We start from the raw sequence: 492,374 nt of genomic DNA, 5'->3' as shown, positions 1-492,374 counted from the left end.
TTATTTTTGTGTATGTGCTAGGTCTGGAGGAGGAGATTGGGCTTGTTTTGTTAAGCAAATGACCCACGGCACTTCAGTAGAGAAGATAGATTTTAGATAGCAAAATCGTGCATCTCAGCTGGCATCAGTGGTCTATTGAAACAGTTGGAAGTTACCGCTTTTAAAAGATGCCTCGGTCCTGCCTTCAGTCCAGCTAAATGACTTGGGCAGTCATCCCCGGGACTTTAATGTGCATGGATGCATACCGTGAGGAAGAAAAGAGCCTGGACTTATCTACAGAGACTTGGAACATGGAGCAAGCGTTCCAAATTAAGAATTAAAACATTCCATGATTTACGTCAAAACTATAAAAATAAGCATTTTGCACAGCTCATGCCCTTACTGAAGTCAGCATCCCTCATCCAAAACACGCAAAAATTACTTTTAATTACTCCAGCTCATGATAAATGAAACTCTCCTTGGTGTTCCACGGCTAAAATATCTGCCCTGTCTTGATTTTTTCCTGTAACCATTCCCAGATGCAAGAGGTGTTATATAAATATTCAGAACAATGCCACGATACCCATGGCAGAGGACACAGAGAAGGGAGAAGGGACAAAGCAAAAGGCCTTATTTGTAGCTTTTGCTATATTAATATTGTACAACGAGCCTCCCACAAAGCCTCGACTAATCCCGTGGCCCCAGTGGGCTAAACATTGCCTTAAAAATATGTGGACAAAAAAGGCAAGCGAGAGAAAAAGGTTCAGTTTCTGTGGGACTGGCAGCCTGTCTCTCCATCCTTGGCAAACTGCATGAGGAGTTCGGTGCAGGTGATGGAAACAGAGCGGAGAGTTAAAAATGTCCTCAAGTTGCCGTGATTCCTAACATGCCTCTGGGCTGAGCAGAGGTGCTGCACTTCAACAAAAGCATTTTCTCTTCCCATAGTCCAGACTGATGTGCAAGGGTAACTGCACTAGTTTAACGATGCCAGTAGTACCGTCCTCTACAAGCAAGATTATATCACCCTCCTGATGGACAGAAAAGTGCATTGCAGTTCTCTGTGGGGCTTGGATGAAGTCCTCTCCTCCCGGGTACTCTAAAACCCAGCCCCTAGGACAAAACACTTCCCTCCACATAGCAAAATTAAACTTCCCTTGAGGGTCCCTGCAGGGGTTAAGCCCTGAGCTGTCCCACGAGGAATACGGAGGCTGAGCGTGCTCCTTAGAAAAACTGTAGCTTCATGCAGGGCTCCAAAGAAAGCAAATTTGGGAAGCAAGGAATTAGGGTTCACTAGCAGGTACACATGGGGTTTGAAGAATTAAACTTTGAGAATGCAACTGCCACTTTTTGGCACCCTAAAACACTGAAAGCACTTTGATGTGGTGACGATGCCATCAGCTGAGGTTGGCATCAGCACTTGAAAGTGTGTTGTTAGAGGTGAAATGATAATGTCATTGCAAATGTGCTGCTTAAACACAGCAGAAGCTATCGGCACAACTTCCCCAGCTGTACAATGTGGGCTTGAAAGTCAAAAGTGGGCACAGAGCTTCATTCTTTACCAAACCTGCTCTAACAGCAAAAATCACAATCTTCCACCTAAGCAATGTACACCCACTCCTTCAACATGCCGCAAAGTTCATCTGACCATCATGTAACAGCAACAGCACAAGACAACACAAACAAGCAACAGATCCCTGCCAAAGCACATTCCCCCACGGGATGAAGTTGCTGGCAGTTCTGCAGACCTGGTGCACCCTTGTAGAGATGGCAGTAGAAGCGTTAAGACCAGTGCGAATGGGCACACAGGTATGTGAAAACAGCAGGAAGAGCAACCAGCAGGATGAGGGCAATGGGAAGGCATGTATGTTAGTAGGCCATGAAGAGCCAACACACATCTACAGGCAGCTTCTCAGGCCACCTGGTGCATGAGACAGTGGAGAGTGAGTCAATCCTGATGACTCACAGGTGGGACAGGGTGGAAAGATTGCCTCTCATTGGCTCCAGATGGGTATAAAAAGGCAGCTCCAAAGCTAGTGTATAGTTGCCATTTGAAGGGGAGGTTGGGTTCTTTTGTAGTGCTTATTATTTAGCCACCATGGAAGCTTCTGGCTATGTAACCTGGATACCAGCATCACACTGCCTGTGGGGTTATGTGGACATGTGGTTTTGGCTGCTTGTAAGTAAATGAGAGTACAAATGAATCAAACCATATTTTGTTTCAAATTGAAATCACCTTCTTATGGCATGCAGGTTTCCTACAGCAGGTTGCAATGTTGCTTCTTACAGTTGAGTCTGCACAACCTGAACTCCTACGGAAGTCTGTGATAGTGTCATTGGTTTGTAAGTGGAAGAAAGAGATTAAGTATGACAGTCTGTGCAGTAGTTAAAGCTCCTCTAAGCTGCCAGTGAGGATGCCTCCTGCCAGCAGCACTTGGGCATTGCTCCTTAGGTTGAAAGCTTTCTCTTTTGCTGTAAGGGCCCCTTCACAAGAAGTGTCAGGTGCAGAGCAAAGCCCTCGAAGGCATTCCCTTGACAGAAGGAAGATACGGATTGAGCCTCCCTTGACTGCCTGAGTGCAGCACCAATTTGCAGTGTATTGCCTAAGAGAAAAGGCACTTTAGCTGGGAGAATAATTTGCAATAATGAGGGATGAAATCTGAACTTTTCAGGATACCTCTTGTCAAACAAAAATGTACCAAAGTCACAGGGAAATTCTGGAGTTCTTGACAGGCATTTCTTCTGGGTAGGGCTCCATAACACACACTTGCCTTGCATGCCGTTTGTTTTGCCTTACAAACTACCACTAAGTAAACACCACCAGAAGCTGGAAGGGAGTGTGACTGGAGATCCTCCATCAGCACTTCTGCTTTCCTTCCCCAAGGTGGAAGGAGTGGTAAATAAGAGAAAACTCTGTATATGTCTTTGGAGAATGCCAACAAGGCAATATAAATGAGCAGGATTGTTTGTGTTGGGTTATCAGATAGTGTTGCTACAAAGCACTACGTGCAGGTTAAACGAGAAAGAAAAGAAACTTAATACTGAATTTTTGGTGTTAGAGTGGCTGGTTTAGGAAGATGAATCTCTATCACTCAAAGAGTTCTTCTGGTGACCAGCCCCTCCAGGTGATGCTGCAGGCTCCCAAAGGAGCAGAGCAGTGGGAGCACATGGTTTGGGTCCCAGCAGGGCTGCCTCGCTGCAGCCACGTGCTGGGCTGAGCATGTGGCTCTTTGCTATGGCAGAGGTGGCTCCAGACTGTCCCGCGTTCCTTTGAGGGCTGCTGTGTTTTCATATGAGATAAGTCGTGGTTTATACAGGATGTGATACTGTTGTTAAATCAAGAAATGCGCCTGCATTCACAAATCTCCTCACTGAAGTCCTGACACGGACGTGCACAGCATGCATCAGCACACAAGGATTTGGTGCCGATGGCACTCGGGGTAGGAAATCACTGTGGAATCTCCCACAATCTGAGCTACTTCACGTTGATGCAGAGTTGAAACTTCAGCTCTGAGCATGGCTAGTGATTCCTGGGATGAGCTTCATTGGCTTTTTTTTCTAAGAAAAAAAGGGCTGTTCATCGCTTCCTCTCAGCTGGGGCTGAGGTCTTCGTGCTCATATGAAAAATGAATTCATCTCCTGGGGGAGAGGGCTGCTATGAAATAAATATCAGATGAATTAACCAGACAGAAGAGGAGAAATGGTGGTTTTCAGGTGAACAATAACCAGCTGTGGCCAAAGAAAAAGCCAGAGAAAGAACCCATCGTATATCTTCTCATTGCTATCTTGTCCTCTTCCTCAGTGAAAGCTGGCATATTGTGGGACAGATGATTTCACTGACTTTTTTTACAGTGCTTTACACTTCCTAGGAGTTGTTTCTACATGACTGTAATAGAGCTGTCAAAATAACAGCTTGTGGTAGAGGATGTGATCACACCTCTCAGCTCCACATTGCCCCCACCTCTTGCAGCATCTGCTTCTAATGAAAGGCTTGAGGATGGGGCCAAATCAAGGTGACACTGCCTGCAAGTACAGGACATGTCTCAGTACTCATTTGGCTGACTTTCCAAGCAGAGCCACGGCCTCAGGTCCCTCACGCTTTTCTTTGCCAAAGGTTTACAAGCCTGGTCACCAACTATGGTCTCCTTTGCTCCATGACCTGTAGAAGGTCTTTTGCACCCAACAGTCTTGCATTTCTGCATCCTGCCCTTCCTGCCCAGCATTTTTGCTCTCACCATGCTGTGCAGGCAACACATGGGGCACAGTCCTAGCAGCAGCTGCCTGATGGTGCAGCAGGGTTTTAACAAGTAAAGACTTCCACCGCAATTTGACAGGGCAATGAGGGTGGAGATGCGATGAGGTCTGGTCCTCACCCACTGTAAAATGGCTGTTGAGTAGGCCACCTCCAGGAGGTATTGCCTTAGGTCCATCTGGCAAGGACTTGGTGTTGAGGAAGTGATGGCTCTCCCATGCCTTACCCCACCCTGGGGGAAGAGTGGTTATTAGAAAGTGTCCAGCCCTAGTCAGTCTGGAAGTAATTGTGTAAAGTTGAGTGGGTGGCAACATCACAACAAAATATTAATGAAGGGACCAGAGTCACCATCCATCAATGTCCATTAGCGCTTGCTTGGAGGCATCGGCCTTTTTCTCTCTCCTTCTGTCAGACATCTTAACCTACAGGTTTCTGCTTGCAAGGTCAGCATTTCCTATGCATGAGAGCAGTATCTCTTGCACACTGAAGCTGTAGGCTGCGTAGGTCCAATGTACCAGCTCAATCAGATGTTTAAGTATCTCTGCAGGAATGATTGCTGTCATTTAATTTGCTGATTAGTGTTGTCATATCTATTTGTAGAATACAGTATAATTTATGGTGAGATCCCTGGAGGATCTTCAGCAAATGCTACAGGTAATTGAATCTGCTGATTTCTAAAGGTCAGGTGAAAACCAAGCATTATTCTAACAGATTACGTGATGACAACACCAGGTAGCTTTACATTTCAAATGTAAAAATTTGTATTTACTGATTATTGCTATATACCACCACTGTGGAAGATGAGCAAATAATAAAATCAAGAAGCCTAACTTCTGTTTAGCAAAAACCTGAGGCAAGTTTTCAGCCCTGTCAGTAAAAGCAATGTTGTTTTTGAAGAGAAGAAAGGTAAAAGGGACTTGCACTACTGTTTTTCAAGCCAAAGGGGGAGGAGAAGAATTTGAGAGAGGCAATTTGCAAAGCAACAGGAAATTGTTTGGGTTATTTTATTGAAGAAGTGGCTCACTGATGAACTCTGAGGTTGAGTGCTGCTATTTCCGGTCCTGGCTGCATATGATACCCCGAGCTGGCACGGCTGCTTCCCGTCTCTCTTCCAGCAAACAAGCGGATTTCCCTTATCAGCAAAACTAATTTTGTCTGGGTGGCAAGTTACAAAAATGAGGTCTTCATTGGGTTTGTACAGTCTTTGGAGTTCATTTCTGTGGAAACGGGAGAAACAGAAGGAAGGTGGTCTGGCAAGGGGCAGGGATGATCCACTTCTGAGGGCACCAGGCTACAGGAGCTCAGTGAAGAGATGGTTTGCCCAAAGAACAAAGTCAGTAGGGGCTATCAGTAACACAAAGCTCAAACTATGATGCTGGCTAGTCTGCACCAAAAAGTTGTCTCTCTGATAGTAAGTTCAGACTTCTTCACAATAAACCAAACCTTTATTTTTTTTTTTTTTAGAAAAAGTAAAAGTATTCTACAAACTAGATTTTTTCATTGTCAAACTTTTCTGGCCTCTTTAGAAACCATTCCAGCCTTCTGGAGTAACACTAGTTCCCATCTGCTTCCCTCAAAGTAAATTCTCATTACAAAGTCAAGGGAGATTTTAAAAAACAAACAAAAAACCCCAAACAAACAAAAAGCTTGTCATGAACCAAATAGCCAAGACAAGGAGTGAGTTGAAGCAGTGACTAAATTTTGGAGAACATATCTACCTCTGTAACGCTGCTGCTAGCCCCAGCATCCTGTATGGTGTCTCACAGGCATTTATAGGGCATGCACCACTGACTTCTCCTGGAGCAACTCCTGGCTATTGGTGCTTTGCACCAGGGAAAATTGTGCTGAGGTCATAAATTTTGTGACCAAAGTGCCTATTAAAAAGGGTAAATGCATGTTTGCACGTAAAAGCCCTTCCCTAGAATGGATCAAGGAAGTCATTCTGCGCTTTTTTTCAACGCAGAAATACGTGCATGCTGCAAACTTTCTTTTTTAGCTGCTCTGTAAATCATCAACCTAGAGTACTGCAAGCTACATAATGACTGCATGAGCTGCCAGGACAATAAACCAAAGCTTTAAGTCCACAAAAGACTTAAAACACCTACCTTACTTTACATAGTCTGGTGACAGCAATATGGATGTGCCTAAGGCTGAGTGTGTGCTCCAGTGCCCTAATGGATCAGGGCCTAAATACACATGGACACTTCAAACAGAGGCATCTGTCAGCAAAAACTTCCTCTCCTCAGGAGGAGGCTTTGCTCACAGCTCCTGCACAGGAGCTGGGGCACATAAATCCCCCAGACTTTGTTGCTCTGCCAGCAAGCAGGAAGAGAGCAGTAAAAACCTGCCAGGTCAGTTAGAAACCAGCTGAGTGACAATGCTGCAAAAGAGCCACCTGAAAATAAACAGGCAAACAATAAAAGACAGGAACAGACTCCCAGGGCGAAGTCTGAAGGAAGCCCAGCTCTCTGGCTGTGTGCACGCCTGTGCACTGCAACGGCTCTGGGGCTGTGGATGCTCCATCCTGCTTTCCTGTGTCTCTCCGTGCAAAACCCAGGGCATCAGTAGAGCAGGGTATCCCATCGCCTGTTGTGTCTCACAGGACCTCTGCCATGAGCAGGAGGGGGACACCAGAGCACAGACCCTGTGGTACCAACAGTGTGAACCTGTTTTCTCTGTCCCCAGCATCACTCCCTTAAGGGTGATGGTGAGTACCACCAGGCACAAGGATATGCAACGGCCCTTGTGTATCAAACGGGGATCTGCTAGCTTATTTTAGTGCTCTCGGGGGAGAAAGCAAGGGCACGCAAACACCGATAAATATCCGCTCCTGGTTCTGGGTCTCTTACATAAGGCAACGATTATAGAAACTGCGGTGTATGAGGGGGTGGGACGGGATGCAAAGATCAGAGTTTTTCAAGGAAAGTAGGTCTGGGTTTTTAGGGGGGAAATGGAAATTACCAGCCTTCCCTGAAGTTCGACAAATTCGAAGAAGAGGATGCTCTATTGTACCAATGTCTTGGCCACAGCAGCAGACGCAAGAGTCCTGCGCTGGGAAAGTGATACTTGATGAAGAATTTTATAGAGATCTTCTCTTCAGAGATGAGCTGATGTATGGTACCGTCACCTGAGCACAGTACCAGGAAGAAATGATTTAATAGCACAAATGGTTTCTGAAGGGAGCTAGACAAGTATTGTCCCAAAGTAACCAACTATTCATGTTCCTTCCCAAGTGCAAATGATGCTTGAATTATCATAGATATGTAGAAAGCAATTTCGCAGCCATCCTGGCACTAATGTTCGATAGTGAAGATTTTTCGCTATATATTTTCTTTTCCTTCCTTTTAAGCCCACTGAAGAATGCAGGATTAATACTTGGTACACTTTTTAATCCTAATTGGAAAAATGCTGCTTATAAACTAGGTTTAGGCATGTTTAAATTGCGTATCAGAGATACACTGGGTTTGAACTGCATTAAGACAGGCATTTTATGCATAATTGTTTAGAGAAAAATAGGGGAGGGTTTCATAACATAATGCACTCTCAGTGCAAAGCACTAAATGGTACACAGAGCTATTTGCCATCTCCTCCTCTTATAAATATAGACCGTAACTTGCCAGCTCCCTACACTGCAATTTATTTTCTTATAGCCACATTGTGAAAGTTGTAGGAATAGAAGTGAACTGTTGTTCTAATCCGTAACGCAGATACCGAACCCCCCTGTCTTCAGCTTAATTGTAGTGGTAACGTGCATTTATAGATTCAGTGATGAATGTCTGGAGGTTGCTCTTCACTGAGTGCTATTTATGATCTGATCGGAGTCATGCACGAAAAAGTAGACATGTTAGAGCAGTGTAATTCTCAGTTACAGCTCCTGAGTTGTATTTCTTTCCCTGTTGGGTTTCTGATCACTATATCAAACAGCATCGCAACTTCTTTCATAAACTAGGTTTTTGATGCACAGTTGGTGGAAAGTATCCTTTGGAAAAATCATTGTGTTCATGTAAGACACTGGGTTGAAGAAGGGCTGTAATACAGAGGACTGTATACAGGAAAATAATCAGATAGCCAGTGTGCCAGAAGATAGGTATATTGTCTGGATGCCACCAGTGCTTTGGTATCACTCATTCCTATTACATATCTATATTTGGAGTGTACTCTACAGGTAAACTGACACAAGGACACAATTCCTGCCCTGAGAATCCTCTTTGGTGCTTTTGGTACATCCTTTCCTTTGGGCCAAGCCTGCTCTCCTTGCAATTAGCAGGAGCTTACGTCAGAGTTCTTATGTGTAAGCCTTGCTTAGCTGAACAGTCTCCCTGACCTCAGCGGGGCTCCTTATGTGCCTAATTTAGGGATGGAATTTGTCAGCAGGTCAGCACCCACTGAGATGCTGATAACTAAGACCTACTCAGTCTAGACATTATTTTAGATGCACCCCGAGGACCACTCCTGATGTGTATTGCCAGTGGCAGCCCCTGACTCAGACCAGATCCAGAAGATCCGTTGCATTGTCCCAGCTGCATGATGTGACCCAAACCATGGGTATTTAATGGGTCTAAGGGGCATTTGCACTTCTGGTGGCACCATGTAATGAATGAAAGATGAACATGTATCTATGGCACAACATTTTCATGAGGCAGGATTGATAAATGGGAAGCAAAAGCTTATTTGGGGAACAGGTAAAGCTTTACTGATGTAGGTTTTGCAGGCTATGGGTTGTGAGGACCCTCATTTTCTTCTTTCTCTCCTGCAAGGCTGCAAAGGAAAGAGCTGAGGCAGCAAATCCTGCTCTTGTTTTGACTTCCTTCATGTGCCTGCTAACAGGTTGTTATGTGAAAATCCTGGCAGAGGGGGGAAATGGTGCATCTGCAGGAGTTCGTATAAGTTTCTATGTGTTTAGCAATTGCTTGTGTCCTTGTTTGCTCCTTCTCGCAAGGTGGGTGAATGGAGACCATTGTACACAAGGACGTGTAGTAGCGCCCAGGTACTCCCTGGATATAAAAGAACATTTGTGCAGTGGCAGCTGAACCATGGAGATGGTAGAAGTAGGTGCCCTGTCTACATTTTAAAAGGAAAAGGAGTATGTTTTATTGAATAAATCAAGGCTTTGTTAGCTAGGCCACCTTATTCCTGCAGGGAGTCCATAGGAAGAATTTATATTAAATGTTCTCTGATAATGATACTTTTTTAATAGAATACAAAATATTATGCCACCTAAATCTTGGTAGCCCATTCCTTCAGCTCAGAAATGCTAATACAAGGTGTGTCTTGTACTCCACGGCAGCTCCTATTTCTTTTCTTTTTCCACTATATATTAATGCGGAGTTAGAAGCTTTATCTACACAACTACATAGTCCTCCTCACAAGCCTCTCCAGATAAGCAATTTAGCAATTTTTTGTTCGCCAGTGCTACACAGTATAATTAGGAGAATGAACAGAGATGCTAGAAAGATTTATGACTTGATTTTTCAGAGATGGGGAGGGCAACTAACACACAATATTGATTTCATGAGAAACCAGGGATACTCAGATCAGAGTAGCATCTTTCTCAATATCCACCTCAGAAATATCACCCTAAATGGAGTGGTTTTTTGAGAAACTAAAGGATAAATAGACAAAATTTTCAAAATGGACTACTTTTTTCTTTTCCAAAACAGTAAGATATGCTTAGAAAATCTAGAATGTCAGTAGGATTTGGCATTTGTGAAAAGTCCTATCCAATATTTTAATCAGAAATTGAGAAAATGTGCCTTAACCTCACTACCCCAGAAGCATGGTTGAAACTGTTGCAAAAAGCTTGGTTAGATTTCACAAATATTTTTTTAAAAGTCACCTAGAAGTGCAACATTTATAGACACTCAGAAAACAAACCAGGACATAACATTTCAGTTTCAAATCAATTTTGTAGCTGGTTTGAACTATCTCTCTTTCAAAAGTACAATTAAATACAGTTCTGGCTTTTTAACTATTCCAAATAGAAATGCAACCACTTAGTGACATCTTTTTTTTGGCTGGGTTTGTGATACTTCTTGAGATTAGCCTTTGGTTTCAAAGGGGTGGCAAGCTGCTCCGCTCCCATCCCTGGGATGCTAAGCCTGAAGTCTAATTATGCTGTTTTCATATTTCCCAGTTGTTCACTGCTTTACTGCTGATAAATTTAGCAAAAAACCTCCAGCTGTGCTGAGACTGTGCAAGTAGTTGAGGCTTGGGGTTAGAGCTTGAAGAGCATGTAGCCTCTTATTTTCTATTCTGTCTGGCTCTGAATGGCAGTTATTCAAATTATATGCATACACTTTCAACTGTAGGTTGTTTTTATGGGGGCTTTCATTTCAGCAGATGAACTTTGAACAAATAACTTTAAGCTGGTAACTTTAATCAATGGAATTTTTTCTTTTGTAAAACCAGCTCCTTTGATGTCACTTCAAATTCAGCACTGGTTAAATTCTGTTGGCTCCCTAGGAAAGATCTGCTATTGCTTCCATCAGAAAGACAAAGACAAATATAGTGCAATGCGATCTTGTTTACCAAACGTGTGGGATATGTGGATGAATGACTTGTAGTCAAGCTTTAAATGCAACTTAGTCCCCATTGTTCTTTGGATTATTTGAAAGAAAGATCTGCACAAACAATGGGGTTCTTAAAACTCCAGTTTGAAACCAGCTGCAATGAAAGTCAACTACTGTTATATAACTCTGGACCTCTGCCTTCAAAAATTAAACCCCAGTTCCCATTTATTTTTAAAATTATTATTTATTTTTAAATAGCAATAGCACCCTTCCCTTGTCAGAAGAGGATTTCTTCCTAACAAAGTCTTTCTTTTGGTGCAGCTCAGAAAACTTGCCTGTCACTGTCAGATGCTACCAGGGCTATGACTGGACGTAGCGTCTCTCAGCTTCTGAATCCAAGTGAACTGCTTGCTCTCTCCCTGGTGCACATGCCCTATGTACCCCTTGCCCAGCCTCGCATCGTATGTCTTGGGGCACTAGCACCACGGGGTATGCCAACGCACCTCTGCCTCCAAGTCTAGGCACAACTGTAATGATTTCTGTGGTTTATACCTACTTTTCAAAGAGATAAAGAACCACTATCAGCTCCTGGATGGACAATGCAGCACAGCAGAGTGCTAAGGACAGCCCTGTTCATCTCGTTTTGATGCCACTTCAGGTCTGTGTGGGCAAATAGGTGTTAAACTGAATTTTAATCTGATGGCAATTAATATCTTATTATGTAGCTCTGCCTGAGGGCTAGGCAAGTTTGTGCACCACATGGTTAGTGTGCTCAGGTGAAATCTGAGCTCGTGGGTGAGGATTTAAGAGAAAGCAGCCAATTCATGCTTTCTGCTGATTGCCAGCAATACATATGTATATCTACGTAGACTGAAGCTCTTTTTCTCCCCTATCTGCAAGTATATGTACTACTATTCTTGCTGGGATGAGTAATAGCTGGAGGCTATTTCTGTTTGGAGGGACAAGTGGGGAGGAGGACAGAAAGAGAAATATCAACCCCCAAAACGAGCTTCATAAAAATGTGCATATAGCAAATGTACCAGATGTTTGTACCACAAACTGGTGATCTTTCTGCCAACTCTTGTTTGCCATCCCAAGGTTATCAGTTTGAAAGGAAGATAGAAGGGACACAAATCTTTGGTTTTGTTGCTTTTATCGAGTTTATTTTCTTCTGCTTGCCTAAACTGGTGCCATTAGAGCCAGTAGCACCACGCCGAGTTGCATGAGCAGGGCCCTGGGGCTCTCTGTCCTTTATCTGAAGAAAGGCCTATTAGCATGAGATGCGCTGAGTTTATTAGATACTGATACTTCACCGAGCTCTCCCACTCCTGTCCCTTCTCCAGAGCTCCCCAGCTCTATTAGTAACCCAGACACCAACTCCTGTCTCTCCCCTTGTTCTACAATTTCTCACACTCCTGCTATTGTGTCTGCTACCTCTCTGGTTCATAAAGCCTCTCACTTCATCTTCAGATCACCTTTGCAGAATAACTCCTAGCATGGTGCTGGTAAGAATCATTTACCTATTTAATATGACTACGACCAGTGCAAGTGTGGGACAACTGATGTTTATGGGGAAAGGAATAAGGAAAATAATTCCAAGGGTTCCCATCAAAGCCTCTTTAAAAGCAATTGCTAAAGATGTTGCACAAGTGACTTTCTGCACACATTTGTGGTTTTTTTAAATTTTGTGTTAAGGTTTTCAGCACCATTTTAATTAAAGCCTTTATTAGTAAGGGCTTCATTAGAAAGGACTGGCAATATTTTTTTATTATTTTCTCCTTCAGGATTTTTTCAAGTGATGCTATATAAATGCTTTGCTCTAAAGGGGTCATTCTGGGAGAGAGCAAAAAAGAAGTAACAGTATTAAATCAGTCATGCAAAGGTGTGATGTGAGGCATAGCTTGTCTTAATGAATTTTGTTCACTAACTGAGTCTAATTTCTGGTCACGGCAATTTTGGTGTATTGATTTCTAGCCCCACGCTCGCCTGGTAAACAAGATCTCATCACAGTTCCTGGCTTGTGTCAGTAAGTCCCTTCCTCTCAGGCAAATCAAATATTTTAATCTTCATCTCTTGACAGCTTTCACACACAATTGCATGCAACTCACAACATGAAGAAGCTCAGAGCCGCAGACCTGGGGGTGGGAAAGGGAGAAGCCTAAAGGGGCTCTTGTCCCCATTAACGTTCACTAGCTGATGGCTCCTTGGCCCAGGCCGTGCCAGATGTTTGCAGCTGCATGGCTTCTCCCTTTCCACCGAGGCTGCGTCAGCCTCGACTTGTGCCTGCATTGCAGTCGCACAAGTGACTGGGCTGCGCTACAGAGAGGCAGCAGTAAGGTTGGCTGCTGGGAGGTGCTCAGCCGCAGCAGCAGGGAGCTCAGCACAGGCTAATGAGTGTTTTGGTACCCAAGCTACTATAAGGCTGGCTCTTGTTCCTCCAGCTTACCCTGCGCTCACATACAGATTGTCGTGCTGATGTAGTTTTAGCCTTTGCTTCTTCGTAACACCCTCTCTGATAGAAACATTACACATAATTTTCAGATACAGCAATCAAGCCACCAAGAAACTAAATTCAAAATTTTAAATTTGGGTCTGTAGCAAAATTCTGAATACAAACTGACTGCCATTGCTCAGCTGCTTCTGGATTTAGATTGTCATCTTTAGGTATTTGCTTTGCAGGTTACTCACATAGTAACACAAGCTATTAAAAAACCCTCCATGCAACCTCTAAAATAAGAATAAACTCGTATTTCCCCCAGTTCAGCTCATTAGACCACTGTTCTTTACCATTCTTGTGGCCAGATATCCCAATGACTATACTAAGCATATTGAAGAAGTGCAGATGTCTCAGCTATAAGTAACACTTACAAAGGGAGTGCTGCATATATTTAAAGTCTGTAAGAACCCAGCAGATGTTGTGCCAAGATTAGGCTAGAACATTTTTGTGCCTATCTGACATCTCCTCCTTGGAGGATTTGTTCTTGAGAGTTGTGTAACACCTTTCCGTTTGCATTGACCTCTGAGATAATGTGCATCAGGAATGTAATATTATCAAGAGAACCAGGTGGTAGCTTGGGAGTTGGTACAAGGGCATATGAATAATGGCATTATTTCCAATCAGAAAATTGCTAAATTTAAGTCTATTACTGAATCCAGCAGAACATTGTGCAGCTTGGCACCTTACGTAGGGTGTGCACCTACATAAAATTGTGTTGATAACAATATAAGGCTTGAAGAGAAAGCTAAAAAAAAAATCTCCATGAGCACGTAGAAGGGAATACTACATGCTTAGCAATATTTTTTTGCTGATCTCTTTTTTTAAAAACACTTTGAAATATCTAAATATCCTTCCCTGAACAAAGTGAAATGGTAGGCCACAACCTGAAAAAAGGGAAAAATTCTTAAAAGGTTGGAGCCGGTCTTGCCTTTAGTTGAGACATTTCATACAGGACAAAGTGAACTGCTTACACCCACCAGCTACATACACCCGTAACAAAACAAAGTGGTAGATATCCTGCATAATTTAAAAAATCCCCAGTGAAGCTGTTGGTGTGAATACCAGATTGCAGTGTAGTTGTGTGCAGCTGAACATGCAAGTGCTTAAGATAATCCTCATTTACACATGTGTTTAACTGCCACAAAAAGTATTGTCAACGAAGCAAAGAGCTTTGCTGAGTGGGGATGGGCTCCTGCTTTCAGCATCCCTGTGAGTAAACATGGCATCACTGGATCTGTTGCAAGCAGGCTTGTTATTACCAGTAAGGTTGCTTTCTGTGCTGAAGAACACAGAAGTAATAACCTACAAAATTAAGATGGTGCAAATGTAATTCTAACATTTCCCAGGAGTGTCTGGCTTTGTGACTTTAGCAGTGGTACAAGGTAGGACTTTTTTTTTTTTTTCTTTTATGGTAATATATTTGATTCAGCATTTACAATTAGGAAGTTCTAAAAGTAACGATGCTAATTCACCACCAGGAAAAATAAATAAATACGGGGCTTTCCTATCCAAACAGCAGGAAGATGAGCCAAAAATAATAATGTCAGTGGTGATTCCTGTCTTGTGTTTATATGGTCAAAAACCAGGAAGCTGTCTGGCATTGATAAAACCACTCTTGAAAAGTTGTCACCGAAGGTCTAAATTATTCATTTTAATGCATCATCACTAAATGCATACTAAACAGGAACCAGGCTCTTAAAAGACAAGCTAACAAAATACTGGGTTTGCATGTTTTCTTTGTTGATTTTTTTTTTCAGTGGAGAGAAGAGTAATGATGTGCTGGTTTTTATGGTGCATTAACTAATTATAGACATTAAAGATGAAAAACACCTATTATTTTATTTAAATCTTCCCCTAGCTATTGTCATAGATGACAAATCCAGGTTTTTTTAAACACAGTTTTGCAAACTGCTCGTTCTTTGTATGAGCATGCTTTACAGCCAAAAATACCACAAAATAATAAGCAATGTAATTCCCTTACCTGTCCAGGCCATGTGTCCTTCCAACTTCAAAGGTCACTGCTAGGAGTTGAAAGATCCTCTGTGAGTGATGCTTTTACTTACTGTAAGTGTAGTTTTCTCTCACTCTTGTCCGCGAGTCCACCTCCATAAGGCTTCTCTCATAGTGTCTGCAAAACACAATGCATATAGTGTGAGCACATGCTGCGTTGGAAAGGTGGAATCACCTGGATTTTATTAAGAGGAGTCAAAGTAGACTCACAGTGATAGAGCAGTGCATGCGTGAATGTTTTCACTTCCATACTTTATACATTGTGCCATTATTGGGGGGGGAGTTATTCTTTTTCACCATCATGACTGGGGTTTTAGCTCCAAAGGGAAATCATGCAAAAAGTAGGCTAGCAGAAGTCAGTCATTGTATGAAGGGTATGGAATTAGCTACTCCACATACTTAATTACATCATCAAGAAAAGGGTTTTCTATGCATTAAAACAAAAAGAGGTTTTGACCTCAGTCTTGGGTTGGTGATTGGGCATGAGCATAAGTCTCTAAATAACTGAGATCATCAATATGTGTCTGGTTATATGTTGTCAGGACATGTACACCCTATTGCAACACCTGCATGTATTTGCAGCTTCCCTGAGGTCACGGCAAGGTTGCTGTGAGCACCAAGGTAACCCAAGACAGGGAAGTAATCTCTCAGATTACAGGACCGTGGAGAACAGAGGATTTAAAACCCTGCTGGGAGTAGAATGACACAGAGTCTTCCCCAGTTTCCGCTCTTCCTTTTCCAGTCACAGAGGATGAGTTTCTTTGTAAGGGTCAACAATATCCTAAGACCATTTCAGACAAAAGACCTAAGCTGACAGCTCCCTTAGCCTGGGGACCCATTTTTGCCTTTCTGCAAGGTTAGTATGATCTCTTGGATCCATCATTTCGGGTAAGAAAGGGCTAAGATTCACCTGGTAACTGAAGCACCTGACTGCTAGCAGCCTTCAGGACTACGAAGTAGGGAGCATGTACAGAAAGCTTAAATAAATGCAAACAGGCTGGTCTGCTTTGACAAGGAAAAGGAATCTCTGAAATATACTACTCCTGCACCTGAGGTTCCTGAAAATACTTCGTGAAACTATTTACTTGGGCAAGCATGTGGTTGCTTAAGTGAAGATGACACATCAAAGCCTAATTTTGTCAGTTCTTGACTTTTAATACCTAGGAACCCACAATGAATTAATACTGCAATAGAGGAATATGACTTCTGCAATTTCTCCTGTGTTTCATTATGTTAGCATAGCATTAAAAGGAATTACTTTCTGGTTTTGGTTTTGATTTTACGTGTATTCCCCTGTTCCCATGTAAATGTGAGGCAGAATTGCACCATTTAATGGTTAAGAAAAGAAAGGCAACATCAGGAGAGCTGGTTTCTCACCTATGTCTTATTGCCTGGAGTTCTAAATTAATTATCCCTCTTAAGGGAAAATAGATGCTGAATGGGGAATAAAGCACAGCTGTTGAAGCAGGGTATAAATAGGAAAAGGTTTTAGAGAAAAAAAAAAAAGATGCACTTTGAGCTAGAAAGATGTGTAAGGCATCTTGGAAGGCATCTAAATCTTGGATTTAGACTATGAGGATGAATTCAGCACTAATATAATGGATATATTGAGGCTGGGGGTGGGGTGGGTGTCATTTCTGTGTCCTTGCATTGATAATAAAGCCTGGGGGAAGAGCCAAAGGCACTCCCTCACAGGGAGGGTTCCTGAGTGGGGAGAGCAGCGAGCCAGGATGTTGGGGAATGTCATGGGACACCCCTGCTCTGCAGCCTGTGGGATTTCTGAGAGCAGTCATGAGAATTGCATCCTGTGCTCAAGTTATCTCAAGGTGCAATAAATACTAATCTGCCTAGTCTTGTAACAGCAGAGCCTGCCTACAGTGCTCAGCCTACGTACACAGCAATATCATATGTATAGCAGGTGTGCATTTGCATGCATACTTGATTTCTGATTTCTTACAATGACATCCTTAAAGACAAGAATAAGAGCATACAGGATTTGCAGCAGCTTTTCATGAGGCCGTTGCTCTACCATACCCAGTATCCAACAGTGTTTCAGAGGGTGTGTTTGTAGGTAGGAGATAACCTGTCTTTTGGGACATCTTTACCTGCCTTGCATCCGTATGAGGGTTAAGTCCCATTATATCCCATCTGTGTGTTTAGACAGACCCTTACTTTGATAATATTCTTGGACAACTCTTCTGGCACTGTGTTGCTCTTGTTTAAACTTAGTCAGCACCAGCCACTTAAAAGTCTGTATTGGTTTAACTGAACTGAATTAAAACAGCCCTGTGTAGACAAACACTGAGAATTTAGAGCAGTTCAAGCTGTGTTGGTGTCTCTTTAGGCATGATGGAGTAGCACCTGGGATATTATCGTCCTTTTTTTCATTCTGTGAAAATAATTTTTGCTTCTCTGTCTCACTAGTCATAGCATCTGAATCACTGCATGAAAAGAGAATCAAAATGTAGGCCAAGTGATTAGACGGAGATGAGCAATGCTGGATTCTTTAATTTATGGTTCCCCAGATACGATAAAAGGAGAGTGGAGGTCTCACAAACAGTGAAAATGATGTATTTTTTTTATCATGTAGAGTTGGAAAAAAATTCCTTTAAGGCTTAAACTAGTCTATGAAAGCTGCACCACTAAGTTTCATACTAACTTCTGAAGCAAATGGTCAAAGTTTTCAACAGTGGAAAAGTTCACATTTTTTACATATAAGTATCTCCCTTCTTCTCTGCCTCTCCAGTGTTTGCTAATCTATTACCCACCTTAAAGAAAGCTTCCTGCCACTCCTTGGAATCTAAGCAGAAAATCAATGAACTACAGTATTAATGAGGCCTGATTACAGGTTTTTCCCTGCCTGTTGTTGTTTTCACCTCCCTTTTCTGCCAATATTTAACTAGGGATTCCACATGCACAAAAAATCTTATCTATTCCTTCCTTTCTTCAAACACTGATGATTGGAGTTCCTGCTTTTATGACTTTCCTGATAAATATCATTTTAGATTAGAGTGTTTGGAATGGGCCAGCTTAACTAGGAGCTGCTAGGACAGAACTTCATATTAGCATTGTCGGTGCTCATTGATGGTGATGATTCCGGATTATTTGTGCTACAGTTAAATTTTAGATTCTGGGGTTCCTTCTTCCTTATCAACATACAAAATGTCTTCCGTGATATTCCTTTGCAGGATATGTGAAGGAGAAGGATAAGGTTTCTCACTGTTCACAGCAGGAGGAGTATCTTAGGGCATTGAAGCTGGCACAACTGAAAGTTGTCTTCTGGGGTCAGATATCCAAGTCATTCCTTTACTCCACAATGTGGTAGTATCACTTTGCTTTTCAATGCCAGGTGAGGAGCCTGGGTTTAAACCCCTTCACTTCCTGGGAGGGAGCTGATCTCTTTAGGGAGCTTCTTAGCCACAATAAATTACACTGGAGTGTGCAGAACCTGTTCCTCACTTTGCTGGGACAGTGAACAAGAGCATTCATAGGAGCCAGTGCTTGGGAGGAAGATGCCCAGGGCTGCAGTCGGCGCTTGGGCTAACAGCTTCATACCTCGATACAATCCTGTAGCTGTTCCATCTACTTCAGGCTTTCACTGATCAGCTGCAACTGAATTGCGTTCCTGGCTCTGGAGGTGTAAATCTTGCTGCTTGGACTCAGGTCTGACATCTATACAGTAAATTGTCTCCCAGGTATAATATAATATTGGGATGATTTGGGTTATTTATCCCAATATACAAGTTCCAGCCTGACTAGTATGACTTATCTGTACCTTATGTCTCTGGCAGTCTTTTTTCTGCTGAAGGCACAGTACAGTGCCAGCAGATCTATCCAGGTTGATCATGAAAGGCTTTTGGTACTTGAGCAGACTCTGGAGAAAGAAGTGAGAGTAGTTCTGTTCTAGGTAAGGCCCTCCTCTTCCAAACTTTGTGCACTGAGCCAGATCTTTGACTGGAAAATTGCTGAAGCCTGGACTAACAGGAGAAGATGTTAGCACAGATTTGGACTCCCTGGAAGAGTTGAATGAAGCATGAAGAAGAGCAGGGATGGGAAGGGAGGCAGAGGAATGTGTACCAGTACACAAGGATTTGGTGTTTTTCTTTGTCTAGGTAGGCCAGTGAAAGGAGGATTGCTGTGTGGGCTACTCCCCAAGCCGGTCTGGCTAAACATCTCTCCTGATACTGCTCCTGAATTGTGAGCTGAAAACCCATGGTGTGTCCAAGCCCTTAATGCTGGAAAAGGATGGTTACAGGATTGAAAAAACCCAATGTGAGCAGTATTGTTCTGGTTTTGTTTGGGACAGGGAAGTTGTTCAAGGCTGTAGCACCATCGGTGCACAAGAAGTGAAGCCGAGGGCAGAGAAACAGGGAAAGTGCCTGAGCCCAGGGATGCTGGAGGAGGCTGAAGTCTGACCGCAGCACAGGACACTGAGCTCGGGAGGGCTCACCCTGGGCAGGAATAACAACACATCCACCCACTTCCGAAGAACAAATAAACACCATTGCGCTCATCCACGAATATGTGCATTTTTTTTTTCCCATGGTAAAGGCCCTTTGTGTAACTCTTTAATTTAAACCAGTGAAATTGGAGCAACATAAAATTAATTTCTCTGGGTCCTGTTCTGTAAGCATCAATTATAATGTCTAATCTACATGAAGTGCTGCTAAGTTTAGTAACTGGCTCTTTATTATGCAGCACCCAAAAGCATTCAAATATATTCACATTAAGATGTAAGATCATACAAATGTTAATTGTAGAATCATCCAAATGTTAACAGTTGGTTTTTTGCCTCCTAAGGCTATAAACAGCTATTTTGATTAGGTTGCTGTGTTCCACCAAAATACGTTTTTCAAAGAGAAATTCCTTATTTGGAGCTTTGCTTGACAGTGGGCACAAAACAATGTCGTATCAGAAGGCAGACAAAGCATAGGGGACCAGACTTTATTTACAGCAATGACATTGGAAATCAAGATTTGATACTTGCTGAAGGAATTTCAGTGGTGGTAGAGGAAGGAGGGACACACTGCTGTGAACATGTAAATCATTTATGCTCTCAATTAAAAATTTACTCAATGTCTATAGTTTTTGCCTGAGATACGGCTGGGGAAAAAAAAACCCTGAAAACTGCCGCCATCTCCTCCAAGGTCCTATATCTTGTCATTTAAAGGAATATTCAATTTTGTTCTATATTTGACATTTTATTTGCCTCTTAATTGTTTTTGCAATACATTTGTGCATTCTTTTAACTTCATTTTCATTTTGCTCCTGCAGTCCAATGTTTGTTCTTTTCCTTGTAGCAGATTATTGTGCAGCTTTTGCTTGTGTTATTTTTCTCTTATCTTTTACTATGCCTTCTCTTTCTTTCTTGTCATTACTCTTTCTTCTGTGTCCCTCCACTCCTCTGCTTGTGCTGCTTTCCTTTCCATGAAAGTCATTGTCTTTGCTTTGATAGCTCACTTGTTAGCCTCTCTCTTCCTCCACTTAAATTGGTGTTCTATTCTCCTGACTCTATTTTCTCATTTAGGTGCCTCAAACAAACCACTCAAACCAACAAAAATAAGACAACCCCCCCCCCCCAAAAAAAAACCCCACACCCCAAAAAAACCCCAAACTAAAAACCAAAAAAACCCAACCAAAAAAAAACCAAAACCAAAAAACCCAAACCAATCACTGGCCACAAAAAGATGGCACAGGGCCAGAATTAGGACAAGAAATCATCCTAGTTACGGAGAGCACTCTAGAGAAAGGCTAAGCCTGGTATTCAAACTTTCTCAGGGATGGAAAAAAAAAATAGAAAGATGGTTTAATTGGTAATTAGGAGCTGTACCCTGACTCTAGCTGGTTTTTGCCCCCTCTAAGTGTGTGGCGCTGGGTTTGTAGGTTATCTAGCTGCTACAAGGAAGAGGTATTTTAATTCTTTTTTTCTCTACCCTCCCTCATTTTCTGGGAAACCTCCTGGTTTGGGCAGGAAGGTGGTGAATGTCCATCTGTCCCCCTGAGTATTGAGTGCAAGGACCTTTGGTGGACAGAGCCTTCTCCTGCTCCCTCGAGCAACAGTCATACAGTGCTGGGGACAGCTATACCGAATATGGTGCAGATCTTCAATTCACTCTGCTTTTTTATGGTTTGTTTGGGTTCTTAGAATTAATGGTGGGGAGGATCATATTTGAAGCATCATATATGAAAAATAATATCAGCTTGTCCTGGTTAAGGTAACGTTAAGACATCCCATAAGGTACATCCATGTTCTGCTTTACTTCTAAAAATGCTACTGCTGGTTCTTGAGTATCGATATGATATGGATATTCTTGTGATTTTATTTAACAATGGCAGCGCTGAGAAGCAATCCCCACCTTACAGAGAGTTATTCTGGTCTCTGACTTTGGGCTTTGTCCACCATTCCCAATGCTGGCAGGACTGACATAGATGTTTTCCCTGCACAATGTGAACAGAAGTGTGTGGAGGGTGCAGGGCTATCTGAAAAAAATGGGGAGGTTTTTTGAGATCAAAGCATACTCTACAAATCTAATTTTTTTCACTCTGATTTCTTTTTCTTTAAAGAGAATTATGCAACACCCACAGACTTGTATCAAGAAAGGAATACTGTGGTACATAAACTCATGTCAGCAAGGATAAATAATTTTTTAAAAAAGGTGTGAACATGGGGAATAACCTAATCACTTATTTAAAGCAGGTTTGATTTTGTATGAAGGCAGAGTCGGCACATATTGTAATACATAATGTACAGTGCACCTAAGCTGGGTTTATGTCACATTCCAAAGGATGTTTTTAGAAGGCACTTTGTATCACCATCTTTTCTCTTTTTTTGATGATTTGACCAATAATTTTTTAATAGTTCATGGCTGGTGAAGCTGCTTCTATATCTCCCTTTGTACCCTAAGTTCAAGACCCTACCCCTCGCTTACAACTTGGGAGGTAGAAGAAAAATGACATTACAAGAAACCACTGTGCAAAAAGCATTAGGAAGAAGTAATGGGTCATAATGGTATGGATGGTACCTTGGTATAACCATAAACCTCATTCATCATTTGGGAATCATTTACCTTTTGTAGTGGTGAATTATCCCTGCATGAGTTGTGCCTTCATCTATTAGTTAAAACTCATGTTGCAGCCTAAAAACTTTAAAATTAAATAAATAACTAAATTACACTTACAGTACTGGAATAGCTGAATCACAAACAAACAAATGAGCAAAAAAAGACTCCAATGCTTTCCAGATGGCTGGTTCCCACTGATGTACATTTTTTTCTCTGGAGCTTCAAAACATGTTTAAATTATGAAATTTGGTGTGATTACAAGAACTTGGCAAGCACTCATTAAGGTTTTAGTCTGAAGAGTGATACTACAGTTAGAGAACTGAAGATGAGCAATCATTGAGTTGCATGGCTGTCCTCATGTGTGCACAGTGTTGTGTTACCGTGGGTTGTAGGGCACGGGACTCTGATTCCCAGGGTCTTTCTCCTGCTGCTTCCTTGGGCCAAATCCATCCTTGGCAGAGTTGGTGAAACTGGTGAAATTGCATCAGTAATTTATTTTACTTCCTTTGCTCAAAACTGCTTGCTTGACATCCCCTGTGCTCTGTCTCCAGCTTCTGCTGAGACCAGGTGACTTGGTACGTGTCTCCTCTGCTCCTGGCAGCGCTTAGAGACGTGAGGCAGCCAGTCAGTATGTGGCATTGCTGCTGCACATCCCTTTGTGCTGCTGAGGCAGAATTAGTGCTTCACAGACAGAGCCCCTTCCTTTGCTGGGCCAGCAGGACGGGGGGGAAAGGCTCGTGGTGGGCGATCTGGAGTGGTAGACAGCAGTACTAGCAGACAGTGGGAAGGAAAGTGAGGGGGAGTGGAGGATGACAAAAAAGGAAACACACAAAGAGTATTTTTTACTATCTGTTTTGAATATATTTTGAGACTGGCAATGCTGAGTTTTCAGTTCAAGCGGTGTCTTGCACCCTTGATTCAACCCGGGGTCAAGCTGGCAAGCAGGAGAAGGTCTTGTACTCCAAGTGCAGGGGAAGCACACCCCACTGGGGCAATGGTGAGGATGAAGATTGGAGATGTGCCTCTGACAGCAGATTCATAGTTGAAAGAAGTGGAAACCTTCCTTTACATTGCAGGTCCTTCTGGCTGCAATCACAAGAGCCTCTCTCCAGTTTCTTCAAGCCCATCCACTGTCAGCTCTTTAGGGCCAGGGGATAAAATCCTGTTACACAGCCCAAGGGGAAAGCCAGAGCCTTCCTATTGCTTGACTGACTGAGGCCGCTAGTAAGGACACCACATATTTTTTCTGCTGCAGCTTGCTGTCCAGGTGATATTTGAAGGAAGTCCTTTCTTCACCGGTCTGATGATAGACACTGCTCCCTGCTCTGCGCAAGGGCAAGTTGGTTACTGATACCTCAAGATACAGGGTTAAGGGCAGTATTAACATAGAGAAGAGAGGGAGATTAAAAACCCAAGAGCCCACTGGTGGCCTTGTAGTAAAAAAGTTATTCCTGGACTTAGCAAGAACATTACACCATTGTGTGGTGCTGCAGAAAGCCAACCTCTGCTCAACACCAGAGACAACAGACAAAATACTCCAAATTATTCAGCTGTAGCTTAATTATTCAAGAGGAGGATGTGGCAACTATTCACGTCAAAAGGAGGGAGGAGGCCGGTAACTGCAGTTCTATTGGGCAAGCTCAGTGCACGCAGGATAACCACTGGCTGTCCATACTGCACTACTGTCAAAGAGGTCCCTCGAAAGAGACCTCCTGTAACCCCCACCCCACTGGTCACCAGGGAACGACACTGCCGTTGGTGTTGCATTGATATCGCATTCTTGCTGTCCATGCCTGTCTGAGTAAGTAACATACCCTGCAGTGAGCACGTACATAAGCATTCAAGTGACCAACCTGCTCTGTACCTACTAAAGTGTGGTTTGCTGTCTGCCTCTCAGATTTATTGCCAAAAGACAGTTCCTTTGGGGCACAACCAGCTGCTATCTTATGCATTTGTGGACTCCTGCCATGTGTCACTGCCAGTATATGAATTAAAAGCAAATGCTGAAAATAAGGTGAAGAGATAAATAACAGCACAGCAGGAGGAGATGCGCTTAAGCCTGCACAGTGGATGTGCTCTGACTCCTTTCTAATAACTTGCTGTCTGTCAAGTCACTATCATGTGTAATAACCTGCAGATGGCTCAGCAGTGGGTGGCACTAATATACTCGGGCCCCTCTGGCATACAGGTGCCCCGCACTGTCCTTCCCACCCTCCCTTTTCGCCAGCAGACAGCCTTGCACCTTGTCGCTGACTGTCAGGTGAAGCAAGCAACGCGCAGTCGCTGTCATAAAAAACACATTTGGCTGGCTCCCAGAGGGCTGGTACACCTTCCCCGGGTGGGGAGGAAAGACAGGCGAGTCTGCTCAATGTCGCTGACTTTTTCCAATGGTACCAGATGAGAAATGTGTCAAACAGCAGATGAATTGAAATATTAAGAATATTCAGACAGTTTGCTGATGTGATTTTTGTTTATTCACTATTCTATCCAGAATCGCAGTCTGATTACACACGGTGACACTTTCAAAGGACATCTCTGATGCTGAAGCAGTATGGAAAGCCTTCGGGTACTCTGCATGCACTAGGACTTGTATTGTACAAATGCATGTACAGACTCAGATGACATCTAAAAGCTTACTGCACTTTAGTAAGACCGATGACATCATGCAACAATTTCTCAGGGAAGTTTTGAGAAAGGGAAAACAATCTGAGCCCTGGAAAAGGAAGAGCAGGAAGGTATGTCTATAAGAGGGGTATACAGGGTAATGTTATTCGTTAAGTTACTTTTCCTAGAAGATTTGAAGGAAAACATAGAGAAGCAGATTCAGAAAATGCTTACAGAGGACTGGAAGGGACCTTCCATTGCAAGCACTGTGTCATATAATCCATGCTAAAAACATAAAAACCACAAACTGAAGTCTCTCGACTTCACTGTTTACAGTGAAGGGTTACGGCAAAAACTTGCCTCTTACTTAATGTTAGAGAGCATCTTTGGATTTCCCACTTAAATTTATTAACGGTGAATTTACCTCCATTATTATAAACCAAACACAACTATTGAGACAGTAGGAAAATGGGTGTTGAATAACATCTGTTGGAAGTGAAAACAAAGGACAGTCAACTGCTAAATTAAAAATCACACAGGAAGATGCACGGGTTGGACTGCTTTATCTTCTTTTACGGTTGAAGATTTCCTTTAGACTGAAAAATCCTAAACTGAAAAATCCTTGCGTTGTGCATCAATAATTAAAGCAGAGTACTTCCGAGTGAGCACACATTTGTTACAGTTGATTAATAAGTCTTCCTTTACGAATTCCAATAAGCAATTTTTATGTAATCTGCTTGTCTTTATATAATTTACAATACTGAATATTGTTGTTTCAGCAGCAGTTGTGTTGATACTCTTACAGTTTACTTGCAGGCAATACCCAACCCCTTCAGCTCGCCTGAACATTAGACAAAAGTCAACTTGATTTGCACCACTGCAGAGACATACTCAGTAAGCTGAGAGGGGGGAGTACAAGCAGGTTCGAGAGCTCAGCAGGCAATCTTAGTGTTATTAGTGATGCGTAAATACACTGAGGGAGAGACTGGAGGTGAAATGCACTCTCTGACACGTTTTTGGGGTCAGTGAGGCTTTGCTCTTCTTAAGACAGTAATGAGAAATAATCTCTCAAAAGCGAGAAAGGAGCCCCAGGGCTACTGCCTCTAGCACATAGTAAAGTCAGGCAGAAATAATTCCTGCCCCTGTTCAGGTCACAGTAGATGGGGACAGGGATGCTGATATAGGACAGAGATCCTTGTCTCACACACATAAAAGCTGACTGGCTCCTTGTCTGAAGGCTTAATAGTACTGTGATAGTTTTGATACTGATGCCATTTTTTTGGAAGGTGGAGATATTGGTACCTTAAAAGATTCAAAAAGTATTGTTCAGTGCTAAATTCAATTTCTTGTCATTAAACCGGGCAAAGAAACTCAAATCTTTTCTTCTAAAGTCCAAACGGAAAAACACAATCTTATTAGCAGCATTATCCTGAAAGCTCTGTTTTCTTCCCTGCTGCATTATCTAGCTTCTGGAGGAACTCTTCTTCAGCCCCATGCTTCTGTCCTGCTGCATTCAGAAGACCTGGAGCACAAGCCTGAAGATAAACGTATCCCAGTATAATGAGGAGACTATTTAGTATCCCAAATAGATCCACTATCGCACTTTTGAGTAGTAATATTCATTCCTATTAATAAAACAAAAACAACTCAAAAATAATAATTGCAATGTCTGTCATTAATATTACATTGTAGGCAGAGGAAAAACATTCCCTTTGTTCCCACTCATTCCTATTACGTGCATCTTTGGGTGTCTGTTGCTTCCTGAAAAGCCTAGGAAGAAGCTAACAGCCTTTCTGAGAAATTATCATAGATAATTTTATTTTATAATTAATCAAGGATCTGATAATGGAAGAAATTTAGCTTGTCAAGAAAGCTAAAATAAGGTAAGCTCAGCTTTTTTAAATCAAAGCATTTGATGGGATACTGGTCTGCAACACAAAAATATCACAGCTGATACAAATGACTGGAACCACTAACGGTCTGGAACAGGATGGTATTTACAGGTGTGGATAATGAATGACCTTGTGAAAAAAACCCTGCAAAAAAAGAAAGCTTCAAGAAGAAAATCTCTTTCATTTTGCTCTGTCTTGCCTAACCAAAATATTTGTGTAGCCAAGTGTTTTTGCAAGGGAGAGCTGGTAGAGACATCTACAGTTAAAACTGCCAAGACTTTCGGTATTTTGCCAAAATTTTAACTACCAGACTAAAATATTCCAAGCTTGCTGGCTGCCTCAAGCTGTAACAAAATGGTCCAGCAAGGTTCATGAAAATGGTTATGAAAAACCCCCACTATATGTAATCAAAATTATTTGCCCCAGACATTTTTTGGAAATAGATGAGAAATCGATGTACGTCTGCTTCAGTCTACAGTCTGCCTCTTGACTGACCATTGGATCGCCTTTCACGTTAAAGATGCGCACGTTTGGCTGCAATGTAAGACTTGGAAAATCACTCATGTAAGTGCATGCTTTGCTATTGACTTTACTGAGACTAGTATTTTACCCATCAATATCAACTGTAGTACCATTAGTGGCAGATGATAACACATCGAGTAGAGCTTTTTGGCAGAAGAAGCAGCAAAGTCCTCCCTGGGGAGTGTGCAGATCAAAAGCCATGTAGCTACATGCACTGTGGCTACTGCGTACAGCATCGAGCCCACGTTAATAAGCCATGTTGTGAGGAATATTAGCTTAAGCGCCATCCTGATGCAGTTTCCAGGAAGCTCTGAGCACAGGTAGAGCACCGTTCTTGTGCAATGTGCAGGACAACAGCAGATAAGCATTGTAAAAGATTAAAAGTGTCCTCTTAAGCTTGCACGTGTTAAGGACTGCGACCAAGGAAAAACACCTTTCATCGCTAGCTCTGAAATGACTTGTGTCGCCACACTATAGTATCTATGTACCAGACCAAAATAAGAGCTGCAAAGAGGGCATTTATTCAAGTATCTTATAACAGTGTTTAATTATGCACATGAAGCTTTCCTTAGTATTCCACGTCAACATATTTAACTAGGAACATCCAGGCTTAGAACCAAAGAAATTAATAGTTCGACCAAGAGGTGGTATAAATCAGTAAGAAGCACTACACGTGCTAGATCAACGCGGGCTGTATCAGAGATTGACTGTGAGGTAATGGCATAGACCCACAGTTTCAACATTCTCACTGAGTTTTGCATGTTCAAACTTTAAATACCTACTGTGTTTCTACACCTGCTGCATACTTGCAATTACTACACGTGCTGATGTCCAAGGAAAATTTTGCCTTCGACAACCTGGAAATAAAACACTGAGAACAAACTCCTTTGTGTGGATATTCTGAGACATAGTGGGGTTGTGATTGTAAAATGTCCTGCACCCTTGTATCAGATACGAAAAAAAAGCAAAAGATCATGTTACTTTACCAAACTTTCAATATCTTTGGAAAAATAATTTTTAATCTGAATATGCTGCAGATTGAGCAGGTTCCTCTGAAGACAGCTGTAGGTTTGTGTTGCTATGATCAGATGGTGTGGCAGGGGCAACCATTTTAAGTGCACCAGGTTTCAGCTGAGCACTTCAGAGGTTAGGATTTTTCTGTTGTGTTTCCTGGGGCATTTTGTTTTCAACCCACATGAATTGTTGGCATTGTTCTTCTTTTCCTAAGTCTTTCTAAGTCACAAGGGTGAAATCTTTAGCATCTGCATACATTTATACGTACTATTTATAAAGCTATAACTAGCAAGTGTTGTCCTGTATTGACAAGGTACTGTAAATGAGGGAAATACTAATAATTTAAAAGGAAGAAAATGAAACAGTACACCTGTATCTTGTCCACAGCAAGGCAGCAAGTCAACCTAAGAACTAGCTGTGAAACTGGAGTTCTCAGATTCACTCCTAACTCATCCCTAACTGGTCAAGTCACACTGACTGAAGTCAGGAGAAAATTAGTGGAGAAACAAAGTTGAAAGCACCATCATCGGTTGAGCTGTGCTTAGAAGTCCAAGTGTGTAAACAGAGTTGTACCACAATGAAACTCACAATGCAGGAATTGATCCTGATATGCCGCCCTGACCCTGCCACTTAAGGCTGCGTGGGGAGTTTCAGACCCTCCGTATGGCTTTACTTTCTACGACTTTAAACATTTTCTAATGTGAAGTCCACTTCCACTTGCTGTTAAAACTGACATTGTCAGTATCTCTAATTTTTTGCTGAGCCATGGTCCTGACAAGTGTTCCTTTGATGATTGCCCTTCTTTCAATGAACAAGTTATGTCAGAGTGCTGACATCAGAAAGGGAAAGACTGTGAAAGAACAAAGAACGGCTTTTTCTAAAGAAACTATACTTCCACAAATTCTGAGATGCCACCACCTGTCTGCATTTCATGCAGTTACCCAAACATTTCAAGTCCCTACATTTTGCTAAAACTGTGTTAAGAACTAGAATAATTAAGATAACAGGCCTGAACAAAATCCTCTCACGCAGGCAGGCAGCCATGACCTATTGCCATGCAGAAGCCATTTTTGGGGGGAAAGGAGATAAGAAATCATGGTAAAAGTCAGACAGCATTATGGACCAGAACAGTGTCTGTGCTTACAGCCAGTGGAAGCTCTAGAGGTCTGAACACAAACCACACCGGGATTCCTAGGGAGACTCCAATACTGTTTGCTAGTAAGCCATTATGCCTCACTGGAATTAAAATATTTTTCATTACTACTTTTATAATAATTTACTTAATTTACATGCAGCCCAATGGCCAAAAAAAAAAAAAAAAAGCAATGAAAAAGACATGGAGCACTTCATTTGTATACCCACAAATGTATCCATTTCATTCATTTAGAAACAAACACTTCTGGAACCACAAACAAAAACCTCTTCACTAGTCCCATGTCCATCTCACATTCAAGCTGATGCCCTCCATCTTTAATGGCTATAATTGCTGCTCCTATATCATGTGTGTTAACTCAATCCCTTTAGCCCTGCCAGCAACACTGGCCTTCATCCAACTCATGTGCTTCTCATGCAGGTTCCTTTGTTATTTCCTTCCGGCACCTACTTTTGCATGATACACCCACCCCGAGCCTGAGCTGCAGCCTTGCTCCCCTTCGTGTATTTCTAAAGACCTACCTCTACCACCGTGCCCATGAGGAATTTCTAATTGAGTAGACATAAGCAAATATGAACATCTGCTTAAAATAACACTTGCCTCAATTACAGAAACCCCTCGGTCTGTAGGTCTGCTGTGCTGACAGGCTGGCCCTGGAATCATGCGTCATCGTTGCTGTTGTTCTCAGTCAGCCCTTTGCTTACTTCTCCATGGCAGCTCCAGGAGCACGGTGTCAGCTCTTGAACGCAGAATAATTTTTATCACATCCTGGTACAGCACCTGGCACCAGAAGGGGGTCTTGTTCCAAGCTGGATTTTTACAGTTTATGGTATAGGATAATACAGCGTGAACTCCAGCCACTGCATTACCCGACCGTGTAGTTCATGACAATGCAACACCCTTATTATGACTCTCTAGCAAAACTATTTTAGATTTTCCTCCACTGTTTCCTCAGTTCACCCTAGATAACTTCTTCAGCTGTAGCTTGCTGCCTCTCCTTACTTCTGAGTGCTGCCACCAGCTCTTGGCGCCTGTGTCCTTTCAGGGTGGCTGGGCTGCAGGCCCCAGGTGGCCAAACTCCACAGTTCACAAACAAAGTCCAAGGTGGTGGGCTGTAGGAGGAAAAGGATGGGGAACCTGCTTCAGCTGTAAAACTCAGCCCTTTGCTTTTGTGGGTGTTTTATGGGTTTTTTTTTTTTCTTGACACAGAGGAAAATGCTTCTTGTAAAATCATGAGGAGAGAGGGAAAATTTAGACCAGGCACATAATGACAGCAGAGGGGCACAGGGTGCTACATGGGCAATCCATGACAGCGGTTCGCAGCCAGTCACGAGCTGTGAAAGGACTGGATGGAGGATGTTCGGAGAGGAAACCCTGTGCTCCAGACTGCTGGGTGCTTAGCTCAGCTTGCTTGTCCTGTGTTGAGTCTCCTCTACTGCTCACTTCAAATAAACCTCAAGGAGCCCAACTGTAATTTTGAGACAAAAACTGTGAGAGTTTGGGAACCCTCCGGCAGCCTCTGAAACACCGCTTTTTCTCTTCGGTTGTGCGTTTCTGCATTGAAGACAGACAGAAGGCCTGACAGGAGCTGGGAGCACACGGGGGATTTCCTTCTCACCCATTCAGCTGCCCTTTAAATACATGTAGTAAACACAGGCACGCCGGTGCAGCCCCCTGCGTGGTATGTGTGTGTATATACGCGTGTGTGGTGCAGAGGAGTAAGGCACGGCCGCACGCGAGGGCCGCGCACCCGGCCGCGCCCGGGGCCGCGCAGGCGGAGCTCCGCGCCCGCGGCCCCGCCGCCCACTTGCCATGCGCTGCCCGCGGCCCTGCGCGGCGTGGGGAGGCGGGTGTCCGTGTCCGGTTAGAGGGGGGAGCACGACGCGGCCCGCCCAGCCTAGGAGGCGGCTGTGGCGGTGGGGTTTCCCCCTTCCCTGCCGCGTTTCTCCGCGCTGCGGGGATTGAGGCGGACGCGGCGGCGGGGCCGCCGGGGCGGGGGAGGGAGGGGAAGAGAAGGGGGGGGGTGGGGGTGGGAAAGGAGGAGCCGCCGCCGCTGTGAGGCGGACGGGTTGCACACACACATACAGGCATAGTGTGCGGAGGAGGAAGGAGGAGGTCGTCGCCTCGGCGCAGCCCCGGCACCCTGCGCAGCGCGGCGGGGCCGGCGGCGGCGCCCGCCCTGCCTCCCGCCCCGGCGGCGGCTGAGGTAAGGCGGCAGTGAGGGGCTGCGCGCGCGGGGCGGCGGTGGCGGCGCGCGCCGCGACCGTTGGGGGCGACCGTTGGGAGCGACCGTTGGGGACCGCTGGGGCTGGCGGCGGCATCGCGTCCTTCACGGGTAGCGGCTCTACCCGTCCCTCAGCTCCGGGCCGTAACCTTGGGCTCCCCGCTCCGCCTGGGGCAGCCGCCGGGCGGCTCTGCCGGCTCCGGCCTCGGCGCACCGGCCCGCTACCTCAGAGGAGATGGACGTAACGCACACATGCATGTCTGTATGTACGTGTGTGAATTTTTTTTTTTAATATATATATATTTGTGTGTGAGACTGTAGAGTGAATTATTCTTCTCATCTTCGCTGCCAGCTGTGCAGCTTGCTGTAGTTTCTGAGTGTATCCGGATTTTGTCAGTGCTGGGCGGTGTGACAAATGTTTCTGTGTAGTTAAGTATAACTTTCTTGTGGTGTGGGGGTTTCCCCCCCCCCCCCCCCCGCCTTTTTCTTGGAGACAGAAAAGCTCACCTTTGAAGATTGTTTTGTTTGTTTTCTTTCAGATGTATTGAAAGGTCTTTCGGGATACAAGTGCTTGTGTTGTCTGTGTGTATGTACTTTACGCGGATGTTTTTAAATCACTTAGTGGTAATTTTCAAAGCAAGGTGCAAAAACCATGTTTCCATTTTGCCAGCAAGGCTATGCACCGTATTTGATGCATGACTTTGAATTGTGTGCAGTCAGACACCTGTTACTTAATCCTGTTTATCTTTTCCAGTTACAGTTAGCCAGCATTGGTCTTCTTTTTTTAATATCTGAAAATGAATTACACATATTCTTTTATGCTGGCATCTAGTAGAAACCCAGGAATCCAATGCATTTGTGAGGTATATAATGTGTGTTTGCTAGGTAATATTTTCTCAAAGGGAGATGATTTTGGAAAGTTAAAGAATAATCTTTATTTCTGGGGGAGTTTATATAATGTTAAAGTGTCCATGGGGATGCATCTATAAAAAAGGCAGGCAGCATGGGCTACACAAAATCAGTGTCTTGCACGTATAAGTCTTCAGTAACGCATGCATCATGTTCTCTTAATACATACATAATGTTTGTGTTTTCCAAACTTCACTTGATGCTGCACCATGAAATTTTCAGTTTAATAATTGGAGTTAATGAGGATCCTAGAGAAAATGTCGCATTTCTGATTCTGCAAGAGGATGGAGCAGATTCTTTCGTAACACATTTGTGTTGGTGATTGTATTCTGTAGTTTACTTGAGCAGTTTTAGCAAGCTAATGATATTACTTAAGGTTATTTAACTTCTAAAAGTGTAATGTTGACAGTATTTGCAGGCTCTCTCTGGATCAAGGGTACCTAGTGGTGCTATGTACCACAAAATAATTATTGTTATATGAAGCTGAGCAATTTTGCATTATACAGAGACAGTTTTAAATACGAGTTGGGAACAGATTTATTCTTCTCTGCAACTGATAACTTCATAAAGTAATTAAAAATAAATTACAGATTTCAGGGATGAGAATTTTCTTCCGCAACTGTTAATACCACTCTGCCTTCAAATGTCAGTTTTGATTCATCTCTTGATGATATCATTAAAACCCAGGTATTAATATGAAAGTCAAACCTCTGGTGAAAATATAACTGCATGTAGCTGTCAAAATTTTAAGATCTGATTGATTGCTGGATGTGGATATGTACTTGGTAGAGTAACAATGCCTTTTATTTTATAGACATGCGCCCACGCACAGGAGCTTTGTTCTAAAACAGTATTTTCTGTCATGTATTTATGCATAACCTACACTCTCTGCTTTTTCTTAGCATGCAGGGAAGAAAGAACCTTGAGGGGGAAGAGAGAAAGACCAAAAAGGGGGAGGAGAAAGAATTCATATGAATTTCCCTTACTGACAGAGGAAATACCTCTTTGTTATATATCACCCAGAATCACTAGTGGTGTTCTGCTTTCACCTTTTCTAAAATAATGGCGAGTTGTTTGGGCTTGATATACGCTGCTGACTTTTGTTCCAGACTTGGGCCATTTGTTCCAGTAATATCTGGCTGTGATGATGAACTTGGGGCTATACTGTGAGTCTGTCAAGTGTTTGTTACAGCTTTGTAGGAACTGATGGCTTTATTTTCACCAGGTTTGCATATACTGTGTGGGAAAATTTGTAGGGGTGTAATTTCCATGCTTACTGAGGTGACTTATTTTGTATTTCTTCTTCATTTTGTAACTTGTCATTTTTTGTGGTCTACTTGCATTGTTCAGTGGTTTACTTTCCTTTGTGGTTTTAACAGCTCAATTGGTATTCCTTCCTGTTCATGAGTTGCCAAAGACAGAAGTCTGAAACTTGTGTTTTAATATTTTCCTTAAAATTGAATTAATCCCTTTTCCAGGGACAGAGGAATACTTACCAGAACTTAAAAAATGAGATCAAAATCTTAATATAGGCAGTTTACCTAAGAGTGGCTAGTTATGAAAATTGATACCTCATCGATTTTGGAGAAGGCTGGTTTCCTCTGTAGTTTCAATCATCTCTCTCGTTAGATTTGGGGAATTGTTGTAAATTAGTTTAGAAGTGAAATTTTCCAAATCATAAAATCTCTGGTTGGTTGTTAGTGGAAATCATTATTAAAGGTTGCATAAGCATTATTTGCAGGATGGCTAATCAGTAGCCTGGGCTTAGTTCCATTCTATAATAAATAGATACATTGTGCTACTTCAAAAATTGCAACATTTATGGTGTGAGTTCATTTACTAATTTTGCAAGATATGTAATACATCCAGTTTGGGGAAGACTCTTTGATGTCTGTAGAAGTCGCACATAATGGAGATGTTTATGACCTAGGCTGTTAACTCTTCAAAAGTTTTTTTGATTATACTGTTTAGGACATCTTATTCTTATGAAAGATGAATGTGTAACACCACATCAAAATTACTGAAGTGCATGGATCAAAGGCTCAAATAAATTTTATTGAGTTGGACTTTCTGAGAGCAGGCTTTGTGGTCCTCTTGCTGCTGCAGGAAAAGTGTGAGTTGACTTGACTCTATCATGTGATTTTTTTGGACTTTGTATTCCCAAAGATCTGTCCTGTAGAGGATTCGAATATATGGAATGGCAATAGTATAAATACTGAAAATACTGAGCTTTGACATTAACCAGATTGCTTTGCTTATGTTCTTGCCAAGCTATGAAAATCTGTCTTTTTGGTCCTCACCCATCTTCTTATGGTAGCAGTTTCTGGAAGTTTTGTAAATATGGATAAAAAGGCTTGTGAAACTGTAGAAGACAACAGATTCCCAGCCATTCTGGAATTAATTAAATAATTGCATCTAGTAGTAACTTTGATATTCCAGGAATATGTGCTAATGTATCTGAGTGCCTGGAATAGGACTGCAACATGGAGAAGAGTGTCAGAACAACCCTTTCACAGCTGTCCTCAACGGCACTAATGCTGTGATGCTGTAGTTTTCAGGGCAAGATGCTCCCGAGCGGCTGATGTGAGGCACAGAAATAGATGGTGCAGCACAGTTGGATGATGAGTTGTTGATCTTTTCCCTGTGAAGGTTCTTGCTGCTGGGATCTTGGAGGGAAATCAATACTTATATCCCCTCCTTTTGAAGGCCTGCATTATCTTATATAAGGTAGTGAAGTGCTGTGGTTTCTTTTGTTGGTTTGGCTATACAAGTCATTCTAGCTATCATCCACTGAATGAAGAACTCATTAAAGCTGTACCTGTTCAACAGCAAGAGAATCTTGATTTTTATTTTTTTTTTGAGAAGAATGAAGCAAAACTCTCTCTTCCTTTCCACTGAAGAGCTCAGCCCTTAGGCGGACTGTTACAAAGTCATACTATTTGCCTTGTCAAAAGTCCCGTTTGCCTTGTTACTAGACTTGAATAAATGGTATTTGTGAATGATTGTAATGTTTCATTTTGCCTTTGGAGTTCTAGAAAGCACCAGTCAGTCTTTCTGTGGGAGGGAACCTGTTCCTGGGGAGCAGTGCAGGTGTCACTGAATGTGCCTTAATGTAACGTATCTGCTCATGAAAAGGGAGAAATAGAAGGTCTCCAGATTTTAAGGCTGCTTGCCTTTTTCATGGTTTAGATTTCTGTGGCAGATGGGGCTATTACTTTGATCTCTCTATGGCTTCCCATTCTTTCCCATTGCAAGTTACTGGTGTTTTGCTCAGAATTGATCCTGTCCCACCAATGGCTAAAATAGCTGGTCATGGGACAGACAGCATAGATCACAAAGACCATAGATATGGTGTGGAGCAGTCTCACTTGTCCTCCCCTGCTTAATGACCAACTCGTTTAATGAGTAGGTGAATCCGTAATCTGACTTTCTGCAATTGCTGCATGCTGTCCGATAGAAAATCCATTCCATGACCAGTAAGTGCTGCTAGTTACTGATGTTGTGTGTCTCTTTCTTTTTATAATAGCAAGTGATCAAAATTTGAGTTAAATGGGTGATTGGCAGCTGACATACATCAAAAGTTGGAGCCTTGCTTTCCATTTTATATAGACGCTGTTATCGCACCACCATGAGGTCCTACGCTTGGACAGTTAAGGGTCACTTGCTTGGTCTTTCCTGAAAATAAGAGCTTATTTCTTTAACCAGTAACAATAACTAGGAACTTTAGGCAAATAAGGTGAGATAGTCTGGAATGTGGACTATTGTAAGGTCTGTTTGTGGAGTTCTTGAAATTAGTATCGCTGAAGTAACAACATACCTCTGCCCTCTCATTTCTGAAAAAGCTGGCTCTATTCAGTTGACTTTGGGGCTCTCAAATTGTAACTTTCTTTGTGAGCTAACCTTGCAATTGGCAATTTTAGAAGGCCATGAGGAGATGTATAACGTTGTAGATACTATGTTCAAGAGTGATTGTTCAGATTGAATACTCTACTTTTTCAGACGTTGTACTGATAGATCATTTACTTGAAAAATTTTAATGTAGGCTTGGTGTTTGTATTGTGTTGTTTTTGTGTAATACCATCTGAAAATATGAAGAGATAAAATATTTACAGATGTGATCCACCTATCAAATAGTTATATAAAAGCATTTTATATCTGCAGTTGGTCTAGTAATATGCCATCTCAGAGAGAATATATAATCAACTTCAGAAATGTTTGTGTGCAGTTTGGTAAGGAGGAAATGGGTATGAAAAAGTTATTAAAGAGCAGGCTGTTTATTCTTGAAGTTAGAGATAGATTTCCTTTTCTAACAATTTCTGTGTTGAACTTGAGTGCACACATGCTTCTGCAGACTGGAAGCAATCAGTCAGGAGTTTAGTGACTAATAAAGGGGGCAAAAAGAGTAAGGACTTGAAAGGTTAATAAGAAGCATCTCTTGGATTCCAGTGATCCAGGGTTTCCATAATCCTGTGAACAGTATGATGTTGTGGAAAATAATAAGAAAGGTCTTGCAAGATGTAAGCTGTGGTTTTGAACAAGATAGGTTGGATGAAAGAGCTTCTCATAACAAAGTGGTAATTTTTCCTCCTTGAATTTTTAGGCCATTCCAAAACTGTACAGGGTTTTCTACTCCCTTTTTTCTCCTTCTTGAACATATTTCTTTCCCATGCCTGAAATTGCCATGTTTTTCACATTTGCTTTTTGGTTTTCCTTCCTGAGCTTGTGGAGGTGTTCATGATTGATTGTTGCTCTGTGTACTATACTTGTTGCACATACGAATCTTCTCCTCTCGCCTCTTAGCAGAGGCTGTATTCTGGATCCAGGATGCTCACTCCTATCTCTGCCATTAGGCATCTATACTGCTGCTGCAGCTGCTGAAAGGAAACATAGGCTCTTATTACAGTTATCAATTCCTTTCCTACTTGTTTTGAAATAAACAATTTGGGATAAAAGTTCTTAAAAGATCCCAAGAAACAACAATTTAAAATATTGATACTTTCATGCAATTTGCTTTTTTTGTTATGTAGACATGATAAGGACACGTTACTCTTAATTCTTACAGGGTTTCTCTCAGAAAACAGTGCGTGGAAACAGAGGATGAATGCCATATTGGGAAGTACGAAATAGGGCCATGGAGTGGTTACTCTGGCTAGGCTAACGTGATCTATTGAACCAAACAGTATTTGTGTAATCTTTTCTATGAAGAACCCTGATCAGGGAAGGAAAAGCACTTTTGAAGAAGGAGGGGGAGAGATGGCGTGAGAGGCTGATGAATTTGTGGTAGGTTTGTTTGCAGAGATGACAATGAAGCATAACTGTTAAAGGAGAGGTTGGGTGGCACGGTGTGGTGACAAAATGGACTGTGTATTGCTCCTAAACCTTGACTGCAAGGCAGACAGGGGCTGTTGGATGAGTTGATTTGGCTTGAATTTTTTTTTTTCTTCAGATATAGTTCTTGAGGATTGGTGCAGATTAATTGGGTTCACTGATGGATTTGCAGAGCTGTACTGCATGCCTGACATCAGCAAAGAATAGACTAATTACTGCTTTCTGGTCGTTCAGTCCGTGTTAGTTGTGTGCCACTTCTCTAGCAAAATATGCTTAGGAATATTTATCATACATTAAATGACAAGGGAAGATGAAATGTGATTGCAGGTATATCAGAGCAGATTGCAAATTAGGTGCTGCAGTCTGGCACAAGAGCTGTTAGTTGCAGGTAACGGGAATACTTTGGCATCACTGCTCAGCTTGTAATTTTCACATTGGAAATCTCCTGTATCTGTGTATGCTGCAGGTGCAGGGGAGCTCTTGGAAATTCCCCTCAGCGTGTCTGCCATCCCTCACATGATGTGCTTATCTGCTTTGATTGGTGAATTCCCATGCTGAAGCAGAAGGTGGGGGTTTCTGGGGGCAGGGAGAAGAGGAGGGGGAACATGTGACCTGGGAGACTAACTGAGGGCTCAAATAGGACAGTCTGAGTGGGGAGGAGATTCAGCTGCTGCTCGTTGTCTTGGGGAGTGATGATGCCATATTGTCTCAGGCACAACAGCTGGGGCTGTGAGACTCTGGCAGGCTCTTCTGCTTTCTCTAAAGCTCTGAGAAGTAGCCCCTGCTGTGTATCTACATCTACCCTAGGGAAGGACTGTTGGTCCTGTAATCTCTCTGCTGCAACTGAACTGATACAGTGCTTTGCTTTTTTTTTTTTTTCCCAAATCCTTCAAATCTGGCAATATCTAGCAGACTCTGGCTGTTCTTTTTGCTGATACTGTGGTTTTCAGCTATGAAATACACAGTGGCTTTTCGTTGACCCATGACTATAGCAGGTGGCTATAGGGAAGAGAAATAATTTCTCAGAAGACCTTGGCCCAGGTCAGAATAAAATGGACGTACTTTTTTGGTTGCACAGGTTGCCACTTCCCTGCATTCAGATATCATTGGTATTATTTTGATAACCTCAAGTAGAGGCCTATTTGTATGCATCCTAAAGCATTATGTGTGTTTGGCCCTGTGTGCTTTTTAAATTTTTTTTCTTCTTCACAGAATGAGAAAGTACTGGAATTGGCATATATGCTTAGCCTGGCCAGTGGGTATTGATAAAATGTTCTCCTTTGAGATATCCTAATGGTTGACTAGGAAATCCATAGGTTGACTAGGAAAAGTCACATAAAAATAGTTTGTAACTGTGTGTCATGTCGTGTGTGTGTCTTTAGATAAGAAAATATCTTACAGTTAAATTAGTCTTTGCATCAGGTAATGGAAGTATTTGCATTGCTTTTATAGAAATGATTGCCATCTCTTCCTGCATTGAGTTAATGAAGACTGACACCTTGGAAGAAGCTTGTGATACTTAAGTCTCTCTGGGGCAAGTCCGGTTAAAAAGTTTATGTAGTGCTGGTGACCTTGGTAACCTGTATCCACTTTTGTGAGTGGATACATGGATTGTGCTCTAGAAAAGAGTACCCCAAATATTTGTTTTTGCAAACTTAGCTGTTAATTACCTTTACATTGAAAAAGACAGCTGATGATACCTTAATTTTCTGCAGGGAGCTGGTAGTAAAGGTGCTTAGATCGATAGGAAAAAGAAACATCAGTACCAGTCTTCTGCATTTTGCTTTTATCTCTATAGAGAGCTGTGTGATCGTTACTAGGGAGAAATGTTGAGTGTTGTTCCTCTTGCATGTTTCTGTTGGGTTGGTTTGGAAGGTATAAATCTTCATTTCTGCTAGGCTGGTTGAGTTCATTTAGAAGAATTCTTATTAATGAAGTCTGTACTGCAAAATTGTGGTCCCTGTGTGGATAGAGGAATCACAGCTCACTTAGACCTTTATCTGGTAGTCCAGATCGCATATAAAAACTTAATCACCATTTCTCTGCTGCATTTTCATTTTCAGTGCTGATCCTTCCACTGAATTACAGCTTCAGAAACAAGAAAATGTGTTGGTTTTTTGGCTACAGTGACAGTCTACCAGTTGACTTATTCAGGGTTGGTTTGTTGTTTGTGTGTTTGGGGCGGGGGGAGTTTAAAGGTAGATAAATGGTGCTTTCTAAGTTTTGTGCAGATGCTTGTGTGTTAGTTCATCACAGGCAAGCGGTTAGAAACTAAAAGCATTGTGTAATGTAAGTGCATTTCCAGATGTAGGGAAATCAAAAGTATATGTTTGCAGTAATTCTTTGCTATACAAACACATTTATTTTGTAAATACTTTGTGTATTTTAAAACACATGAGGTGAAAGGAATACTTACACAAGTAGCTGTGAGTCAACATGAGGTAGACTACTTCTAAAATCGTGAGCTTTATTGCTGGGGATAGGTTGGGGTTTTTTTATAACGATCTTTGTGACACTTCAATTTTCAAAACTAAATCAATTGAATCAATCTGTCAAGAAATACGTGCTCTGATTTATATATTTTTGATTTAGTTACGCTCAGTTAAGTAAACAGTGCCCTGTAATCTTCACTGATCTCATCCTGCTTTCATTTCTAATTTATCTTTGAAAAGAGACTGCTCACTTTAATTTATTATAACCACCTCCCCTCCCCACAGTAGAACAACTGAAGATGAATATTGTGAAAACAGAGATATAATCGCAGCTCTCAGATATTTGATAAGTTAAAAACCATCTATTGAATTCATCTGAAATTTTGCAGAAAGATATACAGGTAGTTTTTCAGGTAATTTTGAATCATCTAATGATTGATACAGTGAGTAGTTTTCCATGATTCAGGTGCTGAGCAACGTGGCGATTACTTTAAGGCTTTTGAAAACTGGAAAACAGATTTTGAAATTTACAGGTAGAAATGGGAGAAGGAATTACATTGCTGTGTTAACTGTGACATTATAAGGTTTTAAGAAGTTGGTTCCATCTCACTATAATTTAGTGTCAGAACATTCTTTATTTTCATGTAACTTTCATTCTCTCCTTTTCTTTTAAATGGAGTTGTTTTCTTTACAGAACACAATCTTAGTACAACAAAATATGAGAGATTTTCCAGTGGTGTAAAATTACATTAGACTTTTTGTGGGCTTAGTTTTTGAATTATGTAATTTTTTCTATTCCCTTAATAAAAGCTGATGATATCTAAAAGAATAACCCCTATCTTTAGCAGCATTTAAATACTTATGAAGACCTTGATGAGTAATTTGAAGTTTTAACCAAAACTTGGATCGCAGAAGTGTTGCTTTGCCTGGTTCATCTGAAAGATCTGTGGAAGTATTTCTTCAAAGGATTAGGGGTAGTAATTATCGAAGTAAGGTGTCAGTTTTGTTAAGAGCTATAAAACTATATACCTAAAAGCTGTAAAATTGTGGACCTGTGGTATTTTTTAGGTGAGGTACATCTCTTCCTTAATTTAAATGTAATTTAAATGATAAATGCTTATTATTTCAGTTAATTTTAAATCATGTAAAGGAATTCTTATTAAAAGATGACTGAAAGTGGATGAATCTTTTTTCCTTCCACTTCTTCATGCTATCATCACATCTTGGGTTTTAGAAACTAAAGAATATTGTCTTAAAGGCTTTGGCAGGGCATATATTGCTTAGCTAAGTAGTCTTCAGTTCAGCTGGTAATTAGCACATCTCTTAGTGACCGAAACATAATTTAAACAAAAGCTGGCTCTTCAAGTTCAGGAATGTCTGTTGACAAAGTGTGAATATTGCAAGCATGTAACCTCAGTCAATTTGAGCCTTGTATTCAACTCAAAATAGCTTTGTGCCTCATCTAAGATGCCTTTTAGAAGGTTGTTGCAAATTATCTGTTCTCTCCTACTGTAATACTGTTGTGACTGGGTTTATGCCTCTGCAGTTTTATCAAGGAAGATTCATAGGCAAAAATGGTTTGTATTCACTTACTGGTCTATTCTTTTCATTGTTAAAAGGGAAAATAATAGAAAATACTACTGTGTGAGGAGTACATCACTGGAGGTGTGGTTTGTTTTGCTCTCAGTGCAGCTCATTCTGAGCAAAGCCCATGAGGTAAGGATTGGTGAGGTGGTGTTCTTTGAAGAACTGATGAGAAGCAGGGTATATAAACTTTACTGTTTATTTCCCTCTTACCTCTTTCTTCTTTGGGTTTGATATGGTAAGTAGTTTTGTAGATCATGCCTAACTCTATGCTGCTAGTATTGCTTTTCCATTTGGGCCATGTTTTGGCCTTGCAAAGGTTAGAGCAAGTCACTTAATTTTTCCCTTCCTTGTGTCTTCCCATCTTTAGAAGGGGGGGGGGGGGGGGAGGAAGAGGCTATTCTGTCTGATAGATAATTGAATAGTTTCTGGTTTATTGTTTGAGGGTTTTTAATCTTGAAATTTGACCTGACAAAAGAAAGGTAATGAGAATCTAAGTAGTGTCAGGAGTTACATGGTGGGAGGTATGCCATCTACGAGAAATAAAACTGACACGAGTACAGCATGCTGTGACTGCACAAACGCAGCCCTTCAGAGCTTGATTTACTCAATCTGTAGGTTTTCCAGGTTAAATACTTCATCTGGCTTCAGGACTGTATTCAACAGTATCCTATTGCCTGTACATCCAATAGGCCTCCAGTTGTTCCTTCCACAGTGAAGTGCATATCTGTAAAGTTGTCTCAAGATGTAGATGCTTTTGACTATAGCGCTAGGCTGACATGTACTTGCTAAATATGCTCTTTTTCAGAAAAAAACAGCTCCCTAGTTTGTGAGATCAGGTGTCAAATACTGTGCTTTTTCAGTATGGAGAGAAATTGCTGCAGTTGTAGATGCCTTTATTGAGGCTGATTATAATTTCTTCAAAATTAACTTTTGGCTCAGTTTCAGCAAAGCAAGGAGTGGCTGTTAGGACACATTTGATCCTGTAGTGTGGCAGTGTTACTGGGTTGGAATACATAAGCTTTTGTGACACAGGAATGATAGTGGACCCAGCCTGAAAGCTCTTCCTTTGCTGTTTGATACTGGTTTGGTAATTCCACCATTTAGCCCCCTTCCCCCCTCCCTGTATCTTTTGGGCATAAGCATATCTCACTGTATTGGACTTATAAAATTAGATTTCTTTGTTCTAAACCAGGACTTGGATTAAATACAGTAAGACATACACACCTCCCACCACCCCATGTTCTGATTATGGTATTTTTTCAACACCTATCTTAAATGTCACGATAATGCCTGACATGAAGGCTCCTTGTCTTGTGAACAATGAGACACACAACTGCCTTCAGCAGTGCACATCAGAACAATGTGCATACTTCCAGCTTATGTATGAACTAAAGTACAGCACGACGTAAATGTCAGTTCAGGAATGTTAGATAGGTTTGATATGATCCCTTAAGGATTCTTTTGTCATGTCCTAAATTGCAAGATTTCTGGGGCAGGAACTATCCTTGCATTATTTATTTTTTGGCATTTATTACAATGCAGCTTTTTTTTTTAACCTGATTGGTGCCCATTCACGGATACCTCAGATGAGCTAATATGCTGCAACACAGTGTTTTTTAAATAGAATATATATATACACTATTTTATGCCAGTTAAAAAGAAATAGCATCCATGTTTTTCAGTTCAACATGCTGAAGTGTCTAAAGGTATAAAGCAGCTTACAGAATGATTATGACAATTTTATATCTTTTTATATTCCAATTGTTGAGACTTTTTTAGTGTGGTAAGAGGGCTTTACAGAAGCCTGCAGCGTATGTGTTAGCAACAGGGATTCTGGTAAATTACTTCTTGACCTTGACTTGCAAATCAAAATGTAGCAAATCAGGGGCATGGACATAGTATACCAGGACGAACTCCCCTGAGTGTAGCTTAATGTATGAAGCAAGACATCGCTCATACTGCTTAGATTGACATGTCATGCTGTATTAGAGGCCATTGTCTTTAATACCTTTGTTAAAGAACAGATCCAGTTTTGATTTATAGCCCAGCAGTAGCAAAGTTCCATTCTTTTCAAAGTATAGTCTCATACAGGGTATTTATCAAGCAGTCTTTTTTTCATATAATCTTTGATACCAGTCTTCCAGTAAAAATGTAAATGTGCTTATGTGCTTCTTAGTGTTATTTCTAGGTATGAGGATTCCCTCTGTAAACCTTTAAGTCAGAGCATAACTCAAAAGTGTTTTTTTTTTTTTTTGGCAACTATGTGGAGATAGTCTGAATCAGCAAAGCTTGCTTAAAGGGACACTCAAGTCAAAACCATATATATGTATAATTTTTTTTAATGAACTGCAGACATCAGGCCTACCACTGAACATCCCTGTTGGTTTTAAAACTAATTTATATGCATTGTGGTGTTTCTGTTTCCTCCTTCCTTTAGTTCTGTGAAAGGCGACAAAGAACAAACCCTGAAGAAACTCGACTACATGGTTGGATGAGAAAAGAAATAGAAGACACTAGGCAGAAATTGCAATCTGATATACAAAGCATAGATCAAGAAAGATGTTTCAGCTATGCTAAAAATTATTTGACACTTTGCAGTCTTACAACACGCAGTGATCTAATAGTGGTTCTGGAATCTTTTTTTAGGCATTGTACATACTTGTTAAAAATGCTCCTTCCCTCAAAGAATTTGTAACACCAGTATAGGAGGAGCCTAGAACCGAACACAATTTTTAGTATATAGGGACCAGAATGTAAGTGTGAAACAATTCTAATTTTTTGTGGTAAAGATCAGCCTAAAAATTCAAGCTGCATGTTTTAATAGTTTTTGGACAAGTGGGACTTCAAAGTTATTGGCTTCCCTTTTAAGTGTAAGTTTTTACATTGGACAGCCTAACACAGACTGGTACTGGCTACCATCAGAAGAGATTTGTTTCAATAAAGCCTGCACCATCGGGCCCAGGATGTTTGCACAACGAGGCTCTGTAAACTTCTGTTGCAGATGTGTAATGCTTTGATCTGTTTACTGGACATATAAAAAATTAAACTGATGTCTCCCATTTTTTCTTTGGGAGAAACTAGTGGACAGGAAATCTGGCTAGCCATATCAGATTTTGCCCCAAGAAATTGCATCAGAGAGGCATTGTACTTGCAGCTTAAAGTTTACACTCAGTGTCAAAATGTTATGGCAGAATAATGCAAACCGATAATGCAAATGGTTTTCTTGGGTGGATTTCAACTCCTGTGCTAGTATCTGGTAGTATATATTTACTTTCTTGCATGGAAATACCATGCTATTTCCATCACAATAATGCCACTTTTGGCTAGCTGGTTGCAGCCAGATTCAGAGATAGTGATCAAAATTGTTTTGAAATGTATCCCTGTTTATTACAGTGTAAATTTTTCTTTTATACTTCATATTATTCAGTGACTAAACGTGTTTACTTTGAACAGGGTATGTGTTCTAGGTGGGTAGAAGCAAAATAAAAGTGTGTTTAAGCCAGTTATAATTTAATTGCAGCTCTGTACATTTTGTTGAGACAAGAAAAGCTGCTGGCACTTGGGCCTTGCATTGCATTATGAAGTGACTACCAGCCAGATTCTCCTATGGAATTAAAACAAATTGGAAAGCAGACTGAGAAAGAGGAAGAGATTTGTATGAATTGAATGTCTATTGCCTGTGGTTTGCTGTCCTCAGTTGCTTTTGTTGATAATGTCTGGTTACGTAAACTTCTTCCCACCACTTTCTTCTTGAACTTGCAGCAAGGCAGTTTTGTTGTGGTGTAACATCTGCTAGCATAAAAATGGTTGTAAATATACTGCTGCATCTTCGCTGTGCGGCCCAGTAGGAAGGAAAGAAGGGATGGAAGGGAGTGTTCTCTAGAAGCACAGATGGCTTTAGTAATTAATAATGTTTTGTAAAATAGTTTTTTAAAAAAAAGAGTATAACTTAATACGGCTGCCAAAAAAGGGACTGTATAAAAAAGCTGAGTGCATCTGTGCATCTATTTGGTACATTTGGAAGAGTTTGCTCTCATTATACTTTCTTGGAGGAGCATACTTGATATGATCAGCTATGTGATCTCCTGTGTGTTATGGGACAAAGAGGAGTGGATAAAATGGCATGCCTGTTCTGTGTTATTTTGCACTATGCAGTGTATCTTGAATTATAACTGATATGTAATTATCTCATAAATATTCAAGGTGAAAAATGCTGCTTAATCCCTTTCTCTTGCTCTTATGGATGATTAGGATAATAAAAGTGTAGATCAGGACATGCTATGTTGGAGTTGCTGGTCTGTGTTTCAAAACATGAATGTCAAGAAGCAAGCTCCCAGTTTCTGGAACAAGGGGCACATCCCATAAAGAATGACTGAGCTGCAATAGGATTTCTGTGATTATGCCAATCTTTCCCTGGAGAACTTAAATGATTACATTTTATCTTAGTGATTTAAAGTGCTGGCAGCTGGTGGCTTGCTGACCTGAAAGGAGTATCTATCTTCTCACCTGCTGCACGTTCCTCAGTGCCTGCGTTGGCTGCCCTGGCTGTGTGTTGGAGTCTAGGATAGCCCCTTCATTTGTTTTCTTTGGATTATGGTGAGACACCCCTAAGCTTTACTCTTAGTCAGAGTGCAGGTTTTTATGAAAAGAATTAATTTCATTAGCCCGAGCAGAGTAAAAGTAGTTACCTGTAATTGACCTGGATTCTTTGTAATGCTGTAAACGAAGTCTTGGATTGTTAATGCTTTCATTGGCAGTGAGTAATATCATAGATTGAAAACCTCATAAACTGCAGCATAATTTTGGTTCCAGAGAATTACTGTAGGTGACTGTAAAAATAGAGTATCTTTTCTTCCCCCCCGGAAAAAAAAAAAGATGACTGTACTAAAACATGGGTAAAACTACCTGCAGGAACTTTAGGGTAGTATATAGTTGTAATATCCAAGATACCCTGAAATTCTGTGATTTGGATTGCATTTCTTAGACCTATTATATTTGCATACTAATGAGAGTTTGTGGTAACTTTTTTGTTGCACAAATGCTGCTGTTTATGGATTGGCTTAAATTATGTGGTTTTATCATATAAATATAATTCGTTCACTGTAGGTAGAAGTCTGAGAAATTACTTACAAATAATTTTGCAGCATGTACTTAACCATTATTCATCAACGTGCTTTTTATAAAGTAGAATTTCTGGGCTCCGAATTATTTGGTGTCTCTGTGGAAATAGTTTGTCTGTTTCAGGAATCCAGTGTGCTGAATCTTGAACACCAATAAGTACTTTTACTTTTCAATTCAGGTATATGCACTCAGATCCTGAGTCGAGAACTTGCTTGACTCATGACTGCATGGCTGGAGTCAAATGTAGGACTAGTACTTAAGTGTGTGTTGTGTTGGCACTAGCAGCAGGTTGTATACTTTGTTTGCTTAATAAGTTTGACTTAAGTCAGTGAAGCCGAATGCAACAGTCCTTAATAAAAACATATGTGGTTTATGAATTTGATTTCTATCATGGTATTCCTTTGGCAGAAATGGATGAAACATCATTTGCTTTGTTGATTTTTATTTTTTTTTACTGTTTCTTCAGTGAAGTTATTGACCAATAACTGTGTTTAACTGTCTATTTAGTTGCTCCTTTTGTCTGTATCCATAAATCACACTGTCCAATTTTTATTTGTCATATGCCCCCGTAGTCAGTGCCATCCAGGTGAGTATCAGTGAAGAAGAGGTGCAGAGTTATCTGGTAACTGAAGAGGCTGCTGATCTTGTGAATTCATATGTGAAATGTTCCAGAAAGATATGCCAGAGGCTCAAATTATGTAATGCTTTGAACAGGAAGCCACCCAATTTTGTGTAGAGTGTGTCACCAGCAACAGACTGATGTCCCTGGCAAGGCTCCACTCCAGGAAGGAGCTGAGGTTTCTCAAAGGCTTCAAATGAGAATGAACGATTTGAGCAGCGTGGCCCTTGCGAGAACAGCTTGCCCCATTGAAGGCAGGAGCTGGCAGCGCACAGCCTTGCTACGTGCTGTTATGAGGCAGGGTGCTGACATAACGTTGTGTTGGTAAGTGTGGTTTCCTGCCCACAAGTGCGTATCAGCTGGCACAATCTTATCAAAGACCTAGCAGTAGAGTGAGAGTGATTTTTTTTTTTTTTTAGGTTTTTTGGTTTTGTGTTTTTGTGGGTATTTTGGGTTTGTCGTTTGTTGTTGTGGGTTTGTTTTTTTTTTTTTCCCCTCCAGATCCTGAAAAAATTTACAAAGTAAGAAAGGAGCTTTTTAGAAACTACATGTCCAGATTGCTGTATAGGGAATTTAGGTCTGAAGAATGTTAAAAAGTGTGTGTAAAAACTAATAAACAGATAAACTATGGTTGATGTTCCCTTTTGGCACAAAATGAATGAAGGTTTGGTGGGTAATGACTGTTTCAGGATATATTGATGGACTAAAATTGTCATATTTAAATTAAGATTCTAATGGTCTTTTCTAAATTAGGTACTTGTACCTCTCTTCTAAGGATCAGGCAAAAGATCCTGATTGGAATTCTAAAGTTTCAGTCTCCCAGTGGGTAATTCAAGGAGGTGCCAAATGTCCATAGATGGTAAACAGTTACAGACTTCTAGAAGTGTGCTCCTGTCAGGCCATTCTCCCTGAATCATTTCAGAGAAAAGGAAACTTGTTAGATCCCTGTTGATGAAAACTTATTTTCTCATTTAAATTTTTTAAAAAATTTAAATCTGGTGACAAGCCCAGAGTCTTGATGAAGGCTGTCCATTCTTTTGAAGGATTATCATGATTTAGCTGGGGGTTATGAAAACTTAAGTCCTTTTCTAATAGGTTACTCAGGGGTTAAGTCACATGAAGAGGGAGGGAGGAGGGAGCAACTCATATGGTATATTTAAGGTGATAGGAAGGTTCAGGTGACTAGTCAAGAAACAAGTCTTGCCTTACTGAGTAGTAGTTAAGAAATCTGTGTTGTGTCCAATGATGAACATTCTAGACTTCAGAATTTGATGCCTCAACAGCTGGTTAGGTGTTCAGTTGCAATTGAGATCCTGTGGTATCTATCTGGTTAGGTGTTCATGAAGTGAGAAACATAAAGTTAGTGATCCTATGCAAAAAAGTACGTTTTGAGGTACTTAAGACCAACTTATTCACCTCTTTTTTTAAAAAATTTGTGGCTTTTTTCTTTCTCTTTGAAACAGGAGAGAAATGAAAATTGTAGGGTTTTTCAATTTTAGCCTTTACAACCAGCTCTGGCACAAAGGATAAACCTGAGGCTGCAGCTGCTGTCTGTTACCCCATCAGTAGTTAGGTTACTGTGAATTACGGATTGCTCAGTGTTTCTACCTCTGTAACTGAGACTTGACTCTGGCTTTGAGTGTTTCCCTCAAAGAATTTACAGTCTTACTAAAAGGGCCATTGGAGATTTTTGAACACAAACAAGCTTCTGAAGAAATACTTAACTGCTGAAAAGAAGAAGATTTTTGATAATTGCATAACTAAAAAGAAAGTAATTTTAATTAGAGAATTGTACTCATCCGTTTACACGGAACATGAGTAATTTCAGAGCCCAATGGCAGTTTTACCCAGAAAGCTGTAAATGATTAAAACCAGTAGAGAAACAGTTTCTGTTATGTGCATTAGGTATGGTATGATGCTACTGATTTCAGTGGAGCTGTGCTGGATTTTACGCTGATGTAACTGTGTTGAAATCTGATCACAATCTGCAAGAGAACAAAAATATCTGAGGTGTATCTCTCATTGCAGACTAATAGGGTAGCTTGTGTGCTCGAAAATATTTTTGTAATGTCTTTGTTTTTCCAACAGAAACTTGTTCTGAATAGTGAGTTTATTTTAGCATTAAGTTGGCTTTAGTTGACCCCAGAAGTAAGTATAAAGACGCTTTTGTGTGCAACTGTGAGGTGGTGGAGACCCAGTGATATCTTGTCATGTAATTATGAGCTAGCTACTGAGGCCAGCCTGAAAGTGCACAAGCAAAATGAGAGAGCTGGAGGCATTAAAAAAAAAATAAATCAAAGACACTGTGTAGTCTTTTACTAGAGGACTACACAGTATTTAATGAGAACAAAGTACCTAGCCATCATCCTCTCAGAGTTGCTATTTATGCTTTGGAAAAACTGCTGGTTTAGTGGAAGCTTTTGGCAACTTTGGAGGACTTCAACAGACCAGGAAACTATTTTCTTTGCTCTCATTGCTGTAATTGTGATTGCCGTGGTTCTCGGTCACTCTAGTATACTACTTGGGACATTTTATGCACCGTGAGTTTTCAAGGCAAACACCAGACCTACAACATGTCTCTCTTGCCTGAAACACTTGTTTTATGGAATCTCTCCGTTTCTAATCTTGCTGAGGTTTTTTTCTTTTTCTTTTTTTTTTCTTTCTCCTGTACCTTATAAAATTTAAAAGGTATCAGGTCAGATTTAATCCTGCGTGTGTGCCTAGTGGATGCTCTCAACTTAAGGCTTCAATTTATTTTAAAGGAAAAAAGATGAAGCTTAATGAGAGAAAAATACAGCTTTTGTCCTAATGTGCAAGAACTCTTGATAGAGATTAATTTGAAAAAGCTACAGTTAATTTCATATTATTTTCTATGCTGAACACACTTGTTGCTTTTTTTTAAACATCTTCACTTTAATACATCTATTTCTAATCTAAATTTGGATTTGACTTAATTTTTTGAGCACTTTTATCCTTTTCATTCTGGTTACTGTAAATCCGCTGCATTGCTTGTTGAGTGGCTAGGACTCATGTCCATTTTAAGCTCTCATATAAATTACTTAGATCTAGAAATCAATTGGTTTTGTGGATTTTAAAAAAAAAAAAAAAGAGGGGGGGAAGGTAACAACAGCAAAGCAGTTGGGATTATTGATACACATGTGACAGCTACAGGACCTGTACCAGTGTTTCCTCAGAGGAGGCCTGGGAAAAGGTCGGTTTTTCCGTGAAGCACTCAATTTTATGATGCAGAGACTATATTGCAGAAGATGGAAATACTAGAATGTCACTAGGACTCTACTGTGAACTTATCGCTGCCCTGATGTCTGGAGCTGAGGGAACGGTATGCATGCCTTTACCCACTTGTGCTGCCCAGAAGCACGGAAGTGTCAAATGCCCATGTGCTGCCAATCTCTTCCTCACACAAATAGAAGGGGAAAAGACAGAAGTGCATGTCAATGAATTAGTTGATGCTTTCATCCTTCTAAAGTGTTGGCAAAAGCAATGGGGGAAGTATGTTTTAGCACTAATAAAAAGTAAACTATGCCATTGTTACCCAAAGCTGGGATAAGAAAGAGACCTGATTATATACCTCAGAATAAAATGCAGTTTTTTTGCTCTGCTCCTGACGCACTGCTCGGTTCTTGGTCTCCATCGTGTAGGGTTACTTTCTAGTTGTAAATGCTTGGAACAATGGATACCATGTGTTAGTTTCACCTGCAGCTATGATGCTTTTGTTTAGCTAACAAAGAAGGGAATTTCAAAGTAAAATTAACTTCAAACAAAAACTCGGAGTGTACAATATTTATACTTGCTATAGTGTTCTTATTCTGATCCATAAGGAGAAATTATTTCTGGGGGAAAAAGAAGGTCTTGAAGTAGTTCACTGTGTTTTTATTATGTAATTAAATATTAGTATGCACACTTAAGGCTTTTCTTTTTTTTTTCTTTTTATAGGGAAAGGAAGACATTCTCTACAATGGAAACTTCTACAGAGTAATTTCTGATTTTCAAAAGGTATGTGTCTTAACATTCTAAAATTTTTATGAAATTATTTGCTTCAGGTTTAAAATATGATTTAATGTTTCAGTGCTGTGCTGTCCATATTAATATAATGAGAAATGTATTCTGAAACAAACAATGGTTGGGGCTCACAGGAAGAGAGAAGTTATTAGAAATCTAGGTCATAACTCTGCAAATTCAGAGTATGCTGCACTCTCCTGAAAGTCAGATACCCTGACACTAAGAAGTGTGTATGTGAGGTTGATCAGTGACACAGACAGATGGGGCTATTCTAGGTCCTCAGTGGCCTCATCTTTTTAGTAGCCTAACATTCTGGGAAGTTTGGGTGAGTGATAAACTGATCTTTTGTCGTGTCATCCCCCCCCAGCCTGACTAAACTACAGCGGTAATGTGGAGTCATTCTTAAATGTTGCAAAGGCAATTAAAGCGTTCTAGTTTCTATATGATTCCAGCAGATTCTTCTCACCCTAAAAATGTGGAAAACCATTACTGTAATTTTTTTTTAATACTCAGGGTTGGGTCACTTGCACATCTATTTACGTTCACTTCTACACCCTCCTAGTCTGAGTGTACTTTTATACATCCCACTGGCATCAAGGATTCTTACCGTATTGGCTTCGGCAGTCTGAAAGCTACTTTTCCTCCAGAAGCACCAAACTGGCAAAAAATTCCACTTGCTTTAGCATTCAGGCCTTGAGCAGGCTGAAAAGGGTTATTGAGGAAAATGCTAGTTTTCTCACTAATCCTGAGTGAAAGCTCAATCTTGCCCTGTTGGTCAAGCCGTTCAGTTTAGCTTAAGTGAGTTCTTTGCCCATCCTTACTGCACAGGAGCAGAGCACTGCATGTACAGGTAGAGTGCAGAACTTCATGCACTATTCTTTCTACTGAAATTTTTGTAAGCAACTATGTCGAGATGGGATATTTACTTTTTGTTGTTGTTGTTAATACAAAAATGTATCTAAATTCACATCAGAATTCTTTGATCTAATCTGAGATGACTTCTCAGATGAGGATTCCAATTGCAGATAGATCTGTTCTAGAGGGATGGTTCACATGAAAATTTCAGTGCAGAAAAAGGTATTGACACCAAAGGGTATGGTTGCAGTGGTCTTCCAGAATTTTAGAATTAGAAGTAAAGGTACAATGGCTGCAGGCAGTGCTTTACGTATGCGTAACATTGGCATTAGTCATTAAAATGCACTTCTGTTTTCCTTGGTTTTCACTTCTGGATCGTTGGTTTATCCCTATGCTGTATACCACAAGGATTTGGGAATTTGTTGCACTGTGACCTGGTGTTCTATCACAATTGCTTTGTTTATTTGTAACTGATAAAAATAATTCTTCTGTGGGCACAAGTATATTTTTCTAAAATAATTAAAAAAAGAAAAAGTTAAGCCCACATTGACCTGAAATAGCTTTTTGGAAAGTAGAACCTACTGTAAATATTTTCTTAGAGCAAAAGTCTGAAAATACAGATAGCGCTAATTTCTTATCCAGGTATAAGCAGTAGAACTCTTGCTAGAGATTTAGAATGAAATCTCACCAGTAACAGAACTGCTGGGGTAATTGGCTCATTTGTTAAACTGATTCATCCACTACTTCATCAATTTTATCTTGAGTAGCTATTGCATTTGAACATCTTCCATGCTTTCAAAGTAAAGCTCTAAATAATAGAGCGAAAAGCCACAACGTATGGAGTTAGGTGAAGAAAGTTAGGGATGTTGCTTTTCATTTTCCACTTAGACCCATTTTTAACCATTTAAACATAGCATGGATCCTTATACGCCGTAGGTTTTACACATCATCTTGAAAGTCAAAGACTTCAAAAACTTTTGGAACAAAGGAAAAGCAAATTCCAGAACTTCTGAATTTACATTAAGTAAATATAAAGAGAATTTGGCTCAGCAACAAAACAAAAATAGCCCTAGGCAGTCACAACTTAGTCTGGGTAGGGTCTGTGAGCAGCATATTGTAGTTAATACTAGTTACCTTGAGGATGCCTGGGAGAGGTGTTTTGGGTAGCACGCATGCTAAAATATGTTAAAGATTGAGACCATCATGCATTATTCTCTGTTTCATTACAGTGTGATTCTAGACAGTATTTCTTCAGGAGATGAGGTCAGCCAGTGTGTCTTAGAGATTTATTCTGTTTACGTAGTTGTGGGAGGACAGAGGTGTGCAAATGGGAGATGTTGCTTTTATCGTAACACGTTACCTATAATCATGCTCCCTTTAATGCCATCAGGAGCTACGGGAACTTTGACCCCTTTCCTACTCTGAAAGAGATTGACCTGAAGAGAGAACTAACTAAGAAATTTTTTTAAATAAACTATGGCTTCTAACACTGTTGGAAGGAAGGAGTGCTGAATCCCTGTCGAAGTTTATAATGCGAAGTTGGCACAATGTTCACTGGGCATTCCTGACTGGAATAATAATTAAAACAATGTACTGATCATCACAGTTACCTCATTTTTAATGGAGGTGAAATAAATCCCTGTGTATTTTTACGGGTTAGAATTGCAGATTTTTTTTGTGGGTTAAAGGACAGAGTCAGATTATTTGGCATGTGTCTTTTTTATGAAATTACCTGTGCTCTTGTGTGGATGCTTGTGTGCCACTCTGTCTCTCAGATGGGGAGCTAAGAGCAGCATTCACTCTACCCTCATTATCAGCCCCAAGGGGATTCTTAGTTATCGTTGTATCTTGTACTCAGTAAGAGCCAATTATGTGCTGCCTGTGTTAATCCTATTTATGTGATTGTGTACGTTGTCATTACAGGGGAAAAAAAAAAAAAAAAGAAATTTACATGGGAAATATGAGGAAGGGCCTCAGTCTCTGATTTGGGTACAGCCCAGCCTTGTGGAAAAGAGAGTCTCCTAATAATTCTGTTTAGGATTTAGCAGCACACTGCAGCAGTTGCTAGTTGGCTCCTATAGGCAGGCAATAGTTGAATCAGCCTATGGTGAATAGGTTGTTTATCCTATAGGCAGGCAATAGTTGAAGCAGCCTATGCTGAAGGAACACTAATATTTTTTTCTCAAACTGCTGTCTGACTCCCCCCTGCTTTGAAAAAGTTGAAAATACCTTCCTGACTGAATGAAGGTGAAACAAGGGAGAGATATGCTCAACTGCATTGTCCTTCCAGGGCACTAGTGTTTGTCCACCCTGCTGTATATTCCAGATTGAAACCTGTTCGTCAAGGGGTCTGTGTGTTCTGATGGACTCTGGCAGGGTGGGGGCAAAGGGCAGAGCAGCTGAAACTCAAGGTCGATAGAGCGTAGGGGTGAAACGATGCAACTTTGTCTTGTGTCCAGGAAGATCATTAACAGATCACTTAATCATACCATTGCTGAAGTTTTCACTTCCCTTTGTGATTACAAAATAGAAGACTGGCTGCTGGCTTTTCTAAAACCTAGGTTCTTAAGAGTATTGAAGCTTAACAGAATATGTCTGCTATGATCTTTATAGCTGAAGCAACTACTGGTTTTGCTTTAACAGTTGAGGGCATACTTGGTAGATTTGCATGGCTAATACAAATCTATGGCCATAAAGCCACAGATCCCATCTTGTAGCTGTGAAAGTACTGCATGTACAAACACTGTTAATGTAGCACTGCACACACCAACATACTTGTAAGAAGTATTTACTGTAATTTCTAATGTTACACTGTTTACTTGCTTTACTTGAAAAGACCAAACCTTGATGAACTTCCCTCTATGTAATCTATCTGCTACAATCAGAAATATTTTGCACTTGTTTTCCTTATGCCAGTGTGGATCTGCACTAACTCCATTGACACACCTGCTGAGTATATTCACACAAGCACTGACTTAATTGAGGATAGGTTTTAGTTCTAAAGTATTTGCTTCCTGGCCATTATATGGAGCATGGCAACTGCTCCCAAAATGGAAGTGATACTTGATAGGGGAGAATAAAGAAAAGTTGCCCTCTTGTTAGAGACCAGTGCAATTTGCTCAGATTTCTATTCTCAAAATAAAGAGGTTTTCAGTCCTAGCTTTAAACTGTCCCCCCACTGGCTATCTTCTTACTGTCCCTGATAAGTACAGCAATTAAGATTTTTTTGTGTGTGTTTTTTCCACCTGAGCTGATTTTTTGCTCTGTAGCGTCTATTTTGGCCATGTATCCTTCTACTGTTCCCTTAATCAGGTATGTTGAATCCTACAACCTGTCTGATTCTTTATACATGTTATCTCTGGCTTCTGGAAACTGAGTTCTTTTAGGTCTGAAAAGTTATCTGCTGTTCATAAGCAACATGTGTAGCTTGCTTAGGTGGAGTATACACTGAGTTTCCCTTCGGATGGACAATGTTTTCTTTATAAAAGTTCTCTTATTCTTAGCACATTTCTAGGTCAGGAATGCTTAAAATATCTTCTGTCATTAAAACTTGGAGTCAACAGTATAAAACAAAAATAGAGAGGCAAAAGAAAAATAAATGAAGCTTACTGCATTCAGATGAAGCATTGTTTTCCAAACATTCCCTGCTGTTTGTGATCATGTAGTCTTCATACTTTCCTTTGAAAGACTGTTCTGTTCAATTACAGCAAAATCCAGTGATGGGTACACCTTTTTGGTTAGAAAGGTGAGCGTGGAAGGAGCAGAAAGTATATACTGGCAAAGGTCTCAAATTGAGAAAGGCTGGTGGTTTAGAGAGGAGGCAGAGCTCTGGGAGCTAAAAAGCAAGTGATAACAAAAGCATACAGATAACTTATGGCAGTAGTTACTGTCTCAGTTGTCAGGTTCCCTGTAGTTTCACGTACATTTCAACTGACACTTCTGATAAAGAAAGTAGTTCCCAGTCTCACTCCCAGCCTCTAATTTCTTGTCCCTGGATGCTTGTTCACACCAGAAGCCTATGTAACTAACTAGTGAATCAGGTAACTGATCTGGCTGAAAAGTGCACCTGCAAAATAAAATTCTAAAAGGTTATTTTTAACCCAGAGAAGAGAAGGCTCCAGGGAGACATTATTGCAGCCTTTCAATACTTAAAGGGGGCTTATAAGAAAGATGGGGACAGAATTTTTAGTAGGCTTATTGTGATAGGACAAGGGGTAATGGTTTTAAATTAAGAGAGTAGATTTAGACTAGACATAAGAAGAAATTCTTTACAATGAGGATGGTGAGGTACTGGAACAGGTTGCCCAGAGAAGTTGTGGATGCCCCCTCCCTGAAAGTGTTCAAGGCCAGGTTGGATGGGGCTTTGGGCAACCTGGTCTGGTGGAGGGTGTCTCTGCCTGTGGCAGAGGATTGGAACTAGATGGGCTTTAAGGTCCCTTCCCACCCAAACCATTCTATGATTCATTTGTGCTGGCAGGGCAGAGGTTAGTGGGGAAAGAATGAGTGACTGGTGGACTGCTGGAGAGGACTCTTGAAGTTTACCAGACTGCTGCCTCAAATTGTTCCATGGTAAGTCTGTCTTAAAGCATGCTTGTATCTTCAGACATACTAATGCAGGAAAAAAAGGAGGAAACAAATCTTGGCTCCTATATATTTTGGTTGTCTATGATATGAGTTGTCCTGGGCTGAGAAAGGTTGTTTTCTTTAAGTGACTGCCTTGTTAAACTTTCCCTTTAAGATTTATCTGTCACTTCCCAGGAAGGAAAGACTGTTTGCTATTTTTCTAAAAAGGTATGGGAATGTTATATAAGGAACTATGCTATGGTGTTATTTTATTCAAAAATTATATTTCATCAGTGCCCCAAGTTAGAACCTTGTTCTTTTAAAATGTGGAAAGACCTGGTCTTGTATGCAAAGGAGGGCAACGTAGGAAGAACTGGTCAGAAAACGTAAGACACAAAACAACAGCTCATGTTGTTAGGCTTCGATAAAACCTGAGAAAGTGGAGGTTTTGCAAACCATTTTGTTGTGTTCAGGCTGAGCTCACAAAGATATATTGGGTTCTTTGTGGTTTCCACTGTGCCCCCTTCTTTTTTTTCTCTGGGTTGCTTTCTTCCTTAGTAGTGAATTAAATTACCTCCAAGAGGAAACCAGAGCACAAGAGTCTGCTCTAACTAACCAGCGGGAGTATGTGTCTAGAAATGGAGAGAGTAGAGTAGAAAGGAGTGGAAGAAACTATTCCCTTTCTAGTTTCTCGACCTAAACTCAGATGGCATGACTCTGTGCGAAAGCTGAAGGGCAGTGGTGGCAGAGGGAGAGATGGTGAGTGACATTCCCATGTTCCCAAAAGACTCTTTTGCAGACAGGTCAGTGGGATTTTTGCCACTGACTTCAGCTGAGGCCAAGTGTATGAAAAAGAAATGGAGAGTGAAAGGATAAGCAGAACAATCTGGAAGGTATAGGGAGAGCTGCAAAATAAATGAAGCAAGATAGAAAAAGTGAGAAATGTAATAAAACTGTCAGATTTAGGAAATACATATGTGGTGGGGAAGAAAGCAAGAGGTCATGGGCACAGCTGAGTTTGGAGAAAATGTTTATTCATTTCTGACTGTTCTCCCATTGAAACTATCTGCCAAGCCCTAGTATTGATCCACCAAGATTATTTGCCCAGTAGACATTTTCTTTTAAACTGATGTGTCGTCTTACACCACGTGAATAGTGCATTCATCTTTAGCTCTTACTGTTTTCTGGTGAAGCCAAAAAGAAAATTACTAAATTACTGCCAGAAAATGCATTGTATTTGGAAAAGATTTTTCTTTCCTTTCCTTCCCTTCCAGTATTTTCAACTTCTCTAAACCCCAAAACTATGGAAAATTTCAGAGGGATGTTTTCTCTAATTACATTTGTGATCTGGTTTAGAGGAGCAATGCTTGGTTGAGTGTTTAAGTAAACAGATCCTAATCAAAGGCAAAACTCTGCATCATCCTGTGGCTTTCAGAGAACCTGCTTTTGTTCTAGTGTTCATATCTTATCTGTTGTAATTTTGTTGGTCTTAAAATGAGTATTGCATTAGAGAACAGGGAGTGTGCCTGTGTGAGATAGTTATGGAGTCTGCCCTACTGGCAGCTTTGTACCTAAACAAATCCTTTTTGATCACAGTACCTATGAAAACTGAGAATATGGCATGTGCTGTTCTGCATCAGAATGATTTCTTGCAGGCAGTGGAAATATCTGTGGCAAATCAAATTTGCATTCAAAACTTCATTTATAATTATTGTGGTTATTATGATTTCCTCTTTCTCTGTGTACATCCTCTTAATCTACTAAGTGTAAATTTTCCAAACTCGACAGGTTGCATAAGCCAGAAAAGTAGGAAATAACTCCCAAAAGAACTGCTGCCAGATCTTTTGAAGCACGTATGAGTTATTGGATCTGAAACACGATGTGTAAGAGTTGCTTTGCCAAGTTTTGAAAGTTACAGTATGTGGAGCGATGAGACTGCTGTCTAGTTATTCTCTGTGAAACAAAGGGGAAAGACAGAAATATGGAATGTTGTTTATTGCTTAACAACACACATTCCACTTTTTAGTTGTTTATGTTTTTAACTGTTGTTTCTTCTTTTCAAAATTAGTAAGACTTGTTAAACATTACAGTGAAAAGTAGTGAGTAAATCTACTTAGATTTTATAACTGCACTTTTTGCTGTTTGATCTGTACCAGACTGAAAATTTGGATTGTAAACAAGATCATTATGGGATCTTTTGCAGTCTGGGTTAGCAGTTGGGAGTGCATCTCCAGAGCTGCTATAGATATTACAAGTATTTCTTGTGCTGATATATAGGCTGCTTTTTCAAGATCTGCAATCCTTCTCTCAGGCATTTCTACATTTGGAAGACTTTGACCATTTATACTTGGTTTGCAGTGAATTCTTATAAATGGCTTGATGATCAGACTCTTCTCATACAAAGGAAGCAGTGCTTCGTTTACCTTATTAAATCAGGTCTAGATGGTCAGGTGTGTATATCCAGCTCCTGTTTGTGAGGAGGTGGGCTGCTCAGTCTGACAAAAATTGATTCAGTCATTTTCTTCTTGCTCAGCTGTATTTTAGCCTTGAGAAAGCAACCCCGTCTTTCCTTCTTTAGAGACCTTATGAGAGGAGAAAAGCCAGTTAACCTAGCTATTAAAATATTTGTGGCTTGTATTTGGTTTGAGTTCAGCTAGGCTGAGCAGCTGGCTCTATGAATTCAGTAGGTCCTTTCCAGCAAGGTGGTCAGGCATGCCTGCCTCACATTAGTACTTGGTTACTCTGTTCAAGTTATTTCTGATTCTTTCTCTTTGAAAACTAAACAAGCTTTTAAATTTCACCTAGTAAGGCGTGCTTTTGTACATGTTGAGCCTTACATGTAGTCCACTGAGCAATTTAACTCCCTCTCTGAAAGGCAGATTAAATATTCTTTAATTCCTGAGTTATAATGAAGGAAATTTTTGGTTCAGATCAATTGGAACTGCAGTTTGCTGAATTTGAAGCTGGTACCTGTTTTTCCTTTTTTTTCTTTTTTTTAAAAAAAAGGCAGTTCTGCCTGCCTTAACTCTGAAGGATTCATATCAAACATTGGCGTGGTATTTGGCTGCGGCTGTGTTGGAACTAAGCAAGGTGAAATCTTTAATTAGATATCGCATCTCTTGTTTGACCCAGTAATATAGCTGTATCTTGCGGGGGGGACGGGGGACCAGAAAAAACATTTGGGCATACAACCCTGTCTGTAAGTCATCTGGGTCTGCCTGCCTGAAAAATAGTTGTTTTTTTCCTGTGCAGGCCTTTATGACCTACTTTTGTGTAAATACATTTGTTTTTAATGATGTAGGTAAGCAACTAGCAAGATATTCTGAAAAACCTAAATGATAGACTTCTGTAAGTGTTTTTTCAGTTATTTCTTTTGGTTTAGCTGGACTTTTTCTACATGTTTTAATTGAGCAATTTGTTGCCTGGACTCTATAGAATATATTTTTTTGTTTGCAAATTGTATATATACACAATCGGTGAACTGGGGAGTTTACGATTCTAAAATGTTAAACTGTTGAGGCAGTTTCCAGGTGAATCTTTTTAAGAACATCAAAAGCTTTCCTCTCTTTGTCATTGATATGTCTACATGGAGTGTTTTCTATTGTCATGTAAAATTTGGAATCAGATTTATCATTTTTAATACTCTGCTTTTATGTGTGAATCTACAGGTGCTGTTAAAGTGTAGTAACACATTTTTACATTCACTTTAATGTCCATTTCATCTTAGATGCATAGAATCTTGTGAAGGTTTGCAAAGTAGCAAGAGCATAAAGACCCTAAGAACTTCAAAAATTATGATGTCCAAAGCAAAGATATTAGAGCAAATGTTTTTTAATTAAGAGGTAATATAGCTAAAGCAACACTTTACAGAATGGTTAATCAGTAAGAGCCAGAGCCTATTCTGTGATGTGGGAGCACATGGTTGTGTCCTGAGTATTCCTTAATGGAGTTTCTTGTACTCTCTGTTATGATTCTGCAGCCTACCATCTCTATCTGTTCATCCAGTGGGATCCAGGGAGAGCTTTAAAAAGCCAGGGCTACCTGTAAAGAGATTGAATTCACCATATCCCTTAAGACTGCATTTTCTGGAAGGCTTCCCTGTTTCTGTATGGTATGGTTTCACTGCTGTAAAAGATGCTTTGCAAAGAAGATGCCTGAGACTGGTGTCGCTAAAATACACTCCTACTCTGGCATGCGTAATGCACGCATGTAGAGCTGGGCACACTGGGTAATTGAGGGTGTGTTGGTGGGAAGGCAGGTGTCTTGTCCTCTGTGAAGTTAGCGTGTTCAGGAATTTTGGCCGGCTGTACCCTCTCTGTCCCTCCTTATCTTCGTGGTGCGTATGAGCTACTGAAATTTGGTAGCAGGTTATACAAGGTGACAGAACAGCAGGAAATGATGCTATTGAATCTGCTACCTGTTGTACTTGTGACCTCAGCAGAGTATATTGGAGTCAATATTATAAAAATGAAACACACGCTGTTTGACAGTTTATTGCTTATCCTTATATGTGATCTTTGTGCCTTCTTTTAAGACTTGTGTCCAAATCACGAGGGGTTTGTTTCTGTATCTGAGTATTTTTGCTGTCATTTGATGTGACTTGATATCAAAAATATGAACTTGAGTCAAGTGGTTAAAACAGCTTCCCACATGTAGTGGTTTACTGCCAGGGAAAGGTGAATGTTCAGTATAAATTCTGTATTTAAACACTAATCAAACATTTATTATTGTTGAATGAATGACCTGGTAAGGATGCAATTGAACTAAAATGTAGAGGTTATATTTCATGGAAGTGAAAAGCTTTATTAATATTTGAAGAATGACTTTAATTAGGCTGACTCTTGGTAGGTGTGTTCATTTTCTCAATGTACATCCGGTATAATGTTGTGCACCAACTTATAATTGGCAGTTTCCCATAGGAAATAATCATTATTGGTATTATAAAAGCACTTTGTATCTATCACATTTGGGAAATGAAAGTTTTGCAAAGGTCAGAATAAAGTGTGCCCCCAATTAGGCTAATAACTCATACCACAAATGATCCACTGGAAGGTTTAATAGCTTGGTAGTCCTCTTTAGATTTTCTTAGAATGGAAGAATTAATATTGCATTTTGACGCTTTACAGAAAGGTAGAAAAAGAAATCTTCCTTCTCTCCAGCTTTTGAAGTTTGTACCTAAATACTTTTAGTGACTTGAGGATCTTGAAATGTTGGGTGTGGTTTTTGTTTTGTTTTGGTGGTGGTTTTGTGTGTGGATTGTGGGGGTTTTTTGTGTGGCTTTTTTTAAACTATTTTAAAAGCATTTTTTCCATTGTGAAGTCAGTATCCTTTTTTTTTTAAGGAGCCCAGGGTTGCAAAAGACACCATGTTTTGACATTTGGAAATGTCTATATGTTTTATTTGGAATTTGACAGTATAGTCTAATAAACTTTGATCCTTTTGCTCAATGGAATGTGTTGAAGCTATTTAAAAAAAAAAACATTAAACCAAAAAAAGATTAAAAGTTATTGCAACCCCTCCAAAAGTAGAATTTTAAAGCAAACTAAATTTTAATTTTGTTTTTACCTTTCAAATCAAATTTTCCTGTTTCCTTTGAGGGATATTGCACATCTGCACTTCACCTCAAAGATTTGAGTAACTAAACTGCCCAGAAATTTTCCAAACATAAGAAAAAAATCTTCAGGATATAATTACTTAGAAATTATTAGATACTGGCTTTTCTCACTTATGTAACATGTCCACCAGACAGATTTCCTTTGAACCAGAAGGTCTGTGTTACTTGAAATGGCTCTTTCTTTTTGTAATTTTGAAGTTAAAACACTAGTAAAAGGCTAGATGCTATAACTTACTCCTGAGACTGATTATCTTAATATACCCACAGTTATGGTGCATCTACTGAGTTGTTAAAGAACCCATTAAGAGAGCAGTCTGAAAGGTAACATTTGCAAATGTCTCCAAATTGAATTATAAATGTCTGGTAAACAAAATGTCGGTTCTACTTAAAGGTCTGGCTGTATCAGGTATGCATGTTTTGTAACATACTTTGAAAAGATAGAAAAGGCAAAGAAATAAATAGCTCAGATTTACTCATCTCATTTTTTTAAGTGTAGAAACATTTTTAATTAAACATGGTTCAGTTTAAAATATTCTCCTTTTTTCAGTGAAGTGTTTTCTGTAAGCTTTACTGCAACAGAGATGCAGATGGTTTATTAGTCTTTTTAGATGAGCTGTAAATGAGGAATATTGACATGGATGGAAATTGAAATAGAGGGTTGTTAGAAATTTGCATACACTGATTTTTATGAGCTGCATTAGGAAAGCTGCTGGCTTCTGCTTTACTGAAGGTACTGTTTTGCTTCATGCAGCCATTAGGGTTATAGCAAGACTACCTTCATGAAGTGTCTGTTATAGGAACATTCTTCTATAACAAATTTTCAAAAAGCAGTGCTAGCACTAGTAAGGCCTTTCTCATGCAAACATTTCTTTTGTATTAACTGCATTCTGGTGCAACTGACCACAGTGTAAATAAAGAGCAGGATGGGAGCAAGCTGTTGGTAGGCTTAAACTTGAATCTTATGTCCTCTTGTAAACGTTTTTCTGTTTTGGTGTTTATTTTTTCATTGTCAGTTGTGATATGTGCTTAATATTAAGTGCAGAGACCCTGAGTCTCTGCTTGCTGTTTATACGTAAGTTCTCTCCATAGGCAAATCACTCTTCTTCAGCGTAAATACCTCGGTTCTCTGAGGGAACGTTATTAATTCGTCAAGCCAGTCCTGTTTTTACCTAGATCACTTCTATGCAAATACACATAATCCTGTGCGGAAGGGATAAAGGCAAATTTGTCAAATTTATCTGGTAAAATGCATACACTGTTTTCTGTAGCCTCCCTGCAAACTGTATTGTACAGTCCAAAACAAATTTTCCAAAAGAAATCTGAAGTTTTAAATATCAGGCACACAACGGAAGATGAAGTTAGGATCCAAAAGCAGGTTTTTTTTAGCATATGTAGTAAAAGAGATGGCAGTATTTACAATTGGCTAGATGCGGTATTCCTTACTTGAGTGTTGTTTCATTCAACCTTCAAAACGATGTGGATTTTATTTCATAGCTATGTGAACAAATTAAATCCTCTGAAATTTTTCTGACTGTCCTAATTATTTTTTTTATATGAAGCTTGCTAATGCAGGTCTCATTGCTGCTCACTCTGCCAGTGAGTCAGGTATGTCTCTTGATGGTACTTGTGCTTTTAGACCAATGGGGACAAAGTGATCCAGTTTTTCCTTCCTTCCAGGTGCAATTATGGGTCTCAATATAATAAAAATAAAATGATTTAATATCTACAGAGGTTCATATGGCATATTTTCCATTTATTTTAAGTTTGGAAGCTAAAATATCTTAATTGATAATCCCATAAGGTTTATTTTTTCATGAGCTCTCTTTTTCTCTCTGAGGTTCTGTATTTTCAGGGTATTGCTAGTTCTGTAAATTTAGCTGTCAGACTATTGTAATTTAAGGCCAAATCCTTCTCACAGTTGACAGAAAAAATCCAACGGTTTTGTTGGAGTAGAATCAGATTTAAGGGGCAGGGCCTGAATAGTGTGTAATTGTTCTAATCCCTGGACAGCTTTCTAGCCGGGATGCTTCACAGGCACTGTAACATTTTGTATTGGTTGAATCTCCCCTGATGTGAAATATAAAGAAGATTTGTTATTCATGAGTTTACTACACAGCCTACTAAAATCAGTGGGATCAGTTTTTCTAGTTGCATTAATGGGCTTTAAGAGAGAAACTATATAGATTTTTGTTGTGGTGCTTTTGTTGTTGTTTTGTGGGTTGTTTTTTTTGTTGTTGTGGGTGGTTTTTTCTCTTGTCTCTCATTTTGCTTCAATCATTTAATTTGGCAAAACTGTTGACGTTAGGGGGTCTTTTCACAAAGTCTTGCAGGTCCTGTGGCAGATTGCGTAGTCTGCACAGCTTTTGATAGCATCAGTGTTTTGGTTGTTGTTTTACAAGTAATACTTTATTTTGGTTCTTAAGTATCACGTATATATGTGTCCTTATAAGCATGTTTGTCTCTTGTAGCGATGGGCTTTTGCTATCATCTTGTAGCCCCCTGTAAATCTATCAGCTGGCAGGCCCAGTGGTGACAGCATTGATCTGCGATGCAGGAATAGGTCAGTTTTGTTCCGTGACTGATTTTTGGATTGCTCGTATCGCTTTCTCGCGCCGTTTTTCCACCGCTTAAGAACTCTTTGAAGAAATGTGCCCCTCTATCTGTCAGCAGAGCAGTTAGGACAGTGAAGTTAGGATCTCTGCTGGTACCATGATGTACTTTTGCATTCCTGGTATTTCTTGTTGCAGGAACTGTCCTGTTTGAAGTATTCTTACTCTCATCTTTCCCATTTGCATCCCAGATGCACTAAGATTAAAAGGAAGCTAGGAAAACAGCATCGTAAGAGCATTCTGGTGCAATGATCTGTCAATCACAGTGATGATTCTTATTGGCTGAACAATTAGTCAATTTTTTAGCCAGGGAAGAGCTGGTGTTCTCACTGTAATTGTTGTACTGAGCAATTTCAGAAAGTGGCAGAGTTTTATTTATCAATCAGTAAGCTAATATGAAAATAAAAAATATGGTAGAACACAGTTGTTGGCAGAAGAGTAATGGGTCAAGGGTTTGTGTGAATTTTAAGATGCCAAATTAGTATTGCAATTTCTTAGAAAATATGAAGAAATGTATCTCAGGATCTTATTCTGAATTTAGTATGATTGCAGCTAGTCTTGCCGTTGTTTTCTCCACGGGGCTTGTATGATAAGAAATATTTATAGTCAACTTTTGTTTAACAGGTCTCTGGATCTGCCCTGTAACAGGAAACACTAAATGTTGAGGAAGCTGTATGAGGCCCTTTCGTTGGGCAGAGGCTTGTGGAGACTGAGATTTTGTTCCTTTCCATGTATGTGCAGAAGGACAAAGAGAAGTTCCTTCCCTGTGGCTTCTCTAATGAATCCCAATACAAAAGCTAAGCGCGTTAGAAGTTGCCGTACGTCGTTGAACTAAGCAACTGATGTGGCCTCTTCTTTCCCTATTCTGCTGTTACTGAGAGCATACTCAAAGTGAAGAAGCAAATACCGTATTTGTTTGCTACTGTGGCAACAGATGAAAATCCTGATCTTAACGTGAGCGGGAACATTGCTCTTCCAGTTGGGATGCCGGAATTTTACCAGCTGTGCCTATCTTAAGCATATTGGCTGCAGAAATTAAAATGAATTAAAAGCTAATTCTAGGTTACAATTAGGCTAGTGTTACTGGAACTAGTTCCTGGCCTTGTCATGGATAATGGGCTTTTCATCATGAATGGGTTCTTCTCTCCTCTTTTTACTGACCACGTGCAATCCACTGCTGCTACACAAATGGTTGTTCAGCCCTTTTTCAGTACAGTGTTTTCCCATAGTGTATTTCAAGTGTCTGAATTTGCATTCTGTCTTCAGAATTATGAGAAATGTTAAAAACAGCTCCCAGGGGTTTGGTGAATTGAAACGTTGTTGCAGAATTGATGAATAACAGGGCGGCATGTAGGTAAACATTTCTTTGGAGTTGATGGAGTAGATGTGTTGGACCACAGTAGTCACTGTTCAGAGCTAAATTAAACGACAGCAAAGCACAGAAATCCTTCAAAAGTCCAAAGCATCACATGTGTTTTGATTCTGGTTTTGTTTCTGCATTCATAAAAAAATATGTACCAGACCCAGAAAAGAAACAATGAGACATGGTTGGTTTGCCAGTGCCAGCTGGAAACCCATGTATCTTATGACTCTTGATTTTTATTTTTGTGCTGATATTAAACGTAAAAATGGTTTTAATGTACAGTCTAAACAGTGGCATGTACCATTTTTGTACAAACAGTGGAGGGAAATATCACTGTTTTAATTTTTTTCCTGCTAATGATTAATTTCTCTTAACTCAAGCCAGAACTCATCAAACCTAAAATTGAGAGCTCTTTAATCTGAGTAGTTTCAAGTCCACTTTGTCTCACAGGTAAAACCATTTATATTTGATGATGGCAGGTAAGGCCTGAAAAAGAAACTCAAGCATTCTCATTGATAGGAGGAATAAATGCTGGTTTGCAAAGACACTTTTTATGTCTATCATCTGAAGAAAGCTGTTATATGAGGAAAACACACACACACATATATATATATATATAAAAATTTGGTCTGCAGGCTTTTGAAGGCAGTAATTAAGGAAAATTTGGGGGACCAGAAGACATAGTGCTGAATACTTAAAAGCAAAAACATGTGGAAATTGTAAATAAATATATTTGAGAAGAGTAACAGTGATGCCCTGTTGGATGAGAGGACCTTTTTTAGAAGCAGTAGTAAAGAGTGTTATGTTGGAGACCAGTGGCAATGGGTAACTTGTCAAGTGAAAAGGTTAGGGTGAGTCTCACTGAGACAGAGGTGCTGAGGGTAGAGGGCCGTGTGTGATATTGAATCTTCCACTTCACCACTGGGAGTGAAGACCAGGTGATTTAGCAGGGGGCAGGAATTGTCTTAAAAATGTGTGCCTGTCCTTTGGTCCCTAGGTGTGCCTGCGATACATCCTGTGCTTGTGACCAATGATCTCTTTTTCTCAAGTCCACAGTATCACAGGTGTGTGTGATAAGGGCCCTGGGGATTATTGTGATACCGTTTCCTTTACCCTTCCTTTTTCTTTGCTAACAGATGGTAACACTGGAGAGAGAATGTCGGCTGTTTCTTCTTTTCTCAGTTTCCTCTCTTCTATAGCAACAGTGAAGAATAGGATGGGCTCTTCTCATGGAGGCTACTCAGATACTGGGGGGCTGAAGGGTATTTAGTAATCAAAGAGGATAAAGCTGAAAAGTTATTCGAAATAATCTTTGGCTAATATGCAAGAAAAATGTTACTGCAAGCGTAGCTAACAGACAGGGCTGTAGTTGGTCGATTGTTAGCGTAAAGGGAGTTTAAGTGACTGATTGTTTCCATAGTATTTCAGTGGTTTCAAGGTGTGTAGTCTAAAAAAGCTTAATTTGGCATCATTTAAAGTACCTCCTCTTAATGCAGGAGAAGACAAAAGCCTCTTTGAGGCTGGCCATAAAGGTTGTCGTACAAATTTAGTTTAGAAAGAAAAGTGAATTTGTCTGACACTATAAAACCACCTTTGTGTCTTGTAAGCTATTTCCTATTTGGTATATCAAAAATTCTCGATCAGTGGAAGGTAAGGTCAACATAAACACAGCCTGCTCCCTAAATAATTTAATATTGATATGGTGTTTAATTCTGTACTATACGATAAACAGGGACATAGAGATTTGTTTACATAGAGATTTAGAAATAATTATATTGCCCTTCATTCTTCTAGGTTTTGTTAGAAAAGACATTGAAGACAAATGGAACAGTGACAAAGCTAATAATAGGGTTTTTATGGCATGTGAATTATTTATTTTTTTCCAAACTAGAACATTTTTACATCCTTGTGCTGTTAGGCTGACCCTTTTGTAAAAGTGGAAGAAAGGAGATACAAGGATTAGATTTAGATTTTATTTCAGCTCTGAGTCAGAGCTGCCTGTTGTTTTTTTGTGAGCTCCGTGTATAGTTTTTATTCTATTTTTGTGATTTTTTTTTTTTATAACTGAAGTAAACTGCTGCCTCTGCTTTCTTTTAGTCATGAAACATCTCTAGAGATGTTCTGTCCAGTTTGCAGATTTACTTTCTTCGTGGTTGTGTGTGAACCTGTGTGTGTGCTTACCTGCAATTGCGGTTCTTATGTCAGTTGTGAAAAGGAACTTGGGGTTCCTGTAAATTACAAGGCAAAATGCTGGAGCCTCAGGAGCTAGGAACGGGGCACACTTGTGCATGTCGCATTGCTGTGTATGTTTCTAGATGTTTCTTACACAAGTATTTGACTAAGTAATTTTTAAGACAAAGTACTTCTAAGTGCAGGATGGCAACTCTTATCTTCAAAGCCCCTACAGTGCTTCTGGCACAAAAAGAACATGTAGCTGTGTATGAATAATTGAATGTCAGCAATTAGAATAGTTTTTAAAATAGGAAGCTACTGTGACGGTATTTTCTGCTCATTGTCTCTGTTCTTTCTGTTCATCCTGTAAGCGGTATGCTTGGCTGACAACTTAAATATTTCTTGCTTCTCTTTGGTGTTACGTTTTGTCTCGCACAGTAGTAGCATGCCAAAAATGATAATTACCATAGGTAGGAATATAGTCTGCAGCAATGCTGTGTTACTCTCATCACCAAACCCTCTGGCATTGCAGAAGTGGGAATGGCAAAATATTTGTATTCCTTGAGTGCACTGGGAGAATGCTCCATAGGGTGATTGTTTGTCCCCACCACACACACCCTGTCTTTTCACTCTCAGCTTTTGTAGCAGGTTTTTCTGGTGCAACATTACGAGGGGGCTGAGATTTCTGCATAGGCTCTGGGTGGGAAATCCAGTCTCAGAGCTGAGACTACTCAGTAACTGGGCACCAGATAGGGTACAGTGCCTCTGTGCTGTGGGAAAGCGTGGAGGGACCATTCTCACAGGGTGGATTTTGGGCAGTTCTGAGCAGGGACAGGGATTAAGACAGTATTGCCTCAGGGTTATTTCTGCTGCTGTCCCTCCATGGGAGAGCGAGAAGACAATGGAAGACAATGAGCTGGACTGTTTCCCTGAATTTGGATGGATTTCACCTATAGTGAAAAGGCATAAGCATCAATACATCTGTGCTCAACCCTTGCAGCTTTTTGGAAATGCTTGCAATCGGCAGCTCAATCTCCACTGCAGTATGGTTCTGGATTTCCTTCCTTTCCTCCTCTACTGAAGGAGGGATTCACCTTTTCAAATTTAGAACAGTAACCTTCTTCTCCCTCCTGCCACTTCTCTCAATTATCAGGTGTGCACTATATCTAGGAATCTAATTTTAAATTAACTTGTCACCCTACATCCTATCTGTAGGGGTTTACAATTTTAAACCAATTGCCTTTGAGGTGACTTTATATACTGTTCCATTAACATATACATATCAATTCTAGGACACTTACAGACTACAGAATAAAATCCCCTCTTGAGCAAGGCAGCTTCAGGAAAAAGTAGTTTGCATTTGACTTGCTGTAGAATGCGAGCTGTGATACGTCAAAACCTAACATCGAGTGGGGCTGTTGAATGACTTAAAATAATTGTATTAATACAAAACATTTTAGGGCAGATGGGCTTTAAAATCTTGGTTATGTTCCATCATCCATGGATATTTTAGTACAATGTAGGAGAGACTTAAACTATTCTTGCCTGAATTTGGGAATATTTGCATGACTACCCAAGGTATTGACTTCCCCTAGAAAGCATTTTTACATTAACTTTATTAAAGAATTATGCAAATAAAATGATGGGAGCTTAGATTGTATTTGAGACCTGTTAAATCCCTACATTTTGCTGTTGTATATCACACTGTTATTAGTGGTATGCTACAGAATGAGACTCCTATGTGATGCTGCTGTGCTTCTACTGCCTCCACTACTGGAAGCGCAATAGTCAAAGTTAGGCCAGCAGTCAGCGTATGGTCCAGAGGCTGCACTCACTTGAGGCAAGAAACAGCTTTCTGTGGTTGGAGGGAGCAATGTTTAGTTTTACAGTGTAATGCATAGTTTGTGCTTCATTCTTTATCCTGAGGTAAACAGCATTAGTATCGTGATACAGAAAAGTAATTTTCTTTTGGAAAAGAGATCGTTCTTTCCCTTTCATGCTCCTACAGTTGTACTCCTGCCAGCAAAGATGAACTGATTTGGATTTCTACAGGTTGTGACATAACCAATAGTTTCTTTTACAGCAAGAGAGCGTCTCCCTTGCACTTCTGTGACAGAAGAACTGAGACATTAGTAACTTGAATACCAAAAATTGGTAGATCTCAGTCCCTTTCCCGTTAGCCTGCAGGCATCTAACTCTGCCCGGCTCCCTTTTGAAGAAAAGGCAAGTTAATGCTGAAGGGTCACTTGGAAACAGCAACCTGGAAGTCAGGAGCAGCAGCAAAGGCAAAGAGAAGATGCTTGTGAGGGAAGGCAGGGAAGAGATGAAAGAGTTTGGCAGAGCTATAATGTAGAGGCAAGGGAGGATGGCAGCTGTGTCATATACCTGCATTAGTGAGGGACTACATTTTTAAAGAGCTCGTAAGTCCAAGGGCAAGATTTTATAGTTCCATTAGGAAAACAAAACCAAACCTGGGACTGGCTATTCTGAAAGCAGTTTGGCAGATGCTAAACAAATCTTGCATTGACCATTTAAAAATTCAGTAGGCTGTTTGTCTGTGCTAGTTTGCATGTTGTATATGTTAGTACAACTTTTGATGCATAAGTAGAAAAATACGATTATTTTTCTTGAATTTAAAATGGCCAGTTTAGAGTGACAGCAAATGAACCAATTAATTGATAGACCCAAAATGCAAGCTGTATATTTGGGTAGCAAGAAGAATGGGCTTCACTTACCCCAAAGCAGCAACAAGGAGCTGTGTGTTTAGGATTGCAGATAGGCCACTAATTTGAACATAATTTTCAGGAATTTATTATGCAGGTCTTATTTTCAGACAGACATGCATGAATGCCATATTTTTGGTTCAAAGGGAGTCAAAGTACAGTGAAATGGTAGATTATTGTCTCTAAAGAGAGTGAAGTATTCTCTCTAAAGAGAGAATGCGCCTCTAACGGACGACTCACAGGCAGACAGACATCCAACCATGCAATGTACCCAGAGGGACACCTGCAGAATGAAGTCAGGGAGGCTGTTTAGCTCAGTGACAGTGGAATATTTTCCACAGCTATGCCTTAAAAGCTCCTGTGTAGACCTGGTTTTATTTTGTGGAGGGGTAAAAAGACAATCAAGTGGTAGTGAAAAGGACCGTAATGCTGGCTGTGGAAAGCTGAACCATTTTAGGACTCTTGATCTTCTTTCTCTCTTTTTTCCTTTTTCTTTTTTTAAATTTCAATATATAAATCCAAATATTTTTTCAATTAATTGCTAACTTTTCTTACAATGTGTATCACGCAGCTCTGTGTGGTTGCCTATAAAAGGGCAGATGGGTGGATCTGGTGAAACTTTGGACCACGGTTCAGGTCTCCTTCTTGCTGTTTCCTACATGACTAGAGTGTTCTGCAGTCACTAAGGCTTTGTCTAAAAATCCTTTCTTACGCTGTTTCTTTGCTTATGGCTTAAGGAAAGTAAAATCTCTAACCATACAAACGTGCTTCAGATTAATACCGTGTGCATAGTAAAGGCTAGTCAGTGAGATAAGAATTCTAAGTTCTTGATATTTACTTATTTTTAAGTAAGCACATCTATTGGACTGACATTCACCTCTGTGTTTTATGTATACAATCAAAAATGCCACCTCTTCCATAACACAAGTGTCCATAATACTATTTTTTAAAAAAAGAAAAGGCTCCAGAGTATATGCTGATGCATTTTTTTAATCCTTAATGTCACTCTATTTAAAAAACATTCTTTAACAATGAAGCACATGCTGTACATAGAAAAAAAAAATCTGCAAAATAAATTAAAAAATATTTTGGTTTGATTTCCTGCCCCACTCCCTGAAGTTAGACAAATAGTATGTTGTCCTGCTAGACTACAAGTGCTTAATTTCAGGAGGGAGAAGAAAAAATACAACAAATGTTATATCTATCTGTATCTGTCTATATCTTATCTGTAAATATGTGTCTATCCATTTGTGTATGTATACAATATGTATAACTACACATAATACTTATATCCAAAATGTTTATAAAATAGAAATATAAAAACTCTCTATACTATGTGTAAAGACATAAAATATATTTTATACATAGGGGGTTATATATAGTTATATGCAGGCTTATGTAGAGGTACCCTTCTAAAATACACGAAAACCCTATCTTCAAGGTGGGGGGGGGGGGCAAAAAAAACCCCCCCACCCCCAAAAAAAACCCAAAACAGAAAACAGTTGTTCAGTTTTGGAACAAAACTAGTCTGAGTAGAATGTCATGAAAATAATTCTAATGTTTATTTTTGGTAGTTTCAAGATCAAGTTCTCCATGGATGCTCAGGGGCTGAGGTGAGCTCTCATCTGTGGCTTCTTCTGAATCCAGCCTGAGGAGCTGGAAGATCTGCCTGTCCTAGCCTGAATGGGGCTGTTGGAAGCACTTTGTGAGTGTTGGAGGACACTGAGCATGCTTGCTTCCATGGAAAGTTGTTAGGCACGTGAAAACTGCTTGTGGAAAACTTGCTGACACGGATGTTTTTTCATAAAACACTTCCCCCCGCCCCCCCCGGAATTTTCACATGCCATTGGAAAAGTGGCCTGGTCAGCATTCTGCATGGTTTCCATTCGTAGTCTTGCTGGCTGGTTTGGCTAAAGGAGGTGTGACCTGGTGAGGGTTTCCCTCAGCTTCTAGAAAAATTGCAAAACCTAGAAAGCCAATAATGTTTCAGACCAAACCGTTGAAACACCTTGATTTCTTCTCAGTCACTTTCCCACTGGTAGATTTCACCTTTCCTATTTATGTTTATCAGAAGGTGACCACAAAATAAATACTGGGGTGTTCTCATCCTTTCCCCAGTTTATTTATTTTGTGCATTAGACAGTGCTCTGTAAATTATAGTTCCACTTTTTCTCTGGAATAGTCAGTCAGGCGTGTTCCCGTTTCACTTGTGCTGGAGATCCATTTAAAGGTTACTCAGTCCTAGGAGAGAGAATTATGCTTTAAAAAAAAATAGGAAAAGGAAATAGTAAAAATGAAAGAACTTGTTGGATGGAACTAGGGAAAGCACTGTAAAATGAAATTTCTTGGCGTTGTTTTGTTAACATACTTGTTTTCAGATTGGTAATGTTCTTGTTTGGTTTTGCTCATGTCACAGCTTCATTAAAAAGTAGTAATGAAAGCAACATTTATTTTATGCTGTGTCAAAATGTAAGAAAATTACTCGTTGAAATAGTTTGGTTGGAAGTGCAAGACTTTAGGGTTGGGTTTTTTTGGGGAGGCGGGGGGAAGAGGTTAATTAAACTGGCTATTAGAAACATGTCTTGCTGTCTTAGTGTGGTGCATATTTTTGTGTCCTATTTTAAGAGCTTGCTGCTTTCATTTCTACCTGTTCTGTCCCTTCCTATTCAATTAGGGTATGAAAACAGAGAAAGCAATTGAACAAAGTTTGTCTGCGGATACCTTTATGGTAGCAAGTTGAAAGCAAAAGGCCAGGATGGAAGTGTGTTGCCTGGGGGAGATAGAAAAAAGTTTATTTATAAAGCTGTCTTTCCCTAGGTGCCAGAAGATGGCTTGGGGAGGTGTCTGAAATGGCTCAGTGCAAGGAGCCAGCCATGCTGTATATTCTGCATGGCTAACGCATTACACCTCTTGGTCCCAACCTAGAATTTCAGACTTGCACCTGCGTTGCAGTTAGGTGATAGGGTCTGTCTCAGCTTAACACAAAGCCAGATATGCTTGTACGTGCCCGATGCACTTTGTTCATTTTTGGTTTGTAAGCATAGTTTAAAGCTATGCAAAAAAGAGAAAGTAGGTATGGAAAGGAGGGGCATGGGAAGATGTTTTGAGATATTAACAGCTACAAACCAGCTTACTCCTGGTGGTACCATACAGTGATCTATAAGAAATAGCTTGTTTTGATTTTTCACTGTTCAAGTAAAATATAGTTCAGGCTTTAAAGGATTTTTTTTTTCTGACCTGCAACATGTTTTGCTATAAAACTAAGATTAATCTTGTTTTATTATGCTTTTTCTTTCCATATTTGTAGTTTAAGTTTTGTAAAGTGGGAGGGCATGGAGGTTTGCCAGTGTTAATGAGGTACAGTTTTCTATTTTAGTTTGGGAACTTAGGCAATTCATGGAAAATTTGTGTTTTATAAGTATGAATAGTGGCTGTTCTGCATTATTTAGATACTGTCTCATACTGTGCAGCTCAAATAATAAAAATATCAGTAGATTTATGGAGGAAAAATGCTACTTGTAAACATGAAATTGTATGAAAAATGAAAATACAGGTCTCTGAATAGTGCTTAATATGTATTGGACAACCAGGTCAAGTTTAACATAATTATTTGTTTGTTTTAATTATAATTCGAGATTTGCGTAAGATTTCTTTGTACTAAGTCGCTTCTCTTAGAAGTGCCAGCTCTTTTCATCTTTCGAGTAAAACAAATTGCGTTTCTTTCTGATAGCATGCTGATAAAAGGCTATGGTTTTGATTTGGTAAATGTAGTAATGTACACACTAAACACCTCTGCTGTCAATTTAGGGTTTAAAAGAGAACAGATTTCAAGGCTTATGACAGGTATATGCAGCTGTATAGTTTCGCTTCTTCTAAACTCTGATTGTATTGCAGCACAAACGCTTTAGGACTATTTATTAGGGCATTGTTCAAGCTTGCCCGGCCATATTCCCATACTTTATTTATTTGTAGGCTATAGGAAAAGAGCACAAAAAGATCTTTCTGAGTACATCTGTTATTAGTGGAGTTACTTCAACTCCAGTTGATGAATGTTTAGTTTTCAGCTCTGCCAAGAGCAGGGTTGTTCTTCCTAGATAAATGTTCGCAGTAGGTTTGGTGGTTTTTTAATTTAATAAATAAATATATTAATTAATCTCACTAACAGCAAAACCTATTTTATTCCACTCAGAGGTTTTAGAATAGGCTTTTAAATGTGTTTTATTCAATAGATGATTTTACAGGGAGAGAATTTGATTTGTTGAATGTCATACAATGTTATTTGTGAGACTGTTTTCATTAATGGCAGTGTGAATAACTGCTTTCCTGAATTTATTTCTGTGTGTTTGCTTTTGCTGAATCAGAATCTTAATAAGCTCAATGTGTGGAAAACTGTTGTAAGTCTCACTTTTGTGGCTTCCATGGGCTTTGCTAAGGAGTCTGTGTTTATGGAAATAGAGGTAAGTCTTCCGCTAGTCAAGGAAGAGCATTAGGGGAGAAGGAGGAATAGATAGTAATTCTTGTCTGTCCTTTTAACTGTGAGCTAACAGAATAGCTTCTGAGAGGTACCTGTTAGGAGCTTTATCAAAGGACTACTGCAGAGTATGTCTTGTAGATTCCTTTTGTTTTTTCTTGCAGGTGTGATTCAGTTCATATCCCACTTTGTCCATTATTATAGGCTTGACCTTCCCTTTCCTCTTCCATAGGACAGGGTATTCATCTGTTGTCTTTGGAACGCCCTTGGTGATAAGAACATGTCTCTGGGATAAGGTTTCTTTGTCTGAGCTCCCTGGGACACAAGTATATGAAGTCTGTCCATCTTCCCCTTGCTTTACTCCACTGAGTGCATGTGTTTTGCCTTTGTTTTTTAGTATAAAATGCAGTATATGGTGGCTTGTGGTTTTTACCTCTCCTTCTTTACTTCCTGGAGTGAAGGGATGTTTTTGGGGTTTTTTGTTAGGTTTTTTTTGCTTTTTTTCTTTTAAACTTAGGTGATATTTTCAACTTGAATTCCACCTTACATTTTAAAAATAAGCCTAGTTTAAGATGGAAATGTAATGATGATCTGATAACATAGTTCATATCAGTAAGAAATATAAAAGACATGTATGTTTGCTGAAACTGTAAATGCATTTAGCTTTTTCTGTAATGGCAATAACCACTGAAGAACTGGCACAATCTTTGCTGAGAGGCTCATGCAAATTCTGACAACAGGCTTTTTTCCAGAGGCAGAGTGCATGTTTTCTGTGGTTCGGGTCATTCAGCTATTCCATTTCAGTGATTAGCTCATTTTGGTCACTGTTGAGGAAGTTGAGAACTGAAAGAAGTATCTTGTTTCACCTTTGTGTTCCTATGTACAAAAGTGAGGTATTGGGAGAGAGCTCCACGAATCTGAAGTTTTGGAGAACATAGTAAACAAGGCAATCTTGTTCTGTTCCTTCACTTATAACAGTAACTTTTTTCAGTGGAATCAGCTAAATCTAAAGCATAGACTAGAAACTCTGCTGCAAATTCAGAAAATCTGCTTAAATCAGTACTTTCTGCTACCTTCCCCAAAATAGAGAGGAAAAAAACAGATACTGTGTTTCTCATTCTATTCTGAACTCTAGGCTTTTTTTTTTAAAGAAAAGGTGCTCTTTTTGCATAGCTGACTACTAACACGCTTATAAAGGTCAGCCTTTCCCAGATTCTGCTTATGCACTCTTACATATGGGATGTATTTATGCGTCTGCTTATGAGGAGGAAGCTCTGTGCAAGGCCCAGGCAAATCTGCTTTCGGTTAATCAAACTGTCCTTGGTGTCAGGACAGCAGCTGTGCAATAGAACTGGCAGAAGGCATTTTTGAAATACTTTCCTCGAGACTCTCAGTACTGTAAAAAGGGAGGTTACTTCAGCTGTTTAGTTCATGTTTAATGGCAGGAATACTTGAGGAAATACTGTGTGACCAGCCAGGTAGTAGCCTGAGAACACTTTATTGTTCTCTTACTTATTTCTGATAGAACTGCAAGTCCATGGGTGCTCACACCAGGCTGCTGTCATATGAAAGTAGGTCACTTCTTACACCTAAACTGCTTACAGCATTTTTAGGGTCAAATCTCATAGCTTGATGTAATGCAAAATTGCAGCATTCTTGGTTTAAAATAACTTTTTTAAAAAGGTATTTGCGTAATAAGGAATAAGTTCTTCAATATCTGTACCTTTTTTCCCCTTAGAAACAAAAATGTTAGCTCACAACTTCAGATGCCAGTAACTTCAATAAAATTTCTAGTTTTCATAGAATCATAGACATGCATCTGTTCCTTCCCTTTTTCATACTTATCAGGGAAGATATTTATTCTAACTATGCTCTCACATGATTACTTTTTCCTGGTATTCACTGGATAACAACTACTGCCAATGCTCTGATTACTTGTAATCATAAAATGTTCCACATGAGTTAATTTTTGTAGTTAACTTACATCATGATTTTGAAGTAGTCGTAAGGCCTTACACTGTTTTGCTGTTTTTGTTTTCATTTGACTTCAGAAATTGTCTTTCCCTCTCTAGTACTTTTGGTTAAATTAAAGAATAGCACATCAAGCCAATGGTGAACACAATCGTAAGTGCTTAAAAAAAAAAAAATCCCTATTCCTGCACTCTCCTGAGCCTTCTGTACTTCTCTGCCCACATTTTCATACTGGGTATTTAGAAAAGAGCTGTGATTGATATTAAGCTTTTTGTAATGAGTAACATTCTCAAGTACTCATTGCTACACTGATTATATTTTGTGTATTGGCCTTCCGGTAAAATGCAGTATTTCTAATTATTTCATAATTTATTACATTGGGGAAATGAGGTGAATTTTTTTATAGAATAAGTTAATTAACATGCATAAAGGAAAAACTTCACAACATTTTTTTATGAAGAGGAAGTTCAGAAGTTATTTCATTGCATAAAGTAAACTTATAATGCAGTGGATATTTGCAGATGTTTTAAAAATTCCTTTCAGTTAAAGTAATGTAGTCTAAACTGAGATTTCCCCAACTTTAAAATCCAAAGCAACCCTAAAGCAACAGGAGCTGTGAGAGAGAAATGGAAAACGTTTGCAGGAGAAGGCGTAAAATTAGAGGTTAGGTGGGGCATGAATTAAGCCGAAAAAATTAAGTTGCAGCACAGAAGAAAGGACACATAAATGACAATTTTTACATGCACAGAGAAGTGTAGGTATAGTATTAGGAGTTATGTTGTCTAGCCCTACAGGTAGGATTTATCTTGCCTAGCTCTGGCTGCCTAAAGCTAGGCATCTATTTACGCTATTGTTTTGGCTCCTTCTAAAGTCACAGGAAAGAATAAGACACCTTTGGGGGAATGATTCATCTGTCTTGTTTTAGACAAATATCCTAGGATGGTATGACTTGTCCTCTGGAGGTATCTAACATTTTGCATTGATTAGAGCGAGCTAAACAGACAACTTAGCTTGGGCACGTAGCTCTTAGGCTCCTGAGGTAGGGGGGAGAGATTTCAGCTGTGTTTAAAGTCATGTTCCAGCCTCTCATTTTCTCTGTAAAGCTAACTCTGCAGTTAAGATGATTTGTAGTCCTTCATCTTTACAGTTACCACATGTGCTGTTGTCCAAGGTTTGCACAGAATCATTTTTTTCCTTGTGTTATTGTTTAGTTCAAGTAGTTGCTTTTGCAATTGTCAAGGGCACTAAAAAAAATTAGTCATTTTGAAGTGATGCAGAGTATAATGTTACTGAATTTTGTTCAACGTTATATTATCATGTAGATTAACACTTTGTGGTTTGTGTAATTAACAAATGGAAATAGTAGGCATTTGTTTTAATTTTAGAATAGCTGAAAAAGGCTGTATTTGTTTTTTCTCCAAACAAGCAGATAAAACCTTAACTGAAAACTAAAATGAAGGTACATAATAACATAGCTTTGTTCCCTAATGACAGTACCTGCAAAAATATCCATTTGGGCTTTATCCTCACACATCAAAATATCATCTGAAACTATTCACTTGCCTATGGCCTGCATAAATATTGTAACAACAAAGGGGGAAGACATTTCTCGGTCGTGTTCTTCATAATGGATTAAGAATTTGATCTCACTTTTTTGATGAGAAAGGTCACGATTACTCACTGTTGAACAGAAAGTCATTCTAAAGGTTAGAGAACAGCAACCAACTTTCAGCAATGACACAATAGTCTCTTTGGCCTTTATATAGTTTGTAATCGTGCGTTGCTTATTGACCTTTGCAGATTTAATTTTTGAGGCTTAAAAAAAAATTATAGCTTTTTATTATATAAAACCTTCATCAATGGAAGACAGCACAAATTTTATCTCTCTCACACACTTTGCTGCCACTGAAGGAAGCTTTCTTTTCACTCTATCCTGCTAGTCTCAGGCAGCTGTCAGTTTATTGTGGTGGGTCTGCTGAATCCTCTCAGCCTCAGGCAGCTGTAGGACCTGGGGGGAGCCTCAGTTCTGGTGCTAGACTGTGTTCAGACAACACAGCCTCTTCACTTCCATTCCATCTTCCTCATCCTCCTGTGGCCTGCCTTGCCTTATCTCTCCTATTTAGGGTGCCACAGTAGAACTAGGAACAGAAAAGGGAAGGCTGTCTTCTGTCAATTCATGCTTATTGTCTCTCCTCCTCCCACCTTGCAACACTGTGGAGAGCCTGGTCTGTCTCCTCTATAACACCATCATAGGTACGAGTGGAGCAGCTGTTGACGTCCCCTAAAGCCATCCTTTCTCCAGGGCAAACAAACCCTGGTCCTACAGTCTCTCTCCACAGGGCAAGTGCTGTAGTCCCTCACGGTCTCGTGGCCTTGCTGGACTTGCAGTTTATCAAAGTCTGTCTTGTATTAGGGATCCCAAAACTGGCTGCTATTCCAGATGTGGTCTAACAAGTGCTGAGTAGGAGATAATCACCTCCCTTAACCCTTAGCTGTGCCCAGGATGCTGTTGATGCGTTCTCCTGCCAGAGCATGTTGCTGGGTTGTGCTCTGCTTGCTGTCAGAACTACCAGATCTTTTCTGTGGAGCTGCTGAGTCCAACCATCTAGTTGTTTACCCACTTAGTTGTCTACCTGTCTGGACTGTAAGGAGTAGGCCAACCTATTCATTAACTAATAAATTTTCCTTTGTTTTCTTATACTTGCATTAAATGTGTGCGAGCATTCTTGTCTAGCAATGCAACCTCATTCTTGGTTATTCATCGCTACATTATAAGTGATTGAAGTAAACTCAAGTTACAGGTGATCTGCTGATATTCATACAGCCTCCTGATTACTATGAGAAAATGGTACATATGTATATGTCCTTTCCATGCCTATATCCACAGCCTACTGCAGAGACAGGATCTTCTCGCTCCTCTGCCAAGGACAGATCAAAAGTCTTACTTCTCAGCACGAAGCTTAGTCTCAGTGTGTGCTGATCATCATATTTATGTGCAAGTGCAAAGTGAAGTCAATAAGAATCTTTATTGATTTTGATTCTCACTGATTTCTTAAAAGCAATTAAAACTAACTAGTCTTTCTTTTGTATCTGAGATTTGAAGTGGAAAAGCACTTGTTCATATTGATAGGGTGCGGCATTTAACTATAAATGTACATGGAAAGGATGAACTGCTGATGGTCACAGCTAGCTTTCTAGCTTTTTGTGGTGAATGCTCATAACAGAAAACCTGAACTGAAAGTAGTATACTTTCTCCTGCAGTATAGTTCTGAGTAATAGAATCAGCTTTTTCTAATCTAACATTTTCATTTGGTTTTCTGAAACTTGAGAGACACTATCAGAACTGGAAGAATTTATTAAATAGAGAATTCTGTACTGACGTTTTTGGCCACAGTGCGTTTGGAGTGAATATTAATTTTCTAATCCATGCTATATAATACTTAGCCATTTAAATAAGCAGAGCAGTACCTGAATCATGCGAGGGATTCATTCTATAACAATTTTGGGCAGGATTCCTTCTGCTGGCCCCACATTTTGAGCTGTGGTGAAACAATATGTCAGATGTTCATGTTGCATAAAGAGTTGAACAAGGAAGCAAAGGTGCACTGCAGAGGTGTAGTGGAGCCCTGGATGTCTGGGTTGAATGATGATCATGTTCTGCTGCAGTCCTACCTCAAAGGGGAGTAGGGTCCCTTCTGGTAGGGATTGCCTTGATACCTTGAACATCCATACTGGCATAATCTAGAAGAGAATATCTAGATGAGATTGTCAGATGACGTAGTTACAGTAGCTCAGAATAAAGCCATTGTTCTGTGAAATCGGAGTAAGGAAGGACTGTATCATTTTCATGTGAAAATATAGTCCCAAAGGTTGATTAGAGGTACTGTGGGAGCAGCCCCACCTCTTTCCCATGGATTACCAGAAGCCTTTTTTTGGAGGGGACAGATGGCAGCCCCAAAAGAAAAGAGCTTGTTATACAACCACCTGTACCTTCTGTACAAAACTTTTCTGTTATGTTAGAGCTGTTAGCCCCTTTCTCCTAGAGGCTAAAACGTTTTGAGTCCTCTACTAGTGCTTAATACAAGAATATTCCTGTTAGATTTATTGTAGCATTTAGCTAAGGAGACTTTACCTGTGTGGGAAAGTCAAATAGGTTCCTTTGTCCCAGAGCCTGAGGCTTAATTTAAATAATTTGCACAGTTGTTTGTATGCAGTGGCACCACAGGTTTTACATACGTAACAGTCTGGCTTGATTAGCTAGGACTGACTACTAAGGCCATAAGTTACAAGTATCTATGTTATAGATGATACTAATACAGAAATAAGTGCCTTACAGCTGAGGAAGTTGAAGTCCTTTTGCGAGCAATAATTAATTAAACCTCAAAACAGTCCCATGAGATGGCATTATCTCCTATTTTACAGAGGATAGAACACAAAGGCTAAGTGTATTGTTCAAGGATAGCTAGCTAGGCATTGTCAGATCAGAGATTAAAACCCAGACCTTTTTATAGGGTCATGTTCTAATCCACTTTGTGTTTCTAGTGCTTTGAAATTTGCTGATGCTTACTCTGTAAGGCAACTTTTTCATCTCATTTGATCTTTGCTGTATGAGACAATCCTTGGGGAAAAACAGAGCATTCCACCAATCTGCTTGTATTGTAGGTCTCCAGAAGACAGTAGGTAATAAATTCTGTCCCTTTAGTGCAGGCCAGGCTAACTCAAGATGTAAGCACATACTTTTATTTTAAAACACAGTGTTTTGTACTATTACTTTGCCTGTAGAGACTAAGAACAAGATTATAGTGCCATGGTTTTTTCCTTAGCATAGCCAGTATGGAGGCAGGTAGGAGTGGATATTGTTGATATACATATAAAGTCAGCAGTAATGGGGGAAGAAGGGAAGAGAAGGAGTTTAGGGCAGTTCAAGAGCTGTTCATGTGTCATTTTAAGAAATTTTGCTACTTGAAACTGCTACTCATGGTTATATAAAGAGTTTCTCCTGTTTGAGGTTGAATGATGTCAAAGACTTTATCTCTGTTTTGGCATGTGGTATCACACAGCAGCTGAGGCTCTTCGGCTAGTGAGATTTTTCCAAGTGAAGAGGGAGCACGTGTTCCAGTAGGAATTTCAACATTGGCGTGTGTTTCCTCTGGGGGTGATGGGGATGTCATGTTGTGTCCGGAAGGCAATCTGGAATGCTGCCCTCATTGAGGTTCTTTGCAAGTCACGGTGAATGAAATCATCTGCTTTCTGTTGAAGGATCTTAGGGGAAGGAAGAAGATTTTTGAGTAACAAAGTACTGTGTAGTAAAGTCATTGACAAAATCCTTTGCTTTGGCACTTGTTTTACAAGCCTTTCTAAAAACTTTGTCTCTGAAGTAGTCTGTGATATGTTAAAGTATACTTCCAGTGTAAAACTCTTCTCAGTTTGCTGACAGCTTTTAGTTTAGCGTTTCTGCGAAATCTAAATAATACAACTCTTGAGAATTCCACTGGTTGTGATAAGCAAATGGGGTCATCTGTGTTTTGATTTCATTTGGAAATAAAATAAATTTGACAAATTTCCTTAACCATTTGACTTTGTTAGGAAATAACCTGAGGACTAGTAAAGCTCATATTTTCTGGTTTAGTGTAACTTGTTACGTTTTATGTTCCTTTTATGCACATCAGTTTTTGCAGAGTGCGTCAATGAGGTGGACTGGAAAACAGCTGTGGTGACAGACTTCACAAAAGCTTTCATGTGGCTGTATGCAGTGTTTGAGATGCCGAGCACACAAACATGAGACATGAGTCCCTACCCAGAAACATGTGGAAATACAGCTAATCACAACTTTTTTCTTTTCAGAAAAAAAGATTTGGTGATAATATCAGTATGATGATGACAGCCCATGAACTTGATCACTGGAGAGAATGGGGATCAGGAAAAATTTAATGTAATCAAATGCATGTTTTCCATAAAATCTGAGTTTTGAGTAGAAAACTTTAAACTATTAAATAATAATCTATTAATAATCTGGGTCAAAGTAAGACAAGATTAAGTGAGGAAAAAAACTATTCGAAGAGGAAGCTAATTTAGTTCAGACTTAGTGCTGGCTTTCATCAATTTATTACCATTTCAAGGTAGTATTGTCAATATTGCTATTTTGAGGAGTGAAGTGAAAAGGTGAGTGGCAGGCAGAGAAAGTAAGTGCATCAGAGTGTATCATAATGAAATGCTAATGGGATGACATGGACAGATAATGAGAGAACAGGGACTTTCCTGAAAGGTGTGTCAGCTTGCTGGTAGGAACAGGGGTGTAATCTAGATTCCCTGCTCTCCAATGTGAAATTAAGGCAGGGAGAGTTCGGCAGGGCATTTCCCACGTTGCTGGGAGTGCAAGGTAAATGGCCCACATTCACCCTTGCTTTAGTAACATTGATCCCTGCCTCCTTCTTTCTCCTTACTGAATACTACTTCTCTCATCAGGTAAATCTCTCCTTATGCTGAGACAGGGTGAAAAGCTGGGAACAATAGTTTTTCTGTCTGGGTCTTTTGCTCTGGAATCGTTCTGCTTGCTCAGTTGCACAGTTCCATGCTCCAGTGAATTATCTTCCTCTGTTTTTCAGTCACAGCTTGTTTTCCAGAGAAGGTAGAAGGAGGCATTTCCTGTTACAGACCAGGAGTTAATGGAGGTGGAGAATGAGAACCTCTACTGCTGGCTGCTTGGGGATCCTAATGGTCCTGACTGCTTGTTGCCTATCCTTGCCCGTTTTAGAAGCTAGATGTTGTATCCTTCCCCCTATCTCAAAGCTGAGTTCTCTCTCTTTATGTGCCATGATTTAGGGAGTCTTGACTGTACAGAATGAGTACCTCTGCTGGAAACAGTGGAGATCAAGGAAATGCTAACAAAAGCTGTATTTGTTGTGGAGCTTATGCATAACCTTAAAGTTGGAGTTCCTTGCTGTAACTTGGTGAGGAAGTACTGTTCATGCCAGCAGCAGCTTCAGCTTCACAGGTTGCCATGTACAGCATCTGGCTGCTGAAATTCATGTCTTCCCTGCTTTCTCTAACTTCAGTTCTCCCACTGTGCATCCATAACTTCATGTTCTTTATCTTCCCCATCCTACCATGAGATTCTTCTGCTCCAGCTTGAGGTATACCCTTCTCTTTGTGCTCTGTACCTCCTTCCCCTTCATTCTACACACCTTCCCATGTAGCCTAGGAGTTTATAGCCTTAATCTCAAGTTTTCCTACTCCATGGTTGCACATTCTCACAGCCCTGACTGGGGAGAGTATGATTCCTGTCTCAAGCTGGCACAGTTCCTGAAGCAGAGGTAAACCAACTGGCTTCACAGGATTGCAGTTGCCAACTTCCGTTTTTTCATGAGGCTGTAGCAACGGTGGCAGCAGCAGCTCTAGACTTTTGCTTATGTGCAGGATCTAGCAGGAGGCAAGATGTGCTTTCTCTGTGATTCTCTATAAAACTTTCTATATGGAAGAGTCAGGAACAGCCTCCATTGTGTGTTACCAACATACCACTTCAAGGAGGTTTACCTACCAGGCTTGACCAAAGCATAATTTGGTAATCATAAAAAATAACCTTTTTCCTAAACCTGTCTTAAATGAGCAGCAGAGCTATTGGATTTCAAAGTGATTTTAATTTTTTTTTTCTTTTTTCTTTTTTGAGTGGATGGGTTTGGTTTTTATGAAGGGGTAAAATTACTGAAATGTGTTTCAAATCATTGATGCAAGTACTATTATATTGGCCTGACACAAGGGATAGGCAATAGTTCATTCTCCAAAGCTGCTAATGAATACCCAAAGACACACTAGGAGTCCATGGAGTGTTACACATACAGTTCACGCTCTCTAAAAGTTAACTGCTTGCAGTGATTCCACACGCAAGAAAACTTACCTGTCTGAGACTCTGGCTTTTGCCTGATTGCCTGTTAAATACTCTTGTTAATTTTTAAAATAAATTAGCTATTTTTTTCTTTTGTGATACTATATGATAATTAAAACCAAGCATTGTCCTTCCTGCTAAGGTGACTGAGCATCAGAATCATAAGCTAATTGATGTCTGGCTTGGGCTTTAAAAGTCATGATATTACACTTGTCAAAAGCTCTTAAAACTTAACTCTTCCCTCATAAATAATTGGTGAGATTTTGAGAAGATAGCAGTTCCTGGTTGAATGAGTCTCATATTTTCAAAACTGTTCTGTGTCTAACAGCTCTCGGTACAGACAATCAAATTATTGAATGATGTTGCAGTCATTTTAACAATTGAGTCATGTAGTTGCTAGAATTTCACAATAGGTATTTAGTTCTCAAGCTTTTAACAGGCAATGTCTGGAAATTAAATCAGCCTTCCCTTTTTTGTTGTGTAGAATACTTTTTGAAAGCAGTATAAGCAAAACTTTCTGTTTTTTTAGCTTATTGTGTATCTTATGAAAGGTAAATAGAATTACCTGTTGCTGTTTTACTTTCTAAAGCCAACGGTTTCTTCATAATTTTGCACTTTATTGCTAAAAAATTTTTATTAAACAAAATGAGCAGTTAAATAGATTGAGTAATAAACATTTTTATATATTGAGCAATAAGCATTTCATTTTATTTCTCCCTGGTGAAGATGTATGCAGTAGATAATACGTAGAATGAACAATGCCTTATTTTGTATGCTCAAAACATGCATAGTTTGTAAAACTTCACAGATTTTTCTTTTTAGCATTATTACACTACAGCTTATAAATGTATGATGTCTTTTGTAGTGTGACCACTGCAATAGAAATTGTGATAATGTACATGTGACAGAAGGAGCAACCTGAGTACAGACAACCCACTGGATTGTCCACCTGATGTGACCCAGGAATAGGCCTAACCCTTTGACTGTTAAGATACATCTGCAAATCCCAATGTACAACTTGAATTAGTTCTGAAGGCCTGAGGGAAAACCCCAATTATTACTGAAGAGAAACCATGAAGGTTGAAATCCCTTGTAACAACAACAAACCCCAACCCCAAAACTCTTCACTTCATGGCCAGTTCTTCCAGTTTTCCCCCAGAGTCTTTCATGGTTAAAAAGCAGGAGGGGAGGTTCCTCTCAAGGTGATGCTGTCACAGCTGCTGCTGACACCTCGTTGTGCGAAAATGAGCGTTTGTGCTTCGTGTAGGCACAGTGGGGAAATTCTGCTGCTTGCCCTGGCACTCTCCAGAATTGTGATTTCAGCCTCTGCTAAAATCTGTGGCAAAATGCCAGTCTAGTTTAAGTAAAAACCGGGAATTCAAAAGCCATTGTTTTCCAGCCTGATACTCCTTCTTTTCATTTGGTTTAATGAAGTGTTTCTTAAGCTATGGAGAGCTGGACTGAAATATCAGCGATATCCATTACTAGTGCCTGTGTGTTATTCAGAGGGACTCATTCGTAGCAGCATGAGCTGTATTAATGATTTCTATGGATGTGTGTGTAAAGTTTGTGAAAGATTAGATGGGCCGTTAGTTAATGTGAGGTTTGCTGGTTTTTTCCATTAGTGAAGGGTAGTATATTTAGATCTCTTTATATGGAAATGAATCTGTGTTCTATTTACAGACATCCAATAAAGATTCATATTATGAAGAGAAAATTGGGTTCCGAGTAGCCAGAAAGATTTAATTAAAAAACACGATACAAAATTAACGCAGCCTGTCTTCAGCTTCCTTGCGATCTGAAGAGCTATAAACAGGGGGCTCTGGCTGGTTGTGCAAGTGGATTCGGGGAATTAGTGTGTTCTGTGTGTTTTCCAAGTATCGACTGACTTGTTTTGGATTATGTGTCCATATACTGTCATGAGAGCTATTCCCATGCCTGAGGGCTACAAGACTGGATTTTTAATTTTATTTTTTTTTCAACTTGCAGTGCTCTTTAGGGCCAAACACCCACTCATATATGCGTAACATTGTGGGGTTTTGGGTTTTGTTTCCAATTGGGCTTATCTCTAAGCATAGCAGTAAATTGAAACATCTCTACTTTCAAGGGAAGTATACTTTCTTGGAATGCATATCATTTTGGGGAGCTGGCAGTGGTCCTTCTCCTCAGTATCAGTGGGGTGGGGTGGTGGTGGTACAACTCCAGTTTTCTTGCTATTAGTATGTGAAAGTACTGGGGTGACCACATTTTTATTTGCTTTAGTTTAGGATCAGGTCTTCGCTTTCCTGGTCAGGGTTTTCATCAATGGGACCTGTGTGAGAAACATTTTAACTCAGTTTTATTATGTACTGAGGGGACTACTTCCACCCTTTCATTAGTAGAAGTCACTGCGCATCACACTTCTTGCTGGCCTGCATTCAAGTGTTTTTTCATTTGATGTTTTTTTTTTTCTTTGTTGTTTTTCTTCTGATAGTGCTGGCTGTGCCCACAGTTACAACTTCCAAATACTATTTGCAAGGCTGTTTTTTTTCTAAAAGCTTTTATTGCTTTGTTCACATTTAAAAACTGTGTGTCATTCTGTTTGACAACTCTTTAGTCTCTGCATGTCACCAAGTACTGTTTGAATGGTAAATGATGGTTCCAAGTGTAAGAGTTTCAAATTAATGAGTAGTGAGAAGCAGCAGAATAATATCTAATATGAATGAAAATGTGTCTTATATTGGCAGGGAGTGATCAAATAAATAGCCTAAACTGTGACCAAAAGTGAAAGGAAGGGGAATGATTTTAGTGGTCTGTTTGTTGTTCAAAAATGAAATTTATCTCAGCCTAATCAATGAGTAGTATCTTGGATACCCCAGTATCAAGTAGCAGTAGCTTTACCTTCTTGATAAACACAGATTACTCATGATTTGCTTTGTTTTAGGTAATGTTTAAAGTTGGTTGAATATATACTGACAGTGTGAAATTGATTTTCACTTCCACCCTCACCCCCTAAAGCTGAGCTGTCAGTCAGGTTCTGTGGTAAATGTCAACTTTTCAGGAGACCAGTATGCTTTCATCTCATGTTTGCTGTCACCAGAATCCGCTCTGCTGAAAATCTGTTGGTGAGCACAAAGGTTATGTGCTGTGCATGCTGATCACCCCTGAAAAGTGAGGATTTTTGAGGTATCTGAGTGGATCTGGTCCTAGTTATGGGTATACAGTGTGTATTCATCAAATATCCAGTTACACACATTGATACAAATCTGTGTAGGAAGTTGAATGTATTTCAGGTAGCAATTCAAAGAATCGGTCATCTTTGGCCTTGTCATTTCTAGTTTTTTATAGGATAGAGCTTTTCTTTTACAACTTTGTCATCTCATCACCTCACTTTTGTATTACAGCTATCATAAATACTTTCAAATTTAATTATTGTCTTGATTTTAAATAAATGAAAGCATGTTTTAATGTTTGAGTACAATTTGTTGAAGCAGGTGATTGGCAGCAAGAAATGGAAGCTTTGGACTTAAGTTAGAGGAAGTTGGCAGACAATATGCTCCATTGCAGAATCGAAAGCTGCCGTAGAGGTAAATATCCATAGAAAAATGTAAGTTGATTGTTTGCTACTCTTCCATTACATCAGTAAAGATTTAATCAGCTTCAGATGAGATTTTATCCATTGTAGTTTTATAGTAGTGGTTTAAGTAGTCAGGCAGGGCTGAAAATGAGATTTTAAACCTTTGATGCTGTAAGATATTCCAGCCTTCCAGGCACAACATTTAATTATACCAGCCAGAGTTTGCTTTAGCTTTAATGAACAGTTGTGTCTGTGTAGACCAGTTCAGATTAAAGAAGAGAAATTCACACAACTGCCCCAAACTGGAAGCCTGCCTTCTATGGAAAAACTCTTCAGTCTCTGTGGATTCCAACTCAATCTGTGACTGAAAATCAAAGAAGAATAAGATATTTATGTGAGGGACAGAACTATGTGATGTGGTGGTTATGAGATGTAACTAGGGATGAGAGTGTGGGAAAGAACAGCTCTGCTGCTGTCAGCTGAGTGCCATTTAGGACCAGAGCCTTGTGGTGACCTTTGGTAAAAGCATGTAAGCTGTCTGCACCTTGTCTTCCATGCAAAGAGAATATGCCGCCTTCACAGTAGTGTTTTGAGACCTAATTAAGATTTTCCCAGCAATTCCAGAACCTCAGATGAAAGGCATGTACAGAAAGCATTATAATTAACAGGAGCTTATCAGCTGAGCTTTACAGAATGGATTCTTATAAATATAAAACTGAATGCTTTTTTTAGAAGCTTTTCACTACACCCCATCCCTGAAAAGCACCATTTGTAGATACAGTCTTTTAAGATTAGTAAAAAGAAATGTTTATTTTCTTGTGTTGGGATATTCTTTTGTGTGCTTATCAACTCACATGCCTTATTGAGCGAGGGATCTGGAGGTTTGGGAGTGTGTGCATTGCTCTAGGCTATATCCACTTAAGGGAAAAAATTGATTAGACTGTGTCTGCAGATACTTTCCCATTTCTCCTATTCTCTTATAAACATATGAGTGTTTTAAAATTCTTTTCTGTTTTCCAAAGACAGAAAAATGCAGTTAAAAATTAATTGACTGTCTTTTCCTGTGCATTTCCCTTCTCTACATTTGGCATATTCAAGTATTGCTAGTACTGAAAGGAGAGATTGGGCTGCTGATGACTTTTGAGGCCATTTTTAATCCATTTATATGGCAAACATCGGAGTGACTGGACCTAAATTAGAGTCAGGAGAGGCTGCATGACCTGTGTTGGAAGGAAGTTGTGGATGGCTTGCATTGTACCAAGAGGCTATTGCCAGTACATAGTAGTTACAGTTACCAAAAAAAAAAAAAAAGAGCAAGTAACACAAGTAGTTGGTGCAGTGCCACTACCCCACAGTGCACACTGAGCACCGAATGTTTGTGTAAGAGATAAGCTCTTAGTTATACGTGCACTTGCTTTAATAACAGTACAAGGCCCAGCTTCTGCTCTAGACAGGCATAGAGTTTTATAGATTGGGGCTGATACATGATGACTTTGATTATTTATTTTCTGGAATTTAAGCCATAAAAATATTGCTTAGAAAATGAATCTGATCTGCAAGTATATTCAGGGAATGTATGATAGAATTGTGTTTAATGATCTGGGTGGTCTGCTGGGTGGGGTTGGTTTGTATTTGACTATAAAATCTGTCACCAGGCATTCTTTTACAGTAGTTTGCTGTCTGGTAGGAAATGTATGTCAAGCAGAATCAATATTATCATTCCTTTTGCCTTGTCTCTGCTTTTAATCATAACTGGAAAATAGTATATATGGTGGGGCACTGAAAGCATTTGTCACAATGCTTTTATTGTCTTGTTCAGCTGCAGTATAGCATTCATTTAGCGCTCTCATAGCATGCTATTTCCATTTGCAATACAACACAAGGAAATTCTTATTTCATTTCCTAGAAGAAGATTTTGGCAAAATCAGAAGGCAAGTAACTCATCTTTGGCATATTTTGACTGGGCTTTTTTTGTTTGATTGGTTTGTTTTGGGGGTTTTATTGGATCAGCAAAATGGGAAATAACTGCAAAGACAGCACCAGATAATTTGGTTTCTAGGTTAGGTGGTGTTATTGATAATCTAGTGTCTAGTGTTGTATGATGATGCAGACACAAGTATTTATTTGAATTATGCTGTGGTTTATTTATGCAGTATTTATCAGGGAGCACTTGAAATACAGGATGTCTGTCCTGAATTTAGCACTTTGCTTGCAGACTTTAGGCATTGCTTAGCCTGTCTTTAATGCAGAAACCGTGCCTTGTTAAAGCACTCTTGGGTTGCTTACAAATCAATAGAGAGATGTGGAAGGAAGAGGGCTAGTGTGATAGAATGGCATGTGCTAACAGATGATTTCACAGGTTTGCAGTAAGGGCCAGTTACTTGTGTGCCAGGATGGCAGATATGATGAGTACCGAATGCCCTCTGTTTCTGAGGGTCAGCTGCAGCCAAAGAAGTGATAGGCACTGGATCAACTGGTAGAGCGTCTTGGTAAGAGCAGATAAGGTGCTACAGCACGTGGATTGCAGTTGTGTGCATGGGCAGAAGTACCTGACTTTGGGGAGGCAGAGAGTAATTAATTTCCCCTCTTTTCCTTCTTTTCTTTTCTCTGTGCTCTGTACAAGTCATTCTGGCGTAATGATTTTGTTGTGCCCTGCAGTATAGTGTGAGACAGTTCAGTGCTTAGGAGAAGGAATTGGTTTCTCACAGGGAGGAGGATGGATAGAATAGCACTGCTGGAGTTAGTTCTTGCTGTGGTTATGCTATGTCTGTCCTGCAGCTAGCTGTGTGAGCACAGCGTCAGGACTTGAGTCTGAAGTGGCTCTTGTCTGCCTTGCTTGGGTGGGTGCCAGTAATGATGCAGCGGTGCTGAGAAACATGTCAGCATCACTGGAGAAGCGGCTACGTCTGGGTACCCACGCCGAGAGGCAGCCACCTGCAGCGTCGTGCTGATGGGTCTCCCTAACATTGGCAGGCAGGAGACTGGCTGAGCGTGTCTGCGCATGCGGCAATCCCATCTCCAGCAGCAGTGTTAGCTGCACCCAGTGCAAAAGGTTGACAGATTTAACACTGATGCGTTCTCAGGCTTGTCTTTGTGGCATTTGTTTTTTCACAGAGAAGCTGATGTATAAAGGGATGGTTAGACGGAGAATAGCATTGGGGTAAACAAACATCCTTTACTTATTTAAGAATAATTTTGTATAATTAATGGTTCTATACAATTGCTTTGTGGAATTAATACTTGTTTGGATCAGAAAAAAATGTTGAAATTTTAGTTTCTGGTAGGTTTTGATTTATATAATTCAACTCTCACCTGAATTTAAATTGTATTGATTATGATTTTGCTAGTTAATATTGTAACATTTTTTATTTATTTGTTTTACTGGCTAATATAATTGAACAAGTACAAGCCCAAGGGTGAAAGCAGTCGTCTTAGTAAGAACTGATTTATCTACTCTACAAAAGGATATGTACTTTGTATTTTAATGATGCAAAACTGATAGCGTTAAGATAAATCAATATTCCAGTGTAGGTTAGGCCTTATTTAGTGGAAAGAACTATAACGTTTGAGAAATAGAAACAGCAAAGGAAGACTTAACTTTTTTTGACTATTCTAACTTTTAAGAAGCCTTTTTTCCTAATACTTTTCTTGTCAGGCGATTTCTGCATCCTTCAGAATATCTGAGGTATCTTAAAAGTTACAAGTTGGTTTCAAGCACTTCTGGAACAGTATTAGTATGCTGTAATTGAAAGATAGCAGAAAATAAAAATCCCAGTAAAATCCAGAAGACTTTTACCTTGACAGGGGTTAATGTTAATGTTTTCTTTATATATTCACTGAGGGTTTGTAAGCACATCCTTTGTGAGCAGTTCCACTGAGTGAAGTTGCACACTTGGTCACTTTCCTTGTTACTTGTATTTTTTGTTGTTTATTTGTCTGATTTTGTTTTAACTGGAGAACATTTGTGGCAGAGTCAAATTGTCTTTCACTCACACAATAGCATGCAAGAAAAGCATAAGACGTTGAAAAATACTACTATAAAATCATAAAAATGGGCTAGCAGTTTGATAGATTGCAGCTGTAATGAGGGGACTGTTATTGTTTTATTTGAAATGCATCAGACTTTGTCAAAGATATCGTCCTAGATTAACAGCCTTTCTAATTAAGGGAGAAGTGTTGAATTGTCATCTTTTAGTGGCATAAAGTCAAAGAGCTTTTTATGGATGGGTGGAAGACTGTTGATGGCGTGGGGAAACGAGTGATACGAATGGATGGCACAGAGCTGCTGGTAGGGAACAGCAGCGGATTGCAAATTGATGAAAAGCAAAGGTTCAGCAACTTAGAGGCTGCCTGGATACATTACTGTTAAATTATGGTGAGCATAGTTGGGGCACGCATAAGACATTTTCCTCCTGAAAAATAAATTACATAAAATATGTACCAGTTGAGTTGGATTAATCAGTTGTGAACCATTTGTTTATTCAGTTTTGTTTTATAGAACTGCAAATAACATGGGTACACACACACAAATAAAAGGCAATACTAACCTAATACACAGTGATTCATGTAAAGCATCACTTTAATTCTAACTTGCAATTGGACGATATCTTGCATGTCAGATAACAGCTCATATTTTATTTTTCATTGGTTGTACACATAACTGATTCCAACTTTTTGGCAGAGGAATTGTTGGCTTGCTTTGCCACACGTACGTGCCTATTACAATATAGGAAAGTTAGCAATTTGAAATACCAAAGGATTTAAGAGGCTTTTTTCTGTAAATTCTTATTCTTCTGTATTGAAAAAAATGTGATAAAACTTTGCAGAGACTGTTTGGAATCCTGTAAAATGTAATGAAATATCATTTATCTATTTTAGCTTAACCTACAGAATTACATGAGTAATGTAGTCCTCTTAAAATAAGCAGAATGGTTCAAATACCTATAGAAAAATTATGAAACATTGCAAGAACCTTTACATAAATGTTAAGAATAGAAACGTTACGTACAAAGTATGAAACAGTATTTGCAACAGAATCCGGTAAAGCATCCCTCCTTCAAAATTCACTGTTTGGTCACAAAATTCAGAGAGAATTTTGGGTGAATGAGAACAGATATCCTCATTATGCTTAGTAGGGAGTTATCTATGTGAAGAACTTCCATTGTAAATCACCATTTTTGACTGTGGTGTAGTGAAGACTCTGCCACATAATCTGTAATTTCAGATAGGCTACATCTGTACAGCTGGTCATAGATCTGGGCATAAATCTGCAGCTGAACCTAAGCATGTTGGTGGTCTAAGCTACCTACATGAGGTCTGGTGCTGTCCTTGGAGCCTGCAGTGAGCCAGCTGACTTTCCAGGCAAGGAAACCTGGGATGCTCCGGTATTGCTGAGGTTCACACCTTGCTCTGTGTACAATGTGGGTGCAGTTTCTCTGCAGGCCGGTTGCAATTAATTGGGCATTTTTGTAGTATGGCTTTTAATCAGGGACGCTGCCAGCTGAAAAGCATAGTCTCCTTATTTCGATGCATAGTGCTTGTCATGCCTTGTTTCTTTCCAACAACAAACTTCTTGTATTGATAAAACCACTGATCTTGTTCTGCAGGTAATTGCCTTTTCTATTTTAAAAGACTTTAAATGCATCTTTCATCTGGCCAACTGTATAGCTAGAAGAGTCATGCTGACTACCTCTTTGCACGTGGGTCAATTTATTCATGATCAGATTCTTTCAGTCAAGAAGTTCTGTCTTTAAAGTGTCAAAAATTGCATTCTTTGTATATTTTCCTGTCACTCCTATTTCCAGTCTTCATCAAGTCAATCATTTTGATAACTTGAATCCAGTCAGGTACATTACTGGTGAAAATTTATACTTAGGAATGTTCCTGGGTTTGCATGGCAAAACAACTTGTTAGCTTTTTGTGCCTTTTAATTTCATTATTAATAAACTTCATTTGTAGAGACTGAGAAAACAAGAGCTTGAGTTTATAGCAGACAAATTTTGGAAATATGATGAACCAGGAAGTTGCTAGACAGTTTTCTGGTTCTTTTAACCGTCAGACTGTATTTCACAGCACAGTTTACATTACAGATAATGCTAAATAGCATACGGTAACATTATTTGGATAAAGTCCTAGCTCTTCTTCAGTCAGTGACAGAATTCACATAGATTTCAAAATCATACTCATTGTCTGATTCATAACCAAAATTCTTCAAAAAATGGTATCCTACACAAAAAAGTGTAGCCTGCAAAAGCCAGGGATGCAGTCGTTACTGTTGTAGAGTCTTGTGGAGTCTAGGGGAAAGGAGAGAGTGAACAAGTGTGGTAAACTATCTTACACAGGGCAGTTTTAGCATGGCTAGTAAAAGCCCACAGAACAGTTCTAAAAAGCTGCTTGTAGTTCTACAGCTCAGCTGTGGTTTTACAGCTCTCATAATACAACTTTTTTAAACCGTAACAAATATGAATTCATTGGTTTCTTTCTGTAGTTTTAATACATGGCAAATATAGAGATAGTTGGTTAACTTTAAAAGAAGTCTGATGCAGCTTCACTTGTGATTCTCCTAAACCACAAAGTAACTGTATTGTAAATTTTCATGCATTTTCTCTAAGCTCATTCCATACAGCTTTGTAATTAGGTCTGTAAGGGCCAAATGCAGTCCAGATGAAATCACTTGCATTCCACCTGCCTGCACTGAAGCAAACTTTGGACTCTATATAATACGTGGGAGTAAGTGATAAGATCACAATGAATAGTCTCTCTATTCAGTAATGATCATGGGGAATTCTAAGCATGCCTGAAGAAAAGCATCTTTCTTTTGGAAAGAATTCATTTGTAGCTTTTAGGAGATTTAGGTTGCAAGGAAATTGTATAGTGACTATTCAGACTATTGCCTGTATTTTATAAGTAAAACACAAAAATGTTACTGTTAAGCTACTTTAAGTTCAAGTGAAGAATTTCTTTCATCAAAATGATAGCAAATTATATACTTATATAGACATAGAAATATTAAAAAAAATCATATCAAGGAAAAATGGAAATTTTTGCATTTGTCCTCTAGGTTATTTGCCCTTTTTGTTTTGCTTTGGTTTTTCTCATTGTTTGTTTTTCTGGAGCTCTGCAACAAAGTCTTGAATCTTGTTCCATACGAGAGGTCCCTTGAATGTTCCTCTGTTTCTAGATCTGGCTTTTAATCTGTTTTCCCATAGAATGGACTGACTGAGGGTTTTGTTCTCTTTAGCAAATAATTATTTTTTAGCCCTACTATGTTTCCATGTCAAGCTTCATTGAAGTGAGTACAGTCATAGGCTTAAATACATGCAAGAGTAAAAGATCAAGGCCTTTCGGTATTGGAGTGCAACTTTATACGACTTGTAAGTAGTCTTTCCAGAATTCCTAAATGAAATTATTGTGTAAGGTTTTGTTGTGTTGTCTGTTCATTGTGTTCTCATGATTTCAATGCCAGGATGCTTCAGACTGATTTTTTTTTTTTTAAGGTGACAGAAGTACTTGACAGTCCACTCTTTTTTTTTTTTTTTCTTTCTTCTTTTTTGTAAATAATCTTACATGCCAACTTCAGTAGCGTTTTTATGATTTCTTCTGTATAAAACTTCATGGAAAAAAGTAGTAAACACCAATGATCCATCAAGGGTTTTTGTGGTATTTTACTGGTAACCATTACAAAATGAAAAAGGGTTAGCATAAAGTTTGAATAAGATTTAATTCATGCATTGAAATTGATTAGAGCGTTTAGATGATGAATGACAAATCATTTTAATAGTGAGCTTCGAATTAAAATCTTTGCCAAAACTGTCTTATTAAATGAAATGCAAATTTCAACTGTTTACATCATATACCTTCATCCAAGTGGTTGGACTCTATGTTTGACTCTCTGCAAGTTTGCATATTTCCTTTGTAAATTATACTTCTTTGTTTCTTCAGTATTATAATCTATTCATATCTCTAAATACATCAAACTGAAAATGTCGTCATAGTTTAGTTTTCATTGTTGATACTGGCAATATTTAACTTTATGTTCTTAAGAATGGAACTTTTTTACACCAGTTGTATATTAAATGTCTGTATATGGTTTTGTTCAGTTCTAAACAGAATCATTTGACCATAGTGAGATCATGTCTATTTGTGTATGTTCATGAACTTACTTGAGTAAGAAGCTTCCAGTGCTGAAACTATTACCATTCAAATGACGTGAAAATATTCAAAGCTCATTTATCATGTATAAGTTCCAAGAGGAGTGCTTTTTAAAATGGGAAACATAGCAGAAAGTTTAAGATCCACGAATACTGTGTTGTTACAGATGCATCTTGTACTAGCTGACCTAAAATGAAAATATAAATATATAGGCACATGATGCTGTCCTGTGCACAAGTGTGAATACTCCTGGGACTGATGAGCTGTCAGCCATTGGGCCAGTAGCAAACTTGAGTTGACTTCAAGTAGAAGGAACGTGTGAATAAATCACCACCATAGTGGTTTTCAGTCTCTGAGCCTTGCTCCTATGAATACATTGAGAAATGTAAATACTCAGACTCTCCAGAAGTCCAGAATAGACAACTTTGTTGGAATCTTCTGGAATTTCCGCAAGAAATCAACATTTTGTTGCATTAGGAAGGTCATCTTGTTTTCTAGTGGTGGTTATCGGATTGCTGTTTTCAAAAAGTCTACTGGTTGAGACTTAGCAACGTGGTCAGGTCTGCAGAGGGATTTTCGCTGTCCCCACCCAAGGTATTGGAATTGAAAACAAACTTTGTCGCAGTTGTTCATGTTTGGTGTGAGATTTTTCCAGAAGACCTCACATAATTCCTTGTGCTGTTTTGCCAGAGGTGACCTGTTACATGTTTGTTCATCCGTGGGGATGGCAGCGATTAACTATGGTTAACAGACATGGCATGGTCTTCAGCGGGGAGAGAGGTCCTGCCGCAGAGCACAGGGGATGACATTTGAGGTCTGTTTCTGAGTGACCCCCGTGTACTGATTGTCCAGGCTGTGTCAGTGCCCCGGTCTTGTCTCAGAAGGAATAACGATTGCGTGTAAATAAAGTACAATTCTCGTATGCTTCATCTTGCTGCTCCTGATCAAAATAATGGCTCCCCTGTTATTTCTGGTTCATAATATTTCTATATATTATGGTAAAGAATATGTAATTACTACAGATTCCATTTCAAGACTGGGTATACATTACACAGTTGAAATCAGTGGCCCTGCTTCTGTATGTAAGCTAAGTGTATGTCCAGGTGATATACTGGATTAAGCCATGTTGCACATGACATGCAGAATTGAAATCATTCAGGTTAAGAGAGAAAAATGAGAGAAAGGAAGAAATAAGGTGGTGATAGGCTTCATTATTAGATGGTAAAATAAAAACTTAGAGAAGAATATCATTACCTTAAGGGATGTAGCAGACAGTTTAAAATCTTAGAGAATGTTTCTGTACCTTTGTGAGCGTTTACTGAAGAAACTTAAATTACTTGAGACTTTCTGTATCACAGCTTACTGGCAGGAAACTCCACAGCACAATATACTAGGTAGCTGAGTGTATATGTCATTGTTGTGGCACACGTCATTGGCCTTGTGAAACCAAATCTCATACAGACTACTGATTACAAAAGGTACCTTGTTCACTTGTTAGTACACTAGCCACAAGGAAGTCAGCACGTGGCCTAAGTGTGAAACATTAGTTAGGTGCTACTTGGGAATAAAAATCAGGGTATGACCACATTGAGACAAGGCTTGAGAATTAGTTCGTGTTTCAGATCATTTGAGTTCAGAGCAGACCATTTGAGTCCCTGTTAACAAGTGGTGGCAGAGTTGCTGTCCTCTACTGAAGAAATCTCTGTAATTTGTGAAATGCATATGCTAACAAGAGCAAAGGTAGTGTTCTAGTAAGAGTTTCTATTCAGGCATTATAAATATTGTCCTAATTTGTGGGGTTTGTTTTGTTTTTAAAACAACTTTTGTCACTGAACTCTACAGCCAGTATTTAGAAATGAATAAAATAGCATTATGTAAATATGAAAGTGGACCTAAAACTGAAGGTTTAAAGACACACCACTGTTGAAATTTTTCTGGTAAAAAAAATAACTCAAATCTGGCCTGTGTAAATGATATGTGGGAAATTAACATAGTCATTTAATCACTTGGACACAAACAAAAAGCAAAGAGTGAATAGAAAATTGAAGGTAGTATTCCATGGGAAAAAATAAAAAGCTACTCTGCCACTACTTTATTTTTCACATAAGAAAGAACAACATTTCTTTCAGTGTTTCTTAAGAAAGTCTTCCTTTATTTCCTTAGCAAAATGAGCAATATCACTAAGTAGAATATATATAGAAGTCATGATAAATTCTATTTCCATCACCATGAGCCAAGAATGGACACTTACAACTCTCCAAAATACTTTATTATGCTCCAAGCAAGTTATAATGAGAGTCACTGTATTCTTTTTTTTTTCATTCAAATCAGCAGTGAAAGGATATGTAGGAGAAAATCTGTTTTTATTCTGAGTTATGAAGAAAAAGGAAATAAAATAGGCAGGAATACTAAAAGTAAAATATGCTGCTTATTTTATTGAGATTATATTACTTTGCTGTGACTTTCTTATGTTGTCACAACTTTTTTATACTGTCAAACTGCCACTGTTGAAAAAACTTCATAAATTATTTAGCATCCACACTGGGGCCACCTTTTTCTGTTTTCAGGTTTAATCCTTAAGAACATCATGTGAAAGTTTTGGGAATCATCACTTGGTATTTCTGCTTAATTTTTTTGCTTTGCAATCCCTCACAGAATTGTGCTACTCAGAGCACCCAGATCATCAGCAAGTATAAATCATTTTTTACAACTGTTTTATCCTCACTGGTTGCAGACTAGCTAGGGTTTAGCACTTAATTTCTATTCCATGTGTGTGTATTCTAGTTTTGAGCACAAAACTTGGGTCCATTTGTGAGGAATCCCCACCTACTTTGCCTCTTCACCACTTCTATTTGCCTGGCACTCTGGGAAGGATGTTCCTTGAACCCTGCGGTACGTGGGAAGGATGGAAAAGGTCTGAGGACTTCGCTACTGGCACCTTCTGAATGTGGAGAAGGGAGTGCACAATCCTGTTTTAATCCCCCAATCTTGGCTGGTCGCTTTGGCACAATGATTTCAGTGTGGCTGCTATGTAGTGACAGTTTTGTATCACTCCTGAGTCATTGGTGAAGGAATTGGTGATGCCTCTAGTGACAAACAGTAGGTTTCACAGAGCTGAATGAGGCAGTTACTGCTGTGATCAAAGTATTTTCTTAGCTTTTTCTCTGTTCCTGCCACAGCCTGTCTTACAGAAGGTTTTTGTTTACTGTCTGTGGCAACTGTGGGCTTCTGTTTGACCATTCTGCAAATCTTTGTAATTGGGGTATGGGTATATGTTGATATTTTTCTTAAAATGGCCTTGTGGTTTTGGAGATCCTCCTTATTTTACATTTTAAATGCTCTAAAGTGAACAGAGAAGGTAATAGATCGAGTACAGTGCTGCAGGAAAGAAGAGTGATGTGTAACTATCATTTCAAGACAGAATGAGTTCCCATGAGCAGCTAAGACTTAAGGCTACAGAGCAAACTTGTTGCTGGATACTTTGAGTAGGCATATAGATTTAAAACTTGAGCCTTTGCAAAGAGGGATGTGAGGGATTTTGATGCCAAAACCATATACAAGAACATCCCCAGAATCCAAGGATCTTCATGGCATACAGGGGTGTGGCCTTGGGCCCACAGGATTTACCGTTGTGCCAGTGTCTGCAGAAAGTAGCTGTAGAAGAAAGATGTGTCTCTAACTGCTGCACGCTTATGCAATTTAAATTCCTTCAGTGAAGCAATGATCTTCAAACTGGGTTTGCTCAGATAATACTGGAGCAACTGGTTGGGCAAGTGTCTTTGCTGGAACTCACAGTAACAACGATGTGCGTACAGGTGCTTACTGTGTTCAGGTGAGAAGGCTGCATACAGGCAGATACCCTGAGGCCACAGCTAAAATCAGTGTGACAGGAGACCATGCTAAAAGCAGAGCGTTTCCTCTATTTGGGAAGAGCCATCTCTCTGTACCCTTTAAAAGTCATTTCCTTTACCCCAGTTGTAGAACCTCTGCTATAGTTTACTGGCATCAGTGCAAGTATCCCCGTTGACAAATGTGAATCCAGGATTTCACGCTAGGGATATAATGGTGGACATACCACTGGTTGCAATACATATGTACACCAGAACTAACGGAAAGATACCTGAGTCCAAAGAGAAGCAGCAAGTGCAAATAGTTAAAAGAGTTTTTAGTTCTGTGTTTTCCATGTATTGCTCTAGATGTGGCACGTTATGCTGATTTTTAAAATCTCATCATTTTAAATACTCTTTCTTCCCCATGTTCATTTGGACATGATTTTTTTTCTGCTCCTGTTATGACCTTCTGTAGAAGTCAACGTTCCTTACAATTGTAAACCAGCTTGAAATCACAGCCTTTAAATCCTTTAAAACATTAATCCTTAGTTCCAGCATTTTGTAAAATGACAACTGCTGTTAGTGTGCTGCAATTAAAGCACGCATAAGGCAGTGCTGAAGAAAAAGACGTATGTGTCTGGCCCACATGAAATAGAAATGTGATGATGCAGGTCTATGTTGTATGCCCTGGATATAAAGCTTTTTTAGCAGTTTCCTGTCCCAACTCACTTTGCTTTTTCTCCTTTATTCAACTGTAGTTTACTATTCCCTCAGCTGTGCTCATGTATCTGTTTGTCAATTCAAACTTTAACCCTCCTCAGTGAACTGAGTATAAAAAGTAAGAAAAAAGAAAGAAGGAAAGAGGTAGGGCTTAGTTGTGGGTTTTTGTCCTAAAATAATTTTAGAGTCTCAAACAACTGCACAGATGCAACCACGTGAGTAGGATAGCAGCACACTGCCAATTTACTGAGCCATGCACAAAAGGTCTTGGGAACCTTGCAAAATGTCTTTGCTACTGGGAAATTGTAGTGGTCAGCTTAGATTGCACCTGATGAAGATGTCTCCCTAAAATAAGTACCAGTGTTCACTTGTATAATTCCTGTGTTCCATGTATGTGTTTTGGAGGGCCTTCAGAGGAAGCTCACATCTACCTAATGCAGGTGTTTGAACTTGGATGGACAAACCCCCTACTTTCCATACTTGCTTGCTACAGAGTTTTTAGGAATTTCTTAAAAAACATGGCTTCTACTAGGTACCAAAATTAGGCAGATTTGATCAATTTGATCTGTCCAGAAGTACTTTGTCATAAAAACTATCAGGACTACTTTTCTTCAAAAAAACAAAACAGCACTGTCTTCCCCTCTCCCTCCCTCCTGTATCACCATCCAGCAGTGGTGTTGCGAATGTTGGCCTTCTTACTAATCTTCCAAATGGTCTAGCAGCCCTTGTATTATGGCAGAAATTACTGCTCTGCCTGGAATTCTGCTGCAGTGCTTCCAGTCACAAATTTTTTGCTTCAGCAACAATAAAATATTTCAACTTTCGGCATACCATGGAGCTGACTAGCTACACTGGGGACCAGAAAGATTTTTTTTTTAATTATTATTATTGTTGGCTTTGGCAATTGTTAGATCTAAACATTCTTGCATTATTTTTTTTATTGTGTTCTCTTATAGCAATTGAATGTTTGAGTTTTTAGAAACAAATAGAAATTGTTTGCTATTCCCTCCCTTTTGGGTTACTTTTCCTGGTCGTATACAAGCGGTGCCATTCACATTTGAATAGGTTGTTAGCTGTGTTTCTAACCCCTTCGTTGTTCTCTCTTCATCGATGGAGCCTTCAGGAGCAAGGCTCATGGAGTATAGAGAGATGCAGAGGCTCTGCAGTGGGATGCACAACATCTCAGCAGCAGCTGTGCATTTGCTTATCATGGATTTTTTTTTTGTTGCTTCACCTTTAGGTTAGAGGTAGACAGGTAGAAGTGAAGCAAGGGTCTGTGTATATCTTGTCCCTGTTACAGCAATGGTGAAAAGGGATTTATTTGCTGTCTGTCAGTGTGATTGGTAGCTGGGGTGGCAAGCCATGCTCTGGTTGAAGTGAGGATGGATTCTGTCATGTTGGATTCCCTCTGCTATCAGCCTTTATGCTGGTAGCAGCAAGGAACAGTGTCTGGCAGTGGCAGTTTTATTTTCTGTGTTGAACGAGATTGTTAGAGCCATTTGTGCCTTTGCTGTGATGCTGATTTGAAAAAAGATAACATGTAAAAATGTTTTAAATAACAAAGGGCTTAACCAGCCCTACCATTTTGTAATTTACATCCAGCTATACATCACTATTAAGTAGCAAATAATTAGCATGTATGTAAGTAGTCTGAAGGGCCCAAGAACAGTTTTGTGTTTCCCACTGGATCTGGAAATTACTTAGCTGAGTACTGGCATGCATAGTATAATCAGCAGGTTTCAGTGTGGTGATTTAAAGCTCAGCTTCACAAAAATAAGAGATACGTATTGCTTGATGGGATTTGTGTGATTGTGGACCCATTTATGTAATTACAAACTGAAACTTACCCTGTACTTCAAGTCTGTTATTGTTGATAAAATTAATCATATACTTTAATTTATTGTCCTGTAGCTATGCACACAATTCCCATTTGACAGTCTATTTGATAGCTTGTTTAAGTAGGACCAGACTGCAGTTAGCACCATGTGATATTGTTTGGCCTCAGTGCCACCTCTTGTGAATTGTTAGTAAATATTGCCAATCAGGTGCTCATATATAAAATATTTGTTTCTTTTTTTTACTTTGAGAGAAGCAAGATCTGTAAAAGCAGATGATATCTTTTATCAGGCTAACCGATGAGACCAGCAAACCAGCTTTTGGACACGGCCTCTTTTCTTTCCAGGTCTCTGAAAAATAGCTCTGATAATGCCAATTGATCACTTGCATGTTCAGTCCTCCTAAAAACTTCATGGCGATGGTGGCTGCAGTTCTTCTTTCCTTGAAAAAGGCTGAAAGGCTGACTGGAGATTACTTGTAAAGTTGGGGCAGGGTGGGGGCTGGGAATTCCTCATGGAAATAGAGATTAAAGATTACATAAATTTTCCCTTTTGTTGCTGCTTCTCACAGGAGTGTTACTGGGATCTTCAGTGAACGAGGCTAGAAGCAATTCCATTTTTGTGCCTTAGTTTCATGTAAGCATGAACTTGCTTCTTTCAGAGAACATTCACAGAAGAATCAGATATCAAAATCTGTCCTAAGAACGATTGTTAGATCCCTGACAAATAAAGCTGCTTGACAGGCTCACTGTATGTTGCCTAATACAGGAATCTGTTTTATGCAGGACCAGGATTTAGATTTTTTCCCTGTTTACAGAAAAGTTTCAAGTAAAATTCATAGTTCCATCTGGAGTTACTAGAGTTGTCCAGCTTTGTTTTGAATCTGGATATAAAGTAGAGCCTGTGTTGAAGTCCATTTATAGACGTTCTTACGGTGATAGTGATAGCAGGTGTCTCTGCAGGTCTAGTTACATATCGTTGATTGATTAGCCCTTACCTCAAAGTAATACTTATTCCTTTCCAGAGATCAGCAGACTTCTCATAAATAATTCCTTTATTTTTAAGAGAGTTCAGAAAATCGTGCAAAATTCTCATCTGTGCTTCTGAAAAATTTCAAATGGTATTAGCATGTAGTGTAGACTGTGGAGTGTGAAGAATGTGAACGACCCCTCAATATGGTGGTTAAATCAGGTTGAGTTTGTGTTTGCGTAGTGCTTGGCTGATCTTGGCACTTGGTTGACAGCAAGCTGGCTGGGATTTAGCCTGCATTAGGCATGGGCGATGTTTGCTTATCTAAGGGCAGGAAAAAGAAGTGACAGGCCATTTTGGCTCCTTCTGCTAATGTGGTATGGCTGTCACACTCATATCAAACTCAGCTCTTATGGATTGTGTTTCATGATTTAACGTGAAGGTAGGGGTTTATGCCTTCATTTTCAGAATTGCTATTTTAACTAGTCCCCTTAAAGGTTTGTGTTTTCTCTTATCTCACAGCTCCATCTACTGTTGGTGCACTTGGTTATATTCAGTCCCCCTCTTCATCTGCAGTTTTCTCTTAAACTTACACACATAGCTAAAAGCTGTTTTTACCTTTCATGCACTCTTACTGTTCGATACCTCCTCTGTCCTCCTTGATCACCCCTAAATTTCTCTGCTACTTCTCTCTTGCCCCTGATTTACTTGATGTGAGCCGCCACCGTGATACTTCTCTGACTGACAATTTTAGGTGTTACTCAGATTTTTTTCTGGTCACAGACTGAAGACTGTTGCATGAGGGGATTGCATACCAGATGCGTAACATCTGTTGGAAAAAGCTTCTTATCTGTGCACACATCAGTTGTTTCCCCAAATTCTTAACTATATCACATTACTGTAACACACTTGCCTTGATAAATGCAGTCTTAATTCACTCATAACAATTTGAAATGATTCCACAGTTTTTAGCCTGTTCCTTTGATGGTGTTGTTGCCCTGTTTGTTTCTCCCTGTCCTGGCTTCTTGTACATCAAACATCAACTGCCCTTTTGTACTTTAAAGGCTCTTCACCATGATTCCCAGTGGCTGTCACCTCTGCTCTGCTTCTCTCAGTAATAAGAAGCATACTCTCACCCCTGATCAGTTGAGGACCCAAGCCATCGTTGTTAGTTTTTTTCCATTCTCAACTCAAGACCTTTATACTCTAATTTTTGCAGCCTCTTGCAGCAAAAGATGCCACCATAATGTCTTACAAGCTGCCTAGCTGCCTCGTTGTCCTCTTTCAGTTCCTCATATAAAGTCTCTTTTTTATTAACAAACCACTGTTTTGAGAATCTTGTGTAGAAAGCATTATCTTGTTATTTCCAAGGCCCGTCACACCCCTCTGGTTTAGCTATGTGTATCTCTGGGAACTTTTCCCATGAGCTGTTTGGGACACAGAATAACTTTGGTTCTGTTTTGGTACAATGCCAGACAAAATAGCATGTGGCCTATAATTGGAGCTCTGAGGTGGTGTGGAAATACAGATGATACTAACATGCCCTTGCTAAACATTTTAGTTGCAATAACTTGTTGGTGAAACCTGGCTGCGTGGCAGGCGGGATGCTTAGAAACCTTAGGAATGGAGGTGCAGGAGGATTGTTGTCCTTCATATTTTGTAATGCCTATGCACTAGTCCTGCGCTACTAGAGCTTGTCTGTTATTCATACTGAAGCGAAATCTTCCCAACCTTATGTTGCTCATCTAAGGAAGACGTGAAACACAAGCAATTAAAATCAGCTAGCAGTTATTCTGGGAAGATATAAATGTGGCAGCACTGTTCAGCTGCTCCTTTGTGATGATTATTAATCATTTGGGATGCTTTATGAATGTTAAAAACTGTCCTGGCATGGTGCAGTGGGGAATGGCATGCTTCATCCAGAGCTTCCAACACTACCAGCCACGACTTATCCTTTTCTATGCAAGGTAATATAGCAAAATATTTCCCATGAAAGATTGAACAGTGACGTAGCCAAATCCTGTTCTGAAATGTTCGTCTTGATACTGTACTTTTGTGGGCTGTGGGAGGGATGTGTTTGCCAATAGTGAGATCTAGCAGGTAACAGCACATTTTATACTGATCATCTTGTTTTATTGCTTCACAGAAGGGTTTCCCCACACATCGGTCTAATTAGACCACTGTTTATCCATCCAGTCCAGAACTGCTTTGTAAGTTGCTCATAAACTAGAAATTATAGTTGAGTAGAATCTGCAAATGTGGTGCTACATGGATTCTCTCCTTCTCTCAATGTATCAGTTTAAACTTTCAATCCACTATTGTATGACTCCGAATCAATTTTGTGTGTATACATATAGGTATGTGACTTGGCTTCACATATATTACCAAGTAATTAGTAAAATGAAACTGATGAAGAGTATCAGAGAGCAAAGAGGCTGTTACTTTGGTATGTAATTTCTAGGTCTTACGTGTTTCACAGAAGTATTGGCTTACAATATTTTAAAATCTTAGCCTGCCACCATCTTTCACTGGTTTCTGTGGAGATGTCAGACTGTGAACCTCACAGGAGCCAATATTGTTCTTAAAGACCAAAGGAAAACACACACACATGCTTTTTTTTTTTTTTTTTATTGTGGTGTAATTGCTACTGCAGTAGCATGTGTGTTAGAGATACGAACAACTCGCTGACGTTGGAGGGAAGGTCAGGGAGCTGGTAGTGTCACTGAAGTCTTTGTAACTTGATGCAATAGCTTAAGATAGCCAAGACCCAAAAGAAACAGCTTTATTAATTGAAGAGGCAGCTTGGAGAACAGTGGGGAGCAACTGTAGCATGTGAGGCACAGGTTGTTGCTACTGGAAAACCGGTGACTGGTAAATTCTGAAATAGCGATTAGTAGCATTATTTCCACAATGAGATCCTGCTCAGTTTGTGAGGGAATAGTCGGGGGTCATGACATGTAGATGGCCAGCTTGCGAAGAGGAACTTCATGAAGTAGCAGGTAGAAACACCCTTCAGTACAGCAGGGCTGCCTAAGGAGCTATTAGGATACCAGAAGCACTCCCAAATTGCAGCTTAACAAAACTGTTAACGTAGCTTTTGCACTTGCCTAGCTCTTAGGAGGTTCATACTAACTTCAATAATTGTCACGACAAAACCAAGCCAACAAAAAGATCAGCCAAATGTTCCATCTAGTTCTTGCTCTCACGGAAAGGGAGACATCTTCATGATTGAATTTTGAAATCTGTTGCCATGGATGAGCATCATGCAACGCTGGCAACAGATGAAACTGCTGAGGTGTAAAGCCTGCAGACTAGTAAGAAATATTGGATCAGTGGCCTATGTTTAGAAGTACTTGCTTTCATCCAGAAAATCCAAGATTTCAAACCCAAAGGAAAGTAGCCATTCCCCATGACAATTCCATATGGTGAACCTGGATGTCTTGCTCCTTAATACATATCTGTGTGTTATGGGAGTTTGTTGTTATGGTCTCTAATCTATTAAATCATCCTACAGAAATTAGGATGAGATTCAGTGGTAAACTGCGTAACAGTCACGGCAGAGTTGCCAGTCTGCTTAAATGCTCTCCTCTGCTAGACTAGGGTCACCAGGGTCTCTGGATCAACCAGGTGAATCTCATAGTGGGCAATGGAGAATGTTTCAATCTTTTTCTCTGCAATCAGTAGTGTGCAGAAAAGTCTACACATATCCAGCAGTGAGGGAAAAGGGAGCAATACCTGGTACAGGTATTGCCCGAAATTGCCTTTTTCACCTATTAAATAGGTTCAGCGCCATGTCAAACAACTCGGCATTCTCTCATCTTGTACTCCCAGCTCCATATTCTCCATGGATATACCAGAGTATTGCTCTGTTTTGGTTTTCCCCTTTGTCATTGCATGTGATTCAAGTGTCACCAATAATGCCTAAACTGAATCTGTTTGCTACTCTTAAAGCTTAAATCAGTGACTAGAACAGTTGAAAAATGTTAGTGTTTTCCTGGAAATAGTGCTAGGCAGAGCTTACTAATACCAACTTGAGAAATTGTGGGTGGTGGTTGTATTCCCAAGGGTTGAAATAGTTGACAATAGCGTGGCAACTGACAAACAGCAACAGACGTCTTTTCTGGCATTCATACGAGGCCAAAGCAAATACATGCTGTTCAGAAATCAAGTGGACAATGAAGTATTTTGCTATGGTTGAACAACAGTGTCTAGGCTGTCCTGGAGTTCAGAAAGCATTTGTATTGTTACTGAACTGCAGTGGTGGTTTGGTGCACATGGATGCATATGTGTGTGTTTGTATATCCTAAATGAAAACGTGACTCGGGTTATTTAAACTTCAAATACCAAAAGTGATCAGGTTACATTTGGACTTACTTTTAATTTAAAGTGCTCTTTAAGAAGTATACGTAAGTATTTATTTAAAACTAAAAGAAACTTCATCACTGGAGTCCAGCGCTGAACCTCTAATGAGATTCTGTGACCCATGAAGGCTCATCATCAACTGCGTTTGTATTCTGTAATTAAGCCTTAGGATGGCCTTGCTGGCTTGGAATATTTTGTGTATCTTTAAAGCCTGTTTGAATCTTTCTTGTGAGTGAAATGGGTTTTTTTGCAGCAATCCTGAGAGTAAAAGCCTGCACATGAGATCCTTGAAAGAACAGGTATTAGAGAACTTTATTTTAGTGAAGTACACAAGGTTGCACAGCGGATGACATCTCTTTAGCACGGCAGCTTGCTGGAAATACTGGGAATGAGAGCTCATATTCAATAAGCAATTTTTTAAAAATACAGAGTTTAAAACGCTTCAGCTGTTGTTGTTTCTGGTGCTTCTTGTATAATAAAATGGCATAGTGACTTTACAGCAATTAAACTCCTTGTTTTGATACACCCTTAGCGCTTCAGTGTGAGTTGCCTAGCAATGTCAGGCTGCCGATACAGAGAGTTTTTGCCTCGCAAGGATACATATGTCACCTTTCTGTCAGATGTTACCTCTTTTGGTCCTCAATCTCTTTCATAAATGCTTAGAAGTTCGGTTGTCTTTTGTGGATTTTTTTCTTTTCTTTTTTCCCCTGTGCTGCTTCTGTTTGTCACAGTTAATTGTTATAAGACCAGAATGAGACATTTTATTGTGGTGAGGATGAGTAACAAAAGCAACCAGGATGTGGTGTTTATTACAAAAACTTGAGTACCCCCTTTGTGAAATTTAACATCAGTTGCTACAAAAAAAAAAAATACTTGCCCTTTCCTTCTGTTTTTCAAGTATGTCATACCTTGATGTTCTCTGCTACAGGCAGTGTTTTGTTTTGTTTGCTGAGCTGGTGAAGTCTAAATGTTTCATAAAAGCCTCTTTGGGAGAAGGAACCAAGCAATTTCTCCTTCATGCTAGCAGCAGGGTTATTAAGGCTTCATAACTTCTTAGTCTCAGAGGTAGGAGCCAGAGAAAAGGAAGGTGGGCCAGATTTACAGAATTAGGGGGAAGAAAAACACAAGCAGCAATTTTATTGCTCTAGTTCTAATCTAATTTACTGAGTCATTTTTCTGGTTGAAAGGTTTTGTATTCTCATGTTGCACTGCGATTCCATAGTTCTGAGGCCATCATAAAAATGGAGGCATGGAGGAAAAGATAGAGAGATAGGCGTGGGCAGCAATCCCACTGCTGTCTCTCCTTGGATGTCTGTGCCTGGGTTCCAAGGGTGGAATTTTAGTCAGAGTAGATTAGGTTATATATCTGTTAGCTTGGTTTCGTGTTATTAAGAACTTGTTCTTATGAATTAAGTTGATTGTACAAACTCATGAAAGGAAAACTCATCAAGAAAACAGTTTACGCAAAAATACTGCTTAGAGCTCAAAGTTCTTGAGCACCAAACTGCAAATTTTGAGAAAAGTGTAGTTACATGCTTAGTCTGATCAGGTGTGCTCCCCTAAGTATCACCTCATGGCCAGCATTGGTGGTAGAATCTTTGATCGAGCCTTGTATGATCATTGTGTTATTGGATGGATGCTTCTTTAAGAGTTAAAATCCAGTGTTTTGTTGCTTCTCTTCCAGGCAAAAACCAAAACAGCCCAGGTGATGTTACATTGTTAGCAAGTGTAAGGCACAGCGTACACCAAACTACAAGGAACTCCCAGAGGGAGTGAAAGACGTTGCTGTCTATTATTCGCTTTCCTCTCTTCTCGGATTAGACAGGCTCTGTTTGTTGCCGTCCTTCTGACTCCATCCCTGTAATCAGTAGTGAGCATAAAGACAGAGGAGTGTGTTTAGTTCCTCCATAGCAAGAAAAAGGTGAGAGCTTGCTGTGCCCCCTAAAGATGTGTGCTTGTAAAACTGGTGTCATTCAATCTTTAGGTTTTGATGAATTCACTCCTTTCTCCCCAGCACTTCACAAATAAGGATGCCACCATGGAGCTGCCTTGTTATTTCTGCTTGTTGGTTGGAGAAGGGACAAAACTAAAGAGTGTGTGGCTTTGAACACGTGAGTTACTGACTAGAGGTCCCAGTCCAGCATCTGATTCATCAGATGTATACCTCCCATTCTCTTTTCCCTTTCCCTCACAAAAGAGTAGGGGAAAGGCCTGACAGTTACGAAGCGTGCAGAGGGCTTGTTGAGGAGTAACTGAGACTTGTCCAGAGACCAATGCTAGCAAAGACTATATCCTGCTATTGAAAGTCAAGGCCTGCGATCTCTCAGATTGGTTTCCTATAAAATACAGTAAAGCTCCCATTCAAGGGCATGTTTGCATACCCTTATGAACTGATGTGGAATTCTCTACACAGACACAGTGGGTCTCTAGTATTTCACTTAGCAGCTTACTCATTAACAAATGAACTTGTAAATTCAACATAGATGTTAAAGATATCAGTAAGTCATCTGCAAAGTTCAGTCAGTTCTGCATAGTGCACGTCAACGTGCTGCTGAGATAAAACAAGCAATCAAACAAAAAACCTCAGATTTGACAGTGTACCTTGGATGTTATTAGCAATCAGCAGTGTTACTCGAGTTAGTGAGCCTGTTAACAACCTGGTGTTAAGGTATTTCTGTTTTACCGTAGTGTCTACAAAGAACCCAGCCATATAGAGCACCCCAGGTTGTCTTTGGGTTTGAAAGTGGACAAGTACACTACAAAAGAAGTTTTCTGCCCAGAACAGAAATAAACTGTGATCAGGGAATGAGTTGTAAGAGTAAAGTTGGGAAGGTCAGATCTAAGGAAGTAAGGTAGTTGTTTGGGGTTTTTTTTTTTCATTTTTTTCTTTTTTTTTCTGGAAATGTCTAAGTACTTGCACCTGTAAGTGGAGGTAACTCCTTTTAGGACTGCTGAAAATTAAGTACAAATCCTTATGTACTCTCTTAATTTTTTTCCCTTGTTTTCTTTTGCCTGTCTGTTGTTGCCTGTTTTTTTTTGTTGCATGTCTCAGAAAAAATTATATGGCAATTTATGTTAATTATCCCTGGAAATTCACAATAATGACTGAATTACATTCAAGAAAGCAAGTTTTAGTGCAGCGTGACACTTTTGGTCTATGAGAAGTCTAATTATTTATATATATATGTATAACATATTATGCATTTGTATACATCCAGGCAGTATATTTCCCTTGTAGAAACAATTTGTGTACGTGGCTTTTTGCCAGGAAAACAGCTTTCCTGATATTTAGTATATCTCTGTGTCTCAGTATGTCAGTTTAACTTGGTACAAAACTCATTTGCAGATGACCTGTTTGCTAGGTAAAACATCTCTGAGTAACTGCCTTCACCTTGTGCTGGGGACGTTAGTCCAGACAGTGGCTGCATTGGTATGGAGAAGGAGAAAGAAAAACCCCAACACAATCCATCTGGTTGCACTCCACTTAAAATGAGCATTTCCCTGATGACCCCCCAAAATAAATTTTAATAAATACCTTTAGAAAAGTGTCTTTGCTTTCCCCTGCTCCCTTCTTGTAAGGGGATAGTACTGTGCAGATATGTAATGGATTTCTAGGAGTCTGGTCTCCTAACTTTAATTTTCTGACATTCAAAACAGACACATCTTTCAGTTTTGTTTTTTTTTTAAGTCTACATCTTACTCTAGAAGTACGTGATCTTTGAATCTCTGTATCTTAGCCTCAGCTAGAAAAATAGTTCACCTTATGTATGTTCTGATTGTTAGGAATGAAAGCTCTATTTCATAGCGGCCGCAGGAATTGGGACTCTTCAGCTGTGCTCACTGGTAAAAACGTACAGGCAAACAATATGAGATATAAGATCTCTTGCTGGACTACTTTTGAGTTGATCTGGGATGACAGAACCTATTTCAGGCCAACAGTCATTCTAAAGTTTCCATGGAGATTAATGATGTCAGAGGAGCAACATCTGAGTGCAGTTTGCTGGAAAACAAGGCTATAATGTTATAGTGGAGAAGTGAAGTCTTTGCATTTTTGTAGACTCATAGAATAGTGAAGCACATTTTCTCAGTGAATTGCAATTTGCTTTTGATTTGTGCTGAACGTGAGCTGAAGTAATGCTTTTGCAGAGTGGTGGTTTCCTGCAGTTTACCTTGGTGCTCTAAGTGATGATTTCAGTACCATCTCATATACCATCTGTTTTAGCTTTGATTGCTGTTCTCTTTACTTGCATATTTTGTGTATTCTCATATTACCTTATTAAAGTGTCTGGTACTTTCTGTTGGCACTGAATTGCCTTGTCTTAAGGGTGATGCCCAGGTTTCCCTGTGAGTGTATTTCCAATGTGTGAGCATCAAAATTAAAGTTACAGCTCTGCTGAGTTTTCTGAAACTTAGGAGCTGCCACGAAAGATAGTAGGCGTAAGAGAGGTGAGAAGTGGCAAAATGAGAAAACATAAAAGTTTAACAGAGGCATAATTTGAAGCTAAATTGGACCCTTAAGAATTGGCAAACTGTTACCTTTCTTGCAGTTTTACAAAGATTAAAATGCCACTCCACTGTGGAGCGATTTCTGAGCAAGTGTTTAGAATCATAGTGAAGGTGTAGCATTTTTGCAAGGGGTTTTTGCAGAGGGAGGGATTAGGAGATCTGAAGCTGCCTCAATCCCACTGCAGTTTTGTAGCACTTCAGCAATTCCTGAATGTGAAGCACGCTCTGCAAGCAGTGCTGGTTCCCTCTTATTACCTAGGGTTTTTTTCAGTTCCACAACTGTAGTTTTATGCACTGAGGGATTCTTGTAAAGTTAAGTTTACCAAAATAAAAGTTAAGAGGCAGTACTTAAGTTTGGCCAATTTTTCAGGTTTGAACAGAAAATGGGGAAAAAAAAAGTCTTTAAGATTTTATGCTGCAGTTGAATTCAGTTGGATTTCTAAGCCACTTGCTGCTTCTGTAACACTGCCTACACACATACACGCTGAACAACAGTCAGAACAACAGTAATGATGGTAAACGTGTCAAGTCTCTGCTTTTTTCTCAGAAGATTATTAAACAGAGAACAGTCTTTTCTGGAGCATCTACTATGCTTCAGTCACCATTCTTGGATCTTGTTTCTTAACAGTAATTGTAACAAGTATCTTTTCTGTAGAGGGAAGCACCAGACTATGTAAACTTGCTTTTATAACTTGCACAAATTATCAAAATTTACTCATATTTTAGAGAATTTATTTTTTAGAAAGCAAAGTGGCAAAGCACCTCTGAGCTCAGATCCTTTTATGTCTGAGTTCAGCAGAAAAGGAATTATTTTTTTCCCCCAGGCCAGTTTCTAAATTCCTGAAATGCAAAGTTTACACAGTTAGAGAATGGCTTACTCTCATACAGATCAACTGACAGTTGCTCCTGAAAATCAGGCCAAGTTAATACATTCCACATGTTCTCTGCCCCAGTTTTTCAAATTGATTATTTTGAAAAGCTAAGTAAGCCTATCTTTATTTTGCAGGAAATGTTTGGTGCCATTAGGCAGCCATGCTGTTGAAAAGAACAAAGCTGGAACAGCTTTTGATAATGTCCTCTGAGAAATGGCCAATTGCTGTACAAGTGATACGAGCAGGACTGTTTGTTCTCACTGGGTGCTGAGCACTTGAAAATTCACACACTTCACTCATGAGCCTAAAAAGGAGTGAAATTCTTTTGAAGCCTTAAATATTGAGTCGTTTCAAAAATTGGTCCTTGTATGTGTAATATGAACATATGCTATATGACTGTGTTACAGTAATGCAGTCATAAGTTCTGACCATTACTTGGAGGGCTGAAGCTTTTGTCTATTACTTGACTTAAAACAAGGGGGAAAAATCTGTTATGGGATTATGTCCTATGAAGCAATACAGTTGTTTTGCAGGTCTGGATTTAGCGGGTTAGCGATTTACATACTTGGATAGCTGGAGTTACCTCAGTGTGGTAAATGAAGCCTGGGTGAAACAGCTACAGGCTGCAGTCTTGTTATTTTCTGTGAGAGATTAAGGTTTAATGAAACATTCTGTAATCCATAAGTATTGAAGCACCTTTGTGTTTGTTAAATGGACAGAAGTGCAGAATAGAGGAAAGTTATGGAGAAAGAATATTGTTCCGTATGTTTTTAAGCCTATTCCTTCAGGAGAGTAACTTTTCACATCTACTGAGTCATGCAGATGGTTACATAATTGATTTTTATGTGCAAGTATCCACCCATCCATCTAAATTTCTCCCTTCAAACAATGCCTTTTGACTCGGTTCTGTTACTAGCATACCATGTTTGGCAATGTTTTGGTATGCTGAGTTTACTTGACCAAAGTTTACTTAACCAAATATGAAGTAATGGCCTGACATATACGGAGATAGGAATCGCTATGCAGAGCATAGCATCTTTTCTAATATTGCTGGGGTTTTTTTTTTAATATTTTGCTGTTAAAAAACCCCAACAAAACCAACCAACAACAAAACAAAAAATGAAACAAAACCCAACACCCCCCCCAACACCCCACCCCATGCACCACCACCCCCCCCACCCCTCCATAGATGTCTGTGTCCACCTCCTTATCTTCTCCTGACCTGTCACTTTTTCTCTTTTCTTTGCCCATTGCACTAGCAGCTTTGGCAATGACAAAGCCTTTAGTAGGTGCTGACCTCCACACCTCTATTGGTGGATTGCTTGCTAGTGGGAGGCACTGTGCCTCTTGGGAAGAACTGATCTCGGAGAGAAAAAGAAGAAAAGGGGGGGAAACCCTCTGCTTAGGCCACACTTAGCAAATCCTTCAATGCTGCTTGTTGTTGCTTTTAAAAACTGCTTTCCCTTTCTCCCAAGAAGGAAGAGGGAGTTTATTTTGCAGAGTAACCTCACAAAACTGATACTGGAAAGGTAGATGCATAAAGTACAAACTAAAAAGTAACGTTAGACCATCTGCCTTAAACTGTAGCCATGTCAGACCTTGGTTGGCAGAAATAAGGAGGGACTATAATTGTGTAGGAATGAGAGCTAGGACTTCTAGTTTTGGATGTCTGACATGGACAGCCTGCAGTATGAGGTTCACAATTTCAGTTTTTCACTCCAGAGGCATGAATGTTCAAGTCCAGCATTTATACATAGAAGTGGACGTTTGTAAGTGCACACTCTGCAAATAGCTGCATGGCTGACTACTTGTTTACCCTCAGCATGAACGTCTGCATGCAGAGTTTTGCAGGTGCAGCCAACACGCAAACATTTTTCCCACGCTCTTCAGCCATCCCATCGTTTTAGAACAGGGCTCTGAAAGTTGGTATCTGATACTCTGAGGTTTTTTTTAATCAACTTTGCTATGCCACCATAATACTGTTTATTTGCTGCAGGAGTTTTCATTTTTAAGATCAAGTAATTCACTTAGTCCAAGACTTTCATATTGCCTACATCACGAAAAATACTGACAAGTAAAAAGTTACCCGGTCTTTACGTACTCTTAAGAAAGAAGCATTTTAATTCAGTATTGTTTGATTTGTGTTTTGATGTAGTAGCATAAAAACCCCTGATGTGTCTGGATGCTCTTCAGTTTATAGAAATAGGTGTTTTGCTGCTTCATGGAGGAAAAAAAAACCCTGAAGTTAGTAAAAAAGTTACTTTTTAGAATTTGTTCCATATTAAGAGCCTTGAAGGTGCTCTAAACATGCAGAACAAATGGTCTCCCACTCTTACAGTTTGTACTCCATAAGGTGGTCAAAGCGGTATCGAGTCAGACATGTCCATTCTGCATAGAAAATCATCCAAGTTTGACAAAGTTTTAGACTTCAAAAGATTTTTTCTTGTATACTTGGAGTTCTATGCCTAAATTCTCCAAACATTTTGAATCAGTGAGCATGTTACAGCCTCTCCCTTTCTCCCTTTATCCTCTTAGTGCTAATATTGAGGTAGGAAAACATTAACTATTTCTGCTGTAGAACTGCAGTATAAGCAGGGTTGCCTGGGGTGGCACAGGACCTGCATTCAAATCGGATTTAAACTGAATCTGGGTAGGCATGGCCTGTGGAGGAGCCTCCCTACCTGATAAACAAGTTTTAAATGGCTCACAAACAGTCAAAGATGGGGGAAGGGGGCAGAAATTGGAATAAATGGTGAAGTCAGAATCTGAAGGACATGAGCAACTTGTATTTAGAGAAAGGAGACAAGGGATGAAGAAAGTATGATGCTAAAGGAGAAGAAGGAATGATATGGGTCTGAGAGTTTGGAAAGGAGGCAAAGTGGCTTGAATAACACCAGAGTAGCTCACCAGTTCAGCAAAGCAGGGAGTCTGGGAAGAGCTGGGGGATGTCTGAACAGAGGAGAGAACAAGCAGAAGAGGGAGATTTTTTGGGGGGTGTGTGGAAGGTGCAGAGAGGGCACCGGGGTTTTATACATACAGAGCTTGGAAATAAGAGAGCTGCCCTACCTAGTGATGTTTGATGATAATGAGGGAAAATTAGTTTCCATCATGCTGGAATTGTGACTTATAGAAGAGTCCCAGCAGTTAAGCCAGAACATTCTTCTGTGCCACTGTTACTGTTGCTCTAGAGAATTGCCTTCTTCATCCTAGGCACTGTGAGTTGTGGCTGCCAATCTTGTCAGAAAGATCAGCAGAAGATCAAGGGCAAAAAAAGCTCAAACGTAACCTGCATTTAGCTTCAACTTTGCTATTTCTGTTTCAGTCCTAAAAATACGGCTTCTGTGTCCAAAGCTTGTCTGTGTTCTCTTCAGCTATTTTCAGTTAAACTTGCTGGGTAATATCTGTAAACTTCATCTCACCTAAAGTGCTCTACTAGCTTTATCAGTGTACCTCAGGCAGATAATTTCAAACCTTAAAAACTGGTAGAATTATATAGCACTTTTTTTTTCCTTCTGCAATGTGTTTTATTTCTTTAAAATCCATGCGTAGACTTCTTTTTTGAAGTCTATGGGAAAACAGTGAAGAAAACAGCAGGGCCACATGAGGGAATTCCATATTTATTTTTGGCATTTAATTTCCATGAAGAGGAGGATCCTGTTGACGCAGAACATTTCTTTCTTTTTTTCCAACTTGCAAATGTTACGGAAGCATTAAAAGTTAGTTCCTTGTTGTCAAGATTCCAAAATAGATGTTTGCATAGTAGATTAGATGTAATATTTGTGTAACTTTGAAAAGAGCTTTCGGGATGGTGTTTCTTAAGCAGGATATGAAGTTGTCTCATCAGAAAGAGTATGACTTCTCAAAATGCCGGTTGCATATACAGAATTGATCAGCTTATAGATAGTGTACTACAGTGATTGCAGAGCCATGTGCAGAACATTAGTAGTATAAAAACAGAGGTATGTGCGGTTACAACTGTTCTCCTTCGCTATATAAAATATGATCCGTTGTAGCTAAGGTCTCATGCTTGGCTTACGATTTTACCACTGCAAACCTCAGAAGGAGATGGCCTAAAACTGGAGAATTAGAGCTTGGGAAGATAAAACATCGTATACAGGAAAGGTCATTGTGGTATTTCAAAATAAAACCCTTACCTGTAACATCTGAAAATCTGTAGAGATATAAATTACTACCTGTAGGAAATGATTCCGAAGTACCCATTCTCAAAGAAAATGACTGAAGAAATGCTTTGGCTTCAGCCTCCCATTTCTTTTAAAAGAAAATATCTAAGCAACAAATAAGCTGTGAGAGGTTCTTCAGATTGCAGGGTCACTTTCTTCTTTTCCAGTTGGTGGCTAAGTTAGCAAAGTTGAGCGAAGTGGTGGTGGTGGGGAAAGGGGAGGAGGGGTGTTAAAATGCACTATCCATTTGAATGCAAAACTTTTGGGGGGCAGATCTGTCGTGAGGTGGGTCAGCACAGTGCCTACCAAACCCCAACAGTGTCCAGGACTTTGTAGTTAAAACGCTGTCTGGGAGACTTGCACTGCATTGAGGAGTAAGGGAGATGCAAGGATCAGATTTTACCAGGCCTCTAATTTGTTGTGAGGCTTGGTCACCAGCAGTGCAAGCTAGAAGCTCTGCTGCTGAGGCACAGCTCTGCAGATGCCCTGGTGATGGCTTTCTTCCAGCTCTGCCTGCAGGAGATGCTGTTTGCTGTTGGAATGTAAATAGTCCCTGAAAATGAGGTTGTTATGAACAAGCAGTACTTGGTACCTGATAATTCTGAATTATTGGGCTAGGGGTTAGTGTTCCTTAATAGGTAAATGGAGAAGTCTATGTTATCTCCAAGAGCTTTCACAGCATCCATAGAGCCTGCGTGCTGCTCCATAGCACCTAAAGCAGTGCTCCTCCCGAGTTCAGCTTTGATTGCCGTGGTACTTTTCCTGGTCACAATCACAAAGATAGTGGGATAAACCCAAGAACAACACCTATTTTCCTACAGGGGAACTGGAATGAGGGTTGGATTCATTGCTTGCCTTGATCCAACTTTTGCAATCCACTTAAATGGGAGTCTGATTAGACTCTTTGAGGAAATTACATATTTAACTGTAAAACTGCAGATGTAGCTATTTTCAGAAATCTACCCGCCCATTCTTGTACAGCTAAAAATGGCTTGTCTTGCCTCAGACATGATAGCCGGTTGGGCCAGGCTGTCTTGCCCATTAAAGATTATACTGCTGGAATTCTTTTAAATACTGTTCTGCACAGAGTCCGTGCAAATTAGCTAATTACCAGCCTCTGCTCTCAGGCTTCCATGAGTGCTGAATAGTGGAACAGAATGATTTAATTTCTCTAACATATTCTCCTGGCACTTTTGCATGCAGAGTATGTTGCTCTAAAGTATCCCTTGATACTAGATCCTTGGCAGTGTTCCAAAAGGAGTTCAAGTTAAAAACCATTCAGCATAATTCAAGGGTTGATAAACCTAGATTTGTCACCTTCCCTGCATCATATAATTTTACTGTCTGTAATGCGGGCTTTCCTCTTCTCTCACAGAAATAGAGATGAGCTTACAGAAGTGTTTAAACTGTGAATCAGGGAGTATAGCTGGCACTAGTTATGCATGTGGTATTCTCTTGGGAGTGTAATTAAAGTGAGGTGAAGTGATCATATGAATCTTAATTTTTGCAAATTCATTATGCTTAAAAAAAAGACTGTATAGGGTTCTCGGTTACATTAGTAAATGAGTGTGATTATCTTCCATTGTGATTTTTCAGTTTTGCACTCTGCTTACTCTGACATACATGCTGCTGTCAGAGACAGTAGTAGTGTGCTTTAACTTCCCACTGAAATGCTTGCGAAAGAGTTTGTATGTAGGGTACAGGAACATTTTGACTGGCTGAGTGTAAATTATTTAAATCACAAAAAGTTTTGAGATGTGGCCAGATTTAGGCTAACAGGAAGAGGCATTTGGTCAAGAGGTTCTGTTTCTCCTCAGTAGCTGGGTCCGAATCCTAGAAACACTCTCAATATGTGTTAACTCATTAATTTTACTGCAACTATCAAATAAATCTAAATATAGGCATAAGTACTGGCAAGAATTAGCCAGCTAGTTCTATTAATTGAAGCATGCTGATGTCATTGCAGCTACCATTAAGGAATCTTCATTCTTTAGCTGTCTAGATACCGTTTCAAAAAATAATAAAAAAAATAGCATACCTTAAGCCTGGGGCAGGAAGGAATAGCGTCTACGTGTTATTTATAATAAGCCTTCGCAATCACGAGGAAGTTGTAGATCAACTAATATGTTGTTGGTTGCCTGTCATCTTATTGTAGTGTTTCAATGACCAGAGATATCACAATTTCAGATGGAGAAAATTGATTTCATTTTCATTGTTTAATAGTTAAACAACAATGGTAAACTAGAACAAAAGTATATATTGGAAGTTCAGAAGATCAGTGTATTGTATGTGTTTCTTTGCTTAGTAGAGGTTCCCTTTGTGTCTTTCAAAAATCAAGGGTTAAGGCCCCATTTCGATTGATTTCAACAGCAGCAATCTCATAAATACCAGCATAAGCAGAATAACCCCCCCAAAACACAGAGCAGTTGATATGTGAAACTAGCTGTAATATGTGTAGTTAACCCTTTGAAAGTATTTGTGGATCACAGTACTGACATCATAGCTAGACCTTGCTGATCAAATCCTTGTTTAGATGGACTACACATAGTGTCTTGGAAAGCTCGTGCGTTCTCATTCTTCCTTAATTCCTTGCATATCTTTAATCCAGGCTGAAGCTGGATTGAAAATTTTAGATGGTAAATCTCAGTGCAAGTACTGTAATTTATTGCAGTGACCTAAACATGATAATAAGGATTGTATGGAAAAGTGCTTTGGTCCCTACTTTTGTTTTCCGTTTTAAACGGCTGAAAGCAGTAGTCTGGCACTAAGCTAAAATTAAGTGTATTTTGCAGCCCCTAAAGAATTGTGTTCCTACTTTTCGGGCATCCTTATTTTTATAATAATTAATTTCAGATCAGTTAGACTAAATTTAAAAAAGAGAAGTATTTCAAAATTGTGTAAACTGGAAACTATGTAGCAAAACCATTTACCGGTTTTCTTTCAAACTTGTAATGGCTTGTTCTTTAAGCAAAACATTCCCAACCAAATTGCATAAAGTGGGATACTGGCCTTTCGAGGTCACTTCTGTCCAGTGGCCTGGCATGTGCTGATACCTGAGCTGTCACAGCATGTGTGTGTTGTCATTTCTGACAAAGCCTGCACATCTGAATTCCTGATTATAGGTCATACTGGAAATCAGTATTTTTAATTACCGCGTGTATTTCAGGGGAGAAAAAAAAATCATTTAAAGTACTGTGAACTTGTCAGAATTCTTAAATTAATATCTAGTGCTGGGTTTTCAAAGAGCCTGAAGGGAACGTAGCTTCTCTAGGTGTCCTCAAGAAGTTGAGGCAGGGCTTAATGCAAGTCCAGTACTAAAGCTAACAATTATGCCTGGTTTGGTTTTGGTTTGGATTGTGTATTTTTTATTATAGTCCTCCCCGTGACTTCTGAATGAATGGTAATTACTGGAGTTTGTGTGCTTCCTGATTGATTATGGTAACAAAATTCTAGGAAGGATTTGTTGGAGTACCCAGTGTTGGGCACAGTACCTCAGAGGAAGTGTGGTCCCTGGACAGAGTTGAGAGAGCTGGTGTGATTAGAGTATGAGGAAAGAGGAAAGACTGAGTGAACCAGGATTGTTTAGCCTAGAAACGATAAAGTCTTCATATTCAGATTGCCAGTTGGACTTCTGATTGCATCCAGTCATCCATTAGAAAAACTGATAGCAACGCATCTGTATCCAGTGCTACTTTTTGTCTTTGACATGAACAATACTTGCGTGTGCTCTGAGATTGCTAAGGGACAATACCTATTGAGTAGCAATAAACATTCACTAAGCAGCCACGTTCACTGGCTTTTTTCATCTCTTGCACATCTACAGCGTGACTCATGTGAAGGGTGGCACCAACCCGCAGTGCGTCTATTCAGAAATGGATGGAAACTGAAAAACTTCATTGCCTCAAGAGTTTTTTCTAATTTGTGATTCAAAAATGCATCTAATTAAAAAAAAAAAACTGGCATCGTTCTCCCCAAAAAAACAAACCACATACAAACAAAAAAACCCTCAACTGTTCTAAAAGTGAGGTAATCATTAGCCTTTAGATATTATCTTGTAGTTACTGTACCACCTTGTTTTGCCCTTTTTCGTTTTTTAAGGTTTTCCTTCCTTAAGCCTTGCCTCATAACTGTTCATTTCCTCCGTGGCCATTAGATGCAAAACTGTACTGATCCACTGGATATCAGCTTTACATTTATTTTACTGATGTCCATTGCTGCTACTTGTTGCCAATGTAGTGCATGGGAGATGTGATTACTCACTTTGCACCAAGATTGTTCTCAGTGTCATCCTACCTGAGACCTCTCTGAGACGTCCTGTTTGTTATATTGTGTGGCAGACCTTTGACATATCTTTGCAAGCTCGTACAGACCGTGTCCAGTTTTGGTACCTCCCTCTGTGCTGTGAGGTAGGTTGCAGGTTGTCAGACGTGTCCAGATATCTGTTGTACTTTGTGACAGTGCTAGTGGGATCCGCAGGTGTCTCCTGCAGATGCATGAACAAATCTCCCGTGTGAATGTTCTTCTCTTCCATCAGCTGCCTAGAGCTCTTACAGGCAGACTTGATGAATTGCATCAGACAGGTAAAAATACCTGTGCTTCCACGAGCAGTACGGAAGTGTATTTTCAGCATGCTGCTTTCTGATTGCCTGTCTGCTTGTCTCCCAGAGATGGTCTGGGCTATGTCTGGGGCTCCAAAGTACCATTCATTTTTTGGATGCTAAGCTCTGATAAGATGCCAGCACTCTACAACAAAAAGATAGGAAAAATTAAATGCAGTATCTTACCCTGAGTACTTAAAAGCATTATGAGGAATTGTCTGCTGTGTTTCTCTGCTGTCTGCAAGATGCTTTCAAGTTTTTCCAACTGATTTTTTTTATTATTATTGTCTTTAAGTTGTGACTTTAATTTTTCTATAAAGTAACAACCAGGCTATGAAGCAGATGAAACTGCCTGTCCTAAACACTGTGTGGAGTGAGTATGTTGTCAGCTGCCTCTCTCATTAGTCAGCCTTAACATTAGATCATTTTATCATCTGAATAACTTTTAGACAGGTTACAGTCTCTGAAAGCGATCATTGGAAAATTGATCATTGGTTAACTGTGGGTTTTAAATAGTCGAGAGGTTTCTGCAAAGAGAAAAGGAGAAACCCATGTGCCATGGTGTTCAGGGTAAGAAATACAGAAATCTATGAAAATTTAAACTAGGAAAAACCTTTCCAAGGTAAAGGATAGTGAAGCACTTGAATAGACTGCTTCAGAGCACTTGAATAGTGCCTTCAGAGCACTGAGGGTGTTTACGTGAAAGCAGTCATGTCTATCAGAGTGCAATGGGTTTGGCTTTTCCAGGGCCTGGATAATGCAGTAGATGACTCTCGTTCTGAGTCTTCTCCAGTACAAGGACTACTGGTGTTTTGTTGTTTTGGGTTTGGGTTTTTTTGGAAGATGTGCATTTCCATCTATTTAGTACTGCAGAATTTGGTGGCTTTCTATCTGAAAAGATGCACGCACCTTTTAAAAACAGCTTTCATGAAGCTGTTGTTATTTAATTTAACAAAAAATATTGAAGTTACACATTAACAGAGATCTGCAAAAGTGCCTGAAATCAGATATTTACTGACTTATTGTAATTAAAGTGTTGATCAGTTATTAAAATAAACAGCTGTGTACCTTTGCCCAAGACTTGCAGTCTTCTAAATCCTTTAGAAATAGTTAAATTTTGCACAAAAATTTTAATATGCTTAACTAACAAAATAATCAGGTATCTCAAAACAGTCTCTCTGCATTGAATAATGCAAGGGGTTTTTATATATATACATATAAAATCTTTATGTATGCACATATATATATGTAAAATCTTAAAACCTGCCCTTAAGACACAGGCCATTTTGAACGTGCTTAGCAGCACATCGGAAGATAAATCTTTCTGATTACTTTGGAGCTTTTAGTCACTAAATGTCAAATTTAGAAGAGCTTACTAATTTTGTAGAGAGAAATAAATTGAAGGAAAGCTACCCAAAAGCTAAGATCTTATCTAGTACTAGAAGATGTACTTGTTAATTTTTTCCAAGCATGTAGAAGACAGCAAGAGTTCATGCTGAAGAAAAAAAAATCAGATTAAAATGAAGCTTGTGGTTATTCTTCATAACTGTAGTTCACCACCAGTCACATCTTTTGCAGCTGACGCTCACTTTGATATGCTACTATACTTGATGACATCTTCATATTGATTTTAATCTGTCCTTATAAGTCTGCCCGATCTATTTGTATTGTTCCCCCTATGTTAAGGGATCACTGCAAAGAACAGTAGGAGACTTGCCACCTTTAATATTACTGAAGCCATATTTTCAAGCAATGACCATCCTAGTAAAGCACTCACGGTAAAAGTAGCTAATAAAGGTGATTTAATATAGAGGGAATTACACAGCTAAGCAAAAGTTTAAGTCTTACTATAAATTACAGATTCCCCTGCAGCATTTAGATTGTGAATGTTTGGAATGTATCTCAGGAAAATGGTTTTTGGATCCAAGCATATTCAAAGCATGAAATAAGAATGAACGCGAAACCTGCAAATTAACAAAAAATATTGCGGATCCAACATGATGACATTATGAATTTTACTTTGGCTCAGCTACTACGCACGGCAATTTTGCTAGCTATGGTTGAAAAGTAACACGATGAAGTAGAAGCAGGGTGCTTATTTCATCTTTAACTTGCATGTTAATGGAAATCTGTTAGATATTTCTGTGGGGATAACTCTCAAAATAGATTGGGGTAAATCCTGTGATGTCAAGAAACAAAAATGTAGGCTTTATACTTGGAAAGAGCTGCCAGGCTGTCCTAGAAGAATTTGATAGGTACTGTGGCAGCGTGTGACCTTCAGAAAGTTGACCTTATGAACAAGTCAAGAATCACAGGAAAATTATTAGTAAGCATTTGTGATGTTCAGAGGAGCGGACCAGGAGATGTGGGTAGAATTTTGTCCCCAGGAACAAAATGGTAATGTCCTCAGTACCTTCAGGGGAACCAGACTTTCAGGGACCTAGCTGTGTTTTGATGTGGTTTTGACTTCACGCATTACTTCGACCAGATTTGTAAGCGTATTTAAACATGTAATAGTGCAAGTAATGACTCACTGGAGTTCACAGAAGAGTGAGTTAGCTGAGTCTGAAGTGATTCTGACCATTTCATTAAACTATTATTATTATTATTATATTCCCATGCTCCTGTGGAAGTGTAGTTTGTGGTTTTCAAACCTGTAGAGCAAGGAGCTGTATACATCTAAATGAGTCAACTTCTCCTAGCTGGCTGTTTGGATATGTATAGGTGCTTAACGGAAAGCACAAATGTAGTAGTTGGTCAGTGTCAGATTAGATGTTCTGGTGAAAATTGACCCTCAGGTATATAAAATTAATACCATTACATCTGTTAGACAATAAATAAAATTATTCTCTTAGATCATCTCTGTTTTCTGCCATTCGTAGCCTTTTTCTTGTCTGTGAGAGGGGTCTGTTTTTCTGGGGACCTTTCCAACCATCTGATGAACAATGCTGTACATAGTCAAGTTTATTATAGTGCTAGAATTTGATTTTTAAATCCTGAAGAGACGTAAAGAGGAATTTTTCCCTTCTACCTCTTAATCTTCCTTTGGTTTTTTTTAAAGGAAGAGTTGAATGTATATATAATATGCTGAAAACTAAGGTAAAAATATCGAATGGTGCATGTTTCATTTAAGGTCATTGATTCCTCCTGCTCTACACATAAATTTTAACTTCAAGAAGCTGATTAAGTATATGTCAGTATATGCTAAAAAAAAAAAAAAAAGATTACCAGTCTGTGAAAATGGTAAAATTATACTATTTATTATAAGATTTGGGTGGAAAAAATGTCTTTGAATTCACTAGCATTCTCTGATATTTTCTCTTCAATTTATTTTGGGGGTTTTTTTGCTTTACCATTTAGTGCCATTTTCTGTCCATCAGAAATCTATTTCAGTGGTTATCAATAAACAACGTAAGACTTAAGCACAGATTTTGCACTATGTATTGCCATGAAACAGGAGACTGTTGTGTTATACAAGAGTAGGAAATGAAACAAGTTAGCTTTAATTTTTGTCCCTTCTTTCTGAGAGGTTTTATATATATATTTATAGTGCTATATTTGCTATAGGAAGAGTACACATCAGGTGTATGATTTATGACCAAGAAGAAAAAACAAGGGGAAATGAAGATGTTACATAAGATTACTCTGCTAATCTCTAAAAAAGCCTAATGTATTATTTCTCAGTGACTGTTTACTAAACAACATTCTCTAATCCCAAAACGTTTTTCTTTTGTAAGATACGAAGAAACAAGATTCTGTGATGTTAAAATGGGGTGAAAGTGTAACATATCCAAGACTGTACTCAATTAATCATCTTTAATCAAGCTTGTCCTGATGTCCACAATACACAGAAACCTTCCTTAAGTACTATCACTTTCAGTTCATTCCACCAATATTCCTCACTGTTCTGGCTTTCTGCTTATGACAGTTGGTTAATACTGATACTAACAAAATCTATTGCTGTTGCTTATTCTTTATTATTGGTTATGTAGAAGAAAATAGTCCCCATGGTTAGGTTTAGCAGAAAATGAATCTCAAGGCTCTATATGTTTTGAGCTAGCATTCTATTGTATTCCTCCTACACGAAACAGGTAATACAATTTAGTAAGACTTGCTAGTAAGGCATAATTTGCATTTCATTGAGCAGGTGAGACTGCCCTGGGAGGAAAATGGAAAGTTAGATCAGATCATCTGGTTTTTTATCAAGGTATACATTCACTGGATTTTCAGGCTCTGTGTCTTTTTACAACTATGTTTTCTTCTTGTACTTTCAGCATCAGAACCCTATTTTTTAAAAAAGTCATTGACTGTATTTACATTGAAACTGTGCAAAGACCTTTATAAATGGTATATAATTAAGACCTGAGCAAAATTTTCACAGCCAAACCAAATGATACTGGCTAATCTTTACCTGGAGATTTCCCAGATTAGTGATTCTGGATCTAGCATCCCTTTGTCCTTCTGACTAGGTCTATGTAATTTTTTTCTTTAAAAAAAAAAAAAAAAAAAAATTCTTATAACCTATAAGCTGTCTCCTGTCAGGTTCATTCTGCACCCATCTCAAATGTTTGGCAAGCAACTTTTTTCTTCCTCCTCCATAAGAAGATGCAAAAAAATACAATTCTAGCATTGCTTCAGATGGCTTGTATCACTTGAGACATGCAAGGTGCCTCGGAGTACATTATACTGATGAGAAATGTCTGTTACTGCTAGAGCTTCAAATTCTTACGGCAGCCAGAGCTGTGTGAAATCATGCAAACTAAATGCTCAAGAAGTATCCAAAAGAAGTAACTGAAATTTGTGTGTACGTGTTTGCATTCATTTATTTGTCTCTGATCTTACTGATATTTCAGGGACAATAAAGTCATCTTTCCAAGTTTTATTTGCAACCACCGTGTGCTGTCAATGCCTTTGGGAGAAGCAGAAATGTTGTGAAAATTGTGGTAACATTTCGTGTGTCATACAGAGTGATATTGGCTGATCCTCTACCAGCAGAATGGTCGAGACTTGCATCCTTTGCACCTCCCAGGTGTCCCACTGTCCCACTTCTGTCACATTGTTTATAACGGAGGCACTGGCCTCTTCCCTGAAGTTGACTGAGGAATTTTATTTTTTCTCTGTATGTTGACTGTTATCATTTATAATTGTTTGCTTATGTCTTTTACAGAATAAGAAAAAAATAGGCTTGATGTGCAAAAAAAAAAAATAGGTTTGATGATATTCTTGAGATGGTCACTTGAGTCTAGCAAGTGGGTTGCTTGCTTTGAAACATTGCTTGGGTCCTTCCTAAGAAGCGATATGTAAGCTGAATACAGGTCGGAGTCAGTGGGGAAGAATGCATGCTTTTTCACAGTTGAATTTGCTTCAGTTTCCTGAGTTTGTTTCAACTGAAACAATTTTATTGAAGTAAACTTTTAGTTTTAAAGGTTACAGTACAAACCTGGAGTTTGGATTTCACCCGTGCTTTGCTGAAGTAATCTTACCTTGTAGTGCACTTACCTGGAGAGGCTCATAGTTGGAAGACAGAAATGTATTAGAGACCTGCATTTTCACCATCTTGATATGTTACATGGGAACAGGTACCGTTTTTATACATTGTGAAAATGAGTATTACAGCAATACTGCTAGTACGGAGTAATTGATGGAGGATCAGTAACTGCAGGTTGTTATTCAGAATAAAGATAAGTGTTAATGAAAAGTCTTTGAGAATATTACTGCAGTCTAAAATCATCTCTGATTGCTTCGTAGACTGCTTTGTGATATTTTAAGGCTTTCAGCCAGCCTGTTTTGAGTGACTGCAAATGTACTGTGAAACAGCATTCACACTAGAGCATTGCAGCAGAAGGTATGTTTGCCCTACATACTGTAATGGGTAGAAATCCCCAAGATCCCTGGGCAAGCACTCAATGAGCTGGAAGCAGCCTAGCTGTAGTAACATGGAGCTCTGCATGGCTGAGCAGCAGACTAAATTAACCTGCACAGTGAGGTTGCTTCTAGCACCCCAGAAAGTATGGCAAAACACTGCCAGCTCAGGGCTGACTCGCACAGCTGTGTGTTACGCTGCGCAGCGTAAGTGTGCCCACTGAAGACTTGAATAAAACACTCATGTGCTATTGTAGTCTGAGCTGCTTTTTCTCTGTATCAGATATGTCTGGTCTTTGACCAGTGTTACCACAGAGGGACCACCAAGTTCCAGTTGGAAACGTCACTTAATTCATGCCAGAAGATTTTTGTGTGAACAAAATGGTGGATTGAGGCATCACATTCTCCAAGAATCCTCTGTACTCTTGATGCAGGAAAAAGCATGTCTCTTAATACCCATGTATGGGGGGGAAAAAGGCTTCATTTTTTATTATTTTTTTGTTTGCTTGTTTAACATTGACCGAAATTTTTCAAGAGTATTTTATAAACAACACTGAGTAACTGGTCTTATGGCATGTCATCTCTAAAGCAGGTCTGTGGGGCCATGTCTCAATTTCAGCTGTGGGTATGATTACAGAGTGGGTGGCTTTGCTCTGCATTGTAGTATTGCTGATGAGACTTTGTTTTCCTTGAGTTCAATTTGTGGCAGATGCCAGAGACCAGAGTCATAGAGGTTCAAGTAGCTTTTATTTATAGTTATGCCTTTTTGTTAGCTTTGGATCTTGTGGCAATTTTTATCCTGGTATATAAACCTGGTTTATATCCTGGTTTCATACTTCTACTCCGAAACAAAGCCACACCTTGTAAGAAAGGCAGGTTTGCATAGAAATGATGTTATCATGTGCCTATCAGGACCCAGTCTGAAAGCAAAAGGAAGTCTGATTTCTTGAATTCTAACAGAGTACTGTCCATTATAGAAGCTTGAAAAGAGCAGCCTTTGTTCCTTAGATCTGGTAGTTCTGCCACAGCGATGGGTTTGCCTGAGTAACTTATTCCTTATCTTGTGCATGAATTTGGATTTCTGATAGAAAGTGCAGTTTCTCTGCTTATCGCATCCAGCACCTGCATGATCTTATATTCAACCTGATTCTCACGTATTGTCATCTTGAACTTTAAAATTAGGTTCTCTCCTTTAACCATAGCTTCAAAAACAATCTAAGAATTACTTTTGTCTGTCTTTTGTTCTGCTTAATAGTTCTGCTGTTTCCTTTATGTTCACACAGGATTTATTTAAAAAAAAAAAAAAAGTAGGTCTTGAAGCTATGTTTCAACTTACCAGCTATGGTAGCTGTAGCTGTGGGTTTGCTTTTTGTTACAGTAAGCAAGCTCTTAAACCCCTTTGTAAACAGGTACGTTTCTCCTTAAAGCAGAGTTTGCAGTCTGTTGTAAAATTTACAGAAACAGCAAACTTGTTTGAGAATTAGTAGATCAGACCAACAGTCCTGACAAAATGGACTGCAGAGAATCAATGCTGAGAGAAAGCGTACTCAAAGTCATTAAGTTTTCAAAATCACAATAGTCTCTTCCCAGTAGTGTGTGAGACACCACCTTGGCTCGCCCAGTATTGCAGTTTGCTGCCACCAGAAAAGTTGCTACTTTGGCTTCTCTCAGCCACACACTGCCAGTCTTTCCTTTCTGCTGGTTCTAGTCATGACTCGACTCCTGTGTGAGCAGGATACGGTGCATGAAGCTAGCAGGAAATACCAAGTGAATAGCTTTCCACTGCTGTACAGAGAGGAACTGGCTAAGCTGGGATCACTCGGGCTACCAGGAATGGGATCATCCAAAAGGAAGCAGAAGGGAGGGGTTAGACTGCTCTTTTCAGTGAGAGGGTGTTGGATCGGCTCCTTTTATTATCCCTGATCACTCCAAAAGGCCTCATGTGTTGCTGGCACTCTGAATAAGCAGCAGTGTTGCATTTTCCTGGGTTTTCTGCAGTTAGGTTACTCTGGTTACCTCTGATAAGTGGTTGTCTCCAGCACACGCTGGTAGCAGTTAACTTGGGGACAGTGGTGTCCATCACTCTGCCTGTTTACAATGCCAATAGATATCTGGGCCCTTAATGTGGTTAATCAAGGATACTCTGAGGATAGCACAGTTAGTTAACACTTTCTTAAACACAAATATTAATGCATGTTAGTTTGCATACTGCACAATGAACAATAGTATTGATTAACCCTTAACTAGCCCATGCTATCACGATTTTGGAGAAAACAGTAGAAATACAACTTTGGAAGGGAAGGCTATAACTATAAAATCTGTTCTTTCTGCTTCTGTGCCAGCTACTTCTGTTTCAGGAGAAGCAGTAGCCTCTCTCTTCCCTGTGCTGCTCTTGTCTCCCATCCAAAAAAAACCCTTGCCAACAACCTGGTATCTCAGTAAGCACAGACTGAGTGCCTGCCTTCAGAAGACTTCTGCCAGCTGCTCAACATAAAAAAAACCTTGCAGACCACTCTCAGTGTTACTTGGGATGGCATGGGGCTTTCCAGAGAAACACCGGCTGGGCATATTCCCTTTTCCTTGCATGTGCCATTTGACTCAGATGCCCAAAGGAACCGTGCATATATGGAGCAAAGAAGGGATTTAATTCAGCAGTGCCATGATTATGCAAAGCGCACTCTCTGACATGGATGGGAACTATACAGAAAAAAAGATTGCGGGAGAGTGTGCTGACAAAAAGATTTATTGATCTAAAACCTATATTAATATTTATTTTAAAAGAACAAGCAAACAAACAAAACAACAAACCCCTAGCTTGCAACCTTCCTTCTCCAAGCTTTTAACTTGTATGTGTAGTTATTTCATGGAAGACTCATTTTAGACATTGGCATCTTGGTCGGTCTGTTCTCCATTGTATAGTGTAGCTGTGTAGTACCAGAGTGCTTCAAAACCAATAAAATCACCTTCCCCGGTGATGCTGAAAAACTCCATTCTTGCTTTTAACAGAGTGGAACATTGTGACTTGCTCAGGAAAAATAGTATCTTAAGGAGAATGGAAACCAGAAGTGCTCAGTGGTGGGCCAGTACCTTCCCTCTATAGATCTTTCTGCCCTCAGTTTTTTAATGTGGAAAAGCTGCCATTTCTTCCCTTGAAACAACCTTCTCATAGATATTCCCAAGCCCTTCATTGTTTTCCTGTAGAGCAGTCAGTTGTCTCTTCTTCAGCTCCTCTGACTGGCAGTGCACTTTATGGTCTGATCACAGAGAACAAGAGTTAGTTAGGGTCTTGAATGAGGATGAAGAGCATTTTAAACAAAAAATTATCCACAGGATGTTAAGATTGCTCTGGGAACAAATGGGGTACAGGAAGATGGGAAGTGGGACTTTGATACATGATTTGACAGTCCAGTTGTGACTGTGCCAAAGCAATGTTTCTGTCACATCACGTTGTCCGTTAATTCTTTTGGCAAGTTATATTTCCTACGAGAGTCAGCTACAATGAGTGGCGTCCAGGGATAGTGTTTCTTCTCAAGCTTTTTCCATGGTATGCAGCTTAGTTTCCAACATGCAAGTCGCACATGCTGACAAGAATCAGATGCACCTGTTCCTTGACCATGACCCACTCCACAGATGCAGATTTACAGAGCCTAAAAAGAAAGGGCTGAAGGGTATGTACCAGTTGAGCTGGGTAATTTCAGTGCCAGAGATATTTTTAGTATAAATTGTGTACTTGCAACTAAGTTTAGAGTGATTGTAATTGTCAGAAGTTTTGTTATACGAAAACAAGCAGCTGCTGAAGACTGAGGGCAACAAGGGACCACAAAGCATTGAATGCACTGATTCACATGTGTAACGCTTTTCCTAATGTGCCCATTGGGGTTTCTTGCCTAAACTCTACCTTTACTGCCTGCTTCAGCAAAGCATCTTGCTCTTTATCAATCTTAACAGCTTCTTGAGTTAGTTTGCTGCTTTTCTTGTTTACTGGACTGTGAGATGTGCTCTGTCATCTTTTCCTCAACAACATCTGCACTTTGTTTATAACCTCCAGATTTTTCCTTGCAAAGCAACACTATACAGTATTGTATGTATATAGTGTGTGTATATTCTTCACATTTCCCTGGGCTAGTATCTAAAGTCTCAGGAGACTTATAAAGATACCAAAAATGCATTTATTGTATGTATGTTGAAAGTGTGGTCTGCAGAACTACAGTGTGCACATTATCGTGCTTACCAAGAAAGGAGCAAAGGGGTTTGCTAGCCAAGGTCAAAGAACTCTCCTCTTTAAGTTTTCAGTCAAAAAACAGTCTAGACGTTTTTATCACATTAAACAGTCTGGAGCATTTAATAGGTATGTTACAGGAAGAAAAGTAGTCTGAACTAGCTGACCAGTTTTCTTATGGGAAAAGCCTGCTGAGCTCAAGTTTTTATTCTCTGCAATGGTAATTATTATGCTGGAAATGCTTAATGGTGATACGTGAAGCAAAGCTGGTTTTAGACATGCAAAAATGTTACCCTCACTTTCTGTGGGGTTTGCTGTGCTTTGCATGGGACACTGATCTTGATTTTGATGAGCACTGTACTTGAGTGTGTATGCCACTTGTAACTGAGTTATAGGAGGCCAGAGTGGATAGTGGCAGCATTAGTTAAGCACCACAGAACACTTCAGTGCGTGTAACCAGTGCAAATGGCAAAACATTCTTTTTGTCTCTGCTAGAGTCCTTTTATCAACTTTTCTGGTGTAACAAGTTGCATCTGTTGATTTCCACTGCATCTGATGGCTTCCAAACAGACTCCTCTGCTGTTGACCTCCACCCTCTCATCTAGAATCAGTTCTTTCACCTTCCCAGGCATTTTGCCCATGTGTCCCTTGGTTTGTCTGCAGCACAGAGGAATGCTGAACTTGTCTCCGGGAGCCCTGCCATCCCAACTCCCAAGCTGTCACAATAAATAACCCTACTCTGCTATTGCCTGGAATGTTGGCACTGTTCTTGCCACTTCTTTCTTCTTTACCCCACACGCAGACACCAGCATTTTGTTTTGTTGGTCTTTCTTAGTGTATATTCTACCCTGTTACTTCTTTTCCAGCCTTATTGCAGAAACCCAGCTTCATACTTGTAATAATCTCTAAAAATAGCCTCGTTTGTGTTCTCCCAAACCATTTCCATTTCAGCTATTCCAAACTACCCACTGTTCTTTTCTAGCATTGTGAAAATGCTGCCATCTTCCCTTTTCATTTTAGCTGTATTGGCCTACTCGGGCACTTCATCATTCTGTCGAAGCCCACATCGGTGTCAGACATCCCATCGTTCCTTTCTGCATTTTCTTCTGTTGTTAGTTCCTTTCTCCTCTTTTCAATTCTTGTGCTGTTCTCCACACTTCTGTTTCATTTCTTTCTTCCTGAATGGTTGTCCAGAATCAAGAATGTCTTGATATTCCAGCGAGATGTGCATACTCACACCTTTCCAGGGAGAGAAGAAAAAGCGCTGCTTATCTTCCTGCCTACGTGAGCATGTTCCATTATGTACCTGTCTCAGCATGAGGCCAAAGGTATCCTCTGCTCACGCTACCTGTGTCCCTTTCCACCTCAGCAGAAGTAGAGGTCCCAGCAGCCGGTGACAATAAAGAACAGTGATGAGGAGGCTGGGAGAGATACCATCTCCCCCTTTTGTTTCTTGCTGTTTGACACTGAATTGTATCTTAATGTTAGGAATTAAGAGAAAGTAAGTCCCCTGACTCTGGGGTCTCCACTTGGTCCAGAAAAAACCCAATAAATTGAACCTCTCAGCATGCTGTAAAGCTTGCTGTTTATTATGAGAGGTCAGATAAGTGTTCAAAATGGGCTGTGTGTGCCAGCATGCCATACCAGCGCTCCTGACTGGCAGACTGGCTCTCCTTTTTGTCTCCATACTGGACAATTAGGTTACATACCAACACTTTTATTTTTATCCCTTTTGGAATACTGTGTCAAATCATCTATTCGAAGCAATACAAAAATTGAGATGCCTTACTTCCAGAAATGTTCGTATATATTATGAATAGTTGAACAAGCCAAAATGCATCCATGGGAAGCTTTGGGGAGGGTGCAGCCTTGGAACACTCTCCCACCGCTCTGTTTAATAGTAGGCATGCCCCATTTTTTAAACAAGAGATACATTAATTTTTAGAAAGACATTTTAGGGACATTGTTCTCAAGTAATGTCAACAACTGAATACCTCAGTAATGAGTGTATTAGCACTCTGAACTGTTTTATCACATAAACTTCTCGGATGTCTCTCTCAGTCTCATTTTACCCTAAGAGACAAGAAATGTCAATTCGATAATGACTGATGTGACAGGAAACATAGCACAATGTCAAGAGAGTTGTTTTAATATTTGATTAGTGGAAATGTATATGCAGATTGCACTGTTTCTCTGAGGCAGAGATTAGTGGACGAGACTGTGATGCCGTATTTTATACATCCCTGTCTTCTGTTTATGGTTAATTATGAACTTAGCTAAAAGATTGGTGACATTTATTTTTTTTATCCTTGGTCCCGCACAAGGACCTGCACAATCTTTCTTATTTTGTCACCATTACTTTTGGAGCTTCTGGGCAATGGCGCAACAGCCATTTAAATAAGAAATCTGGCTGAAACAAATTTACAAAAAATGCTTACTCTGCCACCTACCTACGATAATGAAGTAATGATAATAAAGTTCAGAACCAGTTGCTTTTTCTCTTGAATCTTTAGGAAATTAAAGCTATAAATAGCTGATAACCTGCTATAGCTCAAACATGGCTTCCATATTTGGACAGCCATCCGGCTGGAAAGAAGGCTTCTAGATTTCCAAATTATAGACAGCATTTTATTTTTAGCCTTACCTAGTTGTGATACATTGTGTTTAGAACTGCGGCAATCTCATCTTGAGAAAAATGACCAGTTATTTATTAGTCAGTTAACACTGGATGTTATCGGTGATTAAAGGTGTATAACATTAATGACTTTTAGCTCTGGGACACCTTGCAGCCAGTGCTTTCAAACACTCTATATAGATAAATAATTAGCATCACTAAGTGTGTAATTAAGGCAAGTCTTGCTAGGCTAATTTTTTAGAGGGGGAAAAAAGAAAAAATGGGAAATGGCGAAGTGTCCTTCCAGGACTCCAGAGCAGTCTGGCGGAACATCAACTGAAACCCAGATCCCTTGACTCCCAGCTAGCCAAAGGGGCTTTGTTTTTCCTGAATAACTGGTAATGAATGTTATTTCTGCATACAGCAGGTAGAGTGGGAGTGAGGAAGATAGACAAGTTGAGCCTGCACAACAGTGTTTAGGCCAGGCAGTTCATGATTATTTTTTCCCCATCTGTTAAATGTCATCCGGATTCATAGATCTGCTTTCTTGCACAGTAATGTTGAAGTGCACACCGTGAGCACCATGTGTGTTTCTTTTCCTGATACTGACTGGGAGGAATCGGAGAAAGAGCCTTTAATAAAGACAATTAGTATGTTCTGTTACTTTCTGGTTTTTTTCTGAATTGAACCTGAAATGTTGGCAGAAAAATAAAATAAAACCAACCAACCATTAACACTAAAGCTCTGAGGGAGCTGCAGCCTGCTCCAGCCATGCATGAGCTAGGGCAGGTCACAGCTGCCCTGCTGCTGCCCTTCCTTGGGCTCAAACTGTGTCACAGAATTGGGAAAGGAAGAAAGGCTGTGCCTGCAAATCTCTGCTACCCAGGATCTGGATTTACTGCAGCCACTGGGGCTGGGTGGTCAGAAAGGTGAAGGATGATTTCCATCCCAACCAGCTGATAATGCTGTGCCTGTGTTCCCCTACCTCCTACTTGAGTCAGGGCATGAGCCACCATGTGAGGGAGCAGGGTAATAGGGGAAGTAGAGGGCGATGAAGACAAGAAGGAGGATATCGGGTGCAAGGAAGGAAGGAGCGTACTGATCAAATGCAGATACTAGGTCTGTGTTTCTTGCTTTTCATTCTATTTTATCTTCTCTTGTTTAACTAAGGTGATGCAAAGCCTGTTCTCTCTAGGGTGTAAGGTGGGTCCTGAGATGAAATCTGAGCAGGATTATGATAGATAAAATTTTCTGATTAGTAACATAGGCTAAATTGCACAATGACAATTGTGCCTAAAAAGCATAAAACCCCTGTATCTTCACAGTGACTGTAGTCTCTAGGCTTTATCCAGGCTAGAGAGAAATTTGTAATTAATTTAAATTTTCAACAAATATCTGCTTTTAACGCACTCCCAGCTGTCAAATAATTAATGCAGCTTTTTGCTATTAATACATTTTACACCACTGGAACAATTGCTAAAGAAGATCACATTAGCTTTGTCTGAAATTTTAAGCTGGCGATGTGGCTCACCCACGTTTTCTCAGAAGTCATCTAGATAAGTGGTCAGAATTGAACCCTGCAAGTAGAATGACACTTTCCTAATTTTAGATTTTAAAGTAATGTTTATATTCTTCACAGCTTATTAGTTTTTAAAATATCTGTGTATTTTGAGCAAGATCCTATTAAGTCACGTCAAAACTTTAATAAAGTTTGGTTTGAACTGAAGTACCTGACCATAGAAGGGATTATTTCAAACACACAAAGATTTGGAAGTTATTACAAAAATGTGATCTTGACCTTTCATTACATTTTATTAATACAAGGTCTGAGTCTGTGTCGTTGTTTGGAAACAGTCAACTGTGTCCTCAGGACATGGTCATGGAGCAGCTGATATTTGTAGTTTGTTTTATTTTTGTTTGAGGTACTAATGTGTTATTTCAAAAACTTTTCCTTGCACTTAAAAATGAAGACTGCCAATATTAATCTGATTTGGAAGTTTACGTTGCCTTTTCTATGATATTTGTAGTTAATAATTCGATCTTAGAATTTTGCAGTTGTTTTATGTCCTAGGATCCCTGAACCTCTTGCATTCCTAACAGGAATGATGCTCATTTAAGGTTATTTGGTGTTTATCTGTAGTCATACCTGAATTTTTCTTAGAATTTTAATTACAAACGTTTATTTATGTCTTCCTATCACATTAAAGTACAGGAATCGCTGCTTCTGCTAAAGATCTTTTGGAGTAATAAGCCTAGGAAGGAGGCTAAAGAGAGGCAGCTGAGGTTCTAAATGTAAAAATTGCTTATGATTTCAATTAAAATAAGTGACACACATACTTTGTACAGGTGTACCTAAAAGGGAGAAACACTACTCACTGACTTAAAAGATGTGTTATCTGTCAGCTCCGGATTAAATAACAACAGTAGAAATTAAGTACAGTATTAATTGCCCAAAGACCATATTGAAGACTTTTTTTAATAAATCTGACAAGTCTTTTTCTTTTAGGACTCATTGCTGTAGTTATACAAGGTGTCAGACTTTACAAAACTATAAAGAGAGAATTTGGGCTTAAGTAATTCAGAAAATACTGGAGATGTTTTGCAAGTGCTACATATTTGTGATTTATTTTTTATTGTTATTCCAAGAAGTAGCCTTTATTTTAACACTGTCCTCAATTGAAAGCCACAGAGTGAAGTAATTAAACTTATTAAAAGTCATTGCTGGTTAAATCAAGATATATTGTATGCATTCATCACATGCTATAGCAATTCAGAAATAGCTTGACAACTATTACACAAACCATTGCTTTCATCAAAGTCCAATTCGTTCTCTATTACTACCTGGGGAGGAGATGGCTTCCAGGAAATGGGATGCTTGGCATTCTACTGAAAATAAATCTTGAACGTCTCTAACACTTCTGCTTAACTAAAGATAAAACTGTAGCATCTTCCACGTTTTTAGACAACTGAATTTTATATATTGTTAGTGTTTATTATTGGAACGAGACAAAACAGGGAAAGTTCTAGGGAAGAGTTCTTCATCATATGCTCACGTTATGAGATGAAGTTCTCTTGACAGGTCAAAAGCAAAAAGTTACTCTTAGATGAATATGGAATAGTATGTGTAAATAAAAAATAATCTGTTATTTATTGTATCTCTTCATGAGTCAGATTGCTAAATTCTCTGTGGAATTGGCAGCATTCTGAGCATGACCCCTCCTGAAGTCATCCCTTGGGAAGATCTGTGTCTTTCCCCTTGCCTTTTGCATTTACTGTTACAAAATTGAAAATGTCAACGCCAAATTTTCCATCACCAGAAGGAAAGAACAACAATAAAAATAACCTTACTTATACAGTAAAGTTTATGGGTTTGTATGTATGTTATGTATTGTATGTTATTTTTTATCACTTAAGTTTTTACTAACTTCCAGTTATGATAACTCTGCACTTTGGCTTACTATTCAAATCATACTTTTCCTAGGAATGTGTACAGATGAGCTTTTGTTATTGCTGTAGGAGTTTTCTTGTGGACTATGAGTAAAACCGTACCTTTTTATTTTAACACTTTGCTGTTGAAATTGCCAAGTTGCTTTTGTTTTTCCAGGCATTTCAAGTGGCATCTATCTAAAGACTCATCTTGGTCAGCAAGGGAAGTTAATAGTGTTAGTTTATAGTGGTGGCACACGAGGACTGATCCCAATTCTGTCAGAAGCTATGCGATGAGTCCAGATGACTTTGGTGATCAATGGGGATCAATTCAAAAGGGAAAAATCTGCTCCAGTGACTCTGTGTTGCTGCTGAGCATAGAAATAATTTACCTTCTTGGGACTATAAGTATTTCTTCTGAGAGTGAGGTGCGTTAATTGTTTTTCAGTGGAGTGATATTCATGCCATCAAATTTAGAATAGAATGGAAGGAAAGGCCTTTAATTTAGTTTCAGGTAATGCAGCTCCATTGATGGAAGAGGCAACCATGATCAGTAGGATTAGTGTTTGTGCAGGTGAGAAAAATTAGATGGTTTTGTAGTTACTGGTATTGGTTTGTTTTCTATTTTGGGTGGAATTTGGTAGTTACATATAAGCATTTCTCATGTTGGATTTTTCTGCTGGTTCTGTGTTAGTGTTAGACTCATTAAGCTGTCTTTTAATGTTTTGTGTCCCTCCCCATCATGTCGTGTGTCCCCCCCCGCACAAAAAAAAAAAAAAAAAAAGATGGTTGGTAAGTACTTACAGCAGATCCTGAGAGTTTTAGAATGAATGGGAAGGCTGAGGAAAACCATAGGTATTAACAAACCAGGAAGGCCTTAGGACAAAAAACATCTAAGGAAGCTGGGAGCTGATGTTTGGGTCCTATGGCCTGTTCTAGGAATTGTACTTGTTAGAGATAATGGCTGTCATCAGAGGTGATGACTGAAACACAGTTCAGACCTTAAGTTAAGGCAAGACTGTCTCATTTTCAGCACTACGGCATAAGCAGTTGTTTTCTGCTGTCAGCAACAGATATACTCGTTTCTTAGCCTGAAGCAGAGCTCTGCAGCGGGCAGCCTTGCTGAACTTGCTTGAAATGTCAAAGAGGAGGATAGTTAAGAACAGGCCACTTCTTGTTTTGGTCTAACCTCTTAGCTGCCCCTGTGTGCCAATGCATTCCAGCAATTAAAATGAAATGGAAAATGAGACAAGATGGAAATTGAAACCATTACTAGACAATACATGTTCAGGCGCCTGAGCTCTGTTGTATGTCTCTTGTTGCTTCTGGACCGTGTTTTTGAGAGAACTGGTTTAAGTTGCTTGCATTAGCTGTGGGAATAATGCATTTAAAAATAACCTGAGTGCTGAAAAAGCACTCTTTTTAAAAAGGAAAAAACCCAACCACCAAGCAAAACAAAACTTGACTGTGGAAGAGCCTGGAGAGCTGTGAAATCCTGGAATCGCTTTACAGTATAGTGTGGATACTGCAGAAATTCAGCAGCGCGGGTCTCACCGTTACTTTTCACATAGGACTCACGTTGTAGTGGCTTTTGTTCTCTAAATTTTCTTAAAATTTACTCTGAATTTTAATTTCTAGTGTAGAAACCAGAGTTTTGTGTTTAAAAAACACCCTGTCTCTGCATTTTGCGCATGGTAATGCTGGTACGTGTACGACCAAATAAATTTGACGCTGAGAAGTAAATGCGTAAAGATCTGAGTTTTCCTCCTGTAAATCGCTAGAAACAATTGTAGTATTTGAATATGAAAGTACTTCAGAACCTCATAAAAAAAATGAAGAGAGCATTTTTATAAGAATTTCAGTGTTGCACTGCCTGTTTAGCCTTGGACAACTCGTTTCTCACTGTAGTCCACAACACTGCAGGTAGACTTTCTGGACTGGGATGAACTCCATAAAAAAAGCCCCCAAAAAGCTGTAGAGGTCTGCCGATGTAAATCTGGCTGTCTTTGTTATGAAGAATCACATTTACCAAAGAAGAGAGGTGGTGAAGGATATATATACTGGGCAAGGTTACTAAACTCAGCATAGTGTTCTGTGGGTGCTTATACTTGGCCCTCAAAACCCATGCAGACAGTAACAGGTGCAGGTTTAGGTGATGTGATTCGAAGAGGTAAGTGGTGAAGTGGCAAACACAGAGTGTGGAGCCTCCTCGCTTTTTCACTCAGCAAATAGCGATTCATTCCAGAGGCAAAAATAATAATTACTAAAAAAAAAATTTTACAAGTATTGTTTCAATATTCGGGGCTAAGCAAACTACGGAAATTGTGAGTTACTGTGTTTTAGACTGGGGGGGGATCAGCTCTGAGGAATACTGCCGTCCTTTCCAACAGTGTCTCAACATTGACAGGATGTTTATGGGATCCAAGGAGTATCCTATCCATCACGCTAGCCAGCCCTGTGGGTTAGTTTAGAATATCACCTCTTTCCCCAAACATTTGTCTGCTTTGTATTAACAGAATCCTTTCCTCCTCCTGTTCAGCCACACCTTGTCCTTCTTTTGGTCAAAGAATGAAAAAACCCAGGATTTATAGTCCCTCCACCCCCCACACCTCTGGTTTAGTTTAGTACAGCCAAGCTTACAAAAGAGGAAAACTTGTGTTAAATGATGTCATTCTGGATATGGTTAATTTTATATCCTCACTCTTTGGGTACTCCAGGTGAATCAAAAGGTACTTTTTTTTCATGTAATTCAAATCATGCCTTCAGGCATAAGTCAGTGTTGAAAGAAAGGGAGGTATCTCAAAAGGCATTTCACTACTGCACTTGAGAGACTTCACCTACTTCTCCCTTGAAGTCATTGATTAAGTCCTGAGGGGTGTTTTATATGAGTATTCTTTCTGCTTTTGTGAACGGTATGTATTCAGAGGCATTTTTATACTTTAAGAACCCTAAATCAGCAGGAGATTTTTATTTTAATTTTTAAAAGCTGTTTAAAAGTTTTAGAATTAAAATTTTACTGTCTTAAATTTAGTTACTAAATCTTCTATCTTTCCCAGCTGAATCTTCACACATTTCATTGTTACTGAATTTCTTTAAAGAGAGTTAATTCTCATCATAGTGAGAGTATGTGCATGCATATATTTGCAACCGTATGAATGTTAGAATATCATGTTTGGATTTGGTGGGTGGGGTCGGTTTTGGTTATTATTTGCTTTGTACTGCTTAAAAAATTGGTGAAGATTAATAGAGCTTCAAAGAGTGATAGGGCAATATTTTGTATTTTAATTTGTGATCTTAAAAGGTAACAGGGTTATGTTAGAATGGATTTTTGAGAGGAGTGTGAGAAATGTGAGAGACCAAAAAGAGCTTTTCTAAAGGCAGAGAGAATTTTCTTCACCTTCTGCACAGCTGCTACAGCATATGGCTTAAAAATCTTGTTTGTTACAATTCATCTGACCCCTTGCTACATGTACTCAAGCCATCTTTCCCTCACACTTCATCTGTCTCAGTTCATCTGTAAACTATATTGACCTGTGAGAGAGCAGAGCTAAAGAAGAGATTGGTAAGATGGTAAATAACAATGAGCTTGAGTCGCTGAGACACAACTTGATTGCTTGATAAATTATGAACAATCAAGCGTGTTTACTTGCAGCTAAACGTAAGGTTATGTAAATAAGAAGACAGACTGTTACTCTGGTTTGTATGACAGAGCGCTGTGCTGGGCTACTGTGTCCTGGTCCAGACCCCTGACTTTAGAAAGGCAGCTGGTAAAGTGGAGAGGGCTCAGGCTGACTCCAAGATATGAAAAATGTGCGTTGCAGCAGAAACTGAAGAGCTCGATCTATTTAATTTATCAGCGATGAAGTAATGAGACAACTTCATCATACTGTGTGAGTACCCAGACAAGGAGAAGATATCTGTAAAGGAGGAATTTTTACAGAGCCATATTTCTGCGACTGGATGATGAACTCAGCAAAGTTCAAATTGGTAATAAAGTGCATGTTTGTAGTGCTAAGGTAATTAGTCTTTCTGAAAGATAAGTGTCTGTTCAAGAACTCTTTACATTCAGGATTCATGGTGCCAGATGCTGGACGGAATGTTATGATGTGTCTTATACAGGAGGCAAAATCTGTGTCTGTATGGGGTTCGGTGTCAATGAGAAAGGGTAAAGGCCATGTATATAGGCTAGGGACTGTCAAAGAGTATGCTTCACGGTCTGAAAAGTGTCATCACATTTCTTATATGTTAGCACAGAATGCATCTGCTTTTCCCAGAAAGACTTCACATGCTGGCAGCATGTATTGCTTCATGAACTACCTGTCGTAGTAACTTTCTTCTTGGGAGTGTTCCGATAGTAAAATTCATTTAAACAGATAAGGGAATGATCAAAATGGAGTGTTTATCACTTCAGGTGTATATGTTTCAAGTTTTCTTTAAGGGGTGTTTTTCCAAGACCTTTGGGGATCTGTTGTATAGTATGGGTTTTTTTTCAACTTTGCCATTAACAAAGCCCGTGAAGTCAGAAAACAGCTTTCTGAAGCTGTGTTTCTCTAAATGTAGCTTTGCTGTAAGAACAAGCACTACGTTTTCAAGTTGTGATCATACTGAGCTACTGTGTGAAGTCTGTGAGCTGTATAGAAGACGCCGCCATCGTGCTACTGCAATGAGATGGCTGTCCTATTATGCAGCTTCCTCCATGGAATGAGGAAAAAGCAGCTCTATGCTGATCTAAACTGGAAGAGACCCTAAAATTATAGGGTTTAAAAAAAAAATTTAAAAAATCAATAATTTGGCACATTCCCTGAAAGGATCTCAAAACATCTCATGGTCCTCATGAGGAAAATACTACTCTTTTACAGAGTGGTAAGAGCCAAATGCATAGGGCTGGGAAACAGAAAAGGGGGCTTTTGAGAAGATACTAAATGTAGCTGAACACTTCTTGGCCCTAGTTCCTTCTCCTCTATTTTGTTGAAAGCATCTCTTCGTCGGAGAAAAAAATAGTACAGATGAGTAGTCTTAAATATTATTTAACATCTTTTTTTAAGTGGAGAGTACAGATGCGTTATTTTGAGTTTTCATCCCATTTTCAACAAAAGTGAGCACTTAATGGTGAGAGATATATATAACTGTCAACTTGTATTTTTGATAGTTACGGAAAATGAGTTAATTTGTCTTATTCTAAGGCTTTGGAAATGTGATAAGTATTTTTGATATTCCTGTATTGGTGATGGGCAGCATCAAAATGTATGTTGCAATTTTTTAGTAGTAAGGATATTTTTTTCAGTAGAAAACTATCAAAAGTAACTGTTCTTAAGGCCAGTGTTGGACAGTCTTTTAATAGTATCCTCTGAGTTCTTTTGTTCTTGTTCTTTTTCTTGTTAGAACATTTTTGATACAATGAAAGCAAGACAGAGGAGAACACTAGAAAATTCTTAATTTTTTTTTTTTTCTAAACACTTGCATCTATTGTGGGTTTAAAGTTCAGTCAAAGTAGACGTTTCTGTCTAAGGACATTGTGGAAGCATTGTTACTAATTGGTAATGTTTTAAGTCTTCTATTCAGAGTTTTGGCATACAAAAACACTAGAAAGGTGGTTTGCATAGCATGGATTACCCAGCCTGTCACGCTCTCCCCTGAATTTTGGGTATGCTTTTTATTCTTTGCACTTAGACAAACTTGGCTTGGAGCAGGTGCCTGCATTGTAAGGCCATACGAAGTGTGCTGGTTACGCTTAGCCCCGTATGGTGCTGCTAGAGACAGTCAATAGTAGATGACTCTTGTCGAGGAAGGCTAGGGCAAGCAGACAAGAACAGAGTAAGGCAGCGTTCGTCTGTGAGACAGGCAGTAACATGTGAGGTCGGATTATTGTGACCGTGCGCTGTATTCATCCTCAATATACCTTTTCACAGAATGATTTACTGACATCTGTGAGTCAGTCTTGTCTTGCTGCTGCCACGTGTATTCCCTCTTATCCAAGACTTTCTGGTCCAGTGTATAAATGCAATAAACAAGATACTATGTGTCCTAGGTGGCATTACTAAGCAGGAACGATGCAGATGCGCTTTACTTCAGGTAAAATAAACTTCACTATTTCAGAGTATGTAGTTGGGACATTTTGTGGTGGAAAGCAGCGTAACCTGGAAGGCACCAAGGTGGTGGAAAGGAGGCTGAATAATTCGATAGTCTTTATTGTAAGGTCCATATGGTATGGCTTCTGTATTAAATTCGAAATTAACTGTTTTGTTCACATTCCTAAACTGCAAAAATGTACAATACTACTAGCTAATTTTATTTAATGTCCTGTATCCCTAAACAGTTTTTTCCTGTGAATTTTGACCTACATATTATCCATATATTGAGTTAGGTATAAAATACCATTGAAAATACCCAGGACTTTATTTAATATAAATGGATTTTGAAATACAAAACACAGAGGGAAAATGTGTTTTGCCTATGTAGTACACAATTTAGAATGTTAAAGAAAATGAAATCTGTCTATGTAGGATCTGATGTTTTCCTGTAAAAAAGAAGCACTCCTATATTACAGATTGTGGTAGTCTGCGTCACCTAGGGCTGTGTTAATCCCAGCCTCGTTATACTCTAGAAGTGATGTAGCAGGTATTTAAGCTAAAGCAACGTTACAGTGCAAGTGTTTTTTTAAAATAATTAAGGTCAGACACACATTTTACAAGTATTTTTTATTTTAAAGTTATGAAACAAAAATATTCTTATGAGGAAAACTCTTGATTTGGAAATGCAGTGTGACTTTTTAATATTTCTGTGTGAAAGGAAAAGCTAAAAGTCACTTTTTTCCTGCTTAGACTTTGAAATACTCCTCCTAAAAGACCGTAATTGAACTCTGCTTTTTCATTCCATTTCAGGTTTTTCTTCTATAATCATGGCAAAACCTTATGAATTTAACTGGCAGAAGCCAGTTCCCTCTTTTATGCAAGATGGAGCTGTGTTTGATAGATACGAAGAGGTAAGAGGCCAGTTGCATTTCATTTGGTATTCTCTTTTAAATATGTAGATGTTACAGAATATTTCATATTTTGCTTTCATTGTACAGAAATAAACTTTCAAATAACTCCAAAAATGTGTGTGTGGAGGAAATACCAACACGCGTTATTGCTATACAGACTTTTGCTTTGAAAAGAAACAACTTTAAAATATATTTAATCCCTCTGATTTGAAATAAGCCCTGAGGAAGAGAAAGGGAGATTTGGATCAAAATGTCTGTAACCCGCATAAAGCTCTCATCTTTGCAGATTCATAAAGCACATTACTGAACAAAGTGAATCCTTCCAATTTTTTGTACATCAAATGGAGGGCGGTGGGGGGGAGTGGGGGGGAATGTGTCGTCTTTTTTTTTTTTAATAAATAAACTGAGGACCTGCATCTCACAAGGGAAAGTAAGAGAGCACGAAACATTTATATTCTGATTCAAATGCATCATTTGAGATCTGGAGTGGTTTTATCTACTTTAGAAAAACAACCTGTACTCTATCTGAAATATGATTACTATGATCCTGCTTTCAGCTGTGCTTTAATCCAAATTTATTAAAGGAATGCAAAACAGGACATTTTACACAGATAGCCGAAATAAAGTGCTGAGGCATTTACCTTATACTCAACATTGATATGCCTGTGAGAATAATTTTATCGGTGTCTACTTTTAATCTTGTTTGGACAGGAAATATCTAAAAGTTGAAGGTATCTCAGTAAGTGCCTTCAGGGATATTAGTATTTTCCTCTTATCTTGTGAAATGTAGGTAAAAGGTATTATTTATCATGAGGCCTGCCAAGATAGGGATAGTTGGTTTATCATGTATTTTCAGCTTTGGGCGAAGATAAACTAAAAAGATACTGGTGGACACTGAATTCCTTAGAAAGGAGGCTCATAAAAGCTTTATTTTTCTTCAGGAAATATTGCTTCAGTAACTCAGCCTCTGAGGATCCAAGTGAGGGGGTATGGTCTATGATTGGTCTCTTGCACCTTAGATGAGAAACAGAGAATGGGCAGATACAGAAAAGAGTTTAAGTGCTCAAATTTTGATGTGAGATCAAGAATGCTCGGTGAGGCACCTGGGTCCTTGATGTAGTGATAGGGAGAATGAGACGTCTCAAAAAGTAATACTGTTGCACTGTAGGTGAGCGTACGCAGGAGGGACCTGTGCGAGACTAGATGATGCTGCATAGACGTGGGCGAGACAGTAGCACCAGAAGTCTTGCTACTTGCAGCTGAATTTACTGTCTTCCAAAGCCCTGCAGAAAGGGGGTCCTGCTTGCCACCTGTGGAGCAAAATGCTTTTTGTCCATCCACATGATATTCTCTAGCTGCATAGCTTACTGCAAATTTTGCTATGGTACAGTTGAAAGCCTGTTTTGTTTTTTTTCTTGAAGGGACTCTTCTGGAAACATTAAAAGGCTTTCACTTAGGTAGCTAACTGTATATTTTAGCTGCAATTTTATAGGAATCATCAAGGGCTGTAAAAAACCAGTGGCTCAGAAGTTAAGATCTGTAGCCTGTAAACAGTGAGCATTTAATGGTGTGTCTGTTTGATATTATCAGATCTACGATATACATATGCTATTATTTGTGTTGTGGTAGTAACTAGATAGTCCACCCAAGAGAGAGACCATTGTTTTGGAAATACTATGCAAACATAGCACAATCTCATCCCTATACTGTAGGGCTTGCAATTTTCAAGAAAATTGTTTCAGATCTAGGCTTCTAATTTTCATGGAAATTCTGTGCTTAATTCCTCACTCTAACAGAAAGGTCATGTTGGGGAAAAGAGAAATGGTGAGTGAATTAATGTCATACAGCAGGTCAGTGCAGAACTGGGGCTCAGGAATCCTGGTACAGGGTCTGGGTGACTGAACAGTTCTAGTACAGCATGAGAGGTCTTTTATGTCCCCAAGTTTCGTTGAGTGGCTAGAAAAATCTGAGTCGTGGCCATGCGGAGCGATGTCTTGATCCATCTTTTGCTGATAGATGAGTCCCTTAACCAGAAGAATTCCAACATTATGGAAATATATTTTGAGTCAAGTGTTATCATGTTTGACTGCTGAAAAGTCTGAGTCTAGAACAGGGTTATCTCAGCAGAATATGGGTAATAAAAATCAGACATGATTAGGATTCTTACTGGTCATGTTGCATCTATGTGGTCTGATGGTAGGTGCTTTTTTTACCGTGCAAGAAGACAAATTGCAGAAAAACTAATGTGCTGAATAGAGTCAAGACTGGGGTGGAACATCAACATGAATGCAATTTAGACACCTTTGTGAAAACAACACCTTTGGTATATCAAGAGCTTTTTGATAGATGGGGACACAATAAATGACCAATATTGCCTGCCTTTTTTTTTTTTTTTTGCAAGTAATCTTACTGGGAAATGCAAGATGCCCTCATCTTGATTAGCAGCTATAGCTGCATTTTAATGTGAAACAGGACTCCAAGGGCTGCAAAACTAGTAAATCTGAGGTGTCTGGGAACAAGTAGGTTTCATGAGGGACAAGTGCTAGGGTGAAGCTATGGTCGAGAAAGGTGGGCAGAGCAGTGCATGTTGGAAACTCATGCGTAGCGGTGTTGGCTCAGACTGAGCTGCAGCAACTTTGTACTTTCTATCTCAGCTCCCCTGCCTGTAAAATTAACATAGTCGTTTGCTACTCACATGGAAAACTGCAGTGTGTCAGTCCTTAAAACGTAAATCTCATTTGAGGACCTCAGATGTTGTCCAGAAGTGGTAGACACCATTCAGTAATTAACATTTCCAGGGAAAAGGAGCAATTATCCCAAACACAGCGTATCCCCTTTGGCTGTGCCCATCTAGGAGGCTCAAGGACATTACCCAGTCGTGGATCCAGGAACTTGCTTGCCTTCATGCCCGGTGTCAAGTCAGGGTAAGACCTGACTGGAACATGACCATTGCTTAGCCCACCCGATGCCCTTGTTCTGTGGCAGAGGCCACAACAAGCACCTGTGGCTGCCCCCGATGTCCTGCATCCCGGGTCAGGCTGGGTGGCTGTCTCAGAGTAACCCAGTGAGAACTGGCCTGAAGAGACTTACTGACTTAAAAGCGTGCTCCATGGATTGAACGCATTGGAGTTTTAACCTGGTTCTGTTACCTAAATTCAAATTGTCCTGTATGCAAGAATCTGAAAACAGCTCTGTGTGTGTGCGTGTATATCCTTGCTGCCCTTGTTGTATGCACAGGAGAGGACATGGCATTTCAGAAAGGTACCTCAGCCTTTATCACAGAACAAAGCACTGATCTCTGAAACAGTACGCAGGGCTGTAGCCTGCACACATGCTTGATGGTTTTCAATTAAGGAAGTCAGGAAGTCCTGGATCCTTTTTTTCTTTGAAAAGTGATTGATTCTGCTCAGTGTTATCCTGCATTTTAGCTTAATTTATGATGCATTAATTGAGGCTGGAGGTGTGTGGAGGAAATTTCTTTTTTAATTCAGCTAATCTGATTTTTTGCCTTGTCTAGTCTCTTTGGTACGCCATTCTTTCTTGATTTATCTACAAATCAATATCCGTCAAACTCTGCTTGCCTGATACTCTGGCAACAAAATACTCGTGGCATGCATACTGTCATAGTCTAGCAGAAAAGTGCTTCCCAAATTCTGAATGTTAAAATGAAATGTGGTCATTTGATCCTGAAGGTAGTATTAGCAAATTACATATTTTTAACGTTTACATAGTTTGAAGCATTTAATTTTCCATAATTTTTTGACGTTCCATTTCATTAAGGTTTTTGATTAGGTAAGAATCACTGCTTTTATTAAACAAAAAAAATCTTCATAGTTGCAAAGAAGTAAGAAAATATTAATTAAGTGCATCACGATGTCTCAAATGGCAGCAAAAAGACAAATCATTAAAATGATCATTTTTTACAAGCCTGCCTCCCTCATTTCTGATTGCTTTGGGAATAGCAAATTCTCCAGGAAGGTATCTGGGAAGAAATGTAACAATCTTTTATATTTGAACAATAAATAAATTTATCACATTTGTCAAACTAACTAAAGTAATGGTCTGTATTTTCTTTTCTATAGGAATCTTTTGTCTTTGAAAGCAACTGTCTCTTCCAAGTGGATGAATTTGGCTTTTTTCTGAGCTGGAAAAGTGAAGGAAAGGTATATTACAATTATGTCAGGAATATGTATTAGGTATTATTGCACTTGGTTTATATTCTGGCTAGTTTCTGAAAATCTCAAATACTGTGTTAGTTTGTTTACAAAACTAACCTTAGTCCTATTCTTTTAGAATTGATAGAAGTGAAGTATTTAAGAGGGAATTAACGGATATAAAAGGGAGAGATACTGTTTAGTGTTAATTAACAGTGTTTGCAAATAAGATTCATTGTTTATTTTTGCTGCAATTCCTAATGGAGCCGTGTGTCAACAGACCTTTGAACTTGTACCTTTTTTTGCCATTTCAGGAAGGACAGGTATTAGAATGCTCCCTGATCAACAGTGTTCGTTTTGGAGCTGTACCAAAGGTATTCTATAGTTAGTTTATACTCTTCATTTAAACAAAGAATATTTAAACTGAAGGTGAACTGCAGGATGAAGTTCATTTTATTTAAAAAATATCAGCAGCACAGCTCTTATTTGGCAATCACAGTCTAAAATGTGAAGTTTTAAAGTCAAGTAATTTGGTGTGATTGCAGTGGGAAGGTTCTGTCATCTGGTCTTTCTGATGTAGTACAGTGCCTAGCTTTCAGGAGGTGGTGGAAGCTGAACAACAGACATTAAGAGCATGTATCAGGAGTTTTTAATTATTTTGTAACAGTGTATTGTGATACTTGTTTTAGGGATCTGGAAGAAGATGTTTCGTATTCCAAATTTTGTTCCTATCTGTTTAAAATTGGGTTCATCTTTTTGCTCCATTGACATAAAACATAGAAGGTTTTGTTTGCATCCCTCTTGTAGAGTTAGATGGTCAGAGAGGGCAGCTGGTCACTACCATTCTGAAGAATATCAACAGAAGTACTAGCTAGGAGTTCTGGAGAAACCCAAAACTTTGGAAATATTTTCAGTGGTAGTCTTTGGAAGGAAGACATAGAATTTTCTGAAGTGAACTCTGGGTTTCCCTCCTCCAGGCCTTTAGAAGATTTGTTATGAAGCAAGATATCTGTTAACACCTCTGCATTTCCACTTTCATGTGTTAAGTGTTTCTGTGTTAACTGTAGATAACTATCTCTTAGTAGTTCTCTTGGGAATCCATAGACTAAAATCTTTCCCCCGTAGAGAAGGGGCATGAGAAGTGGTGGTGCAGGCAACCCCATGCTTCATGTGCTGACAACCATACCAATATGCTTCAGACTTCACCTCTGTCTTTACATAGGTAATTTGCTCTTTATGCCCATTAAATCTATAGCCCTTGACCCTCAGCAGAGATACCAGCTTGTACGACATGTCGTTAAGAAACAGCCAAAAAAATCACACAGATCGTAACTCAAAGTAACTATGGACTTCAATAGATTGGAATAATTTACTTAGAGGTTAATACTGTTCCTCTATTTCCAGTCCTTGGAGTGATTAATTTTTCTTTTTCATGATGAAAATATATGTAATTTCAAATTTAACTTTCTAAAATATATTTATAATACTTCATTTACTTCTGAGTTTTTACAGTCGTGTTCCTAGTTGTTAGAATGTATTGGTTTTCAGGTTTACACACAATAATTCTAAGTGAAAGCACTCATTTAAGGTGATTGGCAAAGGTTTAAAAGTGTTAATGTAAATAGAGATTGAAATGTATCTTTACCATAGTGCATTGCATAGCAAAAGTATGGCAGATGTAACAAGTTATTTATTCTGTTTAACAGGATCCCAAAATACTAACTGCGCTTGAGGCTGTTGGAAAATCGGAAAATGAGTTGGAAGGACGGATAGTGTGTGTTTGCAGTGGCACAGATCTGGTGAACATCAGCTTCACTTTCATGGTAGCGGAAAACACAGAAATAGCCAAGGTATTTCACAATTAAACAGTGTGTGGGAGTTAAAAAAGAAAATTAAAAAAAAAGAGAGCTCCTCAGCAGTAGTTGATTGTTTTTCCTGAGTAAGTCAGCCTCCTTGGCTGACTGAAATACCTGTTTTAATGCCTGCTGCCACACTCTACAAAAGGACAGCAAACATCCATTTGGAGCATGTCTGTGTGCCACGGTGAAAGGCAATAGCGACCTGATCAGGCTCCGCGTGCACGGTGGTTTATCAAAAGTAGACGCTGAGTCCATTAACTGTGGGACACAGCATTCCCTCAGCTGTTTAGTGTCCCTGTGTGGCCTCGTACAGCAGACTGTGACCGTTACACAGTGGATCCGTCACACGCAGGGATGCTGAAGGCAAGGGCAATTACTTTTGTTTCCCTGGTGGGTGGAGCTCAGCCCTCCAAAATTTTGTTCAGCAGTAGCCTAATTGTATTGTTGTGGTTCATATTATTTGGAAAGACAAAAGCAGGAAAGAAAATTCTCTACAGTTACAGGGATTCCAGTGCACCCAGGTTCTTTTCTGTTTCCCGTTGACATGAAACAGTCTTAAGAGAACAATACTGCTTTTTTTACACGTCATCTTTCCTGAGAGCTTAAGATTGCAGTTCACAATGCAAATTCTGTGGCTCCACCAAGGCCTGGTACTCGATCTGTCTGCTGTAAACTGCTCTGAGAAACTTGATCCTGACTACTGGTTGTATGCTGCTACCTTAGATCCAGAGATTCAAGGGATTTTAAAAATACACATTTTTTGCTTCTCTTTTCTGATTGTTTGTACTTACAGTGTGTTATAATCTGTTTTGCCTGTGAGATAAATACTGAATAGTGATCAGTAACACGCACCTGGTAAATCCCTTCCTTTAAAACTGAGTACCTGTTTGCTGAATGCAGCATCACTAAATCCCTTGGCAAACCTGGTTGATTTTTCATTACTTTGGATCCTTACATCTTTAAACACTGGCAGTACTGAGTAAACTCCGTGATAGGAGAAATACTTGTATAACTTACATGGGTACACTAAATTGGTTTTACTGTGTGTATTTTCAGCAGGCTTTCAGGGAAATAACGTGTCACAGTTATGTTTTGAAAACATTTAAGAAGCAAAGAAAAGGAGGTGCTGGCAGGATTCACTTTTATACTTAACCCAACAGTGTCTCTGATTTATTCTGAAAACAGAAATTTGGAGATAAGTTTCGCAGCCACCTTAGATCTCAATAAACTGTATTAGACTGACTGGTTTGTGAGGAGTATGGTGGCTGGTTTCATAGACTGTCACAACAGGTGAGCTAATTATACTGTCTAAAAGATCTACTGCTTTATTAACAAAGATGCTTACAAAAAATGGTGTGTCACGCTGCAGTCAGCTTGTGGGTTGGCTCTGAGAGGCCCATAAATGTCTCCTGCCATTGGGAGTCCTTCCACCAAAATATCCAGAACTTGTCGACAATGGTGGGCCCCCTGATCTGTTGGAGGCAAGAGGGAGAGAGTAAAGTATATCAAGCCAAAAACAACGTAGAGCTTTCTAAGTTGTCTTCGCTGGGGATATGGGCGTATGGGAAGTAATTTGGCCTGTATTATATTGGCCTTTTGTATACGGTAAGTACATCAACTTGCTACTATGCTTCTGTGCTAAAATAAAATTTTCTAGGAGTTAATCTGCACAAAGAGCTGCTCCTGCTTGCTTCTTCCTGTTTTGTTCACGAGAAGACATGTTTCTTCTGGGACACAGCAAATCTCTCCCAGAAAAAATCAGTCTGTTTGCGTGGCATTAAGGAGCTATGCGGCTGCTAACTGCAGTTTAAAACAGGCCTTGATTTAACCCATGCTCAAAAGTAAGCCCCCTTGGGCAACGACAGAGGCAAGAGTTGGGAGAAAAACGGGCAATGACTGTAGCGTAAGCAGCCCAGATATGTGTAAGGGGTGCATCTATAGTGGTTTCTGCTGTTTCCCCCACCCCGTTGCTATGTTGTCCCTTCCTCAGATAAACCAAGGTCAGGGTTGGTTGGCATCTAATTGGGATATTCTAAAACAAGGGAATTTAGTGACAGATCGAAATACAAAAGTCCAGAACCTTTCTGCCCAGAACAAGGGCAAAAGAAGTATTCTGCTTCTGAGGATAATAATTTACAGTTGGAAAAGAAGTAATTGTTACTCGCTGAAAGCTGGGTTGTAACGGAACTGCGTAACCATGACAAAGAAAATGAATGCAAGTTCCTGGCTTGAGGTGGAATTAGCTGGGAAGCAGATTCTGCCAGGTCCCGTAGGACAGGGTGGCAGAGTGTGGGGGCAGTCCCTTAGGAGTGCCCCAGCTGTGGCAGATGGGCACGTGCCAAGCTGCTGCCTGCTGTGGGCAGTGGTGAACCCTCCCCTCCAGGCAGGGCTCATCACAGGCTGTCCCTTGTGATCTGTCATCGTCTCTGCTCCGGGGCAGCCCCATGTTCCTCTGCCTTGCGTAGCGACATACTCAGCAGGTCTGGCCAAGTCATCGCTGAGCTCCAAGTATAGCTGTTCCAACAGGAGTGTGTTTATTATCTCTCCACTTGTCTCCAAGCTCCAACTCTGGTATTTACATTCTATCTACTTAAATTTTATTGGTGTTTTCTGCTGAGAAATTGGTTTTCATTTCCACTCTTAAAACAAAACAACCACAAAATAGGGTGTACTCTGTCTCTGATTGCAAGCAGCTGTCATGGTCCACTCCTAAGCAACTCCACTGTGGTGGTAGAGAGTGACTGTAAAAGGTGGAATTTAAACTCTAATGTTTGGAATCCTGATTAAATCAGATTATCTAAATTACTGTGAGCTAAAATTAAAACCCACACACATATTAGAGGTGTGAGAGTATGTGTGTATTTTTCTTTTTTACTTCTGGACTTTCTGTGACCTAGTAATCTGATAATCTGCTTTCCTCAATCTAGTACATTTGAAAAGGCCGGTGAGTATTTGGGGGAGAATCTCCTTAGTGCAGAAGCGATGTAGTGCTGACGTGAGGCCGTAGCACATGGCAGGTAGGCTGCCTATGCAAAGTTGGCATAAGTCCAATAAAGCTGTTGTAGTTCAGCAACCCAAAATCTGAACTTCTTGTCGTCTTTGCTCATCCACTTCAATGCATTACGGAGTTTAACTTAAGATTAACCTAAGTCAAGTCAGATCTTTTTACTTTCTTTAATATTACTGTGTATCAGGGGTAAATTTGTGCTGACGGTTGTTCTTTCCCAGATCCAGCTGTGTTGTTGGGAAGGACCATCTCTCCAGCTGATGGTTTTTGCCCTTCTGCCCCAAAGTACTGTTCCCACTCTCCTGCTGGCAGAGGACTTTATGTGAGCGCTCCTAATTCACTTCAAGGAAGAGCCATAGCGTTAAGCTCATGTCACATATTCAGGGGCGAAGCTCACACCAGTGTTTAAGATATCCCGGCTCTGGGAAGCGCTGGTGCACGCCATTCCTCTGATGGTAGGTAGGGATGGGAGCTGCCACAGGGGACACAGGGTGGGAAGGAGAGTGGAGTACCCTTTTACACTGACATAGCTGGACTCGATAGAAAATAGATATTTTCTACAGGTGTGTTACTGACTGAAACAATGAATCACATGTTGTTGATGGCTAACCTGTGAAGCACCAGAATGAACAGCATGTGCTGAAATGCTTTATTACTCGTATGCTGACAAACAACAGAAAATTAAAATGCAAGCTTTATCATACAGCTAATAATATTATGGCATTGAAGATGACTGCAGTTGAAAGCATTTCATTTTGGCATTCTTAAACTTCTTGGCTTTTCAGTTGGAATAGTAATTTCCATTTTAAAATTTATTTCAGTTTGTTTAAAATGGTTAAATGGACCACTGTGTTTTTGGTAAGATGAAGCACTTCAGGCTGATCAGTTTTGTTGCTGTTTCTACTATATGGCTCGTTTTGACTTACAAAAAAGCTCTGTTTCAGTTGACCCTGATTTTTTTTTTTTTTCCCATGAAACAAGCTATTAAATATTGGCCCAAATCATATTGCTATGAGGGCAACTAGAAGGTAGCAGAAGATTCCCATGGGAATATCCCACAGTCACATTACAGAAAAGTTCTGTTTTCCCATAGCTTTGGTTTGTTTTGATGTTTCAAAACAAAACTTTCCAAGAAACCTGCAGAACATACTTGAACAGAACTCTAGAAGTCTACTGCTCTGTTCTCTGTGTCTCATTATGTTAGTATATGGCTTATGTCTCCTAGCCTATGCGATAAAGATTTGTAAACTATGACTGTCTCACATGTTCAGGTAGCCCTGTGCCAAGGGTGTAATACCATGTTCTCTAGAGAAATCTTCATATCCTAGCCAGCCTGCAGTTGAGTGTCTGTGATTTCAATGTGCTTGCTTTTCTGCTTTTTCATGTTCTTTCTTGGCTACGCCACTGCGAAATTATCAGTAAATTGAAAACTTCAGCCCTGGTTGATTTCACTGTGTAAAGCTCTGCTATGTTTGTCTTAGTTTGTATAAAAAAGCAGCCAAAGTGAGTTTTCCAGCTGCTTTGAGTAGACCCCTCCAATGCTGGAAAAGTCATTCTGGGGTGGAAAGCTTTGCTGAAGGGTGGTAGCTGTCTGGACACGTCAGGGAACTCCCAATACAGAGTGTCTGTGTGAGCCTCAGCTTTCCTGATGAAATACTTGAAAGTCAGAAGAGCCCTTTTATCTTTGTAACAGGATTTTCACAGCAATATCCCGCAAGTCTGTGCTGCAGTTGGTCAGGTAGGGGATAGGTTTTACAGTCACTAGTCTAGTCTCCTTGCTTTTGCTGTCTTATGCTAGAGATACGGTAATTTTCATAGAACAGAAATTACATCTGCGACATCTGCGTTGAGAGGAGAGGGACATCTACTGGTCACAGCATCGCTGAATGGCGGCAGAGTACCAGGGAATCCTGCCAGGCCCTGTCTGTCTTGGTAAGAATTGGGAAACGTGGTTCTATTCTCCGTGGATTTCCTGAACCTTCAAGCTATCACGCCCTTGACTCTGACAACCAAAATCAGAGGGCAGTGCCTCCTTGCCTCCCCAGCGTTCCCAATGCTTGAATTGAATTGAGTGCATCTGTGGAGAGACTGCACTGAAAAAGTGAAGGTAAAATCTCAAGAGGTCTGGATAATACTGACCTCATCTCTAAATAAGCCATGGATGACCTTGTCTAGAATTTCCTGAGCTGTAGGTTACAGTGATTTTTAGCCTTTTACAATTTTTGCCCTTTTTAACCCTTCTAAATGAAAGGTTGGTGTGTAAAAGATTGCTGAGAGGTCAAACTTATCTGTGTGCCCTGCCACTGCTGCCTGTGTTTCATCGATGAACCCCGGCTAACGCAGGGTCACTAAGTGCCTCAGAAGTGTTTGAGTGCTACAGCAAAAGCTGAGAGAGTGCTTCTTCAATCAATTTTTCTTGCACCTTCTCTTTTATAGTTGACAATGTTGGATCTTGTTAGAGAAAAACAACACAGTCTGCTTATTGCAGCCTGCAGTGTATGTAGGCTGACACAAGAGGCCAAAATCTAAGAGTCTGTGTTTAAGCTACACTTGTCTTTGTTTTTCTTTCTTTTCATGGGTGTTGTTTCTCTAGGATTTGCTAGCAGGGCCCAGATTCCTCTTTTATATGAATCTGGAATAATTCTTGGTGTATACAGAGCGCCATTCAGGAGTTAGAGCGACAGATTAAAGGTACTGAGCCATATTTTGAAAATATTTAGCACTAGCATCAGTAAGAATCAAACACATCCTGTATTTCTATCAAAAAACATTTTGTAACTCTGCTTTGTGTAAGAATCAAGTGTTTCCTATATACCTCATTTCAGGATTTCATGTTGTTATAGGATTTTCCTTCTTTGGAGAGGTGGTGATTTGGAAATGCTGAGCATGAAAGAAGAGAATTGAGGATCTTTATCCCTGTTTACTTACATAGGTTTACAGGTCTTTCAGCTTCATCTGTAAGGAGTGCTGTCATAGCATACAAGCAAGGCTGTTGCTATATTCTTCATAGCATTTTAGCTGAGAAAAATCTGAGCTGCTCTTTCATCCCTCCCACAAGGTCATCAGACAAGTGTACATTAAATCTGGGAATGGTTTATTGTCAGGAAAGCAATATATTGCCAGCTTGACATTTGTCAGACTGTTCAGGCTTTGGATATTTCGTGAATATCTGCACTGGCTTACAGTGCCTTAAAAGTGATTATAAAGATAGTTGTTATTTGGAGACTATTCTGGCTCAGAAGGACAAAGAGTTTGAATGTGTTGCAGTGAGCCTTTATAATCTATGGATGAAGAAATCTTTTCATTTTATGTCATTTTGCTTCTATATAGTATGTTCACAATTGAGAAGCATGTTTTTTTCCTTAGCTCTCTTATTCCTAGTTAATTTGGAGCCAGCTGGTAACCATGGGGAATATCTGATGAAATGCTCCAGAAACTGCTTTAGCCCCAAGCTGAAGTGCAGGCAGCCAGATGCTCCATTGTCGTGCAGCTGCGTGGTGTGGAACAGATAGGCACATGTGTCTCTCGAACTGCCGTGTCTTGCCCAGGGGACACCGTGCCAATGTGAAGATGACTCATAGATGGACAGAGACTCTTAGGTTACTCCCTTGCTTGATGCCAGCAGAGATGTGATGCTTTTGGGGCTTATCAGTGTCTGGCTGTAGTTCTGTGCTCTTTTGGTGTAAGAGAATGCGGTTCCTGATTTGGCATCCCTATCAGGAAAGCGCATTATCATTGAAAAAAGATTAGGGAGTCCTCTAAAGTGGGATCATCAGGACAACTCCTGCAAATAAATTACTTAAGTGGTTAGTCTATTGATTGCTCTGTATGCTTGGGGTTTTTTTCTAGCAGTGTTCCTTTTTGGTGGCTGTTCTTGATGTACAGAAGTAACTTTGGAACCGAGTGCTGGGTAACCTTACTTTTAAATGTTAGATTTTGTTATACCTGGTGGAGTTGCAATCGATTGCCTTCAAATCAGAATGGATCTCTGTGTGTTCATTTCCTATTGAAATGGTGACATTGCCAGTACTGCACCAATGCCTTTTTTTAGCAGAAAAAAAAAAAAAAAAGGGGGAGTTTTGAAAGACTGAAGCTTCTTCACAACGTGCATTTCACATAATTTAATTTTGCAAGGGTTTTTTATCTGCAGTGCATGTGTCATTTTACTGTACGGGTCAGTGTTGAAAGGTTGAGGAGCTTTTAAGCTCAGACTAATCCAGGTCATATAAGGATAAACTTTTGTATAGCTGTGACAGTGTTAATGCTACAGTAATGTTACATTTTAGTGTTTAAAAACAAACCTAAACAAACCACAAGAACCCCAACATAGATAGTTGGTGATAGTTGAATGATGATAGTTGAATTTTGACAGTTGTAGGAGACTGGAATATACATAAAACTTGTTCAGGCATTTATCCTGAAATTATCACAGACACTACTCCTGTATCATCTTAGGCGAGAGATAAGAAAAGATGAGCGTTTCCTAAGCCTGTCAATGGCTTCCAGTTATATCATTTCTAATAAATAATATTATCTCTCCACATGAACCTTGCTTGCTTTATATCCCTAGGCAGCACATCCATACTATGACTGCTAAGTCATCTTATTCATGCAGTTGGGAAGAGAGAAATGGGAGGGCAGACTGTTACCGGTGGGTTGTTTTCAAGCACAAAAATACACCTGAGAAAATCCCAAATGCTAGCTTTTCTCAGAAGTTAGACTTCTATTTTCAAATTATACTCAGATACACACTTATTCTATTTGTATGCATATTTTATGCAGTACTTCTTCAAAAGGAATTTTTGAAAAAAAAAAAGGATAATTTGAAAAGGCATATTTAAATATTAATAAATGCCTTAATGGCTACTTTTCCTAAAACAAAATAGATTTATAAGGTCCATTTTTAAGGGAGTCTGATTAACAAGTTCTTGTTTAAAAAGAAGTTTGTGATGTGCTCGTAATGTGTCATGAGTCCAAGGGTCTGCTTAAGTGTGTTTATCTGCTGACCTGACACCTTAGACCTTCTTTTAGCTATAGGGATTTACTGCTTGCAGTTTACAATATGCCATTTTCCAAAGATGTTAGTATTCCTCCTCTATAAATGATGACTTTTTTTTTCATCTGTTTTGCAGATGTACAGCACTCATTCATGAAAAGAAAAATATACTCATCTGCATCTATTTATAAGTGTCAAGTTCTGGATCCTGCCCAAGTCAGTTCAAGCTGCATGCACAGAATTTGGCCGAAAGCAAGAAGCTTCTTTATTCATAAGGTTCATGTTAAGCAATGGACCAAATCCCGTCTCAGTTCCACAGTGTAAATTATCTGTTGAGTAATCCTAGCATTACAATGGCATAATTGAGATCGAACTTGGCTTGTAGTGCTGTCGTTTTTTTCTCTTCCTATAGCTTTATCCTGCCAGGATTCTTGCTGAAATCAATGAGTGTTCATGTTAGGGCCTAATCCTTAAGCTTCTTCTATACAGTACTGCAAAGTCTAGGTAGAAGATATGGTAGAAAAATATATCCATAAAAAGGAATTACCTAAGTGCGTGCTGTAATGCTGCTGTTGGCTGAAAGTCATCCTGATGATTACTGGAATGTTTTGCTTTTTAAGGATGAAAGCCAGAAAGCAAGCAGGACGTGAATATGTAACAGGGTGTTAGATGAGGTCAGCGTCACAGAACAATTGTTGTGTCTCCCTGTGGTTTGCTCTAGCTTATTAATATTTTGTTTCATTCCTTTTCTAAAACTGGACCAGTTAAAATATCACATATTGTATAATGTTGCCTGGTAATAGCTAATATTGCCAGCCGCAACTGAAAGGGAGGCATATGTTTATACAGGCCATAAATAGAAAGCTTAATAAATCAATCATTGGACCGCTGGTCCATGCTGGCAATGAACTGTTTTAATAGCACTGCTGATGCTGTACCTCTAGTACCTGGAGGAATGGAAAGCACAATCACTTTGTTTCATGAAGGCTGAGACAGTAATGGGTAAAATGGGGCTGGACTTTGCCATGACGTTACAGGCTGTGAAGTGGGCAGGTTTTTTCCTCTGCTCAGGTTATTAACGTTATCCATAGCTGCAAGGACGAAGAGACTTCCCCCAAGACAAAGCTTCCTACTTTTTCCCTCCTCGGTTTTCCTAATTTGGTGTTTCTGTATTTTCATGTTTTTCAGCAATGGGTAGAAGGGCTTGGATCCATCATACATAACTTTAGGGCTAACAATGTCAGTCCAATGACATGTCTCAAGAAACAGTAAGTTATCTTTCTTCCCTCCCCTTTCTCCTTTATTTTTTTGTCCTTGTATTTTCCTCCTTGGACTTTTTTTAAAAAATAATGTTTTGTTTTTTCATAGTTTGCATTCACAACATTTGCAATCACAAAACAGCATAATAAAGAAAATTAGTTTAGGTTTTATCTTTCATTGTGGCCAGAAGAGGTCTCAAGTCTAGGTCTGGCACCTGCCCAGGAGAAATTATAAGAGAAATTGTAACTGTTCATTTGGTTTATTGGTATCGTATGTTTTAATTTGTGTGGTTTGTTCTTTCATTGATGCACGTGCAAACAATCCCACCAGTCTTTCTTGCCTTTACACTCATGTTAATTGATGTACTGATTCTTTTGGGCTGCTTTTTGCCTTTACAGTTACAGAACTGCTCTGCCTCAAAACACTAAAAAACTATATAAAAATAAAATTATTTTTATTACAGAACAATTATTTGTTTGTACTCATTTCATGGACATGGCAATAATCTTAGTCTAAATATAAGTGTCTAGATCCCAATTTTACTAAAGAGTATTTTGAAAATATTTCATTCTTAATTTCAGCTGGATGAAGTTGGCCTTTCTAACAAACACAAATGGGAAAATTCCAGTTCGGAGGTAAGCACAACTGGGAATTCAAGTTTTTATCAGGTGCTGGTTGTATAATGTTAATAAAATTCTGTGGCTTAATAATGAAATATAATATCAATTTTATTACTAATACATATGTAAAAATAATTACAGAACTAGACATACTTAGCTGAGTTCCATACCTCCTTGGTAAACTAGGCAGGGCTTATCAGCCTAGTAAGTATTTTCTTAGTCCACTGTAATGATGATATGAGTGCTTGTAACTGTTTTCAAAGTCATTTAGAGCTAAGAGCATCAGTTTTCTCAGTGTAAAACTCCTCAAACTCTGGGATGGGTTTTTCAGTTGTAAAATTTCATAAAATACTTATCAAAAGAACCATAAAAACTTGCAGGCCAGTTAAGTAGAGGACAAAAAGGTAAGTTTTAAAATGTAGTTCCTTGTAAAAGAGATAGATATAGCTCTGCCAAAAATACTTCTGCTTTTATAGGAACCCCCAGGATAATATTTGGTTTTCTCCACATGGTAAAGGAATCATTGGGTTAGTTGTTGTCAGTAACAGAAAAGCTAGAACAGCGTATTTCTTTCTGTACAGCTATTAACTATTACAAGTCACTGATTTTCAGTCCTCTCTGCCTAGGCAGTAGTTCTCCCCCCTCCTGCTCTAGAAATTAATTCTTGCTGATACATCGAGCTTCTTTCCTCTTCATGCAGGAAGAGGGGCATGCTGTTTTTTCTTTTTTGGGGCATGCTGTTTTTTCATAAACAGAAACCCACAGAAGGGAGCAAGAAAGAGGACTTTGTAAGATAAGCCTCACAGATTTTTTTCAAGGGAGAGAGAGGGTTTTGCATCTGTAGAATCTGCAGGAAGACAAAGGGCCTGCCGTACTGCCTTCCAGGTTCCTTTAGTTTCATGATTCAAGTGACACCTCGACAGTGTTAAGGCTGCTTCAGTGTATTAATCTTTCGACTTTCACATTGCCAAGCCCCTGCTTATTTCTCAGACTTGAACTAAACTGCTGTGAGGCACGTTCTGTGCAGAAGTCCCATGAGGAATATCAAGTGAAGGGCAAAGATGAGGGAACAATGCTACAGGGGCAAATTCATTTTCAAGACTTTAGAACTTTATGCCTGTGTCTGAATGTAGAGCTTTATTCCTTAGTATGAACTTATGGTGTGCTAGCTTGTCTGAAACTTTCTACCTTGAAATATTTTACCTCTCATTTAGCAAGGCATAAATTCTGTCCATTGTGCTACAGCACACTGATTTGCGTATGCAGACAAGCCCGCTTATTGCTGAAGAGAGTCCAGTCCACTGGTTCCAGTGTATTAAATCTTTAAATTCAAATTTGCGCTATTTCCAGGTTGTTACAAATCGGTCTCTAGCAGCTTAATTTATTTCAAAAGTAGTTTGCTTATAAATTTGTAAGGCATCTACTATTCTATGCTGTGCAGAGGGAAGCTGAATCTTCTTTACGTCTGGATGCTCCAAGGAATGCGCTATGCTGGTGTGGGTGAAATGTGGCAACTTTTGGGGGCTCATCCAGGAAAAACTGTATCGCCTGCTGAAATGGCTGGGAGAGATGGCACTGAGAGGCTGGAGGAAAGTTGTAGAGGAGGAATGTGAATGAAAGTTAAAAAAAAATAAAATCAGTCTGCTCTGTAGACCTACATTGGAAAAGGGGGTGAATCCGAGCCCTGATGGAGGATGGCAAGATCATGAGATTAGCCTGATCCAGCAGCAGGTACTTAGAATGAAGTGGGACAGGCACCCGGATGTCTCAGCACTGGGCAGCCTGGGATGTGGGGGGCTTCGTTGCTTCCCTCTGCCCACGAACACTTAGTGCAGAGGAGTCTGGAGAGATAAAAGAGAAAACAGAAGGAGGTAGATGCATAAGGAGAAGGGTATATGTATGAGGAAGGCAAGCCAGGAGGCGCTGGGAATTGTGGGCAGAATGGCCCTGCTATGCAAGATGCACCAAGTTTCACATTGTTTACCTCCCCCCAATAACTCTTGACCCTGGTTTAAACCACCCATGCTTCCCCTTCAACTGACCTCCAGATTGCTGTGGTCAGCCCCGTCCACATAACATTGTATTTAAATACCATGTTATGTAGTCAGCCCTGCTTCAGAAACCTCCGCCTCTTCCCGTGCTCAGGGACTCCGGCAGCAATTGCTGTAGCTCTGGAGATACGGATAGGAAGGTTATTCTCTCAGAATACCCAGCAGATCTGTTAAGCTGTAGGAACGTGTATCACAAGATCACCTTTATTTCATTTTTACACAGAAGTGCAGTGAAACACTGAGAAAAAAAAAAAAATCTCATCTGGGAAATCAGAGTTCCTTGCATTTCTTTTCAGGTTTAAGGCAGATTTTTACAGCTAGCACATAATGAGCCCTGAGAAGGTGAAACTCCTTAGGCTGTCGGCGGTAAATGGCATAAAAATTCCTGACTCCTTGTTAGTGCAGTTGGGGGTTTCAGAAGTCATGAAGATTCTTCTCAACTACTTTTAGATTTTAATGTACTCTGGGGTGTATATCTATTGCTATGAAACTGTTGTGTTTGGGAGAGAAGAAATTCTGGCGGTTAGTAGTCCGAAAACCTTAGGAGAGCACCAGATTTGTCTTTTGGGCTTTAACAAATTCTAGCAGTCTGAGTCTAGAACTATATCTACAGATCTTACAAGGACAGGGCATTTGGTAAAACATTTTGTATTTTCAGATTTTAACACTACTGTAAAAGATGACTAAAAAGGTCAGTGTTTGTTAAAAAAAGCAAACTGCTTGGTTTCTGCAGCTTTCTGTTGGCAGAAAATGGATTTTCTACATGTGCAAGTTGCACCTGTTCAGCTAGAGCCTGTTTGAGCAAAGCTCATTTCTAATCTATGCTTATCCCTTGTATAACTACATTTAAAAGGATTTAAGCTAATTTAGCTCCTAACTATGAAAATATATAAAAATGAAAAAGCTAAACTATGAAAAATGAGGTTTATATCTGTTTTACAGTGGTGTAATTAAGTTAATTTGAAATTCCACTTTTTTACTAAATATGTTTTGTATCGATTACTCCAGAGTGCCTGGAAGAAATAAATTTGTTTCAATACGTAAATGATGGTTGGAAATCATAGTTTTAGATAATGTCTTGTACAGAATAGGTACTTCCAGTTCTAGCCAAACTGATAAATTCAGCAGAGCCATAATATAAGATTGATTTGAACTGTTCGTGTGTTAGCTTGATTTTTGAAGTTATTGGAAAGTGGTGAATGTCTGAAGTAACCAAGTCATTCAATCCATCAACAGGCACAATAGATTCATATCCCTCAGTCCAAGATTTGGGAAGTATTTTAAATATTTATGAGGAAGTGCCTTGACACGTTACCATAAGAAGCCCCAAACCACTGTAGAACATGAGGAGTAAACCCCTGTACGTATCTGTTGACCAGTAACTTCCCTGCATCTGAAATAGCCCAGTTTTCTTCCAAGCTGTACGACAAGGTGAATGTAAATCTGCTAGGATGAGGTCTCGTCTGATAGCGGGAATAGTTTTCTTTACAATACTCTTAACAAAATGAAAGTATCATGCTGTATTTTTATAATCTTTTTTGATTCATGCAGTGTTTTCTAGACTGCTGCTCTCATTAAAAATCACTGCTGTTTGCTGTCATCTTTGGTGAAATCCAGAATAGTTTGGCATAAAAAATAAGCTCCCTGCAGCCATGGAATCTTGATTAATTACTTACGCCAATATTACACATTTTACATGACATTTATTATTGGGGCCCAGTTCATTAGAACAGACATAGAATTTTTTGCAGGGCTGGAGATAGGTTGTAAATTGTAGAGCTAACATTACTCTGTGTTTTAGAATTAGCAGAAAAATAGACGCCTGAGATTTTTTTTTTTAAGAAACAAGTGCCTGAAGTTAAACTCAGTCTATATTTTAGTGAAAACATCTTGGTACTTATCAGCTATGGAAAATCAAATAACTTATTTAGGTGCCTAAACAGGGACATAGAAATCTAACTGTTGTAAGAATCCAGTTAAAAAAAAAAATGGGCCAAGATTTGTTAAAATATTATTTTTATCATTTAGATCTTTCACCTCCTGATCTTAATTTTATTATTATGAAAATATTTACATAGGCAGTTTAGAGTGGTTTGGAGAGTAAAACAACTGTGAATTGCTATGGCAACAAATAACAGCAACAGTTTGTTTCGCATCCTTCAACATGTGAAATTATTTACTATGCATGAGATTAACGAAAAGTCTCAGCAAATGTTCATCTTGGTGATAAAGAGCAGCGTGTTCTTATCAGGCAACTATAGAGTCTTTCCCAATGTACAGACTTCAGTTTTTCTCTCCAGACTGAGATACCAAAATCAAGGGGATGTAGGACGCATCATTTTAGCTTAGATCCTAAACAGAAGGAGAGAGCTGTGAAGTTTGGATCTTACTTTTCCAGAGTTAGAGATTATTCAAACTCATCTCAAATGGAAACAGAAGTAGACCATACGCTTTCACATTAATCATACCAAATGGCTAAGCTTTAATTGGATTTATTTCATTTCAAGTAAAACCAGTTTGTCAGTCACATGCATGGGGAAATCACCCCTGTTTTGCGGCAGGAAGAGGATGTTAATCAGTTTGGTGGAAATCTATCAGTAGCAGCTGAGACCTACCTAAATAGTTATGCATAGTACGTCTAGAACAGGGCCATTCATAATGGCTGTAGGGCGAGCGAGCGCTCAAAGGGAGGAGCGAGCACTGCAGCTGGTGAGGGAGCAGGGAACGAGATTTGGCGTGCACTTGGGAGCCGCTTCCTAGCACCGGCTGCTTGAAAAGGAAAGAGGAAGGAAGCTGCCGTTGGGAATGGTTCACGCCTACCTTTCGGGTGACTTGGGACGCGTAGGTTAATGCTTGGAAAGAAAGGGAAGTCACCACACCCAGGAACGGCTGGAGATGCGAGTCTCCTCGCTTGGAGAATCCACTATTTTTTAAACACAGTTAGTTATCTATGCATAGAGTTTAAAAGAGCCGACGGAATAATGCTTTGCATGGCTCTGTATCCCACTGTATTATAAAAAAACTCCTCTTGTTCTTTTTGTGGTTCATTATTTTGATATATTTTCTAGTGGATAGCTTGCAGGCAGAGCTATCTGTGCTACTCTGTGAAGCTTAGAGCACTTTTTCAACTGCACTATTACTTGGAAGATGCTTACATTCATCAGTTGAAGCCAGAGGAAAATGTTGGCAGTAAAAGCAAGAGAGAGAGAACTGATTGTTTATAAAGTGACTAACATTTCTCCTTTTTTTTTCCCCCCCCACTCTTTTTTGTTTTAGCATTACCAGAACCTTTGCATCAGGTAAAACAGAAAAAGTGATCTTTCAGGCACTGAAGGAATTAGGTCTTCCCAGTGGAAAGGTATTTAGTGGTTTTGAATAACTTTTTTTGTCTACTAATAAATTGATGAATCATTCACATTTGTAGCTGTGATCTAAGTCATTTGCATCACATGAAACCATGCCTGTTGTTCATGAGTAACTTATTAATCACCGTAGGTTGTTTACTAAAACCAAAATGTCATTAAATCTGTGTGACATAGTGGTCCTTAAACCTCTGAGATGACGTTTCCCTTCTTTTCTGTAACAGACTACCTTTCATTCATTTACACGAAGTGTATGAGCACAGAATATGCACATAATACTTTTTTTTTTTGTTGTTGCGTGCTGTCCTCTCAGTTGCATTTCTTGGACTCCTCCAGCTATTTGCTCCCTTCCATTGGAGAACTGCTATCCAGCTCTGTCCTGCTCCCAGCGGGAGCCCCTGCCGGAGGGATGATGGCTGGTTACAGTTGCAGCTAGTTTTTTTGGCTTTACTCCCTGCCCAGTCTCCCTTCTATGATTTCGGAGACTCCAGCCCTTGGTTCCTGGCGTGACTGCAGCCAGAGGCTGGTGAGGGGCAGCCCTGCAAGCTCGGCAGCTCGCTGTCTCTGGCTGGGGAGAGGGGGTCTAGAAAGACATGAATCCCCAGCCATAGCAGTGCCTGGCACCCGAGGTGACATTTTTCCTCACTGCTGCAACGCTTATCTTGTTCGGAGGAGGACGTGATGCTGCATGTGTCAGCTCATGGACATCTTACATGCACCTGTATGAGAGCCGCTTTGCTTTTTGAAACCACTGCACCAAATGTGGGACTTTTCCTCAATATTCCTTGGCTTCAGTATAAATACCCTGAAGGTTGTACGGTATTTTGGACTTTTTGGGGTTTTTTAAGCTTCAGAGGAAAAATACTGTTTTCCAGTTCTGTGTTGATGTAGAATTGTTACAGTGAGGTCAGAATATAAGCACATCAGATCTATGATAAAGATGAATTAAAAACTGTTTTCAGAAAATACAAAAGAAACTAGGTAAATTATACTAGGTAAAGAGCTAAAACAGTTCTCAGTTGCTTTTTCTGATGTAAGAGATGCTCTTGGGGAAAGAGCATATAAGCTCTCTTTTGCTGGATAAATGTACCTTTGCATTTTGTTGCAGAATGATGAAATTGAGCCTGCAGCGTTTACTTACGAGAAATTTTATGAGCTCACCCAAAAGATATGTCCCCGAACTGACATAGAGGACCTCTTTAAGAAGATGTAAGTTCAAATTTAATATAATCTTGCTTTAAACTAATTTTGCTGTATTTTTACTCCGTATCTAATAGTGACAGAACGCTGTACGATTATCTAACCTTGAATCCTAGTAACATCAGCAGTATTTTAAGACAAACTCAAGTCTATGTTTTTTTGCCCTTCCTTCCTTCTCAGATTGTTAATGTAAAAGTTCACTCTGTATTTTAGAGCAACTTTTACATGAGTTAGAGGAGGCACCTGGAACTTTTTTTTTGCATTGGCTTCACTAACTACGGTAATTGTAACTTGCTACTTTAGGTGATTAACACAGTATGTGAACTAACTAAATTAAATAAGAAATTTGAAGTTTTAAAAGTTTCTTCACTGAATTTATTCTCATCTGGAGGACTTACATGTTGTTTTTTGAATTAATGTTTGTTAAGTTATAGGCGATATGGGAGATACATAGTGTGCCAAGCATAGACAGTTAGCATGTTTTCTGTGTTCATTTTGAGATTATAGAACTACTTCAGGTAGAAAAGTAGAAGGGTTTAAAAGTATCAACAATGTCAACATGTAAATCATACCTACTGTAGCATCGTATATGAAAACTTACATTCTCTAATAAATTTCTTTTCAGCAATGGAGACAAAACTGATTATTTAACGGTAGACCAATTAGTGAGCTTTCTAAATGAAGTAAGCTTTTTCATACATTAACTACCATACAAGTCTGTCTGCAGTGGCTTGCTTCTTCCAGTCTTTCCATTGCATGAATCATGCCATTATTTGCTATGCTTTTGATCTGCTGATCTTTCCATTATGGTAACATCCAGGTGCAAAAATCAGCTCCAACCTTGTATGTTGTCGTGCTTTCTACATGTTGGCTTTGCAGATTGCATCTGTTGATTACTTGCTGTTGTGTTATGTTGTGTGTTATGTATGTTTTATACATTTTATACTGTTACATTCAATGCAGTTTCAACTAAAATACACCCCGTATTTTATGAGAAGCAATTATTTTACCCGTAGGCCACAGCTAAATATATCCGCTAATCCTTCTGAATAATAGAAAAAATGAAGTAGGCTTTTATAAACAGTGGTTTGATTCTTCTCGACAGTATTATTTCAATCTATTACAAATCATAAGAGCTGAGAGGATATTTTAAGAGTTTGTATATGGTTTTTAAAATACTATGTGTGCAGAATGAGAGGAAATATTTTTATTGCTATATTTCCAGACTACGGTTGTTGGCAAGAATATTTAGTATTTCTTAAAAATATCATGAATGTTCAATAAACAGTGCAGGATTGTTGGGGTTTTTTTCTATTCCTAAAGCAAGTTATAGAAGACTGATTCCTTCAGAATTGCAACAATAAATGCACTGTGTAGTTTTGATAAGAATATACACATGGAAAATAGGCACATTCTACCTGGCTTTGTACCAGTAGATTCTTGTCATCTGGAACATGGATAACTGCTTTACCTCTCTGCATGATCTTTTAGGGACTGGGTGCATTACCAAAAATCTCTCCATCTAAAATTATTTTACTGGTTCTCAATCTATTTTATTTATTTATTTATCCAATACTGCTGTATGGAGATTCAGGACTAATAGTTACATACCTGGGCCCTTAATTCATATCCGCATAGTTCTCTCTATTAGCAAATTGGAGCACATGCTTAATCTTACTACTGTGAGATGTTCTTTTCTCACAGCTATTTACAAAGTTCAGTGTCTAAATGTTTGCAGGACTGGGGTCATAGCTAAGGCATGTCATTTTTTCTTCTGCATCGAAGAGAGAAAGGATAATGTGATTTAAATTATAAGTGATCCCCTTAAAGTACCTCAGTCCCCCAATTCACTTGTGGTGATGGATACACTTCACTGCTTGAAGCACACAGCCCTGTCCTCACCTTGAGCCATATTAGCTTCTGATTATTTTTTTTAGTGTTAATCCTCATTTTTCAGTAAATTACTATTTTGTCATTATTTTAAAATTATCTCTGTAATTGTTTTAGTTTAAAGTGTGCTTCCTTGAAGCCCAAACTTCTGAAGAAGAGCTGTCAGCAATTGTAAGAACTTCCTGGCTATCTCCAGTAACTGATGAAGAAATTAAAATTGAATTGTTGTGCTCTCAGTTTTGTGTTGTTTTAGAAGTTCTTTTTACAGAATTAGAAGCATTATTTTGTGGGCAGTATTGGAGAAAGATGCATCTTGTTGGCTACATTCTTATTGACACAACACATTCTGCAATTGGAAATCGTGTAGTTGGCTCTTTAGTTGGTGACCAGAGCTGCGAAGAATTAGTCAAGTGGTTGTATAGAGCAGGACATTCATTTCGATGACTGAAACTAATGCCTTTGGCTCTGTGCTGAAGGTCTTTAGGTCTCCAGATAGAGTTTAAAGTTTTGGTCGTGCTTTGAAAGGCACTAAATGATCAAGAATCTCCCTCCTGAAGTGATCGTTTCGGTCTCCTTGACAGCTGGCCAACACTGCAATTAGCAGTGGTGTTTAATGCTGGAACATATAAAAAGATTATTATCATTATATAGGAGAGGGGAATTACTTGGCAGAGCAATTCTTCATGAGTCTTTAACCTAAATTATTTTGAATTCAGTAATGTCCAAGGCATGCTGCACAAGCTCTAAGTGTTACAGGTTTTTAAGGAAGCATGAGGATACGTTACTGGGTATGAGTAGAGAGTGAGCTGCTTTCCTGGAGTTCTTCCAAACTGCTGTCTCTATTTGACTTTTAAATGCTGCTGGCTGATAGCTGATTTAATTGTGCATCAGTACTAAAGCTTCTGGGAAATTTTTTAGAAATTTAATTATTGTCAGGCACTGAGTATTTTGTCTAGGTCTTCTTTTTTTTTAAAGTCAAATTTTGAACAAAGAAAATGTGGTAGAAAAAGAACTGAGATCACTACTATTGAGATTTGCTGCTGCCATTAATTTGCAGCAATAAATTAATAAGCCCAAGTAACTGTCAAAATGGAAATTCAGTAGTCTGGCCAGGACTCATCCTTTCTCCTGGGAAGGAGGTATGAGGAGATCCTTTTCTGTTCCCCTCTTTCCCACTGCCCCCCCGCTCTTTCCCACTTCCTTGCTCTTCCTCACTCCTTCCCTTCCACTCACTTGCTCGCTCCTCTTCCCTCCTTCCCGTTCTCTCACTTGCTCTTTCTATCCCCCTCTGTTTTTCATCTCCACAAAAGGACACCCTTCTCACTGCTGCACAGGACAGATTCAAGAGGCAAAATTGATTCCAGCACATTATTAACTGTTGTCAAAGAGGAGACCGGAGGCCAAGTTGGGGAGGGTAAATGATCCTTCTCTCTTTGCGGAACCATGCAGACATTCTTTCTCCCCGTACTTTTAGATGGTACACCCTCATATGGTTAAGAACGTCTGGTATAAGGGTGTCTAATATGATAACTAGAACAATCAAGTGCAACTTTGTTGGACATACAGAACTAGGCCTGGGGCATGTTGTCTTTCTAGAGGCAACATCATGCTTTTAGTTTTGGTCAGCTTTTGTGTTACAACTTTCCCGTGCCACCAAGCTCAGTAGTGCAGAATGTTTCCTCAAGAGACACCAGTAAGTGTTCTTCCTTTTTTAAAGTAAAACTTCGTCAGTTGTCAATTTTGCTTTATTTTTTAATCTAAGGAAATATAAAAACATGCTTTTGTTCAAATGGAAAACCAATAATGAGCGATGATCATTGCTGCAAGAAGAATATTTTGCTCTTAGCTCCTTCCGATAACTCTGAGGCTCTTTCTCAAGAGGAGACTTTTTTGCTTTATCCCATTTATTTTTTTCTGTTTGCTTATGACTAACTGTAGAAGAAAGAGAGTGGGGAAGAGCACTTTTCTTGAGTTAAGAACCTTCCCTACCATTTCTCACAATTTTTTTGAAGTGGTGTATTGTCACTAATGGTATAAAGCTTGTCATTTGTCACAGTAGACTCTGCTGTTGCATGCCAATGTTGCGTTGCTGTTGTGTACTGCTTAGCAAGTTATGTCCTGCATCCATCTGCTCTCATACCGTATTTCATCTGAGTTTTACTTAGATATCCAGACAGCCGATCTGTAGTGAATGAAACTGCTATATTTTAGATGCTGCAGACTGTCAGTAGCATTACTTGAAAGATCCCTCCTTAATTGCATGATTAAGTTGGCATTGGTTGTAATTTCTTGGAATTAATTAAGCACATGCATCAATGTATTGATTATAAGAAAATAGATCAAGTGCCTATTTTTGATTGGATATTGCTTTTTTTTCATGAAAAAATGTCCAAAAGTTTACACATAAGGAATTACAGCAAATGCTGACAGTGCTGTGCCGAGCCATATCAACACCATCCTGTCCACTCCAAATTATTGATCACCAATATGCGGGTGGCCTGTTACATTTCTGAATTCTGCTTAAACTCAAGCTTGAAAACTATGCACCTACTGGGGTAAAAGAGTGTTTTCACAGTCATATTTATTTCTTTATGTTTTATTGCATCTGCTTACATGCCACTACTCCGTTCAATTCTGGTTTTAATTTTCTTTTAATGGAGAATCAGGCACACAGTGTGCAGCTCTAATCCAGCATGGAGAGAAATAAAAATTACATAGCACGCTATTAAGTGAAAACGTAAAAACTCTGAGTTTTAGTAGTGTATTAGAAATCACTGCTAAATTGTATCTAAATATTACATATATTATGAAATCCTAATATTGTAAATTACTGTGAATTGAAGAGATGATACTGTGAAGCTCTTAAGTTGTACATATTTCTTCTAAGAACCTATGCTGTTTTTTGAATAGTTAATAACACAGTGTTTCCATGATTCACAAATAATCATCAGTAATTGCATATTTCTAAATTTGATGTTCAAATTCTGTATTTATAGTATAGCTTTAGTTTAGTTTTAATTTTTACTTTAGCGGTAGATATTGCTGAAGACATGCATTTTTGCAGAGGTGATTACAGTGCCATCAGTCAAGTCTTTCAATTTACATGACCTACAAAAAAGATTAGGAAGAGAGAGAATTTACAAAGAAGAGAGATTTAGCTATTTGTTTACAACATTTCATTTGCACGTATACCACGTGCAGCCATTGTTTTCATGAACAAGCAAGAGTAAGACCAGTTATACGCTTGCACTGGATTGTTTGGGGTTTTTTTGAAATATTTTTATAATCAAACTGCCTAGGTTTCTTATGAAAGATACGGTTCATTTTCTGTCTAAAGCTAAAGTTACTATTGAATAGTCTGTAAGTTTTAGGGCTCTTTTTTTTTTTTTCTTTTAAATGTCCACTTCTTTCTTTCTCATCTGCAGTAATGAAATACTCTTGGATGATAGCCATGCACTATATTGTTTTGCTGAATTCCGTTGTTTTCTAACCTTAGCATCAACGAGACCCTCGGCTCAATGAAATTTTATTTCCCTTTTATGACACAAAAAGAGCAATGCAGATAATTGAGACATATGAGCCAGATGAAGACTTGAAGAGTAAAGGTAAATGTGGGAGGGAATTCAGTATTCACTGGTTTTAGGCATTTGGGGAATTTGTTCCGAAGCATCCAAACTTTTAAAAGGGAGCTTACAGTCCTTGTGGTCGGGGGGTGAGCACTTGTGTGGCCACCCAGTGAACTAGATCAGGAAACTGATCTGCTGAAAAATTTTCGCCCCTCAAAACTAGTGATTTTTTTCAGAAGGATTATTTCCCTGATCCAGGTCACAGTGTGGCTGCAAAGCCAGCCATCCTGATAGAAAATAGGAGAGGCTAGGACTGAGTAAACAGGGGTCAACATGGAGACTCCTTCTAGCAACAAGACAACATGCATGTGGCTATGGCCAAGGTCTCAGAGAGACTGCAAAGCTGTACAGATACTGTGTAAAAATAATTTTTTATTTTTTTTTTTAAATAACGTGCGCTATTGGATATGCATCCACCTTCTTATAATCTGTATAGTGCTTGAGGGCAGCAGCCTAGCTTAGAACAGGGTATTTTACATGGGTGCATTGAAAAATCTTCTCTCTGAGCAAGAAGATTGCAGGAGCGTCTCCAAGCCGTTCTTGGACTGCTCGTGTCCTGAGCTGCTATGGGTGTTGGAGGTGTAAGTGGTGGAACTTGGCTTCCAGGTCTTTTCCATTCTGCTGAAATAGCTGTGTTAGGATCAACTGCAGAAATCAAAAATGTTGCTATCCCTGTCTGTCCTCCTTGCCCTTTTGCTGGAAATTACTGTCATCCTAGCATGCAGAGGAGGAGACTGCAGCCTTGCAAAGCCCATAGACCGTCAGGCACCCTGACAGGAAGCCACTTTCACTAGACATTTAGGCTAACGTATCAAGCTAGCACTGGAGAAGCTGAGTAACTTTTACACATCTGCTAGTGCTGCCCCTGCTGATGGAGGGCGTACAAAGCAGACAACGGGAGGAGGCAATATCTTAAACTGCTTCAGTAAAGCCCGAGGCAGCTCTCGCTCGCTGCTGCAGCCTTGTTGGGTTCCATGTGTGCCTTTATGCTGCTTTATGACCACAGGCGTTGACACCGATGGTGCCTTCCACAGCAATACCTGCCCCTTTCACTTTCTCTGGGCCAGTGGTTGAGAAGAGTTTACAGTCGTCTTCCTCAGTCTATAAACTTAAGGAATCCTTCTGTAGCTGGATGTGTAGCTTTCACCATTCCTTATCCTACTTGAGTCCTTTTCACCAAATGGCTAGAGGAAGAGCTCAGACTGTGCATGCTACTCCAGAGGCTGCGTCGTGTGCCGAGTTAGTATTGCTCCTTTAGTTCTGTGAAAACGCAGACTCTCGAGGAATCACCTGGGAGAGAGGGAGATATTTCTGTTGTCTAGGAGTCATTTATAAATGTTACGAGGATTTTCCGCTCACAAGCAGTGTAGCCTATTTCTCTTCCTCTCTACATGCAGGAGAATTATCCAAGTATTAATTACTTGATTTGAGGCAACTCTGTCCTTTTTATTTTTTTTTAAAAGCATTCATCTGTGATTCCTCTTGATGCCAGTGTATTTTACATATTTTCCAAAATGAGGAAGGTGTACTAACGTAGCTGCCACCTGCTTAGGATGGAAGATGCAAAAACATGTTTTCTGAAGGTGGAAATTAATCTGGAACTGGAAAACAATGTTCAGTAATTCACAAAGAGAAGGATTTTGCAAGCACCAGTCCATAGCAAGGGAATTATATTGGCTTATTCTTTTACCCAATAATTGAATCCTGGCTCATTATTTAGCTTCTTTCTTTGATTTATATTTCAAACAGATTTTAAATAAATCTGGTAAACTTCCTGCAGGGATAGGGTTATGGAGAGTAACAGCTGAACAGCAGTAGTGTCCTCTTACAGTGTTCCTCCACTGATCGTATTCACTGATGCAGATTTTATCCCAATGCAATCAGTAGGATAGAGAGATGATTTCATATAACGTATTGAACCTTAGAATGTAAAGAAGGCAAGAATTTATCTCAACAATGGCTGTTCTCTGCAGTCTCTTTCCCCTTCTTCTTAGCTACAACTTTGCAGTTGAGCAAAATAATGCGGCTCAACACCTTTTTTTTTGCTAATCACGTAGTTTAAGAAAGAAGGCTGATGTACAACAAAGACAGTAGCAATAAGCAACTGACTCTTCCTCAGTTACATTTCAGTAACAGAAGGAGTAGGTAAAGCTGAACAAGTTAATGCTGTGCAGTTTAGTAACCCGAGTCTGCTCAGGAACACTACAAAAGCAGATTCTTCCACCTGGTCAATGTATTAAAAATACAAAGGCCAGTCTGTTGAGCACATAGAGCTCCTAAGTTGCTGAAGTCTCAACCATTGTTTGTCTAGGACGCCTGCTCACTTGTGACTTTTTCCCACTCGATGATGCAGTAGAAGCGTGTATCATCTGAGATATTTTGTGCTGCTGCTTTTAAGTTCTCAGTGATTAACAAAATAAAAAAAAAAAATATGAAGTTGAAATTTCCATTTCGCCTCCTTTTTCCCCCCCTTCCAAAACTCAGAATCAGCTGAGAGGATTCGAATAAGACATTCCAGAACAGTTCACCTCTGGCTGACACAAAGCACAGAAAATCTAAGCTTCAGCAGAGGATTTTTTCAGAAAGCTAGGAGCAGAATGAGAAGCAGGATTACCGGACTTCTCTGTATAAGAGAAAAGTTGCCTTAAAATAAAAATAGGACTGCTGCACCCTGTACCTTAACAGTAACTGAGTGCTCATACTTGACTTTAGGGAAAGCAATCTCCAAATTAGTGCCAGAAAACTATTCTCTGCAGTGACTCTTTGTAAGTAATCCCTTCTTCCCTACCCCAGATCATTTTTCAGTCTCTTGGCCACTTTAAAACTGATCTTGCAGTACTGATTATTCTTACTTTGTTTTCATTAAAATGTATCCCTCGATTTATAATTTTTATACTTTATGAAGCAGGTAACAGCAGAGAAATAAGAGAAATTCTGTCCTCTGAATTACTGTATGTCCCATGTTCATTGTAGAAAATGGTTTGCTTTTCCTTATAAAGGAATAAACCTGTATTTCAAAGAGTAAACCTGAAGGTATCTTACATTTTCCTAATACTTTGCAAATGAACACGTGCAAATGTTTTCAGGTACACCTCCACTTGTTTTTGTCAGTGGAGAACAGTCTCTGCACGTGCTGCAAGCTGACTAACACCGATGTAGCACAGGCAGGGCAGGACTAAATAGGAAAGAGGGGAGCAAAGTACCGTAGAAGACTGGTACGTGCAAGCTCACAATTTCTGGCTCACAAAGTCCCAGAGCCCAAAATTACTAGGAGTATTCTGAGGAGATGTCACTACTTATTTGCCACCTTCACATCCTCTTGATGGCTCAGGTCTGCTAATGGTGAGTGCTGAACGTAGGATATTGAGCTAGGTGGGCACCTGATTTTTTTCTTTTGTAACCTGGGACCTCAGCATCAGATTTTGCACCAGGGACACAGTTGCTGGTCAGCTTGGAGCACTGGAAGGGAAGAGCTTCTCTTTGTTTGCAGAAGCCTAGATAAACATAGCTTTTGTGCTAAGATTCCTGCTCTGTGAGACAGTTTGATTCCTGCCCACTATAAATTTCTAGTAGTAATTTTCCCTACTTTCTTCTTCCTTCTAGGTGTCATATCAAGTGATGGGTTTTGCAGATACTTGATGTCAGATGAAAATGCCCCAGTTTTCCTAGACCGTTTGGAATTATATCAAGAAATGGACCATCCTTTGGCTCATTATTTCATCAGTTCCTCTCACAATACATATTTAACAGGCAGGCAGTTTGGTGGGAAGTCTTCAGTGGAGATGTACAGACAAGTGCTATTGGCTGGATGCAGGTTGGAAGCAGGAGATAACAGCCTTTAATATTTGTGTATCTAATACTTTAAACCTAGATAACATACCTTTGTGGGGATATATTGTATAATTGAATGTATAAATTGATTAGTGTGGTAAATGAAAATATACATATTTAAGACCCTTTCTTACAAAAATGTTGGAAGGCAGTGGGAATGTAGAAATTAATGTCAAGAGAGAGTTTGTGAGAAAGGTAACAGAAGTTTGATTTCAAAATGACAACTAAAGAATTTCAGAGGGCTTTTTGCTTTGAAATTAAGATTTTTATATGTAAATGAGAATCATTTTATGATTTTCTGCTTAATTTCTTGACATACTAGAATGTGTCACAGTTAACTGAGTAAAATAATAAATTAGAAGTGTGTTACAGCGCTAAAACCGTTATTGCTCAGGTGTAAATATATTGACCCAGACATACTATATTTAAGGTAGTATACCCAAAGTTATAAAAGCAGTCTGAAATTACCCATGTGCAGCTTAAAATGAATTGTGTGATGCCCAAAACAGCTTTGTAACTTACTGCTCTGAACATCACTGCTCAGAACTTGTCCCAAGTAGCTCGCCTGTACTGAAACACTAAGGAAGGTGACATCATTTTTCTTGGGTCTTTAGGTGTGTTGAGCTGGACTGTTGGGATGGCAAAGGAGAAGACCAAGAACCAATAATAACGCATGGAAAAGCAATGTGTACAGATATTCTTTTCAAGGTAAATGCAGCAGAGCCCCTGGACAAGAATCCACGCAGGGCACCCTCCCCTCCTCAGCACCCAGACGCTGCTCCCTTGTGACAGACTAACAAATCGCATAGGCACAGTTCCTTGCCCCAGATCTTGGGGCTCATTTCTGACTTGCAGCATACACCCCTGTGTTATGTCTGCCTTTCCACAGAAACTGCAGGGAGCAGACTTCCTTCTTTTGCCCCATATTTTTACATCCTGTGGCTCTTGGCACTTCTCCATTGTCTGAGAAGTTCCTTAGCTACGGAAACAGCCTGAAGATGCAGGAGTTATTGTGGGAGTGGAAACCCTCCCTGGCAAGAGCAGATGGGAGCAGATCCAGGGGTAGCATTGGTGGGTTCTGGGTGAAGCTGCCATCACTGCTGCAGGTGCCGTGGGGCACCCATTGGGTGCTGGGTCTGGGCTGTTGGGGGGAACAGGGAAGAATGTGCATACACTTTGTTTTAGTTCTGGCTTCACTTGGCGTATTTGAGTCTCAGCTCTGTGTTTCTCAAGGTGGAAAACAAAAAGCCTCTTTCATTATGATTGTAATTTGATCTGTTTTAATTTGAATCCTATTATTGCATTTTAAAGGATGTAATTCAAGCCATTAAGGAAACAGCATTTGTTACGTCAGAGTATCCTGTCATTCTTTCATTTGAAAATCATTGCAGGTATATAGTGCCCTTTTTTTTTTTTTAATAATAGTGCAATATGTGAGAGAGATGATACAGCTCAAAAATGCTATAATTTGAGTTCACTTGAAAACTGTGTAGGGACATGCAGGTATACTAAATGTCACTTGGAAGAGACTATATATACTAGTCAATCTTTAGCTTAATAATGCCAATATTTTTAACTGTGGTAAATCTGTGAAATATATTTGGATGTTCCACTAGTTGTGTGGGATTCAGTTAATCTACTTTTTTGGTCTTACTAAATTCATCTATGTCAGTTCATAGACTTTTATTGACAGTTTAATTATAGTGAAGTAATACTTCTCAGCTGAGAGAAAGTAGGCAGTGTATCATTTGGGATGTCTACATAGTGTTAGTCTGTTTTGCCGAGTAATAGTGATTTCTTTTTTTATATTTAAAAATTAACCAACATCATCTTTTCCAGCAAATATCAACAGTACAAGATGTCAAAATACTGTGAAGATCTTTTTGGAGATCTCCTGTTGAAGCAGCCTCTAGAAACACATCCAGTATGTTATACTCTGTCAGTCTTCTAATTTTTTTTAATATTACCTATATTTAATAGAGATGATAAACTGGGATCATATCACCTATAGTGCTGTTCACTGCCAGTCCTGTGCTTTCAAAAATGACTGGTGGTTTTTGGTTGTCTACGCTTTTTGGTCCTTATCTGATTTGTTTAATCTCTTCTGTGCAGGGCTCTGGTGAGCAGCCTGGGGAAATCCATCCCCTCGATGTGTGACGTAATATCAGCGCCTACATAAAATACACCACATACATTGTATTTGCAGATCATACATAACTCTGAAATTGCCAGACGCTGTTGAAAACCAATTAATTATAAATTGCATGGTCTCAGCTGAGGAAACCTCTTCTTTTGACTGCACTTTGCATGCTTCATGCTCCAGATCAGGTCCTGCAGTCTAGGTATCCCGCACTACTGCATTAAGAATTAAATTAAGCACAAAGAGTTCCCTGCAGTCTCATTTGGACTATCAAGTGCACTGTAATCTGCATGCACTTCACTCTCCTGCATGGCAGGAGATAATAACAGACACTCCTTCACAAACACAATATTTGAGAATTTAATAGCTTGTTACCCACTGCTTGCAGCTACTCCTCCCGGCCTTCCTTACTCTCCTGAGCAACGTGCTCATTGTCTGCCAGCAGACACCCAAAACCTGCAGAAGGTCTTTAGTGCTGTGGGTGACCACGGAAGAGAGGACCGTGCCTTACCTTTCAGCTCCTGTCCGTGTGGTCCCGGCAAAGGGGCCTCCTGGAATTACCATCTCTAGAGCTGTGCCGTTCTTGACTTCCCTCACATGTTGCAGGGACAGCAACGCACAAGGCTTGGTGAATATCAGGTTGTTGCCCTGAAAAGTGCATACCAGAGAACGAAATCTGTAGTGTTCTCCTGTAATGTACGTAGCACCCTGCCGCATTCCTCGCAAATGGCACCCTCCAGCAGCTTTCAGGGAAGCCTAAAGTAGAGCTGGCCAAAGGCTGCCGTGCTGCTACCTCATGGGCAGATTCAGACCCCAGCTACTCACAAAGCAAACGTTGCGGAAACGGCAGGAGCTTGAAACATGTATTTTATGAGTGTTTGGTTTCTGGTACCTCGACTGACTGAGGACAGACTTGAGAGAGACGTGGCACTGGGGGAAGCAGATTTGGTTTTAAGTAAAAGCAAATATTTGTCCAAATGGGCATCCAGCTGTGCCGTGTGCTTGGGGATGCAGACTGGCATCCTGGAAGCCTGGGGATAAATGAGCTCTGCGGCACTGACATCTAGTGGAATTACAACCCAAGCGCTCTCAGAAACAATTGTGTTTTTTCTTCATCCAACATGCAGAAACTCCCATGCCAGCTAGCCTGGTGGTTGTGGATGATCATTACCCTCCTGCAAGGAGGTTTGCGCCCATTGTTGTGGGGCTGAGTTGGGTTGATTTGGTTTCTTTTGCTGGATTGTTACTTGTCACCTCTGCTGCTTCTATTTGGTTTCAAGTTGCGGTGCTTTGTTCCTGTGTTTCTTCATCTAGAATGCTGCTTCTGCGTAACTCTGAGTTGGATTTAAGGATAAGACTATCTGAGTACTTCTTCTAAGAATTTTTACTGGCCCTGGGAATGTTTTCTACTCATATATCACTTGCGGTTCACTGGAAACCACAGTCCATTATAGCAGCAACTCCCTGCGTGATATTCTTAGCCAGCCTGAAGTGGAGAGTGTGCTAATTACCATTCCCAAATCCCTGTTTCTTAGCCTCAATGATGTGATGGGGCTTAAATCAAAGGATTTTGCACTTTTTCTCTTTCCTCAGTAATATTTTTTCTCCTTCCCCAAACTGGAACAGACCTTTTAGTAGTACTTCCTTGCATATGTGAAACTTGCCATTTGCCTTTCACAAATACTGAAGATGGGACCCTGTAGCCCTGCTGGCAGAAACAGTCCTCGTTACCTCGCTAAGGGCTGGGTAGTGTTCCATTCACCAGTGCCTGCCCATTTCTACTCTGTAAGGACGACCCTTAAAGGTCTTTTCCAACCAAAACGATTCTATGTGTGGGTTGCCTCCCTTGCATTATTACAGCTTGAAGGGACCATAAAAGATGACTTATTTAGAGATCAAATGATAATTGGCTAAACTGTGACTTGGAGTGTGTGTGAACCACAGGGAGAGGGAAAGTAGCAAGTCCTCTGATGAAGACTTGCAAGGTCACAGCCGTGCCCACTGCTAAGCAGGAGAGGGGGAGATGTTTTGACCAGTGCAGCTGAGGATGACGTAGGCTGGAGACCAGCGTGCTGGCTTCAGCCAGCAACATTTATCTGAGCACAGCTTTCCTGTGGGATAGGGAGGAAGCAGAGGAGACAATATAACTGCAGTCACACTGCCTCTCAGGGTTGTGCCTGAGGTGGCACTGCTTGTTCACTGCCCCTTACCATTGCTGTCCTAAAGTCAAAATCCCAAATAGAGATACAAAGAGGCCAAACAGCTGTTATTAAGCCTTTTCTTTAAATTATTTTACAGCTTGACGCAGGTAAAGCCTTACCTTCCCCTAATGACCTCAAAAGAAAGATTCTCATCAAGAATAAAAGGCTGAAACCTGAGGTAGAAAAGAGTAAGTAAAGCTTGTCGAGTATTAAATTAAACAAAAGTCCACATTGGTATGAATAAGCTTTGTTACTAAAGTTTCCAAATTGCCTGTACTTTAGCGTTGGAAGAATATGAATTATACGTAAATGACACTTTGTGTTTCGTCTGAATGCCAGAGTCTGGGCCTTGATATCAGCATATAGCATAGGCATAGATAGACCTAGAAATGTAATCCTGGGACTTTTATCAGATTGCTGTTTGAGCTAAAATATAACGCAGATAGAATCTCTTGTAAATTCTGCCTGCACTAGTATGTTTGCAGTGCTCTGTTTTTCCAGGATAAGCATAAAATGAAATGGAATTTCAAATTGCTGCTCTTGGTATTATTGCCAGTTCTGATATTTATCTTCTTTCAGTAATAATAATGTTGCTCTATTAGTTTCCAGTATGGCTGTAGTGATAAACCCTGGTCCTTCTCCATTCAAAGATAAGTGTACCGACCTTCCACTGACTTGTCATACATGATTGTGTTCATACCGTCTAACTGAAGTGCACACGGGAACACAACTGAAAATCCAAGCCCTTTGCCTCCATTTGCATAGATCAGGCACCAAAGAGGGAGCTGTCTGTTCTTTGAAGAAGTAATATGCTTGCTCCAAAGATGTTTTAAGTCCATGGAAATATTTTTCTTAACTTCACTGAGCTTTGGATACAGCCCTTACTGACCGCTTTTTAGATCTAACAACAGTTTATGTCTAAAGATGTTCTTACTCTCTAAAATTTTATTGCTTACTGAAATCTTAATCTTAGAGAACCCATTAAATAAAAGTAGCTCTTGGGATTAGAGAATCAATTATAATTGTTTTCATTTATTTCTTTGCGCTACAAACTGCTCATGTCATGACTAATTTATTTTTATTTTTCTTATTAACAGAACAGCTTGACGCTCTGAAAAAGATGATGGAGGCTGGGGAAACTGCTGCTCCTGTAAATATCTTAGAGGATGATAATGAAGAAGAGATAGAAAGTGGTGAGGATTTCATAGAGGAGGGCTCTCAAACATTGCCTGTGGTAAATGAGTAGGCCAGCATGAGCAGCTAGTATGCACGTTACTCACATGCCCGCAATCTGTGGCAGCAGCCGTAAGTCTGTGCTCAGTGCAGGACCATTTATACAGACCTCCACCCTTAGCATCTCGTCTCAGATACACAGCTCCGTGACAGACTGTGGTAGGAACGTGAGCGCCGTGGTAATTTTTAACTTCCGCTTACTGTTTAGAAGTCATATAGGCACAGCAACCAAGTCAGATTTTCACTGTGTGTGTGAGAGAGTCTGGGAAGCTGTGATCTTTGCTTTGAAAACACATTTTGTCACTATTTTTAATATTTGTGTCAACATCAGATTGGATTATTGCATTATACTTTATAAGGATAAAATGAGGGATAGGATTTTTCTTGCCAAACTTCAGATATCTTCAGTGTAAACATTTAGATCTGAGCCAGTGATGTGGAATGTGTTTATGGCCAACAGAGAAAAATAGACATATTTAGTGTGTGATTCACCTTGTCTGTTTTAAATGTCCACCATCAGAAGAGGTAAATCATACACTGACTGCAAGTGTCCGTACCAAGGTACTGGCCTGTGACCCCTCTCATGCTGAACATTCTGGCTTTAGCCTACACCTTGGTCCTCTCCTTGATTTTTTAAACTTTTTTTCCCACTAGCACAAAGCCACTGCTGTTGCAGTCAGTAAAGGTCCTCATGACAGATATTCTTTGTGATCCAAATCTGGTATCTGTCCTTGCAATGCTAAAAAAGACTGAAGTACAACAATTTTTTTTGGAGAGGCCTCAGTATCTTTCTTCAGGTGATCAAGGAGCACAGATGAGATTCTGTTATTTCGCAGGCTGATTTCCATTGGAATGCTTATTTCTAATAGTGCTTTTATTGTGCTGTGTTTATAAATTATCCGCTAGACTACCAAGAGGCTCAAATAATTATTTTCTAAAATTGTTGTTTAAATCCATATGAATAATGTGATTAATGATTTTTTGTTTATAAGAGGACTTTTAAAATTCTTTGAGTACACTAGGTTCTAACAGAAAATCACCTTAAAAGCTAAGGATAAATGATTCCTTATAATAGGGAAGTAAGGAGACTCTAACAATGCGTGTGAGAAGTCTGGACGCCAGCAACTTCTTACATCTTTATTTAAAGATCTCTGTCTTCATTTCTTGTTATTTCCCCAAGCCTATTGGGTTTTTTTTTACACTTTTGCTAAGCAAATTGCTGATTCCTCCAAAACTACACTAAATAAAATTTCTCTTACTAACCACATCAAAGCTGTAAGAATCTCATGCCTTAGCTGTAATTTACTACTAATGCTTGGAAATCTAAACCCCTGGATTTTACTTCTGTTTTTAAAAAATGCCAAAGCCAAACCTGTGTATTCAGCTGTGAGTTGTTTCATGTCTCTCACAAAACCAGCAGTTGCTGTGGGTTTTTTGCGCTGATCCTTCTTTCTTTTCTGTGCAGCTGACCAGGAAGAAGAAGCTCATCCAGAGTACAAATTTGGAAGTGACCTTACTGTAGATGATTACAGTCAAAAAGAAGCTGTTGCCATCAGTGTCAAAAAGGTGGGATTGCTTCTTATATATATTTCTTTAGAAGCTTTCCACAGAATTGGGTGTAAAAGACACTGTGTTTTGTGGAAGCATCACAGCACATGTTGTCAGAAGAGTCAAACGTGAGATCTTCACCAGATTTCTAACCTTTAGGTTCATGAGAAGACAAAATTTTGTAGCCAAAACTACTCTCTGCTTTTTCAGGTAGAATACTTATTGAGGAAACAGAATCAGTATGTAGGGAAAGAATATAAAAGAAGTGGAGGATTTGATCAAAAATGCTAATTAAAGGCAGCGAGCAGTTTCCTGCTCCTGCCTCTGATATTTCATTTGGCATCTCAGTTGCAGAGCCCTAATACGAGGTGGAATATCAGCTTCCTCGCTCAACCGTGTTTTTTTGGAAGGTTGCATCCTTTGTCTTCATTGTAGGGATTCCCTGGGTCATTTTTTATTGTTAACTCTTAGGATAGATTCTCCCTTCCACCTGCAGTAATGAAGGAGAAATAGGACGATGGTTCCGCAGTGGGGTAGTATGGCAGTGGGGCTCTACCAGAGCGCCAGCTGGCAGACAGGGTAGGAGTCCCCTTTATTCCACTCATACCTGATTTAGTACAGTTTGTCGGTCTGTGCTCAGTAACTTGAGTATTACTTGACAGTAATTAGATACAGAAGATTGTAATTCAGAACTAAGGCTGCTCTGGCACTGAAGGCATTATTACTGCTTGCTACAGGAAAAAACCCCACACGTGAGTGCTAAGGTACCTTACCACATCACGCTCCTCTGTTGCGCAAGTATTTTAGCCACTTCTTTTCTCCTGCTTGGCTACCTTGGATCTTACTCCAGGTAGAAGTATAGGTGTGGAAAATCTTTACTTGCACATATTCCCCTTGGCAGTATGTTTCTAGCTACTAGATCACTGAGACATCAGACCTGCCTTCGTGGTATCTCTTCATGTTGACATCTTTACTTCTTCAGGACTTTTATGAAACGTCCCACTGAAGTGGTGTTTAACTTCTTTGCTCTAGGGCTGGTTTCACTTACTGAGTCAGCTGGTCCTTAACTACCTGAGTGCTTTGGGGTTTGGTTTGTTGTTGGGGTTTTTTTTTTCAGATTAGTCACTCATCCTCAGCACATGCCCTTGAGTAACTTCTCTGTTTCTTTGCTGATCAGTGACTTCATCCTTGTTCTTTAGGAATGTACAGTCAGTGCCAAGTCAACATTTATCTGTCCAAGTTTCTTAATAGTGGCAGCTTGTAATCAAAGACAGACAGCAGACTGTCCCACTGCAAATAACATCTTGAGATAGGCCTTTTCCAAACGTGGACATTTAAAGCACAGTTTACAGTAGTCTTAACACACAAGTTTTCAGAGCCTGGCCAGTTAGCATACCCAGAGCAGACGATTTTTTGTGTTGTCTGGGTGTGTCATTCTTTCATTCTTAGAAACTTCCTGTCCCCAGGATCTAGTGATAGCACTGGTTTGGGCTTAACTGTCTGGCATCCTCCGTCCTATTCCCATTGCTAGTGAGCTGTTGAATTTCATATCTTGTGTACCCAGATTTGAAAGAAACTGCAAATATTTGCAAATGTATGGGACAGATGAGCCACAAAGGAAGGTGGAAAAGGGTATACTTTTTGCTAAATGCATTAATTTTTTGAGGATTTTTTTTTTTCTTACTGTGAGTGTTTCCTATTGCTTTTTCTTTGGGTAATGTATATATATTTTTTTCCCTTAGGCTGTTGAAGATTCTGAGCAAGAAAACAATAAAAAGGTGACACATAGGATGTTATGTAGTTTGTTTTATTGCTTTATATATAACACATATTACTTACCATGCGTTCTTAGTGGTTTAACAATTTTATGCACAGTTTCACTGCACCTACAGAGTATTTTTGAAAGTGACTCTACCTCCTTTTCTCCTCTAGGGTTTCTTCTGCTGTACTTTTATACTGGGGTTAGGGCTGTCAGAAAATTTGGGGACAGACAGGAGTGCATGACTTTTGCCTCCTTAGAAGTGTCTGATCTCAGTCTCCAATGCGAGGCACTGGGAAACAGCAGTTCTTTGAATGGTGTTAAGATGTATCATCCCTGCTTCTTTTTTTTTCCCTCTTCCCTTACCCTGACTGCACTTTGTTTTCCTCTCTCTTTTTCCTCCTTTTGCTTTCCCTTGGGACTTCTGCATTTATCTTCTCTCAGGAATCCCTTCTGTAAGACTCTTCCCACCTCCTTCCACTCTTCGTCTTCCTTCTCTTCTCTTCTCTCATTAAAGCTGCTCCTGTTCCTAACCACACTTTGTTTCAGTCTGTGTTGTTTTCTAAGTGGGTTCTGCTTCTTTTCTTGAGGGGTGGGGAGGTATAAATAACCTAGAGAGATCAACTTTCCCCCTTTGTTTTCTCTAGCCCTTAAAAGGGTCGTGTGCTGTTGTAACCATTCCTTTGTTTCTCTAGGCTTTAAGAAACATTCCAGCCTTACCCCTTTCTAATTCATAGTTTTAAAGTTGTGAACGCTGCAAAGAGTAGAGCCTATTTATTCTAAAAAAATATGGGTCTGCAGGTAAAGAAGATAAAATCCATGACGTGTAGATTGTCTTAGAGCTAGTATGTCAGTAATGCAGTCATACAGCTATGGTCTGCAGGGTACTATTGCCTTGGCACTAAGGCACAGATAATCCCCTTTGCCTTCCTTTTCACTGAGATTCATTACTTAGACATTTATGGACCAAGATAGTAAAATACGATTAACAATTCTGAGCGTTCCACAAGAGGCACATTGAAGGAGCCTGGTTTTTAGAAGATGAGGGGTCAGTTCTCCCTGAATTATTGGTCTTCCCAAAATGAAGACACTGAAAAGGACTAGGTCCTTTGAAGAAATGTAGCCTTAATTTGATCTAAACTCTATTAACAAATATTGACCTAGTAACAAACAAATGCCTGTATTCTACTAATAAAGGGATGTACCATTTGGCATATTTAGGGAACAGATCTATGAACCCCCAGTATGTGGATTCCTGAAAAGCAGTTGTGTTGAGCCCTGGTGATCAGCATTAAAATTTCATGGACCACTGGAAGGTTCATTCAGTCTAAACCGCACATAAAACCATGTGCACCTGGACTCGTTCTGATAACTCAGCTATTTCATGCAGTCAGAAAACGATGTTCCTTGTGACTATAATCATCTTATGTCAAGGCATACATTGTTTCACTTCACATGGAATTCATTTTTTGAAATGTGTCCACACTATATGGGAGGTAGAGGTACATGCCCACAATACTGGCAAGTAGTTTCACGTTTCCTTTCCTCTCCCATGTCCTGAGTAAATGAGCTGCAGTAGTGTAGGTGCTGTGTACTGCATTTGTCTTCCATGCTTTAATGCTGAGGCTGTTAGACATGCTGAGACTTACTGCCTGAGAAAGGACTTTGCAGTGCTTCCGGTTACCCCGATAGAAAAATGGAGGAGAACTTTCTGACAAACACGGGTTGCATTCTGAAAATAAAAAGCTGTACTGTAAGAATTTGGAATATACTTAGTACTTCCTTGCAGAAGTTCACTGTCAGCCTACAGTAGGTTAGATTTTATTATTTTTTTTTGGTAACTGGTTCACTGATAGGAGAACAAGCAAAAATATTTGTCAGAAAAATGCCGTGAACAGTAAGCCTTGCGGAGTTTGCTTAGATTGACAGAGGTCTTTCTTTCTTTTCTTTCTCTCAGTGAAAAGAATGTGTTTCGAACTGGTTTAGGGAAGGGAGAAAGTTGGACAGGTAGATCCACCTGAGAAGTGCTTCTTGTTGTGGGTTTCTAGCAGATGAGATAGTTGTAGAAAACTTTTGCAGTTCTGTTATAAATATAATGTATCTTTATGTGAACGATAGATTCAGATTTTTATCATTTTAAGTATCCAGGAATATGAGCTTGGTACTTTGTCTGTTGTTGGTCTTGTGATGTCTGCCTGTCCAGTGAAGGCTGTAAACCCTATATTTTGGTCTACTTTTATTAGTGAAGTTTAGCAGTTGAACCTGTTGTGTTTTGATGTTGAGAAAGTTCTACTCGGTACCAAGTAGGCATTACCCCACCGCAGTTGCTATGAGAAAATTTGTATTAAATCACAATTAATTAGAAGTTTATTTGGCAAAGATAGATCATTATCTCCCACCATTCTTCAGTTTGTTGAAATATTTATCTTTTATCCCGAAGTTATCCCACTAACATTATGTAATATTTACGCACTGCTTAGGAGCTTTTCTGTCATCAGTCCTCTTGCATGCATCCTGTAACATTGAGAGTGTTTGGTGCCTATACCAGTAAGAAAATAAGTCTTAATTTGTGACATTAAATTTCCACTTTTATTAATTTGCACTTTCTTTAACTTTCTTCAGATTTGGGTGTAATTGTGTATCACATTTGAAAATTCCAACAATAGTGTTTGCACACACAAATAGTGATTATTCTTTTTAATGTCTGTTTTCAGGGTTTAGTAACTGTTGAAGATGAACAAGCATGGATGGCATCTTACAAATATGTAGGTGCCACAACCAATATACATCCATATTTATCAACAATGGTCAACTATGCTCAACCTGTAAAATTTCAAGGTTTCGATGTAGCAGAAGGTAACATAAAAGGTTGAATGGAATAAAAGTATTTGTCTGCTTATTCTAGGTAGTTTTTTTTTAATCTCTACATTTCCTGAGTTTAGAAGTGGTGTAAGACTTTTATAGTTTAATGACCATCATCGGTATATTTTTAGATCTGTTTCCTTGGATGTAAAGTTAGCATGTTATTCCGTTGGTCATCCACACGGAGTCACTAAATTACTGGGAGAATACGAAGCTGTTGAGGTTGATTCTATTCTATACGCCTTTCCATTTAAACTGCCTTTTTTAGTTCATCTTTCTGTAAAGTAAGGTTAGCGTGATCGTCACAGTGGTCAGCAGTTAGCTGATGCTTTCATATTGCACACTAGACCGTTTATCATGTTGTTTTGCCTTATCTAGCCATACAACACAGACTTTAAATGACAATTTTGTCAAAAAAAAAAAAAAAAAGTTTTGTTGATTTCCCAGGAAGTGAAAGAAAAAGGAAAGTCAGAAATATTATGAAATTTCTCTTTGGTATAATTTGATTCTATGAGTGACAGATGATGGAGAAACAGACCAGAATTTGCTATATGCTGCTATTGCGTATAGTGCATGATTTTGAATTTCGATTTGTCATTACAGAAGTATTTTAAAATGTCTTGTCTTTTCTTTCTAGAACGTAATATTCATCATAATATGTCCTCTTTCAATGAATCAGTCGGACTAGGGTATTTGAAGACCCATGCTATTGAGTTTGTGAAGTATCCTTTCACCTCCTCATACCACTTCTCTACTAATGCTACAGATAAACAATAAGCGTACCTTTCTAGATTTAGTGTTCCACGTCTGTAAAGGAATAGGGAAAGTAGGTCATAGGATGAGAAACAGTAAGATTAACGTAAGAAATATTGAAGATACCAGGAGATGACCATCCATTTCTATGATGTTTTTATCTCATTTTCCTTGATGAATTATACAGTTATAATAAACGACAAATGAGTCGGATATACCCAAAGGGAGGCCGAGTGGATTCCAGTAATTACATGCCTCAGATTTTCTGGAACGCTGGCTGCCAGATGGTCTCACTGAACTATCAGACCCCAGGTAGGCAGCAACGACCAGTGAACCTCAATCCTAAAGAATGGCTTGGGCAGGAACTCTCAAACAGATGCCATGGATTTGCTTCTGGCATTTTTTGAGGAAACAGACATATGGCTAAATAATACGGTGGGGTGGAATTATGGAAGCGTAAGAAAAGAAGCAATAAAAACACCGTACATAGAAGGAAAATTCAGTCCCCTTTCATGGAAAAATAATAGACTGTTGTAACTTTTCACATAAATGATAATGTTTTATTAATAAAAAGTATTAATTACAGGGAAATCACTGTTTTCACAAAACACAGCTTGGCACAGTTGGGTGCGTGTCTGCAAAGTAAAGATGGAGTGTACAAATTAAGATGGTAAAAAGTAATGACTGTGTGCCAAATGCATTTCTAGACCAGTTATTGTGAAGTGTTAAAAAGTCGTGTTCAGCATCAGAGAATGGGGTCTGAGATCCCAGCTGAGAGAATGATGGCAGGGAATGTAAATGCTTCTCCACAGCGGAAACTGGGAGGAGATGTATTGTTCCTGTTCAGTGAAGGTGTGAGTATAACAGGCTAGGGGTTTTTAGTTTATTTTGGTTCTTTTTAATTAATCGAGGAATGTCTTCAGTCATATATGTAACAGACCGGTTTTTCCAGTTGCTTTTTCTAGCTGCGATAGTGCTTTTGTGCTTCCTTTTTTTTTTTTTTTTTTTTTTTACACACTCATGCACACACCCCCCCCCCCCCCCAAAAGTTGTCTTTGGTACTGCAGACACTCCTAATGGTAATTCCCCGAGTTCTGTCCTGCAAAGCTTGGCACTGATTTCACTAGCTGAGGAAGCAAGAGAAGACTGTGCTGGAATACACCGCTTGTAAAGCACTCCACTGGACGCGATACGGAGGTTGGAGCAGATATGCAAGCTTCAGTCTTCTCCCAGCACTGCTTCTGCCCACTGCGTGTCGTTCTCAGCCCCTTTATATTGCAAAATGAGAGTGGTAATTGTATAATCAAAGTGAGCAACTCTCCTGTGTTAGTCCTCTATGATCCAACTGTGGTGTCAGGCTGAAGAATAATTGAGGAAATATAAGTTAAGGCTGTCCACTAAAGCAAATAATAAGGAGCATATGAGAATCTTATATTTTGTGTAATGGAGAACATACAGAAGAGTTTTTGTTCCTTTTTGAAGGTAGAGTCTGTTGGGCAAGAAAATACCTGTGTTGCCGCTAAACAAGAATATTGTGTTCTAGTGTAATTGGAAACCTGCAGGAAAACATTTTATTTTTTAGAAAGTTTGGGAGAGGTTTTGGTGGGAGGGGGCTTATTATGTGTTTACAATCTGTCTTTATATACAAGTGCCGTAATAAGGCATTTGAGTAAAGCTCAGATGCTTTAGATGTTGAAACTAGGCAATGCTGCTGTGATCTTTGTGGTTGCTTTTTTGTGGTATTTTATTCAGTTAAGCCCATAGAAAACCAGTGTGATATCTCACCTTCTTTAAGACATCAGAATACAGACAGCTTCATCGGAAGTAGTTGTCTATGGTCATTGTAGAGAAATACGTACTTCTAGGATGTCTCATCAAGTATGTTTTATGTGTCTGCCTTAGACTAAGATTAATTGCACTGTTTAAGTGCTTGTATCCCTCCGTTACTCAGAGTGATTCTAGCTCACTAGCAGAAATGGAGACACCTATAGTGTAGATACCAAATTGAGATGATGGAAATCCCATCCCAGGCACTTCACACGACCACAGTCTGATGCTTCTCTGCCTGCCAAGTGTGTTTGAATTCAGGGAGAGACTGTTTTCTAAGCACAGTGTAGACTTCAGCTGGGTTAATAAAGCTGTTAATACTGTGAAGAAATCTGAAGTTTTCCTATTGCTTCCTTTTATTTCTTAATGTGTCTGGTTTATCTGCATTAAATTTAATTTTTATTTAAACTGATTATTCTGGACAAACAATCTTATTTTCTTTTCTAAAAAGCATTGTTCATGATCTGCATTAATCAGAAGGAAAGTAATTTTTTTCTCTCGTGACAGATTTAGCAATGCAGTTGAATCAAGGAAAATTTGAATATAATGGATCATGCGGGTGAGTGATATGATTTAAACTGTTGTCACTGTCTATCAGAATCCTTTACTATGGTTTTAATAAAATTTTGTCACTATTAATTATGTGTTACAGAAGAAAAATGGGATGCTAGGTGAAGAGTAGAAATTAGCAGAATTCAGGGAGAATTATCCCCTGCGAGGAGGTATTCTGATGAATATGCTTTTTAATTATGCCCAATTTTTAAAGATGAGCTAGAAGGGGATTTGTGTGCAAATTATGAAGATGATCATGGATACCATACACAGTTATTTAAATACATCTTCATCTTCTGTTCACAATCTTTCTTTGAAGATACGCCTCAGAGTGGAGATTCATTGCACAGTTCACAGAATTGCCAAATTTACTTGGACAAGTTGAGCCTTAATACGTAGGGAACATTTTTTTAATCTGTGTACTTTACTTGTAGAGCAGATTTCACAGATCATCCTGAAGTGTTTCATCTCTCTAAGTTCTTACCCATGACTTTTGCATGAAAAAGGATGCTCAAGTGATGTTGACAGATTTTTCTCAAATGTTGAGTTTATACCTTAATAGGATAGGCTGATCGTTAACATCACAAGAAAGGAGAATTTTGATGAATTATAGGAAATGACAGTCCAGAATCACATTAAAATCTGCAAACTCATCCTGGGGAGAAAAAAATGCAAATCTTATTCAGAAAGAAAATCTGAGATGATGAAGCTTGGTAAAATTCCTCATCTGGAGAATAGGCAACATAGTGTTTTGCCACTCCGTGCCTTGATTTCAGTTCTGAACTCTTCAGAGAGAGGCTGTTGGGTTTGACAGAAGTGCAGTCTCTGGTCGTTTCAATCAGAATAGCAAAACCAGAAGAAAACCAAAGGTTTGGGTTTTTTTATGTCAGAGTATGATTCCTTCCTTATTTGACCCACAAGTCTAGTGAAAGAGCACATATTCACTATTGCCAAATGCTCTGAAGGACAGGCGTCATTATCGACTAAATTACTTGATCCTTATGTCAGTCTTCTGGTATTACAGTAATATAGTGGTATATTTGTATATGCATTATAAATGCAGTGCTGTTTCAGTCACAGAAAACATGCAGGGCAATGACAATAAAAAATACATTTCCTTCTGTCTGTACTCCTTTTTTTTCTCTGATTTACAGTTTTCATGCTGGTGAAATAAGATTGAGTCACTCTAGCTTCAGTGGTTTTTATTTCAGCAGGCCTGAAGCAGAGGCTAAGGATGTTTCTGATAGCTCCCTCTGCCCATAACCTACTTTAATAAAATATTATGAAATCACACACATTTATAATGTCAGAAAAATGAGGAATATTACTTTCCTAAACAGAAGCCACATTATGAAAAAATGGGAGAAATCATTGACATTCTCGCCATTGGAATTTTTCCAGCATTTTTTAATTATTTCTGAATTCCGTCTAGGCCTTTATTAACACTGCGTACCAGTGATTCACTGGAGAGACTAAGGGTGGATAAAAAAATGATCTTCTAGCAGCTGTTGTCTGTCAGGGCTGCAGAATTAGCAAGATGACTCCAGTTACACATTTCCTTCCACCAGTGGAAGAGAACCCCTGTCTTTTCTGTGATCAACTGCTATTTCATTTTGATGGCAGAATCCTTGGGTTTTGGTTCATCAGAGCACGTATCGGCTTCATTGATATGTTGATCCAGTGTGTAGTCCTCAGGGATGTATTGTAAGTGTTATTATGGTAGTACCTTTCCTGCTACTATAATTAACAATCTGTCAGCACTGACATTATCAGCTGTTTCCCCCAAGGTTTTATAACCGAGATGAAAAAATTAGCTTCAAGCTGAAATTTATTGCATGAATCTTGACTCTGTGGAGCTGCTTCATTTAAAAACATAAATTTGAATAAGCCCTCTGTATTTTTCCAAAGTGTTAAAGAATTAAAACAAATGAGACCATCTACTTTTTATTATGTGATAACTCACTGTATTTTTAAAATTATTATTAAATTATTTTGAAATGTTCTTGATTATATTACATTTGTTTTCATCTTGAAATTCAGGGTTGATTTCACCTCTCAGTAGCTGGCAATTCAAAATTAAGATTAATGTTTATCTGTACTCTGGACAACCGAGATATTTCCTTTTACGTCCTCACACTTGCAGCTAGAATGATAGTCTGTATTTTACAGTGCTGTAGGAGAGCTCATTGGTTAAAGCTCGAACATCCATTTTATTTGTATTTAATACAATTTTAATTTCCACACAAGAATAATTTTCTTCTTCTTTTTGTTGAAATAAGGTATCTACTTAAACCAGATTTCATGCGACGACCGGATCGAACGTTTGACCCTTTCTCTGAAACTCCTGTAGATGGTGTAATTGCTGCAACATGTTCTGTACAGGTAAAACAACAATAAACAAACTTCTGTCATCTTATCACATCCAAAATCACATTTAAATGTCAATGGAAACAGGATATCTACAGATGTGTTTGGATTATGTGGATTTTGTCAATTTGTTTGCATTGTGGGTTTTTTTTTTATTGCTGGCTAAGACATCTATGTTTACTTGATCTGAGTTGGTTAGAAACGGTTTGTAAAAATACGTTATCACTGAATTTTAACCCCCCTCATGCTCTTTTTGAATTACATCAAAATTACACTTTGATTCGCACAAATGAATAAATGAAGTTAATTTCTGCGGACAGTATGAAATTATGCAAACATCACTTGTCACCGTAGAGCAAGGAGGAACATGGGCACACAGGGACAGGATATTTTCAAAATAAGTAGAGAAAAACAGTGAATGTGATGAAGGCCATTACTTTGGAGTTATCCATGAATAACAAAGTCCATAAAACTTCTGTTGTAGTTCTAAAGCATGGGTAGGTATCACGTTTTGGAAGGAGGCTGACAATTGTAAAACCTGTTCTGTGACTTTTCTCTCTTTGCTCCAGTACCCTATTTGTAGCTTCACAAAAGACTGAAGCTTTCAGTTACCACGTTCTACGTGCAGAATGGAAGTTTCAAACTCTCCCACCAAGGGCTTGTTGTGCGTTCTAGACATATAACTAAGTTTCATTTGCACCTCCAGAAGAACAAAAACGTTTTATTGATGTTTTTCTTTAATGTTAATGATAGTACAGTCCCTCCAAGACAGAAGTGGGATCTGGTGGTGAGAACATAAGTTTGAGGTATCACTAGAGGTAGTTCTTAGATCACGTATTTTGTCACTTGCTCTTCTTGTGTGTCTAAAACTAGTATAAAATTCCCTATAAATTCTGATATAAAGGAGTGGACTGAAGCCGGTGATGGTACCCCTCAGCCCCATAACTTTTCAGATTTGTTATCCAGAGTGTTCCCTGGAAGAATGTTAGATCATGAAAAGAAAAGGACTTGAAATGAGTTTAAATCGTGTTTCAGTGTTTTTTTTTTCCTTCCTTGATCATAGTAATGAAAACATTAGCTGTATTTTTTAGTAGTAGATCATCTTGATGGAATAAAAATTTTCGCTGGAGTAATCGCCTGCTGTGGCTAGATTAATCTTGACTTGGAGTATGACTTAGAGCCAAATTGCAACAAATCTGCATATACATAACAATATAGAGGACTTGTGTGGGGTTTTTGTTTGTTTGCTTCGTGAGCATTTCCCAGACACATAATACAGAGTTAGACTGACATGTGATTAGTTTAAAACCTTTAAGTGAAAGCAGAGCAATAGCTTCCTTTCACCTCTTTGTAGTCAAGACATAGAATAGATTACTACTTCTGAACAGAAGGTTTAAAGTTGCAGAATAGCAGTGCCAATCTTGGTTGTTTCAATCAGTGTTTTTCAGTAATATTGTGAACGCATCTGTGAGACGTCAGCTAATTGGGCTGACTGACTTACAACTGTTAATGCCATAGCACAATGAGCACAGTCATTTCCAGTTAAGGATATATTTTAGGTCTTATCACAACAGCTTTTCTGAAGAAGCACAATTTTAGCACTAAATATACCATTTTCATATGATGAAATAAATATATCTGTTCTGTATAAAGCATTTTTCAGACTGCTGTCAATAAAAAAAGATCAATATTTCCATTATTCATAAAATGCTTTGTGCTTTGTATTGCTTTTCCTTACTGCTCTGTTATTATGTTGCAGGTAATATCTGGTCAGTTCTTATCAGACAAAAAAATCGGTACGTATGTAGAAGTGGATATGTATGGTTTACCCACGGACACGATACGTAAAGAATTTCGAACACGCATGGTGATGAACAATGGTCTGAACCCTGTTTACAATGAAGAATCATTTGTATTCCGAAAGGTAGGATATTTAGAAAGCACAGTTTGTGGTTGCCAGCCCTTTTGCACTTGAGCGTCCTTGCTCACTTGAGCCACCCCTCCCTGCTTCAGTCTGACTGCTCACATGAATAAGTACTGCTCCCATGAAAAAGGGTTTGTAGGGTTCCTGTTTACTACAGTAAACAATCTAAAGCTGAAAGAAGCTTTCAAGAGGTTGTTGGTTTTTGTTTTGGTTTTTTTGTTTTTTTTTAATTTTGCTTTGGTTTATTTTTCTAATGGATAACCTCTGTAGCTGTCACATGATTTTTTTTTTTTGTTTGTTTCTGTTTGGCTTTTCCCTCCCCTTTGCTTCCTCCTCCCACTTGGAGGTAGCCACCTCCTCCGTGACCATGCCTGTGTTCAAGGTATGCAGTCTGCTCAGAATGAGCCCCCGCTGGTGGAGACCATCATTCCTTGGAGATTTCTTCTTCCCTGCCCTGGCAGTGGCTGCTATCTTGCACTGTTCCTTCAGCCCAGAGGGCAGGTGAGATGCTGCATCCAAAGCTAAGGTCAATGTTATTACATGGAAAAGTCGGAAGGGTGCTGTGTTCCTCAGACGTGTTGCCAGCTCCCTCCTTAAGTAGTCCATGTGCATCATGTACCTTTTTCTTCATTTTTTTTTTTTAATAACAAAAGAAAAACAAACCTTTTTTTCTTGGTATGGGGGATTTAAAGAGAGAGATCAGTCATCCATGTTCATTTTTTATCTCTCAGTCTTTATATATATGATACACATATATATATATATTTATTTTTTTCTGTTGACTGGAGTTTCATCCAGACTACATGTGTTAGCAGTGCCGTCTTTGATAACGTCTGTTTTGCTTACACCTGTTTTGTTGTCATGCAAAATTGTTGCTCTTTTATTCCAAAGTGACAGACTTTGCCAAGTGGTGATAACACTTCACACTTGGGTATATTACACACATAATCTGCTTTTTTAAGAGTATAACCAGTTTTTAATAGAAATGTAGTTAATGCAAAAGAGTTTTTTCTGGACTCAAATATATTCTGGAATGAATGTGACTTCAAGGGCTTTTCTCTGTGTATGAGGAGGCACAGGGACAGATGCTTAGGTACAATGACAGGCAATCATGCTGCCCGTGGCTTGCTGGCCATATGGCCAGCATCTGCTGCTTTCTGATTTCTTAAACCAAAAGGCCCGTAACCTTCAGGATGCGCACGGCTTCAGTCTAAAAGGGGGGTACTTGTGTATCGTGGCATGGGTACAGTGGCTGATGCCAATATTCTTCGGACTTTCTGCTCTACTGCGCAATGAACAATTACATGGTCGCACATTCTTTCGAATAACTCGTACTGTAAGTCAGCCAAGAGATTGTTTTTCTTCCTCTCAGGCCCTTACGGTATCAGGCTTAACATTGCAATCAAGACATACATTGATGACCAAGCTAATGAGTGACATAAACACAGCAGGAACAACTCCTCTACCTGGAGGGAATGAAGGCGTGGGGTGTACAGTGCTAAAAGGTTGTGAGGGTGGAAGTGCCTACCGTCATACCTTAGAACAAATTAGCGGAGGGGGAACGATAAACTTAGTCCCCACTCCTGCTCCCTAGTAAATCTGTATCTGAGCCCATCATGTAATGAAAGATGTGCCGATCTGTGGCCTGCAGAGGAGAGATCTTACCTGCCCTTTTTGGGCTGCAATGTTCTCCTCAAGCTGATACTTAATCCTACACAGTTGCTCTCAGGTAACCTGCTTGATTGGTCTTCTGTCATGTTTCTTGTTTTTATTTTCAGTAAAATAAAGCTTCAGTCATTCTAACCCAAGTTCTGTGTTGTCACTCTGTTGTGTAAGGGGGAGGGAGGGTGAGTGCTGGTGGTAACCTTTCCTGGGAGTGCTACGTTATCATCAAGTTGTCGTCAGGTGGAGCAGCATGTCAGTGAATAGCTCCGGTGGGTTCAGAGACTGAAAGCGTACTTTATTTTGTGCCCTCTGAGACTGAAAATGAAAATGGCAGGGAGAAAGGCTAAGGGAGATAGTAGATGCAGTTTTACTTAGGTCTTTCCTTTTGTCCTGTAAGCGTTAATGAATAGAGCCAGGTAGAGAAGGAGTGGGAAGACCTTTTCAAGCTGGCAGAGAGGGTGTCCCTCCCGGTTAGCTGTCTGTACCTCGCTGCTCTGTACACAGAGGCAGCACCTTTGTTCCAGGAAAGGCAGGGAATTTTTTTTGTTACTGTTTCGGTGGTCCAGATGGGGGCTGACAGATGCAGATAGCTGGCAGCATCCCTGCCCACCATGCGTACCATGTACCCTTCATGTCGTGAGCACAGCGCACCCACTTTGCTGGCAGCACGCCATTTCGGCAGGTCTGTCACCCTGTCCTGACCTCCTCTGTCTGCTTCTCCCCTTTGCAGAACCCGTAGTTCAGCGTACATCCCCATCAGCTTGTGCTTGTACTCTTTCCGTTCTTCACTGCCTTTTTGGATACATCCCAAATCCCATCTTTCTGTCATGGTTCCTCCTGATTTGGCACTATCTACCCTTTGATTGCCAGTGTATCTGTCATTTCCCAGGTAGTATTTACCTGCCTTCTTACCGATGCCACTGGTCTTCAGTAATGAAAAAGAAATAACCAAAATATTTAGCCAGTCTAACTGTAAGCTGCAGGATTTGCATATTCTGAAATCTACCTATTATTTAGGGTGAAAAAAAAAAAAGCATTTCTAGGAAAGATTAGTCTTAAAGTGTGCAGTTTGCAGGGAACGACGTTACCTTACAGTGCTAATAGTCTGTTTCTGGCATACAAAGTGAATGGTTCAAACACGGGAGGCGGGGAGGGTGCTACTGTATTAGAGTCATTGAATATCTTCATTTTGTGACTTTCCAGGTTATTCTCCCTGATCTTGCTGTCCTGAGAATAGCAGTGTATGATGACAATAATAAGCTGATCGGTCAGAGGATCCTGCCTCTGGATGGTCTGCAAGCAGGTTACAGACACATTTCCCTTCGGAATGAGGGCAACAAACCACTCTCTCTCCCGACGGTTTTCTGCAACATTGTGCTTAAAACATACGTGCCTGATGGGTTTGGAGGTGAGATAAACCTGTGCTGTAGATTTTGAGGGGTGTTGTGAAAGTACTGAGGTACTGTGGTGTCAGTGTGGCAGCCAGAAGCAAACACGCAATGCTGGAGGATTGGAGAGATTTATTATTTTAACTGCTTGGAAACCCTGCGTATTCAAATCAGCTTTCAGACCAAGTGCCTGCCTCGGTGTTAATGACAAGTATCTGTTACATGACAAAATAATATTGGAAATAAGCTAATACTAGTTAATTTGATTTTTCTCTGTTGACATTTAGGAAGATTCTTCTTTTAAATTTTTTTTAATTACAATTTTTTTCTGACACAAATATTTGTAAGGTTAGCATGTACTTCAGCGATATTGTTTGGCCTATAAACAATTCGTGCAGCATCTAGACTGGTTTTTTCAAACAGAATCACTTTTGTATTCTTGAGAATATTGGCGTATTGTTAAAAATGGACAGTGAAATAATTTAGCATCCAAAACCTTTTTGCATTTTTCTCTCCCAATTTTACATGGTTTTAGTGTGGTTTAATTATTTTTGGGTTTTCAGGAAAGTATTTTTTAATGCGAGCCATGTCCATGACCAGGTTGGCAGGGCCATGGTCATTTATACTGAGCGGTGGCAAATTGCCACATGTGGATAGGAACAAACAGCTGAGAACAATCATTACACCACTTAAATCAGTGTAATGGGTAGGTTCACCCTGAGGGTGTTCCTCTGGGAAATGTTTTCTTCACTGCAGATTAAATTCGCTTATACATTAGGCAATATGTAAACGATTTAAAACTGTAAGAGAGAAATTGTGCTAAAAGTTAGTGCTCTGACTCTGCAGCAAAGTGAAGTTCACCTTAGAGTTGATTGGCAAAACATTATTGATAAAGGTAACATTTTGCTCTTTGCAAAAAGTATTTCAAACCAGCTCTCTATGCAAAGAATTACTGCTACTTTTCTGAGTGTCGTTTCTGGAGGAGGGGAAGGCTTACTTAACATAATAGATCATGTATCTTCAAGCCTGTTTGCTGGTATTTATCCAGGATTTAAAAAGGCCTGGACTTCAGTAACAATATTTCATGGCAAAAGTGAAGCATTTACAGAAGCATTTGTGGTGTTCCTATGTGAAATCCTGGTTGCTGCAAGTCAGCTGGAGTTTTGCCACAGGTCCTGAAGCACTACCATGCCTTTATGCAGCATGTTTCATCTACAATATTTAACTTCGGGGACTTTGTCTCAAGACAAATGTAAGCTTCTGCTTAAGCTTTTGATTCTCGAGGCAGTAATCGAAATATGAATCTAAGGGACGTGTTTAAGCATGTGCTTTAGTTCTTTCCTGAACTTAGGCTTTTGACAGTAAATGACTCAGTTAAAATATTTTCTAAACTAGGGACTGTCACTGTTTGGAAAAACAGACTCCATATTAACATGAATTGAGTCCAATTATTAGTTCTTCTCTCCTGACATAGTTTTGATGTGTCTCATGTATTTTTCTCATGGCTGTAGAACAGCAGCATGATGAACAACTGGGAAATAACTTTCTATACTCGGGTGGAATCATTAGTATTCTGTAGGCATGTGTTTTTTAATTACTTATCATTTGCAGTGAACCTTTCATTGTTTTATGAGCTATCATTAGGATCTCCATGGTTGTTTTAGCAAACCTGTAGGAAGGTATAGCTCAATTTGATAGCTGCCTACTTTTTTTTTTTTTACTTCTTTTTTTGTAACCTGTATGAGTAAGATTTAGAAACTTGCACCAAATAATTACTAGAATGGATAATGTATTGTAGGCTTTAAAAGATGCATAATTTTATTTTTCAAATAACTTAGTAATTTCTTGTGGTTTATTTGCATCAGCTACTCTGTTCCCAATAAAACACAATACTGACACAAATTTATGCAAATGAAGTAGCATTCTCCAAAGAGAAGCTTCTATAATAGAAGTCTGTATGTAAGTAAGCATGGCTACTTAGGTTAGTGGTTAGAGTCCACTGTAATGTACTCTTCCAGTGATTTTCCTAGGTTTAGATTTAATTGTGATTCTTCTACAAAATGCTATTCCCCCCACACACACACACCTTACCTCACTGAGGGTAAAGAAAAGCGTAAGCAGAGGACAAATGACAATGTGAGAAACAGTGATGAGTCACATCCCCCTTGTAGAAATGCTGAGCCTTTGGAGATGTGCTTCTATGGTTAGTAATACAATTTACAAAGGTCTCGCTCTGCCAAACATGTTAGTCATTTTTACCTTGAAGCTCATGATAATCAGGTTCCATTTTCAAATGACGCATCGTGTTAGCAGGGTAGTCCTGGATTTTCACTGAAGAGTCCATGCTAAGGACAAAAAGACGTGCTTACTAAGTTAGGGAAAAGGGAAACAGTCGGTGCTGAGCTGCAAGGCCACTGTTATGGCTGAAAATAAATTTTACATGGTTTTTGTCTATGTGAAGTAAATTTCAGAGGACATGTTGGAGACAACGTATTTGTGTAGATAAATAGAGCTGTCAAGGGTACTGCTATGTACTTAATAGAACCTTTTTTAGAATGGGAGTGCTGTCTGTGCTTTTCTTGCTTGAGAAATGCATCTGGTGACTTCAGAGGAATATTTCATAGAAGAACTTAGGTTGGAAGGGAGATGATATAGTCCAACCCCTACTTTGCACAAGAAGGGTAGCAAATTTCTTCCCAAAGCTTTTGATGGGTCAGATATTTTTACAGACCTGGTCAGTGGACCAGCTTCTCTGTCTTGCATCATTGTAAGCTAACTTGGAAAATGGCTGAAGAGATGACATGAAATACGGGCAAAATTCAAATGATGATGAAACCCACGAGTGTCAGAACTGTCAGTGCAGAAATAATGGCCTATTATATGCTAGTATATCTAGACAATCTAGAATATCAGGGTACAAAAACATTTGTCTTTTAGTCGGAAGCAGCCAAACCCAGGGCGTTGCAGCCTTCCGCAAAGCAGGAGCTTCCTTGCGGCTGAAGCGCCGTCCAGGGTCCTGCCAACGGTCCTGGCAAAACCCCGGAGTTCCTCAAAGGACAATGTTGTGTAGTGAATGATGAGTCAGTCGGGCTGCAGCGTTCAAACTTCCTTTTGTAAGTTACTGCTCTAACGAGGAAGGTTTATTAACTGAGACCAGCGAGTCTTTTCTCTGTAAGTCTGAAGTTAAAGTTTCAGAGGGATCATCAAAACAGATTAAAAGCTGCGGTCTCTGAATGTATTGTTATTGTAGGTGCTGGATCAGTTCAATTTGTAAAATCATTTCTTGCTGTGTGGAGCGTCTCCTTTGCTGTTTGTGAATTCTTTGACCGTTGAAATTAAGCATGGAAAGGGATTATTCAATATGCAGGTGCAGATTCATGTGTCTTTGTCTTCCGGTAAACTATACTTGCACATTTATCACTGCATATGGAAAACAGATTCAATGATCTGTATGGTATCTGGTGCAGGGTAGTGCTGTGATACCACTAATGGTACTGTATCATGTGCAAGATTCAAATATTGGTCATGAGGGTCCACAGAAAAGCCATTTCACAGCCTGTCATGTTCCAGACATGAAGCATCACAAAGGCAAGGGAGAACAGATTTCCCCGATTGCCTTAACCACCCATTTGAAACTACTGTTTAGCTAAAAAATATAACAGCATTTCCTACAATTTCCTGCAGTAGCAAGTCAGTCAGCACCCCCTCGAATAACCAAGAGACAAACTTGTTAGTGCTTTGTGGCTCAGGAGATCCCATTCTGGTCTCAAATTCTAGTATCATCAAGTGGGAGTAAGTTAGGGCAACATCAGTCTGATGGAGTCAGTGGTTTTTCCCTAAATAACACAGCTGGATTAATACCAGTCCCTTGCTGCATTATAAACTGATTCATGTTCTAGCGGGTTCAGGCGTTGTGGCGATGACTGCTTTCAGTCCTGCCAAGTTCACTATGGAAAGTTGGACTATTGTTGCAAGCCTTGGCTCATAACAAGAAGGGTAAAATAAAAGTCTTGTAAAAGATTAATTTCCAAATGCCTCTGAAGATCATAAAAAATTGTTGTGGGGTTTTGGTTTTTTTTCTTTGCAGATATTGTGGATGCTTTATCAGATCCAAAGAAATTTTTGTCTATCACAGAAAAAAGAGCAGACCAAATGAGAGCTATGGGTATCGAAACTGTAAGTAGAACTTAATGACAAACAGCCCATTTATGTTCATGCTGTGCTCTTTTCTAAAGTAAACTGGTCCTTCTCCAATCGATGCATGTTACCTATTATTTCGCATTTTCAAATGTAAGCCTCTTTGTCCTGCTCTGAAATACATTGGCTTATGTTAGTTTAGGTACTGAAATACTATTCACTGACTTTTCATGGATCATACTAACACATCCTTTAGAAGTAGAAATTTTAAGAAACGGGAAGGGAGCCGTAATTTAGTAGGTAGCCATTTAGAGTAGCCTACAAATACTTTACTGAATATAGTGTTGTATGAAAGTATGTTGCAATTTTCTTAATTATGTTTAAAGTAAGCAAGTTCAGAAATTTTCCATAGCCCAACTGTTATACTACAAGTAAACCAACAATTAACTTATTATGATGTGAATGTTTCTTTCAGAGTGATATAGCCGATGTACCAAATGACACTTCAAAGAACGATAGAAAAGGAAAAGCCAATAATGCCAAAGCCAACGTAACGCCTCAGAGTAGCTCTGAACTTCGACCGAGTACCACCGCAGGCTTTGGATCTGGGACCGATGCTAAAAAAGGTAGAAAAAAAAATCCTGTGCCACTCCCTCAGTTCTGAAGTGATTCAGAAAGTCACAGAGAAGTACTCGTTACGCAGTTTTCGTTTTGCAGTTCTATTCATTCTCTCCCTTTTAGAAGGTAACAACTTTTGCTGTTGAGAGTGGTCTTTGTCTAATTGCAAATAAATTTTGTATATTACTAAAATGGCTATATAGAGCCAATACAGCTTTATTTTACTAAGTGGCCTCTTCACATAGCTGTATACCTACTGCCAACAGCAGTAACCTGCATGACTCTGGGAGCAGTTTACTAAAGATCTACTGGAGGAACATCAATAGGAATGACTATTTTCTGGTATACTCCACAGAAACTCTTCTGCTTTTTTTTTTTTTCCTCCCTCCACAAATCCCTTGGCAGAGCTGCAGATTTAAGTAATTAAAGGTATTTAGAATTCAATGGATTCTGTAGAGATTTCCCAACAATTAGAAATGTTTTCAATGTGTGGTTTTACTCTGAATAGTGATTATGGAAATGGCATGTTTGTTGTAAAAGATACCCATATTAAATGCTCATTTATAAGTATGTAATTTTTCCTCACTGTTCACCGTTCACTCTACAAAGTCATCTTACAGAGTCAAATGGGATTATTTATTTCTCACATATCATAGGTAATGAAGATTAAGTGAGAAAACAAATTTGTGCGGCTGAATGAAACACAATAAATGTTTCTGTTAATGGGCCAGAAGAATTAGAATCTGATTCACTCTTTTTCATCCACCTCAGCCCAAAGGGATTGATAGGAGTGAAAAGGAGCACTGACTGCTCTTGTTCTTAAACTTGAGCAGACATGGCTGAATACACACACGTGAAGGGATCTCTTGAGAGACAAAATGCCGTGTCTCTGGAGTCACTTTTTGGCAATAAAACAGGTCATCTCTGGCACCTGAACTCTTTCAAAGTTCTCCCTTGGTGTAAAACCCAGATTATTTTATGCAGTGAGGTGTTTTCATATTTCATCTATCATCACCAAGATACACAAGTATTAGCTTTATCGTGCATTAATTAAGCATGAAATTTTCTGGGGTTGGCAACTAATTCCTGGTTGCCATGGAGTCAGACCTGGTGAACAAAGTACATGAGTCTGTGTTTATAAATAAAATCCTGAGGAAGTTTGTTTAGAACACAGCATGCCGACGCAGCCCTGGTCTTAAACTGAGATTTCAGTCCTTACGCATTCTTGTCTGCAACCATTTTTATCCATGTTCTTGCATGTTAAAGTAGAGCTGTTTATTTTGATGTCCCATGTAACAATCCATTTATATTACTTATCTCTATGATCTTTTAAGATCTGAATCATTCTACCGTTGTTACAATATACAACTCACCTTGCTATTAGAAAGTAGGTATCCAGCAAGATAAGGTGTCTGGGGAAGGCTTTCAGATATACAAGAATGTTGGGGGTTTTGTTCTCTGACTTTCAGGAAGAGTTAAGTGATTTGTGTTTTTGAAAACTTAAGCTTCTATCTGTACCTAAATTTGTTCCGGTCTCATTTACTAGACTAATGTTAATACCGTATAATTGAGCAGAATCTTACGCTTCTAGGAAAATAAAAAAATTGTGTTCCCTAAGGAGATTGCCTACCTTCCTCCCACTCCCCTCCCTTTTTTTTTTTTTCTTTTATAGCACCTGAGTATTTTCCACTTAAATTAATCTTAAAAGGCAAAAAGTTCTTTTCAAGGCAGGGGGAATCTCATAGCCCACAGACTAAGAGCAGTTACCTAAATACGTTTGCAGTGTGTTTATGTACAGGCGAACGTTTTCCTGTAAAAATTCAGAAAAAGACATATGCATTACAATTCTCATGGCATCGTACTGATGTTTTTATTAATGATTACATGCAGGATGTGCTTAGTAGTTTAAAAAGCATCACAATATGTCACAAAACATTTATTAAAGCATAAAGATGAAATGAGATTTGGTTTTGTTTGCAGTGCAGTTCAGGTGATCAAAATATATTTTCATTTATCTAAATAGTACTGTTAGTCTTTATGATAGATTTGCTTGTTGTATTGAATTTTCGTTAGAATTTTCACTTATGATTTTGTGTTTCTCCTCCATTTTCAACTCTCCTTTATTCTTGGAGTGTACTGTTGCTCCTTTTCTAATAGCCGGGTATTAACCAAAATGCACATTTTTACCTCCATTGACATACAGGCTGCAAGTAAATTTTCACTCCTACGATTTTTGTGTTTTAAACGGAGGAGAATTAGTATACCTAGCCTCCATTAACCCTTTATGTAGTCATGTAGAAGCTTACCCGAGAAGCCTCCCCCCGAAACGAGTGGTGCCAGAGCAATCTCCAGCTATGGACCAAAATTCTGAAGTTTATGTGGTTCAGTTTTAATGTACATAAACGGGTTGCTGTGTTTTCAGAAAAGGAACTTTTTCAATACTTAGATTGCTATGTTTTGACACTTCAGAATTGTAAGGGAGTAAAATACACTCATTGATTCATTTCTTTCTTCACAAGGCAATTGATTAAGCAGTGCTTTGGCACTTGATTGAGTAGTGATTTGAAAAGGAAATTAACTGTATCTTAGCTATATCTTGATGAATAATTTTCTCATTAACCTGTGACTATTTTTATGTGGTAAAAAACATTAATTAATTGCTAACTTAAATGTAGGTTTCTGCGGTAAAACTCAAATTTAAAAGCATGAGATATCCTAGTATGCATGATGTTTTAGATAAACTGTATCAATACCTTCCTTAGGTATAGACCTTATTCCTCAAGTGAAGATAGAAGATTTAAAGCAAATGAAGGTAAGTATAGGCACAAGCTTTTCAAGATGTGTTCCTAATTATTTGTTTTAATTAGCCAGGATTTTATCTGGTTAGAGTCAATATGACCAGAGAAAAATTGATCCAACTTCTCTTTTTGTAGGCTTATATAAAGCATTTAAAGAAACAGCAGAAAGAGCTGAATGCCTTAAAGAAGAAACATGCCAAGGTATGATCATTAAGACCTCTCTGAGCAACCCGCTCTAACTGAAAACAGTTGCGGCCCTCACTAACAGACAGCTCCTAATTGAATTGTAGGGAAAAACTAAGGAACAGTAGTTGGACCACCAAGAAAGGCATATGTGTTTTAAATGTACTGAAATATGCTCCAGTGAGCACATTTTCCCTTTAGCAACCCTTTGTATGTCTGCCTGAGTTTCGGTGCACATTTGTTTGACCCATCTAAGCATCCAAAGCTCACCTTTTTCAGGTAATGATTTTCTCTAGCTCCTCTCTTGCATAACATATTGACAGGCAGCTTGGAGGAAAAAAAAGGCAGTGGAGATGTGAGAGGGTGCTGCATCGAAGACAGGCACTGGCAAAACCGCAAAATTGCTGAAGAGAACTGGAATGTGTAACTGAAAAATAAAACGCCCTATTCCTCCTCACTTATATCTGTGTTAACCACTTTATAGTCATCTTTTTCCTTGGTCCGGTTGGCAGTGATGTCCCAAATACATACAACACTATCACAAATATATTTTACATTAGAAAAACACAGCCAATTTTCTCGGGCCCTTTATCATTAGAAAACCATTCCTCTTGTTACGGAAAGAGGCATAACAAGTGAAGGAAGTATCTTAAGTTCTGAACTTTGGCAATTCATACAAATCCATTCTGGGCTTTTGGGACGGTTATTCCCTTGCTCTCTTTGATTGCAGGTTTCGTTGCAGATCTGACGTAATGTAGTTTTCTGGGCATTTTTAATATCAGTCTTTGTGTTTATTTTCATGACTGTTGTTTGGGCGTGGGACTCTATGCCTGTACAACGAAGTATGACGAAACTACTTTCAATAATTGGCACTTTTGTGGAGCTCTTAGTATCAAAAGTAGTATAAGAAAATTAAATAGTTGCATTTCAGACTCCTTACTGACTCTGTGCAGAAGGGAAATGAAGGAATTCTCCATTTTAGTGCTGTTGTTCAAAGCCTGTGCTCAAGAGAAACTGTGTCATCCACACTTGTGGGCATGGGACACTTTCTAGACCTTCATAAGGTTGATCTTTTAGGGAGCTTTTTAGTTTCTTATTCATTGGACAACACCCAGCAGCTTGGTAGAGCAGCTTTTTGCAAATGACAATGGTACCATGGTTACATAAACCCCGGCCGTACTCAATGATCTATGGTCCCGATATCTGTGACCCGCAGTAGTGTACGGATATCTTAGCCAAGACTGCGCTTGCTAATGTTAAAAAATTGATCCATCTGTTCAGGCTTGCACTTGCTTCTTCTAATCTGAGGAAAAAAAATTACCAGCCGCAATCTGAAAGTGCTGTGCACTCAGAAGGGCTTTCAGCATGAGCTCAAGCACAGCTATTTTAGGTCTGAGCCAGCCTGTGTCCTGCTGGTCTTAAGTACCGAGTGCAAGTCTGTCCTAACAAGAAAGTGCCTGTCTAGAGCATGCCTTGCTGAAGGCTTCAGTGAGGGCAGCTTCTTGAATTTGGAGAGGAGAGGCCGAGTAGAGAAGTGTGGCCGTGTTAGCTCACAGATGATCTTAGGGAAGTGCTTGGTGTACTCATCGCTGGTTTGAATGCGTTTTATTAGCTGCGATGGAGCAGGAGAGCCGTGCAGTTAGTTATCCACGATCAGCTTGAGGAAGCCTCTGTATTAAGCAGACTGACCTTAAAAGTTCCAGAGATAGGTTGGCTCTCATTTAACCATAGACACTCCAGAGATCTGGAGAAGTAAACAGAAGGGAATTGTTCATGTTGTTTGAGGAAAGAAAAGTCTAATACTTTTCCATCTAAAGTTGGCCTCGGAAAGTGTGTTATGGAAAATGAATGCACGCAAGTGTGGAAGAGCGAGCAGGGTGAGAGGAAGGAGCTCTGACCTAAGCGATGTAGAAGCTAACCTGGTAGTCCTGGGCAGAGCTAGCTAAGGAAGACGACAGCAGTACTGACAGCATCGACTCAGTGTAGAGAAGTATTAGCGTATGTGGGCTGGGACAGGGAGGGACAAAAATGAGTAAGCGCCCTGTCTAGAAATGAGTGAGCTTTCTTAAGAGTCCTCACATTCACAGAGGGAATTTGGAAGAAACATCACTTCTAAAGAAACGACTGTCAGCATTATCTTCTTGCCTGAGAATATTGAGGTGCCAGAAGAATCGGTGGGATCTGAGAAGCTGGTACCAGAAAGGGCAGGCCCCTGGGATTCTGTCTGCGTGACAGATTTCATCACGGTCACGTTCCGTCACTTCAAAGTAGATTAGCAGCTGCTATGAGGAGTTTGAAAGTGTTACCCATGTATGGATTGTGTTCTTTTATATTGTCTGTAATACTGCCATTATTCAGGGGACAGTAAGGCAGTAGCGGCAAGATCTTCAAAAGTACAGAAAGCAACAAAGATATTCTATCCTTCATGGGTCTGTTTAAAATCCAGGCCAATCCAGGCAAAATGTACCTTTTTGATGCCAGGAGACAGGGCTGCCAACAAGCAAACCAGAATATTGTTGTAGTGGCACTTATTTTGCGAGCTATCCACCTCTGATGCTGTAGTTTTCCTTTTGTTTGACTTTGAAAAACAATGGCAAATTAATGTGATGATCACCATTTTTAAAAAAAAATGTTATGTTAGGAGTATCTTTCTCTTGAATCTTAGGTCTGGTAACATGTGCTTGTGGTCATTTTAAACTAATATGTCCAGCCACTTGTGCATATTGCAGTAATGTTTGTCTTTAAACAATGCATTCATAAAAACACCTGCACTGGGCAGTTTTTGAAATAAAGTATTTCCTGCCTACGTTCCCGTACGTAACTTTAATCTCCCAGTATGAATGTTACTGTGCAACTGCAGAGTGGCTGATGTGTCTGAATGTTGTCTGTTGGTTTATATTTTCTTCTTTTCTTTTTTTAATCGAGTTAGATCTCGAGTACTGTTTAGGGAAATGCTCTGGGGTGGCACGGCAGGTAGATGGGCTACAAAGACAAGGAGGTGTGCATGTATGAGTCTCAGTCACTGATTTCATTTCTTAGCAGCCTGCTTCTATGGGCCCCGACTGAAGTTTAGTGTTTTGCAGGGCTGTCACGTAGTTTTTGTGTTTCTTGGGTTAGAAGAGGAAGGATAGTGAGGGATTATCTTGATATATTCTCTAACAGTCAGCAGCACAACAGATGATTGTGGTATATAGTTCTAGCGGTTTCAGACAAAACAGTGATACTCACAAATGCCTCCTTCAGGAATTTAATATGGCCAGAGACAGTAACCAGAATGGCGTAATTACCACCCAAAAATATAAATCCCAGAATTCATCTCCTGCACATTTATATTGACATCAAATATATGTACTGTTTGAAATAAAGCCTAATAAAAAAAGGAACATTAAAAAAATCTCCGTTTCAAAATGCAAAAGCGACAGTACAAAAGACTATGGGACTCTAGATTAATAAAGTTCTGCAAAATGGATTGTTGATTTGGAAATTACAGTTTCTTCTTTTTTTTTTATTTCCTCATTTTTGTATTCTGTAATGAGGATCCTCTAGACTTCAGTTTTCAGTTGTACACAGGAATGTTTGTGTTGCTTTAGGGAGATACCAGGCAGGAATAAGAGTTTGTATGATAGGAGCTTACTTCCTCTTCAATAGACTGAACTGTGTTAGCACTTCATCTTTTATAGCAAGGATTGTATTGTTCTGTTCTTCTAGGGCAGAGTGGGTACTTTGAGAGATGCTCTCAGCCACTTCACCTGTGGCTGCCTGGTGCTTGTCAAGCTTACGGCGTTCTTTTCACTGCCCGTATTTTTTCCTACCTGGTTAGTCAGTGTAAATACTCCCTGGTGAAGCTGGCATGTTTTAATGTTGACAGAGTCTATTTGTTTCCCTTTAAATCCTCTGTAGAACAGAAAATTCAGTTCCCCACTCTAAATAGAAAATTTGGAAGCAGTGCGCGTTCCCCGGGGAAGTGCTTGGCAGATGTCGGAGCGCTTGGTTACAGCCCAGGGCTAGATTTTTAAAAGCATCACAACGTTTATATTCAAGTTTTGGTAAAAGTGAATGTAAAAGTCTTTAATTAGTATTTTTAGAGGAAAAAACAGTGATAAGGCAAACACAGGTGTATAGAAAATAATAACAAAGAGCAGTAGAATAGTGAGGGTAGAATAAAGGCAAAATGAGCTATAAAACAAAATAGAGATAAAGTCCTGGAAGAGGCCATATTAATTAATGCAAGGCTTTTTGTCACGATTAGATAAAATGTGGATGGAAATTAATAATGTAATTTAACAAACAACAATTTTTCCTATTGCAATGTAAATTTAATATTTAGTGCTCTCTGTGGTAGTTAAATATTTGCATCATTATGAGCAGCTGTTCTGATAAAGGAGAATATGAATTCAAGTTCAATAATGAAGTCTACATCTAAGCACTAAGTGAAGCATGTCATTTCTGGTGCAGTCCTGTAATGGAAAGGAACCGTCTGTATGGTAGACCCAAGTGTGTCAGATGAAGTAATGATTCATCTTTTCGGCATAGGAACAGTTTTTTCCTCCCCTTCCATAGACAACCTCCTCTGCCACTTCACCAATGTAAGCCACGTAACTGTAGCAGTGACAACAGGTTAGCATTGATGTCTCATACTCCCCAGGTAGCCCTGTACGCCCAGTGTATCAGCACGTGCTGTATTGTTTGGGGGGGGGAAAGCGGGACAATGGTTATTTGCAGTTACGTGTAGCTGGAAGTCGTGTTGCACAGCTTACTACCACTTGCAAAAGTGCAACAAAGTGGAAATTCTTAATGATAAGGTTGCTGCCGTCATTGGTGGTCACGGTGCAGATCTTCAGAATGTCTGTTGTTAATGATTTGGGGTTTAGCTCATGTTTGGACTTGGAGCTATTTGATTTGCAGGGGCCAAGGGGCCAGCACTGTATTCAGTATGAGATATGTAGAGGAGGGGGGGACTGGACTGGGTTTTATTCTCCTCTGCATTCAGAAACTTTGAATGATATGATCTGAGCTTGTAAATCTGTTTTTTTTTTACATTGCGCTTAAATGGACATTTATTCAAATAGATGAAGTCTTTACCCATCATTCTTTTGTTTTAAGCTATACCATATTTTTAAGGTCCACTACAGATTTTCATTTTTCAAACGAAGAAATGTTTTAGTGCTTATGGTAGAATATCTGGAACCTTTAACACCAGATGGCTAAACTAGATTAAATTCCGTTGTCAAAGTTATCTGTGCACTGATATTTTTACACTGTAAGAAAACTAAGCATTAAAAATCCAGCAACCTAATTGTAAGGTCCTACTGTTTTCCAGGAGCACAGCGCTATGCAGAAGTTGCACTGCACACAAATTGACAAAATAGTGGCACAGTATGATAAAGAAAAGGTATCATACGAGAAAATGTTAGAGAAGGCAGTCAAGAAGAAAGGGTAAGATATTATTTTAATTATTTTTTAGACTTAAAGTTTTTATGCTTTTGTGGTCTGGAATAAAACATTCATAAAAAGGTCATTCAGATGGATGAATTGCAGCTGGAACCAGCATCATACATCAGACTGAGCGTGAGCTGCTTGCGGGCTCTAGCAATGGGCCATAAGTGTTGTACTCACTTTGCCTTTCTCTAGTGATCTACTATCTGAGTTTTAAAAGTAAAAGCAAAGGAGTTGCCTCAGATTTTTATTTCTGTAGTCTGATCTAGTCCCACTTTATTCCCCAGGGAACGTCACTATTGTGTTCAGTGAGAGCGGACTGATGTCCTCAGTAGCTCTAACGACCAGAAAGTAGCAATGATTTGATTTCAGGGAAAAAGCTGGCTGCTAAATCCTGAACATTTTAGAATAGTAGAGTTTTGCCTTGCTGTCAAGTTGAAGTTTCTTTTTTAACAATAAAGCCTTCAGATCCTCAGCTGGGATAAATCAGTATTACTCCTTTGACTTGAGCTAAGCTGTTTTGGTTTGCAGTAGCTGATGGCCTGGGACATTATCTGTGTGAATCTCTCAGTTGTCCCCAAAAAGTTCCTGGTGACTTTAATAAAATGTCCCCCTCTCAGTCCCATTCAGAATTGTGTAGCAGGACTTGCTGTTGCCTTGCTGCCATCGTGTAATCTGGTGGCAATTTCTCCTCTCCACCTTTCACGCTATGACTGGCATTTCATTGAGACATAGCGGTTTATACTATAATACCGTGACCTAAAGCAGGAATTACTTTATTTAGTTCTGTATCAAGCTATGCCAATAATTAGCCAATGATTTCATATTGTTGTCATCTGGCAACAACAACTCGCAACCAGCTCGCTGAATATTGAACATAGATGCCTCTTTGGCATTGGATTCTTCCACGAATACTTTTTGGTTTATAATTTATTTGGAATGGCAGTGGGTTTTGAGTGTGCATGTTATAAGCTTGCAACGGAACAGAAGTCGAAATGTCAGAAGTAAACAAGGCGAGGAGAATTCTCCTCACTAAATTATTAAAAGCTCACAAACTCTTTAAAAAGCTCATGTTTTGGTTTTATGTCCAAGAACAGAGAACTGTAAGCACCCAAATACTTCTCATCGAAGTAGTTCCTTCCAGAAAATCACTACTTCTCCAAACAGAGAAGGAACAACTACAGGACTATTTAATTTAACGTGGTTTTGATTCAATTTCCATTGAATATAACACAGCAGAAGGTTATTGATATAGCTGGATTTATAGTTACAGTCAGGGTATTTACTACAGTGGTAGTGAACTAAGCCCTGGACATTGCACCAGAATTATTGTGGAGGGAGAAAGGCTTCCCCGTGCTCTGGTATTGAAGAATCTTGTATCAGAAGAGGAATGAATCAGTATTCCTGCGGCCTGAGAAGAAGCCGGTGCCTCTGCCTGTCTAGGCAAAGCAGCAAGCGAAGGTGTGTCAGGCAGTTAAAGGTGGTAACGGCTGTCTCTGTGCAGGAAATAACGGAAAGCGCTGGGTAACAGTGCTTTCCAGAGTAACCCCAAACGGCACAAATAATTTGATTCCCAGTTTGAGATCACTTCATTGTCTACTTACAGCGTCTTTTCTTAATTTTGTAACAGTTCTCTTATAGATGCTAAAGCCTTTGTGATAGTTTTAAATTATCATAAAAGGTTTAAAAAAAAAAAAAAGTTTGGAAATGACTACTCCAGAAGCAGATTCAATACTCAGCCAAACACTGTTCCTTGCTGTGACTCCGTGCTTTCCATGGACTCCCGAGCTCTCAGTCATCTGATGGCTCTTCAGTGTTACGAGAATAACTATTGGTATCTAATTAACAGTGAAATCCAATCCAGTATCAGCACAGACTTTCTGCGAAAACCCTGCTTTAATTCTGTAACAAAGTGTTTTAAGGGTTTCCTTGGGGATCGTTGTGTATGCAGCCCTGAAAGCCCACAGCCAGGTGCTTATGCACAGCCTTCACCCCAGCTGTGCAGTATGTTTAAGGACATGCTTAAACGTGAACATACTGATTGAGACTTAAAGACTTTATTGAACTGAAATGATCTGATGAATAAGGGGTCCTGGGATCAGTGAGTACAGGACGTGCTCCGTTTCCTTGGCTATCATTTTGGAACTTTTAGAAGCAACGAAAGTTGTAAAAGAACACGCAAAATGTGTTTTCAAGGCATTCATATTGAAATTGTCAGATACTTCCTGAAAAGAAAAAGGCTTTTTGATAGGTGTATAGAAGGCTTTCTCTTCTGATTTTGTTGTGCAGTTTTTCGTGGTCCATTTCTGCCACATGGTGTGACAAATGTCAACTGCATATTGTTCAGCAAAGTAGAATTTTTTAATCACATCCTAATTCACTGACAGATGGACAGGATTTTGCTCCCTATGCTATTTCTGTTGTACACTTCAAATGCTTACAAATCTCAGAGAGGCTTATAGGAATATGAATGCTCGTGTTCCCACTCTGAAATGGAGTTGAGGACACATAAAGATCCTTCTGATTTATCAAGACTGTCCAGAAATTCAAGTGTATGTGTGTGCATGAGCATGGACTTGTGACATTGGGTTGGGCTGTCCCTGGGTATTTGTTCCCAACCGTGACTCGATGGTTTAACCACAGACTGTGTCACTGCAGTTGGGGACAATTCTCATTACGTCCAGCCTGGCTGGAAGTTGCCTTGAGATATAATAAAGCTGCATTTCCAGAGAAGTGATCAACTGGTGGTTTTCATGTCTGGGATTTTGAAAAGTCCAGCGACTGAACCAATTAGACTAATTTGGGATAAAATATGTTTGATTCACCTAAGCAGCAGTCTCTTTCACAGTGTATGACAAATCATATATCGATTTATAGCCAGACTCTGATCCCAGCTACCCACATGCCTAATCAAAGACCCGTTCTTTCCAGCTGTTTGGTTTTGTTTTGTTTTTTTCCAGGCAGAGATAACAGTGGTCAGAACCTGTCCCTATGCCTTTATATCACTTCCAAAGTGTCAAATGAGTGTTAGAAATATTTACAGAGATTTCCTTGCTATGACTAGAAATTAAATGACTAGTCCTTCTGGTGGCCCTTGGGAACACAAGGCACATCACACTACTGCTTTCAGTGAGGGCTTTCGTGGTACTGTTTGATGATAAAATTTTCTGCTAATTTCCCTAAGTTTAGCAGTACTTTGATATTAAAATAGGATTTAAACTTGTTAAGAGTTTCATAAATCTCCTTTTCTAGAGCAAACATGGATTAATGTTGCTGCAGTCAAGCAGTAACCATTCTTATTAGGCCCAGTTTCAGATGATAAAATGAATGTGGCTCCATCCACTCAGTGGAGTTACGCCATTTTACATCAGAGGATGATCCGACACAGAACTATTACACTGATGTTAAAATAGACTCCTCTAAATATACTGTATTATTCAAAAAAAAACCCCAGAGACTTCCAAAGTGTGAGTTTGTATTCTGTTGTAAAAGTGCTTCACTGCAAAGAAGGGAGCTAGAAGATTGGTGAAGATGGAGCTTGTCAGCCTTCAAAAATTTATTGACTTGGGTGAGACAGTAATTGAAATTGCTGTTGTAGCTGCAATGGAATAGTTTTTCTGTACATCTGTCCCACGCAGCGTGTGGCCCAAGTAATTGGGCTTAGAGAAGGAAATTCTGTGGGTGAGAGAGAGGTCATCCATCTCCTAACCCACAGGCACGTCAGGGGAGCTTCAGCATGGGCCCTCTGCAGGCATTTTACCAGCCCATTCCTTAGAATCACGCGCTCTTCGGGCATTAAACAAGTTTTGCAACTTGCATTCAACCCCATTAACTTTCCCCAAGCACAAAGGCCATGCTGTATTCAGCTTACTGCAGGAGTGAGGGCTGGCTTCAAGATTTGTTGCTTTCCGAGTCATGTAAGGTGCCCGATGGCTTGGATTCGTCCACGTGGGTTGGTGTGGTCTGCAAGGGTAATGTGGCCCCCTTCTTTGCAACCCATCCACTTCTGTTTTCTCAGAGAGGGGAACTTCCACTTTCAATAGGTGTTCAAATTTAGTATGCCCAAATTGCTCTGTGAGGTAGTTATTCAAATGACTTCTTTTTTCTCTGCCTCAAACTAAAAATAAGTAGCAAAAATTTCTTTTAAACTAGAGGATAAAGTCATGGCAAGGCAACGCATATGCCTGTAAGTGTTTAGGCAGACACTGGTTTTTCTTGGCAAGGTATTTTAAGCCTGGAAAAGGAACCAAGTACCATAAATGGAGATGCTTGACACATCCTCAGCAACTCAGTAATTGCTGGGCCAGTCTAGAATTAATCGTGTGGTGTTTGAATTGAATGATCTACTAATCCAACAATATTTTGTAAGTTGTGAATAAATTGCCAGAAGAAATAATTTCATTCCAATACGCTACAGCACTTCAACTTTGATTAACATTTTAATTAGTAAGAGCTGACTGAATGGGAAGATGTTTAACTTGTGGCACACATTTGCAATTTTCCTTTTTTTAGAGGAAGCAATTGTCTTGAATTGAAGAAAGAAACGGAAATTAAAATTCAGACGCTAACATCAGATCACAAATCTAAGGTAAGCAAACAGCCAATTTTAACACATGCAACATCTGAAAGAGAGATTTTGAGACCCAAGCGGTAGTTATTTTTCTTGGAAGCATATGAATGATTTTCAGCAATAATAATATGTTGACAAGAATGGAATTAATCGAGTGTCTAAAAGTGTTTCTTAAAAAAAATTTTAAAAAGCAACGTCAATTTCCTGCCCTTTGAAAATTATTGAAGAAAGGGCCATATTCATGCCTCGTGAAGCTAAACTGGTCATTTGTGTCAGTTCTAGCTAAACAAAGAGACGAATATATTCTGTGTGAAATTTGGATGCTAAATACTGTCTCAAAATACATACATAAAGAAGTTTCTTTTTCATTTTCCCTCATTGTCAACATGAATAACACTTGCTAGTCTGTCTCTTAGGGAATGAGGTTTCCAAGTTGCTCTTGAACCAAGTGCCTTCTCATTTCTAATATTTTTTTTTCTCCATTGCTTTGTTGCGTTGTTTTCTCCAAGGTGCTGGAGAATAAAAGTGCTCTGAAACTCAACCTCAGTTCATTTGAAAACGCTGTTCTTAAGCTGCGATTCGTGGTTCACATTGAGTCGTTAAAGCTGCTTCCTCTATACTTCTATTCCACTATTATGCTCACCAACTTCATATTTCCTTTGAAAGTTTTATCTGCCACCTTGTTGATATGGTTTCCGGTTTCTGAAAGATACCCAAACTGGAGGGTGGCAGGTACGCTAGAAGACCCATCCATGTACAGAATGATCTGGAGGGAGAGGAGTCCCAGGGGCTGACTGCAGTACGGGACAGTTACTGTAAAAGCTGAAACCTGGGAAAAGAATCAGACAAGTATAGAAAATACAAACAAAAGCGGCCACATCGTTGAGACTAGAATAAGGTCATTTCCGTCTTTTCTTCTCCTAATTTTATTCTTTGGCATCATTATTTCATGTGGAGAAGATCCTGGCTTTCTAAACAAGGTTTCTTTCTTGTTGCTGTCTGCTCAGCCAAAGATGTAGGAAAATGCCCAGGAATCAAACCTAGTGTACTGTCTTATCTCCCTATCTCCTTGTCCTATGAAAAGTCCAGAACTGTTTCCTTAAATAAAAGTAAATTTGTTGATAACTTATTAGAAAGATCATTCATTCATTTCTTAGTGAAATAAACTCTCTGAGGAGCACTAGCTCCCTGTCATCCGGACGTAAGCTCCAAAACTCATTTGAAGGTAGATTGTGTAGAAAATTCTTTGCTGTGATCTCTGCTTCTCCCCACAGTCTGGAGTTGAGAGGTGTGATTTGTACACAAGGGACATGCAAGTCTTCATTAATCTTCCAAATCCAATAAATGTGACTCATGTTTTCCCTTTCCACAAATGTATGCAGTTTCTGAGCTCTGTTCCTTTTAAAATCCTACTTTCAAACCGGTTCCCTTCAATTTAATCCATACCTGGAAAAGAGATTGATTTTTGTCCACTCCCGTGTCAGGTTTTAGGATGTCATTTTCAAAGGAGACTTAAATGTAAGCTCCTTTGAAATGCCAAGCCTCTGTGCGTTGGATAATTCCTGAAGAACTCCTCTGCAAGTCATCTACTTCTGTGGTTTTCTCTAGGTCAGTGATTTTCAGTATCTTGCTCACTGTGGTTCCATCACAATCGTCCAGATTACGTACCGATTGTACTATTCTCACAGACTTCTTTTGTTTCGATTGCCATGCGTGGGCCCTTGAATTATTCCTGGAGATCATTCAAAGGTTTGCAAGCAGCAGGTTGGAAAACAGTGCTCAAGACCATAGGGAAATTAACTTTCCTCCTAGATGGAGGTAGGTGCAATTAAATTAGATTAAATTCTGGGATGCTGAATGCATTACACTGATATAGTGGGAGTTTGATTAATTAACAGTTGTTCAGCATTTCTCAGCATTTGGCCCACCAATTTTGATATCAGATTGTACCATAATTCAGCTTTAATTACAGCTCACGTCCTCCAGTGCAGCTCTGTGTCATAATGTGCCTGTGCACCTTTAGCACCAAAGAGACCTTTTCATCTACGAAAGTCTTCCTGTCATGAGGAAACATCCAGCCCAAGTTTGGCATAAAATATTTAAATTAGATCCGAATGTCCCAGTGTGTACTTCACACACAATTAACCTAGCAGATGCAAATTACTCCCCTGCATTAGAAAAGTAGGTCCCAATATCAAGCAGGCAGAGGATGAAAAGAAAAAAAGGAAAGATTACTTCAAAGATTATTCCTGCTTGAACTTAGTGACTAAACAAACATCTTGCATATATGCCTTGCAAAAGTAAGTTCCTTATCACGATTTTAATTAGTCTCTTAGGCCCAGCGTAGGAACAGATGAAAGGACAGGATTGCAAACACGGTCTGTAGAACAGGAAAGCAAGAAGCTAGCTAATGGTTATTTTTCTTATCCTTTTGGGTAAGTAACGCTGCCTTAATAGGGGAAAGTAGGACAAGAGCACAGCCCAGTGCAAATGAAATAGTTATTTTAACTATGATGCTAATAACTTGGAGAAAAGCAGGGATGTACGCTGAATTTACTACATCTGGACTTTGAACTGTATCACAGATCTGCAGCAAAATTGGATATCAGATGATTTAATGGTCGTGGGTTCTAAGGTCATCAGAATCTGAGTCAAACTGGGTATTTCAAGTCTTGTAACTGGTGTTTGGCAAATCCCTTACATCCTCCTCCTCAGGTTATATCTTGCTCTACCTGAAATGAGACTTCTAGCTTGCAGGATATTTCAGAAAAGAAATCTTCCATTTCTCTCCCACCCCTAGAGAAAACCTTGTTTTACGAGGAGCTGTACCTGCTGCTTCGACTGCGTGCTGATTTTGAAATCAGTAGCACATCATTAACACATCTGTCCATGAACTCAGGCAGGTTTTTTATGATTCTTACTTCCGATCTTCTCAGATTAAATACTTAAAGTACCGCCATGCTTAAGTCTCCTTGCAGATTTCTTCTTTGGGAGTTGGAATCGATGGTCCTTATGGGTCCCTTCCACCTCGAGATATTCTGTGATTCTCTGCTATCAGCGTATCTGAGATACAGGATTCCTGTCTTCCTGTTCCTCTGTAGTGTGTAACATTAACCATTTAAAAACAGTGAGCACGTTATTCATTTCAAAGGCGCCATTAAGTCTTTGTTTCTCTGCATTTGTTTGGGCTTTGTAAACGCTCTTTGCAGTTAAGTCATAAATTCTTGCTTTCATCGTGGCTTCCACTGTTTATACACTTGTTTCACTATTTTATTAAGTCACAACTCTTTTTTTTTATGCAAAGATTGTTTTGCATTTCCTCTGCAGCCTAAGGAGGCTTTAAATAAAAGCAAACTCTTTTCTTGTTTACTGGAATGCTTGCCTGTCCTTTTGGGGCAATGTAGAACACTCTTTCTGTGCCTAGGAATCAGATCTCATATGATATCATCTCCTCCACTTTCTAATACTTCAAATTAGCCTGAAATCCAGTCCTAAAACTGGCAGACTGTATGGAAGAGTGGCACAGCAGCAAGCGGTGGAGGAGAATGCTTGGTCAGCTCTGTCACAGTTCCCACTACAGTTTTACTGATGTTTGAAAGGTGGGAAAGCCCAGTCAAAGCATTCTCGGCAGGAAGGGAATTTTGAATCATAAATCTGCGTCAGGAACCGGGTGTGGGCTCCTGTACCAAAATGCGTGGTACACAGGCGTGATTTGCTGCTGGCTCTGCCTGCTTCCTGGGTCACATAATGACACTTGTCCTTTTTAAAAATTAATATTGTCTAACATGGTGACCATAGAAGTTTTCTGAGTATGTGGTCCCTCTTCTGCTGTGGTCCCAGTTACACCCACTTACTCAGGACTTTGGATCTACCTGTACCTTTTTTCTCCAAATTGTGGATGGAGCTGACTCCATCTGCATTGAAAATAAATACATAAGGAATGGGTTTTCCCGAGAACTTCAGCCATGACTTACTTTTAGCTCTCCTGAAGTCCATTCTAGGTCTCCCTGGGGGTTGATAAGCCAAGTGGGGTCACTGTTGAGAAGAGATGCAGCCTAACTGAAGCATCTAGTTGCTGTAGATACGAGAGAGGCATCTCCAGGCAGTGTTTCAGTGTGATAAATCCTGCTTTGAGGCTGCTCACCTTTTTGGATCAGCAATACAAGGAGCTTGGACTAAACTTGGTCTTAACTTCAGTGCCTTAGGTGGGTGCCAGAGGTGAGCTGGAGTGTCTGCCCCTCAACCTTCCAAAGACTCCATCTGAAAAGCGAGCATCTCTTCCTTACCAACACCAAGCATTTATTCCGACCCATTTTAAAACCGAATCCTTGTGTTTTTCTGGCTCCGAAGGCAGTACTGCTTTATGAACATCTTATTAAAGATACTACTCCCACTAACTGTTCCACATCCTTCAGTGTATTTATCACTTCAGAGTTGATAGGCTCTGGCTCAGTAGTACGCTTACCCGCATGCACAAAAATAAGCATGGCTCATTTTGCTGGAGGTACACTCACTCTTAAACACCCTGATAAATTAGACCTATACTAGTCGTCCTGCCTCAAAATGCTTATGTGTTTTTTCTGACCGCTGCAGAAGACTCCAGGTAGCTCTCTATCAGCTGCTTCTGCCTCCAATCCTATCTGTTTTGATATGGGACCACTATTTAACTATAGTTAAATGCAAGTCTGGCTTTCAGGTAGTGGTAGTCACCCTGATCTGTTACAAAATTACTTGAATTACTTGCTTTTTTTGCTTTTTTTTTCTTCATTAGGAGTCCAGCTTTATTATACAACATGAGCTTTGTGTAGGAGGGCCTTCAGAGGAGCCTCTCCAGGGCAGAATGGAGACGGGGGTGTTAAGGTCCCCTCTTCTCTCACCATCATCAGCATGTGTAGGAGAGTCTGTTCCGCATTGTGCAGAGCCCACACGTGGGCCCACACCTCAAATACTGGCATCGGCCTCTCGCTTTCTGAGCAACATGGTGGCAATTTTTGATTTGAACAATAAGATTTACCTTTCATGGAAGATGACCCAGATGCTATTAGTTACCATAGTAGCAGCTGAAATGACTCCCTGAAAACAGGTTTATTGAGGCATATTTTGTAGACCATTTATGGAAAAGTAGGATAGCTTGGCAAAATACCCAAAGATAATTATTAAAGGATAAGAAAATATAGCTTTCTATTAGCTTCTTTTCTAAATCATTGAGTGCAATATATTCTTACAATAACAGCTCTGGTGATTTAGGCTTCTTCGTATTGTCTCTTGGGAATTTTCCAAAACTTTAATCTCATTATTCTTGTGAGTCTTGGGAGATAAGCAAGAGAAGAATACTTGTCAGAATCCCTGCTGACTTAATGAATATAAAACAAAGATACGTAGCCCATCAGGTTGTATTAAATACAGGATTTGTCTGTAAACCGACTGTGTTTGTAAAAGTGTCTCCACAAAATCAAGGACTGTATTTAAGCCCTCAGAGAAATCCTGCTCGCTAGGTTTTTTCCATTGTTAATTTCAGTACTTTCTAATATATATTTTTTTCTTGGCAACCAAAACCGTGAAACCGTTTTATTATGAACTCAATGTTAGAGAAGGTTTTAAAATAAGAGTAGTACAGTCGAGAGCATAAATGCAGCCAAATTATTCAGGGCACTTTAGATAATAGAGTCCTAATAGTCGAGGTTGGTTTACATCTGGTTTTGTAATATACTGTAGTGTCCTCAGTGGCTTTGTTACCCTGGGAAGCAACTTCTTTTGTCTAACTTCATGTTTCACAATTTAGCTACATTCTTTATAATCTTTTTTTATGATTGTCTTTACATCATCTTCAGCAGTAGTAACAGTTGGTCTCCTAACCTAGCTGAGAACCTCTAGCAAAGCTGCTGTTACTTCTCTACAGGTCAAAGAGATTGTGGCGCAGCACACTAAAGAGTGGTCTGAGATGATCAATACGCACAGTGCCGAAGAGCAAGAAATCCGTGATTTACACTTGAACCAACAGTGTGAACTACTGAAGAAACTGCTGATTAATGCTCATGAACAACAAACCCAGCAGCTAAAATTTTCCCATGACAGGTGAGCGGGGCAGCGCTTCCTGGTAACAAAGGTTGGGTTATGTCTGCTTTGTATAATGTTTGAGTTTCTTGTGTTGATAGCTCCTGTACTGCTGTCAAAGATACCGCATGCATGGTAAAAGAAACGATCAGACCAGGTTTAGGTAGATGCAGGAATGGGCTTCTTAGCTGGTTTAGATTATCTGAACTTCATTAAAGGCAGCGGATGCGATGAAGTGCTGGTAGGTTGCATCAACTGTGGATGCTTAGACTTCACCCAGGAACTTCAATTCAGAGGCTGGAAGCTGAGAAGTATCAAATATGGAAATACCCTTTGGAGCTGCTAGCAGTTGCAGACGCAAGTGTTTATAGCATTGGTGATTATAAGAAAGATCTATGAAAAGTAAGATCATAAAAACAACGGGTAGCGGGATAAGCTACATTAAACTGACCTATCTATATACACTATCCTGTCGTAATCACTGGGAAGACAGAAGATATTGCGTGACACTACTGTCTTGTTGCTTTTGTAATTAACCATCCTGCCCATTTGAAATTAAATAAAATGAAATACACATTGTATCCACAGTGTTAAAAATGGCAGTAAGTAGAAGAATCATTTTTTTATGCTGCGATCATCTATTATGCAAAGCAGCCTAAAAGCACGTGAATGCAAAATGTGTGTGTACACACATATATATTCATACATATATATATATATGTAATTGTCTTCAGCATCTTTCACATAAAAAGCATGGGGGAAAAAGGAATAAATAAATCGCATTTGAAGAAGGAATTGAAATGATTTTTTAAATTCCTGAGTGAAAAAACAGCTTATCTTTGCATCAGAGAGAACACATGCTGGGACCTGCAAGCTTTCCATCCAACAGAGAATTGTCCCAGCACAAGGCTTTTAGTGAGCTCATCTTCATGTTAATGTCTGTGTTAACCCATATATTCAAGCTGTCCTGCAATAAATACCCAGTCAAAAATGAAGTCCAAAAATTGTTAAATTATCATGCAAATGCATCATTCAAAAGATACTAGCTAGAGGAAGGTGCAGACCTTGGCACTGTATCTCTAAATCGTACCTGACTGCATCAGCCTGGAGAAATCCCATCACTTTGTTTTTAAGAATCCTGTTTTCCATCCTATTTGAAATTCACTACAATGCTTAGAAGCGAATTTACTAATGTATAGCCTGCTTGTGGAATAAGACTTCCCCCCCCCCCATCTTTTTGAAAGTAAGTTTTGTTTTCTTTTCTGTACGTATCTTACTCTCCTAACTAACGGCTGTCATTGTAGGCAGCTCTTATATCTACACTAGGACAAGGTTTGGTTTGGGTTTTTTTAAGCTTTTTTCTCATAGTTTTTGTCTTTGGGTTTAGAATTCCTGTATCTCTACATTGTTTAAACAGCCCTATATTGTTTCTTGTAAATGGTTCTTACATTCTTATTAATGGATCTTGCTCTCTTATTAGAAATCATTTGTCTTTAGTCCATGTATTGTTCTATTTTCAGAGCTACTAAGAACCAGACCCCAAAATCTACATCCTGATAAATCCTGACAACTTTTTTTTCTCAGCTGTCCTAGGAGTAATAACCTTTAAAATTTGGCTTTATTCATTGCGATGAGTGTGTTTCTGCTTATTTGGGAATTTGTGTGTAACCCTCAAATATGCAGACTGGAGACTTTCCTGTTTAAAGCAAATTTCAGACTGTGTCTGAATCTATGAATATTTCAGAAGAATTTGAAATGTGAAATATTGGAAAGTGAATAATAATGCCCCAAAGAGACTTAATTTGTAAACTTTTTAATAGAATATATTGTGTGTAGGAATATATATGCATTTATCTGTATAGGTGTCTGTAATAGCTGAGAGACAACTCGGGTAACGATAAGAAAAAAAGGATCTATCTGAGAGCAGCGTGGGAGGTGGAGCGTGCTCTCAGCATGCTGTTCTTGCCACTTCCCCCTCTGTGAGCTGAGGAAATGAGTTCACTATCACAACAGAGGACACAGGGGTACCAGGAAAGATCAGTAATCTAAAATGATGTAGTTATCTGCTGTAGGGTAGATACTTTCCCTCCGCGTGCAGTACAAAAAGCAATTACAGTTTGTGCTTTGAGCTCATTTAACAACAAAGCAGAAGACAGCAGATACTACTAAAAAATCTGAAGCTTATTGAACTCCAGGGGTGCCGTGCCCCCTGCCTCCCCAGACTGGGTTAGCTTGACTGACTGGGACGTTGCTTGCAGCATTTCAGAAATTGGGGACGTGAAGCTGTTATTCGCAAGCGTTACGTGCTCCAGATAAAATAACATGAGAGAGAAAGAAAAATTGCGTGGTCTTGTTGGATTTTATAATAAAAAAAAAGAGATTTTTAGTCATTCAAACAATACTGGTGACATGAAATGAAATGCTAATGCGCTTTAATGTCATCTAAATATATGTAAAAATTCCAAGGACGGACTTACATGCTTGAAGTTAAGTATCCCTGTAAAAGACACGTTTGGATACATTTCAGAGTTGCAGTCAGTATGGTACAGTAGGCGATCAGCAGGTAAATCTTGCAGTTCGTGGGGCGTGTTTTGCAGAATCCTTTTTTCTGTACCCTCCTGGCTTACCTACTTCTTCCAGTTAACCCTGGCTACAGGTGTCAGCACCGCTTGGGAGCGGGAGGCTGTTCCGTAACGGTGGCGTGGCGCTGCCAGCCGGGGCAGCGCGGGCTAAACTGGAGGCTCAACGTAGAGCCCCGTGCCCGGCGCTTGAGCAGCGACCTGACACTAGAACTTTGGCCCCGTCTTTGAGAAGCGCTGGTTTGGACTCAAGGAGTGGGCCCTACAAGTGCTTCTTGGTGATTTTTAAAAAGAAGATAAGATTTTTCATTTTGTCTGTTAATGCCTTTTATTTATTGCAAGCGCTGAAAACCCACCACGCGCAAAAAGACCTAGCAGCAGCGCAACTCAGAGCTAGAGTATAGTTCGCACAATAAGGAAACAGTTGCATATGGATGCGTTGGCTCTTCCAGCCGTATCCGTGGCCAAAGTCTCAGTTTGAAATCATCAGTGATGCGCAGTAGCCCTCTAATCCTCTTCACCTCTTTCACTCTAAAATGATATCTGATGCAAATAAGCGAAATCAGTTTGAATACCTACACTTAGCTTTTTTCATATCCTTGAGCACAGTAATAAAAATGAATTATTTCAGGACTGCTCTTAAGAGAGCGTGCTTGAAAATTACTTCCAATTCAGTACAGAAAATAAAAGTTTTTATTTGGAGAAGGGACTGTTGGAATGAAATGTGTTCTCGACACAACATTTTTTACAACCCAGTCTAATTTCTGCTGTGATACCACTGCTTTTAAATCTGTATTCAGGAAATGTTTCACCTTCTGAATTCTTCTGTGCACACAAAATACTTAGAAGTCGGAGTTACTAGGTGCAATAATTGTTTAGCGCTCTACTTAAGATCACATCCAGAAAAAGAGACGAAGGCGCTGCCGTGGCTTGCGACGGGTAACTTTGAGCTGCTTAGCACTACCGGGGACTTTACAATCTGTTATTCGCTGCCCAATTTCCATGTATAATTCCTGTTTAAGTAAGCACTTAAGATCAGGAGCTGCAAGAGCTGGAATGCTAAGCAGGCAGAAAGCAAGAGCTAGCCTTCAGGGACAGCCTTTTTGGAGCTTGGCTGGCTTGTGTGTGACAAAAAGCCTTCTGCTCGCTCACGGTTCATAAGCCATTGCTGAAAGTCAGCGCCTATGCTGTTACTCCCAACAAAGAATCATGATCTCTTTCTTTTTACAACAGCAGGATATTTATTTACTTATTTTCTGGTTTTCTACTCCGCTAGCTGAAATTACATCGCTTCACAGAGAAGGCTACGAGGTTCACAAGGCCAGAAGGAGAAACCAAACCCAGATCTGACCATGGTCTAAACCATGAGGCTCTTTTCAGGCCCCAAGTACGAGTCTTAAAAGGACGTCTGTCAGCTCGTACCACAACTAGCAAATATGATTACTGTTTATATCGCAGTCATGTTCTGAGGGCAGGACTTGTAAATTTACTACACAATTTTAAAAGACAAATTACATTTTCTAAATGGCTGATGGTAGCACATGCTCAGACAACTCTTATATAGTAGGGAGAAAAGTGAGGCTTTGATACCCTTTCATAACATTCAAAGTGTAAAAATGCTTAAAACCGATCCTTCAGATTATATTCTCTGGAACAAATGGAGATTTCTGAATGCTTGCTCGGATTGTATTAAAGTCTACCCAGAGGAAGGCAATTTTCCTATGGTTTGTTCTTTCTTCTTCCTTAATGCCTCGAGGACAAAATTAACCATGGCGTAGAGTAATACCAGGAAACCAACCTCAACAACAGTTGCATTTTAGGCATTGATGACTTTGTTTGGTTTTGCCTAGGGAAAGCAAGGAAATGCGTGCCAACCAGGCCAAAATATCTATGGAGAACAGCAAAGCCATAAGCCAGGACAAATCTATCAAAAATAAAGCTGAAAGAGAGAGGTAAGTATCAGCTCTCCCCTCTGGAGAAGGGAAGAATGCTGTCAAAGCCTGATACGTGACCTCGTGCATTAATTCTATTAAAATCGTGCTTTTATTTACAGAAACAATGTCTAATGATTGTGCTGGATATATTTTAGATTGCCATTTTAGGAAAAAGGTTGCTTTTCTTGTATCTAGCCTTTTAATACATGTAATGCCTTGATCAGGGAAATAAAAAGGTCCTTAACTTTATACTCATCAGCTGTGACTGACTGCTGTAGGTCTAATCACGCTATTAAATTGAAACACATCTGTAAGGCTTTTAATGATTGTACTTAAAATGCGTTATATTTTTTGCTGTTGCTTTTGAAGTGAAATGAGGGCTATGCTGAAAAGGGAGTCTGAGCTTTGGTTCTAGCTGGAGTTAGAGTAACTGGAGAGGCAACCCCACTACAAAGACAGGAGGTGATGCCAGTGAAAGGCTTTCTCCCTCATCTGCTGATAACACGGAGGAGAGGTGGAACAGAAGGAGGGAGTGCTAGAAGTGATGATAATCAGCGGAGAGGGTGATGGAAGGTAGGAGTGAAGCAGCAGGAGATACACGGTACAACAGCACACGTATTGCTTCTCCACTCTGAACTGAAGTGCAGCTCTCTCCCGTTATGACCTGGCCGGCGTCCGGGCTGAGCAAACCAAGGGCACTGCTGCACCGGCACACCTGGGTTGTTCACAGCGCCCGTGGGGATGACAGCCTTAAGTGACTCGAGGGACTAGAGAGACACTTGCCAGGACCAGCTACTGAGACTTTTTGGAGGATTGATCTGCATTATGGCTATTTTAAGTTTTTTCTATTTATCCTAAAAGTTTCCAACTAAATAGATAAAAGCAGCATCTGCACAATGATGTCTCACAAGCCTTCAGGGTTTCCTCTTCGCTTTGGGCTTGCCATCTGGCTCATTCTTTCCTCTTTTACATTGGTCAAAAGGCTCGTACTTGTTCTTGCTGAACTTAAGTCCCTTGAGTGTTACAGACTCCTAGCTCATCGGGAAGACGAGTTGTTGGAGCCCTTGGTAACTGGATGCTTAGTTAATGTAAGACCTCCGCTAATGACTCGGAGATAAATCTGTTCTCAGATTTGAAAGCAGGCTGAACGCATTTCAGGCTTTGCAATTAGTCTGCTTCAGTTCTTTGAACTATTTTTGGTATATTTCATGGTGGAAATCTTAGGAAGAAACACTTTGCAGTTAGGTATTTTATGTAAATATTAATTGTGGGCTTATCTTTTTGCGTAAGTAACAGCTTTAAGAACCTTAAAGCATTAGTAAGCTGTAACTTTACTTATGATCATCAGATGATATTTCTATTACCACTGTTAAGAAATGTAGCACTTTTTATATACCAAAATAAATGGAGCCCAGAGTGCAGTAAGGGGTACACAAACGAATAAACATTTTTTTTTAAAGTTCTGTCCACCAGTCTTGAGTAAGGGAAAAAGCAGACTTCATTCACAATGGTTATGGTCTGGTTTTTTTGTCAGGTCTTCAACGGTACTGTCAATGTACTTGGAAACTTTTAAGCGTACAGGTGCATAGCCAAAGGAGTGTACAATTTGCCATTAGTCCCCCATGGTACAGATCATCAGAAACCAAAATACACCTTACGAGTTTGTGATTCTCTCTGTTGTTGCTTTGGGGTTTCTTTTTTTCCAATGAGTCTTCACAGAGAACATTTGCATTATTATTTTTTTTTAGGCGAGTCAGAGAACTGAACAGCAGCAACACAAAAAAGTTCCTGGAAGAGAGAAAAAGGGTAACTATAACCTTGACAAAGTCACTGGGCACTATTTCTGGACATTCATTTTCGTTTCTCTGTGTTGAGAATCCAGCTCTAGTAAACAAACAGATGTTTGTCCTTGCTTTGTTCTGCATACTTGTAGTGTAAAAGATCTAACATCTATATAGGAGGAAGCTATTTTAAATGAATAAAATTACTATTCATTGTTGTGTATTTGCTACTTTTATGTAATATATATAATATAAATATATTATTTTATTAATAGCTCTTCTTAAGATTGGGTGATATAAGCCTCCTGTAAAGTTTTGTGCCATTCAAATGGGGCAAGACAGTGTATAGATGTATATATTTCAAGTAAGTTTTTATTTTGCCTGTTAATAAGGTGTTACCTTTCCCCCCGTTATTTTCTCTTGCTTACAGCTGGCAATGAAGCAGTCAAAAGAAATGGATCAGTTGAAAAAAGTTCAGCTTGAGCATTTAGAAGTCTTGGAGAAGCAGAATGAGCAGGTATCTTATTTTAAAGGCTTAAAAGAAAAGCAAGCTAGTGAAAACAGTAACCAGGATCAGGCTGAGTAGAATGCTTCTAAATTAAGTCATTCCCGACCTTGGGAAAATGACCTTGTTCATGGTCACTCGTCCCCTTGGGGAGTTAAAATCAAGAGGTGAGGTGACTTAAATAATGGTAGAGAACCAGATTTGTTCCAGATAAGCATGTGAAAGCTGACTGCTTAGCCAGAATCCGTCCTTTCAGCTGTTCAGCCATGTTGGTACTCGTTAGCTAGATATGACAGTCATAAAAGGCCCAGCATATCCATTTTAATTACTCCCAAAAAGCACTTCAAGCAAATCGGTTTCCTTCATTTTGGAGCTCACGTTTCTAGTGCTGATTGGAAGGTAGAGGCAAACCATGTGCACAGAGCATCTCTGAACTCTAAGAAACAGTTAGGATGGACTTGAATTCTAGAGATGTATAGCAGCATGGGGAGTTTTATCTGTACTAGTACACCCTTTCCTCATTAAAATACCTTATTATTTTCTGCTAGTTTATAAGCTGCTTTTTTTTTTTTTTTAATTGAAAAACTACTTGGCAAGGAAAGGAAAATTCTAATCGCATTTCTGGTAGAAGCACTGCTATGTTCTGAATGGTTCCCTTGCTGGAAGGTTGAGCCAGCAGAGCTGTCAGAATTGCACAGGCTTGTGGTACTGCACTTAAACGTAAACTGCAAGGGGAATATACCCAGCAGTTCAGTGAGATGAGAGAGAAGGGGTGCATTTAATACTCATTACTTTCAAGGGTTATGTACTTCTTTGTTACTAAATGTTCAGAACTTGAACTCTCTGACAGATGTTATAGTATGACTTAAAGCCATCTTGCAGAGCAGGAGGGAAGGGAAGAGCACATGCAAATCAAGTATTTCTGCTGTCGGGAGAGAGTCCTACAGCCCCAAAAGCTGCAGCCTAGTTAACTTCTAGGGAGGTGACGGCGTGTGGGATCGCAGGCAGCTGCTACCACTGAGTCCCAGCCACGTGGCTCTGTCTTCCGATTGCTCCACCACCCTTCTGGACAACAACCAAAATTCCCAGTCTGTTCCCTCGCAGGGTTTCTGCAGACGCTGTCTCTAACATCCAGCAGGATTGGATCTGTCAGTCAGTCTGGCCCTGAGCAGTACCTGCGCGTAACCAAAAGGCAGGGGAGGCACGTACCCGGGGAGGCAGTTGGGCTCCAGCGGATCCATAGCGTCACTGTAGAGAGCACGACAGAGAACTGCCTGTGAACTGTGCTAGCTGGCAAAAATAGTTGGCTTGATCCAGAGATAGGAGTTATCGGGGGTTTCTTTCCATTGGCTTCAGAGGGCTTGGGATTCATCTTTTAAAAACATAAGGACAAGAGGAAAAGAGAATAGTTGTGCTTTCAACCACAATGCGATAAACACCTTATGTATAAGGGAGGGAGGTTGCTGGGAACTAAGCGTGAGTCGTTAAAGGAGTCCCCTTTTTCAGCAATTAGAGACTTCCCTCCCCTGGGGCTACAGCTTCCGCAGCTGAGAGACGGTAACAGCCTACCTGAGCTTGCTTATACTCCATGTCAGTGCAGAGATGAAGCCAGCTTAAACCATCGGTGATGAAATGGAGTAAGATCATTCACATGCTGGTTACCATGTTTGTGTGGGCTGCGGTGGCCTCCACCACAGGGGTAGTCCTTAACGGCTTTTTAACTCTAATTTGATCCATCAGAGCATATCTTTTCATACCTGCTGTTCTGACCACTTCCTTTGAGCCCCAAAAGTGCACCAGTGCAAACCCCCAGCTGGGTCAGCTTTCCTTGTTACACACGTTGCTGTATGAAAGCTAGCTGGATCAAGATAAAGGTGGTATTTGTTTAATGAGAATTTCAAAGAGTGGGGTTTTTTTTTTTCTGATCAAACAAGAGAAGAATTTTTTCATACAAATATACAATGTCAAAAAGTAGAATTATGGGTGGAAACAGCCTTCAATACAAACTGTTATGAATTTAAATTTGTTTTGGTTTATGTATGTTTTTCTTGCATTAATTTTTCAATCTCACTTCAGTTTTCATTCATTTAATTTGCTTCTTGTTGTAATCCTCAATTTTGACATTATTATTTTTGTACAAACAGCTTTTGAAATCCTGTCATGCAGTGTCTCAAACACAAGGTAGGACGGACGTATAATAAGCAAACTATTATTTCAGTGTGCTTTCCTTCTAAATTAAATCATTGTCATTGGAGCCCTCCTTGTAAATGCAACCATTGGGAAGTACCATTGACACAGTGAACACAATGTTAATCTTGTTTGCACACAGATATTTGAGCCTGACACAATATTAACAGTATTTTGTGCTTTAGCGTCCCAAATTCAGATGCATATGAGCAGTGATGTGCAGAGGAAATATTTAGAGATTAACTTGTATTGTACATTACCTATCATTACCGAAAGATAACGCTTAGAGTTCTAAACTGTGACTGATCAGTGTCTGTTGATGTAAGAAAACTATTTTAGTGTTAACGTTCATATGATTAACTGCTAACGCTGGTAGACAGACAAAGAGTATCCACGTATATCAATATGGTAATAAAATAAGTAATTTGACACTAAGAATAGCAAAATATAGAACAGGTGGCTAGTAATAGCTTTTTAGTGTCTAAAGAAGAGAGGCTTCCAGCGCTTTAAAATTCACTTCAAAATCCAACGCATTCCAAGGTGTGGCAATTACATTTACCATGTGGCTGGGCTGCTGTGGCTTCCTAAATAATCGTTACTCACAAGAAATCTCTGTTAACCCTTGTCTTACCAAAGGGCAATAGTTGTATTAGGCTTGCACACCCAGTTTTGCAGTATTCCCTGATCTGAAGTGTGTTCTTGACTTGATAACATACTTGTATCTTGCACTACTCAGTCTGACAGCACCCGCTTTAACGACGTTTATTTATAGACATATAATGAGGGAAAAGAGCATTCATTAGGCTAGGGGAAAAAACCATTCTTTTACTGTATATAGTTCTTAACCTGTCTTAGATCTCACTAAAGAGAAGCATCTTGAAAGGACAGGCCATTAGCTGCCACTCACTTCACGAAGCTTCCACGCTGCCTTCCAGAAGGCTCGTCTCCAAGTGCGTGCTTGTGTGTGCTTGTGTGTTCACGTCAGAACGCGCCGTCTGAACCAGGCTCAGACTAGCAAAACCGGGCATCCTGGTCCTCTGCTAAGGTGTTCTTTGAAACCAAGTTCTCTCTAAAACAATGCCGTACGCCATATATTGGCATGCAGAATATTTCTAGGACACTATGCGCCAGTAGTTAAGTCACAAGTTTAAAATGTGAAATGTGTGAGTCACTGAGAAACAAACGCAGGGTTTTGTTTTATCTGGAATTTCATTTCACACACAGGCAAACTCCAGCCAACGTTTCAGAAGAGGTTGTACATATTGATTTATTTATTATGTTTCCATATTTTCATGTTAAAATTATTTCTTCATTACTTTCAAGCTTTTAACTCATTTAAATGGAGAGCGTTGATTAATTTTTAATCATATTTATGACAGTTGCTTTGCTATTATCATAATTACTTTTTCCCCCAAGATGATGATGATGAAAGTACAGGGCTAGATTTTTCAAGAAGGCATGTATAGCCCATCTGCACAAACCCACATTTACCTTGCAAAATGAATAGCTGTGCATCTCATTACTTTAGATCTACATCTGCCCATTTTCACATATGCAAATACGTGCTTGCACATCCAGAAGAGGTGACTCTTTAAGTAGGAGCTTGTATAAGAAGGTTCCTTGTCTAAGCAATATTTACAACTTAGTGAGGAACATAGTTCACGTAAATCAAGTCCAGTAACCACTCTTCCCTGCACGATGGGCACAAAGCAGTTACACCAAAGAAAATACAGCTTGGCTTGCCTCTTCCTACACCTGTCCTAAAACTCAGGAGCTTGGTTGTAAAGAAGGTGGGTTATCTTGCCCTCTGGGTCAACTTAGAGTCCTTTGGGTTGTGGAATTAAATAACTTCCCAGCTTGAGAGCCTTCAGAGAAAATGAAGAGATGGTGACTCCCAGGTCCTTTAAGCTGTAGAGTTTCAAACCAAAGCGCAACTTCTACTCTGTAGCTGAGCCACAGGAGGAGTAAATTTGCGTGTTTGGGTGAGAGAGAGAGAGAGAAGGGAATTGAAACAGTGCTCTCTAAGCAGGGGATTCCCAGGCCAGTTAGCATTTATGTACAGTGCTTTAACTCCGCTTGCAGAGCCCGAGGCATGCGGAGTTCCTAGCAGATCTGGCATGCACTCATTGCTCTCTTCTGCACAACCGTTTGGATACAGTGTCAGGTGGATTCGGCGCGTGTAATCCCATGGAGCAGATAGCAGTAGGCTAATCCTGAGGTAAAAACCACGACGGCTGTAGTCATAAGGATCTCCAGGCCAGCTGGGGATTATTTAAAAAAAAAAAATATTATTTAAAAAAATTATTACTTAAAAAAATCTTGCCTACTGCAAGGCAGATGTTACACTGATGGATTGTTGTCATTCAGGACATTTTTGTCATTCTCCTCCAGGAGAAACAGTCAAACCGGCATCTGCCGAGTTTTCTTCCCCAAAATTAGAGCTTCTGCATTTTACCATACATATCTTCAGAAAGTCCACCCGTGAGTCTTGGAATAGGATCAAAATATTTCCCAAGAGTGCGTAGAGATAAGAATTACATCATTTTGGAGTACATTACATTTTGAAAACAGAATGACACCGGGGGGGAGGTGTGTGTTAAACATAACGTTATGACATATCTCTTCCGTGTGTTTTGCCTGTATTTCATTCAGACACTATCATATAAAACACGTGTGTCACTTTGAACAAAAGGTCTAACGCAATGCTTCGCGCGGTTCTTTTGGATTGCAGGCAAAGGAGATGCAGCAGATGGTGAAGCTGGAAGCAGAGATGGATCGCAGGCCAGCAACAGTGGTCTAAAGCCTCAACAAGCAAATTGAAGTTGGAGAACACAGCATCCTTAGAATGAGAGCAAAATTCAAAATAACATTGCTGAGGTTGAAAAGTGGGCTTTTTGCTTTGTTTGTTTGTTTTGTTTTGGGGGGGGGGGGTTGGTTTGGGGTTTTTTGTTTTTAATATGTAAAGTGTAGCTACGGACCACCAAGTCTTAAGGTTTGCATTCTTTCTTTTTTAACACTGGGCACTGAATTTCCTTTCTTGGATTTCCATGATAAAAATTTCCTTTGTTCAGAAAAACACTAATTGGAAGATGAAGAGAGTTTTTAAACCCAGTCCTTTATTCCTTTCTGTATCTCAACAGGCAGCTTGCCTGCATCAGGATTACTCAATCAGAGCCTTGAAACACAGCAGATATTTTTAACATCATCTCAAATGGCAACGAAACTGTAGTCAAGTCATGTTATTTACCATTTGTGTTCTCACGTGTGATATATTGTGTAGAAAACCCCCTGCTGCCAGATCCCGACAAGCAACAACTGGTCAGATGCTCGGCACCTGATGTCATCGAGCCCGCTGAACTGGATTTTCTGCTAAGTCACCGTAATAATCAGTATAGTAAGGAGCTGAGTTTGGGCAGTTTTAAATTATATTTCAAAGTATTTTCCAGGCAGCATACAGTTAAAAGGCAGTTGAAGGTTAACTGCGTGTATTCAAAAGTACGGTATGTACAAAGTCATCGGCCAAATTCTTCAACCGTAACAGTAACTTGACAGGATATTTCTGCAGTCCAGTGATGTCATTCACGAGTGCCACGTCAACTCTCTCATGTCCGAAAGAAGCCGATATCCTGTAAAAGTTACTGCAATGGTTAGCGTGAGGGAAATACAGTGTATTTGTGCCAAAACTGATCAGTGCTCCAAGGAATTACGTATTAGGCACTTTAAGAAGAGTTTACATCCTACGTTGCTTGTATAGAAACTGCATTTTGATCCCGTTGCTGCAGATCCCAGATACTACAGTTCATCGTAACTTAAAAGATTGTTTAAATGGCTTTTGGCAAAAAGTTTGTAACTGTGAAAATGTAAAAAGTATTTATACACTTCAGAACCACAGCATTGTAGAAAATCACATACGTGTTGCCACGTGATAAAATTAGTAAAAAGAAATGCTAAGAGTATGTTTGCATGTGATACAAATGCTACTAAGACTGCGATGCCTACTATATGACCACAGTCATTCTACTAGCTGGTAAATACTGAATAAATGTATGGCACAGAATATTGTTTGATTAATTACGAAGACTTTCAGCATAACAAGGTCTATATATATATATGTGTGTATATTAATTACGTGGGCATTCTTGATACTTGTAGTAAAAGAAAAGTACATAACTAATTTAATTTTACACAGAAGTATTTATGCAGATTTTCAGAATTTCATATCAGGATTAACCTTTTTATGTCCATGAGATATAAACCCAATTTGCTAATGTGTTAATTTGCATGTTTCCAGAGCTTGCTGTAGTTATATTGCAAAACAATGCATGTAAGCATTCCGCTCGGAATTTGTCCATGCTGCCAATTCAAAGATGACTGCATGGAAAACTGGTAGTTTAGAACAAATCAGATTCCTGATTTCAATGTACTAAGCACCAATTACTTTGTTGTATATGCTTGTACAAACAAATTCTACATATTCCCATAAACAAAATAAATGAAAAGAGATGATTATGTTATTGTCAGTCCTGAGATGAAACTTTCAACTTCTCTAATAAAAATGTTAAAAATTCAAAACCTTTAGTTTTGACTTTAGTGAATTGTAGGGTGGTGGTATTATTACTTCCAAAAAATTTTTAGTAAGTTGTATTTCCTGTAAAAATGTGCATAGTGTAAATATATTTCTATCACAGCTTATTTATTCAAAGGAGTCTTATTTCTTTTAAGTGATAGAAGAATTGTGCAGCATCAGTCCTCGCAGCAGCACAGAACTACGTGAGCACAGTGTAGCAGCACTACGGTGAGATGCAGCAGCCCGAGTACAGTGTAGCAGCACTACCTTGAGAATGCAACCGAGACAGAGGTCAGTGAAGTCTGTAGGTGTTTAAGACAGGATTTAAACAAACTTGTGATGCCTGTTCAGAATTTCCATTCTGATGCCACTTAACCTACGGAGGCATCTCCTGCTCCTTATGATCCATGATCTTTTAAAGATAAGTTGTACTGGGAGCAGCCCTCCCAGTTCTCTGAGCTTGGCTCGAGTACTGGAGGGAGCTGGGAGCAGCGGTGTTTTCAGAGCATGCCGGACAGGATCCGGCATCTCAAACAAAGCAGTGATTTTTTTTTAATTTTTTATTTAATTAAAAACGTCTTCTAAAATACAGCTGGCAGAGATAGTGCTGTGAGCTGGAATTTTACATTGTTGCCCACCACAGTGGTTTCTAGCCAGTAAGGAGACACGAATGACAGCCCAGATACAGAGGGAACTGGATGGCGAAGCTTTGAACGTTGCTAGTTTTCTTAGGCTCACTTCCAGCCTGGCTGCAAACCACTGCCCTACCTGTTAGAGAAATAACTGGAAATGGAGGACTTGGGTTCAGCTCACATCCCTCTCTGAGGAAAATCAAACCTGCTTGTCTTAATTCCCCGGCATCAGAGAATACGCTGGTTCTGGAAGGCTAGAAAATACCATCCATAGCATCCTTTTGAGTCTGTGCCCGCTGCTTAGCCAGGAGCGAGACATTTATCAAGTCAGAGAGAAAACGTGCTGCTGTGAAACCGCAGAGCCTGGGTAGCCTCGGCTGCCAGGCTCAGCTCCCAGAACTGTTACGTATTTCATCCATTGACAATTTAGCATAAAGCACAGACAGTAATTTGAAATTAAGTGATGAATTTTGTCAGCTAAGTATTTTGAAATAGTGTTTAAGTAGTATTTGATTCAAAAATTATTTGAAGTTTGGCCGCTAATGTAATGAGGTGAGAATTTCCATTGAGATGAAGTAGACTAATCAATTTGAACATTGATACTGAGTTAAAGCAGTTTAAAATGTCATTCTCCACCGGGGTGATGGATTCCACTTCAGTGAAATTTCATGGAGGGAAGTGGCAGATTCTCCCTCTCTGAATCTCTTCGGATAAATTCAGCTGTGCTGGCGAGGGTCATAACACCCTTGCCTCACAGCCAACTGTTCTTTCACTCCCAGTAATTTGGGGGTTGGTCATTAACTTGACTGTTTCCGAGTGGGGGTCTGTTTACCCCCTGCCCCGCTCCAGTGCAAACTGCATTGCTGGACACCCAAAATACCCCTCAGGGGCCGATTCCCTTGCAGACTCCACAGGCCGCTGCCCACTGGCTGCCAGCAGCAGACACATCCCAGAGCCGCACGGCCGAAACCCCCTGCTCCTAGGGACGCACCGGCAGTGGTCCCGGGACTGCAGCACCGCTGTCCCCGCGCCGCACGCTCCCTGCGAGGAGGCCGGCAGGAGTTACTGCTGTCTGGTAGTTGTAAGGGGGGATTCAGCCTTTGGCAATACACAGACAGTCTCCACAGCTGGGGGTAAGGGCAGGTTGGAGGCCTGGCTCCAGGTGATCCAATCTGTGACCATAAATTGGCCCTAGTCACAGGATTTCAGGTCAGCCAATGCTGCACTGGCTCCCTCAGGTGAGATCTTTCTTGCTCTGTCCATGTTTTGGGGCTCGGTGGTAGGAAATCTTAGGCCTTTCCCTTTTTTGCCACAGAGAGCGGGATAAACACGGCTCTGTAGGCTGGAAGTGGCGACTGTTGCCGGAGCTGAAGGCTTTTTTGTTGTGCTGTGCAGCTGGCGAGTGTCGGGAGAGCGTGGTTCTGTGCCGGGGGGCTCGGGGGGCTGGAGGTCAGGCTTGTCCCCATCTCTAACGCAGCTGCTCTCTCCCAGTAGCTCCCTGTGGTACCCTCCTACACGGGCTGGATGCAGGGGCAGATGCTCAGGATCATATATTTATTTGGAAGCTTAGAAGCTATCTGGAAACCTCAAAAAACTGGAAATTGAATAGGGGGCTAGAGGAGGAAATAGAGGCTAGTTAAATACTGAGGTCATCTGTGAAAGACCTGAGGCAGTAAGGCAATAAAATCACAACAGAAATACAGTCTGTTGTAGTCGGAGCCTCATATAGATTTTTTTTTTCCCCTTTATGTAGTCCCCTGAAGCTATTATCTGCAGGTTAATCCTAGTTTCACAACTGACACAGGTCTGGCTCTATTTTGGGGGGCAGGAATGACTCTATCACAAAACAGGAGACAGAAGAAATGGTCAGAATACGGTATTTAATATGTACAGCAAGCAGAAAAGGAATTTCAACTGAATAGTTACAAAAATCAGTATGTTCCTTCAATATCTGCTTTTACTTTTAAGGAACTATTTCCCAGCAAGAAAACCCCTCTCTGCAGGTGTGCCCTGGCAGAGAAAGGGCAGCATCCCACAATCAAAACTCACCTTGTGATACTTTGCTTCGCAAAACCTTGGACCGTTTCCTTCAGACACCTTTTCCTGAACTAGAAACGCGAACTGCTAGTGGATCCGTGTAACGCCACACACGTCAAATAGCTGCTGTGCCTTTGGCTTTGTACAAAACCAATATCCTGGGTAGTAGGCTCCTGTTCCCCGCTGCTCCTGGGACTCGCGTCTCTCTAAATTACAAATATTCGGATGCGCTCTTCGGATGGGTCGAGGGCGGACCATAAAAACTCCCGGTGAAAGGCGGAAAAATACCTTAATGTCGCATGGACCGGCAAAAGGGAAAGGCGAACCCGCGGGTGCCCGGCGGGGCCAGCGCTGCCCCGGGAGCAGGCGGCGGAGCGCGGAGCTCGGTCCCGTCTCCCGCTGGCGGTACCGACCGGCGCCTCCCACCCCCCACCCCGGCGGAAACCGGCGGCTCCCCCGGGCGCTCTGGGCTGGGAACACGCCCGCTGCTCCTCCCGGAGACCCCTCTGCCGACAATTTCACACCCACGGCTTGCGAGGGAAGGAAACGCAGGCGGCGGTTGCACAGAGAAGAAAGGGGATCGCCCGGCTCGGGCCCCCGCAGCACTGCACGCCCCGGGGCTGCGGTTGTTCCCCCCGCCTTGCAGCCCCTTCTCTGCCCAGCGCCGGGCCGCGGTGCCTGCGGGCCCCACAGCCTTGAGCCTGGCCGGGACAAACTCAGCGCCCCGGCACGGCTCGCCCGTGTCGCACCTCCGAGTGTGCCCGAACCTCCCCCCGCACGGACGGGCGGCCTTTATTGTCCGAATGCACCTTCCCGGTGCTGTCGGGACCGCTCCCCTTGCTACGGGATGGTATCTTTTCCCTTACGCTATGTTTTACGGTTTGCCGTGATACCTTAAGAGCTCAGGTGTGTTGATGGCCGTTTACAAAAGGGTGCCGGGTTTGCTGCTGACCTTGCCACACAAAAATAGCTGCACGTTTCTTTCTAAATTAAACCACGAAGCAGCTGTTTGCCTTCACCGAAATTACTGATGCTCCGTGAGCAGCCGGCGCTGGACTAGATAACCCCTCCTCCATCCCCTCCGCTGTCCCGGTTTAGCGGTTCGTTTGTCCCTCCGGTGGCGCCGGTGCTGCCCGGGGACAGCAGTTGTGCCGCGGGATCGGCCGCCTGGAGCGGCACCGACGGGGGGGTGGGGTGGCAGGACCCCGGGGTAAGGGGGACCCGGCCCTGCGCCGTGCCCCGGGCCGGTTGTAGGGCTCACCCCGGGGTGCGGCCCCGCTCCCGGCCCCTCTCCTGCCCGGGGGGAAGCGGGGAGCGCTCGCCACGGTTCAGCCCCGCTCCAGCGGCCCGTCGGGGCGGGCCGGCTGGCCAGGGGTCCCCCGGTTCCCTCCTCCGAGGTCCACGCTCTCCGCCGGGCATCCCCGCGGGGATCCCCGAGAACCCTTCCGCGGGGGTCGGCGGGGACCCCCAACACCGGAGGAGGAGGGGGGGGGAATCCCTCCTCCCCGCCCGGCCTCCGCGTACGCCCCGTCCCTCGGCGTGGGCGCCTCCATCAGCTCCGGCGGCATCTCCCCTCCCCCTCCCCCTCCCCCCTTCCCCATCCCTCCTCCCCGGCACTCCGCAGCAGTGTGCTTTTGCAGCCTGTGCAGCTCCTGAGAAAGGAGGTGAAAGGAGGTGTTTCAGCTTTTTTTTTTTTTCTCCTCCTTTTTTTTAATTTTTTTTTTTTTTTTCTCTCTCTCTCTTTCCTCTGGAGCAGACCCTTTCGGAGGAGCAGCAGCAGCCGCGGACCCGCCGGGGCCAAGCAGGGAGGATGGCCGGAGGGCGCCTCCCGGGACTGCTCTTCCTCTTGCGTGAGTACCGCGGCGGCGAGTCGCGACACGGAGCCCTGTCGCGATGAGGCAGCCACTGGCGCCGACACAGACTCGGCGCTGTTAGAGCACCGCTCCTGCTTCACCGCCACCGGCTGCCCCATCTCTACTGCCCTCTCTATCGCGACGGGGACGCGACAGAGGAGCTTAACTCCAGCGGGCTCGGGGGCGGGTGTTAAGGTGAGCCGGCGGAGGCTCAGGGCAAAAGGCCCCGGGGGCTGCCGCCGCTCAGCGCCTCTCTGCCCGCAGACGCCGCGGCTCGCCTGGCTGCCGAGCAAGAAGTTGAAAATCTCTCCGGGCTCTCCCCTAACCCCGAAAAGGACATTTTCGTGGTGCGGGAAAACCGGACGACGTGTCTCATGGCGGAATTCGCCGCCAAGTTCATCGTCCCCTACGACGTGTGGGCCAGCAACTACGTGGATGTGAGTGGGGGGTTCAGGGCCGGGGGGGACGGGGCCGGGGGGGGACGGACGGGACGCGACACGGGGGTCCGGGGAAGCTGCGGCGCGGCCCGGAGGGCGGCCGGGACTCGGGTGGGCAGAGCCGCAGCCGCGGAGCCGCTGCACGTTGTCACGGCAGGACCGGTGGTGGCGGGAGGGGAGGAGGAGGAAATCCGCCGGTAGTTTTGGAAAGTCCTTTATCCCCTCCGAGAATATTCAGCCGGGGCTTTGAGAGGGCTGTGGGCGTCGAGGGGGGCGCCGGGGCCGGCCCTCTGAGCCCCGCTCCCCGTTTCCAGCTGATCACGGAACAAGCCGATATTCCGCTGTCGCGGGGAGCCGAGATGAAGGGCAAGTGCGGCACCAACGAGTCGGAGCTGGAGATCTCCTGGCTGGAGCAAGCGTACACCCTCAAACTCTTCTTCCTGAAGGTACGGGGGTCCCCCCGCACGCCCGGGAGCTGGGGGGGGGGGGGGTGCGCGGCGGTATTGCCGGGGTCCTGACCGGCTCCTGTCTCGGCAGGAGGGACACAACACGTCCCGGGGCCCCGAGGCTTTCTGGAGGCTCAGCCGGATCCAGTTCACCTATGACACCGCCGAGCGCACCTACTTCAAGGACGCCGTCAGCCGTAAGCACCCCGGGGGGACGGGATTTTAAGCGGATCCCAGGGGTCTGGCGAGCTCGGAGCTGGGGGGGGGGGGGCAGGAACGGGGCGATGAGCACCCCGCGGGCTACTCGCCTAAATGCAGTTTAACGCAGGAAAAAAGAAACCCCAAACCCACCCCACAAAGCCGTGATCAGGTGCCAGTTTTAAACAGCATTATTCCCCCCCACCCCCCGCCTTTTTATTCTTGTTTCTTGTTTTTCAATCGCCGCGGTTGCCGGGAGAGCCCAACCTCTGCCCGTTCGCTGCCCCGCACCCTCCAGGCGGGACCCAGGAGCCCAAGGGGGTGGGCAGCCGGGCAGGGTCCCCCTGGTCCGGAAAAAATCATCTCCTTTCCTGCAGGAGATGTTTTTTAAGGTTAATTATCTCCTTGGTTGTGATGATGGTTGAATAGGTGGAAAAGCAGCGGTTTCCCAAGATAATGATGATATCGACATCAATATCCATACCCCTACACGCCTCCACGCCTAACAGCTCCCTCTTTTCTCACTGGGTTTTCTTTCTTTTGGCTTTCATTTTATTTTTATTTCATCTCTGCTCAGAAATGAGTTGTCTTGTACTGAAAATTGAAATACTGTCATTTGCGAGTTGATCCTCCACAAGATTTTCAAACGCCAGTGAATGGTGCAATTAGACTTTGTGGCATAAGACACGCTGGATGTGGAGCTCTTTTTCCCACTGGTGTTTCTACTGTTTGCGTCCCCAAAACACGGTGGTGGCCGTGCCTCATCACCCTCCACAAATGCGAACTGCTGATTGCCTTTCTGTGCTGCCGGAGGGGAACAAAGGGCTGCAGAAGAGCGGGAGGTGGAAGGCATCCCTTGTTCCACCTTGGCTGAGCCGCATTCGGCCTTCGTTTATAAAACAAGCTTGATATGATGGGAAAATATCTTCTCCTAATCTATACTTGGGTGAAATGGTCACATTGTATTTTCAGGAAAGATGTTATGGCCCATTTTGCTTTGTAGTGAGGTCGCCAAATTGCATTGCTCCTTCCCACCTGAATTCAGAGCTCAAGTGTAACCGCAGGAATTGCTGTTTCCCAAATGTAGGGAGTACGAGCACAGCCCGCGGCTGAAGGCTGCGTATACATCGATAGAAACCATTCCTCTGACTTCATGGACTTCACGTCCTGTGACACGAGCGTATCTGGCAGCAGCAGAGCCAGCTCTGCCCTTCGTGCCGGCAGGACCGTGCGCTGCAGCCATCCATTTCTGCGCGCGAGAAGGCGACCCCAGTGAGGGAACTGCCCAGGCTGCGTGGGGGTGTCGTGCCGAGAGCACGGTCCCACCCCAGGAGAAAATGCTGCTTTAAGAGCAGTGGAGCGTGCAGCCGCTGCATTGCACGCCGCCTGTGTACCCTTGTGTTCAATTCATTAGCGTTGTTAATAAAGTCACATTGGTCCACCAGAGACGGGACCTGACCTCTGCTGTTTCTGCCCCTTGGCCAGCCGGGAAGCACACGGCCAACTCCCACCGGCTCTCTGCCCTGGTCACCCCGGCTGGGAAGTCCTACGAGTGCCAGGCGCAGCAGACCATCTCCCTCATCTCCAGCGACCACCAGAAGTCTGTGCAGCTTTTGCTGTCGGAAGTGCGCATCCAGCCCTTTGACATCACCGCGGATTTTGTCTTCAGTGAAGGTAAGGTGCAGGGTGACAGCATGTCCTGCATCCCCAAGATGCTGACGCTGCCACTGCCTTTGGGGGTGTCACAATGTACTGAAGGAATTTGGGTCCCGCCTTTATCAGAGCACCTTCCACTTCCTCCAGCGGGTTGTCAGTGTTCCCTGCGGTCCCCCAAAAGCCTTTACAAATTCAACCCAGCTGCTATTTGGTCGAAACACGGGCTGTCGTTCCATGTACAGTGGCTTCTGTAAGGACTCCTCTGGCTAGGTTGCCAGGAAGCCCCAGAACTGCCTGGTCCCTGGGGACCCCCGCCACGTTCAGGCGTCTCCTCTGCGGCACAGCGGGTGCTTCAGTCCAGCTCCAGGGGCTTTGTGGGGCCGCTGCACGCTGAGGAGAGCTTGGGGCTGTGGTGGCAGGAAATCCTTGCAACGCACATTGCTGGCTTGGGGTTGATTAATGTTCATTGCAAAGGTGAGGGAAGCGTAACAGGGACTTCGGGGAGGCGCCTCGAGCGCCAAACACACGGGCTGCTGTTCCTCCCCTTAGGTTGCTTTAACGTTAATTGTGGATAAAAGAAAATGTGCGTTGACACATGCTGTTCCTATCAAAGGGTTGTACCGAAGTCAGCAGCAATACTGCCACGGGGCAGGATCCCTGCAGATTTTGCCTGCCTGTATCCTGAGGAACCCGTGGTGCTCCTCCTCCTCCGTGACTTCCCTCTGCCTTTTCCGTCAGGTTGAATGAGGGAGTGTAAAACATGCTCACCTGAATTAGGGCTTCAAGACTAGTGCCTTTTTATAGTGCCATCTTAGCAAATTGGTTAACTCCGTTATTGTAACAAGGTGCAAATAATATTTGTAATAGCCAAATCTTTTAATAATGAGCTAGAAAATGGTGGTGTTATTTTCAAGCCTAGCATTAACAATGTGGGGCTTTATTATTTTGCATGTGGGAAATATTTTAGAACACAATAAAAAACCGGCACTGACTACAGAGCCGAGCACTTACGCTCATGACTCACATTCCTCTAACTGATGTAGTAAATACATGCTATTATGTACGCTGGCTCTGGCAGAGCTCTGCGGGGCTGAATTACTCCTGGCAAGGCCAGTGTAGCACAGAGTAGGTTTTATCCTACTGTTGACACAAATAAATCTTTTTTTTTTTTTTTTTCTTTCTTTCTATCATAGTAGTACCAAATTTTGCATTGGTTACAGGGAGAAAAAGGTAGAATTTACTAGGTTCCTATCATTTTTTGTTGGCGCGTCTTTATCCTCTCCCTCCTATGGATCCAGGCTTCCTGCACTCAGGGTTTGGCTGGGCAGACCTTGGAGGCTGAGAAAAGCGTAATTAAAATATGCAAGTCTGGCCTCAGTTTTAGCTGCTGTGTCTCTGTCGTCCCAAACTCGTCCAGTCCGAGAGCTCACAGTTAAAACAACCAAACTCGGCGTTCGTTGCCAAAGGGATCTGCCTGCCTTTTTCATGATACGCTCCTTCATATCAGGCAGTACTTTTCCCCCCTCCCCCCCTTTGTTGTTGTAGTTTGGATATTTATTTTTTTTTTCTCCAGGACATGAGGAGACCCCAGTTGGTTTAGCAATCTTTAAACGCATGTGTGGAACTTGTCCTTCTGTGGAAAGCACGGTTTCTTTGTCAAGCTTTCTGGTTTTTTGTTGTTCCTTTCATGATTTAATGACACTTCTTTTTGTTGGATTCCACTGGACATTAAATAGCAAAGAGCACCTGGAAAGGATGGTCAGAAATGCCCGCAAGGTCATGGATCGGTGACGCTTCACACGGGGCTCTGCCGCTTCGCCCAGCGGCACGTCCCCACCAGCCCCACAGACCAGCGTGTCCTCGGCACATGCGTGGCAAAACGTGATCCTTTGTGGGGTCTGAGAATCACTGCCAATCTTAAATTACGGTAATTACCCTTCTCCTTTTTGGCTCATTAATTTCCCATTAGGTAAAATTCCTATTAATTATGAACAAGCTACAGAACATTTTAAAATATTTTAAAATAGAGAAGGAGAACTGCTAGAGCAGAAGAATCGCCGAGACGCAGGAGGGTTAGGGCCACAAAGAAATGACAGGAAAGGTTTTGTCGTGAGTCCTGACACTGTCCTGTCGGGGGCAGATCTAAAAGCTTGTAGGGAGTGATTGGATTGCTTTTATTTTTTTGAGTGCTTAAACTCATATGCTAGAATATCTTTTTTTCTTTTTTTAAGACACTGCTTCCAACCCTTACAAATACATATATATATAAAAAAATATACATAAATACATATATTTACCTCTTTCAATACAGAAGCAGTGGAACATTTTTTTTTCATTCAGAGCTTGGGAAATTTATTTTTTTTAATAGGGAAAATGTGTGTACAATTAAAAAAAAAGATCAGCAAAAAGAGAGTTCAATCAAGAGGGTGCAAGGAGAACATTTAAATTGGTGAAAGAGCACCACAGAAATTGTCAGCTCTTTTGATTTTAATCCAAATAATGGGAAATACTAAAAGGGATACAAAGGCTGAGAATTAAGGACCAGGATCCTGAGAGGTCTTGTCTCCCTCTGGGCCACCCCAGACAAGGGCCACATCTTCTCAAGGGTCCTTGGCACCAAGTGGCTCTTCTTTGCAAGCTGTGTGGCCACATTTAAAAAAGCATTGAGTCTTCAATTTTTCCTTTCTTTTTTTAAGCTCATCACTTACAAACGCCCATCTCAAAATCTCATAAAATCCATCCTATCATGCCAGACGCAACCGGGCTGCTTTTCCGTCCCTTTGAACAGCCCCTGCACCGTTCCTCAGGCTTGCCATCGTGACTGCGGGAAACCGCTGATTTTTTTTTTTTTTTTTTTTGCCTTGCTGCTATTTGTTCTGCAGAAGGATGCTGAAACAAGAAAATGGGCCTGTCGGGTGCTTTCGTAGCCTAATACTGAAATTGGACGAGCACTCACCATAGAAACCGTGGCGGTACGTGAGCCTGGGTGTTGCGCGGTGTCGAGGAAAAGCACAAAAGAACAATGAGGAACGTACCTAAATGCCTCCTTTGTATCCGCCCGCAGGCTTTGGTCGACGGGGCCAGGACTGGGGCTGCGGGGTGGCACCTCTCCGGCAGAGGGGTGACCCCGCCGGGTCCGGGATGCAGCAAAACTCCCAGCGTCACCTGAACTTTTCGCAGAGTTAAAATTTGTCAGGGACTTTTTTTGCTTTCCTGCACTGAGGGTAAAACCCAGTGATTTGGGCAAATGCTGAGATTCCTGTGACCCGAGACAAAATACTCCAGAAAATTTGATGGAAGGTGCTCTTTTCCTGCAGAAGCCGTTGATTTAAAATAGCTGGCAGTTCCCAACACGATGGCGTGTCATACAGCAACCAGCCCACCTGCCCGCTCTGTGCTTGATGGGGTTGAGTGTCTGAATTTGTGTCTGTCGTGGACTTTATGCAAAGCCTTCTCCCCTCCTGCTCCCCCTTGGCACCTTCCTTTGCCAGTGGACCAGGAACGATACCCGTTACCTACGTCCCCGCGGTGCTGTGGACCTCAGTGCCTACGCAATGCTTTGAACTCTTGGGCTGAAAAATGCTGTATAAATGTTAAAGTACATTGTTATAAATGGGAAAATATTTTTGTTATAAACCGATGTGTTTTAACATTATATTAATGTTGAAATACAAAATTCATCCTCCTGGCAGTCAGCATCTGGAGAGCCTTAGTTCCGCCGCAAACGCGTTCATGCTCAGCACTTGCCTGTCTCTGCGTGCCGGGTCCCCCACAGCGCCCTTCCCCTTCCCCCTACGCTCGCCCAAGAGCCCAGACTTTGGCGATCTGCTCCAAAAGGATAAAAATGGACGTGTCTGGCGAGGAGAAGGTGTTGGTAAGGCAGGGGGTGGCTGCTCTGCCAGGCTGCCTTTCTGCCCGGGGAGTGCAGCGGGGGGAGCAGCGTGGTTTGTGGCTCTGCTGCTGGACACTGCGAGCTCTGCTTTGCCTTTTTTCTTTTTTTTTTTTCCTTTCCTGTGGGCTGATTTTTTTTCCCTTTTAATCCTCTTTAAAAAGTGTCAGGATAAAGAACTATCTTTCTTGGCTGCTTGCAAGAATTGACACCTTTTTGAGTTGTGAGTCAGAAACTTAAATACAGCCGCGGCTTTCTGTGGGCACCGGAGCTTTGGCCGCGTCCCCTGGCACGTTTTGTGCTCGGCAGCAGGTTTGCTTTGGCAAAAGATGGGAATTCAAATATTGCAAGCGTGTTAGAGCTGGGTGAGTCCTCTGCATGGCAGCACTGGTTCTTTTAGTTTTGCCCTCTTCGCTGGCTGCAGACCCTTGACTTCACCCCGTTCTCCTGCAAACGCAACATCCTTCTCGTTTAAGGAAAGGCGCGTGCGCAAACCTGCCGCGTTTGAGCAGAGGCGAATGCCCTCAGTCAGGTTTACAGCAGAACTGTTGCAGTTTTCTGTAGGGCTTGAGCTAAACCGCTTTCAAAGCAAACATCAGTGCTTGCGGGAGGAGAGTGCAGCGGCTGGACTAAACCACTGCTAATCGACACACCAGCACGCCCCAGCCTGTCGGGCGCCGCAGCCGCGTGGTGAGCGCACGGGAGCTCCTCTGGCACGGATCCTTCCCGTAGGAGCGGTGCTGCTTTGTGCCGGCACGTGGGCGAGCGGGGTCGGAGCATCCCTGGCCCCACGGCACTGCCCCGTGCGCGGCTTTTCCCGCAGTCAGGTCTGGAGATGCCAACCTGCCGCTGCGTCTCTGCCTTGGCGCCGCGAGTCTGGTCAGGCCTTAGCATCCTAAACTGGGAAGAATTCCATAAAGCTCTAGAAACCCAATTTTGGGAGCTAAATAATACTCAGAATTTTTTTTTTCTCTTTCTCCTTAATACAAACAAACAAAACCCCTGCATTGCAGCAATTGCTGAATCGCCTGTAACACAGTCCTGGTGATTAATCACTGCTCTGGTGAAACAGTGAGCAAATGGAACCGAAAAGGACTTCTTTTTTTTCTTTTTTTTTTCTTTTTTTTTCTTTTTTTTGTCTTTTTTGTTAGACTACATCTCACTTTTTTGCTTTTTTTTTCACTTCATTTACAGCTCAAAATGTTTCCTGATGGCATCGCTGCGAGCCTGGTGCTGGGAGGAGGGCTCCGTGCTGGGAGGCGACGGAGCTCCCGGAGGTGCCGGCACTGCTGGAGATACGTCCCTGCTGTCACCTCCTGCCTGGGCCTGGGGGGTCTCTGGGTTTTTCCTGTGCTTTGCCACATGCCCTTTGATTTGCAGAGCGTGTGCCGTTCGTGGTTATAGCAGATCTCTGCATCTTGCAGTCAGCTGCCTGGGGAACCCATCTGGACGGTCTTCAGCTATGGGAGAAATTAGTGGTGCCCTTTGTATTTGCTCATCTGACATACAGCTTTTTTGTTTACTTTTTTTTTTTTTTTAAGTAATTGCTGTTTTGATTGTTTTCAGCACAATTCTAGTACTGTGAAGATGATGATCCAGGGGCCAGAGTACTGTCCCTCCTGTACTCCATAACCTTTTATTATTTTATTTTTCCTCTTTTTGGTCTGGCAGCCCCATCTCGGCAGCATCGGCTCTGCCTGTCCGTCAGCACGGATAAGCGACAGTCCTGTGGGGGGAAAACCCAAACCGTGATCCTGTCAGTCAGGCCTGTGGTAGACTCGGGAAGCGTAAGGGAGCTGAGCCGGGATTGCCAGCGTAACGTGGATCCTGACCTTGGCAGCCGCGCCTTTGCGAGCGAGATGATAGAAAAGTGTTTTCCCATCGTAGCTGTGGTGGTTATTATTATTTTCTAGGGGGTTATCAGACTATGACCGGGACTCGTAGGCCAGGGAGTAAAACCCTGGGGAGGCTCGTGTTGCTTCTGCTCGTCCTTTGCCGTATTTGACAAAGCCTGCGGGGTGCCAGGATGCTCTTTGACCGCAAGCACACGCGTGTGCTCTGCCAGCGCTGGTGAACCCCCCTCGGGGAGCTGCCAGAGAGGGGGGAGAGGTGCTCTCGGATCTCTGGCAACTTGCAGGTAAAGGGGAAAAACCTTTTAACGATGAGCAGGGTGAGGCTGATGCAGGATTAAAAACTTCCTGACGTTGAGGGCTCGTGATGTCATTTTGTACGTGTGCCGTCCCATTCCCAACAAGGCCATTGCTGTACTGGTGTGGCAGAGAGGCCTGAAGAGGAGCTGACGGGCATGAAAGCGTTCTTCTCCCACCGCCTCGGCTGGTTTGACAGAAGATACCTCTCCCTCCAAACGCTGCGTTGTGACTGTGATTTCACTTTCCTCCAAAGCAATTGATTTTCTCCCTGGGACTCTGATGACAGTTGCTGTCTCTCCTTGCTGCTGCCGCTATTTTTGCTGCGCAGGGACCCCCAACGCTGAGCCGTGACTCCGGGGAGGTCGGTTCGCTGCTGCAGCAGGAGTTCAGATTTGCAACGTCGCATTCACTTCTCTTTTTCTCTCTTTCCTTTTCTTTCTTCTTCTGCAGAACACAAGTGCCCGGTGGACCAGAGGGAGCAGTTAGAAGAAACCCTGCCTCTGATTTTGGGCCTGATACTGGGGTTGGTTATCGTGATAACCCTCTGCGTTTACCATATCCACCACAAGCTGACAGCCAACCAAGTGCAAATTCCTCGCGACAGATCTCAGTACAAACATATGGGATAGGGGACGGGATCGAGCAGCCCAAATATTTATCAGGTAGAAAAAGCAAAAGCACTTTTTTCTAAGGGCGAGGAAAGGTTAAGGGGCGGAGGGGGGGCAAAAGACGGTATTCACACCACCTGATCGTGGGTATTTTGTGGGGATACACACGTTGAGGTTGGGCTTTGATGCAGGCAGTGCAGAGACATTGCTGTCTCTGCAAGAGCCTCGGAGCAGCCGGTTGTAGGAGGCTGGGGCAGTAGGTGGTATGAATACCTTCCTAAGCCGCTGGGCCCGTCATCTGGAAACAGAAATGCTTCACTTATCAAAGTTTAACACTGGGGGCAAAATTAGCTTGTTATTTAAATTATTTTCCTTCCCCCCCCCCACCCTGGGACTCTTAGGTCCCCAGCATGCCGCTCTTGGCTGCGTTCGGTCCTCTCCATTCACGGCTGTGCAGGGAGCGGGGCTGGGGGACAGAGCCATTGCACAGACTTCACTAAAGGTCCTCTGCAGAAGGGACTCGGGCCACATCCCTGGAGTTTGCACTCATGTTAAGGAAAGCATGAAGGCAAGACAGGTGTGTTTTGAAAAACTAAAATAAGGGCCAGAACCTCAAGCTGGTATAAACTGGAGTAACTCCAGCACAGCAGATCGCAGCCAGCTGAGGAGCTGACCCCGCACTCGAGGCTGAGCGAGGAAAGTTTGTTTTTGCTTCTTGAGCCACATCTGAACTAAACTTTAAAAAAAAAAATAAAATAATAGAGTACTGATACACCAATTATAAAGTGCCATGCTACTGCAAGTCAACTGAGAAATGCTTCTGGCTGGACATCCTGCACGTATTGTGATTGTTGTTGAGATGTTACATTGCTACCTGCAACTGGTATTTTCACAATGAAACAAAACAAAAAAAGAAAACAGAAATGGTAAAGTTACTATGCAGATTCTTCAGGTGTAATCTAATGTAACAGGAAAAAAAATGAAACCCTTGAAATCTGTCCTTAAATGTAGACCATTTTTAAAATTAATTAAAACATGTACATATATAATACATGATTTGCCGCCTTATTTTGAAATGATAAAATGCTTTTTACTAACTGTATGATATCTAGTGGAATTGGTGCACAAATACACAGTCTGAATGGATGTTAAATGTAGGATTTATTCTAGCGGAATTTTGGTGCAGATGGTTTGGCGAAGACGTGATGGTGGCTCAGTGTTCTGTGATTTGTTGGCTATTTCTAATTTTTTTTTAATCTCTCGGCTATTTCTTATGTGTTTTGTGGGGAATGGCACGTTTCACTCTGGTCCTGTCTGGTTCCCACTGAAACCTTGGACTTCCCTTGGCTCCGGTGTTACCACAACAAGACAGTTTGCTCTTCTTGAACTGATTTGATCCAAACAGGGACTCGCACAAACTGTCCCCCTTCAGTTTAAAACGGAATAATAGGCCAAGAAAAATAGGAATTTCAGTGTTGGGAAGTGGAAGAGGAAAAACTTAACAGCTTTTTAATGCTGCAGCCTTCTCCAAAATTGATGAGTTGTTCTTGTCAAAGGTGAAAACCAAGGTGGATGCAGCAAGAGCCTTCCTTTAGTCCTGTCTCATCGTCCTGGTCTCATTTCTATGTTAAGTTTGCCTTTTTGTTTTCTCATTTGGATGTAAGAAGCAAAATTATGGCACTAATGATGCTTATGGCTTTGCCCTTTTCTTTTAAAACTCCAGCGAAAGTGTCCTGGGCAGGCTTTAGGCTGACCAAGTGCCACCGCACTGCTGATTATTATTTTAAAAAAAAAAAAAAAAAGGTTCTTTTAGAGACAGCCAGAAAAAGCCATAGGTAGCAGGAGGGTGAATAAAAGGATTAAAGGTTCCTCCTTAATAGAGAGGGGCCATAGTTATCGGCTTTGTCCTGCCTGGCTCTTGCCTGCCCTCCAGCCGAAAGGCTCTCCCAGCCAGCTCCCATCAGCCTGGAGCATCTGCTCCTGTATTTGACATCCAAAAAATAAAATAAAAAAGGAAGCAAACAGCTGAACTACTGATATCAGAGGAGCCCCTCTGTTGTCATTTGTCTTCTTCACGGCACGTTTCAGCAAGGTGGCTGCAGGACCAAGCCGTCGGCATGGCACGGTTGTGCAGCTGAGCAGTGGTGGGGCAAGACACGGTGACAGGATGGAATGGAAATTGCACCAAACTGGAGACATCCCAGTCAGTAAGAGGCTGGTCCCCGCCCGGCTGGTTTCTTCCCGATGAGCTGCAGGTCTTTGGTGTCAGTAGGAGCAATTTCTGCTGGTTCAGTTGAGTATAATTAGACATATAAAAGAGTTGGGACGTTGTCTATGAAAAATGAGGCAAGAGAAGGATTTTGTGCCTGGAAAGAAGGCAGAGAATCGTCTTTTTCCTCTTTGCCATGTGTTTCTCTAGGACAACCCAGTAGGGCTTTTTTTTCCCCTCCCTCTTTTCACATTCATCAGCACCTATCCCTCCTTTTTTTTTTTTCTTTTTTTCTTTCTTGCGAAACTTGAGTTCATTGCATATCCATTTGGATATCAAAATTTTAAATGAGTGACACAAAAAAAAAAAGCTACTTCCCTTCCACTTGCCTTTAGTAGGAGCTTTCCAGAGACAAGGAGATGCGCATCGCAACATTTTTATACGTGGTTTTGATTTCTGATTTCCCCCCCCCCAAAAAAATTTTTTAACCCAATGAAGTAGGGATGACCATACCAGTAGTGGACTTGCATGTCTCAGCTACTTTCCATGACCCATGAGTGCATCCAGCTTTGCACCGAGGCCAACGCATAGCTGATGGCAGGGGCAGGGTAGCTGCAGAGTATTCCAAAATCTGCAACCGAGCAAAGTCTTCATGCTCCTTCCTCTTGGCCTCCCGCTTTTGCTTCACGTGACAGCTCCTCACACAAGCCATCAGTGGCAATCCCATTTGCACTATAGTTTCTTATATTCTGCAGAAATCATACTTTGCGGAGTGGGTTTAGAGGCAGGAAGGATCATCCATAGCTGGTAAGGGGTTGGCAGATAATTCTCAAAACGGGAGCAGGAGATGGGAAGCCCACCGCTCTGCACCCCTGCAGCATTTGACGGGCTACATTTAAGCTTTCTTAGCCTCCCTTGGAAGCTGCTGTTCAGGGTTTACATGGAACTGTTTGAAGGCAACAAAACCTGGGGCTTGGCTTAGCTGCTGTAGTGGTACAATTAGGAGAGGCGGTGGCTGGTGGATGGAGCCGCTGACTGAACGGATCTCCAGGCTGGTTTTTTTGGAGCGGCTGGAGTTTGTTGTGTCTTGTTCAAGTAAAGCTGCTGGTGGGTTTTAGCCCCTTTAGGTCATGTTGTTGCTTCCTCCTTTTCAGAAGGCGAGCAAGACCCACCTGGTGTAACAGGGAGACTCTCTCAAACATCTACATGTATTTGAGATGGGGAAAAAAAAAATGCTAACTTATGGTTGACTTTGCAAACTAATTTTAATTCAACCTGCGGTGACCCCATAAGGGCAGTCATAGCAGATGAGTGCAAGGAGAACATTGTCTTCACTGCTCGTAGGAAACTGTCCTTGAGTGATCCCACTGCTTCAGCATTGGCCAATGCATCGAAGTGGTGGCAACGGCCATCTGACGAGAGGACAACCCCCCCCCCCAAAAGCTGACGCAGCTCTTGGCAAGCCTGTGCCCCTATACCTTCCGCTTTTCATGTCGGGTGATAGAGGTTTCCCTTAGCTAGCGCTCAGCATCGCCTTCAGGTTGAACGTGTCTGTGAGCTATCAGGAACAGGGTTGCATGAATACAGTAATTAATTTCTTGGCTTTCTGAATTAAGATAGAAAATAATTTCTTGTTGGACTGAAATGGTTTTTCTCTCTTTTTATGGGAAGAAAGGATACAGAAACACTAATTTTAGCTCAGTGACAGTTTGCATTGTGCCCCAGACTGATGTATCTTGTTTAAAGAAAAAGTTATTTAAGATGTTGAAAGACAACCTTTTGAATCTTTTAATTCTTTTCACCCTTTTGCTAACGATTATTTACTGAATTTGATCTGAATTTCCCATTGATTTAAGCTTTCCAAGTCTGTTTTTGAAAAATTATTTATGAGAGAGGATAAAAAAGCCATCTGATTTCCCTCTTGCCCATCAAACTACAGCAGCATCTTGAGGATGGCAGCACTTTTAGTGTGATTTCATTTTATATTCAGCTTTCATTCATCGACAGCTTATCATGGGCTAGCTGCAAACCTGAACACTTTGCTTTATAGATGTTTATGAACACACTAGTAGAAGGTGGATAAATACAAGAAACTTATCAACCTACTGAGCTCTGTAAGGACCTGTAGTAATTAAGCACAAGCACTTACTAAAGCAGCTGGTAATGACTTACAAAGCACTTACGTTTAGAACTTTAATTATAAATTATTGATGTATTGCTGAGGAGGGGAGTTACGTAGCCAGTAAATGACCTGGCCTCTGCTACTACAATTATGAGTATTTCTGCATACTTTTAGAACTGGTGACCTCGGAAAAAGCCATCATTCCTTAGTGACAGGCAGGAATAAACACATTGGAGTAACTGGCCATATGCGGAGCTCAGCCTCAGCCGGTGCAGCAGATGAAGACGTCTTCTGGGTGAATGGATGCTCCCAACATCTGGTATCTAAAAACCTAAAACTAAAGAGTGTATTTTTTTGCTGAGAGGCCCAACAAGGGCGAGACTGCGCAGCCCACAAGGTGACAGTGATGGAGGAAACGGCTTCTGCATTGCAGGCACCGCAGGGACCAGGATAAGGGCTCGAGAGCCATTGAGGTGCAGGAGATGAAACCTGGGAAGATCCTGTGGAGGTTACCCAGGGAACAAATTTGCAGGGAGGGTGATGAACATGGCTCAGTGAACCGTGTAGCCCAAGGTAACAGCCCGGGGTTATTCCCTGCTTTTTTGCCTGGCTCTGGCTTTATTTGAAGTTCTACGGATGAAACAGCCAAAGCTAAGCTGTTTTTGTTCTGAGTGATGGCTAATGCATTTTGAAGCATTTACTGATGTCAGCAACCAAAAGCAATAAAATGCCTCATTTCTAAGACTTGAGGCTGCTTAAGAGAGCAAGTAATATTATAGACTTGTAAGCTGACTGATGATGCTACTGGGAAGCCTGGGCAGAATGATTTCAATAGACATGAGAGCTGAATGGTTATGAGCCAAAAATGGAAAGGAGGTAAGGGGAAATAAAACAAGGGATTATTTGGGGGGGGACAGGGAAAGGAAGGTGGAGATGTTTCAACAGCTAGGGGCTTTCTGGAGTACTTCATAAATGGAGCTGTATGGGTGCACTAACCACTTAAAATTTCCTGTACTATATGACCACAACGGGATGTCTGGGTGTTTCTTTCAAGTGCCAACTTGTGTTGAGCCATGAAAGGGTTTTTTTGGGGTTTTTTTTTCCCCTGTGTGTAGAGAAGGTGTGTATTTTTTTCTAACGTAAGTTTGTGTGCGTGTGAGTGCGTGTGTGCGGGTGTGCAGTTGGGGGGGCGCTCTTGGAATGGCCGAGTCACGGTATCTGGGGTTGAAATGAGTATTTAATTTCTCTAACTACATCATTTGGTGCAGCCTGACAAATCACACTGGTGATTTCTGTTGTGAGAAAATTTCTTTTTGTGCAAGGAAAAGAGAGGAAGCTGGTACATAACAAATGGGTGCTCTGGGCCTGATCAGGCCTCTTCACGGGTAGGAAGCTTCCAGGGAGAAACCAAGTCAGTCCCCCATGTCAAGGGTTTTGCAAAGGTTGATAATATGGATTTGAATGATCTCCTCCCATTTTTTTTGCCCTCACTTTGGGGGTTTTTTTTGGTGAGGTGTTTAGGGTATTTAGCTCATAGGCTGCCTGGTTTTGCCACACCCCTAAGCCTTTGCACTTTCTTCCTTATGGCAAATTAAAGATGTGTTTGTTTTTTTTTTCCTTCTTCAGTCATGTGGGGGCTCTTTTGCCTCTTCCAACCTGTTGGTCCTTGTTTGTTAAGTCTGATGTGCTTGGGACAACAGTTAAGTCTTTTTTTTTTTTTTTTTAATCATCATCTTCATTTTGGGTAGAGGCACAGTCAGAATCTCAAGCATGGCCCGTAGTTTATCATAGGTGTTCATGCAGTGACTGTGCCATCAACCAGGAGAAAAATGTATTGATGCTGAGATGTTCTTTTTTTGAGGTCTTACTCCTACCTTCTTAATTTGGAAAATTATAGCTGGACAGCAGCTTTTCACTCTTCAAATAGCTTAAACTACTAAATACAATCAAAAAGTACAAACCAAGCCTATTTTCGTGCGCCCATACAGCCATGACTGCTTCCTGTGGTTGGTGAGTAGGCTCAGGTTTTATTTGGGACCCAGTGGCTGGCGTAACCCCAAGCCCTCACGGTACTGGAGCTCAGCCCTGGCACCATCACCGCGGCTGGGGTTTCCCAGCAACTCCTCACCCAGGGGTTGGGACGTGGCTCTGACGAGCACCAAGGGAGCAGGACCAAGCTGCTGCCTTTCAACACAGACTCAGGCACCAACGTTTTAAAATCACTATATATATAATTTTATGTGTATATACATATATATATGCGTGCGCGCGTGTGTGTGTATATCTCCATATATATATATATATATCACACATATATACAAGGAATCGCTTTTTTTCTTGTTTCTTGTTTAGTCCAGTACTGTGTGCCTGAGTCAAATTTAGAAAATAGGCATGGGGAAAAAAACACACTGAAAATTAAAGCATTTATTAATTAATTTATTTAACTTGCATGTGCATTTGTCTCACCAGTAGTTGGCGTTCACAAAAAAAACCTTTGAAATCGACAAAACTTTCAGTAAACTTGATGAATACTGTTTAAAGTATCTAATGATAAGAAAGTTGCAGAAAATTCTTCACTTGTACAGCCTAAAATGTGCTGACTATTGAAGAAAAACCCCCCACCAAGCCCAACCCCTTTTTTTATTCAAAGATGGTTAAAAAAAGTTTTAATTTTGTGGTTACTGTTAAAGTTCCACCTGTATGTCATTGCCGGTGCAGCCTTTTTTTTCCTGAGTTGTCAAGACTACAAAACAGAAAGACCTTAGAACGCCGTGGGGGCTGCGTGCTCTGCCAGGTTTCTGCGGGTGGGTACCGGGAGCGTGTTTGCGGTGGGGTGGCGAGAGCCAAACACATTTTCTTTAGCGTCTTTCTAAAATGTGCAAACAGGATTAAGAAGAGAGCAGCGGGGAGTAAGACACGCAGATGTAAGAACATTTATTCAATGTTCGAGTTTGTATTCATATCTTTTTTTTTTTCTTGTAAATTGTTTCTCTCCCTTGAAATATTCTTTAATTTTTAAGGGATGAAGGAGCTTCTTTACTATTGGCAACTTTTTGTCCCGGAGAAAAATCTTTAAGAAACAGCTCCTGCTAGGTTTAGATGTTTGGTTATAATTTACTACAATAAATAACAATTAATTTATTCACTTGTAATTCCATAATAAGAAAGAAACTAACTGTTTTCACAAAATTGGCTTTGTGTTTCTTAATGATATTGTAAAATGAGGTCAGTAAGAAAAAAAAACACAAACCCTTGAAAAACATGGCTTTTGTATTATACATAATTAAAAAGAACTAATCAGTAATAAATAAAATTCATTTATCATTGAAATAATTATGAAGCACTTCTAAAAAATTTTAAAGGCAAATCTATTTAGGCCTACAGTTAACATGCAAAGTCATCCAACAAATAACACAAAATTGTACCGTAGTAGTCAACTGTTGCATCAACATTCAAAAAGGTCTAGACAGCAGCACGACTTCTTCTATATGGCAAACATCTCGTAACGCATCACAACGGTCTGTTTGAGCTCCGGGGCAGACCCGCTGCGCGGGCGGGCGGACTCCTGCCGTCCCTTTCCACTTCCAGAGTGTGACAGAAATAACGGAGATTTCTGTGGGAACAAAACTGGCCTTGCGGTGGCATAAAACGAAGGGACCGCCACAGCGTGACAAGATGACCCTTGAGCAAAGGTACGCCGGATGCGTGAGCTCCCACCGCTGGAGAAACGGGGAGGGAGACCCTGATGACCGCTAACATTCAGCAGCAGCTCTGGTCGCCGCTGCGTCACCGGTAGCACTGAGAGGGCGAGCGCCCTAATCCAGGCTGCCAGCGCTCCCACGGGCACTGGGTATCGCTGGCTCTTCAGGCTGCCGTGACGGTGGGATGAGTGCTCTCCTCACCCTGATGCAAAAATCTGCAAAACCTTCTAACTTCCTAAAGGTGGGTTGGGTTTTTTTTTTTTTTCTGTTTTTCAAAAGGGTTAAAAAAGTAGGAAACTTTATCTTCTCAAATTCTTGCTAAGTTACACTTATTACTTCAACTAAGACAACAGTTACATGACAAAGTACTGCAAATTATCAAAATGTACTGTACAGAAAATTACAAATTCATTGCAAAATACATTGCGCTGCTATGACTGAGATAAAAAGTGCTTTTTTTTTTTTGTCAGAAAAGTGTTCTTCTGAAATAGAAGTGCTGTAGCCTGCAATAAAATTCTGGTGTTTCACTCTGGTTGTGCTATCTTCTACTAATTACCTTTCCAACCTTGTTTGTGTTTGACGCCTTCTGCCTGGATGGCCAAGAAGATGACAGCACTGGGGAGCGACGGTCCATGGCAGAGCGTGGCCACCCAGCTGGTGGCCAGGATCGCTCCCTGGTCCCTCGCAGCCCCAGAGAGCACCTCCTTGGGTTCTTATACACCCCATTATTTCCACGGGGCTGGTTCTCCTCCGCAAGGTTTTGCTTGTCCCTGCCCGCGGTTCCCACACAACCACCGGGATTCCTGCGCGGCCATTATCCAGACTCTGCACCGACCTCCTCCCGAAAAGTGTCCGGCTTCAGCGATGCCTGTGCTGCCTCATGAGGGGCACGATGCAGGAAGGGGGCCCAGCCAGTTTGAGAAATGGGTGTCTCAACAGTTCCTGGGCTGTGGCTCTCTGCGAGGGCTCCCGCACCAGCATCGAGTCCAAGAAGCCCCGGAGGACCGAGGAGACCTGAAACATCGCACTGGCATTAGGGGCGGACAGAGACACCCGGTTCCAGCCTACGCTGGGTCTGTGCATGCTGCTTTTCGTGGGAAGACGAGGGACACACTGAGCTTTCCTATGGCAACAGCCGTACTGAGCCAAAGGACCGTGCGTCTTCTGTGTGCCTTTAATCTTCTAACTATTTGGCTATCAGTAGGGTGCAGAACAGCACGCACCGCATGGCTTTGCATGTGGTGGGTGAGAAAAGCATTAATGTACGCTGAGGGCTCAGGTCTGACTTCTAGAAGCACACCCAAAATGGGAGGGACCCAAAGGCTTTGGGACTGGGCACGGATGTACCAACCCATCCGCACCAGGGCTGCATGCCGACTTGCTCTGGTCCTCGGGCCGGGTGGGACGCGCAGGGAGCACGAGGCTCTGCCCAGCTCCCTTCTCCATCACGCGCTGCAAAAGCAAAGCCAGGCCTGGTTTGCCGATGGCTTTAGCGTCCTGCCCTCCCCACACGCATCTGCAGGACTCGCTCCTCAAGGTGGTACCTTAAAGATGCAATTTAGCCTTTGGACATGGAAGTGTGTGGTGGTGGTTTTATTAAATGTTTGTGTGTACAATACCCTCATCAGCTATAGGAAGTCTGACCTTGTGCATGTCCTTCACCCGGGGCGGTAAGTTATCCCGGATTCGGCGCATGGCCTGCAGTGGCGGCTCGTTGAAGTAGGGAGGTTCGCCGTCTATCATCTCTATCACCATGATGCCCAGGGACCAGATATCCACCTGCAACACACAATCCCTTCATAAACACCGCTGGTAGTGCAGAGAGGGGGTAACAGGCTCAACACTTGGGTTCAGCAAACCTCTGAGCTGGCTCATGCTGTGGTACCTGCTGTCTGCGTCCAAAGCCAACAGTCTGGTGAGCCATCACCACAAAGCTTTTTTTTTAACCAGCCAACAACAATTTTTTTTTTCTTCTGAGCAGTAAGTGCATTGAAGAAATAAATTAGAAATGACTTAGAAACCTGGCTCTGCGGCCAGTTTAGGTGATGTCCACTGCTGAGGCACGCTCATTTGAGAGAGAGCGAGAGACTGGCTGCACCCTACTGCGCTTGCATTGCAGCTGCAGTGATTTGCCCTGCTGAATAATTAGCCCAGGTTGGCTCTGCAATGCTGCAGAAAGGTGCAGCTAGTGGGAGAGCAGAGTACAGTTCAGCTGCCGTGAAAGCAGTTACTCTATTTTCCCTGAGTCCTACAGACTACAGGAACTCCATCTGAGACCCCACAGCAAACACAAGCACTACACCTGGGCCCGTTTCCAGCGAGCTCAGGGAACACACTGTATAATCCCTTTGGAAAGTGATTCTGCTCCAGAATCCCACTCTTCTGGTGACTGGAATTCCTGTCACTTGCCAGCCCCAATACAGCCAAGGCCAGTTCATACTGCTTTTGCGCTTTTGCCAACACTATCCTTCAGCTTAAATCCTTTTTTTAAATTTCTTTCCCTTCTGCTGGGAAAACCTAATGTAGCCATAAGTTCAGCCACTTTATAATCCCTTCAGTGCTATTAATGGGCTAATAATAGCTGCTGTTATTATCCCTGAAATGTCTCCTACAATGCCACACGTCCTGGGTGAATGCCTGTGCCCGCGGGGTGCTCTTGCTCTTGGGTGGGCGCGCTCCCTGCCTGCGCCAGAACGGTCCCTGCTGCACGATGTGAAGATGCAGCATCTCCTGTCTCAGCCCCCGGATCGTTGCCCCTCCTGTATGTGATATAGACACACACACACACGTATGTATGTGCGTGTGTGTAAAAATACATATATCTGGCTTGCAGGTTTGCTCTCTGCAGGTGTTCCTACAGGCACTGTCAAGCAGAAGATGACTCCCTGCACCATGCAGAGGAGAAAACCGCAGCCGTGTCTCTGGTTGGGGAGGTGTGAGTCACTGTCACGGCTGAGCGCGGGAGAGGGGATTGCTCTTCCCAGGCTGGCAGTGCAGAAGTGCCGTGACTCAGAGCTTCCTCAGGCACTGCAGAGCCCCTGGGTCCCCACCTACATGCTCCTTCTGGCCTCATCTGAAGGGCTCCAATAAAAAGGTGGGAATTGCCTTTCTCAGACCATTTGGCAGTGCTTAAAATAGTTCCCACTCCCCCCCCCCACCTAATGAGAGATGGAGTGCAAGGAATGAGCCGATGCAGACACATAGAGGGTGGCAACCCAGCCAGATCTGTGAAAATACTGATGTGACCTGGCTGTGCAGTACAGGCGTGCGATGTGGCTGCTGGTTTGGCATATGCAAGGTGTCGACACCTGTAACTGCAGCTCCAGCCTTCAGGCTTGATGTAAAGGTCATCAAAGGGCCTTTCATGATGTGAAAATAATTCCGGTTTCCTTTTATACAGCACCCTAGGCTAAAATATGCAAAGGCGCTGCATTGTTTAGTGCTCTAGAGTCGTTATTTAACCACACTTCTTGGAGAAATACTTTAAAACAAGACATGATGTAGCATTCTGGGGCAAACATAATTGCTATTTAGCATATCTGGGTAAACGCATTTGAGCCGTAGGTTTCTCAGAGGGCTCAGTGGGGTTGACCGAGGCACCACGCTGAGGGAACACAGCTGCTCTGGGTCCGCGTGGTATCCCGCTGTACTCACCTCGGTGCCGTAGGGCAGGCGGGATATCACCTCCGGCGCCATCCAGTATGGCGTCCCAACCAGCGACTTCCTCCTGGGGACCTCCTTTGACACTTGGGCACAGAACCCAAAGTCGGACAATTTTATCTGAAAAAGCAAAGAAAAAGGAAAAAAAAAAAAATACCCTGTTGACTAACAAAGCAAATTCCTCCGAGACACAGGTGCCTCCGAGACACACATCTCCAGCTGCAGCGGGGGGCAGGGACGGAGCTGCAGCGGTAGCCTGGGACAGGAGAGCAGCACGGTTTGGGAAGAGCAGATGGAACCAGCAACACGGCCCAAGGACCGCGTGGCTCAGTACAATGAAGGCAAGGGAAAGAAGTAGGAGAGAGTGGCAGTGGTGCCCGTTACAAAGATCACCTGTCATAGCTCACTGTCCCTCCAACAGCAAAAGTAGTGGAGGTGATAAATGCCTTGTAATATTTAAAAATAGAAAGAAAGCAAAAAATTCTTAAGTTACAGTGTTTTATAATGAATCCGTTATTGTGTGTGTGTGCGTGTGTGTGTGTATATATATTTTCCATGTTTGTAATCTATGTATGTATACTGATATTCAATAATATACATATTTCAAGTGCTACACACCACTCTTATTATTTGTATCAGGTACACAATTGAGTTTGCCAGAAAACAGATGAAACAAATGGCATTCACCCCGTTTCCTTTTACCACAGCGAGCATAATCTAACGCTCACAGAAAACAATACCCCCTGCCCATGATTTTTCAAGACCATGACCCCACACTGTGGACTATCACGAAAGAAACTGCCTTCTTTATGTAGTAGGGGAGCTAATTTGGGAAAGGCAGGGAAGGGTACAAGACTCTTCCGAAATGGTTTCAAGAGATAAAGAGACTGGCTCCTTTTGCTTGAGAATGTGGGAATTAAAGACAGTACTGTCCTTGAGTAGCTGTGGCAGTGACCTGAAATAGAAATAACAGGATACACAAGCACTCCGGAGAGCAGCTCTTTCTGCATCATGTGCCTGCTCATACTTTTATGCCAGAGGTTTGGGTTTTTTTACAACAAAAACTATGGAAAATTATCACCTCCCCCTCTTTGTTGCTGTACAACACCAAGGTGAAAACTCCTCCAACCCCCAACCAAAACAAGCTGGTCTGAGTGTCGGTGGCATCATCCCTTTCCAGAAACAGCTTGTTCCTTAAGGCTAAAGTCTTTGGTTTAGTGGGGTTTTGTTTTGTTTTGTTTTGTTTTTTTGCTGTCCCCCAAGTATTTATTTGGAGGCCTAGAAGCTATCATAAGAGTTTTCCTGGACATTGGCCTAAACCCCATCACCCCCAGCTACACAGTGCAACGGTGACCCACGTTCAAGGTCCATAAGCCGCGTATCCAGCCACATACTCGGCGCCTGGGGATAGGAACTGAGCCCAAACACGCCCAGGAGAACTCAAGTGGGAAGTGCGTAGACCAGTATTTTATTATCAGCACTGATTTGTTTTCTTTTGGAATCAGCACAGACATTACTTTTTTTAAAACCGAGGGTATTATTTTTAACAGAATTACGAAATGATTGTTGGTATTTCTAACACAAAGCAAATAATAGCCAAGTTCTCCATGCTAAATGTATTTTTCAGTTTACAGGATGAAGAATGGAAGAAATAATGCATATTTTGGAAGCAGAGCCCAATCTTCTTTTGTAGGAGCACAAGAGGTTTTGCATATCTATTGCTCATTCGAGTACAAAAAAGAAGACAATTTTCTAAAAAAAGATAATTGCACAACAGAGCCATGAAGAAATCTGCAATGCAGATAATAAGTACTGGAGTAATGAGTATAATGAGGCACTGTATGCAGATCCTGAGAGCAGATTAGATGCTATTTCAGCAACATGGATTGAAATCACAACTGAAAAACTCCTACACACGTGGAATTTTCTTCCCCCGACAGGATTAACGGGAGCAGCCTGTGACCGCTGCAGGAAGAAAATCCCTCTCCCTTGGTGAAGTGGGAATCAAATTATGAAGGCGAGCCTTTGATTAGGGAATTAGACCAGGACAGGGGAGCCAAGAGTTTTACCTTCTGAAGGAGAAGATCTAGTTTTGGTTCCAGACCAACCGGGTGCTCTTGGGCTCAGTCCAACCCGCTAAGTCTTGCTTTAGACAGGCGTGTAATGCCAGCGGAGCAGCCCTTAAAGCCCTGCACGTCGCCATGGGGGCATTTAGTTTTCACTCAAATTATCCCAATGGGGTCACAAGGTGAGACGCAAACTAGTGCCTAACTCAAGCAGAAATTAGAGTCTTACGAGTGACTGGCTTCCCTCCGCCTAAGCCTTTGGTGCCCCAACTTTAGATGCCTGATGTTTTACTGCTGTGTATGCCCAGAAACACCACAGCACAACTCCACCTTTCTCTTTGTATGGGAATAACAGTTTTTTGGGGACTAAACACTGCTGACTTAATATTCTTTTTGCATGCAAACTTTATTTTGCTTGCTGAGCAGATCACGTGCAGCATTGTCTCTCCCTCATCCTCCATGCATTAACAACACAAAGACCAGTTCACTGACAGCAGCATCCCATCCAAGTCAACGGAAGTGTGGGACAGGAATTATGGAGCATCTTGTATGTGCACCTATGGTATAAGCTACTCTCACCATCAGGGGAGTGTTTCAGCAGTAATGCAGAGTATTTGCTATTTGTATAGATTGATGTTAGCCTCCTAACCGGCTTGGGAAAACAAAACAAAACTTTAGAAGCTTGCATACTAAAGGACAAGGAAATGTAGTAAAAAGAAAGTATTTTTGACAGGTGTCAGAGTGGGAGTGGTGCAGCCTAAGAGAAGGTCTCCCATCACCCATGTGGCATGGTTTCTTTCGCCACTGCCTTCTGATGGCTCTGATCCCCCCCCCTCCAGGGACTCCGCATGCAGCGCAGATGTTAATCACCGGCCAGGCCAGGCCTGTGTTTTTCTGGTTCAGCTCTCTAGCAAGTTATTCACAGGTCATATCCCTGGTTTTCACACGCCTGGCTTATATTCTTTTTAAGGGAGTGTCACTTTGACCGTGCACAGCTATTTTCATGCCAGCCCCAAGAAACAGCCAGGGCGCTCACCCTCCCGTCGCTTGTGAGAAGGATGGAGTCGCTTTTGATGTCGCGGTGGATGACGCCTTGGTTGTGCAGGTAGGACAGGGCTCTCAGGACAGACAGGCAGACGGTCGCTATCTGCTCCTCGTTCATCCTGAAACAGCAAGGTGGAAAAATGAGCTGAGCATTAACGAAGACAGCGGGAAAGGGGGACGGGAGCAAAAAGGCACAAGTCCCCCTTCATGACCATATCCAGCCAGCCTGGAGATCTTTTAGGCAACGTCTCAGTGGGGTGACGCTCTGGTCCTTTTTTCTGTCAAAAAAGAGGAGATGAGGGCTGAGGGCCAACTCTGCAACGAGGTCTGGGTAAATCTCCCTGCAGCACTAGAAAAAGCAGCGTGCACCATGTGATGTCGCGTGTTACAGTGAGCCTGTTTCCCTCTGGGAAGTAACGGGAATGCCTTACTTAAAGTAAACTTACTGCTTGCCAAGGAGGGCAAATCACCACTGAGATGGAAACAGGCATGGAATAAATATGAGAAAAAAAAATGCTCTTAATTGTGCAGACAAAACATCAGGCCCTGAGTGTAGCACTTCAAGAACACTTCCTTTGCTTTTATGCCTTCTCTAAAAAATACTCAGGGTGTTGCAGTAGAGAAATAAACAGCAAAAGCCCATTCCATTCTGGAAGAAGCCGTCTGCCACAGCACGATGGCGATGGCCGGGATGGGTGGTATATCCTGAGCCCACTGCCCCGCTGGATGACCCCAGCATCTCCATTATGCAAGCAGGAAAATACCCGTGGCGATATCTGCTGTAACTTTGTGTGCCATTTGCAGTATTTTAGCAAAATCTTTGAGGGAAGGTCATGCAATGTAAAAAAAAAAACCCAAACCCCAGAAGATTAAGGAAAGACTATTTTGAGTAAAAAAATAGATGACAGCTCTTAAGAAGTGGTGTCCTGGGAACATCTGTTTGCTGTTAAACTCCTGTCAGAAATGTCCAAGATAGAGCTTTTAATGTTTTGGGAAGCCGTAGTTAACAAACGTCTTGCAATATTGTGATTTATTTTAGCACATCAGCTGAGGCGACACTAAAAAATAAAATACTTGTGTTATAATTCTGCTTTTGGTAGGATCTAAGAGCATCATTAAACTATGAGAGAAGATAACTTTTCTAATTTTACTGTTCCTTGCTTTTCTTCTGGCTCACCTAAATACTCCCCCACTGGAATGGTGTGGGAATTTCTTTTTTTTTTTTTTTTCTAATTCAAGAGGAAGAAATTAAATAAAGTCTTCCTCTTCCCTATCTCATTTTATCCTGGTTATCATGAAAAGATGAGTGAAGAGCAGATGTAAAGAGGGCTGTAAAATCTAATGTCTCCACTCAGAAGAGGAAGAGTGGTTCCAGACACTACAGCTTTTGTGCTGGAGAATAGCCTGGTTTAAAGGGATGATATTAACTAACCGAAATATGGGAACAAGCTCTACCGTACGCACAAATATTCTGCTATGAAAATATTTTTCCCAATTGTCTTTACATTTCTGACAGCGTGGTTACATGTGTTATGAGTATGGACAGAAATCACCCTTACAACTGATGTAGTTACGACAGCAAAAACAACAAACAGGTAAAAGAAGAATTTTATTTTTTTTGCCATTTGAGGTGCTAATGGATGAAAGTCGTGTCACTGCTAAATTACCTTCTAAAGCGCTGGCAAATCCCTGTCTACTAGCAAACCCTTTCAGATATTTCTTTTCCCTTCTATTTAAAAAAAATCCAGTACTGACAGGAATTCATCTGCAGTGGCTTATTTATGCTGGTAAAGTGAGCATGCTACAGTATGTATATATATTTTCCATGTGTGTATATTGTATGCATGTATTTTTATGTTTGTATATATGTATTTTGTATACGTATACGAATATACAGCAATAAAAAAAAAAGCGCCAAAAACATGTACAGAACCAGGAGGCACCCAGCTTCCCTCAGCACGAGGCGAGGTCTGAGGGCACGCTCCGGAGGGATCCGCGAGGGAAAGCGGCAGCGTCTCCCTCCTGCCTGGCTCACACTGTGGGATTTATGCTGCTGGTCACTGGCGCCGCACACCCAACCCACCTCGTGTGAGTCACTATGTCTGTCAAAGCGCCGCCCTCCAGAAACTCCATCACAACCCACAGCTCATCGCCAACAAGGTAACTGTTGTACATGTCAACCACGTTTTCATGATGGTAATCTCTCATGATTACAACCTGTGAGGAAGAAAAAGACGGGATGTGAATTGCTACAAGCATTATTTGACACTTGTTTCGACCTTCTTTTCCACCGTACTTTCTTTTTGTGCTTAGTAAAGGTTCTGCTATGAATCACATCCTCCCTAATCCTTATGCCAACGCATAAACAAAATCAATATATTTACATAAAAATAAGAGTCATCGTGAATGCATTAGGAAGAAGGAAGATTCTTTAGTTGCTAAATTATAACTGGTAGATAATTGGGGTTTTGTTCAGACTGCAGGAACAGGACTGTTTATTTCATTGCTTTTTTATTGCCAGTTGCTGTCAGTACAACAAAGTTGTCGGTTTGTTTTTTTTTTTTTTTGACCCGATCAACCGTTCAACCCATCAAAGTCTTCTTCACCATGCAGCAAACTGTACTTTGCAGAGAACTGAACAGAAAGCTGGTAATATAGGGGATATTCATAAGGTGACTCAAATCCCACATCTAAAAGGGACCGTGTAGAATTGGGACCACAGGAACAGTAGTCCAGCCAAGGTGGCAACCATGAGCACGTGGTATTGAGGATAAAGAAAGGAAAGAACATCAGAAAAGCAACATCAGACAGGAAACCAGGATAGAAAACAACAGCAAGGGAAGGCTTCATTATCTGTGTGCAGAGAGAGAAATTTCAGCACCACTGAAAAGAAATTTTCAGATGACACGAGTGACTGGAGCGTGTCAGGGAAGCAGCTTGGTCCTGCACAGCATGTAGGACCCGCTTCAAGATGTTCCCATTCAAGGGATGCTCTGTTAGAGCTACCACAACACAATTCAGCACAGTCTTCCAGCAGAGGCAAAACAAAGCCAAAATAGCCAGTACAGTCATGTACTGTGCAAAGGAGAACTGTAAGTTTGTTAAAAATTAATATTTTAATTTTAAAATGTTAAGTTTTTAAAAGTTTTAAAGAAACCAGTCTGTTATGTGCTGAGGCAAGATCCTCTTAGTTAAAATACAGGAAACAAACGGTAGAATCAAAAGGTTAGTTTTCACAAGAGCTTTCCCTGGGGACCTGCAGTGGTTTTGGCGTTGATCAGCATATTCACAAGTGATCTCAAAAAGGGAGTGGAGCACACGCACCACTAGCTTCTTCAAGGGAGTAAGAAGTAAAAAAGGAGAAACTCTTCAAGTTGCAGAAGGAACTCTCAGCACCAAACAACTGGGTTAAAAAAATGGCAAATGAAAATCAGTGTTCTTAAATTTAAAATAATGTACATGGGCAAAAAAAAAAATCTTCCATGAGCAGCTGTGGGCTCTGAACTGGCTGCAGCCACTCAGGAAAGGAGACGTGGGCATTAACACAGATGGTTCCATGACAAAGGGAGTGTCGGCCCTTTGCTTAGTAACCACCAAGAAAGCTAATGGTTAGGAGAGGAAGGAGGGAGGAAACAAAAAGCATCTATATGCCAGAGTACGGTGCATGTGCTTCCTGAATAGTTGGATTAGTTTGGATCCTCCATCTCGGAAGAACAAAGCATTACAGTAAATGGTCAGAAAAAGGCAGCCGGGCTGTGTCTGTGCACCTGATGTGCTGCGTGGACCAGCTGATAGATATCGTACCTGTTTACTGTGACTTCCCACCGCGTTACAGGTTTAAAGCCAGGAGGAGATGTAGCTCATTTGAAACCGGGCTGGTTATACAGTACTGATAGTGCATAGATGCGTGTGGGACTCACCACCTCTTTTAGAGATTAGTTTGGCTCCTGCGGTTGCCACTCAGCCCACATTTGCAAAACCCACCACACCACCCAAAACAACGTACCTCATTGAAGAGCAGCTCTCTTCTCTGCTGTTTCCTGAGATCCATCTTCTTCACAGCAACTTGCTTTCCTGTGTGCTTCTCGGTGGCGATGCAGACAATCCCTGTGGAGCCCTCCCCGATCTTGATGAAGTTGTCCAAGTACTCCCGGGGGTCACCGGGGCTGACCACAAGCTGCAGGGCAGCTCTGAACTGTTCATGGGACACCCTGGAGGGCTGCTGGTCTGAGGAGGATCCCCAGCTGGGTGGAGGATAAGCACTTGACGTGATACTTGGGGAGCTGGGGTAGGAGGCGGTGGAAATATAGGGAGAGCTGGGCTGGAGAGATGGCTGGTGGTAGTGGGACGCTTTGTGGTAGACCAGAGGGTACTGGTAGCTGCTGCTTGAATAGCTGACTTTGCTCTGACTTTGAGGTAGCTTTACCGGGCCCCTGGGGTAGGTGTCCGATCCAGAGAGCGGTGGGCTAACGACCAGCTGCGCTCGATCATAATCCACCTGCAACGCAAAAGCAGACGAGTGAACGCGGGCGAACAGACGGCCTTCTTGCTGTCCATCCACTCGGTTCATTTTTGGCACCCCCGGAGGTCCTCAGCAGCTGCTGGCACAACGTGCTCCCACATGTACCCCTTCTCAACATGACACCGCTGCCCTGTATCTGAAAAGAGACTTTTAGACCATTGGGCTGCTGTGCTCCCATCAGCGCTAAAATGAGGCCAGGGAAGATGAGGAGATCTTTTGCGTATCTCGGGTCCATTTTTCTGTCCAGGTACCTGTTTGTAGATACAATAATCTTTGTTTAATGAAAACATATGCTCCAAAAAGTGTATTTGCTCTGTCTTTGCAGTGCCCTGCAGGCTCTCTGGGCCATTTCCTCCAAGAATTCATCCCTCTCACAACCAGCAGCCCTTTGGCAAATTCCTGTTTGTGTCTTTCAAATACCAGTTTCTGGGGTTTGACTCTCAGCCCTTACGCTTTTCTCTGGCAATTCAAAGAATGACTCAACCTCTTCTTGCGGAGGTGGTGGTACCCTGAAATCCCCATCACCTCCTGCCTTGCCCTGCTACCAGCTGCTGTTTGAGTGACTGCAGGCACGAGTATGACAAGGAGCCTAATTCAATTTACTATTTCTTAAATCATTTTCCAGAGTGACACACTACTTAACTGCAGTGTCACGAAACCGCTAATTTTCATCTGAAATCAGAGACAATCGCAGAGGAAATTATCCCGATGGGAGGCCTTGTTCATTTGCAGGATCCTTTCTTTCTTTTTATTTTCCAAGCTTTTCTAAGCTTCTTACACTGAAAGCAAATGAATACTTCATGTTCACAAACACAACAGTTTGCTTCTATCCAAATTAAAAAAAAAAAAAAAAAAAAAGATGTAAGACAAAAAACCTCACCCAAACCAAAAATATATTTTCGAGCATCTCCACATTTACAATACAACATACGTGACTCCTGACAACGCGTGGAGCATCTCGGGGCAGGGGGGTGGTTTGACACAGGCTCATGATGTAGCACAATTACAAATAATTATGGCAATGAGTTCATTTAATCAATCAATTTTGGTGGCGGCGCACAGGGGTGGACAGAGCAGCAAACTACACAGCTCACGGTTGCTACTATTACAGCTGGCTGCCGGCCAGGAGTCCCTGATCCATGTTAGTTAAATGCACATTAATCTGAATTTGGCAGTGTAATCAAGGACCCAACTGAACTGTGAAATTGAATTCTGTGGTGGAACATCATTTGACCGTTTTATGCTAAGACTGAAAAAAAAAAAAAAAAAAAGAAAAAAAAATCTGCCGCAGCATCAATTTATCACTGTAGGCTGCTGCACAGCGAGGAGGAGTTTCTAGCTGGAGTTGCCTCGGTGCAGGGAGAAAAGCCTCCGAGTGCAATACTATATCAGCGCTTTCCCACTTCATGTGTGAGCCACACGTGCCCGGCTTTCTGTTTCACGTGAGGTTTAGCAGGGAAGAGGGAATGCCTCTCCGGAGGGGCTGCTCAGAGATTTCCCTTGGAAACATAAAGCTGGAGTCTGCTTCTGCCGGAGACTCGCACGCTGAGGGCTACCAGCCACACGGAGCATCCAGCGAGCGCGTAACAGCGTTGTACAGCCACCTCCTAGGATGCTGGTTCTGTTTAAGCCAAACACCCACATGATTACAGCCATAATTTCACTTACTCTGTCAGGCAGGGGTAGCCATTAAATAGAAGGGGGTCAGAGACACCGTGAATTTCGTGAAGGACGTTACATCTGCCAAACTAATTAACACGGAAAAGTGCTCAGATGGTTTGGTGGAGGGAGGGGGAACTCAATCTAGCGCTGTCCTATATATCTGTGTACGTAGGGACACATAAATTATTGCTTTGGCTGTAAATACACCATTTTCTTTTAACTATTGAGATGAGGAAAGCCTTGTCTAGAAATTCAAGCTGGATGAATCCACACTAATGAATTATTTGAGGCTTCACCCACGCCTGATATTTCTGAGCATGTCCTAAGCTTAACACATTGGCAAAAGTAAATTCCGCAGTGAAATTTTAAAATGAAAATTCAGGGGTTCGGTGTGCTTGCTAAGAATTTTTGAAAGCTTTCTGAAGTTAGCATTGCAGTACAATGCAAGCCCATTCACATCCTGAATCCCATGAAATCTTACAAAAAATCAGGAGCTATAATGAGTAAATCAGCTGAACCTCTCCTCCGAGGCTGTGTCCTGACGCAGTGCTTCACATCACGGCCAAACCGAACACACTTTATTCCACTAATAATTCTATTTCTGCTACTGAATGCAATTACCTACTGAAAGGAAATTCTTTAAATACTACAAAGGAGAGAAGAAACCAGTCCTGCACTCATTCAAGACCAGGTCAAAGGAGCAGCCGAAGCTCTGACACGACATCCATCACGGTGCAAGGCGATACCCCGCTGCTGCCAGCTGGCTCGCTTCACCGGCTCACAGCATTACCCGCATCCGCACGCGGCCACGTCGGCAGTCGGGTCTTTTCATTGTTAAAAGGTGGACGTAACACCGCGTTTCAAATCGTTTTGGTTTCCACTCTGATGACTGCGACACCTGGTTTGTATCGCGTGCGGTAGAAACACCTGCTTGTTCGTAAGGGGTACGTACCTGCCCTGCAAGGCTGCTTGGGCAGCCTTTCGTCCGAGTGGGTGTCCCCGTACGCTCTGCAGTCGGGCTGCGGCAGAGAGGGCAGCCGCAGCCCTGCAGCCGCAGCCCATAGCCTCCTAGGGGAGTGGCAAGCCCCTGGTTCGTCTTTCAGTAAAGGTAAAACAAATTTCGGTTTGATTAGGTTTCAGTTTGCTGAAGGAAGAGGTGGAGAAGGGATGGTCTGTAAATCACACGGAGATTGCAAGGGGAAAGGTTACTCTGGTGCTTCGTCAGTGGAAATCTCCAAGAGGCTCCGCGTGGCAGTGGCAGGCAGCATTTGTGGACAGCTACCAGCATGTGAATGAGAAAATAGGGGAAAAAAGGAAAGAGTTTCAGGTAGTAAAGGCTTGGCTCTGCCTTCACTGGGCTGGAAATGTGCTCCTTGCACAGAGTGCCTGCAAAATGCACAGCAGGAAAACGGCAGTGCTGAGCAGCAGCCAGGTTAGTAGAGAGACCTTTGCTACAGTACGGCAGTACAAGCTAGGGAAGGGGGGGGCCAAAATCAGCCCCTTGGAGGAGAGACAGGAGAGGGTCACGGAGAGCCACTACTGAAAAAAGACAGGGAAAGGAGCTTTGAAATAATAGGATCCAGTGCAAAAAGTTAAGAGAGCTGCCTGTGAAGAAGAGAAGGCTAAAAGGAAAATATGCAGTACAGAGTGTCCAAAAATAGGACAAAACCTTTGTATAATAAGCAGACTTGGTGGGATGGGTTTGATATTGTGGGACAATATCGAGAAGACTCCATTGAGCAAAGTGGGACGTAACCTCTGTGTTAGGTGGTAACAGGTGCTGCAACCCCGCCAAGCGTTAGGGGAGTTATTCTGCAGGAATAGGAGATCCCGCAAGTAACACCAGAGTGGATCAGGGGGACAACCAAATCCCAGCTGCCGGCTTCCTATATCTCCATGGTCCCACTGCACGGTGCTGCAGAAGTCTTCTGATGGAATACCTCTGAAATCACTGATGATGAAACAGGGCAGCCACTTGATTTATCTGACATCTATCACCTGCAAATAATACTGAAGCAAGTCTGCTCTTCGCATTTACAAGCCAAAAGGCACATCTTTGTGAAATGGTTTTTGAAGCCATACGGTTCTGCCTGCAGACTTTTTCACAGCTTACTTCCCCCCCGCCCCCCCGCTTTTAATTATACTTTAAAGCCAATCTCATTTGTAAAAGACCTGATTCGAGACCTGATTCTCATTTAGTAAGCCCATTTGATGAACCATTATCTTACTAATGCCTCCTTGAATAGAAAACTCTTCAGCAATCATCCAAGACAAGAAACTGCTATTCACTTCCAGGAGCCGTGGACGGGTTTGGGAATTGAAACCACTGCATTTAACAGTGAATCATCAAGTTTCAATACACCAAGGCTGTAGGAGTGTTTTTGACGGTCTGAGGAGAGGAACAGCTCACAATGAATCTTGCACAGAGGCATCTTTTTTTTTTTTTTTTTTTAATAAAAGTTGTTACTGCATTTTAATGGCATATTTTTCAAAGTCTCTGGAGTGCTTCGAGTCCTGTAAAATATACCTCTGTCTTCTGCCCGACTGAACGCTGTAAAACTGGCAGGAGAAGGCGCAAGAGAGTCTATGAATTACTGGATTTGTCCTTCTCCTTTCTAAACTCTGACAAAATGATGGCTTTCAATGAAGACAACGGCAGACAGCCCATCCCAGGCTTTCCTCACAACTTCTAGAATCCATATCCAGACGCAGTTTAACTACCCACATGCACCCCTCACACCGCAGCCCGAGCTCAGGAAAGGCGTGCAAAGAGACTTGCTAACTTTTCTACCCCTTCCCCTCACTTTATCCTCAAACTCCAAAGCCCAGCTCTGTGCTGCGATGCAATGTGGAATAAAAACGCATCACTCCATCACTCTCCCTTTACACGGGGGTGCTGGTTACAACTTTGCACCCCAGGATCAGCAAAGCAGCCAAAACTTGAGTGGACATGACACAGGCATGACTCCGGCACAGGGATATCATGGATTTGCAGAGTCCTGGGACTTCTGGGTCTGCAGCTGGACAGGACCATGTTCTCAACGCAGTAAGACAACGCACCGTTCAGATCATCATTAAAGAGCAGAGTGGATCTCACCACCTGACAAGCTACCTACCTCAGCATGTTTGGTAAGTCACGGCAACCCAAGACTGTTTCGGCCCTGGAAAAACGAGCTATCATCTCGGTGCCCGTTGCTAGGGGAACTCAGTCATGTTCAATGCAATCTACACTGAAGAAAAAACATCTCTCGCAGAATATCACGTGTTTAAGCAAGTCATCATCACAGCTATGTCACTAGATGTGTAAGAAAAGCGTTATTCTCTTAACTGAACAAATAGTTAGAGCTAATGATTGCAAGTAGGGTAGGACAGCTTGTATGGGTAATATTCCTCACTTGACTTAGAAAGGCAAAGCAGGCCACAAATTCGTGCGGAGGAGCTGCTTATAGATATCGTGGTTGAAATGCTTTTTTGCACTTTAACACTTCTTTGTAAACTACATCTAAAATGTCTTGGGTGAGATAAGCTGCTTTGATTTAATTTCACTGCTTAAAAACAAAGCAGAGAGGGGTGAATCCCTACGGCAAAGTGTTAATAAACCTTGTAATATAAATATAGCATAAATACAATATAAATATTAAAACACAGAGGTTTCAGCTTTGCACAGTAACAATTCAAATACTGATATACAAACCAGACCAGCTTCTCACCTCCTGCTGAGATCTGCACAGGCGTACAAATTCCTAATGCTAAAAAACTGTCGAAGAACTTGGGGTTACAGGGAATCCCAAGTAAAACTTGGAAGCTGGGCACCTCCAAACCTGCCTTTCAATAAATATGTTAAACCCACTGGTCCCTGTCATCCATTTTCAGATACCTGAGCAAAGCAGGTGGGTTTTCACACCTGCCAAGGAGCAGCCACACAGCTCCCGGGGTCACTACCAGCCGCGTTCAGCATCGCGTGCCCAAGCATGGCTCCTTGCCCTTAATTTTTTGCGTGTGCTTAATTTTTTGCACTCCCCTTCTGGAGAGGCTGATCACTGCCCTGGCAGCACTGTCACCAGGGATGTCACATTACCTTTGGGATGCCTGCCGCGGTTTCGGACAAGCGGGGGTAGGTGTAGGAGCTGTAGGAATGTCCTTGCTGGTGTGCTTTAAAAGTGCTTGCTCCATAGGGCATGGCTGGTTCCTGCAGACCGGAGCCCGACCTGGACCTCTGCCTCATCGCTGGCTGAGGGCTCGCCGGGTCCACATAGGACGACTTCGGCCTCTTGTCGTAGTCATCCTTGCCCAGGCCGTGTCCCCAGTCGCCGTCGCTGTACTCCAGCCTCTCCTTGGGGCACTCGCTCTGCACTGATGCTCGGGACGGGGCGTAAGGAAAAGGATCTCTATAGTCTAGGGAGGATCCACTGGGGATCCGCTGATACTCCAGCTTTAGGCCACCGTATTCCAGCGGTTTGGGCTTTGTCTCCAGGTGCGCATGGTAATCTGGGAGGAACCTGGAGAGGTCTGACTGCAGGGGCGTCACTTCTGAATAATAGATGTCCCGAGAAGTCACCTTCATCATGTGCCCGTTCTGCTTGGCGGCATAGCTCCCTTTGTAGTACCTGTCTAACTCTTCCCCGTAAAGACTCTTGTCTCGATATTTTTCCACAACATAGTCTGTTGTAGTGTCTGACTCACTGGAGTACTGGGAATACGTGATATAACCGTTTTCCTCCTGGTGCCTCGGCACATGGTTTGCGTTTCCTTGGTGGTGGGTGGGAGGACTTTCCTTCCGCAGGGAATTGGATCGTGTCACCGAGATACTGTCGAACTCTTCCAGCAGGCCGTTGATTGAAGTATCCTTTCGAGGCTTATTTCCTCTAACAATAGTCTGGGAATAAAAAATTGATTTGATTAAATACTGATTTTCCTTTAATATCTGACCAAGAAAACAATCAAAATGAAAAAAAAGTTATGGTTCACCCAGAAATACTTGTAGCGATGTGTTATGTTCTTCAGTCACGTACCTCAGAATAACCCATTGCTAGGAAAAAAAATCTCAATAAACACTTAAAACAGGACATGTAGAAATGAATAAACAAAGAGGAGTTAAATTCGGTGTACATCGTAAGCTGAGACTTGGCATGCAACCCCAAGGCACTCTTAAAAAGCCCAGTTTAAGAGGTGGGTGTTCAGCAGCCAACAGCAGAGACATTTAAAATCACTACTTATTTTTTATTTGTTATTATTCAGTTGTCTACATCAAGCCAAACTGGTGGGCTGAATCTGACGTACAGGGGATGGATAAGCTAAATGAAAATCATTCAGTGGTCACTTCTACCTGTTATTTTAACAAACTGTTGGAATGGAAAGTAGCACCTAGCTTACTAGGTGTTGGGTTTGGGGTTTGTTTTTACAAAACAGTCTGTTCCTGGGTAGCAGAATTACCACTGGGGATTGCCTCTTGGTTAACTTAGCGTTAGAGACACTTGGGGAAGAGGGAAAAATAATACTTAACTACATCTCCTTCTTAAAATACACAGCATCCAGCAAACCACTGTGCACAACCATGGCTTTGGGACACCCACATCACAGATGCCATGTGGTGGCAACAGCGGTGGCCCAATTTGTGTCCTAATACTGCAAAGTCCCCCCAGCCCTGGATGACGAGTGTGTAGGAGCAGCGCAAACGTGAACTTGCTCCCACAGGCTGCCCACAACCCCCTGCCCATCCCTACTCATTTCTGTTCAAAACACTGGTGCTCCTGGTAGGATGGGAGGTGAGCAGTGCTTGGTTACAACTCTCTTTCAAGAAAGACTGACTATTTTTTACCTAGTACCATCTGAAGATTGTAACATGTGGTCGCATCCATTTTTCAGCAGTTGACTCCCATTGAGCACTGCTTCACATTTATAAACATGCTGCAAGAATAAGATGAACGGATTAAGGGCCAGGGCCATAAATCAGCACAGCTCTACTGGAAACACATTTGCTTTGCTGATTTGCTTCAGCTAAATATCTACCACTGTATCTTACTTGACTTGACGAGTTTTTAAACAAAGTCACTGTGGTCACCCCAAGAAGACATTCTTCCGTGAGCTGCAGCCTGCCCGTTTTGTGTGTCGACTGTGGCCTACTGGACACCAAACGTGGCATACTGGATACAAACAGTGGCATATCGGACACTGACCATGGTGTATTGGATGCCAGCTGTGCCATATTGGACACCAACTGTGGAATATCAGATGCCGACTGTGGTTTCCAGCCTGGCTGCTGGCCCTTCATTCCGACAGCGGAGGGTTCGCTCCAGGCACAGCGAGGCTGCTCAACCTGTGCTTGAAAGCACGCGGGGGGCTCAAACTTTGTCAAAATATGCATTTCATCACTAATAAAATAAATCACTTTTCCCCCAAATTAACAGCAATGTACGTCTCTGTTATTCAGCAAAAGACAGCCGAGAAAAGCCAGGATTCAAGCAAAGCAGTCCTGACCTCACACTGATCCCTGCTCTGATTTATGTCCCTAATTACTTGCCTGCTTTGCTATTTTGAAAGTAGCGATACCGAAACAATAGGACAGCAAAAACAAGGGACAGCAAATAGATCACTCCTTTCACCTCTAAAGCCATTCAGCAAGACGAGAGGAATTGGTTTCGTTCGGCTACAGCTTCTTTGGCAGGATGACTGTGCGATCATTCATATTTAATTATCACATAATAAACCAGCAACGTTTGACAATGAAATGCTTATAATTGAAAACAAGATTGAAATACCCAACTGCCACCCTGCTTTCCCAGTCCAAATGCATGCCAAGGAGTAAAACGCCAATTTAATACTCTCCACGGGACTGGACTTCACAACAGAGAGGTCTCCTGGAGCAACCTGCCTTGTGCCTGCACAAAAGGACCTCGGAGCCGGAGGCAGCGCTTCTTCGGCTATGGGAAAGGGGAGTTCTCCCTCTGCTCCTCCAAGCAGATGCTCTCTGGAAGCAGGATTTTATCATACAGATGCCCACAGGATTTGGGGGAGGGGGTGGAAGAAGCACATACAAGTATCTAAGCCCACGTCAGAAGGAAGCTTTAGAAGAATGCAGTTGAGGGGTTGTGTCTTAGTGAATTAATCAATGACAAAACCCTGCAGTTTAAGGATTTTCCGCAGATAGGTGCATGCTTAGGAGCCACCCTTTTGATTACGAGGATTTAAAAAAATGTACTAATAGTAAAATGGTCTTGTAGGAAACTCTGGTTTTCCAAAAAATGCACTTGCCACCAAAGCCCCAGTCCGATGAAGCAGTCTCAGTTAGCTCTAGGACCTCACTGCCATCTCATCCCGACTGATGAACTTAAGGGGATTAAGGTCCAAACCCCTTTTGTTTTCTCCCAGCACTCTGAGCAGGGCTACTGGTAAACAATGACTCCTAAGGGTGATGGCTGCAAATTCGATTTGCTTCAGGCTCTTCTCTACGAGTAAATTGAAAGGGCCAGCACAAAGGAAGGATAAAACTTACCTACCCCAGAGGCACATTTTCTACAGAACAGTCAGAGCTTTATTCCTACTAATAACAATTATTAATATTATTATCAATTATTATAATTGTTATTAATAACAAAATTCCCATTTGCTTTGGTTTGTTTTTAAATTCAGCACTTCCCTTATGTGAAAGAACATACATTTTGGTGAGCTGCCCCTCTGGCTAAATCAGCCTACATGAGCTCGATTTTTTTTGAGGAAGCATCTAGCATTATTCCTATCAAAAGAACAATCGTGTCCATGCAGCAGATGATAATTTAGGAAGTGTTTCACTGAGACCCTCTGGAATACACTACATTGTCGAGTATTTTGCTATTTGAATAGAACTTCAGATGTTTATACACAAATCTGAAACACAGTGGATACCTCCCTGGCGGGCAGAGGCAATTCAGCACAATTTACTAGGCTTAAAAACCAAACTAAAATCCCAAAGCAGGTATTATTCTATAAGAGTAATAAGAGTAATTACTCTGTAAGGATGCCCAGAGAGCATCAAAAATTAAAAAATAAAATCAAAGAAGATGTTTATAAACAATGAAGCATATGTTGGGTCACGTTAACCTGCCCTGAAGTCACTTCCTGCAAAGAAGGTGCGTGCCGGGTGCCAGCACCCGCAGCTTCCCTGTGAAATGCAAAGCCAGAGATCGAAAACTGCCATAACCGTGGCCCACATTCCCAAATCCAAAAGCCTAATGTACCCAGGTTCAAAGGTATGACTCCCGTAGAAATTGCTGAGGTGGGAGTCTCGGTTTGGGAATGTAGGCTCCGGGTACTACATTGCCAGGCTGCACCGGTGAGCACCGGGAAAACTTCCGGGGACTGAAATACAACAGCAGGAACCACAGAAGGTGGAAAATTCTAGCTTTGACTTAAAAAGCAAAACAAAAAAATGGAAAGAAAATGTAACAGAAAAATGCTACATGGACAGTGATATAAAGTTATCCTGGTAATTAGGTTCATAGGAACTAGACTAGTTTTTGCAATATTAAAGGCTTTATAAACCAAAAAAACCCCCCAATTTGTGAAACTCAAAGAAACAACTCGTGTTTCCACATAAAGAGGGAATTCTATTTTTATCTGAATTTATATAGAATTTAAAAAAAAAAATTAACCACTGACTGGTCTCCAAATTGTTAAACTTGAAGAATCTTTGAAGTTGCTGTAGGTAAAGCAGATAGTTAAAAGCAAAACATTATCCGCAAAGACTGATGGGCTAAGATTTATGAAGCCTTTGTTGCTATTGAGATCATGTAATGGAAACCTGTACAACACCCCGGCATGCATGAAAAAGAGATCGAGCCCTACCGCAGGTGCAGCTTTCACTGGGTTCACCATGGAAAGATGGGATTTGCTATAGTCGATACCCCATGTTTATTAAAGGACGTTTTTCAGCGCATTGTGCAATTTAGGAGGGATCAATGTTACAACAGATGAAGGAGCGCAAGTGAATTTTATGCTACCGTTACCGTCATACATTAAAATCAATGGGGCGCAATCTCTGTGAATTAAAGCGCGGTACTCTGAAGCTGTAGCTCTCATTTCATTTCCATTGCTCTCTGGACAAGTTTGGCGTTTGCTCGGGAGCCCAGTGACAGTAGACATCCTTCATGGTGTTTCTGTAGCAGTCTGTCCTCCGGTGATAAGCTATAATGGATCTGTCTGTAAGAAACACTGTCTTGTCTTGTTTCCAAAAGGAGATGAAAAACAGCTCCTACGCTCAAATACTGTATTAACCTTGACAATAATGAAGTGGGTAATTAACTGTTTTGCCCTAATATGACCTTGCATTTATTGTCTTTAAAACCACTATACTTTACACACTCGTTAAGAATATATCATCCTTTGTCCTCCCAGAGCTGTGTTTTCAGAAGTCAATGAGGATTTAAAATTTAAAATCTTTATGATGTGCAGTGTGGAAAAAAAAAAAAAGGCTTTTAAGGAAACATTGCATTATAAACAGCCAATCTAAACTCTGATTTTGCTTCTAGCTTGCTTATCCCCCTCATTTGCATTATGCATAAACTAAAAGCACAACCTATGCATATCTGAAAATCCACTTTTTCTTAAGAAAAAGGGCATAAAGCACAGCTGGTCAAAGTAATCTAAATGTAAGCGATGGATGTGTCAGTAATTTATCTTCTTGTGTTGCAAGACATTCAAAGTATTTGAAGCTGTGGTCATGACACATCTTACTCCTCGGCATAAGCCAACGTGAACAGCACTACCTTGGGGAGAAAAACTGATCCTTGTCATCGCATCAGAAGGAAAACTCCGGCTTTCCCTGGAAGTAACAGAGTTTTATGGCTGCAGCAAAGGGTGTAAGAGGTGTCAGGGGTCTGCAACTGATCTCTGTTCACCAGGAGAAGAGGCTGTGAGATCTCAGACCAAGCATAGTCCTTAGAACTCAAAATAGGTGGAGACCCTCAAAACTCCTGGAGACGGCCACAAGCATGCAGTAAAACCCTGATTTTTCCAGCAGCCTGGGGCCAGCATGAGGTGGGCTCCTTTCCCTTGTTTGTGAGACTAAATTTTAACTCTGAGCTGCCATCTTGAGGGCTGACACAAGGACCAAGCCCAAAGGGAAAGATGGGAGATGAGTAAAGTAAGTAAATATGCTGCCAGGGAGAAAAAGTGATGGCAGCTGAAAGCCCATCAACTGGGGAGCTCAGCTGGGATCCAGGACAGCTGTTTTCAAGTAAGTGCGCTCACTGTTTCACTTCAGGTTCTTCTCCATTCAACGTTCACTTGAGGATGAGTTCTAACCTCTGAGTGACTGTGTTAGTTTTGCGTGGCAAGGTTTTGGTAGCGGGGGGGGGCTACAGGGGTGGCTTCTGTGAGAAGCTGCTAGAAGCTTCCCCTGTGTCTGATAGAGCCAATGCCAGCCGGCTCCAAGACAGACCCGCCGCTGGGCAAGGCCAAGCCAATCAGCGCCTCTGTGATAACATATTTAAGAAAGAGAAAAAACAGTTAGAGAGCGCTTTTGCAGCCAGAGAGAGGAGTGAGAAGATGTAAGAACATCTGCAGACACCAAGGTCAGTGCAGAAGGAGGGGGAGGAGGTGCTCCAGGCGCCGGAGCAAGATTCCCCTGCAGCCCGTGGTGAAGACCATGGTGAAGCAGGCTGTCCCCCTGCAGCCCATGGAGGGAGGATGAGGGGGTGTAGAGATTCCACCTGCAGCCCGTGGAGGACCCCACGCCGGAGCAGGTGGAGACACCTGAAGGAGGCTGTGACCCCGTGGGAAGCCCGCGCTGGAGCAAGCTCCTGGCAGGACCTGTGGGTCCGTGGAGAAAGGAGCCCACGCCAGGGCAGGTTTGCTGACAGGACTTGTGACCCCGTGGGGGACCCTCGCTGGAGCAGTCTGCTCCTGAAGGTCTGCACCCCGTGGAGGAGACTCACGTTGGAGAAGGTCGTGAAGGACTGTCTCCCGTGAGAGGGACCCCACGCTGGAGCAGGGGAACGATGAGAGGAGTCCTCCCCCTGAGGATGAAGAAGCAGCAGAAACACCGTGTGATGAACTGACCGTAACCCCCACTCCCCATCCCCCTGTGCCGCTGAGGGGGGGCGGAGGTTGAAGCCGGGAGTGAAGTTGAGCCTGGGAAGATGGGAGGGGTGGGGGGAGGTGGTTTAAGATTTGGTTTTATTTCTCATTCCTCTACTTTGTTTTGCTTAGTAATAAATAAGATGAATTCCCTCTCTAAGTTCGGTCTGTTTTGCTCGTGATGATAATTAGAGAATGATCTCTCCCTGTCCTTATCTCGACCCGTAAGTTTTTTTTTCATTGTACCTTTTCTCCCCTGTCTAATGAAAGAGGGGAGTGATAGAGCGGCTCTGGTGGGCACCTGGCCCTCAGCCAGGGTCAACCCACCACAGTCACTTTTCCAAACGACGGTGTTGGAGCCATCCTTGCGATCCTACTGTGCTCCAGTGAACGCTTAATTACACCTGAATGGGGAAGCTTCATGAGAAAGGACTGAGAAACCTAACTGTACCTCCATCCCCTCTTTCCCCCACCTGATGATGGCATCATGGTGGGTTGTGCTTCCCATGCTCATGGCAGAAGTGCTAAACCAATGCTGCATTGCCATCTGCAGGAGACGAGCTTGTGCATCAGCCTTGGACATCATGCGTTTAAAAGAAAGTGCACAAGCCTTGTCTATTTTTTGGACAAAAGGGGTTTGGAGACAGAATTAAGGCTTGGGTCTGTGCCAAAGTCACACCCCTCTCCTCTGCATTTCCTCCCACCTAATGTAGGTGCAAGTGTCTTGGGGAACTCATTCTACATCACGCTTCCCAAAAGTCCCAGGGTTAGGAAGTAGGCAACTTGTCCCCTAGATCTTGGTGCGGTGGCCTTAGCATTGGGTGACCTGGTGGCCTTAGCGTTGGGTGACCTCTCCACACAGCTAGCAGACCCACTCCTCATCGGTGGCCACCCCACGGCTCTCTCCCTTTGCGTGCCACCTGCTCCCACCACCGGTGCAGGGTCCTCTTCGTAACCACGTCTATGTCTGTAAGGTTGCACCGCAAGGGAGGTAATTGGATGTATTTGCTACTTTGAACTCCGAGACCTGCGTCGCACCAAAACCCACCCAACTTCATCCTGAGTCAGTATCGGAGACGCTACGAATTGTGCGAGTGAAAAAACAAGCACTGCATTTGGGCAGCCATCTCCTGACGTGCTGCAATGAGCAGCTACAGCCAGACAGATGGACGGGTGGGCACCAACAATCCGCACCAACCAAACTGACCAATTTCCCCCTAAAACATTAAGCTAAGTGGGAAGTTTAGGGTGCTTACTCATTAGAGCATTACCCTGGAAACATGCCTTTTGCCACAGAAACTCATCAGATACTTGGTGAGAAACGGTGCTGGATGGGAAGAGATGTGGTTTATCACTCTGCACCCTCCAGTAGTGTCCTATGGGATCTGCTCCAGTTTTGATCTACAACCTGTCTACAAAATGGCTATTACTCAGAGTTAGTCACGAGTAATATACAAGAGACAGGAAAGTATGTCAGAACATTTCTTCCTGAAGCCTGTAATTTAGAGCTTGGTTTACACCTGGAAGCCTCAGAGTTTATATAATTTCTGTTATGAATTCCTTCCCAATGCTATATATTCTCATTCTCCCCATAAAAATAATAAAGAAGATATTAATCGTTTCTGGTATCCCACAGATCCCTCCTGGGGGGAAGGAGTTCTGCAAATTTCACCAGTGTTGGATGCCTCAGCTGGGTGAGGAGCAGTGGGTCTCTGCTCCCTGGATTGTACATGCACTTTACACCATAGAGTCACCAGGCAAACCCAGGGGCACAAAATTGCGTCACCTGCCCCTTGCTGTGCAGTGCCCAAGTGTACGAGCCATGGCCCTGTCATGAATTTCTCTAATCCCTTTTCAGAAGACCCAGAAACTCCTGTTTGGGATGGCTCTTAGACAGGACCTGTCCCATGCACAGGAGAAATTAAATGTAAATTAAAACCCCCAAAGGAAAACTCAGCCAACTCTGCCTCCATGGTTTTGCCAGCTGGGAGGGGAGAAGCCCCCAAACATGATCCCAGGGGTGTTGCAAGATGCCTGGGATGTGCTCATTACCAGAGGTGACTCAACATCACTGGATACAAAAAATCGGGTTTTACTCTGTCCGCCCACTATCATTCCACACGTCATTCACCTCCCGCTGGCTGCCAACAGCGGCAGAGTGTATGGTTTCTTTTTTGCATCACGGCAGAAGAGACAACTGATTCCCATACTGACTCGCTGCAGGCAACACCGCGCTTTCCAAGGGGAGAAGGTCACTGTGGGTAACGACCATTCCGAATTACCTCCCTCAGAGAGGCTGACTGACCTGTTCCATGGGAAGTTCTCCCCACCATTCTGGTTTCCTGAATATTGGACTAGAGATGCCGAGCTTGGGGGAAAGCATAATGCTGGGCTATTTGATGGCTGTGTTACTCCAGGACTGTGCCCTTGTCTCTACTAAATTCAATGGAATAAAAAAATAAATCATTCTCACGATTTCTCCTTTGGAGGAGGTTTGGGTCCCAGAGACTCCTTCCCGTGCATCCACCTGTACAAAAATACCTCCTGCTTGCTACCTGACAAAACGCTGCGGCTGCTCCAGGTTGAGCTCCACAGCGTCTTTTGGTGGGACTTGTCCCTACGGGCTGGACCGAACGGGTCAGATGAGCTGTCATCATCGGGTTCCTGCTGCTGCACACCAGCTACAGAGACCCATGAAATACGCCTGTCTATGCTGCAGTCACATTTCCGAGTGCACATCGGCACCGCTGACATTTTTTTGCGGCTGCACAGCAAAGTCAGTGCACAGCAGAGAGCTGAGCTTGGTAATACGCAGCCTTCAGGTGCGTACGTCCAACTCTATCACATTAATTAACCTGATACTGCAAAAGCACAGGACAGGAGAGAAGCTGGGAAAACATTGGCATGGCCACTTGTTAATTACTGAAAGATGCAGATGATGATGATGATCTCCACTGATCATGCAGAAATGGAATTTACTCAGCCTGAAAAATATATGTTACTCGATGGATCGAAATAAAGGTACAGCTAAAGGTTTGAGAGAAATGTAATCTGCTTAACAACAACATGAGTGCCAGCTGTTTAAAATTCTTCAAAAGTAAAATGATGGAAAACTATAAAAAAAGGCTAACCAAACCAGCACTGTGTAATTTGTCACCCTTCACAGCAGTTTGAAAAGTTAGTTGCCATAACAACATGAGCAACATTTCATTATAATCACGTTCACCAGTAATTCTTTCAACATTTTAAAATACAGCAACTTAACAAGACACCTAGTTTAAAAATTCCACTGAAATATCTACATTCTAGTAGTTTGTTGGTTTTTTTTTTTAAATAAACAAACATGGTTGTTATATGTGAAAAGCTATTAGAGAATATTGAACATCAAAAATAATTATTCTGGGTCTACTTAAAACACATCAGGTACGTGCAACTTCATATGTAATATGTATACACAAATCTCTCAGACACACCACAAATGAGAGTGAAATGTGACTTACAAGTTTTAGTTTGAGTAAGAAAATTAGTGTGTTTATTACTGATGAGTTACACAAGCACTTCGCATGGACAGGAATGGAGAAATCTCAAACCCACAGAATTTCTATTTCGTAGGACTTAGGATACTTCAAAATTTTCTTTTATCCCAAGAGGGAATGAAAAAGCAAAATGTCCCACAAGATGAAATTCCTCAAGAACCTTAACTGCCAGAATTTTAACTGCCCTATTTCCTAAGGCGAATGGCAATCGTTTCAGCATGACAGTGCACAGAGCAGACCTGCTAAGCCAAAAAGCTGTATCAAACCACACCAGAGACTCTAGTTTTTTGGCCCCGTTTTGCATAAAATCCGTCCATCAATGTCAAACTTTCCTATTTAATCAAATTAACATTTTCTGGCAGAAAAAGATCGCTCACTCGGAAAGCCTGTGGCCAGCCCTGTTGATGAACACCAGCAGGACCAGGTATCTTATTCTCCCCCTTTCAAAGCCACATCATCTGCCAGTGCCTCTGTGCTGGTGGAATTTTCTTTTTTTTTTTTTTTTCCCCCAAGAAAGTTGTAAAGCAAATTCGACAAGATTTACTGAGGTATAGCTGTGGTCTGGCGACCGCTGGTGTGGTTTCTGCACCACGCAGCATCCCGTGGTGGTTATAGGGGAACCCAGAGCTTTCTGACTGGGCTGATTTCAGAGGCAGCTAAAAACCACAAAGTTGGGGACATTTGGGCCAGATGACAGAAACGCAACTGTGATTTCTAGTCTTGTAACACCAAGACAGGAGCAGACTGGAAACTCATGACATGTCACAGCTCCAGGACCAAAGTTTGCCGCAGGCAGGGCTGTGCGTGACTTGAACAGGTTTACGTCCCAATAAAAATGACAGAATTAAGGGCAGTTAAGCAATAAAATAACCTCGAAATGGTACCTCAGAAATTTGGGCTTGCCCAAATGGCTGCAGTTTTCTGAAGCCCTCTCTGCAGTCGCAAGGCAATCATCATCAACCTTAATGCTGTATCTGCCAGTTGTCCTTACATCTAATATTTACAGCCTAGACTGTTATTTTTTCCGGGTTTTTATGTGGGGGAGGTGTGAGGAAAATAAAACCTGCTTTTCTCAACAAAGGCATGAGAAATCGCAAGAATTAAATGAACATTCAACCACCACCTCCTCAGATACTTCAGCTTTGATAACCCGGTGCTACGCTTCACGGGAGCCGTGGGTCTCCCACGCGGTGCTGATGCTGAGACGCCCACCGACACTGCTCCTATGGCACTGAGTCAGTATTTTACATCTATACGTCATTAGCGCTGGGAACTGGTGGGGCATAACATCGTGTGAGTCTTCCCGGGGTTGATATGCATTAAAAAAAAGAAAAGAGTCTTTCTACAACCAAGATGCATGACACCGTTGCAGATTTTATTCTAGGGGAGAGGCGTTGGTGTGGGATTTTCACGGGGAGAGGAGCCCCGCAGTAGGGTGGGTGGTGTAGAGGACCGTGCCCCATCGTTTCAGTCTCGCTCCCCACCCCACCCATTTATTCTAACGACCACGGTGGTACAGGGGTACTGACTGCCACCATGGAGCATGCAGTTCGCTCTTGACCAACAACGCCAATTTAAAAAACCTGAAGAGAGGGACAGTCTGTAATTCGTGAAGTCACACCACAGCATAAACCATCTTTGTAGCTCAGATGACATTTCCCTGGATGAGGTTCCCCTCGTGCCCTAAACATGCCCATTAACAAATGCAAGGTTGATGGAGCATTAACCCAATTAATGCTCCCAGCAGTGAAAGATTTCTGGCTGCAGTTTGATTGAGCTTTCTGAAATATTTAAGTAAATTCCAGTGTGATAAAATTTTACGCTAGGGAACTAATTGCCTTCAGCTGACAGCTCTGGCAGTGGGGCACTTGCTTAAGAGGGCAAAGGCTCTTGGGTCACTCCGCTGCGGTTGCAGTCATCTCCCCACTTTTAATTAAAATGAGGATTTTGACAGCCTAATAATTTATAAGAAACAATTTAAACTGTATTACTTTTTGCTGTGATTTACCCCAGCAAAGGAGGCTTTACATACGGCAGATGCTTGAAGACAAAGTCAACATTTCTGTTTCAGAGCATACGGTGGCCAGCTCGAGAAGCTCCTTGTGCTCTGCAAGCTGCAGCACAGGGCTGTGAGTTATCTTCCCACTTTGTAAATCATCAGGCGAAGGCAGCGAGTGGAAGAAGACGCTGACGAGCGCCTCAGCTCCGAGCACCATGCAGCCGGCGTTTCGCTGATCGATGGGACACGTCTCCCGTGAGCCCAGCGAAGTGCCACTCAGGGTCGAGGCGGTCACTGCAATCCCAGCCCTGCGTATTTGGGATTTACGCACTGAGGAAGGGTGTGATGATGTGTGCGGTGTGCTGGCCACGCAGGCAGGGAAGGGACCATCAAGGTACAGCAGGAGAAATCACCCTGCAGCCGGTGCCAGGCCAAAATATGCCTCAGTCCCATGGCCTTAAAAACAGTGAGAAAGTCGCAAGGTACTTCAGTAAAATTGTGCGTTCCTGGCCACACACATGCAAGGTGTGCTTTTTAGTCTGACTGATGTCTCTCAGGATTATGGGCTCCTTCACCTTCTGAAAGCTCACTCTGATTTCACAGAATTTAGGAATGTGTAGCAGCAAAACAAAACCACAAAGTAATTTCATATGCATTGCAAATTGCAGTATTCTTTCTGCAGTACATTAGTTTCCTGTTTCAAGGACAGCTATTAAATAGGAAGCGCAGCAATAGGAATGCCCTGAGTAAGTGGTACCAACTCCCACTGAGCGATTTTCACCTGCAAACGTGGACATAGTGCAAAGAGTGCCCCTACGCAGAAATCTAACGGTTAGGTCAACAAGGCGGGTGAGAGAAAAGACATGAGGAGCTTCCTGAGCCCATGTTTTAATTGTTCACTCTTGTAAACGAGAAGTGCGAATCAAACACCTTCTCGACGGGAACAAACGGAGGCAGAAGATTTCAGAGGATGCTCCGCCGCAGAGTAACTTGCAGAGGCAACGCCTGGCACAGGACTACAATATCTCATTTACAAGAAACTGCTGAAACATTTCTAGGGTAATCTCGATTTGATTCGATTTGCTGGCTGGTGCTGCCACTGAGTGCACTCTGTCCCCAGCGGCAGATCGGTCCTGACACGCTTAATAAATTAATCTGCCTGACAAAGTGCTGCTCCCTCCCCTTCCTCCAACCGTGCAGCCGCTGCTGGTAAGAGAGAAATGGGGCTGTTGGCCGTGGCCTGAGGTGTGGGATGGGAGTCAGACCCCATCTCCTGTTCTTGTTCTTTTTTTTTCTTTAATAAAAGCCAGCATGTTTAAACCAGTTTTCTATGTCTATATATTCTGATGCTCCTGGAAAGTGCTACTTCATATGGAAGCGTAAGTCTTGATGGGAATTATTAAATGCAAACTAGGACACAGGTAGCAATTATTGTCTCGTTCACACTACAAAACTGTAAAGTTTCGTAAAATTCAATCTCTTGCTATTCTTTTAACTGTGTGATCCTGATAGCTAACTAAGCCCTGTTGGATCTGATCATGACAATTAAAAAGCTGAAATGCTCATCCTAAATACTTCAGTTCACTTTTCTCTCTCCAAAGACCTGTATCTGAAATGCCCTTTTATTTTTCTGGCCTGCACAATGCATCCCACAGACAACAGAAAAGGCATTTAAAAGTCTCTGCAGGCAAGTCGGCGCTGTTCCCCCGTAATACACAGCACTTGTCTGGTGTAATTGGATCCTGGGTGAAGGGGAAGACAAGAAAGAAAGAGCAGCAAAGCACTTTCAAATTCCTAGAGAGCCACCAAAGCCCAGATCTAATCATGTCAGAGCAGGAGATAGAAAAAAACCCACATTTACATCTGGAGCTTTGGCTCCACAGGTAAGTGAGCTGCTTGGCAACATTATTTTCCCCCTGATCCTACTACTCTTTTTGAGCTAAACTCTGCTGGGATTGCATAAACTTGGCTGTTTGGTTATAATATAGAATATAATTTAATGGGACTATAACCAGTACGGTTTCTGTTCTGGACTACAATGGACCTAAACAAGTTTATTAGTAGACCTAGGAACAAATATATCGTGGAGATGTGCAAAATGTGTAGTTATTGAATGGTTATTGTCAATACGTGGTTAAATGGAAATGGAAGCAGCAAAGAGTGCCCTAGTGCCGATGTGGAGTGCAAATACTGCGTGACCAATTTTATATGGAAATGCCCTCCACAGACCTGTTATGAAGCGGGCTGAAACATCTACTTGAACAAATGCCATCAGGATGCCCAAGCAGACTTCTCATTACTTCTGCTGTCTGGGTCCGCTTTTGACGTGCAGGGAGACGAATTTCCAGAGATTTCTTGCTGCCACCTAGTGTTTCCCACCGCCGGCCACCGACAAAAATTTCTAATCTCAATGCATCTGTATTTCTGAGGGACTTCGGCAGCACTATTGGAGGTTTGGCCAGTCCACGGAAATAAGAAATCTCCTGGGCTGTTTTATGCCATCAGCTTCCTCAGGTGAGCCAAGTGAGAGCTCTCTGGACTATTTCACTGAAGCTTGGTAAAACACATTCAGCCTTTCCACCTGTTTACTGGGGCAAGCATTTACTGCTTACACTTTACCGTTTATTTTCCATGCTTTGCTCTGCGGGATCACATCCACAGTACAGGAACCAGAAGGATCCTACCGCCGCAGCAGCCGCCCCAAAACACCACCTCCACCCACCCAAAATCCTGCTTTTGGCCTCAGGGATCTTCAGGGTCAGTGCAGGGAAAGTTTGGGAGGCAAAAAGCTTGGCTAAACAAATGGGAAGGAAACGACCACCATGCTAGCAGCAACGGAGCCAGAGCCCTGCACCTCCCGGCAGCAAGCTGGGAGTGTGGCTCATTTATCAGGGCAGGCAAAGCAAGCAAGAGGAGCTACTGGAACAGTTTCCTATAAATTTGTCTTCAAGGACTAACTTCCACGTTAAAAAAAGAACCTGATTACGAATGTCCTTGTTCAGGATCTAATTCCTGGCTTGTTTCAGGTTGTACTGTGCTACCTGGAGAGTATTCCCAGTCTGGTATTCCCAGAGGAGACCAGATTCAATTTCTGAAACACTGACACTTGAGAGCTTGCCCCTTTTATGTGCAGACCTAGAGGTTAATGTGTTTCTTGAGCTCTAAAGCAGGCTAGTCTGCCTCAGCAGATGTAGACCGTGAACTCTAAATTTACCTTCAATCTTTACTTAGCGTATTGCAAAGTTCTGCTCACCCATGTAAGCTCTCATTAATAAAACTAAAGCTTACTTCCAACACTAATATTACTTAAAATCACAATGCTGATGTGAACAGCATTAAAAAACTTTCTTTTACTAATTATGTTTGAGAAAATTACTTTTAACCACAGAAATCTGTAATCTATATTACTGTCTGTTATTGCTGCAGGCCCAGGTAAAGTAAATCCTCTCTCATGTGAGCAGACCAATTCAAATCAGTGTCAACTGTTGCATGAACAAAGCTTACTCAGATGATGAAGGATTTCTGAACAACATTCTTGATCTCCACCCTGCAGACAGCGAACTCCGACACTACTCCAAGGAAGAGTTCAATGAGGTCAGGGGGACTGCGCAGGTGTAGGTGCAAGCCCATCTCCAAGGGTATTGGTAGCACAAGCTCCTTCGGCGACCTTTTAAACAAGGGACACGATCGGCAGGTAACTGATGATCACCCCTCCAAGGCAGAAGAGCAAAACGATGCACTTAAAGCCAACGCGGTGCTGAACTTGTCTACACGGTCCAACCATGGACCAAAGCATCGCTCCCCACCCAGCGCTATCTGCACTAGCAAGAGGCACCACCTCTGGAAACCACCTTTCTGCAGGTTTTTCCTGGGTCATCTGAGCACATTTAAAGGCAACCTCAGCGTTTCTCTAGGATGGCCACGTCCTGCTTGTAAGCCCAAATGCTGCTGTCTGCAGTTCAGCTGCAGACAGACCCTCCAAACATACCTGGTTGAACCTGAGGGGTTTGTTAGGAGGGACAAGTATCTTGGTCAGAAAACTTATGTGAATAATTGATTTTCTGGTTCATTAGTTGAACAGAAAACCTGAGGAACATTTTGTGTTTTCAGTCAATCCGAAATGATGATGATGCTATTTTTTCTTCTCCAAATGAGGCTCTAGAAAAACAATTTAAAGTAAGGCTGGATGAAGTACTTCAATACTGTGAAAGGCAATGGTATGGAAATGAAAGAGCTGCTGCTAAAAAGCCAACCAGGAGCTTTACTGTTCAGAAAGTCAGACACTCAAAACTACAAAGAACAACTAAGAATGCATCAGTTAAAACCACCATGGGAAGAGGTGCTTCCTTAGAATAGAACTGTTTCAGTTGGAAGGGACCTACAACAATCATTCAGTCCAACTGCCTGACCAATTCAGGGCTGACCAAGTCAAAGTATGTTATTAAGGGCATTGTCCAAGTGCCTCTTAAACACTGACAGGCTTGGCTTCATTTTATGATGACTCTAGGTTGCCAGTGTGACACTGTAGTAAAAAAATCTGTGCACCAGTTCATGTACTTTTGACAGAGATGAAGATGTATTAATGTTACTCAATGTACGTGGACATGGGTATAGAGAAGACCCAAGGAGGGTGCAAGGAAAGGAGAAACTAGTATTCCTGGAGCAATAGCACTCCTCTCCCCTAACTTTTTTCCTCTGGCAGTTTTTCACCTCACCTGACCTCCCAGCCCAGGGTCCATCGGTAGAGAAGGACCAACAGCTCCTGCCATGGTGGTGCCCGAAGATGAGTCGCTGTAACAGCCCTGCTCTGGGCTGCTTCCCAGGGAGCTCCACATCCAAGGCTGCTTGGATCTTTGAAACCACAATATTGAAATATTTTCACAGAAAACCCTGAAACAAACAATTTCTGATCTCCAAAATGTATACTCTTCCAGCTGACAGGCTTTACAGTAGAACTGCATTTTCCATAAAATGAACTACTCATATGAAACATTCCTTCCTATTCTTTTATTCAGGCATTTTCTCTCTTGTTGAACTCAACTTCACAGGCAGCAGCAATATTCTTCTACAGGACTTACGTAAAAACCTGTAATTTTCTGAAATCAGACAGTAAGAAATAAAACCGAAAGTTTCCTCTGTACAATGTAGTACCTATGAGAATGTATTAACTTAGTAATAGAAATTATAAAAAAATTCTGAGCTGTGTACTTCTTGCATTTATTCGTTCTGTGGCTGATTTTTATTTGTACAGTGATAGATTTCCTGCAAGATTACACAAAACTAGCAACTTGGCTCTTCTCACATCAAGCGACTGTCGCAGTAAGACACATCCATGGACACTAGGTGGCATATTTGTATTATATCTGTACAGGGGGGTACAGAGATTAACTGAAATAGTATTGTCACTTAAAAATGTGGTAAATCAAACAGCCCCCAAGAGTGAAGCATTATCACTTTGAAACAAAAAGCTTCTACTCAAATACGTTGCCGTAGTTTCTTCTGGCACTGTGTAGCACCAAGCATGTTCCTGTTTAGTGATCAAAATAAACTGAAAGTGGGGCTGCCTTACAGGACAATTGCAAATCTGACAGTAATCACTTGCATATTAAGACAATTACAGAAGAACTGAGGCTGGAAGGGACCTCTGCAGGTCATCCAGTCCAATCTCTGCTCAGAGCAGGGCTAACATAAAGTCTGCTCAGGCTGCTCAGGGCATTGCCGATCAAATTTTGCCCTCTCCAAAGGCTGAGATCCCACAGCCCCTGTGGGCTGCTGTCCCGCTGCTCAACCATGCTTGCAAAACATTTTCCTTTCATCCAGAATTTCCTATCCTGCAAGGTGTTGGCTCTTGCCCTTTCTGAAGACACCTCCTCCACCTTCTGTCTTCCTAGATGAGCATGCATCAGGCCCAACGTGTGATTGCAAAGCATGTAATTAGGAAACATGAGTTAAGCAGCATGAATTTTCATGATGCGGTTACAAGGAAGGCCCACGAGATGTCAGCAGCCTTCCAGGTCCTGTCCCGGCAAGAACAGTGCTGTGGGTCCACAGCATCCTGGTAGGATGGGAGCCAACCTTCTTCAAACAAGAACTTCAGACTGTCCTGTCTACAGAGATATCACGGGAGGAATAAATAAAAAGAAGGAGCTATCAAGAAGGAGAGGTAAAATTTTGAGAAAAGAGGTCAGGACAACCTCCACTTTGTCCATCTGCCCCTGAGCAGTGGGCAAAGCCTTTGAACAGCTCTTTATTTCTAAATCCTCGTCTTCCTGGTCAGGCATTGAGATCTTTGGCCACTCAGCACCACCGTGCACAGCCCTGTGCAAATGCTCAGTGTCCTCCATCTAAGCAAGTAAAGCATGTAAACGTAAGGAAAAAAAAAAAGACACCTTAAATGAGGCTTGAATTTCATTGCTGGCAATATTTTCAGAGGCCAAATAGGATCGGGAAGAGAAATCTGCTTTTCCTTCCGTCAACATGCACAGTAAAGTGAAGCTTTGATTTTCCTGTCAGAGCTATTAAAAGGGCCATGACCAGTAACTCATTTTCTGGTTATTTTTCCCTGTGTAGTAGAGAGGCTAAAGTATAGCAGTAGAAGCTTAGAAAAGTTTTAAAAATTACAGTTAACTTGCTAGGACTAGGGTCAAGGTTTGAGAGACAGAAATGAGAAAAACTGAAACTAGTACAACAAAACACATAGATCAGACCATATAGATTAGAAACATGGGGATGAAAGAGAGACAGAAAAGCCAGCGACCCTGTGGCCCGTCCCCTACAGAAATTCTCTGCCCTTCAACACCCACGTGTTGCAGGACACCAGGCAAATGAAGTGCTGCGGGTTAAAGGCACAATTAATGTGCATCTCAAATTAATGTGTATCTCAGCCCAGCCACAGGGCGTTCAAGGGCATTCTGGTGAAGTGATGGAAAGGACGATGTTTTCTCTACTTTTAAGGCAGCTCAACCCACACAGCACAGAAGAGGCTCCTTCCATTTGCTGACGATACCGCACTGATGTCAAGCTGAGGATCTCGTTCTGCCTTTGCTGGCTGAACACTGACCCCTCTGCATCGCCAAGCTGTGCTAATGGTCATCTCAGCGCATGTCAGACATCATGGGGCAGCAAAAGCCCCCATCCCCTTACACCCTGTGTTTTGGAGGGAAGAAAATAGGGGAGAAAATTCAGGAAACGTGTGAAATTCCACCACATGAGCATGGTTGGATTTATTGCAATGTGCTCAGGGAAGAAGGACATGTGGAGGTCCCAGCAGGAAGGCTTCAGTCCTCTTGATGCCTCTATATATTTTGGCCACCTAAATACTCGCAGCCACCTTCCCCCTTAGTCAAGGACAAGCTCACCACCACGTCATCCTCAAGTTGGATACCTTGATCTTGCTGACGGTGTGGATGGGTGATACTACCCAAAGCATCAACAAAAGCAAAGTGATGGAGGCTTCACATGTGCACCAGGACAGACAACTGAAGAATAACCCCAGTGTGGTGTTTTTTAAGAAACAAATGGCATTTTTACCTCCAGTAACTGAACAGAAGTGAGGCTGCTCAGCTGTTCGCTGCTCTGGGAAACATGCGAAGGGATTTTAACAAGTCTTCAGTGCCATCCAGCTCCCACTGACAGCAGCAGACATTCAAGCATCTTAACGGATCATCTTTACAAAGCCAAGGCTAAGCTCTTTTGGTAAAAATCCCCAAAATAAGGGTTCTGGTGTTTGTTTTCTTAGTATTTTGAGCAGAGTGGAGAAACCATGAAGAATGGGTTTTGCTGCCTAAGGACAATGCATTTGCTTAGTTACTGATTCTGAAGCTTTCCAAAAATCAAAGGGTGGCAACAAATTGAAGCTCCGTGTAGCGTAACGGTGACGACAGGCCAAGCATATTGTGTGCTGAGGGCAAACACGCAAACCATGAGCCCCAGGTGCACACGGGACAACTACGAAGTACTGAAGCAAGAGGACCGAGAGGCCTCGCATGAGGATCAAAGATTTCGAGAAGCCTGTTTTAAGTACAGGAAGACACAGATGATTCACGTTTTTCATGCAGAGATGTTTTCAGTGAAAAATCAGCCTTTTTTCAAACCTCCCTGTCTCCACACCCCAAACCTATCACAATCACTGTCGCTTTCTATTTTTCAGGAAATTTTGTGCCATGTTTTATTGACTCGTGTTAGCATCTGAAATACACAATACTCTGCTGGTATCTGGGTCACCCACACCGAGAAGGGGAATCCCATTATTGTCTCTCCTCGTAGTTGAAATGAATGAATTTGTACAGTCAGCTCAGGTTTGAATTCAAACACTGATATTACCATGACAAGCTGCTGCCACCCGCACACGAAAGCACTACAAGCCTTTCATCCCAGCTAACACGGAGGCAGGGCGATGACATCCTCCAGGATATTTGGGAGCCCAGGGCGCTGCCTCTTCATCATCGCTGCTGCTGCCTTTGAATATAAATGGAGCAGTGAGAATATTTATCATTTATTGGTTTACCCAAAGGGATACACTGTGTACCATCGGAGAAACTGAGAAACAAGCAAACACCACTAACCAGGAAAGCTGCAAAACCTACAGAAGTCAAGAAAAAGTCTTTCCCTTCCTCTGCTTCAGCTTTGGGTGAAGCCCAAAGCAAGCAAACACCAGTTGTTTCTCAAAACCAAGAAATCGTGCTCTCAAAAATCTACCTCTATGATCTGTGCTACTCTTCAGTCACGAAGGAGCACCTATTAGCACGGACACTTTTGCTTCACACCATACGGGCAGTCAATACTGAAGTAATTAAAGAGAAAATAACTTTAGGAGTGCAGAACAGCAGAGTTACAGAGCTGCAGTATGACCTGAAACCACGGCACAAACTAACTGGTCAAATGCTTCAGCCTGACTTAATACTGTGACTCAGGACACAATTATGAATCTTCTGCTACACCTCAGTGCATTCACAAGTGCGTTAATTAAACTGTCAACTGCTGGGTGGAAAAGGGAAAAGTCGTAAACAATATTGACATCTCGGAACCTTCGGTTCCTATCTTCATGAAGGGCGAGTGTATTTTAAATCTTCAGTTCTCGTTAAAGCTATGAAATCCTCAGTGCCTAAATAACCTTTCCACAGAACTAAAGGTGCTGGTGCATTTGCACACATAAAAAAATTTGTCTAAATTAAATTATTATGCTGAACTAGTTTAGCAACATTCAATATTCTTAGTTTCAAAGTGGCCACAACTCAGTTGCTCTCCACAAGTTAAGTTATATCAAAACAAGGCATGTTAATTCTTAATAAATATACAGTAAAATGGTATCTTGCAATAGAGTTAAAAGCAAATTTTCAGGTGACAGTCAATGCCTCAGGTGCTATTAAAACTGTTTTTTCCTAGCACTGTTATGGATGCCCATTTCAAAAGGCTGTAACTGGGTCTTGGATAGGGAAAGTAACTGGAGGGTGAAGGCACAATTTCTTGAACCCTTCAGTCTTAACCCATTTCCTCGTCTAACTACACCTTTGGAGCAGTGGAATGCAATTAACTACAATTTGGGTAATTTGCTTCCAAATTCACATCTTCCATCTGTGCAGAAAACCGTTGCTGCGGGTCCCTCTGCAGATGGGCTTGTTTGTGCTCAGCCCCACAGCCGCTGCCGAGATGGAGACCAGGTTGCAGGCATCCTGTCCCTGGGACACACATCCTGGGAAGATGTCATGGGATGCGCGGCTGCATAAAGGACCACCACGGCCCAAGGCTACACTGGAAGAATGAGTTCGGCTTGGGGGCTGCATTTTGTGTCCCAGCCCCTTCCTGGCACAGGATGCTTTAGAAGTACATCCCTGGTATATGCACATATATAGACCTCGGATGTATAGACAGATGCACAGCTCTGATACGCAGACAGAAAAGCTAGAATTGACAATTTCTTGGAAACAGCTGACAGTATTTTTCTCCACTTCAAAATGCAGCAATTAGTCATTTGGGGCTTGATCCTTCACACCGTGCAGTGTGTATTGCTTCGATGGGACTCTGCACGTGAACCAAGCAACACGTATGTCCATTCGGGAGCCGAGACCCAGAGTTATACTGCATGTATGGTGCTGAGAAAGCTAATACATTTTAAAACTTTTTAACCTTATGGATTTATAGCTCCGAAACTGCAGAAAAGAGATGGCACTGCTGCAAGATAGTAAACTGATTTTTTTTTTTTTTTTCATTTTAAAACATCTTTATGCATTCCTGTCAAAACATCCAGGGACATTTTTGTCTTAAGAAGGGCTGTGGAACAAAGTTGCTCACCTCCCCCAGAAGGAAAATGTTCACCTACTTTTTTCCTCATTATTCTGGGCCTCTATTATCCAGTAAAATTTTTTATTACAGAAAAAAAGTCAAGCCTTTGGTTTTATTCCCTTGTCCTATAGCAAGACCCAGCAGTCCTGATCAGCAAGTGATGAGTGTCCTTCAGGAGCAGGCAGTAAATGTAAATTTAGCAAAGAGCACTTATCAAATATAAATGCAGGGTCTGTGCTCTCAGGATTATCTGATTTTCTCTTGGCTGCAGAAAAATCCACATGAAAATGAAATCCTAAATTTATTTTGCAGCTGCATGACAGTGAGATGTACATGGCTGGTGGGGTATAGGCTACCACCAGCACACAGGTGTGATTTACTGGGATATTAGGATTTGCAATCCCAGAAACACTGCTAAATCAGGGCAAATTTGTCTACCAGAATCCTGAGCCTCTATGGATGGGGATCCCAGCGTTATGCTGGTGCTCTGTCCAAGTTTTTTCCCCCAGCTGTCAAGCTTGAACCCCCCAAGCCACAACCTGGGGCTGTTTCCCCTCATTTTACCACCCGGTGAGGACCTCAGTTCCATCACCTGCATTACCCCCTCCAGGCAGCAGCGGGTGACAATCAGATCCCTCCCTGAGCTCCCTGCTTGGCTGAACAAGCAATTTAATTTTTTTCCTTTGGTGTACTTTTCCCTCTCTCCCTTGCTCTAAACTGCCTTTGCCTAAAGCACCGTTCTTAAATGAATTATCAAGGAGCTTTATGCTGCAGAAGAGCATCGTTTTGGGCCTCCATCAGGACTTGGGGCTTTTTCTTCTGCAGCCTGGGAACGCGAAGGCACGGCCACTGCAAGACCCATGACTCACGCTCTTCTGGGACATTTGTACAAGTTTTATACACATAACAATTTTTCCTTGAAGCCCTAGTATTAAATATTTGAATTTGCAGCACTCTCTGTACTTGCACACTTCCCAGCCCTGCCTGTCTCCAGGGACAGCCACTATTGGTATTACTTCATTAAGGTTACATGCAATTAAAGGTAGGTTAGGAAATTCAAAGGTGACTTTGGACGATACCTTCATAGGCGCGAGTTGGATGGGAGTGATGCATGAGGGATCCACCATAGGCTTTGGCCTGTTTGCCGTGTCCGCCAGCAAGCTATGCCACTGCTGAGGTAGCCCCGTGAACTTCTGCTCCCGGTGGTCAAAGCCAGTGTGAACCCGATGCTCGAAGTTAGAGGGCCCAGAAATTTCAAGCCTTTTCTTCTTCTTTCCGAACATGGTGGAAATATCTGGAGAAGTCATAGGGAAATAGGAAAGAAAAGAAAAAAAAAAATCTTTATGCTTTGTTGCAACTTGCAGCCATTCTCTCTACTGCATAGATAATTTTAGTAGATGTTATTAGCCAAATACCTACATGAACTTTACTCCACACACATTTGCGAGGAAAGCACTTATGTATTTTAAGAAATTAACCCAGCCTCTAATATATATATATCTATATGTTCATAATACCTTATGAAACAAGGAAATGCCTCTATTCCCAGGAGAGAGAGCCCCAGGTCCTACTTTCTACTCCTCTCCCTGCTATCTGCTTGTGCTGCAAGTTGCATCCCATGAAAGCTCACAGCCCTGAGCAATACCAGCAGCAGCACATGGCTTCACTCAGAGGACAGCATACGGCGTAAGTGGCGAGCTGTGCCCCGACACGCCACGAGAGCAAACGCACACACAGCTTTGCATCTTAAATCCATACGCCAGATCTGGGAGAAAAGACAACCCATCCCAGGTGAGAGCCTGGCCCCACTATGTTCATATCTACATCTCACCCAGCAGCAAAGGGGGATTTATTCCTATGCCATTTCAGCGACACAAATAGATGGGAGAGCTCAGATCTAATTCCAACCTGGTCTAACGGCCTTCATCTCTGCATTCATAAAGGGTCCTGCTTAAAAACAGCATCAGCTATCAGCTGCTATAATCATCATATTTACGTGACGTGACTTGTCCTTCTGAAGAGCAACATTTTGCTGTGAGCACCACATGCCCGAAGCACCTGGGTTTATGCCTGGTGGGCACAGCTCCCTGACTCCGGGCCAGCAGACTCAGGTGGAATACATTCCAGCAATGGCCCTGCTCCTTTTAAGGCCCAAGAGGAAAGGACCAGCTCCTCTGGCCTTTGTGCAGGTGGTGTGGAGAAGAGAGAGGAGTCCCTCCAATGCTGTGCAAGCAAGGAACTGGAAGCTTTCAGAGGAAATGTGACCTTCCCAGCTTGTGCATTGCTGGAGAGACCCAGGTTGACTTGGCTGCCTGGAAAAGCTAATTGTTACAGCGCTTACAGAAAGTGAGTGTTCTGGTCAACTATTCAGCTGTTATTTTCTCATCCTGTCTGCTTTGGTCCTCCCTGAGGAGCCTGCGGAAGGCAGCAGGAGAGTTTGCAGGACACATGGGGAGCATGAGCGGATAGCTGGGCAAGAGAGGCAAAGTGGAAGGAGGCATGAACTGCAAACTGAAAGGGATGAAGGTACTTGCTCACTCTATTGGCACAGGAAATAACCAATATATTCACAATCTGGATTAATCCTTGGGTTTGGTGGGTCCCACCTTACAACAAAGTGGAGCCTAATGGTTATAGTGAGGCAAATTCAGAACTGACTTCCTGCAGAACTCCAGAAACCTGCTGTGTAAGGCAAGGAGAAATACCTGGTCCCAGGGAAACAGAGGTCCTGTTGCTTTTCAGTGAAATACTGTCCTGGAAAAGTCCTCTACCTGCTTTCTGCTGTCTCAAAATAGTTCTCCACCTTGTTCTCATGGCCATTTCAAGCAGGGCTCTGTAAGCCCTTGAGCAGCATCTGCCTGAAACAGCAGCTGGATGAGGAGGATGGCAGCTCTACAAAACCTCTTGTAGCACAGGAGAGACTCAGCTGTAAAGGTGCTGCCCTGACTTCATGATTCAGGAGGCAGAGAGGAGAAGCTCAGGGAAGAAAATACAGCTGTGCTGCTACAAGAAAAGATGGGAAGATAAATCAAGTATTCCACTCCCATTCCCTTTTACTAGTTTATTTAAAGATCTGTTATTTGAAAATTGATTGCAGGCTGCTTTCTAAGTCCCCCCCTGTATGTTTGCTAGTGATTATGTCTCCCTGGTGAGTATCACCTTTAGACTGAGCAGATCTGCTCCTGTTGGTCTTTCTTCACAGGTTTCATCTTCTACACCTCCCTCTGGCTTTGCTCCCCTTCTCTGAACTCCCTCCAAATGTTCTGCCCTTTTGATAGTCTTTCTCCATCTCTGTTAACTCTGATATCTTCCTCACCTTCCTCTTCTGAAACCTCTTATGGTCTTGCCTTGCTACCTAGCCCTTTTTCCACTTCTAACACTGTGATCTTTTTATTTTTGTCAGTGGCATGTCGGGTACCTTGTGGCACTTGCAGAAGTGTTTCCAGCCTAACACAAAGCTGTCATGGTTGGTCTGTGGTCAAAGATTACTTATTTTCGAGGCTCAAACAGAAGCAGCCGGCAGTTCGGGTAGTAGCTTGTATTCACTGCTCATCTGTGGGGCTTCAAATCGCAGCTGGGTGCAGATCAATGGCACTGGGTTGATTTCATTCACCCTCTGGGATGGGAATCTGAGGCCTACTGGAGTAACACTTTAAACCATCAGCTTCAGACATGTACTTCTTCATCTGATCAATGCCAGTATTTGCAGGGTTTCATGCTGGACTTGCACCCTAATGCAGCTGTTGAATGCTTGAAGTCCTCTACAGTCCCAAACAATATCAGATAAATAAAAGCACATCATCTGGCATACTGTGTATTGCCTTTTAAAAAATATACAGCAGATTAATTCAACAAGCTATTACTCTTTTGTTTTTAAATTGCTCTTTGATACATTGCAGTCTTGTTTTAATACCATTGCAGCTAGAAGCAAATGTGAAATTTAGCGCAGCAGGACTTTTACTATACCTTTTATTAAAAAAAGTTCATTTGGGCACTTATCCATTCTGTCATGCCAAACACCAATTCCCTTGCATTTTTTAAAGAAACCCTAATTTCCTAATGGGATTAGTTAGGAAAACATCCCACAGAAAACAGGGCAATTGCCTGCATTTAGCAGAGCCAAAGGGAGGTAAGTGGCTGTGGGGCAGCAATGTGGGGCTGCCTGCAGCACCCTCCCCACGCCAGAGCACTCACCCTTAACTTAATTCCTCCTGACAGCCTCCAAGGTACTCCTGATCGTGCCAGGTCTCTCGGCAAATGCCATCTCTCCGTCCAGCTCCTCCTGTGCTCACCCCCACAGAATGAAAGGAAATGAGGTACTGTACTCCTAATTTGTTGCTATTTTTGTGGGGATGAGCACCACCAGGGTGTCTGTCCTCTACCTGCATGTGCTATTGCCAGTGAATAGTTTGGCTGATTTCGACACTACGTACGTGGAGCAAGGTGATACTCAGCATGAGGGGGGCCGGGGGAGCCTGTCCTAACAGCTACTATTGATGGCAGTGAGCTGGAGCTAGGTCTGGGAGAAAGAAAAACCAGGACTCATTGTTATGTGGCTTCAGTGGGGTATTTCTGTAGAAAGACTTCACTTATCCTTATGCTGAAATGATGCTGCACATTCATTTGGTGTTTATAAATGGGAGGTTTGAAGCAGGTAGTCCTTCAGTTACAGTGAGCAAAGAATTTAGTAAGCGTGATGGCGTGAGACCAAAAGCAAGTCTGTTCTTAACCAGGGGAGCCAGGAGAGAAATCTGTGCGAAGCTCAGGGCTGCAATGCTGAAAGGCTCCCATGGTCCATCTGTGGCACAGGAATAAAGACAAGGGACTTCCTTTACCAAAGCCATGACGGAAAAAATATGGATGTGGAGGAAAGCACAATACTAGTTGGGAAAATCAGACTATTGCACTGCCTGTCCTGCTGACGAAGGCTGAGTAACCCACAGCAGTGCTGGTACCAGCTGCACCATTGGGGAAGGAGTAGGGATAGTTGGAGAAATGGGTGAGCTGTGCTCTGTAGATAAACTACCCAAAAACTTTTATAATGGTAGTACTTGTGTTATTCAAGCTTCTGTTTGAGAAAGGAATACTGCCAGCTCTGCTGGAGCCTGCTGAACAGTCATAACACATCTCCATCCAGCTGCTGCAGGAACCGAGGTAATGCTGAAAGGGTGCTATCAGGAGCAATTACTGCAACTTGCACTTAATGCTGTTTACTGTAGTGCCTAACAAATCAAATTACATGCTAATCAGCACACCCTGCCTGTTAGATCTATGCCAGACTTGGCTCCTTTTAACGTCACGCCTTTCTATGCACAGAAATAATTCACTGAGCACCACAGTGCCATGGACTCCTGGACTGGTCCAAATCTCATGTGTGACCTCCAATGACAGATCACGTCCCCACAGGCAGAGATCTAATTGCAGCTTACCAGTACCTGAAGGGGGGGCCTACAGGAAAGAGGGTCAGGGAGTGTAGTGACAGGACAAGGGGTAATGGGTTTAAGCTGAAGGAGGGTTGATTTAGATTAGATGTTAGAAATAAATTCTTTACTGTTAGGGTGGTGAGGCACTGGAACAGGTTGCCCAGAGAAGCTGTGGATGCCCCATCCCTGGAAGTGTTCAAGGCCAGGTTGGATGGGGCTTTGGGCAACCTGGGCTAGTGGAGGGTGTCCCTGCCCATGGCAGGGGGGTTGGAACTAGATGATCTTTAAGGTCCCTTCCAACCCAAACCATTCTATGAAAATCCCCTGTGTCCAAGATACTGCCCGTGCAAGACATGGACCAGTAAAGCAATTCCACTCTGTCAGCTACAGCACCATCATCGTGCTGCCTCCTGGTCACAAATGAAGGTGTTTTTTCAGCAAAAAGTACCCTACAGCCCTACCCTGGGGTAAGAAGGTGGCAGTATTACTTTGGGTACCAGGGGAGCCCATTCACAGGTCCTCCTGTGAGGGTGTCTGTGCTCAGGGCAGGATTTCCAGCATGAAGTTAAAGCTTTGCCCAGCTCCTATCCCTGAGCTCATGTTCAGAGGTGATGGGTTGTTCTGTTCAGTCTCATACACTTGGGCCCATCCTGGGGTTTTGGTGGGTTGCCCCTCCTCTGGATGTGAAATCAGGGGGACTGATGAACTGAAAAACTGAAAGTCCAGATTTATGTAAATTGCCCTTACAGCATGCAAAAAATGAGGCAGTTGGAATACAAGGAAAAAAGGATGTCTTCAATCCTAAAGTTGGTAATATTCTGTATCCCTTATCATATCCTAAATAAGACCAATCCAGTCAACCCACCAAGTAAGACAGAAGTCTGCTCAACTCTGCCTGACTTATGGAGTGCCAGTCCCTGTTCCCAATGAAAAAGTCAGAGCTGCTTCTTTCTTCCCCTCTCAGCAGCTATTCTTCTAGGTCAAAAACTAGGGAAGTTGGAAAGGCTTATTTTGTCTTGTAATCTTGAAAACTACCACGGAGTCCCAAGTGCATCTGCAAAGCAGTGACAATGGCACTTGCTATCCCCGACAACCCCACAGACTAACACTGGGCAAAGGCCTGTGAAATTCTACCATACATAAAAACATATGATAACCTTATAAAGTTAGCAACTAGAATAATAAAGTGAGATGGGTATTTTTACTTAAAAAATGGAGCTTTTAATGATTGTGTACCATAGCTACATAAGCCCTACGTGGTTTTTATCGTAGTATTTCAGCAGCCAGACGCTGTGTCCCATTAACCTAAGGAAATCATCTGTGTCCAGCAGCAGCGTAACCCTGAGCCACCCTGGGAAGTGTGCAAGTATTTCTTACGCACACCTCACTCCAGCACATGGCTGGACTGTAAATAATCCCTCAGGATGAGCTCAGTGTTCATCACCTACCTCAGCCCAGCAACACATTTGCTTTTTAAACATCCAGCAATTGGTTCGTATTCAACTAGGAAGCGCACACCACGTTAAGTTTGTCAGCCTGTATTTTTTCTGCAGGGATTCCCTGTGGTTCTTTTGCTGAGCAAGCAGCAGCAGAGCCCTTTCCCCTTGGGGACAGGCACACTATTAGCATCTGGAAATTGCCTTTGTGCACACTGAGTATCATCTGCAAGCCCAGAGCGGAGGGCAGCAGCGAGGGCTTGAACCTCCCAACGCACCAGGAAAAGGCACGCTTTTCCCCAAGGCAGGCACGCAGCCAAAAAATGTTAATCAAATGCTTCATTTTTAAGAACTTTGAAGAAAACTGTTACAAACACAGATTGCAAAATGGGAGATGGGTGCAGGTCGCTGTCCTTTGATAATTTTTGCTTACTAATAATAGTTTTCTGTAGCACAAGGACCTCAATTATTCCCCTCTAGAGCAAACAAATGCAGTAATACATCATTAGCTTCACCAGCTTCTGTTCCTGTGCTCTGATTAATTGTAACCTTTCCCAATATTTGATCGTAAATGAAAGAGTATGAATTGAGAAGCACAAATTAAATTAATGTGTCAAGTCAGCTTGCATAGCCAGTACTCCAGATAAATGTGAGCTAGGCTGATGCTCGATCTCAAGGAGAAAGCAAATGTCTGGTATGGACTGATGGCAGCATAAATCGCTAAGAAATGCTCTGTAAGCGAGAGGTAAAAATGATGGTGGTTCTCCTTCAGCTCACACTGGTGCAAGTCCCTGCTGCTGAGGCAAGCAGGAAGAGATCAACATGTATCTGTGTATCTATATAGCCATGAAAATGAGGAAAATGCTTAATTTTTTTTAAAATACGGAATAGCAACAACAACAGTTTTGTTATTTCCTTTCTGTTTGCTTTAAGGAGGTTTCTAAGCTTCTCAGTGGGGACCCTCTGCTGCTGGCTGCAATCAGAGCATGAGTTTCCTTTGGGAAAAAAAAAAAGTGTCTTGATTGCAGGCATACATTTCTTAGTAGAATTTACCTCTATTTTTCACTGAAAATAGAGAGAACACTACCCTATTTTTCAGGAGATGAAACAAGAACCAATACCTGGAAAAGCAGAGTGGACTGAATGAGAAGCCAGTAAAGTTAATGGAAAGGCTCTTAAAAATGGCACAGGTTTCAGGTCAGGCCTGACACACCACTCTGACTCTGGCACAGAGGAGAAATCCCACTTGACTTCCCAGATAAGATCCTCCTAAATACTTCCCTAACTGCCAGAGTTGCTTTCTGGATGCACAGGATGGAGATGAATATGGGGCAACCAGGAGCCAGGGATGGGGGCAGCACCCTCAAACCCCAGGTAGCTGGGTCCTGCAGTCATGTCTTGTGTTTATTCATTCATTTACTGGTCTTATTAGAAGGAGATGTCATTACTACTTCAGATACAAGGTTGTTTCAGACCTTGTGAAAGGGTACTGTTTGGTTTTGTCATGTGGATGGACAACACCAAATGCAGGAGAATACCAAGTTGGTCCATCCGTCTTAATTAGAGACCTCGTTTCTCATCAGCCCTGTTTAACCCTCTGCTCTTCTCAAATATGATTTGAGCATTTCAATTTGGGAACAACAAAACAAACCCTTAGAAAATGTTTTGCCATATTGTACTAATTAATCAAGATTATGACTTTAAACATCAACTCTCTGGCAGAAACAAAAAGGATCTACAAATCCTGAATGAACTAAGTCAGCCCATACAGCCCAAATTCTGAGAATCTTCTACCATCCTTCTAAGTTCTTCTGCATGTAAATAGTGTCACTGATGAAAAATTAATCACCTATGACCATACAGTTTTTCCAGACTAACTCTATCTTTTTTTTTTATTTTAAAGAATATATAGAAATACCATTTTCAATGCAAGCCCAAATGAGTTTTAAGCTTGATGGTCAATAGGATTCAACTTATTCCCATGGACTTTCAGGGTGCCTTGTATTTTTTGAGATGAGATGGACTCATAAGTCATTTTGACACTATTAAAATACATGCTTTAATTATGGGAAAATATATACTGACAGACTAGACCACACCTGAGAAGTACAAAAAATGCCATCTTTCCCAAAGCCCCTCATACACCCTATGGCATTCTGCTCATTTCAACCTTAGGTCAAATCAGCCAATTTTTCAGAGTTCCTGTGTCACTGCACAATATAATAAAAATACATTTAAACAATTATGAGTTGTCCAGGACTTGTCATTGTCCATGTTTCTTTTCAATCCCACAATACCTTGTTGATGGTTGCAAATGCCTTCATTCGTCACAGCACAGCAGGGCGCCTCTTGATAGCTGGCCCATGAGATGTATCTAATAGAAATGCACAATGGAACAAAAGACAGGAAAAAATAATAACAAAAGGCAATGCATGCTTCTAGAGAAATAGTAAAAGCCGGTACAGAGCGGCCAAACTAGGATTGATGTACTCCAGGGACCAATACTCACTCTTCTTATTGAAAGCTGCTCTTGTATGAGGACTCATTTCCACACACTGACTGACATGTGCTTTCCTAATTTAGAAGGCTTGTTATTCCCAGTGGATTTTAATGCTCAGTAATTTTCAGCTGAGTAGCTTAAATGCACGTATTGTAGTCAGTCACTCTCTATTATCTTATACACATGCACACACATATAGCAACGTACAGACAGAGGTTCCTGCAGTGAATTAGTCTGCAACAGCTCCGGGCAGATTAAAGAGGGGAAAAAAAAAACCCAACCAAACCCCCACCAGCCCCTGGAGGGAACGCAAATCGTTTCTATCTCTAGCAATTGAAAAGATTCCAGATTTGCAGAAGCAAATAGTCCTTTGGGTGCTCAGTTTGAGATAATTAATGGTATTAACTTTGTAGGAAATGCTGGACATCCACAGGGAGGGGGTATTAAATAAGGCACCCATTAAATGAGACAACCCAAAGCTCAAGCTACTTCTGAAACTTCAAAGCAGTTGTAATATTTTTTTCTGAGTTGATATTATTAATATTTTCAAATATAGAGTTATATATTCTAAAGGATGTAGGTGCTCTATTTCTGCATCTGAAATAGCTACTTTATTTCTATGTTTTCAATTAGGATAAAAAATAATCAATAAAAGGAAATACTGTCAAGAATGAAGGTGATGATATATTGGTGGAGAAGACAGCGTGAGCAGAGAGATCAGGAAAGCCTGCAGGAAATATCAAAACCAGAGTTGTGAAACTCTTAAGCTGCATATTAGTATTAGTAAATATCGACATTTCTATAGGCTTAGAGTGACTGTAGGATACAAAATCATACATCTGTCAAGAGAAAGCTCTGAGAAAAGTGGTTGAAAAGCCCTTGGAAAATTGCTCTGATCAATCACGCGCCAGGTTACACCGTCTCTGCATTTTGGGCCACATCCTCAGTGGGGTCCACTGGCAAAGCCTCGGCAAAAGAGCTGCATTGGCACCGACCCACGGCACAGCAAAGGGGGCACGCCGCCATTAAAATTTTTGGTTTTGCACGTAAAGCTTTAGTTTTAATCCTCTGAAACTAAGTTTCCTCTCCAACACTTGACGGTGGTTGCAAAGCTAGCGTTACAAACATACCAGTGGCCAAAGCATGTTAGGGCTTTTTTTACAGTTCCCAGGAAAAACTAATCATGAGACCACACTGCTCCCCACAAGTGCCCAGTATTTACTATTGATGCATCCTGGCAATTTGTTAAAAAAAGCTTTTCCTTTAAAAAAAAAAAAAAGCAAAATGGTTTCTAAGTCTCAAAACCGATTTATTTTGTGCTGGTTGCACCCACAAACGTACCAAAACTGGCTGAAGGAGGGGGTCCAGGGGTGTGCCTGCCCCAGCACAGGTTATTTTGCAGCACGCAGCGAGTGCCACGGGGCAGGTAACGACGAGCACGAACGGGACCGGAGGGGGACAGATGCCCGTGATGGTATCATGTGGCACCGAGGCGCATTAATAAGATGTGGGCTCTGGAGCCCACCTCCTGCCATAAACCCTCACTGGTATGTTCACATTCAACCCGCTGACTTTTTCCTACAATAACATTAATTGCATTTCTTATTTTATTTCTGAAACAATACAGGCTGTGCTGGCTCTCAGGAATTGCTCTATTACCATAATATTTGTAATAAAGATTGCTTTCCATTGAATGATCAACAGAAACAAATGCTTCCTGATGCATTATTAATGGCAAGCCTGTGATAAGAATATTTTTTAGGATGAAACACATCTTCTGACCTGTAAATGTTTACCAAGAAATGGAACAAAATCAGATTATTTGATATGTCAAAATATCTTTAAAATGCAAACAAACATATCCACAGCAAGTGGCTGGAAGATGAAAACAACGCCTGTGGGTTTCCTACCTTAGTATCAGGTTTTGCTCTGTATCACTTTAACATTTAACTGAAGGAAAAATATTTCTGTAGTCTACAATAAACTGCAAATGTATAGATTCTTAAATTTTTATTCCTTATGTATTTTCTTGTTGTCTTCTCACTCTGCACTGTGCTGAGAAACTGGTTTGAAAGTCAATTCTTGACCTATTACCTACCAAGTTGCTGCCATGCAATACTCCCTTTCCATATTAAAAATGAGAACTGCTGGAAGGGTTTGCTACAGCTTCTATTTAAACTTCAGAAAGTTTACCGTAAGCTCTTTATACAGAACATTGAATGGTTATAAAGCAATGCCCCCTCAGTTCTCCTCCCTTTGGATCATCCACAACAATCAATAATTGCAACTGAGTAATTCCTCAACACTGATTTTTTCAGAGCTAAGCAATGCTGCCGTGTGGATTTTGTATTTTGCCATCTCCAGACATCAGTTTGGAAGTGATGGGTCACACCTGCTCTCTGTTTAAACGGGAGATAAAGGTTGTGGGGAAAAATGGAGACCCTCTATGTTTTATCTCTGAAACCAGTGTGAATGTTTTGAGACTAGCCACAGAAAAGCAAACAAAAACCATAATATAATGTAAACTGAATGAAAAAAAAACCACTCATTTTTATCTCTGGGCAATCAGTGCAAATACAGAAAGTTGAACACTACTGTGAGGGTTTTATTGTTTTCCAGCTTTAAATGACTCAAATAGAAATGGTTTTTGACTGCAGGTAGATTTTGAGCAACTGGAGAGGTTACTGCATCTTGGATGGCCACCACCACCACCTCCGAGGGATGACGCTGCAACAGAAAGCAGCTCCGATTCCCTCCTTCGGAGGAAGGATGCACACACCTGAATCACCGCATTTTGCTGGGCCCATTCACACACGTTTTGCCTCTCCAGGATGAAGGGTTTCATCTGAAATGGTCCAAAAGGACACTCCCAGCCTCTCAAGAACGCAAGGAAAGGAGGTTGCCAGCTGACTATGTAACCAGCTAAGATGACTCCCAGAAACCTTGGGTGTGGAAACACCAAGAGAAGCTGCCAGATGACTGCGTGCATGAGCTGGTTCAGCTTCCAAACTTTTAGCCAATTACATCAAAATGCCACCTCTTTCCAACAAGAAACGCTTCTGCTTGAACAACACAGCATCATCCCTCCGCAGCCCGACAGATTTTGCAAGCAGCTCCAAAGGAAGCTGTTTCATTGAGAAAACACCATCATAACAAGGAGTCTGCAAAAGAAGGAAAGATCTTCTCCAAGTATTTTCTGAGAACTCTTATTTAGCGCAGAGGGGGAGATGCTGAGCCTGCACAGAGGTGAAGAACTTTGCCATCATTTCTCAGGAATCAACGGCCCACGGCTCCCACTCTGCCCAGGGAAACGGTGCTGGTGGCCCACCAGGCCCTGAGCCCTCTTTTTATATCCCAGGAAAACACAAATTTAGCATATTTGCACCCGGGATTACAGGTCCTTCTTGAATTCTCAGCAACAGAAGTACACCATCAATTAGAAAATAGTAATTTAAAAAAAGACATCTCTGCACGCTGACTCTGGCTACATTCATCGCTGTTTCCAGGGGCAGGGACGTTCGTTCGTTCATTCATTCATTCATTCCCTACTTCATTAAGGAACAACTCCAACAAAGCTGCTGATACAACTGGGAAATCAAAAGATGAGCGAGGAAAGTGACTGCAAAAAAAAATGCATTAAGGAAACATGTGCAGTTACGCCGGGTGGTGGTGAGCAGAGTTAGCACTTAGTGAAAAGAGGGACTGCAAAATTTGCTGGCTGAGATAAGAAATAAGCGTGATGAAGGCGTTCAGATCCTAACGGAAATATTTTCTTACTGGAACAACATTATTGTTTCTGGTCAAACAAAATACATTGTCCTACTAAATCTTTCATTTAATTTTCACCATTTCCTTTTGTTCTTAAATACAGAATAACATAAAACTCAGAAGCTATTTAAGTTAAAACCCCCCAAATATCAACTTAGGTTTTTCCTCAAATTTTTGGACATAGGATTCAATACATTCCTTGGTATTTTTTCTTTCAGCTGATGTGAAAATTGCCTGTGCTCTGGGTGGGCATCAGAGATGACTTACTGCTTCATGGCGCAATATAAAGGTTTTACAAAGAAGATTTTAAGATGGCCACGATACTCAAATCTTTGAAGACATGGCAAATAAATGACAATAATATCCTTAGGATATACCCCTATACGTCAGTCCCTGCAGTCCACACACGCTACCGACTTGGCTTTCAGCTGCACGCCATGCACCCACCCCAACATGGGTAATCGTGTGCAGTGCCCACCCTCAAGCTCAGCCATACTGTGAACCCTGAGTTTCTAAATTATTTCCAGCTTCTCCAGGATAAAGGCAGGAAGATGGCTTTTAAAATGATTATGCAAAGCACAGTGGGCTGTATAATACCTTTTCCAGTAAAACTCCCTTTCAGTACTCTGATGATAATCAACTGTGTTATTATAACTATTTTTTTCTCCTTATTACATATAGGCTGAATATTTTAAATGGAAACAACATCAATTTGTCCCCCCATGTTTCTTACTTGTGGCATGTCCTTGAAAGTAACCAGTGCTCAGGACGCCAAAAGCTGAAGGCTCAGCTCGCCCCCGTAGGAGATGTGATATGAATAAATCAGTGCAAAGTCCATGTGAGCTGCTTCTCTCTCTTGCTAGCAGGGGCTCAGGCTGGAAAAGCTGTATCTGCAGCGGAGCTGCCATGCAGCTTTAAACTACCCGCGGTGCCATTTAAAAACATCAGTTCATTGAGTATATTACTATTTTAAATGCCAAATATGCAGCTGGGTATTTACGGAGAAATGAAAAGAAATTGTATTTACTAGAGTGGCGTGACTGTTTCTTTTACAGAGTTTGACTTATTGGGAAGGAGTTTCAAAACTCAAAGGAAACTCCAAAATTCAAAGAGCTTCATCATAAGTGTCACTATCAGACTTGTTAGGGCAAATCTCGTTCCTGCGTACCTGACAAGAGCAGAGCTGGGTACCCACTGCTCTGTGTTTCGCATCTCCCTGAAAGTCATCTTCAAATGCCATTTATCTCTGCTCCGCTGTAGAGCTGTCTCGTTGCAGTCTTGGGCTTTCTGGAGCATCATTTGAATCCTGATTCAGTTGGTTTTGGCTTCAGTGGGAGGACTCTGACCCTAGAAACAACCACTTTCTTCTCTGTTTCCCTCTAGTGGTAGCAAGATGGGAAAAATAACCCTAAATGGTGACAGCACAGTGTCACAAGCAGGGGAGAGGGGGACATGGTTGACTTTGAGAAAAGCTTATTTCCTATTGCCTTTCTTTGTAACACAGGCTAGACGAGATGTCGCTTCCCTCCTGCCCTTTTGTGGTCACTGTCTCCCACAGCTCAAGGGAAACCAGTCTCAGCAACTTAAACTTCATTGTTTTCTGAGCCAACGTTTTGTAAAGCCGGACAAAGATTGACCTGCACGTTATTTGCCCTGAATCCAGCAAAGTTTATGTTCATCAGAAAAGGAAAGATAGAAATTCCCAACTTGGAAAAAACTCTGAGCCAATATTTGTAAATAAAACCTAATTTAACTACCAATATATGTATTTTTTCAACTGCCCAACCTTGAAAGAGTATGCTCCCGCTGGGATGAAACAATCACGCTATTTAATGTGCAAAATCACTACTTGCCTATCAGCTTATTAATCGGTAGTTTTCCAATTCAGAGGAAAAGGCGAGTTACAGGCAAAGCGTAAGAGCTATAATCTGAACACAAGCATATGAAATGCTCCACTGAACTCTACTCCAGGAAACATAAGAAAAGATTTTTTTCTCTCCCTCCCCTCGATGACAGCTTTCCAGTGCCGCTGGCATCCATCACATGTGCAGAGGCAAATGCTTCCACACTTGGTAATAATCAGAGCACAGAAATTACAGATCGGGGGGGAGGAGGAACTTTTTTTTTCTTGGCTAAAGGCACACTTCAATCTGCAGAGCGCGCAAAGCGAACTCAGTAGTAGCTTCCTCCTCCATTTCCACTTTCCCAGCAGAGCCAGAGCTCCCGCAGCTCTTCCACGTCACCCGTTTTTCTTGGGCTCTCAGTTTTGCCATGCTCCTGCTCCCCATGCCGAGCCGGGGCTGGGTCCCGAAGGACTACCTCCATCAGCTCCTACCTATCCTTCCCCACGCCGCTCGTCTGTTACCTATTTATGCAAAATAATCTTCCAAACTCTCTCCAAACTTCATCTCAAACCCAACTTCATCGCCAGCTGTTACTCTGCCCCTACCACCACTGTCACCTTGGGTTAGCATGAGCAAAGTTACTCCCCTCTCACTTTTTACCTCCCAATGTTTGCTGAAAAATAATAAAGAACTGCCCTCGGCAGAACAGCTTCTTGCAGTACCACGTAAAAAGGATTTTCCTTAACACCATCATGCACTGAAATTAATAAATACACAACAAGGGAATACAGAGGCAAACTTGGGCACTGCAGGGACTAGGTAGGAAATATATACAAATTATTGTTACAAGGACACAGAGCAAAAGAAAATGTAAAAGGCACTACCAGATGCCTAAAATCAGGACAGAATATTAATAAATTATTAAGATGGCAGGTTTCAGGACAGGTGTTATACATTCTGTATCTCTACAAAATCAGCTTTGAAAAGTCTAAGATGTTAAGCCTTAATGAATCAGAGTACGTTGTTTTACAGACAAGATAGCACCAGTCAGTTGAACTGCAGGAATAGAAGCGGGGGTTTAATTCAAGCTTCGCTAGGAAAGAGATTTGTTTGAAAGAGGTCAATTAAGCCTTCCACTCAAATTAATCTGTTTGTTTAAAAAAACCTGGAATGAGGAAAAAATGACGATAGGCCAGCAAAGCGAAATTTTCCTATGGATGCACCAAAGCAAAAACCTGCAGGTCAGCTTGCTTTCAGCTGGAAGAAACACAGGCAGAAACTGCAATCTGTCGGCAATTCATACGGATGAATCACGTGGAGATGATTCAGACCGAATTATTCTCTGAATTGGCCTAATGAAACACTCTCCTCTGAGGAAGGTAGCAGTACCTGAATCATTTTTGTCAGAAGTTAAAATATTAACTTACAAGTCTGGTTTGGAAAGAGTCTCTGTGGTTAGGGCAGAAGAGAGTGGACCCTCAAAGAAACTATTTCCATTAGTTTGCATTTTCCTCCAGAAGCAGGCAGCTGCCCATCTCTGCCTTCACAGCCCTTTCCCCCCCCCACCTTGTGCTGTTAACGGCACCATCGCCATTTGCATACATTGCCTTTCAGCTTTTGAGTCACCAATGATCATTTAGGTCAATACATTTGTTTCTTCTGCTCTTCTGAATGTTGATGGGTTTTTCAGTGGGGTTTTTTTCTCTTTCTTTGGTCCTGCTGTAACTCATTTCTGAGCTTCCGATAGCAAAGCAGCAAATGCCAGGCGAACTGCATACTGTGCTGCCCATCTGCTTCCCGCTGGCACCTTCCTCTTCGTCCCGCGTTGCATCCGCTCGGTGGTGTACGTGATCCTTGTGGCAAGGTTTTCTGTATGTTAAGACTACCTATCCTGCTGAATCAGAAAACAGGAAGAGCAGCATTATCCCTTAGCAGAGGCGTCACTGTACAGCTTTCTTCCGGCACCAAGCTCTTTTCCCCAACACAAAACACTAGGAAAAAACTGCAGAAAATTTTCAACGTGCAACCATTCATCAGGCAGGTGAGGAACTGACACGGCGCTGTGACACCCCCAACCAGCAAAAGCATCAGTTCACATTTATTTGCCGTGACATTGATTACACTGGAGGATGTTCCTAGCAATTAAGAAAACGGCCTGGTGCGTGTGGCTGTAGCAAGGATGCAAGGGATAGACGATTCCCATAGGGAAACCGTGCACAGATCAACAGGGTGGCAGGGAAGAGAGGGGTCTGCAGTGGGAAACACAGGAACCGTGAGGGCAGGGGGTGGGTGTGAATGTAGAAATCACGTTGGGTTTCTCCAGGAAGACAGGAGCAGCACAGAGGTATTGATGCGAGCGGCTGGTGGAGGAGGGGGAGGCTGAGCCAGAGGGGACAGATGCAATAGAAAATTGAGTCAGGGAGGAGAGGCCAGGCGAGAAGGAGTTGAATCAATCAAGTAGCTTTGACTTGATCCACTATTGAAGGGGAAAGCCAGCTGAGAGGCTCTCACAGGGCAGGGAGGAGGATTTGATCAGCCACACTTTACATGGGGCGAAGTGACAGTAACAGAATTAACTCGGCATCACGTGGCAGCAGTTGTAGGTCCCCTCTGCTGGGTCTGCCTGCCTATTTCTCCCAGCACCCTGATCACTCACAATTGAGTTAATTAGACACAGACCCAGCCCTGGCAGCCCCCTTCCCCCAACAGGAGGGCTTCACAAATCCACACGTGGGTAGTCCCTGGCTCTCTGCAAAAACATGCTTGCAATCCGTTTCTAGGAAATTCATTTATGTAGGAGTGGCTAAAGGGGGCTCGCTTTCTGCATAGATTTATCAGTACCAGTGCATTTCTGCCAGGGTTTGGTAATGAACTTCCACCCTTTTGGAGTACATGTGCTTTGTCCCAGCTCTGCCTTTCTTTACAGGAAAAAAATCTGCTTTCACAGCTGCCTCCATGGAAACAGCAACTCTGTGGTGTTGGCGATGCTCCAGGCTCGATGGGCTTGGCTCAAACATGGAAATCTGCATTTCTTGATCGCAGAGCGCTGAAACCTCAAGCCAAGATCCCAGAGCCCAGCCAGGTCTCCTCTGGCTTGTTCGTCACCACCAGTGAAGTTCCTATGGGTCAAATCTCACACATGGCAACATCTGTGCAAGCCTACTGCTGAGGAACGGGCCGAGTCAGGCCTCAATGACGCTTGAGAAAGTGGAAGGACTAGACAAAGCTTTTAACTCGCACACTTCGTTAACTCGCACACTTCGTTAACTCTAGCAGCGCTAATGCAGTTCCTGGACTACCAAACTAGCCAATGGAGATGAAAGTAAGTGTTCAGTTTCTCTCCTGCAACGAGCTTTGAGACCAAACATCCAGTAAATTTAAATGAAATTAAAACTCATTTTCTCCAATTTTCATTTTGAAAAGCTTGCTTCCACACTTGAGCTCTGCTGGATTTGGCCCCCTATACCCTGCTGCATCCCCCAGAAAGGTCACAGCCGGTGGGAAAATGCAGCAACACACACAGCGTTCCTGGGCTCATCTTTCAAAGGAGAAGAAAGGATTCTTTCAGTCCCTCAAAGCATCCCCTAATCTGCAGTTTTCAGACTATCGAAGAGGATGCACGGCAGCTGCACAACCAGAGCGCAGGTAGAGAACAGGGGATTTGCCCTCTGGCTTGGGAAAATTGGTCCAAGTGTAATAAACCGCACAGCACTTCTATAATCATTTGTTCAGCTCCATAAATCCCAGGGCATAAATCAGGCTGTCAGGGAGAGCAGCCGTGTAGGAATCTCTGCAGGAGAAAAAACGCTGCGACCACCTACAGCATCATGGCACGCCGCCGCGGAGCCGTGCTGGGTGCCGGTCCCAGGTGCTCCTCTGGTTTCACGTGGATTTACTGCCACTGACTTCCAAGGAGCCGCTCAGTTGTAGTATGATAAATACAGGCAGAATGAGGCTCGGCGGAAGCTTGTGGTGAATATTAGAGAAACGTAAAATTCAACAATTCTTCATTGTCCTTCAGTCAACAGTACCTGTTTAAATTACTGTTATTATGGCAAAGATACTGAAGTTGCTAACATAAACACAACCAAGGATTGCAGATGCTCTAGCTTTCCACCAGTAAACACTTTACTTGCTGCTGAATATTTTCCTTTTCAATACAGGAACGCCACCTACAGCGGTAGATACCCAGCGATCAGGGGCTGCTCCAGGATTTGCGGGAGGGATTTGCCCTGCAAGCAAGGATACAGCTGGTGAAGGAGGAGAAACATGAAGGAAAGGCTGAGTATGGACCCACCTCTGGGCTGAGCTGGCCAGGAGGTCTCATCCCATGACACTGAGGCTCATGGGACCATGACACTGGGGCTCATGGCTACTGCAGGCTGAAGAAATATCTCCTGCAAGGGCAATTGCTCAACCCAGCTGGGAAGGGAAAGCACTCATCCTGCTAGTAACGATTCAAAACAGTTATGGAAAAGATGTCAAGAGAGACCAATAGAAACATCAGCCATGTGTCAGGTGAAAACTGAAATAGGTCTTTTTTGAAAAAATGGACATGGCGTATTTGTCAAAAATACCATTTTGGAGGACCTGAAGTTACTTACGGACTTGGGCTGAATTCAGCGCACAGATTCAGACATCTTCTTAGAAATGCAGGCATTGCTCATGAAACAGCTGGCGAGAAGGAAAAAGTGACAACACTGCTTCTATGCTGAAAGGCCATGCAGTTACACAGCTCAGCTGAGGTGGGAGAAGCAGGTCCAGATCTCTTCATGGTCTTATTCAAAGCAGGGATTTAATAGAGGATCTTCAGGAGGAGTGTCCTCACCACCATCTCTAAACACTCCGGTATTGGTGTCTCTCAGTGTCTCCTCAAAACACTGAGATGCGCACACTGACTGAGGCTGGGAGCTGGGTTAGTCACCCACCAGCAGTACAACTCAGGCTTCTCTTTCCTTCTCCACCAAGAAAGCTGTTCGTCCTTCCCAGATTTGCTGCTCAGGATCCCAGACCCAGGAACGGTGACGGACGTTTCACAGCTGCCAAAGCCAACAGAAAGGAGAGGTATCTCTGGCAGGATCAAACCCAACGGGCCCTACACCGTTGGCCAACACTAGGTTCAAGACCCATCTGCCAGCACCAGCTGCCACTGCTGGGTACCAAGGAGCCCTCTGTCCCCTGCAGGATGCAGCCCCATTGCTTACACCTTGGCATCTTGCCTTGGAGAGTTACACAGATGACTCAGTCCCTGACAGCAACAATAAATTCAATGAGCAATGGTATTTCCACACACAGGGAAAAACTCTGAGTGCTTGGTAAAAACACCGCCTGTGCAGACAGGGAAAAGATCTCGAGTCAACACGAGGCTTTGTACATCAGTGAAGCTCAAGTAACTGCAAAATCTGGCCCAGAATACCTTTTGCTTGGTTACCTGCTTGAACCACAGGGGATTTTTTTTAAATACATTTCTAAACCAGACGTCTTAGCACCAATGCCCCCAGCTCCGCCAAGGAATTATGCTGATGTAACTCTTCTGAGGGGCTTTGTCTGAACTTAGCTTAATTGATGTCAAAGAGCCAAACTCATCCCAGTTGTTATAAAGACTGTACGTACCGCTACTGGGCGAGAGCCACATCTGCTGTGCATATGATGCAGTCCCTACCCCAGAGGGCTCACGGCCTACATAGACAAGACAGAACGAGGAAAAAAACTGAGCAGGACAAACCCCACTTGATCTTGCGGTGAAGTGATTTGTCTACATCACCTTGGGAGCCTGGGTTTGACTTCAGACCTTTTGAGTCCACGTCTTCTCATGTGAGCATTTCCCTGGGAAATCCCAAACTCAGAGGCACAGATCAGATCTGACGCTGAGCGGGGGTTAAGCCCTGATCCTACCCATATGTAGGCAAAACTTTATTCCTGCTGTTTGGTCTTACAAGGGTTAATGAGAATATTCCTGTGCTCAAAGCAATGCAAGTATCAAAGCTCACAGGACCAAGGTCTGATTTTATTCTCTGAGGCAAAAAAGAGCTCAATTTGCTGTTGGTTTTCTTGGGAAGGTAATCATCTTTTTGGAGTTCCTCTTTGCCATAGGTTCTGACTATTTTGAATGTTTTCAAAATGCCACTGCTAGAGCCACTTTAGAAAGCACCAACAAAATAAATACTAAAAATGATTTAGCGCGTAAGTCATGGCCTCTAGAAACCATTTCTTATTCGACTGGCAAACCAACCAGTCATGCATTTTACATTGCTTTCTCATTTTCTTAGAAGTGATGTGCTACTTTAGGAACAACGTATCTGTGCTGCACGTGTAAGTCAGACAACACGCAGCCCTCCAGCGGACACCCTGACACTAGCATAAATCCAGTATGATCACCTGGGATGGGACGCAGCCGTTTGCTATCTCACATAGGAGGGAAATCGGAGAGTTACAACAGATTTATAATCAGGCTGAATCAGATCAGGGGAGATTCTCTGTAATATCTGTCCAGGTACAAAATGCTCTACACTTTTTGTAGTTGTTTCCTTTGGATACATTAACTTGAGAATTTATGGCAGCAATGCCAAAATTCACTATTTTGAAAAATAGTGAATTTTATGCAAGTATTAGAGAAAACACCTGGGAAACATTTAGCAGAATAAGCTCCAGAACTGGTACATAACAGAGAGCTCGTGCTATCCATAGCTATGAATAAGCCTGCTTCAAAGCATCGGAGAAATTCAGTCACCTGGTGCCCAGCTCTTTCTCCAGGTAAGCCATATTTTGCAGCTGGTCTCGCCAGCTGGGGCTGGCAGTGCGAGAGCTCCCACCAGCACAACAGAAAGCTTTCCCAGACCAGGTCCAGGGGCTGCAGATGCAGGTGACTGTAGTTTTTGGATCTACTTTCCTCTTCAAACAAGCACCAAAAGGGCAGCGTTATGCCCTCCAGAAAGACTTGGGGCAGGTTCTAGTTAGTACAGGCACTCACCATTGCAATTTTCTTTTAAAATCACTGATTCGCAGGCACTGAACAAAACTGGGTTCTCACCAGAATGACCTTTTTTTCTGCTAAGATCAACACCACAGCCCTCCTGAGCCAAAGGGCCCCAACCACCCAAGCCCTGTAGCTTTATTCATAGGTTAATTCTTTCATCAAGGTAGATTAATTGCCGCACGTTCCACCCAATAAAGATGGATCATTCACTTAAAGCAATTATAGTGCTAAAGAGTTGAAGTATCTCATAACAACTCTCTACAATACGCCGCATAGGAAGGTACATGAATTAAATAATCAACAAATGAAAATCTAAGTATCATAACTGTTCAATCCTTTCAAAATAAATCCAGGACAACATTACATTTTATACTTAAATATGTCTGAGTCAATATTTATTAACAGTCAGCTCTGAAGCCCCTGGCTAAAACAGATGAAATGTAATTTTAAAATACTGGTTTAGACAGCCCATCTTATCTAATCCGCAATTTATACCACACTCGAGGAGAAGGTCTCACACACTCGGTGTGAGATGATTCGAACAAGATATAAGCAGACTCCTCAATTCATAACCAGGAAGGTTATTCCTAAAAAAAAAAAAGGAAAAAAAAGAAAAAAACCTATTGTACAAGAGTTTATTATGGCAAAGCACTGCCCAACGTTTAAGATGGAGCACATCTCCACCACGTCAAACTCGAATATCAGGCCTTAAAAACGTTCAACTCCAGAAATCCATGAGATCTACCTCTCTTATTCAGTTTTAAAAAGGTTAGTCAACACTGCTAATGTAGGTTATACTGGAAAGGAAATACTGTAGTTCTTTCTCAAGAGATTTGAGGAATGGAGACCTACAGTGGCTTAATTAAGGTTAAATAATCAAGTTCAACTTCATATAATTAAATTTAACCACCTATCAGAGTTAATAGGCCAAAAATAATAAACCGCATGAGGAGTATGAGAAAGCCAGTCCAAAAGGTCCCAGAGTCAATAATATGGTTATTAAAGTACTGACGTCTGGCATACGTGCCGGTACGAGAACAGACTATTGGAAGACTCATATCCATCCAAGCAAAAGGCTACCAGGAAAAGTGCAGGAAAGCCAAGGCAGTGGAAATTCAAGCTTCAAAAGATTTTCCAAGCAGAAAAACATTTAACTTTGAAATTTTTTATATTTTTTTTAATTAGTTTCATGAAGATTGAAGAGTAAAGGATGAAAATAAGATTCACGCAGCAAGGAAGAAAATATTGAGGAAGCCAAGGATGTGCACATACTAAAAGGCAAAAAAAGAGATGATAAAGACTCTGCTGGAGAATCTTTGCAATAGTCTTTGTCCTAAATGACATTGAGACAAGTCATGCACATCCCTGATGACGACTGCAATGACAGGTCATCATAAAGAGATTGGTCAAAGTGTATCAGAGAAGCACATGGAAGGAACCACAACTCTCAGCTCAAAGATCCCGAACGATACAAGAGGCTTAAAATAACGGAGGAGATTAAGAAGAACCAAGGCACTTGAGAGTTTTGCTTGCTGCCTTTTTGCTGATGTTATATGCCAATATTTTAATTCTTCCTAAGAAAAGCAGTGATTTAAATTGCCAGAAAATATTGTGTTTACAGTGGGTGCAAAGCCATGCCCTAGAAATTAGGAACAAAAAGTTTTAGCCCCACTTATTAAAGGTTGATTGGCATTCTTTTCTGTACTACCTTTACAATTATACAATGACATCAGACAATCTTTGTCATGTCAAACACTGATTCGAAACAGAAACAGAGCTTATTCCCATCGAAACCATAAGACATGGGTATAAATTTAAGATTAAAACTTAAGAAAGAGGAAAAAAAACTTTTTAAGATTAGCAGATAACTGTTTTCAACTCCACCATCTGGTCTCAAATGCGACTGGTTTTTGAGTAGAAATGGATTTAGCATCCTCAGCAGCCTGCAGCACAACCTCCTCCTCTAAATACCCATGCATGCCTCAAACCTCCGCGCAGGAGGGCTGGACGCGGCGCCGAGACCGACCCAATGCAGCTGCAGCGGGGCATAACCTCCCGTACCTGCACGTGAGCCAGCAGCCACGGCAGCTGCTGGCACTGCCGTTCCCAATTCCCCTCTTGCCGTGGCAGATGTAATCCCCCACCCATCTGGTCCCCCGTCGCTCCCCACAGGGTTACGGCAGCAGAGCTGCTTTCCACCCTCTCCGCAGGGCGGCTGACTGACAGATGCACAGCAGGGGGATATTGAGCCTCTTCCTATGATTATCTTTTGCTCCCCGAGAAGGATTTAGTTTATTGAGGTTGTTACTGAGAGACTTCAGTTTACTCAAGCTTTTTGCTCATGAGATATAACCCAGAGGGTGTGTTTTTGTTTTACTTGGGTCAGGCGAAACTACAGGGAATTATCCGTATGCCCGCAAGAAAGAGCTGCAAAGCCTGAACGAGCTCATGGGTTTTGGATCGCAGTAAGGTCTAGTTTAGCTGTCAGGGTACCCCAAACTTACCTGCCTGCACCCCAGGATGAGACTGCATAGGAATTTTCTCCTATCACTGTATTCTCAAGCTTGAGATTAAAAATAATGAATCTCACTCTGCCATTAGAATGGCTCGAAATACACAGTACCGCATAACCCGTGCCTATGTATACACATATATGCATATAAATGCACACACATCTATGTATACACACACGTGCATGACTAGATACTGCTTTAATCAATTTTCCTGTGCCTGACCCTGTGGGCTTGGCTTCATTCAACATTTTCTCTCGTGTCAGAAGCGTGGAACAGTCATTGTAAAAACCCAAAATTTGAGATTCTCTTATCACTTCAAGACACAGAGCTTTGGAAAAAACCCTAATTACTGTGACCCTCCCGATCTCCTGCTATGCTTCCAACGCAAACTTCAGAATGCAAGTTTTGCTCCGTTTCTTCCAAACGCTGCCAATTTTTGGAACGTTGCAGAAAGCCTGTTTGCTGCGGTGATGTCTCCTCTGCTACTTGCGGCTTGCTATTTACAGCCAAACAGCCTCTCGCACAGCCGAGCCCCATGAAAGCAGGAACAGGGGAGCCCTGTGAGCCCCAACGCTGCCAAGGCAGCTCTGCAGCAGGACTCGTGCTGGGGCTCTGCAAAACCAGCAATTCCCAGGGCTGGTATGCGGCTGGGTGTCTGACTTCACGTCTGATCAGCCGTGAGCTGACACAGAAGCGCTTCTTTTCAGTGTTACTGCTTTATCTAGCTCCAAAAAAAACCCCCCTTTGCAGCCTTACTACTATCCACACCTTCAGCTGATAAATTTGGCTGAACTGGGCCTATGGGTTCAAAAGTTCTCGAAGGGAGGGATGAAGATATAAACAGAGCATGATCACATAAGCCTCCTTAGGAAGTCGGGCTAAAAAGAGATTTGACTTTCTAAAGTGCCATGATACAGTATATTAAGATGGTTTCAAGACACGCATGCAGGGCGGTAAGGGGATCACTGCTTCCTCTTGGGCAACGATGAATAAACCCTTTGTACTACGTATCCTGCAGACAGCTTTCGTGGGAACACAAACATTCTACAGTATAAGCTGTGGGGAAGGGTATCAGGCTGGGCTGGGGGGAGCTCAGCAACTCACCTGCTCCAAATCAAGCAGGTTTAAAGCCAGCCAATGGTGGAAAAAGTCTTTTAAAAGAATTTAGAAGGTGACTCTGTAGCCAAGAAGGTCCTATGGGTTGAGAGAAGGCCCAAACACCCTCAACATGTTGAAGATGCTGAGATCCCATATTTCTGCACTAAAGAGAAAGGTGCTCTGTTACCCTGCCAGTATTATGCATCCTTGCAACATTACAGAGGTATTGAGTAGAGGTATTGTAGAGGTGTTTAGTAGTACCAGAGAGATTTTAAGACATAGAATACTACAGACAAGCTCTGGGAAACCAATGTACTGATGTGCATCGTTTACCCCAGTCCACATGCACATGGGTGGCAGAGTCCCTTCCACGAGGCTCAGTATCAGGTGTACCGCGAGGGCTCGCTCTCTCTCCAACAGGTCTGGGTCCTCCCGGCGTCAGCAGGGGACCGCGAGCAGGCTCTCCGCTCTCTTCTTACGCACAGCACGGAGGGAATGAAATGAAAGCAATGAAATTAAATGAAGGTAAACGGAGTATCTTGCCAGGCAGGAAGGCTGCTCGTGCTGGGCACCACAACTGCAATCTGGGAGATGTATCCCAGAGGTGGTGCCCGATCAACCTTGGCGGCTCTCGCTCAAAGCCCTCAATAACTTCCCAGACACTGCAAACAGGCAATAAACCCCAAATTTCCACTGGCAGGACCAGGACTGCTGCACTATGCTTGGCAACGCCAACACCCAGTCCCCACCTCTACTCAATACAAGCCACAATAACCATCCACACTGGATGCAGGATGCGGCAGCATTGGCATCCCATCTCCATCTCCCTTCTGCTCTTATTTTGTCTATAAAAAGAAGTTTCCTGTCCCTGGTGCTATTTTTATACCGTGTTATGACTCCTTCCCACCCGGTTATTCATATAATTACAGGCACCCCAAGATTACGTTAATGGTTTAAGTACCACAGAGATAACAAACTCGCACAGGAAGCTGGGCGCCGAGTGTTTTCTGTTTTCCCCAAATTAGAGAACAATTCTCTACAATTACAATGTCCCTATCCCTGCTGTAATTAATGCAGTGCAGTCAAAACCAATTAATAAGAATGGTGTTAAAAAGGTCTAATTTGTCTAAATAGGACAGTCTATTAGTGAACAAATTATATATTGCCCCTAGGAAACAAGACAACACAACTCCATGTAATAGAGAAAGTTGATATAAAAGCTTTTACTGAAGACTTCAGTTGTTAGCAGCCCCACTGTCAGCTCCCACACAGAGACTGGGGATGGGTCTATACATCCACAAATAACGTTGCACTCTGGCTCACTCTTAAGTCCTGGTTTCTACCCATCTCCCTCACACTCCCATGGAAAGGGAAACTTTTTCCTTGTGAAATACTGACAGAATCAATGGAAATTCTGCAAAAAGCTTCTGGTTTGGAGTTTTCCTCTGGAAAAGAAAAAAAAAAAAACACAAAAAAAAAAACCCCAACCCAAACCAAAGATGTTCAGCTGGGAAAAAGTCTGGTAGGTGCCAGGGAAAGCTGCTGCTGCTCACGAGCACTATGTGTCCACAGGCTGCCATGGAAGGGACGGCTTTGGAAAAAACCAGCATTTTCAGAAGTTTCCGGTTTTGGGGAAAGCTGGACTCCAGGCAATGCCCTTTTCCTTGCAGGTGCATACTTAAAATGAGGATAACGCTTCCAGCGCCTCCCATTAAGGCAAGCATAGGATCATCTCAATGGAATTGATTTTTTATCAGCCAAGTCAGTGAAGCCATAATTATTATAGCCCTCCTGGGCTGATAGCTACCAGCCATTTATAGGGCAGCAGGGAGATAAACACAGCATTTACACGTACATAGAATCATTTTATTTCTGTATTAAATATTCATTTCCAAAGGGTTTCCCGGCACGCACAGGATTTACAGAATCTGGCTTGGGCGCTCCCGGTTGCTGCGATGCCTGCAGAGCAGGCTGCTCGCAAACGCACGCGTTTGGCCTCACCCACCGCTTCGTGCTCTGCCTGATGCTGCCTTGTTTGGCTTCAAAAAATAATTCATTTTATTATTATGCTATTTTTCTTCTTCTGCCTGCACAGCAAACCCATGGTGGTACTATTTTGCAGGTCTCTATCTTAAGTATCAAAAAATTTTGAAGTTATTCTGGCTGTTTCTCAGCTTGCGGTGCTCTTATCCCCATGTTCTTTTGGCTGTTGCCTTTCCAAGACCTCTCAGGACCAGCAACAGATGCCTAAAGGACTATTGCCACGCACTTTAATGACCACATTTCTGCTTTTATGGGGAATCCAGGGTACGGCATCACATCCACACCAGCGGGGAGCATCCTTTAATTCCTGGAATGCCAGTGGATGCCACCAGATGTCCTATAGTGAGATGTCATCTTAGAAATCATGTTTCACCCCAAAATTGCTCTGATCCTTTTTTCTTTTTCAGAGGAACAAATACGAACTTGCAGCTGTATCTTACACAATTACTTCGGCCTAAATTAACTAAGTGGGAATTACACACAACTTCAAGAACAAATACCAATTTGGAGAACACTGCCAAGACAAACAGAGGGGCATTATTATTATAACAACAAGCTTCTCCAAAGCGCAGGAGTCCACGCAACCCTCGCCCCAGCACTTTCCAGCAGCTGGTTTTACAGGGATAAATATGGCTTCGTGGGCAGTTCCATCTGCTGCCCACCAGAAATGGCAACACTGGAAAAAAAAAAACCAACTCCAAACCCAAGAAAACTCCCCAAATCTATGTTTTACTCCAGTGATGACAAATTCATCCTCCCAGCTGGCTTCTAAGTCACTCAGCCTCCCAGATTTATGTGAAATGGTACTTAAAAATACTTCTTACCATTAGCTGGATGGGGAGAGGGGATGAGACAGCAAGAGAAGAAAGAGCATCTGCTCTGAGACTATTGAAAAGCTCAAAATTTACTGCAAAGGGCTGTAAAGAAACCTAACCAGGTTATATAGCAGAAAATCCTGACAGCCTGAGAACAGTATTTCATGCAAGAAGTCCCCTTCTGTGAAGCCAGGCACAGAACATGCAGCAAGTTGACACAAATGCCCGAGTCCCTGGTGAGGAAGCAGCTTCAGATAAATTCAAGCAACATTTGTTATTTGCTTTTGCACCAAGGACTGACAAAGCCCATGACAACGCCAGTCTCGTACTTTTACGGGACCCATGGGACTAAAGCACCCCACAATCTTAATGTATGATGTCCTTTGATGTACGGTATGAATGCACAAGAAGCCCTTTTTTTCTTCTCCCCCAGACAAGAAAACAGCCACGAATGAGATTTTGAAGGAAAGAAGTGTTTGTGGGATGCAGTGAAATTAAAAACAAACAAAACCACCCCAAAACCCCCACATACATGTTTGGGTTCCCTGGAAACGTCCCTTTTGCTGGCTTTGGGGCAAGGCACAGTCTGTGCAAACGTAAGTTTCTGCAAAATGGCTAAAAGCAAGTTTCCAGCACTGCTTTGGTGGAAGATGCTGAGCTCTGTCCTCCGGGGATGTGGCTTGGCTGTGAAGCCTGAAAACATGCATGTGTAACTCCCCATACATTAAGATAAGCAAATACCTATTCACAGTTACTGCCAAAACCACCGAAGATGACTCTGTGCTGAAAGCACGAAATCCCTCATCAGATCCTGGAACAGCTCAGGTCGTTGAGTTTTCTATAGCTGCTGCCAATGAAAGTATAAACTCTCCCTTAATTGAATTTGACAATTGAAAAGTAAAGAGATTTAAAATAACAAACGGTTCCCCAGCTTTCCCCGCAGCAAGGTTAGGAACACTTAATTGAACTTTAGCTTAGCTGCCAAACCAGAAAACCAGCAAATAAGAAAGCGTTGGGAATACCTGCATTTATTAAGTTAGTAACTCATCTTTCTCCAGAAACAGCTCTGCACTATCAAACTTTTTTTTTTTAAATTGCTGAAAAAGCAAGGAAGAGAGAAAACTATTGGGCACCACAAGGACCATGGAGGTACCTACAGAACTAGCAACAGCAGCCAGTAACAAAACACCTCCATAAAAATATTCAGGAGACCAGAGCACAACCTCCCTATGTTACGGGGGGAATTCCGCTTAAGCCACATCCGTATAAAATGGAAATGCAACACGCACAAGCTGGGAGGCAATTTCACCCCCCATAGGTCACAGTTGATGAGATGGATCCTGGAACAGCTTTGAGGTCAACCTTCGCAAGAGGATGTTGAAAAACTGGAAAGGATACGAGAGACAGCCGTAAAAATTACTGGATGGGAGAAAAATGTCTTATAATGAGAAACTCGCAGCTCAATCTGTTCAGCTTATCTAAAGAAGTCCGAGAGGTAACTTGATTATAACATAAAACTCCCTTCACAAAGGAAAATACAATGCAAATAAAGAGCTTTGTTATCTCTGCCATAAGGAATAAAAGGCATCACCAGCTGGAAGCTGAAGGCAAGAAAGAGCCAATAAGGAAAGTATTTTTATGCTACGAATCATTAAACTCTCAAACAGGCTATCAAATCGAGCAGCAGACACTTAATGTCTTGGAGATGCCATGTGAAGCCCAGACATCTTCCTGCACAGGAAAGTGTAGTCAGACACAGTGTGTCCTGTGCCGAGACGAGCGGGTGGAAACAGAGCGGCTCACAGAACACCAGAGCAAGGACAGAAGTGATTCAGCAGTCACTTCTGGATTGACTTTCTGAATCTACATGAAGCCACAAACCCAGCATCTCGCGTGGACAGGGAACGGCACAATACGTACTGTAACATGCTCAGCTATATAAAAATGGAACGACTCTTCCTTTCAAAAATCAGTTTCTAAGAAATTTGGAAATGCGGGTAGCATTGTTATGTTCTGATTTTATTTGAGGCTTTCAATATAGTTGAAATTAAAACAGATAAAGAAATATGTGCTCTTAATTGCCTTAATGCAGTGCTAACCACCACTGGAGAGGTCCACAGCATTGCTTTTGGTGCTGCCAGATGCCTGGTGCACCCTCGCAAACCTCTTTTTGCTGCTGTTGGCTCAGTTGGGCTTTTATCGAGGCAACGTCATGGACAGTTGATTGCAGCAATTTCCTTTCCTTGCTTTCCCACTTGCAAAGTAATTACCGAGGGCTATTAAAACACATGAGGTAAAAATTCTCCTCCAAGAATCAGCCGATGTTTTCCCACACTGCATAAAAAAAGAGCATCTCTTATGCCACTTATTAATGTTTAAACATGTTTATTTCAAGCAATAGCAGTGCTCTTTGATAAGTAATGATCCAGGTAAAATAAAAATAGCCAACAAAGAAAAACAAGATTGTTTGGCTGCTATTCTGTCAAGCCCTTCTCAGAAGTACAACAATTAAAGGAGAATGTATCCATGCTGGAAAAGCTCAGTGAAGCATGAGAATACAAGTCATGAGTTAGGCAACCCCTAGAGCTACATCCTCCCCCTGATCCCAGTACACATTGCTTGGTAATTTGGCCAGCAGGTTTGCCACCAACAGCTGGCCAAGATGGAACGCTGATCGGCTGAGCCTTTTTCGAGAACAGCAGGGCTACGCTTTGCACTCGATTTCGGCGGCGCAGCACCAGGATCTGTGTTTAGAGATTCATTTTAAGAGCTCATCTTGCAAAATACTTGCTCATTATCACTAACTAACTGGCGCTTAAATAATCACATACTTTAATCTCAGATACTAGACAGCTTCCTCTGCCTGATCTCTGAATTGAAGGGAGAAATTTTCCCATGTTGGGCGGCAGCTCTACAAGGACCAAGAAATCACATCAATCTTCTGGCGAGCTCTCACACTGCACTGAAATGTATTTCTATCCTTCCCCAGTAAATCTCAGCTTTAAAAGGTAGGTGGCTATCAGGTAACAGTAAAACAGTTTACCCAGTGTAGTTCATCCAAATTTTATGACAGAGATACAAAGCACTTTGTGGAGGTGGCTTAAAGCTATGGATGCTTGTACTGAACTCCTGCAATGTTTGCAATGATTCAAAATGATTTAATGACACATCTGCTTTGGGTTTATCTTTTTCTGAGCAGCAGGATGTTGGAGAAGCGAGTACATCGGCTTCCTCTTCTATTCGGAGCCCCACTTAGCAGTTTCTATGCTGAGGGCACGCTCTACCCTGCAGAGGCACAGGGTGGGGGGGATGGATGGACGGTCGCCAACTTGCTCACTGTGCTCAGTGCAACAGATTTTGTGGGAACTCTAACAACGCAAACAACTTGTACTGCTGATGACAACCAGTAAGGAGAAAAAAAAAAAAAAAGAAGAAATTTAATATATTAAGGTGGGGATTTCCAGAAAGCCCTACAGAAACCAGATCAACCTGAACTGAATTTCAAATAGGAGCTGAAAGTCCCAGCCTAAAGATGTTTCTGCCAGCACCACGTTGGTTCCCTTCAAGCTGTGAAACAGGGACCCTCTCCCAGCAAAGGCACAGATTCCAGCACTGGGGCAGTGGTTTAGGTACAGGATTATATGAAGATTTTTGTCTGCAGCTACTAACTCCAGTACCAAGTGACCCAGGAAGGTTTTGTGGAGCATCTTGTCTTCTCCCCTGGCTATACAGGGAACCTGCGTCGTAATACAGCCCATCTGACACACGTTTAAGCTTCGTGCCCAAAGAAGGCAGTGTTAGTCCTACCTAACTATTGCAGAGGTCTGTGCCTTGCCTAAGGCTTATTTAAGCCCCACTAAAGCCCTCAAACAAGGCTGGAAATACCGTTGCTGCAGTGCATAGGATTAATGCTGGTCCTTCTGCAGAGGGGTGAATGTCATCAGCAGAACTGTGTTAATTCCTGATTTGAATTTAGATGATGTTTTTAAATAAGAAACAAGCTCAGAACATCCGCTGGGAATCTGTGACTTGGATAAACCTTAATAAGTCACTAAATACAAGCTACTATTGGAAAAGCACTTGGACTGCAGTGCTGGTTGTACAAGAATAATAAAGATCACTTCTAGAGAATAATGGCTTCAGATTGTGTATTATGAGCATGGCTGATGTACTCAGAGTGGTACGACAGCATTAATGAGCTCAAGATCAGCAAGCTCAATCTACAAAATATGCTCTCATGACAAAAGAGGAATAGGAAAGGAGGAGGCTCTACCCAGGGCTTTCCTCAAAAAGGCATTTTTCTCAAAGTACAGCAGTAAGAATTGGGAGAGGGAAGTCCCCAGGGCAGATCAGATCACAACAACAGGGGTGATGAGACAGCAAAATCCAGCCAAACTCTCCCAGCATCTTCAGATTAACCCATTCTGCAGGATTATTTTCCAGCCCCAAATAAGCGGTAGCTGGAGAAGAAACGCCAACAAATACCCATCCACGACGAGCAGCTAACAGAACATTCCATCATGGCTCCTGGCTGCCCTGTCCACACCACCTCAAAGGTGCTCCAGCAGCACCATCACTGCTGTGAGCCTCTTTCACAGGTCCTAGTTTGTTTTGGCTTATTTTTAAATGTAGGTGCTACTAGAGGGGGGGGAAAAAAAAAAAAAGAAACCAGCTGATTCCATGCCATCTTACATTGATATGTCTATTCCAAAATAACATGAAACCTTCACATTCATACTTGATTTCCCTCCACCAGTAATTCTAAGATGGTGAATCTCCAACAGATCTCCCCAAATCGATAGTGTGTTAAAATAAAAGACAGTCCTACATTTATCTAGAAGATGGTGGTGGGAAAACTTCTCAGGAGTGGAAAGGAAGTTTGGCATCTCAAACTGGATTAGCACACAGCCCACATCTTTACATCACTCAAAGCACGAGAAAGGCTTTCCAGAGAGAGAAAGCGGCAGCTGCACTGAAGAATTAAATTTAAAATACATTTACTTTCAAAGTGGGAGAAAAATGTCTCTTAACTCCTAATCTTTCTTATTGTGGACTTGAGTAAAATGGATGTTCTCTTCTTTTAAAGTCATGCAATTTAATGTGATGCTTCCCAGCAGGCTGCATCTGGTTTAAATGTTCCTATTCAAAATGTGAAACCACTCCCTCCTCCCCCTTAATTTTACCTAGAATTACGAATACTCCATTTGCTTAAACATATCCTCAACAGATAAACCTCAGAACACCACAACCTTAATCTGAGACAATCTTCTACATCCTTTGGGATACTTCATATTTGGGAGATGCCCTGGAGGGACTCAGTAGCTGTGGTCCACCCAGGTACCAGCAGTATAAGGAGGGAGGGGAGCCTGCAGGCAGAATTTAGGGCTGATGTGTGATTTGGGCTGTTTTTCTGTGTTTCTGGATGAAATACCACAGTAAAATCCTCTGAAATGTTCAAAACATGGATGAACAAACAGTTTTGGAAGAGGTTCAGAGCAATGGGGACTACAGCAGACTCCTGGAGCAGGTCAAGCCTTACTGAGCAAGTGCAGTGTCCCCTAAGCAAACTGGGGCCAAGCTTCTGGCTTGGAAAATTCAAACAATTACAGGGAAGTGTTAAGAGCAAGAATGAGGGAAAACCGAAAAGCACATCTCAGGATAACGCATCCTCTAGGAGTGAATGCCATATAATTCTCTAATTTCAAAGAAGGTCAGAAATTGGGAACATTTGTAAAAAGAGACAAACAGTCCTTAGAAAATCCCACTGAAGAGGGATATATAAAAATACTAAAGCAATCAAAGGGTGAAAAGATGCATATTTCTAGACAAGTCGTAGACTACCCAAAACCCCAGTGATGATCAGGAATGTTGAAAAGCAACTGTAGCTACAACAGGCTATGGATACATAGGTACCGCACAACTTTTTAGGGAAAAGATTAACAACACAGTGCAGATAGATTATACAGGAATGACAGAGCAGGGAGAGTGCTGGATGCCAAAGAAAGCTCAACGCTGCAGAGGTAAGAGACCTAAAGGTATCGGCAAAACCCCAGTGAGTTGCAATACCATGCCCAATTCCAGGCAGCACGGCAGAGACGTGTCAGCATGGCCACCCGAGCAGCACCTACGATCCGATCCTCTGGCTCTTCCGCTATTCCTTCACAGACAGTAAGAATGGAAAATCCCAATTCTTTCCACATTGACTGGGCAATCATCTTGACGGCCTGTGGCTGCAGAGACTGAACCTTCTGACATCACAAATGACTGCTTCTCAGTCAAAAATACTGTTAAAATGTCTAAGTTCAACACTGGGAAGCACAAAGCAACTCACAGGGCAGGGGCAGCAACCTTCACTTTGTGAGCACATCAAGTGTCTCTCAAATAACTGTAAGACCAGGAAAGAAATTGAAAAGTCTTATGAATAGTTTCCTATAAACATCAACCTAATATTCAATAATTCAGATGAAAATATAAAGTCAAGAGCTGCTACGAGACAGAGAGGGGGAACAAAACCACCAAATAACTTGATGAGATTGCATGCATCGAGGTACCGACTCTGCCAAGGGTCAGGCTCTGGCTGCGTCTGCCTGGGGCTTTGCTGCAGCTGGTTTAGCTGTACCAGCAATTTTTCTATTGACCAGGTGGCTTATCTTTGTACATAACTGTAATGCTTGTACAGAGAGTAGTAACAGGCAGATATTCTGCAGAGAATTAAATATTGATGATCCCGGCGTGATCAGGCAACGCAGAGGAATGATATAGCGGCACAGCATGACATAGCAGGGGACGCCCAGGCAGGGGATGCTGCACAGAGGGGTCGCAGGATGGTACTGGACCCCCATACGCAGCACTGCGTAAGCGCCATATGTAACTCACTAACAGCCACAGTAATGCAGACCTTGGCAAAACCAGGTTTTGGGGTAGCAAAGAGATTAAGGATCAAGTATCCAACGTGTTTAAGACGCTCTACATACAGTAAATATGGATCGACCATGGGGCTCCAGACTCTAAGAAAGAGCATTTAAAAGCACACTGGAAAATGTAAATACGTTTCTTACCCCAAGTGGATCCTAGAGCCCAGTGGAAGAAGCCATCAACCTCCACCTCCTGCTTCTCCCAGCAAGGAAGAATGCCACCATCAGCATCACGTTTCTCCCGGCAGCAGCGCGGGACGCTGACTCACTGCCCTTTTTTTTTTTAATATTATGAGCAGTCAGGACTAGAAGCAGAAATGCTTTATTGGAGAAGAGGCATTTTGAATTTACAGAAGGGTCGGTAAGGCTAAAGGGGGCTAAAAGCCCTTACAAGACAGCAATTTCCACCTGTAAAATTGGTCTGTTTGGTTGAATTTTAATTGAAACACTGCTGCTGGCATCTCAATTTTGGGGTAAGCTTTGATGTACAGTACAGAAAGCCAGACACACCTGCAGGGGAGCCAGGAAAGAAGAAAAAAGAAAAACAAAAACTTACCCCTGTGCCACCCCACTTTTTTTCCAGGGAGCAGTGGAAGGGTGAGCAGAGAGAGGCATAGATGTTAGGAAATAACATGTTGTGTGTAGCAACATTTAACTTATTATTGAGACTTCTGTAGCAGGATTTTTTTTTCATTTTCCTTTTCTTTTTCTGTAATAAGTAGAGTTGGACCAATAATAACCATTTCATCAGAGGGTTAAGTTTTCAATTACACTAACAATACATTCTTTGCAAATAAGATGCATTTCCTTTTGCTCATAACAAGATTTCAAGTGTAACACTGCACTAGTTACAGTGACTTGCAAAACTTAAAATGAAAATTCAAGCTCTGATGATTGGCTTTGGTGTTAGGTTTTTGGGGTTTGTTTGCTTGTTTTGGTTTGTTGTTTTTTTTTTAGAAAGTTCCTGTATTTTGGCAGGTTTGCTCCCCCCCTTTCTCAGTTTTTGGACCAGGATGCATCAACACTTCCATGCCAATAAACCAAAATTCTTGTAAATGGACCCCCCCCTCCGGCAACAAAACCCACTAACATTAAGATTCCTCCAGAACCTCAGACTTGATGGCCTCAAGGACGATGGTCAGAGCAGCAGAAAAGCAGCAACTCTGGAGATTTATTTTTCTAAGCAGGACACAAACTTCATTCCCTGCACCTCACTTTCATTGGTTATGGAAGAGGAGGATAAAACCAGCAGTGAACGCAAGAAGAGCTAGAGACAAAAGAGAAAATAATTTCTTAACCCCCAAACCGTCACTGCGACGACACTGAGAGCAATCAGTGATGAGAAGCAGGCTGCCAGTGTACTGAGAATGAAGTTATCTTTCAGGAGGTTATTTGCAATAGCACTCAAGGACTGAAGCTGGGAGATTAGTTAGCTATTTTATGTAAGAAAGATTGCTTGAATAATCAGTTTTTCTGATGTTGCCATGTCTTTTCATTTGTTAGTGTGGAACATAATTGCTTCTTGTAAAGTTGAATGACTTTAAATTAGATGGAAAGATGGTCATTGCAAAGATAATTTTGAACATTCCCATTCAAAGTTGTAGGTTTATAAATATGAGTTGAAATGAGATGGAATAATTAATCTGGCAGCAGTCACTTAATTTGTCCCCTTTCTTTTGTTTCTCTCTTGTGTAGCTTGAAAGTATGTAGCCAGTATGTACATCCACGGGAAATGAAAAGCAGGAAAATAAATACATTTATTTAGATCAACCCCCTTGCCAACCTGGAAGCCTTCAATACAGTCAACACCAGTGCTTAAGCCTAGATTGCATTAAAACAAATTTGCCATGTCACTCCTAATACTTCTATTTGGCACTCCCCCAAGTATTTTTGTTTGTTTTTATCCTCTCTCCAAACACCCACCAATGTCACAGACTCACCCTGGCTGGAGGGACCCCCGTGCCCACTGTTCACAGCAGGACCTAGGCAGGTTGCTTGGGGTTTTGTCTGGCCATGGCTTGGAAACCTCCAGGGAGAGAGATGGGATCAGTTAAACTCCCACCTGCAAACTTTCTACATGTAAAAGCTATTCACGATACTCCTGAAAATCATGACTTGATTACTGCAGCAATCACCATGGCTATTTCTCACCAGGCCATTCAGCTGGGCTTTGGCATCGTGCATTTCTCCTCTCTCTATTTTACCTATCTTTCCAAAATTCTTGCCCTCCTATTTCTTTTCTTCCTACCAAAGGGCTTCCCCTATTCCTGAAGGCACCTACCACCCTGACCGCAGGAATTTTGCGGTTGGTATTTACACACCAGGGTACTCCGCGGTGCCTTTTATCTGGAAATGCAAAGCTGTTCTCGTTTCAGCACAGAGCCCCTGCAGAGCCCGTGGGGCGAGCCCTGCCAGCCACGAGCAGGGAGGAAGCGCTGCCAGATAAAGGATGGAGGAAGCAAAGAGCAGAAGAGACTCCCGTGCGCTGTCTTTGATCGGCAGACAACTTCCAGCCACTTGAAAAGTTAAGGGGGGTTCGGGGTCGTTTCTTCCTCCTCGAGTGTGCTCTGCTCTGCTTTCAGCCCAGGGATGATGAGAGCACTGCTGATGAAGATGACGCATTGGGGAGAGGAGATTTTAGTAACCGGGGCGGAGGAGAAGAGGCAGAGAGCGGTGAGAGGAGGAGGAAAAGGAGCCTATATAAAGCAGCAAAATTCAGAAACAGTCAATGCTTTCTTAGAAAAGTGTGAGAAGGAGAGCGCGAAGTTCAGGGAATTTTGGAACTGCCAGATACAATATAGAAGTGAGCTAAGACCCAGCCGCATCTTGCAACAACACTCACCCCATGGATCAAACTGCAAACCAGGGAACGTCCATCCCACCACCTTTCTCAAGTGCACAAGGAGATTTTGAGGCCCCAGTCCCACACAACCACAAAAGACAGGATTGCAGTGGCCTCCTGAGGTCTAAAATTCGAGAAAAGCATTTGCAGAATTACTGCACTGAAACCGAAGCATTACTGGGCAGGGGCACTGGGGTCATAAACCAGAGGCATCCCCTGATCCCCAGCAAAGGGACAAGCCCCACTACAGCCTCTGCTTTTCAAACGGCACTAAATGAACTAAAGCCTCACCAGATCTTCCAGCGCAGTCTCCAGAAATGTGAAATCAGGGAAGGATTGAACTGCGCGAGCTGATGGATCTGGGAGCCCGCCTGGCTGTGCATCTCGTCCCACAAGACCTACGCTGCTCTGGGTCTGGGGACTCCTGCCTTGCTCAGCCAAGGCAATGGAAGTTTCCACCAGTGCATACCAAGATAAAATAAATGATGAAACAACTGCTGCGCCATGCTCAATCTCGTGTGTGAAATTGCATATGTAATTAGAGCCGCCTGTATATGCAAAGGCTCAAAATGAAAAGTCAGCAACTTCTACTGTTACTTCTTGATTTTGGCAGGTCTCACTTCCCCACTTGGCATCCTTACAATGTCTTTGGTAACGACTAAGATAACAGTCTTGATCATCGAGCAATTGTTTTTTGTAAACACGCATGTGCGTACATCAGATAAAACATCCGGCACCTGCTGTACATTTAATCTCTCTGTGACTGCGTAAAGCATTTACCCAAGTCCTGCAGAGCCCTCAACCCCTGCGCTTCCACCTGCATCCCACCCGCCCTTAGCGCCTGCTACACACTGGCTCATCATTCGCGCTAGCGGATTGTTTTCTCATCCATTCACACGATGTGCTTCCAAGACTGGGTTTTATTGGCACAGACCCCCAAAGTGCGTTCCCAAGCACATACAGTACTGCTAGGAAAGCCATCGTGGCAGATAATAGTGCTCTTATGCCAAGTACAAATCATCTTTAACTTACTGTTCTTTAAGGTTTTTCTCCGCAATTTTGTAATATAACTAACCACAGGTTCCCAATGTCTGTCTTTAAGAGGTGGGGGAGTGGGAGGAATCCCTCCTTGATTCACTAAGGCACTAATGTACACATCTCTGTTTAAGTGCAGAAGTCCAGTTTAATTCAACTATGCTAAAATAGCTCAAGGAACCAACGACCTGGTTAGTCCTGGGACTGAAATCTGGGACTGTACAATTGGAAAACCAGCAGCATAGTGCCCTGCTGACCAAGCCGCGGACCTCTCTTGGCCAGTGTTTGCTGCAGGAAGCACCAATCACCGCTGGCTGTCCAGGTCAGGGGAGGGCTCTGCCCCATCCTACCAGGGCACATCATCCAAATCACGGCAACAGGGGCCCTGGCAGCAGCCAGACACACAAGGTTTCCTAGACAGGCTCCTCCTTTGATGGGCTACCTTCTTAATTGTCCCAGAGTCAACTCTACATGAGCTTTTTGTTGTCACTGTCAGCATTTTGCAGTAAATTCCCCCAGAAGCTATGCCACCCATCCCAAACTTCAGTACAACTCAGGTATCCTCAGTCCAGGCACAACTGACTTTGCACATAATTTCCTGAGAATCCCCTTCTCTGGAGCAGTACGGCACAAACAGTAATCAACACTCTACAACTCTTTAAAAAAACCCACCTACTTTGAATTGTTAATTAACCTAAAAGACTCACGGTCCAAATCCCTTCCTCCCGGGCTTCCTCACCGAAGGAGCTGCTCCCCATCCATTTCCCTGCACACACCAAAGTCCTGCTGCTCCCTTGCAAATTCAGAGCCATCAACTTTTACAGGAATCTGACCTGAACCAAAGGTTGCCTCCAGAAGAGATGGAGAGCAATTTTGAAAGACACGTGATTACAAACGCCAGTAAACAGCTAATTCCCATTTCACATAGAATAACTGGGGAAAAAAAAGACGCATGGCCTTTACATGGCCTCGCTACGGAGGGTAGCAAAGATTTAGTAGCAAAGGGCAGTAGTGAAGTCTCCTGCTCCTAAAATTTTATTGCTATTACATAATATGCTATCATGCATTTGCTAGCATGCTGTGAAGCACTGTCATAAATATTTAAACTGCAATGACAAAGTAAGCGAGTTGTCGGTCGCTTCTGCGTTTCTGGTTTTTGCTGCTTGCTCTCTTAGGCCCACGGTGAAGAAAACATCGCTGTGCAGAAAATAAAAGCGCTTTGTGTGAACCAAACGGGACACGCGTACCTGACTTCAAGTAAAGCGAAAGGAACTTAAATGCGTTATTAAAATATCTTTCTAACCTGGGGCCTCTTATTGTCATTATCATCAAGCTTGTCATCAGCGAGGCTCCCCTCCCTGAACACTTGCCTGACTGCATTAGTTATTACATTTGATAGCTTTATAGTATTATTTGAAGCTTGCTATTTACCTAGTTACACAAGACCCAGCAGCTTAGAGCCCGCTCTCTGCCCGGGCTGCAAATCTCTGCAACTACCTCCAAAATAGTCCAGATTTTATAACCCGTTAAGCTTAATGATAAACCCTTGGATTTACGTTCCCAGCTAGCCAGCAATGGGAGATCAACAGCTAAGCTTTGATTTATTTGCAGGCCAAAGGAGATTGTTATTTCTATATTCTTATTTTTTCTCGTTTGCCATGATGATTGTAATTCTTTTTTAAGACATCATGGTAATTTTTAGTGTTATTTACATCAAAATCTATACCACATTTGGTCCTTTTGCAGTGCTGGCACTGGTATTTCCTCTCCCAGCAGGATGGGAACATTGCTGGAGTGGTTTTCCGTCTTCTGCCCAGCTTAAAGCAGCAGATCCTGCTACAGACATACTAACTCCAGTTCTTCTCGGTGGCATGGAAGGTGATGGTTTTCAACCTGCAAATACTGTTGGAGGTGGGGGAATGGTCTGGGAAGGAAGGCTGTTCTGCTTTGCACCAGTTTTGTACATTTGTGGTGCTTTACATGCAACATCAGCGGTGCCTGGAGTTCAGATAAATTTGGTTTCATGATGTGGAGAGATGCTACTTAGCATGGCCCAGTATCGGCTTTTATCATAAATCTCGCTGTTTTAACGGTTTCTCGGAAAGCCCCATGACTCTGGAATCAGGGGATTGCAACAAAATCTCCAGTTTGCTCTCTGAATTTACTTTAAAAGGAAATAAAGAGAAAATTAAATGTCCTGTGTTATAGGCAAAAGTCTTGAGAAACGGTCCGTAAGGACCACAAACATTCATGCAACTCAGAGTTTCACACTTGCCTGGCTTTAACACACTCATCATAAACCCAGGCTCTGCATATTTTAGAGCCTGACTCAAGGGTGGTTCTTGGCTTCAGCAAGGGCAGGTGGGTGCACCACGGAGCGACAAGGCGAGAAATTGGAAAAATGTTAAAGAATACCATGACATTACAAAGCTAATCGCACCTTAACATTATTTTCTTGAAAGATTATTACATCTATTTGACTAGGCTGTACACGTATACTAATACTACTTAAGTAATACTAAGAAAGGATGGGAAAAGTAAACATTAAAGGGCAAATTTTGAGTAGCTCAAATATACAGAGTGAAGCAGATGCCTAATATAATAAAGGAAGCTTGTCAAGGGAATAGCGCATTATCCAATCTTTGTCTTGATTGACAGCTTGACAGTCTTTCACCCATTTAAAAAAAGTCTTTAAAAAGCATTAGTTAGCAATTATCACCTATTTTCCCATTAAGTCCATGAAAAAAATAGCTGTAGTTTAATTTCTAGCTAAATCAGGTCAGTTGACTATCTTTCTTACACAGAATTGGAAACTGAAGAGAAATAGCAAGATGCTGTTACCTCAGGAAGAGAGAAATATTAAAAAGTAAAGTAAATAGGAAGAGAAGTGTGTGTTAGAATAAAAATAGCAAAAGTAATGGAACAAAAACACCCAGAAACTCTTTAACCCTCAGTTAAAGGTCTCTCATAAGTAGCAGCATCAGGATGTTGCACAAAAAAAAAAAAAGAAAAATGCAACAACAAAATAATGTGGACCAAGTCCAACCAGATGGTGAGGAAAAAAAGTCAAAATCCTTCTGTAAGCAGAAGTTTTATTATAAATGTGAGCCACATCACACACAATGCCAAGGGTCTATTGCACTGGTGATGTCCAAATTCAGACTGGATTGCCCAAGAAGAAAGGAGCTCTGGCTTTAACTTGAGTTCATTACAGCAAACCCTTCTCTTGGAAGGAAGCAGCCCTGCTGATTGGTGGCACGTTCCACACTCCTCTCCCCAAAAGGAGGAAAAAAATCCATTTATTGTTAGCTTGTTAAGAGATTGTAAGTCACTTTTCAGCTGGCAATGCTCTGCATCAGTGTTTAAATTATTTACCTCATGCCTTGTACTTCTTAAGTACTTGAAAAAACCCTCTCCCTGAGAATCCTGACAGTGCTAAGAGCTGGTCCTCAAAGAGATCAAGCAGGGAAAGCACAGATGTGGGATGGATGTTGTATTTTTGGTAATTTTGCTATTATATCTCTAATACAACAAAAAATCAGGGACACACTTGTGTCCCTAATAAAAGCTTTGCCTCAGTAGAGCATTTCTCTTGCTTCCCAGGACCAGGACTCAACTCTCACCTCCGTCCAAGCAAAGGTTTCTTCTGTCTCACCCCTAGGAAAAAACCCTCCGTGGCACACAAGGCACATGGTTTTGCACATGTTTCCCCAGAGCGGTCTTTAGGGTATGTATTACGCCATCTGCTTTAAGCTGAGCCCTATCATCAATACTCAGTTTTGGCATGAGAGCTATTGGCAATAACTACTTTTATTCATTGCCAACCCCTCCCTGACTTCCAGTATGATGGGGCTCTTTCCATCGAGCCACACGAATGCAATTACAGACATCCACACACGGGATTTTTTCTAATTTGTTTGCTTTTCTACTTCTCATCCTTCACTTACTGTCCTAAAAACGTCAGAACAGAGAGAAAGAACTTAAAAGGCAATCACCACCTGCAACCATCATAGCAACACTAAATTCTTTTGGCAGCCAGGCCACTCTCAACACATGCTTACGGGACCTATAGCCCTCGTGCTGGGGAGATGCAATATACTCCTCCACTTTAGGCTGCATCATTTCAAGCTCCTGTATAAAACATGGGAGCACCCAGAGATTTCCTCGAGCAGCCAATTGCTTAGACTACAGCCATTGCCTTGGCACTGAAGCACTTTCCAGTAGCACACTAAACTTTATGTTTCTAACAGAAAATCCCCGGTAACGTTGCTTCCCCAAAACCCACGGCCCAGATAGCGCCTCCCAACCAGCCACCTCACTAACAGCACCATGCTCCACAAACGACTTTTTCATTAACGCTTTGGTCTCAGCTGCAGTTCAGCCATTGGGTTTTCCGCCCTTTGATTATTTTTCCCTGCGACACAAAGCATAAATAGGAAGAAGTTTTGCTATTTGGAAAGGAGTTCAGTGTGTGCAACAGAGACAAATTCATGTACCGTCATTCTTTCCTGCATGCTTCAAAATCTGGGATAGAGGTACAGCTCAGGGTGCATTTACTGTGCGCTCACCTTGCTCTCAGGAAAGCCTTCCGACTTCTTCAGCCTAGAAAATCACCCCTTTCTATAAAACACAAAACCAAACACCCTCCAAAGCCTATGAGAAACGTAGCAAATCTGCTGCCTTTGGGGTCTTTACACTCGAGGTAGAGACAGGTTTAATAGATGCAAACCCAGGTTTCTGTAGCAAAGGCAGGATTTGGTTGAAAAAATAAACCATTTAAGCATTACGATATTTTACTTGCATTTCATCAAGAGTTCAACAACAACCCTTTTGAACCACATCTCATTTCTACATCCTTCAGTTGTATCTTAAGAGCCCTTCTGTGAGCAGTATGTGGAAGATTCATGAAAAATGTTTTAAATGTATTTATTTATGTGGCCCAAACAGCCCAACGAGGCATTAAGCGTTGTTTTCATAATCCTGTAAAGTACCAAAAGCCTCCTGGGATACACAGAGCCTCTTCAGCTCAGGACCGGATAGTTCTGCACCTTCAGAAAAAAACCCAAACAAAACCTAAACACCTGAAAGTGGTTTTCAAAAGCAATTATCATAATCCCTCCTGTTACCCAGAGGGAAGCAGTGGCACACAGAGGTTAAATAACTTCTTGGAGGTGGCTCAGCGAGCAGTACAGCCCGGATTAGAGCCACAGTGCCTCCTGACTTCCAGCTCCACGCTCAGCCCAGCGCCTTAAATAGCTGCAGTGCAAGTAATTAGCTCTGTCCTCTGTGCGTGCGTCTAACTCGGGGAATGGGAAAGCTGGAGTTTAAGTTAACGATACAAAAATTTCTATGGAGAATCCCAGGAGAGAAATCTTAAGTTTTAACAACTATAACTACACAACCTGTATGAAGGCAGAGGGGAAAGCCGCTGCGCAGATTTTACTGCCATCAGTTTGGGAAGAGTGAATTATTCACACGCAGCAGAGCATGTTGCAATAAAATGTTTATAGGGGCTATCACCAGGATCATTCTTGTGGCATTTATTTGTTCCAGTTTTTGTTTGTTGGCCTTTCTTTTGTCCTCTCCTTTGTCACCTGTCATCTCTCCATCCTTCCCTTTCTGGGGTATCTTAACTGCTAGGAAAACAATGAAACTTTTCCTACGGGAAGGGTTTAGGGCCATTGCACAATTTTATTTACATTGTTATTTTGGATTGTTGTGTATTTCTACAGGGATACCTGACACGTGTGGTTTTCCTCCATCAGGGATGACTCTGTATGTCTACTTCCACTATTCCCTTGCCTATAGCTGCAGTATCTCTTTTACTTCTTCAGCTGCCTCCAGCAGGGAACAATAAATCTGAAGCGCAGTTGGAAAAAGGAAAATATCTATTGCTATTTTTGGCATCCAAGTTCATTGGCTTAACCTATTTTTGGAAGAGCATCTTTGTTCAGCAAAATCAAAGCTCCCACCCCGTGACACCGGAGCGGTATGTCCTGCTGCAGGCAGAGCCGCTCACTAGCGGCAAACTCTTAACGGCAGAGCCGGCACACAGAGCAAAGCCAGGAGGGCCCAGAAGGAAAACGATGGGAGCCGGGATTTCACTTTTGCTCTCCGTCACTGCATGCCCCTGAGCAAGTCACGCCACTCCTCTCCCGCACGCTTTGGCTATCCTCGCCCCGGCACACAGCATATGCACAAATAGGATGGGTGCACCTCATGCCGTAAGCTCCCCAAGGTGAAAACACATCTTACTGCACGTCCTTACAGCCTCCAGCCCTACGAGGACCCCAATTTTGGTGGTTGGTGAGATATAAATATTAATTGGTATATACAGCTCATGTTTTAATAAAAGCTTTGCTTAGGGGATAAGAAAGATCAGAAATAGGAAACGACAGCCAGCCTGTGAAAGGCTAAACTTGATTCACACATTTTTGTTTCGTTGATTTGACTTTAAAAGATATTCAAGCTCTGTCTGCTCTGAAACGTAATTACCTTTGCACTTCCACCAGATGCACCTTCCAAAAGCAGTAGCACTCTTACACAGCCCAGAAAAACAAATAGTTGGAAATAGATGCAAAATAGCTGACTTCATGTGTCGTGGCTGGCTCCACACGACGCAATGGGAGCACGTGCTTCTCGCTGCACTCACAGGCACGCCTTGGAAAGGGATAATCCTCGAACCTTTAAGGCACAAGACTTGGCTCAAAGCCGACAGTTTGTGCCAGGGCTGCAAGGCAGCTTTCAACCACGCGAGAACCAAATGCTGTGGCAGGTCTTAGCCCCAAAGCCCCAGCCCCAGTCCTGCTCTCCAAGTTGTTTCTCCCCAGAAAGAAAAAAAAAACAACCCAACCCAAAAACAAACCAAAAAACCCAAACCCAAAACCCCCTAAGCATTCATTTTGATAGAAAATATTTTGTTTTCTTGGTTGTGGGGACAGCCCTCCAAACATGGGCCAAAACACCAGCACTAACAGCAAGTCCCCAGTGAATCTCTGTGGCCTAATGGATTAAAGGCTTAATTAGTTACCTGAACATTAAATGGCATTGGAGTGCATTCAAATTTGTTCTAGTTTTTTTTTTTCCCTTTTAAATAGCCTCTTAACTAACTGGTTTTTGGTGCCTAGCTGTTAAAGTTTTTGAAACTTTCCACTTTTCAGCTCTTTTCCCTGCCAATGCAGTTGTGCCGTGCAACACTCCGACACGCCTCATCGCCAGCTGAAGCTGAATTTAAGGGGGGGGGGGGGAGAAGTTGTCTCAAAAATATCAAGCTTAGTACCTGGAGAGAAGCGAGATACCCTATGAAGCTCAAAGACAAACCCATACCAGACACCTGAGAAGCTACAAGGGATGAAGCCGCAGGAACCGAGGCTCTATTGGTCATGCCACCCATTTTTTGAGCAAATAGTTATAGGTAACACCTTTCATGCTTCACATTGCTATTGAGAGTAGCATGGAAATGTCTAATAGCTTAGAATTAATGGAAAAAAGAGTGTAACTGGAAGATGGTAAAAAGCGTATGCCCTCCAGGTGAGAGGACTATCAACCACCTGAAGTTTCCACTGCAGCGTTTCTGGTTTCACCTGGCTGCAGTCACACCTGCGGGCAGAGGGTTCACTCGGCTTTAACCAAAACCCAGGGAAACCTGACCAAATCCTGCAGCAGACCCAACAGACCAACTTCCACTGATGTCAGCGAAAAGCAAAGCAGAGACAGCCCCAGAAATGCCTCCAGGATGGCCAAACACCACGACAACTCAGAGACACTAACGCCAGGAGCAGAATATCCCAAGGAGGTATTTTAGCAAGAGGGTTTTTTGGTTTAGCAAGAGGTTTACGCGTATGTCAGACACTCTTCAGCTGCTGGCACCCACAAACACCTGTTAGCAGTTTCAATGCATGCCAAGCAGCAGATTTTTGTTTGTAGCTTTTGCAGAGTAAACCGGTAAAACCGGAGTGAATTTATGTATTTGAACAAGTAGATGCCAAACACTTCAGATACTTAATTGGAGGAGCTTCAAAGCAATAATTGGATTTAAGTGTCAAATGTGAGGGTGATCAGAGAGGAGGAGCAGAGATACAGAGGCTCTTCTGGTCTGTTTTTCCTCTTCTTTTTTCCATACCTCCCTGAAATAGCATAGTGCCCCTGACAGATCTGTGCCAGCATCACCTCTCGGGCTTCAGCCACACGAGCTGGAGTCCTCCTTGAACTCAGCTTCAAACCCAAATTACATGCCCCAAAAGATGTCAAAAAGACCAGTTTGCCTCCCCTATTCCAGTAGCGAATCTGTGGTCAGAAGGGATGAGGTAAGGCAAAACTTATCTCTGTTGTTAACTAGCACCATGAGAAGTTTGTTCTCAGCTGACTGACAGAAGTTGACACTAGCAAGTTTCTTGCAAAACATTATCTCCCAAATATTAGCTTTCAAAGCAAGAGTTGCCAAAACAACTGTTACTTTGGCAAATAATATTTGGGAAATAAAAGGCTTTGCAAGAACTGTGGTCATTACACATTTCCATTTTAAAATCAGCCATCAGGACGCTGGGATTTCACTGAAAGCCAAATATTCATACTGGGAGTATTCATGATTGATGAAGATGTCCAGAAAAAAAGGAAAAAAAAAAAAAAAACAACCTGCTGGGAAGCAAATAGGGGTGCCCAAGTAACAAGGGAATCGAACAAGAAATGGGATTTACTGGGTCTTGCTCTGCAGGGGGTTGCCAAGGGGATTCCCTGATGACTTGTAGCAGGGTTCTCCACAACAGAACCACGACGGTCTCCCCTCTGTGCCACCGCTTCTCTGCACAGTAACGACTACTCTGAGCCCCTTCATCCATCGCTACAGCTGAACGACACACGCACGCACACAGTGACTGGTTAACCCTCATTTCCTTAGAATAAGGTTAAAAACTGCAGAAGCGTGTAACGGCACTTGGAGCTTCTGCACAAAGAGGAGGCAGGACTATGGCAGACCAGTCTAAAATCTTCTGATGAAAATGAATCTCTGCTAGAAAACACAGTTTCACCTGGATCAAAACCATTTGTAAAAATGTTTGAAGCAGGAGAAAGAAGAAAGTTTAGCTTCGCTCTCAACATGAGAGTGTGTCCTTCCCTCAATTCAAGCCACATTTTTACTCAGTTTATCTCCAGTTAATATGTTTGATAGCACTACAACACAATTCCACGCTGAACAAAGACCTTGCATCAACCTGAAACGAGCTACAACCAAAAAACCAGTGACTAAGCTGCAGAAAGAGCCAGTACGGCCAACTGCAATGAGTAACTCCCAAAGCTTTACCCGGCACAGCAGCTCCGAAGCCAGTGTCCTGCCCTGTGCTACCCAAGTCCCTCTGTCCCCACTAGCAAACCAGGAGAGCAGCTGCTCACCGTGGGGGGAGCAACATGTTAGTAATTGCCATACGGCACAAACGGCAACACTCCAGCAGGAATAAAACAAGCAATGCAAAGGGCCATTTTGTGAACCTCAAATTGAAACAGAAAAGCTTCTGCAGTTTTTGCTCAACCCAGCTCCCGGGGTGCAGATGGCCAGGAAGCAAGTGACACTAAATCCACTCTCCATGTCGGAAACATCATCCTCAGGAGACAGCCAGAGCGATTCCCCGACACCTCCAGATGCATCCTCCATGCAACAAGACGTCCGTCCCCAAGAGCGGCAGTGATGCTCACAGCCACCAACACCAGCTTTCGTACAGGGCAGGGGAGCGCGGCTCCCTACTTTAGTCCTCAGCAGCATTATTTAAAGTTTCATGGCACAATAAAGGCAATAAATTAGGAGCAATGAGTCCCTAAGTGCTCTCTGGGCAGCAAAGACCACAGAGATCCATCTCAACACAGGTAAAAACTCTCTTCCCTCATTTTGCAAATGCTAAAGCGTGGGAAAAAAATAAATTAAAATTAAGGGAAAGACTACCAGCAGGGTGGTCTCACTGCTGGTCCCTCTCGAGTCGGTGGAAATTTTATCCTTAATGACAATGACAGCCCATTTGTTCTAACACCGAATATCTGAGAAGGAAAAAAAAAAATTCCATTGTTTCTTTATGTTAACAGAGGGCTGGTGTGTAACAAAGAAGAAGAAAGGCAGCCTGCGTGCTGCTAGCGGGTTGGTAAGAAATTCTCAAGGTCTGATCGATACCAAGGAAAAAAAAAAAAAAAAAAACAAACCCCGCTTCTGCTCTGGTCTGAGTGTGGAGCGCCATTCAAGCACGGCAGCCACTATTCAGCTCATTTTATTTAGCTACGATGATCTGAGGCTAACCAACACCGACAGAAGAACGGAGTGGATTGCAGGCATTTCTAACCCTTTATACGTAAAAAGAAATAGAGTGAGCAGAGGTTTGCAGGCGCCCGCAGGAGCGGCTGCCCGTCTCCGGGTACCTGCTTTCTGGGTGAGACCCAAAAGCACATGATATTCACACAAAGTTGGGAGCAACTTCTTCTGGAAAAAAGCCTGACAAAAATCAAAATGCCTTTTTTTTTTTTTTTTAAAAAAAAAGCCATTGTTGTGGAAAACCCCAGCAAGGTATTTAAAGCAAAATCGGCTACGCCGACCCTCTGAAGCCCTCCCGAAGAGGAGCCCGGAGCCCCTGGCTCTCCCTGCGCCAGCCGCCCTCAGCAGCCGCCGCGGCTCTGCCCGCTCCGCACAGGTGGGGAAGGGGATGCCCGGGCCGTGCCTTTGTCTCCCGGCCCGCTCCAGCCCCGTCGAGGCGGGCACCGGCTGCCAGGACGGGCGGGCGGGCGGGCAGCACCGCGGCCGCAACCGCGCTCTGAGGGGGAGGAGGAAGGGGCCCGCAAGGTCGAGCCTCCGCCCGCGCCCCCCGCGCCGCTCCGCCTCGGCAGCCGCCGCCGCCGCCGCCGCCGCGCACCCCCGCGCCCCGCTCCCGTCGCCCCTACCTCGGCCGCCGCCGATCACACCGCCCCCAGCGCCATGTTCCCGCGCCGGTTACATCCGGGCCGCGGCCGCCGCTCGGCTCCGCTCGGCTCCTCACCGCTCCTCACGGCACCGCACGGCCCGGCCCGCAGGTGCCACCGCCCGCCCCCCGCGCGCCGAGCCAGGGCGGGGCACGGCACCGCCCCCGCGCCGGGATGGGCCGGCAGCAGCGCCCCGCCCGGCGCGTGCCTCCCGGCGCGGGGCGAGCGCGTTGCTGGCGGTGCGGGGCCGCGCGCGGTTTGGGCGGGTTCGTTCCGGCGCGAGAGGCAACAGCTGCGCGGCTGCCCCCGAGGTCTGTGCGGAGCTTGTCCGTCTGTCCAACCCTGCACCCACCGTGCCTGCACCGGCCCGTGCACCCACCCACCCACCCACCGTGCCTGCACCGGCCCGTGCACCCACCCACCCACCCACCGTGCCTGCGCCGGCCCGTGCACCCACCCGCCCACCCACCCACCGTGCCTGCACCGGCCCGTGCACCCACCCGCCCACCCACCGTGCCTGCGCCGGCCCGTGCACCCGCCCACCCACCCACCCGTGCCTGCACCGGCCCGTGCACCCGCCCACCCACCGTGCCTGCACCGGCCCGTGCACCCACCCACCCACCCACCGTGCCTGCACCGGCCCGTGCACCCACCCGCCCACCCACCGTGCCTGCGCCGGCCCGTGCACCCGCCCACCCACCCACCCGTGCCTGCACCGGCCCGTGCACCCGCCCACCCACCGTGCCTGCACCGGCCCGTGCACCCACCCACCCACCCACCGTGCCTGCACCGGCCAACGCACCCGGACACGCACGCACCCACGCATGCACCAACCCACACACCCGTGCACCCGCCCACCCATTCCTGCACCAACCAACGCACCTAGACACGCGCACACCCCTGTGCATGCACCAACACACCCACGCACCCACCCCCCCATGCCTGCACCAGCCCACGCACCCGCCCACCCGTGCATGCACCAACACACCCACGCACCCACCCCCCCGTGCATGCACCCGCCCATTCCTGCATCAGCCAATGCACCTAGACACACCCATGCACCCACCCGCCCTCGCGTGCAGCGACGTGTGCACCCACCCGTGTACTCGTACACCCACGCATCGCCCACCCATGCATGTACCAACCCACGCTCCCATACATCCAGCCGCCCACGCCCCAATTTATGCACCCATCCACCCACCCCGTGCTCCCATTCCCACCCCAACTCATGCACCCATCCACCCGCACGCCCACCCATATATCCATATATCCGCCCACACGCCCATACAGCTATCCACCCACTTCCTTCTGCGCTTGGACCTCGGTCAGTATACGTACATACATACGTGTATATGTGTGTGTGCATATTGTATGCAAACTGGGCCGACATGGCGTGTTACCTGTAAGCCCCGCAGCCAAAGCCCGTATACCCCGTGGAATTTCGGTGTATCCCCGCCGGCAATTTGTGCCTGCCTCCGAAAGCTGCTCTAAGCCTACATTTTATGCGACGTTCCAGAAGAAAGATGAAGATTGCCTTTATTAAAGGTACATATCGGTCCTTCCACGTGCTAAATCAGGAGGGAGATGATGGCGCGCGCTCACGGGTGACCATAAACCGTCCCTGCCAGGAAACGCCGCGCGGATGGCAAAGTGTTTCTCGGAGACACCTGCGGCAGAAGATCCCTGGGAAGAAAAAACCTGAAGCCGGCTGGATTGATACAGCCCTGCGTGGGAGAGGGGCGATCTCATACCTAATGGGGTCAAATTAAATGCCATTTCTAGTTTCTTTGATGCGCGCTTGCGTTAAAACGCGCTCCGTACGGCGGGAGCAGAGCGGATTCAACGGGAACGGCTGGAAGGAAAGGGGCTGCCTCGGAGCTTGCATGGGAAGGCCGCGCTGGGATGGGCAAAGTGGCACCCAGCCACTCACCCGCGGTCTGAACAGGTTTTTGCGTGTACAACCCCCCTACGTTAACAACAAACCCCCCAAAATGTGCTCTTCCGTTACCCACCGTCTTTGCTTCTCCCTTCTTTTCTTCGCTTTCCCCGCAATCACTGCTCTACCTAACGCTGCAAGGTGAAACAAGCTCCCTTTGGTCTTGACAGCACACGGTGTCGAAACCAAACACAAACAAACACAAAAAAGCCCCAACAAAAACCAAACCAGGATAAAACTTTAACTTAAAAAAAAAAAAAAAGTTAAAAAAATCTTGGGCTTAGAGCTCAGCGCAAAGCTGAAGCCTTGGGACTAGAAATAACGTGGGATGAGGCAGCGAAGGTTTCCCTGCTCTGAGTCAGCGTGAATGACGTGCGTCTGTAACGCGAGGTGTTGCGTGTCGCATCTTGGCATTGCACGTACGGCTTCTGGCAGGGGGAACAAAGAAATCAAGCCTTTGTTGTTTTGTCTTTAGTCGTCGGTGCGATTTGGAGGAAATTCGCTCAGCGAATTGGCAAAACGGGCTGACGACTGCCCAGCTGCGGCGCTGGGAGAGGCGCTGCACCGCTGCGAGAGCGCCGAGGGAGGGAGGGAGGGAGCAATAATCCCCCCGCACCCCGCGTGGTGCTGGGAGAAGGGGTGGCAGAGAGGTTTGGTAACGCAAACCTGCCGAGACTCACACCGAAGGGAGGTGGACGCGTCGATCGGCGCTGGAAAACCCCATCCTGGGTATCCCCAGAGAGCTCCGCGCTCTGTTGTGATGGTTGAAGCCAACAAAAAAATCTAATTTAGAATGACAGAATCACGGAATGGTTTGGGTTGGAAGGGACCTCAAAGCCCATCTGGTTCCAACCCCCCTGCCATGGGCAGAGACACCGTCCACCAGACCAGGTTGCCCAAAGCCCCATCCAACCTGGCCTTGAACACTTCCAGGGATGGGGCATCCACAGCTTCTCTGGGCAGCCTCTTACAGTGCCTCACCACCCTCAGAGTAAAGAATTTCTTCCTTACATCTAAATCGACCCTCCTTCAGGTTAAACCCATTGCCCCTTGTCCTGTCACTACACTCCCTGATAAACAGTCCCTCTCCATCTTTCCTGTGGGCCCCTTCAGGTACTGGAAGACCACGACTAGATCTCCCCGGAGCCTTCTCTTCTCCAGGCTGAACAACCCCAACTCTCTCAGCCTGTCCTCACAGGAGAAGTGCTCCAGCCCTCCGATCAGCTTTGTGGCCTCCTCTGGACTCTCTCCGACAGTATTTTTTGTACTGGGGCCCCAAGAGCTGGATGCAGAACTCCAGGTGGGGTACTTGGACATTAGTTTCTCCAATAAAGTCACCTGAAGGATGAACTTGACTATTGAATTCCTTCAATCTGAAAAACAGATGTATATATGCATACGCATACCCCAAAGCTTTTCAAAATAGGTTCGTTTTGGGGTTGGACTAGATAATCTCTAGAGGTTCCTTCCAACCCCTAACAATCTGTGAATCTGTGAATCTGTGAATCTGTGAATCTGTGAATCTGTGAATCTATGAATTTTGCTTTTGGCTTATTCTTACACACGATAGTATGAATCAGAAACGTGGACCCTCAACTCATTGTGGCTGCGCTGAGCTAGAGTTGATGCAAACGAAAGGAGGATGAAAAAGGCAAAACGTTCTTTTTCCCCAGAAAAATCGGAGTTTAGGATTATTAATTTTTTAAACTTATCTACATTATTTGTTTAAAATTCAATAATTTAAAATTAAAACTGAATTGACGGCACCAAACATTATGGCCTAAGTTTCACTGTAATATTATAATAAATAGAAATAAAACCCCTACAGATTTTAGGTGAAGTCAGGCCGCTGCAGTGACCGAAATATTTGCCGAACCACCTGGATCAGGAGGTTCTTGAGACTCTGAGTCTATTACATACAGACCTGTTTCTCCTCGGAATGCAGAGAAAAAACTTCCCTTCGGATCGCTCCAAATTGAGAAAACCATCGGGGATTGAAACCAAAAAGAGAAGAGGCTGTTGCACTTTCCCCAGTACGAGACTTTATAAGGATACGGTGATTAGAAATAGCCCAGTAATTCCCACATTCAAAAATGTCCATTTCAAATGCAGAATAAGTTTTGATAACTGTACTCTCCCCCTTACCCCATGATTTGTCCATCATATCAAAAATTAGAATGTGATTTAAATTAGAGCACAGTAACTAATGTATATTTCTTACTCTGCTCTGCAGTGCACCTTGACACAAATTAACATTAAAATTAAGTCATGTAGTAGAGGCGTCAGTCATCAGTTTGGCACATAAAATGAAAAATGTTAAGTAACTTTAGACTTAACATGCAGATTCTTGAATAAATATGGTAATAGCATATCCTGATCATAAGCGAAAAAAGAGCACTAGGCTCCAGCGAGGAAATGTCAGTCGTTCCTTAGGAAAATAATTAAAAAGTACAAATGAAGAAGAAGATTAATTTAAATAATCAATTTTGTGTTTCCTGCTAGCTGATTTAAATCATGATGAAAATTGTTGATTAAAGCCCCTCATTTAAATCAGTGCCCCTTAATGAGAGTGCAAGCCTATGAACATAAGCCCATAATAGCAATAAAAGACTCTTCAGAGAAGAAATAGCTTTCACAAGAATACTTCCAGGGCTGGAAGAACATCGTCCTTCCTTTGCAAAAAGAAATATGTCTCACCAAGCTAAGTAATTATTCTCCCCTAAGCTCTTAACCCTGTAAAAATAGCAGGAATGGGGCAGTAAGGCACAGAAATTCACAGACGCGTTATGTTAGTACGACCGAACTTGTGATCCTTTTCACTGACTGTTGGAGAGGAAGATGAAGTGTTGCTGGAATAATTTAAAAGACGGGTTTAAATTCCCTAAATATTGCAGACAGACGTCCCGTCCAGCTATCCGTCTTGGCGGCCAGCAGCCCTCGTAGGGCTGCGAGGTGTTGCACGGGGAGGACGGCCGAAGGATGCTGGGTGGAGCGGGACTGTGCCGCCCTGAGAACCACGGTGCTCCCGTCCGGTCCCTGGGATCTTTCCAAAACGCTGTTTTAACGGCCACATCTCTGGCACCAGAGCAGTTATTCTAATGGCTCCACCTCAGATCTCCTCTAAACTGAAGATGTCTTTGCTTTCCTTACCAAAGTCTGAGCACGAAAGCACTCATTTATAGCAAACGTAGAAAACCGGCTGTCACTGCGGGCTGTACGCCTATCATCAGCCTGTATGGGCATTTCCACGTCCACTCAAACGGGCTCTTCCCAGTGGTCATACAATCCTCATCGCTTCCTAGTCCTCTTCACTTCAGGGAATTTGGGGTTGCTCCCTGCAGAGCGCGTCACTAACTACAGCCCCACGGCCTCCCTATGTGCAAGGGTGGCAGTAACCTCCGTTTCTGTGCTGCACTCCCAGCTCCCGGGCTCAAGTTGTGCATCTCCCGGATGGAGATTTCCGCCCTTTCTGGAAACGTGCTGTGGGATGAAGGCTTGAAGGTGCAACCTTCACTGCACCAAGATGAGCCACCAGAAGACAGCTAAAGAGAGCAGGTATTAAACCTCATAAAGGTAGTTTTAAAGTTATTGTGTATTTTTGAGGCGTGATTTCTGGAATGCCTGGTATAGCTACTGCCAATATCCTTATTGTTCAACTACCAAAAGATACGCAAAGATCTATAACTAGGGATATGTCTTGTAGATTTACACAGATTTATCCTCACACACCTATGATTCCTCTCCTTCAACTTTTGTTTCCGAGGGCAGCAATGGGGCGGTAACCCTGCAACGCAGAGCCCGAGACACCCTGCGGGTTGCATCCTCCCAGGACACAGGTTGCAGGATGTTGCTGCTCCAACGCCGGGGGTAACCCCGCGATGTGCAGGGGCTTCAGTCCTGCAACGTGCCCTGAGCATGGTGCTGTCCTGACCGAAATGACGGCGGTGCCGGGGCTATATCGGGCTCCGATCCCTGTTACCGCCCGCCGGGGCACAGAGCCCGCAGGTCCCGGCATCCACACGCAGGAGCTGTGCTGTGTCTGATGAGCGGGTGCCGAGCAGATACCGTTTCAGGGACTTCTTGGCCTCTGTGGTAAAGCTAGGGGGATCCAAGAACACATTTAGTTGCTCCTTTTCTTCCCCCAGCACCTTGCAAAAGCAGTATTACACCTTTGTGTCATGCTGCCCTGCAAATCTGCTTCCAAAAGGCTGCCTTGTTTCTTCAAAGAGCGTTTCCTGTGCTTAGCAAGATCTCTCAGAGCCCTTGACTTTGCAGCTGGCAAAGTTTACAACATGTTTACAATACCCTGCATAATTTGGCTATGAGATAATGTATAGTATCGTCCTTCAGTGGTGCGCAGTGGGAGAAGAACAAGTGGGAAAAAAAACCAAAACAAAAAAGGTGATGGAAAGCCAAGAAAAACAGATGGTAGCGAGCTCTCCAAGGGGCAAGAATGAATAAATAACTGCAGATTTTTTTTTCCCGAGGAAAAATATATTGTCATATCAATAACACAGTTTTTAGGAAATGCAAACTAGATCAAATGTGCATTTTTTCAGTATTAAACAATGGCACTTCATCAGGACCGATGGTCTGTACTGCACGTGTTTGCCTAAATGAAACAGAGAGAAGTGAAAATTGCATCGCTCCAAAAAGCTCTTGTTTTGACCTTAAGATTAAATTTCACACTTCTTGGGAAGTTCTGCTATAGGTAATGGGCCAAATCTTTCAGGTGTAAATCAGAGTGGCCCAGAACTTACCATGCCATTTAGGAGTGTTACATCTTTGACAGTCTAAGTCAGGGCTGCAATTCTTAGAGAGCAGAGCTTTGTGATTTTTATGGGGACTTTCCTGTGGCTGCTATTAGGGCCACAGGAAAATATATTTGCTTAATACATCTGTGCACGCTTCTAAAATGATTAATCGATGCCCTTTTTCTCTTTTAACCACATCAGGTCAAGTTAGAGGGGGAGAAAGAGATGCTTAAAAATAGCAAAGTATACAAATACTCTCACTTTCATCCAGCAAAAGATTTTTTTTCCCCCTCTATTTAAGTCACCCACAGGAACATATGCAACATATGGGACGCATGAAAGTTGCTCTCTGCAAATCTGTCAATCGGTTTTAGCGAGGCCGTGCATCAAGCCCAACTCTGCTATTAACGCAGGCCTCCCTGCGCAGGGGCTGCCAACTGGCCCGCAGTCAGCTATTCACCCCGAGACAGACATCTCCCGCTACGCTCATCTACGGGCCCGCAGAGCAAAAAGCTGCCAGGCATCAAATCTCACGTGCTCTCGCTCTGTGGCCGCGGTGCAAAACCATTCTCTGCAGAGTTGCCGATGCTCGCTTGGTCACACGTTGATGGTGGCGGGTCAGAGAGCAGAAGGCATCGCAGGCTGGAAGGAGCTGCAGTCTCTGATAGCGGGCAACAACCTCTTGGCTGTGGAAGAGGGCAGTGTGCCCAAGCCTTCCATGCTGGGTCCTCTGGGCTATGCCTGGGGATGGTGGGTTTGGGGACTAACACTGACCGAACCCTGCGGTTGTGGAGATCTCCTGGTGAAGCTCCCCAAGGAGTGACATCTGCTCCAGCCCTTTGGGTAGAGGCAGCCACAACCCCAAAGTGGAGAATGAGCAACCACCAGGTCAGAAGTCCCGGAGTGCTTTGAAAATATCGGTCCTTCCTCGCACGCACGAAATGGGGAGGCTCCCTTTTAATTTCTGTTTCAGAAGGTCTGGACTCATAGGGTTGGCTGACTGTAAAACTTAACAGCCTTTTTCCAGCACGTCAATAAATCAAAGTGCTTGGGGTATTTCTTGGAAGCTAGACGCCAACAGAGGCAATGGGAAGGAAATGCTCAGTTATCATGCTTACAGCACTGATGATAATATTTTCATCCAAGCTCCATTTTCTATTCTGCCCATGCAAATTTGATCAGCAAAATCACCGCTATTACCTCAGTTTTTAACTCTTTCTGCTAAGAGCAGAACCTGAGCTCCTTCTCAAACCCATGCATTCCTATGTTCTGGCACAGATCGCTTTTGCTATGTAAAGGGTATCCTCTCTCTAAAAATCAGTTTTTCTTACGAAGCAATGAACCTGCAGGTGAGCCTCCCAGCTGCCAGGAGCCCTTGCTCCCCACCCAGCAGGTACCAAGTACTCCTCCCTCCACCAGCAACTCCAAAAGAAAACTAGACCCCAGGGATTTCCAGGGAGCGACCCAGAATTTAGAGCGGCGCAGTCGGGTTCATACATCTGTGCGAGCCGCCGTGAAGTCGGCAGGGTCGGAGGCGGCTCCTTTCGAAACTGGACAGGTTTCAAAGGGACGTGAGCTGTCAGAAGAGGCGATCGCTGGGAACGCCTCCAGCTCCAGCCCCAAGCTGCAAACTAAAATACTTCCTTTTGTTCGAGCATATGGCCAAATCCTGAGACCTACACATGTTTTAATGCCAAGAGTGACTATTAGTTTGGCATCCTATGCAGCAAAGAAGCCAGCAGGAGTTTTGCCCAATGGAGAAGAGGGGTGAAAGCAGGCAGTTCATCTCACTGCCATTTCGGCTTGTTCTGCATTTCCTGGCCACCATCGCGTCCCTGGATTAGTCCAGCTCTTGCCGTTCTTTGCTCTCGCCAGTCCCTTCCTCCAGAGAGCATCTTTCTGTACCTGACCCTTATATTGCAGGCTACAAAAGACTGCACTAAAAGTACTTTGTAACCCAAAGCATTTTTCAATTACAAACAATTATTTGCAGCAAATTCTAGGTAGGCTCATATTGTGGCGATGTAATTGCAATCACCTGGTAGGATATTTTTCTATAGCTCCTTTACGAGTATCAGTGCCTGGCCTATATTCTCTCTCTCAAACTTAAGCCTCCAAAATTATACTGATCAAAGCAACCTGCATTTATATACTGATGTGCTCCTGCATTCAAGAGATTTGCCAAGTACTAAATATAAGGTTTCTCAAATCTCAAGTCAAAATCAAATTCAAATTCCAGCTGCCTCTCTGCTAATATGCAGCAAAGGTTTAGCAGTACAAAGCCGTGTTTGTAGAATCAGACACTGGAGACGATTAAATTAAACTGAAAGAGGAATTGGTACAAGCCTGAAATTAGTTTGCTGAAGATACCAGCGTTCATTTCCTTTCTCTGACACAAGGAACCACCTCGTGACCTTTAGCGATCAGAGCAAACAGGATCACAGCTTTGCCAAGGCTCCTCTCCCCTCCTGCCCCAACAGCACGCTGACTTAAAATTCAGCTTCAGCCCATGCTGACCAGGGTGGGGGAACTGCAGGATGCTCAAACCAGACAGACCCCTCACGTGGGCTGTGATCCATCTCCTCCCTCTCAGTGGGATGCTCTCCAGTAGACCAGGCACCCATTGGGACCTGAAGAAAAACTCTTGAGCTTATCTTGGTGATCTGTTTTCAAAGCAAAACACTGTCCAGTCTTTGGGACTGATTTGATCAAGATGCACAAACCAGGAAGGTGCCCACAGTCAGCAGGGTGCATTGCTGAGCTCTTGAGTGCAGGCAGGAGCAGGAAGACATCCCAGGGATGGGCAGGCGGTTACTTCCTTGGCATTGCTAATCTGACTCTTTCAAAGCAGCACTAAAATTCCCAATGTAAAAAAAAATCCTGACTACGACTATTGCAAGAGAGATGAAGGGATTTAAAGCATATGGCAGCAATAAAAAGTTGTTCATCTTCTCTCTCCCATTCTTCCCCATTAGCTATTATTCTTGGGCATTATCTCCTCTGAGCACCCCAAATGCTACAATCATGTGCTGACGGCCACATGCAAGAGATGGAAAAAACAATCTGCTGCAAACAGGGATTTCTCTTGGCTATTACATACCCAAGCACAGGTTTGCCAAGACACCTTGTTCTCTCCCTGCAGCCCTTCTGCTGATACCGTTCTGGGTCTCCTCTGAGCACAGATGGAGAATAGCACCAGGTTGTTTGCTGCTCTTGCCTCGCTAACGTCAACCGACCTGATTTAGAAACCAGACTGAGACCACTGCTCCTATTTGGTATACGATACAAACCACTGCTGGTCCTCAGAGACCTGCACACAGTCAGTTTTCAACAACGGAAAGGATTTTCACCCTTTAAGAGGTTAACACGGCTCCTTGGCAACGTTTAAATTGAAAGGATAAATTGTAGGAGCAGGCATCCCAGAGCAGTGGCACAGTCTCTAGCAAAAAAGCTACTATCCAAATCCGAGTCAATACAACATGGCCCAGGCGGGAGATAAAAAGGAGCATGTGGCACCTCAGCCCAGCAGCATCAAAGCACGGGACGGGGTGTCCTGCTGATGGAGCATCCTCTGCCAGACAGTACCCGGGGTGTTCCTCTGCCCTGCTCCATGGGTAGATGTCTCCACGCTGTCTTGGCAGAGCAGAGTCCCTCAAGACTGGGCATTGATGGCATGCTAACAGAAATCACCCTCTGCATCAGTGTGGCTGAGCAGGTGCAATGGAGGGAGAAGAGAAAACATCAACCCTCAATTCAGCAAGGAATGGCAAAGGCAGAGTTCGAGGGTCAGATCTTGAGAGACATTTATTTGATTCCTTTTGAAATCAGGCAATGAATGGCATAAAGAAGATCTGGGCTGAAAGAGTTTGTCCAGTGCAAAGTCACACTGGAAATTATTAGAAAATCAGGATCGGTCCCTACCCTTCTGCAGTCTGTTTCGGTGACTTCAGCCAAAGGGCATCAGGCACCTGGTAGCTCTGATGTTACATAGCTTTCCTTTGCACCGCGCTCTTTATATGTACTCCAGCAGCGAGGTCTCTCTCAGAGGACGGATTCATACAGAAGTAGGAAAGGGCTGTAAACTGAACCACCCCCGGCCAGGAGGGCGTGATGGGGATGAGAAAAACCTGCAAGAGGAGGATCCAGAGGGTCTAAAAACTGAAAGCAAAGGCCTGTACAAAGGGGACTGATCTGACTGTAGGAGATGATCGTATTAGATGTGAGAGCGAAGGTGACTGATGAGCCGCACTTGCAACGGATAGAGCAGCACCAACCCCGTGTCACAGGGCAGCGTGCCGAGAGATGACTCATTGTTGCCCAAAGGGAACTTTTAAAGAATGCAACCAAGAAGGCAACGTGCAGCAGGGCTCAAAACTCCAGTTCCCAAGCCTGAGGTGGGTGGGCTGGCGCTTGCCCATCTCTGCTGACCTCACCACCCAGCTCAGCTGAGCCCGGCCGTCACCACAGGGTGCAGGGCACGCTCTGGGGAGCATCGAGCACGCCACCATCTTCCCTCGTGACTACAGAGGATGCAAAAAAGCATGCAAGGTTTGCTGCCAGAAAATCCTGTCTGAATAAATAATGCAGCTTTAAATTTGAAATGGTGAACCTGTCGGGGAGCTGATCCTCACTTGGTTTGAGGCAACTGCCTCCTGCCAGATAAACACACACACCACTGGGTTTGCGTGCCACTGCAACGATACCTGAGGCCACTTGGAAAAAGCCAGTATGGTCCATTTCTCCTGCAGGATATCCTGGGGGGAATATCCCTCGACTGGAATAAATGCTTCACTTGCATTATATGTGTGCAGAAGTCCCATGGTTTAGGGATTTGGTTTCAAATAAATAAACAAGAAAGAGGTTGCATCTTGCTGAAAAGGCTGAGTTTGGCATACTTGGGGAAAAGCAGAGTACAGTCCGGCTCCCTGACAGCACGAGCGACAGTAAGTAAAAATGAGGGCCACGCTGCCACAAACTCTGCTTTCAGGGCTACCCACAACCAAGGCAGTAACTATGGGTTTCCTCATGTGGCTGAAGACCAACATGCCTTCAGGCAGCATGGGGATGGCCCTACATCAGCGAGGTTCTGTCAAGTGACAAGCATCTCCTTCTTTTCTTCTTTTGGCTAAAGGATAACACAGTTTGTTGTGGCAGGAGCCTTGCAAAAGCAATACTAAAGGCACTTGTAAAAAACCAAACAACACCCACCCCTCCTTGACATTTGTCACCTGCCCCAGGAAACCACCCATGATTTGAGTAAGGAAATTCTCTTTTTAACGTCTTCCTTTCCGTGGATTTTGTGTTTTCAAGTGCCCAAGTGCATCTAAGACACAGACCTGCGAAAAGGAGCCGCAACCAAGGGTGAGGACGAGCCTCAGGGTTGGCAGTGCCACGCTGCCCTCTTCTGCCGGGCTCCCCATCAGAAGCTAATCCGGCTGGCTGTGATTACTCTCTCCAGGATCTTTAAATCCAAGCTTTGGGGATTAAGGAGTCCCCCCTTCCCAAATGAGGGAATCCTCCCTTAATCCACTCCTGCTGGCAAAACAACACCAAGGAAAAACCAGCGTTTTCTGAGGAGTGTGGTCCTGGGTCTTTATATTTCAAGGCCTTTTCAGAACACCACATCCAACTGTCCGTGGCTTGAGAGTCCTTCAGCATCACGTCAGACTCTCATTACAGATCACACCTTATAGCCAAAACCCTTTTCATTCTCCACTCAGCGCTGTCAGGGGCTTCTCTTGTGTCTCCCAGCCCAGGTACAAGCACTATAAACCCTTCTCAGCCTCACTGCCCCGGGTGCTCTGGGGACATCCCTTCCACAAAGGATGGAGCCTTTGCGGTTGACGGTCACTGCCCAGTGCCCAACGGTTGAACCAAGTAGAAATAAGAACTGAGGAAAAGTACCAAACCACAAATAATCTTTAACCAGCACAAGAATGATATGGTCTTACTTGTCCTTTTGCTGCGTTCACCTCGCGGAGGTTTTCACCAGTTTCAACCCATGTTTCAATGGCTGCTAAACGCTGCGCAAAGCAAGGATGTTTTTTTCTGTATTTGTAATCGTGCCCAGCCCCTCGCTCACTCATCCTAACTTTTCACTCTATTTTTAGGTCTACAGGGCTGGCTGAAAGGGCCCTCCCCCACTGTGCCTGTGCCAGCCATGGTTCGTGGGACAGATGATGGGGGAAAACAGAATTGATAGAGCAAAGCTGTGTCACCCTCAACCTGGGAATTCACTCCCCCAGCTCCCAGGGTCACGTGGCTCCAAGAAAGTCAGATTCTGTATGTAAAAAGTTAAAAAAAAAAGTTGAAGACCTATATAAGAGTGTTTACAACCTACATAAGACTTATTTACCAGGGGAAAAAACCTAATTCTTTGTAGATCTAAAAGCTAAAAAGAAACAACCTGTCTTCCAACATCAGCTATTAAAAGCATCCTGAAGTATAACCTGCTTTCATTGTTTTGGGGTCTGACTTGTGAGGGCTGCGCCACAACGCAGCGTTTTTCCTGTCTCAGGAGCTCCCTCCAGCACGGTGAGAGGCAGCTCTGGCTCGTCCTGCGCTCCTGGACTCTCACACCCGCAGCAGATTTGGCCGCTGCCCTTCTCGGCCCGGTAGCGTTACAGGTGCAGAACACAGAGAAGGGCTCGGCAGATACCCCAGGTCCCCCCCCAATCATATTGATTTAAGCCCCTCGTTAGCAGGGGTGAGTACCAGCCCTGGGGCAGAGCACCCTGCATCTTCCTGATTTATACCCTCTTCATCTGCTGCCACAAGGATGATTTTTCTTTTTAATCCGTTTTCGCTCTGGCGTGCTCCAGCTTAGTGTGAGCTTTGCTGGGGGAAGGGAGGCTTCATTTGATTTGTGCCGGAGCTGGGAACAAAGAGGCAGAAAGCAATCGCTCTCCCCACTGCTCGAATCCCAAGCGGGGAAGGGACCGCAGCACCAGCCTGCTCTCCCCCCCAGCCCCTTTATTTTCCCAAGGCTTTGCCCAGCGCTGTTTGCACGTGGCATTACGAAGCATTGGGAGGCACCAGCATCGCTTTCAGCCTGACAGGCTCGTTGTCACGGCAACGAGAGATTCCCTCCCCACCTCTTATAAGGGTACCGCTGCTGGAGAGGCGATGTGCGACGCGGCTTGTCCCGGGGGATTTAGCCCTGCTGAGGGCAGGTGTGCCGGCAGCCTGCGGTGGGAGGTGGATGGAGGCAACAGGAGAGGCACGTTCCCCTCCAAGGAGCATCTCTAGGGCACGGTGTCTCCACCATACTACAGACCCAAAGAAAAGATGGGGACGGCTGAAGTTTTGCTAGCTCTGACATCAGTACATGGCAAAAGGGGGATGATGGCAGTTACACCTTTGGATAATCCTAGGTAATACCTGCTGACTTTAAAGAGTTACTAGGATTGATAATATTTTCCTCTGAATTACGTTTTCATCTAGCCCATGCTGCCCAGGCACAGTAATGCTGCATCACTTGCACACTCTGGCAGAGGGTAAAGTCTGTGCTAGGAGATCATAGCAGCGCCATAAAATTAATGCATTTTTCTCTTCCAGTCAACAGTGGAGAACCAAGGCTAGGCCGATTTGGTTATTTAGCTTGCAGAGGAAGTCTCTGGAGCCCTGTAGGGGTTGCAGGCTGCAAAGGTACAATTTTACAAAGGTAAAATTTTGGAGAGCTCAAACATTTCTGACTACTAAGAAGCTATTTGCTAGGACTTTTTACCCCCCCTGCTGTGATGACAATAAGCAAGCAAACATGATTATCACCTTCTACAGCAAGTGATTCTCCCCTCTGCCACATGCCAAGGCATTCATCAGAGCAACGTGGACCTCAATAGTCACGAGGTGGAAGTGTGAAAAGCATTACAGAAGAGTTTGAGCACTATGGCTCCCACCACGAATGCCACCTGCTGTCCCCAGGCAATGCTCAAGAGAACCCCAAAGTGCATCTTTTAAGGTTGCTGGTGGTATTACTTATTAGCGCTTCAGTACCTGGAGGACTTGTCTCTCCAGAGCACAGGCTGCCAAGGGTACAGCTTTGCTGACTTACCTGCTGATTTGTGGCACATAGGTGTCCTTGAGAAGCTCATGCAGAGGAAAGCCATCATATAGAGAATGCACAGACAGCAATTCTTGCTCTCAGGAGCTTCCTGCTCAAAATTTGGATCATTTTCATGAGGAAGCCAGACAAGGACCTAGAAGCAAGTTGAGAGCAAATGCTACAGCAATGTTCTTCCTGGAAAACACTATTAATGCTGGAAAATACACAAATACTCCTGGCAATGCCAAACATTAAATGGAATCAGTCACAATTTAAAGTCTACCATGGCCAGGTCTAAATTAGCCCCATGGAGAACACAAAGCAAGAGGCATCTACTTCCTCCATCTAGTCTTCTTGGCAGTGATAGTCAATTTTTCCTGGCCACCAGCTTTCAGCTGGAGCAGGATCCTCCATTCCCAGTGCTGCTCAAGCCCATCACCGAGCAGGTAACAGCCAAGGTGACAAATTCTTGATAAATTAGAGAAGAGCCATCACTTGCTGCATTGATTTTGGATGGCAGAAGCTCACCTGACCCAATATAGACCCAAAAGGTCCTTTTCTTTTGGAAAACCACGCAAAATTAACATGTCCTCTTCTTTAGTGGACAGGCTGCTGTTGTCTGCTCTTCATTGTGGAGATCCTTGCAATGCCGCTTCTATGCCAATAGTGGGAAAGGAGGAGCCACGTGTTCTGCTCTTGGCTTGGTTTCTATCACAACATGTATCATCAAACAAGTGCTGAAATGCTGCCTGTTTCACACAGAATTATTGCCTGTGGTAAGATTTCAGTAACTGCAAATGAGAGTGGGATTTGGCCCACGCAGTGGAGGTAATAGATGGTCCCTACAATTAAAAATTAAATGCACGTCCATTGGTTTACCCACAGTATTACAAAATAATTAGGCTGGCACAACATGCATTAGTCTCTATGAATTTAATATCCCAGTAATCATTTAAAGTCTTTCTGGTTTTACCTGCTTTGTGAAATGCTGTGTTTCTCCTGCGATTCACTGCTAATGCAACGGCAATTTAGTAAAATCCAGTGAGGTATGCATTGCATGCTAAAGTACATATTTTTTATTTTTTTTTCTGTTTCCCACGTGAACAGTTTTCAGTGTTAGACGAGTTCTTTTTCCATATGGCTCCTCAGATTTACTTTCCTAAAGAATTTTTATTCATCCTTTGAAAAGTCATTAAGATGTCATAAGCAAGAGGGGAAGCTTTCAGAAAGACCGAAGAAAAAGTTTTCAAGAACACTTAAAGCACAACGGAAAGTCAACATGAATTTCCTTGGTCTCCATTAAATACAGAGCCACTGTGAATGGTTAACCTTTACTGAATGTATCTGATTTCTGCCTTTATAAAGCCAGCCTTTAAGAATTCTGCCTCAAGGAGGAAAAAATAAAGAGGCATCTGATAAGCCTCTAGCACCGGAGCTTGCTGAAGTACAAGGAACTTGCAGCAGCATCTTACTTTGCTGGTTTAGCTTTGAATGAACAAGTTAATCTGGAGTTAGAAAAACAGGACACTTATTTCCAGTAAATAAAATGAGAGACAAGGAAAAGAGCTGCTGGTTATAAAATCAGAACATGGAGACCATAAAACAGTTCAATTTGCTGGCTTCAGGTAACATGTCCTTTGCTTGATAAACCAGCACTGAATGCAAAACATGCCCTGATAAGCCTGGGGTTTTTTTATGTATCCAGCACACTTAATATTGTGTCATTCAACTAAGGTCCACTTCTTCACATGTTTAATTGCATTCTTGTTTCTACCCAAGAGCTATTTGACTCAAGTTGCCAGGAAAACAAAATAAAACCCAATTAAATCTTATAGTTAGAGCATCAGACAATGAAAAGGCAACATGAATAAATACCTACTCAGCTCTAATTGCTTACGTGTATGTGGTATGTCCTAATATTTAGTGGAAAGGCTATATTTAATTACACATGGACATGTTTGAAAGGTTAGCAAATGAAAAACAGCTTTTTCATTAGACAAATGGTAAATTCAGCCAAAGAATCTTGGTTTAATTTCACCCACAACAGAGTAAGCCTCCTGTGAAGTCCACTGCTTACAAATCCATTGATGAAACTAAGCCTCTGGCATCTAGGTCATTTTGCGAAGCTTGCTGAGGCTGCTGGAGTTAAAAAATGAACAAATTCTTACATAGTGGAACATGTCCACTGGTTACGGCCTGGGCAAAGGGCTGGAAAATGCAATGATGTGGTGACTTTGCATGGTTTTTAGGCATAAACATTACCGAGAAATTTTGGATCACACCTAAACAATCTTCAGGGAACATGAGAAGTTCTAAAAGAAGAGCCAAGAGAGCCCACTCACTTCCTTGGCTGTACTCACACTTTGTACACACTGCTAAGACCGGCCCTACACAAATGTCCGCTTACGTACTGGCTCCTCCGTGAGCAACTGTAATTATCTTTCACTGATGCTCAGCTCAATATTAGCCGAGGTCAACAGGAAAGGCAGAAGTTAACAACTCAGCACTTATTAAAACAAGGGTTTTGAGGCATGCCTCCAGGAGGAGCGACCCAGAATTAACTGGGGACAGAGCCTGAATTCAGTGTGCCTTTCCACACTAGGACTAAGGCCAAGAAGGACCGAGATATGCTGGCTCGTGGAGAGGCTTACCGTGCCGTCACCTCCGTAGCGTTACAAAGCACGGACACAGCCTGGTCTGGGCAATACCACCCTGCTAAAGCAGAGCCCTGCTGCCAGGTGGGGTAAATAGGAGGGGGTGGGAAGGACTCAGCTTTTCCTGGCTCTGTCATCCCAACAGCTCTGGCTCTCTCAATGCCCCGACACCCATCCCTGCCCTGACACAGATTCTGCTTGTGCTACCACAACCCCAAGCTTCTTCTTGAAATTGCTGCAATTAAAGCACCCCGGTGCAGGCTGCCCGCGGACGTTGTATGGGCTGCAGCACTTTGGGACCCTCTGCACTAGAGGTTGTTTGCTCCCAGCCCAGCTGTAGCAGTCCTCTCTAGTATTTCCATAGCACCACGCCGGCTGGGTTACCTCAAACCCCCTTTGCTGGGGGGTGTGAAGTCGCTGGTGCTTTCTCTGAAATCCTTGATGTAGGCCAGATCCAATATCTTTTGATATCAATAGGAGCCTGCCCGCTGAGTTGAATTAAGTGTTGTTTACATAGATTTTTCAATTAGGGCAACTAAGCACTTGGGCATTCTGTGCTCATTAACACTGACGGGATTTGGGCATCCAGATTGTTTGGGTAACTTTGGAAATGTCAGCCATAAAGCACAAAACACTCATGCTCAGCATACATGTCCTTTTCTTTGCTGGGATGTAGCGGGAACTATTTCTGGTTATAAAAAACAGTTATTGGTGAAAACAGCCCTCACCCCAAAGCAATGATGAGACAGTGGAATTTATTCCATCGCATAGACCTGTTGATTAACACCATCATTCATATCTCTGAAAAATGAACTGCCATAGAGACAAACTACCCTGGAGCATGCTCTTTTATTCTATAGTAATCATTTCACACAACATAATTATCTTGAAAAGTTGCTGATGACAAGGCTAAAATACAAAAATATTCAAGAGTATCTCCATGAACAGTTTATTGATGTGCTTGCTAAATTTTCAGCACATGCAGAGATTGGGAGAGGTCTTTGTCTGCTTGTCTACATTAACATTTGCATTTGCTGTTCATAAGAAAATATGGGCTTGCTCATGTTAATTGCAGCTCTTTCATCTTTTCTTTCTGCTTCAAGCTGTATTATAACTGACCTAGCTTAAATATGCAGTGCTAAATGGATCCAGAAACAGAGGGATACACATGCCACAATCCTGTCTACTATTTCATGTGATGTTCCAGAAGATGACCTCCGATTTGGGCTGCAAGGCAGCTAAAAGGTACCAATGCCCAAGCTCTCCTATGTAAAGGCAGTGCTGGGTTAGCTTGAGTAATCTGGGGAGAAAAGGGGCACGGGGACGTATTTTAGTGTCATTCTCCTGTGAATGGCACACTCACAAGAAAAGCAAAACTTGTGATAGATTCTGGGGGCACTGAAAATGCCCACGTACATCGTACCTCAGCCGCGCGTTTGCAGCAATTAAGGTCTGAATCCAGCTACTGTGGTTTACAGTTAACGGCATAATATCATGGCGTAACATCATGCACCGTCTCAATAGGCAGGGAAGGTTTGCTTTGAAGGTAAGCCAGGTAACAGAGCAAAGTTGAGCTACTCGTTTTGGTTGCAGTGCAATGAAAGATGTTCTAGGAACTACCCAGGTGCCGGTTGAGCAAAGCCCGTCGGCCGTAGAGCCTGGAGAGCAGATTCGCGCCTGGGAAGTGCACTGAACACTGCAGTAATGTGAACTCTGAAAAGATGTCGAGAGGAGGAACGGAGCAGATAAAAAGCTGACGAGAGCTGCATCCTTATAAAAACGTGAAGGACAGCTAGAGACAACTTCAGCAGCACTTTGCCTGGGAGCAGACCCACAGAGGAGGGACGGACGGCAGCATCAGTGCGATTAAAGGCTTCTCAGCGTGTTCTGCTTTACACTTCACCCCTTCTATCAAACGGATACCGGAAAGAGAGGAAGGCAGATAAAGAGGCCTTATTTCTGGCTTTGCGGCAGCTCAGGAGATGCGTGCCAGGCAGGAGTGGGATTTGTGCTCCCTGCAAGAAGGAGGCAATGGAGCAATATGTTTTTAGACAGAAAGTATAAAAACAAAATGAAAATACAAAAGCGTTTGTAACTTATCTGAGGCTACGAGCTGTATCTTGCAGATTCAGGAAGGCAGCTTGGCTGGTCCCTCTGGAGGCGCCAAACCCTGACTGGGAGCTGGGCCAGAAAACTCAGCACTCAGGAAAACACTGCTGGAAGATCACAATTCATCCATACAGGAGCAATTAGGATTTTCCAAGTGAAATAATTAAGTCCAGGCAAGTATATATGGAAAACACACAGTGCTCTGATGCCTCCTCCTTGTATGGCGGAATCCTTTGCAGCAGCTCATCCAAAGCAGAGCGTTTATTTTACCTGCTCAGTTCACTGCAGGGGCCTTCCTTTGTTTTCCTGCATAGACAAGCCTCTGTAACAGAGATCACTAAATATTTCTGATATACACTGGTATATATAACTAGAGAATGTGTTGACAGGCAGAAGCAATTTAATTTCAGTCAGGTTTCATTTTTAAATCCTCAGCCCCTGACCTTCGAGAAAAGCTTGGCTATGGTGAGCACAGAAAGCACATCTGTCATCGTGCTGGGGAAAAAAATGGGAAGCCAAAAACCAGAGCGTGCCCATTTTGAAAATTAGCTGTTTGTACTTTTTGCTCTGCATTTAATAAGCTTCTGATTAAAGAAGATTTTCAGGGTTTCCCAAATATGGTTTCTTCTGAAGCTTAAGTCAATTTGGCATCTGTACACTCAAGAAAAGCCGTGTGCTTAAGTCAGAAAATCTGCATTAATATTAATGTTGAACAAGAAAGAAATTTGGGAGTTGGACTATTTGGCAGTTTTAAGAAATGTATTTAAAGGTGTGCTTAACCCAAGAGATAACCCATTATTGCCATCACCCAGCATTTTCAAATGACAAAAAGAAGAGATGCTACTGGCTTTTTCCAGTGTGGGAAGGATGCGGCAAACATCCGGACGTGACTGATTATCCCTGGGCTCCTCCACCTTAATTGTCACTCCGACACAGACTTCCCTGGTGGCCTCCATCAAGTCATTTCACCTGTCTGACCTAATTTTGTCAGCTGCAGAAGTGAGATAATACTGACTCATATAGGATTGATGAATAGATGAGGATGTATGGGTTTTGTACTTTTCTTTCCTTATACCCATTTTGTTCCACTCTGTAAACTGGCAATTGGTGACAGGGTTACATAAAACTTGGAAAACGTGTACGAGTGGGACTTGTTCTACTGCTCAGGTTTCCCAAACAAGACAGATCTGCCAGGTAATAAGATCACCTTAAAAATGTGAAAGAATTTCTGCCCGTAGCATTCCCGCTGCTCTCAAGACCTATGCAGTCTTCTAGTTTTCTAGAAAGAATCATTAACACCTTCATGTCAAGTGAAACTTGATAAATCTCCACTGGGGGTCTCTATTCTTCAGAGTTTTCAGTTTTTAATGCCAATTCTATGTCCTGAGACTGACTCAAGGTTCTTCAACAGGAAGGAGCCCTGATAGCCTCCATGAAGCGTAGGAGGCTTGTAGATAAAACCCATGCTGACTACCCAAAGGGAGGTCCTGATCGACCATCCAAATAAGGTGGTTTACAGAGAGCACTGAAAAGCATATTTAATTTTCCCAAATAATCTCCCATTGGATTATTTCCAGTAATTGAAAAAGAGCTCTTTCACTCACACACGGAGAATACTTGATAGCCATGAACACGATCCTTAAAGAATCACAGAATGGTTGAGATTCGAAAGGACCTCTTGAGATTATCTGGTCCAACCCACCTGGTCAAGCACAGTCTGCGTCCAGTTGAGTTTTGAATATCTCTACAGATGGAGGGCTTCTGAGACCCACAGCATTGCCATTGTAGTAAATTCATTGTGAAACTCCTGATAATCAGACCAGCTCCAGTCAGGAGATTGGACTAGATGCCCACCACAGATTCCGTCCAACCCAAATTATTTTACAAGACCATAACAGCTGGGATCGTAATTCTGGCAAGATGTCTTCTGTTTTAGAAGAGCTTTCACAGCTATACGGAAACACTTGAAACACTGACTCCTTAACGCATGGATCAAACCTAGAGCTGCACTTCAGAGAAAGGGAAAAATGCAGATCTACAGGTCATTAGGGGACTGCAGAGGATGCTCCAGAGGAAGCCAGGGGTGGATGCCAGAACATCTGAGGCATATTGAGTCTCTGGATGGAGGGAGTCCCCTGGAGTATGGATCAGCCTACGGCTCTGTCCTGAGGAGTTCTCCGTCTAGAGCAGGTCTTGGAGGCCAGCGTAAACCTCGGCTGGGTGTTCATGTAAGGGTACAGCTCAGGGCTGAGACACTGAGAAAGGCCAGAGCTACAGCCTTTGTGAGAATGCCGGCAATCAACAGAGACCGTTTCTGCCAGCGATAGTGTTTCAGGAGTAGCTGACCTTTTAAAGGATTTGAGATCCAATTCAGAGGAGCATTTAAGGAAAGGCACCAACGTGCAAGATCTACCATTAAAACATTACCACAAGTCCTCAGTGGCTAGGAAACCCACCGCCAAAATCTGAGACAAAAGTTTTCTATTGCTGGCAATCTATTAGTCAAGTTAATTAACACAGGACTTGGTTTTAACTTAAGGATCCCAAGCTGGCTGATTATGTTTGTGAAGGTTTCAAAAAAATTCTATAGATCGTACTTTTTTTATAAAGCTTAAGAAATGATATGCATTTAAGACATAAAAGAATATTTTAACTGGAAAGGTCAATGCTTACAAGTTAACAAATTAATAATTTAATGTTGTCTGTGGAATATAAGTTTGACCCTGTGATACACGTGCCTTATAATTACGTGCTCACACACTGGTTTTCAGACCTTGAGGACTACGCGTCCTTAAATTTCTCTTAGTGCAGCTGCGTGTGTGACACAGACACACTGCCCGTACATTATAGCTGGGTACTGCACCGCTCGTTATTAGTTGCCTTTTTCATTTTCTCCTCTCTGCTCCCGCTCAACTCAATTAGCAGGCTATGACTGAACAATATTTAACAGCGAGCAAGAAGTCTCAAGTAAAAGACAGGAAATTTGCCTTTAGAAAAGAAAAATGGGAAGAGTACCAGAGCATCGAGTGAGATAGATACATAAATAAATAGGTCAGTATTTTATTGAATCGCAATGGAATATCTGATAGTTTTCTTCTTTAAGTTCACGACCAGAATAGCAAAGTGGTGTCAAACACCACAGGACATTTGGGTGCCTCCATTAATAAGAAACTGGGACCTTTTTTAGGGGTCAGGTAAGATGGAGCTGCCAGATAAGAAGTGAAGGAATAATTTTATTACCATCAACTGTTGCTACTGGTACCAAACTGGAAAAAAAATATGCATTGGATAGTTGCTGTTTTCACTTCACTTTAGGAAGTCCGAAGGATGAGGTAAAAATCACATCAGAGCACTGCAAGAGATACAAGTATTTGTGTATAGGTTCACTACTTAACGCACAATTCTCCAGACTAACTGAACTGGGATCAAAACGGCATCTGAACTTTTCTACAATAAAAGATTTCAAGAAAGGAACTGAAAGAAATCACTTTTATTCTCCCCCCCTTCTCATTCTTTCCATCTTTTTTCTCCTTTCAAGTCTAAATTTTCCTCTTTTCGTGTTGCTACCAGAAAAGAGAGAAAGAAGGAAAAGCAAACACGAAGGAATAAAGCAAAAATTAGACTCTGTTCTCACACTTGGGAACAAAACAATGCTTTGTGGCTTTAAACAACAATTTTCATTCAGCGAGGAACTGAATTCAATTTTAATCTCGTGAAAACTGAATTTGCTGGTTATCTTTCATGCAGGTATAATGCTTTGCAGTAAGGATTTCAAGTCAAACAGAAGGAAAAAAAAAAAAAAAGCAGCAGCTTCAATAGTTGTTTCCTGACAGCTCCCAAAGGCCGCTGGAGTGCCTGCAGAAAGCTGCTGACCACGGAAGGGACTCTGGTGGCTCTCGCTGCACTTGTCTTTTAGCTCTCATATCTCTGAAACTCTCCTGAGCGCAGTCCAAATCACAAAAACTAAATTTGTACTTCCACTTCCTCAGCAGAATAAACCCAAAGTGTAGGGAAACCATTGTAAAGCTAACATAAAATTTAACATTATTGAAATGATTTCATTTCTAAAATTAAAATGCATACTTCCTACTTGGGTATTACCTTTTCAAAGAGAGAAAAATAGGCCAAGCCCAGCATAGAGCACAGCTCAACCAACACTCACGACTAGCAGCAGAATAAACCTGCCCCAGTAGCAATGCTGCCGGGTGCTGAGGGCACTTAGCCCCTCAACTCCTGCTTTCCAGCTCCAATTTCTCTGGCCTTAAGATGCCCATCGTTCTGTCCACAGTAATTCAGGCAGCAAAAGGAGGACCAAAAGACAACTGTGCTGGCCTAAACCCCTGGTCCCAGCAAGTGTCTCAAAGCGCCGTGGTGCCCCTGTAAAGATTCCAAGTCTTTTGGCGATCTGACCTCAGGATATAGTTTTCAGGAAAAACATTACTTTGTATTGCTCGGCTAGTAGCATCAGGACCACAATGGTAGTATTGATCAGAAAATAAGCAGAGCTTTAGGATCTGCTTAAAAGTGGTTTAAGATAAGTCTTTCTAATGATACAGAGTTTAGCTGCCCTCTCGAGATTTTAGAAAATATATAGCTCACTATAGCAGGCATTTTGAACCACGTGGCCAAATCAAGTCCCAGTTTGACAGGCACTGAACCTCCGCAAAGGCGTTGTCCGCTTTTTTGGTGGCCAGCAATTTTGGCAAGCCCCAAAGTCTAATCTAACCTTTCTGAAAGACCACTGTTTATATTCCTAAAGAAGCATCAAGCCCAGCAGCAAAAGCAGATGCCCGTTCTCCCACGACAACAATTTCCAATCATCCTGCAAGGACAGTGAGCAGAAGTCAATTTTCGTCCGGAAACCTTCGGCAAAGCAAAGAGCCTACCTTGCATCAGAGCCCGTCTCTCCCCGCAGCTCTCCCGGTGCTGTGGTTGCCACCACGCTGGCAGGAACCCCTTGTCCAGCACCAGTAGAAAGGCCAAGTTTGCTGCACAGCGGAGTGCTACAGCAGCAATATTGCCCGAAATCACTGCTCCTCTGCATGGGTCTCCCTTTCCTTTCTCAAGCAGCTGCCATTGAATTCACCTGACCCAAAGACAGACTGTTTGGTTGACTTACTCTCTGCTTCTTCTAAGGCAGCAGTTTGTGCAGGAAGCTGTAATCAGATGGACTCAAGCCCACTGCGAGACCTCCAGCACGCAAACCCCTCTGCCCTGGTGAAAATCCCAAATCGTGCTGCTGAAAGCAACCAGATGTGTTCTCTGAGAGGAACAGCAAACCTGAGGGAATGACTCAATAGCTTAGCTCACATTGCAGATGTATTAATTTAATCTTCTTGCTTAACCCGAGAAACAGCAAACCCTGTGCAGAAGTAGAGTTAATCAGTAATTTCTTGAACAGGCCTGAGAACAACAATCTGCTGCGTAAAATGATGTAGCATCCCAAGGGTTAATTACATTTAGGAAAGGATGCAGTGGAAACCCTTGGAGGAGTTAGCTTAGGAATTATAGTGCAAAACCCAAGTTGGGTGACAGCCAGCAGTGGAGCTAGCGGAATGTCACTGCTGCCCCACGGGTCACCTACTGGCAAAATATCTTTATGCTTATGAATATGGTAAGATGAAACTCCGGGCAGGCCTGAGGTCTTGACTGTTCCCAGACATTACAGTAGTGGGGGGAAAAAAAATTAAAAATCACTACTTTTGCAGTGTTTTCTTGACCCACACCGGAGCCTCTCATTTTAATGTTTATTCATTGACTAAGAACCACTGAACAGAGAAATCAGTCTTTGAAAAAAAGGAAGGAAAAAAAAAAAAAGATATTTTTGCAGTGGTTCTGGACAGCTGGTAGTTCGCCTCTTTTAAAACCAGACAACTGAATTTCTGGGAAAGATCAGAAGAAATTAACCGGGAAGGATGGAAATACTGTCATCCCCCATCTCACGAGCTGCTGGTGTCGGTCTGGCGGTGGAAGCAGCCACTGAGCTGCTGCAGCCACTGCTGGCCCCAGCGGGGTCACCCAGGGCTGCGGGTAACCCCCAAACGAGGAGGGGGGCAGCCGGGAGGGGCGGCCCGGCCGTGCCAGCTCCCGCCCCCCGGCGCTTCCTGCCCAGCGGCGCCCGACAGGTGGCGCCATTGCGCCGCGGGCGGTGCTGCCCGGGGGCGGGGCTCGGCCCGGGCACCGCTCGCTCCTCCCTCAGGGGCGGGGCTCGACGCGGGGCGGGGCTCGACGCGGGGCGGGGCTCGACGCGGGGCGGGGCTCGACGCGGGGCGGGGCTCGACGCGGGGCGGGGCTCGACGCGGGGCGGGGCTCGCTCCTCCCTCAGGGCCGGGGACGCGCTCGGTCCCACACGGGCCCGGTCCCACACGGGCCCGGTCCGACACGGGCGGCTTTGCGCCCTCGTGGGCGGGAGGTGAGTTTTCCCCTTCTGTCCTTTGAGAAGCCCTCAAAAAGTGATATTTACTGGGGGGTGGGAAATCCTTTTTTTAAAAATTTCTTTTTTTAAAACAAAAGACTAAGTACAACTGTCATTTTTTAGAAAAGGGACCCCAGAGCGGCCACGAAATCAGCGGGTTTTGGCTAGCCGGCGAAGGACCGTTAAAGCCCGTCTCACCAGTGGCACAGAGCTCCCCTGCCCTGCCTGTTAGGCTGACCTTAAGGCTCCAGCACTTAGAGGAGCACGGAGGCTGTCCACACTCAGTCACTACACCTAGCAAGGAAGAGGTGCAAACTCATCTCTTCCAGAGACAACGGTTTCGCTTATGTGTCTCTTTTTTGGCAGCAAAAAGGACCGCAGACTTTTTCTGGCCAAGACCGTGAGGATACAGGCGGCTCAGGCTGCCAGCTCGACGTTGCAGACAGGAGCGTGCCCTGCTCGCGCCTTGAGCTGGTGAGGTGCACGCCAGCCTGGCCGGGGCCCCGGCTCCTGCTAACCCACGGGTGGAGAGGGCCAGTGCCCGCCCTCCAGCACGGCACCCGGGCCGCGGCACCCACGCGTGCCCACAGCTACTCTCGACCGAGCAGGCGGCTGCCCTGCTTCACCACGCACCCTCCCTGCCATCCTCACCCACGGGCAGGGACTCCGTGTGCCTTCCCGGCTCGGAAGATGCCTCGCACCCGGTCGGCACCAAGCACAGGCGTTTGCAGTCATGGTTCCTGTGCCAGGAATAACGATGGCACCTGCTTTTTGCGGGTAGTCCTCTTCCACCACAGGCTGTCTGCAGGCCCTGTCCTGGCCCAGTCTTCTGGTTTGAAGAGTTTGAAAAGCCCTTTGTGAGTAAGATGAGCCCCCCCCCAATACACACAACCCCACTACCTTTTGCGGCTTATGAACCGCTTAAAGGCCAACTGGCTGCTTGCATCCCTTTGTCCACTTCAAATAAAGCTCTGCGTGTTCATACATGCGCTGGGTGGGGTGCATGGGGTGGTTTTGGGGTGCAGCTATCAGCAACTCCATCCCAAAAGTGCCCGGAGCTGGATTGCTCTGATAGCACAGTGCTACTGATCCGTGAGATGGGACCTGCACGTTCGCACGGAGGATGAACAAGAAGGACCAGTAAAACACATGTGTGTTGTGTTGACAGCCTGTCCCACACTCCCAGTACCTTTCCAGTTAAGAGTGGGGAATAAACACAACACCCACCTGCAACATAACACACCTGGCAGCACACACCTTCTCGGGGGGACCCTTTACATCAATCCACATTAAAAATAAAAATGAAAAAAAAAAAAAGATACTATTTAAAGAGCAGGTTCTGACATTGAGGTTTTAGTGATGATCAGCAGCACCTCCACCCTGACTAAGAAGGGAAGGGCTTTCACTCCAAGCTCAGCGGCTGCTTCAGAGAAAGCAATAAAAAAGCTGGCAGCCAGGAAGCTGCGAGGTGACGTGGGAGCTTCCCTCCTGAGCCCCTGCTGCAGGGTTTACCTTTGCCAGTCTTGTTCCTAAGTCTACCAGGCTCTTCCCCGTTCTGCAGAGGCTACAGCTATAGCACGGAGCCGTGCCGTGCTCCATGCGCAGAGGGCGTTGCTGCACTCGGGGATAAATACATCCCTTGCCGCAGCACTGCTCTGCCTGACCCTCTGCCAGCCTGAGAAGTAGCGGGACCCTCCCTAAAAAATCTCTGTCCTCGATCAAATAAGCGCTCTCTCCAGCGCCCAGCTCATTTCTCCCATCTGACGCGAATGAACCCGTCCCGGACTGACGCAGTCCCTCCGGCCAGGCGGCACAACGCTCCCGGCGTGGCAGGTTTTACAGCAGAGCAAGAGCTGGTTGCGTGGGGCAGGGTTCCCAGGTCTGTGCTTGCTTGGGTCCTTTCCCAGACTTACTGAAACTGTAGCCAGAGCGGTAAATTTAAGAGTCGTAGCGTGCCAAGCAGATTCAGGGATTATTTCTACTCCATGGCTTCCCAATGCCGTGCACACACTACTTCAAGAAATCCCTTAAAAACAGCTGCTTCAAAATAACCTATATACATCACGGGCCCTAAAGATGACACATGATAAAATGCCCTTATAAAACAACTCCTTACATTTCAGCCTAGCAGAGCATTCAAGTGCACAGCAAAGCCGAGACAAACACAGCACTGCTCTCGCCTGAAAATATACGTGGTCTGAAAAATCTCCATTGTTGCCCTATCCCAGAAAATGATTCATCCTCCCCACGGGGTTTTGACTTGCCTCCGCACATTTCGCAACGCTGCCTGGCTTTATAACAGCGTGGTTGCACGCGGTGACTCCTAGCAGATCTCCTTGCAAGCGAGGAGGTGGCAGCTAATCCTTCTAACGATGATTTTCCTTTTGCAGCGTTTCTTCTTGCTGGCCATAGACTTGTTACTCGCGATGACCCTTTCCTGCCTCTTTTATGCCTTCGTATGCATTTCCATCGCATTTTTGACCTGCTTCATTATAATCTTCTCCTTTGGCATCGTGGAGAGGAATATTGACGTGAAAGGGAGAGCGATTGTAATTCTCATGTCCAACAGCTCCATTGGGAGGATGTTTGCAAGGAACCTGGATAAAGCAGGTTTCAGGGTGTCTGCTGCACACTGGCCTCCTCGAGAGGAGAGGGCAGCTACAGAAGAAGAGTGCTCTTCAAGCATGGAGGTAGCCCAGCTCCACATGACTGAAGATGAGTATCAGAAGACAATGAAAACCTTCATAGAAAGCCACTTATCCCTGAAAGGTAATCGTTAGGGCAAACTTGTGGATTGTGACCAGAACAGAAATCAAAATGCACGACATGTGAGATTGTTGTAGTTCATCAGCAAATGAGGGAGGCAAGAATGCTTTAGGAAATGGGATATAACATTAACTGCATTGCATTTTGTTGTGCAAAACAAAAATTTTGCTTTTTCCAGGGGAGAGAGCCTGCTCTGGTGGCTGTGAAAGGCCCCAGTAGACCCCAGTCCCTGGAGGAAGGCAAGGTAGGCCAAGGAAGGTGGGGAAGAAGGTCCCACCAAGGCACAGAGGGCTGGACTCACCCTGGGGAGAGAACACAGGGCTCAACGAGGGGGAGCAGAGGCTCGGACAGTGACCTGAGATGAAGGAATATGTCTGATTTTTAACCTCTTCTGGATTAAGAAACCTGAGGTCCTTCTTGGCTTCTTGCCTGCTGTGGGATTCATAAGAAACAGTCAGGTCAGAGCTTTGGCTGGCAGGTCGGGACTGTCTCTCTGAACCACACTGCTGTCATTTCTGCGGGGATAAGCAACCTGCAGAGCTCACCTGGGACAGCACGAGGCAAGCGTCCTGCTGAGGGGATGGCCGTAAGCACTTCTGCTGGGGAATCTGCCCAGTTCTTTCCAGGTGCAAGATGAAGGGTGCCAATGGGCAGAATGGCTTACGCCCTAGCTGAATTAGCTCTGCTCTCCAGGACGCTCTGTCCTCACAGCCGTAATTTTATACCTCTTGGGAGTGACAGAAAATTCAGCCCCATCCGTCAGGGCTGTGACGTCACTGCCCGCAGGGCTACGGGGTTACAGGAGATGATGCCAACCCTCTCCTCCACTATGAACCTACCAAAGGCACATCCGAGCAGGGAAGCACTCTCACTGCTTCTCCATCCCTCTCCTCCTTGTTCTTCTTTCCGTGGCTCCCTTTGGGGTCTCCCCAGGGCAGCCTCTCTGCTTGCTCACGCTGAGCCAAGATCTCTGAGAGGATCCACATCTCACCATGACATTGCTGCCCAGCCCTGAAAGTTTTCTTTGTGCTCCCAGGCTCTGCAGAGGAAGACCATTTTGGAAGTCAGAGCACGCACCACGAAGCCTCCCCTTCTGCAGACACCCTTCAGAGAGGCGGGAGGGAACCTGACCAATACTCGCTGCTAGCTGCAGGTATTCAGGACCCCATGGCGCAGCTTCTCTCACATCACTTTTCTCCTCAGAAGCATCCAGCAGACCAGAAGTGCCTGTGGTCAGATCCTGTGTGACTCTACTGGGCCCAGGATACACCCCCCCCTTGACTAGCAGCCTGCAGGCTCCAGGAGCGGGTGCCCCGCACACCAGCGGAGGGTTTCAGGGCGAATGCTCACCTGCCTCCATGAGCATTTAGGCTAGTTTATGCTAGTAAAGTTATTCCAGTAAAACTTGCCTGCATGGAGAAGGCCTAAAAGCTCACAAAACAGAATATCAGCATACTCCTGCTCTGGAAATGAACAACGGAGACTTTCTTAGCCAGTAATGCTCCATGGGAGCTGGTGATTTCCGTGGGCCTGTCCTGTTTTAATTAAATGAGCATCTGGCCCAGTGATACTGTCTTTTTTGCTTTTGCATAGTTTGATCACTGTGCTAGTTAAGGGGTTTGGCAGGTTTGGTGTTTTTTTGACAGGGTACTCTATTGTAGAATCCATGAGGTTTTACATTTACGATCTTCTGCATAGTATTCACATCACAGATGGGGATGTTAAAATGTATTTCCCAAGCGCTGACCCAATTGCATGGCAGATCAAAGCACTGCGTCAGGAGGGGGAAAAAAAAAAAAGAAAAAAAGAAAAGAAAACTCAGAGTTTTCTTGGATTTCTTTGTTAACAGTTTCGAGTGAGTGCTGGCATTTATTCTGCAAGATTTATTGTAATATTTTTGGCATGGGTTGGGTGAACATGAACACCTGCCATCAGCTGACTAATAATAAAACAATTTAAACCAAATCACGAGAGTACATTGGTAGGTCTCTACATGCAACATGCAGTTTGGTCAGCAGGATCTGGACAAGGAGAGAAGAGAGTTTGTGCTGTAGGGACAAGACATGGCAGAACCATTATACAACTTTCTCCATTTAAAAATTTCTCTTATGGACTTTATATGCATATGCAATTTTTGGTTTCCAAAGAAAGGAACTTCTGTGCTAGTTTTTATGAAGTTGTTTTAATAACTTATCCCCATAGGAATTTTTTACCATTATATCTTTGCTTGTGTAAGTAAAAGAACACTTGTTCCATATAAACACATCCTGAATGCCTTTCAAAGTAACACAATGGAGACAGAACCTCCTAGTCATGGTTCCTTCTACAATTAAAAGACTTATGACAGCTAAAATAATCTATTTTTTTATTCTAGTACAGGCCCAGAGACCCAAATTTTCAGGTAGGCGACCACCTTTATTTTGTGGCAGTACAAATGAATAAGATGCTGTTAGGTCTAAGGAGACTGTAACACAAAGATACAGAGAAATGCAAGTAAGCCCCCTTGCAAATTCATAATAGGATTTGTGATAGCTTAACTTGGTTCATAAAAAAAGTCTTGGGTTCTTCTGGCTTTTAGCACCTTTAGATCAGATTTTTAAACTTTCTCTGTGACCAGGAGGTCAAAGAGATAGGGTGAAAATTGGGAGAGGAGGAGTCTTAATTGCTCAGTCTCCAGCAGCTGAGCTTGTACTGTCAAATATTGCAAGAACTCTTGGTATCGTGTCCCAGTGCTCTGGGACCGAGCTGCTTGAGAAATTGCTGTGCCGTGTTGCTCTTTGGGCATGTTGCCTGGAAATGCTGGCAATTGCTTCATGATTTTCAGGATTGACTGCACGGAGGGTGGGGCAGGGCGAGGAGGAAAAAATGTGGAGATGGGCAAGACCCAACAGACAGCAATCTGCCCCAACTCAAGATGACTTCAGACAACCAGAGCAGCAGTCTGATTAATTGCTGTAGCCTTCACTGCTGCAGTAGCTTGGGGTTCACCTAATCACACACAGACACGGGGCTAAGTGAAATCAGTATTTACTGCGTCATGCCCAAAGACTGGCTGCCTCTGGCTTTCCCAAGAGCAGCAAGCCCCAAAAAGCTGTCAAGTGACCCTGCCCTGCCAGCCTGCACAGAGCTCAGCTCCCCCAGTTAAACTGCCAGGACAAGACAGAACAGAGAAACCACTGTTGCACAGCTAGTCTCAGCCTGAATGGTTTAGAGATGTTTCTAACTACATTTTTTTCTTTAGCTGCACCTAAAACACTTCCAGTTTCTTGAGAGATCCTGTCTTCTCCTTTTGGTGTCTTTAATGTCTTTCTGCCCTTCAGGCTTAGCTCTGTGGGTTTGCAGGTCACCACTGAAGTGCACAGGGCAACCACAATGGCAGAGTACGTGAGGGACCTGACACCCTTCCTACCCTTACTCGGGGGACCAAAGTCGGTTTCCCAACCGACTACCAACCATCACTCATCCCAGTTGTTTCCACCTAATTTCTCTTTCCTTGTTTTCCTTTCATTCCTGTGTAATGCCTCAGGTTTCTGAAGGGGAGATGATACTCAATGTGAGCAATGTCTCTCAGTTCATTCAGATCCCTGCTGTGCTGAAGTTGCTTTCAAAAGTCCTGCTGATTTTCATAGGGCCAGGATTTAATTTCTTGTATCTGAATCTCAGGTATGGCATGACCACTGCTGGATTCTTTGGTACTCTTATCAGCTTCCCTCTGTCCCTTTCTATTAAATAGGAAGGACAATACCTTTTTCACGAACAGAGAAATAACTGATGCAAATTAATAACATTAATTCCTAAATATTCTTAGGTCCCATCTCTAAAAGACTCTCACCTTGCACTTCACCATGGTGTTTCAGACCAATGAGAAGTGCTTGTTTCCCAACCTTGTTCTGAGGACTCCAAAGGGCCTGGAGAAAGCTCCCCACACAGACAGCTAGACCGGTGGGAGATAAGGAACTGTCATCCTCGGCCATCTGTTCTCATCCCCATGATGCTGCTGACAGAGCGGCTCTTAGAACCTCATCCTAAGTTAGTCCAAGGCAAGATCACCTGGATCATTCCATCAATTTAAATAGGTAGGTTTAGTGAATCCAGCTGATTACTTTCTTCTGTGCATCCCAGGACACTCATGCAATCTCTTTGTTGGTCAGAGCTCTGAGGGCAGTAACACCAGCCGTGGCAAGTACAGCTAATCCTGGGCAAGGAAGGGTGTCCACAGCTGCAGCCGCTGGCTCAAGGCTGTGCACTGAGATGCTGGCGGAACTATAGAGAGCACTGAAATACCACGGCTTCTAGCAGTCCCATGGCTTCTTGGACGGTCTCCACCTCTTCTAAAGGTCAAGCTCTTTTCGCAGTTCTGTTCTGTAGTAGGTAGCAGTGATAGATGCTCTCCCAGTACTTTCACTTCAGCATCCGGTACTTTGGTTAGTCATACAGTTTAGTCCATGAAGACACTCTTGTGACAGAGATCCAGAAAGCAAGACCCTATGGTGAGCCCGAACAGGGGACAGAGACATTTGAACCGCTCCCTTGTGTGGTGGACACACTGTAGAAATTCTTTTGCTTCCTAAGGATGTGGTCAATCAAATTACATTATCAGAAGGTAACCCTTCCTCAGTCAATTTCCGTGCTACACTTACCTTAAGATAAAAAGACTAGGCCATACGGTCATTCCTAAACTCACAACAGAGGGAAAGTTCAGCTTTCTTTTCCAACAGTATAGCCTAGTGCATGGCACAAGCAAGTAAGAGCCACAACAACCTGCCATTCCCACTCCCTTCAGAGATGGATTGAACAGATGTGATAATCATTGACTGCAGTAAACTACAAGGGAGTAGGAATTATGAATGAATAAAGCAAATGAAATCATATACTCATGCAATTTTAAAGAGTACTGCATTATTTAGCTTCACTCAGCTACAACAACTGCAGGCCACCTTGAATAAATCAGGCCATTTTCCGGGCTGCAAGTGACTACGCTTGGAGTTGTGAGTCAAGCGATTAATTTTTGCAGCTATGCTTTTGTGCCTTTAATACGGGTGATCCAGAAGCCTTTGAAAAAACTGGCTTGCGACTGTATTGCCTTCCTGTCTCTCGGGAATTTAATCAAAACTAGAGAAGCACTTTGACAGAGCAACCATCAGGGCTACAAAACAACCCAGACAGAAAACTGATCTCATTCTGAAACTACAGGTTGGGAGGAGTTATTTATTTTAGGATGAAGGGAAGCTTCCCATTCAAAGCTTCTTTTAGAAAACAAGAATCTATTCATCATCTATAGTCAATGTCCTTTTTTTCTTTTTCCAAAAAAAGCTATGCATCAACAACTCTGGAAATTTTACGGGAGGGAAATTTTTACTTCCCCGAAGTGCTTTTGCAATTCTCTTGTTTCAACAGACAACTTCTCTGCCAAGAGCCAAGCACCCCGGACGTACACATAAAACCACATGATTAAAAAGAGTTACACAATCCAGAAAAGCTGCAGCAACATTTCTCCTCCTCCGTCTCCATCCCTCATGCATCGCCAGTGGGCAGAGCCTGTTCGGGTTCGAAACCTCCGTCCCCCACATCACGTTGCTGCTGCTGACACTCTTGCCTGCTGCCACCGGACCGCGCGGGAAGGCTGCGTGCTGGAAGGGGCTGGCACTTCAGATCCTTTGCAGAGTCCTCAGGACTCTGCGTGACCGTGGTTTTTAATCCTGGCAGGGATCAGTCTGGTCAGCTAGCCTGACCTGTATTTTATAGGCCAGAGAACTTCATCAAGATTTCAAAAGAACAAACCAGGCAGCCAGCCATGCAGAAATACGCGGGCAGGGAAAGCGGGAGCAAAGCTGTGAACGGCAAGTTCGGTTTGTTGTAAAATGCAGCAGGTACCTGTGAGCCCCGCTGTGCACATCAGTGCTCTGTTTATCTGTTTGTTGCTGGCTGGAGGATTTCTGTTTGCAAACCGAGATCTTTAAGCAATAATTTAAAAATGCACATTGGTCTGCCATATATTAAGAAGTGGGTTATTTTATTTACATGCATTCAGAACACGTTGCCATGCTCACCGCTAATACCAGCCATGCGTATAATATTATGGAAAGAGAAGGAGGTGAAAGAGCCATATGCTGCCATGACCTTTTTCAGCTTTCTTCCAAATCTGATGTTTGCAGACAACATGAAGAGAAATGAATCGTTTCTCAGAAAGAAGCCAAAGCCCAGCTAGTTGGATACTTACGTTATACCAGCTCCTAAGTTCTGCCAGAAGCTTTCTTTAGCATACTAAAGCAATACCCTCCTCAGACTGCCCCCACTTAGCTCATATGAATTTTACTCCCATGGTGTAAGTTTATCTTACAACAAACCCCCTACAAGAGTTTTATTTCCAATCCTCAAACCACACAGAGTATTTTTAGAGATCACTAGAAAGATATCTATATTTATGACATGTCGTTCTTGAAACAAAGGATCAACACATTTTCATGCAGTTGCAGTGGTAGGATTAGAGATGCAAAGTAAAATAAAACCAAAAGTATCTGGGAAACTATTTATTTATCACTTGTGCATAATGCTAAACCAATCTCGGACTCCAAGTCATTGGAAATACTTACAGATGTACCATAACCTTTACACTAATTTAAAAATGTCCCAAATGAGAGCTTAACTTTGTACCAATTTAGAAATACTGTCTTTCATTAGCCAGATTCTAACAGCTCCTAACCAGACAAATATTTTTGAAAAATGCCAGGATTAGAGCTCACAGAGTTCCACAGATCTATTTCTCCCTTCGAAATAACGCAGTTTGTCAGAAAGAGTATTTGGAGTGTGTGTACATCTGCATTTTTTTTACTCCCTCACCCCTCACTTCAGGGAAGTTTTCCAGAGGTCAGTTTTGAGAGGGAAAGGGAACCAAGGGAAAGAAAAGGCTTTTGCAATGCTGGCTTCCCATGTTACGGTGTTTGGAGACAGAAGCCTTCTGAAGAGTTCTAAGACATATGCTTAGAGACTTAATTTAAATTCTGTAGTAAGACTGAACATGCATAAAAATTGAATACTTCTGTATATGATAGTTAAATACTTCCTTGATACATATAAATAAATTATCTATTTTATTACAGAACTTCTGAGTAGATTATTTATTTATTTTAAATCTATTCTCTTGAAATTTCCCATCCAACTGACAAACTGTTTTCCCAACACTTATTATGCTGCGAACTCCCAGGTAACAGAATAATTGCTGCGATGTTTTCAGTAGGAAAAGGTGGGCAGGAACAAACTCTTCTACAGAGTTCTCCTTGCTACAGGACAGAGGACTTGGCCGGGCCTGTGGTCAGCTCAGCCCCAGGAGCTTTGCTTTGGCACTAACTTGTTCCTCTGGTTCCCTGAGGAGGCTCTAAGAGGAAACGTCCAGCAGGTACCGTCTGTGGTACCAAAGATCTTAAAAAAAAAAAATCCCAGCAGAGATTAATTTTACCCCACGGTAGGTTGACTTAGTAAGATTGTCTTCAAAACAATTGCATCAGTTTAGACCAAGCAACAGTCTGCCACCAGAGGTTTAAAAATCAACCTGTTTTTCAGGTTATTGAATTATAAATGCATGTGGTAAAAACCTCTTAGACCTGATGCTTTGTTATAGTTAGTCAAATGATTTGTTATGAAGATATTGTCCAAAAATCCAAGCCTTCCTTCTATTCTTGGGTGATTTTTCCTTAGTTTCTAGGACAACATTTATTATTCTTAAGTATTCACTGCTCTGGTTTGGTCAAACAGTTTGACACCTGAGCTGTCTGATATGAAGTTATCCTGCCAAATAGCTGTGCCAGCATTCATGTCTGACCCCAGACTAGATGGGGTTAACTTTTTTAAAAATAGGCTGATGAATAACAAATAGTTATTTTCAATAATGAATCATAGTTGTATTTCCTCCTGTAAAAAGTTTGTCATTCCCAGTGGTTAAACCAAACATTTATGCCTATGTGTCTAACTGGCACTACACCTAACTGCTTTCCCCACAGGTCGCTATTTCATTTTGCCTTGTCCTAAAGGCAGAAACACAACATACACACAGCTTAAGTCCATTTAAGCATTAGATCTGTGCCAAAATATAATAGCCCAGAAAGTTTTGATTTTTCTAGCCCCTGCAAATCCGTTTTGTATTTGAACTGCCCTTTCACTGTAAAAGCTCAAGTGCCTGTCCTACATTAGAGCCTTGTTTTCCCCACTCCCATTTTAAGTGGTCGTCATTAAATTAATTGACATGTCACCAATATAAAGCTAAAACTTCTTTCAAGTTACTTGCCTTCCACTCCTTCCCTCCTGACTACCTTTGCGGTTTCATATTTACATATATTAAAAATGCATTTTCTCTCTTTTCTTGCTACCCGAGACTTGCACAGAATCAGGAAAGCTTTTAGTCCTCATCAGAGATTCTAATTTCCATTCTGCTTTCAATTTATGGAGACCACATTTTCCAATGAGTAAACACACTGATGGAAGATTCCTGAGCAGTTCCAATAACATACGTACAGCGTTGACTAATTTACCAGGTAGCAAACTGTAAAGGGAGGGTCTGCGCCCTTCTTACCCATCCATTCAAGAACAGTAGACTTCAGTGCTATTTATATAAAGGTCCAGAAAATAAAGATACAGGCAGGAATATGAGAATAAATTACAGCTTTTTTTTTTTAAAAAAAGTCTATAATACCACAGAAGCAAAGTCCCCAAATGTTTAGATGCCGGAAAGAGAGGTGGCAAGAGGAATGCTACCGTCATTCATTTGCTCTCTGCATCTCTCTTTAGACCTCTCTAGCAGAATTTTTTATTCATGCCACCAGCTCCGGGGCACAGATCATGTCTGTCTGTCAATCATGTGGATTCACACTGTCTGATGCAAAACAGGGCCATGCATTGACTCTGCAACTAAAACAAGGGAGCAGATAAAAGGAGATTTTAAGTCTCATGACAGTTTTCTGAGAAGCAAAGTGCCGAAGCAGAGAGGACTGGGGACAAGGCAAATCTTTTTGCACACTCCCAGAGGGATGCGCCACGGACCACGATTAGCCCAAGTAGAGTTACCGCCATACATCTTGCACTGCATTAATCAGATACAATAAATGAGACATATCAAATATCTATCATTATGAGAATGACATAAGGAGTTAAACCATAGGACAGAGAGTTGGGTCCAAGATAGATGTGAATCAGAGGATTAGTCCTAATCACTTTTCTCCAGGCCAGCATTACAGATAACAGGAGCCGAGCATCACCCACAGTGCCTTTTGCTACAGCTTTCAGATATCGTTACAGCTCTCAGCAAACATGGCACAGAGAAGGATGATTCTTGGCCAGAAAAAAAATTCACCCAGAGCTTTCCCTGGGCTCTCCGTAGGGCACTAAGGTGATACTTTCCTCAATACCCCATTCCAGCTCTCTTTCCCTAATGCAAGGCAGGTCTCTTCTTTCCTCGAGCAAGAAGTCACCTTCTCCTCAACCAGCAGCCGCACTGTCTGGAGACAACTTGGAGCAGCCACCAGGCTTAAAGGAAATATGCTCCCTTAAGTAGACAGTATGTTTTTATGGGTCAGAGCCCTTTGGCACCCTGTTTTGAAGCTAGGTAAGCAAACAGATAAAAGTCCCCTCTCTCACTGCACCACAGACAAACAGGCCCCAGTTCTGATTCATTTGCACTAGAGAGCAGAAAACTTTTGAAGCTGAATTTGTCCCTGTATGATATTCAGATGCAATGGCTTACCATTACAAAGGGAGTAAGTGCCTTAAAGAGAACAAGTCCTGGCCAGTGATGGTTTCTAATAAATGCCATTGGATTTTTCCTCAAGAGTATTTCTTGGAAAATACTTTGCTTCTAAGAAAGTAATTTGCTAATGTTTGCCTGATCATAAAATTGATTTGACCTTCTGCAAATAACCTGACATCATGGTGTGCTGCTGAGCCTTTTGAAGTGCATTAGGTTATTCATACAACAGGGCTTTTTCCTATTTCTTCTGTACGGCCTCTTTGTATAACTGACAGAAATGTTTCCAAAGGTTTCATAAAAATAACTGCAAGCAACTGTTAAAAAATAAAGATTTGAAATTCCAATGGAATTTCAAACAACAAATTTCAATCGGCACAGGGAGGAATAACTGTCTTTTGACCTGCTCTACTTCAAATGCCGTAAGTCTTGCAAACTATGGCCTCCCTTCTCCCCAGTGTGGATGGTTGCTATAGAGCTCATTACATTCAGGTTTTTAATTACAATTAGTTGCAAGTGTCAATATTTCATCTGCACCTACTATGTCTTGGAGAAATGTCATGATGTAATTTAAGAATGAACTGTACAAGTTAACTCTGCTCATACCTTGTTAATTTGGCAGGCATGTATGGGCTGATGAAGAAGCCATCAATCCTGATATGGGAAGAAGAGGAACCAGATGCACACAGGTTACCTGAGGAAAAAACCTCTTACAAATGGAAGAACATTTTCAAGGCTCCGGGTAGGAACCACTTACAGCAGTCAAGTACAATCGAACATATTGCATTTCTCTGACAATGTCTAGATGAGAGGGAAAGTGTCTTTAAAATGTTTTAGACAATAAAGGTTTTTTTCCTTAACATGATTTTTAAAGCTTCAAAAATAAAGCCCTTGTTCACAGCCCACCCCTCACCAGGGTCAGTCACTGACAGCTTAAAATATGTGTTCAAAGGTATTAGCTAGTATTCTGGAAAACTCTGGCTCTCCCAAGCTGGGCTTGTAATTGAGACTACCTGGGTAGGACAGAACCAACATGTGTAGAATGAGCTTTGCAAAACCCTCACTATCCCAGGAACCATCTGAGCTCTCTCCTCCTGGGATGGAAAAAACCCCCAAAACCCCACATGTCCCATCAACAAAACACAACTCAGTAGCTGGCAGCACCAGAGCTTTATCATGAGGTAGAAATTCTTCTTCTGGTTAGCTCTTCACACAGAAGTTACTGCTGCCTTAGCATTCACTGAGAGAGGTTTGTTGTCAGGGCTGGCTGTTTATAGGAAGGAAGACTTCCTGATTAGAAATAACCCGCTAATTAAAGCATGACTTACTTTATTTACATGTCACATTCATTTATAGTTACTTGTTTACATTATAAATTTGTTTGCATCATAAGTGATATTATTCAGTTGCATGGTAAGTCTCCTCTGCAAGACTTGTTGCCATGTGAAGGTGTTCTTCAGGCTTGTAAGAGCCTTGACACTGGAGGCAGACTCTGACCCCGGGGAGGGGATGACTCTGGCTGTAAAGCCCCAGTGCACTTTCTTAGTAAAGACAGCAATGACAAAAAAAGCTATAAAAGCAGGCAGCTAAGCTCTCCTTCATGAAATAGCAGAAAAAAGTAGGTATCTTTTTTTCCCCAAGTGATATGTATTAGATGTGGAGTGCATCACAGAAATAGATGGGGTAAATAACCAAGAAACAAGAAATCTGTCGCCCACCTTCCTGAATCACTACCTCTACCATTACTCTGCACAAGCCCCTGCTCCAGATCCCAGACAGCCAGCACCAAGGAGTCCAGCGTTCGTGGCCACCCTAACTGCCCGCTGCTGGCTACCCTTAATTCGTTCACGTTTGAGGGGTACAGTGCTCACTCACACAGTGTGGAGGCAGCTCAGCTTGTGAGCGGCCCCTTCCCCACCCAAACCCTCCTCCTTGTCCCCACAGCCCCTCTGCAAAGGGCACTGGTAGGAGCTGGATGGGGAAGCAGTGCCTCTGGATTGTTTGGGAATCCAAAGCCCATAAAGGCTGTGCTGAAGATGCATTCCTTTTTTTGGACACAATGTTCTCTGTTGCTATGGGGTTACTGGTTGAAAAAGCGGTGCTTCTCTGTTTGCAGCCCTCTGTGTCGCAGTCCTCTTTCACCCGCTGAACTGTGTCCTGACTTTCCTGCAGAGAAGCCTGCAGCTCTTTGTGCCTCTGCTGAAGTCCAAAAACAGAGAGGTGAGACAGCACAGCACGCTCATGGCTTAGTTACACACACCTGACAGAGCTAACCAGCAACTCCCGCAAGGGCAGCTCTTACCTCTGTTGGGACAAGGAAGAGTGACCCAGCCAGGAGGAAGAGGGCCAGGAAAGCAGCCTGGGAGCAGCCTCCTGCCCCCTCCAGCACTCTGATACCTGAAGGATGCTGTCCTTCTGTGCCAGTCTGGCCCCGACGAATCCAGCCCAGGGCACAGCCACATGCAACCAGCCACCTGAGGGACAAAGACAAACCAAATCTGGCTTGTGTTCCCTTAACTGGTAAATGCTGTCCTACACTATTCTAAACAGCTGTAAAAACACAGCTGTCAACACTAGTGGATGTTCACGTATATAGAAATCTCACATCATATCAAGTAATGCACCCCAAGCATAAATACTGAGGAGGCACAGGCAGTGCTTCAGAGGGTGCTGCTGTCCAAGCAAATCTTCCTCCGAGCTCTGCAGCCAGAGCTGCAGTAGATTTAGGATGGTAGCAAACAGAAGACTAGTCAGCTTAGACTCCAACACTAAGGTAGAGCGTTAGCTGCTCTCCGGCATCCCACTGGAATTTAATAGGCACAGTAGTTGCTTTTAAAGGGCAAAACCAAAAATATTCTGTAGCTTGTTCATTGCTGGGTTATCTCTCCCCCATTCCTGCATTCTCACCGCTGCAGGCTGTGATGACTCTTGAATTACATTTACTCCAGCACATGGCTAGGAGAACAACTGAAATGGTGTATTCCCCAACATCCCTGCTCAAGACAAAGCACCTACAGCCTGCTGTGATTCATCCTATTTATTGATCCAGGCTTTAGGACAGGGAGAAAAAAAAAAAGAAAAAAGGAACAAGTAAAACAGCAAATGAGATGGATCCCCAGGTGTCCCCACTTGTTGGTCTGATCCTACTAAAGGGGAGAGGGTCCCTGGCTCTAACATTCTACCTTCAGGTGTCTAGTTCTCAGTAGCATCTTTGCTTTGACCTTTCTGAGTTTTGGATCAGGGCCATAAAACATGCTGTAGGTATTATGTTGAACATATAGGTGAAAATAAAATCTGCATTTCCCACTGCAATGTGTTCACCAGTGGCTGCTGTAGCAGCAGTGATACAGTGCAGGTGTGATAAGGGAGGGAACACAGTAAAATGACAGAATCTGAATGAAGTGATTGAACAGCACCACAGAGCTAAACCTCTCCCGATGTCTTTCAGCCAGGAAGGAAACCCACGGAGCGCTACACGTTAATACTGTCATGCCACAATGAAAAGATGCTACAGGGAGGAGCATAGCTGGGATCAGAAGTGACAAACTCCTGGCAGGGGAGCATTACAAGTGGTGACTTCAATCACAGGACAATGAAAAACTGTGGATGAAGACAGAAAGCACCTCCTGAACCATGAGACAGGTCTCAAACTCCCTGGCAAGTCTAATCTGTAAGGAAGAGGACACTGAAATTTTGGGTTGTACAGTGTAGTGCTGTACTCTACGCACAGGGATATGTGCATACAGAGAAAAAACATCTGAGGTGAAAGGAAATAAAGGAAGAATTCTGCTGGGAAGAAAAATGCTACAGCTTGGTTTTCATTATGTAAAGCCACAACTCAGAACTGTCTGACTGATAAGAGATGTCACCCACCCAGGGAGCTGGATCCAGAGAGAAAAAGGAAAGCTTTCAAAAAAGCTTCCAAAAGACACTAAACCAGCTTAATATCAAGCCAGACCAAAACCAAACATTTTAATTCCAGAACATCAAAGCATTAGGAGAGAACATGCTAAAGCAGAAAATTCCTGAATGAAAAGCTTGGGGTTTTAGTCTTTACATATTTGGCAAGTAATCCATTATGTGGATAGTGCCAAACCCCTATATTGCGCAGAATGTGGCTGGAAAGCTTTCCTTTAGCCAGAACCCAGTTTTGAGCCAGAGTTCTCAAATTCTTGGTGTGTAATCTCATTCTGTGCACATAACCTTGTGCAATTTCAGCTGATAACCATCATTTTCTCCTCCAAACTATTGCAGGGGACGTGTGTGGGCTGCCACAGGGCTACTGCTTTTCCCCCAAAGTGACCTTCACTCAAAGGATGACGCCTGCTTGCATACACAGTATTTTCATGGTCTGAAATTAGAGACATTATGTGAGCAAAGCTCCTGAAGACTTCACTGGAAGTTTTGCTTGCCCGAGGACTTGGGGATGGCCTACATTTGTTTATAAAGCTTTCTGGTCCATTGGGATACAGAGAACTCCTGCGCACAAGCATAAGATTATGACTGGGAGGCAATACCACCACAAGATAAATTATAGTATAACTGTACCTGAAAGTGTGTTTAACACAAATTAGCTATATCAAACTAACACTGATGTTCTAGCCTGCTGAAGCTGACTAAGGTATCTGAATGCCCAGTTGCTTTTAATTTGAGAGGGAATGAGGGATTTGCATTCCTTAAGTAGTCTTGAATGTTTCATCATTGATGTATAACAAAAAAAGTTAAAGAAACTTGCTCTTAAAGCCTACAAACCTAGCTAAAAGATTTTGCCAGCATCTTTTGGGACAGCCCCACCTCTACCACACTAATTTCTTCTGAAATTAGAGATTTTCAGAAATCCCTGAAGATATTCCAAGTTTTGATGAAAATTTTCATAAAAAAGATAATTGCAACAAATGTTTTTCAATAGATCACTTTGAGCCATTAAAAAAAAAAAGTAATTGGGCTATAAGGCTATTGAAAGAAAAACTTTAACACCAAACCCTTTGCCCTATTCCTTCCTGGATATCTGTAAGCCTGTCGAAAGATACTAGGACAGCATCCCCCTGGGTTAAATACTCCTCAGCATTGTCATTCTCTTACTAGCAGTCTCATTCCATTTTTGGGGGCACTTTTCTCCAGACTTTCCTCTCCTGAGCAGCGGCTAGTCACAGAGACAGCTCCATCAAAGCCAAAGCACAGTCTGCAGGTTCTAGTCACCTCCACAATGAACTCCAGGCAGCGTTTCAGACAGCCAGGACCTCTGAGATGCAAAATTTCCCTATGTGTTTATTGTATCCTAGGAAAAACATTCAAGGGAGGAGAAAGAAGGAAGAGAGGGCAGGAAAGCAATATAGTAATGATTAGTGTCACGGGATTTGCTATTCTTGTTAATAGTTTAATCAATAGAAACATTTACTGAACCCTCTTACGTGCTTGCCATGATCAAGTGACTTAATATTTAGCTTAACACTCGTAAGCCCTGGTTAGCATCGTCTGCGTCTCTACTACCCACATACTCTGCAACAAAAAAAGTTAGTTGTGAAGTATGGTGTCAGGACTGGAATTTCCCAATGCCTAAAATCCCAGCCCTGCACAAACGGGCCCCCTAAGCCACATGCCACAGCGCGTCCCCCAGTTGGGCTGGTTCAGCCCCAGCTAAGAGTTACAATAGTAATAAACTATTACAAAACCACCAACTATTTAGCTAATAGAATAAATGTTTATAACAAATTTGTTTTAACATGCTCAGGTCAGATCTGTCGTTATGTCAACCCTCCAAGCCCTGCATTGGGCACCAAAAAGGACTGTCGTGGTTTAGCCCCAGCCAGCAGCTGAGCACCAGCCAGCTGCTCGCTCACTCCTTCCCCCGCCAGCGGGATGGGGAGGAGAATCAGAAGAAGAACGTAGAACTCATGGGTTGGGATAAGGACAGTTTACTGGGACAGCAAAGGGAGAGGAAAACAACAACAATACTTATAAAAGAATATATAAAGTAGGCAATATACAAAGCAATTTGCTCACTGACTGGGACCCAACAGCCAGCCTGTCCCAGAGCAGTGGCTCCTCCTACCCAGCCAGCCCTCTTTATACACAGATCATGACATCATATGGTATGGAATACCCCTTTGGCTAGTTTGGGTCAGCTGTCCTGGTTGCGTCCCCTCTCAGCTTCTTATGAACTGAAAACCAGGACAACCAGGCACATGATGCAGAGGTGATGGGTCTCAGGACACATGGAACTTGCTCTGTATGAGCAAGTTAATTGCAGAGGTGTCATGCTCCAAGGCACCACTTGCATCAGACTTGGAGCCACGTGTGCTTCTCACCTGCACTGGAGACAGCCCGGCACCTCTAATGTTTTGCAGATCACACACAGTTGGATCCTGTACTTCTCACACAGTCTTTCCTTAAATAAATGACTTATGAGCAGTGCCTGTTTGGAGAGGTCATCAGACACTGAAGATATGTCAAAAATATAGAAGCGTACGCATACGGACGGACAAGGCACAACTGGTGGCAGGGTAGGACAGCACCACAGAGGTCACCATGGTGAGGGTGGTGGTGCCACAATGGCTTTGCTGGGTTTTGCCCTAGAGCAGTTGTATTTGCTATTTCATACCATGGCATTTATGATATATTATTGGTATTGCACCACAGGACATAGCATATGTTCTAAGGAGCCACAGGCCTTTCTTAAAATCCTTATTTTTTAGCTTGATTCTAGGCAGAGAAAGAAAGATCGCCTTAAGTTTTGCTTTCATCTCGCTAAATAGCTAGTGCTTAAAGCATGTAAAAACATCCTATTGGTATATCAGTGTAAACCTAATTTAAAAGGCTTAAAACTGGCTGCAAACTAAGCTGATAGAATCTCCAAACTGACAACTACAAAGGGGAAAAAAGTCTACTAAAGGTAGATTTCCCTGCAGAACAGCCCTCCCCTTTGCAGAGCTCGAGGGGAAGGGAGGGCATTTTCCCCCTCCAAAAGCCTGCCCCCAAGACCTCGCGACAGGGAAAGTTGTGCCATTTATAGATGCTAGTCTGCGAGCAGACGTGCATGGCTGTAACAGCAAATGCCACAGGCAGCATCTGTCCAAGGAGCCCAGATACCATGTTCCAGAACACAGGAACTCTGAAACCCGTAGCCGCAAGATTAGTTTGCTATAATGCATCTAATTTATTTTGGCATTTCCTAGGACAAAAAAAAAGTAAAAAAAACAAATACAGGCAATGCTGTTGTATCAGCTCCAAGAAGCACAGAAAAATACAACTGCAAGAAAGATGTCTTTTGGGTGAGTGGGTTTTTTGGGGATTTTTTTTTTTTTAAATAAGAAACAACCCACAACTTTCCATCGTGCCACTTGGATGCACTTTGCACTGCATGGTATCGCAGGTCGAATTCATGCCTGAGGCAAAGCCCAAAATACCATTTCCCATCAGAGCTTCATGATTGTCACCACACAAGCGTATTCAGACACAAATACTGATAACTCAGCAGCACAGAAAAAGTTATATGCTTCTAACTAGAATGTAGTAAAAACAATCCTATCCTGCCTAGAGCCACACACCTCAAACACTGATCAAAACCTTAATATCCAGTGCTCTGGCTGATTCTTTGTGTTAGGAGTAGAGGTCTCAGACTCCTTTGTCTCTTTTCCAAATGATGCAAGAACCTGCGTCCCTGGATAGGCAGCACAGTTAAAGTGATGGGAGCATTTTTACATTACAGACTGTGACACGGGGAAAAGAGAAAGCTGAGGGGTCTGGAGTCCTAATCCAGTGTTCTGGGAGCCATTTATGTGCCAGACAAGCTTTGGGTAACTGTTGCCATCGTCTCACAATATTTGAACTTGACCATCTCCATCAAGGCTTACATGGAAACCTGAACCCTTTCAAGAATCTGGATTTAGGAAACTGAGGTCAAGCCCAGATGTGGGTTATTCCACCAATTAGTCAGTTGTCCTAATGAGAATTCAGTGGAACTGCTTTCTTGGGAATTGGTCCATAAAGTGAGTTCAAAACCTGAGCAAAAAGTCAGTTGCCTTTGTTTTTGCCATATTTGTAGTACTCCTCTTTTTGAATGCAAGAATGCATTTTCTTAGTCAAAAGACTATTAAGTGCTCTGTGATAGATAAATAAAGGAATGAAGCAAGAAGTAACTGACTTAAAATGTCCTGGCAGATTTTAATATCTCTTTTCTTAAGAATAAAGTAGTGACTAGATGAAGAGAATTCCCAATTCCTGCAGGTACTGGGAAGGGAGCTTTCAAAGAGGACACAATCACAATGATTACAATATCACATGTGAAGTGAAACATCACTTACCAGTTTCCTACTTGCACATTTAATGGAGCTGTTATGTGCAGACAGCTGTAAGGAAGAAATTACCTTTGAGTAAAAATAAAAAGGGAGCTCGAGGATCCAGAAATTAACTACAGAGAGAAAAAAAATATGCAAAACCTTCAGCAGAGTCTACAAAGAATTGTAGATGAGAAGGGCCCAAATGCTATGAACATTAATAGCATTCAGTGGACCGTTAAATGCTGAAAATATCTGTGCAATCAACTTGTCTGCAGTACATAAGGCTGTCATCTTCTGCTGTTTGGAGAGCTGCAAGAAGCCTACTCCACATTACTTCTATCAGCCTCTGAAACCACCAGCACTTAGGGGCTGAGACCCCTAAATGTGGGATGGAGCGGGATGAAATCAACAACTCTTAGCTAACACAATACATAACAACCAAGTTTCAAGTTAAATATGGTGATTTATTAGTTGCTTTGTGCACTCTCGTATCCTGCTCCTCTTTGTGCTTGCACATTTAATACTTCTCAGCGCCAAAGTGGAAAGCCTCTTGATTTCTAAAGCTATATTGCTGAGAAGACAAGATTCCCTTTCCATCAATACCAGACTCATGGCACATAGTTAAAATAAACTTGGATATATGCTAGTAGGTTAATGTAAATTAACCCTAGCAGAACCAGAGGTCCAAAAGGGATTTCCAAAGGTCATTTAGTCCATCCACCTGTGGAAGGGAGAACTTGCATAGGTCATTCCTGACAGAGAGAGGTCTAGCTTATTTTCAGAGACTTGCCTCTCCCAGGGAATCTGCTCCAGTCCTTCACACTCCCTTAGTATCAGATTAATTACTAAAAATAAAACACCTTAATTATCCCTTGAAGTAGTTTAGCTCACAGCTTCTTAACTGCCACGGTGAGGAAGACCAAATAATTCCCCTTTTCCTTTGCAGCTGCTGACAACATTTTGGAAAGGATTTAGTCTCCCCCTCAATCTCTCTCTCCTGAGGATGAAACCCCCTCAGTCTTTCCTGGCAGATCAAGTCTTCTAGACCTTTGCTCGATCTTACAGCTTTCCTTTTCATACTCAACCAGCTCAGTCTTGAAGTACGTTGGCCAAAAGCGAGCGCTGGGCTCCTGCTTGCTGGCACAGAGCTGACTGCAAGGATTGCAGCTCCTGCCATAGCAGCAGCAGTCCTGCTTGTACATTTGATGTGCCCTTTCTGCAACAGCACGGCATTGTTTATTCACGATCGGCTTGCAAGCCATCAGAATCTTTCATCCTTATTGATAAATCAACTACGCACATAGTTGTTGTTCCCCAACCTGTTATAACTATATAATAACCTATATTAAGAGTTTATTGCAATATATAAATCTATGTTCAGCAGAGGGATGATGCACCGTCCCAGCTGAATGGCAAGCTGTTGGGTTTTTTTCTAACCACACCTCTAGCTTGTGAGGATCATACCAAATTCTAATCCTGTCCAGTGTGCTCACAGCCTTTTCCAAGGCAGTGCCAGCAGCAAATTTAAATTGCATACCTTCTCTTCCATCAGCCAGATCACATACAGACACAAAAGACACGCATGCAAAACAGCCCCCTCAGAACCTCTCTCAAAAACATCCTTCAATCAGTTTTGCAACCAGGTATTTTCATCCACACCATCCTTAAAGAGTATATGTGAAACAGCTCCAAAATTCAAATCAATCTCAGGATATTGCCCTATTTTGGTGATAAATTAGGTTGCTTTGAATCTCTTGCATCTCAAAAAAAAAAATCCACACTGCCTGTTACTCATCCCCCCATTTTCTTCTAGGTACTCACAAATTGTTTGGTTATTTGTTCTAGTGTTTTTCCAGGAACTGAAGTTAGCCTGACAGGTCTATAATTCGAGACCTGCTTGTTGGCACCACTTTTGTACGGATGAGCTGAAACCTGCACACAGTACTCCTGGGCTCTGCTCCAACAGACCACTTTAGCACATACTTAACTGCAAGAGTGAGAGACATCTGTGGCTGTAGAGGGGATGAGTCACATGCTTAACGTTACGCATGTGCTTGGATGTTTTTCTAGTTCCTAAGAATGGGTACATTTAAAAAAAAACAAAAAACCACACCACCAAAACCAAACAAAACAGAGACATGTTTTCACACAACGCTTATGGCTTTAAAAATGCAAATGCCAACAAATATTGAACATTGATCTCCATGGATAAACAAAAAGTAGGAATCATTCTCTGTTACCCTGTGATCATCTCTGCTGTCATGACTTCTTTTGAGATTGTGTTGCTTTATTATCTAGCTTTGTTATATCTTTCTCAAATCTCCCATATCTTAATACCCATAACATTATTCCTCCAGCAAGTTTTTCAGCCTTATTAGTCCTTTCTTCTAGAAAGTTAATGAATTGATCAGATGTCAGTCTGTCACAAACTGCTATTGACACCTCTCGGAGCAGCTTTCTGTGCATTTCAAGTGTATTTTTATGCTCCAGAAAGACAGAGTACTGACAGCTCTGGAGAGCTAGACCAGTCTCACTCCTAGGTAAACTCTGCCCAAATCAGTTCAAACCAACAAAGTTATTAAACCCCAAACTTCATCTCCCAATTTTAGGATTACCTGTAGCAATACCCCAGGAGGAAGCAGCATATTGAAAACAATCAAACATATGATGGGGTCAGCACACAATGGTGGGACTCAACAGAAGTCCCCTATGCTCTCCAGCCTCTCCTCCAACGTCAGGAAGGCTTTGCTGATGTCAAAGTCAGGCATTTAACTTAAATACAGCCCTGGATCTGACTGATGCTGCTTTATCAAATGAACAGTTTACACCTGTTGAGCTGCCTGGAGGCTTGACTCTCCACACTGGTAGTCACCTGGCTCTACTCCATGGGACCACCAGTCCAATGGCTAATTGCCATTTGAAGAGAGTCACCTGGATAATCAGGGGCTGAACAGCACCCGGCTCTCGTCTAAGCTTCGCTCTGCTCAGTTTTCCCTGTTTCTGTCACTGCTTGTTGCTTGCTTCTGAGCCCACGATGGATGTGGCCAGGCAGGATTTCTTCCACACCTCTTCTAGCCAATTCCTTCATTCTCTCCACACAAACCATTTCCCCAGACCAGCAAAGAGACCTCAAAGCACACTGCTTATCCCAGACTAAATTTATCTTATGCGTACAGAATCGGGGAGGAATTCCAGCTACCAGAGCTCTCTTGCAAGCTAATTATTCTTCAAAGAAGTTTTAGGCAGTCCCAGGGAGCATCTGACTATTGATTTTCTACTCTGTATAATTTCCCTGCAAAATGTAATCATTCTCCTCCTGTCTCACAGTGTCACTTGTCTCTCAGAGCAACCTGGGAACAATAAAAGAACAGAATAGAGGGCACCAAGAAGGGCACTGTCAAAACAAAATCTCTGTACAAGCAGAGTCTGTAAAAGCAAACCCAAGAAATGTATACAGACCTTGCTTAATATTCATCAGCCAGTGTACTGTATAACTGAAAGCCAAATGTAACTGTTACGAAAATTCAGGCTAGATGGAAATCAAATGGAGACAGCATTCTAAGGACTCTGGCATTTCAGTTTCTCATTTCTGGATTTCTAGCGTAAATGTACCACAGAGGGAAATGTTAGTGAAGATATTGGTTGCTTACAAATGGCTACATTTGTATATAAATTCGCCTCTTAAAAAAAAAAAAAGGAAAATAAGTTGGCAGTAAGAGACTCCAAGGAACTGGCCTAGTATAAATCTTATTGCTAACACACGATTTTATGGAACAGCAAAGTAAAACTGGAATCGAGACCAGCAAATTTAAAAACCCTGTTGTGCAATATTAAGCTGTTGTTGTTTTTCTTCGGCTCCCTGCACAACAAAGCGCTTGGTGCATGATTAACTTCATGAGCATTAAGAATGCCTTGTGACTTGAAAAAGTTAGCACCTTTAAATTTACCTAAATTCTGTATGCTGAATATTTAATCAGATGCTGACTTCTGTGCTGGTGTTTAATTCCTCTGTGTTTGCTGTAAGAACCAGCTCACTTGAGGACATCATCAAATAATTCTTTGACTCTGCCTAGTGAATCTGGCTGGCAAGGGACGGGGAGTCTCCAGAGGGGTCAGAACCACATTTCTTATAATCCCACGACACAGCAAGGAAGATAAGGGCTTGTTAGGAGAGAACAGGGAGAGCGGTACCGCTTTGCCCACATCCGTGCTGACAAAAGTCTGTGATGTAACTTAAAACTGCTCCCTGAGTGTTTCTAATCAGAAGGGGGCTGCACAAAGGCAGTTCCAGAAGCTGCATTTGGGTCTCTGTTGACCTCTGCCAAGTCTTTGCTCTTCCCTTGTAGTACGGGCACGACAGGCTAAAGAACTGATTTTGATTTCTTCCCTGTCTTAGGAATAAAACCCTCCAGGACTAGGGAAAAATGTTGGTTCTGAGGCTGTACTGCCCAAACTTGAGCCTGGTTTAATCAGGTTTTGCCAGCCCCTTTCCTTTAGATGTCAAATGACAGTTCAGGAGGGGAAATGAAATGCTATGCAAAGTAGAATACACAATTACAGTTCATAGTTTGGGGTTTTTTTTCTAATTTTCTTCAGAAATTTTCAAGTCCTTCCTGTTTCCCTTAGGAAAATAAATTCTTGCCAGAAGCTATTTAATGAAAGAAAAGAAAAAAAATATTATTGACTTAAAGAAAAAAAGTAGCTGAGCAAATTTAGGTAAACTGCATCCTGCTGCTGCTGCCAGGCAGAGAAGTTGGTACTCAGAAGACAGCTTCTTTTGTATGTCAACACTTAGCTATGCATCCTGGCATTCATTATTTAACAGCCTCCACGTGACATAGCTTTCAGAAACAAGATATTCTTCAGCAACCCAGATAAGAACTCAGCTTCAAAATGTTCCCATTGCTAACTGAGCAATGGCTTCGATTCCCACTGATCTGAAACATGACTGTGTGGACATGCCTGTGCACTGTCGGAGCAATACCAGTGGGCTCTGCTAGAAAGGAAGCTGCTTTCAGAGGCAGAACCATCATCACAGAACTGAGCCGCTCTGTGGCACATATTGGCTGAATTTGAGTCAAATTCCTGTTCCCTGTTCGTCTGGCACCCTTGGAAATCTGCCCAAAAAAAACCCCCCAAAACCAAACAACCCAAATGCCAGAGGACGGGAATGGCCAAAATCCACATGCAAAGTTTATCATTAAACCTTTAAAGCTGAACTTCCAAATCCAAGTGCTTAAAGTTATGTTCTGAGCCCGCTGTGAGGAGCATTAAAAATTAGAGTGACTGTGAGCAGCTGGAGCCTTGAACATTCACTGTGCTGCTCCAAAGCATCTCCGTTTCATTGGAGGGCCCATTCAAAAAGTGGGCGTTTGCACGATGGCAGGACCAAAGCAGAAGGACCTAAGCAAAACCCAGCCCTTTAGGATTTAAAATACATTTATTTTCACTTTCCCAACATTAACACGAGCGCTTTCTTCTACACCTTCAGGCATCTGCGTGCCAAGAGATGAGGGCAAGACGCACAGATGCTGCAAGCCAAAGGAGAAGACAAGCTGGGAAGAATCCAAGCTTCACCCAAGAGCAGAATGACATTTCAGTACATTATGCTTGGGAGGGTGCCAGTCCAAATGATCTCCTACGCACTGCCTAGGCTGGAGAAATGATCCCCCATATTTCTGTGATAGTGCAGTTACAACTTCTTACCAGTGATGCAACCGTTAGAGGAGGCAAAGGTCCTGAGTCAGGGAAACTGCACAGCTGAGGGGTATAGGTAAACGCACAGCTTCTGAAAATTGGGTCCTGTATTTTTTCATAAAAGTAGGACTATATGAGGAGGCAGGGAAAAGGGGTTAGAAACTGCCCTGAAGAATAACATTTACATGCTGTTACCTACAAAGACCTGGTCCTGCCAACCATGTACTCCCCCTCTGAGCCCAGAAACTGGCCTTACGTGCTGTCTCACTTACTGAAGGGCCAAAAAGGTAACCCTGCGCAGCTGCTCAGACAGCACACTTGACTGCACTTGTAGCAGCTGGAGATTGAACTGTATCAGAGAAGCTAAGCCTTTTTTTTTTTTTTTTTCCTGTGGGCTTTTACATTCCAGGAGAAAACCAGACCTATTGCTTACTTCTGCATAATGTGAGTGAGGTTTGGGACCAAGTGCAGTTGGGCGAGTAGTAGCTGCTGTCTCTTGAATCATTCTCTGCAGGGTTCAAATTGCATCTGTGGGCTTATCAGCAAATTTCAGTATCTCTGTTTCTTCCATTAAAAGCCTCTCCACAGTCTACAATACCTCTCCTCCTCTCACACCCCTCCAACTCTACCAGGGAGTTGACTTTTGACTTCTATTTTAAAAAAATGCAAACCTTCCCGTATTTCCATGCTCTGAGCTTTTCCTTTTTTTTTTTTGGGGGGGGGCGGGGGGGAGGGAGGTATTAAGCTTGTCCTGCACATGGGGCAACTCAGACTTGTAAGGAAACCCGACTTCTCTGTCACAGTCAGTCTCTGACTTGCTCTGTCACCTTAGACCACTTCTTCTCCACTTCCTTACCCACCCTTGTGCCCTCACTACCAGCTGGCACACTGCTAAGGAGACACAAATGGTGCTCAATACAAAATGGCAGAGTAATTTCCATAGAGCTATTTCTAGTAGAAATCGGTGTCTAGACTCCTCGAGTTTGGACCAACTGGCAAATTATGTGCCACATTCTAGGTTGTCCTTGAACAATCGAGCTCAAGGGTAAAAGTGCCTTAAACCACCAGCCCCCTGTTTTGTGCCCTTAGCTAGTGAGGGATGACAGTAGAATTATCCACACCCTCACCAGCATTAAGTCCTTAGTCTAGGATGAACGAACACATGTACTGCTGAAGCCTGTAAGTTGATGGCACCAAGGAGCAGAGAAGAGAGATGCTTTATGCTAAGTCAGACAAAGAGCAGCACCCTCCTGTGCTCATGTATATTTATTGCACTGCAAACTCAGAGCTCTTTTGCTGCTAATCGGCACAAAGTATTTTTTGGCTGTCTGCCTCCTAGGTCTCTTTCATTGCATTCCCCCTCCAGAGTCTGTTTTCAGGGATGTAACTTCCCTGCTTATCCCTCTAGCTTGTCTGGTTTCCCTGTGGCATTTCCACGCTTGTTGGTGTCTCACCTGCTTCTCACCCATCAGATCCTGCAGCGCAGGTGAGAGCAGAGCTGGCACATCCGCACGGCATTATCCAAACGCTTAAACCTTGTGCAAAGTGTCTCGGCCGGGACTGCAGAGCAGAGGCCACTTTTGCCTGCAGAGGGAAGGTGGCACATGTACAGGATAATCCTCTTTTCCTGGAGGTCTAAACAGGGCCCATTTTTCTACTGCACAGGCTGCCATCTCATGGGCATCGTCAGGCACATGCATTTTCCTGGAAATAACAACTCCTAAGCGCAAATAACACGGTACTGTCAATATTCTGCTCTGCTGATCTAAGCAAACTGCAAACCTGCGGTCCCTTGGCTTTGGAAGATTATAGAGGAGCAGAGATGATGGAGTTGTTCAGTTTGTAACATGGTTGGTGGAACAGATTTTCCATAAAAGTAACAGCTTTAACAGGGAAATCTATAGGTGCCAGTGTGGAATACTGAGATCAGAAACAGCAAGCTCAGCATACTTCTTACACAAAAGCTAAAACCCCGCTGCCTGTGTCACCGTATGAGCTCCTGCTGTCCTGTCATTGCATCGACACGGTGCAATCAGGCATCCCAAAGTAATGGAAATCTTTGTATTGACTTCAGAAAGTTTTGGCTCCGGTTCAGATGTGAGACAATCAGAGCTAGCTTAAAAGTTGCTAATGGACCCTGGTGCTTTCATGAGCACCCTGTCCTTACAGGGGTAAGCTACACCCTCAGAAAGGAGGGAAGGTCCTGGCATGTCTTATCGATCTTCTTTTAGGATATTGCAACCTGAGTCAGATTTCTTGTTTCTACCTCTTGCATTGTGAAAATTCTACAGAGTCAAATCAATGTAAATGTGTCCTCTGCTTTTTCAGGCGCTTACTATACAATACTAACCAAGGTTACTGAAAGTTAATTCTGGGCAGATTTGGAGTGGGATATTTGGGGCTTGGGTAAAACGCTTAAAAATTTGCTAATGCTGGATCAGTTTATCACCATTGAACTGATTTTGTATCTATGCTGACACCACTGGTATTACCCAACAGTGCAACAGCGTAAGAGCTTTTCATCATATGGAGACGTTCTGGAAGAGCCACTGGGTTCCAACATACGCTCTTTCTCAAACTGAATTAACTTTTAACCAGAGATAAATCCTAATCTCATAATGTTGTGCCTCTTTGTCAGTAACCCTCAGGTTCAAAACAGTTTACCTGATGAATCTAACTATGTCCACATTGCATGGCTAAAGTGAACAGAAAACCACTTTGATTTCAGTGCTTTCTAGCTCTGGTCACGAGGAAGAGAAGGAAACGTGATCTCCCCTCATCCTTATCCTCCACCTCCACTTGAAGCTCTCGATTTGCTACGCTGCAGCAATCCTTCCATGGTAGAAATGGGTATTAGCCTGGGTGGAGAAGCAGTCTAAACATTTTTACTCCCTTTGGGTCATGTTGCAGTAGCATTTTCAAGTCAGAATCATTCAACACTTGTCTAGCAAGTTAGAAATGAGGCAAAACAGTGTTAAATTTTTTGTTTGTTTCTGGAATATAATAATTGGAAGGTATAAGGTGTCTTTTCACTTTCCACACTGCCCGTGCCCAAAAGGATACGCCGGCTGAACCCTGAGACAGGAGTGTTCCGGTTTAAAGAGGATCAGTCACTTCAGGTTAGAGAGAAGGCAGATTTTCCTGCTTCTAAGAGAATTTCCCTCCCATCTCCCTTTCTTTGTTTGCTACTACTCCAATACTGCCAGAAAGGACTTAATCCTAGAGACTTAATAAAATAACTTCTGACAAATGGAAGACTTCATCTCTGGAATAGACTGGACTTTGTACACACTGACAGATATTTGAAAATATTTCACAGGTAGAGATATCTCTGCCTTGCTCTTTAAAAGGAAGCTATCTCCCTTTTATGACACACTGAGCAATACACGTGGCATCCTAAATCTGTTTCGCCAACTGAGTCCAGGGTTTTTAAAAATGCGCAATAAGACTTTAATACAGCTCATCACATTATACAGAACCAGACATCCTGCTTAGTCTTCAGAGACTTGATATTCCCCATGCACAGCCCACATGCAACTGCTCCTATCTAATTACATGCAATGACAGCCTTCAGTTGGCTCCCTTCCTTTGACACCACAGCAGAGCGTTCACTGGCTGAGTCCTGAACTAGGACGCACAGCTTGCCAGCTCTAAAAACTGCAAGTGTTTCTGTTCAGAATGTCTTTGGCTGTCTAACTGCACCAAAAATACACTATTTTAATTTTCTTCCTGGAAAGCTAGTTTCCCCAGTCCTGAAACGCTTGCCTGCAGAAGCAGACTCAATTTCAGCTATTTAGATAGTTGCAGTAAGCAGTGTCATTCGCTTGTTAGCATTAGAAGGCAGGAGTGTATTTTGTTAAACTTCTATCCAGATGGGCCGGTCAAGATGACTTTCATGTTTCCTGCTGTTAGATAAGCATAATTTTCACTGTACCAGTATTAAAAAAAATCCCAGCTAAGGTCAGCAGCATGTTATGGTATTCGCTGTACAATAGCAAGAAGGAAGCTAAATGGTCTGGGGCCTGAGCCGACAAGACACAATGGATGGCAAAGAGAAGAGTCGCATTTGCGGTGAATCGTGTGTAACGCAGCCAGCTCCTACGGGTCAGAAATCCTGATCCTGCACCCCAGAAATCATGAAACTGGCTTCAAAAGCAGAAGAATGTAAAACAAAAGAGGGGTCTGTGTTTATCGTAGTTTCCTAGGTTTGCTTGGTTATTTGGAGCTTTTTGGGGGGGGCACTGTCACATTCTCAGCATTTTTCTGAAGCTTTGAAAATATTTCACAGGTAGAGAGGTCACTTGGCACCAAAAGTGACTTCTGCGAAACCAAGGATGGCTCTGCAGTTACCTGAAAAGGCATCAGAGTTTCATCTTTGCTTCAGAAAATAAAATAATGACTTCCACGTGACGTCAGAGAGTTGAGGCTGTAAGACAGACATCAAATATCATTAGCCCTCCTACCCACCACTGAGAGTGGGTACCACTGAGCATGACAGGTGGCAAATTTCAAGCTCCAATTTGTGATAAGACTGCCAGGGGTAGAGGGCTGAGGGGCTGAGGGAACAGGAACAAGAGAATGGGTAAAATAAACAGAAGTGAGTACATGAGAAGAGGCAAAAAGATAGGAGATTGAAAGGAGAAAGAGAAAAAGAAGGAGATTAAGGGCAGAGAAAAGCTACACTGCCTCCTCTGCTCCCTTGTATCTTGATTTCTATTGGAGCTATGCTGGACAAAGATTTGTGCATATGATTTAAATGTCCTGTAGCAAGCTCTGCTCCTCAGAGTCACCAACCCTCTGCTCAGGAACTAGGTAGAAAGCAGATCCTTCTTCCCTGAAGTCAGGCTGGAAGTCCTGGGGTGCACTGGAGGAGCACAGCCCATGCCAGCTCTCCTTTATCGTGGTCCTTTCCAGCCATTGCCTGAGGACTGGACAGGCCTTTAGAAATGCACTCTTGTTTTGAGGGTAGGGACAACATGGCAACACTTCCCCGCTCAACAAAAGGTTATAGCATCATTTTTTTCCATCTAATTTGCTTTGGAGCAGTAACTAACAGAGCTAGTAAGATCTGAGCAGTACTTTTTTTCAAGAACAGCCTAATCTTAAATACCTTAAATCCACAGTTTGGCACTTCCAGAAATGGCCTGATTTTCCAAGGTGTGAAAGAACTACAGCCATTGTGGTTAGCAGGACTGCAGCACTTTTGAATATCTGCTTATCTAATGACCTAAGAAGAGATTGTGGTGCCTCTGGAAAGCTTGTTCTTTAGTTAGCAAAGGCTTTCAGGAAGAGTGAAAGAACCCCAGGCATGTTCTAGGTGCACACTTGTTCAGATCCTCATCAGTACCAGCCTCCTCACCTCCTTCCTCAAAATCCAGACCTTTGCTTAAACTTGCTACAGGAAAACCACAACTGAGTTGAATTACATATGAGGTAAAACAGATTAAGATAGAGAGAAAAACTTAAGAGTTTTTATTTTAAATGAGTTCTGAAGATGAAAAAGGGATTTCAGAAACTAGACAAAACATAGAGTCATAAATTCAATATGAACATTAACACATACGCATGTTTATGTACACATGTATGTATGTACTTGAGTTAGGAACAGAATAATATAAAGCCTGAGGAAAATCATTCCAACAAATAGAGAAATTCTACTGCACATAGTCTGCACTGTAGACCTAAGTGGCCTCATTTTCTTGACCAGGTAGTCATGAAGTTGTTTCTAACTGTGAAGGATACAGTTCTAATCCATAACTTTCAGGCTAAATTATTCTGTTGCTCTGACAACATACTGCTCCTGTTCTCAGATAGGAGCGTGCCACATTTGTGTGCCATATTTTTAATATCTTTTGAAGTTTATTTGGAATAGAGACAGCATAAGATTCAGAGGTTAGTTGTGTCACCTTTTATTCTTTGGGAGAATGATTTTGTCACTGCCTGTGATCTTTGTGTTATTAGCGGGACACAAAAGCTGAGAAAGTAGAGACTGGCAGACGTGGAGGAGAGGTGGGTAGGAGGCACGGAGGAGGTGAATCTGGAATGCCTCCCCATCTCTTTATGCCAGAGGGAATCAGACAGGGAAACTGGCTGGAGGACAGGCTGTTATCAGCTCTCATGATTTGGAGGGTTGCGTAATATTTTTTAAATGTAAAGACAAAGCTTTGTGACTCATGTAGTTGCAGAAGGCTGAGTGATCTTTTGAAGGCTAAAAAAGGGCAGCCTCTCCCAGTGTGATGGTGCATGATCAAATATATCCTACTGAGGACAGGTATCTGGATATCTTCTTTTGAGTTTAACTATTCCACTTCCTACTTTGTCTCCCAGCAGGAAAGCCAAACCTTCTATTCCAAGCCACTTGAGGTTTGAAGTCCTGCTACGCAATGCCCGCAGGAGACCTGCGCACTGTAGAAGATAGAGCACTGAACAATTTCAAGCTAAAGTAAATATAGACAGATGGGAAGCTGACAAAAGTAAAGACACATGAATGCCTTAGCCCATGGAAAAGAGATTTAACAATAATTGTTCCCTTTCTCCTTAGACTGTCATTCAAAACACTCTGTGTCAGTGCAAAGGAATCCTCGCAAACACAGCTGATTGCAGGGACGGGTGCCATCTATGGAGACTCATGGACAGCCGGGCACCACCAGTTCGGAAACCCCTCTGCCACAACCATGTGTCTGGGGGTATTTCAGACAAACTACTAAAAGTGCACAAGGCTGACTGTGGAGCTACAGTGACGCATATTAAGCAAATATTTAGGACCATCCCTGTGCCTGTTAAGTCCTGCGGCTTCCTCTGCTGCTGCGTACATGTCAATGAATGACTCTTGCCCCTTTGTAATTTTCACAAGCCAACTTTAAATTGCAATTAATAAAGACATCTGGTTCTTTCAACCTTTTCATTTCTCTCAGAGAGGTAGATATGACATACTACCCCTTTCAATAGCTGCTTGGAGAGTTTCTCAGATGAAAAAAAGGGCAGAGAAACACCGTCTAATCAAATTTCTCCTGTAACCTTAGCTCTCGGGGATCTTTGTTCAGCAATGCATAACTCATTTTAGCCTACAAGAAACAGACTTTTTTGTCCACCGTGGAGTGTCTATAGGCACCCTTGATATAACATAGCAAACACAGACCTGGGCCATAAAAAGCCCACATCAATGTAATACTATAATATAACATATAACAACTATAACGTAATAACGCAGTTGTATTAGAAATCCTCGTCTCACGGAGCTCGAAATACTGACGGCGCTTTCATTTCGTGCCGTCCGCAGCGACGGGACCGTCTGAAACCCCGTTGAGGGGAGAGGTTGAACTGTCCATGGTAACTTCAGCACTGGATTTCGGCACAACCCAGCTCCCTTCCACCGCACGGATCCGGCTGACAGGCCATCGCACGATGCCTAACGGCCTGCGCTGCTCTTCTCGGAACAAAGAGAAGCACGGGGAGAAAGAGGTCCTCCCCTCTCGCCTCCCAAGCCCCGGGCTTCACCAGCATGCCGGCTTTCCTCCCCACCGCCGGTCGGAGGGGCCGGGGACCGGCCGGAGCTGGGCCCTAGCCTCCCCGCAAGCCCGCGGGAGGCCGCGGGGCGAGGGCGGTGCCTGCGGGCCGCTGCCGCCCGGGGGAGGGGATGGCGGGCGGGCGGGCAGGGCGCTCCCCGCGGCCACCCTCCCGCCCACACGGCGCGGCGGCGGCGCGGGCAGCATGTGGGCCGCGGCCCCTCTCCCCCTCCTCCTCCTCCTCCTCCTCCTGCTGCTGCTGCTGCTGCTGGCGCGGCTGTGGCGGCGCGGGACGGCGCCGCTGGAGCCGGCCGGCCGGGCCGTGCTCATCACCGGCTGCGACAGCGGCTTCGGGCACCTGCTGGCGCTCCGCCTCCACCGCCTCGGCTTCACCGTCTTCGCCGGCTGCCTCTGCCCCGGCGGCGAGGGGGCGAAGCGGCTGCAGCGGGAGGCCGGCGCCGGCACCGGCCGCCTGCGCGTCCTGCGGCTCGATGTCACCCGCGCCCGCGACGTGCTGGCCGCCAAGGAGCTGGTGCTCAGCCACCTGCCCGAGCGAGGTGAGGCGAGCGGGGCGGCCGTGGGCACCGGCGGCGGCCGAGGCGGGGGAGCGGCGGTGCGAGCCCCGCTCTCGGCTAACCGGGCCGCTAGCGGCCCCCGCCGGCCGGAGCCCCGGGGAGCGGCCGCCTCCTCTCCCCGTTCCCCGGCCTCATCCGCCGCACGGCCCGGGCGCGGCGGCTGACGAGCAGGGTGAGGGGCGGGCGGGGACGGCAGGAGCGGCGGACGCGGAGCCCCGAAAACGGCCCCTCGGTTCGCCCGGGGCTTGGAGGGGCTGCCGACGGGGAGCTGCCCGAGAGGGTCAGCTGGACTGTCACGGGAGCAGTTACTAATGGTGCTAACTGCAATTACTGCTATCAGTAATCACAACAATATTTCATATTAAAAATGCGTTGGCGCTTAGCTAAGAGGTACACAAACTGGGGCCCGTCCAAAGATGCCGACGCTGGGAAGCGGGTGCGCTCTTCAGTGCGCCGCGGGAGAGTGTCACCTTTCTACCAGAAGCGTAAATCCCCGAGCGCAGGGTTCCCCGGGATCCCTCTGCAGGTATCTGACAGGAGGAAACCGCAGGGAAAGCGGAGAAGAACAAGTGTGCACGCGTTGGAGGCGCTGGGAAGGTGATGTATTTCTGGGCATGATTTGTGAAAGGGGGAATAAATAAAGGAAATGCAGAGGGCAGCTGCCGTGCCATACCGAACCAGCTGCTTCTCAGTACAACTTGAGGTTTGTCAAGCTAGTTCCTGGAAAGGTTACTTAAAAAGAAATCTGTCGATTATACACCCTACAGGGAGTGTACACCCAGGGGAATGGACAGATGTTAGCTTGCAGAACAATTGCAGACAACCTAAATCCTGGGTTATCCCCTCAGAACACGTGACGGCGCAGTAACGGGGCCACAGTTACCTCCTTTCCCACCTAGGCTGCAGGGCGAGAGTCACCCAGCACAATACTGGGGGATATACACTTGGTGCAGAGCAGGCTTAGGCTCAGAAAGTTCCCTCAGAATTACAGACAAACCCTTCTGGCTCACACAGGGAGTATAAGCAGAGAATAAAGCACGCAGAACAATAATGAAATGCAAGGCCTCTACATGCCTGGTTCATTAGCACGTTGGGAAGAGGATGAAACAAGAAGCGAAGTACGAAAAAGCCTAGATGCCGCCCATTAAGTACATGTATTTATGGTTGATCTTGACCTTATCTGATTAAGAGGCAGAGCCTTCCCCTCTCAGGCTCTTTCCCAAGCTGCAGAGACAACGCAGATGATTCACAAAAGCCCTTACAGGCTCGATGGGGACTGGGTCACCTGAAACTCTGGGTTACAGATAATTTATCCTGTAATTCTGGCAGCTTATGCAATGCAACTCTTGAGTCCACAGCTCAGCGCTAACTTGTCGGTCATCTTTGCTGCTCACAGGCATGTGGACGTGCCTTCGGATCAAAGCAAATCACGCTAGAGACATCAGGGCTTTGCTGGAGGGGCCAGGAAAGACGCTGGAGCATGGCTGGTGTTGAAATGCAGCGTGCACACAGCGTGTGCACAGTGGCCTTCCCGGGTTGTCAGTCAGGCCCTCACACGTGTAACACAGGGCTGGGCATGCACGGACAGAGCACACGTTCTGTGGAACCTTCCTCCATTGTCAGTCAGCTCTTCTGCTGCAGCGTTTTGAGGGCATGCTGCAAAAGCAGAAAAGAAAATGTAGTTTTTAAAGGTCCAGATAGCAATAAGCCATTTGGGAAAACTCCCAGTTATCAAGTGATCTCCCTTATAAGCTATTAAATAAAAAGGAGCAAAGGAGTTATTTTAATACCGGATATGAACGGAGTGAATGCCACAAGTCGTCTTCATAATTTATGAAATACAGGGGCATAAATATTTTTATCTCAAACTTAATGAAACTGTGAGGATACTCATGTATAATCTTTAAGCAAAAGACTTCAGTAGGAGTGTTCCTCCTTGGTGCCTCTGAAAATAGATGTGCTGGGTTTTTTGGTATTTTAACTTCATAAAAACCATTTCAACTTAACGATTCAACTGAAGGTTAGCTCTCATATTAACCAATTTATTTGTTAAAGATAGGAATTTTGATTTTTTTTACATTTGGGTCAAAGTTTTTTTTTTTTTTAAATGGAATTCTTTTTCATTAGGAAAGAGAATTCTGAACCATCTGTAATTACATTTATGTTCTAAAAGTACCTAGAAGATGAGAAGAGTATGTGATGCACAGAAGTTTTTATCTGCTACACAAAGGTTCCCACAGGGCGGGTAGCGGAGCATGTGCCTTGATGTCCCACCAGTTAAGGAACTCTCCTTAGTGAAACTTCAGGACATTTTCTCTAGTGGATCCCATCCAGGGCCTACAGCAGAGGACTAACCAAACTGAAAATCAAGTACATGTCAGACAGTTGTAATAAGGAGAACAAAGAGCAAGTGGTGAGTCCAGTAGACTGTTTTAAATAACCATTGGACAGATTAAAAAAATCTGATTTTGGTTGCGCACAAACAATTCAAACTGATGTAGGAATCGAGTGGGTTGTGCTGAAGGTTATAGTAGATCATAGATTATCTTAAAAGCTGTGAAAACATCCACCTTTAAAATAGTTACTGGCAGTGTTCTGGATGTCCTTTTTAGCTTGTAAGTACTGCTGCACACTCCTGTCTCTCTCTGTCCCTCCCTTCCTCAGAACAGGATGATTCTATCCAGCAACTCCCTGTAGAAGCTGAGAAGAGGCATCTATCTCTGGGAATCACTAGGCGTTTGCTTGGTGATCGTTCCTCTCCTCTACCATTTTTATTAGAATCAGTTTCACTCAGGTACCAAAGATTTTAAGTACGTCACACCAGCGTGCTGGATTTACAAATTCAGATCTCTAAACCACTCCCGTATCATTCCAAAAATGGTCAAAAAGAGACAGACCACTTCAGCAATCTCCAGGTTTAACGGTAAGTATGCAAAGGCTATGCGTTCCAAACTAAAACCTCAGAAGATGTACCAAAACAACAAGAAAGCAGATAAACAGCGATCACTTTTTGCATGCTGTATTTAAATAGCTCAGAGTAAATCCTGGTAAAGATTAAATATTTATTCTTTATGATTACAGTATCACCCTTGCCATGGACTGTGCATCTCAGACAAGTAGGACTTTTTTTGAATGTCAGACACTGGCACATAAGCTGTCTTCCAAGTCACCTTTATCTGACCGATAAGCCAAAATTTTGTCCTTTATCTTAAATCTTCTCTTGTAGTTGATTAAAATACACATTTTCTGGCATTTATTATGTTATTATACACTATTTTCCTCCTTTCAAACTTGCAGAATGCTCGTGTTTCTGCTTGTACTTCCATAAAGCCTATTAAGCCCCATCAGCATCACATGCTCTTGTGTTCTAGACCCAATACATGGCCAAAGTAAGAGAGTGTCTGTCCTGAAGAGCGTACAATCTACAACGGAGGGCTCTCCAGACAAGAGGCTGGCAATGAACGGAGGCTCAGAGAGCTCAAGTCCCTCCTGAATCTTGTTCTTCAGCAGATTTTAGTTGCTTCAAACCTAGACCCAAGTTGAACAGGCTGCAGGTCTACACTGTAAAGCCTGTATTTTTTGCCTAGAGTCCCAGTGAAGAACCTGACCACCTAATTGCGGACTCCACTGGACATGGGAGTGACACTCTCCCACTGACTCAGTTCACTCCATGGAAAGGCAGGAGAAATTCCTGGGTCTGGGGAGAATGAATCCAAGAAGCTTCGCTCAGCAGTTGCTGGTGGCAAGGGAATTCATCCAGGATGGAAGAATACCATACTCTGGTATTTTCCTGGACCCAATATAATTTCTGATTAAGCAGAATATTCAGTATAAAATGTACAGTTAACTCTCAGGAATAAAGTACAGAACTCTCTACACCTTCTAGTTATGCCATAACCATGAGATAACTCAAGCTTCATCTTGTCTTCTCTCTCTCTGTTATGCAAGAGTAGAAATCCAAACTACTGGTAGCACAGCTAGCTGGACATTCTGCCACTTCATAGTTTGTCTCCTTGTAAATATTTGCCCTATTCTAGACTGTGAAATTATGTCAATCTGAAAAGGATGGCCAATCAATTTCCGTGGTCGTAGCTCGTTCTCTAGAGCTAACTAACTGTCCCTCCACAAAAATCTGCTGGCTCTGATACCTTTTTTTTATTTATTTGATTGTTATGGCTTGTGCACCCATTAAGATGACTTTCTAAAATATTTAGAGTCCTTTCATGCTTAAAAAGAAGGTACTACTTGCTTGTGCACATTAAAAGCAACATGAAATAGACTGGGACTTTGAAGCATGTTGATTTGCAACTCCCTTAAGCTCTACAGCAAACCTTTTCTTTTTTTTTTTTTTTCTGATTTGCTGCTTCTGTTTAAAACAGGAATTTCTCTTCCTTTCCTTGACTGTTGCAAGTGGGTGATGTGTAGCTAACTGGAAGGGAGGGATGTTGGTTTTAGTCCTACCTCCTACTCTAAGGTTATTAAATACTCTCCTCTACTTCATTAAGATTTCCTATTCACAGAATCCACCCAGTAGGCCCACGGTACCATATTTTAGCCCAGACTTGCTATACAAATAGACTCATCCTTGCAATGAAGACAACCACAGCATAATATTCCAAGCAAAGGATGGTGACTCATGAATGTACATATCCAAAACTCAGGAGTCTCAGCTGGCCTGTTACCACAAACACCCTGCATTGCTGCAGACAGATTGGTTTGTTCCCTCTCTTCATTTCTCAATAGGAATATGGCAAATCACAGTCTCCTTCCTTTGGCTAGTTTCCTTTAGTAGTGGATTGGAGTCTTCCAGGAAAGAACCTGTCATTTTTGCATGGGCTCAGATTTAGATAAGAAACTCCAAAGATCGAAGAAATCACGAATCCATGTTTGAGTTTAGAAAATGTGGCCAAATTCAGATATTTTCTGTGTGTAGGCACCTAAATAGAAACAGCCTGAATTTCAAAAGGTTTTGAAAAAACACAGCTTGGCTGACTTGAATAGGAAGATGACTTTTAAGAGTTTCTGGAAAAACATCAGGCATCTTTTGGGCCTGACTTTGGCCCAATAAGGACTTTGGATACGTGCCTTTTGGTCAGCATGTCTTCAAGTAGAAATTATTGGTGAGGTTATGTGAGAGCTAGTGTTCCTCTCCTGAAAGCCTCATAATCTTAAATTAGGTTTCCTAAAGTGATTCTTTAGATCCCCTACTATATCTCTTAATCTTTGTCCTCAGGATCCATTTCCCCAACACGGGGGTCAGTGAAAATCACTTTGACGTCCAGTTCTGCTTTCCCGTTTATTTATTCCCTGCCTGCTGTAGCACAGTCTAACACCCCTCTTCCTAAACTGTGCTTGGACTGACTGCTGTTTTGATGGTCTGAGTAATTCTTCCCTTCCAGATCAAACATCAGCTGCTTTTTCCTAATGTATCTGTGCATGGACACTGAGGAAATGGATTGTCTTTTTCCTTCTGCTGTTCAATTCTTACTTGTGCCTCGTCCTTCTAGACTTCCATCTAAGGACTATACTTGTCAGGTTACCTAAGCAGTGTTTGTCTAAGCAAATATACAATATATTTTGTATGCACGTTTATAGCATTAATTTTTACCACAAACATTGCAGGAAAGGAAGCCTAAAGCAGATTCAAGTACCCTGAGTACATAGCTGGGCAGGTTGTTTCTCAAGAGGCAGGAAATTTTATGAAAAAGTGGTGTAAGGGAATAATGAACTGTTCATTATTTGGGTAGAATTTTGCAAATTGATTCAACGGAACAAAGCAGCAGGAAAATTTGTGGAAAATATCAGAACATTTCCCATTCAGGAATACCAAAATGTTCTAAGAAACAATATGTTTCACTTGAGGGCGAACACAATGTTTTGAGCTGACCCTGAGCATAAACTCTTTTTATGTTTTACTTAATCTTCTCTTCAGAAAAGTCTGTTTCAGTTTAGCTCAAGCCAGTTTTTCTCCTCTTGACTTTTGATCTGGCCACTGCACAGAAAGAAGGAGCCATTATTCTGTGAACTCTGCCTGCTTCCACACAGGCCGGCCTCACCACCAACCACTTGGCGGCTTTGAAGTGCATGAGGCAAATGGCTGGAGAGAAAACTTAAGCCTCGCAAGCTAAATTCTGTGTTGAGCAGTTAAGAGGAAGAGGAAGAAAATCAATTGTCTAACATTTAATGGCTGTATTTCTGAAGCCCTAATGAATTCAGGGATATGTGGAACAAGTCTTCTTGCTACGCTGTGTAGGATGCAGTGACAGAAACAAAATAATATGGTTTTGTTTGGGGTTTTTTTCATTAGGAAAGGTAAAGCTGAGATGATCCTGGAACGGCTTTTGCAATGATGCCAAGCTTTAGTTTGTGTTGTGTTAGAGTTAGGTTATGTAAAAATAAACCTGAGTACAGAGACCTCCAGCCTTAAGTAGAAACAGATGGGGTGTGCAGCTACTCAGTCCATCTGTAGATCAGCTCATGTGCAAGTACAAAAATATTGATAATTAGCTTTTACAGAGGACTCTAATCCACTGATCTTGAAGCATTTTACAAGGAGGTCAGTCCCAGAACTAAAGCCACAGAATGATGGAAAGGCCTGGAACAACAGGGCAATGGCAGGAGGAGGTCTAGGATGCCCAGTTCCAGTGGCCAATTTTTTGGTCCATATCCTCTCCTCTGTCTGCCAACATTTGGGGCAGTGGAAAAAAGGTTAAGTACACAGGAAACTGCTGCACTCCGAGGACACAGTCAGTCTGTACCTAAAGTTATAACAGAGGTCCAGTGCCAAGGACTGCTGTGGGACAGACTGCTGTATAATGATTTATTCTCCTTAGAGGAGTGAGTTAATCTAATTTCTGTGTGGTAAATTCCTGATTTTGAGTGTTTTGCTCTGCAGATGAGACATTCACTGAAAGAACTTTGTTTCTCTGTTTAAACGCCAATTTCATTATGTAATACAAGTAGTGTATATACATTAGGAAAGCTTACAGAGATCTGGTTTACAAACTAATTCAAAATATTGTCTGTTTCAGCTTTAGCTATTGTTGTGAATGAAATCCTGTATTAGCAGTTCTTGGCAGGGCTCTGGAAGGACCAAGGGACCATGAAATCATTGCAGTAGCTTTTGTCAGAGATCAGAAAGAAAAGAGTTCAGCCCAAGGCTTTCTGCAGCACCTTCACCAGGGTGACCAAAGGTCCCCCGAGAGCATCTTTGCCACCACAGGTACAGGAGGCAACAGCTAGGTCGGCATCACACCCGTGCCCCAGAGCCAGTGTCTGGAGGAAGGAAGGAAGGCAGGCAGGCAGGCAGGCAGGCACTGTTACCCACTCTGCCTCACCAGAAACTTAGGCTTGGAGATCCTGTAGAAGGCATGACAAAAAAATAATTTGCCTCAAACACATACAAGAACTCTTAAAAAAAATAAGCATCAGAAAAATAGTCAAGGGTGGCAGAGAGAGGCTGCAAACTTAGCTATTTCAGTGCAAGTCAGGCTCCTCTATGTACTTCTTAGTTACACTGCTGGTCACCCTGGAAATAGTCAGGATTTGAGGACAGAAACAGGAATGTTTTCAAAAGCACCATGTCACTCACTGCTTTCCTGTACGTCTACAGAGATGTCCTCTGAAGGCAAGAACAAATCAGCAGGGCTTAATCGGCGTTTAGTCAGCATGTCAGCTCCAAACAGCAAGCGCTCCACACTTCACCGAAAAAGCATTTCCAACAGCCGAGGTTATTAGCGCTGCGCAGTGCTCGCACAAAGCGTGCTGTGGCTCTGGGCTAAAGGGCTTGCGCTTGCTGGCAGAGAGTTGTGTCAGAACAAGCTTTGCTGCCAATAAATTTCTGCTTGTAAACACTGGAATCTTACTGCATTTCAGGGGGCCGGGCTCCTTAGCACCAGACCCTGTTGCTGTGTGGGGAATAGAGTTGGCCAAGAGTACAAAATAAAAAAATAAAAATATTGTAGCGCTGACCTTACTTGGTTACTTTACCCAGCGCTGCACCTGTGTACCTGATTCTGGCTGATTTCAGAAGGAATTGAAGCCCAAATGCTGGAAAAGGAGCCAGACTTAGGCTCCTAAATTAGTCAGGCACTTTGAAAATATTACCCCTTAGCCTTTAGACTGCTTAATATAATTTTCACAAAGCTGCTCATAGCACACAGTGGGATCAAAGTAATTAAAATATCACGGTACACCGCATTGGCAGTAAGATGTAGTCTCCCAGATCATTTCATTCATAAATAACTTAAGAGGACTATAAAGTAAGTGATTATTAAATAGCACGGAGACTTATGTAGTCCAGATAACGGCCACAATTACATTCCTTCATTAAACAAAACATGCCTGCACTTATAAGTAGAAAAGACAAAAAGATAACACAACTAACAAGTTGTTTCCAAGGGTTCAAATCACCAGTGTTGTTTCGTCACCTAATGATGGTTGTTTTGCAATGAGAGATGCTTGTTGAGACATTTCTCTTCCGTAGGTTTCTGGGGGCTTGTCAACAATGCAGGAATATCAACATTTGGTGAGACAGGGTGGCTGTCTATGGAGAAATATGAAAAATTTGCAGACGTGAATCTCCTTGGGAGCATCAGGACAACCCTGGCATTTCTTCCCCTTCTAAGGAAATACAAGGGTAATGCTAATCCACTGTTATTTAGAGTCGTAGAATAATTAGCTTACTATAATCAGGGTAATGTAACATCTATAAAAGAAGCCTTAATTGTCTCTCATTGAACTGAAATGACAGCCTCCTTCTGTGTGGCCTGAAAGAGCAACTTGATCCTGAAAAGTGGGTAAAGTCGTAAGGGGAAAAAATACCTTTAAAGATCGTCTTTACAATATATGGAAAAAAGTACTTACAAATATTAATTATCTCGGTGTTTGACTCAAAAAAGAGAGAAAAAAATGCTTTTTGTAGATCATTAAGCCCAGGCAAGACTTTGTAAGCACTGACAATCAGAAAACACAACGATCCAATAAGCTCCTGCTTATTAGGCTTTACTATTTTACTGTTTGGCAATTAGGAGAGGAAGGATGACCCTACAGAGGTGAACTAGAGACCTCCACCTTCCAGTCCCAGGCCAAGCAAGATCCTCTCTATGCCCTTGGGCATGAAACTTCAAGTATGTGGAAGAGTGCTGTACAGAGACGCATGGGTATCGAATGGGATAAATGCATTTGCATGAACCTCCATACGCCTGGGCTTTATCCTTCCTTCTGAGAAGAAACGGTTCAAACAGCTCTCTACAGCACTGCAGCATGTCTCAATCGCTTTGCAGTTTGCTCCCTAGCTGTCCCCATCCGTATTTGGGAAAGAGAAATACTCTTTCCCTTTCTCCCTCTTTTGCTTAGCTTGTCTATTTAAGTTGTAAGCTCTTTAAGGTGGGGATTTGTTGTGTGAATCCAGCATCAAGCACAGTAAGGGCTGGGTTTCCTCTGGAAGCTCCAGATGTCACACAAAACATTGGTACCATAAAAGCATCCCCTGTTTGGCTACTCTGCTTCTTTCTGCTTGGTTGCCTTCAATTGATGATATTTTTGATGCAAGAAGAAAGAAACCTTTAAATACTGCAAGCTGAATGTGTTTTTGTAAAAGAATGTGCTATTGCATATACCCAGTGGGTGTGTTATGTGGTCATTACATGGGGAGACCAATTTTTTTCTGCGATGCCCCACTTACTGCTAAAACTCTGTGATGCTGATCCACCAGAGGCATTTGTCTGACTTCATGAATTGCATGGGGTTACTTTGAAACGAAAGGGACTAATTGTGTGTATGATATTAAGCGCATGCACAAACTTTTAGAAGATTTGGGTCTGGATGGCTGCACATACATAGTACCTTAGTGCAAAGGAGCACTCTGCAGCTCACTCCCGGCTGTCAATGCTGCCTTTATGAACTGCCCACACTCCATTTTCAAGTCCCATCTATGTAGGAGAGAAGTCCAGGGCACTTCTAGGAAGAATCCTAGATTTCCTGTCTGCTTCCTTGCAGGAACAGCCAGGACAGCTAAAGCTCATGTTTTTGGGTGCAGCAAGTGACCTACCCAAACAAAAAGCTTGAATTACGGACGTTAGAGCATCCTCCTGGGAAAGCTGGGTTACAGTTACCTTAGGCAAAGAGAGAAGTTAAATGCCGTGTCCCCCATCCTAGGTGTGTGCCCCAAATCACTTGGCTATTGGATAAAGGAGGCAGAGATCATCCTACCACCACTTATCCAGTAGCTGTGTTCTGAAGGAAGGGGATTACGGCCATTTTAGGATAAGCACCTGCTCCAAGAAAAACTTCAAGATTATTAATACTTGTAAAGGGAGGTATTGCCCTCCAGCCTAGCATTTAAGCGTCCTGCTCTGAGAGGAGCAACATTTCCCCATAACTCTTCCAGATGGCCATGCCAGCTGATGTAGCATCTTGATCAGCAAGCTGGTAGTAGTTCTCCTGTTATTGTATATATGATTTATTCCAGGTGCTGTGTAGGAAGGCAGGGAACTTAATTCAGAATGACAGATTTCACTTCATTCCCACGATACCCTGTTGATATCCCACAAGCCTGTACCATTTGGTCAGATCTGGGGCGCAGATGTTATCTGCAACAGGAGTGCAACTACGTTCTCTGTATTGTTAGCGACGAGGCCATCTTCTCTCTCACCTCTGGTACTTATATATCCACATTCACACGTTTCTTACTCTATGGTATGACTACGTGATAGACGTTTACAAGTAAACAATGGAAATGAACCACAGCCCAGTGCCTCAAATCAGAAACCTCTGCTATTTAAGGCATGCCTGCACTTAGCAAGAGTTGTAAAGGGGAAAAAAAGCAGCACAGATCAGGGAAATCACAACAAGGCAGTGTAAGGCTGCACACATTTTGTCAAGTCACCTTTCTCTGGAGAAGCTTATCACTGTACAATCTGATTTTGACTTTACATGCACAGCTGTAAGCCAGAACGCAGTGCAGACACATCATTAGTGCAGAAAAAATGGTATTAGTAGTCATATATCCACCTCAAGGAAAATCATCTGCTTCTCCCCTCTGCAGTCCTTCTCCTATTACTAGCATAGTCTTTTATTACTATCTTTCAGTCTAAAGATTTTAGGGGACCGCTTTGTTTCCATCTCTTTTATCCTGTCTGAGACTCAGAAGGACTCAGAAGGAATAAGCAGCACGTTGGGAACATGTTACGCTTTGTCTAGTGCAGCATCTGTCACTAGATGGAAGGAAAGTTTTTGTGTCAAGTTCTCTACTTTACAGAGCTCAGTGCACTCCTGTGCTGGGACTGCACACTTACACAGCCCAGCTTTGGCATATTATGTAGTAAAACAGCATCATGCTTTATCAATACCACGTAATTATCGGTTCAGAAGACTTGGGTAAATCAATTCCGTGTTAAAGACTGAGACTGAAGTTTGTTATTTGCCCTATTTTCTTTCCAGGACGTATTGTTTTCATGTCCAGCATTATTGCCTATTTTGCTCTGGGAAATGGCATTTATTCTATGACCAAGGCAGCTATTGAAAAATTTTGTGATGCTCTAAGACTGGAAATGAAGAAGTTTGGTGTCCGGGTAAGTGATGTAAAAAAGTAGCTGTTGTGTGAAACTCCCTGCTATTTCTAATTTCATATTTTCATATGAGAAAGAGAGAAGTTTCACTCCTGCAATTTCCTACAGAGCTGAAATGCATCTTTTTGTGGGGAAAGAAGCAAGCGACTGGCACAAAGAATGCCAGACCATGATGCGGGTGTGGAAATTTTGGCTAAGGGAACAAGAATAAGCACATGCAAAATAATACCTAATCTTGTGCAAAGTAAGCTCCGTGCATCAAATGGCAAAGATTAAAGATCAGAGACGAATGCATGGGTGCAGCTTCCCTTTGGAAAGAAGTGGTTTCTCTGTGGCTAATCAGTCAGCTGGAGATCACTGAGAACAGCGGACCTGGGTGATGTTTGCAGCGCTGTGAAGCTGTGGGATAGCTAGCGCTCCTCCTCTTTGTGCCAACACTCAGACTTCCACCCTTTCTCCACGTCCTCTACAGTGGAGAAACTTTCTGAGACAGGCCTGCCTGAGCAGTGCCACGCTCTGTGAAGAGCCCGTAAGAGTACCAAGAAACTGAAACTTTCTCTGGGGTGGCTGTGGGAGCAAAGAGCTCAGGTGCTGAGTGCTGTGCAGCGAGAAGGAAGGCTTCTCACCTACCTGAGGGGTTCTTTCTTTCCTCGCACAACGTGAGTGCTTAAAGCTTTTAAAGCTCCTTCCTTTTTGTGGGAGCAGCTGCACTGCAAGAGGCAGTATTTGTGCAGAGTAATTATGTTTTTATTCCCTTAACCTAAGAGGCTCTAAGAGTGCTCTTAGTGCCCTGTCTAAGCAACACTGATAGTCAAACCTGAAGCTTAGATCACTAAGTAGCTCCACTAGGCTTTTTCCTTGGAGTTACTCCATTGCTGAAACACTCCTCTCAAACACTAAAAGTCTTCCCTACAGGATTTACATTGCTGTACTCTTTACGTACACAGATTTACAGCGTTGTTCATAAGCTTTGTGTTGGAAGAAATTATAGCTATGCATCTATTAACTACCCCTCTCAGATAAATGTAAAATGCTATAAAATGCAAGTGATTTTACGCTTCCTAATACCACACAGCACGATGAGGATTTGAACCGATTAGCTGAGGATAATCTCAAATGCATGGAAGAGCTTAGTTTAACAGGTTAACTACTCTGGTCATTTTGGGATTTTTACTGTTCCCCCACCCCTGGAATAGCCCCAGCACACAATACAGGGACAAATATTTCCCAAATACCTATGAGAGTTATTTTTCTGTTTCTCACTGTATGCAAGAGACTGGCTAGCATTTGCCTCAGAACCTACCCTGCAGAGATCCTGCTTTCAGGAGAAAGTCGCCCAGAGGTGGCAAGGAACAGATGGAGCTATGGCTCTGTCCCGCTGAACTCTGGCCAGGCAAGCTGGCTGCCTACAGGAAATAAAGGATGTGTCTTCTAATAGAAAGAAGGTTACAGAAAATCAAGGAAGAGAAAAAAGCATCATCTCTCCTTCTCTCCTAGCCAACTCCAAAAAGCTCCAAAACATGAAGTTTTCAAACCTCCTTTGTTTAAAATAAATGTGGGAAGTTTACTGTTGTCATTAGTTTGGCTAACACTAGACACTTGTGAAAATAGCACCCAAAGGGAGGGCTCCAAAAGATGCCCTGTGACAAACCTACCTGAGGCAGCGTAAGATGCACCCAGCTATGCGCGCTGTCTCTGAGGCTTACCCGCATCCCTTCGTACTCCCCACATCCAGTGCCCGCACCTCATCCCCTCTGGTACGCCGATTGTCATGGAGGCTGAGAGGCAGGTACTGCCGCGCAGGTGGTAGCCTGGGTAGATGGGCTGGGTGACAGACATGGGGCAATAAGGCTTTAAATTACCACAGACTTTCCAGAGAACGCCTGTCAGGTGCCCAAGTCTCTTACACAGCTCAGCACCGTTTTTTCTCACCTTGCGTTGCAGTCTTTAGAAATCACGTCAGTTAAACGCCACGGAGTTTTTAATATTGCATGGCTACAAATAGTTTTAATGAGCCCGCTGCTAACTGAGGAAAAGCATGCATACTGTAAGCACTACGTCTGCTCCGAAATTCCCCAGAAGCCTCAGAAGTCAGCAGAACAGTAGCAAAGAAAACAGGCAGAGCAGCAAAGGATTTGCGTGCTTTCAGTTTAAATCTACATGCACAGAAATCTAGGGAAATTCACTAATGACTTCAGTGAGAGCTAGACCAGGACCTTCGGTCCCCTCTACTTGGCCGACAGCACCTATTTTCCTTTAAATTACACCTACTTGGGGAAAACAGCAATTCTTTCCCTGGGACCTTCTAATTTTCTTTGACATCTCCTTTTGTCCCAAATTGGGGCAAAAAATTACCCATTGCAAGATTCACCACTGAGTGAAAAATCCAAAGTACTCCACTTTGGAGACATCAAAGTCATACTGAAATGCTCTGTCTCAGTATTGTCAAAACATTTATACCATTAAGCATTCTATAAAAATCAAAGATGCGCTATTGCATTCTGCGAAGCTATGCTGAGTAGTCAAAACAAGAACATTAACATCAGAACGAAATGAGGAAGTCAGAATAAAGCACCCCGCAATCTTAATCATTTCACAGGAATATATTTGATTTCAGTCAAGTTTTCAAGGTTAAAATTTCAACAAAGCAGCATTTTCTGGAAGAAATCTGTCTGCAGAAAGCTTTTGATCTGTTTTACTGACTATAGTATTTAATTGAATTCAGAATGACTGATTGCATCTTGGTAAGTTCTACATCTTGCTTTTAGGTCTGTATTATTCAGCCAGGAAATTATGCACGCTCTACAAAAATTCAGCCACCAGTCAGTGCCGAAGAGATTTGGAATGAACTCAGTGAAGAGGAAAAGGCAGTTTACAATAAGGAGTATGTTCAAGAGCGGGCAAACTTTTTCAACAGCATTCTCAGCGAAGGAAGCACTAACGGCAACGAGGTTGTAGATGCTATGGTAGATGCTTTAACGTCTCCTGCACCCAAGGCACGTTACATGGTGGCGAAGCTGAAGGAAAAAGCCCTGGTGTTTGTGTGTGCTTTATTCCCCACCGTTGTGATGGATTCCGTTTTGTCTTACGCACTGAGTAAAGTAAAACTTGCGTAGCCTGCATTGGTACTGGTCAGTGACTCAGGCAGGGCAGTTTTTTAAAAATGTGAAAGCCAGGGCTGAATCTAATGCCCCCAGAAATCAGCATAATGACACCAGGTAACTGATAAAAACTTTGGAGGGTCTCCCTAGTCAGAACTGTCACTTTTTCACAGGAAAACAAAATACAGGACCCCATGTAAAATTAATACATTTCTTTAGGTAACTTTATTTCTCCCGTGTGGGAAAAAAAAAAGATATGGCCACTTGTGCTGCTTTAGGCATTGCCTAGAAAATTTAATGCGGCTTTTTCTAATGCAATACCAGGTTACTGTGTTACAGACCTGACAGAGACAAAATGGAGCATATCCTACATGGCAACTACACACCTGAAATCATTACAGCAGACATGAAAATACCTTATTTGTAGGAACCCGACTAGTAATTTATTAGAGGTGATGGGAAGAGGTTAATGGAAAAGTTAGGAATGAGCAATAGACCATGAAATACTTTGAATGGAGTTAAGTGGCTGTAGAAAGTTAGGAAGAGTCAAATAATAAAGTTGTAATATAGAAACAGCACCTTGGCTGACTACAGTTTAGCACTTTTTCAGGTGTTCTGGATGAATCTGTAACAAAGCTAATATGTCATGGACTTTGGAAAATAAGTAGCATATTCCATTTGCAAATGAGTATTCAATCCTAAATAAACTCTTTTATCTAATGTCTGGATTAATCAATGCGCTAATCTAAAGTGTAGTCAGAGAGCTGAACGCCAAGGTGACAGATACCAGTATGCAGTAGCAATCTGTAGCTTAGAAAGAACATATTCAGCCTGGAGCTCTGTTTTTGCCACTATTACAGGAAATAAGGTCTGATGAAAAAAATGGCTATTAACATGAACAGGAAAGCATTAGCAATGTGTATCTATGAGAATAATTGAGTACAGTGGCTTCATTAGCAGTCTCCTACTAACTGTTGTGGAAAAGATTGCTGGTTTACACATACAGAGTTTTAAATTTGGCTTGGTTGTGGCATGGCACAAAATCCAAGAACTCTGGGACCAAAAGATCCTGGAATAGCTGGGATCAACTGTGGTGACACTGGTAGATACAGGGCAGCAGCATGGAGCATTAGCCTACCCCATGCCAGGTCTCCCATATCAAATCCAAGTCTCTGCTGTAAGTTGACCTAGTTAACTTTTTGGTCTGAAGCAGAAATTGCATCCTATACGTGGGAAGAATATTTAATTAATTACTGAAAAAAGTTACTCTCTCTCTCTCTCATGGTGGGTAATTGGGCAGTCTGAGTCAGAAACATAGGTGAGATGAGCAAACAGATGGACTGTTCCAGGTCCTCTCCTGGTACACTCAGCAGTGGAACAGCCGTCTTACTGCATCTGTGTTAGACTGTGGAATATCTTACTTCTCTTTCCAAATGCTGGATCCATCCCTGGAGCTGGAATTGGCAAGAGCACAAGTCAGGGCTCCTTCCTACCTGTTCCACAGCCTGTCAACAGCAAGATAATCTGATGATTATCATCCGCTCTCCTCATTTAACCACAACTGAGCAAGGCCAAGCAAGGGAATAGGAACAAGGCTTATTCCAACTAAACCAATTGATTTCTTGTATAGGAATTCCCCTGGCTTGACCTCAGGGATTTCAGCTGCCTTACATTGCTTTGGAGGAGTTCCTTTCACGCTCTTAGCTGTTCTTTGTGCAGATTACCCTTCCTTACAGTAAGTAGGCACTGAACTCAACAAGCAGCTTTGAAACCCAGATGTTTCTCCATCAGGCCCAGGACACATGTGCTCCTCTCTCCCTCAAAGGCAATGTCGCTTTCCATTACATGGTCTCCCGTCTATTTGCATTTCTACAAGCTACTGCAATAAGTTGTGGCTGAGAGCCAGCACCACCAGAAGAGCTGCCTCCCAGGAACCGACAACACGAAATACTTCCAACTGAAAATCCCTCCTTTATTTGCTGTGTATGTGGTGAAGCACACGATCGGTATTTCAGTAGTCTCACGTAACATCAGATGAGCAACACTCCAGAACATTTATTTCTTTGTCTTGAAAACTAAGGACTTGCAGTGCGTAGTATCTCACAGGGGGTACGGTGACAGGCCGGATGAGAACAGATGGGACAAATGAAGGCAGTTTGTATTTTCATTGCTGTCTAGCTGTCAGCATGGAAGCTAACTAAAAAAACAGCTACAAAATTATTATCCTTCATCTTCCCCCTCAGCTTTTTAATATTATGATCTGCATATAAAGAACTAATCAAGAGAGAGTCAGAGCTTCAGTTATTAACAGGCCTGATGCACTCCCACTGAAAGTCATCTGGAATCCTCCCACTGAGTTATATGTGTTCCAAGGCACAGCGTTGGACAAGTACACATTAAAAAAGTAGCGGGAATGATTTCAGAGTCCCTGGGCTTAGCAGGAAAGAGATCCTCAAAAGAAATGGTGATGAAAGGTGTGCAGCACTCCCTCCTCCACAGCTCTCGTAGGGTACAAAAGTTACAGGATTAGTAACAAGCTTTTGGTGAACAAAGATCGCTAACCAAGTCAGTGACAAACTCCGAGGACCTGACAAACTCTGAGGACCCCCAGAGCTGTCGGCTCTTCAGCCGAACTCCTGCCCACCTATGCGTCACTGGAAAGCTCAGCCGACTCTAGGGATCCCAGACCTCACCCTGGCCCACGCGTACCTGGGAGCACATGCTGGGACGTGCACAACTGCTGGGCTGCCCCACTATCCCTTTTGTTACTTTGGGTGAGGAGTGCCTCCCTCCTATCCAGTAACCCTGAAATCACCTCTACCTCAAGTCAAGTTAAAGTACAGATGCAGACAAGAAGCCTGTATTTACAACATCCAAAATAAGCAACAGTTCCAGTGTTTTAGGAAAAACTTAGGTAACAAAAATAAAAGAGAAAACAAACCATACTCTATTGACACTACTCTTAAATCTGAAATGCTCCTCTCCCAATACCCAGACACTTTCCTGGGATTATTTTTCTACAGACCATTCATCTCGGATTGCATACAAGAACTTCTTGGCAGAACACATTAGCTTTTATCACTACTCATCTTTTATAAGCCCTGCTGACAGTTTGGGAAAAAAATTAATTTTCCTTTGAAAACAACCACCACAAAAGAGATGCAGCTTTCCTCCCAAGGATGCAGTATCAGGGACCTAAGAAAGTACGTAAGCAGACGTGATACCACCGTGGGCAATGGAGCACGCTACTAGCTGTATGAACGTGCACATAGATCCCACATAGGTTTGGTCAGGAGGTAAACTCCAGCCATTGTGGGGCTTTCTCACTAAGCACTTACATTAGTCATTTCATAGATTTTCTCTTCTATGCAGGGGCTTATTCCTAAGAGCACGTAGTAATTGGTGAAAGAACGAGCATTGTTTTTGACAGTAAGCAATTACAGAAGGACTATAAGGAAGAGCAAAAAAGTTAAGCTAAATCAGTTTAGCAAGTTGTGCATTGATCTGATTGATATTAACAGCTTTATACAGCATCATCAAAAAAGGAGCAGAGCAGAACCCAGGAAATACACATATAACACAAGGAGTAGCAGGGTATTACCTACCAGCACAGTTTTGAGGTGGTCATACTGTTGTGTGAAACAAAGATCATCTCCAGAAGTTCACTGTTCCTTCCAGAAGAAGACTATTCCTCTAACTTGAGAGGACACAGTTTGAGAAATGTCCCCGTGAGGACTCCCCAGCCCGGGCCGCAGGCTGTTGCGGCGAGTAGAAGAGCTGTACCTCTGCACTCACGGTCGGTGTTGCCGTGGGCATCACCACCAGTTACACACCCCCGCCATGAGCCGCTGCAGCAGCACTTCGCTCCCACTGCAGCCTTACGGATGGGCTAGGCAGAGAGTTTTATTGACGCTTAGCAATATTAACACCCTGATTTGATCTCATGCTCCCTCGGTGTAACTCACAGCTACCTGAAACAGTCCAGACGACCTTCAGAATTAGCCAAATGTGTAAGTTCGTGTCACTCTCCCCAGCTGGCAAATCTGAACAAGGAGATTTTGGGTGTAATGCACCATGCAGCAGATTTTTTTTTGCAGTAGCATCAGAATCCAGAGAGATGAGTAACAGTAATAATTACTGGTGCAGTAAAAGGCTTAAGTAAAAACCATGCAATCCCAAAGCACACCTCCAGCTGAAGTCAGATGATCACGTAGCCCAGCTCCCACTGATGTCAGCAGGACTCCAGTGCCAACCCGCACGAGAGTCCTTATGGTGCACAGCCTCCTTCCAGCGGTCGGCTGTGGGGCGTTTGTGGCGTCCTTGAGATTTTACATCGACAGATAAAAAACGGCACAATACAAAGACAGCAAGTGATACTGAGGATGACAGCTATATTATTCCACTTGTTCCATACAGAGACTGTGCAGTGCTGTCAGTCTGGCACCTTCTGCTAGCACCAAACAAAACTTCACAGCCTTTATATTTCAAACACTTTGAAGCAGCTGTTCAGCAGTGAAATCTTTTCATGTGTAATTAGACCATTTTGGAGCTCTAAAGTGAGCAAAGCAGTAATGGGGGCTTTACCTATCATGGTGAAGCACGTATGTTGTAGGAGCAATTGAGGTTAATGCTTAAGAGTGTGTAAAACAAGGGGAAAACATATATGCCCCTCAGTAATAAATGTTCTTGGGAATAATTCTGGTTAGGAAATAATTTACTACTGGTTATCTCATTATCAGATGCTGACACAGTAGACGAAACCTATTTGCTACGGGCTCCACAGATTGCATTCACCCAGGTAACCACGAAGCCAGTGGGACACCCCCAGGACTGTCCCAGGAGCAGACATTGCTCCTTCCTGACTGTTGGCCCTTGAGATGTCCCTGTGTGGGAGGGGTACTTGCTTAGAGCATCCAGGACAGAGCGTCTCGATTTGTGCTGTGACGTGTTTCCCAGGCTCAGCTCTGGGAGCTGTAGTCTCCAGCTACAAGGCTCTAGGGTATGTTCAAAGCTCTGGGCAGTTTACACCTTTCTTTCCTTAGTGCAGCCAGTCACATTTTTAACACCACCATTGCACTTGTATTCCCGCGTTAGCTTGGCACTCCTCCAAAACTGAGCTGTCAGCCAAAAAGAGCCCAACAGCTTGAAGCTTCAGACTTGGAATAATTCTCTCTGGTGAGTTTTATTTATCTCTAAAGACAGGGAATACTGTAAGTTTCTCTAACAGGATTTTGATCCTATTTATTTTGGAGTTGCTGCAGTGCCCTAATACCAGAGCAGCAGCCAGCAAGGCAGAGACAATCTGCTCTTGAAGCCACAGTGCTTTGAAACAGCCACTATGATGCTCAGCTGTTGAAAAAGGATGTTTTGTTTCTTGGATCATGAGTCCTTGTTATGACTCTCTAAAAGCTCATAGAAAAATGATCACAGTGAGAAAAATAAGCATAAAAATCTGAATTTCCCCCCCAAACACACATGCACTATACGCACATCCACACTTGGGGTGAAATACCAGATACCCACACTTTTTATGGCCTGGTTCCAGAGTTTCCACAATTTTCAGAGTCAAGTCATGCAGGTGTTTCAGACAAGATCTTCAGTTATTTTCATACTGGACTAAATTTCAAAACACATGTGCTAGCTTTTCTAATGTGCATTTAATGTGTGCTACTCTACAAAGTGGAAAAAAAATAGAGAAGTCACCTGTGCCTTAGGCCAAGACATATGTGTCTCCTTGTTTGTGGCAACAGCAAAAGCAAAAAAACTTACACAGATCAGGCAGGGAAACATCTGGTGTGCCATGTCTGCAGCATCTATTTGGTGTGGCCAGGGAGAAAGAGGAGAAGGGCCTGGGCGATATATTTTCCAAAGTGGCAAGCAATCAACAAGGGCAGAACAGTGCAAGACTAATAATCCAGCCGACTCACACTACAAAGTGCTAGAACAAAACAGCTACTGTACAAATGGCACTCCTTGCAGAGCAAATAACAAAATGCTTTATGCTAAAATGATGTTATTTATTGTTGTGACTCACCACACAGTTCCATGCCTCGTGCCACCCGCCTTTCCGTACTGTTGGACATGCACTCAGCTGTGTGTCTCCACTTCCCTGGCAGAAGAGATTTCATATCAAAAAACCCAGCCAACTTTGTTGTTGAGCTTCCTAATGCTAGCGGTGTTTTGAAAATAATTCAACAGCCAGTCTTGGCTCGGTACAAGACAAACAGTCTCAGCGCAGCAGCCGGTCTCTCTGCTGTTCCCCCACACGGGACTAGGGAGCCCAGGAGGAGCACCAACGGTGGGTTTAGGCTGAAATTAGATGCTAAAGGGAACAGACAGAAAACAAGCACAGAGACCATGGAAAGTCCCATTGTTAGTGCTGTTTGCCTTATTCTAGAATGACTTGTGCTTCAACTCCCTTAAACAGTTTTGAGCCCTGTTTGTTGGCACTAACTTTTTTTGTTGTTCTGTTAATAAATAAGCTTCTCCTCTCAGTCAGATCTACGAGCAATGGTGTTTCAATTCAAGGCTAACGTGCCTTATTTACATTGTAGTGCTACACAAACCCTCTGGGAACGGCTATGAAGTTGGTTTATACATTGATCTCATCGTTCCATTTCTACGGCCGGTGATTCTATTTAGAGGTGGAACAACTACGATGTACCACTTTCCATGGCAGGAAAAGGAGCTTTGGCAAGTAAGTCAGCCAACAGTAAGAAAATGTCAAAGGCCGTGACGTCCAACTCCTCCCTCACGGCACCACAGAAGAAAAGGACACCAAATACTTTTCCCCTCAGGGCCAGAGGCAACACGGGGAAGCCGACACAGCCCAGTGACCCTCGGTATGGGCCGGGTTCCCGCACCCGCTCAGGGGATCGCTCTACCAAGCCCGGCGGCCGTTCTCTCCCTTCCCACCGACGCCTATCCTCCTCCTCCTCCCGTAAACCAGCAGGCTGGCCGTGTCCCCCGTCTCACCGGGCCGTTGGGAGGGCGGCGAGGCTGCGGGCCGTGCCCGGCAGCCCGCCGGGGCGCTGAGGGGAGCTGCCGCCTCACAGCCGCGCCTCGCCGTTGCCAGGGTAGGCGCACGGCGGCGCCCCGTTGCCAAGGAGGCGGCGAGCGGCAATGGCGGGCACGGCTCCGGCAATGGCGGGCACGGCTCCGGCCGGCGGGGCGACGCGGCGCTGAGGCGGGGGCGGGGGGGACCCGGCCGCCGCCGTCGCCGGGCTCTCGGAGGCCCGTGGTTCTTCAGGTGAGTCCCCGGTGAGGGGCGCGCCGGGGCTGCGGCCGGGGTGGGCAGCCCGCCGGGCCTGGGTAACGTGAGGGAGGGCGGGCGGGCGGAGCCGGCGGGTTGTGAAGGCTGAATCCAGCCTCCGGGCACGCCTGGGCGAGGAAGGCAAGTGTGGGGCAGTGCGTGTGGTGCAGGCCCACCGAACGGCGGGGGGCACGGCAGGGGCGGCACCACAGAGCTGCTGTGCTTCAGATTTCTAAAAGAAATACTCCCCGCTAGACGTCGGCACCCCCATACCTGGCACCTCTCCCGGGGGAGGGCGGACTGGCAGCTACCTCAGTTTGTCCTTCTGCATCCTCAGACCAGCACGTCCTTACCGGTTAAGTACAGTGCGGGTCAAGGCCAGCTCTGCAACGTATTCCCTTTCCAGCAGCTTCTCTCCTGTTAAAGCCAGTCTCCTCTACAGACCACCCATTCCTCGGGGGCGCAACCCACAGAAAATCACCTAACACCAGCTTTTTCCCTTACCCGGCTTCCCCAGGACTCTGTGGGAACGGTTCCATGCCCTGTTCCTTGCTCCTGGGTACAGCAGCACCTTCTCACCAGCTTGCCAGCAGTCCAGGGGCTTGCAGGGAACCCAAGCTCTCCTCCTGACTGAGGAGCAACCTCCTCTCAGCCCGTCCCCAGCAAGTGTTGCTCATACACCTGATTGCCAGGTGCTGGCCGGCCCCCGAGGGCTGCCTACTGCTGGCCACTTGGGCTCCAGTACGTTCCAGTTTGGATGAACGCTAAAGCAACTGGAAGTTACGAGGCAAACTGAAGCCAAAAGAATCATAGAATGGTTTGGGTTAGAAGGGACCTTAAAGATTAATCTTTTGATCTAATCCAGCCATAACCTCGGGGCTGTCTTTACAGCACTCAGGACCGGGCTCTGAGATCTCAACACCACCCGCTCAGTTCAGACGGGAAGCGACCATCACTCGGCGCTAAGCCGTGCCTCGGCCCAAGGCAAAGCATTTCTTGAGAGGTAACACCAAGAAGGGCTCCAAGAGAAACCCCAGAAATATAGGCTATTCGTTATACTGGAATTCAGTTTTAGGAGGATTTTGCTGCATCACTCTTACTAAACATTAGTCACAGCCAAAAATGCAGTGCAATTATTTGTATAAAGCTGTGAATAGAGTGTAGCACTGTTACCATATTGGTTTCTTTTATACTGGCACATAGGGGTCATGCTTATCTCTGTGGCCAGCATGCAAATGGATTAAATTTAGAAAGTGCTAAGAAGCTATTTTCTCTCACTAAAGATAAAACACATGAATATTTTGTTTACTGGTTTGTGAATAGTGGTAATTAAAGGGATGTTTTCAACTTGAAATGTTGAAACTGAAAAATGTTGAAAACTTTAAAAAAGCAGCAGTCAGGCACCAGACTTGGACAGAGAGTCAGCGAGTGAGCGCGCTGGCCGCCAGACCTTCCCTCTCTATCAACGTACCTCGATCACAGCTTGGAAAGCTTTGTGAGAAAACAAGGATCTGATTAAAATTATTTTCTTAATACTAGGTGTACTGGGAAAAGGATTAATCTGAATTTGAAATGAGTTCATGCTCTCAACCAAAACGATGACAGAATCTGGCAGAAATGAAGGTGGCAATTCTGTTGATGTTTGTCAACGAGATAAAATTGTTGCTAAGCAGATGTTACAAGCTTGGGATTTCTGATTATAGTTTCATGAAGCCCTCCCCAGAGCATGACTGTCTCAAAGCTATGCTAACAATCCCTCATTTTCCATTAAAACATCTGTTACAGGTTAAGTGATAAAAACTCTATGAAGTATGTATGGTTGGTAGTATTCACTTAATGAAAATTTGCAGATGCCATAGTTATATTTTTCATTACAGAAGCCTGTTTCACTTGCTTGTAACTTTACCTGACTCTGGGTAAAGTTTTCTATCCCACCTGTCTGTCTTTGATTCTGTTACTGTAGAAACTTCTAATAAAACTGGATCCAGTCACTTTCAAGAAATACTGCAAAGAAATATTAACTGTCACAGTTAAAATGTTACGGTCTTTTTCATGTAAATTGTTGGTTCTTAGTGCTTTGAAGCAAAGACTTTAAACTGGGTAGGATCTCGCTGGTGGTTGAATTGTGATAACAACGTGATGAAAGTAATTTCACTTACGTTTACGGAAATAATTTTGTTACTGTGTGTGAAGTATTAAAAGAATACGAAGATAAGCATCTGAAAAGCACCAGGAAAAATTGATCAGGCTGAATTGGGGCTAAAATTGTAATTGAGTGTAATACGTCACCCTGCGAGCAGAGAGGAAAGTGTGCAGTAAGTGTAAGGTGTGCTGTCAGTCTCATGGCCTGAACAGGGCAAAGGTTGTAGGGAGCCAGTAATACCTAATCAGGTACGTATTTCACTTTAGTTTCAGACTTGTTTTGCAAGCGTGTCATCTCACCCGCTGGAAAGCATGGCACTCTGGGACTGAGTGTAACGTTTGTGCAAGATGTAGCACTAGCACTGTTCAAGGATAATCCATAAAATAAATCCAAATCCATATGCATTGGATATTATATCCATTTGTGTCTTCATCGAATGTTACTTACAGATTTTTATCAACTGCAATGCTGCTTGTCTTCTATAGCATTACTAACCTATTTCCACGGAGAATGTAGTTTCTTCAATGTTTACAGCTTCGGGGGGCGAGGGGAAGAAGGGCAGAAAAGGCAAGTTTTGATCCTAAATGAGTTCCTGAAAAATTGCTGTGCAAAATCCAGATGCAAATAATGAATTACAGTGGGAAGAAAGGATCCCGTTTTTGGAAGTGAACCCAACTTCCTGACCTGCTGCAGAGTGGTGCGAAATGGAACAAGACTATGAGAGAACATTTAAGCTTGTCGGCTTCACCTGAGTATCTTTAAAAACATTTCTCTTGCTGAATTTCAGTGGTATAAGTACTGAAAGAGCCTTCCCTGCAGTACCTTCCCGCTGCTCCTCGCCACAGCCCCTGCAGAGTTTACGCTGCTTTTTCCTCTGTGCTCAGACACCAGGAAAAACTTCCAGTATTGAGGCTTTGCTTAGGAATTATTTCCTAATGTTTCAGGCTCTAAAAGCTAGACTGTAGAGGGGACTCTAGTTTTCGCTTCTACCAGGGCATTACCCAGAAGCTGCCTTATTTCTCAACTCCAAACTTTAGAACTAGAGTGCTGCTATAGCTGTAACCCCTGTGCGTAGCAAAAAAACCCCTCTGCATTTATTCCCTTTCACAGGACAGTAAGCCACAAGAAGCAAAACATGGTAAGGATGAGAATAAACAAGCCACAGGCAGCAGATTTAAGTTGTTGCTACTTAATGATTTAATCGTGCAATGTAAGAATATATTTTGTATGTGACCACAATGAGGGTTGTTAAGACCTACACAGACAAGAATTCAGTATTTAAACAATGTCATTTTTAAATGAGAGAAAGCCCCAAACTGTGGGAACAGCTGACATTACCTAGAGAAAGTCTTTGCATTTTAGTGCCCACTTAAACACTTCTGCAAGTAAGCACCTTCTAATAATAATTCAAATAAAACTGGTCAAAACTTTTACAATGAAAAAAAGTTTTTCTTGAATATTTTACAGTATTTTAGCAATGCTCCATAGACTAGAAAGGGCAGCTTTAGGTAGCTCCAGGCATTGTACAGCCCCTTCCTTACTCCTCTCCTGAAACACCTCTGCTATTTTAACTCTGCTACAGGGGAGAAGCGATCAGCCGCAGTCAGATGTGTCAGATGGTGTAATGGGGTTCTCTGTCCATTCCTGACCTGGTTATCCTTTGTTCATTTTTGTCTACTTTTCCTACAGTTTTTGCTCAGGCTTCCTTTCCAGAATGGGAGGTGCTGCCTTAAAAAGTTTGTTGGAATTCTGCATCCTTCTACTTATCTCTCTTAAAACTCACCTCTTCTGGGATGTTCCACAAAACACTCAGCAGTAGCCAGGCAGATTGCTGAGTGTTCCCATTTACAGGATATGTTGCTAATAAAAAAACCCCCACAACCAAAAAACCCAAGTATTCCCTAACACAACCCTGTTCCTCCACATTTTTTGTTGCGTGTCTTGTAAGCACAGCTGGGTTTGGAGGACAGGCTGACCCAAGGCTTGCTGAAGCAGATGGGAAGCTTCCCATCCGGTTAAGCGAGCTTCAGAAATGGTCCTTATAATGTCTGACCCTTGCTTGGCCCTCCAGCCACAAGTGCTGTGACTAGCTAAAAGAGGCTAAAAAGCCTAAAAAAAACCCAACCCAGAGTTGAGGCAAATGCAAAACTGATTTCCTGCACTGCACTTTTCTGGAGAAGCACGTGTTGCATCACCTGGGGGAACCTTTTTCCATGCCAGTATCCCATCCCATGCCAGTCTGCATCTTTTTTCCTCCAAGGGTTTTGCTGCAAAGACAAGCATTTGACTTTTATGTACATAGCCCAGCAGGAAGTTCATGCATTGGCTACCAAAAAAAAAAAAAAAAGAAGGTGCTCCAGTATTGATGAGTGATGGATCAATTTTATGTTTTAGCAAGTGCAGATGACACTGTGACTTGTGATTTTTTTTTCTCCTTTGAAATACTAAAATAACAGATGATCAGCCTTCCCTTAGACTTCCAAGTAATTGTAGATTATAACAGTTCCCTGAATGGAAAGCAGTTACCTTACAGTTTCTTAACTTAATTTTCACCTTGAATGAGACTTCTTCAGAACAGTTTGATGACTAGAAAGAACAATTTTGCAAGGTGCTACATGTGTTTATATAGTTTCTATATACGGTGTATATACTAAGTGAGATAAATTCATTCAAAGCTTAGTGCTGTCAAGTTAAAGTGAATATTTTCATGCCTTGAACGTAGTTCGATTCCTGTTACTGTTGTGTAATTATAATCACTTCTCTGTGTTTACGTGTTTTCTTCTCTCCCCATGCAGACATTACTTCCTTGAAAGAAGCCCTTTTTCCCAGGATGTTACCGGTAGATAACAGACTTCAAAACTTACAGATTTACAAACTTCTTCAGTGTGTTCACCAGAAAGACAAGAAGCAAATAGAAAAGCTTGTCCAGAATGGATTCCCAAATCTCATTAATTTCACAGAGCCAATGGAAGGATATAGTGCCCTTCATTTGACCTGCATTAAAAATGATGTTGACATGTGCAGCTTCTTGCTGGAACAGGGAGCTCATCCAGATGTCCAGGACAAAATGGGACGTACTCCAGCAATGAAGGCAGCTGAGCTGGGCCATGAGTTGGTTTTGGAGTTATTAGCAAAAGCTAAAGCAGACATGACTGCTGTGGATAATGAAGGGAAAGGTAAGTTAAGGGAACCTTATCAGACCAGAAACAGCATAAAATGCCTCCTTACTGTGTTGTACACTTGCTACGTATGATGTGTCCAATCTGTAGAGAGGAACCATGCTTGAGAGTAACCCTCACAGCTCAACAGAAGCTATTGGTTGTAAGAACTTTGATGAAAATGAAAATAATTCTCCCCAAACAGTCTAGGCCTTTAAATCATAGGTCCCTCCAGTACATAGCTGAAAGATAACTTGCGACTGAGAATCATGTTCCTCCCACGACCTGTCACACATTAAATTCTGGTTTTCTCCCCAAGTTCAGAGGCCTTAAACTAGAAGTCTTTTTTACCTGTATATACCCTAACAGAAGTTCCTGGGTCCCTATTGAAGGAGTTTGTCCATTCAGCTGTGAAGCTTACAGCCCGAGTAACCTTTCTTACCATTCAGTATCACACCTGAATCCCTGCTGGTTTTCTTTGCAGGTGTTTTGTTTTACTGCATTTTACCTACAAGGCGGCACTACCACTGCATGCAAATTGCCTTGGATTATGGTGCAGATGTTAACAACTGTACTACTGATGGGAAGCCTGTATTTCTACAAGCCTGTGAGCAAGCTCATGATATTAAAGAAATATGTCTGAATTTCTTGGAGAGAGGAGCAAATCCCAATGCAAGAAACCCAGTATGAATATTTCTGTAACTAAGAACAGGAATAGGTACCAGATGACTAGAGTATATGACCTTAAATCCTCACATTAAAATAGTAAAGCAGTGACAAGTGCTTAACTCTGTGACCATGCCTATTCCCTTCTTCTGTATCCCCCGTTTTTTACAGGAGCAGGGATTTAAGTTTTCTGATTGAACCACGTGTCCTGATTTCGATTTTTGTAGATTAGAGTGCAAATATTTTACAAACCCAAAATGTAACTGGGCCAGGAGTTGCAGTTCACTGTACTTCAGTGGAGCAACGCTGATCTATACTTTGTCTCAATGTGCCCTAAGGTTTTCAAAGTTGAAATAATATTCAATATAAGGTGAGTCCGGCATGAAAAACCTGATGGGGAATCGAGGCAGGGATGAGGCGTAAGAAACTCTTTTCTCTCTTTTGCATGTCTTATTTATTTGTTTACTTCCTTGCTTTTAACAAAGACCTGAAGGACCCAAGCTCTGTGCTGTTGATCAAATCAAGGAGCTCAAGCTTTCCCTTAAAGCTACCCACAGCTTTTGTTTTAGTTTTGCAGTATCCTTCCCAGCTTGTAGCTATAGCAAAACCAATGTTTGGACATCCTTAGCCCATCCTACACGTCTGCTTCATGCACTCACTGTACCTGCAATATGAGAAACCTGGCTTGTTTTGTTTTTTCTTTTGTAATATGATGGGCACATACCTGGTCACCTAAGGGGAATGGTTTGTGAGGCCCAGAGAAAGACAGATATCGGGGGGGGAAAAAGTATGATTCGGTGGAACACATCCACAGCTCTCTGCCCCTCTGTAGAGTGGCAAGTCAGATATTCTAAGTGTTGCTGTGGGCAAGAGGTTAATGGCAGGCGATCCCTGATCCAAGATGTGCTCTGCTTTTGGGAAGGTCACCGGATTTACCAAAGTCCATTATAAAGAAAATAGGTACTGCTAATCACAAACATACGCTAATAGCTAGAAAAAGAGACAGTACTAATGTATTAGACTGTGAACTTTTCCTCTCAGAGCAGTAGTGAAATTCCCCAGTTGCTTTGCCTTCCCTGTAGCACTCCTCCAGCCATAGCTCCTTATGCTTTTTCACGATGGAGGTGATATTTTGTGTTACATTTTACAAACATGCATTTTAGCAGCATTATGGCTAGATTTTTAAAGTTTACCTGCAAGTATCTTTGAAATTATTAGACTTGTCTCCTTTTTTCCAATAATATCTGAAAGGTGACCTTCAGTTTTATGCCACCTTGCAAAAATCAGATCATATTGTTCCAACCTGAATTAGCATAGAAAAATTCTGAATTATTTTCTTGCTACCTTGCAGGCTACGGGTCGCACAGCCTTAATGGAAGTTGCAAGAGAAGGCGTTCTCGAGTTGGTGCGTGGTCTGCTTGAAAGAGGAGTCGATGTTAACCTGTTTGACCTTGAAAGACACAGTGCTGCACACTTTGCAGCCAAAGGAGGCTTTTTTGAGGTATCATCATTTGTGGTGCTAAGGACGGCTGCAAAGCCAAACCTGCTTTTTTTGGTTTGTTTTAGGGTTTTTGGTTTTGTTTCATTTTTTGAATCCAGTATCTCAGCTGATCAAAGCATAACAATCAGTAGTCAATAACAGCTTCTTTTTAAGTATCAAATGGAATCCAGCAGTGATAGAGCCTCTCATAATTGCAGAGCCCTTTTTGCCAAGGTACCGCAGAGCGCGTCTGCAAGTGTGGCTGTCTGGTGTGACCAGCTCCATCGGAGAGCTTTTCTCTCAACGTGTAGCATGTCACAGCTGTGTAACATGGATGAAACATTACTCTTATAAGAGGGGCAGATGCAAACAACTGCAGTTAGACACTTTCTTCCTTATCCCCCATATCATCTTCAAAGTATATAAAATTACGCAGTTTTGATTGTGCATGCAATGACAGAGTTACTCTAACAGTGGCTTACAGTAGGCTGGCAGGAGCGAAGGGTGTCCTTGATGTCTACAAATGAACAAGGTTTTTATTTCCTGAATTAAGTAAGCACAGTACTATAGAAAACTTGAACATTACGTACACATTGATCAGCCGGACATGGGAGAGAAGTTCACTGTATAAACCAGGAATATATGATACTGCATTTATTTGTAAATTATTCTCACACTTCCCCCTCCATCTCAGGAAACAGACAAGATTTTTGGTGGTACTGACTGTCTTCTCCTTCTAGATTTTGAGGATTATTTCAGCTTATAATGGAGACTTGGGCCTGATTGCTATGAACGGTAACACGCCACTTCATTACGCTGCAGAGGGAGGATTTGCAAATTGCTGCAAGTTTATAGGGCAGAGAGGTACATTAAAATTAAGTTACTTTGCAACTAACATGTATATTCTTGTTCTGTGCTAAAGGAAAGATTGCCCTTGGGCATTTATGAAAGATTTGACTTTCTGAGGTATCACGTGCTATATGTAATTCCCATCAAGTGCCTAACACAGGCTATTATGACTTATTTCTACTAATATGGCTGAGGTAAAATATTTCTTAAAGCAAGCAGCAGGAACATCATGGGTTTGTATAACTTAGAATTGGACTGTATTAAGTGGTTCTGGTTTTAGTTTTTAGAAGCATCATATTGAATCTTCCAACAGAAAATTAATTTTTGGTTTGCTGATCACTTAAAAATTATCTCTGTGTAGTCATGGAGAAAACTTGGCACCCATGGGCATTGAAACATACTCCAAAGAAGCTATGAGTGTTTCCTAACTTAATCAGATAATAATATCACTTCAAGCTTTGATTCAAGAGCACCATGGAAAATCTTACATTCTGTTCTTGTGATTCAGACATTTAACCAGTGGTCCATCACCAAATTGCAAGGTTGGGGCATAGAACAGCGAGTGACATTTTAATCTTAGCTTGTTTCTTTTTAACATTGCTCACCACTAAGTAAAAGTGTAAAGTTTTCACTGAACTTCTGCCTTTCTATGCGTATTCATGAGTGGATGGATACTTAAAGCATGGGTGCCCAATGACTCTCCTTTCGGGAAACAAACACGGACATGCGGCTAACCTCGCGGTCTGAGATCAATGGCGCGGTTCCTTCTACTATCGCTCTTTATAGTTAAGGCAGTATAAAATTGTAGACCTGTGGCAATTAGTTGCATGTATATTACAAGTCTCTTCTCTTATGTGATCAGCAATTACTAACTCCACTGCCTTATCAGTGAAATTGCATCCATATTGTTAGGCTGTGATCCTACATGGACAAACTTGTTAACAAAGACCCCAAGAGCCGTGGCCAAGGAAGGTGGTTTTAAAGCAGCAGCAGCAGAATTGCGTAGAATTGAAGATACCTTTATAAAACAGTCCAAGCCTGGGGCTAAGGAGGACAACCCTCGCTGGGCGCTGAGGCTATACGACTGGTCCTTAGAGCACCAGGCTGCCCTCCGCAAGGCGCTTGAGGCCATCGACCAAGGAGATGGGACGGTAGCTACAGATGATTTTATATCTGTTATTCAGAAGCAGTGTGCCTTTGTGGATGTTGAACAAATACAAACTATTGCTGAAATGCATGAAGAATCTGACCACGAGGGAATCAACATAGAAGAATTTTTTAAAGGCTCTAAATACTTGCAGAAAAACTGTCTTATAACATCCTTTGGACTCAAAGGAAAGAAGGGGAAGAAAAGGAAGAAACGAAGAGGCAAAAAAAGCATCGCCATCCCCGTGCCCATTTGTGTTATTCCGAAGAGTGCATGTCCGCGTAGGGAAGATGGCTTCCCCATGTACATGATTGAAGCTATTCAGAGCATTGCTGATAGCTACCATTTTAACCGAGACCACCCATCCGCCCATCCCGTGCATGATGACCGTGCCTGGTATATAGATGAGCCAAGGAAAACGTACATGAATATTAACTACCTTGTCAGAGCAGGAGATGTTCTGTCTCTACAGAAAGCATTTGAGGAAGGTGTGCCAGTAGACATTAAAGATAAATATTACAAAACACCTTTGATGGTTGCATGTGCAAGTGGGAACACAGGTGTTGTGCAGTATCTTCTGGAAAAGGGGTAAGATCAGAGATTTATTTTTTTTAAATTGCTATTTTGGAAGGGCTTTCAAAAGCATACATTTTCAGTAAACATTTAGATGCAACTGCCTATGGTTTGTTTTCTATTTACATAACATTTAATATTGAAGTTAGTTCCATAAGATCCTGAGTTACAGAGGGTTAGTTTATTATTTTTCACATTTTAGTAACAGGGAAATAGAAACACCCAGGAGGAAAGTTCCCCAGGCCTGAAATTTTTGGTGTCCGGGCTGTTGACATTTTGATCACATGCAGAGCACGTACAAATCCCATCTCTTGGAACTGCAGTTAGTTCATACCCATGTCTCAAACAGCACATCCTCAAAATTCAACTCTCAAAAGTCAGATGAATGATTTTGGGGAAGTCTGGCTCAAGTGACTTGCCTGAAATCACCAAGGTACTCTTAGCTGATTCATCAAGGCAATCCTGGACTTCCCTGTTCCACATGCCATGGCCTTTGCGTGCAAATGTTTTAAGGGGATAAGCCTTATAATCACTTTCCTCTGCAGCCTCAGCAGGCCAAGGCAGCAGGACTTACACCAGAAGTGCGTCCTGCTATTTAGTCTGTTCCTCACTTTAGAAGTGCTTCAGCAATTTTATAGCCTACAGACACATTTGTGAAAAATCTCAATGACAGCTTCAAAATGAAAGCAATTTTTAAAAGATTCAGTCATACTTGTGAAATAGCATAATCTCTTCGTTTTTATTGTCAGACTGCCGTAGTCCTACAGTCATTCACATGAACGCTTAAATGAACATTTTTCAAAGATATTTACATTAGCTTTGTTCTCTGCCTATAGTTAGAATTAATTTTAACATTCATTTCTTCAGGATATGTGGCTGTAGTTGTTGCTGTACTTCCTGCAAAGACTTAACAGCACATGGATGTTTACACACCCTAGTAATTACACCGACATTCCTGGAACACATGGGAAATTTCATAAGTGTGTATGTTAAGGTCTTCCAAAGATAAGGATGCAAGAGTTAGCAAATTAATCTCCACTGCTTTCATCAAGCCTCACTAGACAGCACTGGAGTCACATCTCATCATATCTAACAGTTAGACCTAGAAATGTAATAACTTAGTTTAAAAAATTAGTACCAATTTTGAGATTTTTAAATTGACAGAAATCAGAAGATGGAGAGGGGAAGTTATCAGTATCCTGTTCAGCTTTGCATACTTCAACAGCACCAACTTTCAGATACTTTCAGTTTGCATGGGAGTTCACATATTTTTTTTTACATTATAACCTTTTCAGTACAGTATCACAAATCCATATTGAATAGAAAACAAAACATTTATCCAGAGCTATAGAAAATGCTGAGCTTTAAACATAAATTGGTGGGACCTAGTTTCTATCTTGTTCCAGAAAGACTCAGAAGTATATTAAATTTGGGCTAAAGGCAAATTCAGTGCTTGATAAGGAGAAAATGCTGCAGAATTTTTAAGTCAGTGCTGTATTGTCCCTGTTCCCTTCAAGCAGTTTGTTTCTGATCGAATGAAGTTAGCAAGAAGGATTCAGAGGCAGACAGAGTGTCAGTACAGGCATGGAGGTTGGGTCGAGAGAGAAAGTGGAATAACTGGAACCACTTATTTTGAGAAATATAAAGGAAATGGAAACTGCATACAAATAAACCATAATGGCTAAGCATCTGAAAGACTGGAAAAAAAAAAGGTAAAACTGGTAGGTCAGGGGAATTCACTGTGATAAGATCTCACCAAAGGTAGAATTCTGAAAAATATTAAAAATTTAAACAAGAAAAGATGAACAGACAAACCTGTTCTTTTGATCTAGAGTTAAATACTAACCATCTGACCAAAAGAACAAAAAAGCTATCCCTGGAAGCAGCTTCCTATTTTTTTTTCCTTCTCCTCCCTCCCACCCTCCATGTCTTTTGGGAAGACATCAAGCTCTCTGTCCCTAGAGTAAATGGGACAGTGACCCTAAGGCAGGTCAGGACCTCAAGGCTGCCCTGATTACAATGGAAAGTAATTCACTCCACTTGAGTACTGGGGGATCCCCTTGTGAGGTTTTGACCCCTTCTGAACCCTCCCATGGCACACGTGGGGGATCGCAGATCTGGGCATGGTCGTGGGCCAGGCTTTCTTCAGAGCTCTGGGGAACCATATTTCTTCCCTTTTTACACCATTAAGGGGCTCTAGTAGCTCTTGTTCCCCAAGCCTTCCTTTTGCATCGCCCCAGCCCAGAAGCTCCCAAGTCAGCCAGTTGATAAAGGGCTGATACTGCTTTTCCCCTCAGCTTCATCCAAAGGCAGTATATTGCAAGCATCTCCCCAAAACTAGCCCTTCCATCCTCCAGAACACGCCAGTTTGAACCTGCGAGCTGAAACTCATCTAGTCCAGTGGCTGAAAAAGTTTTAAATCCTCAGATTTTCTAAGAGAGACCTTCTCTAACTCATTTGTAAATTGGACAGTAGGCAATTTTGCCATGGGTTTTAGAGCACCTGTTCTTGGCCCGGAAGCATTCTTTTTTTTATTTCCTATATCTGCTTTTTGCCATTCTCGGTGAAGCTACAGCACAAATGCTATCAGCATTTTACAAGACTAAGCTCTATAATGCCTGTTTTTCTCTGCACCTGTGAAAGCCTCCATGTAGAGGACACTGTGTTGGCTTGGAGGGGGATGTGTTCACCACCCAGGCACGCTCCTACAATTAATATTCCATGACAAGCTATATATCAGATACTAAAATGGTTTCAGAGTAGCCATAGCAATATGAAAATATTTATTTACATTGAATACGCCATCGCAGTAGGCAGTTAGCGCTGATTGCACTTGGAGCTGTGGATGTTACTCTATCTAGTAGCTAGCTTCATCTGCCACCGCTCCTCTTACTCTTTTGTAGGGCTGATGTAAACGCAACAGACAATTTCATGTGGACTCCCCTCCATCACGCCTGCTATAACGGACACCTCGACCTTGCTGAACTGATAGTGAAGGCTGGAGCAGCAGTGGATGCACCTGCAATAGGCAACGCAACCCCACTCATGAGAGCCATTGAGATCTGCAGATTGGATATAGTCTATTTCTTAATCAATGCAGGTGCTGACATCCAAATGACAAACAGCAATGGTAAATATCAATCTTTCCCCAAAAGGCCTGTTTCTTTATGTGTATGTATGTTTTATTGAAAAAAACCCTTAAGTTCTTAGAGCACTTTCAGAAGCGTTCTGAATTTGTGTTTGCTATCAGGATTGGGATGAAGGTAAGACTTAGGTTCAATTAGTTTTCTACAGTATGGAGTCACTATTCTAAGTGGTCAGCTTTTCTGGGTTTTATGCATCTAGAAAATAAAGTAACAGGATTAATTACATGCTTAAGGAGGCTATTGCTCCTCACAGGATATATACAGAGTTATAAGTGGCTTTAATGGAAAAATTCTAGATAGTTATTAATATTATTTGATGGAAAATCATATTTTTAGTCTGCCACCTATTTAAATCACTTATTTTTACGGACAGGCAGCACTGGTTAAAAAAAATTTCTTGCTGATTAGCATGTAAATATTACTCCCTGAGAAAAAAATACTTAGAAAAACAAATCTGAACTGATACCGAAGTGTTACCTCCTCACAGCAGATCCCTCATTCAGTATTATTTCCTCTATTTTGAGTCATTTAAACAGTTAACATTTATCACATTTTACACTCTTGTTCTAACATAGGAAACAATATTGCCATATAACGAGACTTTCCTTCCCAAAATGCCTTAGTGAAAAGTGAAACCTTGCTTGTAGAAGGGCTGTGTGTTCTCCCATTTCTGTTACCATGCATAGTTCCAATTCACACGGCACTAGTCTTGCAACTACTTTACAGCCACAGTCTCTCATCTCATAATATCCAGGAGAGTTTTTCCTCTCTTTGGCACTGAAGGCGTTCAGCACTGTTTAAATCGTGGGGCTTTCCCTTGACTCCTTGCCAGCCACAGAGCAAGCACTGGAAGAGGTAGACACCTACAATAACTTGGTCTACATTCCTAATCTTGTGCTGTGCTAGCCATTTCCTAGTGCTAAGTGCTCTCAAAGATCAAAATTACAACCTGCAGGACCAGTCTATTAAGCTGCAAACGTCAGGACATTAAGAGCAAAGCAACCACTCCAAGAATTCCTGCAGTATTTTGTTTCCTGGCTCATTTCTGCAAGCTCTTATTTCTGTAAGCAGCGCTGATGACTGCCAGTCCTCGCACCAACGTCAGGCATGCTGCTGGCACACTGAATGGCTAATAAGATAGAGACCTAATTAAATTCCGTTGACTGTAGTGTCATTATCCAGTTGCAATAACAAGTGCCAAGGTTCATTTGCATGTCTTATACAGGTGTTTGGGTGTTGTTTTTTTTTTTTAACTACAGGGAAGAATGCTCTTGATATTGCTAAAGTATTTGCAGATTCTAGAATAATTGATCTGCTCCAAAATAAACTGGAAAATTTGCCAAAAGTAACAGAAAAAAAAGCAGAGAAAGAAAGAGTTGTGAAGCCAAAGTCACCTTCTACACCAATGCCTGTAGAGGTACAGGCTGTGAAAAAAGAGGTATGAGAGATGGTAACAAAGGATTGATTTGGTAGTAGTTAGTACAGTGCTTCTTTCTTTCATTTATTTGCCAGTCATGTCTCTCAAGCTATAAATCAGGCAGTTTTGTTAAAGTGAGTATTTTCAGAAGCCAGAACTTCTTGCCAGTACTAGTACTTGTTCATTGATCAAAGTTTTTATTTCTTAATCATATGAACTTCATGTCTTCTCCAGTCCCACTTAAGAATAGTGTCCTATCTCACTGACAGGACACAGAAAAATATTTCTTCTTCTTTTACACCTCCTCCTGAAGTTTATGATCATCCAGCTCTGTTGTGGTAAATACTGAACAACTGGTAACTGTAATTTCTTAAAGGGAGCACCTGTTTCTTCACAGGATAAGATCAAGACCCTTCAAATTAGTAGAAAGGTCTTTTTATTCTGCTGTTCAAACTCACTGAGGTGATACCAGGCTTACTGACTTCTCATTTCCCAGCTTGTCTCACATCCTTCCTCTTCTGCTGTCGACCCGAGTCCTTTCCTCAAATCCCACACTGAGGTTGGCTGTTGTACCTCTGAATGCCTTTCCTGCACCCCCCAGGGGCCTTGAGTACCTTACCATTGCCCTCATTCCCAAGCTGACATCAGCCTCCGTGACCACATCTGGTTGTCTTGTTGCAGATGACATCTTCCCGATTTACCGGTGGTACTTGTTAGTCAGACCTGGGATGCTATTTAGAGAGAAAAATGCAATCGTATCTGCATTGCTAGAAGTGTCCATCAGTGGTCCTGCCCTGGACGGTGCAGTAAACATGTCCCAGTAGCCAAATGTTGGTTTTTCCCTTTCAAAAAGGTTTTGAATGTCAGGGATAGCATAGGACTTTCATAGGCAGGAGGATGACAACCCTAGGTGCTTATTTATTCATCACCTGGCACAGGATGGTATCACCAGTGGTACTACGTGATTGTCTTGTAAGTCTTAAAGAGCAGTTAATGTTTTGGTGTCCAAGAGAGTCATCCTCTGCCTTTTAAAAGGTTTTCCCTCACAATTTTTGATTATTAAAAAAATACCAGCTTTAAGAAAAACAGATTCTGAGCAGATTAAGACACACCCACAGTAAATAGATAGTGAAAGAAGTATCAGAAGATGCAGGATACGTGCCTTGCTTCCATATGTGATATATTTGTATAACCGATAATTTTTCTTTCAGCCTTCACAGGTATCTCTGCCAGTTGTAGAAAAAGCCATTCTTGAAAAGACGGCGCATTCCCTTGAGGACAGTGTTATTTATCTGAACTCTTTGATAACCAGCGGTGCTACCAGGAAAGATGACATCGCATTCAAACCCAGAAAAGTACGTACAGTTGCAAAACACGACCACAGTTTGATGTTAAAGGTAGGCCTTGCTGTAGATCAAAAACCAGAGCAATCTGATGAAATGACTTCACAATTCAACTAGCTTGTAGATAAAGTGACACAGGCTAGAGAGATTGCCACAAAACAACAATAAACTAAAGAGTTCATGTATATGTATGTATATATGTTATATACACACACACTCAGATTTATATAAAACAAATTATGATGGAAATCAAGCTCTTATCAGGTTTTAAAAATAGGATTAAAGCGGACCCACAGTAAAATACAAATGTGGCTACGTTCATGGTGTGCATTTTTACATTCCTACACTTAAAGGATAGAAGTCCTTGTGCATGGGACCAGCACCAACTTCTAGTTTGCCCTCTCAACCACGTGATTACTTATGTCAGCAACAGTTACTCAACTAAATGGATCACAGTACACCAAATATTTACTTCCTAGAGTTAGAATACTGGAAATACAAGAATTGTATCAGAGATGTATTAATACTCATTGACAAATAACTGAAAAACAGAAGAAGACCACAGAGAAGTTATTTTTTTAAAGAATTTTTTTCTGCTTAAAGAGGAAAAGAATTCCATTGCTGATTGAGAAGTTTTGTGAGGAGCTTGTTTACCATTTCCCTAACATTTGTGCTAGTTTCTGCAAGGGTCTCAGGGGAATAAAGCTACATTGCCATTTACTCTACAGCTAATTACTGTTTTCCACTCTGAGGATCTTGGGCCCCAGTCAGTCATTCTAAACAATTAGCTCTGGATCATCTTTCCCACATTATCCCTAATCTGAGCCCATAACATGTTATAGATTGGAAGCAACAACAAGAGAATGCTCTGCTTCTATATACACAAATTGTTGTGGTGCCTTCCACTGGGAGTGCTAGTCATCTTCTGTGTCTCAGGATGGAAAGGAGCGCTAGAACATGGCTCTGTTTGGCTAACAGCATCTACTTAATGCCTCAGTTGCAGAAGTCACATCCAAATTAACTACGGCTACCTTTATTTTCTAGATTTGGACCCCTGAAGCCGCAACAGAGGAGCTAGTAAGAAAGCAAGAATTGCTCCGTGAACGCCTTGCGCTTGATGACCACTCAGAAAGCTTCACAACCCCCTTTAATAGAAAAGTTATGGAATAAGCACACAGCTACTTCAGCACATATTTTGAGGGGACAAAAATCTGAAAAACTACTCTTCTGTACATAAGGAATCATGCAGTGCTCAGTAAATGTATCTCAGATATGATCAAAAAAGAAATGTAGCAAGTTTTTTCCTCTGTAGATTATGTTGCTTACACACAATCTTTTGTTGAGGGCTTAGTCTGGAGAAAGGTTTATCTTCATGTGATTCTAAGTCTTGGAGCAGGTTTAGCATAGTTCATTAAATGGCCACTGCTGTGACACACGCATCCTTTTTCTTTGTAAAGGTATGGCTTTATGAGGCTATTTTTTGCCCCAACAGAAGACTTCTTTCTGGAAAATATAAGTGTTACCCTTTCTACCGAAAGGCTATTAAATATAAAGATATGAAGACAGCATTCAGAAATTATGTAAGACACCACTGCTCTTGGCTGTCTGAAGAGGCAACAGAAAGTACAGGATTTATAACCAAGACTACTACTGTCTAGCTTACTGCTTTCATGTTCTCTCTCCTACACCTGCGCAAGTGCACAAGCTTTTCTAACTCACTGAGGACGTATTTCCCCAACTGCAGTGTGGCAAAGCTGTCAGCAAAACCTTTAGATATTTTTGGCAAACTTGAAAAACATTCAGAGATTTTTGTGAATGCAGATTCTTGTATTAAGAGCTACATCCACAGCTAATCCAAATAGTGCTTGCTCCTACAACAGCAAAGTCAACGGATATTGTCCCTGCCATTAAAATAAGTTCTTTGGATGGGAAGGAACTGGTGTCTTCAAAGTGACCTGACCAGGCTGTGGTAGTTTAGTATGAAGAAAAGGTACTGAAAGTTCATTATAGGAAGTGTATAATGTCACAATTTCTGTGATGGGACCAGGCCAAACCAGCCTGCATTCTGCTGAAGACTCAGCATCTCTTGGATTCTGTTAATTATCTCTGCAAAATCGTTGGCAGCAGAGAAGTGAGCCCAATTTGGAGCTTCAAAAAGACAGTAACTGGTGATAAGTTTTGGGTAAGCACAGGCTGGAAATACTGGGAATGTTTAGCTTAGAGAGGAAAGTAGTGGGAGGGAATGCCCTAAAAGCAGCAGAAAGCGTGGAGAAGTGAACTGAAACCTCCTATCTATTCTTTCACAGGATACAAGAACATTCAGACTACAGAAAAATTAAATAGTCTACAATATGCAAATAGCCTGCAGAACCCTCCAGCCCAAATATCCTTAGAAACTTAAAAAAATAAATTTACATTTAAATTTAGATTGTGAGAAGAGTCTAGTTAGCGAACACATAAGGGATAAAAATCCCTTGTGTTTCACAACATCAGCTAACTACTGCTGGCACATGATAAAGAAAGTTTTCTAGCAATGCAGTTCACTCCCTCATCGTCCAGTGAGGTGATGCCTGTGTCCCTTAGGAGAGAAGATGGCACTGGCCTAAAATATGGTAAATTAAATCAGCTTCTGGATTGATAGTACCCATTCCTCAAATTTATTTTAACATCGTGAGACTTCAAGAGCTATCTGGCTCAAGAGTATAGCTACTTTTGAAAGTTTGTTTTCAAACATTCTCTTCTTAACTGCACATCTTGAACTCTGGAGTCTGAGCTTCAATCTGGGTTCATTTCCTTCCAGTTCATCATTTCCTGTAATAAGAATGAAGTCTTGCTGTTGTTGACATGTGTGATATAGCATTTCCGTGCCTGGAATTGCCTAGGTATAAAGGAGCAGAGTGGAAGATTGTTGGGGAAAGCCTGTGCGGTCACATTCTTAAAGACACCATCACTGTGTGCAGTGATCCCCCTTTTTAACTCTAGCTGGACATCCAAATATAAAAGTGATATTTAGTAGATAACCAAGACAAATGCAAAGCAAGTAGCTCTATCTAGTGGGATACTATTTTCAAATACCACTTCTGAACATATCTGTGTGAATGTGGTTGTGCACGAGTAGTTTATGCCAAGTTGCTTACATTGAGAAGATACCCTGGTATGTTTAGCATTTTAATAGTTCAGTATAAAGACTTTACAGGCAAGTGAGATACTATTTCAAATATCAGCATATCATCCTTGCCCATCAGCATAAAACTTCTGCTGCCTGGAGATGACTGTAAAAAACAGTGTTAGTCATAGAAGGCAGTGCAGGCAAGGAGCAGGATGCCCATGAATGTAAATAAAATAAGTAAATAAAACTGCATCTCTAAAAGGAGAGGCATGGGGTCAGTTTGCTAAACAGTAGCCAGCTTGTTTTGTGCAAGAGCAGAACAGTTACCAAATGCATGTGGGTGACATTACACAGGACTCCCTGTCCCAGGGATTTGTCCCCACCCCCAGTTGTTTTCTCAGGCTTTTTGCTGCTATTATGTGGCTATAGCGTTGTTTAAGGCTTTCAAAGTCTGTCTCAACATTAAGATCTTGTCAACTGAGTGGCCTCAGTGCTCTCTGTTCAGGGTATCAAACAATAAACAGTGTCACTGTTGTATGTCTGAGCCTTCCCTGTAGTTCCTGTATTCATTTTAACAGGAGAAAGGCAGCAGTATTTGGGTGTTTGTTCACATACTGAAATAATAACCACCTTGTGGCATTTTCAGAGAATTGAGGATAGTAAGCACCTGACACTGACTTTAATGCTGTTTTGATACCTAACACAATCAAAAAAGAATCCAGTGCTCAGAAAACATTTTTCGATGAATAGTCAGCTCATTCCCAGTGGCACAGAGGCAAGCATGAGAAAAACAAACTGAGGGGTTTGGCTGAAATTGAGAAGCACCTTTCAAGATTGTCCTCCTCAAGTGCAGTGATGAGTATGTGTTTAGAGGCTCCCCACTTGTACACCAGAAGTGGAGTAGGAGAGTCTGTTACGTGAAGCAGCAATAGGAGCATAGGAAGTTTTTAGGGATGTGAACGCAGATGTCACAAGGGGAGTCAAGCTCCAGAGCTTAAAACTGACATCAGCAGAAGGAAGGGTATTGAGTAAAGAGCTAGGAGCAAGCTGTGGGGGAGGGAAAGAGTCTGGGCTGATGGACTGGTCATGGGAGAGCTGAGCAATAATCAGGGGACGGTGCTGGCAGGTACTGAGTGATAAAAGAGACCTCAGTAATAGAGGGCAAAGCACCGCTCTCAAGTGAGAGCCTTCTGGAAAGTTGCATCAGCTGCATATCATAAAACATACTGAGAACAAGGAAATTTGCAGGTGGGAGTTCAGATTATGAATGTGACTCAATCTCTTGAGACAAGTAGCATGAGTGAAAAATAAATCAAAGGGGGGAAACCAACACAGAAAAATTCAGTGTTGCTGCCTTCCATCTGCTTAAAGGAAAAGGAAAGATGAACTCTGCACATCTACACGACCTAAGACTAGATGAGTTGTACACTAGTTTTGGTTCACAGGCTGCAATCTACCCTTAGTCACCCTTTGTTATTTGCCTTTAAAGTTCAAGACACCTGTGAGATCTTCACATATTGTTTCAAACTCATGCAGGCACCTCAGGCTAGCCCCTGTTGACACCCAAAAGTGCTTCCAGCACATACCACTCCACTGCAGAACACGGGCAACTGCATTTCTCATCCCCTGATTTCCAACATGTGATATTTTAAGTTCACTTGCAAAACACATGAAATGATTTAGGGCTGGGTATTGCTGTTGTAGATACCACTGGCACACATTTATGTGCTCAAAACTCAGTTCTTCAACTCCAGAGCATCTTTCAAAGGCTCCTCATTATGCAGGAAGCCTCAGTGCTGAGTAACAGGCTCAAAGTCAATCAAATAGTACAGGACATGATAGTAACTGTGCACCAAGAGATACTTGATGGAAAAGACCTCAGCAAATGATCACCTGCTTCAGGCCTCTATTGAACTGATTTTATTTTCTATTGTTTTTTAAAACACCTCACCATTGGGCCCCTTTCTTCTCACATACAGGGACAGCTGGATTCACACACAACCTAATTCCCCATTGCATCCACACCCTCCACCCCAGCAGCCCACACATTTCTACCCAAAATGCAAAACATGCACAATGTGTCCCTTTGTGCAGTTCCTCTGCCCTCAAGACTTCTCTAACCCACTGTATAGCTTCACCAGCTCGCCTCTACTATCAATCTAGGAGAAAGACATGATCAGTGTTATCTTATGCTAAGCAAACAGTACAACAAATCATCACTTCGATATGACAACAGCCTCAGTAAAGGCCACAAAATAAGATATATTTGACAAGAAGTCCTCTCATCTCTGCCCTTGGATTATCTTACAGGCTTCCCTTGTTTCATGAAATACGTATTTATGACTGAAATATAAGAACATGCTTTTTCTCCCCATTTTTAATGCATTTACTATACACAATTGGGTTTTTGGAAGGCAAATTGCAACACAAATATTATTCTGGTCACAGCAATCTATACTCTTGTGTTAGTGCAAAACAGACAATACAATGTGGAATTCTTGAGCTGCTGTAGGTACAGCTGAGGTAATAAATATGGTTACAGCATAGGACTTTTGAATAGCTCCTGAATAGCCCAGCTTATCAATTGTTTGAGATTGAACCCCAGGAAATGTAATTTAGCCTTACTACTGCTACAAATCCCTTGCCATAGCTCCAAGGAACATCTCATTTGTAACAACAAATCAGGGAAGAGTTCCAGTAAGAGGAATTAAATTGGCTTTAAAGGGCTGGAGAAAGAAGGACTTCCTCATCCCAAGGGAGGGCTCCACTTTCCCCCCCCACCCCAATTGGATTTGACTGGGACAAGGCTAAGTCATGGTATGTTGTCATTACAAGCCTTGGAGACCCCCAGAAGGAAAAGAAAAAAAACAACAAAATAATAGTAAAATAAAGCAATAGAGTATTGCTGAGTGAGATCTTACTGAAAGCATGGGGTAAGTCCTCCTCTCCCACTACCAGCAGTCCTTGTACAACCCAACAACTCTTCTGTAGCAAAAGCAAACACTATGGAGCTGCTACACCTGCCCAGTTATTACAGCCTATAACACACTGCTTACAGGAGAAACAGAGTCCAGGTACCCCAAAAGAAAAAGATGGGAGAGCTATAGAAAGACAAAGAGCAAAGTACAGAAAAGGAACCTGCTAGTTTTGTGCAATCCAGCTCCTACCTGGTGACTCAAGATGAAAGAAGCCTAGCACATCACAGGGAACTGCTGTTGAGCTGTACTACCATTACAGAGGGACAACCAGAAACATTCACATAAGCCAAAAGTAGCTTCAAATTGCCTATTAATCCTCAATATCTGTCAGCAGTTATTATCTGATGGGCCAGAGTGACCTGGCATTTACTAAAGAGAAGAAATCAAATATAACCATTACTTAAAAGAAATAACTAAAGAATCATTTCATCATGCCTTTTAGCCCCCCTTCACAATACCTTAGTCCTCCCAGCAGCACTCCCCTCTCAGCTGACCAGAACTACTTATCCTACCACCACTCTCCTCCACCCTAGCTGGGGGGATCACATTTATAAAGGTGCTCAGCCCTCCCACTCCCAGCTGACTTGAACTGGCTGTTAATTGCCAAGAGCTGGGTTTTCCCTTGCCAGCCTGATAGTTCAATGGTTTCTTGTAGTCACTGTGTGACTCTGAAAGCCTACCCCAGGAAACAGATTTTAATTTCTCAGTAAACAAGGAGTATCCACCTTCTGACAGTCAAGGCTCTGTGTCCTGAAAGGCACCATCCGCATTTGAAACGCTGATTTGCATCTTTTTAAAAATGAATTTGCTGAGGCCAGGCTCCTAACCCTGTGCAGTCTGCTTTTGGTGAACAACTGTGAGAGGGAAATTTTCCTGAATATAAAAAACATTCAGCAGAAATGAATTTCAGAGTTGCGTGTTGCTTTGCTTACAGAAACCAATTTTAAAGTGAGCCCAGAGCATTCACAGCAAGATCTGCTGGGGGGAACACTAAAAAATGTTCAAATATTTTCCTCTTAAATAAAATCTGGATGAAGCTTGTAATCAAAACTTCAGAACTGACCATTTTCCTTCAAGCTCCAGATAGGGTTGTAAATAAAAAATGAAAAAAAACGAGAAGAAACTCCATCCTTAATGTCTCTGTTCTAACAGACCTTTCAGAATTGCCATTAATAGTTTCCACTAAAATAAATAACAAGAAGTCCGTGGGCTTTGGACAGTTCTGTTTACTTGACTCTATTTGCATGCTTATCCAGTCAGGGAAGACAAACAATTGCTCATGACAGGTCTGACCCATCACCATCGAACGCCTCAGTTGCAAAGCTGAATGTTAACTGCTGAGTGTTTACAGGGAGTGTTTCTGCAGCCGTCTCGGGTGCTTGGGAGAGGTCGGATCACTCCAAGGGATGACTGAGCCCTCGGCTGAAGAGTGTGTTCGTGTGTAATGCCGCACTGAGGAGCTCCATTGGTTTTGGTCCTGGTGCTAGCTGGGGAGACTTGGTTGTACAATTGCACCACTTCCACGTGCTGGAAGAGGTGTGAAGCGAGATCCTTGCTAGACTCCTAGATTTAAAAACCTGCCCCAAATCTTCAAACAATTTTCTAAGATGTCAGTAAGCACCATTCAACCCCATGCACCCCCCCGGCTAGCAGAGCACGTCATTTATCTCACGCTCTGCACCTTGGTACCATGTACAGAACACACCTGAGAAACTCTCCAGCACCCCTGTCTTCAGGGTATCTTCAGCCGCCGACATTTTCAGTCTGAAGCTCAGCTGCAGCAAGAAACTGTGGTGAAGACGGTGCCGAGCCCAATTCTGGTATGGAAGGCTGTATCTAGGGACTGCTTGTGAACCTTCTATTAAAGAGTCACTAGGAAAAAAAATTAAAATTCACGCAGGTGAGGATTTGGACCGTGCCAGCATGCATTAGCACCACATTTAATTGCCTGACGATCCTTCACGCTTGGATGGGCTGCCCGTTCCCTCCCCACAGAAAGTATGTTCTCATCTAATCAGGACCAATGCAAAGGCCTCCTGGTGAGAGTGGGAGAAGGAGGAGGAAGGCTGCTACCCTGGTATACACCATCACAGCACAGCGACGCAAGAAACACCCTGATCCTTCCCGTTGTGGTAAAAAATGCTTTATAATTTAAAAAGGCTTACGCTGCAGCAGCTGAGACATCAGTACTTTTTCACTGGGTTTTCTGCCTGGGGTACTGACAACAGTCAGAAATTTGCCTGGAAGCAATAAACTAAGCCAAAAAAAAGAAAAAAGCACAAGTGAAAGGCACAATTGAAAGGCACATCTGAACAGGCAAGACACCGTGCCAAAGCAGTCGGCAGCCCGGTGGATATTTTAGACTGTTTAATCCTTCAAATATATACCCGCAAGTGCTCAGCAGACAGCTATGCTTCAGCGTGTGGTTCACTCCAAAGAAGAGCAAATGTTGGTGCCTTCCTTCCGCTGGACCTTCTACTAATAACCAGTTATAATTATTTAAGTTAATAGTCATAATTGCAATACGACACAAATAATTGGCTCCCTGATAATCCTGTTTTGGGGAGCCACAGTCCAGCAAGTAGCTTTCCTCCTCCGTAAAGCTGAATTACTTTATGAGGAAATCCCCCGTGTTTGCGGTAGCAGGCAGCTAGCAGAGCGGAGCTGGGGGCAATCTCTACGCAGCCCCTTCATTTTAGTTTCTGGTAAAATCAGACTGTTTTGCTGGGCGATACCCCCGGAAAGCAACGTGTAGAGTCTTATTCTCCGCAGCAGCCTGAGAAATGGGATGATGGTGATGTGCTTTGGCATTTGTTCTTGCTACGTGTTTAACCCCGCTGTGAAAATTTGGCCCTCAATTGCAAATTTGCCCGAGATCAATCTAAGGAGGCAACGTAGAGCTTCCTGACACCGTCTCGGTCAGGCGTTTGCTGCTGATGTTGATCCCTGCGTGGGCAGGAGAGCACAGGGCCAGGGTTTGGCAGGAGCCTGGTGCATGAGTGAGCTCACACTGTCCCCTTGCTGGTTTTATAACCCACAGGCTTTAATCACGGAGGGGAAGGCATGAAGAGAGCCAGGGGTGCGGGGAGAAACCTGCTGGTAATGTCAGAGGCAGAAAGACAAGTCCGCTGGGGTAAGGGGAGCAAAGGTCCGCTCCTGGGGGCTGGGGGCACGGTGGCGGCTGCAGCAGAATGAGGGAAAGGGGCAGCTTGCCGACACACCGTGAAGGAAAGTCACTGTCAGGGGAAAGGTCCCTCCACGCAGCTTTTGACTCGGCTGGGCAAGAGGGACCGAGCATTTTGCATGCTCTATTTTCTTCGCAGCCCTGAGCAAGACCTGGGGCTCAGATGTCATTCTGAGCTGCTTTTTGCCCTCCTTGCAGATATTTAACCACTATATTTTCCTTCTGCCAGCCAGCTGACAGGAGCAAGATGATCCTGGTACAAAGCATAGGCCGGGAGGACAGAAATACATTTGCATTCCTTCAAAGCGCATCAGCGGTGCAGGGGCGAGCCCTTGCCGGCACCTCTCGGCTGGCGAAGGACCAGGGGGACGCGCACCCATCTCTGCCCCCACCTAGCACACGCAGGTTGCTCATGCGAATATATAGGAGTATTTTTCTTCCCCTTTCTGGCCATTGCTGCAGGATTTTCATAGCAATGTTTTCTTCCAATCTCTGCTGCCCTCTGCTGATGCAAAGCCAAGGCAGAGAAGGAGAGCCCTTGCGAGGAGCCAAAGCCTCAGTTTTTTTGCTGCAAAAACTCACCCTCATCCTCGTTAAAACACCAGCACAGTCACAGCTTGTGGTTTCCTCTTCTTCGTCCCCAACACAAACCCTGAAGCCATAAGACATGCCACTCGGGGAAGGATTTCTTGTTTAATCACAGCACAATGATTTAGGAGTTAATTTGTCTTCATTACCTCACATCGAGTAAAAGTAAATACTGGTTTAATCAATTTATAGACTTCAATATTAAAAAAAGAAAAAAAAAAACAAGGAGGGAAAAAAGGGTAATATGAGGGCTAAAGGCTCTGGCTTGAAACTGGGCCCCTTCACTTAGGATTTTCAACTTGAATTTCTTCCTGCCCCAGGAGTCATTCCGGGAAACAGCCCTGACCCATTCACTGCCGCTTACAACCCCACCTTGTAGATCAGGCATCTGTTTCCCGTCAGGATGCTCGGCCAGACCCTGGGTGGTGCTCTGGGGAAAGAGCGGAAGGGGGGATATTCTCTAATCCCTGCCCGATGTGCTTTTTAAATAAGTTAAGACAAAACCTGCCTCTTTTATTGAGATAAACACCATGACAAGCGAGCAGGGACGGAGTCAGACCGCTGCACGTGTATAACGGGCGTCATTTTTTCCCAAGCTCCGCCGTTCCCATCACCTGCCGCAAAACAGATCTTTAAACCACGCATAGACCGCTCTGCTTCTCCTGCATGCGCAGGGACCAGTTTAGAGGAGACAAAACCCATTAGGCAGGCTCCTGGCTGAAGAGGCAGACTGTGAGCCCTGTGTCGAACCTGTTCCTCCGGTGCTGCTTAGCACCATCCTGGCCGGCCTCCACGGCCCAGCACGGCTCAGCAGGGCCCAGAGGGAAATGGTTCCCTAAAGCACCCACCAGAGAGCTGAAGATTGCCAGCAGGCTATTCCCACGCCGATTCGCTGGGTCACGGGAGGGAGGCAACGTAGCCCTGTAGGTAACACACCGACCCAGAAATCCAGACCCTTTTTTCTCTCCTGCATCTCTAGGAACAATTGCTTCATTCCTAGATGCTTGAATTTCCGCCTCTGCAAAGTGAGGGCATCATTTCCACCACAAAGCAGCTTGAGAACTCTTGGTAACAAGATTTATGATTATCGAGAAGTTATTTAGTACAGCTTTTAGATCCTGCTCCATTGATTTTGCTTTGCAGACTCTATGGCTCCTGCCGCTATTACCAGTTAACTAACGCCGGCCCTTCAGTAGCTTCTGGACATTCGGTTTCTTGAGGAGGACCCCGGTGCTCAGAGCTGCAGTGAGAGGAGCATTGGCCATGATCACCAGAGGATTTACAGTCTAAATTAAATCTTGAATGTAAGCTTGTTTCTTTCTTTTTGTAGTACTCCCTTGGACTAGTGCTTGCAACAAGTGAAAAACACAACCACCAATGGCATATTTAACTCAAGCAATACTTAAGAGGATGAAATATCCTTCTTGGATGAGCTCTGTGAAAAGTAAGAGGTGCTGGTAGCCCCTAAAGCAAGTTGTTCCTCATCAGTCCTGTTGCTTGTACGACTCGCGGCCAGTTCGACGCTCCTTGCCGAGCTCTGCTGCCCTGTGCTTCTCCGCTCTACGGTCCCCAGGGAAGGGCTGATGGGTTGTGCAGTGGAGGGTTTCTCCGAGCAAGTTTTGATCCTTAAGGAGTCATTTTAATCATCCAAGCTTCTAGGGCAAAGAGAGGTGTCTTGTTCAGGTTAGGGTGTTTGGTTTTAGGTGAGGAGGTGGGTAAATACACCTTCTGACTCCAAGACTTTATTAGGTTGCATTACATGGATAGCAACAAGCAATTTTTCCCCTTCAGCAAAATCTATACCATTTGGCTTAGTGGAATTAGTAACTAATAACAAAAAAAGAGAAAGCCAATTTGCCACAAGCAGATTGCCTGAACATCCTTTGTGTGCGCATGTTTCCGAGAGCGTGAAGGACAAGAGCCTGAGTCACTGAAGAGAAAGGTCTCAGGAAGCCCGGATAAAACAGCAAACCGCTGAGCAGCATTTCTGCTTTGTTTATGCAGTTGTCATTTGGCCACAGTCACAAAACCCAAGTCTCCCTTCCAGTAGCCGAGCTGCCAGTTCATGGTCTAGTATGAAACAACGTGAGCTCAGGGTCAGCCCTGCCTGCGCTTCCCTTCCCTGGTCCCCCATATCTGCATCAAGCTGGGTAGGCTGGGAGGCAACGCTCCAGGATTCTCCATTTCCTAATCCCAGCAGAGCCAGCAAGCCACCCCCCAACACGTTGTCCTAACCTACGGTTGCTTTTAAACCCAAATCAAATCCCAACCAGGAGCTCAGCGCTCCACTTCCAGACCCAAAAGCTGGGTTTTCATTCCAGTACATTTGTTTTACTCCAAATCCCATTCACAAAGCGACAGTGGACAGACGGTGTCTGCAGACAGGAGCCATGGTGGCAGGAGGCATGAAAACGCCCTCGCCACGATGTGAGTTTGTGTATACTGGAACATCTCAGCAGCCGCGCTGGGCCCTTCTCTCTTCAGGACACAAGAAATCATCATTGAGCTCCACTGACAGATTTTGACTTTCATGTACTGGGAAAAAATGGTCAATTCTTAATAAGGTAATTAAAGTTCCTCTTTAATAAACCAGCACAAAACATTTTATGGCTCCTGGCTAGTGCCCAGTGTAACTGAAGTTCAGATAAACACATTGACAAAGAAACATCCATTTCATCTAATGTTTATTGACCAGTTTTAAAAAGCAGTAGGCTGTTGCAGGAATTCTCTGGAGAGCTCGCTGCTGCTCTGCCGGGGGATGTCTCCAGATTTTGGCTCTCCCTTCGCCACCATGCAGAGAGCACCTTTACAGCCTCCTGGCTCTCCACGGAGAGCTCAGAGCTTCTCCAGTTTTCCACCATCCACTTCCATCGCTTATTGCGACAGTGGCTGAAAGCTCAGTATGAGGCAGCCCGCCTTGAAACAAACAGAAAGGCTCGGCTTATCGCTGCTGAAACACAATTCTCCACATTCCTTGTTAGGGTGCCACGCTAATTAATATATCAAGAAGGAGCTGTCAGGAGCACATGGTGATTTACTGAGGGCCCAGGGGAGAGGGACTGGGTGGAAGTGTGATGCTGGAGCTGGTTTCTTTATTTAACTCCAGCTTGCTTTGCCTCCCTACAGCAGCAGCTTTCTGCCTGCACTTCTCTCACGCTCTCTCTGTCACAGCCCCGGGCATCACAACAACTTTGATTTCTTAAGAACAGACACAACTGTATTTGTACTGAATTATTTTTTACCCATAAATATCACAAATGTGAAGACAACACCAGAAGTGAGAGACTCTTAACAAAACCAACCCCTCATGCTCAGCCCCAGTGTTTCAAGATGCTTGTGAATAATCCAGAGATTTCAGTTAACCAGAAGGCTGTTAAATTACATCCACGAGGATTTCTTTCTGAATTTCCTAGCATAGCTGGATAGCAAAAGCACAGCAGCCTGTTCCTGCTGTAATTTTTGCTGGAGAACAGACTTTCTGAGTTCCTACCTGCTTTTATCCCTCCCTTTGGCATTGCTTTATCTCTTCTGCCCTCCTGCCGCATTGCAACAGCTGAAACCCACTGGGCCTGCCTTGTTTCACCTCCCTGCTGCATCCACTCCTCTCCCCCTCCTGGACTGCACCTCTGCTGGCTTCCCCTTCCCTTCCCGGGACACATACTGTCCTGGTTTTCTCCTTCGCTTTCAGCGGTGTTTCCGCTACATCACTTCCAGAGCCGTATGCTTCTCCCTCTTGCATCTGCCTCTTCCTTCCCCACGGCTGTTGTCTTTTTTTGGCCCTCCTTTCACTAAAACAGGCAGCCAGTTGGTATTCCCACACCGGAGGAAGAGCGCTCAGCGCAGTTCTTGGGTACGGTTTTGAATTCCCATTGCTAACAGCCAGTCTCCTTCGGTTAACCCAAAAGGGAGCTCAGCAGACAAGTTTTCAGCTGCCAGCTAGCAAGCATCCTCAGGAGTATTCTCTATTTCTGTCGATGGCTCCTCCATTGCTACCACCACATACCGAGATCATATATCCTAGTATTTTTCCATGGGAAAAGACAAATCAACCAGAATCTTGCGACTTTCAGAAAGCGATCATTGATTATCTTGCAGTTGCAACCAGGAAAGTCTCGAGGAAACTTGTACTTTGGAATGCACCAGGCCACACACAAAGAGTGGTCTCGTTGGCAGGATTACAATTTGCATTTGTGCTGCCAAAACACAAATGCCGCTGTAGGCCGGCTGAAAACATACCAGTAACTCCGACTCTTTAAATAATCCAGATGTGTGATTGGTGGTGCCCACTTCGTACATTGTAACGAGAGTCTGCTGGGTTCGCATCTTCCATCAGACCAGCAGGATGTACCTGGACATTATGTCAATACCAACCAGCCCCAAGCAACCCAATTCCCCTGGGCTGGTCTCAGGGAGCGCTGCCTGGGCTGGCCAACGCTCTGCCAGGGAGGTGAGGGCAGGTATGGGGGGGAACAGGCAGCACAAGAGACCCTGCAGACACGTCCCTACCAGAGCTGCCACCCCCTCCTCCCCCTCCCTGAGTGCAGACACCCCCGTACCCCATCCACGCACCCTGCCCCAAGGTTGGAGGATGGCCCTGGCCACTCGCCTCCAGCTTTGCTGAGACCTGCCCACAGCACCCTGGTTGCAGCATTCAGCCGCTCTCCAGTGCTCGCTTTCTGCTTCACCATCTGCTTCTAAATATATTCTGTTAACATGTTATTTTGCAGGGGCTGCTGGTGCATGAAAGGAAGCAGGTTTAACAATTGCCACCACGCTGTATTTCTGAAAAGTCAAATACTACGTACCACGTTTCCTTTGGTGAGCTTAAGTGCTCTGACCTTTACAACTCCACAAAGCATTAGAAGGCAGGGAAGGGAAAGTATGGAGAGCAGCAAAACCACCCATCACTGCTGGTGCTACATCTGTTTCACCCCGGGCAGCTCCTCTCTCCTGCTCTGGGTTTGATGACGGTCTGCAGACATGCTGGATGCACCACGCTCTGAAGCCAAACCCAAGGGCTGTACCCCCAGGGGTAGTGAAGAAATCACTACAGAAGGAGTAAGATGATCATGGTCTCCTACTTCCAAGGAAGCTCAATACTCCTTTCCTTGGTGGGGGTGGTGGCTCCCCAAGGTCCATGGTCCCCAGGGCCAGGCCAGCTCCATCATGGGGCTCAAAGCTGGCCAGATTTGCCCCCTCTTGCTCTCACCAGGTGACATTGCCAAGATCTGTCTCCACTCTGTCCCCACCAGGAGAGGACACACAGCTCTGGGAGCCCAAGCAACCCCCGTGGCTGGCAGGGTGCAGGTGAGAAGCTGAGGCAGACATAGCCCTTTGCCATGTGGCACTGAGAAAGCAGAGTATGACAAACTGCACACAAGGACTTGGCAAGTCACAAAAGCACAGTAACTTTAGCTGGGAATTGCAACACTCCCTTCCAATGGAAAATATACACCACATGCATTTATCAGAGTCCTAGATCAATGTATTCTTCTGTACTAACACCCTTTCCAGTATGTGTTATAAAGTAAATGTTATCACAGATGAAGGTGCATCTCCGCAAGCACCATCCGTATGCCCGAGCTTCACTTCCCTTGAGCGAAGGTGTGATCCAAAGGATGACAAAGATAACAGACATCTCAAAACTGCCTGGGTTAGATCAGGCTCTGTTTGCCCAACTACACATCATAAAAAGGTAAAAAGAAAATCCCTTCTCAAGAGTGGCTGTGAAATGCCGTATACATAAGCTACATTTACATATATGTAAGCTTTATATATATGTAAACTATATTTACATATTTACATACGTTAAAGCCTTTGGTAGGGTTGAATGATCCCTACAGACTGAGCTATTTGAATTTCTCAAGATAAGACTTAGGCACCTAATTTTATTCACTGCACTGGGGACATTAAGATATTGATTTGAAAAAACTCTTATTTTTCAATAGTTGAAATTCTTAAGACCTTAATCAGGTTAGAGGGATTTAGAAGCTAGATTAAGATCTGCATCACATGGGAAATAGAATTGCTTTTTTCTAACTCCCTACAATAATAATTTTAAAAGGAAAGAAAATCCTACTATTTCAGCAGACTGCTCCAAGTCCACAGAAGACACGCTCCAGCAGCCAGTGCCACCCTTCCGGTTTCCAAGAGCTCTGTAGCATCTCAAGGCACAGCTGCAGCAAACAGCTGTATTTTTCTGGTAATCATTTTAACACCTTTGGCATTGTTTTGTAACTACCTTGGATCCTGTTACACTTCACAAAGCTGAGGAGAGAGATGAGGGCTGACAAGTCTAAATTTAAGGAGCAAGAGGAGACCTGACTCACTTTCTGGCACTGCCACCGGCTCCCTGCGTGAGCAGGTAAATCATCTAGTGTCTGGGCAACACCTCAGCCTCGCCCAGGAGCCCTTCATGCTTCACCCATGTGTTTCAGGAGAAATTTGCAGGGAGCAGGTCATGATGAGAAAGTCAGTGGCATGCAGGCACGTCTCCATCACACGCTGCAGCGTGGCAACGAGTCTGCGCCCACGCGAGAGGCTACGGGTGGTCAGGGCTAACAGAAGATCGGCATGGCAATATGTCGTGTGGGCAGGCCAAGCCTAAAGTTTGTGCTTTGCTTTGGGCAACTGTTTCTAAATCATAATGAAAACTAACCCTTGAAAACAAATGGCCTTTTCAACCAAAATTAAAAAACTAGTAGTACTTTTAGTTTCTGTTCCAAGTATTCTGCATTTCTAATGGAAAACTAGGAAGGGGGGAGAGATGATAGACATATCTGCCTTTTGAAAAAAAATTGTATTTAATTTTCAGGGATCCATATAATGTTTGGGGAGCTCTGAAAATGTGTTGCTATAGAAAAATGGAAACATTTTGATGACTTATTTTGGAAAAAAAATAATTTAAAAGGCCCTTCCTCTGGCCCTGCCCTCAGCCGGGACAATCCCCTGGCTGTCTTTACCCACCTCTGACTATGCTGGCCCCTGAGAGATGCTGACCATCACTCTCCAGACAGCCACCAAAGCCTCTGGGTCAACGTATGCCTCAATGACAGTGTTTGGATTTGACAAATTCTCTGCTTATGAGATCCACGTGTTAAGGTCTCTCTTGCTTATCCTACAAGCATTAATCAGAGAGGCCTTTCTGGAGGGAGGGAACTGATGGGGAATTGAGGGTAACATCTGCAATGTGATTTTGCTGCTAATGTTTCTGCACTGTGACTTCTGCCACATCCGATGTCAGCAGTGCTCCTTGGAGACAGTCTCCTCCAGAGCCACCTGCTTGTGCGGGTGATACCTCAGGTACTTTGGAGAAAATGAGCAGAAATCTGCTACCGCTCCCCTTCCCCTCTGCCCAACAACCCAGAGCCAATAAAGGCTAAGCCAAGCTAAGGAAATAAATATCATGCTGGAATACCAAAGCCCTCACTGCCCTGAAACAGAAGGTAAATATCTCTAGTATTTACAGTACCAAAGTTATATTGGAGAATGCTCCCACAGAGACATCGACTCAAAGGGAAGTGTTATTGGGCTTTCGGCTAGCACATGGATTTAAGTCCCAGCTGCAAAGCCTGCTGCCATCTCCTAAGGACTGGAGTGCCTGGGACAGCCTGGGTCACACAGCCCCCAGCCACCTGGATGAGAAGCAGCAGAGCATTACTAAGACCTGGGGAAAAGAATAAAGAAAGAGAAAACCAAAAATACTCAACCTCCATTTTGTCCTTAATATAATTAAAGACGAGGTTATAATTCAGGGCTACACTCCTGTTCTATTGACTCTCTCCTGCTCATCCTACCACCAGATCCCTCACACTGCAACAGCCCCGAGGTGTGGGGCACGGGGATTTCCCCGGGGACACCAGCAGCTTTGCTCCAGACATAGGGTGGGCTTGGATTTACACTTCCCCTTGCTGCCGGGAGGCCAGCTCTGCCCCATGGCTTGGCTGAACGTAGGACCCGGCAGCAGGAAAAATCTGAGGCTGAACAACTGATGCTACGGGAAATAGATGGGAAAGCAAGGATTTACCTCTCACTAGTTACACCCTCAGTCCTCTGCTACCATGTTTTGCTGCTCCTTCAGCCCCTCTGATGGCTTAAATCCCTCTGGGTACCATGGAGCTGCAGGCGCTTGCCACAGCATCAGAGCAGTGTTTCCCAACGTGCTCCTGACTCAGTCTCAGGGTAGCAGACAGAAGCTGGCATGCCCAGCTCTGCGAGCTGCTTTCCATAGAAAGCTTTTCCTAAACGACGTGATTCCTGAATCCCTTCAAATAATCACATTTCAGGAGGAAGGTGAGAAGAAATGCTTTACAGGGTTCACTTTATTTCTGAGGAAATCAGAGAGGCACCAACAGGATAAATATCCTCAGCGTTAGCACCGAGCGGCTGCTTTGCACGCAGCACCCTTTCCATAACACTGCTTATCCCCGGAGAATTGCACTGAGCAACTGAGGATGTGCAACCCAGTCCCGAGAGCCTAACCTCTCTCACAGAGAAAGCATCCTGCCCTCCCCAATGCCTCAGCCCTCTCTTTTACCCTCTTACAATGTACCTCGATGTTTTTAGTTGCCGGTGTCATTGCAGTCCTCTAAAATCCTCCTTCCTCAGATGTCGACAGGTCCATCATCTTCTAGGTAGAAACTGCTCGCTGTTGCGAGCGCCGTATCTGCAGTCTGTTTCTTGGCTTTGGAAGAAGCACAGAGCCATCTGAGCGGTGACCCAGAGGAGCCCCCCACCCAAAACTGGGAACAGCAGCAAACCTCAAACCCTGGTTGTAGCCCCAGTTCCCACCTCTGGAGCAGGGAGCTTGGACAGCCAGCCCTCCTCCATCCTGTTTCGCCCTGGGTGATGCTGGCCAGGGGAGCAGGGCTGCAGGGTGACGGTGAAGTAGCACGGTGAGGGGGGGTCCTCAGGGCAGTCACCAGAGTGGCATTGCCAACAGCATAGGCAGAGAAAGAAAGGAAAAATATCTATTTTCGTTCTGATATAAAAGCAAAACCTTCCTAGATTTAGAGCTTCTTGACTCATTCCAGTCCTCAGACCCACTCCAGCACTTTCAGCCTGTCTTTGAGAGCTGAAGTCCAGCTCAACCCACCTCCAATATCCCTCATTTTTTTATGGCTTCTAATCATGCCTCAGCTACCAGGTTATCCCACACCGGACAGAAATCAATGGATCCCTTGATATACTCCCCCCATTCTGCCTTCCCCTTCTGCTACTCAGCACATCTGGTCAGCAAAGGAGTCCTTTGAGTTTCCCCCCCTTGGTGAGAAAGCATTTGATTTGCGTCTCATTTTGCTGCAGAACTGAGTGTAGGTGTTTTCTCATTGCCAGCCACCCCCTCAGCCCTCCTGAAGGGACACTCTTGTCCCCTGAGCTCATTCTGTGCAGTAAATCCTCAGATGCTACCAGCAATCTGAGCATTTATCACTAATAACATTATTTCCTGGGGAGTGGAGAGAGAAGGTAACCCAGACCACTGTATGAATAAACACAGATCCAAAATGATGATTCAGAAAAACATGCGCTCATTAAATACGTCAGATCTCACGGTATCAACTTCCTCTAAAACAAACCAAAAAAATCCACTCGGAGTCTATGCCTGGCATTCCTCTCCATCCATGGAGAGAACAGCCTACAAGTACTGACCAGGGCTGGATTCAGAGAAACTGTAGGATTTGTCCTACATGATGCAGCTTTTGCAGTCTTCAGTTATATCTTAGCCTACCGTATTTTGGTCCAGAGCTGGCTGCACACCAAGACTGCTGCAGTGTCTGAATGTGAGTTCCTTTCCCAGGCTGCAGGCATGCATCGTGTAGATGGAGATGCTGAGGGAATAGATGCTGCAGCAAAAGCAGAAAGGTTGCACTGCTTGAAACTCATTTGACTTACGAAAACTAACTTACCACAAGCAGCCAGACTGCAGCTTAAAAAGTTCATCTCCCTTGTTCTTCCATAAGTATAAAAGTTAATAGCTGTGTTTTATTATTTTTTTTAATTGCTCCCAATCTGAAACTCCACTTTCCAAATTCCAGCCCACACAGAACTTCCACTGCCAAGTTATGAACCCTGAAATTGGACAACGAGACATCGGTGACAGAAATGATGGCACTGCCTTGACTCGAAAGGGACAGGATCTTCAAGGTGACAGTACATGAGAAGGCTGGGAATTATTCATAATTTTAACAGATCGTTGGAGAGAGAACATTCACTTACAGGTAGTAAGGGAGGGAAATATCTATAGCTGGGGGAAGTTCTTGGTAGGAAAGTTGTAAAGCTAGGAAGAGATCAGCAATGAAAGAAACTCATTGCTAGCAGTGCTCTGCTCAGCCCAGGTACAGCGCCACACTGCTGGGCCTGTTCCCCCTCGCTCAGCTGATTTAAAGGATGCCCATGGCAATGAGGTCACATCCCTCGTGGCCACACCACAACTCAGCCTTATAACCCAGCAGGGCTAAAGTATACAAAAGAGCCGGCCGCAACCTGCCAAAGTGTTGGCACAAATACCATTAACTTTGCTCAGCTTCTGACAAAAGGTATCCAATACATGTGACCAGTCAAAGTTCTCTTTTCTTCCTCTGTACACAGTAGCAATATGCATCTCCAACCATTTCCAACACATGAAGAAACTGAAGGTGCAGATCTGCATCTAATTTATTAAATCAGTCAAGTAAAGCATCCCAAGTCAACCTGCCATTGCATTCGCAGGCTGATGAAAGAATACAAAAATAAGGGGACTGACTTTGGGGTGAGGGTTATCGCACATTTCCTTGATAAGCTCCGCCACGCCTCACTGCTGCCGTCGGACATTTCGACCTATGCAAATCTTCTGCAACATATTTGTCTTCAGTGTGTGCTCGCACGTAAACGCGTGACCCACACTTACGCGCGTTGCATAAGTTGCAAAGTGCTGGCGCCTCCCAGCCCCTAGGAAAACGTTATAAAAGATCACATTTTCTTTTAGTGACTTAACAGGTTCCTTGTATTTCTTTGCAGCTTTTTCAGCTTACAGCTGCAACACAACAGCCTCTGGGTTCAGTCCAAATCTACAATTTCCTTCAAAATTTTCCACAGCAATGCTTCACGCTGTCACTTTATGTCTGCATCCCCATCGTGATGCAATGGGCAGAGGGAATGGCTGGGGCAATGTTTCTAGCTGCCCTCGGCTTTCCAAGCAGCTTCGAGACTGCTTATTTCACTACTGCTTCAATGTTTCTCTCCTGTTTGAGAGTCTCAGCACATGATGCTCTACTTTGGCTAATTAATTTTTAAAGAAGCTGTGTATATTAATGCAAATTCTATTAGCAATGCCTCTTGGCAGCTCATGCATTAAATACCAATAGCATGACAACACTTGACAGTCTCCACAGTGGTAAATTACATATATTATTATTTTATGCCCCTTCTAATGCTTTTAAGACACATCCTTAAAATAAGCTGGAATTGTTAGCATGCTTGTACTAAAGCACAAAAATATTCCTTCTTAATTTAGCAAATTTAGCATATGTTCCTATTAAAGCTATAGATGCCAGATAAAGACTGGCACACACCATGTGTGGTGTGAAACGGTGTAGCTGTGTTGCCTTCAGTGGGATCGCAGAGACTGATATCAACGGATAACTGATATCTGACTCTATTCCTTTGCAGCCATAACTTGATATTCCACATTGGATGATTACCATCAAGGGGCAATCGCAGCATTTGATAGCAAGCCCATCTACTCTGCAAACTGCTTTGGTGATAGAAGTTCATAAATCTCTGCTCACATACCGGCCACTAGAGAGGGACAAAGGGAGATACTTTGCAAGTGCAAGTCACTGCTTGGGAGAGTTTATAGCGCAAAGTTTAGTGGCAGTATCGTCTGCGTTAAATTCAGCCTTTTAAAGCAGGAAATTCTGCTAAATTATATTTCACAGCAAATAAATTGTGCTGACTGCTCATGATCCAGGAGGAGCTGGAGACAGGAAGGGCACTGTGAGATCCAAGCATAGATGCTCAGGAGCATGAGGTATCACAGAGAAAACTAAACAGGGCCAGAGCATAAATGAAGGGAACCTTTTCAGGGCCACCTTCGTGGGACCAACAGGACTGAAAGCCTGGGATGAGACAAACAAAAGGGGAAAGGAAGAGAGGGAAAAGAAGCAGTCCTGGAACCGACAGGGACACAGCTGGCCCCAGAGGGATCTGATATGAAAGACCCTTTAGCCTGCAGGAGCACGTTTGATACTGGAGTGGAAACAGAGGCGGACAAAAAAAAAATCACCCTGTGGCCACAAACCCCATTGGTAAAGACTCTCTGCCCTCACATGTCTTGGCCAGGTATTCAATAGTTTACTGCTCTGATAGTCCATAAAAACAAGTAAAGCTAATCACAAGGTCTCAGCCCCCCTGTGGGTGTTAAATGCAATGCCACACAATGGGGCTTACTGATTTCTAGTTCCCTCCCATTCTTCCTTTTTTTATTTTAAAGCAGCACACAGAGAAGACCTGGAAACTTAGCAGTTAAGCTTTCAGAAGTTGGGACGTGCCAGAATCAAGGCTGAAGAGGTAACCTTAACTCAGCTCTCTTAACATTGTAAGAAAACCTTGAGTTGTACAGTTGCACCTTTGTCTTTGTCACAGCTCCCAGCTTCACTTCACTGTGCAGAAGGAGCAACCTGGTGCCAGCTGATGTTTTGCTCCAGCAAACGCCATTTGCCATCTCCTACCTTTGACTCGGTAACCTTAGCATCTTTCAAATAAAAGGGGCAGATCCACCGATAAGGTCAAGCTGCTCTCTGTCCCTGAGGTATTTACTGCTGCTCAGATGAGTTCACTTGGGTAGAGTGCTTAGCAGAAGGGAAGAAGGGCTGGCTGACAAAACCCAGTCAAAAGACATTGAGTGCCCTCACAAAATAACTTGTGACTGGATAGCATTTTGCCTGTGTCAGGAGCCAGCAAGGTAAAATAGGTCAGCTCAGCTTTATGGCCGAGTCCTACTATAGATGGGACCTTCTGAAGATGTTGCTGCCTGCAGATATCTCGGGTTTTGCACATAATATTTTTTCTTCCCTCCACAATGCATCAACTGTGACGAATAACATTTGCAAACCCCATGATGAGCCAGGTAGTGCACGTACACCGTGCCACCCAGAGGTAGCTGATCTTGCAGCAGGCAAGATGCTAGAAACAGCCACTTCTGCCCATCTTCACCTGCACCTTCTCCATCCCCTTCTTCATTGAGGAAGTAAAACAAAACACATCCTTGGACATGCAATTACAGAGCAACATGGCATGCCCTTCTCTCATGTTGACTCACAGAAGATGAGCACAGAGGCCCAGTCACTGCTTGGTGGATCACATCCTTGAAAAGCTCTAATATTGCCCGTAAGTCATGCCAGCGACTCCTCTCATATGAGCGATGCAAGAGGTACTGTGCATCTGTTGGAGTAAATCAAACACAGCAGCACCATCAGCTACAGTGATGTTGGGAGAGGCCCATGGCCTCAGGCAGCTGCCCGTGCTCCCCTTAAATAAGGGGATTTCCATCAACTAAAGACTCAAAGCAGCTTGGGGGTAAGTGACAGCTAAGAAAAGGGTGGGGAGCATGCAGGGGAGCCAGTCATCACTTAGGGCTTGTGAATGGCTCTCCCAATTTCTTTAAGCCTCTGTTCCCCATGTGATAAATGCAGAGATTGTATTTCAGGTCAGATGTCCTGTTCAACCCCAACCAGCTTTCCTCTAGTCCTCCCTCACCCATGCCTCCATTCATCCAGAAAACAGAAGGGAGGGGAAAAACCACATTGGCACAGCTCTGCATTGGACTGCCATATGCTACTCTGAATCTCCCCTCTCACCCTCTGAATAAACAATTGCTGTTCTCTGGTTTCTCATGTGTGGTGATCAAAATACTAAAGGAAAATATCCATACTTTTCTCAGCCATTACATCTGACATTTCAAACACCAGCACCCTGGCCTTCCCTCACCCTGCCAGTTTTGAGGCAGACCACATTTCTTTCCCACTCACCGAGATTTGATTGGTGATGAGAGAGACTTTGGCAAAATATCCCATTTTGAAGCACACAGCGCGTATGAGATATCAATGGCAATCATCCCATCCATAATGTCAGAACCTAAAGAGAGATTTAATCGTATGATATTTGAAGACTTCACAAGAACAAATTTCCTTTTTTTAATTTGACTTTGGGATTTCCTGTTACTGAAATAACAATCTTCAACTTATCCTTTCCTGTTGGAAGGAAAGTTTAGCTGTACAAAACATACAGTCACGCCTCAAAGTAGTTCTTACCTACCTCCTAGGAAAAGGTCTCCACAAGAAAAAGCGCAGGAAGCAGAACTTGCATGTTGCATGCGAAAATGTAGGTCAAGCCTGGCCTGCTTTGAATTTTTTTCCTCTGCACTGAACAGGGAGGTTAATTCCACCCCAGGCCAGACCATCGTGAGAGGGAGAGCAGCTCTCCTCCACCTCTATGCTCCCTCCTAAACTGCAGTTCAAACCAGTTCCAAGAACCTGCAGTCAGCAGCGTAACACGGGTATTAAAATGATCTCAGCCTAAACTGGCTTTTCCTCATCTGAAGGAGCATTGCTAGAGTTTTCAGGATGCAGGGCAGGTTTATCCTAGATAACAGTACTGCCACGCTCATACATTAACTGGAGCTAACTGGGACACCAGACCTCTGATTACAGCCCACACATTACACTGCAAGATGGTGCAGGTGTCAATTCCCCATGGGTCCCAGCAAAGCCAGCTCTAACATCAGTTCAGTGAACTTGCCTTCTGCAGACTCTGCTCCGTTCCTGCGATGAAGCAAGCTTTTGACACTGCAGCAATGGACTTTAGGGACTCACCAAATGCAACTCCTGCATCTCCATACAGAGACAGATGGAGGCTTCAGCAGCTGCAGTCAGGAACACTTGCCAACAGCTCATTCACAAAGACCGAGAAGTAAGGGGAAAGCATCCATCAGCGTTGACGTAAACTGGTGCCAACTCTGGCTTGCTAAAAAGCAGGTAAGCCTTGAAAGCAGTGTACGGGGGAGAGTCTTCAAAAGATCTGATCCAATCGTCCAGTCTCTGAAAGTCTCGTACAAAGAGAGCGCAGTAAACAGCAGCTCCAGTGGTACAGGGGAAAGCAATTTGTTCTTCAGCAGAGGCAGAAAAAGAGAAGAAAGTTCCTGTGAAATATTGGAGGGAGAGGGAAAGAACATAAACACAGCTTTAAATCCCAAAAGAGTTACAGGAAACTGCTTAGAAATGAAAGCAAAGGAAAAAGTAACTTTCCTGGATGCCAGCTGTGACTTCAGGGCAGGAGGACTCATGATTTTCCAGGAAGGAGAAGATTTTGCCCAGGAGGGACAGATCTAAGGACAAATCACACCAGCTTAATGTGAAAAGCTCACCATGCCATTGGTTGCATCTTACAGGTGTCTAACATCCTCTGTGTAGTTAACCTTGGTGCCAAGTCACTCCAGGGGGATGAACCTGTTGCTGCCAGCATTATCCTCAGCAGGCGTGAAGGTCTCTACACACCATGTTCATCACCCAAGATAAGAGGCAGAGAGGGAAAGAAACTTATTATTCAGGTCAAAACTTGAGTGTTTTCAGGCAAAAATATCTCAACTTGTAAAATGAGCAAAGTAGGAACAGGACTCACTGAAAACCAAGTGAAATTTGGGTAGTCTGTATCACCAAGTTATTTTTCCAAGATGCCATCCCCTGACACTCCATTTCGTGCACTTCAGCAGGTTGCGTTGGCATGTGTCTGCCATGGACATCTGCTATCCTGCAAGGCCACCGCCTTTTCTTACTCCTCTTGCGCTCACTTCTTTGTGGCTCACACGCTGAATATGAACCACAGACAACAGCGGCTCAAGACAACACCAGAACCGTTCACTCAAAGTGCTGATGGCCAGACAGAGAAAACCCATTGCCACTGGACCCCCTCCCTCCAGATGCTTTGAATTTAATGCATCAAGAAAGATGAGGCAAGTCTCCTCGGTCTGCCAGTGCCCTCTTTGCTCAGTCCTCACCGAGCCTTCCTGAGTGTCTGTCAGCAGATGAGGAAATGTTTCTTGAAGTGCACCTTACAGATTGCTGCACAAAAATAGTTTATTTGCTTACAGTGCCAGGGATGCAGCATTACGGATGCTTTCAGGTCACTCAAAGTATAGTACAACCACAATACAAGCTACTGGAGCAGAAAGCCTGAAAGGGGGGAAGGGAGACAAAGGAAAAAATATTTTTCAGGCTGTCTTTAATGCTATCAGCTTTACTTTTTTTTGTTTCCTAATGTGACACAGTAAGCTGCTTAGGAGCACAGAGTAACAAATGATTCCTGCGTGGATCACTTTATTAATGAAGTATTGATAAAGCCAAAATTAAAACTGCATTTGTAATGCCCAAATAATAAATGCTACTTTGTATTTATAGAGAAATGTTAAGCCTAAAGATCTTTCATGACTGTCTTAGTCACTTGCAAAATAGCTTTTGAGGAAGGTTCTGGATACTCTGTGAAACCCCAGATGATCACGAATGAGGGCTGCCTACATCACAAAATTATGCTCATCAACTGAGTCAGCACTGGAACAAGATTAGCATTAACAAGACTTGATAGACAATAACAATACAAATTTAAGGTACTGCAAAAAGTTTATTACAGTGCAGATGTACTATGCAACGGTTGCCACTAGAAAAATTACTACAACGCGTAGTTAATAGCTAATTTTCAAAAATAGGTTTTGCAGCAACTTTGAGCACTCAAATGAAAAGTGGGTGTTGAGGAAGTGAAAGGGTTCTGAGCCAAATTTTGCTCTTAGATGTGCTGTTATTGCAGCTTCTAATGAGATTTGGTCTTCTAGCTGAGAATCAGAGCAGTAGCATGCAATTATTTATTTTTTTAACTGAAATAATGTTGATTCAGACCTTGATGGAGGAGTCTTAGTTATATAAAGAGTTCTACAAATTTATTTATTTTTTTTTCACACCTGTATCTTTGCAGCTGCCAGGTTTTCATAAAATAAAACTCAGAGGTCAAATTCAGCAGTACCTCCTCCCCTAGGCGACCCACTGCATCACTCCCTCCCGCACTTGCTATTCAGCCTCCTTTCCCCAAAGCTGTTCTGTGCTTTGGTAGCATTTTACTCCAATTTTAGCCATATCCTATGTGGCCACTGAGAATCAGTTCCCCAGATTTCCCCTGACAGAGCTAAATATGTTGGTGCTATAGGAAAAACAGCACCATATGGCAGTTGTTTGATCTCTAAGCAGAAGCTACGGTTTTTTTGAAAACTGATGAGCTCCACCTGTCTAGAAAGTTTCCTTTCCCTCCCAGACACTGCAAACTTGTTTGCACACTGCACATGTCCTCAGCATCCAGGATAAGGAAGATAAGGAAGCTTTGGAGATTTTTTCTAGACTGTCACTAATTCCTGACGCATGACCCAGAATCTGCAGTGTCGCTGTTGTCTTGAAAGATGAACAGGGACTGATTTTTTCCCCACCAGGAACGTTACCAATCTTTGATACTCAGACATCAGTAGCTGATGGGATTTTCCTGTTTCCTGGAGTATTGATCCCAACCGTATCCCCTATATTTGCATAAAACCTGAGGTGTATATATAGATAACATGGCTCAACATCCAATGACATGAGCCTGACATACCATTAACAATCTGCTTTTAAGAGCCTCTGACATTATCTTGGAATAATTCTGCAGGCCAATAACTCTTGTTCAATGTATTTATGACATTTATAGCTACGTTAAAATCACTTAAGGACCTAAGAAGGGTTCAGCCTTTCTTGGGACACACCAAAGGGTTCATTCTGACCTGTCACATGGTGCCAACAAGATACCAGCTGATAGTTTGGCACGCTCTGTCCACAGTGCCATGATGTGATCTGGATGCATCTATAGCAATAAAAGGACAAAGAGGAAAGAGAGGGAGAGTAAGCATGATTCCCCTGTGCAAGATGCTGGCTCTGCTTTCTTTCTCCATGCTGTGCAACTATTTGCTAAAGGAAATAATTTCAGTAAAATGCTCCACGCCCTCTGTGAAATTACTCTTTAAATGTGGATTCTCCATCTGGTGCACAACTCCAGATTTTAAGATATTTAGGTATCTAGCTCCCCACAATTTCAAATAGATGTCTGACGTGTTTTAAAAATTAAATTCCTTTGTCTTTACATGTAACAATACATGAGTTTAATCCCTGATTTTCAGGCTGGGGAAAAAAGCCTAGGAGTGATCTGAGAGAGATTTAAGGAAAACAGACAGACTTGACCTTGAAACAAGATGCAAATCTTGACGCAAAAGGGAGGTTATTGACCACATTATGTCACACACGTGACAATAAGAACTATGCATTACACCAAAGAGTTTACTGGTTTGTAACAGGCTCTCAAGCATGAAAGCAAGCAAAAGTTAAAGTTTCCTCACATCACATGTGCTTCAGTAAAGGGCTTGCTTTAGATAAACTCAGTTGCCACTAACTTCTGGCTGCCAGGAAGCTTGGCAGGGACCCTACAAGAGGTACCTGCTTCCACACCATCTACCCAATGCCTGCTTTATTGAGTGGAGATGGAAAACAGCCTCAGTAAGGAATTTTTTCCTATAGGGAACTGCCTGTCAAAGCTCCAGCGACACAGCTAACACATCATGGGGATCAGGCATACCGCCACAAGGCTAGGGCAGAAAGAGCTATACCGACAAGTGCAGGCAACACGCTGATCCTCACCAAGGCTCTGAGACCTCCGTGACTCACCACCTTCAATTTCAGTCCCCTGACAAGTCTGCAAGTCACAGATTAAAAAGATGCCTTGACAATAAATAGTCCTCTTGATAAGGCTGAGCTGCTGGCTGCTTACACGTTTTTTCCTCATCAATAATTTGAAAATATTGTACCTTTTCAACATGAACTCTGAGTTTAATTTTCCTGAACTTAATTTTTAAATTGGTCTTCTTATCCACACATTTTCACACTCACCATATTTATACACACATTCACATTTTTATAGAATCCTCCAGATTCTATAATTTGAAGGAAGTTATCTTAAAAGACACTTTAAAAAGGAAACACTTCTTGAGTCATCTATCCATAAAGTCAAGAGCTTTCACTATGAGTCTATCTACTGAGGACTCCAAGGGAGACCAAACCCAAAATGAATAACCATCCTAAAAACCTTTAGAGATAAGCAATAATTCAAGACCAACCTGTAAGAATCTTTCAGGGCTAGGAAGAGATGCTGTATGACTTCTTTGAAATGTGAGCCAGTCTCCCAATAGGCAAAGGTCCCAAACTGCTTTCTTGGTTTTTAAATAAAGCCTAAACTCAGATATCATGGCAAAGACACTTAACACATTTAACACAAAACATGTAACAAATCACTTTAAGTCAGTTGTATTTCTACTTTTCTGTCACCACGGGATCTTCCAGAAAATTGGAGTCTTGCTGTAAAACCTTGCTTCATCTTTCATTTCTCATCGCAGTTCCAACAAATTGCCATGGAGCTGATATGTGGCTGTTGCAAATTCTCTGTTGAAATCGATGGCATCACACCAACTCAAAGCAACTGCATTTCAAGCCTATCTTTCACCTTCTGTTTAAAAATTAAGGTTCAGCATGCCGCCAAGTTTTCTTCTTGGATATGCAAAGGTCTAAAAAGTTTGCTTCAAGAAACAATTAGCTCTTCCATTCATCTTGTGATCTGTTCATTCAGAAACCAAATGACTGTCCTTCATATTACCCAAGCATTTGTGCTCTCTCATATCTCAGGATAGCACTCTGTAGCAGACTGAAGAACCACTTAAAATGATGTATTAATTATTCATTTCCAGAGTTCATTAAGTAAGAATCTTTCATAGTTGTTTTCTTCGTAGCTTTGTATTTTTTTGCCACAACTGGGTGCAAATAAGATAACTGCTGGGTCTCGGTGGAAAATATCAAGGATGTCGATTACATCAACATACAGCCTATGTTCTGCTGGAGTTTACAGAACAGCGTTTCTGTTCCTGAAAGCCCCACAAAACACTCAGTGTAAGCAGCAGTCACTGCCTGCAGTCCACATTAGCGGACAGTTTGGGAACTCATGAGAATGGAGCATAACCCAGCTTTTCCCCTTGAAAACAGGCATTCAGGGAAGGAAACAAGCAGCAGGCAAAGGCCATCCTTAGGGAAGCCAATGCTCTGCCCCAGGGGAAACCATCCCCAGAGAGCAAAGAGTGCAACTTCCATCACAAGCACCAGGAACAAGATGTCTTCCTGAAGACAAGGTTGCAGTAGAGAACTGATTGATGGAGAAATCCTGGTGAGGAAGAACCACTGCCATGGGGAAAGCCAGAGACCCAGGCTAATAAATAGTACCTCTATTTTGGTTGATTTTCAGTCAGAAAGATCTCTGATCTTTTTCCCATGTCCACTTCCTTTACAAGACAGATGTGTTTCTCCTGGCCTTTCCTGGTTTGCAAAATTCATCTCCCCTACACTGGCATTTGATGCAGGACCAGGCAGTTTCCAACCAAACTGAAGCCTGTTGACCACTGCACGAGTTGCTTTTACACTCCTATCCTCAGAGTCCTTTATAGAGTCATTGCATCTGCTCCCTTGGACCCTGGGGGATGAATACGCAGTGTTGATGGCCTGAGGGACTACCACAGTTGTTTTGCAGAAGCTCAGACTGTTATTAAACTACTACATCCTCAGATGATAAACTTAGGTTACGTCAAGCAGTAGAGATTCACAGTTGCCAGCAGGGCACTGCTGCAGGAAAAGGAGCCTTGACTTTGACAAGGTGGAAGGAGAGGGAGAGAGCTCTGAGGCTGTGGTGAACCATGCTGCATTGCTGGCCTCAAAACACTCACATGTGTTAGTGCCTCGGTGGGCCTTGATGTCTGCCAGGATTAGCACCTTCCTGAGAAAGTGTTGCACTTTGGAGAAAATAAGAAAAGCCCTAAGGACCAGGTAGCAATCCTTCAGGGCCTCTCCCAGAAGTGCCATACCTTGCTCCATACTGGTGTCTAAGGCAAGCTCTCCCTCCCCCTTTAGCTGTGCTTATTTCCCTCAGCACTACAGGGAGGAAGAAAGTCAAGTGCCTGCTGCTGGACATCACACAGGAGCAGAGGAAAGCCAGTGCAAAGGAGCACTGGCACACGTGCCAACCTAGGGCTGCAGCAAATCAATGCTACCACACAGCAGCAACCTGTTGATCCCAGTGCTGTGTGGGTTTCCCATCTGTGGCAGCACCAGCTCTGCTGATACATATCTTGTTTTTCCATGGGCCTTTGGTTGGTATAACTTTAAATATTTTTCTTCCTTCCTAACATGGTTGCTCAGAATGAGGCAGTTAAAGGAAACACAGAGGTCCTGGATGTATTTATTCAGACAAGTTATTTTGTTAGCAGGGTACATCACTCCTCTCAGCTGCCTCCCACCTCCTTTCCCTTCCCCCACACGACATTCCCTGTTGTTCAGACACTAATGAAGACAGCAAAATGGTTATAGGACTCTGGGGATCACTTATCAGAAATTCTATATCTATTTTAAAGGTCTGTTTCATTCACAAATGTAAGGATTTCTCTCCTAAGGATACTCCTCAGTAACTAATTCATTTGAGAGAAGGGATGCAATTCAGGTGAAAAGTAGAGAAATGTCTCTGCTGAATTACTACAAAGAAAGAGATGATCAATATTTACCTGCATAGTTTCTCACCACCCTACAGGACAGCTGCTCCAACACATGGGAATAGATGAGTAAAGGTGCAAAAGAAGGAAAAAATACTATATTTGCTCCCAGCCCCCTTACCAGGCAAATACAGCTACTACAAAAGCAAAAGAGAAAGATAAATGCACTTGTAGCCTGGTGTCTCCACCTGCCACTCACGATTTACTGGTGCTCAGGTAAGCAGCACATGGACACTGCTGAGCTTCACCCTCAAACCATCACTTAAGTGACTCCATCCTTGGAACAGGATGAAGTTGTTTTTGGTAAGGCATCCTGTAGCCCACTTAAGGACTTTGATATCAGAGTAGCCTTTGGTACTCTGCTTTCCATAGGAGAATCACAGACTCTCGTAATTTAGATAACTTCAGAAAAGGAGACAGCAGTTACCTCCACATACATATACCAACACTTTGAGACTATCTACCAAACTAGACCTAGGAATAGACTCAGCCAACTCTAGGCTGGTTGGAAAGCTTGGCCTCACTGGCCTGCTGTGCCCAGAAATTTGGGTCAGATCCAGGCTAGCCCTAACTTTGTCAATCTTGTCCTCTGAAAGGGACAGATATCAAACCTTGATACCATCACTCTGCTGGTAGCCAAGACTGGTTTTGGTCTACCAGATGATCTGGCTCAGCAAAAGGAGACTGGGCCAGTTCAGCTAACCTGTATGTAAGCAAATACATAGCACTGGTACCCTACACAGCACCAGGGCTTTCAACATTGCTTCTCACAGAGATGAGGAGCCGATCCACCAAGTCCCTTTCCTGGAGTGCATAGTATAGCACCTCTCCAATGCCACCTGCGCAGCTCCTTTTAAGCCAGCAGAGGAACTCTTCTAGCATCTTCATTCTGCTTGTTCAGTAGGACACCTGTAATATGGGGTGCTCTGTAAAGGACAACTGTTGAAGGAAGTTGATAATGGGACTGGGATCTTTCTCCTGTGACAGCACTTCAATCTGTCCAAAGTTGCTAATGTCCATTCAGTAATCAATGAAATTATCTGGAGATAATTCCCAAGACAGACATTGACACCACAGAAACATTCATTACCAGCTTTGGCTGCCTCCTTGGCTGTTTATGGCAGAGGCAAAATACTACATGGATGTAAATAGTGAGCTCTCCTCACCTTTTGGATTGAGAAGAACAATGCGTTGGCAGAGAATGACAACGAAGGAACCAACATCACATCCCTCCTGTAAGAGATAGATTATTCCTTTCCCTTCCTGGGCATCTTTCTCCCAGTCTGTCCATATGCCATCCCTCATCAATGCTTTGTGCTTTGGAACATCTTCTGAAGGATTAAGGGACTTCTCTTGCTCTAAGAGGGAACAAAGCAATGGACTTGTTCAAACCATGCTGCTTTTGAGGATTCTGCAAGTGAAGTAATCTGTGTGATTTGCTCTACTGAATCACAGGGAACACAAAGGCAGCTCTGTTAGCTAGACTGAGGGCACTTCAGAGATGAACATAAGGAAATAGAAAATCGCCAAAAGCAGGGGTCACAGAAATAGGTGCCGTCACAATGGATTTTCCCCAGCAAGCAAGGTGAACAACAATCCAGCCCCAACACCAGTTATAACTGCCAGTGGGTTTTCCTGAAAGCTCATTTAAACTATTCCCAGATCTTTACACAAACCTGTTGCGGGTACAAGGAGAGCATGAAGCACTTGTTTCCCTTTGCATCACCCTCCTACAGCTGGTGTGGGATTACAGCTAAGAGCTGCAGAGCCTTTAAAAAAAGGGAAACACAAATATATATGCAGCATCCCATGTAGTCTACTATAGCCAGCCCAACCAATGCAGTTGGGTTTGCACACAGCAAGCAGCCACCTGCCCCTCATTAAAAGCCTTGCAGTCGCCCACTCTTCCTGGGAAAACTAGCTGTCACCATTGCAAAGAACTGACATTACAAGCTGGTGCCAGTACTGGTGCTTTTCCCTTCCTGGCTAAATAAATAACAGCAGTCTCCTTCATACTAGATTGAAACCTGCAATTAAGAATTCGTTCAGGGTCAGACCTCTAATTGGCTTCTCCTAGGGGAAGGGGAGACTCACAACATGTTGTATACACTGAGAACCAAACAGGACTCCAGAAAAAAGATGCTGTGGGAAGAGTTATTTGGCTCCTTTCCTGTTGGGGCAGGAAGTGCAAGGGAAAAGAGGAAAAAGTATATGCTCCACCATCAGAAGAAGGTAACTTAAAGGTTTTCCTCCTAATATTGAATGGTTTAGCTTTTTGAAATTGTCTTCTCCTCTGACTACTTGCAAGACTTAATAAAAATAGGCTTTAAGCAGCAGCCAACTGTTGCCTGCCATCTCCCCCACACCTATACAAAAGCAATACAGAGAGTGGGCTAAGTTACTGCCGCATCTTCCCTTGCTTTGTGGGGTTTTTTTTGTTTTATTTTTAGCTCTAGGTCTTCCTCCAGTTCTCAGAACTACTCCTGCACACCCCTGTCATTTCATACACATTTCCCCCAGTAGATTTCAGATTATTATATTTCAAGTATCCCTAGATGAAAATGTCAGGAGAGATTATTTTTCTTGATCTCAGCACCCCTTTTTATTATTTATTTTCATCAGGCTTCTGAAAATTACTTTCTTCTGAACAAAGTGAGGACAGTAGACCCACATTGTACACACAATCCTATTTCTTCTGACCAGAGTTTTGATGCTGGTTAGGCCATGCTGCTACAATGATGGTTATACTAAAGTCAATCCCTTCCCTCAGCACAAGTCAACAAACCAGTCTTGGACCATGTGCTCCAAGAACAGCAAACATAATTCACTGGGACTTCTTCTGCCAGATAAATTATGCCTTGGAAGTGAAGGGAGTATAATTGGGCAAGTTAAGATTTTGTTTAGTTCGTTTCCACCTCAGATTTCTACTCTGTTATCTACTGTTGGTATCATTTCTCATTAGACCACCCTTGTATCTTATGAAGAAGTGAGCTTGCTCCTTGCAGTGGGTTTCAGGGTATTTTCAATCTAATATTCCTATAGAATATTAGATTTTGACTTATGGAAGTGCAAACTACACCACATGAAAACAAGAAAACAGCCATCAAGCAACCTCTGGTCTTGTAACCATCACTAATGTCTCACACTTTTGACTGAAACACTGTAGGAAATGCACTATAGTCCCTACCAAACACCATACATCAAAGCCTAAAGCCTTCTGCATGGCAATACAACAGCAGTACCCACAAGTACCAGGCTATGTAATATTTTACTCTTTAACCATACTGTGTCTCACACCAGAGAAGCAGCTGTAACAACTCGCCACAAATACGTCCTTGTGATTCCCTCCAGCTCCACCCCCCCCCCGCCCAAGGTGACCCAAGAGCATTATCCTACAGCTTCTCCTTTACAAGGGGTACATTGAAACCTCCGCCCCTGCAGGACAGTTCCCATCACCGTGTGGCCTGCTAGGACAGCTCTGCCAACTCCCAGGTCTCTTGCTGACTGCTCTCAGTCTCAAAACTTCATTAAACTGCTGGAAGACAAAGGCTCAAGTTAATCCCAGGATTTTTTTTTCTTGACTTCTGATAAAGGCTAAGCAGACAAAATTGAGCATGTTCTTGTTTCACCTGTTCTCTCCCCCCCACCCCAGTATTTTCCTGTACAAAATAACCATTGTGGTGAGTATACTCAGAGAAACTAGAGGATACTTTGGATGAAGAGATCTTGTCACATTTGTGACACAAAATTTCACTTAACATTTCACCTCCTACGACACACTGTCATTCTCCACCTTGCTTTACCCTGCCTGATATCTTGGGATATCCTCAAGAGCCCTCACCTTTTACTGCACAAAACAGAAACTGAACTAGCAGAGAAACCAACTCAATCCTTTTAAAAATTAAAGAGAAAATAATTGCTGTGGCTACTGAATCATAACTCGTAGTTCTGGGAGAATAAAATTGGGAATTTTGGAGGACACAGGTGGATTCCCCAAAACAGCTCTATTTCACTTGTGCACAATGATCGGGTATTGAATCTTCCAACCAAGATGTGCAGAACGATGAAAGCAAAGACTTTAGATCAAGAGAGAAATCTAATCCCCATTTCTCAGATGACAAAAGGTAATTCACAGGTAGACAGATTTACCTGCAAAGCTTATTGCAGCACAACAGAAATATCATGATCTTTTTCCTTCTATTTCCTCACTGCTTCCACAGAGAATGAAAATAGTTTTGAACCCAATCTTGACCTGATGCACTGCTCCAAGAAGGGAGCCATCAAAAAGAGAATTTGCACTTTGTTGGCCTCAATAAGCATTGAGAATTCAGGGTTTCATTGACATAGGTACCAGTAGTCAAACAAAGTAGGCTCATGTGAAAAACGTCAGACATAACATAATGAAAAATATTATAATATTTTTCTAATTTTAAATTAATGAATCACAGGTTTTGTTCTGCCAAACCAGGTTCCTGCAAATAGTTTGAGAACTGTGAATGAAGCTCATGCCTTTATGAGTATGGGCTTTTCCTACATAAAAGTCTCACCTAGTTTGGACATTGTCTTTCCTTCCTTTCCATCACCTAAAATAAGCTATTGATACTTCACTTGCACATAGAAATCTACAGAGAGACAAAACCCAATGATCCATGTAAGCATCCTTTTGTAGGACCAAAGTTAAAAGCAAAATTAATAATGGCTCTTGGAGCAGGCCTCCAAGCCTGCATGTTGGCTCAGAGTTGCCACACTCTGGTACCAGCACTCCAAAGGCTCAGGTCCTGGAGCCATTGGCTCAGTCTTCCTTAAATCGGACATTTTGGGTTCAGTGGCCATTGGGAGTCTCCCCAATGTTTCTGACCATTTTGCAAAGGAGTCCTCAGGTGTTTATCATGTGGTCTGAACTAGTGTCCACCACAAAGCTTCTTCTAACATGAGGAGGTTTTGTTATTTGAAGTCTTATTCTATGCATTTTACATAGAACATACAGCTTGCAATGACACGCTAGGAGCCTACAGGATACCAGGCGAGCATCTTGACCCACGGGCTGCCCTGTTTCTCATTTGTGTTTGCATGGCCATTTAGCAATGCTCTGCCAAGTGTTCCTGCCATGGAACGCTCTCTATACAGTCTATTTGCAATGGCATACGTGCACAGGAAAGCTACGCTGTACCACAATGGCGGCAGTCTAGCCTAATGTGCCAAGTAAGAACTGTAATGAGGAGATACGAACTGGTTTATCTTCCCATCATCTCCCTGATTAGACAGTTACAGGACTATGTCTACAAAATAAAAAAAACAAACAGGAAATAATTTCTTCCTTAGAGAGAGGCTGAATTATGACCTGAAGCATATCAGTTTAAATACCTCCCAGATCTCTTGAGTTGAAAATAATAACCATTACCTTGTACAGCCTTGGAGTTCTCAGCATACAGGGAAAGGCTACTGAAAGCAGAAAAGCATAGACCAGAAATGACTGTTTTCTACTGCTTTTTGCCAGTCTTACCTATTTCAGACTGCAAACTCATTGGGGCACGGAATACCTCAGTCATTATATTTGCATATGGCACAACAGAAGCTGTGCTCACTCTTGCTTTAGGCACTACTGTAATGTTGGTTATTTATAATGACAGTGTTATATTCAAATTATGATACACCCACCACTCCCAAAAGCCCCAGTGCTACCCCTCTTGGAAAGTCCTATACACCAGGAAAGAAAAATATAGAATTTCTATAGGGTGTTTAAAAAAATCAACTTGTAAACCTCAATAGCTGAGCTGTACTCTAAGATTCAGATTATGGCCTGTCAAATGCTCCTGCATCGAAAGAGAGAGACAACTGCTTCACACACTGTTTTTCTGCTACTCTTCACGTGCTGTCCCATAAGCACTTACAGTTTAGCTCTATAGAATGGTTTGCAACAAAAAAGCTACACTGGAAGCCTCTCGGTTTTCCCTGCATTCTGATTTTTAGTGCAGGCAGGTGGAGCTGGGGGCTCCAGCCAGCACACAGCAGTTTGCTGGCTAAGGATGCTGCAGTCTGCACAGTGATTGCTCAGAGCGCACAGAGAGGATTGCTAGCAGATTGGTTTTGAAAGATCTTTAATACAACCAAAAGGATAGAAATCATTTACCCAGAAAAGATAGAAAAGACCTTTTTGCAATAATATCGATAAAATCTCTTTCAATCTCTATACACACGCCCCCCACACACACCCCAAATCCCCACTGCAAATTTAGCAGTGATTTATTATTAGCTGACTGAGATGAGCAATTAAAATAGAACATTAGAAGATACTTAGGTGAATTCAGCACCTTGTGTGGATATGTGGCAATAAATCTGTTCTCTGGCAGTGTGTGGGAGAATTCCTCCCTACTGTGGATTCATACTCAGTATCAGGCAAGGCTCCTCTAGCTTATTGCCAAATAAGCAGTGGGACTGGTGCATAGGATGGCAGCAGTCCCAATCTCTATGCAGGAAGAAAAATGTGCCAGTGATAATTCTTCATACAGGTAAATTGGAGGTATCTCCTTTTCTACAAGGAAATGTCATGCGATATTAATACACACAGGCTGCTTCTCCCTTCAGCCTATGCTATGTTGTTTTCTGTTTGTTATGGGGGAAGATAAACCCAGCAAATTGTACAGAGCCTTGAGCCTCCTCCTCCTCCTCCCCCCCCAACAAAAGCAATCGATATCACCAAGCAGATTGATTTAAAGAGTCAGATTACAATACCTTTGCTCACACCCAGAAGTTTCTCCAGCTTTTAATAGGAATAGGGCTGTCCAAGGAATGATGACCTATGCAATAAAGTAGTAAGAGTTGGACTTTTTGGATAGCCCCTGTGCCAACACAAGAGGGCACAGCAATGCTGCCCTATCCATGCAGGGTCACATCCTGGCCCCTATTGGAAGCACAGTTATGTGGGAAGTAGGCAGAAATGGAGAAGCCAAGAAAAATTCCTGGGAGGAGCCCACAAAGCCCATCAGGCAGAAAGCCTAGCATATGATCCAGCTCCCCTGACACTGGTAGGGCAGCTCCTACTCTGGCAAGATCTGTACTGTTGCAATCTTTGGTCCATTTTCTACCCCCTGTGGCTGGATGTGCAAGTGCTGGAAGCACAGCTTTTAAATAGCTGAAAGCTAGAAAGCAAATAGAGTGTGCTCCAAAGGGATCATTTTTAATTTCTTTGAGTACTGCATGCTGGGGCTGGACTCCCAATGAATTCAAGTAGCTGAGATTACTAACAAGCCCAGTGCTGCTAAAATCTCCCAAATGAGTGATTCCCGCCTCAAAAGGACCTTGGCTCCAGCGCAAAGCTACTTCTGCCTTAGCATGATCGATTCTGCAAACCTGCTGGGGTTTTGTGCAGAAGATCTTGGATCGGGCTGAAGGGTACGTTCTGCAGAGAGACTCCAGTGCTGAGACAGAAAGCAATGCACGTAGCAAGGCACCAGGGCCACACGCCAGGTGACTCACAGGAACAAGGGGACACTCAGAAACCAAATAAGAGAGCTTAACTACTATGTCTGGGCCTTCCCTGCAGACCTTTCGTACTCAACGAAGGCTCGCTGCCTTCAAAAGGTCCTGCCCACTGGGAACAAGAGCAGCTCAGCTCCCTGCTGCAACACAACAGCCACAGTCCTGCTGGCCCCATGGGCTCTGCTCCACTTTGGGGCATGGCTGGAGAGGCAGGAGAAGCATCCTGGTTTAATAGGGGAGAAAACCAAGCTGCAACAAGGTTATTTTCATGTCCAGATTCTTCCTACCAGAAAGCAGAGATATGACTGTGCTCCAAGGCACACACCACCCCTCTCACTTCCTGGGCGACCAAAGGGCCACGGTTCGTTTGCCGAGAAAGCTACCACAGAACGGATATCAGCTCCATTTACTTTGCACCTTTTCTTCCACCAAGACTCACATTGCCTGCAGAGAGGCACATAAGGACTCCCCATGTCCTCCACCTGACTGCAGAGTCAAAGAAAGAGCCTAGCTGCTAGCAGAGCAGTCCCCAGCCCGCAGCATCCCTTGAGCCCATAACAGCAAGGAAAGTGCCAGAGGCAATGGCCTGTTTTGATCTCCCTGGTCACGAGGACCACAGTACTCACGAGTCACAGCTTAGGAACCATTGCTTCAGCTGTAATAGCCACACTAAGGTAACAAGGCAAATACATAATTAAAACAGATTATATTTCTCTAGTCACCTTTTAACTCCATCCCTTTTCTTTGGCAAGGTGCTGGGAGATGAGAGAGGAAGCCCAAGTCTCCAGACATCTTTCACAAGCATTTTTGACACAAGTCAGAGACAGAAATGCCACAGGCCTGCTCCAAGGCCAACAGCAAGAGAGGCAGCACTGCTGTAGGCACTGGTGGGAGCTGGGAAGGCAGCTGAGCCCCATAAGGGCTGTAACGGGCTTAATAGGGCCCATGTGGTAGGCATCATGTTCACCACTGGGGGGGGGGGGGGGGGCAGGGGTTGTTTGTGGTCTGTGCAGGCTCCCAAAGACTCCTCTTAATAAAGGGTCTCTTTTTGGCAAGTGTGAGACCTGCAGTCTGACTTGTGGGTGGTTGCTCAGACAGTCTTCAAGTAATGATTTTTTCCTGCTCAGGAAACAATTTCTAAGGAACTATTTTTAAGTGATCCGAGAGAAATCCATATCATCCCTCAGTCCAAAGCTATTCACAGATGTACATTGAAGTCCACAGGAAAACTCTTTTGGATTTTGGATCAGGCCTTCACTTTCTCCAGTCTCTTCTTCTTGTTTTCTTACACTGCAAGAGCACACCTCGATCAGGCAACATGAAAGCTTTCTCCTCAGCATGCTAACGAACCCAGGCCTGACCTTTAACACCCCCCGCCAAGCCAGAACTGGGCTTCGCAATAGTGCGGGTTGTCAAGTGCTATCGCACTCAAGTGTTTGGTACTTGTGTGAAAAATGTAGATGAGGCAGTAAGCTGACATCCTCAGATTCAGCTTGATGTTATTCATATAGCTCATGTGAGAATAAGGCTTACCATTACTCAAGAGGAGTCTGTATTGTGCATATTTCAGAAAGAGACAGGTCAAAGAAAACTCCTTAACACACCTTAGAAACACCAGGGGCAAGAATTAGGTTGAGAGAAGTAGAGTTTTCCTCAGCAGAGTTCTGGTTCCTCAAGATATTTTGAATGTTTATTAGTTTTTCAGGAGAGGAGAAAACTATTCCACATTCAGAAGTTGGGGAGTTCTTGACAGATTAGCTTCCCTCACTTGCAATTGCCAGCAAGTTTCTCCATTTAAATAAAAAAAAAAATCAATTGTTTGCAGAACACTAGGAGGTAGGAGGGGAAATTGAAATAACTCTCAGGAAGTTTCCAGGACAGTTTTCACTGCCATTTAAGAGATGTATTAAGACATTGACCCATAAATCCACAGAGATAGTCTTTCTGTTTGACTGATGATGCATAAGAGTCCTTTTTGCCTCAAAGCAAGCTGAGGAATACTGCCAGGAGTAATTTTAAACCTACTGCTATGTATATGGAAGCTGAGCAACACAAGAGTTAACACCTTCGGCTAAATATCTGGCTGGCCTATCTTAAACCACAGTCCTTCTATTGCATAGACAAGCCTGGCCTCCTTTGAGTCACCTGAATTATTCCAGATGCACATCCACGTGATGGAAAGTTGGCATCATGGCCCAGAGGAGCACTTGCCATTTCCCCTCAAGCAGGTTCCCTTCTGATGCAGTCCCCTTTCGGGCAGAGATTAGACAGACACATCAGGCTTTCCCCAAGAGCTCTTAGTGACAGAAGCAAGTCTCCAAAAGGATCAGCAAGCTTACATCTTCTCTTCACTTAACAAACAGAAACCTCCCGTCTAGGCAGTTGCCCTGTTGCTTTCCGGGCTCTCCTTGGAGAGGTAAATAATAGAGGCTGCACCAAGTCCCACTGCGCTGGGCAGATACATAGTAAACAATAGGTGAGGATGAAAATATTTACAACCTTAACAGGGGGCAAAAAAAGCAACAGGAACAGAGGCTGAGACTGATTCAGCCCCAATTTAAATAGGGGGAAACAACCGTGCAGCTGCACCAATGCAGCACGTTCTGTAAAACACCATCAAGGACTGTGCCAGCCAGTGCTCACAGGGAGGCAGACACTTTCATACCTCAGCCCACAGCACTGATTTTCACAGTGGAAGTGATATTTTTCCAGAATGGTACAGCTACTCAATAGCCAGGCTAGGAGTAAAACCCAGGTCCCTGCTCCTCTAGAGCTTGGTCTCTTCCACCACTCTGCACAGCAAATAGCAAGACAACTTGCCAAGGAGAAAGAACCATTTCTTGCACAGGACAGTGAAAACTGGAGCAAGAGGAGTTACCCGAAAGTCACAATTGAGAATGTACAATAAGCTTATTCTGATGGGCAGTAAACACTTGTTGGCTCTATAAGGAACAGTAATCCAGCCTGCCTGACATATATAAAGGAGCTAAGTAATCTGGAGTAACAGCTAATGGTGAGCAATACAGTCCTAGGATCTGTAAACCTTGGATCTCAAAAAAAAGAAAAAAAAAAAAAAGAAAGGGATTATGCCCATCTGTCAAAGCCATCACCCTCAGCTTTTGAATCTCCTAACACTACACCTGGAGCCAGACTCCAACTCTCTCCTCAGAGAGGGGCTCAGCTTAACATCAAGTTTTTCACTGAGAGCAGCAGGTAACAGCTGAGATAGCCCTGACGCACAGAGACCTCAGGGGCAAAAGAATCCCCAGGACTGTGCCTACATTACAAAAACCCCTCACACACTTGTGTGCTTGGCTAGATTGCACATCTCTCTTGTTGTTTAGTCTAACTGAGGATGATCTGAAGACCTGTTGCGTAGCAAACAACTCCCAGATAAAGACCATTAATAAGTGAGGAAGTCTTTCCTTCTTTTTCTGGATCATTTCTATGGGTGCCTGAGATTATTGCAAACTATTGCATCAACACTGAATCACTCCTTCCTTTGCATATGTAAGTACAACCCACCCCCTTTGCAAAATGTTGTCATTCCATTGAACCAAAAAATATAAGGAGAGAAAAAAAGCATCCAATAACCTTACTTTCAGCTTCCCAAGTCACTTAAGCTCAACTTGAATTTTAACTACACAATCAGAGAGCAGGACTAGCTCTTACATCAGGGGTTTGGAAGCAAAGGGAAAGGAGAAAGTAAAGCAAGCCCAGGAGACAGCCAAGAGGAAAACATCTTTAAAGCTCCCCTGAATTGGTGACACTTACCTGTTTGTTCTGTTTTATGCCTCTGGGTTTCTCTGAAATAGGGAAGAGTAATTATGAAGTGACCCACTTTCCTCCTGTTTAGCATAAGGAGGAAACAGGGGGAAAGGGAAGAAGGGGAGGAGAGGGAGAGTTGCAGAAGGATAATATCAAAGGGGAGAGAGAAGGGAAAAAAAATACAACAAAACTTACAGAAGGTAGGAGGGTAAATTGTGATGACCCAGTTTAAAGGAAGAGCAGGAACTAGACCTACTAGCAGTCAACACCTTCCCACACACTCTAAGGAAAGGAAACAGCAAGGGAGAGGAACAAACTCAGTACTCACAGCACTTCTTTGTGCTACAAACTCATTCCTCCAGGACAAAGTTTGTGGAGGGGAAGCACCACAGCAAAAGAGAGCACCTCTCCCATCAGCCCTTTTATCTGTGAGGTAAAAGGGAGGGATGAAGCAGCAGAAGGCATCCTGGTCGGGGATGGAGCGAATCAGGGCCAGGTGCTAAAATTTTAGGTCAAAAGATCTCAGCCAGTTTGCACTAGCTGAGGCTCCCTCACAGGTGAGGGGTGGGAGCCATCCTGAGACCCCAGGGAAACAGTCACTCTTTCTCCTTGTAAAAGACCCAAGTGGCATCATATGTGCGAATGTCAGAGGAAATCACTCGACCTGACGGCATGATCTGACATGGCTAGCTCTAGCCTTCATACTGCTCTGGGATGGCATCTTCAGGACCTCTTCATCTGCTGTGGCTTTCACCATTTGCTGTGACAATTGCTGGCCCCGAACTGATAACTCTGATGGGGAGCCCAAGAGCTGTCTGTCTTCCAGACCGAAACCAGCATCTGGGAGGAGAAGGGGGGTTCTGGTTTGCTTTACTTTGTTGTCGTTTGCTTCAGGATTCATGAGGTTTCTATTTCTTTCCTTAAATTGTATTTCCCTCACTTTGTATAATCAGGCACAACTCAAATCAAGTTAGTACTCCTGCACCACTTCACGCCACTCAAAAATGGTGAAATAAATAACGTAACAAACACGTGTATTATGTGGGTGGCAATTATAACCGTAAAGGAGGGGCTATCCATACCCTCGTCTCCAGGCAGATTATTTAAAATCACAAGCCAGTTTGTTGAACTCCTCACAGCTCCATCGATTTCAAGGCCTGCAAACAGAGAGAACTGCACTTCTCAGTTCCAAAAGTCCGCTCGCTGTTTTAAATGGCCTGTGTTTCCTGTAAACAACCAGTGTCCCCCAAAAGCATACCCTCATTCTAAGCGTGGTTTAAACCAGCACGTTAATTTGCACTCACTTAAAGCTTAGCGGTCAGAG

The 492,374-nt window shown here is 42.5% G+C and overlaps 6 protein-coding genes across 17 annotated transcripts; 5 read left to right on the top strand and 1 right to left on the bottom strand.

Annotated features, from left to right (window-relative positions):
* The first annotated feature begins 31,546 nt into the window (after window positions 1-31,546).
* PLCB4 (phospholipase C beta 4) lies at window positions 31,547-237,567 on the top strand. 3 transcript variants are annotated; one of them, XM_075749801.1, is made up of 41 exons: window positions 31,547-31,696; window positions 42,071-42,147; window positions 51,665-51,728; window positions 107,161-107,224; window positions 146,536-146,636; window positions 150,719-150,799; window positions 151,105-151,164; window positions 152,497-152,640; window positions 161,841-161,920; window positions 162,494-162,547; window positions 167,860-167,941; window positions 169,054-169,154; window positions 169,771-169,828; window positions 174,532-174,640; window positions 178,265-178,475; window positions 179,107-179,200; window positions 179,804-179,883; window positions 180,332-180,416; window positions 182,931-183,021; window positions 183,931-184,026; window positions 185,532-185,632; window positions 187,357-187,392; window positions 190,088-190,229; window positions 190,873-190,957; window positions 191,176-191,300; window positions 193,323-193,374; window positions 195,647-195,749; window positions 197,494-197,658; window positions 200,527-200,731; window positions 204,799-204,887; window positions 205,324-205,474; window positions 208,229-208,278; window positions 208,400-208,465; window positions 213,768-213,883; window positions 218,396-218,471; window positions 224,353-224,528; window positions 228,937-229,038; window positions 230,769-230,826; window positions 231,232-231,318; window positions 233,451-233,487; window positions 236,225-237,567. In XM_075749801.1, exons 5-41 carry the CDS (start codon window positions 146,553-146,555, stop codon window positions 236,311-236,313), a joined length of 3,621 nt encoding a protein of 1,206 aa, XP_075605916.1. In that variant the 5' UTR covers window positions 31,547-31,696; window positions 42,071-42,147; window positions 51,665-51,728; window positions 107,161-107,224; window positions 146,536-146,552; the 3' UTR covers window positions 236,314-237,567. The 3 variants fall into 3 exon arrangements, with proteins under 3 accessions (XP_075605916.1, XP_075605915.1, XP_075605917.1); XM_075749800.1 differs by lacking the exon at window positions 42,071-42,147 and having other exon boundaries at window positions 31,550-31,696; XM_075749802.1 differs by lacking the exons at window positions 42,071-42,147; window positions 107,161-107,224 and having other exon boundaries at window positions 31,550-31,696; window positions 51,665-51,724.
* Window positions 237,568-242,175: 4,608 nt separating this feature from the next.
* LAMP5 (lysosomal associated membrane protein family member 5) lies at window positions 242,176-253,015 on the top strand. 2 transcript variants are annotated; one of them, XM_075749799.1, is made up of 7 exons: window positions 242,176-242,393; window positions 242,486-242,579; window positions 242,847-243,019; window positions 243,334-243,465; window positions 243,557-243,662; window positions 245,149-245,337; window positions 251,809-253,015. In XM_075749799.1, exons 2-7 carry the CDS (start codon window positions 242,540-242,542, stop codon window positions 251,985-251,987), a joined length of 819 nt encoding a protein of 272 aa, XP_075605914.1. In that variant the 5' UTR covers window positions 242,176-242,393; window positions 242,486-242,539; the 3' UTR covers window positions 251,988-253,015. The 2 variants fall into 2 exon arrangements, with proteins under 2 accessions (XP_075605914.1, XP_075605913.1); XM_075749798.1 differs by having other exon boundaries at window positions 242,343-242,579.
* A 5,933-nt stretch (window positions 253,016-258,948) lies between these two features.
* PAK5 (p21 (RAC1) activated kinase 5) lies at window positions 258,949-350,080 on the bottom strand. 5 transcript variants are annotated; one of them, XM_075749794.1, is made up of 12 exons: window positions 349,939-350,078; window positions 325,712-325,852; window positions 308,977-309,053; window positions 303,239-303,581; window positions 300,900-301,114; window positions 277,031-277,828; window positions 270,775-271,266; window positions 268,852-268,985; window positions 266,761-266,887; window positions 263,653-263,778; window positions 261,643-261,777; window positions 258,949-261,012 (listed from the first exon to the last, which is right to left on the bottom strand). In XM_075749794.1, the coding sequence occupies exons 5-12, from the start codon at window positions 301,101-301,103 to the stop codon at window positions 260,857-260,859; spliced, it is 2,172 nt and encodes a 723-aa protein (XP_075605909.1). In that variant the 5' UTR covers window positions 301,104-301,114; window positions 303,239-303,581; window positions 308,977-309,053; window positions 325,712-325,852; window positions 349,939-350,078; the 3' UTR covers window positions 258,949-260,856. The 5 variants fall into 5 exon arrangements, with proteins under 5 accessions (XP_075605909.1, XP_075605911.1, XP_075605907.1 ...); XM_075749796.1 differs by lacking the exon at window positions 325,712-325,852 and having other exon boundaries at window positions 349,939-350,080; XM_075749792.1 differs by lacking the exon at window positions 303,239-303,581.
* A 28,125-nt stretch (window positions 350,081-378,205) lies between these two features.
* Window positions 378,206-394,029, top strand: LOC142601179 (uncharacterized). 3 transcript variants are annotated; one of them, XM_075749790.1, is made up of 4 exons: window positions 378,206-378,637; window positions 388,990-389,109; window positions 390,484-390,587; window positions 391,816-394,029. In XM_075749790.1, exons 1-4 carry the CDS (start codon window positions 378,241-378,243, stop codon window positions 391,891-391,893), a joined length of 699 nt encoding a protein of 232 aa, XP_075605905.1. In that variant the 5' UTR covers window positions 378,206-378,240; the 3' UTR covers window positions 391,894-394,029. The 3 variants fall into 3 exon arrangements, 2 of the variants coding, with proteins under 2 accessions (XP_075605905.1, XP_075605906.1); XM_075749791.1 differs by having other exon boundaries at window positions 392,622-394,026; XR_012834810.1 differs by lacking the exons at window positions 388,990-389,109; window positions 390,484-390,587; window positions 391,816-394,029 and adding exons at window positions 378,813-379,092; window positions 379,671-380,690.
* A 15,840-nt stretch (window positions 394,030-409,869) lies between these two features.
* Window positions 409,870-425,341, top strand: LOC142601178 (D-beta-hydroxybutyrate dehydrogenase, mitochondrial-like). The gene is made up of 4 exons (XM_075749789.1): window positions 409,870-410,405; window positions 418,909-419,061; window positions 421,866-421,996; window positions 424,762-425,341. The coding sequence occupies exons 1-4, from the start codon at window positions 410,054-410,056 to the stop codon at window positions 425,107-425,109; spliced, it is 984 nt and encodes a 327-aa protein (XP_075605904.1). The 5' UTR covers window positions 409,870-410,053; the 3' UTR covers window positions 425,110-425,341.
* Window positions 425,342-431,659: 6,318 nt separating this feature from the next.
* ANKEF1 (ankyrin repeat and EF-hand domain containing 1) lies at window positions 431,660-450,741 on the top strand. 3 transcript variants are annotated; one of them, XM_075749788.1, is made up of 8 exons: window positions 437,538-437,665; window positions 439,665-439,814; window positions 440,534-440,657; window positions 441,555-442,377; window positions 445,266-445,492; window positions 446,768-446,946; window positions 448,137-448,280; window positions 449,313-450,741. In XM_075749788.1, the coding sequence occupies exons 1-8, from the start codon at window positions 437,654-437,656 to the stop codon at window positions 449,436-449,438; spliced, it is 1,785 nt and encodes a 594-aa protein (XP_075605903.1). In that variant the 5' UTR covers window positions 437,538-437,653; the 3' UTR covers window positions 449,439-450,741. The 3 variants fall into 3 exon arrangements, with proteins under 3 accessions (XP_075605901.1, XP_075605902.1, XP_075605903.1); XM_075749786.1 differs by lacking the exons at window positions 439,665-439,814; window positions 440,534-440,657 and adding an exon at window positions 431,660-431,791 and having other exon boundaries at window positions 437,285-437,665; XM_075749787.1 differs by lacking the exons at window positions 439,665-439,814; window positions 440,534-440,657 and adding an exon at window positions 431,737-432,343 and having other exon boundaries at window positions 437,285-437,665.
* The last annotated feature ends 41,633 nt before the right edge of the window (window positions 450,742-492,374 follow it).

Source organism: Balearica regulorum, chromosome 3 (genome assembly GCF_011004875.1).
Source record: "Balearica regulorum gibbericeps isolate bBalReg1 chromosome 3, bBalReg1.pri, whole genome shotgun sequence".
NCBI classification, from domain to species: Eukaryota; Metazoa; Chordata; class Aves; order Gruiformes; family Gruidae; genus Balearica; species Balearica regulorum.
The sequence above is the reverse complement of the archived record's forward strand: the minus strand, read 5'-3'. Positions and strand labels throughout refer to the sequence as shown.

Coding starts and splice junctions, on each gene's coding strand:
- LOC142601179 (XM_075749790.1), top strand. CDS start 378,241: ATGATTTTCCTTTTGCAGCGTTTCTTCTTGCTGGCCATAGACTTGTTA. Junction 378,638..388,989: donor AAGCCACTTATCCCTGAAAG/GTAATCGTTAGG, acceptor TTAATTTGGCAG/GCATGTATGGGCTGATGAAG. Junction 390,588..391,815: donor TGAAGTCCAAAAACAGAGAG/GTGAGACAGCAC, acceptor GATGTCTTTCAG/CCAGGAAGGAAACCCACGGA.
- PLCB4 (XM_075749801.1), top strand. CDS start 146,553: ATGGCAAAACCTTATGAATTTAACTGGCAGAAGCCAGTTCCCTCTTTT. Junction 197,659..200,526: donor AATCATTTGTATTCCGAAAG/GTAGGATATTTA, acceptor GTGACTTTCCAG/GTTATTCTCCCTGATCTTGC. Junction 204,888..205,323: donor GAGCTATGGGTATCGAAACT/GTAAGTAGAACT, acceptor TGTTTCTTTCAG/AGTGATATAGCCGATGTACC.
- LOC142601178 (XM_075749789.1), top strand. CDS start 410,054: ATGTGGGCCGCGGCCCCTCTCCCCCTCCTCCTCCTCCTCCTCCTCCTG. Junction 410,406..418,908: donor CAGCCACCTGCCCGAGCGAG/GTGAGGCGAGCG, acceptor TCTCTTCCGTAG/GTTTCTGGGGGCTTGTCAAC. Junction 419,062..421,865: donor CCTTCTAAGGAAATACAAGG/GTAATGCTAATC, acceptor TTTTCTTTCCAG/GACGTATTGTTTTCATGTCC.
- PAK5 (XM_075749796.1), bottom strand. CDS start 301,103: ATGTTCGGAAAGAAGAAGAAAAGGCTTGAAATTTCTGGGCCCTCTAAC. Junction 268,986..270,774: donor GAGAGCTGCTCTTCAATGAG/GTACGTTGTTTT, acceptor TCTTCCTCACAG/GTTGTAATCATGAGAGATTA. Junction 261,013..261,642: donor GGGTGAAGGACATGCACAAG/GTCAGACTTCCT, acceptor GCGATGTTTCAG/GTCTCCTCGGTCCTCCGGGG.
- LAMP5 (XM_075749799.1), top strand. CDS start 242,540: ATGGCCGGAGGGCGCCTCCCGGGACTGCTCTTCCTCTTGC. Junction 242,580..242,846: donor GGGACTGCTCTTCCTCTTGC/GTGAGTACCGCG, acceptor CTCTGCCCGCAG/ACGCCGCGGCTCGCCTGGCT. Junction 243,466..243,556: donor TCAAACTCTTCTTCCTGAAG/GTACGGGGGTCC, acceptor CTGTCTCGGCAG/GAGGGACACAACACGTCCCG.
- ANKEF1 (XM_075749786.1), top strand. CDS start 431,767: ATGGCAGGAAAAGGAGCTTTGGCAA. Junction 445,493..446,767: donor CCAAATGACAAACAGCAATG/GTAAATATCAAT, acceptor TTTTAACTACAG/GGAAGAATGCTCTTGATATT. Junction 448,281..449,312: donor TCGCATTCAAACCCAGAAAA/GTACGTACAGTT, acceptor TTTATTTTCTAG/ATTTGGACCCCTGAAGCCGC.